This window comes from Bombina bombina, chromosome 2 (assembly GCF_027579735.1).
Source record: "Bombina bombina isolate aBomBom1 chromosome 2, aBomBom1.pri, whole genome shotgun sequence".
Lineage (NCBI taxonomy): Eukaryota > Metazoa > Chordata > Amphibia > Anura > Bombinatoridae > Bombina > Bombina bombina.
This window is the reverse complement of record NC_069500.1, coordinates 1439087784-1439664499: the sequence shown is the minus strand read 5'-3', so window position 1 is coordinate 1439664499 and position 576716 is coordinate 1439087784. Positions and strand designations below refer to the sequence as shown.

Genomic DNA, 576716 nt, shown 5'->3' with positions numbered 1-576716 from the left:
AACATTAACCCCTAATCTGCCGACTGGAGATCACCGCTATTCTAATAAATGTATTAACCCCTAAAGCTAAGTCTAACCCTAACACCCCCCTAAGTTAAATATAATTTAAATCTAACGAAATTAATTAACTCTTATTAAATAAATTATTCCTATTTAAAGCTAAATACTTACCTGTAAAATAAACACTAATATAGCTACAATATAAATTATAATTATATTGTAGCTATTTTATGATTAATATTTATTTTACAGGTAACTTTGTATTTATTTTAACCAGGTACAATAGCTATTAAATAGTTAAGAACTATTTAATAGCTAAAATAGTTAAAATAATTACAAAATTACCTGTAAAATAAATCCTAACCTAAGTTACAATTAAACCTAACACTACACTATCAATAAATTAATTAAATAAAATACCTACAATTATCTAAAATTAAACCTAACACTACACTATCAATAAATGAATTAAATACAATACCTACAAATAACTACAATTAAATAAACTAACTAAAGTACAAAAAATAAAAAAGAACTAAGTTACAAAAAATAAAAAAATATTTACAAACATCAGAAAAATATTACAACAATTTTAAACTAATTACACCTACTCTAAGCCCCCTAATAAAATAACAAAGCCCCCCAAAATAAAAAAATGCCCTACCCTATTCTAAATTACAAAAGTTCAAAGCTCTTTTACCCTACCATCCCTGAACAGGGCCCTTTGCGGGGCATGCCCCAAAGAATTCAGCTCTTTTGCCTGTAAAAAAAACACATACAATACCCCCCCAACATTACAACCCACCACCCACATACCCCTAATCTAACCCAAAAACCCCTTAAATAAACCTAACACTAAGCCCCTGAAGATCTTCCTACTTTATCTTCACCATACCAGGTTCACCGATCGATCCAGTAGAGCTCCTCCGATGTCTTGATCCAAGCCCAAGTGGGGGGCTGAAGATGTCCATGATCCGGCTAAAGTCTTCATCCAAGCGGGAGCTGAAGAGGTCCATGATCCGGCTGAAGTCTTCTATCAACGGCATCTTCAATCTTCTTTCTTCCGGAGCCATCATCTTCCAGCCGACGCGGAACATCCTCTTCTCCCGACGCCTACTCGCCGAATGATGGTTCCTTTAAATGACGTCATCCAAGATGGCGTCCGTCGAATTCCGATTGGCTGATAGGATTCTATCAGCCAATCGGAATTAAGGTAGGAAAATTCTGATTGGCTGATGGAATCAGCCAATCAGATTGAGCTCGCATTCTATTGGCTGATCGGAACAGCCAATAGAATGCGAGCTCAATCTGATTGGCTGATCGGATCAGCCAATCGGATTGAACTTCAATCTGATTGGCTGATTCCATCAGCCAATCAGAATTTTCCTACCTTAATTCCTATTGGCTGATAGAATCCGATCAGCCAATCGGAATTCGACGGACGCCATCTTGGATGACGTAATTTAAAGGAACAGTCATTTGGCGAGTAGGCGTCGGGAGAAGAGGATGTTCCGCGTCGGCTGGAAGATGATGGCTCCGGAAGAAAGAAGATTGAAGCCGGATCATGGACATCTTCAGCCCCCCGCTTGGGCTTGGATCAAGACATCGGAGGAGCTCTTCTGGATCGATCGGTGAACCTGGTATGGTGAAGATAAGGTAGGAAGATCTTCAGGGGCTTAGTGTTAGGTTTATTTAAGGGGGGTTTGGGTTAGATTAGGGGTATGTGGGTGGTGGGTTGTAATGTTGGGGGGGTATTGTATGTTTTTTTTTTACAGGCAAAAGAGCTGAATTCTGTGGGGCATGCCCCGCAAATGCCCTGTTCAGGGCTGGTAAGGTAAAAGAGCTTTGAACTTTTGTAATTTAGAATAGGGTAGGGCATTTTTTTATTTTGGGGGCTTTGTTATTTTATTAGGGGGCTTAGAGTAGGTGTAATTAGTTTAAAATTGTTGTAATATTTTTCTAATGTTTGTAAATATTTTTTTATTTTTTGTAACTTAGTTCTTTTTTATTTTTTGTACTTTAGTTAGTTTATTTCATTGTATTTATTTGTAGGAATTGTATTTAATTAATTTATTGATAGTGTAGTGTTAGGTTTAATTGTAGGTAATTGTAGGTATTTTATTTAATTAATTTATTGATAGTGTAGTGTTAGGTTTACTTGTAACTTAGGTTAGGATTTATTTTTTAGGTAATTTTGTAATTATTTTAACTAGGTAAATATTAAATAGTTATTAACTATTTAATAGCTATTGTACCTGGTTAAAATAATTACAAAGTTGCCTGTAAAATAAATATTAAACCTAAAATAGCTATAATATAATTATAATTTATATTGTAGCTATATTAGGATTTATTTTACAGGTAAGTATTTAGCTTTAAATAGGAATAATTTATTTAATAAGAGTTAATTTATGCTTAGTGTACTGCGTGCGCAAAATAAAGGCAACTAAATCCTCTCCCAAGGTTAAAATCACCAGGTCCTTCAAAAAATTTAATCTTCAATCATTTCTAACATCAAGAACCTCCCCTGGCACAGATTAAACCTAATCCCAGATCTAGACTCTGCAGTTGAATTCTTTCAGTCTGAACTCCTACAAGTTTGGAATTTACATGCACCGCTGCGTAAGGTGAGAGTAAAAGGAGCACACTTGAATTGGATCACAGCTGACCTCATTCAAATGTACCAATTTCGGGATTCATTGTGGTCAAAGTTCAAGCATACTGGCTCTATGAATGATCACTGTGTATATAGAAATTGGCGAAATATGTGTACTAAACAAACAAAATTGGCTAAGGCGCAATATTTCTGTGAAAATCTGAACAATAATATATGTAACCCTAGAAAGTTTTGGAAACTCATAAATAACTTACAAAATCCACCAATCCACTCCCAACCCTCCACTGTCAATGTGGATAACCAAAACCTGCAACTCCCCTTAGAAGTAGCAAATGCCTTTAACAATTATTTTGTAGGATGCTCCACCACCCTGATTGACAAACTAATAAATGGCACACATCCTGAAGCTACAAATGTGGATCAGGCCCCACTAAAACAGCAAAGACCCAATATAGAAAAGTTCAATTTTAGACCTGTACCCTTCAATGTCATTAAGAAACACCTCGATAATCTAAAAATGAAAAACCAGTCAGGACCTGATCAAATCCCAGCAATGCTGTTGAAGCTCTGTGCGCCGGCAATTGCTAAGCCTGTTGCAACCCTAATTAACGAATCCTTGGTGTCTGGATACATACCCAAACTCTGGAAAACTGCAAGAGTAGTGCCTATTCATAAAAGTGGGGAGTTAACCTTGGTTTCTAACTATCGTCCTATATCACTGCTCCCTGTATTGTCAAAAATCCTAGAAAAATGCGTCCATACGCAATTATGCGAGTATTATCAACTTTCTAACTATCTGACCCCTGATCAATCAGGTTTCAGACCAAATTACTCCACTACAACTGCCCTCCTAAAAGTTTGCAACGACATCCAAACTGCCATGGAACAAGGAGACCTAACTGGAGCTATTTTCCTTGATTTTGCAAAGGCTTTTGACACAGTGGACCATGACCTACTACTTCTCAAACTAAAAAACTCTGGTATTGCTGATCACCCGTTAACCTGGTTTAAATCATATGTATCGGATCGATCACAATATGTCTCTGTCTCTAACAGTGACTCCCTCCTTCTCCCAGTCACGTGTGGTGTTCCCCAAGGTTCCATTCTCGGCCCCCTACTATTCACATTATTTATAAATGATTTGCCTAATGTCTGCAAATCCTCAACTGTACACATGTACGCAGACGACACGGTAATCTATGCAAACAAATCTGATCTGCTGCAGCTTGAAACAGTGCTCCAAGACCAGTTCACAGAGGTAGAAAAGTGGATCTCAAAAAACAAACTCTTCCTAAACACTGACAAAACGGTCACAATGATCTTTGGAACGGGACCTAAAATACATAAATTACAAAATTCCCATCTTCGCATCATAACAAAATCCAATTGCACGCTGACCGCAGTCCACTCTTTTAAATACTTAGGTATGTTGTTAGACCCCAATCTATCTTTTGGACTCCACATAGAAAAAATTGCCTCTAAACTTTATCCAAAACTAGGTGCCCTGTACAGAAACAAATCTTGCCTCAGCCCTACAGTAAAGGAAAAGATTGTACAGCAAATGCTGATGCCTATCTTGGATTATGGGGACATAGTATATGCACCTGCACCGCAAACTCACCTTAATAAACTAAATACGTTGTATAACTCGTTCTGCCGCTTTGTGCTACAACAATGTAACTACAGGACCCACCACTGTGACATGCTAAAAGAACTAAACTGGCTGTCGCTGGAATCCAGACGCACCCTCCATCTTTCCTGCCTTGTCTTTAAGAGCCTTTCTGGGAAGCTCCCACCCTACCTGAGCAGAATGCTCTCCCCTGCTATTCCCACCTCCTATAACCTCCGATCCAATAACATCACATTATTTAGCTTGCCTCAATACAAAAAGAAAGCAGCTCGATCCTCCTTTTCCTACAGAGCGCCACAGTTATGGAATGACCTCCCTCACACTTTAAAAACTTCCCCAAGCCTAAAATCCTTTAAGAGATCCCTCTATACATATCTCAAAACAGAATGCACCTGTCATGGTTGATTAAATATTTCGTACCTGCTCTATGTTAAATGTTTGCATATATTGTGTATTATTATTATTGTTTTTGTATTTTATTGTACCCTATTGTATCAATGCAATGTTTTGTGGTCCCAGGAAATACTTGAAAACGAGAGAAATCTCAATATATCCTTCCTGGTAAAATATTTTATAAATAAATAAATAAATAAATAAATTTATTTCGTTAGATTTAAATTATATTTAAGTTAGGGGGTGTTAGTGTTAGGGTTAGACTTAGCTTTAGGGGTTAATACATTTATTACAGTAGCGGTGAGATTCGGTCGGCAGATTAGGGGTTAATAATTGAAGTTAGGTGTCGGCGATGTTAGGGAGGGCAGATTAGGGGTTAATATTATTTATTATAGGGTTATTAAGGCGGGAGTGAGGTGGATTAGGGGTTAATAACTTTATTATAGTAGCGGTGAGATCCGCTCGGCAGATTAGGGGTTAATAAGTGTAGGCAGGTGGAGGCGACGTTGAGGGGGGCAGATTAGGGGTTAATAAATATAATATAGGGGTCGGCAGTGTTAGGGGCAGCAGATTAGGGGTACATAGCTATAATGTAGGTGGCAGTGATTTGCGGTCGGCAGATTAGGGGTTAATTATTGTAGGTAGCTGGCGGCGACGTTGTGGGGGGCAGGTTAGGGGTTAATAAAAATAATATAGGGGTCGGCGGTGTTAGGGGCAGCAGATTAGGGGTACATAAGTATAACGTAGGTGGCGGTCGGCAGATTAGGGGTTAAAAAAATTTAATAGAGTGGTGGCGATGTGGGGGGACCTCGGTTTAGGGGTACATAGGTAGTTTATGGGTGTTAGTGTACTTTAGAGCACAGTAGTTAAGAGCTTTATAAACCGGCGTTAGCCCAGAAAGCTCTTAACTACTGACATTTTTCTGCGGCTGGATTTTTGTCGTTAGATTTCTAACGCTCACTTCAGCCACGACTGTAAATACCGTAGTTAGAAAGATCCCATTGAAAAGATAGGATACGCAATTGACGTAAGGGGATCTGCGGTATAGAAAAGTCGCGGCTGGAAAGTGAACGTTAGATCCTTTCCTGACTCCAAATACCGGCAGTAGCCTAAAACCAGCGTTAGGAGCCTCTAACGCTGGTTTTGACGGCTACCGCCAAACTCTAAATCTAGGCCAAAGTGTTTACATTCCTTAAAAAATGAGGGCTGGGGGAATGTGCAGCCAGGGGATTTTTTCCAGGGGTTAAAGGAAGTTTGAGCATTTTTTTCTGCAATGATTTTAAACCACTGTTTTTTTAGCACATTCATTGCCTCTTTAAAACTATGGTGACCATGCAGGCTGCTAGAATTGAAGGTCTGTACACACCGACCGGATTAACAACTAAATAGAAAAACATTTAACATTTCTCCTAAACTAAATAAGCTACAGTTAGCGCGATCACACGTTACCTATTATTTCTCATGCTACATGGAATGTGTGCAGCCCTCACGTACACATAAAGCCACGTTGCTTTCCTATTTAAATTAATTAATATACTGTATATATATATAGTAAACAAGAGTCATTTAGTTTAATCTTAATACACTGAAGGGAACATGAAACACAATCTTTGTCTATCACAATTCAGATAGAGTTTACACTTTTAAACAGCTTTGCAATTTGCTTTGTTCTCTTGGTATCCTTTATTATTTGTTATTTGTAGAGCGTCAGCATCTTCTGCAGCTCTTTAAACAGAGCTATAATGTGCATTGTTAAGAGACAAATGTGTACTGGGCAATACCAAGAGTTGCACTGTTGCAATGCAGCTCTCCTGAAGGTGATCTATAAAGCAGCTGGGCTCGTATGCTTACGTGCTTGTTCAGGTGCAGCAATCCACTACTGGGAGATAGCGGCTGATTAGCGGCTGCATATATGCTTCTTGTCATTGTCTCATCTGATGTGTTTATCTAGCTCCCAGTAGAGAAATGCTGCCCCTTCAAGAAAAGATACCAAGAAAATGAAGCAAATTTGATCAAATACTGTAAGTCAACTGGAATGTTTTTTATAAACTGTTTGCTCTCTGAATCATGAAAACAAAACATTGGGTTTTATGTCCCTTAACGTTACAGATTAATAATACTGCAAGAATCCAAATGCAATTAAAAGCTCCACAAACTATGCATGTGTTTAATAACTCACACTGTATGCACGTGTTTGATAACTCACACTGTATGCACGTGTTTAATAACTTACACTGTATGCACGTGTTTAAAAACTCACACTGTATGCACATGTTTAATAACTCACAATGTATGCACGTGTTTAATAACCGACACTGTATGCACGTGTTTAATAACTCACACTGTATGCGCATGTTTAATAACTCACACTGTATGCACGTGTTTAATAACTCACACTGTATGCACGTGTTTAATAACTCACACTGTATGCGCATGTTTAATAACTCACACTGGCCTAGATTTAGAGTTCGGCGGTAGCCGTCAAAACCAGCGTTAGAGGCTCCTAACGCTGGTTTTGGGCGCCCGCTGGTATTTGGAGTCAGTGATTAAAGGGTCTAACGCTCACTTTTCAGCCGCGACTTTTCCATACCGCAGATCCCCCTACGCCATTTGCGTAGCCTATATTTTCAATGGGATCTTTCTAACGCCGGTATTTAGAGTCGTTTCTGCAGTGAGCGTTAGAGCTCTAACGACAAGATTCCAGCCGCCTGAAAATAGCAGGAGTTAAGAGCTTTCTGGCTAACGCCGGTTTATAAAGCTCTTAACTACTGTACCCTAAAGTACACTAACACCCATAAACTACCTATGTACCCATAAACCGAGGTCCCCCCACACCGCCGCCACTCGATTAAAATTTTTAACCCCTAATCTGCCGACCGCCACCTACGTTATATTTATGTACCCCTAATCTGCTGCCCCTAACCCCGCCGACCCCTATATTATATTTATTCACCCCTAACCTGCCCCCCACAACGTCGCCGCCAGCTACTTACAATAATTAACCCCTAATCTTCCGACCGCAAATCGCCGCCACCTACGTTATCCCTATGTACCCCTAATCTGCTGCCCCTAACATCGCCGACCCCTATATTATATTTATTAACCCCTAATCTGCCCCCCTCAACGTCGCCGACACCTGCCTACACTTATTAACCCCTAATCTGCCGAGCGGACCTGAGCGCTACTATAATAAAGTTATTAACCCCTAATCCGCCTCACTAACCCTATCATAAATAGTATTAACCCCCTAATCTGCCCTCCCTAACATCGCCGACACCTAACTTCAATTATTAACCCCTAAACTTCCGATCGGAGCTCACCGCTATTCTAATAAATGGATTAACCCCTAAAGCTAAGTGTAACCCTAACACTAACACCCCCCTAAGTTAAATATAATTTTTATCTAACGAAATAAATTAACTCTTATTAAATAACTTATTCCTATTTAAAGCTAAATACTTACCTGTAAAATAAATCCTAATATAGCTACAATATAAATTATAATTATATTGTAGCTATTTTAGGATTAATATTTATTTTACAGGCAACTTTGTAATTATTTTAACCCGGTACAATAGCTATTAAATAGTTAAGAACTATTTAATAGTTACCTAGTTAAAATAATAACAAATTTACCTGTAAAATAAATCCTAACCTAAGTTACAATTAAACCTAACACTACCCTATCAATAAAATAATTAAATAAACTACCTACAATTACCTACAATTAACCTAACACTACACTATCAATAAATAAATTAAACACAATTGCTACAAATAAATACAATTAAATAAACTAGCTAAAGTACAAAAAATAAAAAAGAACTAAGTTACAGAAAATAAAAAAATATTTACAAACATAATAAAAATATTACAACAATTTTAAACTAATTACACCTACTCTAAGCCCCCTAATAAAATAACAAAGCCCCCCAAAATAAAAAATTCCCTACCCTATTCTAAATTAAAAAAGTTACAAGCTCTTTTACCTTACCAGCCCTGAACAGGGCCCTTTGCGGGGCATGCCCCAAGAATTTCAGCTCTTTTGCCTGTAAAAAAAAACATACAATACCCCCCCCCCAACATTACAACCCACCACCCACATACCCCTAATCTAACCCAAACCCCCCTTAAATAAACCTAACACTAATCCCCTGAAGATCTTCCTACCTTGTCTTCACCATCCAGGTATCACCGATCCGTCCTGGCTCCAAGATATTCATCCAACCCAAGCGGGGGTTGGCGATCCATAATCCGGTGCTCCAAAGTCTTCCTCCTATCCGGCAAGAAGAGGACATCCGGACCGGCAAACATCTTCTCCAAGCGGCATCTTCGATCTTCTTCCATCCGGTGCGGAGCGGGTCCATCTTGAAGCAGGCGACGCGGATCCATCCTCTTCTTCCGATGTCTCCCGACTAATGACGGTTCCTTTAAGGGACGTCATCCAAGATGGCGTCCCTCGACTTCCGATTGGCTGATAGGATTCTATCAGCCAATCGGAATTAAGGTAGGAATTTTCTGATTGGCTGATGGAATCAGCCAATCAGAATCAAGTTCAATCCGATTGGCTGATCCAATCAGCCAATCAGATTGAGCTCGCATTCTATTGGCTGTTCCGATCAGCCAATAGAATGCGAGCTCAATCTGATTGGCTGATGGGATCAGCCAATCGGATTGAACTGGATTCTGATTGGCTGATTCCATCAGCCAATCAGAAAATTCCTACCTTAATTCCGATTGGCTGATAGAATCCTATCAGCCAATCGGAAGTCGAGGGACGCCATCTTGGATGACGTCCCTTAAAGGAACCGTCATTAGTCGGGAGACATCGGAAGAAGAGGATGGATCCGCGTCGCCTGCTTCAAGATGGACCCGCTCCGCACCGGATGGAAGAAGATCGAAGATGCCGCTTGGAGAAGATGTTTGCCGGTCCGGATGTCCTCTTCTTGCCGGATAGGAGGAAGACTTTGGAGCACCGGATTATGGATCGCCAACCCCCGCTTGGGTTGGATGAAGATCTTGGAGCCAGGACGGATCGGTGATACCTGGATGGTGAAGACAAGGTAGGAAGATCTTCAGGGGATTAGTGTTAGGTTTATTTAAGGGGGGTTTGGGTTAGATTAGGGGTATGTGGGTGGTGGGTTGTAATGTTGGGGGGGGGGGGTATTGTATGTTTTTTTTTACAGGCAAAAGAGCTGAAATTCTTGGGGCATGCCCCGCAAAGGGCCCTGTTCAGGGCTGGTAAGGTAAAAGAGCTTGTAACTTTTTTAATTTAGAATAGGGTAGGGAATTTTTTATTTTGGGGGGCTTTGTTATTTTATTAGGGGGCTTAGAGTAGGTGTAATTAGTTTAAAATTGTTGTAATATTTTTATTATGTTTGTAAATATTTTTTTATTTTCTGTAACTTAGTTCTTTTTTATTTTTTGTACTTTAGCTAGTTTATTTAATTGTATTTATTTGTAGCAATTGTGTTTAATTTATTTATTGATAGTGTAGTGTTAGGTTAATTGTAGGTAATTGTAGGTAGTTTATTTAATTATTTTATTGATAGGGTAGTGTTAGGTTTAATTATAACTTAGGTTAGGATTTATTTTACAGGTAAATTTGTTATTATTTTAACTAGGTAACTATTAAATAGTTCTTAACTATTTAATAGCTATTGTACCTGGTTAAAATAATTACAAAGTTGCCTGTAAAATAAATATTAATCCTAAAATAGCTATAATATAATTATAATTTATATTGTAGCTATATTAGGATGTATTTTACAGGTAAGTATTTAGCTTTAAATAGGAATAAGTTATTTAATAAGAGTTAATTTATTTCGTTAGATAAAAATTATATTTAACTTAGGGGGGTGTTAGTGTTAGGGTTAGACTTAGCTTTAGGGGTTAATCCATTTATTAGAATAGCGGTGAGCTCCGATCGGAAGTTTAGGGGTTAATAATTGAAGTTAGGTGTCGGCGATGTTAGGGAGGGCAGATTAGGGGTTAATACTATTTATGATAGGGTTAGTGAGGCGGATTAGGGGTTAATAACTTTATTATAGTAGCGCTCAGGTAGGCTCGGCAGATTAGGGGCTAATAAGTGTAGGTAGGTGTCGGCGACGTTGTGGGGGGCAGATTAGGGGTTAATAAATATAACATAGGGGTCGGCGATGTTAGGGCAGCAGATTAGGGGTACATAGGGATAACGTAGGTTGCGGCGGTTTACGGAGCGGCAGATTAGGGGTTAAAAGTGTAATGCAGGGGTCAGCGATAGCGGGGGCGGCAGATTAGGGGTTAATAAGTGTAAGGGTAGGGGTGTTTAGACTCGGGGTACATGTTAGGGTGTTAGGTGCAGACATAGGAAGTGTTTCCCCATAGGAATCAATGGGGCTGCGTTAGGAGCTGAACGCTGCTTTTTTGCAGGTGTTAGGTTTTTTTTCAGCTCAAACAGTCCCATTGTTTCCTATGGGAGAATCGTGCACGAGCACGTTTTTGAGGCCGGCCGCGTCCGTAAGCAACTCTGGTATCGAGAGTTGCATTTGCGGTAAAAATGCTCTACGCTCCTTTTTTGGAGCCTAACGCAGCATTTGTTTTAACTCTCGATACCAGAGTTAAATTTATGGTGCGGCCAGAAAAAAGCCCGCGGAGCGTTAACAGCCCTTTTACCGCCGAACTCTAAATCTAGGCCACTGTATGTACATGTTTAATAACTCACACTGTATGCACGTGTTTAATAACTCACACTGTATGCACACGTTTAATAACTCACACTGTATGCACGTGTTTAATAACTCACACTGTATGCACGTGTTTAATAACTCACATTGTATGTACATGTTTAATAACTCACACTGTATGCACGTGTTTAATAACTCACACTGTATGCACACGTTTAATAACTCACATTGTATGTACATGTTTAATAACTCACACTGTATGCACGTGTTTAATAACTCACACTGTATGCACACGTTTAATAACTCACACTGTATGCACGTGTTTAATAACTCACACTGTATGCACATGTTTAATAACTCACACTGTATGCACGTGTTTAATAACTCACACTGTATGCACACGTTTAATAACTCACACTGTATGCACGTGTTTAATAACTCACACTGTATGCACGTGTTTAATAACTCACACTGTATGCACGTGTTTAATAACTCACACTGTATGCACGTGTTTAATAACTCACACTGTATGCACATGTTTAATAACTCACAATGTATGCACGTGTTTAATAACTCACACTGTATGCACACATTTAATAACTCACACTGTATGCACACATTTAATAACTCACAATGTATGCACGTGTTTAATAACTCACACTGTATGCACGTGTTTAATAACTCACACTGTATGCACACATTTAATAACTCACAATGTATGCACGTGTTTAATAACTCACACTGTATGCACACATTTAATAACTCACAATGTATGCACGTGTTTAATAACTCACACTGTATGCACACATTTAATAATTCACACTGTATGCACATGTTTAATAACTCACACTGTATGCACGTGTTTAATAACTCACAATGTATGCACGTGTTTAATAACTCACACTGTATGCACATGTTTAATAACTCACAATGTATGCACGTGTTTAATAACTCACACTGTATGCACGTGTTTAATAACTCACACTGTATGCACGTGTTTAATAACTCACACTGTATGCACACATTTAATAACTCACACTGTATGCACGTGTTTAATAACTCACACTGTATGCACACATTTAATAACTCACACTGTATGCACGTGTTTAATAACTCACACTGTATGCACACATTTAATAACTCACAATGTATGCACGTGTTTAATAACTCACACTGTATGCACGTGTTTAATAACTCACACTGTATGCACGTGTTTAATAACTCACACTGTATGCACGTGTTTGATAACTCACAGTGTATGCACGTGTTTAATAACTCACACTGTATGCACGTGTTTAATAACTCACACTGGCCTAGATTTGGAGTTCGGCGGTAAAAGGGCTGCTAACGCTCCGCGGGCTTTTTTCTGGCCGCACCATAAATTTAACTCTGGTATCGAGAGTTTAATCAAATGCTGCGTTAGGCTCCAAAAAAGGAGCGTAGAGCATTTTTACCGCAAATGCAACTCTCAAAACCAGAGTTGCTTACGGACGCGGCCGGCCTCAAAAACGTGCTCGTGCACGATTCTCCCATAGGAAACAATGGGGCTGTTTGAGCTGAAAAAAAACCTAACACCTGCAAAAAAGCAGCGTTCAGCTCCTAACGCAGCCCCATTGTTTTCTATGGGAAACACTTCCTACGTATGCACCTAACACTCTAACATGAACCCCGAGTCTAAACACCCCTAACCTTACACTTATTAACCCCCGCTATCGCTGACCCCTGCATATTTTTTTTAACCCCTAATCTGCCGCTCCGTACACCGCCGCAACCTACGTTATCCCTATGTACCCCTAATCTGCTGCCCTAACATCGCCGACCCCTATATTATATTTATTAACCCCTAATCTGCCCCCCACAACGTCGCCGCCAGCTACCTACACTTATTAACCCCTAATCTGCCGAGCGGACCGCACCGCTACTATAATAAAGTTATTAACACCTAATCCGCCTCACTAACCCTATCATAAATAGTATTAACCCCTAATCTGCCCTCCCTAACATCGCCGACACCTAACTTCAATTATTAACCCCTAATCTGCCGACCGGAGCTCACCGCTATTCTAATAAATGTATTAACCCCTAAAGCTAAGTCTAACCCTAACACTAACACCCCCCTAACTTAAATATAATTTACATCTAACGAAATAAATTAACTCTTATTAAATAAATTATTCCTATTTAAAGCTAAATACTTACCTGTAAAATAAATCCTAATATAGCTACAATATAAATTATAATTATATTATAGCTATTTTAGGATTAATATTTATTTTACAGGCAACTTTGTATTTATTTTAACCAGGTACAATAGCTAAAATAGTTAAGAACCATTTAATAGTTACCTAGTTAAAATAATAACAAATTTACCTGTAAAATAAATCCTAACCTAAGATATAATTAAACCTAACACTACCCTATCAATAAATTAATTAAATAAACTACCTACAATTACCTACAATTAACCTAACACTACACTATCAATAAATTAATTAAATACAATTCCTACAAATAAATACAATTAAATAAACTAGCTAAAGTACAAAAAATAAAAAAGAACTAAGTTACAAAAAATAAAAAAATATTTACAAACATAAGAAAAATATTACAACAATTTTAAACTAATTACACCTACTCTAAGCCCCCTAATAAAATAACAAAGCCCCCCAAAATAAAAAATTCCCTACCCTATTCTAAATTAAAAAAGTTACAAGCTCTTTTACCTTACCAGCCCTGAACAGGGCCCTTTGCGGGGCATGCCCCAAGAATTTCAGCTCTTTTGCCTGTAAAAAAAAACATACTATACCCCCCCCCAAACATTACAACCCACCACCCACATACCCCTAATCTAACCCAAACCCCCCTTAAAGAAACCTAACACTATGCCCCTGAAGATCTTCCTACCTTGTCTTCACCATCCAGGTATCACCGATCCGTCCTGGCTCCAACATCTTCATCCAACCCAAGCGGGGGTTGGCGATCCATCATCCGGTGGCTGAAGAGGTCCAGAAGAGGCTCCAAAGTCTTCCTCCTATCCGGCAAGAAGAGGACATCCGGACCGGCAAACATCTTCTCCAAGCGGCATCTTCGATCTTCTTCCATCCGGTGCGGAGCGGGTCCATCTTGAAGCAGGCGACGCGGATCCATCCTCTTCTTCCGTTGTCTCCCGACGAATGACGGTTCCTTTAAGGGACGTCATCCAAGATGGCGTCCCTCGAATTCCGATTGGCTGATAGGATTCTATCAGCCAATCGGAATTAAGGTAGGAATTTTCTGATTGGCTGATGGAATCAGCCAATCAGAATCAAGTTCAATCCGATTGGCTGATCCAATCAGCCAATCAGATTGAGCTCGCATTCTATTGGCTGTTCCGATCAGCCAATAGAATGCGAGCTCAATCTGATTGGCTGATTGGATCAGCCAATCGGATTGAACTTGATTCTGATTGGCTGATTCCATCAGCCAATCAGAAAATTCTTACCTTAATTCCGATTGGCTGATAGAATCCTATCAGCCAATCGGAATTCGAGGGACGCCATCTTGGATGACGTCCCTTAAAGGAACAGTCATTCGTCGGGAGACAACGGAAGAAGAGGATGGATCCGCGTCGCCTGCTTCAAGATGGACCCGCTCCGCACCGGATGGAAGAAGATCGAAGATGCCGCTTGGAGAAGATGTTTGCCGGTCCGGATGTCCTCTTCTTGCCGGATAGGAGGAAGACTTTGGAGCCTCTTCTGGACCTCTTCAGCCACCGGATGATGGATCGCCAACCCCCGCTTGGGTTGGATGAAGATGTTGGAGCCAGGACGGATCGGTGATACCTGGATGGTGAAGACAAGGTAGGAAGATCTTCAGGGGCTTAGTGTTAGGTTTCTTTAAGGGGGGTTTGGGTTAGATTAGGGGTATGTGGGTGGTGGGTTGTAATGTTGGGGGGGGTATGGTATGTTTTTTTTTACAAGCAAAAGAGCTGAAATTCTTGGGGCATGCCCCGCAAAGGGCCCTGTTCAGGGCTGGTAAGGTAAAAGAGCTTGTAACTTTTTTAATTTAGAATAGGGTAGGGAATTTTTTATTTTGGGGGGCTTTGTTATTTTATTAGGGGGCTTAGAGTAGGTGTAATTAGTTTAAAATTGTTGTAATATTTTTCTTATGTTTGTAAATATTTTTTTATTTTTTGTAACTTAGTTCTTTTTTATTTTTTGTACTTTAGCTAGTTTATTTAATTGTATTTATTTGTAGCAATTGTATTTAATTAATGTATTGATAGTGTAGTGTTAGGTTAATTGTAGGTAATTGTAGGTAGTTTATTTAATTAATTTATTGATAGGGTAGTGTTAGGTTTAATTATATCTTAGGTTAGGATTTATTTTACAGGCAAATTTGTTATTATTTTAACTAGGTAACTATTAAATGGTTCTTAACTATTTAATAGCTATTGTACCTGGTTAAAATAATTACCAAGTTGCCTGTAAAATAAATATTAATCCTAAAATAGCTATAATATAATTATTATTTATATTGTAGCTATATTAGGATTTATTTTACAGGTAAGTATTTAGCTTTAAATAGGAATAATTTATTTAATAAGAGTTAATTTATTTCGTTAGATGTAAATTATATTTAAGTTAGGGGGGTGTTAGTGTTAATGTTAGACTTAGCTTTAGGGGTTAATACATTTATTATAGTAGCGGTGAGCTCCGGTCGTCAGATTAGGGGTTAATAATTGAAGTTAGGTGTCGGCGATGTTAGGGAGGGCAGATTAGGGGTTAATACTATTTATGATAGGGTTAGTGAGGCGGGTTAGGGGTTAATAACTTTATTATAGTAGCGGTGCGGTCCGCTCGGCAGATTAGGGGTTAATAAGTGTAGGCAGGTGTCGGCGACGTTGAGGGGGGCAGATTAGGGGTTAATAAATATAATATAGGGGTCGGCGGTGTTAGGGGCAGCAGATTAGGGGTACATAGGGATAACGTAGGTGGCGGCGCTTTGCGGTCGGAAGATTAGGGGTTAATTATTTTAAGTAGCTGGCGGCGACGTTGTGGGGGGCAGGTTAGGGGTTAATAAATGTAATACAGGGGTCGGCGGGGTTAGGGGCAGCAGATTAGGGGTACATAAGTATAACGTAGGTGGCGGTCGGCAGATTAGGGGTTAAAAAATTTTAATCGAGTGGCGGCGATGTGGGGGGAGCTCGGTTTAGGGGTACATAGGTAGTTTATGGGTGTTAGTGTACTTTAGGGTACAGTAGTTAAGAGCTTTATGAACCGGCGTTAGCCCAGAAAGCTCTTAACTCCTGCTATTTTCAGGCGGCTGGAGTTTTGTCGTTAGAGCTCTACCGCTCACTTCAGAAACGACTCTAAATACCGGCGTTAGGAAGATCCCATTGAAAAGATAGGATACGCAAATGGCGTAGGGGGATCTGCGGTATGGAAAAGTCGCGGCTGAAAAGTGAGCGTTAGACCCTTTCCTGACTGACTCCAAATACCAGCGGGCGGCCAAAACCAGCGTTAGGAGCCTCTAACGCTGGTTTTGACGGCTACCGCCGAACTCCAAATCTAGGCCACTGTATGCACGTGTTTAATAACTCACACTGTATGCACATGTTTAATAACTCACAATGTATGCACGTGTTTAATAACCGACACTGTATGCACGTGTTTAATAACTCACACTGTATGCACGTGTTTAATAACCGACACTGTATGCACATGTTTAATAACTCACACTGTATGCACGTGTTTATTAACTCACACTGTATGCACGTGTTTAATAACTCACACTGTATGCACATGTTTAATAACTCACACTGTATGTACGTGTTTAATAACTCACACTGTATGTACGTGTTTAATAACTCACACTGTATGCACGTGTTTAATAACTCACACTGTATGCACGTGTTTAATAACTCACACTGTATGCACACGTTTAATAACTCACAATGTATGTACGTGTTTAATAACTCACATTGTATGCACACGTTTAATAACTCACACTGTATGCACGTGTTTAATAACTCACACTGTATGCACATGTTTAATAACTCACACTGTATGCACGTGTTTAATCATTCACACTGTATGCACACGTTTAATAACTCACAATGTTTGCACGTGTTTAATAACTTACACTGTATGCACGTGTTTAATAACTCACACTGTATGCACGTGTTTAATAATTCACACTGTATGCACACGTTTAATAACTCACACTGTATGCACGTGTTTAATAATTCACACTGTATGCACATGTTTAATAACTCACACTGTATGCACGTGTTTAATAACTCACACTGTATGTACATGTTTAATAACTCACACTGTATGTACATGTTTAATAACTCACACTGTATGCACATGTTTAATAACTCACACTGTATGTACTTGTTTAATAACTCACACTGTATGCACACGTTTAATAACTCACACTGTATGCACATGTTTAATAACTCACACTGTATGCACATGTTTAATCATTCACACTGTATGCACACGTTTAATAACTCACACTGTATGCACGTGTTTAATAACTCACACTGTATGCACATGTTTAATAACTCACACTGTATGCACGTGTTTAATAACTCACACTATATGCACGTGTTTAATAACTCACACTGTATACACATGTTTAATAACTCACACTGTATGCACGTATTTAAAAACTCACACTGTATGCACGTGTTTAATAACTCACACTGTATGTACATGTTTAATAACTCACACTGTATGCACGTGTTTAATAACTCACACTGTATGCACGTGTTTAATAACTCACACTGTATGCACGTGTTTAATAACTCACACTGTATGCACGTGTTTAATAATTCACACTGTATGCACATGTTTAATAACTCACACTGTATGCACATGTTTAATAACTCACACTGTATGCACGTGTTTAATAACTCACACTGTATGCACATGTTTAATAACTCACACTGTATGCACATGTTTATTAATTCACACTGTATGCACACATTTAATAACTCACACTGTATGCGCATGTTTAATAACTCACACTGTATGCGCATGTTTAATAACTCACACTGTATGCACATGTTTAATAACTCACACTGTATGCACGTGTTTAATAACTCACACTGTATGCACATGTTTAATAACTCACAATGTATGCACGTGTTTAATAACTCACACTGTATGCACATGTTTAATAACTCACACTGTATGCACATGTTTAATAACTCACACTGTATGCACGTGTTTAATAACTCCCACTGTATGCACGTGTTTAATAACTCACAATGTATGCACATGTTTAATAACTCACACTGTATGCAAGTGTTTAATAACTCACAATGTATGCACGTGTTTAATAACTCACACTGTATGCACATGTTTAATAACTCACACTGTATGCACGTGTTTAATAACTCCCACTGTATGCACGTGTTTAATAACTCACATTGTATGCACGTGTTTAATAACTCACACTGTATGCGCATGTTTAATAACTCACACTGTATGCACGTGTTTAATAACTCACACTGTATGCACGTGTTTAATAACTCACACTGTATGCGCATGTTTAATAACTCACACTGTATGCACATGTTTAATAACTCACACTGTATGCACATGTTTAATAACTCACACTGTATGCACGTGTTTAATAACTCACACTGTAAGCACGTGTTTAATAACTCACACTGTATGCACACATTTAATAACTCACACTGTAAGCACGTGTTTAATAACTCACACTGTATGCACACGTTTAATAACTCACAGTGTATGCACGTGTTTAATAACTCACACTGTATGCACACGTTTAATAACTCACAGTGTATGCACGTGTTTAATAACTCACACTGTATGCACGTGTTTAATAACTCACACTGTATGCACGTGTTTAATAACTCACACTGTATGCACACATTTAATAACTCACACTGTATGCGCATGTTTAATAACTCACACTGTATGCACACATTTAATAACTCACACTGTATGCACGTGTTTAATAACTCACACTGTATGCACGTGTTTAATAATTCACACTGTATGCACATGTTTAATAATTCACACTGTATGCAAGTGTTTAATAACTCACACTGTATGCACATGTTTAATAACTCACACTGTATGCACATGTTTAATAACTCACACTGTATGCACGTGTTTAATAACTCACACTGTATGCGCATGTTTAATAACTCACACTGTATGCACGTGTTTAATAACTCACACTGTATGCACGTGTTTAATAACTCACACTGTATGCACACGTTTAATAACTCACACTGTATGCACATGTTTAATAACTCTCACTGTATGCACGTGTTTAATAACTCACACTGTATGCACGTGTTTAATAACTCACACTGTATGCACGTGTTTAATAACTCACACTGTATGCACACGTTTAATAACTCACACTGTATGCAAGTGTTTAATAACTCACACTGTATGCACGTGTTTAATAATTCACACTGTATGCACACGTTTAATAACTCACAATGTATGCACATGTTTAATAACTCACACTGTATGCACGTGTTTAATAACTCACACTGTATGCACGTGTTTAATAACTCACACTGTATGCACACGTTTAATAACTCACACTGTATGCAAGTGTTTAATAACTCACACTGTATGCACGTGTTTAATAACTCACACTGTATGCACACGTTTAATAACTCACAATGTATGCACTTGTTTAATAACTCACACTGTATGCACGTGTTTAATAACTCACACTGTATGCACGTGTTTAATAATTCACACTGTATGCACACGTTTAATAACTCACAATGGCCTAGATTTGGAGTTCGGCGGTAAAAGGGCTGCTAACGCTCCGCGGGCTTTTTTCTGGCCGCACCATAAATTTAACTCTGGTATCGAGAGTTTAATCAAATGCTGCGTTAGGCTCCAAAAAAGGAGCGTAGAGCATTTTTACCGCAAATGCAACTCTCGATACCAGAGTTGCTTACGGACGCGGCCGGCCTCAAAAACGTGCTCGTGCACGATTCCCCCATAGGAAACAATGGGGCTGTTTGAGCTGAAAAAAAACCTAACACCTGCAAAAAAGCAGCGTTCAGCTCCTAACGCAGCCCCATTGTTTCCTATGGGGAAACACTTCCTACGTCTGCACCTAACACTCTAACATGTACCCTGAGTCTAAACACCCCTAACCTTACACTTATTAACCCCTAATCTGCCGCCCCCGCTATCGCTGACCCCTGCATATTTTTTTAAACCCCTAATCTGCCGCTCCGTAAACCGCCGCAACCTACGTTATCCCTATGTACCCCTAATCTGCTGCCCTAACATCGCCGACCCCTATATTATATTTATTAACCCCTAATCTGCCCCCCTCAACGTCGCCGACACCTGCCTACACTTATTAACCCCTAATCTGCCGAGCGGACCTGAGCGCTACTATAATAAAGTTATTAACCCCTAATCCGCCTCACTAACCCTATCATAAATAGTATTAACCCCTAATCTGCCCTCCCTAACATCGCCGACACCTAACTTCAATTATTAACCCCTAATCTTCCGATCGGAGCTCACCGCTATTCTAATAAATGGATTAACCCCTAAAGCTAAGTCTAACCCTAACACTAACACCCCCCTAACTTAAATATAATTTTTATCTAACGAAATTAATTAACTCTTATTAAATAAATTATTCCTATTTAAAGCTAAATACTTACCTGTAAAATACATCCTAATATAGCTACAATATAAATTATAATTATATTATAGCTATTTTAGGATTAATATTTATTTTACAGGTAACTTTGTAATTATTTTAACCAGGTACAATAGCTATTAAATAGTTAAGAACTATTTAATAGTTAAAATAGTTAAAATAATAACAAATTTACCTGTAAAATAAATACTAACCTAAGATATAATTAAACCTAACACTACCCTATCAATAAATTAATTAAATAAAATACCTACAATTACCTACAATTAACCTAACACTACACTATCAATAAATTAATTAAACACAATTCCTACAAATAAATACAATTAAATAAACTAGCTAAAGTACAAAAAATAAAAAAGAACTAAGTTACAGAAAATAAAAAAATATTTACAAACATAAGAAAAATATTACAACAATTTTAAACTAATTACACCTACTCTAAGCCCCCTAATAAAATAACAAAGCCCCAAAATAAAAAATTCCCTACCCTATTCTAAATTAAAAAAGTTACAAGCTCTTTTACCTTACCAGCCCTGAACAGGGCCCTTTGCGGGGCATGCCCCAAGAAGTTCAGCTCTTTTGCCTGTAAAAAAAACCATACAATACCCCCCCCAACATTACAACCCACCACCCACATACCCCTAATCTAACCCAAACCCCCCTTAAATAAACCTAACACTAATCCCCTGAAGATCTTCCTACCTTGTCTTCACCATCCAGGTATCACCGATCCGTCCTGGCTCCAAGATCTTCATCCAACCCAAGCGGGGGTTGGCGATCCATAATCCGGTGCTGAAGAGGTCCAGAAGAGGCTCCAAAGTCTTCCTCCTATCCGGCAAGAAGAGGACATCCGGACCGGCAAACATCTTCTCCAAGCGGCATCTTCGATCTTCTTCCATCCGGAGCGAAGTGGCAGGATCCTGAAGACCTCCAGCGCGGAACATCCATCCGGACCGACGACTGAACGACGAATGACTGTTCCTTTAAGGGACGTCATCCAAGATGGCGTCCCTCGAATTCCGATTGGCTGATAGGATTCTATCAGCCAATCGGAATTAAGGTATGAATATTCTGATTGGCTGATGGAATCAGCCAATCAGAATCAAGTTCAATCCGATTGGCTGATCCAATCAGCCAATCAGATTGAGCTCGCATTCTATTGGCTGATCGGAACAGCCAATAGAATGCGAGCTCAATCTGATTGGCTGATTGGATCAGCCAATCGGATTGAACTTGATTCTGATTGGCTGATTCCATCAGCCAATCAGAAAATTCATACCTTAATTCCGATTGGCTGATAGAATCCTATCAGCCAATCGGAATTCGAGGGACGCCATCTTGGATGACGTCCCTTAAAGGAACAGTCATTCGTCGTTCAGTCGTCGGTCCGGATGGATGTTCCGCGCTGGAGGTCGTCAGGATCCTGCCGCTTCGCTCCGGATGGAAGACCATAGAAGATGCCGCCTGGATGATGACTTCAATCGGATGGAAGATCCTCTTCTGCCCCGCTTGGATGAAGACTTTGACCGGATCATGGACCTCTTCAGCCCCCGCTTGGGCTTGGATCAGGACATCGGAGGAGCTCTTCAGGACGGATCGGTGAACCTGGTATGGTGAAGACAAGGTAGGAAGATCTTCAGGGGCTTAGTGTTAGGTTTATTTAAGGGGGGTTTGGGTTAGATTAGGGGTATGTGGGTGGTGGGTTGTAATGTTGGGGGGGCGGTATTGTATTTATTCTTTTACAGGCAAAAGAGCTGAAATTCTTGGGGCATGCCCCGCAAAGGGCCCTGTTCAGGGCTGGTAAGGTAAAAGAGCTTGTAACTTTTTTAATTTAGAATAGGGTAGGGAATTTTTTATTTTGGGGGGCTTTGTTATTTTATTAGGGGGCTTAGAGTAGGTGTAATTAGTTTAAAATTGTTGTAATATTTTTCTTATGTTTGTAAATATTTTTTTATTTTCTGTAACTTAGATCTTTTTTATTTTTTGTACTTTATCTAGTTTATTTAATTGTATTTATTTGTAGGAATTGTGTTTAATTAATTTATTGATAGTGTAGTGTTAGGTTAATTGTAGGTAATTGTAGGTAGTTTATTTAATTATTTTATTGATAGGGTAGTGTTAGTTTTAATTATATCTTAGGTTAGGACTTATTTTACAGGTAATTTTGTTATTATTTTAACTAGGTAACTATTAAATAGTTCTTAACTATTTAATAGCTATTGTACCTGGTTAAAATAATTACAAAGTTACCTGTAAAATAAATATTAATCCTAAAATAGCTATAATATAATTATAATTTATATTGTAGCTATATTAGGATTTATTTTACAGGTAAGTATTTAGCTTTAAATAGGAATCATTTATTTAATAAGAGTTAATTTATTTCGTTAGATAAAAATTATATTTAAGTTAGGGGGGTGTTAGTGTTAGGGTTAGACTTAGCTTTAGGGGTTAATACATTTATTAGAATAGCGGTGAGCTCCGGTCGGCAGATTAGGGGTTAATAATTGAAGTTAGGTGTCGGCGATGTTAGGGAGGGCAGATTAGGGGTTAATACTATTTATGATAGGGTTAGTGAGGCGGGTTAGGGGTTCATAACTTTATTATAGTAGCGCTCAGGTCCGCTCGGCAGATTAGGGGTTAATAAGTGTAGGCAGGTGTCGGCGACGTTGAGGGGGGCAGATTAGGGGTTAATAAATATAATATAGGGGTCGGCGATGTTAGGGGTAGCAGATTAGGGGTACATAGGGATAACGTAGGTGGCGGCGATTTGCGGTCGGAAGATTAGGGGTTAATTATTTTAAGTAGCTTGCGGCGACGTTGTGGGGGGCAAGTTAGGGGTTAAGAAATATAATATAGGGGTCGGCGGGGTTAGGGGCAGCAGATTAGGGGTACATAAGTATAACGTAGGTGGCGGTCAGCAGATTAGGGGTTAAAAATTTAAATAGAGTGGCGGCGATGTGGGGGGACCTCGGTTTAGGGGTACATAGGTAGTTTATGGGTGTTAGTGTACTTTAGGGTACAGTAGTTAAGAGCTTTATAAACCGGCGTTAGCCAGAAAGCTCTTAACTCCTGCTATTTTCAGGCGGCTGGAATCTTGTCGTTAGAGCTCTAACGCTCACTTTAGAAACGACTCTAAATACCAGCGTTAGAAAGATCCCATTGAAAAGATAGGCTACGCAAATGGCGTAGGGGGATCTGCGGTATGGAAAAGTCGCGGCTGAAAAGTGAGCGTTAGACCCTTTAATCACTGACTCCAAATACCAGCGGGCGGCCAAAACCAGCGTTAGGAGCCTCTAACGCTGGTTTTGACGGCTACCGCCGAACTCCAAATCTAGGCCAATGTATGCACATGTTTAATAACTCACACTGTATGCACGTGTTTAATAACTCACACTGTATGCACGTGTTTAATAACTCACACTGTATGCACGTGTTTAATAACTCACAATGTATGTACGTGTTTAATAACTCACATTGTATGCACATGTTTAATAACTCACACTGTATGCACACGTTTAATAACTCACACTGTATGCACGTGTTTAATAACTCACACTGTATGCACACGTTTAATAACTCACAGTGTATGCACATGTTTAATAACTCACACTGTATGCACGTATTTAATAACTCACAATGTATGCACGTGTTTAATAACTCACACTGTATGCACGTATTTAATAACTCACAATGTATGCACGTGTTTAATAACTCACACTGTATGCACGTGTTTAATAACTCACACTGTATGCACATGTTTAATAACTAACACTGTATGCACATGTTTAATAACTCACACTGTATGCACGTGTTTAATAACTCACAGTGTATGCACATGTTTAATAACTCACACTGTATGCACGTGTTTAATAACTCACACTGTATGCACATGTTTAATAACTCACAATGTATGCACACGTCTAGTAACTCACACTGTATGCACATGTTTAATAACTCACAGTGTATGCACGTGTTTATTAACTCACACTGTATGCACGTGTTTAATAACTCACACTGTATGCACATTTTTAATAACTCACACTGTATGCACGTGTTTAATAACTCACACTGTATGCACATGTTTAATAACTCTCAGTGTATGCACGTGTTTAATAACTCACACTGTATGCATGTGTTTAATAACTCACACTGTATGCACACATTTAGTAACTCACACTGTATGCACACGTTTAGTAACTCACACTGTATGCACATGTTTAATAACTCACACTGTATGCACGTGTTTAATAATTCACACTGTATGCACGTGTTTAATAACTCACACTGTATGCGCATGTTTAATAACTCACACTGTATGCACACTTTTAATAACTCACTAACCGCTAGATTTAGAGTTCTGCGGCCAAAGGGGTGCGATAGCTACGCATGCTTTTTTTCTCCCGCACCTTTTAAATACTGCTGGTATTTAGAGTTCACAGAAGTGCTGCGTTAGGCTCCAAAAAGGGAGCGTAGAGCATATTTTACCGCCACTGCAACTCTCAATACCAGCGGTGCTTACGGACGCGGCCGGCTTAAAAAACGTGCCCGTGCACGATTCCCCCATAGGAAACAATGGAGCTGTTTGAGCTTGAAAAAAACATAACACCTGCTAAAAGCAGCGTTCAGCTCCTAACGCAGCCCCATTGTTTCCTATGTCTGCACCTTACACCCTAACATGTACCCCGAGTCTAAACACCCCTAGCCTTACACTTATTAACCCCTAATCTGCCGCCCCCGCTATCGCTGACCCCTGCATATTATTATTAACCCCTAATCTGCCGCTCTGTACACCGCCGTAACCTACGTTATCCCAATGTACCCCTAATCTGCTGCCCCTAACACCGCCGACCCCTATATTATATTTATTAACCCCTAATCTGCTGCCCCCAACATCGCCACCACCTACCTACACTTATTAACCCCTAATCTGCCGACCGGACATCACCGCTACTATAATAAAGTTATTAACCCCTAATCCGCCTCACTCCCGCCTCAATAACCCTATAATAAATAGTATTAACCACTAATCTGCCCTCCCTAACATCACCGACACCTAACTTCGTATTAACCCCTAATCTGCCGACCGGACCTCGCTGCTACTCTAATAAATGTATTAACCCCTAAAGCTAAGTCTAACCCTAACACTAACACCCCCCTAAGTTAAATATATTTTTTATCTAACGAAATAAAATAAAACTTATTAAATAAATTATTCCTATTTAAAGCTAAATGCTTACCTGTAAAATAAACCCTAATATAGCTACAATATAAATAATAATTATATTGTAGCTATTTTAGGATTAATATTTATTTTACAGGTAACTTTGTATTTATTTTAACTAGGTACAATAGCTATTAAATAGTTATTGACTATTTAATTGCTACCTAGTTAAAATAATTACAAAATTACCTGTAAAATAAATCCTAACCTAAGTTACAATTAAACCTAACACTACACAATCAATAAATTAATTAAATAAAATACCTACAATTATCTACAATTAAACCTAACACTACACTATCAATAAATAAATTAAATACAAATACCTACAAATAAATACAATTAAATAAACTAACTAAAGTACAAAAAATAAAAAAGAACTGTTACAAAAAATAAAAAAATAATTTACAAACATTAGAAAAAGATTACAACAATTTTAAGCTAATTACACCTACTCTAAGCCCCCTAATAAAATAACAAAGCCCCCCAAAATAAAAAAAATGCCCTACCCTATTCTAAAATAAAAATAGAAAAGCTCTTTTACCTTACCAGACCTTAAAAGGGCCTTTTGCGGGGCATGCCCCAAAGAATTCTGCTCTTTTGCCTGTAAAAGAAAAATACAATACCCCCCCAACATTACAAACCACCACCCACATACCCCTAATCTAACCCAAACCTCTCTTAAATAAACCTAACACTAAGCCCCTGAAGATCTCCCTACCTTGAGTCATCTTCACCCATCCGGGCACCGATGGACCAAAAGAAGACATCCGGAGCAGCAGAAGTTTTCATTCTATCCGGGCAGAAGAGGACATCCAGACCGGTAGACATCTTCATCCAAGTGGCATATTCTATCTTCATCCATCCGGAGCGGAGCGGAGCCATCTTCTTCCAGCCGACGCGGATCCATCCTCTTCTACCGATGCCTACTCGCCGAATGACAGTTCCTTTAAATGACGTCATCCAAGATGGCGTCCCTCGAATTCCGATTGGCTGATAGGATTCTATCAGCCAATCGGAATTAAGGTAGGAAAATTCTGATTGGCTGATGGAATCAGCCAATCAGATTCAAGTTCAATCTGATTGGCTGATCCAATCAGCCAACCAGATTGAGCTCGCATTCTATTGACTGATCGGAACAGCCAATAGAATGTGAGCTCAATCTGATTGGCTGATTCCATCAGCCAATCAGAATTTTGCTACCTTAATTCCGATTGGCTGATAGAATCCTATCAGCCAATCGGAATTCAAGGGACGCCATCTTGGATGATGTCATTTAAAGGAACCGTCATTCGGCGAGTAGGCGTCGGTAGAAGAGGATGGATCTGCGTTGGATGGAAGAATATGGCTCCGCTCTGCTCCAGATGGATGAAGATAGAAGATGCCGCTTCGATGAAGATGTCTACCGGTCCGGATGTCCTCTTCTGCCCGGATAGGATGAAGACTTCTGCCGCTCCGGATGTCTTCTTTTGGTCCATCGGTGCCCGGTTGGGTGAAGACGACTCAAGGTAGGGAGATCTTCAGGGGCTTAGTGTTACGTTTATTTAAGGGGGGTTTGGGTTAGATTAGGGGTATGTTGGTGGTGGGTTGTAATGTTGGGGGGTATTGTATGTTTTTTTTTTACAGGCAAAAGAGCAGAATTCTTTGGGGCATGCCCCACAAAAGGCCCTTTTAAGGGCTGGTAAGGTAAAAGAGCTTTTCTATTTGTATTTTTAATAGGGTAGGTCATTTTTTTTATTTTGGGGGGCTTTGTTATTTTATTAGGGGGCTTAGAGTAGGTGTAATTATCTTAAAATTGTTGTAATCTTTTTATAATGTTTGTAAATTATTTTTTTATTTTTTGTAACTAAGTTCTTTTTTTATTTTTTGTACTTTAGTTAGTTTATTTAATTGTATTTATTTGTAGGTATTTTATGTAGGTAATTTATTGATAGTGTAGTGTTAGGTTTAATTGTAGATAATTGTAGGTATTTTATTTAATTAATTTATTGATAGTGTAGTGTTAGGTTTAATTGTAACTTAGGTTAGGATTTATTTTACAGGTAATTTTGTCATTATTTTAACTAGGTAGCTATTAAATAGTTATTAACTATTTAATAGCTATTGTACCTGGTTAAAATAAATACAAAGTTGCCTGTAAAATAAATATTAATCCTAACATAGCTACAATATAATTATAATTTACATTGTAGCTATATTAGGGTTTATTTTACAGGTAAGTATTTAGCTTTAAATAGGAATAATTTATTTAATAAGAGTTAATTTATTTCGTTAGATAAAAATTATATTTAACTTAGGGGGGTGTTAGTGTTAGACTTATCTTAAGGGTTTAATAAATTTATTAGAGTAGGGGTTAATACTTGAAGTTAGGTGTCAGCGATGTTAGGGAGGGCAGATTAGGGGTTAATACTATTTATTATAGGGTTAGTGAGGCGGGAGTAAGGCGGATTAGGGGTTAATAACTTTATTATAATAGCGCTGAGGTCCGGTCGGCAGATTAGGGGTTAAAAAATTGTAGGTAGGTGGCGGCGACGTTGGGGGGGCAGATTAGGGGTTAATAAATTTTATGTAGGGGTCGGTGGTGTTAGGGGCAGCAGATTAGGGGTACATAGGGATAACGTAGGTTGCGGTGGTGTGCGGTCGGCAGATTAGGGGTTAAAAAAATGTATTAGAGTGGTGGCGATGTGGGGGGGCCTCGGTTTAGGGGTGCATAGGTAGTTTATGGGTGTTAGTGTACTTTAGAGCACAGTAGTTAAGAGCTCTATGAACCGGCGTTAGCCCAGAAAGCTCTTAACTCCTGACTTTTTTCTGCGGCTGGAGTTTTGTCGTTAAAGTTCTAACGCTCACTTCAGCCAAGACTCTAAATACCAGCGTTAGAAAGATCCCATTGAAAAGATAGGATACGCAATTGGCGTAGGGGTATCTGCGGTATGGAAAAGTCGCGGCTGCAAAGTGAGCGTTAGACCCTTTCCTGACTGACTCTAAATACCAGCGGTAGCCCAAAACCAGCGTTAGGAGCCCCTAACGCTGGTTTTGACGGCTAACGCAGAACTCTAAATCTAGGCGATAGTATGTACATGTTTAATAAAACACAGTCGCCTAGATTTAGAGTTTTGCGTTAGCCGTCAAAACCAGTGTATAGGGCTTCTAACGCTGGTCTTTACCGCCCGCTGGTATTTAGAGTTTACTTACCGACAGTCAAAATTTTCCGAACGCTGAAATCTCTAACGACAGCTCAGACCCAGGAGTTAAAATCTACCAACAAAATAAACATCCACGAATCACAAAACAAATATTACACAAAGTACACTTACACTCATACAAACACTACACTATATTTATTTTTCAGATTTAATATTTTTCATCAAAATAGAAAGGATCAAAGTTGCGAGATCTTGGGTGTTAGAAAAAAAAACAACACAAATCCATTTTCCCATTGACTTACATTGACACACGGGAAAAGACCCTCATATAGCTACATCTAACTAATAATATTATCACAAACATACACTCATCGATGCATACAAAAAATATACACCACATTACATACACAAGAAGTTATTTATTACGAAATGAACACAATTTAGCCACTTTTTCACACAAGACCATGACGTCACTCACTTTACGCTCAAAACCAGTCTTGGATTTTATTTACACACACATTTTGAGCCTCCATTGACTTCTATGGGGAAGATGTGCTCGTGCACGCGACAGACAGATTTCCCTAATGCACGCAAAAAGCGTAGACAAAAAAAACTCTAAATACCAGCGCTAGAATTTGGAAAATAACTCATGTTTTTCTGCGTTAGACCCAGCTATGACAAATAGATCAAGAAATGCCTATTTCCCTATGGTGGACTTATGGATTTTACTTATTGAATATTCACAGCAGCATTAAATTGTTTCATACTTTTACATTACATCAACTACAAATCAACATCACTAGTAACAAACATTTACAACAATTACATCACATTTAAACGGACACAAAAATAATTGCAACATTTCAGGATTCACAAACAGTAGACAATGGGAAACACCTCTCATTTACCTTTATTATTGCATTTCATTTATTCAACTCATATGCTTGCAGCAACAGCATATCTACATAGGCTTAACACATTATCAGTCATGGATGCACATACATTACTTTTATCATTCACTCATAAATGTGCATACAAATGATGGGGGAAAAACACATTACATTCTCTCTAGGAATCACGAAACAGAAAATAGGGATTTTACTGTACCTTAACATCATGATTCGATCACAATATACCATTAGGAATTACGTACAATAAGAACATCATTAGAACAGATTACAGCTGTCACTTTATGGGAAGGAACAACAATGCAAGACCGCTTTATAGAAGTCAGCATATGTGGGACACAATCACAATATATACGTATATGTACATAACACGCATCACGCAACCACAAAGCACACATTTATATTTTAATCAGCACACAACAACAATGTAGTCAAATTCAACAACACAATGAGGATTTCAGAACTACACAGGCAGGTTAATAATATGATGACGTCATTAGAAGATTCAACCTTACACATTACAGCTTTACGACTGTACCGCCCCTTTCAGAACTTTAGCACTCAATGCTACAATACAACATATACGTAAACAACAGTTTGGAACATTATTATTATGGCGATTTTAATGGGACGCGTAATAAATATTGTCAGCTCGCAAATCACTTATATATACAATACTACAGATGACAGTCAGAAGTTCAGAATTATTATGGCGATTTTAATGGGACGCGTACAATATTGACATCTCGCCAATCACTTATATATACAATACTACAGATGACAGCCGGAAGTTCAGAATTATTAGTGCGATTTTAAAGGGACGCGTACAATATTGACATCTCGCCAATCACTTATATATACAATACTACAGATGACAGCCGGAAGTTCAGAATTATTAGTGCGATTTTAAAGGGACGCGTACAATATTGACATCTCGCCAATCACTTATATATAGAATATTATAGATGTCAGCTGTTACTTTATCGTTTACAAACAATATTGCAGCAACATTGATGTATCACATTCTATGCACATTATACCCAACTATGCACTTTCATTCATGTTAGCATGGACGTGTGCTTTTTACTATAAGATCGCGTTTAATAAATATTTATTACGCATATGAACAAACATTACAAACATGCACTGTATGTGTGATATTTTACACTTTCACATTAAGATTCATTGGGGGAAAACAACATTTCACCAAACACCTTAAAAAACGCCCACTTTGAAAGCATTCGCGCCGCTCACATACAAACAAGTGTATACAATTAGCAATCATTACAAACTCACTACCATTGGACTAATTGCACTATAAATCCCCCAAACAACATGGCCAAAGCGTCCATGGTGATCGACGTTGTATCAATTCGCTTTGTTTTTATGTTTTTGCATACCTTGTTACTCCTTGCGCTGTGTTTGCTCTGCTGTTTGGCTTCGTGCTGCTAAGCTTGGCAAATATGGATGACGATGATCTGGTAGACACTGCTGGTGGTGCTGTTGCCCGAGTAGCGGTTGATAGAATCAGGCAGCCTCAGCGGCTCCGAGTGAGACAAAGGGCTTGTCTGGTTCGAGGTCCTCATGTATACAGGGTAAGACCCACCTTGGAAAACATGAGCGACTTTGAGGTTTATGACAAGTATGGGCTCAATCGCAAACAGCTCATTGGCTTTTACGATGTTCTTAGACCTCATCTGGAGCCACGTATACAAATAAAGACTGCTGTCCCTAGCATCACTAAGATGCTAAGTTGTCTATACGTCCTGGCCTCCGGGATTTTTCAATCAGGAGAGATGTACATGCATGGCCTGTCTCAAGGTACATTCTCTGGGGTGTTTGATAACTTTGTGGACGCCATGGTACGTATCAGTAAGCGTTACATAGGATTCCCTCAGAATGATGGTGATTGGAGGCGCCTGAAGCGGGAATTCTTTGCTATTGCTGAATTGCCCAATGTCTTGGGAGCGATTGATTGTACCCACATTTCGCTGCGTGCTCCAGCTGATGACTTGCCCTTCCAAAATCGCAAACATTTTCATAGCCTCAGTATGTTTGTGACGCACGTATGAGGATTATGCAAGTGTGTGCGAATTTCGGCGGGGCTTGTCATGATGCCCGCATCCTCTCTCTGTCCTCCCTGTGGTGGCAGTTTGAGGAAAGACAATTTCCCCCTGGGTATCTCGTTGGTGAGTATTTGTGCACAACATGGTTAATTAGTTAGACAATTGCCACTGTACTCTTAAACTGTTATTGTAATGTGCAGCTATAGGATGCAATTTAACCATTTATTTCTCTTTCCGCAAATGTCTAGTTTTAGCTCAAAACAGATATGTAGCATGTCTTACCTTAAATGCTCAGATAGCGAATGCAATTTAACCATGTCATTGTCTATCTCCGCAAATGTCTAGTTTTAGCTCAAAACAGATATGTAGCATGTCTTACCTTAAATGCTCAGATAGCGAATGCAATTTAACCATGACATTGTCTATTTCCGCAAATGTCTAGTTTTAGCTCAAAACAGATATGTAGCATGTCTTACCTTAAATGCTCATATAGCGAATGCAATTTAACCATGTCAATGTCTATTTCCGCAACTGTCTAGTTTTAGCTCAAAGCAGATATGTAGCATGTCTTACCTTAAATGCTCAGATAGCGAATGCAATTTAACCATGTCATTGTCTATTTCCGCAAATGTCTAGTTTTAGCTCAAAGCAGATATGTAGCATGCCTTACCTTAAATGCTCAGATAGCGAATGCAATTTAACCATGTCATTGTCTATTTCCGCAAATGTCTAGTTTTAGCTCAAAGCAGATATGTAGCATGTCTTACCTTAAATGCTCAGATAGAGAATGCAATTTAACCATGTCATTGTCAATTTACGCAAATGTCTAGTTTTAGCTCAAAGCAGATATGTAGCATGTCTTACCTTAAATGGGCAGATAGAGAATGCAATTTAACCATGTCATTGTCTATTTCCGCAAATGTCTAGTTTTAGCTCAAAGCAGATATGTAGCATGTCTTACCTTAAATGGGCAGATAGAGAATGCAATTTAACCATTTAGTTTGTATTTTAGACAAGGTCTGGTTTATGCAAAATACGCATATGTAGCCATATGTAGCATGTCTTAGCTGAAATGGGAAGATAGAGAATAAGATTCAACTAGATTAGTATTTTAAAATTTAAACATTTGTTATTGGATTATCGTGTACAGAAAAAAAATTGTTTCATATAATTTCATTTTTGTGGATTAAATTTTAATTTTGTTCTGTTCATAATTTATAGGTGATTCTGGTTACATGAGCCGGCCTTGGCTCATTACGTCGTTACGTAACCCTACTGATGAAGCTCAGGAGCGCTACAATAGGGCTCACAAGAGAACTAGGGCTGTGGTCGAGAGGATGTTTGGGCTCCAAAATGAGATTCAGATGCCTTGACAGGTCGGGAGGAGCCCTTCAGTACAGCCCTCAGAAGGTGGCTAAGATCGTTATAGCCTGTAGCGTGATGCATAATATTGCACAGCGGGCTGGGATGCTGCAAGCCGTCCAGGTGCCCCAAAACCTCCTCAGAGATGAGGAGGACGATCCTATTCTAGAGGGGCCATTCCAGGATGAGGGGCTCAATGTCAGAGCAGACATCATCAACCGCCACTTCAGACGGTAAATAATAGAAGTTAGATTGGAGTATTGTCAATAGATGTGAACTCTAGGGAAATGACAAGTAAAGAATTGTGCAAACATGTTAGGATTGTTCATCAAATGATAACAATTTTTACATGTATTAATATAGGTGATGCTCTGGTCATTGGGTCCTGTAGCGAGTCTTTGCCACCTGGTTTTTAAAGACAACATCAGCTGGTAAGTATAAATGTATGGACTGTGGCTGGCAGGAATTTGGAACAAAAATACATCATATGGCATACATTTTAAAAACTAGTATTTAGTTTACACATTGCTTAAAATTTAAATACTCAGAAAGGGATCCTCTAGCATGACTATCCTCTAGCATGACTATGGTTCAAAGTCAGATTCAAAGTCACACATTAGAGGTTCGTTCTGATCAATATGACTCATCTTCACACTTGATTGATAGAACATAACACAAGATGCTACACACGCTTAGTAAGCTAGTGACAGAAATTATTTCAGAAATGGGGGGTGGGAGAGGGGTACAGAACTGATTCACACACTTGTAATAATATTTTTATCACACTTTTTCTGCCATTAGGGAGATGACTTCATCTAAAGACTGAAAGTGAAGAATTTGAAGACTGAAAGTGAAGAATTCGAAGACTGAAAGTGAAGAATTCCCAGACTGAAAGTGAAGAATCCAAGATTGAAAGTGAAGAATACCAATGGGATCATGTCTGGCATTGTCTTTCAAATGTGCTGACCTTGAAAACCATACAAAGACATGTTCACATGGTAAGTGGCAACTATTTGATGGATTAAGGCTGTGGAGGCATCCTATTGGAGACACTTAGATTATTTTTTTATTTTTAGATGGTATTTCAGTCCTCTATTTTGGAAATGATGAATAAGACACCTATTGAAGATAAACTGTTTTCTAGAGAATTGACTTTCAAAGACCATGCATAATCCAGGTTGGTTTGCCCAATGCATGCTAGTTAAGAATCACAGGAAGAAGAATGTAAAATATTTTGAAAAGATACATGTCCTATATTAGAATATATGTAGCTTACATACATTACCCCTATTTTGTGATACAGAAGAATCCAATTATGAACAATCAGACAAAGGAATACATATTATAGTTGATATAGAGGTATTTGAATGGACATGAAATATTGCATTTATGTTCAGCATACATATATGTATTTTAATTATTTAAATGTTATATGCATTATTTGGTATAATTGGAAATGCTGATATTTAAATGTAATATTGATTACACAATATAATGGTATTTGAAATGATGGATAGGTATAGATTTTATGTTTGTTTTTTAGATTCCAAAATATCTTGATAAAATTTTGCACAAAGTTAGAGCATGGACACAAGATGATTTTAAATTTATTTTATTTAATGAATATTTTACGTGTTAAATAACTAATGGTTTTTTTCTGTTTTTATTTTCAGATTTTCATCTGTGATGAATTACATTTGTTCTATTTATTTTTTTGATAAAAAAAAAAATTCTATTAAAAATTTAGAATAATAAACCTTTTTTTTTTTTATTAAAGACCATCTTTTTAACAGATTATAATAAATATCCATATAATCTGTCAATAAAAAATAATTTGACTCCCATGACTGGTAGTTGTCCATTTGACAAGCACATGCATAATATCAAAATTAGGCATCATGTACTGCATTAATTTTTTTAAATCCACTTATGCAGAGAATGTTAAAGTCAAGTAGCTTTTATCAATTAATTTGGGAGTGAAATCCATCGATGCTTTTATTGTGTAATTTATAGATGAAAATTTTTTTAAATATTTTTGGATATGTAGTCATAATTCGACATAACAACTTTGTTATTTTCACTTTTCAGAAGGGAAAGTGGTTCACTTACAGTAAAGTGACAGTGTGGTTGAATTTTACGTTTGTTTTATAAGATCTTGTATCTTCCTTAGGTATACAAAAACATTAATTTCATAAATCTAGCTTTAAAATTCATTAAAATGGTAAGTCAGTTAACTTCATATTTCGCACAAGCTAGTTATTGGATACCATATTGATTGATTTTCTGTTCTAGTGGAGTAATTTGAAGGCTCATTTAACTCTAGCTAGTTTGTAATATAATTTCACAAAATTATTTATCTTACCTCTTGGTTAGATATCACATATCTATATGTATTTTCATTCCCCTTTAGTTTATTTCTACAATGTTAAATCAACATATTCCTAATGGTTTGGTCCTTAAAGGGACATTCCAAAAATATATTGTGTATTGAATTTTAAACAATACAAGATAATTTTTAAAATATTTTGAATGTACTATTTAATTACATTTAGTCTTTAAATATACTTTGAAAAAGATAAATCAATGCACATGTCTTAGACAATGACATAAGGCATCTATGTGCAACCAACAATCAGCATCAAAATAGCCTATGTAGCTATGTTTTTAATCCAAGAATATATATACTTAAAAGCTAATGAGAGAATAAAACTAAATATGAAGAAGTTTTAATATTCTATTATCCATCAAAATACGTAAAAAACATATAGCTTAATGTCCCTCTAAGCTGAAGAGGGTGAAATACAGCCATTAGAATATATATTTCATTCACAGTGGGGAAAACAATGCAGAAGGTAATCTAAATATGCTTTAGTCACATGTTATACTAAGTTTGAGAAAGGAAGGTGCATAGGTTTATGATCTTTCAAGCATTATTGGGAAATGTCTCCTTAAAGGGACATGAACTCAAAATATCCAAAATTTGACCAAAATTTAATTATTTTGTAATTCTGAAAGAGCATGCAATTTTAAGCAACTTTCTAATTTACTCATATTATCAATTTTCCTCGTTCTCTTGCTATCATTATTTGAAAAAGAAGGCATCTAATTTTTTTAGGTTTTTGTTTCAGTACTCTGGACAGCACTTTTTTATTGGTGGATTAATTTATCCAACAATCAGCAAGGCCAACCCAGGTTGCTCACCAAAAATGGTCCGGAATCTAAAATTACATTTTTGCATTTCAAATAAAGATACAAAGAGAATGAATAAAATTTGAGAATAGGATTAAATTAGAAAATTACTTAAAATTTCATGCTCAATCTGAATCACGAACGAAAATTTTTAGGTACAGTGTCCCTTTAAGAGATTTAAATAGTGTCTTTTACTTCTCTTATCTCATTATCTTGACATACTTTGCTTGAAAAGCATATCGAGATATGCTCAGTAGATGAAGATTGGTGGATGCACAGAGATGCCTTATGTGATTGGCTCAACCATGTGCATTGAAATTTCTTCTGTTAAGGATATCTAAATCAAAATATAAATTGAGTTACATTTTAAAGTCTAAACATTTTTGATCTCTACAGATCATTTGATACAATTGTTTTGTTGTTATGTCTCTTTAAAAATAAAGACGCCATTGCACAATAACATATATGACCAGTTCAGACAAATACAAGCTCGAGGTTTATTTACTAATAACAAACAAACGTGTAGTTTAACATTTATAAAAAATTATCCAAGTTACGGACATTAGAACCAGAAATTGCGCATTATGAAATTTTGCGTGGGAAACGTATCTTGCAACACGCGATTCGTATCTTTAAACATTCTAGACGAATGTCACGCAATAGTACACAATCAATGTGCATAATAAATACATTTAATAGAGCAATGTCAATACTTCACAATAAGTCACGAAATTGATTTTATGAACAATAAATACATACAATATTAAATGTGTATTAATCCAACGTATTTGTATTAAAGAAACAGACCGATATTAAACCGATAAATGTCTACATTTAATAATGTGACAGTATTAGATATTAACGAGAATTTAAACATAAATATTTAACGGATCACGTATATTAAATCTGCGTCACACATATCCGCATGACAGGCCCATGAGTTACAAATAAGTCTACATGAAAAAATGAAGTAACAGCACCACCAGGATGTATGTGTATGGAAGTTACTAAGATATGAAAAATTAAGGAACGTCAAATCAGAGTTCATCACACAAACACAACTTGAGTCAGGATGGTCTCACAGACATGATAACAATATTTCAAAGTTTTATCCAATCAGATGTACAGATAACATGTCCCATGGTGCATCTCATGTTTACTTCACCATATAAAAGTCCATTACACGTTGCCATCTTTGTCAGTTCTCTAATGCCTGCAGGCAGTATATATTATTTATAAAAATATATTCTACAACCCAGCAGACATGAAATCTCCCAGGTTTACCAAGCAGGAGAGCGCTGCACTGGTCCACGGCGTCCAGGACTTTTATCCCCAGCTGTTTGGGAACAAGAGGAGGTCGACAGATGTGAAGGTTAAGAAGGCCCTCTGGGAGTCTATCACCAATGCGGTTCAAGTGGTGTTGGGCGTCCAGAGGAGCCAGGATCAGATCATGCGGAGATTCGGAGATATGAGGTTGCGATTGTCCAAAAAATTCGACCTCATAAGGGAATGGGTACAAGCCCATAAAAGAGGGGGCAAAAAAAATAAGCCCCCGCGGAAACTCTACCTACTCCCTTATGAGGTGACTTTATACGAGCTCCTCAGTCTCCGGGTCCCCAAAAGATTTAGATCCTCTCCATCCTTCTTCTTCCCTCCCAGCTGCTGGATCTGAAAGTCCTGACCCGAGGGCCAGTGCAGCTGCTTCTCCGTCCGGTGGCCTGGGAGGAGCGGACCGAGAATCTGAACCAGGTAACTATCCAACTTCATATAATATATTAATATTTGATTAGACTTTTAAGAAATGTGTATATAGTCAGATATTAAACCTATATAGATCTCACAACATACGCTACATATGATGTTTAGATATCTGAATTTAGATTAGTCACACATGAAATAGGAATGATGTTTCTTGCTCTCTACAGAATATGCATCACAGAGACCGAAAATGGAATTGCGCATCCGTGAAATCACTATCATCCGCCATTTCATACATTAACTATCGAATCCTAAGACAGTTAGAAAGACAGTTGAAGTCTTTATGAAATGATACTCATCACACTACTCTATCAAAATTTATTTCACAGATGCGTATTTCCGCTTGGAATCATTGCGCAATGATCACGAAAAATAGAATTGCGCACACACGTGAACATGTGTTTGCTGTAACTGGCATAGCTTTACACATGTTGGTCAAATCACGGATGCGTAATTCCGCTTGGAATCATTGCGCAATGATCACGAAAAATAGAATTGCACACACACGTGAACATGGGTTTGCTGTAAATGGCATCGCTTTACACATGTTGGTCAAATCACAGATGCGTAATTCCGCTTGGAATCATTGCGCAATGATCATGAAAAATAGAATTGCGCACACACGTGAACATGGGTTTGCTGTAAATGGCATCGCTTTACACATGTTGGTCAAATCACGGATGCGTAATTCCGCTTGGAATCATTGCGCAATGATCACGAAAAATAGAATTGCGCACACACGTGAACATGGGTTTGCTGTAAATGGCATTGCTTTACACATGTTGGTCAAATCACGGATGCGTAATACCACTTGGAATCATTGCGCAATGATCACGAAAAATAGAATTGCGCACACATGTGAACATGGGTTTGCTGTAAATGGCATCGCTTTACACATGTTGGTCAAATGTAAATGTTAATTATTATATATGTGAAGAATACAGTATTATTATTTTCAATCTTATACATTATAAATAATATACTAGCAAAATCTAAATAAACAATGAACTATGTCCATCAATTGATGAGAATGAAATAACACAACAAATGAATTAAAGCTACAGTCAACAACATAACAGATTGAAAATAAGAGTACAGGATATATTTATGATGACATTAATTGAGGAAACAATTAACTCATGGGACTAAAAATAGATTATTAGTTTGTCAGTGATTTTGTAAAAAATAAAAGTTTTTCAACATGGCCTGATTTGTATTAATGATATCCAATCCTCATTTAATATTTTACAGATCTGGATGTTGGTGCTGGAACCTCAAGCCAGGGCTTGTCACAGTATGGTATATCTCATTTTAATTGACATTTGTTTTAGAAACATGGACAGAACATTACATAATACATCCACATTGACCAATATTTATATGGATCATCAAATTCTATTTTTAAAATATTTAAAAATAAGAATAAATAAACAAATTTTGGATTACATTGTAATACAAATCTGAACTTTGGACTATTTTAAGATATCCCATCTATTCTTGATATCTTCATTTTACTGTAAGATTCTTTGAATGGCCAATTTATATTCTTCCCCTGTGTATTGCTTGATATTATTGGGATACATTTTGACCACATTCACACATTTTTGCATATGTTTCGAATTTTAAAATATACATTACATATTTTTAATTTTTCGAGTCATTTAAGGGTTATGACAACTAAATTTTACATTGAATGATTTAGACACGTGATTTTCTAGATTTTTATAAACATTTGATTAGCTAAATTGGTTCAGTCTATTTTTTGTTATTCTAAAAACATATCTAGGTCGGTTTAGGTTAAGCAATGCATTACTGGGATTAACCGGCTGTTTTTTTTATGCTGAAATTTGCCTATTTTCATATGTTCAAATCATGTGTTCAGATAACAGTAGTACATAGTTGCAAAAAGTATACAATTACACATTTGGAGCTTCATGTCCCTTTAAGAGAGGATAATTAAAGATTCTTGAGGATATCCTTAACTAACATATTAGATTGTAATTGCATGCTCCATCCCATTCATTACATCAGCATATGGACTAGAGAATTCATTAACAGCGACATTGTCAAATCAATATATTTTTCTATTAAAGGGACACTGAGCAAAAATTATTACTGTTGTCATTCAGATAGAGCATGCAATATTAATCAAATTTATAATTTACTACTATAATCATATTTTCAATATTCTCTTGATAAATGTATTTTAAAATCAAGAATGTAAGTTTATCTGCAGCTCCATTTTTGTTGACCAACTTGGGTTGTTCTTGATGATTGGTGGATACCTTCAACAAACAATATTTATTGATAAAAAAATTGCTTATCTGCCATTAAGATTAAAATGTTGCAAAATAAATATTATAATAGGAGTCAATGTAAAATAATTTGTAACAGTTTGAAAAGTGAAATCACTGATTGAAAAAATTGATGTCAGTGTCCGTTTAATAAACAATAGATTAATTCATCCTTACATTCTTTGGATTAAACAATATTGATATATAATTCACATATTCACTGTTGGAGTTACTTTATAGATATAAGCATACTCTAACAGCACCATGATTACATATTTGTACAAATCAATTCAGTTTGGTATTGTGATCAATATGTGTTGTGTCCTAAACAAGATTACTGTACATTGCACAAATGGCTCGATGTGCCACATGTCTTGGTTTATATTTGTCAACAGCTGTTATTCCAAATGTGGTTTGTCTGTATTCTTTGAAGAACATTGATCAATGGGTATATTTAGATATGCAACAGCATCATATGAGATGAATTTGATGTCTAATATAGTCAGAAATTAAACATATGTTAAATACATCATTTTATTCATAATACCCTTGATTCAATCAAGCATTTTTTCTTCTAATGACTGCTCTATTCTTCACATTTCGAAGTTGATTATTCTTATAAATCGATACATATGTGATTTAGTGATGTCCAAACTGTGTTCACTAATATATATCTATATCATTCATAGAGAGAGTTGCTGTGGGGAGCCCAGAGGGATCCAGCACTGACACTGAGCTGCCTTTGCAGTCTTCTGGTAAGTCCATTGACTCATTCATATGTCATTGAAGGTGTATTGGTAATCAATATTATGAGCATGATTCTGATGAAGCATTACATTTGAATCAAACATATAATTTACTCCTCGGATTATATATCAATTTTATTTTAATATTGAACATTTAAGATCTCAAAGTTTCTAAGTCTACACCTTTGTTATTCAGAAGATGGATAGCATATGTTTGTTTATATTTTCAATTTTGACAACAATATTCAAGTGATACATACATGAGAAATCTTTAATGTTCAATGTACTCTGCTTTTATGATTTTTAAAATAATACAGACAATAAATTGAAAATCTGAATCATTGAGAATAACAAATCTAATGTCATTTGTATGCTCCATCAAAATGATGTAAATCATAACTTTGGGTGTGTATATCTTTAATGCAACATTGATGTGTGTCTTTGAGCAACAGTAACAAATGTTATAATATCTGATCTTAACATGTACACAACATGTTATGTTTTACAGAGATTGATTTAACATGTGGGACGGAGGAGGAAGAGGCTCCCTTGGAGTCTGATGGTATGTGAAATATATCTAACATGAATCCAACATGTTTTTTTTCTTGTAAAACATTTTATTGAAGAAATTCAAAGTCTACAGCTTTTGCACTTTAAAAAGGAATATTCTTTTTCTTTTCGAATACACTACTGCCCCCTTTCTATATCAGGCAGCATGAACATATGCTTTGATTATACTTTCATTTTTGTCTGATTTGTAATTTATGCCATCATGATGTCACATGCATATTCCAGGCCAAACCACAATAATCATTTTCGAATTGTACAGTCATTGCTATTCATCTGAGTGCCTATATGCATACCATATCCTTATGTCATCATTGTTTAGAAATTCAAACACACTTCAAAGTATATTGAAAACATAATCAAGTTGAAATGCCTTGATTTGATTTAATGATGTATGAGATGTTAATATATTTTTATTAGATATTTCAGATGGATCCTCCACTTCAGGGCATCATTTTTCCCAGGCCCCTGCCCAGGCCCCTCCACAGGCCCAAGACCCTCCTGGCCCTTCACATTTTGCCTGTCCTGTCTCTCCCAAAAAACACCCCTTAGCCCCCCTTCGCCGCTCTCCCCGTATTTTGGCCCGTACAGCTAGCCCACCTGCCCAGCCCCCAACTCACCACTCCCCAGCTGTACGGGCTACCCCAGAGCGGCAGCCCATCCCTCCCCAATCCAATCCCATCCCTCCCCAACCCAATCCCATCCCTTCCCCCTGTCTCAACCTTCATTGTCCTGGGTGTCGGATTGTCCTTCCCAGGCACAGCTGTAAGTATCATTCCAAATCAACATTATAAGATATTTATAGGTACACTGAAGGCAAATTGTTTCTATTGTGATTCAAATAGAGCATGCAATGTTAATCAAATTTATAATTTACTACTCTTATCAGTTCTCTTGCTATCTTTATTTAAACAAAGAAATGCATATAATTTTTTAAAAAAAACAGAACTCTGGACATAATTTCTTTATTGTTGGATGAATTTATCCATCAATCAGCAGGGACAACCAAGGTTGATCACCAAAAATGGCCTGCCATATAAACTTACATTCTTGCATTTAAAATAAAGATAGCTAGAGAATTATAACATTTTAAGAATAGGAGTAAATTAAAAACTTCATTTAAATGTCATGCTCTATCTGAATCACAAAAGAAAATATTTTGGTTCAGTGTCCCTTTAATTTGATATCACTACATATACCAATCACCACTACTTGGATCCAAAAAATTATTTAAAAATGTTCATACATTATCTCTTGTATAACCCAGTGGGAATGTAATTTCTTCTGGTTGCTATGTTTACACAGCTTGGCCTCAACGCCAAAATGTTTAAGGATAGGTGTGGATACCACAGTATAACTAAACTATTTAAATTGCCAATGTAAGTACAATGGAAATCCTTTTACAAGATTTTATACACTCAAGCTGTAAAAGTGGATCAGTGAAAACCAATTAAAGGGGACAACATGTTTGAGCAAACTGTCCCTTTAATGCTTTATGTCTGAATAACATATTTAATGTGTAAATAATCAATTTCCACAAATTAATTTAAAGAATGATTTGTCTTTATGATGACAATGTATCTTTGCTCATTTTTTATTATGTTGCGTAATTATCATTAATATTTTTAATTTTCTTTATTTTAGGCTGTGACTCAACATGGCTCACGCTAGAAGCTCTAGCACGCGTAGAGCAGGCCGTGTTGAGGAACGCAGTTGTCCTAAGAGGGATGAACGACACCATGCATGCCCAGCTACAGGTTCAGCGTATGACTCTACAACGTATGATGCGTGTAGAGTCAATGCTTGAATCTGGAGCTGGACAGGCACAGGATGATGAAGGGGATGCCCAATAAGTGGAGGATCTGGAGATGCTCCAAGGGCGCAGATAAGAATCTTCCATCCACATGTTGTTGTTCTGTTTTTTTATTGTTGCCATTTGGCCTTTTTGTATTATTGTTGTGCCTGTTGCACTCTTTTACCTTGTCAAATGGCTCCAATGGGGCTGTGCTGGCCCTTGCCCACTCTCTCCAAGGACTGTGATGCACTCTTTTACCTTGTAAAATGGCTCCAATGGGGCTGTGCTGGCCTTTGTTAGCCCTTGTCAACTCCCTCCAAGGACTGTGATGCACTCTTTTACCTTGTCAAATGGCTCCAATGGGGCTGTGCTGGCCTTTGTTAGCCCTTGTCAACTCCCTCCAAGGACTGTGATGCACTCTTTTACCTTGTCAAATGGCTCCAATGGGGCTGTGCTGGCCCTTGCCAACTCTCTCCAAGGACTGTGATGCACTCTTTTACCTTGTCAAATGGCTCCAATGGGGCTGTGCTGGCCCTTGCCCACTCTCTCCAAGGACTGTGATGCACTCTTTTACCTTGTCAAATGGCTCCAATGGGGCTGTGCTGGCCCTTGCCAACTCTCTCCAAGGACTGTGATGCACTCTTTTACCTTGTAAAATGGCTCCAATGGGGCTGTGCTGGCCTTTGTTAGCCCTTGTCAACTCCCTCCAAGGACTGTGATGCACTCTTTTACCTTGTCAAATGGCTCCAATGGGGCTGTGCTGGCCCTTGCCAACTCTCTCCAAGGACTGTGATGCACTCTTTTACCTTGTCAAATGGCTCCAATGGGGCTGTGCTGGCCCTTGCCAACTCTCTCCAAGGACTGTGATGCACTCTTTTACCTTGTCAAATGTCTCCAATGGGGCTGTGCTGGCCTTTGTTGGCCCTTGCCCACTCTCTCCAAGGACTGTGATGCACTCTTTTACCTTGTCAAATGGCTCCAATGGGGCTGTGCTGGCCTTTGTTGGCCCTTGTCAACTCCCTCCAAGGACTGTGATGCACTCTTTTACCTTGCCAAATGGCTCCAATTTTAATGATCTTTCAACTTGTTTTTTAAAACGTTGTTTATGTTTTCTGACTTACTAATAAAATACATGTCATTCCACGATTCTTTGTCCTCTTTATTCATGTCATTGATTGAAATCTCTAGTTTATGTGGTTAATCCTTAAAGGGACCTGAAACCAAATAATGGTCTTTCCGGAATCATATATGTAATACAATTGTAAATGACTTTAATATTTACATCTCCAATTTAATTCGATTCATTTTCTTGATATAGTTTTCTTAAGGCTTCATCTTTGCAAGATTATGATTAGCATAGTAATGATTTTATATATGTATATATATATATCTTGATGTTTGTATATATATATATATATATATATATATATATATATATATGTATATTTTAAATTTCACATCCATGTGTTCATTTGTAAACTCTGCGTGAGTTGATGCACCTTTAACAAATGATCCCAGGATTGATACAATGAGATAATCTCTGTAAAGTGTTATTTTTATGGAAATAGTATTCTCTCTGTGGATTCTTTTTTTTATTTGGTATTTCATGTCCCTTTAAGTGATGCTGACCACAATTGTTAAGGAATGGATTTCCATTTCTAAAGTGTTTTTGTCCTTTTTACATGAACCAAATCAATCACTGTGTGTAATGCGCATATTTTAGATGAGGAATATCTTTATATTAATATTTTTAAAAATGAATTCTCCTCCGATATATGGCTATAGGTAGGCTGACCATATTTCAACTTGAATAAGTGACACGTTTGATTAATACATGTGTCATTATTGTTATTCCAAAACAATCTAAACATATCTGAATACATCAATGCCATATGTATTTATCATGTGTATCTTTTAAATGTTAAAGATGTACACCATAGCTATAGTTAAAGGGACAGTTAAGTCCAAAAAGATGATTCATGATTTAAATAGGGCATGCGAGTTTAAACAACTTCCTAATTTCCTTTTATTCACAATTTTGCTTTGTTCTCTTGGTATTTTTATTTGAAAGGTAAACCTAGGAGGTTCATATGCTAAGTTCTTCGAACTTGAAGACTGTCTCTAATGTGAATAAATTTAGACTACTATAAGGCATTAGTTCACATGTTTCATATAGATAACATTGAGCTCATGCACGTAAAGTGACCTAGGAGTGAGCATTGATTGGCTAAACTGCATGTCTGTAAAAAGAACAGAAATAATGCTAAGCCTCTATTTTTAAACTTTGATGGTTTTTTAATTATTTTCTTTAAAATATATTTTTCTTCATTTTTATTTTCAGGAATAGTTTACTATTGATGCATATATATAGTATTAAACATTTTATGAAGTTTTTGTGAGTCCAATTTCCTGTGCTCAACAGGAAATTGGAACTAATTGTTCATCTGTATATAAACCAGCCCTGTAGCCACAGCAAACACACTCAATACTTGGTTTTACTTACCTGTTTTACTTGTTTTAATGTATGCTCTTCATAAAGACGTGTAATACGTTGAAACGCATTGAGCAAATAAACCCTTTTATCCTTTGTTGAAAGATTGTCAAGATATTGTTTTTCTGTGCTGAGCTGGAATCTCCTTATTTATGGAGTAAGTTACTACATTTTTTTCAATTATACACTGGATACTTTTGTCATTTGGGTCTCTATTCATTTATAGTCCACTTTTGGATAAACCTGAAAATTCAGTATTTGACTCCAGGAACCTGTGGACTCTTGCCATCTGACGCTACGTTCCCTTTCAGCTGTAAAGATTCATCTTATGGAGTGAGTATACTGCACCCATATTAATTGGCTTCAATATATGCATCAAGCCTTTTTTCTCTTCACTTACCAGAGAAAATCACTCAATAGACCAGCGCCATCTACTACTACTATCTGTGCTTAATTTTCAACATATCAAATTCATAAATATGCGCTATTGTATTGGAATCAAGTAATCAATATGCATTTATCTTTATCATATGCTAAATATATGAGATACCGACTTCTTCTAGATGTTATTTCGTCATATATTTTATTAAAGGGTCATTATACACTCACATTAAAAAACAAATATGTTTTTTTTTCTCTAGTTATATAGTCCATTGTTTACCAAAGACATGTCTACTTTTTTATGTTCAAATAACATTTAAGTAATTTTCAGACTCCTCGTCAAGCCTCAAAGTTTGATGTGAGTACCATCTCCAGCTTGCTCCTGTTTGTGTAAAGGGTCTTTTCATATGCTAATGAAGGGGTATTGTCTTGTTTTAAACTTTGAATGGGCTTTACAGCTATCTTTTCAATATAGATAAACTGATTTTCTTTGAAAGTGTTTAAAGCTTTTTCATATTGATTTTGATATCAGTATATGGTAATCTTGTGGTTTCTAGTAGTGTCTATTACATGCAGTTCTCTTAAAAAGATTGTATACTGTCCCTTTAATGCAAATTTTGATTGTTGTGTCATGTATGAGTTCCACATTGGTTAATCTCCAAATATATTATTGTGAGCATATATTTGTTTATTCACTCATAAAAGGACTTTAAACCATATTCCATGTTAAAACAAATGTCTTTCTAAAATAATTCAAACACAATAATGTCTCTTTAAGAAAAGAGACTTTATTTAACACGTCAATAGAAATCTGATTCCAATATTTATTGTTTGAACAAGTACATGTAGATATACCAACAATCACCAAATATTAGTATATGTTAGCATATGTAATTTTTTAAAGGGACGGTCTAGAAAACAAATAATGATTTGCATTATTAAAAAAGCAATTTTTAAAATAAAAATGATATCAAACGTTTCTCACCAATTAATAATTTTTCTCTGGTTATTCTTATTTGCTAGCTAAACCTATGAGGTTTGTGTGCTCATTTCTTAGAGCTTGAAGAGTGCATGTAATCAGAATGCATTTTGTCTACTAGAGGGCATTTTGATAGCATTTGGATATTGAAAACCTTGAGCTCATACAGCATATTTACCCTGGATTGATCATTGATTGTCTAAAATGTTATGTCAGAACAACAAATAAGTGGTCAGTTTTCATAGGCATAGATACAGGGATAAGCACATAAGTCACACGTATTTCTCCCTGTTTTTGTTTCAAACTTGATAATGCGTAATACAGTGTTTTCTTTGTAAACAATAATGTTTTGACTGTCCCTTTAAGCTGTGTTATTGTCATTCAAACAGTAATATGCCATCATGGATAATTGCAATGGTCATTTTGTTTGAGATTAGGGAAACAGTTTGGACATCACATCACAGAAACCAATCAATATCATGAACAAGGATAGGTATGTGATGATGTGGTGTCCACACACTTATAACCCACACTCTGCAAACAATCTGCCTCCATGGACCCGGTCCCATAGAAGCAGATTATATACAGAGTGTGGTCCACAAGTGTATGAAAACCACATAATCACATATCTATCCATTACACATTAAATAAATACAAAACAAACATGTCTCAAAAATACTTACTTTTCCTCTTCCCACGAGGCTGAGGCTGAGGTTCTGGGTGGAGCAACTGCCCCCTCTGACGAGTTCTCATCGGAGACGTTGTGGGAAGAGTGGAAGGAGGAGTACTGGGATGACCAAGGTGAGGAGATGGAGGAGATGGCCCAGGAGGAGATGGCCCAGGAGGAGATGGCCCAGGAGGAAATGGGCCAGGAGCAGATGGCCCAGAAGCAGATGGCTCAGCAGCAGATGGCCCAGCATGCACCTCCCGGAAGAAATTGAACATAGCTTCTTGTAGCTGTAAACTCCGGTTTTGTCCTTGTTCTATTCTTGTAAGGATCTCTATAATTTCTCTTTGTCCTTCTCTAATGCCACGAAGCTCTTTGATCATCCGAGTTCTCTCTTGGATATTTTCCATCCGGGAGGTATGCATCTGTTCAATGTAGTCAACTAACACACGCACCTCGGCTATCTCCTCCTGTTGTGCACAGTGGCCTGCCCGTGCACGGCGGCCTGCTGGTGCACGGCAGCCTGCTGGTGCTTGAGGGGCCTCTTCCTCTGCTTCAGGGGCCTCTTCCTCTGCTTCAGGGGCCTCTTTGTCTGCTTCAGTGGGGGCCTCTGCTTCAGGGGGGCCTCCGCTTCCACCTCCGCTTCCTGCCCCCCTGTCCTGTTCCTCTCCCCCCCTCTCCCTCTCCTCCCCCCTCTCCCTCTCCCCTGACTAATCTCCTGCCTGCCCTCCTCTTCCATCTCTTCCCTAAACTAAGCCCCAACTACTCCAAAAAAAAGTGAGTATGCCCAAATGAAACAGGGTCAAAATAAATAACTAAAGCGACCAAAAAAGTGCTGAAAATGTGAAAGGGATATAAATAAAAGAGGGTAATGAGTATTTAATCAACCAAAATGTATAAGAAGACTAAAAGGAGGATATATAAACTAAATGTAACTAGGGGATGGGGATGGGATTAGAGGGAATGGGGTATGGGAATAGAGGAAATGGGATGAAAGGGAATGGGACTACAGGGAATGGGGTATGGAGTGTAGTATGAGAGCTTATGGGGTATGGAGTGCATGTAGTGTTATTGATAACTGTATGTATGTATTGTGTAAATGTTACATGTAAATGTGATAAGTATACAGAAAAAGCACTTGCACACTCACCCAAACCGACTTTCGCTCACTAACGCTCTCTTACTAACTAACGCTCCCACTAACTCACACTACCACTAACTGACGCTCCCACTAACTCACACTACCACTAACTCACGCTCCCACTAACTCACGCTACCACTAACTCACACTACCACTAACTCACACTACCACTAACTCCCACTACCACTAACTCACTCACGATAACACTAACTGACTCTCTCACACCAACTCGCACTAACTCTCACAATAACTCACTAAATCTCCAATCTCCAAAAACCCACCAGCAACACAGTCAAAGAAGCCATTCTTGTGTGGTGCTTATATACCCTGTATAAATGTATAATGATGTACCGGTTTGCCTTGTAAATTGTGTTCAGGTGTTTTTTTAGTAATTAGTATGCGTGCAATGTGTATTAGTTGTGTGAATTTGCGCATGCTCATTTAGAGTTAGTATTTGTGGAATGTGTAGAATGCGATGATGTCATAGTACTCGTTTTCTTTAACATTGCCCCATTGTATTATGTGTTAATGTTAATTTGCGATGGTGTCGTATTTGTGAAGTATGGTAGATACGGGAGCGGGCAGCGCCTAGACCTATACCTGCTGCACTATAAGGAAGACCCCCTAATAGGTCTGAGAAGAAATACAATTGTGGATATATAGGAGCGCCAAAAGGCTAAGGTATCTATCAGGAACCAGTACTTGTAACAATTAACAAGAATACTACTCACAGTAAAAATGATATACAGTTTTATTACATAGTCATAAAATCAAAGCTAAAAGTGCTCCAAATGAATTAGGACCACACAAGTAAAATCGCAAATGGGTATAAGACCAGAGGGTATATAAAAAACAATGGGGATATTTAATCACAATAAAAAATCACAATAAAATGTTATAACATCATGAGACAATTGTTAAAATATCACGGAATATGCTGAGAATTAATACACATAAAATGAGGGGGGGGGGGTGACTCCACTATCCAACTCAATAAAATCAATAAATCACTATAATATGTCAAATCGATAAAAGACTCCAATGAGGTGATGGTGAAATAGTTCACCATATACAATAATGATGATCAAGAGGAGCTTATAGTAAAGTGCACAACAAATACATATCAATACAAATAAACAAATTTGGTGTAGGATCACAATGAATCGAGGGGTGTAGGGCAAGTGAAATAAATCAACATGTGAAAAAATGAAACAATGTCAAAATGAAACAATGTCAAGCATACATGTGTAACAAATGTATATCAATTGTGTATGGGTGCTCCAAAAAAGAAAAAAGAAAACGTTTTCAAAATCAAAAAGTGGCAATAGTGAAAATAAAAAATTGAAAAAATATATAAAAATATAAAAATGGGGTGGTCCAAGTTGAAACTAACTGTGTATACTATAGTGTATCAGATGGAGTGATCGAATAAAGTGTACAAACAACTTATAAAAAATGACATATAAAAAATTACAACAAATTGGACAAATATCGAATCACAAATGGTGGATCAAATAAATAACCAAAAATGTCCTATAAAGAGTCCATAATTAAATCCAACTGGTGGGAAAACGATCCTAAGAACTTGTCCTGATCCGGTATTCTAGTTTGACAAAAACATGGACCTGAAATCAGAAAAAAAGGAAAAAACTCCTCAACAAACAGGGCCTATGGGGTGTAGCTTATCGGTAAATAAACTTACCCCCAAATGCCGATGGATCCTGGTGAAATATGAAGCCTCACAAATCTCTTGGTTAGTCTACGCGTTTCGGCCCAACAATAGGGCCTTTTTCAAGACATGATGAGGCTTTAATATCACTGACCTTATATATCTAATGGTGTGGGAGTGTCTCTAATGAAAGTGGCGCCAAATTGACTTACAGATGGTTAAGTTCCCGCCAAACGCTTACCGCGTTGTCATGCCACTAACCGGATCTCTACTTCCGGATCACTTCCGGTTTCGTCATTTCCGGTTTTTCCGAACAACTTCCGGTAACAGTATTTCCGGTGGTAGCGCGGCCATTTTGCTTATGGGCTAGAAAGGGGCGCTTATGGGCTAAATGTCGTTATAAAACTTCCAGTAAAATCCGTATACTAATTACATATTGTAGATTCCTTACATATTTTGAGTATTTTAAAACATTATGTTACCACATAGTTAGATTAGATGTTGCCAGTGTACAGTTTTGTTTTTAAATTTCTTGTCATACACCTCAGTTGTAATTTGTAAATATGTAAATCCTAGTATTTATGAGCCTAAAATCTAGTCATGGACCATTTCCATATTTTGATATAGCAACAATATTTAGCCCATAAGCGCCCCTTTCTAGCCCATAAGCAAAATGGCCGCGCTACCACCGGAAATACTGTTACCGGAAGTTGTTCGGAAAAACCGGAAATGACGAAACCGGAAGTGATCCGGAAGTAGAGATCCGGTTAGTGGCATGACAACGCGGTAAGCGTTTGGCGGGAACTTAACCATCTGTAAGTCAATTTGGCGCCACTTTCATTAGAGACACTCCCACACCATTAGATATATAAGTTCAGTGATATTAAAGCCTCATCATGTCTTGAAAAAGGCCCTATTGTTGGGCCGAAACGCGTAGACTAACCAAGAGATTTGTGAGGCTTCATATTTCACCAGGATCCATCGGCATTTGGGGGTAAGTTTATTTACCGATAAGCTACACCCCATAGGCCCTGTTTGTTGAGGAGTTTTTTCCTTTTTTTCTGATTTCAGGTCCATGTTTTTGTCAAACTAGGATACCGGATCAGGACAAGTTCTTAGGATCGTTTTCCCACCAGTTGGATTTAATTATGGACTCTTTATAGGACATTTTTGGTTATTTATTTGATCCACCATTTGTGATTCGATATTTGTCCAATTTGTTGTAATATTTTATATGTCATTTTTTATAAGTTGTTTGTACACTTTATTCGATCACTCCATCTGATACACTATAGTATACACAGTTAGTTTCAACTTGGACCACCCCATTTTTATATTTTTATATATTTTTTCAATTTTTTATTTTCACTATTGCCACTTTTTGATTTTGAAAACGTTTTCTTTTTTCTTTTTTGGAGCACCCATACACAATTGATATACATTTGTTACACATGTATGCTTGACATTGTTTCATTTTGACATTGTTTCATTTTTTCACATGTTGATTTATTTCACTTGCCCTACACCCCTCGATTCATTGTGATCCTACACCAAATTTGTTTATTTGTATTGATATGTATTTGTTGTGCACTTTACTATAAGCTCCTCTTGATCATCATTATTGTATATGGTGAACTATTTCACCATCACCTCATTGGAGTCTTTTATCGATTTGACATATTATAGTGATTTATTGATTTTATTGAGTTGGATAGTGGAGTCACCCCCCCCCCCCCTCATTTTATGTGTATTAATTTGTTACGGTACCAACAGTGTACCAAGGGTTAATACCAGGGAACAACGTCCTGCATAGGGAATCAGCAATTCACAAACCAGCCAGTTTTCAGGTTTAAACAGAATATCTGCCTTATTTGAAGGCAGCACACAGATTTATACACCCTGGCTTCAGGTTACAAAGGGCATTGGTTTAACAGTAAAGCAAACATATGAACAATGCATCAAACCTCCAACAATTGTCTATTCACAGGTAAAACAGATTAACATATTAAGTTAATTAACTAGGGAAGAACGTTTACTCAGACAATCTGATGTTGGGCAGTCTAGTTAACATAATCACACAAGGACACAATCAGTTTACCTAGACAGACTCCTGAGACACAATCAGATCTTAAACATACATAGAATACATCTTATTAGAGAATATAGGAACAGTTCTTATTAGCTATAAAGTCTTTTATGCCCACTTTGCTTATAGAGTCACAATTGCTCTCACAAGGGGCACTCACACCCTGTACCCATCCTGTATTTATGGATACAGGGTGACATAGACATAAGACAGAGTTATGAAAGTACATGGGGTGTCCAGCATATAAAATTCCATATTTCCATGCAGTCTCTGGGTATCCTTAAGCCCATGTACCTCCAGCCCAAAGAATGTTCCATAACAGGCCCTCCAATGTACAGTGGCGAGATTGGTTTTGTCACATCTCTCCCCTTTTCCAAACAGACTAACAGGGTATCTGACCTCCTGCCGGTCAGTGCCCTGGTTAGTCCAGCAACCCACCCATAAAACACAATTAGTAGTACAGCCCACCCACAATAAATGGTTACTACACCTGAGTACGGGGAAAACTTGTCCATGTCCAGGTGCCTCACCACAGCTGTGTGGGGGACTGGTACACTGAATTGGTGGGTTGCGAGGTGGGCAGAGACCAGCTGTACTCTGCCCGGGTGCCAGCACTACCATGGAAGTAGCCTGGTGGGAGCCTGGTTGCTGGAGGGGAAGACCGACTGTCTCCCCTTCGGATACATAGCTGTGCTGCTGGAGGGGGAGACCAATCGTCTCCCCTTTGGCTAAACAGCCGTGTTGCTGGGGGACAGGACCATCAAACTCCTCTCCCTCTGGTTTGTCAGTTTGCTGGGACAATCCATCTGTATTCCCGTTATGAGAGAGAATTCCTGTCCATACAAACAAGGGTTCAAATTCCTCAGTGCCCAGACCAGGGCCAAACAGTCCTTCAAAATCCCATCAGCTTCTTTACGAGTTTTCTGTACCTGCTCTTTATAGGTATCCACAATCCCTTCATACTGACATAGGGTGCCCTTGAGTTGCTGCACCTCACTATGAGCCAGCGTCAGCTTCTCCTCCAGTGTCACTAAGTTTGTCTTTAATGTTTCATGTTCCACTCTCAAGCTGGAGTTTTCTGCAGTCTGTCGGTGCAGCTTGTCTAGCAGAGATTCCTGTTCTAAACATGCTTTTTCCTCTGCGCTCCTCTTCTCCTTCATCAGCGCATTGTAACGGGACCTCCACATATCAATAGCGGATAGAGATTTACTGAGCTCAGCGTCCTGGGGCTTAGCAGCAGGTGGGTCAGTCTCTGCTGCACGGATCTGGGCACGGGTAGTCACAGAGTTAACATCAGCGGGACCCATAGGAGCGTAGGCAGAAACAAGGGGGGCCAAGTCATTTCCAAGAAGAACATCAGCAGGTAAGTCCTTCTTGACCCCCACATTCACAGGTCTAGCGCCCACTCCCCAATCCAAATGTACCCTGGCAACAGGTAGGCTGAACACATCGCCCCCTGCTACCCTCACAGCCACAGTGTCTCCAGTGTACTGTTTCTCAGACACCAAGTTCTTTTGAAGCAAGGTCATGGTAGCACCAGTATCCCGTAGACCACTGACCTTCTTCCCATTCACTTTAACCAGTTGCCGGTTATTCCGGTGGGCAGCTTGCACAAGGTCTGCCTCATGTAGGATGCTCCAGCATTCTTGCGCCTCTACGTAGCGGGCCGCAGGATGAGGATTACGTGGGATTCCGCCGGCAGGTCTTCTCCAGGACTGCGCTTAGTTCGCTGCGTTTAGGGGACACTCTGGTCTTTTGTGCCCTAGTTGCTTACATCTAAAGCACCGAATAGGTTGTGAGTAGCACCGCAGGGCTCTCTGAGGGTAGTTCGTGGCCGGAGGCCGTGTGGTATAGTGGTGCGCCGGGGTTTGGTAACTGGCAGCTGCTGGGGTGACTGGGGGTCTCCACTCTAGCAGGGGGCTTAGTGGTAGCAGTGTCCAGTTTGCGGGCATCCGTATACTCATCTGCCAAGCGAGCTGCTTCCTGCAGGGTGGAGGGTTTACGGTCCCGAACCCACTCTCGAACTCCTGCGGGTAATTTGTCGAAGCAATGTTCCAACAGGAATAGCTGCAGCACCTCTTCCCCAGATATGGCTTGGCACCCCGCTATCCAGTGAGCTGCTGTGCGGTGCACCTTACATGCCCACTCAAGGTAGGAATCTCCAGCTAATTTAACAGTGTCTCTGAACCGTCTCCGGTATGCCTCCGGTGTAACCGCATACCTGGAGAGCAGAGCCTCTTTTACAGTATTATAATCCCTGACTTCCTCATCTGGAATGGCCCGAAAAGCCTCTCTGGCCCGGCCGGATAATTTTCCAGATAATATCGTGACCCAGTCCTCTGCGGGTACCTTGTGTAGTGCACATTGCCTCTCAAAATCCGCAAGGTACCCATCAATCTCTCCTTCTGTTTCCAGGAAGTTTTTAAAAGCTGCAAAATTTACTTTTCTCTTTTCCATCTTAGTCAGTATTGTAATAATCCCCCTCTTCCTGAGGTTACTGGCTTGTGTAGTTGCTCTTCTGGGCGATAAGGTTCATTCCGTCGCTGCCACCAATGTTACGGTACCAACAGTGTACCAAGGGTTAATACCAGGGAACAACGTCCTGCATAGGGAATCAGCAATTCACAAACCAGCCAGTTTTCAGGTTTAAACAGAATATCTGCCTTATTTGAAGGCAGCACACAGATTTATACACCCTGGCTTCAGGTTACAAAGGGCATTGGTTTAACAGTAAAGCAAACATATGAACAATGCATCAAACCTCCAACAATTGTCTATTCACAGGTAAAACAGATTAACATATTAAGTTAATTAACTAGGGAAGAACGTTTACTCAGACAATCTGATGTTGGGCAGTCTAGTTAACATAATCACACAAGGACACAATCAGTTTACCTAGACAGACTCCTGAGACACAATCAGATCTTAAACATACATAGAATACATCTTATTAGAGAATATAGGAACAGTTCTTATTAGCTATAAAGTCTTTTATGCCCACTTTGCTTATAGAGTCACAATTGCTCTCACAAGGGGCACTCACACCCTGTACCCATCCTGTATTTATGGATACAGGGTGACATAGACATAAGACAGAGTTATGAAAGTACATGGGGTGTCCAGCATATAAAATTCCATATTTCCATGCAGTCTCTGGGTATCCTTAAGCCCATGTACCTCCAGCCCAAAGAATGTTCCATAACAGGCCCTCCAATGTACAGTGGCGAGATTGGTTTTGTCACATAATTCTCAGCATATTCCGTGATATTTTAACAATTGTCTCATGATGTTATAACATTTTATTGTGATTTTTTATTGTGATTAAATATCCCCATTGTTTTTTATATACCCTCTGGTCTTATACCCATTTGCGATTTTACTTGTGTGGTCCTAATTCATTTGGAGCACTTTTAGCTTTGATTTTATGACTATGTAATAAAACTGTATATCATTTTTACTGTGAGTAGTATTCTTGTTAATTGTTACAAGTACTGGTTCCTGATAGATACCTTAGCCTTTTGGCGCTCCTATATATCCACAATTGTATTTCTTCTCAGACCTATTAGGGGGTCTTCCTTATAGTGCAGCAGGTATAGGTCTAGGCGCTGCCCGCTCCCGTATCTACCATAGTTCTCTATCCCTTACCTATTTGGGAGCGTAGCTGCCAGACACAGGTCCACTACTTTATATTTACCACTACACTAATCTCATTCATTTAGGGTTTGGTTCACTGCAAAATGGAATCTACATTATCGATTAGGAATTTAAGGGCAGATGTGAGCTCTGATATTAACATAGCCCTCAATAGAGATAACCCTACAGGCACTAACACTGTCCTGGACATCAACACCATATTTAAAAATCTGGAAAAGTTATTAATTTCCGAAACTAAATATAAAATTGAGATTTCATTTCTGAAGAAATGTTTGGAACTGAACATTGTTCCCAAAGGATTGATGATAACAAAAGAATGCTCTTTTAATACCAACTCTAAAGAGTTTTCTGATAATTGGAAGAAAATTATAATTGAAGCTTCTCTGGAGCTGATGAAACTTATCATCAAATATAGGGAACTCCTTCTTACACACATAGACTCAGAGATACAAACTGAAGAAGAAAATATGGAGGTGTTTAAGGATTCCCAAACATTTAAAGAAAAACAAGAACATTTATACACGAAAATCAATAAACTAAAAGATGACACCATTGCAAAGAAAACAAAGAAAATAAACAGAGACCTGAATGCAGTGAATGAAAATTTTGAAAACAATGGGAATGAAGGATGTGACTCGACCAATCCAGAGTTAACAAAACAGTTACCTCCTACACACCAGAAGAGTCGAGAAGACAGAAAAGAGGTACTCTCTAATGAACACTACACCAATAGGCATATGGAAATCAGAGAAGGACCTAGGCCTAAAAACCATTATGATGATCGTCCACCATATGGGACTAATAGACCACAACAGAGGATGATCGCTAATGCAGAACGTCAAGGGAACCCCGTGAGGGAAGAGTGGCATAATAATAGAAATATCAACTATCAAAGACAACCTGCCAATTATAGAAGAAACCACGTATATAGAGGGAATTGGCATGATGATTCAAACTACACCCAAAGACAATATGAAAATTACGGACCATATAATTCCAACCAATATGAAGGTAGAAGGGGTTACCGTCCACAACTTTGGAACTACAGACCCCAATTTAGACCGTATCACCATTATTCTGAAAGAGAAAGCTATGGAGAACAGCAACAATGGTCTAGGAACTCTGGCGACTATAGAATTCAGCAACAAAGGAATTATTATAAGCCAAGACCTCACGATGACTATGTGGTTGACAATCATCCCCAAGGAAACCTCAGGGGACGACAACAAGATTGGAAGGACAACTACAGGGAAATGCCTAACAGGTTTTCCCCCTTTGCCACTCCTAACCCCAGAGAGCCCCCCAACACCCCAAGGGAAGAATTGGAAGCATCTTCATCATCTCCTTTTTTAGGACTGGGTCAGAACAACCCACCACTGAGGGAACAAAAAGGAAAAAGGAAACAGGTGATGCTGGAAAATGTGGACACCCCCATAAAAAGAAGATATATCGGGGACGTAGATCAGGGTCCAGAGTTAAGACCAAGTCAGGATTAGCTAGCTCTGTAAAAGAGCGGACCAACATTGGAAACAATCTGGAAGCTAACAAATCAACTGACAACATAAAAGGAATCTTCAATCTGAGTGATACTAACCTAAACTCAGAAGAGTTATCTGTATTGGGGCTAGGCCTCTCTTATGCTCCATCAAAAGGATTGAACAAATTCCAAACGTACCTTAACACCAAGGAGTTCGTAAGAAAACTCACTTTAAAGAGATATTTCCTAAAAACCTCAGTAGAAAGAAGTATAACAACCACACCAATACCCCCCAATGAAGACCTATTCAAGCACTCCGGGTTAAAGCCCAAATCAAACTTTTATCCTACCCATTGCAAGGGTCCAGCCATTGAAGCCTTTGAAGCTATGGTGTGCAGTGATATTAAGAAATTAAATTCTATTAAAGCACACAAAAGAAATTTGAATGCCAAACAACTGCAGATAATATCAAAACTAGAAAAGAATCAGGATTTGGTGATCAAATCGGCTGACAAAGGCGGGGGTGTGGTTCTATTGAATAAAACAGACTATTGGAAAGAGTCCAAGAGAATTCTTGATGAAAAGGAAACATATGAAATTTTAAACTCAGACCCCACGGGGAACTACAAAAGAACACTGGATGATCTATTGGCTGAAGCTAACGAGATGGGCATACTAAATGATAAGGAGCACAGGTATCTATCTATTAAACATCCAAAGGTACCTGTCTTTTACTATCTGCCCAAGATCCATAAAAGTTTGGTCAGTCCACCTGGGAGACCGATCATATCGGGCATAGGATCCCTTTCAAGCAATTTATCAGAATACATTGATAGACAACTACAACCGTATGTGCGAACGTTGCCTTCCTATCTAAGAGATTCGACAGAAGTTTTAAACCTATTAAGAAATATGGAATGGGATGATAGTTACATCATGGTAACTAGCGATGTGACATCATTATATACCTCCATCCCACATGAGAGAGGTCTGGAATCTATCAGCAATTACCTTGATAAAGATGATGTAATGCCTCAATCCCAAAGGAGGTTTATATTGGATGGGATAGATTACATTCTAAAACATAATTACTTCTGTTGGGACGGAGTATTCTACCGCCAGATATGTGGGACCGCAATGGGGACCAGGTTCGCGCCCAGCTATGCTAACCTATACATGGGCAGGTGGGAAACCATATTTTGGGAGTCCTGCCCAGCGGGCGCGGACCTGGTCCTCTATAAAAGATACATAGACGACCTTCTAATCATTTGGAAAGGAAGTCAGGAAGACCTCGAATACACATTAGAAGTAATGAATAAGAACCAATCCAACTTGAAGTTTACTAGTACCATCAGCAAGAATCACATCGTTTTTTTAGATCTTGACATTAGGGTTGAAAATGGGAGAGTTGAAACCTCGACTCATTTCAAGAAAGTCGACTCTAATAACTATATCCATCAATCTAGTTGTCATCATAAAAAATGGATATCAAATATCCCGAAGGGACAACTTATGAGGATAAAGAAAAACTGCTCTCAGGAAGAGACCTGGATAAAACAATCCCAAATACTCAAGAACAGATTCCTTGAAAGGGGCTATAATGAATCCTATATAGATAAGACCATAACGGATGTCAATAATATGAAGAGAGAAAACCTCCTCAAATATAAAATTAAGCAGAATACAGGATCGCCTGAAGGTTTAAAAATCCCATTCATAACCCAGTACAATGAAAGGAAGAAGACCATAGAGGATATAATAAAACGGCACTGGCACCTACTTAAGGACGATGACATCATAGGTGAACATCTGTCTGAACAACCATGTTTCATCTACAGAAAGGCAAATAATTTGAAGTCAATCTTAGCTCCTAGTGTCCCTAGATGCAATGCAACAAGAAAACCTATAGGAGTTTTAGGCAAGGAACTATGTGGATTTTACCCTTGCCACCAATGTAAGGCTTGCAAGCATGGCATCAAGAACAGCTCCTTTAAATCCAAAGTTACCAATGAGGTATTTAAAATCGAACAAACTCTAAGATGCACAGATCATTATGTGGTGTACCTAATTGAATGTGGCTGTGGTCTGCAGTATGTCGGACAGACAACTAGAAAGTTGAAAGACAGAATCCGGGAACATTTACTGCAGATAAAATGGGGAAAGACAGATCTGCCTCTTTATAAACATTTTAAAGAAATACATGGAGGAAGTAACAAAAGTTTTAAATTCATGGGAATATGCAAATTGAACAAGGATTGGAGGGGTGGAAACATGGAATCCAGAATGTTAAAAATAGAATCGAAATGGATATTTAATCTGGACTGCATCTACCCCAAAGGACATAATGCCAACTTTGAAATAGTGCATCTATTCCATGAATAAACGAAGTAATTTAAACACCTCCCGTTCCACATTGAGTTATATCTTTTGGTGGTTCCCCCTGTTCTCTACTTAGATACACTTTTAGAGAGCCCAAGCCCATCAGTTCCCCAAATACATGTGTTTTTAAAATTTATTAAATTCCTTCACGGAACCTAGTATTTATGTATATGTTTGATCGATTTTAGTAATTGTATTCTAGGACAAGATACAACATTTGATAAACTCAAATAGGTGCCTTATTTCACATGTTTCGAATGTTCAGCCTTACCTGTCGTTATAAAACTTCCAGTAAAATCCATATACTAATTACATATTGTAGATTCCTTACATATTTTGAGTATTTTAAAACATTATGTTACCACATAGTTAGATTAGATGTTGCCAGTGTACAGTTTTGTTTTTAAATTTCTTGTCATACACCTCAGTTGTAATTTGTAAATATGTAAATCCTGGTATTTATGAGCCTAAAATCTAGTCATGGACCATTTCCATATTTTGATATAGCAACAATATTTAGCCCATAAGCGCCCCTTTCTAGCCCATAAGCAAAATGGCCGCGCTACCACCGGAAATACTGTTACCGGAAGTTGTTCGGAAAAACCGGAAATGACGAAACCGGAAGTGATCCGGAAGTAGAGATCCGGTTAGTGGCATGACAACGCGGTAAGCGTTTGGCGGGAACTTAACCATCTGTAAGTCAATTTGGCGCCACTTTCATTAGAGACACTCCCACACCATTAGATATATAAGGTCAGTGATATTAAAGCCTCATCATGTCTTGAAAAAGGCCCTATTGTTGGGCCGAAACGCGTAGACTAACCAAGAGATTTGTGAGGCTTCATATTTCACCAGGATCCATCGGCATTTGGGGGTAAGTTTATTTACCGATAAGCTACACCCCATAGGCCCTGTTTGTTGAGGAGTTTTTTCCTTTTTTTCTGATTTCAGGTCCATGTTTTTGTCAAACTAGGATACCGGATCAGGACAAGTTCTTAGGATCGTTTTCCCACCAGTTGGATTTAATTATGGACTCTTTATTGGACATTTTTGGTTATTTATTTGATCCACCATTTGTGATTCGATATTTGTCCAATTTGTTGTAATTTTTTATATGTCATTTTTTATAAGTTGTTTGTACACTTTATTCGATCACTCCATCTGATACACTATAGTATACACAGTTAGTTTCAACTTGGACCACCCCATTTTTATATTTTTATATATTTTTTCAATTTTTTATTTTCACTATTGCCACTTTTTGATTTTGAAAACGTTTTCTTTTTTCTTTTTTGGAGCACCCATACACAATTGATATACATTTGTTACACATGTATGCTTGACATTGTTTCATTTTGACATTGTTTCATTTTTTCACATGTTGATTTATTTCACTTGCCCTACACCCCTCGATTCATTGTGATCCTACACCAAATTTGTTTATTTGTATTGATATGTATTTGTTGTGCACTTTACTATAAGCTCCTCTTGATCATCATTATTGTATATGGTGAACTATTTCACCATCACCTCATTGGAGTCTTTTATCGATTTGACATATTATAGTGATTTATTGATTTTATTGAGTTGGATAGTGGAGTCACCCCCCCCCCCCTCATTTTATGTGTATTAATTCTCAGCATATTCCGTGATATTTTAACAATTGTCTCATGATGTTATAACATTTTATTGTGATTTTTTATTGTGATTAAATATCCCCATTGTTTTTTATATACCCTCTGGTCTTATACCCATTTGCGATTTTACTTGTGTGGTCCTAATTCATTTGGAGCACTTTTAGCTTTGATTTTATGACTATGTAATAAAACTGTATATCATTTTTACTGTGAGTAGTATTCTTGTTAATTGTTACAAGTACTGGTTCCTGATAGATACCTTAGCCTTTTGGCGCTCCTATATATCCACAATCGTATTTGTGAAGTGTTGTATATGTATGTTTGTCCTAATATTTCGTAATGGTGAATGCGAGTATTTTGCTTGTGTATGAGTGTGCATTTATTTTTCCTTTTTGTTATTTTCCGTATTTCCGTATAGTAAAGTATATGCGTATTCCCTTTAATTTTTTTAATTTTTTTCCCCCCGCTTGTGAATGTGTAATGCATGTGTGCTTTGTTTTGTGATTGTTGTTCTGACATTTGCAGTGTGTTATTGTTGTGCATTATGTGGTATACGTCATATAACCGAGCAGTGAGTATTTCTCGCAAGATCGAGTGTTAGGTGAAAAAAGCGTGTTTGTTTGATTTGCCATTGATCTCTATGGGAGACTGTCTAACGCGGGCTTGATTCCGCGTATGAAATATACGCGTTAGGAGTCGCGTTAGAAGGTTGTTTATAAACTCTAAATACCAGTGTAAAAAACTCAGTGCGTTAGAAATAAACCACGCATAGCTAACGCACCCCCTCTAAAGCAAAACTCTAAATCTAGGCATTTATATGCACATGTTTAATAACTAACACTGTATGCACATGTTTAATAACTCACAATGTATGCACGTGTTTAATAACTCACACTGTATGCACATGTTTAATAAAACACAGTCGGCTAGATTTAGAGTTCGGCGGTAGATGGCCTGCTAACGCCACGCGTGTTTTATGTCTAACGCACGGCATTGTTTAACTCCGGTATTTAGAGTTCAAATAAGACCATCTAACGATGCTCTTAACGCGTGTATGTCACACGCGTAATCCTGCCCGCGTTAGACAGTCTCCCATAGAGATCAATGGGAAAGGCAAAAAATAGCTTTTTTCACCTAACATTCGATCTCGCGAGAATACGCACAGCTCGGTCATATGACGCATACCACATCATGCACAACAATAACACACCCCAAATGTCACAACAACAATCAATCAACAAAGCACACAAGCATTACACATTCACAAGCGGGGGGATTTTAACAAAAATTTAATACGGGGAATACGCATATACTTTAAGATGCGTAAAATCGCAAAATAACAACAAGGATTAAAAAAGATATACATACACTAGAAAAAGAATCGCATTCAATATCACTATATATTAGGACAAACATACATATACAACACTTCACTAAGAACACACCATCGCAAATTCACATTTAAAAAGAATACTATTGGACAATGTTAGAGAAAACGACCACTATGACATCATCGCATTCTACACATTCCACAAATACCAACTCAAAATGAGCATGCGCAAATTCACACACTTAATACACATTGCAATAATATTAATTGCTAATAAAGCACACCTGAACACTATTTACAACGGAAATTGGTACATCATTAAACATTTACACAGGGTATATAAGCACCACACAAGCAGGGCTTCTTTGACTGTGTTGCTGTTGGGTCTTTGGAGATTGGAGGTTTAATATTAGAGAGTTTGAGAATTTTTGAGAGTGAGTTAGTGTTAGCGTGAGAGAGTCAGTTGTTAGTGTTATCGTGAGTGAGTTAGTGGGAGTTAGTGGGAGTGGGAGAGAGTCTGTTAGTGGGAGCGTGAGTGAGTTAGTGGGAGTTATTAGTGAGAGTTGTTAGTGGGAGCGTAAGTTACTGGTAGTTAGTGAGAGTTAGTGGGAGTGTTTGTTAGTGAGAATTAGTAGTAGTGTGAGTTAGCGAGCGAGTGATTTTTCTGTACACTTAACACATTTACACGCAAACACATTCAATACATACATACATACACTTATCAATAACACTACATACACTCCATACCCCCTACCCCCTCATACTACACTCCATACCCCATTCCTTGTAGTCCCATTCCCTTTCATCCCATTTACTCTTATCCCATACCCCATACCCATCCCATACCCATCCCCTAGTTACATTTAGTTTACATATCCTCCTTTTAGTCTTATTCTTCTTTTGGTTTATTTAAATACTCCTTACCCTCTTTGTTTTTTTACATCCCTCTCACACTTTAAGCACCTTTTTTGTCTTTTTACTTCTTTATTTTGACCCCCTTTCATTTCATCACACTCACTTTTTGTTTGATTATTTGGGGTTTAGTTTAGGTAACAGATGGAGGCCAGGCAGGGGACAGGTAGAGGGGGGAGGAGAGGGAGGGGGAGAGGAACAGGGCAGGAAGGGGAGCAGGAAGGGGGTCAGGAAGCGGGGGTGGAAGCGGTGGGTGGACCCAGCCACTTGGTTCAAGATGACCAAGTGGCTGGGCCCAGTGGCGGTCAGAGTAGGGCTTCACAGTCCGGGAAACAGAGGGCATCATCACAGGGGAAGGCCAAGGCGACTAGGGAGGCGAGGTTTTCGATGGAGGAGAAGGAGGCCCTCGTAGAGGCCTATATGGCCAGGCATAGGAGGCTGCAGCACCAAAAGACAACCCCGACTGACAAGAGGAGGCTCTGGAATGAGATCAGGAATGCAGTCAATGCGGTGGGTGGCCGGAACCGAGATATGGATTCGATAAAACATCGCCACCGGGACTGCAAGATGGATCTTAAGAAAAAGTTAAGCCGGGAGGCCCGACATGCCGCAGGAACCGGTGGCGGACCTGCCCTTGAAATCGAGTACTGCCAATGGGAGGAAATGTTGCGGCCCAGCATCTTCGAGGTGGAAGTAGTCGGTATCGGAGGAATTGATACCGGGAACCTGCCACTCTCATCTGACGGTAAGCTCATTGAACAATAATTTCACATACGAATGTATTTCAAGGGACACTATACGCAAACATTTACTTTCATGATTGAGGTAGCGAATACAATTTGACAAAACATTCAAATGTACTTAAATTACCTAATTTGAATCCTTCTTGAGATATATTTTAAGGAAGAAATAGCCATGCACACGGTGAAACAATCACAGGAGGCAGCTATATTCAGCTAACAATCAGCATCTTCTAAGCATATTTAGATATGCTTTTCAGCAAAGAATATCCAGAGAATTAAGCTAATTAGATAAGAAAAGTACATTCGAAAGTTGATACAAAATGTATGCTTCTAAATCATGAAAGATAAAACATTGGGTTTCATGTGTTAAGGATCCGATTAATGCTATAACGTTGTTTACACGCATTCAATTACTTTGCAGTTACATCACTATCTAGGCTATAGGCTAGGTGTGCATTTAAACAGACTGAAAACAAATGCTAAAACATTCACATTGACCACAGATATCACAAACACGGTTTATGAAAAAGCTGAAATCGTATTGATTGTTTGTTAGATTTCTAAGTGGATTAATGATTCTGCATTTGTAATTGTATCGTAAGCTAAGTCATTTAAAGCTTGATTTGCAAATATACTAATATATACATTTTTTTTTTTTTTTTAATATACAGAGTCTGGGGAGGAGGCAGCACAGGAAACACAGCCTCATGCATCTCCCCGGGATGAGAGTGGTGGGGAGGAATTTCCACTTCGGAGGGAAGAGGCCCCCCGTGACGAAGAGCGCACGGGAGATGATGAAGAGGCCCCGGAAGCAGAGGAGGATCCCGCGGAACCCGAGGCCCCTCAAGGACCCGCACCCCGCCGTGCACGGGCACCCCGCCGTGCACGGGTACAACAACAAGCACAACAAGAGGAAATAGCGGAGGTGCGGGTTCTACTGGACTACATAGACCAGATGCGTACCTCCCGGATAGAAAATATCGAAGGACGCAATAGAATACTTGATGGCCAAAATCTAATTATTCAAGGACAAAACGAAATAATCACCATACTCAATCGAATCGAAGAAGGACAAAACAGAATATTTCAGCTTCACCAAGAAATGTTCAATTTTTTCCGGGAGGCGCATGCTGGTCTACCTCCTGGTCCGCCTCTTGCTGCTGGGCCTCTTGCTGCTGGGCCTCTTGCTGCTGGGCCATCTCCTCCTGCCGGTCCATCTCCTCCTGCCGGTCCATCTCCTCCTGCCGGCCCATCTCCTCCTGCCGGCCCATCTACTCCTGCCGGCCCATCTACTCCTGCCGGGCCATCTACTCCTCTTCAGCCATCTTCTCCTCCTCAGCCATCTTCTCCTCCTCAGCCATCTTCTCCTCCTCAGCCATCTTCTCCTCCTCACCTTGGTCGTCCCAGTACTCTTCCTTCCACTCTTCCCACAACATCTCCAAGGAGAACTCTTCGGAGTCGGCAGTTGCCTCTCCCAGAGCCTCAGCCCCGTGGGAAGAGGGGAAGGAAGAGGAAGTAAGTATTTGTTTTCATCTTTACTGTTTTTTTTTAATTTAATGTGTAATGGATAGGTATGTGATGATGTGGTTTTCATACACTTGTGGACCACACTCTGTATATAATCGACTTCTATGGGACCGGGTCCATGGAGGCAGATTGTTTGCAGAGTGTGGGTTATAAGTGTGTGAAAACCACATCATCACATACCTATCCTTGTTCATGATATTGATTTGTTTCTGTGATGTGATGTCCAAACTGTTTCCCGAATCGCAAACAAAATTTCCATTACAATTATCCATGATGGCATATTACTGTTTGAATGCCAATAACACAGCTTAAAGGGACAGTCAGAAAATTATTGATTACAAAGAAAACACTGTATTACGCATTATCAAGTTGGAAACAACAAAACATGGAGAAATACGTGTGACTTATGTGCTTACCCTTGTATCTATGACTATGAAAAATGACCACTTATTTGTTGTTCAGACATAACAACATTTTAGATATCAATGATCAATACATGGTCAATATTATGCTGTATGAGCACAAGGTTTTACATATACAAATGCTATCCAAATGCCCTCTAGTGGTCAAATTGTATAATGATTACAAGCACTCTTCAAGCTCGAAGAAATGAGCACACGAACCTCATAGGTTTAGCTAGCAAATTTAAATAAACCCAGACAAATGATCAATTGTTGAGAAACATTTGATATCATTGATATTACATAATTGACTTTTAGAATAATGAAAAATATTATTTGTTTTCGAAACTGTCCCTTTAACAAAATTACATATGCTAACACATATTTGAAGCTTGTTGGTATATCTACATGTACTTTGTGAAAAAATAAATATTGAAATCACATTTATATTGACGTGTTAAATAAAGTCTATTTTCTTAAAGAGACATTATTGTGTTAATATTTTATTGTAAAGACATTTGTTTGAACAATGAATATGGTTTAAAGTCCTTTTAGGAGTGGGGGGGGGGTGAAAATATGCTAACAATAATATATTTGAAGATTAAACAATGTGGAACTCATACATGATACAAAAAACAACATTTGCATTCAAGGGACAGTATACTATATTTTTAACAGAACTGTATGTAATAGACACTACTACAAACAACAAGATTAACATATACTGATATAAATATTACAAAGCTTCAAACACTTTCAAATAAAATAGGGTTAGCTATATTGAAAATATAGATGAACCCCCATTAAAAACGTAAAACAAGACAATACCCCATCATTAACATATGAAAAGACCCTTTACACAAACAGGAGAAAGCTGGAGATGGTACTCACATGAAACTCAGAGGCTTTGCGAGGAGTCTGAAAATTACTTACATTTTCGTAGAACAGAAGCAAAAATAAACGTATTGGTTAAACAATGGACTATCTAACTAGAGACAAAATCAAAGCTTTTGATTTATAATGTGACTGTCTAATCAACCTTTAATAAAATATACAACGAAATTACATTTAGAAGAAGTCGGCATCATATATTTAGCATATGATAAATATAAATGCATATTGATTACTTTATTCTAACACAATAGCGCATATTTTTTTTTTTTTTTTTTTTTTTTAGTTTAAATTCTTTTATTGAGATTATTTCAAAATATACATAGAGAAGCATTAAAGAAACTTTTGAACTGACATCAAATGTTACAACAAGTGATAACCTGTTACAGTTAAACAATTAGATTTATAACAATAAGACTCAAGGTTAACTATTACTGTTGGGTTAGGCAACAGGTGCCAATCAGCCAGCACTCAAAATTGAAAATATACAATGGATAAAATAATAGTGAAGATGACCACCATGAGAATAACAATGACCTCCTTCTGACTGTCATAGGTTAACCTTGCGTTGTGAGTATGTTTAGGGTCTAGGTGTAACTAGATTGGATGCGAGGTTGCTATTTTGTGGTCGATTGATGAAAGTGTTCGAGGGGGAGAGTTACTATTGGCTATTTATGTATTCCTCCCATAGAAATGTTATGTTATGAAATTCTTCTGCTCGTTTGGTACTAGTGTAGTGGTATTTCTCCAGCTGGAGATAGTGTGTTACTTTGGATTTCCAAACTGCCGGGGGTGGCAGGTTTGTTTTTTTCCAATTAAGTGGGATTAGTCTTTTTGCAGAGTTGATCATGATCGTGAGAAGTGTTTGTTTTAATTTGCATGAGATTTTGGGGAATTTGTTGAAAAGAAAGACCCAAGGTGTGAACGGGAGTGGAGTGCCCATAGCTTTTTCAATCTCTGGTCTAAGGGAGCACCAAAAGGATGATACAATCGGACAAGTCCACCAGATATGTGCAAAAGTAGCTGGCTCTCCGCAAGTCCTCCAGCACATGGTGGTCGTACTGGGAAATAAGTGATGTAATCGGACTGGTGTGTAGTACCACCTGCTTAGCAGTTTGATATTCATTTCCAGCACCGAAATGGATGATGAGGCTTTGGTCATCTGGTGGAATATAATATTCCACTCAGGCGGTTCCAGAGTGACTTCTAAGTCCATTTCCCATTTAGCTACATAAGTAGGGGGTATCGAGTGAGACACCCGTGATAGTATTTTATATGTCAAAGATAGAATTCCTTTCTGTGGGTGAGGTTGAAAGCATATTGCTTCAAATTGAGAAAGCTGCCTTTTAAATTGTGATCTGGAGGTATGTGTCGCTAGGTAGTGTTTCAATTGTGCGTAAGTGTACCAGTTTTGGAAACGTGTCCCAAGGATATCACATATTGCCTGTTGTGATTGAATTTCACCGTCTTTGTATAAAAGGTGGTGTGGGATTGAGCTTTGCAAAAAGGGGGTGGGGTGGGATATGTTGGTTATCCCTTTCAGAAATGGAAATGGTGTGTTCTTACTAGCCGGGGTCAGGGGGGAGTATGTGGTGGAGATTGCGGGGTGTTTCTGAAGTATTTTGTCCCATTGTCTAAAGGTTTCATGCACTAGCCTTGGGGTTGTATGTAGTAATTTACGTTGGGCATTGGGAATCCAACAGTTCCCGCAAAGGTAGTGCTGGTCTGAGAGTAATTGCTCTAGTTGTACCCATTCCTTATTCATGTTGTGTTTGCACCAATCAGCAATTCGTGTTAGAAAAACTGCTTGTCTGTAGCGCATTAGATTTGGGGCTCCGATCCCTCCTAGCTCCTTTGGGCGATATAAAGTAGAAGTAGCAATGCGGGGCCTTTTGTGTGACCATATGAAACAGTTTATTTGTTTTTGTAGGGAAAATAGTAGGTTGTCTGGGAGGGGAATTGGGAGGGTTTGCAAATAATACAGGATTTTAGGTAAAATAATCATTTTGATTGCGTTGATTTTTCCTAGCCAGGAGAGGGGCTTACAATTCCATGAGTTAAGGGTGGTTTGGGTTGTTGAGTTAAGGGTTTTATAGTTTAGTGAGATTATGGTTTCTATAGATGGTGAGATGTATACCCCCAGGTACTTGATTGCCTTAGGCTGTATGCGAAAATGATATCTTTGTTGTATTTTCTCTATTACATTAGAGTGTAAGTGTATGGCCAATAATTCGGTTTTTGAGATGTTGATTTTAAAGTTGGAGTATAATCCATACGTTTGTAATGTTTGCAACAGGGGGGGTAATGATGTCTCTGGGTCTTTTAACGTTAAAAAGATATCGTCCGCGTATAGGGTTATCTTATATGTGGCAGATCCAATCTCCATTCCATGAATGTTGGCATTGTATCTGATGTGGGAAGCCAGCACTTCCATCGCCAATATAAATAGAAGCGGCGAGAGCGGGCAGCCCTGCCTTGTTCCATTTGTAATTTTAAAAGGGGAAGAGATGGAGTCATTTAATTTAATTTTGGCCTGTGGATTATTGTAGAGTGCGAATATTTTCCCTATAATTTGTTGGGGAAAGCCAAATGTGTGCATAGTTTGTTTCAGAAAAGACCAGTCTAGCCTGTCAAAGGCCTTTTCTGCGTCCATAGCTAGAAATGCCGATGGGATCGTTTGGGTAGTGGCATATTCCATAAGATCTAATATTTTGGTAGTATTGTCCCTAGCTTCTCTAGAGGGCGTGAAGCCTGGAGGGAGGGAGATTCAGGAGGGAGATGGGGCGAAAATTCGCAGGCGTGTCTGGGGGTTTACCTGGTTTCGGAAGCACAACCACCTGTGCTTCCAGCATTGAAGGTGGGAAAGGGTTATCGTCAGCTACCTCATTGAAGATCGTGGTAAGGTGGGGTGTCAATATAGTCGAGAAAGTTTTATAATATTTGGCTGTAAAGCCATCTGGCCCTGGGCTTTTCCCGTTGTTAAGGGTTTTTATAGCTATTTGGACATCCTGAGGGGAGATTGGTTTGTTGAGTTGATTTTTTTGATCCTCTGTTAATACAGGTATCGGGTATTTTGCGATATATTGTATGAGTTTAGCAGAGTGATCTGCTGTGGGGCCTTCGTTTTGGAGATTATATAACGATGTGTAGTATTCGTGAAAGGCCTGCAGGATATCCGGGGTAGTTTGGAATGGGTTCCCTTTGGGGTTTTGTAGTTCATAAATATGGGATTTGAATCTCTTTTTTTTTAACGCTCTAGCTAAAAGTTTACCTGATCTGTTATTTTCAAAATAAAACAAACTATTGGTTTTTTTGCGCTGTAACTGGTATTCTATGTCCAAAAAATTGTCCAACTCTGTTCGGGTTGTCTGGATTTCAGTTAAAATGTCAGTGTTTTCTGGGGATCTCTTATGCGCGTGTTCTAGCTGTGCATATTTTGTTGTTAGGTCCTGATACCGTTTACGGTAGGTCTGTGTGTAATGGGCTTTTAATTTGATCAGCTCTCCACGAAGTACACATTTATGTGCCTCCCAAATTGCAAAGTTATTTTCAATCGACCGGGAGTTTATGGTAAAATATTCTTCGATAGATTTAGTTAGTTTAGGAACCGAATCTGGGTTGTCTAAGAGGCTATCGTCCAGTCTCCACTGGTATGGGGTGAGAGGGGTGTTGGGCCAGGTGAATTTAAGTTGGACAGACGAGTGGTCTGACCAGAAAGTTGGTATTATATCGCATTTGTTTATATGGGAGAGACCACTCTGGTTTGTAAGGATGTAATCTAGCCTACTGTAAGATTTGTTGGGGTGGGAAAAGAAGGTATAGTCTCTTTTCTCTTGGTGCATGAATCTCCAAGTGTCGTAAAGCTTCATGTCTCTCATTCCCTGCCAAATGGTTTTGGAAAGTTTTCGGGGGATTTGTATGTTTACGTTGGTACTATCGATAGTGGGCTGTAAAGGTACATTGAAATCTCCGGACAGAAAGATTGGGCCCTTAGCTAGGTCTAGTACTTTAGTAAACATAGTGCGGAAAAAAGGGAGTTGGTGGGTATTGGGAGCGTATATGTTTATGAGTGTTATGGGTCTTCCATATAATAGACCTGTCAGACCCAGGAATCGGCCTTCCCTATCTGTAATCTTTTTGATAATAGTAAATGGGACAGATTTATGAATCAGAATGCTCACCCCGTTTTTTTTATTCGGGCCTGTGCTATGGAAGTGTGAGGTGAAGTGTTTCCCAAAATATTTAGGTATGTTATGTGATTTAAAATGCGTTTCTTGAAAGAAGAGGATATCTATGTGTCGCTTTGACAGATCAGATAGGGCTTTAGATCTCTTTATTGGCGAGTTAAAGCCTTTTACGTTTTGAGTCAGGAGGGTCAATTGAGGTGGTGGGTTACAGGTCATTATTGATATTATAGAGTTGTAGACTTCTGTGGTATGATTGAGTGTTGAGGCATGTATTGGCATAAGGCTCAAGAATAAGACAGATGTTCATGAACATTGTAACAGGTGTTAGAATTGCATTAAACTGGGTACATATCAAGTAACAATATATCCAACTGGACAAAACAAACAAATAGAACACTTTAAACAAATTAAACAGAAGAAAGGCTCCCTGCCTAACATAGGTCATTTCTGAGAGCACTCGGAGAGGGGAAAACTGTTGGCTAACCCTTGAGGTGTACATATAAAAATTTTATCCCTTTGTTTAGGGATAATCAAACTTCTGGAAACTTAGATGAATAGAAAATATAGCCTTTGGCGGAGCGCTTAGGCTCTTAGTGGTACTCAGCTAAACGTGTCAGAGTGTAAAATTGCTGTCAGCAAAAGGCATGTGACTATAAGTGGCAATTAATTCGCCTGTACTTGGCATAATAGGTTACCTGAACCAACTATATGCGTGAACCAAATGCCTATTAAAGGGGTATACTGACTGTTTACCAGGAATATGATATGTATTTGCTTTCAGCAGCGACCACCATGCACGCACTTAGGTTTAGGGTGCTTGTAGATTAGAAGGTTAATAACACCCTTTCGAATTTAATACAGTACACGGCTGTCGCCGCCATGTAGAACCACATCTTAGAAATTTATCAGAGTTTGACTGGATATACAGAACCTTTCATGACAACAAACACTTAGACAGACTAAAGCATACTTAACATGACCTTAGAATGTGAAAAGGGAAGTCTCTGTCAAGTTCAATGAGTTGAGTCCTTATAAGCTTCATGATTTTGCAATGAAGCAGGTGGTGATACTGGATGCGCGTGGGAGGACTGTGCTTGGTTGGAGTTTTGACTCCGTCTGCCCGCAACTGTCTGCTCAGGAGTAAGTGTATCTCTGTTATTTCTTGATGTTGAGGGTCCAGTTTTGTGCTGAATGTCAGAGTCAGATGGGGGGTCTATCCCCAATAGTTTGCAAAAAGAGTCTGTTTCTTCTGGAGATCTGCATGTCAATCTAGTATTATTTCTGAGTACCCAGACCTGGGTTGGGAAGCCCCATCTGTACGGGATTTTCTTGTTGCGTAAGAGTGTTGTTAAGGGGCTGAACTCTTTTCTGCGCTGTAGAGTTTGCGAAGCCAGGTCCTGGTAAAATTGGAGAACATTACCCCGATATCTAATTGGTTGTAGCTTTCTTGATTGGTTCAGGAGCATTTCCTTTTCAAGGAAATTTTTAAAGCGAATAATAATGTCCCTTGGAGGTGCGGTGTCCTGGGGCTTTGGTCTAAGAGATCTATGGGCTCGCACCCATTGAATGTCTGTGGTACATGCAGATTCTTTTATTTGTTGGAATAAAGACTGGAGATAAACTGGGAAGTCGCGGGGGAGAACACTCTCAGGAACTCCTCTGATTCTTATGTTTTTCCGGCGACTCCTATTCTCCAAGTCTTCTAGTTTTTCCTGGAGTGAGGAGATGGTTTCTTGGTGTGTGGCTACTTGATCTGTGAGGGATTGGACGTCTTCTTTTATCTCATCTTGGTTGGTTTCAAGAGAGTCCACTTGTAGCCCTATGGTATGGATGTCTTGTTTCATGCCTGCTAATTCCTCTCTAATGCACGTGCGGACAATGTCCGCAATGTCTTGCTTGGATGGTAGACCCTGAAGGATAGTTGAAGTGAAGGTAGCGTCCTCATCTTGTGAGGCAGGTAAGTTAGAGGATTGGCGGTCCACAGAAAGTCTCTTGTCTCTTGCCTCTGTTATATCTGTGGCTTGCATGTAGGAAGAGATGGTAGCTGTTTTAATTGCGGACGGTTTTAGGGGTTTATCTTGCTTGGGCCTTCTGGACGTCATTGTGATAAGTTTCAGGAAGAGCAAATCGTGAGAACTTTGTTTGAGAATGGTCTGAGTTCTATCACTTGTCACAGGTGCCCAGTGGTGTTACCCGAGTAGGGTCTATGGGTTCATACAGGGTGAGGCTTTAAGATGCTGACTCTGACATCCAGCGTTTTCTAAAATTTTCTGCAGGGGTACTAGGCTGAAGAACAGCCTTTTGGTTCAGCACAGTACTCTTTTTTTTTTTTTTTTTTTTTGCAGATGTGATAAAATGTGAATCACTTTATGGCCTATATATGCTGCTTCTTTTTCTCCTCTGTGGCACCCACTGCGTGCAAAATATATAATTATCTTACTTTCAATGACAGCACACAGAGGGTCTTGTGAGTCCTGACTCCCTTGTGTGTTTAGGGGTTGTGAACTGGTGTAATGTTGTGCCGTTTATCCCTTAAAGAAAGGTCCACCTCCCCTTCCCACTTTGTTGATTTCTTTTCTGAGTGGGTTCTATAGAGTATCAGTATGTTTTTAAACTTTTATTGCCCCAACAATCAGTCTGAATGACATTGACCAAGACTGTTTTATAAAGAGTGGGGTGTTCTTGTTTATTTCCGTTGTCTGCTAATAAGTATGGCGTAGCAGAAAATAAGGGCTGTTATGGCGGCCGGTGCACTTCCGGGAAGACACTTAACTAACGCTTTAGCAAGTTCGGCCAAGGGCTTCCTCCACCCTCAAGGCTTTCCCCAGGTAAGCGTTAGTGTATTCAGATATTGGGGAGATATTACCTACAGTGCCTGCATTGGTTGTAGTACATATGGCATTTGCGGCACTTGCGGTAAACCTGAGGTTGTCAGCCGCGATGGCGGCCGGGGCACTTCCGGTGCGGTCTGATCGTTCTTCGTGGCGGCCGCGATGTGAGGGAGACTGAGCCCCAAACTACATTTTCAGGTATGGTCCTGTGTCTCTTGGGATCACCTTTGTCTCCGGGTCTCAGTCGGCTTATGTCAGTTGAGGTTTACTGCTCACGGCCGGTCCTAGTGCTGCGAAGATTGTAGCGGCTCCTCTGCTTCATTGCCGCATATTTGTTGAGGTTATTTTGTTGTATCAGGCATCTCTGGCGTATCAGTAAGTAGTGAGGCTACATCTAGTTTAAATTTGGTAAAGATAAAGTGGGATATTTAAAGTTTTAAGGGCTGCCAACTCGGAGCTCCGGATTTACGCTGCACTCATGGCAGCAGCCGGCTCCGCCCCCAATAGCGCATATTTATTAATTAGATATGTTCAACATTAAACACAACAGTAATTTTTCAGAAAAAGGAACATTGTTGACAAACATATTAAACATGGACTATAGAGATTTGCACTTGCCTCGAAATATCATATGCATGAAAACATTTTGCTTTCGTTCGTTTATTCAACCAGACATCCAGCAAAAGAGAATGTGTTGGTCTTTATCAGCTACGGGTCAACAATGTAACATGATGCAAATAATACATATTCGCAAGGTTTTTAAAATTGGCTGCAGTCACAAACGTTTTTAACGTGCACAAATATTGCGGGACTACGTAATACAATCAGACGTTTTTTTACCTTTGCATGTGACGTCTTAACATGGCGCTTCCTTGATCACGTAAGAACGCCATCCAATGAAAGGCACATTATTGATCACGTAAGAACGCCCAAAAAAAAAGGCGCATCCTTGATCGCGTCAAAACGCAATCCAATAAAAGGCACATTCTTGATCACGTAAGAACGTCAGTCAATACAAGGAATCATTGGACAGCCTGGCAGGTGACGTCTTAAGCAACATGGCGCATCCGACATCGCTGAAAAACCGCAGCCAATACAAGGACTCAGTGACATCTTGGCATATCACTAAGAAACGTATTTATATTTTAGGAACTAGTATGTGTCTAGATTGCTATCTAGGAATGTCACCAAATCATGAATCATCTTTTCGGACTTGACTGTCCTTTGAACTATAGCTATGGTGTATATCTTTAACATTTAAAAGATACACATGAGAAATACATATGCCATTGATGTTTTAAGATATGTTTGGATTGTTGTGGAATAACAATAGTTATACATGGATTGATTAAACGTGTAATTTATTCAAGTTTAATTATTGTCAGCCTACCTATAACCATATATGGGAGGAGAAGTATTTTGTTAACATATTTGTTAACAAATATTCATCATCTAAATTATTTGCATTACACACAGAGATTTATTTGGTTACACTTTTACAATAATATAGAATTGAAAATGAAATACATGTGCTGTCAACATTACAATAAGATTGTTTATTAATAAGATTATATGTCCTTGTTCATGTAAAAAGGACAAAAACGCTTTAGAAATGGAAATACATTCATTAACAATTGTGCTCACCATCACTTAAAGGGACATGATTTTGTTTTTAAAAAGAGCATACACATAGACAATACTATTTCAATAAAATGAACACTTTACAGGGATTATATCATTGTATCAATAATCAGATCATTTCGTAAAGGTGCATCAATTCATGCAGAGTTTCTAAATACACACATGGATCTGAACATTGAAATATACATATATACACAAATAACAATCTATATATACATATATAAAACAATTACTATGCTAATCATAATCATGAAATGATAAAGCAAAGAGAAAAATATATAAAGACAAATAATAAGATTACATTGGAGATGTTAATCTTAAAGTCATTTACAATTGTCTTACATATATGATTTTATTATAAAAAATATTTTTGGTAGGTCCCTTTAAGGATCAACAACATAAACTAGAGCTTTAATAAAATAACATGAAGAATCAGGACAAAGATTTGTGCAATAAAATTTATTTTATTAGTATGTAAGAAAACATACACAACGTTTAAAAATAATCTTGTAAAAATAAGGAATATATGAGCCATATGAAAAGGTAACACAGTGCATCACAGTCCATGAAGAGAGTTGCCAAGGGCCAGCATAGCCCCATTGGAGACATATGACAAGGTAACACAGTGCATCACAGTCCATGAAGAGAGTTGCCAAGGGCCAGCATAGCCCCATTGGAGACATATGACAAGGTAACACAGTGCATCACAGTCCATGAAGAGAGTTGCCAAGGGCCAGCATAGCCCCATTGGAGACATATGACAAGGTAACACAGTGCATCACAGTCCATGAAGAGAGTTGCCAAGGGCCAGCATAGCCCCATTGGAGACATATGACAAGGTAACACAGTGCATCACAGTCCATGAAGAGAGTTGCCAAGGGCCAGCATAGCCCCATTGGAGACATATGACAAGGTAACACAGTGCATCACAGTCCATGAAGAGAGTTGCCAAGGGCCAGCATAGCCCCATTGGAGACATATGACAAGGTAACACAGTGCATCACAGTCCATGAAGAGAGTTGCCAAGGGCCAGCATAGCCCCATTGGAGACATATGACAAGGTAACACAGTGCATCACAGTCCATGAAGAGAGTTGCCAAGGGCCACCATAGCCCCATTGGAGACATATGACAAGGTAAAAGAGTGCAACAGGCACAACAATAAACTTTTAAAAGGGCCAAATGGCAACAATAAAACAACAAAATCAACATGTGGACGGAGGATTCTTATCTGCCACCATGGAGCATCTCCAGATCCTCCACTTACTGGTCATCCTCTTCATCGTCCTGTGCATGTCCAGCTCCAGATTCAGGCCTTGAACTTAATCTCATAATTGCACGCAGAGTCAAGTCCTGAACCCGGAGCTGGGCCTGCATGGTGTCGTTCATCCCTCTCAGGACAGCTGCGTTCCTCAACACGGCCTGCTCTACTCTTGCTATACCTTCTAGCATGAGCCATGCTGAGTCACAGCCTAAAATAAAGAATACATTAAATATTAAGGATAATTACACAACAGACGAAAACATTTTACAACATACATTGTCATCATAAAGACAAATAATTCTTTACATCAATTAGTTTACATTTATTCTTTACACATGAATTAGGTTATTCAGACAGACAGAAATCATTAAAGGGACATTTTACTCAAACATGTTGTCCCCTTTAATTGGTTTTAGATGATCCACTTATACAGCTTGAGTGTATCAAATCTTGTTAAAGGATTTACATTGTACTTACATTAGCAATTTAAATATTTCAATTATACTGTGGTAGGCACACCTATCCTTAAACATTTTGGCATTGAGGACAAGCTGTGTAAACATAGCAACCTGAAGAAATTACATTCCCACTGGGTTAGACAAGAGATAATGTATCAACATTTGTACATTAATTGTTGGATCCAAGTAGTGGTGATTGGTATATGTAGTGATATCCAATTAAAGGGACACTGAACCTAAATATTTAATGGACTGATTCAGATAGAGCATGACATTACAAATCTTTAAAACTTACACATATTCATTAAATGTTTGAATTCTATAGCTAGATTTAGAATGCAAGAATGTTGCTTTTTAGGGAAGCCAATATTTGTTTATCAACTTTGTTTGTCCCTGCTAGTTGATGGATACATTCATCCAACAATAAAGAAATGATGGCCAGATTTTTTTATTGTTTAAAATAATTATAGGCATTTATTTGTTTCAATAAAGATATCAAGAGAATGAAGAATAATTCATAAGAGTAGTAAATTATAAATTTGATTAACATTGCATGCTGGATTGGAATCACAATTGAAAATATTTAACTTCACTGTACCTTTAAGTATCTTATAACGTGTATTTTGAATGATACTTACAGCTGTGCCTGGGAAGGACAATCCGACACCCAGGACAATGAAGGTTGAGACAGGGGGGAGGGATGGGAGTGGCTTGGGGAGGGATGGTATTGGCTTGGGGAGGGGTGAGCTGCCGCTCCAGGGTAGGCCGTACAGCTGGGGAGTGGGGAGTTTGGGTCTGGGCAGCTGTACGGGCCATAATACGGGGAGAGCGGCGAAGGGGGGTGTAGGGGTGTTTTTTGGAAGGGACAGGAAATGAGAAATGGGAAGGGCCGGCAGGGGTCTGGGCATGGGCAGGAGTCTTGTCATGGGCAGGGGTCTGGGTCTGTGCAGGGGTCTGGGCATGGTCAGGGGTCTGTGCATGGGCAGGAGTCTGGTCATGGGCAGGGGTCTGGGTCTGTGCAGGGGTCTGGGCATGGTCAGGGGTCTGTGCATGGGGAGGGGTCTGTGACTGTGCAGGGGACTGGGCAGGGGCGGAAACCAGATGACCAGAAGTGGTGGATCCATCTGAAAATTTGTAAAAAAATATATTAACATCTCATACATCCTGACATCAAATCAACGCATTTCAAATTGATTATGTTTTCAATATACTTCGAAGTGTGTTTGAATTTGTAAACAATTCTGAAATGAGGATATGGTATGTATATAGGCACTCAGATGAATATCAATGACTGTCTGTACAATTATAACATTATTATTGTGTTTTGGCCTGGAATATGCATGTGACATAATGATGTCATGAATTTAAAATATTTTCAATTCAAAATTTTTCATGCTGCCTGATATAGAAAGGGGGCAGTAGTGTATTTGAACAGAAAAATAATATTCCTTTTTAAAGTGCAAAAGCTGTAGACTTTGAATGTCTTCAATTAAATTATTTCAAATAAACAAACATGTTGGAAGCATGATAGATATATTTCACATACCATTAGACTCCAAGGCAGCCTCTTCCTCCTCCGTCACATATGTTAAATCAATCTCTGTAAAACATAACATGTTGTGTACACGTTAACAACAGATATTATAACATATGTTACTGTTGTTCAAAGACACACATCAATGTTGCATTAAAGATATACACACCCAAAGTTATGATTTACATCATTTTGATGGAGCATACAAATTACATTAGATTTGTTATTCTCAATGATTCATATTTTCGATGTATTGTTTGGATTAATGTAAAAATCATAAAAGCATAGTACATAGAACATTTAATATTTCTCATGTGTGTATCACTTGATGACTGTTGTCAAAAAAGAACATGGAAACAAACATATGTTATACATCTTCTGAATAACAAATGTGTAGACTAATAAAGTTTAAATTATTAATCGTTCAATATTAAAAGAAAATTAATATATAATCAGAAGAGAAAATGATATGGTTGTTTCAAATGTTATGCTTCATCAGAATCATGCTCATAATATTAATTACCAATACACCTTCAATTACATATAAATGAGTCAATGGACTTACCAGGAGACCGCAAAGGCGGCTCTATGTCACTGCTGGATTCCTGTGGGCTCACCACACCAACTCTCTCTATGAATGATATAGATATATATTATGAAACACATTTGGGATATCACTAAATCACATCTGTCTCGAATTGTACCATTAATCAACTTGAAAATGTGAAGAATAGAGCAGTCATTACACCAGAAAATGCTTGATTGAATCAAGGGGATTCTGTTAAAAATTCTGTATTGAACATATGTTTAATGTCAGACTATATTAGACATCAAAATCATCTCATACGATGCTATTGCATATCTAAATATACCCATTGATCAATGTTCTTAACCCTTTAAGGACACAGCTTTCAGATTGCTCAATTTTTTTATGACGGAATAATTCCGTCATATGTCCTTAAGAGGTTAAAAGAATACACACAAACCACATTTTGAAGATCATCTGTTGACAAATCTAAACAAACACATGTGTCACATCGAGCCATTTGTGCAATGTACAGTAATCTTGTTTAGGACACCACACATATTTATCACAATACAAAACAAAATTGATTATTACAAATATGTAATCATGGTGCTGTTAGAGTATGCAGATATCTATAAAGTAACTCCAACAGTGAATATGTGAATTATATATCAATATTGTTTAATCCAAAGAATGTAAAGATTAATGAATCTATTTTGTCTTAAAGGGACACTGACATGATTAATTTAAATCAGTGATTTCTATGTTCAAACTGTTCAAAATGATTTAACATTGACTCCTATTATAATTAGAATGTTGCTAAATTTTAATCTTAAAGGCAGATAAGCAATATTGGATTCAATAAATATTGTTTGTTGAAGGTATCCACCAATCATCAATAAAAACCCAGGTTGGTCAACCAAAATTGAGATGCAGATAAACGTACATTCTTGATTTTAAAATACATTTAGCAATAGAATATGTCACATATGATGATAGTATTATATTTTTATGTTTATTAATATTGCATACTGTATCTGAATGACAACATTAATAATTGTAGCTCAGTATCCCTTTAATCTAAAATTAAATTGATTCGACAATGTTGTTGTTAATGAATTCTCTACTCCATATGTTGATGTAATTAATGGGATTGAGCATGCAATTCAAATCTAATATGTTATTTAAGTATATTCGAAGAATTATTTAAATTTCCATCTATTAAAGGGACATTACATATAAATATTGAACAATGTGGATTTAGTATGTAATGTTCTGTCCATGTTTCTAAGACAAATGTCAATTAAAAAGAGACATACCATACTGTGACAAGCCCTGGCTTGAGGATCCAGCAGCCACATCCATATCTGTAATATATTAAATGAGGATTGCATATCATTAATACTAATCATGCCATGTTTAAAAACTTTACATTATTAACAAATCAATTTAAAAATATTAATCCTTTGGTAGTCCCATGAGTTAATTGTTTCCTCAATTAAATTAATGATAAATATATCCTGGACTCTTATTTTCAATCAGTTGTGTTGTTTACTGTATCTTTAATAATTTTTTGTTGTTATTTCATAATCATCAATTGATGGCCATATGTTATAATTTATTTGTATTCTTTGTTTTTTATTAGCTATAATATTGAAAATAAGAATACTGTATTCTTCACTAATATAATAATTCACATTTAATTTTGACCAACATGTGTAAAGCAATGCCACTTACAGCAAAGCCATGTTAACGTGGATGAGAAATTCCATTTTCGCGATCATTGCGCAATGATTCCAAGCGGAATTACGCATCCGTCATTTGAACAACATGTATAAAGCAATGCCACTTACAGCAAAGCCATGTTAACGTGGATGAGAAATTCCATTTCGCGATCATTGCGCAATGATTCCAAGCGGAATTACGCATCCGTCATTTGAACAACATGTATAAAGCAATGCCACTTACAGCAAAGCCATGTTAACGTGGATGAGAAATTACATTTCCGCTCTGTGACGCATATTCTGTAGAGCGCAAGAAACATCATTCCTATTTCATGTGTCACTAATCTAAAATCAGATATCTAAACATCATATGTAGTGTATGTTGTGAGATCTGTATAGGTTTAGTATCTGACTATATACACATATTTGGATAAAAATAACAAATATTAAGATATAATATGAAGTTGGATAGTTACCTGGTTCAGATTATCTATCAGCTCCTCCCAGGCCACCGGACGGAGAAGCATCTGCCCTGTCCCCCGCGTCAGGACTTTCAGATCCCGCAGCTGGGAGGGAAGAAGAGGAGGCCGAGGATGGCGAGGATCGAAATCTTTTGGGGACCCGGAGATTGAGGAGCTCGCATAAAGTCACCTCATAAGGGAGTAGGTACAGTTTCCGCGGGGCCTCTCTTTTGCCACCTCTTTTACGGGCTTGTACCCAGTCCCTTATGAGGTTGACTTTTTTGGATAAACGCAACCTCATATCTCCGAATCTCCTCATGATCTGATCCTGGGTCCTCTGGACGTCACACACCAATCTAACCGCATTGGTGATAGACTCCCAGAGGGCCTTCTTAACAGGCGCATCTGTCAACCTCCTCTTGTTCCCAAACAGCTGGGGATAAAAGTCCTTGACGGCGTGGACCAGTGCAGCGCTCTCCTCCTTGGTGAACCTGGGAACTGACATGCCTGCTCGGTTTGATAATATATAAATATATAAATATATATACTGCCTGCAGGCATTAGAGAACTGACAAAGATGGCAACGTGTAATGGACTTTTATATGGTGAAGTAAACATGAGATGCACCATGGGACAAGTTATCTGTACATCTGATTGGATAAAAGTTTGAAATATTGTTAGAATGTCTGTGAGACCATCCTGACTCAAGTTGTGTTTGTGTGATGAACTCTGATTGGCCGTTCCTTAATGTTTCATATCTTAGTAACTTCCTTACACATACCGCTTGGTGGTGCTGTTACTTCATTTTTCATGTAGACTTATTTGTAACTCATGGGCCTGTCATGCGGATATGTGCAGATTTAATATCCGTGATCCGTTAAATATTAATGATTAAATACTCTTTAAAATCTAATACTGTCACATTATTAAATGTTGTAGACATTTCTCGGTTTAATAACGGTCTGTTTCTTTAATACAAATACACATTTAATATTGTATGTCTTTATTGTTCTTTAAATAAATTTGTTGACTTATTGAGAATTATTGACATTGCTCTATTAAATGTCTTTATAATGCACATTGATTGTGTGCTATTGCGTGACATTAGACTAATGTTTAAAGATGCTAATCTGGTGTTTCAAGATGCGTTTCCCACGCAATATTTCTTAATGTTCAAATTCAGGTTAGAATGTCATTAACTTTGATAATCTGTTTATAAATGTTAAACTACAGGTTTGTTTGTTATTAGCAAATAAACCTCGAGCTTGTATTTCTCTGAAGTGCTCATATATGTTATTGTGCAATGGCGTTTTTAGTTTTAAATATACATTACAAACAAACAATTGTATCAAATGATCTGTAGAGATAGAAGATTGTTTAGACTTTAAAATGTAAATCAATTTCTCTTAGTATTTATATATCCTCAACAGAAGAAATTTCAATGCACATGGTTGAGCCAATCACATAAGGCATCTCTGTGCATCCACCAATCTTCATCTACTGAGCCGATCTCGATATGCTTTTCCAGCAAAGTATGTCAAGATAGGAAGATAAGTAAATACACTATTTAAAGCTCTTAAAGGGACACTGTCCAAACAAATTTAGCATTGGTGATTCAGATTGAGCATGAAATGTTAATCAACTTTATTATTTAATCCGATTATCAAATGTTAACAGTTATCTTGTTATGTTTCTTTGCAAATCAATAATGATATTTTATATTACGGACAATTGTTTAAAAAAAACCTGGGTTGTCCTTGACGATTGTTGGATCAATTATTCCAAACAAAACAAGCAAGTTCTGTCCAGAGTACTGAAGCAAATAAATTATCTTTTTAATGCCTTTATTTTAAAGTAATGATAGCAACATCACAAGGAGCATTCATAATACAAGACAATTTTTAAAGTTGCTTAAAATAGAATACTCATTCAGAATGTATAAATCATTAATTTTTTAACTGTCTACCTTTAAGTATATTTTTAGTTCATGTCCCTTTAAAGAAACATTTCACAATAATGCTTAAAATATCATAAACCTAGGCACCTTCCTTTTGCTAAATTAGTCTAACATATGAGTAAAGCAAATTTAGATTAACTTCTAGATTGTTTTACACACTGACTGAAATATATTTATTAAAGGAGGTATTTTGGAGCCTTCAGCTTAGAGGGACATTAAGCTATATGTTATGTCTGCATTTTGTATAATATTCTAATATTTGACCAACTTAATATGTTTTGTTATTCAATCATTATATTGTAATTATATATATTCTTGGATTAAATACATCTCTACATAGGCTATTTTGATGCTGATTGTTGTTTGCATATAGATGCCTTATGTAATTGACTAAGATATGTGCATTGATGTATTTTTTGAAAAGTATATTTAAAGACTGAATGTAATTCTATATTACTTTATAAATATGTTTAAATTCTTGTATGATATTTTTAAAAATCTATACACAATATACTTTGTGAATGTCCCTTTAAGGACCCAAACATTTGGAATGTTGATTTAACATTGACAAAATAAACTAAAGGGGACTTAAAATTCTATATAGATATTTGATGTCTAACCCAAGAGGTAAGATTTTTAAAAATACATAATATTACTAAGTATAGTTAAATGACTCCACTAGAAAATAAAATCGATTAACCTGGCATCCAATAACTAGCTTGTGAAAAATATCAAGTTAAATGACCTACCATTTATACAAGTAAAGTTTTAATTAATTTTTTTAAAAAATGTTTATAGATACCTAAGGAAGATACAAGATCTTATAAAATTAATTTTACATTCAACAACACTGTCACTTTAATGTAATTGAACCACTTCCCCTTCTTAAAAGTTAAAATAAAAAACTTTTGAATACATATCCAAAATTAATTTAATATCTACATTTTCAAAAGAAAAGCATCGAAGGATCTCACTCCCCAATTAATGTTATAAAAGATATTTTAATGTAATATTCTCGGAATCAGTTGATTTTCTAATATTAATGCATTATTTGATCTTATGCATGTGCTTGTCAAATAGCCAACTACCAGTCATGGGAGTCCAACTTTTATTTATTGACAGATTATATTGATATTTAGTATAATCTGTTCAAAAGAATGTATTTAATAATAAAATGTTTATTATTAACATGTAAAAATTAAAAAATAAAAGTTTATAGAAAAAATTAAAATATTCCTGGAAGTCATCAGATGCCAATCTGAAATGACAAATAAAAAAATGGAACAAAGTTAATACACACGTTGTCAAATATTCATAAAATACATTTACAATCATCTTGTGTCTATGCTCTAACTTTGTTCAACATTTTTGAAAGATATTTATTAAATTGATTTAAAAAAAATACAAAACATACACCATTATATTGTTGAATCAAAATTCTATTTAAATATCCAAATTTCTAATTATACATAATAATGTATATCACATTTCAACAATATATGTATGCTGAACATAAATGTAATATTTCATGTCCATTCAAATACCTCTATATCAACTATAATATGTATTCCTTTTTCGGATTGTGATCCCTAAATATCTAATGATGAAATAAGTATGACTAATGTATGTAAGCTAACAATAATCAACATTCTTCATGTGATTCTTAACTAGCATGCACCAACCTGGATAATGCATGGTCTTTAAAAGTCAATTCAGGTGTAAACAGTTGATCTTCAATAGGTGTCTTATTCATCAGTTCATTAAATAGAGGACTGGGAAATACCATCTAAAAAAGTAAAATCATCTAAGTGTCTGATTGTGATCCCTAAATATCTAATTTAGAACTAAATATGACTAATGTATGTAAGCTACTAATATTCAACAGTCTTCACTAGCATGCATTGGTACACCAACCTGGACAATGCATGGTCTTTGAAAGTCAATTCAGGGGTAAACAGTTGATCTTCAATAGGTGTCTTATTCATCAGTTCATTAAATAGAGGACTGGGAAATACCATCTAAAAAAGTAAAATCATCTAAGTATCTGATTGTGATCCCTAAATATCTAATTTATAACTAAATATGACTAATGTATGTAAGCTACTAATATTCAACAGTCTTCACTAGCATGCATTGGTACACCAACCTGGACAATGCATGGTCTTTGAAAGTCAATTCAGGGGTAAACAGTTGATCTTCAATAGGTGTCTTATTCATCAGTTCATTAAATAGAGGACTGGGAAATACCATCTACAAATTAGAAAATCATCTAAGTGTCTCCAATAGGATGTCTCCACAGCCTTATTCTATCAAATAGTTTGCACTTACCATGTGAACATGTCTTTGTATGGTTTTCAAGGTCAGCAGAATTGAAAGATAATGCCAGACATGATCCCATTGGTATACTTCAATTTCAATCTTGGCTTTTTCCCACTGTCAGTCTGGGCAATCTTCACTGTCAGGCTTCTAATTCTTCCCTTTCAGTCTTTAGATTAAGTCATGTCCCTAATGGAAGAAAGATTTTAAATATAATTCATACAAGTGTGTGAATCAGTTCTGTACCCCTCTCCCACCCCCCATTTCATAATAAATTTCTGTCACTAGCTTACTAAGCATGTGTAGCAACTTGTGTTATTTTCTATCAAGTGTGAAGATGAGTCATATTGAGCAGAACAAACCTCTAATGTGTGACATTGAACCATAGTCATTCTAGAGGATCCCTTTCTGAGTATGTACATTTTAAGTAATGTGTAAACTAAATTCTATTTTTGAAAATGTATGCCATATGATGTATTTGTGTACAATTCATGCCAGCAACAGTCCATACATTTCTACTTACCATCTGATGTCCTCTTTAAAAACCAGGTGGCAAAGACTCGCTACAGGACCCAATGCCCAGAGCATCACCTATATTAATAAATGAAATTTTTTTTTTACATTTGATCAATACTAACATGTTTGCACAATTCTCTACTTGACATTTCCCTAGAGTTCACATCTATTGAAAATACTCCAGTCTAACTTCTATTCTTTACTGTCTAAAGTGGCGGTTGATGACGTCTGCTCTGACATCGAGTCCCTCGTCCTGGAATTCCCCCTCTAGAACAGGATCATCCTCCTCATCTCTGAGGAGGTCTCTGTCCACCGTGATGGCCTGCAGCATCCCAGCCCGCTGTGCAATATTATGCAGGACGCTACAGGCTACAACGATCTTAGCCACCTTCTTTGGGTTGTACTGGAGTGCTCCTCCAGAACGGTCCAGGCACCTGAATCTCATCTTCAGGAGCCCGAACATCCTTTCAACCACCGCCCTGGTTCTCTTATGAGCCCTATTGTAGCGCTCCTCAGACACATCAGTCGGGCTACGCAAGGGGGTAATGAGCCAAGGCTGGCTCATGTACCCAGAATCACCTATAAATTATGAACAGAACATAATTCAAACAGAATCCTTAAAATAGTATATTGTTTTATAAATACATTTTTGTACACGATAATCCATATTAAAAAAAAATTCAGAAACATCCAAAAAAAAAAGTTCTATATTATTCTGTATCTTGCCATTTCAGCTAAGACATGCTACATATGCATATTTCTCCTAAACCAAACCTTGTGTAAAATGCTAAATACATGGTTACATTGCATTCTCTATCAGAGCATTTAAGGTAAGACATGCTACATATCTGCATTGAACTAAAAGTAGACATTAGCGGAAAGAGACAATGACATGGTTAAATTGCATGAGCTAATATCTTCCCATTTCAGCTAAGACATGCTACATATGCGTATTTCTCCTAAACCAAACCTTGTGTAAAATGCTAAATACATGGTTACATTGCATTCTCTATCAGAGCATTTAAGGTAAGACATGCTACATATCTGCATTGAACTAAAAGTAGACATTAGCGGAAAGAGACAATGACATGGTTAAATTGCATGATCTAATATCTTCCAATTTCAGCTAAGACATGCTACATATGCGTATTTCTCCTAAACCAAACCTTGTGTAAAATGCTAAATACATGGTTACATTGCATTCTCTATCAGAGCATTTAAGGTAAGACATGCTACATATCTGCATTGAACTAAAAGTAGACATTAGCGGAAAGAGACAATGACATGGTTAAATTGCATGAGCTAATATCTTCCCATTTCAGCTAAGACATGCTACATATGCGTATTTCTCCCAAAAAAAAATTGTGTAAAATGCTAAATACATGGTTACATTGCATTCTCTGAGCATTTAAGGTATGACATGCTACATATCTGCATTTAAATAAAAGTAGACATTAGCGTCGGTAAATAACAAATGGTTAAATTGCATCCTATAGATGAACATGACGCTAACATTTTAAAACTACAGTGGCAATTGTCAAACTAATTAACCATGTTGTGCACATACTCACCAACGAGATAACCAGGGGGCATTTGTCTTTCCTCAAACTGTCTCCAAAGGGACGACAGAGAGAGGATGCGGGCATCATGACAAGCACCTGCAAAATTCGCACACACATGCATAATCCTCATCCGTGCATCACAAACATACTGCACGTTGAGGCTATGAAAAAGTTTGCGATTTCTGAAGGGCAAGTCATCAATTGGAGCACGCAGCGCAATGTGGGTACAATCAATGGCTCCCAAGACATTGGGCAATTGAGCAATATCAAAGAATTCCCGCTTCAGGCGCCTCCAATCACCATCATTTTGTGGGAATCCTATGTATTGCTTACTGATACATACCATGGCGTCCAGAAAGTTATCAAACACCACAGAGAATGTACCTTGAGCCAGGCCATGCATGTACAGTTCTCCGGATTGAAAACTCCCGGAGGCCAGGACGTAAAGACAACTTAGCATCTTACTCATGCCGGGAACAGCAGTCCTTATTTGTATACGTGGCTCCAAATGAGGTTTAAGAAGCTCGTAAAGGCCAATGAGCTGTTCGCGATCGAGCCGATACTTATCAAAAACCTCAAAGTCACTCATGTTTTCCAAGGTGGGTCTCACCCTGTAGACACGAGGACCTCGAACCAGACGACCCCTTCGTCTCGGTCTGAGCCGCCGAGGCTGCCTGATTCGACCAACAGCTAGTTCGCCAATAGCAGCACCAGCAGTGTCTACCATGTCATCGTCATCCATCTTTCAAAACAGCGTAACAAGGTAAGCACTTGATCTGATGTGGATCACAAGTGATGCATTGGCCATGTTGTTTGGGGGATTTATAGTACAATTAGTCCAATGGTAGTGAGTTTGTAATGATTGCTGATTGTATTCACCTGTTTGTATGTGAGCGGCGCGAATGCTTTCACAGTGGGCGTTTTTTTTTTTGGGAGGAAATGTTTTCACCCAATGAATCTCAATGTGAAAGTGTCAAATATCACACATACAGTGCATGTTTGTAATGTTTGTTCATATGCGTAATCAATATTTATTAAACGCGATCTTATAGTAACAAGCACACGTCCAGGCTAACATGAATGAAAGTGCATAGTTGTGTATAATGTGCATCGAATGTGATCGATCAATGTTGATGCAATATTTCTTGTAAACGATAAAGTAACATCTGCCATCTGTGGTATTGTATATATAAGTGATTGCCGAGCTGTCAATATTGTACGCGTCCCTTTAAAATCGCAATAATAATTCCGAACTTCCCGTCTGCCATCTGTAGTATTGTATATATAAGTGATTGCCGAGCTGTCAATATTGTATGCGTCCCTTTAAAATCGCACTAATACTGAATAACTTCCGGCTGTCATCTGTAGTATTGTATATATAAGTGATTGCCGAGCTGTCAATATTGTACGCGTCCCTTTAAAATCGCAATAATAATTCCGAACTTCCCGTCTGCCATCTGTAGTATTGTATATATAAGTGATTGCCGAGCAGTCAATAGTGTATGCGTCCCTTTAAAATCGCAATAATAATTCCGAACTTCCCGTCTGCCATCTGTAGTATTGTATATATAAGTGATTGCCGAGCAGTCAATAGTGTATGCGTCCCTTTAAAATCGCAATAATAATTCCGAACTTCCCGTCTGCCATCTGTAGTATTGTATATATAAGTGATTGCCGAGATGTCAATATTGTATGCGTCCCATTCAAATGGCACTAATACTGAATAACTTCCGGCTGTCATCTGTAGTATTGTATATATAATTGATTGCCGAGATGTCAATATTGTATGCGTCCCATTCAAATGGCACTAATACTGAATAACTTCCGGCTGTCATCTGTAGTATTGTATATATAAGTGATTGCCGAGATGTCAATATTGTATGCGTCCCTTTCAAATCGCACTAATACTGAATAACTTCCGGCTGTCATCTGTAGTATTGTATATATAAGTGATTGCCGAGATGTCAATATTGTATGCGTCCCTTTAAAATCGCACTAATACTGAATAACTTCCGGCTGTCATCTGTAGTATTGTATATATAAGTGATTGCCGAGATGTCAATATTGTATGCGTCCCTTTAAAATCACACTAATACTGAATAACTTCCGGCTGTCATCTGTAGTATTGTATATATAAGTGATTGCCGAGATGTCAATATTGTATGCGTCCCTTTCAAATCGCACTAATGCTGAATAACTTCCGGCTGTCATCTGTAGTATTGTATATATAAGTGATTGCCGAGCTGTCAATATTGTATGCGTCCCATAAAAATGCCACTAATACTGAATAACTTCCGGCTGTCATCTGTAGTATAGTATATATAAGTGATTGCCGAGCTGTCAATATTGTATGCGTCCCATTCAAATGGCACTAATACTGAATAACTTCCGGCTGTCATCTGTAGTATTGTATATATAAGTGATTGCCGAGCTGTAAATATTTTATGCGTCCCATTCAAATGGCACTAATACTGAATAACTTCCGGCTGTCATCTGTAGTATTATATATATATAAGTGATTTGCGATCTGACAATATTTCTTAATTGTCCCATTGAAATTTCAATAATAATGCTGTTCCAAACTGTTGTTTACGTATATGTTGTATTGTAGTATTGAGTGTTAAAGTTCCTAAAGGGGCGGTACAGTGGTGAATCTGTGATGTGTATGGTTGAATCTTCTAATGACGTCATGATATTATTACCCTGCCTATGTAGTTCATAAATCCTCATTGTGTTGTTGTATTGTGCTACATTGTTATTGTGTGCTGAATAAAATATAAATGTGTGCTTTGTGGTTGCGTGATGGGTGATGCGTGTTATGTACATGTACGTATATATTGTGATTGTGTCCCACATATGCTGACTTCTATATAGCGGTCTGGCATTGTTGTTCCTTCCCATAAAGTGACATCTGTAATCTGGTGTAATGATGTTCTTGTTGTACGTAATTCCTAATGGTTTCTGGTGATGGAATCATGATGTTAAAAGTACAGTAAAATCCATATGTTCTGTTTTGTGATTCCTATAGAGAATGTAATGTGTTTTTCCCCCATCATTTGAATGCACATGTATGAGTGAATGTTAAAAGTAATATATGTGCATCCATGACTGATAATGTGTTAAGCCTATGTAGATATGCTGTTGATGCAAGCATATGAGTTGAATAACTGAAATGCAATAATAAAGGTAAATGAGAGGTGTTTCCCATTGTGTACTGTTTGTGAATCCAGAAATGTTTACTGATTTTTTTTTAAAGTTTAAATGTAATTTTATTGAAATAATAATGTGTTACTAGTGATGTGGATTTGTAGTTGATGTAATCTAAAAGTGTGAAACAATTTAATGGTGTTGTGAATATTCAATAATTAAAATCCATAAATCCACCATAGGGAAATAGTCATTTCTTAATCTATTTATCATAGCTGGGTCTAACGCATGAAATCATGTATTTTCTAGCGCTGGTATTTGGAGTTTTTCTGTCTACGCTATTTGCGTGCATTAGGGAAATGAGGGTTTCACGTGCACGAGCACGTCTTCCCAATAGAAGTCAATGGAGGCTCTAAATATTTCTAAAAAAAATTTCTAAGACTGGTTTTCCTCGTAAAGTGAGTGACGTCATGAGCTTGTGTGAAAAAGTAACTAAATCGTGTTCTTTTTGTAATAAATAAATATTTTGTGTATGTCATGTGGTGTATATTGTTTGTATGCATCGATGAGTGTATGTTTGTGATAATGTTATTAGTTAGATGTAGGTATATGAGGGTCTTTTCCCGTGTGTCAATGTAAGTCAATGGGAAAATGGATTTGTGTTGTTTTTTTTCTAACACCCAAGATCTCGCAACTTTAATCCTTTGTATTTTGATGAAAAATTATTAAATATGAAAAATAAACATAGTGTAGTGTTTGTATGAGTGTAAGTGTACTTTGTGTAATATTTTTAATTTGATTCGTTGAATTTTTTTTTGTCGGTATGTTTACTACTGGGTCTGAGGTGTCGGTAGAAATTTCAGCGTTAGGTGATTTTGGAGTGTCGGTAAATAAACTCTAAATACCGGAGTCCGTAAGAAACCCGCGTTAGGAGCCTCTAACGCTGGTTTTCACGGCTAACGCCGAACTCTAAATCTAGGCCAGTGTATGCACGTGTTTAATAACTCACACTGTATGCACATGTTTAATAACTCACACTGTATGCACATGTTTAATAACTAACACTGTATGCACATGTTTAATAACTCACACTGTATGCACATGTTTAATAACTCACACTGTATGCACGTGTTTAATAACTCACACTGTATGCACATGTTTAATAACTCACACTGTATGCACGTGTTTAATAACTCACACTGTATGCACGTGTTTTATAACTCACAATGTATGCACATGTTTAATAACTCACACTGTATGCACATGTTTAATAACTCACACTGTATGCACGTGTTTAATAACTCACACTGTATGCACGTGTTTAATAACTCACAATGTATGCACGTGTTTAATAACTCACACTGTATGCACGTGTTTAATAACTCACACTGTATGCACGTGTTTAATAACTCACACTGTATGCACATGTTTAATAACTCACACTGGCCTAGATTTAGAGTTCGGCGGTAGCCGTCAAACCAGCGTTAGAGGCTCCTAACGCTGGTTTTGGGCGCCCGCTGGTATTTGGAGTCAGTGATTAAAGGGTCTAACGCTCACTTTTCAGCCGCGACTTTTCCATACCGCAGATCCCCCTACGCCATTTGCGTAGCCTATCTTTTCAATGGGATCTTTCTAACGCCGGTATTTAGAGTCGTTTCTGCAGTGAGCGTTAGAGCTCTAACGACAAGATTCCAGCCGCCTGAAAATAGCAGGAGTTAAGAGCTTTCTGGCTAACGCCGGTTTATAAAGCTCTTAACTACTGTACCCTAAAGTACACTAACACCCATAAACTACCTATGTACCCCTAAACCGAGGTCCCCCCACACCGCCGCCACTCGATTAAAATTTTTAACCCCTAATCTGCCGACCGCCACCTACGTTATACTTATGTACCCCTAATCTGCTACCCCTAACCCCGCCGACCCCTATATTATATTTCTTAACCCCTAACTTGCCCCCCACAACGTCGCCGCAAGCTACTTAAAATAATTAACCCCTAATCTGCCGACCGCAAATCGCCGCCACCTACGTTATCCCTATGTACCCCTAATCTGCTACCCCTAACACCGCCGACCCCTATATTATATTTATTAACCCCTAATCTGCCCCCCTCAACGTCGCCGACACCTGCCTACACTTATTAACTCCTAATCTGCCGAGCGGACCTGAGCGCTACTATAATAAAGTTATTAGCCCCTAATCCGCCTCACTAACCCTATCATAAATAGTATTAACCCCTAATCTGCCCTCCCTAACATCGCCGACACCTACCTTCAATTATTAACCCCTAATCTGCCGACCGGAGCTCACCGCTATTCTAATAAATGTATTAACCCCTAAAGCTAAGTCTAACCCTAACACTAACACCCCCCTAAGTTAAATATAATTTTTATCTAACGAAATAAATTAACTCTTATTAAATAAATTATTCCTATTTAAAGCTAAATACTTACCTGTAAAATAAATCCTAATATAGCTACAATATAAATTATAATTATATTATAGCTATTTTAGGATTAATATTTATTTTACAGGCAACTTTGTATTTATTTTAACCAGGTACAATAGCTATTAAATAGTTAAGAACTATTTAATAGTTACCTAGTTAAAATAATTACAAATTTACCTGTAAAATAAATCCTAACCTAAGTTATAATTAAACCTAACACTACCCTATCAATAAAATAATTAAATAAACTACCTACAATTACCTACAATTAACCTAACACTACACTATCAATAAATTAATTAAACACAATTGCTACAAATAAATACAATTAAATAAACTATCTAAAGTACAAAAAATAAAAAAGAACTAAGTTACAGAAAATAAAAAAATATTTACAAACATAAGAAAAATATTACAACAATTTTAAACTAATTACACCTACTCTAAGCCCCCTAATAAAATAACAAAGCCCCCCAAAATAAAAAATTCCCTACCCTATTCTAAATTAAAAAAGTTACAAGCTCTTTTACCTTACCAGCCCTGAACAGGGCCCTTTGCGGGGCATGCCCCAAGAATTTCAGCTCTTTTGCCTGTAAAAAAAAACATACAATACCCCCCCCCCAACATTACAACCCACCACCCACATACCCCTAATCTAACCCAAACCCCCCTTAAATAAACCTAACACTAAGCCCCTGAAGATCTTCCTACCTTGTCTTCACCATCCACGTATCACCGATCCGTCCTGGCTCCAAGATCTTCATCCAACCCAAGGGGGGGTTTGCGATCCATAATCCGGTGCTGAAGAGGTCCAGAAGAGGCTCCAAAGTCTTCCTCCTATCCGGCAAGAAGAGGACATCCGGACCGGCAAACATCTTCTCCAAGCGGCATCTTCGATCTTCTTCCATCCGGTGCGGAGCGGGTCCATCTTGAAGCAGGCGACGCGGATCCATCCTCTTCTTCCGATGTCTCCCGACTAATGACGGTTCCTTTAAGGGACGTCATCCAAGATGGCGTCCCTCGAATTCCGATTGGCTGATAGGATTCTATCAGCCAATCGGAATTAAGGTAGGAATTTTCTGATTGGCTGATGGAATCAGCCAATCAGAATCTAGTTCAATCCGATTGGCCGATCCAATCAGCCAATCAGATTGAGATCGCATTCTATTGGCTGATCGGAACAGCCAATAGAATGCGATCTCAATCTGATTGGCTGATTGGATCAGCCAATCGGATTGAACTAGATTCTGATTGGCTGATTCCATCAGCCAATCAGAAAATTCCTACCTTAATTCCGATTGGCTGATAGAATCCTATCAGCCAATCGGAATTCGAGGGACGCCATCTTGGATGACGTCCCTTAAAGGAACCGTCATTAGTCGGGAGACATCGGAAGAAGAGGATGGATCCGCGTCGCCTGCTTCAAGATGGACCCGCTCCGCACCGGATGGAAGAAGATCGAAGATGCCGCTTGGAGAAGATGTTTGCCGGTCCGGATGTCCTCTTCTTGCCGGATAGGAGGAAGACTTTGGAGCCTCTTCTGGACCTCTTCAGCACCGGATTATGGATCGCCAACCCCCCCTTGGGTTGGATGAAGATCTTGGAGCCAGGACGGATCGGTGATACCTGGATGGTGAAGACAAGGTAGGAAGATCTTCAGGGGCTTAGTGTTAGGTTTATTTAAGGGGGGTTTGGGTTAGATTAGGGGTATGTGGGTGGTGGGTTGTAATGTTGGTGGGGGGGGTATTGTATGTTTTTTTTTACAGGCAAAAGAGCTGAAATTCTTGGGGCATGCCCCGCAAAGGGCCCTGTTCAGGGCTGGTAAGGTAAAAGAGCTTGTAACTTTTTTAATTTAGAATAGGGTAGGGAATTTTTTATTTTGGGGGGCTTTGTTATTTTATTAGGGGGCTTAGAGTAGGTGTAATTAGTTTAAAATTGTTGTAATATTTTTCTTATGTTTGTAAATATTTTTTTATTTTCTGTAACTTAGTTCTTTTTTATTTTTTGTACTTTAGATAGTTTATTTAATTGTATTTATTTGTAGCAATTGTGTTTAATTAATTTATTGATAGTGTAGTGTTAGGTTAATTGTAGGTAATTGTAGGTAGTTTATTTAATTATTTTATTGATAGGGTAGTGTTAGGTTTAATTATATCTTAGGTTAGGATTTATTTTACAGGTAAATTTGTAATTATTTTAACTAGGTAACTATTAAATAGTTCTTAACTATTTAATAGCTATTGTACCTGGTTGAAATAAATACAAAGTTGCCTGTAAAATAAATATTAATCCTAAAATAGCTATAATATAATAATAATTTATATTGTAGCTATATTAGGATTTATTTTACAGGTAAGTATTTAGCTTTAAATAGTAATAAGTTATTTAATAAGAGTTAATTTATTTCGTTAGATAAAAATTATATTTAACTTAGGGGGGTGTTAGTGTTAGGGTTAGACTTAGCTTTAGGGGTTAATACATTTATTAGAATAGCGGTGAGCTCCGGTCGGCAGATTAGGGGTTAATAATTGAAGGTAGGTGTCGGCGATGTTAGGGAGGGCAGATTAGGGGTTAATACTATTTATGATAGGGTTAGTGAGGCGGATTAGGGGTTAATAACTTTATTATAGTAGCGCTCAGGTCCGCTCGGCAGATTAGGGGTTAATAAGTGTAGGCAGGTGTCGGCGACGTTGTGGGGGGCAGATTAGGGGTTAATAAATATAATATAGGGGTCGGCGGTGTTAGGGGCAGCAGATTAGGGGTACATAGGGATAACGTAGGTGGCGGCGTTTTACGGAGCGGCAGATTAGGGGTTAAAAGTGTAATGCAGGGGTCAGCGATAGCGGGGGCGGCAGATTAGGGGTTAATAAGTGTAAGGTTAGGGGTGTTTAGAATCGGGGTACATGTTAGAGTGTTAGGTGCAGACGTAGGAAGTGTTTCCCCATAGGAAACAATGGGGCTGCGTTAGGAGCTGAACGCTGCTTTTTTGCAGGTGTTAGGTTTTTTTTCAGCTCAAACAGCCCCATTGTTTCCTATGGGAGAATCGTGCACGAGCACGTTTTTGATGCCGGCCGCGTCCGTAAGCAGCTCTGGTATCGAGAGTTGCATTTGCGGTAAAAATGCTCTACGCTCCTTTTTTGGAGCCTAACGCAGCATTTGTTTTAACTCTCGATACCAGAGTTAAATTTATGGTGCGGCCAGAAAAAAGCCCGCGGAGCGTTAACAGCCCTTTTACCGCCGAACTCCAAATCTAGGCCACTGTATGCACATGTTTAATAACTCACACTGTATGCACGTGTTTAATAACTCACACTGTATGCACGTGTTTAATAACTCACACTGTATGCACATGTTTAATTACTCACACTGAATGCACATGTTTAATAACTCACACTGAATGCACACGTTTAATAACTCACAGTGTATGCACGTGTTTAATAACTCACACTGTATGCACATGTTTAATAACTCACACTGTATGCACGTGTTTAATAACTCACAATGTATGCACATGTTTAATAACTCACACTGTATGCACGTGTTTAATAACTCACACTGTATGCACATGTTTAATAACTCACACTGTATGCACGTGTTTAATAACTCACACTGTATGCACATGTTTAATAACTCACACTGTATGCACGTGTTTAATAACTCACACTGTATGCACATGTTTAATAACTCACACTGTATGCACGTGTTTAATAACTCACACTGTATGCACATGTTTAATAACTCACACTGTATGCACATGTTTAATAACTCACACTGTTTAATAACTAACACTGTATGCACATGTTTAATAACTCACAGTGTATGCACGTGTTTAATAACTCACAATGTATGCACATGTTTAATAACTCACACTGTATGCACACGTTTAATAACTCACACTGTATGCACGTGTTTAATAACTCACACTGTATGCACGTGTTTAATAACTCACAGTGTATGCACGTGTTTAATAACTCACACTGTATGCACATGTTTAATAACTCACACTGTATGTACATGTTTAATAACTCACACTGTATGCACGTGTTTAATAACTCACACTGTATGCACTTGTTTAATAACTCACACTGTATGCACGTGTTTAATAACTCACAATGTATGCACGTGTTTAATAACTCACACTGTATGCACGTGTTTAATAACTCACACTGTATGCACATGTTTAATAACTCACACTGTAAGCACGTGTTTAATAACTCACACTGTATGCACGTGTTTAATAACTCACACTGTGTGCACGTGTTAAATAACTCACACTATATGCACATGTTTAATAACTCACACTGTGTGCACGTGTTTAATAACTCACACTGTGTGCACACGTTTAATAACTCACACTGTGTGCACATGTTTAATAACTCACACTATATGCACATGTTTAATAACTCACACTGTATGCACGTGTTTAATAACTCACACTGTATGCAAGTGTTTAATAACTCACACTGTATGCACGTGTTTAATAACTCACACTGTATGCACATGTTTAATAACTCACACTGTATGCACATGTTTAATAACTTACACTGTATGCACATGTTTAATAACTCACACTGTATGCACGTGTTTAATAACTCACAATGTATGCACGTGTTTAATAACTCACACTGTATGCACATGTTTAATAACTCACACTGTATGCACGTGTTTAATAACTCACAATGTATGCACGTGTTTAATAACTCACACTGTATGCACGTGTTTAATAAATCACACTGTAGTACGTATTTAATAACTCACACTGTATGCACGTGTTTAATAACTCACACTCTATGCACACGTTTAATAACTCACACTGTATGCACATGTTTAATAACTCACACTGTATGCACATGTTTAATAACTCACACTGTATGCACACGTTTAATAACTCACACTGTATGCACATGTTTAATAACTCACACTGTATGCACGTGTTTATTAACTCACACTGTATGCACGTGTTTAATAACTTACACTGTATGCACGTGTTTAATAACACACTGTATGCACGTGTTTAATAACTCACAATGTATGCACGTGTTTAATAACTCACACTGTATGCACATGTTTAATAACTCACACTGTATGCACGTGTTTAATAACTCACACTGTGTGCACGTGTTTAATAACTCACACTGTATGCGCATGTTTAATAACTCACACTGTATGCACGTGTTTAATAACTCACACTGTATGCACACGTTTAATAACTCACACTGTATGCACGTGTTTAATAACTCACAATGTATGCACGTGTTTAATAACTAACACTGTATGCACGTGTTTAATAACTCACAATGTATGCACACGTTTAATAACTCACAATGTATGCACACGTTTAATAACTCACACTGTATGCGCATGTTTAATAACTCACACTGTATGTACGTGTTTAATAACTCACACTGTATGCGCATGTTTAATAACTCACACTGTATGCGCATGTTTAATAACTCACACTGTATGCACGTGTTTAATAACTCACACTGTATGCACGTGTTTAATAACTCACACTGTATGCACACATTTAATAACTCACACTGTATGCACGTGTTTAATAACTCACACTGTATGCACGTGTTTAATAACTCACACTGTATGCACATGTTTAATAACTCACAATGTATGCACGTGTTTAATAACTCACACTGTATGCACACGTTTAATAACTCACACTGTATGCACACGTTTAATAACTCACACTGTATGCACGTGTTTAATAACTCACACTGTATGCACAGGTTTACTAACTCACACGCGGCTAGATTTAGAGTTTTGCGGCCAAAGGGGTGCATTGTTTTTTTTCCCCCACACCTTTTAAATACCGTGTACACAGATTAAGTGTACACTTATTAACCCCTAATCTGCCGACCCCGGGATCGCTGACCCCTGCATATTATTATTAACCCCTAATCTGCCGCTGCGGACACCGCCGCAACCTACATTATCCCTATGTACCCCTAATCTGCTGCCTACAACATTGCCGACACCTATATTATATTTATTAACCCTTAATCTGCCCCCCCAAAGTCGCCGCTACCTTACCTACACTTATTAACCCCTAATCTGCCGACCTGCATAATAAATAGTATTAACCCCTAATCTGCCGACCGGACCTCACCAACACTATAATAAATGTATTAACCCCTAAAGCTAAGTCTATCCCTAACCCTAACACCCCCCTAAGTTAAATATAATTTAAATCTAACGAAATAAATTAACTCTTATTAACTAAATTATTCCTATTTAAAACTAAATACCTACCTGTAAAATAAACTCTAATATAGCTACAATATAACAAATAACTATATTGTAGCTATTTTAGGATTTATATTTATTTTACAGGCAACTTTGTATTTATTTTAACTAGGTACAATAGCTATTAAATAGTTATTTACTATTTAATAGCTACCTAGTTAAAATAAGTACAAAATTACCTGTAAAATAAATCCTAACCTAAGTTACAATTAAACCTAACACTACACTATCAATAAATAAATAAACTAAACTACCTACAATTACCTACAATTAAATCAACTAAACTAAATTACAAAAAAAAAACCCACTAAATTACAAAAAATAAAAAAGATTACAAGAATTTTAAACTAATTACACCTACTCTAAGCCCCCTAAAAAAATAACAAAGCCCCCAAAATAAAAAAATGCCCTACCCTATTCTAAAATAAAAAGGGCCTTTTGCGGGGCATGCTCCAAAGAAATCAGCTCTTTTGCCTGTAAAAAAAACATAAAATACCCCCCCAACATTACAACCCACCACCCACATACCCCTAATCTAACCCACCCAAACCCCCCTTTAAAATCCTAACACTAAGCCCCTGAAGATCTTCCTACCTTATCTTCACCCAGCCGGGTATCACCGATCCATCCAGAAGAGGGTCCGAAGTCTTCATCCTATCCGGGCAGAAGAGCTCCTCCAGAGGGTCCGAAGTCTTCATCCTATCCGGGCAGAAGAGGACATCCAGACCGGCAGACATCTTCATCCATGCAGCATCTTCTATCTTCTTCCATCCGGCGCAGAGCGGGACCATCTTGAAGCAGCCGACATGGAGCCATCCTTCTTCACCGACGGACTAACGACGAATGAAGGTTCCTTTAAATGACGTCATCCAAGATGGCGTCCCTCAAATTCCGATTGGCTGATAGGATTCTATCAGCCAATCGGAATTAAGGTAGGAAAAATCTGATTGGCTGATTGAATCAGCCAATCAGATTCAAGTTCAATCCGATTGGCTGATCCAATCAGCCAATTAGATTGAGCTTGCATTCTATTGGCTGTTCCGTGGAGTTTTGTCATTAGAGTTCTAACGCTCACTTCAGCCAAGACTCTAAATACCAGCGTTAGAAAGATCCCATTGAAAAGATATGATACGCAATTGGCGTAAGGGGATCTGCGGTATGGAAAAGTCGCGGCTGGAAAGTGAGCGTTAGACCCTTTCCTGACTGACTCTAAATACCAGCGGGCGGCCAAAACCAAAGTTAGGAGCCCTTAACGCTGGTTTTGATGGCTAACGCAGAACTCTAAATCTAGGCGATAGTATGCACGTGTTTAATAACTCACACTGGCCTAGATTTGGAGTTCGGCGGTAAAAGGGCTGTTAACGCTCCGCGGGTTTTTTTCTGGCCGCACCATAAATTTAACTCTGGTATCGAGAGTTCAAACAAATGCTGCGTTAGGCTCCAAAAAAGGAGCGTAGAGCATATTTACCGCAAATGCAACTCTCGATACCAGAGTTACTTACGGACGCGGCCGGCATCAAAAACGTGCTCGTGCACGATTCTCCCATAGGAAACAATGGGGCAGTTTGAGCTGAAAAAAAACCTAACACCTGCAAAAAAGCAGCGTTCAGCTCTTAACGCAGCCCCATTGTTTCCTATGGGGAAACACTTCCTACGTCTGCACCTAACACTCTTACATGTACCCCGAGTCTAAACACCCCTAACCTTACACTTATTAACCCCTAATCTGCCGCCCCCGCTATCGCTGACCCCTGCATTACACTTTTAACCCCTAATCTGCCGCTCCGTAAACCGCCGCCACCTACGTTATCCCTATGTACCCCTAATCTGCTGCCCTAACATCGCCGACCCCTATGTTATATTTATTAACCCCTAATCTGCCCCCCACAACGTCGCCGACACCTGCCTACACTTATTAACCCCTAATCTGCCGAGCGGACCTGAGCGCTACTATAATAAAGTTATTAACCCCTAATCCGCCTCACTAACCCTATCATAAATAGTATTAACCCCTAATCTGCCCTCCCTAACATCGCCGACACCTACCTTCAATTATTAACCCCTAATCTGCCGACCGGAGCTCACCGCTATTCTAATAAATGTATTAACCCCTAAAGCTAAGTCTAACCCTAACACTAACACCCCCCTAAGTTAAATATAATTTTTATCTAACGAAATAAATTAACTCTTATTAAATAAATGATTCCTATTTAAAGCTAAATACTTACCTGTAAAATAAATCCTAATATAGCTACAATATAAATTATAATTATATTATAGCTATTTTAGGATTAATATTTATTTTACAGGCAACTTTGTAATTATTTTAACCAGGTACAATAGCTATTAAATAGTTAAGAACTATTTAATAGTTACCTAGTTAAAATAATAACAAATTTACCTGTAAAATAAATCCTAACCTAAGATATAATTAAACCTAACACTACCCTATCAATAAAATAATTAAATAAACTACCTACAATTACCTACAATTAACCTAACACTACACTATCAATAAATTAATTAAACACAATTGCTACAAATAAATACAATTAAATAAACTATCTAAAGTACAAAAAATAAAAAAGAACTAAGTTACAGAAAATAATAAAATATTTACAAACATAAGAAAAATATTACAACAATTTTAAACTAATTCGGCCAATCAGATTGAGCTCGCATTCTATTGGTTGTTCCGATCAGCCAATAGAATGCGAGCTCAATCTGATTGGCTGATTGGATCAGCCAATCGGATTGAACTATATTCTGATTGGCTGATTCCATCAGCCAATCAGAAAATTCCTACCTTAATTCCGATTGGCTGATAGAATCTTGGATGACGTCCCTTAAAGGAACCGTCATTCGTCGTCTAGTCGTCGGAAGAAGAGGATGGATCCGCGCTGGAGGTCTTCAAGATGGAGCCGGTCGTCATCGGATGGAAGAAGATAGAAGATGCCGCTTGGAGAAGATGTTTGCCGGTCCGGATGTCCTCTTCTTGCCGGATAGGAGGAAGACTTTGGACCCTCTTCTGGACTTCTTCAGTGGATGTCTAGCCCCCGCTTGGGTTGGATGAAGATCTTGGAGCCAGGACGGATCGGTGAACCTGGTATGGTGAAGACAAGGTAGGAAGATCTTCAGGGGCTTAGTGTTAGGTTTATTTAAGGGGGGTTTGGGTTAGATTAGGGGTATGTGGGTGGTGGGTTGTAATGTTGGGGGGGGGGTATTGTATGTTTTTTTTTACAGGCAAAAGAGCTGAAATTCTTGGGGCATGCCCCGCAAAGGGCCCTGTTCAGGGCTGGTAAGGTAAAAGAGCTTGTAATATTTGTATTTTAGAATAGGGTAGGGAATTTTTTATTTTGGGGGGCTTTGTTATTTTATTAGGGGGCTTAGAGTAGGTGTAATTAGTTTAAAATTGTTGTAATATTTTTCTTATGTTTGTAAATATTTTATTATTTTCTGTAACTTAGTTCTTTTTTATTTTTTGTACTTTAGATAGTTTATTTAATTGTATTTATTTGTAGCAATTGTGTTTAATTAATTTATTGATAGTGTAGTGTTAGGTTAATTGTAGGTAATTGTAGGTAGTTTATTTAATTATTTTATTGATAGGGTAGTGTTAGGTTTAATTATATCTTAGGTTAGGATTTATTTTACAGGTAAATTTGTTATTATTTTAACTAGGTAACTATTAAATAGTTCTTAACTATTTAATAGCTATTGTACCTGGTTAAAATAATTACAAAGTTGCCTGTAAAATAAATATTAATCCTAAAATAGCTATAATATAATTATAATTTATATTGTAGCTATATTAGGATGTATTTTACAGGTAAGTATTTAGCTTTAAATAGGAATAATTTATTTAATAAGAGTTAATTTATTTCGTTAGATAAAAATTATATTTAACTTAGGGGGGTGTTAGTGTTAGGGTTAGACTTAGCTTTAGGGGTTAATACATTTATTAGAATAGCGGTGAGCTCCGGTCGGCAGATTAGGGGTTAATAATTGAAGGTAGGTGTCGGCGATGTTAGGGAGGGCAGATTAGGGGTTAATACTATTTATGATAGGGTTAGTGAGGCGGATTAGGGGTTAATAACTTTATTATAGTAGCGCTCAGGTCCGCTCGGCAGATTAGGGGTTAATAAGTGTAGGTAGGTGTCGGCGACGTTGAGGGGGGCAGATTAGGGGTTAATAAATATAACATAGGGGTCGGCGATGTTAGGGGTAGCAGATTAGGGGTACATAGGGATAACGTAGGTGGCGGCGATTTGCGGTCGGAAGATTAGGGGTTAATTATTTTAAGTAGCTTGCGGCGACGTTGTGGGGGGCAAGTTAGGGGTTAATAGATATAATACAGGGGTCGGCGGTGTTAGGGGCAGCAGATTAGGGGTACATAAGTATAACGTAGGTGGCGGTCGGCAGATTAGGGGTTAAAAATTTTAATCGAGTGGCGGCGATGTGGGGGGACCTCGGTTTAGGGGTACATAGGTAGTTTATGGGTGTTAGTGTACTTTAGGGTACAGTAGTTAAGAGCTTTATAAACCGGCGTTAGCCAGAAAGCTCTTAACTCCTGCTATTTTCAGGCGGCTGGAATCTTGTCGTTAGAGCTCTAACGCTCACTGCAGAAACGACTCTAAATACCGGCGTTAGGAAGATCCCATTGAAAAGATAGGCTACGCAAATGGCGTAGGGGGATCTGCGGTATGGAAAAGTCGCGGCTGAAAAGTGAGCGTTAGACCCTTTAATCACTGACTCCAAATACCAGCGGGCGGCCAAAACCAGCGTTAGGAGCCTCTAACGCTGGTTTTGACGGCTACCGCCGAACTCTAAATCTAGGCCACTGTATGCACACGTTTAATAACTCACACTGTATGCACGTGTTTAATAACTCACACTGTATGCAGGTGTTTAATAACTCACACTGTATGCACATGTTTAATAACTCACACTGTATGCACTTGTTTAATAACCAGCGGGCGGCCAAAACCGTTAGGAGCCCTTAACGCTGGTTTTGATGGCTAACGCAGAACTCTAAATCTAGGCGATAGTATGCACGTGTTTAATAACTCACACTGTATGCACGTGTTTAATAACTCACACTGTATGCAGGTGTTTAATAACTCAAACTGTATGCACATGTTTAATAACTCACACTGTATGCACTTGTTTAATAACTCACACTATATGCACGTGTTTAATAACTCACACTGTATGCACACGTTTAATAAGTCACACTGTAAGCACATGTTTAATAACTCACACTGTATGCACACGTTTAATAACTCACACTGTAAGCACGTGTTTAATAACTCACAATGTATGCACACGTTTAATAACTCACAGTGTATGCACGTGTTTAATAACTCACACTGTATGCACACGTTTAATATCTCACACTGTAAGCACGTGTTTAATAACTCACAATGTATGCACACGTTTAATAAATCACAATGTATGCACACGTTTAATAACTCACACTGTAAGCACGTGTTTAATAACTCACACTGTATGCACACGTTTAATAACTCACACTGTATGCACGTGTTTAATAAATCACACTGTATGCACATGTTTAATAACTCACACTGTAAGCACGTGTTTAATAACTCACACTGTATGCACACGTTTAATAACTCACACTGTAAGCACGTGTTTAATAACTCACACTGTATGCACACGTTTAATAACTCACACTGTATGCACACGTTTAATATCTCACACTGTAAGCACGTGTTTAATAACTCACAATATATGCACACGTTTAATAAATCGCAATGTATGCACATGTTCAATAACTCACACTGTATGCACATGTTTAATAATTCACACTGTATGCACACGTTCAATAACTCACACTGTATGCACACGTTTAATAACTCACAATGTATGCACACGTTTAATAAATCACACTGTATGCACACGTTCAATAACTCACAATGTATGCACACGTTTAATAAATCACAGTGTATGCACACGTTCAATAACTCACAATGTATGCACACGTTTAATAAATCACACTGTATGCACACGTTCAATAACTCACACTGTATGCACACGTTTAATAACTCACACTGTATGCACACGTTTAATAAATCACACTGTATGCGCGTGTTTAATAACTCACACTGTAAGCACATGTTTAATAACTCACACTGTATGCACACATTTAATAACTCACACTGTAAGCACGTGTTTAATAACTCACAATGTATGCACACGTTTAATAACTCACACTGTATGCACGTGTTTAATAACTCACACTGTATGCACACGTTTAATAACTCACACTGTATGCACACGTTTAATATCTCACACTGTAAGCACGTGTTTAATAACTCACAATATATGCACACGTTTAATAAATCGCAATGTATGCACATGTTCAATAACTCACACTGTATGCACATGTTTAATAATTCACACTGTATGCACACGTTCAATAACTCACACTGTATGCACAAGTTTAATAACTCACAATGTATGCACACGTTTAATAAATCACACTGTATGCACACGTTCAATAACTCACAATGTATGCACACGTTTAATAAATCACAGTGTATGCACACGTTCAATAACTCACAATGTATGCACACGTTTAATAAATCACACTGTATGCACACGTTCAATAACTCACACTGTATGCACACGTTTAATAACTCACACTGTATGCACATGTTTAATAACTCACACTGTATGCACACGTTTAATAACTCACACTGTATGCACGGGTTTAATAACTCACACTGTAAGCACGTGTTTAATAACTCACACTGTATGCACATGTTCAATAACTCACACTGTATGCACACGTTTAATAACTCACACTGTATGCACATGTTTAATAACTCACACTGTATGCACACGTTTAATAACTCACACTGTATGCACGGGTTTAATAACTCACACTGTAAGCACGTGTTTAATAACTCACACTGTATGCACATGTTTAATAACTCACACTGTATGCACACGTTTAATAACTCACACTGTATGCACGTGTTTAATAACTCACACTGTAAGCACGTGTTTAATAACTCACAATGTATGCACACGTTTAATAACTCACACTGTATGCACGTGTTTAATAACTCACACTGTAAGCACGTGTTTAATAACTCACAATGTATGCACATGTTTAATAACTCACACTGTATGCACACGTTTAATAACTCACACTGTATGCACGTGTTTAATAACTCACACTGTAAGCACGTGTTTAATAACTCACAATGTATGCACATGTTTAATAACTCACACTGTATGCACACATTTAATAACTCACACTGTAAGCACGTGTTTAATAACTCACAATGTATGCACACGTTTAATAACTCACACTGTATGCACGTGTTTAATAACTCACACTGTATGCACACGTTTAATATCTCACACTGTAAGCACGTGTTTAATAACTCACAATATATGCACACGTTTAATAAATCGCAATGTATGCACATGTTCAATAACTCACACTGTATGCACATGTTTAATAATTCACACTGTATGCACACGTTCAATAACTCACAATGTATGCACACGTTTAATAAATCACACTGTATGCACACGTTCAATAACTCACAATGTATGCACACGTTTAATAAATCACAGTGTATGCACACGTTCAATAACTCACAATGTATGCACACGTTTAATAAATCACACTGTATGCACACGTTCAATAACTCACACTGTATGCACACGTTTAATAACTCACACTGTATGCACACGTTTAATAAATCACACTGTATGTACGTGTTTAATAACTCACACTGTAAGCACATGTTTAATAACTCACACTGTATGCACACATTTAATAACTCACACTGTAAGCACGTGTTTAATAACTCACAATGTATGCACACGTTTAATAACTCACACTGTATGCACGTGTTTAATAACTCACACTGTATGCACACGTTTAATAACTCACACTGTATGCACACGTTTAATATCTCACACTGTAAGCACGTGTTTAATAACTCACAATATATGCACACGTTTAATAAATCGCAATGTATGCACATGTTCAATAACTCACACTGTATGCACATGTTTAATAATTCACACTGTATGCACACGTTCAATAACTCACACTGTATGCACACGTTTAATAACTCACAATGTATGCACACGTTTAATAAATCACAGTGTATGCACACGTTCAATAACTCACAATGTATGCACACGTTTAATAAATCACACTGTATGCACACGTTCAATAACTCACACTGTATGCACACGTTTAATAACTCACACTGTATGCACGGGTTTAATAACTCACACTGTAAGCACGTGTTTAATAACTCACACTGTATGCACATGTTTAATAACTCACACTGTAAGCACGTGTTTAATAACTCACAATGTATGCACATGTTTAATAACTCACACTGTATGCACACGTTTAATAACTCACACTGTATGCACGGGTTTAATAACTCACACTGTAAGCACGTGTTTAATAACTCACAATGTATGCACATGTTTAATAACTCACAATGTATGCACACGTTTAATAACTCACACTGTATGCACGTGTTTAATAACTCACACTGTATGCACATGTTTAATAACTCACACTGTATGCACGTGTTTAATAACTCACACTGTATGCACGTGTTTAATAACTCACACTGTAAGCACGTGTTTAATAACTCACACTGTATGCACATGTTTAATAACTCACAATGTATGCACACATTTAATAACTCACACTGTATGCACGTGTTTAATAAATCACACTGTATGCACATGTTTAATAACTCACAATGTATGCACACGTTTAATAACTCACACTGTATGCACGTGTTTAATAACTCACAATGTATGCACACATTTAATAACTCACACTGTATGCACGTGTTTAATAAATCACACTGTATACACGTGTTTAATAACTCACAATGTATGCACACATTTAATAACCCACACTGTTTGCACACGTTTAATAACTCAAAGTGTATGCACACGTTTAATAACTCACACTGTATGCACGCGTTTAATAACTCACAATCGGCTAGATTTAGAGTTTTGCGGCCAAAGGGGTGCGTTAGCTACGCGTGTTTTTCCTCCCCCACACCTTTTAAATAACGCTGGTATTGAGAGTTCTCTGAAGGGCTGCGTTAGGCTCCAAAAAGGGAGCGTAGAGGAATATTTACCGCCACTTCAACTCTCAATACCAGCGTTGCTTACGGTAGCGGCTAGCTTGAAAAACGTGCTCGTGCACGATTCCCCCATAGGAAACAATGGGGCAGTTTGGGATGAAAAAAAACCTAACACCTGCAAAAAAGCAGCGTTAAGCTCCCAACGCATCCCCATTGTTTCCTATGGGGAAACACTTTCTAAGAGGCCTAGTTATCAACGTGTCTACTTACCTGCCTTCGCCGGCCCAATACGCCCACCTAAGCTCGCCTACCATCGCCGCCACGGACCTGAATAATCTCGCCAAAATTATCAATAAAGCTGTCAAATAGCCGTGCACCAAGTACGGGGCGATGAGCAGCGGACTGTGATAGTTATCACTCATCCGATCTCGCTGCTCTTCGGCTTTTTCCCAGCTTTATTGCTAGCCTGTCACTAAGCACTCACACTAAACTACACTGTTCTACCCCCTATACCAGCGCCCCCAGGGGCCCCCACAACGAAATAAAGTTATTAACCCCTAAACCGCCGCTCCCAGTGCCCACCGCCACCTACATTATACCTAATAACCACTATCCTGCCCCCCCCCTATACCGCCACACTGTATGCACACGTTCAATAACTCACACTGTATGCACACGTTTAATAACTCACACTGTATGCACACGTTTAATAACTCACACTGTATGCACGGGTTTAATAACTCACACTGTAAGCACGTGTTTAATAACTCACACTGTATGCACATGTTTAATAACTCACACTGTATGCACATGTTTAATAACTCACACTGTAAGCACGTGTTTAATAACTCACAATGTATGCACATGTTTAATAACTCACACTGTATGCACACGTTTAATAACTCACACTGTATGCACGGGTTTAATAACTCACACTGTAAGCACGTGTTTAATAACTCACAATGTATGCACATGTTTAATAACTCACACTGTATGCACACATTTAATAACTCACACTGTAAGCACGTGTTTAATAACTCACAATGTATGCACACGTTTAATAACTCACACTGTATGCACGTGTTTAATAACTCACACTGTATGCACACGTTTAATATCTCACACTGTAAGCACGTGTTTAATAACTCACAATATATGCACACGTTTAATAAATCGCAATGTATGCACATGTTCAATAACTCACACTGTATGCACATGTTTAATAATTCACACTGTATGCATACGTTCAATAACTCACACTGTATGCACACGTTTAATAACTCACAATGTATGCACACGTTTAATAAATCACACTGTATGCACACGTTCAATAACTCACAATGTATGCACACGTTTAATAAATCACAGTGTATGCACACGTTCAATAACTCACAATGTATGCACACGTTTAATAAATCACACTGTATGCACACGTTCAATAACTCACACTGTATGCACACGTTTAATAACTCACACTGTATGCACACGTTTAATAAATCACACTGTATGCACGTGTTTAATAACTCACACTGTAAGCACATGTTTAATAACTCACACTGTACGCACACATTTAATAACTCACACTGTAAGCACGTGTTTAATAACTCACAATGTATGCACACGTTTAATAACTCACACTGTATGCACGTGTTTAATAACTCACACTGTATGCACACGTTTAATAACTCACACTGTATGCACACGTTTAATAACTCACAATGTATGCACACGTTTAATAACTCACACTGTAAGCACGTGTTTAATAACTCACAATGTATGCACACGTTTAATAACTCACACTGTAAGCACGTGTTTAATAACTCACAATATATGCACACGTTTAATAAATCGCAATGTATGCACATGTTCAATAACTCACACTGTATGCACATGTTTAATAATTCACACTGTATGCACACGTTCAATAACTCACACTGTATGCACACGTTTAATAACTCACAATGTATGCACACGTTTAATAAATCACACTGTATGCACACGTTCAATAACTCACAATGTATGCACACGTTTAATAAATCACAGTGTATGCACACGTTCAATAACTCACAATGTATGCACACGTTTAATAAATCACACTGTATGCACACGTTCAATAACTCACACTGTATGCACACGTTTAATAACTCACACTGTATGCACGGGTTTAATAACTCACACTGTAAGCACGTGTTTAATAACTCACACTGTATGCACATGTTTAATAACTCACACTGTATGCACATGTTTAATAACTCACACTGTAAGCACGTGTTTAATAACTCACAATGTATGCACATGTTTAATAACTCACACTGTATGCACACGTTTAATAACTCACAATGTATGCACGGGTTTAATAACTCACACTGTAAGCACACGTTTAATAACTCACAATGTATGCACGTGTTTAATAACTCACAATGTATGCACACGTTTAATATCTCACACTGTATGCACGTGTTTAATAACTCACACTGTATGCACATGTTTAATAACTCACACTGTCTGCACGTGTTTAATAACTCACACTGTATGCACGTGTTTAATAACTCACACTGTAAGCACGTGTTTAATAACTCACACTGTATGCACATGTTTAATAACTCACAATGTATGCACACGTTTAATAACTCACACTGTATGCACGTGTTTAATAACTCACAATGTATGCACACATTTAATAACTCACACTGTATGCACGTGTTTAATAAATCACACTGTATGCACATGTTTAATAACTCACAATGTATGCACACGTTTAATAACTCACACTGTATGCACGTGTTTAATAACTCACAATGTATGCACACATTTAATAACTCACACTGTATGCACGTGTTTAATAAATCACACTGTATGCACGTGTTTAATAACTCACAATGTATGCACACGTTTAATAACTCACACTGTATGCACGTGTTTAATAACTCACAATGTATGCACACATTTAATAACCCACACTGTTTGCACACGTTTAATAACTCAAAGTGTATGCACACGTTTAATAACTCACACTGTATGCACGCGTTTAATAACTCACAATCGGCTAGATTTAGAGTTTTGCGGCCAAAGGGGTGCGTTAGCTACGCGTGTTTTTCCTCCCCCACACCTTTTAAATAACGCTGGTATTGAGAGTTCTCTGAAGGGCTGCGTTAGGCTCCAAAAAGGGAGCGTAGAGGAATATTTACCGCCACTTCAACTCTCAATACCAGCGTTGCTTACGGTAGCGGCTAGCTTGAAAAACGTGCTCGTGCACGATTCCCCCATAGGAAACAATGGGGCAGTTTGGGATGAAAAAAAACCTAACACCTGCAAAAAAGCAGCGTTAAGCTCCCAACGCATCCCCATTGTTTCCTATGGGGAAACACTTTCTAAGAGGCCTAGTTATCAACGTGTCTACTTACCTGCCTTCGCCGGCCCAATACGCCCACCTAAGCTCGCCTACCATCGCCGCCACGGACCTGAATAATCTCGCCAAAATTATCAATAAAGCTGTCAAATAGCCGTGCACCAAGTACGGGGCGATGAGCAGCGGACTGTGATAGTTATCACTCATCCGATCTCGCTGCTCTTCGGCTTTTTCCCAGCTTTATTGCTAGCCTGTCACTAAGCACTCACACTAAACTACACTGTTCTACCCCCTATACCAGCGCCCCCAGGGGCCCCCACAACGAAATAAAGTTATTAACCCCTAAACCGCCGCTCCCAGAGCCCACCGCCACCTACATTATACCTAATAACCACTATCCTGCCCCCCCCCCCTATACCGCCGCCACCTATAATAAATTTATTAACCCCTATCCTGCTGATCCCGGACCCCGCCGCAACTAAATACATTTTTTAACCCCTAAACCGCTGCTCCCAGACCCCGCCGCCACCTATATTAAACGTATTAACCCAAATCTGCCCCCCTACACCGTCACAACATATAATACATTTATTAACCCCTATCCTGCCCCACCTACACCGCCGCCACTATAATAAAATTATTAACCCCTAAATCTAAGTCTAACCCTAACACCCCCCTAACTTAAATATTAATTAAATACATCTAAATATTATAACTCTTATTAACTAAATTAATCCTATTTATAACTAAATACTTACCTTTAAAATAAACCCTAATATAGCTACAATATAAAGAATAATTATATTGTAGCTATCTTAGGATTTATTTTTATTTTACAGGCAAATTTCAATTTATTTTAACTAGGTACAATAGCTATTAAGTAGTTATTAACTATTTAATAGCTACCTAGTTAAAATAAAGACAAATTTACCTGTAAAATAAAAACGAACCTAAGTTACAATTACACCCAACACTACACTATCATTTACTAAATTATTCCTATTTAAAACTAAATACTTACCTGTAAAATAAGCCCTAAGATAGCTACAATGTAATTAATAATTACATTGTAGCTATTTTAGGATTTATATTTATTTTACAGGTAACTTTGTATTTATTTAAGCTAGTTAGAATAGTTATTAAATAGTTATTAACTATTTAATAACAACCTAGCTAAAAGAAATACAAAATTACCTGTAAAATAAATCCTAACCTAAGTTACAATTAAACCTAACACTACATTATCATTAAATTAATTAAATAAATTACCTACAAATACCTACAAATAAATACAATTAAATACAATTAAATAAACTAACTAAAGTACCAAAAATAAAAAAAACTAAGTTACAAAAAATAAAAAAAATAAGTTACAAACATTTAAAAAATATTACAACAATTTTAAGCTACTTACACCGAATCTAAGCCCCCTAATAAAATAACAAAGCCCCCCAAAATAAAAAAATGTCCTACCCTATTCTACATTAAAAAGTTAACAGCTCTATTACCTTACCAGCCCTTAAAAGGGCCTTTTGCGGGGGCATGCCCCAAAGAAATCAGCTCTTTTTTTTTTTTTAATTATCTTTATTAGTAGTAGCCAAAAAAAAGAAAAAAAAATGCATGTGTTCTACAGAATCAGTGTCACGCAGGGCCAAAAAAAGTTTCAATAGTACAGCTTATGCTGAAACAAGCTTAAACAATCCTTGAAATTATAACAACATCCAGCAAAAAAAAAAAGAAACAAAAAAGGTGGCTACTTTTTTTCAATCTACACTATATACAGGAAAAAAAGAAAAAGAAGGAAAGAAGAGAGCAAACGAGGAAAAAAAAAAAAAAAAACAGAAAACGGGAAATAAGAACTTGGTATATAAACTTCTTCCCCCTTCTCCTCCAGAATCCTGTAAGCACCAACCAATTCTAGTCAACCAATTCTAGTCAACCAATTCTAGTCAACCAATTCTAGTCAACCAATTCTAGTCAACCAATTCTAGTCAACCAATTCTAGTCAACCAATTCTAGTCAACCAATTCTAGTCAACCAATTCTAGTCAACCAATTCTAGTCAACCAATTCTAGTCAACCAATTCTAGTCAACCAATTCTAGTCAACCAATTCTAGTCAACCAATTCTAGTCAACCAATTCTAGTCAACCAATTCTAGTCAACCAATTCTAGTCAACCAATTCTAGTCAACCAATTCTAGTCAACCAATTCTAGTCAACCAATTCTAGTCAACCAATTCTAGTCAACCAATTCTAGTCAACCAATTCTAGTCAACCAATTCCGTACCGAGGCTACTCCATCAAGTTATTGTTTCTAATCCAGGTATCAGGAAACACACCCAGTAAGACCATTTCTGCAAAACTTACCGAAGCCACAAACGGCCTTAGAATCTGTCTCTGTAAACTAATTGGATATGTCTTGATAACTGGAGCCCAGCCTTCCAAAAATTATTTGATTTTTCTTTCAGATACTAGTTGTAAATGAAAGGATTCAAAAATGATCTGAGCTTTAATATCTCTTAGCGTCTGAGACAGATTGGGGGGGCTTTTCATTATCCATTTTTAAAAAATATTATACCTAACTGTTAATATAATAGTGTTTAGGATATGTAAGCTTGAATCCTCTCTTGGTTCCAGAAAAAGCAACACACTGGGGGGTAGATATCAAGCCGTCTACTTTTCTGCCTTCGCCGGCCCAATACGCCCGCCTAAGCTCGCCTACCTTCGCCTCCGCGGACCTTGAATACGTTCGCCTAAGTTATCAAATAAAGCTGTCAAAAAGCCGCGGGGCGATGAGCAGCGGACTGTGATAGTTATCACTCATCCGATCTCGCTGCTCTTCGGCTTTTTCCCAGCTTTATTGCTAGCCTGTCACTAAGCACCCACACTAAACTACACTGTTCTATCCCTATACCGGCGTCCCCGGAGCCTCCCGCAACTCAATAAAGTTACTAACCCCTAAACCGCCGCTCCTAGACCCTGCCGCAACTCTGATAAATGTATTAACCCCTAAACCGCCGCTCCCGGACACCGCTGCCACCTACATTATACCTAGTAACCCCTATCCTGCCCCCCCTATACCGTCGCCCTCTATAATAAAATTATTAACCCCATCCTGCTGATCCCGCACCTCGCCGAAACTAAATAAATAGTTTAACCCCTAAACCACCGCTCCCTGAACCCGCCGCAACCTTTATTAAACCTATTAACCCCTATCCTGCCCCCCCTACACCGTCGTCACCTATAATAAATTAATTAACCCCTATCCTGCCACCCACTACACCGCCGCCACTGTAATAAAATTATTAACCCCTAAACCTAAGTCTAACCCTAACGCCCCCCTAACTTAAATATTAAATAAATAAATCTAAATAATATTACTCTTATGAACTAAATTAATCCTATTTAAAACTAAATACTTACCTTTAAAATAAACCCTAATATAGCTACAATATAAATAATAATTATATTGTAGCTATCTTAGGATTTATTTTTATTTTACAGGCAACTTTCAATTCATTTTAACTAGGTACAATAGCTATTAAATAGTTATTAACTATTTAATAGCTTACCTAGCTAAAATAAAGAGAAATGTACCTGTAAAATAAAAACTAACCTAAGTTACAATTACACCTAACACTACACTATACTTAAATAAATTATTCCTATTTAAAACTAAATACTTACCTGTAAAATAAACCCTAAGATAGCTACAATATAATTAATAATTACATTGTAGCTATCTTAGGATTTATATTTATTTTACAGGTAACTTTGTATTTATTTTAGCTAGTTAGAATAGTTATTAAATAGTTATTAACTATTTAATAACTACCTAGCTAAAAGAAATACAAAATTACCTGTAAAATAAATCCTAACCTAAGTTACAATTAAACCTAATACTACACTATCATTAAATTAATTAATTAAATAAATTAAATACAAATAACTACAATTAAATACAATTACATAAACTAACTAAAGTACAAAAAATAAAAAAAGCTAAGTTACAAAAAATAAAAAAATAAGTTACAAACATTTTAAAAATATTACAACAATTTTAAGCTACTTACACCTAATCTAAGCCACCTAATAAAATAACAAACCCCCCCCCCAAAATAAAAAAATGCCCTACCCTATTCTAAATTAAATAAAGTTCAAAGCTCTTTTACCTTACCAGCCCTTAAAAGGGCCATTTGTGGGGGCATGCCCCAAAAAGTTCAGCTCTTTTGCCTGTAAAAGAAAAATACAACCCCCCCCAACATTAAAACCCACCACCCACATACCCCTAATCTAACCCAAACCCCCCTTACAAAAACCTAACACTAATCCCCTGAAGATCATCCTACCTTGAGTCGTCTTCACTCAGCCGAGCAGCGATGGAACCGAAGTGGACATCCGGAGCGGAAGAATTTAATCCTCCAAGCGGCGCTGAAGAAATCTTCCATCCGATGAAGTCATCATCCAGGCGGCGCTGAAGAAGTCTTCGATCCGGGCAATGTCATCTTCCAAGAGGCGCTGAAGAGGTCTTCTATCCGGGCGATGTCATCTTCCAAGCTGGGTCTTGAATCTTCATCCCACCAACGCGGAACATCCTTCTTTACCGACGGACTACCGACGAATGAAGGCTCCTTTAAGGGACGTCATCCAAGATGGCGTCCCCTCAATTCCGATTGGCTGATAGGATTCTATCAGCCAATCGGAATTAAGGTAGGAAAAATCTGATTCAAGTTCAATCTGATTCAAGTTCAATCCGATTGGCTGATCCAATCAGCCAATCAGATTGAGCTCGCATTCTATTGGCTGTTCCGATCAGCCAATAGAATGCAAGCTCAATCTGATTGGCTGATTGAATCAGCCAATCGGATTGAACTTGAATCTGATTGGCTGATTCCATCAGCCAATCAGATTTTTCCTACCTTAATTCCGATTGGCTGATAGAATCCTATCAGCCAATCGGAATTGAGGGGACGCCATCTTGGATGATGTCCCTTAAAGGAGCCTTCATTCGTCGGTAGTCCGTCGGTGAAGAAGGATGTTCCGCGTCGGCGGGATGAAGATTCAAGACCCGGCTTGGAAGATGACATCGCCCGGATAGAAGACCTCTTCAGCGCCTCTTGGAAGATGACATCGCCCGGATCAAAGACTTCTTCAGCGCCGCCTGGATGATGACTTCATAGGATGGAAGATTTCTTCAGCGCCGCTTGGAGGATTAACTTCTTCCGCTCCGGATGTCCACTTCGGTTCCATCGCTGCTCGGCTGAGTGAAGACGACTCAAGGTAGGATGATCTTCAGGGGATTAGTGTTAGGTTTTTGTAAGGGGGGTTTGGGTTAGATTAGGGGTATGTGGGTGGTGGGTTTTAATGTTGGGGGGGGTTGTATTTTTCTTTTACAGGTAAAAGAGCTGAATTCTTTGGGGCATGCCCCCACACATTGCCCTTTTAAGGGCTGGTAAGGTAAAAGAGCTTTGAACTTTATTTAATTTAGAATAGGGTAGGGCATTTTTTTATTTTGGGGGGTTTGTTATTTTATTAGGGGGCTTAGATTAGGTGTAAGTAGCTTAAAATTGTTGTAATATTTTTTAAATGTTTGTAACTTATTTTTTTATTTTTTGTAACTTAGCTTTTTTTATTTTTTGTACTTTAGTTAGTTTATGTAATTGTATTTAATTGTAGTTATTTGTAGGTAGTTTATTTAATTAATTTAATGATAGTGTAGTGTTAGGTTTAATTGTAACTTAGGTTAGGATTTATTTTACAGGTAATTTTGTATTTCTTTTAGCTAGGTAGTTATTAAATAGTTAATAACTATTTAATAACTATTCTAACTAGCTAAAATAAATACAAAGTTACCTGTAAAATAAATATAAATCCTAAGATAGCTACAATGTAATTATTAATTATATTGTAGCTATCTTAGGGTTTATTTTACAGGTAAGTATTTAGTTTTAAATAGGAATAATTTATTTAAGTATAGTGTAGTGTTAGGTGTAATTGTAACTTAGGTTAGTTTTTATTTTACAGGTAAATTTCTCTTTATTTTAGCTAGGTAGCTATTAAATAGTTAATAACTATTTAATAGCTATTGAACATGGTTAAAATAAATTGAAAGTTGCCTGTAAAATAAAAATAAATCCTAAGATAGCTACAATATAATTATTATTTATATTGTAGCTATATTAGGGTTTATTTTAAAGGTAAGTATTTAGTTTTAAATAGGATTAATTTAGTTCATAATAGAAATATTATTTAGATTTATTTAATTAATATTTAAGTTAGGAGGGTGTTAGGGTTAGTGTTAGACTTAGGTTTAGGGGTTAATAATTTTATTACAGTGGCGGCGGTGTAGTGGGGGGCAGGATAGGGGTTAATAAATTTAATATAGGTGGCGACGGTGTAGGGGGGGCAGGATAGGGGTTAATAAATTTAATATAGGTTGCGGCGGGTTCAGGGAGCGGCGGTTTAGGGGTTAATACATATATTATAGTTGCGGTGGGCTCCGGGAGCGGCGGTTTAGGGGTTAATATGTATAGAGTAGCTTGCGGTGGGCTCCGGGAGCGGCGGTTTAGGGGGTAATAACTTTATTTAGTTGCGGCGGTGTAGGGGGCACAGATTAGTGGTGTTTAGACTCGGGGTACATGTTAGGGTGTTTGATGCAGACAGCTCCCATAGAAATCAATGGGATGTCTGTCAGCAGCGAACTTGTACTTTCGCTATGGTCAGACTCCCATTGATTCCTATGGGATCCGCCGCCTCCAGGGGTGGCGGTTTGAAAACCAGGTACGCTGGGCCGTAAAAGTGCCGAGCGTACCTGCTAGTTTTTTGATAACTAGCAAAAGTAGTCAGATTGTGCCGTACTTGTGTGCGGAACATCTGGAGTGACGTAAGAATCGATCTGTGTCGGACTGAGTCCGGCGGATCGAAGTTTACATCACAAAATTCTACTTTTGCCGGTCTCGAGCCTTTGATAACTAAGGCGAATCAGCCTCGCCACAAATACGCTGCAGAATTCCAGCGTATTTGAGGTTGACGGCTTGATAACTACCCCCTTATATCTTCATAAGTGAGGGAAATAGACCTTACAAAGACTCTATTGTACCAGAATTGGATTTTCGACCATAGTTGAGCAATCTTTGGACAGCCCCACAACATATGGCGAAGATTGGCCCGCATATATGCACAATGTTCGCACTGAAAATTTTTAGCAGGATAAAATTTGGCCAGTAAGCCGGGGATAAGTAGGAGTTGTTCAGCAGTTTTAAATGAGATTCCTTCCAACTTGCCGGCAGCGGGAGTTTAGCAATGCTCGCAAAACTATTACTTATTTTCTCAAAGTCTATAGAGGGAATGTGTGGGAGCCAATGTTCAATCAATTTATCTTCCTCAAGAACACCTTGCTTTGAGAGCATGATGTTGTAAATAAGCGAAATTGATGCATCACCCGCACAGAATTTTCTGACACAAATCTTAACCTCAGACCAATTATATCTCTCGCCATGATACCATTTCTGGTTATGAATAAAATGTCGGATCTGAAAGTATGCAAATTGATTCAGTCTAGGAAGTGCAAACTGCTCTCGGATTGTTTCCCATGGAAGCATCTGTCGGTCCTCATTAAGAAGTTGATACACATATTCTAACCCCTTGGCCTACCACTCATAAAAACATTTCTGGTCTATACCCGGAGAGAACATAGGGTTCCCCCTGATAGGTAAAAATTCGGAAAATGACAAATCCATTTTAAGAAGTTTACAAACCCTATACCACGCTATAAAAATATTCTTAAATGAAATAAGAGAAGAGACCTTATGAGGGAGGGAACAGGGAGCGCAATGAATTAGCGCTTTCAAGGACCATGGTTCTACCATAAATGATTCCACATCAAATGTAGTAACTAACTCAGATCGAGATAACCAATCAAAAGCACACTTGCACTGAGAAGCATAATTGTAAAGTATAATGCTGGGCAGCGCTAACCCAGCCCTTGTGAATTTTTGCGCGAGCCGATTAAGTGATAGCCGTGGCTTTTTAGATTTCCATATAAACTTTGAAAAACAAGATGCCAACTTCTTCAGATCTTTATTTAAAATCAGAAGGGGAAGATTCTGCAGATAATATAAAATTTTTGGGAAACTTATCGTTTTAATCAGATTGACCGAGGCTGATAGCGAAAGGGGAAATGCCACCCATAATTTTAGATCTTCTTGAACTTTCTGAAATAGCCTACCAAAATTGGCCTGATACCAGAGTTTCGGATTTCTGTTGATCTCCAACTCCAAATATTTAACAGCATCTACCTTATGAAAAATAGTCAAGGGTTGCTCTCGCTCCTGTCTCCCTAACCACATCAATTCACTCTTCTCCATGTTGATTTTATAGCCCGCGAATGTACTGAATAAAGTTATAGTATTGATCACATTCGGAATAGTAATTGTTGTTTTATTTAGAAAGAGTAATATATCGTCCGCATAGAGAAATATTTTCAAATTTTGGCCCCCCAAGGAGATTCCCGGCAGAATTTGACGTAATTTGATTGCCAGTAGTTCCAGCACAATATTAAAAAGAAGGGGCGACAACGGGCATCCTTGTCTTGTTCCTCTTTGCAGGATAATCTCGGGGGAGATCAGCCCATTGACAATTAGATAAGAGACAGGTCTCTGATATAATTTTTGAACAAAATTGAAAAAGTTACCAGAAAAACCCAATTTGGCCAACGTTGAAAACATGTGTTTCCACAAGATGCAGTCAAAAGCTTTGACTGCATCAAGAGTAAGAACTGCGACATCCTTAAGGTCAGGCCTCTCCTTAGACTGGTCTGAATTCCAAATGTAATCAACTAAAGTTGTTAATTTCCTTATATTCTTAGCGGAACACCGTGAAGGCATAAAACCCACCTGGTCAGGAGGAATAATTTTCTCCAAACAGACAACTAATCCGCATTAAGGAAGGATATGGGCCTATAAGAAGCCTGATCCTCTGGGTTTTTTCCTTTTTTGAGAATCAATGATATATTAGCTGCTGAAAAAAACGAGGAAACTACATCACTCATTCCAAAATAGTTGTTATAAAGCTTTTCTAAGATTGGTATAACCTGCTTGGAAAGAGTTTTATAAAATTCCGAGGGTAACCCGTCAGCTTTGTTTGATTTAGCCAGAGATATTGCGCAACTTATCTCTTCGGTCGTGATAGGAGCATTTAGCATATCCAAATCTTCAACTTGAATTTTAGGTACCGAAATTGAAGACCAGAAGTTCAATTCACTATCACAATTAAAATCTCCTTTGGCATATAATTGTTGGTAATAATCAAAGAAGGTTCCGGAAATCTCCTCCAAATCACAGGAAAGCCTCCCTGCATGCTGTAACACCAGAATATGATTTTTATTTTCTCTAGCTTTGACTAATCTAGCTAGGTTTTTAGCAGAACTACCATGAAAACTCTTAAACCGTAAATTAATTTTTAATTCCTCTTAATGCGATTTTTGCAATAACACGGAGTCTCTCTCCTTCTTAGCATTAACATAAGTATTCCAGTTGTTCCTAGATCGCTGACGACGATAATTCAGGAAGGCATTTCTTACTTGAATTGTCAACTTTATATCTCGGGCCCGTATTTTCTTATTCCTAACATTCAAGTACCCCTTAATTTCTCCTCTTAAAACTGCCTTGCTGGCTTCCCAGAAGATTTCAATTTTATGAAGGTACGCAGTATTAAGCCTAGCATACTCATTCCATTTTTCCTTTAACCAAGACATATATCTAGGGTTACCAGAAAGAAACCGCGGATAGAAAAATCTAGGAATCTTATAGCCCTTTCTCTCCTGCAGAAGCAAAGAGACGGAGATTATGCCGTGATCCGAGATTAGGATCTCCCCTATTCCAGCCTCCAAATTACCACTTGAGAGAGACTCAGCAATCAAAAAAAGATCTATACGCGAGAATGTTCTATGTGCCTTTGATTCACAGGTAAAATTTCGTATATCCGGGTTCAGCCTACGCCAGATATCATACACCTGTAATTTGTAACAAAATCTCAAAAAATACTTTGAACTTCTCTTATTTTCTGACATATTTTTAGTAGAGAGCCTATCCAATTCTGGATATAGAGTCATGTTAAAGTCTCCCCCGATTATTAAATTCTCTTTAACATAAGGGAACAGTTTTGTTTTAATTTTATCCCAAAATTCACAATTGAATTTATTGGGACCATAAATATTACACAGTGTAAATTTTATCTTGTTAATATAAATGTGCAGGATAATAAACCTGGTCTCCGGATCTATCTCGGCCTGAATAATCTTATAGTCAAGAGACTTTCTTAACAAAATTGCTACTCCACACTTCCTCCCCCCGGCTGCAGATGAAACCACTTCCCCTACCCACTTAATCTTAAGTTTTTTTGCTTCAAATTCTACCAAGTGTGTTTCCTGGAGAAAAGAAATATCAGGATTACTCTTAGCTAGGAGTTTGATAATGAGCTTACGTTTCGATGGAGACGAGATCCCACCCACATTCCAAGAAGTTATTCTTAGTCCCATGACCTACGGTACTGAAATAAACTAAATATCAAATGGGCCTGGAGGTAGAAGGGGGAGAGAAAAAAAAAAAAAAACACCCAACCTTAACTTATCCCATACAGCACAGAAAATTTTAACAATAATTCTTCCCAACATCCTAAAATACATCAGAAATGATATTATATTATACATTAAAAAAACTAACGGCCCGATTTAGAGTTGGGCGGTAGCCGTGAAAACCAGCGTTAGAGGCTCCTAACGCTGGTTTTTACCGCCCTCTGGTATTTGGAGCCAGTCATGAAAGGGTCTAACGATCACTTTGCAGCCGCGACTTTTCCATACCGCAGAACGACAAAATTCCAGCCACAGAAAACAGTCAGTAGTTAAGAGCTTTCTGGGCTAACGCCAGTTTATAAAGCTCTTAACTACTGTGCTCTAAAGTACACTAACACCCATAAACTACCTATGCACCCCTAAACCGAGGTCCCCCCACATCGCCGCCACTATATTTAAATTTTTTAACCCCTAATCTGCCGCTCCGTACACCGCTGCCACTTACGTTATCCCTATGTACCCCTAATCTGCTGCCCCTAACACCGCCAACCCCTATATTATATTTAATAACCCCTAATCTGCCCCCCACAATGTCGCCGCCAGCTACCTACAATAATTAACCCCTAATCTGCCGACCGGAGCTCACCGCTAGTATAATAAATGTATTAACCCCTAATCCGCCTCACTCCCGCCTCAATAACCCTATAATAAATAGTATTAACCCCTAATCTGCCCTCCCTAACATCGCCGATAGCTAACTTCAAGTATTAACCCCTAATCTGCCGACCGGAGCTCACCGCTACTCTAATAAATGGATTAACCCCTAAAGCTAAGTCTAACCCTAACACTAACACCCCCTAAGTTAAATATAATTTAAATCTAACGAAATAAATTAACTCTTATTATATAAATTATTCCTATTTAAAGCTAAATACTTACCTGTAAAATAAATCCTAATATAGCTACAATATAAATTATAATTATATTGTACCTATTTTAGGATTAATATTTATTTTACAGGCAACTTTGTAATTATTTTAAACAGGTACAATAGCTATTAAATAGTTAATAACTATTTAATAGCTAAAATAGTTAAAATAATTACAAAATTACCTGTAAAATAAATCCTAACCTAAGTTACAATTAAACCTAACACTACACTATGAATAAATAAATTAAATAAAATACCTACAAATAAATACAATGAAATAAACTAACTAAAGTACAAAAAATAAAAAAGAACTAAGTTACAAAAAATAAAAAAATATTTACAAACATTAGAAAAATATTACAACAACTTTAAACTAATTACACCTACTCTAAGCCCCCTAATAAAATAACAAAGCCCCCCAAAATAAAAATAGAAAAGCTCTTTTACCTTACCAGCCCTGAAAAGGGCCCTTTTTGGGGCATGCCCCAAATAATTCAGCTCTTTTGCCTGTAAAAAAAAAAACATACAATACCCCCCCCAACATTACAAGCCACCACCCACATACCCCTAATCTAACCCAAACCCCCCTTAAATAAACCTAACACTAAGCCCCTGAAGATCTCCCTACCTTGTCTTCACCACACCGGGTCCCGATCTGTCCAGAAGAGCCTCCGAAATCTTCCTCGAAGCCCAAGCGGGGGCTGAAGAGTGACGTCCATCCTCCGGCTGAAGTCTGGATCCAACCGGCAAATGAAGAAGTCCATCTTCGGGAAGAAATCTTCATCCTATCCGGGCAGAAGAAGACATCCGGACTGGCAACCATCTTGATCCAAGCGGCATCTTCTATCTTCATCCGATGAGGAACGGCTCCATCTTGAAGACCTCCAGCGCGGACCGATCCTCTTCTTCCGACGTCCAACTGAAGAATGAAGGTTCCTTTAAGGGACGTCATCCAAGAGGGAGTCCCTCGAATTCCGATTGGCTGATAGGATTCTATCAGCCAATCGGAATTAAGGTAGGAAAATTCTGATTGGCTGATGGAATCAGCCAATCAGAATCAAGTTCAATCCGATTGGCTGATCCGATCAGCCAATCAGATTGAGCTCACATTCTATTGGCTGATCGGAACAGCCAATAGAATGCGAGCTCAATCTGATTGGCTGATTGGATCAGCCAATCGGATTGAACTTGATTCTGATTGGCTGATTCCATCAGCCAATCAGAATTTTCCTACCTTAATTCTGATTGGCTGATAGAATCCTATCAGCCAATCGGAATTCGAGGGACGCCATCTTGGATGACGTCCCTTAAAGAAACCGTCATTCGTCGGGAAGTCGTCGGAAGAAGAGGATGGATCCGCGGTGGAGGTCTTCAAGATGAAGCTGGTCGTCATCGGATGAAGATAGAAGATGCCGCTTGGAAGAAGATGGTTGCCGTTCCGGATCTACTCTTCTGCCCAGATAGGATGAAGACTTTGGAGCCTCTTCTGGACCTCTTCAGCTGTCGCTTGATAGAAGACTTCAGCCGGATGATGGATGTCTAGCCCCCGCTTGGGCTTGGATGAAGATTTCGGAGCCTGGAACGATCGGTGATACCTGGCATGGTGAAGACAGGAGTACAAAGAGGGGCCATTGTCCGTCTTCTCTTTGAGGTTTCCGCTGAAAAGTCCTGGAACAAAAGGACTTTGCTGTTACCAAAAATTAAAGGATCCTTCAATTTCTTAAATAGTTTCATTATTTCAATCTTATCCTGGAAGTTTAATACTTTGCAAATACACATTCTATTTCTAACTTGCCCTGTTTCTGAGGTTTTTTTAGGACCAATTCTGTGGGCTCTCTCAATCGTAATAGGTAACAAGGATTGTGGGACTCCCAGTCTCTGTGGTAGCACCATAGAAGTAAAATGAAGTAGGGCTTTAAATTCTGGGGATTCTGGGAGACCCACAATTCTTATATTGTTTCTTCTCACCCTATCTTCGAGATCATCAAGCCGCCCCTGTAGATTAGAAATTTTAGAGGGTGATTACACTTCCTTGCATATTAACCTGGTCCTCCAGGTCAGAAATCCTACTCTCTGCCTCCTGCATTCTTTGAGAAAATTGTCTAACTTCTGTTGATAATACAGTAATTTCTGTTGAAATTAAACCCAACTCTTTTTTTATCAACTCAAATTGAGGAGAAAATAATTCGGACATTTGGGAAATCAAAGAGTGTGTTTCCGCCGGGTTAGTCATAGGTTCTACTGAGGCATCTGCGCTGGGATCGGGTACTTTAGCTCTTTTGTCTTTAGATTTACTCAGCATTCTAGGAGAGGAGGGTTTCCCCTAGGCTAGAAACTTATCCATAAATTAGGGGGTGAGAATTGTGAATAAATCAGATGTGCAAAGAAAATAGTAGAGGCGAGGCTCCGGGAAACCCGACCCCGTACGTGCCACTGATAATCTAATTAAATAAGAGTATGTCTCTATGCATACAATTGGTGAAACAGCAGAAGAAAAAAAAAAAAAAGGAAAGAGAGAGTTGGTGCTAGTGTATAGACTTTAAAGAAAGTGAGGTGAAGTGAAGTGACACTCAAAAAAAGTGATCCAACCGAATATAAAGACTCCTATAAGTGAAAACTCCTAAGAGATGCAGGTGGATATTTTCTTGTAGAATAGAAAGGCCAGGAGGGTATCCTTCTTAACGAATAAATGCCACCAAGTACCCAAAACTGTACCTTCAATCCGAGCAGGGTTACTACCCTTAGAACAAAAAAAGTTCCACAAAAAACCCTCAAACACTCAAACTTAAATTTAAAAGGGTGCTCACCAGGGAGCAACTGGGGGCATACCCTGCCGCAGCACTGGGTCTCCGATTAAACCTGCAACTACTGTGCCTTCAAGCTCACGATGCAGCTTTGCTGTCCTGCCAGCCACCGGTATCTTCGGCGTTGTAATAGTCCTGAATTTCACCCCCCCGCTCACCAGGGAGCAGCAAGGGGTGTGACCTGCCTCGGCACTGGGACTCCGATGATACAGCTACCACTGCACCTTCAAGCTCATGATGTAGTACCGCTATCCTGCCAGCTACCGGTGTCTTCGATAGCCTTCAAACAAACAGCGCAGTTCCCACAGCTCTCCTCCAGCGGCCACAGTTACTCCTTCACAGGTATGATTTAGCAAGGAAAATTAAAAGTATAAGCAGACTGCCAGGCAGTCGCCGCCAAAAGGCTCTTCTGAACTTCAAACTCTCAAGAGGGTCGATGCCCTACGGAGCGCCACACTCAGTGCCTGGATAGGCTTCCAGACAAGTGGCGGAGAGCGGGGAGCTGCTGACACGGTGTCCTCTCACAGCACCGGCATACAGGTAACCTGCATGACTCCTCCCCCACCGGAAGTCCGTCATAAGGTTAGAGACTTAACCTGGAGCTCTTTTGCCTGTAAAATAAAAATACAACCCCCCCAACATTAAAACCCACCACCCACACACCCCTACTCTAACCCAAACCCCCTTAAATAAACCTAACACTACCCCCCTGAAGATCATCCTACCTTTAGCCGTCTTCAGCCAGCCGACCACCAATGGAACAGAAGAGGACATCCACAGCGTCTGAAGTCATCATCCAAGGGGCGCTGAAGAAGTCTTCCATCCGATTGAAGTCATCATCCAAGGGGCGCTGAAGAAGTCTTCCATCCAATTGAAGTCATCATCCAGGCGGCGTCTTCAATCTTCATCCATCCGGAGCGGAGCGGAGCCATCTTCAGACGAGCCGATGCAGAGCCATCCTCTTCTACCGACGGACTAACGACGAATGACGGTTCCTTTAAGCGACGTCATCCAAGATGGCGTCCCTCGAATTCCGATTGGCTGATAGGATTCTATCAGCCAATCGGAATTAAGGTAGGAAAAATCTGATTGGCTGATTTAATCAGCCAATCAGATTGAGCTCACATTCTATTGGCTGTTTCGGCAGATTGAAGCTTACGTCACTAAATTCTACTTTTGCCGGGCTGTAGTGCTTGATAACTACAGCGAATCAGCCTCGCCACAAATACGCTGCAGAATTCCAGTGTATTTGAGTTTGACGGCTTGATAACTAGGGGCCTAAGTCTGCACCTAACAACCTAACATGTACCCCGAGTCTAAACACCACTAATCTTACACTTATTAACCTCTAATCTGCCGCCCCCGCTATCGCTGACCCCTGCATTTTATTATTAACCCCTAATCTGCCACTCCGGACACAGCTGCAACCTACATTATACCTATGTACCCCTAATCTGCTGCCCACAACACCGTCGACCCCTATAGTATATTTATTAACCCTTAATCTGCCCCCCCCAACGTCGCCGCTACCTTACATACACTTATTAACCCCTAATCTGCCTACCGGACCTCGCCACCACTATAATAAATGTATTAACCCCTAAACCGCCGCACTCCCGCCTCGCAAACCCTATAATAAATAGTATTAACCCCTAATCTGCCAATCAGATTTTTCCTACCTTTATTCCGATTGGCTGATAGAATCCTATCAGCCAATCGGAATTCGAGGGACGCCATCTTGGATGACGTCACTTAAAAGAACCTTCATTCGCCGGTAGTCGTCGGTAGAAAAGGATGTTCCACGCCGGAGGTCTTGAAGATGGAGAAGCTCCTCGTCGGATGGATGAAGATAGAAGATGCCGCTTGGATGAAGATGTTTGGAGGTCCGGATGTCCTCTTCTGCCCGTATAGGATGAAGACTTCTGCCGCTCCGGATGTCTTCTTTTGGTCCATCGCTGCTCGGCTGAGTGAAGACGACTCAAGGTAGGGAGATCTTCAGGGGGGTAGTGTTAGGTTTATTTAAGGGGGGTTTGGGTTAGAGTAAGGGTATGTAGGTGGTGGGTTGTAATGTTGGGGGGTGGTATTGTGTTTTTTTTTACAGGCAAAAGAGCTGATTTCTTTGGGGCATGCCCCGCAAAAAGCCCTTTTAAGGGCTGGTAAGGTAATAGAGCTGTTAACTATTTTAATTTAGATTAGGGTAGGAAAGTTTTTTATTTTGGGGGGCTTTGTTATTTTATTAGGGGGCTTAGAGTAGGTGTAATTAGCTTAAAATTCTTGTAATCTTTTTTTATTTTTTGTAATTTAGTGTTTGTTTGTTTTTGTAATTTAGTTTAGTTTATTTAATTGTAGATACTTGTAGTTAATTGATTTAATTAATTTATTGATAGTGTAGTGTTAGGTTTAATTGTAACTTAGGTTAGGATTTATTTTACAGGTAATTTTGTAATTATTTTAACTAGGTAGCTATTAAATAGTTAATAACTATTTAATAGCTATTGTACCTAGTTAAAATAAATACAAAGTTGCCTGTAAAATAAATATAAATCCGAAAATAGTTACAATATAATTATTCGTTATATTGTAGCTATATTAGGGTTTCTTTTACAGGTAAGTATTTAGGTTTAAATAGGGTTAGACTTAGCTTTAGGGGTTAATACATTTATTAGAGTAGCGGCGAGGTGCTGTTGGCAGATTAGGGGTTAATACTTAAAGTTAGGTGCCGGCGATGTTAGGGAGGGCAGATTAGGGGTTAATACTATTTATTATAGGGTTTGCGAGGCGGGAGTGAGGTGGTTTACGGGTTAATACATTTATTAGAGTAGCGGCGAGGTCCAGTTGGCAGATTAGGGGTTAATAAGTGTAGGTAAGGTAGCGGCGACGTTGGGGGGGGCAGATTAGGAGTTAATAAATATTATGTAGGTGTCGGAGATGTTAGAGGCAGCATTAGGGGTTCATAGGGATAATGTAGGTGGCGGTGGTGTGCGTTCGGCAGATTAAGGGTTAAAAAAATGTATTATAGTGGCGGCGATGTGGGGGGACCTCGGTTTAGGGGTACATAGGTAGTTTATGGGTGTTAGTGTACTTTAGAGCACAGTAGTTAAGAGCTTTATAAACCGGCGTTAGCCCAGAATGCTAACTACTGACTTTTTTCTGCGGCTGGAGTCTTGTCGGTAGAGGGTCTAATGCTCACTTCAGCCTCTAAATACCAGCGTTAGGAAGATCCCATTGAAAAGATAGGATACACAAATGGCTTAAGGGGATCTGCGGTATAGAAAAGTCGCGGCTTGTAAGTGAGCGTTAGACCCTTTCCTGACTGACTCTAAATACCAGCGGGCGGTAAAAAGCAGCGTTAGGACCCCTTAACGCTGCTTTTGACGGCTAACGTAGAACTCTAAATCTAGGCGAATGTATGCACATGTTTAATAACTCACACTGTATACACACGTTTAATAACTCACAATGTATGCACATGTTTAATAACTCACAATGTATGCACATGTTTAATAACTCACACTGTATGCATGAGTTTAATAACACACTGTATGTACGCGTTTAATAACTCACATTGTATGCACGTGTTTAATAACTCACAGTCGCCTAGATTTAGAGTTCTGCGTTAGCTGTCCAAACCAGCGTTAGGGGGTCCTAACGTTGGTTTTGGCCGCCCGCTGGTATTTAGAGTCTTGTAGGTAAGGGTCTAACGCTCGCTTTCCAGCCGCAACTTTTACATACCTTAGATCCCCTTACGTCAATTGCGTATCCTATTTTTTCAATGGGATCTTTCTAACGCTGGTATTTAGAGTCTTGGCTGAAGTGAGCGTTAGAACTCTAATGACAAGACTCCAGCGGCAGAAAAAAGTCAGGAGTTAAGAGCTTTATGGGCTAACGCCGGTTCATAAAGCTCTTAACTACTGTGCTCTAAAGTACACTAACACCCATAAACTACCTATGTACCCTAAACCAAGGTCCCCCCACATCGCCGCCACTCTATTAAAAAATTTTAACCCCTAATCTGCCGACCGCACACCGCCGCAACCTACATTATCCCTATGTACCCCTACTCTGCTGCCCCTAACATCGCCGACCCCTACATAATATTTATTAACCCCTAATCTTCCCCCCCCCAACGTCGCCGCTACCTACCTACACTTCTTAACCCTAATCTGCCGACCGGACCTCGCCGCCACTATAATAAATGTATTAACCCCTAAACCGCCGCACTCCCGCCTCGCAAACCCTATAATAAATAATATTAACCCCTAATCTGCCCTCCCTAACATCGCCGACACCTAACTTCAAGTATTAACCCCTAATCTGGACCTCGCCGCTACTCTAATAAATGTATTAACCCCTAAAACTAAGTCTAACACTAACACCCCCTTAAGTTAAATATAATTTTTATCTAATTAAATAAATTAACTCTTATTAAATAAATTAATTCTAATTAAAGCTAAATACTTACCTGTAAAATAAGCCCTAATATAGCTACAATATAACAAATAATTATATTGTAGCTATTTAAGGATTTATATTTATTTTACAGGCATTAAATTAATTAACTAAACTATCTACAATTATCTACAATTAAATCAACTAAACTAAATTACAAAAAAAAAAAAAAAACACTAAATTACAAAAAAAAAAGATTACAAGAATTTTAAACTAATTACACCTACTCTAAGCCCCCTAAAAAAATAACAAAGCCCCCCAAAATAAAAAAAAATGCCCTACCCTAATCTAAAATAAAAAGTTAACAGCTCTTTTACCTTACCAGCCCTTAAAAGAGCCTTTTGCGGGGCATGCCCCAAAGAAAACAGCTCTTTTGCATTTAAATAAACATACAATACCCCCCCCAACATTAGAACCCACCACCCACATACCCCTAATCTAACCCAAACACCCCTTAAAAAACCTAACACTAAGCCCCTGAAGATCTCCCTACCTTATTTTCACCATGCCGGGTATCACCGATCCGTCCAGAAGAGGGTCCGAAGTCTTCATCCTATCCGGCAAGAAGAGGTCCAGAAGAGGGTCCGAAGTCTTCATCCTATCCGGCAAGAAGAGGACATCCGGACCGGTAGACATCTTCATCCAGGCGGCATCTTCTATCTTCTTCCATCCGGTGCGGAGCGGGACCATCTTGAAGCAGCCAACGCGGATCCATCCTCATCTTCCGGTGACTCCCGACGAATGAAGGTTCCTTTAAGTGATGTCATCCAAGATGGCGTCCCTCGAATTCCGATTGGCTGATAGGATTCTATCAGCCAATCGGAATTAAGGTAGGAAAAATCTGATTGGCTGAGTGAATCAGCCAATCAGATTCAAGGTCAATAGGATTGGCTGATCCAATCAGCCAATCAGATTGAGCTCGCATTCTATTGGTTGATCGGAACAGCCAATAGAATGCAAGGTCAATCCGATTGGCTGATTGAATCAGCCAATCAGATTTTTCCTACCTTAATTCCGATTGGCTGATAGAATCCTATCAGCCAATCGAAATTTGAGGGAAGCCATCTTGGATGACGTCATTTAAAGGAAACTTCATTCATCGTTAGTCCATCGGCCGAGAAGGATGTTCCGCGTCGGAGGTCTTGAAGATGGAGCAGCGGATGGATGAAGACTTCTGCCAGATGAAGGACTTCTTCCGCCCCGCTTGGATGAAGACTTCTGTCGGATGGAGGACCTCTTCTGCCCCGCTTGGATGAAGACTTCTGCCGGATGGAGAACCACATCGCCTGGATTGGATGAAGAATTCGGCCCGGCTGGATGAACACGGCTCAAGATAGGGTGATCTTCAGGGGGTTAGTGTTAGTTTTTTTTTAAGGGGGGGTTGGGTGAGTTTTAGATTAGGGGTGTGTGGTGGTGGGTTTTAATGTTGGGAGGGTCTTGTATTTTTTTTTACAGGTAAAAGAGCTGATTACTTTGGGGCAATGCCCCGCAAAAAGCCATTTTAAGGGCTGGTAAAAGAACTGATTACTTTTGTAATTTAGTATAGGGTAGGGAATTTTCTTATTTTGGGGACTTTTTTTATTTTATTAGGGGGCTTAGATTAGGTGTAATTAGCTTAAAATTCTTGTAATATTTTTTTATTTTTTGTAATTTAGTGTTTGTTTGTTTTTTTGTAATATAGTTTAGTTTATTTAATTGTATTTTATATTAGATAATTGTAGTTAATTTATTTAATTAATTTATTGATAGTGTAGTGTTAGGTGTATTTGTAACTTAGGTTAGGATTTATTTTACAGGTAATTTTGTAATTATTTTAACTAGGTAGCTATTAAATAGTTATTAACGATTTAATAGCTATTTTATCTAGTTAAAATAAATACAAACTTGCCTGTAAAATAAAAAATAAAACCTAAAATAGCTACAATGTAACTATTAGTTATATTGTAGCTATATTAGGGTTTATTTTATAGGTAAGTATTTAGTTTTAAATAGGATTCATTTATTTAATTATAGTAATTGTATTTAGATGTATTTAAATTATTTTTAAGTTAGGGGGGTGTTAGGGTTAGATTTAGGTTTAGGGGTTAATAACTTTATTATAGTAGTGGTGACCTTGGGGGCGGCAGATTAGGGGTTAGTAATTGTAGTTAGGTGGTGGCAATGTTAGGGAGGGCAGATTAGGGGTTAATAAAATTTATTATAGTGTTTGCGAGGCGGGAGTGCATAGGTTTAGGGGTTAATACATTTATTATAGTGGCGGCGATGTCCGGTCAGCAGATTAGGGGTTAATAATTGTAGGTAGGTGGTGGCGACGTTGGTGGCGACAGATTAGGGGTTAATAAATATAATGTAGGTGTCGGCGATGTTAGGGGCAGCAGATTAGGGGTTCATAGGTATAATGTAGGTGGCCACGGTGTCCGGAGCGGCAGATAAGGGGTTACTAATATAATGTAGGTGGCGAGGATGTCAGGGTGGCAGATTAGGGGTTAATAAGTGTAAGATTAGGGGTGTTTAGACTTAAGTTTCATGTTAGGGTGTTAGGTATAGACTTAGAGAATGTTTCCCCATAGGAAACAATGGGGCTGCATTAGGAGCTGAACGCTGCTTTTTTGCAGGTGTTAGGGTTTTTTTCAGCCAGCTCAGCCCCATTGCTTCCTATGGGGAAATTATGCACAAGCTCGTTTTGCCAGCTTACCGCTACCGTAAGCAATGCTGGTATTACAGTGAGAAGTGGAGCTAAATTTTGTTCAACGCTCACTTTTCTGAGGCTAACGCAGCCATTCAGAAAACTTGTAATACCAGCGTTGTTTAAAGGGAGCGTTAAGAAAAAAAGGAGCGTTAGCAACGCACGGCTTTACCGACAAAACTCGTAATCTAGCAGACTGTATGCACATGTTTAATAACTCACAGTGTATGCACGTGTTTAATAACTCACACTGTATGCACGTGTTTAATAACTCACACTGTATGCACATGTTTAATAACTCACACTGTATGCACGTGTTTAATAACTCACCATGTATGCACATGTTTAATAAAACACAGTCGGCTATATTTGGAGTTTTGTCGGTAACGACCCGAAAAACTAACGCCCGCGTTTTACTGGCCGCACCATAAAAATAACTCTGGTATCGAGAGTCCACATAAAGGCTGCGTTAGGCTCCAAAAAAGGAGCGTAGAGCATTTTTAACGCAGCTTCAACTCTCGATACCAGAGTTGCTTACGGACGCGGCCAGCCTCAAAAACGTGCTCGTGCACGATTCTCCCATAGGAAACAATGGGGCTGTTTGAGCTGAAAAAAAACCTAACACCTGCAAAAAAGCCGCGTTCAGCTCCTAACGCAGCCCCATTGTTTGCTATGCGGTAACCCTTCTGACGTCTGCACTTAACACTCTAACATGTACCCCGAGTCTAAACACCCCTAACCTTACACTTATTAACCCCTATTCTGCCGCCCCCGCTATCGCTGACCCCTGCATATTATTATTAACCCCTAATCTGCCGCTCCGTAAACCGCCGCTACTTACATTATCCCTATGTACCCCTAATCTGCTGCCCTAACATCGCCGACCCCTTTATTATATTTATTAACCCCTAATCTGCCCCCCACAACGTCGCCTCCACCTGCCTACACTTATTAACCCCTAATCTGCCGACCGGACCGCACCGCTATTATAATAAAGTTATTAACCCCTAATCCGCCTCACTAACCCTATCATAAATAGTATTAACCCCTAATCTGCCCTCCCTAACATCGCCGACACCTAACTTCAATTATTAACCCCTAATCTGCCGACCGAATCTCGCCGCTATTCTAATAAATGTATTAACCCCTAAAGCTAAGTCTAACCCTAACACTAACACCCCCCTAAGTTAAATATAATTTAAATCTAACGAAATTAATTAACTCTTATTAAATAAATTATTCCTATTTAAAGCCAAATACTTACCTGTAAAATAAATCCTAATATAGCTACAATATAAATTATAATTATATTATAGCTATTTTAGGATTTATATTTATTTTACAGGTAACTTTGTATTTATTTTAACCAGGTACAATAGCTATTAAATAGTTAAGAACTATTTAATAGCTAAAATAGTTAAAATAATTACAAATTTACCTGTAAAAGAAATCCTAACCTAAGTTACAATTAAACCTAACACTACACTATCAATAAATAAATTAAATAAACTACCTACAATTACCTACAATTAACCTAACACTACACTATCAATAAATTAATTAAATACAATTGCTACAAATAAATACAATTAAATAAACTAGCTAAAGTACAAAAAATAAAAAAGAACTAAGTTACAAAAAATAAAAAAATATTTACAAACATAATAAAAATATTACAACAATTTTAAACTAATTACACCTACTCTAAGCCCCCTAATAAAATAACAAAGCCCAACCAAAATAAAAAAATGCCCTACCCTATTCTAAATTACTACAGTTCAAAGCTCTTTTACCTTACCAGCCCTGAACAGGGCCCTTTGCGGGGCATGCCCCAAGAAATACAGCTCTTTTGCCTGTAAAAAAAAACATACAATACCCAAGCCCCCCAACATTACAACCCACCACCCACATACCCCTAATCTAACCCAAACCCCCCTTAAATAAACCTAACACTAAGCCCCTGAAGATCATCCTACCTTGTCTTCACCATACCAGGTTCACCGATCGGTCCAGAAGAGCTCATCCGATGTCCTGATCCAAGCCCAAGTGGGGGGCTGAAGAGGTCCATGATCCGGCTGAAGTCTTCATCCAAGCGGGGCAGAAGAGTTCTTCCATCCGATTGAAGTCTTCATCCAAGTGGCATCCATCCGGAGCGAAGCAGCAGCATCCTGAAGACCTCCACCGCGGAACATCCATCCTGGCCGACGACTGAACGACGAATGACGGTTCCTTTAAATGACGTCATCCAAGATGGCGTCCCTCGAATTCCGATTGGCTGATAGGATTCTATCAGCCAATCGGAATTAAGGTAGGAATATTCTGATTGGCTGATGGAATCAGCCAATCAGAATCAAGTTCAATCCGATTGGCTGATCCAATCAGCCAATCAGATTGAGCTTGCATTCTATTGGCTGTTCCGATCAGCCAATAGAATGCGAGCTCAATCTGATTGGCTGATTGGATCAGCCAATCAGATTGAACTTGATTCTGATTGGCTGATTCCATCAGCCAATCAGAATATTCCTAACTTAATTCCGATTGGCTGATAGAATCCTATCAGCCAATCGGAATTCGAGGGACGCCATCTTGGATGACGTCATTTAAAGGAACCGTCATTCGTCGTTCAGTCGTCGGCCAGGATGGATGTTCCGCGGTGGAGGTCTTCAGGATGCTGCCGCTTCGCTCCGGATGGATGCCGCTTGGATGAAGACTTCAATCGGATGGAAGAACTCTTCTGCCCCGCTTGGATGAAGACTTCAGAGTGGATCATGGACCTCTTCAGCCCCCCGCTTGGGCTTGGATCAGGACATCGGAGGAGCTCTTCTGGACCGATCGGTGAACCTGGTATGGTGAAGACAAGGTAGGATGATCTTCAGGGGCTTAGTGTTAGGTTTATTTAAGGGGGGTTTGGGTTAGATTAGGGGTATGTGGGTGGTGGGTTGTAATGTTGGGGGGCTTGGGTATTGTATGTTTTTTTTTACAGGCAAAAGAGCTGTATTTCTTGGGGCATGCCCCGCAAAGGGCCCTGTTCAGGGCTGGTAAGGTAAAAGAGCTTTGAACTGTAGTAATTTAGAATAGGGTAGGGCATTTTTTTATTTTGGGGGGCTTTGTTATTTTATTAGGGGGCTTAGAGTAGGTGTAATTAGTTTAAAATTGTTGTAATATTTTTATTATGTTTGTAAATATTTTTTTTATTTTTTGTAACTTAGTTCTTTTTTATTTTTTGTACTTTAGCTAGTTTATTTAATTGTATTTATTAGTAGCAATTGTATTTAATTAATTTATTGATAGTGTAGTGTTAGGTTAATTGTAGGTAATTGTAGGTAGTTTATTTAATTAATTTATTGATAGTGTAGTGTTAGGTTTATTTGTAACTTAGGGTAGGATTTCTTTTACAGGTAAATTTGTAATTATTTTAACTATTTTAGCTATTAAATAGTTCTTAACTATTTAATAGCTATTGTACCTGGCTAAAATAAATACAAAGTTACCTGTAAAATAAATATAAATCCTAAAATAGCTATAATATAAATATAATTTATATTGTAGCTATATTAGGATTTATTTTACAGGTAAGTATTTAGCTTTAAATAGGAATAATTTATTTAATAAGAGTTAATTAATTTCGTTAGATTTAAATTATATTTAACTTAGGGGGGTGTTAGTGTTAGGGTTAGACTTAGCTTTAGGGGTTAATACATTTATTAGAATAGCGGTGAGCTCCGGTCGGCAGATTAGGGGTTAATAATTGAAGTTAGGTGTCGGCGATGTTAGGGAGGGCAGATTAGGGGTTAATACTATTTATGATAGGGTTAGTGAGGCGGATTAGGGGTTAATAACTTTATTATAGTAGCGCTCAGGTCCGCTCGGCAGATTAGGGGTTAATAAGTGTAGGCAGGTGGAGGCGACGTTGTGGGGGGCAGATTAGGGGTTAATAAATATAATATAGGGGTCGGCGGTGTTAGGGGCAGCAGATTAGGGGTACATAGGGATAATGTAGCTGGCGGCGGCGTGCGGACGGCAGATTAGGGGTTAATAAGTGTAGGTAGCTTGCGGCGACGTTGTGGGGGGCAGATTAGGGGTTAATAAATATAATTCAGGGGTCGGCGATGTTAGGGGCAGCAGATTAGGGGTACATAAGGATAACGTAGGTGGCGGTCGGCAGATTAGGGGTTAAAAAAATGTAATCGAGTGGCGGCGATGTGGGGGGACCTCGGTTTAGTTGTAGATAGGAAGTTAATGGGTGTTAGTGTACTTTAGAGCACAGTAGTTAAGAGCTTTATGAACCGGCGTTAGCCCAGAAAGCTCTTAACTACTGACTTTTTTCCTGCGGCTGGATGTCTAATGCTCACTTCAGAAACGACTCTAAATACCGGAGTTAGGAAGATCCCATTGAAAAGATAGGATACGCAATTGACGTAAGGGGATCTGCGGTATGGAAAAGTTGCGGCTGAAAAGTGAGCGTTAGACCCTATTTTGAGTGACTCTAAATACCGGCGGTAGCCTAAAACCAGCTTTAGGAGCCTCTAACGCTGGTTTTCACGGCTACCGCCAAACTCCAAATCTAGGTCAGTGTATGCACGTGTTTAATAACTCACACTGTATGCACGTGTTTAATAACTCACACTGTATGCACGTGTTTAATAACTCACACTGTATGCACGTGTTTAATAACTCACTGTATGCACATGTTTAATAACTCACACTGTATGCACACGTTTAATAACTCACACTGTATGCACGTGTTTAATAACTCACACTGTATGCACATGTTTAATAACTCACACTGTATGCACGTGTTTAATAACTCACACTGTGTGCACGTGTTTAATAACTCACAGTGTATGCACACGTTTAATAACTCACACTGTATGCACACGTTTAATAACTCACACTGTATGCACACGTTTAATAACTCACACTGTATGCACATGTTTAATAACTCACAATGTATGCACGTGTTTAATAACTCACACTGTATACACACGTTTAATAACTCACACTGTATGCACGTGTTTAATAACTCACAATGTATGTACATGTTTAATAACTCACACTGTATGCACATGTTTAATAACTCACAATGTATGCACGTGTTTAATAACTCACACTGTATGCACACGTTTAATAACTCACACTGTATGCACATGTTTAATAACTCACAGTGGCCTAGATTTGGAGTTTGGCGTTAGCCGTGAAAACCAGCGTTAGAGGCCCCTAACGCTGGTTTCTTACGGACTCTGGTATTTAGAGTTCAGTTACCGACACTCAAAAAACACCTAACGCTCAAATTTCTACCGACACCTCAGAACCAGTAGTAAACATATACCGACAAAAAAAACATCCACGAATTACAAAACAAATATTACACAAAGTACACTTACACTACAACACAAATTCATTTTCCCATTGACTTACATTGACACACGGGAAAAGACCCTCATATACCTACATCTAACTAATAAGAATATCACAAACATACACTCATCGATGCATACAAACAATATACACCACATGACATACCCAAAATATTTATTTATCACAAAAAGAACACGATTTAGTTACTTTTTCACACAAGCTCATGACGTCACTCACTTTACGAGGAAAACCAGTCTTAGAAAAAAAAAATTACCAATTTTTAGAGCCTCCATTGACTTCTATTGGGAAGACGTGCTCGTGCACGCGAAACCCTCATTTCCCTAACGCACGCAAATAGCGTAGACAGAAAAACTCCAAATACCAGCGCTAAAAAAGACATGATTTCATGCGTTAGACCCAGCTATGATAAATAGATCAAGAAATGACTATTTCCCTATGGTGGATTTATGGATTTTACTGTTTGAATATTCACAACACCATTAAATTGTTTCAGACTTTTATATTACATCAACTACAAATCAACATCACTAGTAACAAAATTTTAGTTTTAAAAATATTACATTTAAACGGACACAAAAATAATGTCAACTTTTCAGGATTCACAAACACTACACAATGGGAAACAATTCTCATTTACCTTTATTATTGCATTTCAGTTATTCAACTCATATGCTTGCAGCAACAGCATATCTACATAGGCTTAACACATGATCAGTCATGGATGCACATACATTACTTTTAACATTCACTCATACATGTGCATTCAAATGATGGGGGACAAACACATTACATTCTCTATAGGAATCACAAAACAGAACATATGGATTTTACTGTACTTTTAACATCATGATTCCATCACAATAAACCATTAGGAATTACGTACAACAAGAACATCAGTACACCAGATTACAGATGTCACTTTATGGGAAGGAACAACAATGCCAGACCGCTATATAGAAGTCAGCATATGTGGGACACAATCACAATATATACGTACATGTACATAACACACATCACCCATCACGCAACCACAAAGCACACATTTAGATTTTATTCAGCACACAATAACAATGTAGTCAAATACAACAACACAATGAGGATTTCAGAACTACATAGGCAGGTTAATAATATCATGACGTCATTAGAAGATTCAACCATACACATCACAGATTCACGACTGTACCGCCCCTTTCGGAACTTTACCACTCAATACTACAATACAACATATACGTAAACAACAGTTTGGAACAGCATTATTAGGGCGATTTCAATGGGACAATTAATAAATATTGTCAGATCGCAAATCACTTATATATATAATACTACAGATGACAGCCGGAAGTTATTCAGCATTAGTGCGATTTGAAAGGGACGCACACAATATTGACAGCTCGGCAATCACTTATATATACAATACTACAGATGACAGCCGGAAGTTATTCAGTATTAGTGCGATTTGAAAGGGACGCATACAATATTGACTGCTCGGCAATCACTTATATATATATATACAATACTACAGATGGCAGACGGGAAGTTCGGAATTATTATTGCGATTTTAAAGGGACGCATACAATATTGACATCTCGGCAATCACTTATATATACAATACTACAGATGGCAGACGGGAAGTTCGGAATTATTATTGCGATTTTAAAGGGACGCATACAATATTGACTGCTCGGCAATCACTTATATATACAATACTACAGATGGCAGATGGGAAGTTAGGAATTATTATTGCGATTTTAAAGGGACGCGTACAATATTTACAGCTCGGCAATCACTTATATATACAATACTACAGATGGCAGCTGTTACTTTATCGTTTACAAACAATATTGCAGCAACATTGATCGATCACATTCGATGCACATTATACACAACTATGCACTTTAATTCATGTTAGCCTGGACGTGTGCTTGTTACTATAAGATCGCGTTTAAGAAATATTGATTACGCATATGATCAAACATTACAAACATGCACTGTATGTGTGATATTTGACACTTTCACATTGAGATTCATTGTTGGAAAATAACATTTCAGCAAACAACAAATAAACGCCCACTGTGAAAGCATTCGCGCCGCTCACATACAAACAAGTGAATACAATCAGCAATCATTACAAACTCACTACCATTGGACTAATTGTACTATAAATCCCCCAAACAACATGGCCAATGCATCACTTGTGATCCACATCAGATCAAGTGCTTACCTTGTTACGCTGTTTTGAAAGATGGATGACGATGACATGGTAGACGCTGCTGGTGCTGCTATTGGCGAACTAGCTGTTGGTCGAATCAGGCAGCCTCGGCGGCTCAGACTGATATGAAGGGGTCGTCTGGTTCGAGGTCCTCGTGTCTACAGGGTGAGACCCACCTTGGAAAACATGAGCGACTTTGAGGTTTATGATAAGTATCGGCTCAATCGCGAACAGCTCATTGGCCTTTACGATCTTCTTAAACCTCATTTGGAGCCACGTATAAGAATAAGGACTGCTGTTCCCGCCATGAGTAAGATGCTAAGCTGTCTATACATCCTGGCCTCCGGGAGTTTTCAATCCAGAGAACTGTACATGCATGGCCTGGCTCAAGGTACATTCTCTGGGGTGTTTGATAACTTTCTGGACGCCATGGTACGTATCAGTAAGCAATACATAGGATTCCCACAGAATGATGGTGATTGGAGGCGCCTGAAGTGGGAATTCTTTGATATTGCTCAATTGCCCAATGTCTTGGGAGCCATAGATTGTACCCACATTGCGCTGCGTGCTCCAATTGATGACTCGCCCTTCAGAAATCGCAAACATTTTCATAGCCTCAACGTGCAGTATGTTTGTGACGCACAGATGAGGATTATGCATGTGTGTGCGAATTTTGGAGGGGCTTGTCATGATGCCCGCATCCTCTCTCTGTCGTCCCTGTGGAGACCGTTTGAGGAAAGACAAATGCCCCCTGGTTATCTCGTTGGTGAGTATTTGTGCACAACATGGTTAATTAGTTTGACAATTGCCACTGTATTTTTAAAATGTTAGCGTAATGTTCAGCTATAGGATGCAATTTAACCATATATTTTCCCCCCGCTAATGTCTACTTTTAGTTCAATGCAGATATGTAGCATGTCTTACCTTAAATGCTCAGATAGAGAATGCAATGTAACCATGTAGTTTGCATTTTACACAAGGCTTGATTTAGGAGAAATACGCATATGTAGCATGTCTTAGCTGAAATGGGAAGATATTAGCTAATGCAATTTAACCATGTCATTGTCTCTTTCCGCTAATGTCTTTTAGTTCAATTCAGATATGTAGCATGTCTTACCTTAAATGCTCAGATAGAGAATGCAATGTTACCATGTAGTTAGCATTTTACAGAAGGCTTGATTTAGGAGAAATACGCATATGTAGCATGTCTTAGCTGAAATGGGAAGATAGAGAATAATATTGAACTAGATTTTTTAAATTTAAAATAAACATTTGTTACTGGATTATCATGTACAAAACTTTTTATTGTACTACAAATACTATTTTGAGGATTCTGTTAGAATTATGTTCTGTTCATATTTTATAGGTGATTCTGGGTACATGAGCCGGCCTTGGCTCATTACCCCCTTGCGTAGCCCGACTGATGTGTCTGAGGAGCGCTACAATAGGGCTCATAAGAGAACCAGGGCGGTGGTTGAACGGATGTTCGGGTTCCTGAAGATGAGGTTCAGGTGCCTGGACAGGTCGGGAGGAGCCCTCCAGTACAACCCAAAGAAGGTGGCTAAGATCGTTGTAGCCTGTAGCGTCCTGCATAATATTGCACAGCGGGCTGGGATGCTGCAGGCCGTCCGGCCGGACAGAAACCTCCTCAGAGATGAGGAGGATGATCCTGTTCTAGAGGGGCCATTCCGGGACGAGGAGCTCAATGTCAGCGCAGACATCATCAACCGCAACTTTAGACGGTAAAGAATAGAAGTTAGACTGGAGTATTATCAATAGATGTGAACTCTAGGGAAATGACAAGTAGAGAATTGTGCAAACATGTTAGGATTGTTCATCAAATGCTAAAAATGTGTTTCATTTATTAATATAGGTGATGCTCTGGCCATTGGGTCCTGTAGCGAGTCTTTGCCACCTGGTTTTTAAAGAGGACATCAGCTGGTAAGTATAAATGTCTGGACTGTTGCTGGCATGAATTGTACACAAATACATCATATGGCATACATTTTATAAACTAGTATTTAGTTTACACATTACTTAAAATGTAAATACTCAGAAAGGGATCCTCTAGCATGACTATGGTTCAATGTCACACATTAGAGGTTTGTTCTGCTCAATATGACTCATCTTCACACTTGATAGAACATAACACAAGATGCTACACAGTAAGCTAGTGATAGAAATTTCTCATGAAATGGGGGGTGGGAGAGGGCTACAGAAATGATTCACACACTTGTAGTAATTTTGAATAAACTTTTTATGCCATTAGGGAGCTGACTTAATCTAAAGACTGAAAGGGAAGAATTAGAAGCCTGACAGTGAAGATTGCCCAGACTGACAGTGGAAAAAGCCAAGATTGAAATTGAAGTATACCAATGGGATCATGTCTGGCATTATCTTTCAAATCTGCTGACCTTGAAAACCATACAAAGACATGTTCACATGGTAAGTGCCAACTATTTGATAGAATAAGGCTGTTGAGGCATCCTATTGGAGACACTTAGATGATTTTCAAATTTTTAGATGGGATTTCACAGTCCTCTATTTTTGAAATGATGAATAAGACACCTATTGAAGATCAACTGTTTACCCCTGAATTGACTTTCAAAGACCATGCATTATCCAGGTTGGTGTACCAATGCATGCTAGTTAAGAATCACAGGAAGAATGTTGAATATTAGTAGCTTACATACATTAGTCATATTTAGTTCTTAATTAGATATTTAGGGATCACAATCAGACACTTAGATGATTTTCTAATTTTTAGATGGGATTTCACAGTCCTCTATTTTTGAAATGATGAATAAGACAACTATTGAAGATCAACTGTTTACCCCTGAATTGACTTTCAAAGAGCATGCATTATCCAGGTTGGTGTACCAATGCATGCTAGTTAAGAATCACAGGAAGAATGTTGATTATTCGTAGCTTACATACATTAGTCATACATATTTCATCATTAGATATTTAGGGATCACAATCAGAAAAAGGAATACATATTATAGTTGATATAGAGGTATTTGAATGGACATGAAATATGACATTTATGTTCAATATATATATTATTGAAATGTGATATAAATTATTATGTATAATTAGAAAATCAGATATTTTAATTTTTTTTTATTACACAATATAATTTTTTTTTTTTGTTTTGTTTTTAAATTTAATTAATAAATATCTTTAAAAAATGTTGAACAAAGTTAGAGCATAGACACAAGATGATTGTAAATGTATTTTATGAATATTTGACTATGTGTGTATTAACTTTGTTAAAATTTTGTTTTTTAATTTCAGATTGGCATCTGATGACTTCCAGGAATATTTTTTTCTTTTTGGTTCAGAAACTATTAATTTTTAAAATGGTAATAATAAACATTTTAGTATTAAATACACTCTTTGGAACAGATTATAATAAATATCCATATAATCTGTCAATAAAAAACAATTTGACTCCCATGACTGGTAGTTGTCTATTTGACAAGCACATGCATAAGATCAAATAATGCATTAATTGTAGAAAATCCACTGATTCCGAGAATATTACATTAAACTATCTTTTTTAACATTCATTGGGGAGTGAGATCCATCGATGCTTTTCTTTTGAAATTCTTAGATGTTAAAATAATTTCAGATATGTAGTCAATTTCTCATAAATTATTTGTTTTCACTTTTAAGAAGGGGAAGTGGTTAAATTACATTAAAGTGACAGTGTTGTTGAATGTAAAATTAATTTTATAAGATCTTGTATCTTCCTTAGGTATCTCAAAACATTATTTGCTAAATTATTTTAATTTTTACATTTATAAATGGTAGGTCATTTAACTTGATATTTTTCACAAGCTAGTTATTGGATTCCAGGTTAATCGATTTGATTTTCTAGTGGAGTCATTTAACTATAGTTATTAATATTATGTAGTTTTTAAAATCTTACCTCTTGGGTTAGACATCACATATCTATATATAATTTTCATTCCCCTTTAGTTTATTTTGACAATGTTAAATCAACATTACAAATGTTTTTGTCCTTAAAGGGACATTCACAAAGTATATTGTGTATTGATTTTTAAATAATTCATAAAAGAATTTAAACATATTTAGAAAGTACTATGACCTAGATTTGGAGTTTGGCGGTAGCCGTGAAAACCAGCGTTAGAGGCTCCTAACGCTGGTTTTAGGCTACCGCCGGTATTTAGAGTCACTCAAAATAGGGTCTAACGCTCACTTTTCAGCCGTGACTTTTCCATACCGCAGATCCCCTTACGTCAATTGCGTATCCTATCTTTTCAATGGGATCTTCCTAACTCCGGTATTTAGAGTCGTTTCTGAAGTGAGCGTTAGACATCTAACGACAAAACTCCAGCCGCAGGAAAAAAGTCAGTAGTTAAGAGCTTTCTGGGCTAACGCCGGTTTATAAAGCTCTTAACTACTGTACTCTAAAGTACACTAACACCCATAAACTACCTATGTACCCCTAAACCGAGGTCCCCCACATCGCCGCCACTCGATTAAATTTTTTTAACCCCTAATCTGCCGACCGCCACCTACGTTATCCTTATGTACCACTAATCTGCTGCCCCTAACACCGCCGACCCCTGTATTATATTTATTAACCCCTAATCTGCCCCCCTCAACGTCGCCGCCAGCTACCTACACTTATTAACCCCTAATCTGCCGTCCACACGCCGCCGCCAGCTACATTATCCCTATGTACCCCTAATCTGCTGCCCCTAACACTGCCGACCCCTATATTATATTTATTAACCCCTAATCTGCCCCCCACAACGTCGCCTCCACCTGCCTACACTTATTAACCCCTAATCTGCCGAGCGGACCTGAGCGCTACTATAATAAAGTTATTAACCCCTAATCCGCCTCACTAACCCTATCATAAATAGTATTAACCCCTAATCTGCCCTCCCTAACATCGCCGACACCTAACTTCAATTATTAACCCCTAATCTGCCGACCGGAGCTCACCGCTATTCTAATAAATGGATTAACCCCTAAAGCTAAGTCTAACCCTAATACTAACACCCCCCTAAGTTAAATATAATTTAAATCTAACGAAATAAATTAACTCATTAAATAAATTATTCCTATTTAAAGATAAATACTTACCTGTAAAATAAATCCTAATATAGCTACAATATAAATTATATTTATATTATAGCTATTTTAGGATTTATATTTATTTTACAGGTAACTTTGTATTTATTTTAACCAGGTACAATAGCTATTAAATAGTTAAGAACTATTTAATAGCTAAAATAGTTAAAATAATTACAAATTTACCTGTAAAAGAAATCCTAACCTAAGTTACAATTAAAACTAACACTATACTATCAATAAATTAATTAAATAAACTACCTACAATTACCTACAATTAACCTAACACTACACTATCAATAAATTAATTAAATACAATTCCTACAAATAAATACAATTAAATAAACTTGCTAAAGTACAAAAAATAAAAAAGAACTAAGTTACAAAAAATAAAAAAGATATCTACAAACATAAGAAAAATATTACAACAATTTTAAACTAATTACACCTACTCTAAGCTGCCTAATAAAACAACAAAGCCCCCCAAAATAAAAAATGCCCTACCCTATTCTAAATTACTAAAGTTAAAAGCTCTTTTACCTTACCAGCCCTGAACAGGGCCCTTTGCGGGGCATGCCCCAAGAAGTTCAGCTCTTTTGCCTGTAAAAAAAAAACATACAATACCCCCCCCCCCCAACATTACAACCCACCACCCACATACCCCTAATCTAACCCAAACCCCTTAAATAAACCTAACACTAAGCCCCTGAAGATCTTCCTACCTTATCTTCACCCTGCCAGGTTCACCGATCCGTCCTGAAGAGCTCCTCCGATGTCCTGATCCAAGCCCAAGCGGGGGGCTGAAGAGGTCCATGATCCGGCTGAAGTCTTCATCCAAGCGGGAGCTGAAGAGGTCCATGATCCGGATGAAGTCTTCATCCAAGCGGGAGCTGAAGAGGTCCATGATCCGGATGAAGTCTTCTATCAACGGCATCTTCAATCTTCTTTCTTCCGGATCCATACCGCCTACTAGCCGAATGACGGTTCCTTTAAGGGACGTCATCCAAGATGGCGTCCCTCGAATTCCAATTGGCTGATAGGATTCTATCAGCCAATCGGAATTAAGGTAGGAATATTCTGATTGGCTGATGGAATCAGCCAATCAGAATCAAGTTCAAACCCATAAGCTGATCCAATCAGCCAATCAGATTGAGCTTGCATTCTATTGGCTGATCGGAACAGCCAATAGAATGCGAGCTCAATCTGATTGGCTGATCGGATCAGCCAATCGGATTGAACTTGATTCTGATTGGCTGATTCCATCAGCCAATCAGAATATTCCTACCTTAATTCCGATTGGCTGATAGAATCCTATCAGCCAATCGGAATTCGAGGGACGCCATCTTGGATGACGTCCCTTAAAGGAACCGTCATTCGGCTAGTAGGCGTCGGGAGAAGAGGATGTTCCGCGTCGGAGGTCTGCAAGATGGATCCGGAAGAAAGAAGATTGAAGATGCCGTTGATAGAAGACTTCATCCGGATCATGGACCTCTTCAGCTCCCGCTTGGATGAAGACTTCATCCCGGATCATGGACCTCTTCAGCTCCCGCTTGGATGAAGACTTCAGCCGGATCATGGACCTCTTCAGCCCCCCACTTGGGCTTGGATCAGGACATCGGAGGAGCTCTTCAGGACGGATCGGTGAACCTGGCAGGGTGAAGATAAGGTAGGAAGATCTTCAGGGGCTTAGTGTTAGGTTTATTTAAGGGGGGTTTGGGTTAGATTAGGGGTATGTGGGTGGTGGGTTGTAATGTTGGGGGGGGTATTGTATGTTTTTTTTTACAGGCAAAAGAGCTGAATTCTTTGGGGCATGCCCCGCAAAGGGCCCTGTTCAGGGCTGGTAAGGTAAAAGAGCTTTGAACTGTAGTAATTTAGAATAGGGTAGGGCATTTTTTTATTTTGGGGGGTCTTTGTTATTTTATTAGGGGGCTTAGAGTAGGTGTAATTAGTTTAAAATTGTTGTAATATTTTTCTTATGTTTGTAAATATTTTTTTATTTTTTGGAACTTAGTTTTTTTTTTTGTACTTTAGCTAGTTTATTTAATTGTATTTATTTGTAGCAATTGTATTTAATTAATTTATTGATAGTGTAGTGTTAGGTTAATTGTAGGTAGTTTATTTAATTAATTTATTGATAGTCTAGTGTTAGGTTTATTTGTAACTTAGGTTAGGATTTATTTTACAGGTAAATTTGTAATTATTTTAACTATTTTAGCTATTAAATAGTTCTTAACTATTTAATAGCTATTGTACCTGGTTAAAATAAATACAAAGTTACCTGTAAAATAAATATAAATCCTAAAATAGCTATAATATAAATATAATTTATATTGTAGCTATATTAGGATTTATTTTACAGGTAAGTATTTATCTTTAAATAGGAATAATTTATTTAATAAGAGTTAATTTATTTCGTTAGATGTAAATTATATTTAACTTAGGGGGGTGTTAGTATTAGGGTTAGACTTAGCTTTAGGGGTTAATCCATTTATTAGAATAGCGGTGAGCTCCGGTCGGCAGATTAGGGGTTAATAATAGAAGTTAGGTGTCGGCGATGTTAGGGAGGGCAGATTAGGGGTTAATACTATTTATGATAGGGTTAGTGAGGCGGATTAGGGGTTAATAACTTTATTATAGTAGCGCTCAGGTCCGCTCGGCAGATTAGGGGTTAATAAGTGTAGGCAGGTGGAGGCGACGTTGTGGGGGGCAGATTAGGGGTTAATAAATATAATATAGGGGTCGGCGATGTTAGGGCAGCAGATTAGGGGTACATAGGGATAATGTAAGTAGCGGCGGTTTACGGAGCGGCAGATTAGGGGTTAATAATAATATGCAGGGGTCAGCGATAGCGGGGGCGGCAGATTAGGGGTTAATAAGTGTAAGGTTAGGGGTGTTTAGACTCGGGGTACATGTTAGAGTGTTAAGTGCAGACGTAGGAAGGGTTACCGCATAGCAAACAATGGGGCTGCGTTAGGAGCTGAACGCGGCTTTTTTGCAGGTGTTAGGTTTTTTTTCAGCTCAAACAGTCCCATTGTTTCCTATGGGGGAATCGTGCACGAGCACGTTTTTGAGGCTGGCCGCGTCCGTAAGCAACTCTGGTATCGAGAGTTGAAGCTGCGTTAAAAATGCTCTACGCTCCTTTTTTGGAGCCTAACGCAGCCTTTATGTGAACTCTCGATACCAGAGTTATTTTTATGGTGCAGCCAGTAAAACGTGGGCGTTAGTTTTTCGGCTTGTTACCGACAAAACTCCAAATCTAGCCGTATAGAATTACATTCAGTCTTTAAATATACTTTGAAAAAAAACATCAATGCACATATCTTAGTCAATTACATAAGGTATCTATGTGCAACCAACAATCAGCATCAAAATAGCCTATGTAGATATGTATTTAATCCAAAAAATATATATAATTACAATCTAATGATTGAATACCAAAACATATTAATTTGTTCAAATATTATAATCTTATTCAAAATGCATACATAACATATAGCTTAATGTCCCTCTAAGCTGAAGACTCCGAAATACCTCCTTTACAATATATATTTCAGTCAGTGTGTAAAACAATCCAGAAGTTAATCTAAATTTTATTTACTCATATGTTATACTAATTTATCAAAAGGAAGGTGCCTAGGTTTCTGATATTTCAAGCATTATTGTGAAATGTTTATTTAAAGGGACATGAACTAAAAATATACTTAAAGGGAGACAGTTAAAAAATTAATGATTTATACATTCTGAATGAGTATTCTATTTTAAGCAACTTTAAAAATTGTCTCATATTATGAATGCTCCTTGTGATGTTGCTATCATTACTTTAAAAATAAGGCATTAAATAGATAATTTATTTGCTTCAGTACTCTGGACTGAACTTGGTTTTTTGTGGTGGATTAATTTATCCAACAATCATCAAGGACAACCCAGGTTTTTTGAAACAATTGTCCGTAATCTCAAATATCATTATTGATTTGCAAAGAAAGATAACAAGATAATTGTTAACATTTGAGAATCGGATTAAATTATAAAGTTGATTAACATTTCATGCTCAATCTGAATCACCAACGCTAAATTTGTTTGGACAGTGTCCCTTTAAGAGATTTAAATAGTGTATTTACTTCTCTTCCTATCTTGACATACTTTGCTTGAAAAGCATATCGAGATAGGCTCAGTAGATGAAGATTGGTGGATGCACGGAGATGCCTTATGTGATTGGCTCAACCATGTGCATTTAAATTTCTTCTGTTGAGGATATCTAAATACTAAGATAAATTGATTTACATTTTAAAGTCTAAACAATCTTCTATCTCTACAGATCATTTGATACAATTGTTTGTTTGTAATGTCTATTTAAAAATAAAGACGCCATTGCACAATAACATATATGAGCACTTCAGACAAATACAAGATCAAGGTTTATTTACTAATAACAAACAAACCTGTAGTTTAACATTTATAAACAGATTATCCAAGTGAATGACCTTATAACCTGAATTTGAACATTAAGAAATATTGCGTGGGAAACGCATCTTGAAACACCAGATTAGCATCTTTAAACATTAGTCTAATGTCACGCAATAGCACACAATCAATGTGCATTATGAAATACATTTAATAGAGCAATATAAATACTTCACAATAAGTCAATAAATAGATTTTATGAACAATAAAGACATACAATATTAAATGTGTATTTGTATTAAAGAAACAGACCGTTATTAAACCGAGAAATGTCTACAACATTTAATAATGTGACAGTATTAGATTTTAAAGAGAATTTAAACATTAATATTTAACGGATCACGGATATTAAATCTGCGTCACACATATCCGCATGACAGGCCCATGAGTTACAAATAAGTCTACATGAAAAATGAAGTAACAGCACCACCATGAGGTATGTGTAAGGTAGTTAATAAGATATGAAACATTAAGGAACGGCCAATCAGAGTTCATCACACAAACACAACTTGAGTCAGGATGGTCTCACAGACATTCTAACAATATTTCAAACTTTTATCCAATCAGATGTACAGATAACTTGTCCCATGGTGCATCTCATGTTTACTTCACCATATAAAAGTCCATTACACGTTGCCATCTTTATCAGTTCTCTAATGCCTGCAGGCAGTATATCTGATATTTTTTTTAAAAAGAATTCTACAACCCAGCAGGCATGTCAGCTCCCAGGTTCACCAAGGAGGAGAGCGCTGCACTGGTCCACGCCGTCAAGGACTTTTATCCCCAGCTGTTTGGGAACAAGAGGAGGTTGACAGATGCGCATGTTAAGAAGGCCCTCTGGGAGTCTATCACCAATGCGGTTAGATTGGTGTGTGACGTCCAGAGGACCCAGGATCAGATCATGAGGAGATTCGGAGATATGAGGTTGCGGTTAACAAAAAAAGTCAACCTCATAAGGGACTGGGTACAAGCACGTAAAAGAGGTGGCAAAAGAGAGGCCCCACGGAAACTGTACCTACTCCCTTATGAGGTGACTTTATGCGAGCTCCTCAATCTCCGGGTCCCCAAAAGATTTAGATCCTCGCCATCCTCGGCCTCCTCTTCTTCCCTCCCAGCTGCGGGATCTGAAAGTCCTGACGCGGGGGCCAGGGCAGCTGCTTCTCCGTCCGGTGGCCTGGGAGGAGATGGAGAATCTGAACCAGGTAATTATCCAACTTCATATAATATCTTAATATTTGTTTTTTTATCAAAAAATGTGTATATAGTCAGATACTAAACCTATACAGATCTCAAAACATACACTACATATGATGTTTAGATATCTGATTTTAGATTAGTGACACATGAAATAGGAATGATGTGTCTTGCGCTCTACAGAATATGCGTCACAGAGCAAAAATGGAATTTCGCATACACGTTAACATGGGTTTGCGGTAAGTGGCATTGCTTTACACATGTTGGTCAAATGACGGATGCGTAATTCCGCTTTGAATCATTGCGCAATGATCGCGAAAATGGAATTTCGCATACACGTTAACATGGGTTTGCTGTAAGTGGCATTGCTTTATACATGTTGGTCAAATGACGGATGCGTAATTCCGCTTTGAATCATTGCGCAATGATCGCGAAAATGGAATTTCGCATACACGTTAACATGGGTTTGATGTAAGTGGCATTGCTTTATACATGTTGGTCAAATGACGGATGCGTAATTCCGCATGGAATCATTGCGCAATGATCGCGAAAATGGAATTGCGCATACACGTTAACATGGGTTTGCTGTAAGTGGCATTGCTTTATACATGTTGGTCAAAATGAAATGTGAATTATTATATATGTGAAGAATACAGTATTCTTATTTTCAATATTATACATAATAAAAAAAGAAGAATCCAAATAAATTATAACATATGCCCATCAATTGATGAGAATGAAATAACACCAAAAAATAATTAAAGCTACAGTAAACAACAAAACTGATTGAAAATAAGAGTACAGGATATATTTATCATGAATTGAATTGAGGAAACAATTAACTCATGGGACTACCAAAGGATTAATAGTTTTAAATTGATTTGCTAATAATGTAAAGATTTTAAACATGGCATGATTTGTATTAATGATATGCAATCCTCATTTAATATATTACAGATATGGATGTTGCTGCTGGATCCTTAAGGCAGGGCTTGTCACAGTATGGTATGTCTCATTTTAATTGACATTTGTCTTAGAAACATGGACAGAACATTACATACTAAATCCACATTGTTCAATATTTATATGTAATGTCCCTTTAATAGATGAAAATTAAATAATTCTTCGGATATCCTTAAATAACATATTAGATTTGAATTGCATGCTCAATCCCATTATTTACATCAACATATTGAGTAGAGAATTCATTAACACCAACATTGTCAAATCAATATAATTTTATATTAAAGGGATACTGAGCTACAATTATTAATGTTGTCATTCAGATAGAGTATGCAATATTAATAAACATTTAAATATAATACTATAATCATATGTGAAATATTCTATTGCTAAATGTATTTTAAAATCAAGAATGTACGTTTATCTGCATCTCAATTTTGGTTGACCAACCTGGGTTTTTATTGATGATTGGTGGATACCTTCAACAAACAATATTTATTGAATCCAATATTGCTTATCTGCCTTTAAGATTAAAATGTAGCAACATTAAAATTATAGTAGGAGTCAATGTTAAATAATTTTGAACAGTTTGAACAGTGAAATAAATGATTTAAATAAATCATGTCAGTGTCCCTTTAATAAACAATAGATTCATTCATCTTTACATTCTTTGGATTAAACAATATTGATATATAATTCACATATTCACTGTTGGAGTTACTTTATAGATATCAGCATACTCTAACAGCACCATGATTACATATTTGTACTAATCAATTTGGTTTTGTATTGTGATAAATATGTGTTGTGTCCTAAACAAGATTACTGTACATTGCACAAATGGCTCGATGTGCCACATGTCTTTGTTTATATTTGTCAACAGCTGTTCTTCAAAATGTGGTTTGTGTGTATTCTTTTAAGAACATTGATCAATGGGTATATTTAGATATGTAGAAAACACAAAGAGAGAGCGCCTAATGGTGTAATATCGTCAAGATCAAAAGTGATACAAACATAAAAAGTATCTGCCAAGTGGATACTCACAAAGAGCTTAGCACTCGCAAGTAGTGCATACAGGCGGGCTGACCTTTGTACAGCAGTCAGTACGCTGAATGTGTGGAAAGTCGTGTCGGAAATCTGTTATGATAGAAAAAGAACACAGAAGACCAATGGTGCAATATCGTATAAATCCAAATGGACACGGCAAAAGAACACAGTTTCAGCAAGATGTATACTCACAATGAAGTTGGCACTCGCAAGTAGTGCATTAGGGCAGGCTGACCTTCATACAGCAGTCAGCACGCTGGTAGTTAGTAGCTGTAGTTAGTAGCTGTAGCTGTTATCGGCTTAGGCTTGTCCTCTGCACACCGGCGTGTGTATTGAATACTCAGCTGTGGCTCAGCTGTTTGCTGAGGGAAGGAAATCCTCTAGGTATGACGTGAACACACCAAAAAATGCACCTGAGGCTTATTGCAGGCTCAGAATACACAAGGTGCATACAAATGGGTGACTAAAATGTTTTTTGAAATTGCCAATAAAAAAGGAAGTCAGTGGACAAAATGTTAGGTAAAAATAATTTAAAAGAGATTTATTTAAGAGCTATAACAACGCGTTTCTCGGCCGATAAAGCTCACTGGCCGTTTCATCAGGTAAGTATATAAGTATAGCGGGAAAACCACATTTAAAAATACATAGGAAGGTCATGATTGGTTGGTACATCCACCAATAGATAACCAAACATTTTGTTACATTTAAAATACAATATTTCGCTGACATCCTAACAAAATACTTTCGTTACATGCAATAACAAGAATGAAAATGGTGTGTACATGGAAACAATGCTATAAATATTGTGTAATTTAAAAGCCGCAGGAGAAACCTTTTGCTCTTTAGCTGGAGAGTACAAAATACTAAGCAGCTCGTTATGATCCTATCGTAATGGGGGAGATGGTCGAAAAATTGTAGGGACTAATGAGGCCACAAGAACTATAGAAATTGATAATTCTGCTGTTTTAGAATGCATAATAGACTATAAACCCTAGTCGAATCTTCAGTGTCATATACGAGTGTCAGCAACTGTGTCATGAATGACAAAAGAAATGGACATAATTAAGTATGTTGACACTCACTAATTGAGACACAATTTATTTTGTATATATATAATATATGCATTTGAAATGGTATGATGGGATTCTTATACCTGCAATATATGGTGCAATATAACTAATGCTGTGTACTTTGGAGTAGAAATGTCATGTATTTGGTGTGTTCTATTTTAAACTTCACACTACAGGTAGACTATTTTCTGCCTGTATAGGATATACAGATAATAGAGTAGAAAATTTGATAATATTATGTTCATTAGTTAAATGCTGCCAAATCCAAGTTTGAATTCAAACCTGAAGGCCACAGAGTATTCAACTTGTGAATCCAGAAGGTTTTACGTTGTCTTAATTTAATAATTCTATTGTAATCTGTTGAAGGGGGTATATAGTCTATAGGATAAAATTTGAAAATTTCAGGATTGCCCTGATGTTTATTCAGGCAATGTTCTGGTATGCTATGTTTTACCTTTTTCTTTTTGCAATTTTTACAATTGCGTAAATGTTCTCCCCACCTAGTTCTGGCTTTTCTTGAGGTACGACCCACGTATTGGGCCCCACAAATACATTAAAGGACATAAATTACAAAGATAGAATTACAATTTAAGAATTTTTTAATGGGAAAAATTTCCCCAGTTATTTTTGAGGAAAATTTTTTCATACCAGATGGTATGTATTTGCAAGTATTACAGCCTCTTTTTCCACATTTGTAGACTCCTATATGACTAAGAAAATTTGTGTTATTATTGGATTTTTTGTTGGAAAAAATATGTTTGACTTTTTTACTGGGAGCTAGCTTGCTCCTCAGAGTAGGGGCCCTGGTATATACGATTCTGGGAAAACTGTCTACTAAATTTTTCAAGATGGGATCTCTAAGTATTATTGGCCAATGTTTGTTAAGAATCTGTCTAATCTGTTTGTAATTATTATTGTATTGGGTGATGAACAATGGTTTGGCTGAAAAATTATCATTCTCTCTTTTTTTAGGGATCTTATTTTTGTTGAGTAAAGTGTCCCTATCTAGGAGTCTGGCCTTGTCTCTACAAGTTATCAAAAGGTCGTTAGGATATCCTTTGTCAAGGAACCTTTGATAGATGATTTTACTCTGCAAGTCAAAGGATTCTAGCGATGAACAATTGCGTCTGATTCTCTCGAATTGACTAAAAGGGATGTTTGATAGCCAGTTGATATGATGGTTACTTTTGAAGTTTAAATAACTATTGCTGTCTACTTTCTTGAAAAATGTTTTTGAGCAAAGATTTCCTGACTGGTCCCAGCTTAATGTGAGATCTAAAAAATCTATTGTCTGCTTGTTGATATCAGCAGTGAAAGACAAACCAAAATCATTTTGGTTGAGGGAAGCAGCAAACAATGTTGCTGAGGAAAGGTCACCTCTCCATAGAAAGATCAAGTCATCAATGTAGCGGCCATAGAACACCAGACTCGCCCCAGCAGGGGAATTATAGATGTAAATATCCTCAAAAATGCCCATAAAAATGTTGGCAAAGCTAGGGGCGAATCTGGTGCCCATGGCCGTACCTTTGATTTGCAAATAAAATAAATCCTGAAACATAAAATAATTGTGTTGTAAAATAAATCTAATACATTCTATAATATACTCTTTTTGAAAGTGAGGCATATAGTGATCTTCATTTAATTTCAACAAGATTGTCTGTAAACCTAATTCGTGAGATATGTTAGAGTAGAGAGAACTAACGTCACAGGTGATCCATATTAGGTCACCATTGTTCTTAAAGTCCTTAATTTTATTGAGTAAATGTGTACTGTCTTTGATATAGGATCTGAGGCCAACAACACGTTTCTGTAAAAAAAGGTCAATATAGTAAGATAAATTATATGTTAAGTTGTCTATCCCTGCGATAATTGGTCGGCCAGGGGGGTGTTTTTGATCCTTATGGATTTTTGGCAAATGATAATAATGTGCCACACTAGGGTTGCTGACTTTAAGAAAATTTCTTTCATCTTTATTTAAAATTTTAAGATTGGAGCCTCTTTCAATCAATATATGATATTCTTTTAGAAAAATAGGTGTGGGGTCTGTTTTTAGGACTCTATAGTAGTTATTGTCATTCAGAATCCGTTTGGCCTCTGATAAGTAATCACAAAAATCTTGTATCACTATTCCTCCTCCCTTGTCAGCGTCCCGTATGATGATATTGGGGTTGTCTGCAAGGGAGGAGACTGCCTTCCTTTCACCTTGTAATTTGTAAAAATTCTTTTTTGATAATTTTGAAGAAATTTTTTCAAGATCGTCAATTACTAAATTGTGATAAATTTCAACATATTGGCTACATCCCAATGGAGGAGAGAATGATGATTTCATTTTTACGTCAGTGTGAATGACACTTTCAAAAAGTTGATCAGTAAGAGAATTTATAGAACCTTGGGTAGAGATAACCCTTTCTCCCATATTCATATTGTCAGTGAGAATGCAGATAGTATCGTTCTCCAAAAGATTATGTTTTTTAAGATTTTTTTGGGCAAAATATTTTTGCAATGACAGTTTCCTGGTAAATCTATTTAAGTCTACAAAGAGGTTGAAGATGTTATGAGGATTGGGTGGACAAAATGATAGACCCTTGTGAAGGATTCTTTTTTCCTCTATGGATAAGATGTGTGACGATAAGTTGAAAATGCCCTTATCTAATTTGTTGTGTTTTTCTTTCTTGGTGGCAATACCTCTCCCTCTTGTGCCTCTTGGTCTAAATGAAGAGGTCTTTTTCTGGGATTTGGTTCTTCTATTATTGCTCTTCGATGGTGGGGGGCATGATCTAAAAAAGGCGAGGATGCGGAGGTAGTGTTGTTTCTAGGTGTACGCTCTGTGAAAACATTGTCCTCTGTGACAGAGGACAGAGGTTGAAAACGATTCGAATGGAAGTATTGGTTCTGATTTGGGTTGTAATTTGTCTTGGGATAATTATCTTTATAGGTATACTGATTAGTTTGGATAGGAGAATCGTAATTCTGATAATTGTCAAATCTACTGTTCTCTCTAGGTTGTCTTTTATTTCCATAATAGGAATTATCGTTATAGGTCCTATGGTTGTCATAATGATTTCTAGATGGAAAATAAGATTGGTGGGGAGATTGTTGTCTGTGCCAAGTGTCATATTGGTTGTCATTGTATCTGTTATAATATTGTATATTGTGCTGTTCCCTATCTCTGTGTATATATGTGTTAGATTTTCTGTATTGGTTTGTAGGTTTGGTATGATAATAGCTGTTTGGTTTGTAATTATCCTTATAGTTCCTATTATTATTTCTATGATGAACCGTAGTCCAATTTCCACCTAGTTCAGATCTATTTGGTCTGTGTGGGGCATTTGTCACAGGAGGTTGGTCTATGTCATATGATCTTTGATCTGTATTTCTTTGACTCTCAGAGTTCTGAATTTCTGAGTTAGGGGGTTGTGTACGATTATAGCTATATATTCTATCATTAATGTAGTCCTCATTGTCCCTTTCCAATTTTTTGTTTTTTGATTGGACAAGTTCCTCTTGGAATTTGTCTGTTCTTTCATACATGCTTTTCCAAAAACGATCATAATCAGAACTCTCAACGTATTTTTCTAATTCTGTTTGTATTTTTTCTATGTTTTCACTGCACTGGTCAGCTAGAACACGTCTGTGTTCTATCAAAGCCTTCATTAGTTCCATAGAGCAATCACTGAGTATTTTGTACCATTTATCCAAAAGTGCAGGATTATCTTTGAAAGAACATTGTTTTAAAATACGTAATCCTCTAGGGATTTGTTTCAGTTCAATATATTTTTCTAAAGTAGTAAGATCCCACCAATGTCTATGTTCTTTTAAAATTTCTTCTTCTAAGGAATGGAATAAACTTTTCATAGATTTAGTGGTGTCAGAATCTGATTGTAAAACAATGGTAGCTGGTTTTCCTAATAGATTGTAAGCTGCTCTAATCTTATTTCTATCCTCTTTGGACTGCATGTTGTGACTAAAAAGTGAAATATGTTTGTTTAAATATGAATCAATATATACAATGTGTGAAAAAGGTGCTGCACTCCTATAAGTTAACCAACAAAATGAAAGTAAAAAAAGTACGATATAAAATCATACAATAGGGTGCGCTATACTGATGCACAAAAAATGTGCGTGTAAATCTGTGCTAACGTGACAAAAAAAAGGGTGTTCGAAATATGAATCTAATAGTGATCATGAATTGTAATATTGTGTTGGTATTGGCACCTAAGTGAATATAAACGCAAAAGAAATACAATGTTTTTAAAGGTGTATACCTAAGAAACTGAATGTGTCTAGTTGAATGAATAAGTAACTTCACATAAATAGTGGTGTGTACTCACAAAAACTTCATCCCAAAAAAAGTGCATACGTATGAATCAAGTGATACAGTATTACATATATTGACAATAGATAGAATATAATAAAATGTTAAAAAAATAATATATATAAAAATACAAACGATTTCACATAAAGTGCAGAGTCAATGAAAGATAGGTGAAATCAACACTGTTGAAATCAATAATTCTGGAAGGCTGCTCCACTCCAAACCGGTGGTAAATCGGTTGAACTGAAAAATAGAAAACACAAAGAGAGAGCGCCTAATGGTGTAATATCGTCAAGATCAAAAGTGATACAAACATAAAAAGTATCTGCCAAGTGGATACTCACAAAGAGCTTAGCACTCGCAAGTAGTGCATACAGGCGGGCTGACCTTTGTACAGCAGTCAGTATGCTGAATGTGTGGAAAGTCGTGTCAGAAATCTGTTATGATAGAAAAAGAACACAGAAGACCAATGGTGCAATATCGTCTAAATCCAAATGGACACGGCAAAAGAACACAGTTTCAGCAAGATGTATACTCACAATGGAGTTGGCACTCGCAAGTAGTGCATTAGGGCAGGCTGACCTTCATACAGCAGTCAGCACGCTGGTAGTTAGTAGTTGTAGTTAGTAGCTGTAGCTGTTATCGGCTTAGGCTTGTCCTCTGCACACCGGCGTGTGTATTGAATACTCAGCTGTGGCTCAGCTGTTTGCTGAGGGAAGGAAATCCTCTAGGTATGACGTGAACACACCAAAAAATGCACCTGAGGCTTATTGCAGGCTCAGAATACACAAGGTGCATACAAATGGGTGACTAAAATGTTTTTTGAAATTGCCAATAAAAAAGGAAGTCAGCGGACAAAATGTTAGGTAAAAATAATTTAAAAGAGATTTATTTAAGAGCTATAACAACGCGTTTCTCGGCCGATAAAGCTCACTGGCCGTTTCATCAGGTAAGTATATAAGTATAGCGGGAAAACCACATTTAAAAATACATAGGAAGGTCATGATTGGTTGGTACATCCACCAATAGATAACCAAACATTTTGTTACATTTAAAATACAATATTTCGCTGACATCCTAACAAAATACTTTCGTTACATGCAATAACAAGAATGAAAATGGTGTGTACATGGAAACAATGTTATAAATATTGTGTAATTTAAAAGCCGCAGGAGAAACCTTTTGCTCTTTAGCTGGAGAGTACAAAATACTAAGCAGCTCGTTATGATCCTATCGTAATGGGGGAGATGGTCAAAAAATTGTAGGGACTAATGAGGCCACAAGAACTATAGAAATGAAACATCAAATTGATAATTCTGCTGTTTTAGAATGCATAATAGACTATAAACCCTAGTCGAGTCTTCAGTGTCATATACGAGTGTCAGCAACTGTGTCATGAATGACAAAAGAAATGGACATAATTAAGTATGTTGACACTCACTAATTGAGACACAATTTATTTTGTATATATATAATATATGCATTTGAAATGGTATGATGGGATTCTTATACCTGCAATATATGGTGCAATATAACTAATGCTGTGTACTTTGGAGTAGAAATGGCATGTATTTGGTGTGTTCTATTTTAAACTTCACACTACAGGTAGACTATTTTCTGCCTGTATAGGATATACAGATAATAGAGTAGAAAATTTGATAATATTATGTTCATTAGTTAAATGCTGCCAAATCCAAGTTTGAATTCAAACCTGAAGGCCACAGAGTATTCAACTTGTGAATCCAGAAGGTTTCACGTTGTCTTAATTTAATAATTCTATTGTAATCTGTTGAAGGGGGTATATAGTCTATAGGATAAAATTTGAAAATTTCAGGATTGCCCTGATGTTTATTCAGGCAATGTTCTGGTATGCTATGTTTTACCTTTTTCTTTTTGCAATTTTTACAATTGCGTAAATGTTCTCCCCACCTAGTTCTGGCTTTTCTTGAGGTACGACCCATGTATTGGGCCCCACAAATACATTCAAGGACATAAATTACAAAGATAGAATTACAATTTAAGAATTTTTTAATGGGAAAAATTTCCCCAGTTATTTTTGAGGAAAACTTTTTCATACCAGATGGTATGTATTTGCAAGTATTACAGCCTCTTTTTCCACATTTGTAGACTCCTATATGACTAAGAAAATTTGTGTTATTATTGGATTTTTTGTTGGAAAAAATATGTTTGACTTTTTTACTGGGAGCTAGCTTGCTCCTCAGAGTAGGGGCCCTGGTATGTACGATTCTGGGAAAACTGTCTACTAAATTTTTCAAGATGGGATCTCTAAGTATTATTGGCCAATGTTTGTTAAGAATCTGTCTAATCTGTTTGTAATTATTATTGTATTTGGTGATAAACAATGGTTTGGCTGAAAAATTATCATTCTCTCTTTTTTTAGGGATCTTATTTTTGTTGAGTAAAGTGTCCCTATCTAGGAGTCTGGCCTTGTCTCTACAAGTTATCAAAAGTTATCCCATCATACCATTTCAAATGCATATATTATATATATACAAAATAAATTGTGTCTCAATTAATGAGTTTCAACATACTTAATTATGTCCATTTCTTTTGTCATTCATGACACAGTTGCTGACACTCGTATATGACACTGAAGACTCGACTAGGGTTTATAGTCTATTATGCATTCTAAAACAGCAGAATTATCAATTTGATGTTTCATTTCTATAGTTCTTGTGGCCTCATTTGTCCCTACAATTTTTCGACCATCTCCCCCATTACGATAGGATCATAACGAGCTGCTTAGTATTTTGTACTCTCCAGCTAAAGAGCAAAAGGTTTCTCCTGCGGCTTTTAAATTACACAATATTTATAACATTGTTTCCATGTACACACCATTTTCATTCTTGTTATTGCATGTAACAAAAGTATTTTGTTAGGATGTCAGCGAAATATTGTATTTTAAATGTAACAAAATGTTTGGTTATCTATTGGTGGATGTACCAACCAATCATGACCTTCCTATGTATTTTTAAATGTGGTTTTCCCGCTATACTTATATACTTACCTGATGAAACGGCCAGTGAGCTTTATCGGCCGAGAAACGCGTTGTTATAGCTCTTAAATAAATCTCTTTTAAATTATTTTTACCTAACATTTTGTCCGCTGACTTCCTTTTTTATTGGCAATTTCAAAAAACATTTTAGTCACCCATTTGTATGCACCTTGTGTATTCTGAGCCTGCAATAAGCCTCAGGTGCATTTTTTGTGTGTTCACGTCATACCTAGAGGATTTCCTTCCCTCAGCAAACAGCTGAGCCACAGCTGAGTATTCAATACACACGCCGGTGTGCAGAGGACAAGCCTAAGCCGATAACAGCTACAGCTACTAACTACAGCTACTAACTACCAGCGTGCTGACTGCTGTATGAAGATCAGCCTGCCCTAATGCAATACTTGCGAGTGCCAACTCCATTGTGAGTATACATCTTGCTGAAACTGTGTTCTTTTGCCGTGTCCATTTGGATTTAGACGATATTGCACCATTGGTCTTCTGTGTTCTTTTTCTATCATAACAGATTTCCGACACGACTTTCCACACATTCAGCGTACTGACTGCTGTACAAAGGTCAGCCCGCCTGTATGCACTACTTGCGAGTGCTAAGCTCTTTGTGAGTATCCACTTGGCAGATACTTTTTATGTTTGTATCACTTTTGATCTTGACGATATTACACCATTAGGCGCTCTCTCTTTGTGTTTTCTATTTTTCAGTTCAACCGATTTACCACCGGTTTGGAGTGGAGCAGCCTTCCAGAATTATTGATTTCAACAGTGTTGATTTCACCTATCTTTCATTGACTCTGCACTTTATGTGAAATCGTTTGTATTTTTATATATATTATTTTTTTAACATTTTATTATATTCTATCTATTGTCAATATATATAATACTGTATCACTTGATTCATACGTATGCACTTTTTTTGGGATGAAGTTTTTGTGAGTACACACCACTATTTATGTGAAGTTACTTATTCATTCAACTAGACACATTCAGTTTCTTAGGTATACACCTTTAAAAACATTGTATTTCTTTTGCGTTTATATTCACTTAGGTGCCAATACCAACACAATATTACAATTCATGATAACTATTAGATTCATATTTCGAACACCCTTTTTTTTTTGTCACGTTAGCACAGATTTACACGCACATTTTTTGTGCATCAGTATAGCGCACCCTATTGTATGATTTTATATCGTACTTTTTTTACTTTCTTTTTGTTGGTTAACTTATAGGAGTGCAGCACCTTTTTCACACATTGTATATATTGATTCATATTTAAACAAACATATTTCACTTTTTAGTCACAACATGCAGTCCAAAGAGGATAGAAATAAGATTAGAGCAGCTTACAATCTATTAGGAAAACCAGCTACCATTGTTTTACAATCAGATTCTGACACCACTAAATCTATGAAAAGTTTATTCCATTCCTTAGAAGAAGAAATTTTAAAAGAACATAGACATTGGTGGGATCTTACTACTTTAGAAAAATATATTGAACTGAAACAAATCCCTAGAGGATTACGTATTTTAAAACATTGTTCTTTCAAAGATAATCCTGCACTTTTGGATAAATGGTACAAAATACTCAGTGATTGCTCTATGGAACTAATGAAGGCTTTGATAGAACACAGACGTGTTCTAGCTGACCAGTGCAGTGAAAACATAGAAAAATACGTTGAGAGTTCTGATTATGATCGTTTTTTGAAAAGCATGTATGAAAGAACAGACAAATTCCAAGAGGAACTTGTCCAATCAAAAAACAAAAAATTGGAAAGGGACAATGAGGACTACATTAATGATAGAATATATAGCTATAATCGTACACAACCCCCTAACTCAGAAATTCAGAACTCTGAGAGTCAAAGAAATACAGATCAAAGATCATATGACATAGACCAACCTACTGTGACAAATGCCCCACACAGACCAAATAGATCTGAACTAGGTGGAAATTGGACTACGGTTCATCATAGAAATAATAATAGGAACTATAAGGATAATTACAAACCAAACAGCTATTATCATACCAAACCTACAAACCAATACAGAAAATCTAACACATATATACACAGAGATAGGGAACAGCACAATATACAATATTATAACAGATACAATGACAACCAATATGACACTTGGCACAGACAACAATCTCCCCACCAATCTTATTTTCCATCTAGAAATCATTATGACAACCATAGGACCTATAACGATAATTCCTATTATGGAAATAAAAGACAACCTAGAGAGAACAGTAGATTTGACAATTATCAGAATTACGATTCTCCTATCCAAACTAATCAGTATACCTATAAAGATAATTATCCAAGACAAATTACAACCCAAATCAGAACCAATACTTCCATTCGAATCGTTTTCAACCTCTGTCCTCTGTCACAGAGGACAATGTTTTCACAGAGCGTACACCTAGAAACAACACTACCTCCGCATCCTTGCCTTTTTTAGATCATGCCCCCCACCATCGAAGAGCAATAATAGAAGAACCAAATCCCAGAAAAAGACCTCTTCATTTAGACCAAGAGGCACAAGAGGGAGAGGTATTGCCACCAAGAAAGGGCATTTTCAACTTATCATCACACATCTTATCCATAGAGAAAAAAGAATCCTTCACAAGGGTCTATTATTTTGTCCACCCAATCCTCATAACATCTTCAACCTCTTTGTAGACTTAAATAGATTTACCAGGAAACTGTCATTGCAAAAATATTTTGCCCAAAAAAATCTTAAAAAACATAATCTTTTGGAGAACGATACTATCTGCATTCTCACTGACAATATGAATATGGGAGAAAGGGTTATCTCTACCCAAGGTTCTATAAATTCTCTTACTGATCAACTTTTTGAAAGTGTCATTCACACTGAAGTAAAAATGAAATCATCATTCTCTCCTCCATTGGGATGTAGCCAATATGTTGAAATTTATCACAATTTAGTAATTGACGATCTTGAAAAAATTTCTTCAAAATGATCAAAAAAGAATTTTTACAAATTACAAGGTGAAAGGAAGGCAGTCTCCTCCCTTGCAGACAACCCCAATATCATCATACGGGACGCTGACAAGGGAGGAGGAATAGTGATACAAGATTTTTGTGATTACTTATCAGAGGCCAAACGGATTCTGAATGACAATAACTACTATAGAGTCCTAAAAACAGACCCCACACCTATTTTTCTAAAAGAATAACATATATTGATTGAAAGAGGCTCCAATCTTAAAATTTTAAATAAAGATGAAAGAAATTTTCTTAAAGTCAGCAACCCTAGTGTGGCACATTATTATCATTTGCCAAAAATCCATAAGGATCAAAAACACCCCCCTGGCCGACCAATTATCGCAGGGATAGACAACTTAACATATAATTTATCTTACTATATTGACCTTTTTTTACAGAAACATGTTGTTGGCCTCAGATCCTATATCAAAGACAGTACGCATTTACTCAATAAAATTAAGGACTTTAAGAACAATGGTGACCTAATATGGATCACCTGTGACGTTAGTTCTCTCTACTCTAACATATCTCATGAATTAGGTTTACAGACAATCTTGCTAAAATTAAATGAAGATCACTATATGCCTCACTTTCAAAAAGAGTATATTATAGAATGTATTAAATTTATTTTACAACACAATTATTTTATGTTTCAGGATTTATTTTATTTGCAAATCAAAGGTACGGCCATGGGCACCAGATTCGCCCCTAGCTTTGCCAACATTTTTATGGGCATTTTTGAGGATATTTACATCTTTAATTCCTCTGCTGGGGCGAGTCTGGTGTTCTATGGCCGCTACATTGATGACTTGATCTTTCTATGGAGAGGTGACCTTTCCTCAGCAACATTGTTTGCTGCTTCCCTCAACCAAAATGATTTTGGTTTGTCTTTCACTGCCGATATCAACAAGCAGACAATAGATTTTCTAGATCTCACATTAAGCTGGGACCAGTCAGGAAATCTTTGCTCAAAAACATTTTTCAAGAAAGTAGACAGCAATAGTTATTTAAACTTCAAAAGTAACCATCATATCAACTGGCTATCAAACATCCCTTTTAGTCAATTCGAGAGAATCAGACGCAATTGTTCATCCCTAGAATCCTTTGACTTGCAGAGTAAAATCATCTATCAAAGGTTCCTTGACAAAGGATATCCTAACGACCTTTTGATAACTTGTAGAGACAAGGCCAGACTCCTAGATAGGGACACTTTACTCAACAAAAATAAGATCCCTAAAAAAAGAGAGAATGATAATTTTTCAGCCAAACCATTGTTCATCACCCAATACAATAATAATTACAAACAGATTAGACAGATTCTTAACAAACATTGGCCAATAATACTTAGAGATCCCATCTTGAAAAATTTAGTAGACAGTTTTCCCAGAATCGTATATACCAGGGCCCCTACTCTGAGGAGCAAGCTAGCTCCCAGTAAAAAAGTCAAACATATTTTTTCCAACAAAAAATCCAATAATAACACAAATTTTCTTAGTCATATAGGAGTCTACAAATGTGGAAAAAGAGGCTGTAATACTTGCAAATACATACCATCTGGTATGAAAAAAATGTCCTCAAAAATAACTGGGGAAATTTTTCCCATTAAAAAATTCTTAAATTGTAATTCTATCTTTGTAATTTATGTCCTTTAATGTATTTGTGGGGCCCAATACGTGGGTCGTACCTCAAGAAAAGCCAGAACTAGGTGGGGAGAACATTTACGCAATTGTAAAAATTGCAAAAAGAAAAAGGTAAAACATAGCATACCAGAACATTGCCTGAATAAACATCAGGGCAATCCTGAAATTTTCAAATTTTATCCTATAGACTATATACCCCCTTCAACAGATAACAATAGAATTATTAAATTAAGACAACGTGAAACCTTCTGGATTCACAAGTTGAATACTCTGTGGCCTTCAAGGTTTGAATTCAAACTTGGATTTGGCAGCATTTAACTAATGAACATAATATTATCAAATTTTCTACTCTATTATCTGTATATCATATACAGGCAGAAAATAGTCTACCTGTAGTGTGAAGTTTAAAATAGAACACACCAAATACATGCCATTTCTACTCCAAAGTACGCAGCATTAGTTATATTGCACCATATATTGCAGGTATAAGAATCCCATCATACCATTTCAAATGCATATATTATATATATACAAAATAAATTGTGTCTCAATTAGTGAGTGTCAACATACTTAATTATGTCCATTTCTTTTGTCATTCATGACACAGTTGCTGACACTCGTATATGACACTGAAGACTCGACTAGGGTTTATAGTCTATTATGCATTCTAAAACAGCAGAATTATCAATTTGATGTTTCATTTCTATAGTTCTTGTGGCCTCATTTGTCCCTACAATTTTTCGACCATCTCCCCCATTACGATAGGATCATAACGAGCTGCTTAGTATTTTGTACTCTCCAGCTAAAGAGCAAAAGGTTTCTCCTGCGGCTTTTAAATTACACAATATTTATAACATTGTTTCCATGTACACACCATTTTCATTCTTGTTATTGCATGTAACGAAAGTATTTTGTTAGGATGTCAGCGAAATATTGTATTTTAAATGTAACAAAATGTTTGGTTATCTATTGGTGGATGTACCAACCAATCATGACCTTCCTATGTATTTTTAAATGTGGTTTTCCCGCTATACTTATATACTTACCTGATGAAACGGCCAGTGAGCTTTATCGGCCGAGAAACGCGTTGTTATAGCTCTTAAATAAATCTCTTTTAAATTATTTTACCTAACATTTTGTCCGCTGACTTCCTTTTTTATTGGCAATTTCAAAAAACATTTTAGTCACCCATTTGTATGCACCTTGTGTATTCTGAGCCTGCAATAAGCCTCAGGTGCATTTTTTGGTGTGTTCACGTCATACCTAGAGGATTTCCTTCCCTCAGCAAACAGCTGAGCCACAGCTGAGTATTCAATACACACGCCGGTGTGCAGAGGACAAGCCTAAGCCGATAACAGCTACAGCTACTAACTACAGCTACTAACTACCAGCGTGCTGACTGCTGTATGAAGGTCAGCCTGCCCTAATGCACTACTTGCGAGTGCCAACTCCATTGTGAGTATACATCTTGCTGAAACTGTGTTCTTTTGCCGTGTCCATTTTGATTTAGACGATATTGCACCATTGGTCTTCTGTGTTCTTTTTCTATCATAACAGATTTCCGACACGACTTTCCACACATTCAGCGTACTGACTGCTGTACAAAGGTCAGCCTGCCTGTATGCACTACTTGCGAGTGCTAAGCTCTTTGTGAGTATCCACTTGGCAGATACTTTTTATGTTTGTATCACTTTTGATCTTGACGATATTACACCATTAGGCGCTCTCTCTTTGTGTTTTCTATTTTTCAGTTCAACCGATTTACCACCGGTTTGGAGTGAAGCAGCCTTCCAGAATTATTGATTTCAACAGTGTTGATTTCACCTATCTTTCATTGACTCTGCACTTTATGTGAAATCGTTTGTATTTTTATATATATTATTTTTTTAAGATTTTATTATATTCTATCTATTGTCAATATATGTAATACTGTATCACTTGATTCATACGTATGCACTTTTTTTGGGATGAAGTTTTTGTGAGTACACACCACTATTTATGTGAAGTTACTTATTCATTCAACTAGACACATTCAGTTTCTTAGGTATACACCTTTAAAAACATTGTATTTCTTTTGCGTTTATATTCACTTAGGTGCCAATACCAACACAATATTACAATTCATGATCACTATTAGATTCAAATTTCGAACACCCTTTTTTTTTGTCACGTTAGCACAGATTTACACGCACATTTTTTGTGCATCAGTATAGCGCACCCTATTGTATGATTTTATATCGTACTTTTTTTACTTTCTTTATATTTAGATATGCAATAGCATCGTATGAGTTTGATGTCTAATATAGTATGAAATTAAACATATGTTCAATACATCATTTTTAACAGAATCCCCTTGATTCAATCAAGCATTTTTTGGTTTAATGACTGCTCTATTCTTCACATTTTCAAGTTGATTAATCTTAAAATTCGATACAGATGTGATTTAGTGATATCCCAAATGTGTTTACTAATATATATCTATATCATTCATAGAGAGAGTTGGTGTGGGGAGCCCACAGGAATCCAGCAGTGACACAGAGCCGCCTTTGCGGTCTCCTGGTAAGTCCATTGACTCATTTATATGTCATTGAAGGAATATTGGTAATCAATATTATGAGCATGATTCTGATGAAGCATAACATTTGAAACAAACATATAATTTTCTCTTCTGATTATATATTAATTTTCTTTGAATATTGAAAGATTAATAATTACAACTTTATTAGTCTACACATTTGTTATTCAGAAGATGTATAGCATATGTTTGTTTCCATGTTCATTTTTGACAACAGTCATCAAGTGATACACACATGAGAAATCTTAAATGTTCTATGTACTATGCTTTTATGATTTTTAAATTAATACAAACAATACATCGAAAATCTGAATCATTGAGAATAACAAATCTAATGTAATTTGTATGCTCCATCAAAATGATGTAAATCATAACTTTGGGTGTGTATATCTTTAATGCAACATTGATGTGTGTCTTTGAACAACAGTAACATGTTATAATATCTGATATTAACATGTACACAACATGTTATGTTTTACAGAGATTGATTTAACATGTGTGACGGAGGAGGAAGAGGCTGCCTTGGAGTCTGATGGTATGTGAAATATATCTCTCATGTTTCCAACATGTTGCTTTATTTGAAATCATTTTATTGAAGACATTCAAAGTCTACAGCTTTTGCACTTTAAAAAGGAATATTATTTGTCTGTTCAAATACACTACTGCCCCCTTTCTATATCAGGCAGCATGAAAATATTTTTTTAAAAAAAAATGTATAATTCATGCCATCATTATGTCACATGCATATTCCAGGCCAAAACACAATAATAATGTTATAATTGTACAGACAGTAAATGATATTCATCTGAGTGCCTATATGCATACCATATCCTCATTTCATAATTGTTTACAAATTCAAACACACTTCGAAGTATATTGAAAACATATTCAATTTGAAATGCGTTGATTTGATTTCATGATGTATGAGATGTTAATATTATTTTTTTTTTTCAGATGGATCCGCCACTTCTGGTCATCTGGTTTCTGCCCCTGCCTAGTCCCCTGACCAGTCACAGACCCCTGCCCATGCCCAGACCCCTGCCCATGCCCAGACCACTGCCCAGGCCCAGACCCCTGCCCATGCCCAGACCACTGTCCAGGCCCAGACCCCTGCCCAGGCCCAGACCCCTGCCCAGGCCCAGACTCCTGCCCATGCCCAGACCCCTGCCGGCCCTTCCCATTTGTCATTTCCTGTCCCTCCCAAAAAACGCCCCTACACCCCCCTTCGCCGCTCTCCCCGTATTATGGCCCGTACAGCTGTCCAGAACCCAACTCACCACTCCCCAGCTGTACGGCCTACCCCGGAGCAGCAGCTCATCCCTCCCCAAGCCAATCCCATCCCTCCCCAACCCAATCCCATCCCTCCCCCCTGTCTCAACCTTCATTGTCCTGGGTGTCGGATTGTCCTTCCCAGGCACAGCTGTAAGTATCATTCAAAATCAACATTATAAGATACTTAAAGGTACACTGAAGGTAAATATTTACTATTGTGATTCAAATAGAGCATGCAATGTTAATCAAATTTATAATTTACTACTCTTATGAATTATTCTTCATTCTCTTGCTATCTTTATTGAAACAAAGAAATGCCTAGAATAAATTTTAAATAGAAAATAATTGTGGACATCATTTCTTTATTGTTGGATGAATGTATCCATCAACCAGCAGGGACAAACAAAGTTGATAAACAAATATGGCCTGCCCTAAAAACCGACATTCTTGCATTCAAAATCTAGCTAGAGAATTCTAACATTTAAAGAATATGTGTAATTTTTAAATATTTGTAATGTCATGCTCTATCTGAATCAGTCAATTAAATATTTAGGTTCAGTGTCCCTTTAATTTGATATCACTACATATACCAATCACCACTACTTGGATCCAACAATTTATGTACAAATGTTGATACATTATCTCTTGTCTAACCCAGTGGGAATGTAATTTCTTCAGGTTGCTATGTTTACACAGCTTGTCCTCAACGCCAAAATGTTTAAGGATAGGTGTGCCTACCACAGTATAATTAAAATATTTAAATTGCTAATGTAAGTACAATGTAAATCCTTTAACAAGATTTGATACACTCAAGCTGTATAAGTGGATCATCGAAAACCAATTAAAGGGGACAACATGTTTGAGTAAACTGTCCCTTTAATGATTTCGGTCTGTCTGAATAACATATTTCATGTGTAAAGAATCAATTTAAACTAATTGATGTAAAGAATGATTTGTCTTTATGATGACAATGTATCTTTGCTTATTTTTTCGTCTGTTGTGTAATTATCCTTAATATTTAATTTATTCTTTATTTTAGGCTGTGACTCAGCATGGCTCATGCTAGAAGGTATAGCACGAGTAGAGCAGGCCATGTTGAGGAACGCAGCTGTCCTGAGAGGGATGAACGACACCATGCAGGCCCAGCTCCGGGTTCAGGACTTGACTCTGCGTGAAATCATGCGATTAAGTTCAAGGCCTGAATCTGGAGCTGGACATGCACAGGACGATGAAGAGGATGACCAGTAAGTGGAGGATCTGGAGATGCTCCAAGGTCGCAGATAAGAATCCTCTGTCCACATGTTGATGTTTTTTTTTATTGTTGCCATTTGGCCTTTTTCAAAGTTTATTGTTGTGCCTGTTGCACTCTTTTACCTTGTCATATGTCTCCAATGGGGCTATGGTGGCCCTTGGCAACTCTCTTCATGGACTGTGATGCACTCTGTTACCTTGTCATATATCTCCAATGGGGCTATGGTGGCCTTGGCAACTCTCTTCATGGACTGTGATGCACTCTGTTACCTTGTCATATGTCTCCAATGGGGCTATGGTGGCCCTTGGCAACTCTCTTCATGGACTGTGATGCACTCTGTTACCTTGTCATATGTCTCCAATGGGGCTATGGTGGCCCTTGGCAACTCTCTTCATGGACTGTGATGCACTCTGTTACCTTGTCATATGTCTCCAATGGGGCTATGGTGGCCCTTGGCAACTCTCTTCATGGACTGTGATGCACTCTTTTACCTTGTCATATGTTTCCAATGGGGCTATGCTGGCCCTTGGTAACTCTCTTCATGGACTGTGATGCACTCTGTTACCTTGTCATATGGCTCAAATATTCCTTATTTTTACAAGATTATTTCTAAACGTTGTTGATGTTTTCTTACATACTAATAAAAGACATGTCATTGCACAATTTTTGTCCTCATTCTTCATGTTATTTTTTGAAAGCTCTAGTTTATCTTGTTGATCCTTAAAGGGACCTACCAAAAATATTTTTTTTAAAAAAATCATATATGTAAGACAATTGTAAATGACTTTAAGATTAACATCTCCAATGTAATCTTATTATTTGTCTTTATATATTTTTCTCTTAGCTTTATCATTGCATGATTATGATTAGCATAGTAATTGTTTTATATATGTATATATAGATTGTTATTTGTGTATATATGTATATTTCAATTTTCACATCCATGTATGTATTTAGAAACTCTGCATGAATTGATGCACCTTTAACAAATGATCTGAGGATTGATACAATGATATAATCCCTGTAAAGTGTTCATTTTATTGAAATAGTATTGTCTATGTGTATCCTCTTTTTAAAAACAAAATCATGTCCCTTTAAGTGATGGTGAGCACAATTGTTAATGAATGTATTTCCATTTCTAAAGCGTTTTTGTCCTTTTTACATGAACAAGGACATATAATCTTATTAATAAACAATCTTATTGTAATGTTGACAGCACATGTATTTCATTTTCAATTCTATCCTATTGTAAAAGTGTAACCAAATAAATCTCTGTGTGTAATGCAAATATTTTAGATGATGAATATTTTTTAACAAATATGTTAACAAAATACTTCTCCTCCCATATATGGCTATAGGTAGGCTGACCATATTTAAACTTGAATAAATGACACGTTTAATCAATCCATGTATAATTATTGTTATTCCAAAACAATCAAAACATATATTAAAACATCAATGGCATATGTATTTCTCATGTGTATCTTTTAAATGTTAAAGATATACACCATAGCTATAGTTCAAGGGACAGTCAAGTCCGAAAAGATGATTCATGATTTGGTGACATTCCTAGATAGCAATCTAGACACATACTAGTTCCTAAAATATAAATACGTTTCTTAGTGATATGCCAAGCTGTCAACTGAGTCCTTGTATTGGCTGCGGTTTTTCAGCGATCTCGGATGCGCCATGTTGCTTAAGACGTCACCTGCCAGGCTGTCCAATGATTCCTTGTATTGACTGACGTTCTTACGTGATCAAGAATGTGCCTTTTATTGGATGGCGTTTTGACGCGATCAAGGATGCGCCTTTTTTTTGGGCGTTCTTACGTGATCAAGAATGTGCCTTTTATTGGATGGCGCCATGTTAAGACGTCACATGCAAAGGTAAAAAAACGTCTGATTGGATTACGTAGTCCTGCAATATTTGTTTGTGCACGTTAAACACGTTTGTGACTGCAGCCAATTTTAAAAACCTTGCGAATATGTATTATTTGCATCATATTACATTGTTGACCCGTAGCTGATAAAGACCACCACATTCTCTTTTGCTGGATGTCTGGTTGAATAAACGAACGAAAGCAAAATGTTTTCATGCATATGATATTTCGAGGCAAGTGCAAATCTCTATAGTCCATGTTGTTTAATATGTTTGTCAACAATATGTTCCTTTTTCAGAAAAATGACTGTTGTGTTTAATGTTAAAGATATCTAATTAATAAATATGCGCTATTGTGTTAGAATAAAGTAATCAATATGCATTTAGCTTTATCATATGCTAAATATATGATGCCGACTTCTTCTAAATGTAATTTCGTTGAATATTTTATTAAACGTTCATTAGACACTCACATTATAAATGAAATCTTTTAATTTGGTCTCTAGTTAGATAGTCCATTGTTTAACAAATACACGTTTCATTTTGCTTCTGTTCAAATAAAATGTAATTAATTATCAGACTCCTCGCCAAGCCTCTAAGTTTCATGTGAGTACCATCTCCAGCTTTCTCCTGTTTTGTGTATGATGGTGTATTGTCTTGTTTTACGGTTGTAATAAGGGTTCATCTATATTTTCAATAGAGCTAACCCGATTTTCTTTGAAAGTGTTTGAAGCTTTGTAATATTGATATCAGTATATGTTAATCTTGTTGTTTGTAGTAGTGTCTATTACATACAGTTCTGTTAAAAATATAGTATACTGTCCCTTTAATGCAAATGTTGATTTTTGTATCATGTATGAGTTCCACATTGTTTAATCTTCAAATATATTATTGTTAGCATATTTTCACCCCCCACTCCTAAAAGGACTTTAAACCATATTCATTGTTAAAACAAATGTCTTTCTAAAAAAAAATTAACACAATAATGTCTCTTTAAGAAAATAGACTTTATTTAACACGTCAATATAAATCTGATTTCAATATTTATTGTTTGAACAAGTACATGTAGATATACCAACAAGCTTCAAATATATGTTAGCATATGTAATTTTGTTAAAGGGACAGTTTAGAAAACAAATAATGTTTTGCATTATTCTAAAAGTCAATTTTGTAATATCAATGATATCAAATGTTTCTCACCAATTAATCATTTGTCTGTGTTTATTTAAATTTGCTAGCTAAACCTATGAGGTTCGTGTGCTCATTTCTTCGAGCTTGAAGAGTGCATGTAATCATTATACAATTTGACCACTAGAGGGCATTTGGATAGCATTTGTATATGTAAAACCTTGTGCTCATACAGCATATTATTTACCATGTATTGATCATTGATATCTAAAATGTTGTTATGTCAGAACAACAAATAAGTGGTCATTTTTCCTAGTCATAGATACAAGGTTAAGCACATAAGTCACACATATTTCTCCATGTTTTGTTGTTTCCAACTTGATAATGCGTAATACAGTGTTTTCTTTGTAATCAATAATTTTCTGACTGTCCCTTTAAGCTGTGTTATTGGCATTCAAACAGTAATATGCCATCATGGATAATTGTAATGGTAATTTTGTTTGCGATTCGGGAAACAGTTTGGACATCACATCACAGAAACCAATCAATATCATGAACAAGGATAGGTATGTGATGATGTGGTTTTCACACACTTATAACCCACACTCTGCAAACAATCTGCCTCCATGGACCCGGTCCCATATAAGTAGATTATATACAGAGTGTGGTCCACAAGTGTATGAAAACCACATCATCACATACCTATCCATTACGCATTAAATAAAAAAAACATTAAAGATAAAAATAAATACTTCCTTCCTCTTCCTTCCCCTCTTCCCACGGGGCTGAGGCTCTGGGAGGGGCAACTGCCGACTCCGAAGAGTTCTCCTTGGAGATGGTGTGGGAAGAGTGGAAGGAAGAGTACTGGGACGACCAAGGTGAGGAGGAGAAGATGGCTGAGGAGGAGAAGATGGCTGAGGAGGAGAAGATGGCTGAGGAGGAGAAGATGGCTGAAGAGGAGGAGATGGCTGAAGAGGAGGAGATGGCTGAAGAGGAGGAGTAGATGGGCCGGCAGGAGGAGATGGGCCAGCAGCAGGAGGCCCAGCAGCAAGAGGCCCAGCAGCAGGAGGCCCAGCAGCAGGAGGCCCAGCAGCAGGAGGTGGACCAGGAGGCAGACCAGCATGCGCCTCCCGGAAAAAATTGAACATCTCTTGGTGCAGATTAATGATTCTGTTTTGGCCTTGTTCGATTCTATTAAGTATGTTTATTATTTGGTTTTGGCCTTCAATTATTTGATTTTGTCCATCAATAATTCGAGTTCGGCCTTCGATATTTTGTATCCGGGAGTTACGCATCTGGTCTATGTAGTCCAGTAGAACCCGCACCTCAGCTATTTCCTCTTGTTGTGCTTGGCGGGGTATCCGTGCACAGCGGGGTGCCCGTGCACGGTGGTGTGCGGGTCCTTGAGGGTCCTCTGGTTCCGCGGGCTCCTCCTCTGCTTCCGGGGCCTCTTCATCAGCTTCCGTGCGCTCTTCGTCACGGGAGGCCTCTTCCCTCCGAAGTGGAAATTCCTCCCCACCACTCTCATCCCGGGGAGATGGATGAGGCTGTGTTTCTTGTGCTGCCTCCTCCCCAGACTCTGTATATTTAAAAAAAAAAAAAATGTATATATTAGCATATTTGCAAATCAAGCTTTAAATTACTTAGCTTACGATACAATTACAAATGCAGAATCATTAATCCACTTTGAAATCTAACAATCAATACGATTTCCGCATTTTCTAAACTGTGTTTGTGATATCTCTGGTCAATCTGAAAGTTTTCGCGTTTGTTTTCAGTCTGTTTAAATGCACACCTAACCTATAGCCTAGATACTGATGTAACCGCAAAGTAATTGTGAATGCGTGTAAACAACGTTATAGCATTAATCTGATCCTTAAAGGGACATGAAACCCAATGTTTTATCTTTCATGATTTAGAAGCATACATTTATAATCAACTTTCTAATGTACTTTTCTTATCTAATTAGATTAATTCTCTGGATATTATTTGCTGAAAAGCATATCTAAATATGCTTATAAGATGCTGATTGTTAGCTGAATATAGCTGCCTCCTGTGATTGTTTCACCGTGTGCATGGCTATTTCTTCATTAAAATATATCTCAAGAATGATTCAAATTAGGTAATATAAGTACATTTGAATGTTTTGTCAAATTGTATTTGCTACCTCAATCATGAAAGTAAAGGTTTGCGTATAGTGTCCCTTGAAATACATTCGTATGTGAATTTATTGTTCAATGAGCTTACCGTCAGATGAGAGTGGCAGGTTCCCGGTATAAAATTCCTCCGATACCGACTATATCCACCTCGGAGATGCTGGGCCGCAACATTTCCTCCCATCGGCAGTACTCTATTTCCAGGGCAGGTCCGCCACCGGTTCCTGCGGCATGTCGGGCCTCCAGGCTTAACTTTTTCTTGAGATCCATCTTACAGTCCCGGTAGCGATGTTTTATCGAATCCAGATCTCTGTTCCGGCCACCCACTGCATTGACTGCATTTCTTATCTCATTCCAGAGCCTCCTCTTGTCAGTCGGGGTAGTCTTCTGGTGCTGCAGCCTCCTATACCTGGCCATATAGGCCTCTACGAGGGCCTCCTTCTCCTCCATCGAAAACCTCGCCTCCCTAGTCGCCTTGGCCTTCCCCTGTGACGATGCCCTCTGTTTCCCGGACTGTGAAGCCCTACTCTGTCCGCCACTGGGCCCAGCCACTTGTTCATCTTGAACCAAGTGGCTGGGTCCACCCACAGCTTCCACCCCCGCTTCCTGCCCCCCTTCCTGCCCCCCTTCCTGCCCTGTTCCTCTCCCCCTCCCTGTCCTCCCCCCTCTACCTCTCCCCTGCCTGGCCTCCATCTGTTCCCTAAACTAAACCCCAAATAATCAAACAAAAAGTGAGTGTGATGAAATGAAAGGGGGTCAAAATAAAGAACTAAAAAGACAAAAAAGGTGCTGAAAGTGTGAGAGGGATATAAAAAAACAAAGAGGGTAAGGAGTATTTAAATAAACCAAAAGAAGAAGAAGACTAAAAGGAGGATATGTAAACTAAATGTAACTAGGGGATGGGTATGGGGTATGGGATAAGAGTAAATGGGATTACAGGGAATGGGACTACAGGGAATGGGGTATGGAGTGTAGTATGAGGGGGTAGGGGGTATGCAGTGTATGTAGTGTTATTGATAAGTGTATGTTTGTATTGAATGTGTTTGCGTGTAAATGTGTTACGTGTACAGAAAAATCACTCGCTCGCTAACTCACACTACTACTAATTCTCACTAACACGCTACTACTAATTCTCACTAACAAACACTCCCACTAACTCTCACTAACTACCACTAACTCACGCTCCCACTAACAACTCTCACTAACAACTCCCACTCCCACTAACTCACTCACGCTCCCACTAACAGACTCTCTCACGCTAACACTAACTCACTCACAATAATGCACTAACTCACGCTCCCACTAACAACTCTCACTAACAACTCCCACTCCCACTAACTCACTCACGATAACACTAACAACTGACTCTCTCACGCTAACACTAACTCACTCACAATAATGCACCAACTCTCTAATCTTAAACCTCCAATCTCCAAAGACCCACCAGCAACACAGTCAAAGAAGCCCTGCTTGTGTGGTGCTAATATACCCTGTGTAAATGTTTAATGATGTACCAATTTCCATTGTAAATTGTGTTCAGGTGTGCTTTATTAGCAATTAATATTAGTGCAATGTGTATTAGTTGTGTGAATTTGCGCATGCTCATTTTAAGTTAGTATTTGTGGAATGTGTAGAATGCGATGATGTCATAGTGGTCGTTTTCTCTAACATTGTCCAATAGTATTCTTTTTAAATGTGAATTTGCGATGGTGTGTTATTAGTGAAGTGTTGTATATGTATGTTTGTCCTAATATATAGTGATATTGAATGCGATTATGTAGTGTATGTATATATTTTTTATTCCTTGTTGTTATTTTGCGAATTTCCGCATCTTAAAGTATATGCGTATTCCCCGTATTAAATTTTATTAAAAATCCCCCGTTTGTGAATGTGTAATGCTTGTGTGCTTTGTTGATTGATTGTTGTTGTGACATTTTCGGCGTGTTATTGTTGTGCATGATGTGGTATGCGTCATATGACCGAGCTGTGCGTATTTCTCGCGAGATCGAGTGTTAGGTGAAAAAAGCTATTTTTTTGCATTTCCATTGATCTCTATGGGAGACTGTCTAACGCGGGCAGTATTCCGCGTGTGACATACACGCGTTAGGAGCATCGTTAGATGGTCTTTTTTGTACTCTAAATACCGGAGTCAAACAATACCGTGCGTTAGACATAAAACACGCGTGGCGTTAGCAACCCATCTACCGCCGAACTCCAAATCTAGCCGACTGTATGCACGTGTTTAATAACTCACACTGTATGCACATGTTTAATAACTCACAATGTATGCACATGTTTAATAACTCACACTGTATGCACACGTTTAATAACTCACACTGCATGCACATGTTTAATAACTCACACTGTATGCACGTGTTTAATAACTCACACTGTATGCACGTGTTTAATAACTCACACTGTATGCACATGTTTAATAACTCACAATGTATGCACATGTTTAATAACTCACACTGTATGCACACGTTTAATAACTCACACTGTATGCACATGTTTAATAACTCACACTGTATGCACGTGTTTAATAACTCACACTGTATGCACGTGTTTAATAACTCACACTGTATGCGCATTTTTAATAACTCACAATGTATGCACATGTTTAATAACTCACACTGGCCTAGATTTGGAGTTTGGCGTTAGCCGTGAAAACCAGCGTTAGAGGCTCCTAACGCTGGTTTTAGGCTAACTCCGGTATTTGGAGTCACTCAAAATAGGGTCTAACGCTCACTTTTCAGCCGCGAATTTTCCATACCGCAGATCCCCTTACGTCAATTGCGTATCCTATCTTTTCAATGGGATCTTTCTAACTCCGGTATTTAGAGTCGTGTCTGAAGTGAGCGTTAGACATCTAACGACAAAACTCCAGCCGCAGGAAAAAAGTCAGTAGTTAAGAGCTTTCTGGGCTAAAGCCGGTTCATAAAGCTCTTAACTACTGTACTCTAAAGTACACTAACACCCATAAACTACCTATGTACCCCTAAACCGAGGTCCCCCCACATCGCCGCCACTCGATTAAATTTTTTTAACCCCTAATCTGCCGACCGCCACCTACGTTATACTTATGTACCCCTAATCTGCTGCCCCTAACACCGCCGACCCCTGTATTATATTTATTAACCCCTAATCTGCCCCCCACAACATCGCAGCCAGCTACCTACAATAATTAACCCCTAATCTGCCGACCGCAAAGCGCCGCCACCTACGTTATCCTTATGTACCCCTAATCTGCTGCCCCTAACACCGCCGACCCCTATATTATATTTATTAACCCCTAATCTGCCCCCCACAATGTCGCCTCCACCTGCCTACACTTATTAACCCCTAATCTGCCGAGCGGACCGCACCGCTACTATTATAAAGTTATTAACCCCTAATCCGCCTCATTAACCCTACAATAAATAGTATTAACCCCTAATCTGCCCTCCCTTACATCGCCAACACCTAACTTCAATTATTAACCCCAAATCTGCCGACCAGAGCTCACCGCTATTCTAATAAATGTATTAACCCCTAAAGCTAAGTCTAACACTAACACTAACACCCCCCTAAATTAAATATAATTTTAATCTAACAAAATTAATTAACTCTTATTAAATAAATTATTCCTATTTAAAGTTAAATACTTACCTGTAAAATAAATCTTAATATAGCTACAATATAAATTATAATTACATTGTAGCTATTTTAGGATTAATATTTATTTTACAGGCAACTTTGTAATTATTTTAACCAGGTACAATAGCTATTAAATAGTTAAGAACTATTTAATAGTTACCTAGTTAAAATAATAACAAAATTACCTGTAAAATAAATCCTAACCTAAGTTACAATTAAACCTAACACTATACTATCATTAAATTAATTAAATAAAATACCTACAATTACCTACAATTAAACCTAACACTACACTATCAATAAATAAATTAAATACAATTCCTACAAATAACTACAATTAAATAAACTATCTAAAGTACAAAAAATAAAAAAGAACTAAGTTACAAAAAATAAAAAAATATTTAAAAACATAAGAAAAATATTACAACAATTTTAAACTAATTCCACCTACTCTAAGCCCCCTAATAAAATAACAAAGACCCCCAAAATAACAAAATGCCCTACCCTATTCTAAATTACTACATTTCAAAGCTCTTTTACCTTACCAGCCCTGAACAGGGCCCTTTGCGGGGCATGCCCCAAGAAATTCAGCTCTTTTGCCTGTAAAAAAAAACATACAATACCCCCTCCCCAACATTACAACCCACCACCCACATACCCCTAATTTAACCCAAACCCCCCTTAAATAAACCTAACACTAAGCCCCTGAAGATCTTCCTACCTTGTCTTCACCCTACCAGGTTCACCGATCCATCCTGAAGAGCTCCTCCGATGTCCTGATCCAAGCCCAAGCGGGGGGCTGAAGAGGTCCATGATCCGGCTGAAGTCTTCATCCAAGCGGGAGCTGAAGAGGTCCATGATCCGGATGAAGTCTTCATCCAAGAGGGAGCTGAAGAGGTCCATGATCCGGATGAAGTCTTCATCCAAGCGGGAGCTGAAGAGATCCATGATCCGGATGAAGTCTTCTATCAACGGCATCTTCAATCTTCTTTCTTCCGGATCCATCTTGCAGACCTCCGACGCGGAACATCCTCTTCTCCCGACGTCTACTAGCCGAATGATGGTTCCTTTAAGGGATGTCATCCAAGATGGCGTCCCTCGAATTCCGATTGGCTGATAGGATTCTAAAAAACGGTGTTAGTGATCACAGCGCCGAAAAGGCTAAAAGGTATGTACACACAAACGTATAGGAGGACTAAATAGATTTTATAGATTTTATTTTATACAGAATGGTATAAAAACAATACTGGTTCAAATAATAAAAAACGGTATATCTGATTCTCTTCTTGGAGGTTTAAAACAAACAAGTTAGCCGGCTATTAGAGAAAATTGTTACATTAACTCCGCTGGCAACAATGTTAAAATAACGTTGAAATAACTCAAAATGATACTTAAAAATACAACATAATACCTAAAAACAGCCGTACAATTAGACCCTTACCCCAAAGGATTGGATGGACTAGGGTATAATTATCCTTGAGTGGGCGCGGTCAGAGACCCACTACTGATTCAAACCTTTAAATAGTGGCAGCAATATTTATTGGTGACGCTATTTAAAAGGCTATAGAGCTGATAAATAAAGTGCTAAAGATGGAGCACAGTAGATGTCAGTGAAGCTATGGATCCATATCTATAAATTGGCCGCAGTAAAGATTCAGAAATAGGAGTGCTTGACAGAAGCCGCACTCGATTTGGACTCTAAGACACTGACCCCTGGCTACAAGGGTTGCTGCGATACCGAAAAAGTGTTAGATATATAACACAAGGTGGTGAGTGTGAACCACAGGGAAGTATCAAATTGCAATACAAAATAATAATAACAGGGGTAACACAGATCTATACAACAGTGGGATCGTAAAATGAGTGTGTGCAACAAGTGTGTGCAAATGCAAAGATTCAAAACTAAAAAATGCTGACAATAATACCACAATCGTGTACAATGGTAAAAAAGTTAAAAAAGGTGTGCAAAAAAGGCAAAAAAGATAAAAATGGTGACAAGGAGCACTGCTGTGTGGAACAAAAATGTGTGATTGAGCAATGTCAGTGAAAAATCTGTGCGTTAACACTAGAAAAATCCAGATAAACTCCTGTTGTGCCAAGACAAACGACTGTTATAAGAAAAAATGTTTATAATAGAAGAAAAAGTGGAGTATAATAATGATTAAAACGTTCGTGGTGGCTAAGTATGTCGGTGAAAAAATATAAACAACCACAAAATCCAAAATAAACCAAAAGTCAGTTAAAGCAAAAAATATTCCACTGTGAATTTTATTCCATGTGAAAAAAATGTTTTGGTTGCTGGAGGAGGATCATCCAAAGGAATCCTTTGGGGAACTCAGCTGGGTCTGTGAAATATCGATGATCCCTAAAATCAAAGATAAAACATAGTGTAGCAGAATTTTTTTCTTTCTTTTTTTAAAAAAAATTCTGCTACACTATGTTTTATCTTTGATTTTAGGGATCATCAATATTTCACAGACCCAGCTGAGTTCCCCAAAGGATTCCTTTGGATGATCCTCCTCCAGCAATCAAAAATTTTTTTTCACATGGAATAAAATTCACAGTGGAATATTTTTTGCTTTAACTGACTTTTGGTTTATTTTGGATTTTGTGGTTGTTTATATTTTTTCACCGACATACTTAGCCACCACGAACGTTTTAATCATTATTATACTCCACTTTTTCTTCTATTATAAACATTTTTTCTTATAACAGTCGTTTGTCTTGGCACAACAGGAGTTTATCTGGATTTTTCTAGTGTTAACGCACAGATTTTTCACTGACATTGCTCAATCACACATTTTTGTTCCACACAGCAGTGCTCCTTGTCACCATTTTTATCTTTTTTGCCTTTTTTGCACACCTTTTTTAACTTTTTTACCATTGTACACGATTGTGGTATTATTGTCAGCATTTTTTAGTTTTGAATCTTTGCATTTGCACACACTTGTTGCACACACTCGTTTTACGATCCCACTGTTGTATAGATCTGTGTTACCCCTGTTATTATTATTTTGTATTGCAATTTGATACTTCCCTGTGGTTCACACTCACCACCTTGTGTTATATATCTAACACTTTTTCGGTATCGCAGCAACCCTTGTAGCCAGGGGTCAGTGTCTTAGAGTCCAAATCGAGTGCGGCTTCTGTCAAGCACTCCCATTTCTGAATCTTTACTGCGGCCAATTTATAGATATGGATCCATAGCTTCACTGACATCTACTGTGCTCCATCTTTAGCACTTTATTTATCAGCTCTATAGCCTTTTAAATAGCGTCACCAATAAATATTGCTGCCACTATTTAAAGGTTTGAATAAGTAGTGGGTCTCTGACCGCGCCCACTCAAGGATAATTATACCCTAGTCCACCCAATCCTTTGGGGTAAGGGTCTAATTGTACGGCTGTTTTTAGGTATTATGTTGTATTTTTAAGTATCATTTTGAGTTATTTTAACGTTATTTTAACATTGTTGCCAGCGGAGTTAATGTAACAATTTTCTCTAATAGCCGGCTAACTTATTTGTTTTAAACCTCCAAGAAGAGAATCAGATATACCGTTTTTTATTATTTGAACCAGTATTGTTTTTATACCATTCTGTATAAAATAAAATCTATAAAATCTATTTAGTCCTCCTATACGTTTGTGTGTACATACCTTTTAGCCTTTTCGGCGCTGTGATCACTAACACCGTTTTTTAGTATCTGTTCTTTTGGGGGGATTGGTTAGACCCCTTTTGTGATTCACAGCTTAAGGTATATCTTAGCGCTGATATATCATATTATGCTGATAGGATTCTATCAGCCAATCGGAATTAAGGTAGGAATATTCTGATTGGCTGATGGAATCAGCCAATCAGAATCAAGTTCAATCTGATTGGCTGATTCGATCAGCCAATCAGATTGAGCTTGCATTCTATTGGCTGTTCCGATCAGCCAATAGAATGCGAGCTCAATCTGATTGGCTGATTGGATCAGCCAATCGGATTGATCTTGATTCTGATTGGCTGATTCCATCAGCCAATCAGAATATTCCTACCTTAATTCCGATTGGCTGATAGAATCCTATCAGCCAATCGGAATTCGAGGGACGCCATCTTGGATGACGTCCCTTAAAGGAACCGTTATTCGGCTAGTAGGCGTCGGGAGAAGAGGATGTTCCGCGTCGGAGGTCTGCAAGATGGATCCGGAAGAAAGAAGATTGAAGATGCCGTTGATAGAAGACTTCATCCGGATCATGGACCTCTTCAGCTCCCGCTTGGAAGAAGACTTCATCCGGATCATGGACCTCTTCAGCTCCCGCTTGGATGAAGACTTCAGCCGGATCATGGACCTCTTCAGCCCCCCGCTTGGGCTTGGATCAGGACATTGGAGGAGCTCTTCAGGACGGATCGGTGAACCTGGTAGGGTGAAGACAAGGTAGGAAGATATTCAGGGGCTTAGTGTTAGGGTTATTTAAGGGGGGTTTGGGTTAGATTAGGGGTATGTGGGTGGTGGGTTGTAATGTTGGGGGGGTATTGTATGTTTTTTTTTACAGGCAAAAGAGCTGAATTTCTTGGGGCATGCCCCGCAAAGGGCCCTGTTCAGGGCTGGTAAGGTAAAAGAGCTTTGAAATGTAGTAATTTAGAATAGGGTAGGGCATTTTGTTATTTTGGGGGTCTTTGTTATTTTATTAGGGGGCTTAGAGTAGGTGTAATTAGTTTAAAATTGTTGTAATATTTTTCTTATGTTTGTAAATATTTTTTTATTTTTTGTAACTTAGTTCTTTTTTATTTTTTGTACTTTAGATAGTTTATTTCATTGTAGTTATTTGTAGGAATTGTATTTAATTTATTTATTGATAGTGTAGTGTTAGGTTTAATTGTAGGTAATTGTAGGTATTTTATTTAATTAATTTAATGATAGTATAGTGTTAGGTTTAATTGTAACTTAGGTTAGGATTTATTTGACAGGTAATTTTGTAATTATTTTAACTAGATAACTATTAAATAGTTCTTAACTATTTAATAGCTATTGTACCTGGTTAAAATAATTACAAAGTTGCCTGTAAAATAAATATTAATCCTAAAATAGCTACAATATAATTATTATTTATATTGTAGCTATATTAGGGTTTATTTTAAAGGTAAGTATTTAGCTTTAAATAGGAATAATTTATTTAATAAGAGTTAATTAATTTCGTTAGATTAAAATTATATTTAATTTAGGGGGGTGTTAGTGTTAGGGTTAGACTTAGCTTTAGGGGTTAATACATTTATTATAGTAGCGGTGAGCTCCGGTCGGCAGATTAGGGGTTAATGTTTGAAGTTAGGTGTCGGCGATGTTAGGGAGGGCAGATTAGGGGTTAATACTATTTATTACAGGGAGTGCAGAATTATTAGGCGAATTAGTATTTTGACCACATCATCCTCTTTATGCATGTTGTCTTACTCCAAGTTGTATAGGCTCGAAAGCCTACTACAAATTAAGCATATTAGGTGATGTGCATCTCTGTAATGAGAAGGGGTGTGGTCTAATGACATCAACACCCTATATCAGGTGTGCATAATTATTAGGCAACTTCCTTTCCTTTGGCAAAATCGGTCAAAAGAAGGACTTGACAGGCTCAGAAAAGTAAAAAATAGTGAGATATCTTGCAGAGGGATGCAGCACTCTTAAAATTGCAAAGCTTCTGAAGCGTGATCATCGAACAATCAAGCGTTTCATTCAAAATAGTCAACAGGGTCGCAAGAAGAGTGTGGAAAAACCAAGGCGCAAAATAACTGCCCATGAACTGAGAAAAGTCAAGCGTGCAGCTGCCAAGATGCCACTTGCCACCAGTTTGGCCATATTTCAGAGCTGCAACATCACTGGAGTACCCAAAAGCACAAGGTGTGCAATACTCAGAGACATGGCCAAGGTAAGAAAGGCTGAAAGACGACCACCACTGAACAAGACACACAAGCTGAAACGTCAAGACTGGGCCAAGAAATATCTCAAGACTGATTTTTCTAAGGTTTTATGGACTGATGAAATGAGAGTGAGTCTTGATGGGCCAGATGGATGGGCCCGTGGCTGGATTGGTAAAGAAAATCTTCAAAGAATGCAGCAGCACCACTTCTCATATAAAAAGTTCCTTTATTAAACACATAGTAGGAGCAGGTAACAATAGAACGACGTTTCGGGTGGTTATCCCTTAGTCATGTTCACATAGTGTTTGTTAGACTTAATCACCTTTAAATAGCCATCAGTCAGGTGAGACCACACCTTTCAACTTAATTACTTAGGTATACCTCTTTCTTAACCTCTATTGCCATCTAGTTTGCTGGATTGGTAAAGGGCAGAGAGCTCCAGTCCAACTCAGACGCCAGCAAGGTGGAGGTGGAGTACTGGTTTAGGCTGGTATCATCAAAGATGAGCTTGTGGGGCCTTTTCGGGTTGAGGATGGAGTCAAGCTCAACTCCCAGTCCTACTGCCAGTTTCTGGAAGACACCTTCTTCAAGCAGTGGTACAGGAAGAAGTCTGCATCCTTCAAGAAAAACATGATTTTCATGCAGGACAATGCTCCATCACACGCGTCCAAGTACTCCACAGCGTGGCTGGCAAGAAAGGGTATAAAAGAAGAAAATCTAATGACATGGCCTCCTTGTTCACCTGATCTGAACCCCATTGAGAACCTGTGGTCCATCATCAAATTTGAGATTTACAAGGAGGGAAAACAGTACACCTCTCTGAACAGTGTCTGGGAGGCTGTGGTTGCTGCTGCACGCAATGTTGATGTGAACAGATCAAAACACTGACAGAATCCATGGATGGCAGGCTTTTGAGTGTCCTTGCAAAGAAAGGTGGCTATATTGGTCACTGATTTGTTTTTGTTTTGTTTTTGAATGTCAGAAATGTATATTTGTGAATGTTGAGATGTTATATTGGTTTCACTGGTAAAAATAAATAATTGAAATGGGTATATATTTGTTTTTTGTTAAGTTGCCTAATAATTATGCACAGTAATAGTAACCTGCACACACAGATATCCCCCTAAAATAGCTATAACTAAAAACAAACTAAAAACTACTTCCAAAACTATTCAGCTTTGATATTAATGAGATTTTTGGGTTCATGGAGAACATGGTTGTTGTTCAATAATAAAATTAATCCTCAAAAATACAACTTGCCTAATAATTCTGCACTCCCTGTATAGGGTTAGTGATGCGGATTAGGGGTTAATAAATTTATTATAGTAGCGCTCAGGTCCGCTCGGCAGATTAGGGGTTAATAAGTGTAGGCAGGTGGAGGCGACGTTGAGGGGGGCAGATTAGGGGTTAATAAATATAATATAGGGGTCGGCGGTGTTAGGGGCAGCAGATTAGGGGTACATAAGGATAATGTAAGTAGCGGCGGTTTACGGAGCGGCAGATTAGGGGTTCAAAATAATATGCAGGGGTCAGCGATAGCGGGGGCGGCAGATTAGGGGTTAATAAGTGTAAGGCTAGGGGTGTTTAGACTCGGGGTACATGTTAGGGTATTAGGTGCAGACGTAGGAAGTGTTTCCGCATAGCAAACAATGGGGCTGCGTTAGGAGCTGAACGCGGCTTTTTTGCAGGTGTTAGGTATTTTTTCAGCTCAAACAGCCCCATTGTTTCCTATGGGGGAATGGTGCATGAGCACGTTTTTGAGGCTGGCCGCTTGCGTAAGCAACTCTGGTATCGAGAGTTGAAGCTGCGTTAAAAATGCTCTACGCTCCTTTTTTGGAGCCTAACGCAGCCTTTTTGTGGACTCTCAATACCAGAGTTATTTTTATGGTGCGGCCAGAAAAAAGCCGGCGTTATCTACGCGGGTCTTTACCGACAAAACTCTAAATCTAGGCCACTGTATGCACACGTTTAAAAACTCACAATGTATGCACACGTTTAATAACTCACACTGTATGCACACGTTTAATAACTCACAATGTATGCACATGTTTAATAACTCACACTGTATGCACGTATTTAATAACTCACACTGTATGCACGTGTTTAATAACTCACACTGTATGCACATGTTTAATAACTCACACTGTATGCACGTGTTTAATAACTCACACTGTATGCACGTGTTTAATAACTCACACTGTATGCACATGTTTAATAACTCACAATGTATACACATGTTTAATAACTCACACTGTATGCACGTGTTTAATAACTTACACTGTATGCACGTGTTTAATAAATCACACTGTAGTACGTGTTTAATAACTCACACTGTATGCACATGTTTAATAACTCACAATGTATGCACATGTTTAATAACTAACACTGTATGCACGTGTTTAATAAATCACACTGTAGTACGTGTTTAATAACTCACACTGTATGCACATGTTTAATAACTCACACTGTATGCACATGTTTAATAACTCACACTGTATGCACGTGTTTAATAACTCACACTGTATGTACATGTTTAATAACTCACACTGTATGCACGTGTTTAATAACTCACACTGTATGCACATGTTTAATAACTCACAATGTATGCACATGTTTAATAACTCTCACTGTATCCACGTGTTTAATAACTCACACTGTATGCACGTGTTTAATAACTCACACTGTATGCACATGTTTAATAACTCACACTGTATGTACATGTTTAATAACTCACACTGTATGCACGTGTTTAATAACTCACACTGTATGTACATGTTTAATAACTCACACTGTATGCACATGTTTAATAACTCACACTGTATGTACGTGTTTAATAACTCACACTGTATGCACACGTTTAATAACTCACAGTGTATGCACATGTTTAATAACTCACACTGTATGCACGTGTTTAATAACTCACACTGTATGTACATGTTTAATAACTCACACTGTATGTACATGTTTAATAACTCACACTGTATGCACGTGTTTAATAACTCACACTGTATGCACATGTTTAATAACTCACAATGTATGCACATGTTTAATAACTCTCACTGTATCCACGTGTTTAATAACTCACACTGTATGCACGTGTTTAATAACTCACACTGTATGCACATGTTTAATAACTCACACTATATGCACGTGTTTAATAACTCACACTGTATGCACGTGTTTAATAACTCACACTGTATGCACATGTTTAATAACTCACAATGTATGCTCATGTTTAACAACTCACACTGTATGCACGTGTTTAATAACTCACAGTGTATGCACATGTTTAATAACTCACACTGTATGCACGTGTTTAATAACTCACACTGTATGCACATGTTTAATAACTCACACTGTATGCACATGTTTAATAACTCACAATGTATGCTCATGTTTAACAACTCACACTGTATGCACGTGTTTAATAACTCACAGTGTATGCACGTGTTTAATAACTCACACTGTATGCACATGTTTAATAACTCTCACTGTATGCACATGTTTAATAACTCACACTGTATGCACGTGTTTAATAACTCACACTGTATGCACGTGTTTAATAACTCACACTGTATGCACATGTTTAATAACTCTCACTGTATGCACATGTTTAATAACTCACACTGTATGCACGTGTTTAATAACTCACAGTGTATGCACGTGTTTAATAACTCACACTGTATGCACATGTTTAATAACTCACACTGTATGTACATGTTTAATAACTCACACTGTATGCACGTGTTTAATAACTCACACTGTATGCACATGTTTAATAACTCTCACTGTATGCACATGTTTAATAACTCACACTGTATGCACATGTTTAATAACTCACAATGTATGCACGTGTTTAATAACTCACACTGTATGCACACGTTTAATAACTCACACTGTATGCACGTGTTTAATAACTCACACTGTATGCACATGTTTAATAACTCACACTGGCCTAGATTTGGAGTTTGGCGTTAGCCATGAAAACCAGCGTTAGAGGCCCCTAACGCTGGTTTCTTACGGACTCTGGTATTTCGAGTTCAGTTACCGACACTCAAAAAACACCTAACGCTCAAATTTCTACCGACACCTCAGACCCAGTAGTAAACATATACCGACAAAAAAAACATCCACGAATCACAAAACAAATATTACACAAAGTACACTTACACTCATACAAACACTACACTATATTTATTTTTAATATTTAATAATTTTTCATCAAAATACAAAGGATTAAAGTTGCGAGATCTCGGGTGTTAGAAAAAAAAAACAACACAAATCCATTTTCCCATTGACTTACATTGACACACGGGAAAAGACCCTCATATACCTACATCTAACTAATAAGAATATCACAAACATACACTCATCGATGCATACAAACAATATACACCACATGACATACCCAAAATATTTATTTATCACAAAAAGAACACGATTTAGTTACTTTTTCACACAAGCTCATGACGTCACTCACTTTACGAGGAAAACCAGTCTTAGAAAAAAAAAATTACCAATTTTTAGAGCCTCCATTGACTTCTATTGGGAAGACGTGCTTGTGCACGCGAAACCCTCATTTCCCTAACGCACGCAAATAGCGTAGACAGAAAAACTCCAAATACCAGCGCTAGAAAAGACATGATTTCATGTGTTAGACCCAGCTATGATAAATAGATCAAGAAATGACTATTTCCCTATGGTGGATTTATGGATTTTACTGTTTGAATATTCACAACACCATTAAATTGTTTCAGACTTTTATATTACATCAACTACAAATCAACATCACTAGTAACAAACTTTTAATTTTAAAAATATTACATTTAAACGGACACAAAAATAATGTCAACTTTTCAGGATTCACAAACACTACACAATGGGAAACAATTCTCATTTACCTTTATTATTGCATTTCAGTTATTCAACTCATATGCTTGCAGCAACAGCATATCTACATAGGCTTAACACATGATCAGTCATGGATGCACATACAATACTTTTATCATTCACTCATACATGTGCATTCAAATGATGGGGGACAAACACATTACATTCTCTATAGGAATCACAAAACAGAACATATGGATTTTACTGTACTTTTAACATCATGATTCAATCACCAGAAACCATTAGGAATTACGTACAACAAGAACATCATTACACCAGATTACAGATGTTACTTTATGGGAAGGAACAACAATGCCAGACCGCTATATAGAAGTCAGCATATGTGGGACACAATCACAATATATACGTACATGTACATAACACGCATCACCCATCACGCAACCACAAAGCACACATTTAGATTTTATTCAGCACACAATAACAATGTAGCACAATACAACAACACAATGAGGATTTCAGAACTACATAGGCAGGTTAATAATATCATGACGTCATTAGAAGCTTCAACCATACACATCACAGATTCACCACTGTACCGCCCCTTTCGGAACTTTAACACTCAATACTACAATACAACATATACGTAAAGAACAGTTTGGAACAGCATTATTAGGGCGATTTCAATGGGACAATTAATATTGTCAGATCGAAAATCACTTATATATATAATACTACAGATGACAGACGGAAGTTATTCAGCATTAGTGCGATTTTAATGGGACGCATACAATATTGACATCTCGGCAATCACTTATATATAAAATACTACAAATGACAGCCGGAAGTTATTCAGCATTAGTGCCATTTGAATGGGACGCATACAATATTGACATCTCGGCAATCACTTATATATACAATACTACAGATGACAGCCGTAAGTTATTCAGTATTATTGCCATTTGAATGGGACGCATACAATATTTACAGCTCGGCAATCACTTATATATACAATACTACAGATGACAGCCGGAAGTTATTCAGCATTAGTGCGATTTGAAAGGGACGCATACAATATTGACTGCTCGGCAATCACTTATATATACAATACTACAGATGGCAGACGGGAAGTTCTGAATTCTTATTGCGATTTGAAAGGGACGCATACAATATTGACAGCTCGGCAATCACTTATATATACAATACTACAGATGGCAGCCGGAAGTTATTCAGTATTAGTGCGATTTGAAAGGGACGCATACAATATTGACATCTCGGCAATCACTTATATATACAATACTACAGATGGCAGACGGGAAGTTCGGAATTATTATTGCGATTTGAAAGGGACGCATACAATATTGACTGCTCGGCAATCACTTATATATACAATACTACAGATGGCAGACGGGAAGTTCTGAATTATTATTGCGATTTTAAAGTTACGCATACAATATTGACAGCTCGGCAATCACTTATATATACAATACTACAGATGGCAGACGGGAAGTTCGGAATTATTATTGCGAATTTAAAGGGACGCATACAATATTGACTGCTCGGCAATCACTTATATATACAATACTACAGATGACAGCCGGAAGTTATTCAGTATTATTGAGATTTTAAAGGGACGCATACAATATTGACAGCTCGGCAATCACTTATATATACAATACTACAGATGGCAGACGGGAAGTTCGGAATTATTATTGCGAATTTAAAGGGACGCATACAATATTGACAGCTCGGCAATCACTTATATATACAATACTACAGATGGCAGATGTTACTTTATCGTTTACAAACAATGTTGCAGCAACATTGATCGATCACATTCGATGCACATTATACACAACTATGCACTTTCATTCATGTTAGCCTGGACGTGTGCTTTTTACTATAAGATCGCGTTTAAGAAATATTGATTACGCATATGATCAAACATTACAAACATGCACTGTATGTGTGATATTTGACACTTTCACATTGAGATTCATTGTTGCAAAATAACATTTCAGCAAACAACAAATAAACGGCCACTGTGAACGCATTCGCGCCGCTCACATACAAACAGGTGAATACAATCAGCAATCATTACAAACTCCCTACCATTGGACTAATTGTACTATAAATCCCCCAAACAACTTGGCCAATGCATCACTTGTGATCCACATCAGATCAAGTGCATACCTTGTTACGCTGTTTTGAAAGATGGATGACGATGACATGGTAGACGCTGCTGGTGCTGCTATTGGCGAACTAGCTGTTGGTCGAATCAGGCAGCCTCAGCGGCTCAGACTGAGACGAAGGGGTCGTCTGGTTCGAGGTCCTCCTGTCTGCAGGGTGAGACCCACCTTGGAAAACATGAGCGACTTTGAGGTTTATGATAAGTATCGGCTCGATCGCGAACAGCTCATTGGCCTTTACGATCTTCTTAAACCTCATTTGGAGCCACATATAAGAATAAGGACTGCTGTTCCCGCCATGAGTAAGATGCTAAGCTGTCTATACGTCCTGGCCTCCGGGAGTTTTCAATCTGGAGAACTGTACATGCATGGCCTGGCTCAAGGTACATTCTCTGTGGTGTTTGATAACTTTCTGGACGCCATGGTACGTATCAGTAAGCAATACATAGGATTCCCACAGAATGATGCTGATTGGAGGCGCCTGAAGCGGGAATTCTTTGATATTGCTCAATTGCCCAATGTCTTGGGAGCCATAGATTGTACCCACATTGCGCTGCGTGCTCCAATTGATGACTCTCCCTTGAGAAATCGCAAACATTTTCATAGCCTCAACGTGCAGTATGTTTGTGACGCACAGATGAGGATTATGCATGTGTGTGCGAATTTTGGAGGAGCTAGTCATGATGCCCGCATCCTCTCTCTGTCGTCCCTGTGGAGACCGTTTGAGGAAAGACAAATGCCCCCTGGTTATCTCGTTGGTGAGTATTTGTGCACAACATGGTTAATTAGTTTGACAATTGCCACTGTAGTTTTAAAATGTTAGCGTAATGTTCAGCTATAGGATGCAATTTAACCATATATTTTCCCCACGCTAATGTCTACTTTTAGTTCAATGCAGATATGTAGCATGTCTTACCTTAAATGCTCAGATAGAGAATGTAATGTAACCATGTATTTAGCATTTTACACAAGGTTTGGTTTAGGAGAAATACGCATATGTAGCATGTCTTAGCTGAAATGTGAAGATATTAGCTAATGCAATTTAACCATGTCATTGTCTCTTTCCGCAAATGTCTTTTAGTTCAATGCAGATATGTAGCATGTCTTACCTTAAATGCTCAGATAGAGAATGTAATGTAACCATGTAGTTAGCATTTTACACAAGGCTTGATTTAGGAGAAATACGCATATGTAGCATGTCTTAGCTGAAATGGGAAGATATTAGCTAATGCAATTTAACCATGTCATTGTCTCTTTCCGCAAATGACTTTTAGTTCAATGCAGATATGTAGCATGTCTTACCTAAAATGCTCAGATAGAGAATGTAATGTAACCATGTAGTTAGCATTTTACACAAGGCTTGATTTAGGAGAAATACGCATATGTAGCATGTCTTAGCTGAAATGGGAAGATATTAGCTAATGCAATTTAACCATGTCATTGTCTCTTTCCGCTAATGTCTTTTAGTTCAATGCAGATATGTAGCATGTCTTACCTTAAATGCTCAGATAGAGAATGCAATGTAACCATGTAGTTTGCATTTTACACAAGGCTTGATTTAGGAGAAATACGCATATGTAGCATGTCTTAGCTGAAATGGGAAGATATTAGCTAATGCAATTTAACCATGTCATTGTCTCTTTCCGCTAATGTCTTTTAGTTCAATGCAGATATGTAGCATGTCTTAACTTAAATGCTCAGATAGAGAATGCAATGTAACCATGTAGTTAGCATTTTACACAAGGTTTGAATATGGAGAAATATGCATATGTAGCATGTCTTAGCTGAAATGGGAAGATATTAGCTAATGCAATTTAACCATGTCATTGTCTCTTTCCGCTAATGTCTTTTAGTTCAATGCAGATATGTAGCATGTCTTACCTTAAATGCTCAGATAGAGAATGCAATGTAACCATGTAGTTTGCATTTTACACAAGGCTTGATTTAGGAGAAATACGCATATGTAGCATGTCTTAGATGAAATGGGAAGATAGAGAATAATATTGAACTAGATTTTTTAATTTTAAAATAAACGTTTGTTACTGGATTATCGTGTACAAAACTTTTTATTGTACTACAAATACTGTTTTGAGGATTCTGTTAGAATTATGTTCTGTTCATAATTTATAGGTGATTCTGGGTACATGAGCCGGCCTTGGCTCATTACCCCCTTGCGTAGCCCGACTGATGTGTCTGAGGAGCGCTACAATAGGGCTCATATGAGAACCAGGGCGGTGGTTGAATGGATGTTCGGGCTCCTGAAGATGAGGTTTAGGTGCCTGGACAGGTCGGGAGGAGCCCTCCAGTACAACCCAAAGAAGGTGGCTAAGATCGTTGTAGCCTGTAGCGTCCTGCATAATATTGCACAGCGGGCTGGGATGCTGCAGGCCGTCCGGCCGGACAGAAACCTCCTCAGAGATGAGGAGGATGATCCTGTTCTAGAGGGGCCATTCCGGGACGAGGGGCTTAATGTCAGAGCAGACATCATCAACCGCAACTTTAGACGGTAAAGAATAGAAGTTAGACTGGAGTATTGTCAATAGATGTGAACTCTAGGGAAATGACAAGTAGAGAATTGTGCAAACATGTTAGGATTGTTCATCAAATGCTAAAAATGTGTTTCATTTATTAATATAGGTGATGCTCTGGGCATTGGGTCCTGTAGCGAGTCTTTGCCACCTGGTTTTTAAAGAGGACATCAGCTGGTAAGTATAAATGTCTGGACTGTTGCTGGCATGAATTGTACACAAATACATCATATGGCATACATTTTATAAACTAGTATTTAGTTTACACATTACTTAAAATGTAAATACTCAGAAAGGGATCCTCTAGCATGACTATGGTTCAATGTCACACATTAGAGGTTTGTTCTGCTCAATATGACTCATCTTCACACTTGATAGAACATAACACAAGATGCTACACACGCTTAGTAAGCTAGTGACAGAAATTTCTTATGAAATGGGGGGTGGAAGAGGGCTACAGAAATGATTCACACACTTGTAGTAATTTTTATTAAACCTTTTATGCCATTAGGGAGCTGACTTAATCTAAAGACTGAAAGGGAAGAATTAGAAGCCTGACAGTGAAGATTGCCCAGACTGACAGTGGAAAAAGCCAAGATTGAAATTGAAGTATACCAATGGGATCATGTCTGGCATTATCTTTCAAATCTGCTGACCTTGAAAACCATACAAAGACATGTTCACATGGTAAGTGCCAACTATTTGATAGAATAAGGCTGTTGAGGCATCCTATTGGAGACACTTAGATGATTTTCTAATTTTTAGATGGGATTTCACAGTCCTCTATTTTTGAAATCATGAATAAGACACCTATTGAAGATCAACTGTTTACCCCTGAATTGACTTTCAAAGACCATGCATTATCCAGGTTGGTGTACCAATGCATGCTAGTTAAGAATCACAGGAAGAATGTTGAATATTAGTAGCTTACATACATTAGTCATATTTAGTTCTTAATTAGATATTTAGGGATCACAATCAGACACTTAGATGATTTTCTAATTTTTAGATGGGATTTCACAGTCCTCTATTTTTGAAATGATGAATAAGACACCTATTGAAGATCAACTGTTTACCCCTGAATTGACTTTCAAAGACCATGCATTATCCAGGTTGGTGTACCAATGCATGCTAGTTAAGAATCACAGGAAGAATGTTGAATATTAGTAGCTTACATACATTAGTCATATTTAGTTCTTAATTAGATATTTAGGGATCACAATCAGACACTTAGATGATTTTCTAATTTTTAGATGGGATTTCACAGTCCTCTATTTTTGAAATGATGAATAAGACACCTATTGAAGATCAACTGTTTACCCCTGAATTGACTTTCAAAGACCATGCATTATCCAGGTTGGTGTACCAATGCATGCTAGTTAAGAATCACAGGAAGAATGTTGAATATTAGTAGCTTACATACATTAGTCATATTTAGTTATTAATTAGATATTTAGGGATCACAATCAGACACTTAGATGATTTTCTAATTTTTAGATGGGATTTCACAGTCCTGTATTTTTGAAATGATGAATAAGACACCTATTGAAGATCAACTGTTTACCCCTGAATTGACTTTCAAAGACCATGCATTATCCAGGTTGGTGTACCAATGCATGCTAGTTATGAATCACAGAAAGAATGTTGAATATTAGTAGCTTACATACATTAGTCATATTTAGTTCTTAATTAGATATTTAAGGATCACAATCAGACACTTAGATGATTTTCTAATTTTTAGATGGGATTTCACAGTCCTCTATTTTTGAAATGATGAATAAGACACCTATTGAAGATCAACTGTTTACCCCTGAATTGACTTTCAAAGACCATGCATTATCCAGGTTGGTGTACCAATGCATGCTAGTTAAGAATCACAGGAAGAATGTTGAATATTAGTAGCTTACATACATTAGTCATATTTAGTTCTTAATTAGATATTTAGGGATCACAATCAGACACTTAGATGATTTTCTAATTTTTAGATGGGATTTCACAGTCCTCTATTTTTGAAATGATGAATAAGACACCTATTGAAGATCAACTGTTTACCCCTGAATTGACTTTCAAAGACCATGCATTATCCAGGTTGGTGTACCAATGCATGCTAGTTAAGAATCACAGGAAGAATGTTGAATATTAGTAGCTTACATACATTAGTCATATTTAGTTCTTAATTAGATATTTAGGGATCACAATCAGACACTTAGATGATTTTCTAATTTTTAGATGGGATTTCACAGTCCTCTATTTTTGAAATGATGAATAAGACACCTATTGAAGATCAACTGTTTACCCCTGAATTGACTTTCAAAGACCATGCATTATCCAGGTTGGTGTACCAATGCATGCTAGTTAAGAATCACAGGAAGAATGTTTATTATTGGTAGCTTACATACATTAGTCATACTTATTTCATCATTAGATATTTAGGGATCACAATCAGAAAAAGGAATACATATTATAGTTGATATAGAGGTATTTGAATGGACATGAAATATGACATTTATGTTCAACATATATATTATTGAAATGTGAAATACATTATTATGTATAATTAGAAAATCAGATATTTTAATTTATTTTTTATTACACAATATAATGGTTTTTTATTTTTTTTTATTTTTTTATTTAATTAATAAATATCTTTAAAAAATGTTGAACAAAGTTAGAGCATAGACACAAGATGATTGTAAATGTATTTTATTAATATTTGACTACGTGTGTATTAACTTTGTTAAAAAAAAAATAATTTAATTTCAGATTGGCATCTGATGACTTCCAGGAATATTTTTTTGGTTCAGAAACTATTAATTTTTAAAATGGTAATAAAAAACATTTTAGTATTAAATACACTCTTTGGAACAGATTATAATAAATATCCATATAATCTGTCAATAAAAAACAATTTGACTCCCATGACTGGTAGTTGTCTATTTGACAAGCACATGCATAAGATCAAATAATGCATTAATTGTAGAAAATCCACTGATTCCGAGAATATTACATTAAACTATACTTTTTAACATTAATTGGGGAGTGAGATCCATCGATGCTTTTCTTTTGAAATTCTTAGATGTTAAAATAATTTCGGATATGTAGTAAATTTCTCATAAATTATTTGTTTTCAAGGGGAAGTGGTTCAATTACATTAAAGTGACAGTGTTGTTGAATGTAAAATTAATTTTATAAGATCTTGTATCTTCCTTAGGTATCTCAAAACATTATTTGCTAAATTATTTTAATTTTTACATTTATAAATGGTAGGTCATTTAACTTGATATTTTTCACAAGCTAGTTATTGGATGCCAGGTTAATCGATTTTATTTTCTAGTGGAGTCATTTAACTATAGTTATTAATATTATGTAGTTTTTAAAATCTTACCTCTTGGGTTAGACATCACATATCTACATATAATTTTCATTCCCCTTTAGTTTATTTTGACAATGTTAAATCAACATTACAAATGTTTTGGTCCTTAAAGGGGCATTCACAAAGTATATTGTGTATTGATTTTTAAATAATTCATAAAAGAATTTAAACATATTTAGAAAGTACTATAGAATTACATTAAGTCTTTAAATATACTTTGAAAAAAAACCATTAATGCACATATCTTAGTCAATTACATAAGGCATCTATGTGCAACTAACAATCAGCATCAAAATAGCCTATGTAGATATGTATTTAATCCAAAAATATATATAATTACAATCTAATGATTGAATACCAACACAAATTAAGTTGTTCAAATATTATAATCTTATCCAAAATGCATACATAACATATAGCTTAATGTCCCTCTAAGCTGAAGACTCCGAAATACCTCCTTTACAATATATATTTCAGTCAGTGTGTAAAATAATCCAGAAGTTAATCTAAATTTTATTTACTCATATGTTATACTAATTTATCAAAAGGAATGTGCCTAGGTTTCTGATATTTCAAGCATTATTGTGAAATGTTTATTTAAAGGGACATGAACTCAAAATATACTTAAAGGGAAACAGTTAAAAAATTAATGATTTATACATTCTGAATGAGTATTCTATTTTAAGCAACTTTAAAAATTGTCTCATATTATGAATGCTCCTTGTGATGTTGCTATCATTACTTTAAAAATAAGGCATTAAATAGATAATTTATTTGCTTCAGTACTCTGGACAGAACTTGTTTTTTTGTGGTGGATTAATTTATCCAACAATCATCAAGGACAACCCAGGTTTTTTGCAACAATTGTCCGTAATCTAAAATATCATTATTGATTTGCAAAGAAAGATAACAAGATAATTGTTAACATTTGAGAATCGGATTAAATTATAAAGTTGATTAACATTTCATGCTCAATCTGAATCACCAACGCTAAATTTGTTTAGACAGTGTCCCTTTAAGAGATTTAAATAGTGTATTTACTTCTCTTCCTATCTTGACATACTTTGCTTGAAAAGCATATCGAGATAGGCTCAGTAGATGAAGATTGGTGGATGCACAGAGATGCCTTATGTGGTTGGCTCAACCATGTGCATTTAAATTTCTTCTGTTGAGGATATCTAAATACTAAGATAAATTGATTTACATTTTAAAGTCTAAACAATCTTCTATCTCTACAGATCATTTGATACAATTGTTTGTTTGTAATGTCTATTTAAAAATAAAGACGCCATTGCACAATAACATATATGAGCACTTCAGACAAATACAAGCTCGAGGTTTATTTACTAATAACAAACAAACCTGTAGTTTAACATTTATAAACAGATTATCCAAGTTACTGACATTATAACCTGAATTTGAACATTCAGAAATATTGCGAGGGAAACGCATCTTGAAACACCAGATTAGCATCTTTAAACATTAGAGTCTAATGTCAAGCAATAGCAAACAATCAATGTGCATTATGAAATACATTTAATAGAGCAATATCAATACTTCACAATAAGTCAATAAATGGATTTTATGAACAATAAAGACATACAATATTAAATGTGTATTTGTATTAAAGAAACAGACCGTTATTAAACCGAAAAATGTCTACAACATTTAATAATGTGACAGTATTAGATTTTAAAGAGAATTTAATCATTAATATTTAACGGATCACGGATATTAAATCTGCATCACACATATCCGCATGAAAGGCCCATGAGTTACTAATAAGTCTACATGAAAAATGAAGTAACAGCACTACCATGAGGTATGTGTAAGGAAGTTAATAAGATATGAAACATTAAGGAACGGCCAATCAGAGTTCATCACACAAACACAACTTGAGTCAGGATGGTCTCACAGACATTCTAACAATATTTCAAACTTTTATCCAATCAGATGTACAGATAACTTGTCCCATGATGCATCTCATGTTTACTTCACCATATAAAAGTCCATTACACGTTGCCATCTTTGTCAGTTCTCTAATGCCTGCAGGCAGTATATCTGATTTTGTTTTAAAAAAAAATCTACAACCCAGCAGGCATGTCAGCTCCCAGGTTCACCAAGGAGGAGAGCGCTGCACTGGTCCACGCCGTCAAGGACTTTTATCCCCAGTTGTTTGGGAACAAGAGGAGGTTGACAGATGCGCCTGTTAAGAAGGCCCTCTGGGAGTCTATCACCAATGCGGTTAGATTGGTGTGTGACGTCCAGAGGACCCAGGATCAGATCATGAGGAGATTCGGAGATATGAGGTTGCGGTTAACAAAAAAAGTCAACCTCATAAGGGACTGGGTACAAGCCCGTAAAAGAGGTGGCAAAAGAGAGGCCCCGCGGAAACTGTACCTACTCCCTTATGAGGTGACTTTATGCAAGCTCCTCAATCTCCGGGTCCCCAAAAGATTTAGATCCTCGCCATCCTCGGCCTCCTCTTCTTCCCTCCCAGCTGCGGGATCTGAAAGTCCTGACGCGGGGGCCAGGGCAGCTGCTTCTCTGTCCGGTGGCCTGGGAGGAGATGGAGAATCTGAACCAGGTAATTATCCAACTTCATATAATATCTTAATATTTGATTTTTTAACAAAAAATGTGTATATAGTCAGATACTAAACCTATACAGATCTCACAACATACACTACATATGATATTTAGATATCTGATTTTAGATTAGTGACACATGCAATAGGAATGATGTGTCTTGCGCTCTACAGAATATGCGTCACAGAGCGAAAATGGAATTTCGCATACACGTTAACATGGGTTAGCTGTAAGTGGCATTGCTTTATACATGTTGGTCAAATGACGGATGCGTAATTCCGCATGGAATCATTGCGCAATGATCGCGAAAATGGAATTTCGCATACATGTTAACATGGGTTAGCTGTAAGTGGCATTGCTTTATACATGTTGGTCAAATGACGGATGCGTAATTCCGCATGGAATCATTGCGCAATGATCGCGAAAATGGAATTTCGCATACACGTTAACATGGGTTTGCTGTAAGTGGCATTGCTTTATACATGTTGGTCAAAATGAAATGTGAATTATTATATATGTGAAGAATACAGTATTCTTATTTTCAATATTATACATAATAAAAAAAGAAGAATCCAAATAAATTATAACATATGCCCATCAATTGATGAGAATGAAATAACACCAAAAAATAATTAAAGCTACAGTAAACAACACAACTGATTGAAAATAAGAGTACAGGATATATTTATCATGAATTGAATTGAGGAAACAATTAACTCATGGGACTACCAAAGGATTAATAGTTTTAAATTGATTTGCTAATAATGTAAAGATTTTAAACATGGCATGATTTGTATTAATGATATCCAATCCTCATTTAATATATTACAGATATGGATGTTGCTGCTGGATCCTTAAGGCAGGGCTTGTCACAATATGGTATGTCTCATTTTAATTGACATTTGTCTTAGAAACATGGACAGAACATTACATACTAAATCCACATTGTTCAATATTTATATGTAATGTCCCTTTAATAGATGAAAATTAAATAATTCTTCGGATATCCTTAAATAACATATTAGATTTGAATTGCATGCTCAATCCCATTCATTACATCAACATATGGAGTAGAGAATTCATTAACACCAACATTGTCAAATCAATATAATTTTATATTAAAGGGATACTGAGCTAAAATTATTAATGTTGTCATTCAGATAGAGTATGCAATATTAATAAACATTTAAATATAATACTATAATCATATGTGAAATATTCTATTGCTAAATGTATTTTAAAATCAAGAATGTACGTTTATCTGCAGCTCAATTTTGGTTGACCAACCTGGGTTTTTATTGATGATTGGTGGATACCTTCAACAAACAATATTTATTGAATCCAATATTGCGTATCTGCCTTTAAGATTAAAATGTAGCAACATTAAAATTATAATAGGAGTCAATGTTAAATCATTTTGAACAGTTTGAACAGTGAAATCAATGATTTAAATAAAACATGTCAGTGTCCCTTTAATAAACAATAGATTCATTCATCTTTACATTCTTTGGATTAAACAATATTGATATATAATTCACATATTCACTGTTGGAGTTACTTTATAGATATCAGCATACTCTAACAGCACCATGATTACATATTTGTACTAATCAATTTGGTTTTGTATTGTGATAAATATGTGTTGTGTCCTAAACAAGATTACTGTACATTGCACAAATGGCTCGATGCGCCACATGTCTTTGTTTATATTTGTCAACAGCTGTTCTTCAAAATGTGGTTTGTGTGTATTCTTTTAAGAACATTGATCAATGGGTATATTTAGATATGCAATAGCATCGTATGAGATGAGTTTGATGTCTTATATAGTCAGAAAATAAACATATGTTCAATACATCATTTTTAACAGAATCCCCTAGATTCAATCAAGCATTTTTTGGTTTAATGACTGCTCTATTCTTCACATTTTCAAGTTGATTAATCTTAAAATTCGATACAGATGTGATTTAGTGATATCCCAAATGTGTTTACTAATATATATCTATATCATTCATAGAGAGAGTTGGTGTGGGGAGCCCACAGGAATCCAGCAGTGACACAGAGCCGCCTTTGCGGTCTCCTGGTAAGTCCATTGACTCATTTATATGTCATTGAAGGTGTATTGGTAATCAATATTATGAGCATGATTCTGATGAAGCATAACATTTGAAACAAACATATAATTTTCTCCTCTGATTATATATTAATTTTCTTTGAATATTGAAAGATTAATAATTAAAACTTTATTAGTCTACACATTTGTTATTCAGAAGATGTATAGCATATGTTTGTTTCCATGTTCATTTTTGACAACAGTCATCAAGTGATACACACATGATAAATCTTAAATGTTCTATGTACTATGCTTTTATGATTTTTAAATTAATACATACAATACATCGAAAATCTGAATCATTGAGAATAACAAATCTAATGTAATTTGTATGCTCCATCAAAATGATGTAAATCATAACTTTGGGTGAGTATATCTTTAATGCAACATTAATGTGTGTCTTTGATCAACAGTAACATATGTTATAATATCTGATCTTAACGTGTACACAACATGTTATGTTTTACAGATATTGATGTAACATGTGTGACGGAGGAGGAAGAGGCTCCCTTGGAGTCTGATGGTATGTGAAATATATCTATCATGTTTCCAACATGTTGCTTTATTGGAAATCATTTTATTGAAGACATTCAAAGTCTACAGCTTTTGCACTTTAAAAATGAAGATTATTTGACTGTTCAAATACACTACTGCCCCCTTTCTATATCAGGCAGCATGAAAAAAATTATTTTTTTTATTTTTTTTATAATTCATGCCATCATTATGTCACATGCATATTCCAGGCCAAAACACAATAATAATGTTATAATTGTACAGACAGTAATTGATATTCATCTGAGTGCCTATATGCATACCATATCCTCATTTCATAATTGTTTACAAATTCAAACACACTTCGAAGTATATTGAAAACATAATCAATTTGAAATGCGTTGATTTGATTTCATGATGTATGAGATGTTAATATATTTGGGTTTTTTTTTCAGATGGATCCGCCACTTCTGGTCATCTGGTTTCCGCCCCTGCCCAGTCCCCTGACCAGTCACAGACCCCTGCCCATGCCCAGACCCCTGCCCATGCCCAGACCACTGCCCAGGCCCAGGCCCCTGCCCATGCCCAGACCACTGCCCAGGCCCAGACCCCTGCCCAGGCCCAGACCACTGCCCAGGCCCAGACTCCTGCCCATGCCCAGACCCCTGCCGGCCCTTCCCATTTTTCATTTCCTGTCCCTCCCAAAAAACGCCCCTACACCCCCCTTCGCCGCTCTCCCCGTATTATGGCCCGTACAGCTGCCCAGACCCCAACTCACCACTCCCCAGATGTACGGCCTACCCCGGAGCAGCAGCTCATCCCTCCCCAAGCCAATCCCATCCCTCCCCAACACAATCCCATCCCTCCCCCCTGTCTCAACCTTCATTGTCCTGGGTGTCGGATTGTCCTTCCCAGGCACAGCTGTAAGTATCATTCAAAATCAACATTATAAGATACTTAAAGGTACACTGAAGGTAAACTTTTTCTATTGTGATTCAAATAGAGCATGCAATGTTAATCAAATTTATAATTTACTACTCTTATGAATTATTCTTCATTCTCTTGCTATCTTTATTGAAACAAAGAAATGCCTAGAATTAATTTTAAATAGAAAATAATTGTGGACATCATTTCTTTATTGTTGGATGAATGTATCCATCAACCAGCAGGGACAAACAAAGTTGATAAACAAATATGGCCTGCCCTAAAAACCGACATTCTTGCATTCAAAATCTAGCTAGAGAATTCTAACATTTAAAGAATATGTGTAATTTTTTCATATTTGTAATGTCATGCTCTATCTGAATCAGTCAATTAAATATTTAGGTTCAGTGTCCCTTTAATTTGATATCACTACATATACCAATCACCACTACTTGGATCCAACAATTTATGTACAAATGTTGATACATTATCTCTTGTCTAACCCAGTGGGAATGTAATTTCTTCAGGTTGCTATGTTTACACAGCTTGTCCTCAACACCAAAATGTTTAAGGATAGGTGTGCCTACCACAGTATAATTAAAATATTTAAATTGCTAATGTAAGTACAATGTAAATCCTTTAACAAGATTTTATACACTCAAGCTGTATAAGTGGATCATCTAAAACCAATTAAAGGGGACAACATGTTTGAGTAAACTGTCCCTTTAATGATTTCAGTCTATCTGAATAACATATTTCATGTGTAAAGAATCAATTTAAACTAATTGATGTAAAGAATGATTTGTCTTTATGATGACAATGTATCTTTGCTTATATTTTCTTCTGTTGTGTAATTATCCTTAATATTTAATTTATTCTTTATTTTAGGCTGTGACTCAGCATGGCTCATGCTAGAAGGTATAGCACGAGTAGAGCAGGCCGTGTTGAGGAACGCAGCTGTCCTGAGAGGGATGAACGACACCATGCAGGCCCAGCTCCTGGTTCAGGACTTGACTCTGCGTGAAATCATGCGATTAACTTCAAGGCCTGAATCTGGAGCTGGACATGCACAGGACGATGAAGAGGATTACCAGTAAGTGGAGGATCTGGAGATGCTCCAAGGTCGCAGATAAGAATCCTCCGTCCACATGTTGATGTTTTTATATTGTTGCCATTTGGCCTTTTTCAAAGTTTATTGTTGTGCCTGTTGCACTCTTTTACCTTGTCATATGTCTCCATTGGGGCTATGCTGGTCCTTGGTAACTCTCTTCATGGACTGTGATGCACTCTGTTACCTTGTCATATGTCTCCAATGGGGCTATGGTGGCCCTTGGCAACTCTCTTCATGGACTGTGATGCACTCTGTTACCTTGTCATATGTCTCCAATGGGGCTATGGTGGCCCTTGGCAACTCTCTTCATGGACTGTGATGCACTCTGTTACCTTTTCATATGTCTCCAATGGGGCTATGGTGGCCCTTGGCAACTCTCTTCATGGACTGTGATGCACTCTGTTACCTTGTCATATGTCTCCAATGGGGCTATGGTGGCCCTTGGCAACTCTCTTCATGGACTGTGATGCACTGTGTTACCTTGTCATATGTCTCCAATGGGGCTATGGTGGCCCTTGGTAACTCTCTTCATGGACTGTGATGCACTCTGTTACCTTGTCATATGTCTCCAATGGGGCTATGGTGGCCCTTGGCAACTCTCTTCATGGACTGTGATGCACTCTGTTACCTTGTCATATGTCTCCAATGGGGCTATGGTGGCCCTTGGCAACTCTCTTCATGGACTGTGATGCACTCTGTTACCTTGTCATATGTCTCCAATGGGGCTATGGTGGCCCTTGGCAACTCTCTTCATAGACTGTGATGCACTCTGTTACCTTGTCATATGTCTCCAATGGGGCTATGGTGGTCCTTGGCAAGTCTCTTCATGGACTGTGATGCACTCTGTTACCTTGTCATATGTCTCCAATGGGGCTATGGTGGCCCTTGGCAACTCTCTTCATGGACTGTGATGCACTCTGTTACCTTGTCACATGTCTCCAATGGGGCTATGGTGGCCCTTGGCAACTCTCTTCATGGACTGTGATGCATTCTGTTACCTTGTCATATGTCTCCAATGAGGCTATGCTGGCCCTTGGTAACTCTCTTCATGGACTGTGATGCACTCTGTTACCTTGTCATATGTCTCCAATGGGGCTATGGTGGCCCTTGGCAAGTCTCTTCATGGACTGTGATGCACTCTGTTACCTTGTCATATGTCTCCAATGGGGCTATGGTGGCCCTTGGCAAGTCTCTTCATGGACTGTGATGCACTGTGTTACCTTGTCATATGTCTCCAATGGGGCTATGGTGGCCCTTGGCAACTCTCTTCATGGACTGTGATGCACTCTGTTACCTTGTCATATGGCTCAAATATTCCTTATTTTTACAAGATTATTTCTAAACGTTGTTAATGTTTTCTTACATACTAATAAAAGACATGTCATTGCACGATTCTTTGTCCTCATTCTTCATGTTATTTTTTGAAAGCTCTAGTTTATCTTGTTGATCCTTAAAGGGACCTACCAAAAATAATTGTTTTTCAAAAATGATATATGTAAGACAATTGTAAATGACTTTAAGATTAACATCTCCAATGTAATCTTATTATTTGTCTTTATATATTTTTCTCAAAGCTTTATCATTGCATGATTATGATTAGCATAGTAATTGTTTTATATATGTATATATATATTGTTATTTGTGTATATATGTTTATTTCAATTTTCACATCCATGTGTGTATTTAGAAACTCTGCATGAATTGATGCACCTTTAACAAATGATCTGAGGATTGATACAATGATATAATCCCTGTAAAGTGTTCATTTTATTGAAATAGTATTGTCTATGTGTATCCTCTTTTTAAAAACAAAATCATGTCCCTTTAAGTGATGGTGAGCACAATTGTTAATGAATGTATTTCCATTTCTAAAGCGTTTTTGTCCTTTTTACATGAACAAGGACATATAATCTTATTAATAAACAATCTTATTGTAATGTTGACAGCACATGTATTTCATTTTCAATTCTATCTTATTGTAAAAGTGTAACCAAATACATCTCTGTGTGTAATGCAAATATTTTAGATGATGAATATTTTTTAACAAATATGTTAACAAAATACTTCTCCTCCCATATATGGCTATAGGTAGGCTGACCATATTTAAACTTGAATAAATGACACGTTTAATCAATCCATGTATCATTATTGTTATTCCAAAACAATCAAAACATATCTTAAAACATAAATGGCTTATGTATTTCTCATGTGTATCTTTTAAATGTTAAAGATATACACCATAGCTATAGTTCAAGGGACAGTCAAGTCCGAAAAGATGATTCATGATTTGGTGACATTCCTAGATAGCAATCTAGACACATACTAGTTCCTAAAATATAAATACATTTCTTAGTGATATGCCAAGCTGTCAACTGAGTCCTTGTATTAGCTGCGGTTTTTCAGCGATCTTGGATGCGCCATGTTGCTTAAGACGTCACCTGCCAGGCTGTCCAATGATTCCTTGTATTGACTGACGTTCTTACGTGATCAAGAATGTGCCTTTTATTGGATGGCGTTTTGACGCGATCAAGGATGCGCCTTTTTTTTTGGGCGTTCTTACGTGATCAAGAATGTGCCTGAATGTGCCTTTTATTGGATGGCATTCTTACGTGATCAAGGAAGCGCCATGTTAAGACGTCACATGCAAAGGTAAAAAAACGTCTGATTGGATTACGTAGTCCCGCAATATTTGTTTGTGCACGTTAAACACGTTTGTGACTGCAGCCAATTTTAAAAACCTTGCGAATATGTATTATTTGCATCATGTTACATTGTTGACCCGTAGCTGATAAAGACCACCACATTCTCTTTTGCTGGATGTCTGGTTGAATAAACGAACGAAAGCAAAATGTTTTCATGCATATGATATTTCGAGGCAAGTGCAAATCTCTATAGTCCATGTTGTTTAATATGTTTGTCAACAATATGTTCCTTTTTCAGAAAAATGACTGTTGTGTTTAATGTTAAAGATATCTAATTAATAAATATGCGCTATTGTGTTAGAATAAAGTAATCAATATGCATTTAGCTTTATCATATGCTAAATATATGATGCCGACTTCTTCTAAATGTAATTTCGTTGTATATTTTATTAAAGGTTCATTAGACACTCACATTATAAATGAAATCTTTTAATTTGGTCTCTAGTTAGATAGTCCATTGTTTAACAAATACACGTTTCATTTTGCTTCTGTTCAAATAAAATGTAATTAATTATCAGACTCCTCGCCAAGCCTCTAAGTTTCATGTGAGTACCATCTCCAGCTTTCTCCTGTTTTGTGTATGATGGTGTATTGTCTTGTTTTACGGTTGTAATGGGGGTTCATCTATATTTTCAATAGAGCTAACCCGATTTTCTTTGAAAGTGTTTGAAGCTTTGTAATATTGATATCAGTATATGTTAATCTTGTTGTTTCTAGTAGTGTCTATTACATACAGTTCTGTTAAAAATATAGTATACTGTCCCTTTAATGCAAATGTTGATTTTTGTATCATGTATGAGTTCCACATTGGTTAATCTTCAAATATATTATTGTTAGCATATTTTCACCCCCCACTCCTAAAAGGACTTTAAACCATATTCATTGTTAAAACAAATGCCTTTCTAAAAAAAAATTAACACAATAATGTCTCTTTAAGAAAATAGACTTTATTTAACACGTCAATATAAATCTGATTTCAATATTTATTGTTTGAACAAGTACATGTAGATATACCAACAAGCTTCAAATATATGTTAGCATATGTAATTTTGTTAAAGGGACAATTTAGAAAACAAATAATGTTTTGCATTATTCTAAAAGTCAATTTTGTAATATCAATGATATCAAATGTTTCTCACCAATTAATCATTTGTCTGTGTTTATTTAAATTTGCTAGCTAAACCTATGAGGTTCGTGTGCTCATTTCTTCGAGCTTGAAGAGTGCATGTAATCATTATGCAATTTGACCACTAGAGGGCATTTGGATAGCATTTGTATATGTAAAACCTTGTGCTCATACAGCATATTATTTACCATGTATTGATCATTGATATCTAAAATGTTGTTATGTCAGAACAACAAATAAGTGGTCATTTTTCATAGTCATAGATACAAGGGTAAGCACATAAGTCACACGTATTTCTCCATGTTTTGTTGTTTCCAACTTGATAATGCGTAATACAGTGTTTTCTTTGTAATCAATAATTTTCTGACTGTCCCTTTAAGCTGTGTTATTGGCATTCAAACAGTAATATGCCATCATGGATAATTGTAATGGTAATTTTGTTTGCGATTCGGGAAACAGTTTGGACATCACATCACAGAAACCAATCAATATCATGAACAAGGATAGGTATGTGATGATGTGGTTTTCACACACTTATAACCCACACTCTGCAAACAATCTGCCTCCATGGACCCGGTCCCATAGAAGTAGATTATATACAGAGTGTGGTCCACAAGTGTATGAAAACCACATCATCACATACCTATCCATTACACATTAAATAAAAAAAACATTAAAGATGAAAATAAATACTTCCTTCCTCTTCCTTCCCCTCTTCCCACGGGGCTGAGGCTCTGGGAGGGGCAACTGCCGACTCCGAAGAGTTCTCCTTGGAGATGTTGTGGGAAGAGTGGAAGGAAGAGTACTGGGACGACCAAGGTGAGGAGGAGAAGATGGCTTAGGAGGAGAAGATGGCTGAGGAGGAGAAGATGGCTGAAGAGGAGGAGATGGCTGAAGAGGAGGAGATGGCTGAAGAGGAGGAGATGGCTGAAGAGGAGTAGATGGGCCGGCAGGAGGAGATGGGCCAGCAGCAGGAGGCCCAGCAGCAAGAGGCCCAGCAGCAGGAGGCCCAGCAGCAAAAGGCCCAGCAGCAGGAGGCCCAGCAGAAGGATGTGGACCAGGAGGCAGACCAGCTTGCGCCTCCCGGAAAAAATTGAACATCTCTTGGTGCAGATTAATGATTCTGTTTTGGCCTTGTTCGATTCTATTAAGTATGTTTATTATTTGATTTTGGCCTTCAATCATTTGATTTTGTCCATCAATAATTCGAGTTCGGCCTTCGATATTTTGTATCCGGGAGTTACGCATCTGGTCTATGTAGTCCAGTAGAACCCGCACCTCCGCTATTTCCTCTTGTTGTGCTTGGCGGGGTACCCGTGCACGGCGGGGTGCCTGTGCACAGCGGTGTGCGGGTTCTTGAGGGGCCTCTGGTTTCGCGGACTCCTCCTCTGCTTCCAGGGCCTCTTCATCTGCTTCCGTGCCCTCTTCTTCACGGGGGGCCTCTTCCCTCCGAAGTGGAAATTCCTCCCCACCACTCTCATCCCGGGGAGATGGATGAGGCTGTATTTCTTGTGCTGCCTCCTCCCCAGACTCTGTATATTAGAAAAAATAAAATGTATATATTAGCATATTTGCAAATCAAGCTTTAAATGACTTAGCTTACGATACAATTACAAATGCAGAATCATTAATCCACTTTGAAATCTAACAATCAATACGATTTCCGCATTTTCTAAACCGTGTTTGTGATATCTCTGGTCAATCTGAATGTTTTAGCGTTTGTTTTCAGTCTGTTTAAATGCACACCTAACCTATAGCCTAGATACTGATGTAACCGCAAAGTAATTGTGAATGTGTGTAAACAACGTTATAGCATTAATCTGATCCTTAAAGGGACATGAAACCCAATGTTTTATCTTTCATGATTTAGAAGCATACATTTATAATCAACTTTCTAATGTACTTTTCTTATCTAATTAGCTTCATTCTCTGGATATTCTTTGCTGAAAAGCATATCTAAATATGCTTATAAGATGCTGATTGGTAGCTGAATATAGCTGCCTCCTGTGATTGTTTCACCGTGTGCATGGCTATTTCTTCATTGAAATATATCTCAAGAATGATTCATATTAGGTAATATAAGTACATTTGAATGTTTTGTCAAATTGTATTCGCTACCTCAATCATGAAAGTAAAGGTTTGCGTATAGTGTCCCTTGAAATACATTCGTATGTGAATTTATTGTTCAATGAGCTTACCGTCAGATGAGAATGGCAGGTTCCCGGTATCAATTCCTCCGATACCGACTACATCCACCTCGGAGATGCTGGGCCGCAACATTTCCTCCCATTGGCAGTACTCTATTTCCAGGGCAGGTCCGCCACCGGTTCCTGCGGAATGTCGGGCCTCCAGGCTTAACTTTTTCTTGAGATCCATCTTACAGTCCCGGTAGCGATGTTTTATCGAATCCATATCTCTGTTCCGGCCACCCACTGCATTGACTGCATTTCTTATCTCATTCCAGAGCCTCCTCTTGTCAGTCGGGGTAGTCTTCTGGTGCTGCAGCCTCCTATACCTGGCCATATGGGCCTCTACGAGGGCCTCCTTCTCCTCCATCGAAAACCTCGCCTCCCTAGTCGCCTTGGCCTTCCCCTGTGACGATGCCCTCTGTTTCCCGGACTGTGAAGCCCTACTCTGTCCGCCACTGGGCCCAGCCACTTGTTCATCTTGAACCAAGTGGCTGGGTCCACCCACCGCTTCCACCCCCGCTTCCTGCCCCCCTTCCTGCCCCCCTTCCTGCCCTGTTCCTCTCCCCCTCCCTCTCCTTCCCCCTCTACCTCTCCCCTGCCTGCCCTCCATCTGTTCCCTAAACTAAACCCCAAATAATCAAACAAAAAGTGAGTGTGATGAAATGAAAGGGGGTCAAAATAAAGAACTAAAAAGACAAAAAAAGTGCTGAAAGTGTGAGAGGGATGTAAAAAAACAAAGAGGGTAAGGAGTATTTAAATAAACCAAAAGAAGAAGAAGACTAAAAGGAGGATATGTAAACTAAATGTAACTAGGGGATGGGTATGGGATGGGTATGGGGTATGGGATAAGAGTAAATGGGATGAAAGGGAATGGGACTACAGGGAATGGGGTATGGAGTGTAGTATGAGGGGGTAGGGGGTATGGAGTGTATGTAGTGTTATTGATAAGTGTATGTATGTATTGAATGTGTTTGCGTGTAAATGTGTTAAGTGTACAGAAAAATCACTCGCTCGCTAACTCACACTACTACTAATTCTCACTAACACACTACTACTAATTCTCACTAACAAACACTCCCACTAACTCTCACTAACTACCACTAACTGACGCTCCCACTAACAACTCTCACTAACAACTCCCACTCCCACTAACTCACTCACGCTCCCACTAACAGACTCTCTCCCACTCCCACTAACTCCCACTAACTCACTCACGATAACACTAACAACTGACTCTCTCACGCTAACACTAACTCACTCACAATAATGCACCAACTCTCTAATCTTAAACCTCCAATCTCCAAAGACCCACCAGCAACACAGTCAAAGAAGCCCTGCTTGTGTGGTGCTTATATACCCTGTGTAAATGTTTAATGATGTACCAATTTCCGTTGTAAATTGTGTTCAGGTGTGCTTTATTAGCAATTAATATTAGTGCAATGTGTATTAGTTGTGTGAATTTGCGCATGCTCATTTGGAGTTAGTATTTGTGGAATGTGTAGAATGCGATGATGTCATAGTGGTCGTTTTCTCTAACATTGTCCAATAGTATTCTTTTTAAATGTGAATTTGCGATGGTGTGTTCTTAGTGAAGTGTTGTATATGTATGTTTGTCCTAATATATAGTGATATTGAATGTGATTATTTTTCTAGTGTATGTATATATTTTTTATTCCTTGTTGTTATTTTGCGAATTTCTTCATCTTAAAGTATATGCGTATTCCCTGTATTAAATTTTATGAAAAATCCCCCCGCTTGTGAATGTGTAATGCTTGTGTGCTTTGTTGATTGATTGTTGTTGTGACATTTGCGGCGTGTTATTGTTGTGCGTGATGTGGTATGCGTCATATGACCGAGCTGTGCGTATTCTCGCGAGATCGAGTGTTAGGTGAAAAAAGCTATTTTTTTGCTTTTCCATTGATCTCTATGGGAGACTGTCTAACGCGGGCAGGATTCCGCGTGTGACATACACGCGTTAGGAGCATCGTTAGATGGTCTTTTTTGTACTCTAAATACCGGAGTCAAACAATGCCGTGCGTTAGACATAAAACACGCGTGGCGTTAGCAACCCATCTACCACCAAACTCCAAATCTAGCCGACTGTATGCACGTGTTTAATAACTCACACTGTATGCATGTGTTTAATAACTCACAATGTATGCACGTGTTTAATAACTCACACTGTATGCACATGTTTAATAACTCACACTGTATGCACGTGTTTAATAACTCACACTGTATGCACGTGTTTAATAACTCACACTGTATGCACATGTTTAATAACTCACACTGTATGCACATGTTTAATAACTCACACTGTATGCACGTGTTTAATAACTCACACTGTATGCACATGTTTAATAACTCACACTGTATGCACGTATTTAATAACTCACACTGTATGCACGTGTTTAATAAATCACACTGTATGCACACGTTTAATAACTCACAGTGTATGCACGTGTTTAATAACTCACACTGTATGCACATGTTTAATAACTCACACTGTATGCACGTGTTTAATAACTCACACTGTATGCACACGTTTAATAACTCACAGTGTATGCACGTGTTTAATAACTCACACTGTATGCACATGTTTAATAACTCACAATGTATGCACATGTTTAATAACTCACACTGTATGCACATTTTTAATAACTCACACTGTATGCGCATGTTTAATAACTCACAGTGTATGCACACGTTTAATAACTCACACTGTATGCACGTGTTTAATAACTCACAGTGTATGCACACGTTTAATAACTCACACTGTATGCACGTGTTTAATAACTCACACTGTATGCACGTGTTTAATAACTCACACTGTATGCACATGTTTAATAACTCACACTGTATGCAAACGTTTAAAAACTCACAATGTATGCACACGTTTAATAACTCACACTGTATGCACGTGTTTAATAACTCACACTGTATGCACGTGTTTAATAACTCACACTGTATGCACGTGTTTAATAACTCACACTGTATGCACACGTTTAATAACTCACAGTGTATGCACGTGTTTAATAACTCACACTGTATGCACATGTTTAATAACTCACAATGTATGCACATGTTTAATAACTCACACTGTATGCACGTGTTTTATAACTCACACTGTATGCACGTGTTTTATAACTCACAATGTATGCACATGTTTAATAACTCACACTGTATGCACATGTTTAATAACTCACACTGTATGCACGTGTTTAATAACTCACACTGTATGCACATGTTTAATAACTCACACTGTATGCACATGTTTAATAACTCACACTGTATGCACATGTTTAATAACTCACACTGTATACACGTGTTTAATAACTCACACTGTATGCGCATGTTTAATAACTCACAGTGTATGCACACGTTTAATAACTCACACTGTATGCACGTGTTTAATAACTCACAGTGTATGCACACGTTTAATAACTCACACTGTATGCACGTGTTTAATAACTCACACTGTATGCACGTGTTTAATAACTCACACTGTATGCACGTGTTTAATAACTCACACTGTATGCACGTGTTTAATAACTCACACTGTATGCACATGTTTAAAAACTCACAATGTATGCACACGTTTAATAACTCACACTGTATGCACGTGTTTAATAACTCACACTGTATGCACGTGTTTAATAACTCACACTGGCCTAGATTTGGAGTTTTGCGGTAGAAGGGCTGTTAACGCTCCGCGGGCTTTTTTCCGGCCGCACCATAAATTTAACTCTGGTATCGAGAGTTCAAACAAATGCTGCGTTAGGCTCCAAAAAAGGAGCGTAGAGCATTTTTACCGCAACTTCAACTCTCGATACCAGAGTTGCTTACGGACGTGGCCGGCCTCAAAAACGTGCTCGTGCACGATTCTCCCATAGGAAACAATGGGGCTGTTTGAGCTGAAAAAAAACCTAACACCTGCAAAAAAGCAGCGTTCAGCTCCTAACGCAGCCCCATTGTTTCCTATGGGGAAACACTTCCTAAGTCTGCACCTAACACTCTAACATGTACCCCGAGTCTAAACACCCCTAGCCTTACACTTATTAACCCCTAATCTGCCGCTCCCGCTATCGCTGACCCCTGCATATTTTTTTTAACCCCTAATCTGCCGAGCGGACCTGAGCGCTACTATAATAAAGTTATTAACCCCTAATCCGCCTCACTAACCCTATCATAAATAGTATTAACCCCTAATCTGCCCTCCCTAACATCGCCGACACCTAACTTCAATTATTAACCCCTAATCTGACGACCGGAGCTCACCGCTATTCTAATAAATGTATTAACCCCTAACGCTAAGTCTAACCCTAACACTAACACCCCCCTAAATTAAATATAATTTACATCTAACGAAATTAATTAACTCTTATTAAATAAATGATTCCTATTTAAAGCTAAATACTTACCTGTAAAATAAATCCTAATATAGCTACAATATAAATTATAATTACATTGTAGCTATTTTAGGATTAATATTTATTTTACAGGCAACTTGGTATTTATTTTAACCAGGTACAATAGCTATTAAATAGTTAAGAACTATTTAATAGTTACCTAGTTAAAATAATAACAAATTTACCTGTAAAATAAATCCTAACCTAAGATATAATTAAACCTAACACTACCCTATCAATAAAATAATTAAATAAACTACCTACAATTACCTACAATTAACCTAACACTACACTATCAATAAATTAATTAAACACAATTGCTACAAATAAATACAATTAAATAAACTATCTAAAGTACAAAAAATAAAAAAGAACTAAATTACAAAAAATAAAAAATTATTTACAAACATAAGAAAAATATTACAACAATTTTAAACTAATTACACCTACTCTAAGCCCCCTAATAAAATAACAAAGCCCCCCAAAATAAAAAATTCCCTACCCTATTCTAAATTTAAAAAGTTACAAGCTCTTTTACCTTACCAGCCCTGAACAGGGCCCTTTGCGGGGCATGCCCCAAGAATTTCAGCTCTTTTGCCTGTAAAAGAATAAATACAATACCCCCCCCCAACATTACAACCCACCACCCACATACCCCTAATCTAACCCAAACCCCCCTTAAATAAACCTAACACTAAGCCCCTGAAGATCTTCCTACCTTGTCTTCACCATCCAGGTATCACCGATCCGTCCTGGCTCCAACATCTTCATCCAACCCAAGCGGGGGTTGGCGATCCATAATCCGGTGCTGAAGAGGTCCAGAAGAGGCTCCAAAGTCTTCCTCCTATCCGGCAAGAAGAGGACATCCGGACCGGCAAACATCTTCTCCAAGCGGCATCTTCGATCTTCTTCCATCCGGTGCGGAGCGGGTCCATCTTGAAGCAGGCGACGCGGATCCATCCTCTTCTTCCGTTGTCTCCCGACTAATGACGGTTCCTTTAAGGGACGTCATCCAAGATGGCATCCCTCGAATTCCGATTGGCTGATAGGATTCTATCAGCCAATCGGAATTAAGGTAGGAATTTTCTGATTGGCTGATGGAATCAGCCAATCAGAATCAAGTTCAATCCGATTGGCTGATCCAATCAGCCAATCAGATTGAGCTCGCATTCTATTGGCTGTTCTATTGGATCAGCCAATCGGATTGAACTTGATTCTGATTGGCTGATTCCATCAGCCAATCAGAAAATTCCTACCTTAATTCCGATTGGCTGATAGAATCCTATCAGCCAATCGGAATTCGAGGGACGCCATCTTGGATGACGTCCCTTAAAGGAACCGTCATTAGTCGGGAGACAACGGAAGAAGAGGATGGATCCGCGTCGCCTGCTTCAAGATGGACCCGCTCCGCACCGGATGGAAGAAGATCGAAGATGCCGCTTGGAGAAGATGTTTGCCGGTCCGGATGTCCTCTTCTTGCCGGATAGGAGGAAGACTTTGGAGCCTCTTCTGGACCTCTTCATCACCGGATTATGGATCGCCAACCCCCGCTTGGGTTGGATGAAGATGTTGGAGCCAGGACGGATCGGTGATACCTGGATGGTGAAGACAAGGTAGGAAGATCTTCAGGGGCTTAGTGTTAGGTTTATTTAAGGGGGGTTTGGGTTAGATTAGGGGTATGTGGGTGGTGGGTTGTAATGTTGGGGGGGGGGGTATTGTATTTATTCTTTTACAGGCAAAAGAGCTGAAATTCTTGGGGCATGCCCCGCAAAGGGCCCTGTTCAGGGCTGGTAAGGTAAAAGAGCTTGTAACTTTTTTAATTTAGAATAGGGTAGGGAATTTTTTATTTTGGGGGGCTTTGTTATTTTATTAGGGGGCTTAGAGTAGGTGTAATTAGTTTAAAATTGTTGTAATATTTTTCTTATGTTTGTAAATATTTTTTATTTTTTGTAACTTAGTTCTTTTTTATTTTTTGTACTTTAGATAGTTTATTTAATTGTATTTATTTGTAGCAATTGTGTTTAATTAATTTATTGATAGTGTAGTGTTAGGTTAATTGTAGGTAATTGTAGGTAGTTTATTTAATTATTTTATTGATAGGGTAGTGTTAAGTTTAATTATATCTTAGGTTAGGATTTATTTTACAGGTAAATTTGTTATTATTTTAACTAGGTAACTATTAAATAGTTCTTAACTATTTAATAGCTATTGTACCTGGTTAAAATAATTACAAAGTTGCCTGTAAAATAAATATTAATCCTAAAATAGCTATAATATAATTATAATTTATATTGTAGCTATATTAGGATTTATTTTACAGGTAAGTATTTAGCTTTAAATAGGAATAATTTATTTAATAAGAGTTAATTTATTTCGTTAGATGAAAATTATATTTAACTTAGGGGGGTGTTAGTGTTAGGGTTAGACTTAGCTTTAGGGGTTAATACATTTATTAAAATAGCGGTGAGCTCCGGTCGTCAGATTAGGGGTTAATAATTGAAGTTAGGTGTCGGCGATGTTAGGGAGGGCAGATTAGGGGTTAATACTATTTATGATAGGGTTAGTGAGGCGGGTTAGGGGTTAATAACTTTATTATAGTAGCGCTCAGGTCCGCTCGGCAGATTAGGGGTTAATAAGTGTAGGCAGGTGTCGGCGACGTTGGGGGGGGGCAGATTAGGGGTTAATAAATATAATATAGGGGTCGGCGGTGTTAGGGGTAGCAGATTAGGGGTACATAGGGATAACGTAGGTGGCGGCGCTTTGCGGTCGGAAGATTAGGGGTTAATTATTTTAAGTAGCTGGCGGCGATGTTGTGGGGGGCAGGTTAGGGGTTAATAAATGTAATACAGGGGTCGGCGGGGTTAGGGGCAGCAGATTAGGGGTACATAAGTATAACGTAGGTGGCGGTCGGCAGATTAGGGGTTAAAAATTTTAATCGAGTGGCGGCGATGTGGGGGGAGCTCGGTTTAGGGGTACATAGGTAGTTTATGGGTGTTAGTGTACTTTAGGGTACAGTAGTTAAGAGCTTTATGAACCGGCGTTAGCCAGAAAGCTCTTAACTCCTGCTATTTTCAGGCGGCTGGAATTTTGTCGTTAGAGCTCTAACGCTCACTTCAGAAACGACTCTAAATACCGGCGTTAGAAAGATCCCATTGAAAATATAGGATACGCAAATGGCGTAGGGGGATCTGCGGTATGGAAAAGTCGCGGCTGAAAAGTGAGCGTTAGACCCTTTAATCACTGACTCCAAATACCAGCGGGCGCCCAAAACCAGCGTTAGGAGCCTCTAACGCTGGTTTTGACGGCTACCGCCGAACTCCAAATCTAGGCCACTGTATGCACATGTTTAATAACTCACAATGTATGCACACATTTAAAAACTCACAGTGTATGCACATGTTTAATAACTCACACTGTATGCACGTGTTTAATAACTCACACTGTATGTACATGTTTAATAACTCACACTGTATGCACGTGTTTAATAACTCACAATGTATGCACACGTCTAGTAACTCACAATGTATGCACACGCTTAATAATAACTCACAATGTATGCAAACGTTTAATAACTCACAATGTATGCACGTGTTTAATAACTGACAATGTATGCACCATGTTTAATAACTCACAATGTATGCACACGTTTAATAACTCACAATGTATGCACATGTTTAATAACTCACAATGTATGCACGTGTTTAATAACTCACAATGTATGCACACGTTTAATAACTCACAATGTATGCACACGTTTAATAACTCACACTGTATGCACGTGTTTGATAACTCACAATGTATGTACGTGTTTAATAACTCACAATGTATGCACACGTCTAATAACTCACAATGTATGCACACGTTTAATAATTTACACTGTATGCACACGTTTAATAACTCACACTGTATGCACGTGTTTAAAAACTCACAATGGCCTAGATTTGGAGTTTTGTCGGTAATGACCCGAAAAACTAACGCCGGCTTTTTTCTGGCCGCACCATAAAAATAACTCTGGTATCGAGAGTCCACATAAAGGCTTCGTTAGGCTCCAAAAAAGGAGCGTAGAGCATTTTTAACGCAGCTTCAACTCTCGATACCAGAGTTGCTTACGGACGCGGCCAGCCTCAAAAACGTGCTCGTGCACGATTCCCCCATAGGAAACAATGGGGCTGTTTGAGCTGAAAAAAAACCTAACACCTGCAAAAAAGCCGCGTTCAGCTCCTAACACAGCCCCATTGTTTGCTATGCGGTAACCCTTCCTACGTCTGCACTTAACACTCTAACATGTACCACGAGTCTAAACACCCCTAACCTTACACTTATTAACCCCTATTCTGCTGCCCCCGCTATCGCTGAAACCTCTATATTATTATTAACCCCTAATCTGCCGCTCCGTAAACCGCCGCTACTTACATTATCCTTATGTACCCCTAATCTGCTGCCCCTAACATCGCCGACCCCTATATTATATTTATTAACCCCTAATCTGCCCCCCACAACGTCGCCTCCACCTGCCTACACTTACTAACCCCTAATCTGCCGACCGGACCTGAGCGCTACTATAATAAAGTTATTAACCCCTAATCCGCCTCACTAACCCTATCATAAATAGTATTAACCCCTAATCTGCCCTCCCTAACATCGCCGACACCTAACTTCAATTATTAACCCCTAATCTGCCGACCGAATCTCGCCGCTATTCTAATAAATGTATTAACCCCTAAAGCTAAGTCTAACCCTAATACTAACACCCCCCTAAGTTAAATATAATTTAAATCTAACGAAATTAATTAACTCTTATTAAATAAATTATTCCTATTTAAAGCTAAATACTTACCTGTAAAATAAACCCTAATATAGCTACAATATAAATTATAATTATATTATAGCTATTTTAGGATTTATATTTATTTTACAGGTAACTTTGTATTTATTTTAACCAGGTACAATAGCTATTAAATAGTTAAGAACTATTTAATAGCTAAATCAGATTGAGCTCGCATTCTATTGGCTGATCGGAACAGCCAATAGAATGCGAGCTCAATCTGATTGGCTGATCGGATCAGCCAATCGGATTGAACTTGATTCTGATTGGCTGATTCCATCAGCCAATCAGAATATTCCTACCTTAATTCCGATTGGCTGATAGAATCCTATCAGCCAATCGGAATTCGAGGGACGCCATCTTGGATGACGTCATTTAAAGGAACCGTCATTCGTCGTTCAGTCGTCGGCCAGGATGGATGTTCCGCGGTGGAGGTCTTCAGGATGCTGCCGCTTCACTCCGGATGGATGCCGCTTGGATGAAGACTTCAATCGGATGGAAGACCTCTTCTGGCCCGCTTGGATGAATACTTCAGCCGGATCATGGACCTCTTCAGCCCCCCGCTTGGGCTTGGATCAGGACATCGGAGGAGCTCTTCTGGACCGATCGGTGAACCTGGTATGGTGAAGACAAGGTAGGATGATCTTCAGGGGCTTAGTGTTAGGTTTATTTAAGGGGGGTTTGGGTTAGATTAGGGGTATGTGGGTGGTGGGTTGTAATGTTGGGGGGGGGTATTGTATGTTTTTTTTTACAGGCAAAAGAGCTGAATTTCTTGGGGCATGCCCCGCAAAGGGCCCTGTTCAGGGCTGGTAAGGTAAAAGAGCTTTGAACTTTAGTAATTTAGAATAGGGTAGGGCATTTTTTTATTTTGGGGGGCTTTGTTATTTTATTAGGGGGCTTAGAGTAGGTGTAATTAGTTTAAAATTGTTGTAATATTTTTCTTATGTTTGTAAATATTTTTTTATTTTTTGTAACTTAGTTCTTTTTTATTTTTTGTACTTTAGCTAGTTTATTTAATTGTATTTATTTGTAGCAATTGTATTTAATTAATTTATTGATAGTGTAGTGTTAGGTTAATTGTAGATAATTGTAGGTAGTTTATTTAATTAATTTATTGATAGTCTAGTGTTAGGTTTATTTGTAACTTAGGTTAGGATTTCTTTTACAGGTAAATTTGTAATTATTTTAACTATTTTAGCTATTAAATAGTTCTTAACTATTTAATAGCTATTGTACCTGGTTAAAATAAATACAAAGTTACCTGTAAAATAAATATAAATCCTGAAATAGCTATAATATAATTATAATTTATATTGTAGCTATATTAGGGTTTATTTTACAGGTAAGTATTTAGCTTTAAATAGGAATAATTTATTTAATAAGAGTTAATTAATTTCGTTAGATTTAAATTATATTTAACTTAGGGGGGTGTTAGTATTAGGGTTAGACTTAGCTTTAGGGGTTAATACATTTATTAGAATAGCGGCGAGATTCGGTCGGCAGATTAGGGGTTAATAATTGAAGTTAGGTGTCGCTGATGTTAGGGAGGGCAGATTAGGGGTTAATACTATTTATGATAGGGTTAGTGAGGCGGATTAGGGGTTAATAACTTTATTATAGTAGCGCTCAGGTCCGCTCGGCAGATTAGGGGTTAATAAGTGTAGGCAGGTGGAGGCGACGTTGAGGGGGCAGATTAGGGGTTAATAAATATAATATAGGGGTCGGCGGTGTTAGGGGCAGCAGATTAGGGGTACATAAGGATAACGTAGGTGGCGGCTCTTTGCGGTCGGCAGATTAGGGGTTAATAAGTGTAGGCAGGTGGAGGCGACGTTGAGGGGGGCAGATTAGGGGTTAATAAATATAATACAGGGGTCGGCGGTGTTAGGGGCAGCAGATTAGGGGTACATAAGGATAACGTAGGTGGCGGTCAGCAGATTAGGGGTTAAAAAAATTTTTTTAGAGTGTCGGCGATGTGGGGGGACCTCGGTTTAGGGATACTTAGGTAGTTTCTGGGTGTTAGTGTACTTTAGAGTACAGTAGTTAAGAGCTTTATAAACCGGCGTTAGCCCAGAAAGCTCTTAACTACTGACTTTTTTCCTGCGGCTGGAGTTTTGTCGTTAGATGTCTAACGCTCACTTCAGAAACGACTCTAAATACCCGAGTTAGAAAGATCCCATTGAAAAGATAGGATACGCAATTTACGTAAGGGGATCTGCGGTATGGAAAAGTCGCGGCTGGAAAGTGAGCGTTAGACCCTATTTTGAGTGACTCCAAATACCGGCGGTAGCCTAAAACCAGCGTTAGGAGCCTCTAACGCTGGTTTTCACGGCTAACGCCAAACTCTAAATCTAGGCCTATGTATGCACGTGTTTAATAACTCACACTGACCTAGATTTGGAGTTTGGCGTTAGCCGTGAAAACCAGCGTTAGAGGCTCCTAACGCTGGTTTTAGGCTACCGCCGGTATTTGGAGTCACTCAAAATAGGGTCTAACGCTCACTTTTCAGCCGCGACTTTTCCATACCGCAGATCCCCTTACGTAAATTGCGTATCCTATCTTTTCAATGGTATCTTTCTAACTCCGGTATTTAGAGTCGTGTTTGAAGTGAGCGTTAGACATCTAACAACAAAACTCCAGCCGCAGGAAAAAAGTCAGTAGTTAAGAGCTTTCTGGGCTAACGCTGGTTTATAAAGCTCTTAACTAATGTGCTCTAAAGTACACTAACACCCATAAACTACCTATGTACCCCTAAACCGAGGTCCCCCCACATCGCCGACACTCGAATACATTTTTTTAACCCCTAATCTGCCGACCGCCACCTACGTTATCCTTATGTACCCCTAATCTGCTGCCCCTAACACCGCCGACCCCTATATTATATTTATTAACCCCTAATCTGCCCCCCACAACGTCGCAGCCAGCTACCTACAATAATTAACCCCTAATCTGCCGACCGCAAAGCGCCGCCACCTACGTTATCCTTATGTACCCCTAATCTGCTGCCCCTAACACCGCGGACCCCTATATTATATTTATTAACCCCTAATCTGCCCCCCACAACGTCGCAGCCAGCTACCTACAATAATTAACCCCTAATCTGCCGACCGCAAAGCGCCGCCACCTACGTTATCCTTATGTACCCCTAATCTGCTGCCCCTAACACCGCCGACCCCTATATTATATTTATTAACCCCTAATCTGCCCCCCTCAACGTCGCCTCCACCTGCCTACACTTATTAACCCTTAATCTGCCGACCGGAGCTCACCGCTAGTCTAATAAATGGATTAACCCCTAAAGCTAAGTCTAACCCTAACACTAACACCCCCCCTAAATTAAATATAATTTTAATCTAACGAAATTAATTAACTCTTATTAAATAAATTATTCCTATTTAAAGCTAAATACTTACCTGTAAAATAAACCCTAATATAGCTACAATATAAATTATAATTACATTGTAGCTATTTTAGGATTAATATTTATTTTACAGGCAACTTTGTAATTATTTTAACCAGGTACAATAGCTAAAATAGTTAAAATAATTACAAATTTACCTGTAAAATAAATCCTAACCTAAGTTACAATTAAACCTAACACTATACTATCAATAAATTAATTAAATAAACTACCTACAATTACCTACAATTAACCTAACACTACACTATCAATAAATTAATTAAATACAATTCCTACAAATAAATACAATTAAATAAACTTGCTAAAGTACAAAAAATAAAAAAGAACTAAGTTACAAAAAATAAAAAAATATTTACAAACATAAGAAAAATATTACAACAATTTTAAACTAATTACACCTACTCTAAGCCCCCTAATAAAATAACAAAGCCCCCCAAAATAAAAAAAATGCCCTACCCTATTCTAAATAACTAAAGTTCAAAGCTCTTTTACCTTACCAGCCCTGAACAGGGCCCTTTGCGGGGCATGCCCCAAGAAGTTCAGCTCTTTTGCCTGTAAAAAAAAACATACAATACCCAAGCCCCCCAACATTACAACCCACCACCCACATACCCCTAATCTAACCCAAACCCCCCTTAAATAAACCTAACACTAAGCCCCTGAAGATCATCCTACCTTGTCTTCACCTCACCAGGTATCACCAATCCGTCCTGGCTCCAAAATCTTCATCTAACCCAAGCGGGGGTTGGCGATCCATCATCTGGTGGCTGAAGAGGTCCAGAAGAGGCTCCAAAGTCTTCATCCTATCCGGGAAGAAGAGGCGATCTGAACCGGCAACCATCTTGATCCAAGCGGCATCTTCTATCTTCATCCGATGACGACCGGCTCCATCCTGAAGACCTCCACCGCGGACCCATCTTCTTCCGGCGACGTCCAACTGAAGAATGACGGTTCCTTTAAGGGACGTCATCCAAGATGGCGTCCCTCGAATTCCGATTGGCTGATAGGATTCTATCAGCCAATCGGAATTAATGTAGGAATATTCTGATTGGTTGATGGAATCAGCCAATCAGAATCAAGTTCAATTCGATTGGCTGATCCAATCAGCCAATCAAATTGAGCTCGCATTCTATTGGCTGATCGGAACAGCCAATAGAATGCGAGCTCAATTTGATTGACTGATTGGATCAGCCAATCGGATTGAACTTGATTCTGATTGGCTAATTCCATCAACCAATCAGAATATTCCTACCTTAATTCCGATTGGCTGATAGAATCCTATCAGCCAATCGGAATTCGAGGGACGCCATCTTGAATGACGTCCCTTAAAGGAACCGTCATTCGGCTAGTAGGCGTCGGGAGAAGAGGATGTTCCGCGTCGGAGGTCTGCAAGATGGACACGGAAGAAAGAAGATTGAAGATGTAGTTGATAGAAGACTTCATCCGGATCATGGACCTCTTCAGCTCCCGCTTGGATGAAGACTTCATCCGGATCATGGACCTCTTCAGTTCCCGCTTGGATGAAGACTTCAGCCGGATCATGGACCTCTTCAGCCCCCCGCTTGGGCTTGGATCAGGACATCGGAGGAGCTCTTCAGGACGGATCGGTGAACCTGGCAGGGTGAAGATAAGGTAGGAAGATCTTCAGGGGCTTAGTGTTAGGTTTATTTAAGGGGGGTTTGGGTTAGATTAGGGGTATGTGGGTGGTGGGTTGTAATGTTGGGGGGGGTATTGTATTTTTTTTTTACAGGCAAAAGAGCTGAACTTCTTGGGGCATGCCCCGCAAAGGGCCCTGTTCAGGGCTGGTAAGGTTAAAGAGCTTTGAACTTTAGTTATTTAGAATAGGGTAGGGCATTTTTTTATTTTGGGGGGCTTTGTTATTTTATTAGGGGGGTTAGAGTAGGTGTAATTAGTTTAAAATTGTTGTAATATTTTTCTTATGTTTGTAAATATTTTTTTATTTTTCGTAACTTAGTTCTTTTTTATTTTTTGTACTTTAGCTAGTTTATTTAATTGTATTTATTTGTAGAAATTGTATTTAATTAATGTATTGATAGTGTAGTGTTAGGTTAATTGTAGGTAATTGTAGGTAGTTTATTTAATTAATTTATTGATAGTGTAGTGTTAGGTTTAATTGTAACTTAGGTTAGTATTTATTTTACAGGTAATTTTGTAATTATTTTAACTATTTTAGCTATTAAATAGTTCTTAACTATTTAATAGCTATTGTACATGGTTAAAATAAATACAAAGTTACCTGTAAAATAAATATAAATCCTAAAATAGCTATAATATAATTATAATTTATATTGTAGCTATATTAGGATTTATTTTACAGGTAAGTACTTATCTTTAAATAGGAATAATTTATTTAATAAGAGTTAATTAATTTCGTTAGATGTAAATTATATTTAATTTAGGGGGGTGTTAGTGTTAGGGTTAGACTTAGCTTTAGGGGTTAATACATTTATTAGAGTAGCGGTGAGCTCCAGTCGGCAGATTAGGGGTTAATAATTGAAGTTAGGTGTCGGCGATGTTAGGGAGGGCAGATTAGGGGTTAATACTATTTATTATAGGGTTAGTGAGGCGGATTAGGGGTTAATAACTTTATTATAGTAGCGCTCAGGTCCGCTCGGCAGATTAGGGGTTAATAAGTGTAGGCAGGTGGAGGCGACGTTGTGGGGGGCAGATTAGGGGTTAATAAATATAATATAGGGGTCGGCGATGTTAGGGAAGCAGATTAGGGGTACATAGGGATAATGTAAGTAGCGGCGGTTTACGGAGCGGCAGATTAGGGGTTAATAATAATATGCAGGGGTCAGCGATAGCGGGGGCGGCAGATTAGGGGTTAATAAGTGTAAGGTTAGGGGTGTTTAGACTCGGGGTACATGTTAGAGTGATAAGTGCAGACGTAGGAAGGGTTACCGCATAGCAAACAATGGCGCTGCGTTAGGAGCTGAACGCGGCTTTTTTGCAGGTGTTTGGGTTTTTTTCAGCTCAAACAGCTCCATTGTTTCCTATGGGGGAATCGTGCACGAGCACATTTTTGAGGCTGGCCGCTTGCGTAAGCAACTCTGGTATCGAGAGTTGAAGCTGCGTTAAAAATGCTCTACGCTCCTTTTTTGGAGCCTAACGCAGCCATTCTGTGGACTCTCAATACCAGAGTTATTTTTATGGTGCGGCCAGAAAAAAGCCGGCGTTAGTTTTTCGGGTCGTTACCGACAAAACTCCAAATCTAGCCGACTGTATGCACATGTTTAATAACTCACACTGTATGCACGTGTTTAATAACTCACACTGTATGCACGTGTTTAATAACTCACACTGTATGCATGTGTTTAATAACTCATACTGTATGTACGTGTTTAATAACTCACACTGTATGCACGTGTTTAATAACTCACACTGTATGCACGTGTTTAATAACTCACACTGTATGCACATGTTTAATAACTCACACTGTATGCACATGTTTAATAATTCACACTGTATGCACACGTTTAATAACTCACACTGTATGCACATGTTTAATAATTCACAATGTATGCACACGTTTAATAACTCACACTGTATGCACGTGTTTAATAACTCACACTGTATGCACGTGTTTAATAACTCACACTGTATCCACGTGTTTAATAACTCACACTGTATGCACACGTTTAATAACTCACACTGTATGCACATGTTTAATAATTCACAATGTATGCACACGTTTAATAACTCACACTGTATGTACACATTTAATAACTCACACTCGGCTAGATTTAGAGTTTGGCGTTAGCCGTCAAAACCAGCGTTAGGGGCTCCTAACGCTGGTTTTGGGCTACCGCTGGTATTTATAGTCAGTCAGGAAAGGGTCTAACGCTCACTTTGCAGCTGCGACTTTTCCATACCGCATATCCCCTTACGTCAATTGCGTATCCTATCTTTTCAATGGGATCTTTCTAACGCTGGTATTTAGAGTCGTGGTTGAAGTGAGCGTTAGAAATCTAACGACAAGACTCCAGCCGCAGCAAAAAGCCAGGAGTTAAGAGCTTTCTGGGTTAACGCCGGTTCATAAAGCTCTTAACTACTGTGCTCTAAAGTACACTAACACCCATAAACTACCTATGTACCACTAATTTGCCGACCGCACACCGCCGCCACCTATGTTATCCCTATGTACCCTAATCTGCTGCCCCTAACACCGCCGACCCCTATATTATATTTATTAACCCCTAATCTGCCACCCCAAATGTCGCCGCCACCTACCTACAATTATTAACCCCTAATCTGCCAACTGGACCTCACCGCTACTATAATAAAGTTATTAACCCCTAATCCGCCTCACTCCCATCTCAAAAACCCTATAATAAATAGTATTAACCCCTAATCTGCCCTCCCTAACATCACCGACACCTAACTTCAAGTATTAACCCCTAATCTGCCGACCGGACCTCGCCAACACTATAATAAATGTATTAACCCCTAAAGCTAAGTCTAACCCTAACACTAACACCCCCCTAAATTAAATATAATTTAAATCTAACGAAATAAATTAACTCTTATTAAATAAATTATTCCTATTTAAAGCTAAATACTTACCTGTAAAATAAACCCTAATATAGCTACAATATAAATTATAATTATATTATAGCTATTTTAGGATTTATATTTATTTTACAGGCAACTTTGTATTTATTTTAACCAGGTACAATAGCTATTAAATAGTTAATAACTATTTAATAGTTACCTAGTTAAAATAATTACAAAATTACCTGTAAAATAAATCCTAACCTAAGTTACAATTAAACCCAACACTACACAATCAATAAATTAATTAAATACAATACCTACAAATAAATACAATTAAATAAACTAACGGCTAGATTTGGAGTTTTGTCGGTAACGACCCGAAAAACTAACGCCGGATTTTTTCTGGCCGCACCATAAAAATAACTCTGGTATTGAGAGTCCACAAAAAGGCTGCGTTAGGCTCCAAAAAAGAAGCGTAGAGCATTTTTAACGCAGCTTCAACTCTCGATACCAGAGTTGCTTACGCAAGCGGCCAGCCTCAAAAACGTGCTCGTGCACGATTCCCCCATAGGAAACAATGGGGCTGTTTGAGCTGAAAAAAAAACCTAACACCTGCAAAAAAGCCGCGTTCAGCTCTTAACGCAGCCCCATTGTTTGCTATGGGGAAACACTTCTACGTCTGCACCTAACACCCTAACATGTACCCCGAGTCTAAACACCCCTAGCCTTACACTTATTAACCCCTAATCTGCCGCCCCAGCTATCGCTGACCCCTGCATATTATTATTAACCCCTAATCTGCCGCTCCGTAAACCGCCACTACTTACATTATCCCTATGTACCCCTAATCTGCTGCCCTAACATCGCCGACCCCTATATTATATTTATTAACCCCTAATCTGCCCCCTCAACGTCGCCTCCACCTGCCTACACTTATTAACCCCTAATCTGCCGACCGGACCGCACCGCTACTATAATAAAGTTATTAACCCCTAATCCGCCTCACTAACCCTATAATAAATAGTATTAACCCCTAATCTGCCCTCCCTAACATCGCCGACACCTAACTTCAATTATTAACCCCTAATCTGCCGACCGGAGCTCACCGCTATTCTAATAAATGTATTAACCCCTAAAGCTAAATCTAACCCTAACACTAACACCCCCCTAAGTTAAATATAATTTAAATCTAACAAAATTAATTATCTCTTATTAAATAAATTATTCCTATTTAAAGCTAAATACTTACCTGTAAAATAAATCCTAATATAGCTACAATATAAATTATAATTATATTGTAGCTATTTTAGGATTAATATTTATTTTACAGGTAACTTTGTATTTATTTTAACCAGGTACAATAGCTATTAAATAGTTAAGAACTATTTAATAGCTAAAATAGTTAAAATAATTACAAATTTACCTGTAAAATAAATCCTAACCTAAGTTACAATTAAACCTAACACTATACTATCAATAAATTAATTAAATAAACTACCTACAATTACCTACAATTAACCTAACACTACACTATCAATAAATTAATTAAATACAATTCCTACAAATAAATACAATTAAATAAACTTGCTAAAGTACAAAAAATAAAAAAGAACTAAGTTACAAAAAATAAAAAAATATTTACAAACATAAGAAAAATATTACAACAATTTTAAACTAATTACACTTACTCTAAGCCCCCTAATAAAATAACAAAGCCTCCCAAAATAAATAAAATGCCCTACCCTATTCTAAATAACTAAAGTTCAAAGCTCTTTTACCTTACCAGCCCTGAACAGGGCCCTTTGCGGGGCATGCCCCAAGAGGTTCAGCTCTTTTGCCTGTAAAAGAAAAAATACAATACCCAAGCCCCCCAACATTACAACCCACCACCCACATACCCCTAATCTAACCCAAACCCCCCTTAAATAAACCTAACACTAAGCCCCTGAAGATCTTCCTACCTTATCTTCACCTCACCGGGTTCAACGATCTGTCCTGAAGAGCTCCTCCGATGTCCTGATCCAAGCCCAAGCGGGGGGCTGAAGAGGTCCATGATCCGGATGAAGTCTTCATCCAAGCGGGAGCTGAAGAGGTCCATGATCCGGATGAAGTCTTCTATCAACGGCATCTTCAATCTTCTTTCTTCCGGATCCATCTTGCAGACCTCCGACGCGGAACATCCTGCTGGCCCGACGGACTAACGACGAATGACGGTTCCTTTAAGGGACGTCATCCAAGATGGCGTCCCTCGAATTCCGATTGGCTAATAGGATTCTATTAGCCAATCGGAATTAAGGTAGGAATATTCTGATTGGCTGATGGAATCAGCCAATCAGATTCAAGTTCAATCCGATTGGCTGATTCAATCAGCCAATCAGATTGATCTTGCAATCTATTGGCTGTTCCGATCAGCCAATAGAATGCAAGCTCAATCTGATTGGCTGATTGGATCAGCCAATCGGATTGAACTTGATTCTGATTGGCTGATTCCATCAGCCAATCAGAATATTCCTACCTTAATTCCGATTGGCTGATAGAATCCTATCAGCCAATCGGAATTCGAGGGACGCCATCTTGGATGACGTCCCTTAAAGGAACCGTCATTCGTCGTTAGTCCGTCGGGCCAGCAGGATGTTCCGCGTCGGAGGTCTGCAAGATGGATCCGGAAGAAAGAAGATTGAAGATGCCGTTGATAGAAGACTTCATCCGGATCATGGACCTCTTCAGCTCCCGCTTGGATGAAGACTTCATCCGGATCATGGACCTCTTCAGCCCCCTGCTTGGGCTTGGATCAGGACATCGGAGGAGCTCTTCTGGACAGATCGTTGAACCCGGTGAGGTGAAGATAAGGTAGGAAGATCTTCAGGGGCTTAGTGTTAGGTTTATTTAAGGGGGGTTTGGGTTAGATTAGGGGTATGTGGGTGGTGGGTTGTAATGTTGGGGGGCTTGGGTATTGTATTTTTTCTTTTACAGGCAAAAGAGCTGAACTTCTTGGGGCATGCCCCGCAAAGGGCCCTGTTCAGGGCTGGTAAGGTAAAAGAGCTTTGAACTTTAGTTATTTAGTATAGGGTAGGGCATTTTTTTATTTTGGGGGGCTTTGTTATTTTATTAGGGGGCTTAGAGTAGGTGTAATTAGTTTAAAATTGTTGTAATATTTTTCTTATGTTTGTAAATATTTTTTTATTTTTTGTAACTTAGTTCTTTTTTATTTTTTGTACTTTAGCTAGTTTATTTAATTGTATTTATTTGTAGGAATTGTATTTAATTAATTTATTGATAGTGTAGTGTTAGGTTAATTGTAGGTAATTGTAGGTAGTTTATTTAATTAATTTATTGATAGTATAGTGTTAGGTTTAATTGTAACTTAGGTTAGGATTTCTTTTACAGGTAAATTTGTAATTATTTTAACTATTTTAGCTATTAAATAGTTATTAACTATTTAATAGCTATTATACCTGGTTAAAATAAATACAAAGTTACTTGTAAAATAAATATTAATCCTAAAATAGCTATAATATAATTATAATTTATATTGTAGCTATATTAGGATTTATTTTACAGGTAAGTATTTAGCTTTAAATAGGAATAATTTATTTAATAAGAGATAATTAATTTCGTTAGATTTAAATTATATTTAACTTAGGGGGGTGTTAGTGTTAGGGTTAGACTTAGCTTTAGGGGTTAATACATTTATTAGAATAGCGGTGAGCTCCGGTCGGCAGATTAGGGGTTAATAATTGAAGTTAGGTGTCGGCGATGTTAGGGAGGGCAGATTAGGGGTTAATACTATTTATTATAGGGTTAGTGAGGCGGATTAGGGGTTAATAACTTTATTATAGTAGCACTCAGGTCCGCTCGGCAGATTAGGGGTTAATAAGTGTAGGCAGGTGGAGGCGACGTTGAGGGGGGCAGATTAGGGGTTAATAAATATAATACAGGGGTCGGCGGTGTTAGGGGCAGCAGATTAGGGGTACATAAGGATAACGTAGGTGGCGGTCGGCAGATTAGGGGTTAAAAATTTTTATTCGAGTGTCGGCGATGTGGGGGGGTCTCGGTTTAGGGGTACATAGGTAGTTTATGGGTGTTAGTGTACTTTAGAGTACAGTAGTTAAGAGTTTTATGAACCGGCGTTAGACCAGAAAGCTCTTAACTACTGACTTTTTTCTGCGGCTGGAGTTTTGTCGTTAGATGTCTAACGCTCACTTCAGAAACGACTCGAAATACCGGAGTTAGAAAGATCCCATTGAAAAGATAGGATACGCAATTTACGTAAGGGGATCTGCGGTATGGAAAAGTCGCGGCTGAAAAGTGAGCGTTAGACCCTATTTTGAGTGTCTCCAAATACCGGCGGTAGCCTAAAACCAGCGTTAGGAGCCTCTAACGCTGGTTTTCATGGCTAACGCCAAACTCCAAATCTAGGTCTAACTAAAGTACAAAAAAATAAAAAAAGAACTAAGTTACAAAAAATAAAAAAATATTTACAAACATTATAAAAATATTACAACCATTTTAAGCTAATTACACCTACTCTAAGCCCCCTAATAAAATAACAAAGCCCCCCAAAATAAAAAAAATGCCCTACCCTATTCTAAAATACTAATAGAAAAGCTCTTTTACCTTACCAGCCCTTAAAAGGGCCTTTTGCAGGGCATGCCCCAAAGAATTCAGCTCTTTTGCCTGTAAAAAAAAACATACAATACCACCCCCCAACATTACAACCCACCACCCACATACCCCTAATCTAACCCAAACCCCCCTTAAATAAACCTTACACTAAGCCCCTGAAGATCTTCCTACCTTATCTTCACCACGCCCGGTATCACCGATCGGTCCAGGCTCCGAAGTCTTCATCCAAGCCCAAGCGGGGGCTGAAGGCGTCCATCCTCCGGCTGAAGTCTTGATTCAAGCGGCGGCTGAAGAGGTCCATCATCGGGGCTGAAGTCTTCATCCTATCCGGGCAGAAGAGGAGATCCGGACCGGTAGACATCTTCATCCAAGCGCCATCTTCTATCTTCTTCCATCCGACGACGAGCGGCTCCATCTTCAAGACCTCCGGCACGGATCCATTCTCTTCTTCCGACGTCCTAACACAGAATGAAGGTTCCTTTAAGGGACGTCATCCAAGATGGCGTCCCTCGAATTCCGATTGGCTGATAGGATTCTATCAGCCAATCGGAATTAAGGTAGGAAAATTCTGATTGGCTGATGGAATCAGCCAATCAGATTCAAGTTCAATCCGATTGGCTGATTGGATCAGCCAATCAGATTGAGCTCGCATTCTATTGGCTGATCGGAACAATATCATTGAAAACTGTTTTAGGCATAAATGTTGATTTGTTTACAATTTTGCTTCTCCAATGTTTTTTCTGTTTTTCAATCTGCTATAAGAAAATGAACAGCTTAATACAAATTCAGATGAAATAGAAAAACAGAAAAAACATTGGAGAAACAAAATTGTAAACAAATCAACATTTATGCCTAAAACAAACCAATGTCAACAACTACAAGTTTTCAATGATATTGTTTGTGAGCAAGTACTACAATTATCAGATCAAAACTCACAACACAACTTAAACAAAAAAGAATATTTGGCTCTAAAAGATCTGAAATCCTGGAAGGACGTGATAATAAGAAATGCAGATAAAGGTGGCAATATTGTCATATGGCCATTGAACATGTACACAAAAGAAACAGATAAACAGCTCAAAGATACCAACTGTTATCAAAAATTAGGCTATAATCCATCCAAGGAATTTCTAAGTCAATACATAACATTAATAGATAAGGCCAGATTTGATAACATAATAACAACCATGGAATTTCAATTCCTAAAAGTCACTAACCCTACAGTGGCAACCTTTTACTTAATTCCGAAAATCCACAAGGACAGCAGACACCCTCCAGGACGCCCGATCGTGTCAGGTATTAATAGCTTGACCGAAAAGGCAAGTAAATATGTAGATTACAGATTAAGAGATTATCTATCACAAATTTCTTCATACGTACAAGATACAACCGACGTGCTACTCCAATTGGAAAACCTACATCTTTCTGCAGACACCTGGCTGGTAACAGCAGACATTGAGTCGTTGTATACGTGTATAGCTCATGACCTTGGTATTGTCAAATGGTTCCTAACATTGACTCTGAAGAAGACCCCTTACATGATGACTTTGTAATCCAATTACTACAGTTCGTACTAAGTCACAATTTCTTTACTTTCAAAAATGGCTTTTATTTGCAAAAGCGAGGAACAGCAATGGGTACAGCCTGTGCTCCCACCTATGCAAACCTTTTCTTAGGGTGGTGGGAGCACACGGTTGTATTCTCGGATACGAATACTTACTAACTTAACAAAGTCCTGATTTGGATTCGCTACATAGACGACATGCTCTTCCTTTGGGAGGGCACTAAACCTGAATTGGAGAAATTCCTATTGATACTCAATTCCAATCAGCTAAATATAAAGCTGACATATGAGGCGAACCTCAAAGAAATCAACTTTCTGGATTTAAACATTTCAAAAACACCAACAGGAAACCTGATCATGGATGTTTATCGCAAGAAAACAGCAACTAACAGCTTGTTACAAAGCTCAAGTGCACATGCACCGAGTACCATTAATGCACTCCCCACAGGAGAATTCCTTCGTATGAGACGAAACTGCTCATTAGACTCTGATTATCAAGCAAGAGCCAAAGAATTGACTTCAAGACTTTTAGCTAGGGGTTACAGTAAGAGATCTATAAAAAAGGCAGAACACCATGCAAGATCAACTGCCAGAAAATAACTACTTCGCAAAAAGGTGAAAACACAACAAGACGAAATACAATTAATTTCAACCTTCAACCCCAAAAGCACACAAGTACTAGGAGATAAAGTTCAAACTGGTTATAGAAGAACAAGGAATCTCAAAGATCTGATTAGCCCAAGTCATCTGGGGGGTCCAAGAACTGTCGGAGTAAAATCCAAAGGGTCACACAAATGTGGGACATGTAGTACTTGTAGCCACATGATAAAAAAATATGACATCCAAGATCGGTTTAATAAAATCCACAAAATTCAGGAATATATTAATTGTCACACAGAAGGTGTAATTTATGCACTAACCTGCAAATGCAATTTAACGTATGTAGGTATGACAACAAGAAAGATCCGCACAAGATTACAGGAACAGTTGAGGAATATAAAAAACGCCTCCAAAGAGCAAGAAGCAGGAAAACAACTTACTTCCGCCGAGTTCTGCAGCCAAAGGGGTGCGTTAGCTACGCTGGCTTTTTTCTGGCCGCACCTTTTAAATACCACTGGTATTTAGAGTTCACAGAATGGCTGCGTTAGGCTCCAAAAAAGGAGCGTATAGCATATTTACCGCAACTTCAACTCTCGATACCAGCGGTGCTTACGGACGCGGCCAGCTTCAAAAACGTGCTCGTGCGCGATTCCCCCATAGAAAACAATGGGGCTATTTGAGCTGAAAAAAACCCTAACACCTGCAAAAAAGCCGCGTTCAGCTCCTAACGCAGCCCCATTGTTTTCTATGGGGAAACACTTCCTACGTCTGCACCTAACACCCTAACATGTACCCCGAGTCTAAACACCCCTAGCCTTACACTTATTAACCCCTAATCTGCCGTTCCCGCTATCACTGACACCTGCATATTTTTTTAACCCCTAATCTGCCGCTCCGTAAACCGCCGCTACTTACATTATCCCTATGTACCCCTATCTGCTGCCCCTAACACCGCCGACCCCTATATTATATTTATTAACCCCTAATCTGCCCCCCTCAACGTCGCCTCCACCTGCCTACACTTATTAACCCCTAATCTGCCGAGCGGACCGCACCGCTACTATAATAAAGTTATTAACCCCTAATCTGCCTCACTCCCGCCTCAATAACCCTATAATAAATAGTATTAACCCCTAATCTGCCCTCCTTAACATCGCCGACACCTAACTTCAATTATTAACCCCTAATCTGCCGACCAAATCTCGCTGCTACTGTAAAAAATGGATTAACCCCTAAAGAAGTATAACCTTAACACTAACACCCCCCTAAGTTAAATATAATTTAAATCTAACGAAATAAATTAACTCTTATTAAATAAATTATTCCTATTTAAAGCTAAATACTTACCTGTAAAATAAACCCTAATATAGCTACAATATAAATAATAATTATATTATAGCTATTTTAGGATTTATATTTATTTTACAGGTAACTTTGTATTTATTTTAACTAGGTACAATAGCTATTAAATAGTTAAGAACTATTTAATAGCTACCTAGTTAAAATAATTACAAAATTACCTGTAAAATAAATCCTAACCTAAGTTACAATTAAACCTAACACTACACTATCAATAAATTAATTAAATACAATATCTACAAATAAATACAATGAAATAAACTAACTAAAGTACAAAAAATAAAAAAGAACTAAGTTACAAAAAATAAAAAAAATATTTACAAACATTAGAAAAATATTACAGCAATTTTAAACTAATTACACCTACTCTAAGCCCCCTAATAAAATAACAAAGCCCCCCAAAATAAAAAAATGCCCTACCCTATTCTAAATTAAAAAAGTTCAAAGCTCTTTTACCTTACCAGCCCTGAACAGGCCCTTTGCGGGGCATGCCCCAAAGAATTCAGCTCTTTTGCCTGTAAAAAAAACACATACAATATCCCCCCCCAACATTACAACTCACCACCCACATACCCCTAATCTAACCCAAACCCCCCTTAAATAAACCTAACACTAAGCCCCTGAAGATCTTCCTACCTTATCTTCACCATACCAGGTTCACCGATCCGTCCTCGGAAGTCTTGATCCAAGCCCAAGCAGGGGGCTGAAGAGTGACGTCCATCCGCGGGCTGAAGTCTGGATCCAAGCGGCGGCTGAAGAACTCCATCATCGGGCTGAAGTCGGAAGTCCATCATCGGGATGAAGTCTTCTATCAAGCCGCATCTTCAATCTTCTTTCTTCTGGAGCGGAGCGGAGCCATCTTCTTTTCAACCGACGCGGATCCAACCTCTTCAACCGACGCCTACTCGCCGAATGACTGTTCCTTTAAATGACGTCATCCAAGATGGCGTCCCTCAAATTCCGATTGGCTGATAGGATTCTATCAGCCAATCGGAATTAAGGTAGGAATATTCTGATTGGCTGATGGAATCAGCCAATCAGATTGAGCTCGCATTCTATTGGCTGTTCCGATCAGCCAATCAGAATATTCCCGCGTCGGCGGGATGAACATGGATCCGGAAGAAAGAAGATTGAAGATGCCGCTTGATAGAAGACTTCAGCCGGATCATGGACCTCTTCAGCTCCCGCTTGGATGAAGACTTCAGCCAGATCATGAACATCTTCAGCCCCCCGCTTGGGCTTGGATCAAGACATCGGAGCCAGGACGGATCGGTGTGATACCCGGCGAGGTGAAGATAAGGTAGGAAGATCTTCAGGGGCTTAGTGTTAGGTTTATTTAAGGGGGGTTTGGGTTAGATTAGGGGTATGTGGGTGGTGGGTTGTAATGTTGGGGTGGGTATTGTATGTTTTTTTTTACAGGCAAAAGAGCTGAATTCTTTGGGGCATGCCCCACAAAAGGTCCTTTTAAGGGCTGGTAAGGTAAAAGAGCTTTGAACTTTTGTAATTTAGAATAGGGTAGGGCATTTTTTTTATTTTGGGGGTCTTTGTTATTTTATTAGGGGGCTTAGAGTAGGTGTAATTAGTTTAAAATTGTTGTAATTTTTTTCTAATGTTTGTAAATATTTTTTTATTTTTTGCAACTTAGTTCTTTTTTATTTTTTGTACTTTAGTTAGTTTATTTAATTGTATTTATTTGTAGGAATTGTATTTATTTTATTTATTGATAGTGTATTGTTAGGTTTAATTGTAGATAATTGTAGGTATTTTATTTAATTAATTTATTGATAGTGTAGTGTTAGGTTTAATTGTAACTTAGGTTAGGATTTATTTTACAGGTAATTTTGTAATTATTTTAACTAGGTAACTATTAAATAGTTATTAACTATTTAATAGCTATTGTACCTGGTTAAAATAATTACAAAGTTGACTGTAAAATAAATATTAATCCTAAAATAGCTACAATATAATAATATAATATAATTTATATTGTAGCTATATTAGGGTTTATTTTACAGGTAAGTATTTAGCTTTAAATAGGAATAATTTATTTAATAAGAGTTAATTTATTTTGTTAGATTTAAATTATATTTAATTTAGGGGGGTGTAAGGGTTAAAGTTAGACTTAGCTTTAGGGGTTAATAAATTTATTAGAGTAGCGGTGAGCTCCTGTCGGCATATTAGAAGTTAAAACTTGAAGTTAGGTGTCGGCAATGTTAGGGAGGGCAGATTAGGGGTTAACACTATTTATTATAGGGTTATTGAGGCGGGAGTGAGGCGGATTAGGGGTTAATACATTTATTATAGTAGCGCTCAGGTCCGGTCGGCAGATTAGGGGTTAATAAGTGTAGTTAGGTGGAGGCGACGTTGGGGGCGGCAGATTAGGGGTTAATAATTATAATATAGGGGTCGGCGATGTTAGGGCAGCAGATTAGGGGTACATAGGGATAATGTAGGTGGAGGGGGTTTACGGAGCGGCAGATTAGGGGTTAAAAATAATATGCAGGGGTCAGCGATAGCGGGGGCGGCAGATTAGGGGTTAATAAGTGTAAGGTTAGGGGTGTTTAGACTCGGGGTACATGCTAGAGTGTTAGGTGCAGACGTAGGAAGTGTTTCCCCATAGAAAACAATGGGGCTGCGTTAGGAGCTGAACACGGCTTTTTTGCAGGTGTTAGGTTTTTTTTCAGCTCAAACAGCTCCATTGTTTCCTATGGGGGAATCGTGCACGAGCACGTTTTTGAAGCTGGCCGCGTCCGTAAGCACCGCTGGTATCGAGAGTTGAAGTTGCGGTAAATATGCTATACGCTCCTTTTTTGGAGCCTAACGCAGCCATTCTGTGAACTCTAAATACCAGTGGTATTTAAAATGTGCGGGCAGAAAAAAGCCAGCGTAGCTAACGCACCCCTTTGGCCGCAGAACTCTAAATCTAGGTGTTTGAGATTAATAACTTTCTAGTTAGTTTAATAGAAATTTATGGAGAATTACAATTTTTTGTGCTTTTTTTTTTGGTGCTTTGCTCGTCAACAAGTAGACATGATTATTTTTAATATGTTGGACATATATTAAATAAATAAAAATGCATATTAGATATTTAGAAATGATCATATGTGAGTTATATGTGAGTTATGAAAGTCACTATATGTGCTTATTATATATTGATATAATTTATATAATCAACAAAGAAGGTGGTCTCCAAGGTCCTTCCTTTAACTTCACTCTCATTGAGAGATAAAGTTAGGGCTTCTTTTGGAAGACTTTTTTATTTTTTGATATTTTAATTTTAATTTTGGGTATAAATTATATCACATATACATCATTTGGATATCTAGAATTATGATGAATAATAAGATATACTATTATAGTCGACTCATATCAATACAAGCTATATACTTGTTTTTTCAAAAATCTAGACCTCTTCAGCAATATATAAAAGAGAAACTTGATAATTATTATTTAGAATATGGCTCATACTAATAAACAACAATTAACCTTAATTTTGCAGAATGTAAAGCGTTTTAACGTACCACAAAAAAGGAAACAAGCATTTATGGATTTTAAGCTTAAAGGAGCAGATAACATTTTAGACCCAATAGAGAACCAAAATATTTTGAAACTAATTTTGATATTTCTTCACAGTTCGTATCATTCAAGACAGAGAGGGGTTAGCATTATACCTAGGAAGGGGTTACCATTTCTGCTAAAGTAGATAAAGATAAAGAGGGTAGATATCTGGCAATAAAGGGACTAATGTATGGGAGTTTAGTAACAATTATAAATATATATGCACCCAACCAAACTAATATAGACTTTTTCAAAAACTTATTCAATAGAGTATTAGATTTTACTCAAGGAATGTTAATTTTAGGAGGAGACTGAAACTTCCCTTTTGACCCAAAGTTAGACTCTTCAACCTCGAAATCAACAGTTTCACATTTTTCTAATAAACATATATATGATACATGGAGATATTTTAAAATCCTAATAAAAGAGACTATACTTTTTTTCATACCCAAATAAAACATATTCACGTCTCGATTATATATTTTTGGATCAGAAGTGTTTACAGTTTCTTAATAGAGCTTACGTTAGCCATACTTTATGGTCAGATCACTCAGCAATGACAATTTATTTGGATTGGCCCACTAAACCAAATACTTCCTTTTTGTGGAGATTAGATGACTTTTTGCTACCTGATCCAGTTAGTATACAGAAACTTTCAATGTCACTTCAAGAATTTTTTAGTATAAATAAATCACCGGAAGTGACTCCATCAACACTATGGGAAAAACATAAATGTTATATCAGGGGGGACCTTATAAAACTTAATGCTCACTTGAAAAAACAAAAAAGGGAAAAATATAACTCATTAACTGTGGATCTATCGAGATTAGATCACCTACAAAAACTCTACCCTAAGGATGATAAGATATTAAAACAATTAACAGATGTCAGACAGTCACTACAAAGCCAATTAAATCAAGAAGCTTGTAAATCAGCTTTTTATTTAAAAAGGAAATTCTATACCGAAGGTAATAAATCTGGGAAACTACTTGCAAGAACCCTTAAAAGGAAGAACCTTAAATCTTATAAACATGAAATAAAAACTAAAGAAGATTTTGTAAATGAAAGCAAGGAATACATTCAAAAAGCAGATCTTCCATATCTTACAACAGATATGAAAAACATGTTAGATCAAACAATATCATCTAAGGAATTGATAGATACTATTAAAAATCTAAAAGTTGGGAAAAGCCCTGGTACAGATGGTTTAACCACAAAATATTATAAAACCTTTCAGAATATAGTTACTCCCCATTTATTAACTGTTTTCCAACAAATAGACTTAGGTAAACCTTTTCCATCAAATATGTTAGAAGCAGGAATAGCTGTTATACCAAAACCGGGGAAGTCAATGGAGTCTCCTAATGATTATAGACCTATTTCTCTACTAAATATGGATATAAAAATATATGGTAAAATTTTGGCTACTAGAATAAATAATTTTTTACCCTATCTTGTTCATCTAAATCAGGTGGGCTTTGTCCCAGGGAGAGAGGCACGTGACAATACTAATAAAGTTTTACAGATTTTAGAATTTATAAAGAATAAAAATGTCACGTCTGTCCTCTTAGCGATGGATGCTGAAAAAGCATTTGACCGACTGAATTGGCAATTCTTGCGCCTTACTTTGTATCAATTTGGCTTCAGTAACCTATTTGTTGAGATTAGTTTTAAAATTTCATTGTATGCAGAAGATGTTCTATTTACACTTTCTGAACCATCTCAATCTATCCCTGCAGTTCTGAATACACTTAAAGATTATGGTAAATACTCCAATTTTTCTATAAATCAGTCGAAATCAGAACTTTTGAGTTGTGGATTAGATAGAACTAATTTACAGTTAGTTAGACAAAATATTAATTCAAAAACAACTTCAAACATGATAGCAACTAATCAAAATGAACTAGTTAAATTAAATTATGATAAATTGTTTAAAGAAACTCAAATTGAGATAAATAGGTGGAAAAATAGACATCTATCCTGGTTGGGGAGAATTCAAGCTGTTAAAATGACTATTTTGCCGAGATTGTTATATTTATTTCAGACACTACCAATCCCTTTACCAACTTCCTATGTTACTAGATTTCAATCCCTATTAAATAAATATATATGGCACGGAACTATTCCGAGAGTATCTAAAGCCACCTTGTATCTCCCTAAGGATAAGGGGGGTTGGGGGTACCGTGTTTATTGAAATATAGGAGGGCATCAATATTACAAAGGATTATTGATTGTTGTAAGAATATAGAACAGAAAGAATGGGTACAATTAGAGCATAACTTAATACAAATTAAACAACTAGGAGGTAACTGTTGGCTACTAATAAGAACCTGGGCTAAAATAATGCAAGAATATCCTATTTTAAAAGAATTATTATGAACATGGAATATTATTCTTAAACTTGAAAAACCAATTACAACAATTCCATCCCCACTTACACCTATTATATTAGATGATTCTCTACCATTTAGTAAATATATAGGATAAATTAATATACAAACTTTGGATAATTTGTTACCATTTTATACACTTATGAATGGTAATATATTAAAGTCAAAATTAGAATTAATTAATTAATAATGGGGTGAAGATGTTTAGCCCTTGGTTTAGATATCTTCAGCTCAAATCATTTTTAACTACACATCCAAAGAAACAAGATTTAATTAGACAAAGGTCCCCTTTTGAAGTAATCTGTTCAGGAAATCAATTTATAAAGGGTACATTATCAATGATATATAAAATAATAACTACAGCAACAACCTTAGAGCTACCATCATACACCAAAGCGTGGTCACGAGAACTTGTAACACCACCTACAATGAAAGAAGGGGATATCATTTTTCAACGTCATTCAAAAACTTCAATATCAGCTAGTATACAAGAGACAAATTATAAATTATTGATGAGGTGGTACTTAACACCTAATAGGGTCAAAGGGATATTTCCTAATTCTTCAGGACAATGTTGGAGAGAATGTGGAGGGAGAGGTACGTTGATACACATATGGTGGTCATGTCCAATAATATTTAATTATTGGTCTTTAATAATTACAGAGATAAATAGATTATTATCGATACAACTGCCATTAGAACCTACAACAATTTTATTGTACAATCCTACATTAAAAGTATCAATAGAACATGACAGAGCATTGTAAATACTTTTGAATAGTGCCAAACAGATAATACCAAGACTATGGAAACAGAAAAGAGCTCCGACAATAACAGAATGACAATTTCAAATACAATATTCAATATCGATGGATAAATGACATTATCAATTGATGGATCAGATGGATCTATATTATAATATAAAAAATATTTTACAAATAAAAATATAGGAGTATATTTGTGGTACTATACTGAAATGAAAATATAAAATAGGTTATATGAATGATATTAATGAAACTCACTCTGTATGGAGCTTGTGGGCCGTGTTTCTGGCGAGTCTTCAGACTCACCAGAAACAGCAGTTAAGAAGCAGCGGTCTAAAGACCACTGCTCCATAACCCTGTCCGCCTGCTCTGAGCAGGCGGACAGAAATCGCCACAATTCAACCCGATCGAGTAAGATCGGGTTGATTGACACCTCCCTGCTGGCAGCCCATCGGCCGTAAGTCTACAGGGGGCGACTCTCCGCATTCAGCAAGGTCTTTCGGACCTGTTCCGCAATCTGTGTGTGTGAGTGTATCTGTGTATGTGTCTGTGTGTAGAGTAGAGTGACAATACATGAGGGGTGAACACACAACCAGCACAATACCAACACATAGAGGTTACTCAAAACCAGCACAGTACCAATACATACAGGTGATGCACAACCAGCACAATACCAATACAGAGAGGTGACACACAACCAATGCGGTACCAAGAAATGTTGGTGACAGACAACCAGTGCAGTGCCAGTACACGGAGTGACACACAACCAGCACAGTACCAATGCATGATTGAATGACAGGGACACAAAGCCAAGACAGTACCAATACATGATGGAGTGACAGGGACACACAACAAACACAGTACCAATACATGATAGAATGACAGGGACACAAAGCTAAGACAGTACCAATACATGATGGAGTGAAAGGGACACACAATCAGCACCGTACCAATACATGATGGAATGACAGGGACATACAGAAAGGACAGTACCAATACATAATGGAGTGACAGGGACATACAACCTGCATAGTACCATTACATTATGGAATGGTAGGGACACACAACCAGCACAGTACCAATACATGATGAAATGACTGGGACACAAAGACTTGCCAGTATCAATACATTATAGAGTAAAATGGACAAACAACCAGAACAGTACCAAAACATGATGGAATGACAGTGACACACAAACAGCACAGTACCAATACATGATAGAATAACAGGGTTACACAACTCGCACATTACTGATACATCATGGAATGACAGGGACACAAACCCAGCACAGTAACAATACATGATGGAATGACAGGGAGACAAAGCCAGCACAGTACCAATACATGATGGAATGACAGGGACACACAACCAGCACAGTACCATTATATGATGGGATGAAAAGGACACACAGCCAGCATAGTACCAATACATGATGGAATGATTGGGACACACAACCAACACAGTAGCAATACATGATGGAATGAAAGGGACACACAACCAGCATAGTACCAATACATGATGGAATGACAGGGACACACAACCAGCATAGTACCAGTACATGATGGAATGACAGGGACATACAATTAGCACAGTATTAATACATGATGGGGTGACAGGGACACAAAGCCAGAACAGTACCAATATATGATGGAATGGCAGGGACACAAAGGCAGGACAGTACCAATACATGAAGGAGTGACAAGGACATACAACCAGCACAGTACCAATACATGATAGAATGACAGGCACACAAAGACAGGACAGTACAAATATATGATGGAGTGACAGGGACAGACAACCAGCACAGTACCAATAGATGATGGAATGACAGGGACACAAGACAGGACAATACAAAAACATGATGGAGTGACAGGGAAACACAACCAGCACAGTACAAATACATGATGGAATGACAGGGACACACAACCATCACAGTACTAACACATGATGGAGTGATAAGGACACACAATAAGCACAGTACCAATACATAATGGAATAACTGGTTTACACAACTAGCACAGTACCGATACATCATGAAATGACAGGGACAGAAAGCCAGCACAGTAACAATACATGATGGAATGACACTCAACCAGTGCAGTAACAATACATGATAGAGTGACAGGGCACACAACCAGCACAATACCAATACATGATGGAATGAAAGGGACACATAACCAGCACATTACTAATACATTATGGAATGACAGGGACACACAACTAGCACAGTATCATTACATGATGGAATGACTGGGACACAAAGACTTGCCAGTATCAATACATGATGGAGTGACATGGAAAAACTACCAGCATAGTACCAATACATGATGGAGTGACAGTGACACAAAGCCAGAACAGTACCAATACATGATGAAAAGCCAGTACAGGGATGAAAAGCCAGGACAGTACCAAAACATAAAGGAGTGACAAGGACACACAACCAGCACAGTAACAATACATAATGGAATGACAGAGGCACATAACCTGCACAGTAGCAATACATGATGGAATGAGTGGGACACATTACCAGCACAGTACCAAAACATGATGAAGTGACAGGGACACACAGCCAGCACAGTACCAATACATGATGAGTGACAGGGACACACAACCAGCATAGTACCAATACATGATGACATGACAGTGACACACAACCTGCACAGTACCAATACATGATTGAGTGAAAAGGACACACAATCAGCAAAGTAGCAATACATTATAGAGTGACAGGGACACACAACCAGCACAGTACAAATACATGATGGAGTGACAAGGACACACAATCAGAACAGTAACAATACATGGTGAAATGACAGGGACACACAACCAGCATCGTACCAATACATTTTGGAATGACAGGGAAACACAATAAGCACAGTACCAATACATGATGGAATGACTGGGACACAAAGACTTGCCAGTATCAATACATGATGGAATGACATGGATAAACAACCAGCAAAGTAACAATACATGATGGAATCACAGGGACCCACAACCAACACAGTACCGATACCTGATGGAATAACTGGTTTACACAACTAGAACAGTACCGATACATCATGGAATGACAGGGACACACAACCAGCAAAGTAACAATACATGATGAAATGACAGGGACCCACAACCAACACAGTACCGATACCTGATGGAATAACTGGTTTACACAATTAGAACAGTACCGATACATCATGGAATGACAGGGACACACAACCAGCAAAGTAACAATACATGATGGAATCACAGGGACCCACAACCAACACAGTACCGATACCTGATGGAATAACTGGTTTACACAACTAGAACAGTACCGATACATCATGGAATGACAGGGACACACAACCAGCAAAGTAACAATACATGATGGAATGACAGGGACCCACAACCAACACAGTACCGATACCTGATGGAATAACTGGTTTACACAATTAGAACAGTACCGATACATCATGGAATGACAGGGACACACAACCAGCAAAGTAACAATACATGATGGAATGACAGGGACCCACAACCAACACAGTACCAATACCTGATGGAATAACTGGTTTACACAACTAGCACAGTACCGATACATCATGGAATGACAGTGACACAAAGCCAGCACAGTAACAATACAGGATGGAATGACACACAACCAGCGCAGTACCAATACATGATGGAGTGACAAGGACACACAACCAGCACAGTACCAATATAAAGATGGCCTAGGCTATAAGAATATTGCAAAGACCCTGAAACTGAGCTGCAGCACAGTGGGCAAGACCATACAGTGGTTTCACAGGACAGGTTCCACTCAGAACAGGCCTCGCCATGGTCAACCAAAGAAGTTGAGTGCATGTGCTCAGGGTTATATCCAGAGGTTGTCTTTGGGAAATAGACGTATGAGTGCTGCCAGCATTTCTGTGGAAGTTGAAGGGGTGGGGGGTCAGCCTGTCAGTGCTCAGACCAGACGCTGCACAATGCAATAAATTGGTCTGCATGGCTGTCGTCCCAGAAGGAAGCCTCTTCTAAAGATGATGCACAACAAAGCCTGCAAACAGTTTGCTGAAGACAAGCAGACTAAGAACATGGATTACTGGAACCGTGGTCCAATGAGACCAAGATAAACTTGATTGGTTTTAGAAAGTGTCAAGCGTGTGTGGCGGCAACCAGGTGAGGAGTACAAATACAAGTGTGTTTTGCCTACAGTCAAGCATGGTGGTGGGAGTGTCATGGTCTGGGCCTGCATGAGTGCTGCCGGCACTGGGGAGTTACAGTTCATTGAGGGAACCATGAATGCCAACATGTACTGTGACATACTGAAGCAGAGCATGATCTGCTCCCTTCGGAGACTGGGCGGCAGGGCAGTATTCCAACATGATAACCACCCCAAACACACCTCCAAGACGACCACTGCCTTGCTAAAGAAGCTTAGGGTAAAATGCTGGACAAGCATGTCTCCAGACCAGTGTTCCCTCTAAGGCCAGTTTTGTGTGTGGTCCAACAGTGAAACAGTCAATAAGAGATCCATAACTTGCAATCTGCATTGTGCAGTGTTTGTTAATTGCAGGGTGTGATTAGCTAACTGTGTGTTGAGTTATGTTGAGGGGACAGCACATTTACACTGTTATACAGGCTGTACACTCACTACTTTACATTGTAGAAAAGTGTCATTTCTTCAGTGTTGTCACATGAAAAGATATAATAACATATTTACAAAAATGTGAAGGGTGAGATACTATATATATATATATATATATATATATATATATATATATATATATATTAGTGTTAAATATTTGTGCACATTTTTAAAATTAGTTGTAAACAGTATTCTGTCCCTTTACACCTAGTAGAAGTATGTCTCATTTTTGGCACAAATAGCATTAGTATTCCATTAGCTAAAGCACTGGTAATGGTTTCAGTGACTACAAAACAAAAAAAAGGTAACCTCAACTTCAGTAACCAAAAAAATAAAAAAATGGGACACCTCTGTGAACAACCCCAGGGTGCAATATTTTCTTCCATTTATTTTCTTGACAATTAAAAAACAAATATTAACAGCAATGTGAATACAGCTGCAGCTCTCTAGGGTCACTGCATGGTTTACTGATCTGACAGATATCATTTGCACAAGAATGTCTATGATTCAGTGAAATAATCATTTTGAGCCTTAGATTAGCACTCCTACACAAAAGCCAAACACTGGCAGCTCACTTCTTCTTCTTTAGGTAATAATGAGTGGGTGCTCCAACCTTCAAGGCCTCCCCCAAAATAAAGCCAAAGTATATATCCAAAGAACACAGTAGAAGGTAGCACTCCCAAATGGGACACCTTTATTGAAAGAGCAACGTTTCGGGGAAACTTGCTCCTTTCTCAAGCTAACACAAAATAACAAATGCACACAATTTATACATCACATTACACTGGGTAACCAATCCAAATAGATACAATGGCCTCTACTTATCAAGCTGTCAACTTACCTGCATTCGCCGCACCAATACGCTCGCCTAAGATCGCCTAACATCGCTGCCGCGGACCTGAATACGTTCTCCAAAATTACCAAAAAAGCTGTCAAAAAGCTGCGCACCAAGTATTGGGTGATGAGCAGCGGACTGTTGTTAGCTAGCAGTCATTGATCTCGCTGATCTTCGGCTTTTTCCCAGCTTTATTGGTACCCTGTTACTAAGCACCCACACCATACTATACTGTTTTACCCCCCTAAACTCCCAGAGCCCCCTGCAACTAAATAAAGTTATTAACCCCTAAACCGCCGCTCCCGGAGCCCACCATCACATTATACATATTAATCCCTATCCTGCCACTCCCGGACCCCGCCGCAACTAAATAAAGTGTTTAACCTCTAAACTGCCACCCCAGGAGCCCACCACAACTAAATAAAGTGTTTAACCCCTAAACCGCCACTCCCAGAGCCCACCGCAACTCTAATAAATGTATTAACCCCTAAACTGCCGCTCCCGGAGCCCACCGCCACCTACATTATATTTATTAACCCCTAATCTGCCCCTCCTACACCGTCGCCACTATATTAAATTTATAAACCCCAAAACCTAAGTCTAACCCTAACACCCCCTAACTTAAATATAATTTAAATAAATATAAAAAAATTACTACAATTAACTCAATTATTCCTATGTAAAACTAAATACTTACCTATAAAATAAACCCTAAGCTAGCTACAATATAACTAATAGTTACATTGTAGCTATCTTAGGGTTAAACTTTATTTTACAGGCAAGTTTGTATTTATTTTAACTAGGTAGAATAGTTATTAAATAGTTATTAACTATTTAATAACTACCTAGCTAAAATAAATACAAAAGTACCTGTAAAATAAAACCTAACCTAAGTTACAATTACACCTAACACTACACTATAATTAAATAAATTACCTACATTAACTACAATTAAATAAAATTATCGAAAGTACAAAAACCCCCCACTAAATTACAGAAAATAATAAAATAATTACAAGAATTTTAAACTTATTACACCTAATCTAATCCCCCTAATAAAATAAAAAAGCCCCCCAAATAATAAAAAGCCCTACCCTATACTAAATTACAAATAGCCCTTAAAAGGGCCTTTTGCAGGCATTGCCCCAAAGTAATCAGCTCTTTTACCTGTAAAAAAAAGTACAATACCTCCCAACATTAAAACCCACCACCCACGCACCCAACCCTACTCTAAAACCCACCCAATCCCCCCTTAAAAAACCTAGCACTAACCCCTTGAAGATCACCCTACCTTGAGAAGTCTTCACCCAACCGGGCCGAAGTCCTCAACGATGCCGGGCAGAAGAGGTCCTCCAGACGAGCAGAAGTCTTCATCCAGACGGCATCTTCTATCTTCATCCATCCGGCACGGAGCGACTCCATCTTCAAGACATCCGACGCGGAGCATCCTCTTCTGGTGACGTCTTCTTCCCGAATGAATGTTCCTTTAAATTATGTGATCCAAGATGGCGTCCCTTGAATTCCGATTGGCTGACAGAATTCTATCAGTCAATTGGAATTAAGGTAGGAAAAATACTATTGGTTGATGCAATCAGCCAATAGGATTGAGCTTGCATTTTATTGGCTGATTGGAACAGGCAACAGAATGCGAGCTCAATCCTATTGGCTGATTGGATCAGCCAATAGGATTGAACTTCAATACTATTGGCTGATTGCATCAACCAATAGTATTTTTCCTACCTTAATTCCGATTGGCTGATAGAATTCTATCAGCCAATCGGAATTCAAGGGACGCCATCTTGGATGACGTCATTTAAAGGAACATTCATTCGGGAAGAAGAAGTCGCCAGAAGAGGATGCTCTGCATCGGATGTCTTGAAGATGGAGCCTATTTATTTGTAATTTAGTGTAGGGTAGGGCTTTTTATTATTTTGGTGGGGAGGTTTATTTTATTAGGGGGATTAGATTAGGTGTAATTAGTTTAAAATTATTGTAATTATTTTATTATTTTCTGTAATTTAGTGTATGTATTTGTACTTTAGTTAATTTTATTTTATTTAATTGTAGTTAATTGTAGTTAATTTAGGTAATTAATTTAATTATAGAGTAGTGTTAGGTGTAATTGTAACTTAGGTTAGGTTTTATTTTACAGGTACTTTTGTATTTATTTTAATTAGGTAGTTATTAAATAGTTAATAACTATTTAATAACTATTGCAGCTAGTTAAAATAAATACAAACTTGCATGTAAAATAAAAATAAACCCTAAGCTAGCTACAATGTAACTATTAGTTATATTGTAGCTAGCTTAGGGTTTATTTTATAGATAAGTATTTATTTTTAAATAGGAATAATTTAGGTAATAATATTATTTATTTAGTTTTATTGTAATTATATTTATGTTAGGAGGTGTTAGGGTTAGACTTAGGTTTAGGGGTTAATAAATTTAATATAGTGGTGGCAGTGTAGGGGTGGCAGATTAGGGGTTAATAAATGTACTGTAGGAAGCGGCGGGGTCCGTGAGCGGCGGTTTAGTGGTTAATAAGTTTATTAGAGTGGTGGTGGGCTCCCGGAGTATAATGTAGGTGGTGGCGGTGTTGGGGTGGCAGATTAGGGGTGTTTAGACTTGGGGTACATGTTAGGGTGTTAGGTGTAGCTGGGCCGGAATAGTGGCGAGCGTACCTGCTAGTTATTAGATAACTAGCAAAAGTAGTCAGATTGTGCCGAACTTGCATTCGGAACATCTGGAGTGACGTAAGCATTGATCTGTGTCGGACTGAGTCCGGCGGATCGTATGTTACATCACTAAATTCTACTTATGCCGGTCTGTAGGGTTTCATAACTAAGGCAAATCAGGCTCGCCACAAATACGCTGCAGAATTCCAGCGTATTTGCGGTTGATGGCTTGATAAGTAGAGGCCAATGGGTCATGTGCTTAAATCACAAAATCATGACATCATCAAACATCTAACATGCCTCTAAATTAACCCTAAATAGCCTGAATGGAAAAAATAAACCCTGAGAAAATAATAATATATATATATATATATATATAGATATAGATTTTTTATGTTGTGAGTGTGTGCACTCTCACCATTCGTCAACAGCTGCCAGGGTGCTATAAAGCGTTGCAATAATTTTAGAAAGGTTAAGCACTCACTGGACTTCGGTGATCTGTGTAATAACAATTTTATTAGTGACGTTTCGGGACAAAAACAGTCCCTTCCTCTGACAAAGAACAACACGAAATATCAAACTCTTAAAGGTGAACAAAACCCTCCCCTCTGTGAACAACCCAATCACTGTGATCTGCGTGTGTGGTCTAGAGAAACCAGTCTCCTGATAGGTTAAGGACCAAAGGTCAATTGAATTGATAGGATAAAAAACTGTCCATCAATAGTGTGTATTCGTCTAAGTGCTTTAAAAGTGAACTAAAGTGAATTAAAGTGAATTAAAATGCAAAGTTCAGGGTCAGCAACAGATATAAATGAAAATCCAGACAGCAGCTGGTGTAAAAAGGTCGAATAAGGCTGTGTGGGCAAGAATGTAACATAGTTCCCCCAACCAATGGCAATGATCAACACAAAAGGTGCTGGCTCGAACAGCCAATCACGTACATATATAGTGCATCTAACTCCTCCCCTAGAGGCAACAGTAACCAACACACCACACATAGCGGAATCAGTCTGTCAATATGACTCTAAAACTTACTGTGTATATATAGGGAGGGTCTCATGTAATATCCCCTCTGTCAATCGACATTTGTGCCTAACTAATCATCCATGTCGTCAGTGCGATCTTACATTGTTATCGCACAACATGAGGAAAATCTATGTCTGGCCAATGGCGTATCAGCATGAAGCCACGCACCACTCGTGCACCAATCGCGCGCTTTGTTGACTAGCTATTGTAATCGCGCGTCAGCAACCAATGATGATGGAGTGTGGGGCCATACACCCCTGATCAGCCAATCCCGTATATCGTATGTCAAATATATGAGTGCACGCCCTATTGTCCGTATTGTGTATATTGACCTGGGCAGCAGAATCATTCACCGAGTCATATAAACCAATGAGTCATAATGCCTCCGACCCCACTAGCAAAATTATCAGAGTAAATCAATCACGGATCATGTTTATCGATCCGATGTTGACAGATATAATATATAGAGATGGATGGTCTTCTGTGCATCCCCATAGGGTGTGTTTTAACAGTTATTGTATAGATCACACAGAACCATTACAGCTTTCTGAAACGAGACTTTCCAGTGGTTCCCTTACTATATACACTTCCTAAGGTTCACAAGGATAGCAAGAATCCCCCTGGTAGGCCGATTGTGTCAGCCAGGGGTTCACTGCTCCAACCACTGGCTGAATATGTCGACTCTTTCCTACAACCTTGGGTAAAGCAACAAAGATCATACATTCGGGACTCTACTGATTTTATGTCTCACATACTACGGATCACAGATATGAAACCAACAGACATTTTGGTCACACTGGACGTTTCAAGCTTATACACTGTTATACCACACACCTTGGGTATAGCAGCAGTGGCCAAATGTCTTAGACAGGTACCTTATATTGGTCCCTCTGAGGAGGTACTAATAAAACTCTTGGATATATGCCTCTCTGAAAATTACTTTCGGTTCGATAAAACCTACTATTTGCAAACCTCCGGCACGGCGATGGGGTCCAATGTGGCCCCATCACTAGCCAGTCTCTTCATGGCTGATTATGAGATCAACAAATTGAAGATATTTGAGAAACCTGAAATAAAATATTATTGTCGCTATATTGATGACTTGTTCCTGATATGGGAAGATGGAGCGAACACACTGGCCACATGGATTCAGACCATCAATGGGATTGACAGTACCATCAGATTTAGTCACACCACCAGCAATGAAGCCGTGGATTATCTAGATGTTCGAGTCTTTAAGAATGGCACCAAGCTGGGTACTACTCTGTTCAGGAAGACAACCGATCGGAATTCAATCCTACATGCTCGCAGCTGCCACCAACCAAGTTTAATCAAGAACATCCCAAAAGCACAATACCAACGAGTGATCAGAAACAACACTGAAAATGAGAGATGTACAATGCAGCTTGAAGAAATGACACAAAGGTTTAAAGAAAGAGGATATAGCCAGAAGGTGCTTACTGAGATGCGCATGTTGGCCATGACGCCCACAAGGAGTAAGACCACTGACAATCTGAAGTCACCTCAAATGACTTTTGTAACTACTTACACACCAGACAAGTATCGCATCACTCAATCTTTAAAGGAGGAATGGAAGCTATTGGAAGCAGACCCGAAGTTACCCTTTACTAAATGGCAAAAGCCACGAATAGGCTATAGAAGGGGACGAAGCCTTAGAGATCTGTTAGTGAAGACAGACATCACTGAAGCCATACACACTACTTGGCTCAGCAAGAAAGCTGGATGTTATAAGTGTCTAGGATGTGTCACATGTAATGCGATGATAGCTGGGACATTTTTTCAACACCCAGATCGCAGAAAGAGATATAAAATTAAACATGTGGTTACTTGCACCACCACACACATCGTATATCTTCTGAACTGTTCATGTGGCAAATACTATACCGGCAAGACGACAGATGATGCTAGCACTCGGATGGCAAACCATCGGTCCAGCATTAGATCTGCTATAAACAACGGGAAATCCGACCAACCGGTTGCTCGCCACTTTTTTGAAGCTGGACATACAGTCACAGACATGAGGTTTCGGATCATCGACCATGTACCGAAGTTGAATAGAGGAGGCGACAGGGCGACAATTCTCCTAAAGAAAGAAGCCAGATGGATGTTCGAATTGGGGACATTACAACCAAGAGGCCTCAATGTTCACACAGGGTGGCAGTGCTTCCTGTGATGGGTGTCCATCGACGAGAGTCCATTGAGCTATCTTCAGCAATGAGAGTCCTTGATTCATATACATTGGCGAGAGTCCACGATCCCTTCCAATTCAGATTCTGCTCATATCACATTTCTAGCACATCACTACATTTTTATAAGGTCAGCACATATACTGCTAGTGTATCCTCAGTTGTTATTTCATTATTAATGGGTATATTTCTACACTAGGTATTATGATTACAATAGGTTACTGTTGTTTTAATTGTTGTTTGTTTAGTTTTTAACCTTGTAGAGTTTCTCGGTCAGCAAATCGTTATGTTGAGTGGGCATTGAATCACATATCTCCTATCCATCTTAAACCATTGTTAATAAACTATGGTTAACAGAATATCTGGCCTTCAGTGAACCTGGGCAATTTTTGTTCTATTTTTGTTTTGTTTTTTCGGTTTTGTTTTAGATGATGTAATAGACAATATAGGTAGGCGTTGTGGGATGGTTTTCTTCAATAACTAAAGGGGGTCTCCCCCATGATTAATATAATAATTATTGTTCTTGTGGGTTGTGTTTTTGGTGTTTTTGGAACACTTTATATCCTATTATTGCTTATTATTTGTTCTTTATTCTCACAGTTGGAAATCTATCTGTTATTTTGTTTGACATCGGCTTGCTTTTTGTTTAATGTAAGGCTGAGGATGGGCGGCGACCCGTGTATTTTATGTTTTTACATTTGGTGATGGTTAAGAAGAGTTTTAGGTTAAACAATTAGCCATTAAACAATGGGTGATATATTTTTGGCTCTATTTGAGCGACTATGGTAGCTAATTTAATGTAATATAGACACTTTTGGGCTTTGATTATATATTTGAAATTAACATCAGATATGTCCAAATGGTGGAGCGAGGAATATCGGTGATGTTTGCACTTGTTTTCTTATGAATAATTTTTTGTCTTATGAATAATTTTTTTCATAATATTTTTTCCTATGAATAATTTTTTCTTAATAATTATGTTATAGTGGTGGCTCTGATAAATCGCTATAGACGGATAGTACTATCCATGGGAATTTGCACGATTTATAGACATCAGGGCGTGTACTTACTTCAGGTCACACGTGATTGGTGGACCGGGGGTATGTGGCCCCACACTACAATACCATTGGATGCTGTTGCGCCATTACAGCAGTTAATCAACACAGTGCGTTATTGGTGTAGGAATGGTGGGTAGCTCCATGCCGATATGACCTATTGGTTGGAGACACACTGCCTGTACTCGGAACCTGCTTGCTCTTTTGGTTGTGTAACAAGAATGTGGCATTGCACTTATGATAATGATAATGCGTGATAGAGACATTGATGTTTTGGGGGGATGCACAGAAGTCCATCCATCTCTATATACAATAACTGTTAAAACACACCCTATGGGGATGCACAGAAGACCATCCATCTCTATATATTATATCTGTCAACATCGGATCGATAAACATGATCCGTGATTGATTTACTCTGATAATTTTGCTAGTGGGGTCGGAGGCATTATGACTCATTGGTTTATATGACTCGGTGAATGATTCTGCTGCCCAGGTCAATATACACAATACGGACAATAGGGCGTGCACTCATATATTTGACATACGATATACGGGATTGGCTGATCAGGGGTGTGTGGCCCCACACTCCATCATCATTGGTTGCTGACGCGCGATTACAATAGCTAGTCAACAAAGCGCGCGATTGGTGCACGAGTGGTGCGTGGCTTCATGCTGATACGCCATTGGCCAGACATAGATTTTCCTCATGTTGTGCGAAAACAATGTAAGATCGCACTGACGACATGGATGATTAGTTAGGCACACATGTCGATTGACAGAGGGGATATTACATGAGACCCTCCCTATATATACACAGTAAGTTTTAGAGTCATATTGACAGACTGATTCCGCTATGTGTGGTGTGTTGGTTACTGTTGCCTCTAGGGGAGGAGTTAGATGCACTATATATGTACGTGATTGGCTGTTCGAGCCAGCACCTTTTGTGTTGATCATTGCCATTGGTTGGGGGAACTATGTTACATTCTTGCCCACACAGCCTTATTCGACCTTTTTACACCAGCTGCTGTCTGGATTTTCATTTATATCTGTTGCTGACCCTGAACTTTGCATTTTAATTCACTTTAATTCACTTTAGTTCACTTTTAAAGCACTTAGACGAATACACACGATTGATGGACAGTTTTTTATCCTATCAATTCAATTGACCTTTGGTCCTTAATCAGGAGACTGGTTTCTCTAGACCACACACGCAGATCACAGTGATTGGGTTGTTCACAGAGGGGAGGGTTTTGTTCACCTTTAAGAGTTTGATATTTCGTGTTGTTCTTTGTCAGAGGAAGGGACTGTTTTTGTCCCGAAACGTCACTAATAAAATTGTTATTACACAGATCACCGAAGTCCAGTGAGTGCTTAACCTTTCTAAAATTATATATATATATATATATATATATATACACACACGTATACATATATATATATATATATATATGTATAGACGGCAGCACTTTAGAAGGACAATCTAACTATTAAGTGTGAGATTAATCAGAATACCAAATAAAAATTAAATAAAGGACATAAGGTCAAACTTCCTATTTAATCCCCTGGAGACCACAGTGTCCAGGAGTCATATCCACGTAGCTTCCCTATATAGAAGGTCCCTAATCCTGCTGTTATATGTCATTGCGACAAATGTAAAAAAGTACAATATTCATTCCTTCTTAACAAGGACAGAACTTTTTTTGTTCTAGCTATTAAATGTGGTTAATAATTAAACTACATACTAATGTTTAACAGAGAGAAGCATCTCCTGTGTGTCCTAAATACAAGAAACGCATAACAATGGCTAAATATGGGCCAAGTCATTGTCACATATGTGTAGTAGGACAGACTGCCCTGGTGACTTTATATAACTCTTTACTTAACGTTCTCTCTCCCTCGTACAAATGAGTACTGCAGAGCTCCTGTCTAGCACCAGTAAACGGGTGACCATGACGTCCCTGTGGTAATAGTTGGCAGGTGAGGTTAGATAGGTAAGGCATGACAGGTAGGATAAAGGAAATCATTGTCCATATACACATAATGGCCTAGTTTAAACATGGAACACAAAACTATTAGTGATATTAACTAACACTGCAAAAGTTAAAACAAAACCCATCTTATTCTTGCGCTCATATTACAAGCCAAAAGTTAAATGGTTACACGGAGAAAAAGCATCAGGTTGGCTGGAGGTTGGATAGCATTGCAACGATAACTCCCTCACCATGTAAATTTCTATGGCGCATGCAAGCGCAACAAAATTCAGTTCTGTTTTTTGCTTGAGCGCTAAGCCAAAGTGTGTGTAAATGTGTGTGTTTATGACTAATGTACAGTGTATGTGTGCGTGTGTATATGTATTTATAAGTGTGTGTAAATGTGTGTGTTTATGACTAATGTACAGTGTATGTGTGCGTGTGTATATGTATTTATAAGTGTGTGTAAATGTGTGTGTTTATGACTAATGTACAGTATATGTGTGTGTGTGTATATGTATTTATAAGTGTGTGTATGTGTATGAATGTGTGTATATGTATTTATAAGTGTGTGTATGAGTGTGTTTATGATTAATGTACTGTATATTTGTGTGTGTGTATATGTATTCATAAGTATGTGTATGAATGTGTTTATGACTAATGTACTGTATATGTGTGCATGTGATTATGTATGTATACGTGTGTGTATGTGTGTGTTTATGACTAATGTACAGTATATGTGTGTGTGTATATGTATTTATAAGTGTGTGTATGTGAATGTGTGTGTTTATGACTAATGTACAGTATATGTCTGCGTGTGTATATGTGTTTATAAGTGTGTGTATGTGAATGTGTGTGTTTATGACTACTGTACAGTATATGTCTGCGTGTGTATATGTATTTATAAGTGTGTGTATGTGTATGAGTGTGTGTATATGTATTTATAAGTGTGTGTATGTGTATGTTTATGACTAATGTACTGTATATTTGTGCTTGTGTATATGTATTTATAAGTGTGTGTATGAGTGTGTGAATGCTGAGTGTGTGTATATGTGCGTGTTTATGATTAATATACTGTATATGTGTGCATGTGTATATGTATGTATACGTGTGTGTATGTGTATGTGTGTGTTTATGACTAATGCACAGAATATGTGTGTGTGTATATGTATTTATAAGTGTGTGTATGTGAATGTGTGTGTTTATGACTAATGTACAGTATATGTCTGCGTGTGTATATGTGTTTATAAGTGTGTGTATGTGAATGTGTGTGTTTATGACTACTGTACAGTATATGTCTGCGTGTGTATATGTATTTATAAGTGTGTGTATGTGTATGAGTGTGTGTATATGTATTTATAAGTGTGTGTATGTGTATGTTTATGACTAATGTACTGTATATTTGTGCGTGTGTGTATATGTATTTATAAGTGTGTGTATGTGTATGAGTGTGTGAATGCTGAGTGTGTGTATATGTGTGTGTTTATGATTAATATACTGTATATGTGTGCATGTGTATATGTATTTATAAGTGTGTGTATGTGTATGAGTGTATTTATAATTAATGTTCTGTATATGTGTGCGTGTGTATATGTATTTATAAGTGTGTGTAAATGTGTGTGTTTATGACTAATGTACAGTATATGTGTGTGTGTGTGTATATGTATTTATAAGTGTGTGTATGTGTATGAATGTGTGTATATGTATTTATAAGTGTGTGTATGAGTGTGTTTATGATTAATGTACTGTATATTTGTGCGTGTGTATATGTATTCATAAGTATGTGTATGAATGTGTTTATGACTAATGTACTGTATATGTGTGCATGTGATTATGTATGTATACGTGTGTGTATGTGTGTGTTTATGACTAATGTACAGTATATGTGTGTGTGTGTATATGTATTTATAAGTGTGTGTATGTGAATGTGTGTGTTTATGACTAATGTACAGTATATGTCTGCGTGTGTATATGTGTTTATAAGTGTGTGTATGTGAATGTGTGTGTTTATGACTACTGTACAGTATATGTCTGCGTGTGTATATGTATTTATAAGTGTGTGTATGTGTATGAGTGTGTGTATATGTATTTATAAGTGTGTGTATGTGTATGTTTATGACTAATGTACTGTATATTTGTGCGTGTTTATATGTATTTATAAGTATGTGTATGTGTATGAGTGTGTGAATGCTGATTGTGTGTATATGTGAGTGTTTATGATTAATATACTGTATATGTGTGCATGTGTATATGTATGTATACGTGTGTGTATGTGTGTGTTTATGACTAATGTACAGTATATGTGTGTGTGTATATGTATTTATAAGTGTGTGTATGTGAATGTGTGTGTTTATGACTAATGTACTGTATATGTCTGCGTGTGTATATGTGTTTATAAGTGTGTGTATGTGAATGTGTGTGTTTATGACTACTGTACAGTATATGTCTGCGTGTGTATATGTATTTATAAGTGTGTGTATGTGTATGAGTGTGTGTATATGTATTTATAAGTGTGTGTATGTGTATGTTTATGACTAATGTACTGTATATTTGTGCATGTGTATATGTATTTATAAGTGTGTGTATGTGTATGAGTGTGTGAATGCTGATTGTGTGTATATGTGCGTGTTTATGATTAATATACTGTATATGTGTGCATGTGTATATGTATGTATACGTGTGTGTATGTGTATGTGTGTGTTTATGACTAATGTACAGTATATGTGTGTGTGTGTATATGTATTTCTAAGTGTGTGTATGTGAATGTGTGTGTTTATGACTAATGTACAGTATATGTCTGCGTGTGTATATGTGTTTATAAGTGTGTGTATGTGAATGTGTGTGTTTATGACTACTGTACAGTATATGTCTGCGTGTGTATATGTATTTATAAGTGTGTGTATGTGTATGAGTGTGTGTATATGTATTTATAAGTGTGTGTATGTGTATGTGTATGTTTATGACTAATGTTCTGTATATTTGTGCGTGTGTGTATATGTACTTATAAGTGTGTGTATGTGTATGAGTGTGTGAATGCTGAGTGTGTGTATATGTGTGTGTTTATGATTAATATACTGTATATGTGTGCATGTGTATATGTATTTATAAGTGTGTGTATGTGTATGAGTGTATTTATGATTAATGTACTGTATATGTGTGCGTGTGTATATGTATTTATAAGTATGTGTATGAGTGTGTTTATGACTAATGTACTGTATATGAGTGCATGTGTATATGTATTTATAAGTGTGGGTATGTGTATGAGTGTGTGTATGTGTATTTATAAGTGTGTGTCTGTGTATGAGTGTGTTTATGACTAATGAACTGTATATGAGTGCATGTGTATATGTTTTTTTAAGTGTGGGTATGTGTATGAGTGTGTGCATATGTATTTATAAGTGTGTGTATGTGTGTGTTTATGACTAATATACAGTATATGAGTGTGTCTGTATATGTATTTATAAGTGTGTGTATGTGTATGAGTGTGGGTATGTGTATGAGTGTGTGTATATGTATTTATAAGTGTGTGCCTGTGTATGAGTGTGTTTATGACTAATGAACTGTATATGAGTGCATGTGTATATGTATTTATAAGTGTGGGTATGTGTATGAGTGTGTGCATATGTATTTATAAGTGTGTGTATGTGTGTGTTTATGACTAATGTACAGTATATGAGTGCGTGTGTATATGTATTTATAAGTGTGTGTATATGTATGAGTGTGTGTATATGTATTTATAAGTGTGTGTGTTTATGACTGTATATGTGTGCGTGTATCTATGTATTTATAAGTGTGTGTATGTATATGAGTGTGTGTATGTGTGTGTTTATGACTAATGTACGGTATATGTGTGCATGTGTATATGTATTTATAAGTGTGTATGAGTGTGTTTATGACTAATGTACAGCATATGTGTGCGTGTGTATATGTATTTATAAGAGTGTGTATGAGCGTGTGTATGCTGAGTGTGTATGAGTATGCTTATGACTAATGTACTGTATATGTGTGTGCATGTGTATATGTATTTATAAGTATGTGTATGTGTATGAGTGTGTTTATGACTAATGTACTGTATATGTGTGTGTGTATACGTATTTATAAGTGTGTGTATGTGTATGAGTGTGTTTATGACTAGTGTACTGTATATGAGTGTGTGTGTATATGTATTTATAAGTGTGTGAATGTGTATGAGTGTGTTTATGACTAATGAACTGTATATGAGTGCATGTGTATATGTATTTATAAGTGTGGGTATGTGTATGAGTGTGTGCATATGTATTTATAAGTGTGTGTATGTGTGTGTTTATGACTAATGTACAGTATATGAGTGCGTGTATATATGAATTTATAAGTGTGTGTATATGTATGAGTGTGTGTATATGTATTTATAAGTGTGTGTATGTGTATGTTTATGACTAATGTACTGTATATTTGTGCTTGTGTATATGTATTTATAAGTGTGTGTATATGAGTGCATGTGTATATGTTTTTTTAAGTGTGGGTATGTGTATGAGTGTGTGCATATGTATTTATAAGTGTGTGTATGTGTGTGTTTATGACTAATATACAGTATATGAGTGCGTCTGTATATGTATTTATAAGTGTGTGTATGTGTATGTGTGTGTTTATGACTAATGTACAGAATATGTGTGTGTGTGTATATGTATTTATAAGTGTGTGTATGTGAATGTGTGTGTTTATGACTAATGTACAGTATATGTCTGCGTGTGTATATGTGTTTATAAGTGTGTGTATGTGAATGTGTGTGTTTATGACTACTGTACAGTATATGTCTGCGTGTGTATATGTATTTATAAATGTGTGTATGTGTATGAGTGTGTGTATATGTATTTATAAGTGTGTGTATGTGTATGTTTATGACTAATGTACTGTATATTTGTGCGTGTGTGTATATGTATTTATAAGTGTGTGTATGTGTATGAGTGTGTGAATTCTGAGTGTGTGTATATGTGTGTGTTTATGATTAATATACTGTATATGTGTGCATGTGTATATGTATTTATAAGTGTGTGTATGTGTATGAGTGTATTTATGATTAATGTACTGTATATGTGTGCGTGTGTATATGTATTTATAAGTATGTGTATGAGTGTGTTTATGACTAATGTACTGTATATGAGTGCATGTGTATATGTATTTATAAGTGTGGGTATGTGTATGAGTGTGTGTATGTGTATTTATAAGTGTGTGTCTGTGTATGAGTGTGTTTATGACTAATGAACTGTATATGAGTGCATGTGTATATGTTTTTTTAAGTGTGGGTATGTGTATGAGTGTGTGCATATGTATTTATAAGTGTGTGTATGTGTGTGTTTATGACTAATATACAGTATATGAGTGCGTCTGTATATGTATTTATAAGTGTGTGTATGTGTATGTGTGTGTTTATGACTAATGTACAGAATATATGAGTGTGTGTATATGTATTTATAAGTGTGTGTATGTGTATGTTTATGACTAATGTACTGTATATTTGTGCTTGTGTATATGTATTTATAAGTGTGTGTATGAGTGTGTGAATGCTGAGTGTGTGTATATGTGCGTGTTTATGATTAATATACTGTATATGTGTGCATGTGTATATGTATGTATACGTGTGTGTATGTGTATGTGTGTGTTTATAACTAATGCACAGAATATGTGTGTGTGTGTATATGTATTTATAAGTGTGTGTATGTGAATGTGTGTGTTTATGACTAATGTACAGTATATGTCTGCGTGTGTATATGTGTTTATAAGTGTGTGTATGTGAATGTGTGTGTTTATGACTACTGTACAGTATATGTCTGCGTGTGTATATGTATTTATAAGTGTGTGTATGTGTATGAGTGTGTGTATATGTATTTATAAGTGTGTGTATGTGTATGTTTATGACTAATGTACTGTATATTTGTGCGTGTGTGTATATGTATTTATAAGTGTGTGTATGTGTATGAGTGTGTGAATGCTGAGTGTGTGTATATGTGTGTGTTTATGATTAATATACTGTATATGTGTGCATGTGTATATGTATTTATAAGTGTGTGTATGTGTATGAGTGTATTTATAATTAATGTTCTGTATATGTGTGCGTGTGTATATGTATTTATAAGTGTGTGTAAATGTGTGTGTTTATGACTAATGTACAGTATATGTGTGTGTGTGTATATGTATTTATAAGTGTGTGTATGTGTATGAATGTGTGTATATGTATTTATAAGTGTGTGTATGAGTGTGTTTATGATTAATGTACTGTATATTTGTGCGTGTGTATATGTATTCATAAGTATGTGTATGAATGTGTTTATGACTAATGTACTGTATATGTGTGCATGTGATTATGTATGTATACGTGTGTGTATGTGTGTGTTTATGACTAATGTACAGTATATGTGTGTGTGTGTATATGTATTTATAAGTGTGTGTATGTGAATGTGTGTGTTTATGACTAATGTACAGTATATGTCTGCGTGTGTATATGTGTTTATAAGTGTGTGTATGTGAATGTGTGTGTTTATGACTACTGTACAGTATATGTCTGCGTGTGTATATGTATTTATAAGTGTGTGTATGTGTATGAGTGTGTGTATATGTATTTATAAGTGTGTGTATGTGTATGTTTATGACTAATGTACTGTATATTTGTGCGTGTTTATATGTATTTATAAGTGTGTGTATGTGTATGAGTGTGTGAATGCTGATTGTGTGTATATGTGAGTGTTTATGATTAATATACTGTATATGTGTGCATGTGTATATGTATGTATACGTGTGTGTATGTGTGTGTTTATGACTAATGTACAGTATATGTGTGTGTGTATATGTATTTATAAGTGTGTGTATGTGAATGTGTGTGTTTATGACTAATGTACTGTATATGTCTGCGTGTGTATATGTGTTTATAAGTGTGTGTATGTGAATGTGTGTGTTTATGACTACTGTACAGTATATGTCTGCGTGTGTATATGTATTTATAAGTGTGTGTATGTGTATGAGTGTGTGTATATGTATTTATAAGTGTGTGTATGTGTATGTTTATGACTAATGTACTGTATATTTGTGCATGTGTATATGTATTTATAAGTGTGTGTATGTGTATGAGTGTGTGAATGCTGATTGTGCGTATATGTGCGTGTTTATGATTAATATACTGTATATGTGTGCATGTGTATATGTATGTATACGTGTGTGTATGTGTATGTGTGTGTTTATGACTAATGTACAGTATATGTGTGTGTGTGTATATGTATTTCTAAGTGTGTGTATGTGAATGTGTGTGTTTATGACTAATGTACAGTATATGTCTGCGTGTGTATATGTGTTTATAAGTGTGTGTATGTGAATGTGTGTGTTTATGACTACTGTACAGTATATGTCTGCGTGTGTATATGTATTTATAAGTGTGTGTATGTGTATGAGTGTGTGTATATGTATTTATAAGTGTGTGTATGTGTATGTGTATGTTTATGACTAATGTTCTGTATATTTGTGCGTGTGTGTATATGTACTTATAAGTGTGTGTATGTGTATGAGTGTGTGAATGCTGAGTGTGTGTATATGTGTGTGTTTATGATTAATATACTGTATATGTGTGCATGTGTATATGTATTTATAAGTGTGTGTGTGTGTATGAGTGTATTTATGATTAATGTACTGTATATGTGTGCGTGTGTATATGTATTTATAAGTATGTGTATGAGTGTGTTTATGACTAATGTACTGTATATGAGTGCATGTGTATATGTATTTATAAGTGTGGGTATGTGTATGAGTGTGTGTATGTGTATTTATAAGTGTGTGTCTGTGTATGAGTGTGTTTATGACTAATGAACTGTATATGAGTGCATGTGTATATGTTTTTTTAAGTGTGGGTATGTGTATGAGTGTGTGCATATGTATTTATAAGTGTGTGTATGTGTGTGTTTATGACTAATATACAGTATATGAGTGTGTCTGTATATGTATTTATAAGTGTGTGTATGTGTATGAGTGTGGGTATGTGTATGAGTGTGTGTATATGTATTTATAAGTGTGTGCCTGTGTATGAGTGTGTTTATGACTAATGAACTGTATATGAGTGCATGTGTATATGTATTTATAAGTGTGGGTATGTGTATGAGTGTGTGCATATGTATTTATAAGTGTGTGTATGTGTGTGTTTATGACTAATGTACAGTATATGAGTGCGTGTGTATATGTATTTATAAGTGTGTGTATATGTATGAGTGTGTGTATATGTATTTATAAGTGTGTGTGTTTATGACTGTATATGTGTGCGTGTATCTATGTATTTATAAGTGTGTGTATGTATATGAGTGTGTGTATGTGTGTGTTTATGACTAATGTACGGTATATGTGTGCATGTGTATATGTATTTATAAGTGTGTATGAGTGTGTTTATGACTAATGTACAGCATATGTGTGCGTGTGTATATGTATTTATAAGAGTGTGTATGAGCGTGTGTATGCTGAGTGTGTATGAGTATGCTTATGACTAATGTACTGTATATGTGTGTGCATGTGTATATGTATTTATAAGTATGTGTATGTGTATGAGTGTGTTTATGACTAATGTACTGTATATGTGTGTGTGTATACGTATTTATAAGTGTGTGTATGTGTATGAGTGTGTTTATGACTAGTGTACTGTATATGAGTGTGTGTGTGTATATGTATTTATAAGTGTGTGAATGTGTATGAGTGTGTTTATGACTAATGAACTGTATATGAGTGCATGTGTATATGTATTTATAAGTGTGGGTATGTGTATGAGTGTGTGCATATGTATTTATAAGTGTGTGTATGTGTGTGTTTATGACTAATGTACAGTATATGAGTGCGTGTGTATATGAATTTATAAGTGTGTGTATATGTATGAGTGTGTGTATATGTATTTATAAGTGTGTGTATGTGTATGTTTATGACTAATGTACTGTATATTTGTGCTTGTGTATATGTATTTATAAGTGTGTGTATGTGTATGAGTGTGTGAATGCTGAGTGTGTGTATTTGTGCGTGTTTATGATTAATATACTGTATATGTGTGCATGTGTATATGTATGTATACGTGTGTGTATGTGTATGTGTGTGTTTATGACTAATGCACAGAATATGTGTGTGTGTGTATATGTATTTATAAGTGTGTGTATGTGAATGTGTGTGTTTATGACTAATGTACAGTATATGTCTGCGTGTGTATATGTGTTTATAAGTGTGTGTATGTGAATGTGTGTGTTTATGACTACTGTACAGTATATGTCTGCGTGTGTATATGTATTTATAAGTGTGTGTATGTGTATGAGTGTGTGTATATGTATTTATAAGTGTGTGTATGTGTATGTTTATGACTAATGTACTGTATATTTGTGCGTGTGTGTATATGTATTTATAAGTGTGTGTATGTGTATGAGTGTGTGAATGCTGAGTGTGTGTATATGTGTGTGTTTATGATTAATATACTGTATATGTGTGCATGTGTATATGTATTTATAAGTGTGTGTATGTGTATGAGTGTATTTATAATTAATGTTCTGTATATGTGTGCGTGTGTATATGTATTTATAAGTGTGTGTAAATGTGTGTGTTTATGACTAATGTACAGTATATGTGTGTGTATATGTATTTATAAGTGTGTGTATGTGTATGAATGTGTGTATATGTATTTATAAGTGTGTGTATGAGTGTGTTTATGATTAATGTACTGTATATTTGTGCGTGTGTATATGTATTCATAAGTATGTGTATGAATGTGTTTATGACTAATGTACTGTATATGTGTGCATGTGATTATGTATGTATACGTGTGTGTATGTGTGTGTTTATGACTAATGTACAGTATATGTGTGTGTGTATATGTATTTATAAGTGTGTGTATGTGAATGTGTGTGTTTATGACTAATGTACAGTATATGTCTGAGTGTGTATATGTGTTTATAAGTGTGTGTATGTGAATGTGTGTGTTTATGACTACTGTACAGTATATGTCTGCGTGTGTATATGTATTTATAAGTGTGTGTATGTGTATGAGTGTGTGTATATGTATTTATAAGTGTGTGTATGTGTATGTTTATGACTAATGTACTGTATATTTGTGCGTGTGTGTATATGTATTTATAAGTGTGTGTATGTGTATGAGTGTGTGAATTCTGAGTGTGTGTATATGTGTGTGTTTATGATTAATATACTGTATATGTGTGCATGTGTATATGTATTTATAAGTGTGTGTATGTGTATGAGTGTATTTATGATTAATGTACTGTATATGTGTGCGTGTGTATATGTATTTATAAGTATGTGTATGAGTGTGTTTATGACTAATGTACTGTATATGAGTGCATGTGTATATGTATTTATAAGTGTGGGTATGTGTATGAGTGTGTGTATGTGTATTTATAAGTGTGTGTCTGTGTATGAGTGTGTTTATGACTAATGAACTGTATATGAGTGCATGTGTATATGTTTTTTTAAGTGTGGGTATGTGTATGAGTGTGTGCATATGTATTTATAAGTGTGTGTATGTGTGTGTTTATGACTAATATACAGTATATGAGTGCGTCTGTATATGTATTTATAAGTGTGTGTATGTGTATGTGTGTGTTTATGACTAATGTACAGAATATGTGTGTGTGTGTATATGTATTTATAAGTGTGTGTATGTGAATGTGTGTGTTTATGACTAATGTACAGTATATGTCTGCGTGTGTATATGTGTTTATAAGTGTGTGTATGTGAATGTGTGTGTTTATGACTACTGTACAGTATATGTCTGCGTGTGTATATGTATTTATAAGTGTGTGTATGTGTATGAGTGTGTGTATATGTATTTATAAGTGTGTGTACGTGTATGTTTATGGCTAATGTACTGTATATTTGTGCGTGTGTGTATATGTATTTATAAGTGTGTGTATGTGTATGAGTGTGTGAATGCTGAGTGTGTGTATATGTGTGTGTTTATGATTAATATACTGTATATGTGTGCATGTGTATATGTATTTATAAGTGTGTGTATGTGTATGAGTGTATTTATGATTAATGTTCTGTATATGTGTGCGTGTGTATATGTATTTATAAGTGTGTGTAAATGTGTGTGTTTATGACTAATGTACAGTATATGTGTGTGTGTGTATATGTATTTATAAGTGTGTGTATGTGTATGAATGTGTGAATATGTATTTATAAGTGTGTGTATGAGCGTGTTTATGATTAATGTACTGTATATTTGTGCGTGTGTATATGTATTCATAAGTATGTGTATGAATGTGTTTATGACTAATGTACTGTATATGTGTGCATGTGATTATGTATGTATACGTGTGTGTATGTGTGTGTTTATGACTAATGTACAGTATATGTGTGTGTGTATATGTATTTATAAGTGTGTGTATGTGAATGTGTGTGTTTATGACTAATGTACAGTATATGTCTGCGTGTGTATATGTGTTTATAAGTGTGTGTATGTGAATGTGTGTGTTTATGACTACTGTACAGTATATGTCTGCGTGTGTATATGTATTTATAAGTGTGTGTATATGTATTTATAAGTGTGTGTATGTGTATGTTTATGACTAATGTACTGTATATTTGTGCATGTGTATATGTATTTATAAGTGTGTGTATGTGTATGAGTGTGTGAATGCTGATTGTGTGTATATATGTGCGTGTTTATGATTAATATACTGTATATGTGTGCATGTGTATATGTATGTATACGTGTGTGTATGTGTATGTGTGTGTTTATGACTAATGTACAGTATATGTGTGTGTGTGTATATGTATTTATAAGTGTGTGTATGTGAATGTGTGTGTTTATGACTAATGTACAGTATATGTCTGCGTGTGTATATGTGTTTATAAGTGTGTGTATGTGAATGTGTGTGTTTATGACTACTGTACAGTATATGTCTGCGTGTGTATATGTATTTATAAGTGTGTGTATGTGTATGAGTGTGTGTATATGTATTTATAAGTGTGTGTATGTGTATGTTTATGACTAATGTTCTGTATATTTGTGCGTGTGTGTATATGTACTTATAAGTGTGTGTATGTGTATGAGTGTGTGAATGCTGAGTGTGTGTATATGTGTGTGTTTATGATTAATATACTGTATATGTGTGCATGTGTATATGTATTTATAAGTGTGTGTATGTGTATGAGTGTATTTATGATTAATGTACTGTATATGTGTGCGTGTGTATATGTATTTATAAGTATGTGTATGAGTGTGTTTATGACTAATGTACTGTATATGAGTGCATGTGTATATGTATTTATAAGTGTGGGTATGTGTATGAGTGTGTGTATGTGTATTTATAAGTGTGTGTCTGTGTATGAGTGTGTTTATGACTAATGAACTGTATATGAGTGCATGTGTATATGTTTTTTTAAGTGTGGGTATGTGTATGAGTGTGTGCATATGTATTTATAAGTGTGTGTATGTGTGTGTTTATGACTAATATACAGTATATGAGTGCGTCTGTATATGTATTTATAAGTGTGTGTATGTGTATGAGTGTGGGTATGTGTATGAGTGTGTGTATATGTATTTATAAGTGTGTGCCTGTGTATGAGTGTGTTTATGACTAATGAACTGTATATGAGTGCATGTGTATATGTATTTATAAGTGTGGGTATGTGTATGAGTGTGTGCATATGTATTTATAAGTGTGTGTATGTGTGTGTTTATGACTAATGTACAGTATATGAGTGCGTGTGTATATGTATTTATAAGTGTGTGTATATGTATGAGTGTGTGTATATGTATTTATAAGTGTGTGTGTTTATGACTGTATATGTGTGCGTGTATCTATGTATTTATAAGTGTGTGTATGTATATGAGTGTGTGTATGTGTGTGTTTATGACTAATGTACGGTATATGTGTGCATGTGTATATGTATTTATAAGTGTGTATGAGTGTGTTTATGACTAATGTACAGCATATGTGTGCGTGTGTATATGTATTTATAAGAGTGTGTATGAGCGTGTGTATGCTGAGTGTGTATGAGTATGCTTATGACTAATGTACTGTATATGTGTGTGCATGTTTATATGTATTTATAAGTATGTGTATGTGTATGAGTGTGTTTATGACTAATGTACTGTATATGTGTGTGTGTATACGTATTTATAAGTGTGTGTATGTGTATGAGTGTGTTTATGACTAGTGTACTGTATATGAGTGTGTGTGTATATGTATTTATAAGTGTGTGAATGTGTATGAGTGTGTTTATGACTAATGAACTATATATGAGTGCATGTGTATATGTATTTATAAGTGTGGGTATGTGTATGAGTGTGTGCATATGTATTTATAAGTGTGTGTATGTGTGTGTTTATGACTAATGTACAGTATATGAGTGCGTGTGTATATGAATTTATAAGTGTGTGTATATGTATGAGTGTGTGTATATGTATTTATTAAGTGTGTGTGTTTATGACTGTATATGTGTGCGTGTATCTATGTATTTATAAGTGTGTGTATGTGTGTGTTTATGACTAATGTACGGTATATGTGTGAATGTGTATATGTATTTATAAGTGTGTATGAATGTGTTTATGACTAATGTACAGTATATGTGTGGGTGTGTATATGTATTTATAAGAGTGTGTATGAGCGTGTGTATGCTGAGTGTGTATGAGTAGGCTTATGACTAATGTACTGTATATGTGTGTGCATGTGTATATGTATTTATAAGTATGTGTATGTGTATGAGTGTGTTTATGACTAATGTACTGTATATGTGTGTGTGTAAAGGTATTTATAAGTGTGTGTATGTGTACGAGTGTGTTTATGACTAATGTACTGTATATGTGTGCATGTGTGTATGTATTTATAAGTGTGTGTATGTGTATGAGTGTGTTTATGACTAGTGTACTGTATATGAGTGTGTGTGTATGACTAATGTACTGTATATGTCTGCGTGTGTATATGTATTTATAAGTGTATGCATGTGTACAAGTGTGTGAATGCCGAGTGCGTGTTTGAGTGTGTTTATGTATATGTACTGTATAGTGTGTGTGTGTGTGTGTGTATGAGAGAGTGTGTGTGTATGAGTGTGTGTTTGTATGTATGAGTGTTTGTACTATATATGTGTGTGTGTGTATATGTATTTATAAGTGTGTATGTGTATGTTTATGACTAATGTACTGTATATGTGTGCGTGTGTATATGTATTTATAAGTGTGTGTATGTGTATGAGTGTGTGAATGCTGAGTGTGTGTATGTGTATATGTATTTATAAGTGTGTATGTGTGTATGAGTGTGTTTATGACTAATGAACTGTATATGAGTGCGTGTGTAAATGTATTTATAAGTGTGTGTATGTGTATGAGTGTGTGTATATGTATTTATAAGTGTGTGTATGTGTGTGTTTATGACTGTATATGTGTGCGTTTATCTGAACTGTATATGTGTGCATGTGTATATGTATTTATAAGTGTGTGTATGTGAATGAGTGTGTTTATGACTTGACCTTTTATGTCGTCAAGCTCCGGCCCCTTAAACCCCACGAAACACCCCCATACCATCCTTCCAACAACCACCCTCATAAATAACAGACAACAGACTTAGCTTTGGTACAAATTGGCCGCAGCCCTTTATTCAATAAAACTTTGTAAAAACTTCAATAACTCGATAAATAAAAGTGCAAATAACTGTAAACATTTTACACATCAACCAACAGCGGTGCTAGTCCTTCTTGATTTCCATATCTTTTAACTATGGCCGTAATTCCTTTTACTGGACCCAACCGTGCAAGTGGTTGGGCCCGTCAGCGATCATCCATATAAGTTTCTAAGGAACCCCGTGCCCTTAGAAACCCCCATCTTGAATTCCCCCATGGGAATGCAAAATACCACCACACTTAACCATTGGCCATAATTGTTCTGTAATTTAAGGGCTAGCACCCCCGCCTTCCAACTGCGACAAAAACCTAAAATGACAAATATAAAACACGCCTCTCACACAAATATCAGGGACGGGTGGGAGGGAGATGTTTTCTCAACTCCTACAAATATCAATCTGCTGGTTTTCCCGCTCAGCCCACATCTTTAGCACTTTGCCTACAGCTCCTCCTATAGCACCTCCTACCCCATACAGGGCCTCTTCCTCCCCAGGTCAAAGCTCCCTCTATCTATGCTTCGCCCCGCCTCCAGGAGCCACTTGACCTTTTATGTCGTCAAGCTCCGGCCCCTTAAACCCCACGAAACACCCCCATACCATCCTTCCAACAACCACCCTCATAAATAACAGACAACAGACTTAGCTTTGGTACAAATTGGCCGCAGCCCTTTATTCAATAAAACTTTGTAAAAACTTCAATAACTCGATAAATAAAAGTGCAAATAACTGTAAACATTTTACACATCAACCAACAGCGGTGCTAGTCCTTCTTGATTTCCATATCTTTTAACTATGGCCGTAATTCCTTTTACTGGACCCAACCGTGCAAGTGGTTGGGCCCGTCAGCGATCATCCATATAAGTTTCTAAGGAACCCCGTGCCCTTAGAAACCCCCATCTTGAATTCCCCCATGGGAATGCAAAATACCACCACACTTAACCATTGGCCATAATTGTTCTGTAATTTAAGGGCTAGCACCCCCGCCACCGACTGGCCTGACGCCTCAGCCCAGTCCCGCCAACCCTCCAACCGCACACAGTGCCTCCTTAAAATTAAAGATAAACAGCTGCAGACCACCGTCATTCAAATGCACCCCATCGGGCAGATAGAACTCACCCAATCCAACCTCAGCTAAGTCTGAGTAGTCCACCACCACACCAAGTCTCTGCACAAATGCCCCCATGATCCTATTTACTAGACCCCATGAGCCGTCGATTAACATCCCCTTGACAAATTTTTAAGCATTCAACACTTAAAGAATACACAGACACCTTATGTTTGAAAAAAAAATACTGGCCACAGCCCGTTTAGTAAATAACAAGTTTAAAAGACACCAAATACATAACTCCTTAACCATGTAAACTCAGCCAACTATGAAGATGCTAGCTCCCAAACTTAATTCACTAACCTCCATTTACTTGTTGACCGGGCCGTATATAAATTCACCTGGACTTAAATAAGCCCGTTATTTCTTTACAAACCCCAAGCTCCAAGGAACCCCGTGTCCAAGAAGCTACTTAACCTGCTCGCCCACCCCATGGGGAGGCTAACCCACCACACATTGCACTCCACGCATAAGGCTGCAACCAGCTTGTTCAGCTCCTGCCTCCTGGTAAGGCCATAATGGAGCCATTCCATCCCCCAACCAATCTCGTAACCATGGTAGACCATACAACGGTTAAAACCCTGGAAAAGCTCCCAAAAAACTTCCCCACACCACCTTAATCTTACTCACCAGGCTTCCCCGAGTCAACCAAAATCATTACCCTGGCCTGGACCACTAGTACCCCCCTATACTGGAACAATTCAGCGTAAACCACCACCGGCGGCAACATGCAAGCCAATATGGGGGCCCCGTACTCCAAACCCTCCAATAGTATTGCTGCTTATCAAAAACCCAGGCTGGAGGCCCTCCTTCTCAACCAGAGCCACACACCAGGGACAAATAATAATAAATCGGCCCACTACCCACATGTTTACCAGAACTACGACAATCTGAACGGAACAACCATAAACAAATGAAACACCCAAAATACTAGACACCCTCCAACAAAAGAGCCTAGAATAACCTCCACTTACCCACACCTTTTGCCACCAAACTCCCTACAGCAGCTTCAGTGGCTGCCCAAATTCTCAAGGAAAATGAACACTTTGAAACCGTGGTAGCCACGTGCCACATAACCCAGCCATATATCCCAGGTGACAAATCAGCAGGAGTCCCATCCTCCACAACCCTTGTAGCAAAAAACCCCAACACCTGAATTGACACCATCTCCAATGCCCCTAACTTAAATCAATCCATTCCATTCCGCTCAAAATTTTATCATAGGTGAACCCCGTTTTCGTGCTACTGAAGCCACACCGGGAATACTCTCCCTACTCCGTTCGCCCATGGCGAGAACTCCAAGGAGCGATGCCACCAGAAATTCGAAAATGCAATGGCCAGTGAGTTATAAAACCAGGGATGTGCATCGCTCCCATCAACCCATGGAAACACAGCCATAGCAATCCAACTGCCCTCAACAATTCAATGACCGTGTGATTAGGGGTGGGGGGGGAGCAGATACTATGTCCCTGCTGACACCACCCCCCAGCCACAATCTTCAGCCATTCTATAACATCATCCCTGATGCATGACAGGCAAGGGTATTGGCAGGCCAGGCAAATAGAAACCCATACAGGATAACAAGTATCACCTTTGCTCCTTTATGGCTCATTCACGTACATGAACCAGCTGATTCCATGTATTAAAGTGGACATATACCGGTGTCTTTATCTTATCTGCAGGTATAATCAGATCTCATTACTGTATCACATTGTGTACATATACATGTGTCTGTATCTTATATCTGTAGGTATAATCAGACCTCATTACGTTATCACACTGTGTACATATACATGTGTCTTTTTCTTATATCTGTAGGTATAATCAGATCTCATTACTGTATCACATAGTGTACATATACATGTGGCTTTATATGAGATCTGTAGGTATAATCAGATCTCATTACTGTATCACATTGTGTACATATACATGTGTCTTTATGGTATATCTGTAGGTATAATCAGATCTCATTACTGTATCACATTGTGTACATATACCTGCATCTGTATCCCATATCTGTAGGTATAATCAGATCTCATTACTGTATCACATTGTGTACATATACATGTGTCTGTATCTTATATCTGTAGGTATAATCCGATCTCCTTACTGTATCACATTGTGTACCTAGTGGCCACAAACTGATCCCAATACTTGTATAGAACAATGTGAAATTAACACTTTATTACCCCATCTCCTCCTTACCCCACTGGGAGTGCAATGTCCACCACAAGCTATGTCAACACAGTTTGGCCTTAAAGCCAAATCTAAGGATGGTTGGGTATACTATAGTGGAATTACCCTTTTACATCAACCTATATAAGGGTAATTGAAATACTTGTGACAATTCAATACATCCCACCAGGCAGAGTGGACCCCTGGGAAAACCACAGGTGGAAAACACCCTGAGTAAAAATGTCCCTTCAAGATAAAAGTATGTTAAATACTACCAATAGGACCCGACGCCGACACGGAAATCCCCTCACCAGAGGAAATACCACAATCATATTAGTGATCTCAAAACAGTAAATTCATAGTTGCAATGCAAGATCCGAGTATCCTCCGAAAGAGGGCGATATCCAATCGCCATACACATATATATATCATATTATCCACATCATCAGGTATATGCAAAGCACCAACAGAGCTTGCAATGCTATAAAGTTAGTCTGAACCCAAGGTAATTTTTTAGAGATCAAAACTTTTAGAGGGTCTGCACAAAGTTTTACTGCTGCAGTCTACCCTTAGGAAGATGATCTACAACCCTCTTGGCTTATGCTAAAACTGTACCCTATTAGTGTCACATTATACTACCTAACATAAGTAATGGTGCCACCGACAGTGCTGTGACCCCTTTTGTAATGAAAGAGATTGTAACATATGAACTCCCGTACAATGAAAGAATACCCACCATATCATGACACACATCCTTCAGAGGAATAAATTGGAAAAAACCCTAGAGAATAATTCTCAAATGATAAATGATTGCATGGACCATTTGTCTAATGTACATATTAAATCCTATAAATTATAGAAATACATTTATATGACAACACATACACATGATTATATCCACCAAAGGAAAGAAAACATAAAATTATTTTAAAGGCACAGACTACATCATAATTTCCATTTTTTTTTAAAACAAACTAGATAATCCCTTACTTGTTCCCAAGTTTTGCAAAATGCCAACTGGAATAAAATGTGTTACCTTTGTGATTATCTTATATCTAAACCTCTGCAGGCAGCTCCCTTATCTCAGTGCTTTGCCAGACATGCAGGTTGGCCACTCATTGCCAACTCCTAAATACCTCCACGGGAGTAAGCGCAATGTTATCTAAATGAAACCCAGTATGTAGGTCTGTCTAACTGTGTCAAACTTTCAAATTGCTCTGAGCCAAGAGGTGGTTCCAATAGTTTATAAAATTAGTTTGAGCCTACTTAGGTTTAGCTTTTCAACATTACCAACAAGGGAAAAAGGCAAATCCAATGATAAACTTCCACTAGAAAGTTGTTTAGAATTTCAAGCCACATCCAAATCAAGAAAATGCAATTATTTTGGCAAAACTGACCCTTAATGAGATTATAAGCAACATACAGTTAACCACCACTAGATGGCAGACAAACAAATGAAATCTTAGAAAATAAGCAAAACTGTTCCAAGCCCTGAATGCAGAGCAGAGAGTGAAACCAGCACACCATGACAACAAGTAATAAAGTTATACTGACACTGTATATAATATGTATATCCCCTTATTGGCCCAAACCAACATGGAGATAAAACAACAAAACGAAAAACTTCCCATCTGAAAGAGAAAACCTCCTGGTAGCATAGGGTAGCATATCCCATAAGGAATATCATCCACCTCCCCTTAATCAGCCACTGTTTTTATTTTACTAACTAAATGCAACAATATATACCCCCTACTGATCCAGCACAGAGCGATATCGCGCCAAAAAGGACCAGCGGCGGGAAGGTTAACCCCCGCCCCTGGATCTCACATAGCAAGTGCTCCCCATACAGTCAAGCACAATAAACCTGAAATATGTCCCATAACATTTAAGACAGCATGCAGCACCATGCCCAATGTAAAGAAAATCCCCTACGACACGCACCCACATGCACAAGTATAGCAGCCAAACTAATAAAAGCACTACAATGGCAGCGAGTGTTTTTTATGTCACCCTGAGAATAAAAGGGGGCATGTATCCCACGTGTCAGTAACCAAACTGTAAGCTAGTGAGTACCAGGCAATCTAAGGGAAAAGAGGGGAGTTCAAGCATACTCTAACTGTAACAACAAACAGAGCTGCATGAAATCAATTAGGAGCCGTTGCAGTCACTGGCCCCTCAGTTAAACTGCTCTGTATCCCCATAAAGGCATATGGTCTGTGCAGCCCTAATGCCCCCAGAGTCACTACTGCAAATACCGGTGTACCTCTATCACATATTCAAACACCCAAAAAATCCTCAGACTGCAAATACCGGTGTACCTCTATCACATATTCAAACACCCAAAAAAATCCTCAGACTGCAAATACCGGTGTACCTCTATCACATATTCAAACACCCAAAAAATCCTCAGACTGCAAATACCGGTGTTCTATGTCCCAGCACTAACAACCCCATGCACGCCACTAACATTCTCTTACCGCTCTCAGTCTGCTGCTCCAAACTAATCCTGTGAGACACAAGACAGACTCTCTAGTGCTGCAAAGGCTGACACTGCAGATTGCCAGATTCAAGCACGGACCCAGTGCAGGGAAAACCCCCTCCTCATTAGAGACAATAAATACCTCGCATACCAACTCAGCAGTTGAATGGAAGCAAACTGTCAAATGTCCCCTTATCAGTCAGGCAATAAAGGCAGAAAATACATTAACAGCCGTGCCTGTGAGGGGAATAAAAGCCAGTCACACTAATCTAAACTCTTCCAAATCAGATACTGTCCCCGAGCTCAAGGAGTGGGATTAACCCCTAATGTGCTTAAACCCTCTACCCATGAAGGATAAGCAATTACCTTAAGGGCTCCAGCTGCAGGGGCAGGACAGACAAGACAAAGCTTCTTGCTGTCATGAAGAAGATGTTTTCTCAACTCCTACAAATATCAATCTGCTGGTTTTCCCGCTCAGCCCACATCTTTAGCACTTTGCCTACAGCTCCTCCTATAGCACCTCCTACCCCATACAGGGCCTCTTCCTCCCCAGGTCAAAGCTCCCTCTATCTATGCTTCGCCCCGCCTCCAGGAGCCACTAATGTACTGTATATGTGTGCGTGTGTATATGTATTTATAAGTATGTGTATGAGTGTGTTTATGATTAATGTACTGTATATGTGTGCGTGTATATACGTATTTATAAGTGTGTATATGTGTATGAGTGTGTTTATGACTAATGAACTGTATATGAGTGCGTGTGTAAATGTATTTATAAGTGTGTGTATGTGTATGAGTGTGTGTATATGTATTTATAAGTGTGTGTATGTGTGTGTTTATGACTGTATATGTGTGCGTTTATCTCCGTATTTATAAGTGTGTGTATGTGTATGAGTGTGTGTATGCAGAGTGTGTGTATGTGTGTGTTTATGACTAATGTACAGTATATGTGTGAATGTGTATATGTATTTATGAGTGTGTTTATGGCTAATGTACAGTATATGTGTGTGTGTGTATATGTATTTATAAGAGTGTGTATGTGTATGAGTGTGTGTATGCAGAGTGTGTGTATGAGTGTGTTTATGACTAATGTACTGTATATGAGTGCATGTGTATATGTATTTATAAGTGTGGGTATGTGTATGAGTGTGTGTATATGTATTTATAAGTGTGTGTATGTGTATGTTTATGACTAATGTACAGTATATGTGTGCGTGTGTATATGTATTTATAAGTGTGTATGAGTGTGTTTATGACTAATGTACAGTATATGTGTGCATGTGTGTATATGTATTTATAAGAGTGTGTATGTGTATGAGTCTGTGTATGCGGAGTGTGTATGAGTATGTTTAAGTGTGTATGTGTATTTTTATGACTAATGTACAGTATATGTGTTTGTGTATATGTATTTATAAGTGTTTGTATGTGTATGAGTGTGTGTATATGTATTTATAAGTGTGTGTATGTGTGTTTATGACTGTATATGTGTGCGTGTATCTATGTATTTATAAGTGTGTGTATGTGTATGAGTGTGTGTATGCAGAGTGTGTGTATTTGTGTGTTTATGACTAATGTACAGTATATGTGTGCATGTGTATATGTATTTATAAGTGTGTATGAGTGTGTTTATGACTAATGTACAGTAAATGTGTGCGTGTGTATATGTATTTATAAGACTGTGTATGTGTATGAGTGTGTGTATGCTGAGTGTGTATGAGTATGTTTATGACTAATGTACTGTATATGTGTGCGTGTGTATATGTATTTATAAGTGTGTGTATGTGTATGAGTGTGTTTATGACTAATGTACTGTATATGTGTGCATGTGTATATGTATTTATAAGTATGTGTATGTGTATGAGTGTGTTTATGACTAATGTACTGTATATGTGTGCATGTGTTTATGTATTTATAAGTGTGTTTATGTGTATGAGTGTGTTTATGACTAATGTACTGTATATGTGTGCGTTTGTATATGTATTTATAAGTATGTGTATGAGTGTGTTTATGACTAATGTACTGTATATGTGTGTGTGTATATATGTATTTGTAAGTGTGTGTATGTGTATGAGTGTGTTTATGACTAATGTACTGTATATGAGTGCGTTTATATATGTATTTATAAGTGTGTGTATGTGTGTGTTTATGACTAATGTGCTGTATATGTGTGCATGTGTATATGTATTTATAAGTATGTGTATGTGTATGAGTGTGTTTATGACTAATGTACTGTATATGTGTGTGTATATGTATTTGTAAGTGTGTGTATGTATATGAGTGTGTTTATGACTAATGTACTGTATATGAGTGTGTTTGTATATGTATTTATAAGTGTGTGTATGTGTATGAGTGTGTTTATTATTAATGTACTGTATATTTGTGCGTGTGTATATGTATTTATAAGTATGTGTATGAATGTGTTTATGACTAATGTATTGTATATGTGTGCATGTGTATATGTATGTATAAGTGTGTGTATGTGTATGAGTGTGTTTATGACTAATGTACTGTATATGTGTGCATGTGTATATGTATTTATAAGTGTTTGTATGTGTATGAGTGTGTTTATGACTAATGTACTGTATATGTGTGTGTGTATATGTATTTATAAGTGTGTGTATGTGTATGAGTGTGTTTATGACTAATGAACTGTATATGAGTGTGTGTGTGTATATGTATTTATAAGTGTGTGTATGTGTATGAGTGTGTTTATGAGTAATGTACTGTATATTTGTGTGTGTATATGTATTTATAAGTGTGTGAATGTGTATGGGTGTGTTTATGACTAGTGTACTGTATATGAGAGTGTGTATATGTATTTATAAGTGTGTATGTGTATTTGTTTGTTTAGGACTAATGTACTGTATATGTGTGTGTGTATATGTATTTATAAGTGTGTGTATAAGTGTGTTTATGACTAGTCTACTTTATATGTGTGCATGTGTATATGTATTTATAAGTGTGTGTATTTGTCTGTTTATGACTAATGTACTGTATATGTGTGTTTGTATATGTATTTATAAGTGTGTTTATAAGTGTGTTTATGACTAGTCTACTTTATATGTGTGCATGTGTATATGTATTTATAAGTGTGTGTATTTGTCTGTTTATGACTAATGTACTGTATATGTGTGCATGTGTACAGGTAGCCCTCAGTTTACGCCGGGGTTAGGTTCCAGAAGGAATGGTTGTAAATCAAAACCTTTGTAAATTGAAACCCAGTTTATAATGTAAGTCAATGGGAAGTGAGGGAGTTAGGTTCCAGGCCCCTCTCAAAATTGGCATAAGTAACACCTAATACATTATTTTTAAAGCTTTGAAATGAAGACTTTAAATGCTAAACAGCATTATAAACCTAATAAAATAATCACACAACACAGAATATATAATGAAACTAAGTTAAATGAATAAAAGCATTTGCTAAACAGTATTATAAACCTAATAAAATAATCACACAACACAGACCACTTTTTTTCTACAGTTGTTTTGTTTTAGTTTTGTTTTTTTGTAACTTAGCGTTAATTTATTTTTGTAATTTAGTCATTTTTAATAGTAGATTTAAATAATTTGAGTAGGGTTAGGGTTTTTTAATATGTAATATAGTCAATTTAATTGCTAGTTTAATGTAATTTTAGTATAATAGTTAGGGTAGGTTAATTAATAGTTTAATATAGTTTCTTTTAATTCTACAGGTACGTTTTAATTTATTAAAAGATAGGGATGTTGTAATTTTAATGTAAAGTTAGCGGGTTGTTAGGTTTTGTGGTTAATAGCTTAATTTAGTTTATGGCGATGTGGGGGCTGGCGGTTTAGGGGTTAATAGATTTAGTTAATTGTAGTGATGTGGGAGGCCAGAGGTTTAGGGGTCAATAGTTTTATTTAGTGGTGGCGGGGTCCGGGAGCAGCGGAATAGAGGTTAATAACTTTATTTAGTTGTGGCGGGGTCCGGGAGTGGCAGGATAGGGGTTAAACATTTTAGTGTAGTGGCGGCGTTTAGTGACAGGGTGTAAATAAAGTTGGTAAAAAGCCAAATAGCAGTGAGATCGATGACTGCTAGTTAACAATAGTCTGATGCTCATTACCCCGTAATGGGTGCACGTCTTTTTGGTGGCTTTTTTTTATAAATATGGAGATCGTATTCAGGTCAGCGGCCGTGATGTTAAGCAAGTGTATTGGGGCCGGCGAATGCAGCATAGTTGATTCTTTGATAAATATCCCCCTTTGTATGTTAAGGAGACTGATAAATACTGTATGTGTATCTTACAAGAATGTCTGGACCATACAATATGATATACTATCTGTAGCCCACTCTGGGCACCTTTCTTTAGGTCAAGAAGTTCCTCCTTGTACCACCATTGAATTATTTTGGTCTGAAGGGAGAGGGAATGTCAGATTAAGACCTTTAGAGAAAAGGTCCAAGTAGTTCAGACTTCTATATATCCAGGTTTTGCCATCCAGGAACACAATTAGACCAAATGGATATCCCCAACTGTATTTTATTTTGTTTTTCTGCAACACAGATGTGATAAATTTAGTGTCTTTTCTTTTCTGTAACATGAGGGGGCTCAAATCCAAATATGCTTGTAGCTCATGATCCTGGTATTTGAAATTGGGATTGTCCCTGAAATGTTGCCAAATAGTATCTTTATCTTTGAAGTTTTGGAACTTCATGATGACATCACGAGGCAGTGCTTGACTCGGAGGTTTTGCTCTAAGAGCTCGATGGGCCCTCTCTAGTGGAAAAGTTATTGTAGGTTCTGTTGATCCTGAAAGATGTTGAAATAGAAGTTGCAAATATTTTTCTAAATCCTCCGGGCCAATAGTTTCAGGTATCCCTCTAAGTCTTAAATTATTTCTGCAACCTCTATTATCTAGATCTTCAATTTTGTCATTCAAATCCTGTATCAGGATAGATTGCTGTTCTTGGTGTTCATATATGTCTTTGATGTCTTTTATTGTTTAATATTGTATAGATTCTAGAGCTTCAACTCTATTACCAATATCTGTTATATCTTTTCGAAGTTCAGATATCTTTGTTTTAATCTGGTCTTTCAAAGAATCTATGAGGCTGAATTATCAAATGCTCTCCGTATTCAGTATTGCACCAGCAGCTCACAAGAGCTGCTGGTGCAACGCCGCCCCCTGCAGACCAATGGGCCACAGCAGGGAGGTGTCAATCAACCAGATCGCACTCGATCGGGTTGATTTCTGGCAATTCCTGTCTGCCTGCTCAGAGCAGGCGGACAGGGTTATGGAGCAGCTGTCTTTGTAACTGCTACTCCATAACTTGTGTTTCTGGTGAGTCTAAAGACTCATGTCAGGGATTTTCCCTGTTGTGTTTGCCATGTGCTGCTGGCAGCCATTTTACTCACCTCTCTTCCTGACTATGGTGCATTATGGGGGATGCTGCTCACTTCCTGTACTTCCTTTTATGGCCAGACTGGTGTGCATCATCCATGTGAGACAGGATGCAGTCTCAGAATTGTGATGTCATCACTTATTATTTAAAGGGCCTCTGTTCAGTATGCTTTGCCTTTGCGTTGTCTCAGACCTGTTTGTGAGAGTTCCTGTGTATTACCTGGCTGCCTGACGTCCTTCCTGGTTCCTGATCCCTGGCTTGTTCCTCACTCTGCCGTTTTCCTTGTTCCTGATTCCGGCTCGTCTGACTATTTGTTTTGGCTCCTGACTCGGCTCGTCTGACTACCAGCTCTGGTTTTGACTCCTGGCTTGTTATTTGACTTGTGGACTTTTTATTATTTTTTACTATTAATAAAGGTGTGATTATTTTTGCACTTCTCGTCTCAGTCTGATTCCTGGCACCCTGACATTACGCAAAGGCCATGAATCCTGATGGTGCTAATAATCCACCTTTACCTGCCATCATTTCCAGGATGGATGAACAGGATCACCGCTTGGAACAATTTGCACTAGCCCTGCAAACCCTGCTGACTCGTACTGCACATTTGGACCAAAGTGTTCCGCAAGTTATGGCTGCTCCTGTTTCCGCTGCTGCACCTATGCCTACCAGGAGCATGTCCAGTTCTTCACCTCTACCTCAGCGATATGGAGGCGATCCTATTCAGTGCAGAGGGTTTTTTAACTAGGTGGGCATTTACTTTGAGATGCTAACTCAGGCATTTCCCTCTGACAGAGCTAAGGTGGGATTTCTCATCTCGTTACTCTCTGACACAGCTCTTGTCTGGGCTAATCCCTTGTGGGAGACTAATAAATCTGTGATTTTAAATTATCCTGAATTTGTGGCCTCCTTTTGAAGCATATTTGATGTTCCAGCTCGCTCCTCCTCTGCTACTAAACGACTCATGTCCATTCAGCAAGGTACAAGATCTGTTGCTCAGTATGCTATTGAGTTCCGTACGCTTGCCGCAGAGTTAGATTGGAACAATGAAGCCCTTGTTGCCGCCTTCTTTCATGGGCTCTCTGATGCGATTAAAGACGAAGTTGCTGCCAGAGATTTACCAGAGGATCTCGAGGCATTGGTGTCTTTTTTTATCCTAATTGACATCAGACTCAGAGAGAGGCCCTCTTTCAAGGAGTGCTTGCGGAAGCCTCCTGTTCCATTGTCTCCTACGTGTTCGTTCCCACCCATGCCTCCCTCTCCTCCCATGCCTCCTGGTCCCGAGTCACCAGGTACTGCTGAGCCAATGCAGTTGGGATTCACGTGGAGAGGGCCTTTAGGAGGAGGGAGGGGCTCTGCCTCTATTGTGGGTTACATGGCCACCTTTTGAAGTCTTGTCCTACACGGCCAGGAAACGCTCACACCTAAGGTCCTGTCGGGGGCAGACCTTGGGTGGTTTATCCTCATCCCCGGAACCTCTTAAGGAGAAACCTTTGGTCACAGTTGTCCTTTCTTGGGTGGACTCCTCCATAGTCACTCAGGCTCTTGTTGACTCTGGTGCTGTGGGCTATTTAATTGACAGTGCTTTTGTATCAAAGCACTCTGCTTGCTATTGAGGCCATTGATGGCAGGCCCCTTCAGCCCGCACTCTTTACTCACGAAACTGCTCCATTGTCCATGGCTATTGAGGCTCTCAATTTTTAAACCCTCCAGTTCCAGGTGATAAACTCTCCGCATTTTCCAGTTGTTCTGGGTTATCCCTGGCTCCAAAAGCACAATCCCAGTCTCGACTGGTGCAGGTCCGAAATTTCGTTGTAGTCCCTGCAATGTATTTCCACTTGTCTTCGGAAACCAGTTAAAGTTTTGTGCACTTCTTCAGTATCTCAATTGCCAGAGGAGTACCGAGAGTTACTAGACATTTTTGACAAGGTGCGTGCCAGTACGTTGCCTCCTCACCGGTCTTACGATTGTGCCATAGACCTGCAACCCGGAGCCATTCCTCCTCGGGGCTGGGTATACCCTCTGTCTGTTGCAGAGAATTGTGCTATGGAGGAGTATGTTGCCGATGCTCTGTCGCGGGGTATCATCCACAAATCCTGCTCTCCTGCAGGGGCTGGCTTCTTCTTTGTGAAGATAAAGGGTGGCGAGTTAAGACCATGCATCGATTATAGGGGTTTTAATCGTCTTACCATTAAGAATGCTTACCCTATTCTGCTCATTACAGAACTCTTTGACTGCGTCAAGGGAGCTACGGTCTTTACTAAACTTGATTTGAGAGGAGCATACAATCTTATTAGGATTAAGGAGGGCCACAAATGGAAAACAGCATTTAACACCAGGAGTGGGCATTATGAGTATCTTGTAATGCTCTTTGGCCTACGTAATCCTCCTGCTGTTTTTCAGGAATTTATTAATTATGTCCTATGAGATATGTTGCAACAGTGTGTTGTGGTGTACGTAGACAACATCCTCATACACTCACCAACACTTGAGGCTCATCGTTCTGATGTTACACGGGTTCTTCAGAGACTACGTGAGAATGGCATGTTTTGTAAACTCGAGAAATGTGAGTTCCATCAGACTCAAATAACCTTCCTAGGCTATGTTATCTCCGTTGCAGGGTTCTCCATGGATCCTGACAAGTTATCTGCAGTTCTTCAGTGGCCTCCCCGTTGGTCTTTGGTCTATTCAATGTTTTTTGGGATTCATCAATTACAATAGAAAGTTTATTAAAAACTTTTCTTCCTTGGTCAAACCTATCACAGACATGACCTGTAAAAGGAATGATCCACTCCATTGGTCACCTACTGCCATTAAGGCCTTTGATAGTCTTAAAACTGCCTTTGCTGCCACTCCAGTTCAGGCTCATCCTAACCCTGTCCTACCTTTCATTCTTGAGGTCGAGGAATCTGAGACTGAAGTAGGTGCCCTCTTGTCTCAACGTCCTATGCCTTGCATCCGTGTGGTTTCATCTATAAGAAATTGTCTCCAGCGGAGTGCAATTATGAAATTGGCGACAGGGAATTACTGGCCATAATTTTGGCACTCAAGGAATGGAGGCATTTTCTTGAGGGTACTAGTGTGCCAGTGCTCATTCTTACTGACCACAAGAATTTAACTTATCTATCTGAAGCAAAACGTATGTCGCCCCGACAGGCAAGATGGGCGCTATTTTTGTCTCGGTTTAATTATGTGGTTTCCTAACTGCCTGGTAGTAAGAATGTTAGGGCTGTTGCCCTCTCTCGAAATTTTCGCCTCTGTTCAAGGAGGAGTCTGTACCTACTCCTGTTATACCTACTGACCATATTTTGGCTACCATACGTACTTATTTGACTTCTCCCTTGGGGGAGGAAATTCTGGCTGCACAAACCAATGCACCTCCTGAGAAACCTAGTGGTAAGTGTTTTGTTCCTGAGAAACTTCGAACTAAACTTTTGCACACTTACCACTATCCTAAAGCCGCAGGTCACCCAGGCAAGAACCAAATGATTTGGTCTGTCACTCGACAATTCTGGTGGCCAGGTCTTCGTTCTGATGTTGCTGCGTATGTTGCCTCCTGCTCAGTTTGTGCACAGAATAAGACTCCTCGACGTCTTCCTGTGGGTCTTCTTCAACCTATTGCTAATAGTGAGCGTCCTTGGACACATCCTTCCATGGACTTCATTGTCGAGCTCCCTGTTTCCAATGGCAACACTGTTATCCTTATGGTGATTGACCGTTTTTCTAAAATGCCACATTGCATTCCCTTGATGAAGCTGCCTACTGCTCAGGAGCTTGCTTCAATTTTTGCCCGGGAGGTCTTCCATTTATATGGGTTACCCAAGGAGATAGTGTCAGACCGGGGTAGCCAGTTTGTCTCCAGATATTGGCGTTCCTTTTGTGCTCAAATGGGGATCCAGCTTTCCTTCTCTTCTGCATATCACCCTCAATCCAATGAGGCTGCGGAACGGTCTAATCAAGCTCTGGAACAGTTCCTCCATTGCTATGTCTCAGATCACCACAATAATTGGTCTGTACTGTTACCTTGGGCAAAGTTTGCTCGTAATAGTGCTATTAATGCTTCCTCCAAGTTATCCCCGTTCATGGCGAATTATGAGTTTCAACCATCCTTGTGGCCCAATTCATTCATGTCTCAGGGTATTCCGGCTAACTCCGTTCCACGTGGGTGCAGATTCATGATTGCCTTCATCGTTCTATGCAGCGCCAAAAGTTCCAGGCTGATCGTAGGCATCTGCCCGCACCTTACTACCAGGTTGGTGAGATAGTTTGGCTGTCCTCCTGCTACTTGAACCTTTGTGTGCCTTCCAATAAATTGGCTCCCCATTATGTTGGTCCTTTTTGAATACTCCGATGGGTTAATCCTGTGGCCTACACTCTTGATCTTCCTCCTGCTATGTGCATCTCCAATGTTTTTCATGTCTCCCTCTTGAGACCATTGGTTTGTAATCGGTTTACCACTGTGTTGCCTCGTCCCCGTCCTATCTTTGTTGACAACCATGAGGAGTATGAGGTCAGCAGCATTATTGACTCTTGTATGTCCAGGGGCCTTGTACAGTATTTGGTTCACTGGAGGGGCTACTGTCCGGAGGAGCATTCTTGGGTTCCCTCCTCTGATATTCATGCTCCCGCCCTCCTCCGTGCCTTCCATGCCCATTTCCCCAATAAGCCTTTTGTCCTCCCGTGGGGGAGAGGTCATTGAGGGGAGGGTACTGTCAGGGTTTTTCCCTGTTTTGTTTGCCATGTGCTGCTGGCAGCCATTTTACTCACCTCTCTTCCTGACTAATGTGCATTGTGGGGGATGCTGCTCTATTTCCTGCACTTCCTTTTATGGCCAGACTGGTGTGCATCATCAGTGTGAAACAGGATGCAGTCTCAGAATTGTTATGTCATCATTTATTATTTAAAGGGCCTCTGTTCAGTATGCTTTGCCTTTGCGTTGTCTCAGACCTGTTTGTGAGAGCTCCGGTGTATTACCTGGCTGCCTACGTCCTTCCTGGTTCCTGATCCCTGGCTTGTTCCTGACTCTGCTGTTTTCCTTGTTCCTGATTCTGGCTTGTCTGACTATTCGCTTTGGCTCCTGACTTGGCTCGTCTGACTACCAGCTCTGGTTTTGACTCCTGGCTTGTTATTTGACTTGTGGACTTTTTTATTATTTTTTGCTATTAATAAAGGTGTGATTATTTTTGCACTTCTCATCTCAGTCTGATTCCTGGCACCCTGACATATATTAAGAAATCCAACATATGTGAAAGACGTAATTTTCTTTACAATCACCTTGATGAACTCATACATTTCTGGTTCATATTAGTGCTCTAGTTTTAAAATTTATAAGTATATTATTTAGAATATTTTATACTAATGTGATTTAGTGATGTCCAAACTGTGTTCCCTAATATATTTTAATATCATTAATAGAACTAGTTATTTTGACGAGCGCAGAGGGATCCAGCACTGATGGTGACCTGCTTCTGGTAAGTCCATTGACTCATTCATATGTCATTGAAGGTGTATTTTTCATAAATATTATGATCTGATTAAGCATTCTGTTTGAATAAAACATATAATGTACTCCTCCGATAATATATATATATATATATATATATATATATATATATATATATTAGTTTATTTTAAGATTAAGATCTCAAAGCTTCTTAGTCTACACCTTTGTGCTTTAGAACATGGCTAGCACATGTTTCTATTTAGTATAAATTTAGACAACAATCATCAACTGATACACACATGAGAACTCTTAAATGTTCCATGTACTCAGCTTTTGTGAATATTTTCTAAATACAGACTATAATATGTAGTTCTTACTCATCAATAATTAGAAATCTTATTTCATTTCAATGCTCCATCAAAATCATGTAATTTATAACTTTGGTTCAGTATCTCTTTAATGCAACATTGATGTGTGTCCTTGAGCAACAGTAACATATGTTATAATATTTGTTTTTAACGTGTACACAACATATTATGTTTTACAGATATTGATGAAACAACATAAGTGATGGAGGAGGAAGTGGCTCCCTCAGAGTCTGATGGTACGTCAGATATATATATAACATGTATCTAACATGTATTATTGTTTATAAATCATACTCTTGAAGAAAACTAAAGTCTACAGATTTGTCCCTTTCAATTATATTATTCCAAATATTTTTAAAATACACTACTGCCCCCCTTTCTATATCATACAGCATGAACATATGTTTATATTTTTTTATTTAATTTATGTATGATTTGTCATTAATTACATCATGATGTCACATGCATATTACATGCAAAACCCCAATAATCATCTTCTGATTGTACAGACAGTCATTGCTATTTATCTGAGTGCCTAAATGCAGACCATATCATTATGTCATCGTTGTTTAGAACTTCTAAACCACTTCTAAGTATGCATAAAACATAATCAGGTTGAAATTCCTTTATTTAATTTCATGATGTATGATATGTAAATGGATTTTAAAAATATTTATTTGCAGATTGTCCATTTCAATCAAACAAACAATAATATTCCTCAAATATAAAGCATGCATTTCGGAATATGTCTATTAATATTGGGATGAAATACATTTATCCTAATGTAAAAGAGAGATTCACAAAAAAAGACTCAGAAAATGTAATATCAGATAGAGAAGATTATATTCTTAATATTTAATTTGAACGGTAGTATCTACTGTGTATATATTCGGAATAGTAATTGTTTGAAGCATCAAGCTTCAAATTAGTCCATTTAAGATTACAAAGGCAATCACCAAAATATATATGTAAATCAGTGTTTACCTAGTTTCAAAGGCTAGGTGGAGTGGCCATTTAAATTTTTTTATTTTTTCATTTTTGTCCTTGCGGCTGTCCCCCGCTTTTCTCTTGGGCTGGCTCCATACTTCCCCAATTTTTGAGTGGGTCCGCTTCTACCACCCTCCACTTACCCGACGGATGTTTTCGGAAGCAGCACTTCCTTGCTACACGCCATTTAAATTTGATCATTTACACACTCCCATATTTTTCAATTGTTGTTTTTTCAAAAATCAATCCACAGGCATGTGTCTAAAAGAACTCTATTGCATTTCAATCTCAAATGCATACCAAAATTTTATCCAAAAGATAAATATATTATACAATTATAAATATTAGCACATAATGTTGACTTTGAAAAATATGATTTGTAATGTATTTATGAAATGTTACATGAAAAATAACAGTGAACATTTAGAGTTTAAAGGATCAATTAAATCTTCTTATTAATTATATTTTATTCATATCAATCAATAACTTAAAACATAGTCATTATTGTGACTTTGTCTAAATATTTTTGGAGAACAAGAATCCAGACTTTAAATAATGTGGAATATTGATTTTTATAAAGATAATAAGATATTTTCATATCATATATGTATATATATATTTGTTATATATTTCAGATGGACCTTCCACTTCTGGACATCAGCCTCCCGTCCCCCCAGCCAGAAGCTCCTCCTGCCCCCTATCCAGAATCCCCTCCCCAGCCTGAAGCCCCTCCCACCCCTTCACAGCCAGAACCTGCTCCCGGCCCTTCTCATTCTTCCTCCTGTCCCTCCCAAAAAACGTTACCTTGCCCCCCCTTTGCCACTCTCCTCATTTGGCTGCCCTTAGAACTCCCCCACCTGCACAGCCACCAACTCTCCAGGCCCCTGACTCCCAGCTGTGCAGGCTCCACCGGAGCATCAGCCCAGTCCCCCACCTCGCCCCATTCCTCTCCCATCTCTCCCCATCAAGACTTGTACCCCAGTCCCCACCTTCATTGTCCTGGGTGTCGGATTGTCCTTCCCAGCCAACGATGTAAGTATCATTGCAAATCAAAATTATAACATACTTTCTTAAAGGGACATTATATTGATCTAATTATACATAAATTTAATTTTATTTTTTTTTAATTTTGGTAGAAAAACTTTTTCTTTATTTGATTAATGTAAATGTTTCCGATCTTCAGTTTGGGAAATCAACATCCACATTTTCTAATATCTAAATGATATTGCTAGATGTTGGATATCTATTATGTATATATGCTATATTTAGGATTTGGTATCACTGCCCTTTTCACAGTGTGTCATAAACCAAAGAAATATATTTTCCAAGATTGATAGGCTTTTGATTTGCCTTAATATCTTAATGGTTTATCTCTGAAGAACATATTTAATGTGTAAATCTTCTATATAGCATATTTAATGATAATAATGATTTGTATTTTAATTATTACAATGTCTCTTTGCTCTCTTTTTATTATGTTCTGTAATTATCATTAATTTGTATTTGGTTTTTTTGTTTAGGTTGTGACATGCATGGATAGAGCAGACCATGCTGAGTAACAGTCAGTTGCTGGGAAGGATGCATGAGACCATGCATCTCCAGCTGCGGCTTCATCGCTTGAGTTTAGAACGCATAATGCAGTTTGAGTCAATGCATGACACCGCAGCTGGAAATGTACAGGATGATAAGGGTGATGCTGATGCACCATAGGTGGAGGATCCGGAGATGGCCCGAGGGAGAACTAATAACTCCTCCATCCACATGTTGTTATTTTTGGTGCCATTTGGCCTTTTTTGTTTTATTATTGTTCCTGTTGCACTATTTCACCTTGTCAGATGGCTCCAATGGGGCTGTGTTGACCTTTGTTTGCCCTTGTCACATCCCTCCAAGGACTGTGATGCACTATGTCACCTTGTCAGATGGCTCCAGTAGGGCTGTGTTTGCCCTGACAACTCCCTCCAAGGACTGTGATGCACTATGTCACCTTGTCAGATGGCTCCAATGGGGCTGTGTTTGCCCTGTCAACTCCCTCCAAGGACTGTGATGCACTATGTCACCTTGTCAGATGGCTCCAATGGGGCTGTGTTTGCCCTGTCAACTCCATCCAAGGACTGTGATGCACTATGTCACCTTGTCAGATGGCTCCAATGGGGCTGTGTTGGCCTTTGTTTGCCCTGTCAACTCCCTCCAAGGACTGTGATGCACTATGTCACCTTGTCAGATGGCTCCAATGGGGCTGTGTTTGCCCTGTCAACTCCCTCCAAGGACTGTGATGCACTATGTCACCTTGTCAGATGGCTCCAATGGGGCTGTGCTGGCCTTTGTTTGCCCTGTCAACCTCCTCCAAGGACTGTGATGCACTATGTCACCTTGTCAGATGGCTCCAATGGGGCTGTGTTGGCCCTGTCAACTCCTTCCAAGGACTGTGATGCACTATGTCACCTTGTCAGATGGTTCCAATGGGCCTGTGTTTGCCCTGTCAACTCCCTCCAAGGACTGTCATGCACTATGTCACATTGTCAGATGGCTCCAATGGGGCTGGGTTTGCCCTGTTAACTCCCTCAAAGGACTGTGATGCACTATGTCACCTTGTCAGATGGCTTCAATGGGGCTATGTTGGCCTTTGTTTGCCCTGTCAACTCCCTCCAAGGACTGTGATGCACTATGTCACCTTGTCAGATGGCTCCAATGGGGCTGTGTTGGCCTTTGTTTGCCCTGTCAACTCCCTCCAAGGACTGTGATGCACTATGTCACCTTGTCAGATGGCTCCAATGGGGCTGTGTTTTCCCTGTCAACTTCCTCCAAGGACTGTGATGCACTATGTCACCTTGTCAGATGGCTCCAATGGGGCTGTGTTTGCCCTGTCAACTCCCTCCAAGGACTGTGATGCACTATGTCACCTTGTCAGATGGCTCCAATGGGGCTGTGTTTGCCCTGTCAACTCCATCCAAGGACTGTGATGCACTATGTCACCTTGTCAGATGGCTCCAATGGGGCTGTGTTGGCCTTTGTTTGCCCTGTCAACTCCCTCCAAGGACTATGATGCACTATGTCACCTTGTCATATGGCTCCAATGGGGCTGTGTTGGCCTTTGTTTGCCCTGACAACTCCCTCCAAGGACTGTGATGCACTATATCACCTTGTCAGATGGCTCCAATGGGGCTGTGTTTGCCCTGTCAACTCCCTCCAAGGACAGTGATGCACTATGTCACCTTGTCAGATGGCTCTAATGGGGCTGTGTTGGCCTTTGTTTGCCCTGTCTACTCCCTCCAAGCACTGTGATGCACTATGTCCCCTTGTCAGATGGCTCCAATGGGGCTGTGTTGGCCCTGTCAACTCCCTCCAAGGACTGTGATGCACTATGTCACCTTGTCAGATGGCTCCAATGGGGCTGTGTTTGCCCTGTCAACTCCCTCCAAGGACTGTGAAGCACTATGTCACCTTGTCAGATGGCTCAAATGGGGCTGTGTTGGCCTTTGTTTGCCCTGTCAACTCCCTCCAAGGACTGTGATGCACTATGTCACCTTGTCAGATGGCTCTAATGGGGCTGTGTTGGCCTTTGTTTGCCATGTCAACTCCCTCCAAGGACTGTGATGCACTATGTCACCTTGTCAGATGGCTCCAATGGGGCTGTGTTGGCCCTGTCAACTCCCTCCAAGGACTGTGATGCACTATGTCACCTTGTCAGATGGCTCCAATGGGGCTGTGTTTGCCCTGTCAACTCCCTCCAAGGACAGTGATGCACTATGTTACCTTGTCAGATGGCTCAAATGGGATTGTGTTGGCCTTTGTTTGCCCTGTCAACTCCCTCCAAGGACTGTGATGCACTATGTCACCTTGTCAGATGGCTCCAATGGGGCTGTGTTGGCCCTGTCAACTCCCTCCAAGGACTGTGATGCACTATGTCACCTTGTCAGATGGCTCCAATGGGGCTGTGTTGGCCTTTGTTTGCCCTGTCAACTCCCTCCCAGGACTGTGATGCACTATGTCACATTGTCAGATGGCTCCAATGGGGCTGTGTTTGCCCTGTCAACTCCCTCCAAGGACTGTGATGCACTATGTCACCTTGTTAGATGGCTCCAATGGGGCTGATTTATCAATATGACTTTTTTAAATTTATCTTATTTCTTTATGTTTTATGACATCATAATAAAAAGAAAGACATTAATATATTATTTTTCATCTTTATTTATTCATGTCATGTATTAAAATCTCTATTTTATGTTGTTAATCCTTAAAGGGACAGTAAACCAAAAAATGGTCTTTCATTATTCAGATATATAATACAATCTTAAATCAATATCATATTTACATCTATTATTTAATTTAATTTTCTTGATATACTTTGCTGAAAGGTTTATATTTGCAAGATCATGAGTAGCAGAGAACCTAGTTTTGAGATGTTGATTGTTGGTTGCATATATATTGGTTGTTATTGGCTTATCCATGTGTTCATTTAGAAACCATTAGTAAATTGATGTACCTTTAACAAATTATCACAAGATTATTAAACTAATTAGATAATCGATGTAAATTATGAAGTTGATGGAAATAGTATCCTCTCTGGGAATCCTGAACTTAATTGTTTGTATTTCATGTCCCTTTAAGTGATGCTGACCACAATTCTTAATTAATGGATATGCATTTCTAATGTGTTTATTTCCTTTTTACATCAACATAGACATATAATATTTTTCAGACTATTAGTTGAATGTTGACAGCGCATGTATTCCAATTTCACTTATATCTTATTGTAGTAGTCTAACAAAAGCAATCACTGTGTGTAATGCGCATATTTTAGATAATTAATATATTTCTATTATTATTGCTTCTCTTTAATTATCCAACAATATATTGCTATAGGTAGGCTGACCATATTTCGGCTTTAATAAGTGACACATATGATAAATACATGTGTCATTATTCTTATTCCAAATGATTCTTTAAAAAGCTCTGAAAACATCCCTGACATATGTATTTCTTATGTGTCCCTTTTTAAAGCAGAAAGATGGTCACCAGAGCTATAGGTAACATAAAATGTATAACCAATCCACATTTTCATAATGTATCTCGTAGCATTATTTCTCATTTAAAGGGACATGAAACACAATAATGTATTTTATCATTTAGGTATAACATACTATTTTATCATTTAGGTATAACATACTATTTTATCATGTAGGTATAACATACTATTTTATCATTTAGGTAGAACATACTATTGTATCATTTAGGTATAACATACTATTTTATCATTTAGGTATAACATACTATTTTATCATTTAGGTAGAACATACTATTTTATCATTTAGGTAGAACATACTATTTTATCATTTAGGTAGAACATACTATTTTATCATTTAGGTACAACATACTATTTTATCATTTAGGTACAACATACTATTTTATCATTTAGGTACAACATACTATTTTATCATTTAGGTACAACATACTATTTTATCATTTAGGTACAACATACTATTTTATCATTTAGGTACAACATACTATTTTATCATTTAGGTAGAACATACTATTTTATCATTTAGGTAGAACATACTATTTTATCATTTAGGTACAACATAATATTTTATCATTTAGGTATAACATACTATTTTATCATTTAGGTACAACATACTATTTTATCATTTAGGTAGAACATACTATTTTATCATTTAGGTATAACATACTATTGTATCATTTAGGTATAACATACTATTTTATCATTTAGGTATAACATACTATTTTATCATTTAGGTATAACATACTATTTTATCATTTAGGTAGAACATACTATTTTATCATTTAGGTAGAACATACTATTGTATCATTTAGGTATAACATATTATTGTATCATTTAGGTAGAACATACTATTGTATCATTTAGGTATAACATACTATTGTATCATTTAGGTATAACATACTATTTTATCATTTAGGTAGAACATACTATTTTATCATTTAGGTAGAACATACTATTGTATCATTTAGGTATAACATACTATTGTATCATTTAGGTATAACATACTATTTTATCATTTAGGTATAACATACTATTTTATCATTTAGGTAGAACATACTATTTTATCATTTAGGTAGAACATACTATTGTATCATTTAGGTATAACATACTATTTTATCATTTAGGTAGAACATACTATTTTATCATTTAGGTAGAACATACTATTTTATCATTTAGGTATAACATACTATTGTATCATTTAGGTATAACATACTATTTTATCATTTAGGTACAACATACTATTTTATCATTTAGGTAGAACATACTATTTTATCATTTAGGTAGAACATACTATTTTATCATTTAGGTATAACATACTATTTTATCATTTAGGTATAACATACTATTGTATCATTTAGGTATAACATACTATTTTATCATTTAGGTACAACATACTATTTTATCATTTAGGTAGAACATACTATTTTATCATTTAGGTAGAACATACTATTTTATCATTTAGGTAGAACATACTATTTTATCATTTAGGTAGAACATACTATTTTATCATTTAGGTAGAACATACTATTTTATCATTTAGGTATAACATACTATTTTATCATTTAGGTACAACATACTATTTTATAATTTAGGTACAACATACTATTTTATCATTTAGGTAGAACATACTATTTTATCATTTAGGTAGAACATACTATTGTATCATTTAGGTAACAAACTATTTTAAACGAAATTTAAATTTTCTTAAATTTGCAAATTTGCTTCAGTCTCTTTGTATCATTTGTTTAAGGAGCAGCAGTGCACTACTGGTTTCTAATTGAGCACATATGTGAACCATTGACAATCGGTATATATATGTAGCCACCAATCAGCAGTTAGAACATAGGTTATTTGCTGCTCTTGAGATTACCTTGAAATACATTTCATCAAAAGATAACAATAGAAAGAATCAAATTTAAATAATATCATTAAATTTGAAAGGTTGTTAAAATTGCAATCTCGTACATAATCGTGTAACATAAAATGTGGGTTTCATGTCTATTTAAACCCTGCTGCTTCCTAAATAGTTCTGAATCCTCCTATTCTAATGAAATATATCTTTATTACCAACAATGGATGATATATTATATATCACAGTATTACGTTATCTAGCGTGACATTCACAGATAACAATATAGCACATAGTATTTTTTTAAATATAAATACATTACTTATTGACATGCAAAACTGTAAAATTTGTCCTTTGATTGGATTCTGTTTTTACGCAATCTCGGATGCACCATGTTGCTTAAGACGTCACATGCAAAGCTGTAAAATGAGTAATTTGATTGGATGCCGTTTTTACGCGATCTTGGATGTGCCTTTGATTGGATTACGTTTTTACTCAATCTCGGATGCGCCATGTTGCTTAAGAAGTCACATGCAAAGCTGTAAAATTAGTCCTTTGATTGGATGCCGTTTTTACATGATCTCGGATGCGCCTTTGATTGGATGACTTTTTACGCAATCTAAGATGCGCCATGTTGCTTAAGACGGATTACGTTGTCACGCAAGATTTTACTTTCCACGTAACCGACGTTTGCGAATGAGAACACAAGTTTAAAACCATGACTTTCTTGGATTATGGATTGTGTCAATCATGTACATTGTTGAACCCTAGCTGATAAAAAAGACAAAAATCTTTTTTGATGGCTGTCTCGTTGAAGAAAAGAATGAAGGCAATATGTTTTTCATGCAGAATATATTTTGAGGCAAGTGCAAATCCATGAATATACTCCATCTTGTTGAAAATGTTTGTCAACAATATTTTGAATTTACAAAATAATTACTGTGTTGTGTTGAATTTTCTCCACATATAATTCCTAAAGATGCGCTTTTGTATTTCAATAAAATAATCAATATGCATTGACCTTTATCATATGATAAATATATGAGATGTCTACTTATTCTAGATGTTATGTCCTGATATTTTTTCGTAATGTAAATGCTCAGTATCGTGTCATGTATGTCTTCCACATTGTTGATCTCCAAATATATTATTGTGAGCATATATTTCTAATGTAACTCTTAAAAAGCCATGAAACCAGATTCCTTCTAAATGAAATGTGTTTCTTAAATAATTCAAACACTATAATGTAGCTTTAATAAAATCAACTTAATTTAACACGACTAGAGAAATATGGCATTTATGCTTAGTATCCTTTTCAAATATTTTCTTGTTTTAACAAGTACGTGTAGATATACCAACAAGCCCTAAGGATTAATATATGTTAGCATGTGTTCTTGTTTAAAGGGACAGTCAAGTCAAGCAAAACATTAATTATTTAAATATTAAAAAATGCAATTTAGTTCAAATTTCTCTTAAACTTTTATCCCCAATTTATCTTTGTTCTCTTGGTGTTCTTAGTTGAAAGCTAAATCTAGGAGGTCCATCTGCTCATTTCTTAGACCTTAAAGAGTGCATCTAATCTGAATGCATTTTGACCACTAGAGGGTATTAGTTGATGTGTTTCATATAGAAAACATTGAGCCCATGCAGTATAGCTACCCTGGATTGGTCACTGATTGGCTGAAATGCAGGTCTGTCAAAAAAACTGAAATAAGGGGTCATTTTGCTGAGGTATAGATACAAGGTTAATCACAGAATTAAAACATGTATTTCTTTAATTCTTGTTATTCCAAACTTGATAATGCGTAATAAAGTGTTTTCTTTGTAACCAACAATAATTCATGTTATGACTGTCTCTTTAAGCTGTGTTGTTGACATCAAAACAGTGATATGCCATCATGTATAATTGTTATGGTCATTTTGTTTAAGATTAGGAGAACAGTTTGGACATCACATCGCAAAAAACAATCAATGTAATCAACAAGGATAGCATGTGATGATGTGGTCTCCACACACTTGTAAAACACACTCTGCAAACAATCTGCCTCCATGGACCCGGTCCCACAGAAGTCTATTAAATGCAGAGTGTGCTCCACAAGTGTAAGAAGACCACATCATCACATACCTATCCTTTACACATTAAAAAAAAATATATATAAAAAATTACTTCCTCTTCCTTCCCCTCTTCCCACGAGACTGAGACTCTGGGGGGGGGCAACTGCCCCCTCCAATGAGTTCTCATAGGAGATGTTTGTGGAAGAGGGGGAGGAGGAGTACTGTGAGTGGTTAAGGGATCACCAGGCTGAGGAGGAGATTGAGGCAGAGGAGAAGATGGAGGAGGCCCAGGAGAAGATGGTCCAGGAGCAGATGGGGCAGGAGCAGATGGGGCAGGGGCAAATGGCCCAGGAGCAGATGGTGCATTTTGTGCCTCCCGGAGGACCTGCATCATATCTTTAAGAGTATTCAAAATCTCTCTTTGGTCTTCACGAATATCATTCAGTACTCCCGTCAGGTACACTCTTCTTTCCGCCTGTCCCCTCTGGGAGGCACGCATCTCCTCTAGGAAATCAGTCAAGATCTGCACCTCTGCTATCTCTGGGGGTATGTTCTCCTGAGGAGCTGCTGCACAGCGGGCTGCTGGTGCATGAGGGGCTGCTGGTGCACAAGAGGCTGCTGCAGGGATCTCTTCTGCAATGGGGGCTTCTTCAGGGATCTCTTCTGCAGCGGAGGCTTCTTCAGGGGTTGATGGTACAGATGACTCCCCGAGGTGGCGAGTCATCTGCACCATTCTCATGCCTGGGTGAAGGAGAAGCCTGTGGGTGCTGTGCTGCCTCCTTCCCGGCCTCAGACTCTGTATATTGTAAAAAAAAAGAAATTGAGATATTAGCACACTTCCAAATAAAGATGTAAACGTTGTATTTGAAAGTGTATTAATGAGGCTGCATTTGTAATTCTATTGTAAGCAAAAGCAATAAATACGATTTCAGCGTTTGCAAACCCATCTTTCTGATATCTATATGGTCAATCTGAATGTCTTTTTGCCAGTGGCGTCACTAGGGGGTGCGGGGGGTGCAGACCGCACCTGGGTGACACCCTCCAGGGGGTGACACCAAAAAAATTTTTGAATTTTATTGAATTTCAAAGAAATACAATGTTGAGATGCATAGATTATTTTATTAGAGGCTGGCATTTGTGAACATTAGTGGGACTGGGGAAGTTGTAGACACACAATTTTTTTGGCCCTTAAGCCAGTGCTGCAATTTCAACAAATAGTTTTCCCGGCTGCTTTTGCTTGTTTGTACTTTGCTCCTCCCCTACCCAATTTCACTATGAATGTTGTGGGTGTGCCGTGGGGCTTGCAAAGTTGCGCTGCTAGCCTAAACCTGCCTGCCTATCTGTGCTCACTGCTCAGTGACATGCGGCCCAGGGCTGTGCACTGACAGACTTGGAACAGAGTCAGAGAGCAGAATTTTCATAGTTTGCACGCCTAAACCTTTTCTTCAGTGATTTATTTTAGAGTGCTCTGTTTATCTTTCATTTGATGTTCTGCTGAACCAGGGAGCAGCTCTAGGCATGAGCTTCATAATTAATGCAGTGCAGTTTACATATTTTGTATGTGTGTGTCTGAGTTTTTGTGTGTCTCAGTGTTTTTGTGTGTGTGTTTTTGTGTGTGTGTCTGAGTATGTTTTTAAGTGTGTCTGAGTGTTTGTATGTGTGTTTGCCTGTGTTTTTGTGTGTGTCTGCTTTCTGGGGGGGAGTGACACCATGACTTACCGCACCGGGTGACACCAACCCTAGTGACGCCACTGCTTTTTGCGTTTGTCTTCAATCTGTTTAAATGCACACCTAACCTGTAGCCTAGATACTAATGTTATAGCTTTCTTGAAATGCAACTTTTGTAAGGTAATTGTGAATGCGTTTATGTAATAATGTGTAAAAAAGCGTAATTGCGTTAGTCATAGCCTTAAATAATTTTTGCGTGTGAATGGGTTATGAGGTGTATGTAAAGAGATTAGCAAATGAGCTTACCAGCAGATGAGAGGGGCAGGTTCCCGGTATCAACTCCACCGATACCGACTATGTCCACCTCGGAGATGTTGGGACGCAGCATTTCCTCCCAGCGGGAAAACTCAAATATTATTTCCGGACCACCACCGGTCCCGGCTAGGTATTCTTTCTCCCTTGTGATGTGAGCTTCTGTTCCCCTGGACTGTGAAGCTCCCTGTCTATGCTGCACACCACTGGGCCCAGACACTTGTTCATCTTCAACAATGTTGCTGGGTCTACCCACCCCTTCCTCTCCCCCTTCCTCTCCCCCTCCCTCTCTCCTGCCTAACCTCCTCCTCTACAAGCTCACCCCTGAACTCAGCCCTAGCCTCCTGCCTAATGAGCTCTAAAAGCTCCGGGCTAATCTGCTCCCTACCCCCCCTCTCCCGACATACTCAAACAAAAAGTGCCCAAATTAAAGGGGGTCAAAATAATGAACAAAAAGTAAAAAAAAGTGCTTAAAGTGTGAATGGGATATAAATAAAAGAGGGTAAGGGGTATTAAACAGACAAAGGTATATGTGTAAAAAGACGGAATTGAGGATATGTAAACAATAAGTTTAATAAAACAAAAACCTATGGGATGAAAAGGAATGGGGTATGGGCTTAAAGGGAATGGGGTATTGAGTGTAGTATGAGAGGTAATGGGGTATATAGTGTATGTATTGTTAGTGATAAGTGTATGTATGTATTGAATTTGTTTGCATGTAAATGTGTTTATATATTGAATGTAGGAACAAAACACTTGCACACTCACCCAAACAAACTCTCACTAACTCTCACTAATTCACACTAACTAACTCACACTAAATCTCTCTACTCTCCAATCTTTCTACTCTCCAATCTCTCTTCTCTCCAATCTCTCTACTCTCAAATCTCACCAAATGCTCCAACGCCTAGACCTGCACCTAACTCGAAAAAGCAATACAGTCAAAGAAGCCATGCTTAGAGCGTGCTTATATACCCTATGTAAATGTTTAATGATGTACCGGTTTGCAAAGTAAAGGAGGTTCATGTGTGCTTTCTTATGCCTAGATTTAGAGTTCTGCGTTAGCCGTCCAAACCAGCGTTAGGGGGTCCTAACGCTGGTTTTCACCGCCCGCTGGTATTTAGAGACAGTCAGGAAAGGGTCTAACGCTCACTTTCCAGCCACGACTTTTTCATACTGCAGATCCCCCTACGCCAATTGCGTAGCCTATCTTTTCAATGGGATCTTCCTAACGCCGGTATTTAGAGTCTTGGCTGAAGTGAGCGTTAGAACTCTAACGACAAGACTCCAGCCGCAGAGAAAAGCCAGGAGTTAAGAGCTTTCTGAGCTAACGCCGGTTCATAAAGCTCTTAACTACTGTGCTCTAAAGTACACTAACACCCATAAACTACCTATGTACCCCTAAACGGAGGCACCCCCACATCGCCGCCACTCTATTAAATTTTTTTAACCCCTAATCTGCCGACCGCACACCGCCGCAACCTACATTATCCCTATGTACCCCTAATCTGCTGCCCCTAACATCGCCGACCCCTACATAATATTTATTAAACCCTAATCTGCCCCCCCCCCAACGTCGCCACTACACTACCTACAATTATTAACCCCTAATCTGCCGACCGGACCTCACTGCTACTATAATAAATGTATTAACCCCTAAAGCTAAGTCTAAACCTAACCCTAACACCCCCCTAAGTTAAATATAATTTAAATCTAACTAAATAAATTAAATCTTATTAAATAAATTATTCCTATTTAAAGCTAAATACTTACCTGTAAAATAAACCCTAATATAGCTACAATATAAATAATAATTATATTGTAGCTATTTTAGGATTAATATTTATTTTACAGGCAACTTTGTATTTATTTTAACCAGGTACAATATCTAGTTAAAATAAATACAAAATTACCTGTAAATAAATTAATTAAATAAACTACCTACAATTATATACAATTAAATCAACTAAACTAAATTACAAAAAAAAGAAACACTAAATTACAAAAAACAAACAAACACTAAATTACAAAAAATAAAAAAAGATTACAAGAATTTTAAAATAATTACACCTACTCTAAGCCCCCTAAAAAAATAACAAAGCCCCCCAAAATAAAAAAATGCCCTACCCTATTCTAAAATAAAAATTTAACAGCTCTTTTACCTTACCAGCCCTTAAAAGGGCCTTTTGCGGGGCATGCCCCAAAGAATTCTGCTCTTTTGCCTGTAAAAAAACATACAATACCCCCCCAACATTACAACCCACCACCCACATACCCCTAATCTAACCCAAACCCCCCTTAAATAAACCTAACACTAAGCCCCTGAAGATCTCCCTACCTTGTCTTCACCATGCCGGGTATCACTGATCCGTCCAGAAGAGGGTCCGAAGTCTTCATCGTATCCGGCAAGAAGAGCTCCTCCAGAGGGTCCAAAGTCTTCCTCCTATCCGGGCAGAAGAGGACATCCGGACCGGCAGACATCTTCATCCAAGCAGCATCTTCTATCTTCTTCAAGCAGCCGATGCGGAGCCATCCTTCTTCACCGACGGACTAACGACTAATGAAGGTTCCTTTAAGGGACGTCATCCAAGATGGCGTCCCTCGAATTCCGATTGGCTGATAGGATGCCAATCGGATTGAACTTGAATCTGATTGGCTGATTCAATCAGCCAATCAGATTATTCCTACCTTAATTCCGATTGGCTGATAGAATCCTATCAGCCACTCGGAATTCGAGGGACACCATCTTGGATGACATCATTTAAAGGAACCTTCATTCATCGGGAGTTTGTCGTGGAGGAAGGATGTTTCGCGTCGGCGGGATGAAGATGGAGCCAGAAGAAAGAAGATTGAAGATGCCGCTTGATAGAAGACTTCAGCCGGATGGAAGACCTCTTCAGCCCACGCTTGGATGAAGACATCGCCCGGATTGGATGAAGAATTCGGCTCGGCTGAGTGAAGACGACTCAAGGTAAGAAGATCTTCAGGGGGTAGTGTTAGGTTTTTTTAAGGGGTGTTTGGGTGGGTTAGAGTAGGGGTGTGTGGGTGGTGGGTTGTAATGTTGGGGGGGGTATTGTATGGGGTTTTTTTATAGGCAAAAGAGCAGAATTCTTTGGGGCATGCCCCGCAAAAGGCCCTTTTAAGGGCTGGTAAGGTAAAAGAGAATTACAATTTTTATTTTAGAATAGGGTAGGGCATTTTTTTATTTTTGGGGGCTTTGTTATTTTATTAGGGGGCTTAGAGTAGGTGTAATTAGTTTAAAATTGTTGTAATATTTTTATAATGTTTGTAAATTATTTTTTTATTTTTTGTAACTTAGTTCTTTTTTTATTTTTGTACTTTAGTTAGTGTATTTATTTGTAGGTATTTGTATTTAATTTATTTAATTTATTTAATGATAGTATAGTGTTAGGTTTAATTGTAACTTAGGTTAGGATTTATTTTACAGGTAATTTTGTATTTATTTTAACTAGGTAGCTATTAAATAGTTATTAACTATTTAATAACTATTCTACCTAGTTAAAATAAATACAAAGTTGCCTGTAAAATAAATATTAATCCTAAAATAGCTACAATATAATTATTATTTATATTGTAGCTATATTAGGGTTTATTTTACAGGTAAGTATTTAGCTTTAAATAGGAATAATTTATTTAATAAGAGTTAATTTATTTCGTTAGATTTAAATTATACTTAACTTAGGGGGGTGTTAAGGTTAGACTTAGCTTTAGGGGTTAATACATTTATTAGAGTAGCGGCGAGGTCCAGTCGGCAGATTAGGGGTTAATACCTGAAGTTAGGTGTCGGCGATGTTAGGGAGGGCAGATTAGGAGTTAATACTATTTATTATAGGGTTTTTGAGGCGGGAGTGAGGCGGATTAGGGGTTAATACATTTATTATAGTAGCGGTGAGGTCCGGTCGGCAGATTAGGGGTTAATAAGTGTAGGTAGGTGGAGACGACGTTGGGGGCAGCAGATTAGGGGTTAATAAATATAATATAGGGGTCGGCGGTGTTAGGGGCAGCAGATTAGGGGTACATAGGGATAACGTAGGTTGCTGCGGTGTACGGAGCGGCAGATTAGGTGTTAAAAAAAATATGCAGGGGTCAGCTATAGCGGGGGTGGCAGATTAGGGGTTAATAAGTGTAAGGTTAGGGGTGTTTAGACTCGGGGTACATGTTAGGGTGTTAGGTGCAGACTTAGGAAGTGTTTCCCCATAGGAAACAATGGGGCTGCGTTAGGAGCTGAACGCTGCTTTTTTGCAGGTGTTAGGTTTTTTTTTTCAGCTCAAACTGCCCCATTGTTTCCTATGGGGAAATCGTGCACAAGCACGTTTTTGAAGCTGGCCGCGTCTGTAAGCACCGCTGGTATTTAGAGTTGCAGTGGCGGTAAATCATGCTCTATGCTCCCTTTCTGGAGTCTAACGCAGCCCTTCTGTGAACTCTAAATACCAGCGGTATTTAAAAGGTGCGGGGGGAAAAAAGCATGCGTAGCTAACGCACCCCTTTGGCCGCAGAACTCTAAATCTAGCTGTTAGTAATTAGTATGTGTGCAATGTGTATTAGTTGTTTGAATTTGCGCATGCTCATATTGAGTTAGTATTTGTGTAATGTGTGCAATGCGATGATGTCATAGTGATCGTTTTGCATAACATTGTCCAAAAGTAGTATCTGTAAATGTAAATGCTGATTTGTGATGGTCTCGTATTTGTCAAGTGGAGTTAATGTTTATTTGTACTAATGTTACATAATCTTTAATGCAAATGTTTTGTTTGTGTATCAGTGTGCAATTCTTTTTTCATGTTGTTTTGTTCCATGTTGCAAGATCTGAACATATTTATGTATCCCTCGTATAGTGTAAATGTTGTGCATTATTTTTAGTTTCCGATTGTGAATGTGTAATGCGTATGTGCTATGTTGCATGAGCGATTGTTGTTTGTACATTGATCTGTGTTTTTGTTGTGCATTATCTGGTATACGTAATATGACAAAGCAGGGTGTATTTCTCGTGAGATGGAGTGTTAGCTGAAAAATCTGAGCTTAGTTCATTTAGCCCGTAATTACGCTTATTAAATAAACACGATAGTCGTGTTACCGTGACACCTTACGAGGTTGTTCTCAGACTCATAATACCTATGTTATAAAAAGATACGCAATGGAAATAACGTACAAGTCATTAGCGAGCAGTCATAATGCAAAACGCGTAATCAGGCTGTATCTAAATAATAACTAAATCAATAAGAACTAATAACAAATAACTAAGTAATAACTAACAGCTAAATATCTAAATAATAACTAACTAACTAATAATAACTAACAACTAACTAAAAGCTAATAACTAACTATCAGCCAGATTACGAGTTTTGCGTTATGGCTGCTCGCTAATATCGTGTACGTTAATTGTCATTGCGTATCTTTTATAACGTAGGTATTACGAGTCTGAAAACAACCTTGTAACGTGTTGTGGTAACACGACTACAGCGTTTATTTAATAAGCGTAATCACGGGTGCATTAAAGATTCTACCATAGAGATCAATGCTAAATTAACTTATCACAGATTTTTCATCTAATACTCGAACTCGATCTCACGAGAAATAGACACTGCTCTTTCATATTACGTATACGAAATAATGCACAACAAAAACACTCAGCTCAAATGTACAAACAACAGTCGCTCACGCAACATAGCACATAAACATTCAACTATTCACAATTGTAAGCAAAAAATAATGCACAACATTTACACTAAACAAGGAATCGCTAAATGGGTTGAGATCTTGCAACACGGAACAAAACAACATGAAAAAAGAATTGCACACTGATACACAAACAAAACATTTGCATTAAAGATTATGTAACATTAGTACAAATAAACATTTACACCACTTGACAAATACGAGACCATCACAAATCAGCATTTACATTTACAGATACTACTTTTGGACAATGTTATGCAATACGATCACTATGACATCATCGTATTATACACATTACACAAATACTAAATCAATATGAGCATGCGCAAATTCACACAACTAATACACATTGCACACATACTAATTACTAACAAAGCACACCTGAACCTCCTTTACTTTGCAAACCGGTAAATCATTAAACATTTACATAGGGTATATAAGCACACTACAAGCACGGCTTCTTTGACTGTATTGCTTTTTCAAGTTAGGTGCAGGCGTTTGAGGGTTTGGAGAGATTTGAGGGTAGAGAAATTTAGGCCTCTAGTTATCAACGTGTCTACTTACTGCCATTGCCGACCCCAATACGCCCGCCTAAGCTCGCCTACCATTGCCACCGCGGACTTGAAAATCTTGACAAAGTTATCAATAAAGCTGTCAAAAAGCCGCGCACCAAGTACGGGTCGATGAGCAGCGGACTGTGATAGTTATCACTCATCCGATCTCACTGGTCTTCGGCTTTTTTACAGCTTTATTGACAAGCTGTCACTAAGCACCCACACTAACTATACTGTTCTACACCCTATACCAGCGCCCCCGGAGCCCCCCGCAACTAAATAAAGTTATTAACCCCTAAACCGCCGCTCCTAGACCCCGCCGCAACTCTTATAAATGTATTAACCCCTAAAACGCTGCTCCCAGAGCACACCGCCACTCTAATAAACTGATTAACCCCTAAACCGCCGCTCCCGGACCCCACCGCCACTTACATAATACCTATTAACCCCTATCCAGCCCCCCCTATACCGCCGCCACCTATAATACATTTATTAACCCCTATCCTGCCGATCCCGTACCCCGCCGCAACTAAATAAATTGTTTAACCACTAAACCGCAGCTCCCGGACCCCACCACCACCTATATTAAATGTATTAACCCCTAATCTGCCCCTCCTACACCGTCGCCACCTATAATAAATTTATTAACCCCTATCCTGCCCCCCCTATACCGCTGCAACCTATAATAAAATTATTAACCCCTAAACCTAAGTCTAACCCTAACACCCCCCTAACTTAAATATTAATTAAATACATCTAAATATTATAACTCTTATTAACTAAATTAATCCTATTTAAAAATAAATACTTACCTTTAAAATAAACCCTAATATAGCTACAATATAAATAATAATTATATTGTAGCTATTTTAGGATTTAATTTTATTTTACAGGCAAATTTCAATTCATTTTAACTAGGTACAATAGATATTAAATAGTTAATAACTATTTAATAGCTACGTAGTTAAAATAAAGAAAATGTACCTGTAAAATAAAAACTAACCTAAGTTACAATTACACCTAACACTACACTATCATTAAATTAATAATTCCTATTTAAAACTTAATACTTACATGTAAAATAAACCCTAAGATAGCTACAATGTAATTAATAATTACATTGTAGCTATTTTAGGATTTATATTTATTTTACAGGTAACTTTGTATTTATTTTAGCTAGTTAGAATAGTTATTAAATAGTTAATAACTATTTAATAACTACCTAGCTAAAAGAAATACAAAATTACCTGTAAAATAAATCCTAACTATCATTAAATTAATTAAATAAATTACCTACAAATAACTACAATTAAATACAATTCAATAAACTAACTAAAGTACAAAAAATAAAAAAACTAAGTTACAAAAAATAAAAAAAATCAGTTACAAACATTTCAAAAATATTACAACAATTTTAAGCTACTTACACCTAATCTAAGCCCCCTAATAAAATAACAAAGCCCCCCAAAATAAAAAAAATGCCCTACCCTATTCTACATTAAATAGTTAACAGCTCTATTACCTTACCAGCCCTTAAAAGGGCCTTTTGCGGGGCATGCCCCAAAGAATTCATCTCTTTTGCCTGTAAAAATGCCTGTAAAAAAAAAAATACAACCCCCCAACATTAAAACCCACCACCCACATACCCCTAATCTAACCCAAACCCCTAAATAAACCTAACACTACCCCCCTGAAGATCATCCTACCTTTAGCCGTCTTCAGCCAGCCGACCACCGATTGAACAGAAGAGGAGATCCGCAGCGGCCGAAGTCTTCATCCAAGGGGCGCTGAAGAAGTCTTCCATCCGATTGAAGTCATCATCCAGGCTGCGTCTTCAATCTTCATCCATCCGGAGTGGAGCAGAGCCATCTTCAGACGAGCCGACGCAGAGCCATCTTCTTCCACCGACGACTGAACGACGAATGACGGTTCCTTTAAGTGATGTCATCCAAGATGGCGTCCCTCGAATTCTGATTGGCTGATAGGATTCTATCAGTCAATCGGAATTAAGGTAGGAAAAATATGATTGGATGATTTAATCAGCCAATCAGATTGAAGTTCAATCGGATTGGCTGATCCAATCAGCCAATCAGATTGAGCTCGCATTCTATTGGCTGTTCACTTGCATTCTATTGGCTTATCGGAACAGCCAATAGAATGCGAGCTCAATCTGATTGGCTGATTGGATCAGCCAATCCTATTGAACTCCAGGAGTGGCGGTTTAGGGGTTAACATATTTTTTATAGTGGCGGCGGGGTCCGGGAGCGGCAGTTTAGGGGGTAATAACTGTATTTAGTTGTGGCGGTGTGGGGGGGGACAGATTAGGGGTGTTTAGACTAGGGGTACATGTTAGGGTGTTAGGTGCAGACATTTCCTATAGGAATCAATGGGATGTCGGGCAGCAGCGAACATGAGCTTTCGCTATGGTCAGACTCCCATTGATTCCTATGGGATCCGCCACCTCCAGGGCGGCGGATTGAAAACCAGGTACGCTGGGCCGGAAAAGTGCCGAGCGTACCTGATAGTTTTTTGATAACTAGCAAAAGTAGTCAGATTGTGCCGAACTTGTGTGCGGAACATCTGGAGTGACGTAAGAATCGAAGCTTACGTCACTAAATTCTACTTTTGCCGGTGTGTAGGGCTTGATAACTAAGGCGAATCAGCCTCGCCACAAAAACGCTGCAGAATTCCAGCGTATTTGAGGTTGACGGCTTGATAACTAGGGGCCTTAGTGTGATTTAGTAAGAGTTAGTGTGACAGTTAGTGTGAGAGTTAGTTAGTGTGAGAGTTAGAGAGAGATAGTGTGAGAGAGTGAGTTAGTGTGAGAGAGTGAGTTAGTGTGAGAGAGTGAGTTAGTGTGAGTTAGTGAGCGAGAGTTTGTTTGGGTGAGTGTGCAAGTGTTTTGTTCCTACATTCATTATATAAACACATTTACAAGCAAACACATTTAATACATACATACACTTATCACTAACACTACATACACTCCATACCCCATTCCCTCTCATACTACACTCCATACCCCATTCCCTTTCATCCCATAGCTCTTTTATTTATATCCCTTTCACACTTTCAGCACTTTTTACTTTTTGTTCATTATTTTGACTCCCTTTCATTTGGGCACCATCACATTTTGTTTGAGTATGTCGGGAGAAGGGAATAGGGAGCAGATTAGCCCGGAGCTATTAGAGATCATTAGGCAGGAGGCTAGGGCTAAGTTTAGGGATGAGCTTGCAGAGGAGGTTAGGCAGGAGAGAGGGAGGGGGAAAGAAACTGGAGAGGAAGGGGGACAGGAAGGGGGATAGGAAGGGATGGGTGGACCTGGCCACATTGTGGAAGATGAACATGTGGCTGAGCCCAGTGGTCTTCAGCATAGACAGGGAGCTTCACAGTCCGGAGAACAGAGGCTCACATCACATGGGAAGCCCAGGCAAAGGGAGGAGAGATATACCATGGATGAGAAGGAGGCCCTTATAGAGGCTTATATGGAGAGAGCTAGGAGGCTGCAGGCACCGAGGGCCACCCCTTCGGATAAGATGAAGTGGTGGAACAAGATCAGGGATGCCGGAAATGCAACGGGGGTCTATAACAGGGATGTGAAGTAGATTCAGCACCATTATCGGAACTGTAGAGCTGAACTGAAAAGTAAGCTCACAAGGGAGAGGGAATACCTAGCAGGGACCGTTGGCGGTCCGGAAATAATTTTTGAGTATTCCCACTGGGAGGAAATGCTGCATCCCAACATCTCCAAGGTGGCAATAGTCGTTATTGGAGGAGTTGATACCGGGAACCTGCCCCTCTCATCTGCCAGTAAGCTCATTTTCTAATCTCTTTACATCCACCTCATAACCCATTCACACGCAAAAATTATTTAAGGATATGACTAACGCAATTACGCTTTTTTATACATTATTACATAAATGCATTCACAATTACCTTGCGAAAGTTGCATTTCAAGAAAAGCCATCACATTAGTATCTAGTCTACAGATTAAGTGTGCATTTAAACAGATTTAAGACAAATGCAAAAAGACATTCAGATTTACCATATAGATATCAGAAACGGGTTTGCAAATGCTTAAATCGTATTGATTGCTTTTGCTTCCAATAGAATTACGAAGGCAGCCTCATTAATACACTTTCAAATACAACATTTACATTTTTATTTGGAACTGTGCTAAAATCTCAATTTCTTTCTTTTTTACAATATACAGAATCTGAGCCCGCGGAGGAGGCAGCACAGCACCCACAAGCTCCTCCTTCACCCAGGCATGAGAGGGGTGCAGATGACTCGCCTCCTCTGGGAGACCTTGAAGATATCCCTGCATTATCCCCCCTGAAGAAGCCCCCGCTGCAGAAGAGATCCCTGCAGTAGTCCCTCATGCAGCAGCAGCCCGCCGTGCAGCAGCAGCCCGCCATACAACAGCTCCTCAGGAGAACATCCCCCCAGAGATACCAGAGGTGCAGATCTTGAATGATTTTGTAAGGATAATTTCCTTCTGTAATAATTCCTGTATGTTATCTTAGGAAATTGTGATTCCAGCTGTAGATCTAAATTATAGTTTGTACCATGGAACAATCTTCTATTGAAAATGAGAAATCAATAGATAACTTGCCCAGTGGAATTGATGCATAGGAAGTATTAATTGTAACTTATCTGGAGTTACAATTAAAGGTTAGATAAATTGCTGTAGAGAATATCAGCAATTCGTATAAGTGGACTCGGTTCAATAATTCTAATTAAACAGATACTGTTGAACTAAATAAGCAGTTAAGATAGCTTGAATTTGAGACACAGTTATCAGTATCTTTATAAGGAGTGTTGTTGTGTCAGGGTAGTACAGCAGAATCCGGAATCATAGGTCGCTTCTCCCTTGAACTGCAATAAGCAGTGTAGCTTGAAACCTGCAACAAAGTTACCAGCGTAGTGATTCTATGTTGCCTCGCGCTCTGCTGAGCGGGGAAATGTGGGAGTAGCCCAGCGGTAGCGGTGAGTGACAGGTGACGTCACACGCTGATCCTGTAGCGAAGATACAGTGAAAACTTGACAAACAAGTATGCGGTAAGATTGAAATCCTCCGGTATTTGTAGTCTGTACCTTAGAAGGTTAAATGCAATCTGTAAGGAATGAAATCCAAGTTATATGAGAGGTTTTGGCTGTTTTGAATAAGATTCGTATTGGAGCAAATGACTCCGGTTTAGGCATAAGCAGCAAGTGCTGCAGAGAATTTGTAATCCACGTATTAGGCACAAAAGTAGACAGAGGAATTAGGAAGTCCACTATCCAAAATACTAGGAGTTTAACAGCTCAGAGTTGCTTCTTCTCTAGTGCTAGAAACAATAATACTAAGCACTAGGAACAGGGCATAGCTAAGATTTATAGGGCAGGAATAGGTATGACACATCAGTGGGAGGTAACAGGTAGATTCCTGACATCATCCCCCCCCCAAAGAGAGACGAAGGAAGTCAAGGAGCCGGACGATCCGGATGGCGACGATGGAAAAGCGACACTTTATCTGGAGCATGGACATTCGAAGAAGGTTCCCAAGAGTCGTCATCAGGAGGATAACCCTTCCAGCTAATGAGATACTGGAGTTGTCTGTTATGAACTCTGGAGTCCTTGATGGATGCCACATCATACTCATCAGTAGAAGGCATGAATAAATCGGGTGGAAGAACAGTGTCTCGAGATCTCATCTCTTTATAAGGTTTAATCAGAGATATATGGAAGGTTGGATGAATTTTGATAGAAGCTGGAAGTTCCAATGTGACTGCATTGGGGTTGACAATCCGTTGTATCAGGAACGGTCCAATAAACAAACCACCCAACTTTTTACTAGGAATCTTGAGTTTCAGATTCTTGGTTGATAACCAAACATAGTCACCAACCTTGTATGATGGAGCCGGTCTTCTTCGAAGATTGTAATAATGAGTTTGTTTCTCTTGGGCGGTAGAAATGTTATTTTTCAACATCTCAAAATTTTTCCGAAGGTTAGATGCGAAGTCGTTTGCAGTGGGACAAACAGAAGAAGCAGATCCTGTACTTCCAGATGTTGGATAGGAAGTTGGGTGAAAGCCATAGTTGGCAAAGAAAGGTGAACATTTTGTGGATGAGTTTTGTGAATTATTGAATGCGAATTCCACCATCGATAGATAAGACATCCAATCTTCCTGTTGATATAAACAGAAACATCTGAGATATTGCTCCAGCCATTGATTCGCTCTCTCCACCTGTCCATTTGTCTGTGGATGGAAAGACGTGGAAAATCGATGGTCAATATGTAATAAGGTTGTTAAAGATCTCCAGAAACGGGAAGTGAATTGAGTTCCCCTGTCCGATGTTAGGATTTTGGGGAACCCATGAACACGAACCACATTATCAAGGAAGAGTTTAGCGGTCTCTGTTGCAGTTGGTAACTTATTGAAAGGTATAAAGTGTGCCATTTTAGAGAAGAGGTCAATTACGACCAAGATAGTGTTCATACCCAAAGATTTAGGAAGCTCCACGATGAAGTCCATTGAGACGTGAGTCCACGGATGAGATGGGATGGGTAGAGACATAAGAAAGCCTACTGGTGATGATTTGGTACTTTTAGATGTTGCACAAATCTTACAAGTGGAGACGTGTTCTTTGATAGATTTGAACATGGAAGGCCACCAATAAGACCGTGAGATTGTTTCCAGGGTTCTTCTTTCTCCAGGATGTCCAGCAAGAGGGGCTTCATGGTGTAGATCCAGTATAAGCGGCCTGATTTTTTCTGGGACATACACTTTCCCCTTGTGGAGTAACAAGCCATCAGAGCTGGGAAGTAATTCATAATTCGATAACTCAACATCAGTGGAATATGAATCCTTAATGGATTTGCTGAGGTATGAAGTTATACCAATGAATCTTTCGGCAGGAATCAATGCGGTGGCTTCTGAGCGGTACTCCTGGGGTTGATCTTTCCTGGATAAGGCGTCTGCCTTACCGTTCCTAGAGGATGGTCTATAGACAATATGGAAATTGAATCTAGTGAAGAAAAGGCACCAACGCACTTGTCTTGAGGATAAGGTCTTGCTGTTTTGAAGAAAGGCGAGATTCCGGTGATCAGTGTATATAATAATGGGAAGTTTAGTTCCCTCTAGTAGATGTCTCCAATTTTCCAAAGCTTTTTTGATTGCTAAGAGTTCCTTTTCACCTATTGGGTAGTTAACTTCAGATGGGCTAAGGACTTTTGAAAAAAAAGCGACTGGATGTAGAGGTTCAGTGAGACCAGACTTCTGAGACAAAATCGCACCTATAGCGAAATCGGATGCGTCTACTTCCATTATATATTGATATTCTGAATTAGGAAAACGGAGAATAGGAGCTGTGGTAACCTTTTCTTTTAAGAGGTCGAAGGCTGCGGCAGCTTTTTGTGACCACTGGAATCTGCTTAGTGTACTGGTTAGTTGTGTTAGAGGTTTCGCAAATTTTAGAAAAATCTTTTACAAACTTGCGGTAATAATTTGTAAAGCCAAGGAATCTTTGAAGTTCTTTCCGTGAGCTAGGTTCCTTCCAATCTCTGACTGTCTGCACTTTGTCCTCCTGCATGCTGATACCATTGAGTGAGATGTTATATCCTAAAAAAGATATTGATTTTGTGTGAAACTGACATTTCTCCAATTTGGCATATAATTTATGAGTTCTAAGGCGTGATAGCACCTGCCTTACATGTTTGACATGGTTTTCTAGCGAATCTGAGTAAATTAGGATGTCGTCAAGGTATATAACCAGAAAGACATCGAGAAGGTCTCGGAAAACATCATTAATAAAATGTTGAAAAGTAGCTGGGGCGTTACAGAGCCCAAACGGCATGACCAGGTACTCGAAGAGACCATATCTGGTCCTGAAAGCTGTCAGCCATTCGTCTCCCTCACGTATTCTCACAAGATTGTAAGCACCTCACAAGTCAAGCTTAGTGAAGATAGTCGCGTGTTGTAAACGTTCAATGAGTTCTGGGATCAATGGAAGCGTATAACGATTCTTTATGGTACGTTGATTAAGTTCTCTGTAATCAATGATGGGACGGAGAGACCCATCTTTATTCTTCACGAAAAACATACCAGCTCCTGCTGATGAAGTCGAGGGTCGAATAAAACCTTTTCGTAAGTTTTCCTCAAGATATGTTTTCAGATGGTCAAGTTCCGGAGTAGATAAAGGGTAGAGTCGTCCAAATGGAATTGATGATCCAGGTTTGATGTCAATTGGACAATCATAAATCCGATGTGGTGGCAAGGTCTCAGCCTCGACCTTACTGAAAACATCACCATACTCTGCATAAACTTCAGGAAGTGCTGGGACATCGGATGGAAGTGAGAGCAAAGACTGTTTTGGATAACAGTTTTGATGACAATACGATGAAATTAGTTTTACCTGTAGAGAATTCCAATTGAACTCCGGTTGATGTTTCGTACACCATGAGACACCTAGAACTAAGGGAAAAAGAGGTGATGGCAACACATCAAATTCAATTAACTCAGAGTGACCATCTGAGGTAGTCAGTAGGAGAGGAATGGTTTGATGAGTAATTGGACCACTTGCTATAGCAGTGCCATCAATAACACGAATGGCAACTGGAGTATGCTTAATCACACAGGGTATTTTATTAACTTTTACAGTGGTTACATCAATGAAATTTCCATAGGTGCCAGTGTCAAGAATGGCTTCAGTTTGGAGAGTTCGAAGGTCCCACTGCAAAGACATAGACATTTTACAGTAAGTGTGAGATACTATAGGTAATGGAAGTGCCGATAAAGAATAGAACTTACTTTTCTTGGACTTTTGGAGAAGTGGACAGTCCGTAATGGCATGAGAAGAATTCGCACAGTACATGCAGAGATTGTTCAATCTCTGGCGTGTCCTCTCTTGAAGTGTTAAAGGAGCCCTTGCTATGCCTACCTCCATAGGCTCTGGTACTGTTCTTGGGAGAGTATTGGAAGATGATGAAGCGTGCAATGGTTTGGATATATAATCAGAGTGGCCTCTTTCAGATCTTCTCTCTCTTAGTCTTCTGTCAATCTGAATGACTAGTGACATTAGAGCTTCTAGTGTTTTAGGTAGCTCAATACGAGCCAACTCATCCTTTATATTATCCGCGAGCCCGAGTCTGAACTGATTGCGAAAGGCTATGGGATTCCATTGGGAATCACGGGCATATTGCTTGAAATTGGTAATATAGTCTTCCACTACACGTTTCCCTTGTTTGAGATTGCGCATGGAAGTCTCAGCAGTTAATTGAGCATCAGAGTCAAGATAAAGCTCATCCATATGTGTGAAAAAATCATCAAGTGAGCCTAGAATGGCTTGACTGGTTTCGAAAGTGGCGTCAGCCCACACTCGGGGTTCACCCCTGAGGAAAGAAATCACAGTAAGAACTTTAACTCTCTCTGTGCAATATGTTCTTGGTTTAAGTCCGAATAGAAGCTGGCAAGCAGTCTTGAATTGTCTATACTGTTTTCTGTTTCCAGAAAATGGTTCAGGGAGTGAAACCGTAGGTTCTGGGGTCGGGTCAGGCTTCTGAGTGAGAGATTCTCTTATGACCCTTCTAGGGGACTGGTTTTCAATCTCCAGTTCTTGTAACTTATTTCCCATTTGATCCACACGTTGTGACAGGGAATAAACAAACTGAGAGAGATCTACTGGATCAGTCAACATTTTTAGGCTTAGTATTCTGTAAGGATAATTTCCTTCTGTAATAATTCCTGTATGTTATCTTAGGAAATTGTGATTCCAGCTGTAGATCTAAATTATAGTTTGTACCATGGAACAATCTTCTATTGAAAATGAGAAATCAATAGATAACTTGCCCAGTGGAATTGATGCATAGGAAGTATTAATTGTAACTTATCTGGAGTTACAATTAAAGGTTAGATACATTGCTGTAGAGAATATCAGCAATTCATATGAGTGGACTCAGTTCAATAATTCTAATTAAACAGATACTGTTGAACTAAATAAGCAGTTAAGATAGCTTGAATTTGAGACACAGTTATCAGTATCTTTATAAGGAGTGTTGTTGTGTCAGGGTAGTGCAGCAGAATCCGGAATGATAGGTTGCTTCTCCCTTGAACTGCAATAAGCAGTGTAGCTTGAAACCTGCAACAAAGTTACCAGCGTAGTGATTCTATGTTGCCTCGCGCTCTGCTGAGTGGGGAAATGTGGGAGTAGCCCAGCGGTAGCGGTGAGTGACAGGTGACGTCACACGCTGATCCTGTAGCGAAGATACAGTGAAAACTTGACAAACAAGTATGCGGTAAGGTTGAAATCCTCCGGTATTTGTAGTCTGTACCTTAGAAGGTTAAATGCAATCTGTAAGGAATGGAATCCAAGTTAGATGAGAGGTTTTGGCTGTGTTGAATAAGATTCGTATTGGAGCAAATGACTCCGGTTTAGGCATAAGCAGCAAGTGCTGCAGAGAATTTGTAATCCACGTATTAGGCACAAAAGTAGACAGAGGAATTAGGAAGTCCACTATCCAAAATACTAGGAGTTTAACAGCTTAGAGTTGCTTCTTCTCTAGTGCTAGAAACAATAATACTAAGCACTAGGAACAGGGCGTAGCTAAGATTTATAGGGCAGGAATAGGTATGACACATCAGTGGGAGGTAACAGGTAGATTCCTGACAGATTTCCTCAAGGAGATGCGTGCCTCCCGGAGGGAACAGGTGGAATACAGAGAATACCTGACAGGAGTACTGAATGAAATTTGCAAAGAACAAAGAGATATTTTTAATACTCTTAAGAATATGTTCCGTTCCTCCGGGAGGTGCCAAACGCACCATCTGCTCCTGGGCCATCTGCTCCTGGACCATCTGCTCCTGGGCCTCCTCCATCTTCTCCTCTGCCTCAATCTCCTCCTCAGCCTGGTGATCCCTTAACCACTCACAGTACTCCTCCTCCCCCTCTTCCACAAACATCTCCTATGAGAACTTATTGGAAGGGGCAGTTGCCCCCCCCCCTCAGAGCCTCAGTCTTGCGTGAAGAAGGAAAGGAAGAGGAATTTTGTATATATTTTTATTTATTTAATGTGTAAAGGATAGGTTTGTGATGATGTGGTCTTCTTATACTTGTGGAGCACACTATTTGATAGATTTCTATGGGACCAGGTCCATGGAGGCAGATTGTTTGCAGAGTGTGTTTTACAAGTGTGTGGAGACCACATCATCACAGGCTGTCCTTGTTGATTACATTGATTGTTTTTTGCGATGTGATGTCCAAACTGTTCTCCTAATCTTAAACAAAATGACCATTACAATTATACATGATGACATATCACTGTTTTGATGCCAACAACACAGCTTAAAGGGACAGTCATAACATGAATTATTGTTGGTTACAAAGAAAACCCTTTCTTACGCATTATCAAGTTTTGAATAACAAGATTGTTATAGAAATACACATTTTACTCATGTGATTAACCTTGTGTCTATGCCTCTGCAAAATGACCCTTATTTCTGTTCTTTTGACAGACCTGCATTTCAGCCAATCAGTGATCACTCCATTGTAACTATACTGCATGAGCTCAATGTTTTCTATATGAAACACATTGACTAATGCCCTCTAGTGGTCAAAATGCATTCAGATTAGAGGCACTCTTTAAGGTCTAAGAAATGAGCATATGAACCTACTAGGTTTAGCTTTCAACTATGAACACCAAGAGAACAAAGATAAATTGGGGATAAAAGTTTAAAAGAAATTTAAAGAAAATTGCATTTCATATTTAAATCATTTAAAACAATAATGTTTTGTTTGACTTGACTGTCCCTTTAAACAAGAACATATGCTAACATATACTAATCCTTAGGGATTGTTGGTATATCTACACATACTTGTTAAAACAAGAAAATATTTGAATATGATACTAAGCATGTATGCCATATTTCTCTCGACGTGTTAAATAAAGTGTATATTTTTTAAAGCTGAGTGTTTGAATTTTTTTGAAAGACATTTCATTTAGAAAGTGTAAGAAAGCAGAACATTCGCTTACATGATTTTGAGAGAGTCTAACATTTTAAACAACATTCACACTTACTCACATTCTTTGACTCGTTATATTGTTACCCTTTGCAGAAAGGTTTATCTAGGACTGCTCACCCATGTGTTTAATTAAAATATAGTAGTGTATTGATGCTCATTCAACACATTATACCAAGAGACTGAGGCACATTTGAGAATATAAGATAATTGCACACCGGGTTAAAAGTGTATGTTAAATTAAAAAAAAAATTGTGGTTTCATGTCCTTTTAAGAGTTACATTAGAAATATATGCTCACAGTACTATATTTAAAGATCAACAATGTGGAAGCCATACATGACACGATACTGAGCATTTACATTAAGAAAAAATATCAGGACATAACATCTAGAATAAGTAGACATTTCATATATTTATCATATGATAAAGGTCAATGCATATTGATTATTTTATTCAAATACAAAAGTGCATCTTTAGGAATTATATATGTAGAAAATTCAATACAATACATCAATTATTTAGTAAAGTAAAAATATTGTTGACAAACATATTAAACAAGATGAAGTATATTCATGGATTTGCACTTGCCTCAAAATATATTCTGCATGAAAAACATATTGCCTTCATTTGTTTCTTCAACGAGACAGCCATCAAAAGATATTTTTGTGTTCTTTATCAGCTATGGTTCAACAATGTACATGATTGACACAATCCATAATCCAGGAAAGTCATGGTTTTAAACTTGTGTTCTCATTCGCATACGTGGGTTACATGGAAAATCAAATATTGCGGGAGAACGTAATCCCTTGGAATGTGATGTTTTAAGCAACATGGCGCATCCGAGATCGCGTAAAAAATGTAATCCAATCAAAGGACGCATTTTACAGCTTTGCATGTGACGTCTTAAGCAACATGACGCATCTGCGATCGCGAAAAAAACGTAATCCAATCAAAGGACGCATTTTACAGCTTTGCATGTCACGTCTTAAGCAACATGGTGCATCCGAAATCGTGTAAAAAACGTAATCCAATCAAAGGACGCATTTTACAGCTTTGCATGTGATGTCTTAAGCAACATGGCGCATCCGAGATCTCGTAAAATGTAATCCAATCAAAGGACGCATTTTAGATGGAAAATCAAATATTGCGGGAGAACGTAATCCCTTGGAATGTGATGTCTTAAGCAACATGGCGCATCCGAGATCGCGTAAAAAATGTAATCCAATCAAAGGACGCATTTTACAGCTTTGCATGTGACGTCTTAAGCAACATGACGCATCTGAGATCGCGAAAAAAACGTAATCCAATCAAAGGACGCATTTTACAGCTTTGCATGTCACGTCTTAAGCAACATGATGCATCCGAGATCGCGTAAAAAACGTAATCCAATCAAAGGACGCATTTTACAGCTTTGCATGTGATGTCTTAAGCAACATGGCGCATCCGAGATCGCGTAAAATGTAATCCAATCAAAGGACGCATTTTAGAGCTTTGCATGTCAATAAGAAATGTATTGTCAGAAACTTTTAAACTGAAACAACAATTTTCTTAAAATGCTTGCAATGTATGCAGTGAAATGAACCAATTACCATTAGTACAGCAAAGGTTCAGAGAAAATGCAGTTTTATGGTGAGTATGAAAGGGTTAAAGGAAGCAGTGCTCCCAAGACATTCACATGAGAGAAAAGTAATATTTACTAGTTGTTTGACTATGCAAACATATTAGAGCGTTCACAGTGAGTAACTGCTGGTATGCATGAGAACTGAATGCTTCTGTAAGGTATTGAACTGAATGCAAATAACAGCAATAAATCAAACAAATACTTAGCATCTCTTGGTAGGTGAGTCAGACTGGCTAGCCGGAGGCTTCTCTTTAGTACACTTGAATCAGCTGTTGTTGTTTTATGTTGTTTGAACAGGAGCAGGCTGGTTGTGTAAAGCTGTGGTATCTGAAAAGGAATAACACAACAGTTCACAGACAGATGACTTCAGAGTTAAGATCAGACATAGGGAGTGTGGCAAGCCAGCAAAGCTTCTCAGAGAAAACAGACAGGCTAGGAGATGATCCGGTTACAGTGTGCTCAGAGGGAGGAGGCTTAGTCTGGTGCAGAGAGCAGCTGACAGGCAGATTGATGTGAAGCAGACACTGAAGATTCCTGCAGAGGACAGTTAATGCAATGGTTGCTGGAAATGAGGAACTGGAGATCCAGACAGGTTAGGCAGTTAATTCTGTATTAATCAGAAGGAATACACTGTGACAAATGTTAAAGGAGCTTGAGAGTCTCTAGCAGCACGTAGCTAACAGGAAACAATATCCAAGCACTGAAGGAATGGTGATCAGTGCTTATAACAGGTGAGGAGGAAGGAGGAGCAAAAGAATTTAAAGCAATAGGTATTATCCATGACACGTAAACTAGTATGTGCTATATTGTTATCTATGAAGCGTGTTTGTTTCATGTAATGCACAGCTTGACATAACGCTAGATAACAGAATACTGTGATATATGAAATAAAATCCATTGTTGGTAATAAAGATATATTTCATTAGAATAGGAGGATTCAGAACTATTTAGGAAGCAGCAGGGTTTAAATGGACATGAAAACCACATTTTATGTTACACAATTATGTATGAGATAGTAATTTTATCTACCTTTCCAATTTAATGATATTATTTAAATTTGCTTATTTCTCTTGTTATCTTTTGATTAAATGTGTTTCGAGGTAATCTCAAGAGCAGCAAATAACCTATGTTCTAACTGCTGATTGGTGGCTACATATATATACCGACTGTCATTGGTTCACCTATGTGCTCAGTTAGAAACCAGTAGTGCGCTGCTACTCCATAAAAAATGATACCAGGAGACTGAAGCAAATTTGAGAATTGAAGTCAATGCTAAATTTGTTTAAAATAGTTTGTTACCTAAATGATAAAATAAATTATTGTGTTTAATGTCCCTTTAACTGAGAAATAATGCTACGAGATACATTATGAAAATGTGGATTGGTTATACATTATATGTTACCTATAGCTCTGGTGTCCATTGTTCTGCTTTAAAAGGGACACATGAGAAATACATATGTCAGGGATGTTTTCAGAGCTGTTTAAAGAATTGTTTGGAATAAGAATTATGACACATGTATTTATCAGATGTGTCACTTATTAAAGCGGAAATATGGTCAGCTTACCTATAGCAATATATTGTTGGATAATTAAAGATAATCAATAATAATAGAAAGATATTAATTATCTAAAATATGTGCATTACACACGGTGATTTATTTTTTTATACTACTACAATAAGATGCAAGTGAAATTGGAATACATGTACTGTCAACATTCAACTAATAGTCTGTTTTAAACATAGTGTATGTGTATGTTGATGTCAAAAGAAAATAAATACATTAGAAATGCAAATCCATAAATTAAGAATTGTGGTCACAATTGTTGTCAGCATCACTTAAAGGGACATGAAATACAAATAATTAAGTTCAGGATTCACAGAGAGGATACTATTTCCATCAACTTCATAATTTACATTGATTATCTCATTAGTTTAATAATCTTGGTATCATTTGTTAAAGGTGCATCAATTTACTAATGGTTTCTAAATGAACACATGGATGAGCCAATAACAACCAATATATATATGCAACCAACAATCAACATCTCGAAACTAGGTTCTCTGCTACTCATGATCTTGCAAAGATAAATCTTTCAGCAAAGTATATCAAGAAAATGAAGCAAATTAAAAAAAAATTGGTTTCATGTCCCTTTAAGGATTAACCACATAAAATATATTTTTTAATAAATGACATGAATAAATAAAGAAGAAAATAACATATTAATGACATTCTTTTTATTATGATAAATATGATATAGGAATGTCATAAAACATAAAGAAATAAGATAACATTAAAACAAGTCATAATGAGAAATCAGCCCCATTGAAGCCATCTGACAAGGTGACATAGTGCATCACAGTCCTTGGAGGGAGTTGACAAGAACAAACAAAGGCTAAAATAGCCCATTTGGAGCTCTCTGGCAAGGTGACAGTGCATCACAGTCCTTGGAGGGAGTTGACAAGAACAAACAAAGGCTAAAACAGCCCATTTGGAGCTCTCTGGCAAGGTGACAGTGCATCACAGTCCTTGGAGGGAGTTGACAAGGGCAAACATAGGCCAACACAGCCCCATTGGAGCCACCTGACAAGGTGACATTGTGCATCATAGTCCTTGGAGGGAGTTGACAAGGGCAAACAAAGGCCAACACAGCCCCATTGGAGCCATCTGACAAGGTGACATAGTGCATCACAGTCCTTGGAGGGAGTTGACAAGGCAAAATAAGAGCCAACACAGCCCCATTGGAGCCATCTGACAAGGTGACATAGTGCATCACAGTCCTTGGAGGTAGTTGACAAGGTTAAACAAATGCCAACACAGCCCCTTTGGAGCCATCTGACAAGGTGACATAGTGCATCACAGTCCTTGGAGGGAGTTGACAAGGGCAAACAAAGGCCAACACAGCCCCTATGGAGCCATCTAACAAGGTGACATAGTTCATCACAGTCCTTTAAGGGAGTTGACAAGGCAAAACAAAGGCCAACATAGCCCTTAGTATAAATCTGACAAGGTGAAATAGTGCAACAGGCACAACAAAAACTTGAAAAATGGCCAAATGGCAACAAATATCATCAACAATAAAAAAAAAAGACATGTGGATGGAAGATTCATATCTGCTCCTTCGGGCCAGCTCCGGATCCTCCACTTACTGGGGCATCAGAATCACCTTAATCATCCTGAGCCCCTCCTTCATGCATTGCCCCTAGCCACATTATTCGGGCTAGAGTCAAGCGCTGAATCCGCAGCTGGATACGCATGGTCGCATGCATCCTTCCCAGCAACTGATAGGAACTCAGCTTGGTTTGCTCTATCCTTGCTAGAGCCTCTAGCGTCAACCATGCTGAGTCACAACCTAAACAAAAAGAAATATTAAAAATGAATAAGATTTACAGAACATAATATAAATATTGAGATAGGAAAACGTGGGTTATAGAGTGGCGCACTAGGCTGAGCTCATAAAAGTGATAATATGAAAAAAAATATATATATATGATAAAGGCACAACGTGTCGAAACGCATAGAGGAATGACTTACAACTTGTGAACTACCCAGCACGATATTCTACATCTATATATATATATATATACATATTTGCTGTTACTATTAAGTGTTTTCAAATTTGGAACGTTTGTTCGCTATTGGGATTGGATGAATTTGTCAGGTGACGAAAATACGTACACGCCGACAGTGAAGACACTGGAGTCACGCTTGGGAGTGAAGAGAAACTCAGCGTGTAGTGCTCGTAGCTGATTGCTCCATCGAGAGCGTGGTAACAGCACCGGAGCCGCTCGCAGCCACTAAGTCTGTCAGGTTTGTTGGATAAATATATTCACACTCACTATTCCATCGTTAAAGTTTGAACCTATTCTGACCGGTCAGTGACTTTCTGTGTTTCATCTCACGATATTCACATATGGGAATACCTCACTGGGAATACTACTCAGACGCTATATAAAGAGACAATCTGGTCCGTATTTGCACTGACATTTTGCCTTTAAAACCAATAAGGTTACAAACTTCTATCTACATTTTCAACTTATATCCACTTTACGAATAGTCATATTGGATTTTGATACACCTATTGGATACAGTGGATTGCTATATTCTTGTCCGTTTTTTACATTCTAGTTGCTATTGTATTTTTCATTGATTAGACAGATTTTATGATGTTATTTATTTAGAGATCCTATCTTATCATATTATATTTATTGTCTTGTTATTCTTTTAGAGGTACTACCCTATCATATTGTAGTATATAATTATTTAGTTATTTATTTGATGTGGCCACATCTTACTTGTTTTTTATATAGAATTAATTTTTTAGACTCTAATAACACAGTATGATTTTTTTTAGTTTTTATGTATATATATTATTACATTTATTTTTATCTTGGCATTACCTATTGATGGTTAGTTTATTTATTCATATACTAGCACAACATTTTATGCATATAGGTTATTATATTTATTGTGATTTTGGCATTATTTATTGATGGTGAATTTATTCATATAACAGTAAAGTCTATTATACGCCTCTCCTTTTTTAGTTCTTATACTTTTATTCCACTCACACTTTATATATGATATATTTATTGATAGATTCATATATATATATATATATATATATATTTCATATTATCACTTTTATGAGCTCAGTCTAGTGCGCCACTCTATAACCCAGGTTTTCCTATCTCCATATTTTAAACTGTGTTAGAGAGATCACAGTTTATATTAGAGTTGGCTTGAGTTCTAAGGTACCTGTCCAGACCTATCACCCATTTATTTATAATATAAATATTGCAAAGAGACATTGTACTAACTTAAATACAATCATTATTATAATAAAATATACTATCGAGAGGGGCTTCTGGCTGGGAAGGGGCGGGGGGCTTCTGGATTGGAAGGGGCGGGAGGCTGATGCCCAGAAGTGGAAGTTCCATCTGAAATAGATAAAACAATTCTATAAATAGATATATGATATGAAAATATATTATTCTCTTGAAAGAAATCCAGATTCAACATTATTTAAAATCTGGATTCTTGTTCTCATAAAATATTTAGACAAAGTCACAATAATGACTATGTTTTAAGATATTGATTGATTTGAATCAAATATAATTAATAAGAAGATTTAATTGATCCTTTAAACTCTGACTGTTCACTGTTATTTTTCATGTAACATTTCATAAATACATTACAAATCATATTTTTCAAAGTCAACATTATGTGCTAATCTTTATGAATTTATAATATATTTATCTTTTGGATAATATATCAGTACGCATGTATGCATTTGAGATTGAAATGCAATAGAGTTCTTTTAGACACATGCCCGTGGATTGATTTTTTAAAATCCAACAATTGAATAATATGGGAGTGTGTAATATGATCAAATCTAAATGGTCACTCCAGAATATATACACTGTAGATGCTACCGTCCATATTAATATGTTTTGTGAATCTCTCTTTTACATTAGGATTAAATGTATGTCATCCCAATATTTATAGACACATTCAGAAATGCATGTTTTAGTTTTGATGAATATTATTGTTTGTTTGATTGAAATGGACAGTCTACACATAAATCTTTTTAAAAACCATTTACATATCATACATCATGAAATTAACTCAAGGAATTTCAACATGATTATGTTTTATGTATACATAGAAGTGGCTTAGAAGTTCAAAACAATGATGACATAAGGATATGGTCTGCATCTAGGCACTCAGATGAATAGCAATGACTGTCTGTACAATCAGAAGATGATTATTGGTGTATTGAATGTAATATGCATGTGACATCATGATGTCATTAATGACAAATCATAAATAGATTTGAAACAAAATAAAAACATATGTTCATGCTGCATGATATAGAAAGTGGGGCAGTAGTGCATTTGAAAATAATTGAATAATATATTTGAAAGGTACAAAGCTGTAGACTTTATTTTTCGTCAACAGTATGATTTAGAAACAATACACGTTATATTAGGGTGACCATATTCCTGCTTTAAAAATGGACACATATGAAAAATACATAGGTCAGGCTTCTTATACAAAACATTTCTTGAAACAGCCTTGAAAACAGCCTTGACCTATGTATTTTTCATATATGTCCCTTTTTAAAGCGGCAATATGTTCAACCTACATTATATACATGTTATAAATATTTGACGTACCATCAGACTCCAAGGGAGCTACTTCCTCCTCCATCGCACATGTTACATCAATCTCTGTAAAACATAATATGTTGTGTACACGTTAAAAACAAATATAACATGTGTTACTGGTACTCAAGGACACACATCAATGTTGCATTAAAGAGATACTGAATCCAAGTTAGGAATTACATAATTTTGATGGAGCATGCAAATGAAATAATATTTGTAATTATCGATGAGTAATAATTACATTTTAGGGTCTGTATTTTGAAAATATTCACAAAAGCAGAGTACATGGAACATTCAAGAGTTCTCATGTGTGTATCGCATGATGATTGTTGTCTAAATTTATACTAAATATAAACATGTGCTAGCCATGTTCCGAAGCACAACGGTGTAGACTAAAAATCTTTAAGATCTTAATATTAGAATTATATATATAGATATACAGGGAGTGCAGAATTATTAGGCAAGTTGTATTTTTGAGGATTAATTTTATTATTGAACAACAACCATGTTCTCAATGAACCCAAAAAACTCATTAATATCAAAGCTGAATATTTTTGGAAGTAGTTTTTAGTTTGTTTTTAGTTTTAGCTATTTTAGGGGGATATCTGTGTGTGCAGGTGACTATTACTGTGCATAATTATTAGGCAACTTAACAAAAAACAAATATATACCCATTTCAATTATTTATTTTTACCAGTGAAACCAATATAACATCTCAACATTCACAAATATACATTTCTGACATTCAAAAACAAAACAAAAACAAATCAGTGACCAATATAGCCACCTTTCTTTGCAAGGACACTCAAAAGCCTGCCATCCATGGATTCTGTCAGTGTTTTGATCTGTTCACCATCAACATTGCGTGCAGCAGCAACCACAGCCTCCCAGACACTGTTCAGAGAGGTGTACTGTTTTCCCTCCTTGTAAATCTCACATTTGATGATGGACCACAGGTTCTCAATGGGGTTCAGATCAGGTGAACAAGGAGGCCATGTCATTAGATTTTCTTCTTTTATACCCTTTCTTGCCAGCCACGCTGTGGAGTACTTGGACGCGTGTGATGGAGCATTGTCCTGCATGAAAATCATGTTTTTCTTGAAGGATGCAGACTTCTTCCTGTACCACTGCTTGAAGAAGGTGTCTTCCAGAAACTGGCAGTAGGACTGGGAGTTGAGCTTGACTCCATCCTCAACCCGAAAAGGCCCCACAAGCTCATCTTTGATGATACCAGCCCAAACCAGTACTCCACCTCCACCTTGCTGGCGTCTGAGTCGGACTGGAGCTCTCTGCCCTTTACCAATCCAGCCACGGGCCCATCCATCTGGCCCATCAAGACTCACTCTCATTTCATCAGTCCATAAAACCTTAGAAAAATCAGTCTTGAGATATTTCTTGGCCCAGTCTTGACGTTTCAGCTTGTGTGTCTTGTTCAGTGGTGGTCGTCTTTCAGTCTTTCTTACCTTGGCCATGTCTCTGAGTATTGCACACCTTGTGTTTTTGGGCACTCCAGTGATGTTGCAGCTCTGAAATATGGCCAAACTGGTGGCAAGTGGCATCTTGGCAGCTGCACGCTTGACTTTTCTCAGTTCATGGGCAGTTATTTTGCGCCTTGGTTTTTCCACATGCTTCTTGCGACCCTGTTGACTATTTTGAATGAAACGCTTGATTGTTCGATGATCACGCTTCAGAAGCTTTGCAATTTTAAGAGTGCTGCATCCCTCTGCAAGATATCTCACTATTTTTTACTTTTCTGAGCCTGTCAAGTCCTTCTTTTGACCCATTTTGCCAAAGGAAAGGAAGTTGCCTAATAATTATGCACACCTGATATAGGGTGTTGATGTCATTAGAACACACCCCTTCTCATTACGGAGATGCACATCACCTAATATGCTTAATTGGTAGTAGGCTTTCGAGCCTATACAGCTTGGAGTAAGACAACATGCATAAAGAGGATGATGTGGTCAAAATACTCATTTGCCTAATAATTCTGCACTCCCTGTATATATATATATATATATATATATATATATATATATATCAAGGACGTGCAGTCATAGGAGGCATTTTGGCCCCCAAAGTTTATTTAAATTTAATATAAATGAAGAAAAAAATGGTGAATAAAAAAAAAAAATACTTTTTTTTTCTCCCCATGTTACGCTATGGAGATGCAGACAGTGTACTTTACTCCATTGCGCAACATGGGTGCATATTTTGATAATTAGAGTGACACCTGCTGGCTACTAAACAAAAAATATTAACCTTTTTTCTCCCCCCATGTTACGCTATGGAGAGGCAGTGTACTTTTCTACTTCTCCATTGCGTAACATGGGTTCATTTTTTTAAATCCCACAGTAACTTAGAGAACACCACCCACTGGCTGCCACAGGCTGACCGAATGTCAGTGTTGAAAAAATAGGCCAATAGGAGGCATCACTCGTAGTGCCTCTTAGCGAGGGAGACAATCAGAGGACACGTTCTCCTGGTGATTGACAGCACCAGGAGAACGTGACCGTTGTTGATTGGCTCCCTGCGCATGCGCAAGACAGCTTGACTCTGAGCGCAGCGCAGTACTACTGGCGGCAAATAGAACTGGGATCTTGGGAAGGAGAGACTGTTGCCAACTGACCTGTCATCCCATCTGGGTCACTCTGGACGCGGAGCGGACGGAGCCATCTATTTGAGTCTGACAAAAATCTACAGCTGCTGCAACTAAACCGGACCCGGTAAGGCAGAGAATTAACTGGCCTAGGTAAAAATTTTAAAGAGCGCCGCACAGCGCATCTACACAGCAGCAGGGGAGGTTGATGTGAAAATGAAATACTTGTTACTATTATTTGTCCACATTATTTTTATTATAATATACCTTGATCATGAATCAAGGTATATTATAATAAGAATAACGTGCACAAATAATAGTAATGTAATTATTTATCAGCTGTTGGTTCCTTTTGCTTTACTAGTCTTGTCCACATCAAGGGGTAGAATAATAAAATAAATGTGCAGCAATGATATTCATTGTTAGGACCCCTAAACATCTTGGATTTTGTAAACATTTATTTTATTAACCAAATAAAAAAAAAAATGCTATTCATTGGTAAATTGTGGGTTAACAGTAGCACTGTTTACAAACTTTACATAATTTAGCATGCTGAGTAGCAGGGCTAAATTATTAAACTTCCATGATTCTGATAAAAATTGCAAACTTTCTAATGTAATACATAAAGTTTGCAATTTTTATCAGAATCATGGAAGTTTAATAATTTAGCCCTGCTACTCAGCATGCTACGTTATGTAAAGTTTGTAAACAGTGCTACTGTTAACCCACAATTTACCAATGAATAGCATTTTTTTTTTAATTTGGTTAATAAAATAAATGTTTTCAAAATCCAAGATGTTTAGGGGTCCTAACAATGAATATCATTGCTGCACATTTATTATTATGTAATTTACTTTTTTAATCCTTTCTTGAACAGCATACCTAGTGTCTTCAGCACCACATAGTGGCAGAAGTAGTGCCACATGCTGCTGAGCATATCTAGATATTTTTATTTTCACAAAAAATAAGTGATCAATACTGCAAACACTACTTCTGCCACTATGTGGTGCTCAAGACACTAGGTATGCTGTTCAACAAAGGATTAAAAAGAGTAAATTACATAATAATACAATTACATTAGAAAGTTTGCAATTTTTATCAGAATCATGGAAGTTTAATACTTTAGCCCTGCTACTCAGCATGCTAAGTTATGTAAAGTTTGTAAACAGTGCTACTGTTAACCCACAATTTACCAATGAATAGCATTATTTTTTTTTAACATTAGCACTGTTAACAAACTTTACATAACTTAGCATGCTGAGTAGCAGGGCTAAAGTATTAAGCTTCCATGATTCTGATAAAAATGGCAAATTTTCTAAAGTAATTGTATTATTATGTAATTTACTCTCTTTTAATCCTTTGTTGAACAGCATACCTAGTGTCTTGAGCACCACATAGTGGTAGAAGTAGTGTTTGGGTTTGTCGGGCATATCATAGCAAGTGCCTCACCAGCCTCGGACTTCACTGCACGTCACTGATATATATATATCAGTAGAGGAGTACATTATAAGTTTTATTCAAATGGAATGCTTCATAAGAATCATTATCAGAATATTTATGAAAAAGACACCTTCAATGACATATGAATGAGTCAATGGACTTACCAGAACCCTGCAAAGGCAGGTCACCATCAGTGCTGGATCCCTTTGTGCTCGTCACAATAACTAGTTCTATTAATGATATTAAAAAATATTCGTGAACACAGTTTGGACATCAATAAATCATATTAGTCTAAAATATTCTAAATAAAATCGTTAGAAATGTGAAGACTAGAGCACTAATATGAACAATACATGTATTAGTTCATCAAGGTGATTGTAAAGAAAATGATGTCTTTCACATATGTTCCCTGTTTTAAAAATAATTACAGACAGACACACAACACTTTGAATAACAACTGGTGACAACTGGAGCCTAATCCATGTGATACATAGATCCATTTGTGCAATGTACAGTAATCTGTTTAAGGACACAACACATATTGATCACAATGCAAGACAAAATATATATTTAAAACGATGTCATCATGGTGCTGTTAGAATATGCTTATATATATATAAAGGTAGTCCAAGAGTGAAAGATGTGATTTCTATATCAATATTGTTTCATCTAAACAGTGTAAGGATTAATAAAGATATTTTGTATTTATATTAAAAATAACTATCTTTTTTTGACAATGTCACTGTTATTGAATTGTCTAGTCCATATGTTGATGTAATGAATCGGATAGAGCATGCAATTACAATTAAATATATAATTTCATACTATCATCGATAATATTTAATTATCCTTTTCTATTAAAGGGACATGAAACTCCAAATTTGTAATTTTATTATTTCTCATGATTCAAATACAGCATGTGATTTTAAACAGCTTTCCATTTTACTTATTTTATCTCATTTGCTTCATTGTCTTTTTTTAAAGGAGCAACTATGCACTACTGGGAGTTACAGTATCTGAAGATATCTGTTGAACCAATGAAAATAGGCAATTTTGTGCATCAACCAATCAGCAGGTTACTCCCAGTAATGCATTGCTGCTCCTGAGCCTACTTAGATATGCTTTTCAACTAAGGATACCAATAGACTGAAGCAATTTAGATAATAGAAGCAAATTGGAAAGTTGTTGGAGTACGGCAGCTACACTTTCAAGTGGATCGCAATAAGACCAATCAGATTGCTCATTTGGGACAGCGCCCATAAAGGTGACGTTATCCGGCTACAGCTGTACGTTTTTCACGGAGGCTTCTGAGCCACACATTGCCCGAGGGTAAGCCGGATATTTGAACTTAAGGAGTAATTTTACAACTTATCCGGATTTGCTATGTGCACTATCTGAAGTTTAAGATATTTTATGACTGTTTTTATTCCATTTAATGTGGTGGCAACCTTTTTCCCTTATTTTATACGGAGACGTCCGTTTTTAGCCGATGTTAGCTGATATTTTTGATTGTTTTTACTGCTTATATTGTTCCTAATGCACCTTGATTAAATCCTGGCATAGCCACTATTAACTATCTTTGCGTTTGGACTTTTTGATATCTATGTGTATTAACTTATACACTGATTCTCATTATTAATTCTAGTTTGGCTCACTCATATGGTTTATCACTTTTTATTGTATAGTTTTATCCACCTTTAGCTGCAGCGCTCCTGCTCTTTTTATGTATTTACATATGTAAAAATGTGTTAGTGTTGCCTAAATGTAGCCAACAACTGTCAAGCACTACCTAGAATATAAAATGGCCATGACCCTAAGATTACATTAAAACGAAGATATCAAGATTTAAAGGAATATCTTCAAATACTCATAAATTGAGATTTGTATTACAATGGAATCCCAAATCAAATTGTGATTCTTATTTTAAAATAACAAGAAAAGAGAATACGAGTATCCATATAAGTATAGATCAATGTGAATGGATTATGTAATGTTATGTCCAAGTTTGTAAGACAAAGGTAAATGAAAATGAGACCATGCTGTGATGAACCCGGGCTCGAGGTTCCAGCAACAACATCCATATCTGTAAAATATTCAATCAGGATTGGATATCATTACTACAAATCAGGCTATGGACACGAACAATCAGATATTAATTTTCAAATTGACAAAGTAAAATAATATTTGTATTCACGTGAGTTCATTTTTTTCAAAATGATTTTATTCTTATTTACAATCTTTTATGTTGTTGACTGTCGCTTTAAGTCATTTTTTGTCTTCTTGCATTGTCATCAATTGTTAGACATTGTTCAATTTTTATTTTGATATTGCTAGTGTAGCTTTTCTAATGTAGAAGATTGTAAATAAGGATACTGTATTCTTCACATATATACTAATTAACGTATACATTTGCCCAACATGTCTAAAGTAATGCCACTTTTACAGCAAACACATGTTCGCGTCTCTGCGCAATTATATCTTTCATGATTATTGTGCAATTATTAAAAGCGTATTTGCGCATCCGTGATTCTGAATTGTTTTGGATATAGTAGTGTGATGAGTATAATTTCTAAAGATTTCAAATAAATTTGCAATTGGTTGTATTACGATATTCCAATCGGATATTTTTAAAGATTGAATGATACCAATTAATATTTATAACTTTTGTATGATTCGATATTCAATGTATGAAATGGCGGATAATAGGGATTTCACGGATGCGCAATTCCATTTTAGCTCTGTGACGCATATTCTGGAGAGCGCAAGAAACATCATTCCTATTTCATGTGTGACTAATCTAAATTCAGATATCTAAACATCCTATGTAATGTGTGTTGTGAGATCTATATAGGTTGAATATATGACTATATACACATTGCTTAACTATATACTCAAATATTGATATATTATATGAAGTCTGATATTTACCTGGTTCAGATTTTCTCCTTCCTTCTCCCAGGTCACGGAAGTTGCTGCACTGGGCTCTGGGTCTTAAATGTCAGAGCCAGCAGCTGGGGATTGAGAAGAAGTCGAGCAGCATGCGGATGCAAATCTGCTGGGGAAACAGAGATTGAGGAGGGTGCACAAAGTCTCCTTATAAGGTTGCAGGTATATTTTCCATGGGGCTGGATCCTGCTTTCCATCCCTCCGATGGGCTTTTACCCACTCCCTCATGAGGTGGACTTTCTTGCAAAGCTGCAACCTCATATCCCTGAATCTCTGCATGATTTGATCCGTGGTCCTCTAGATGTCACACACAGATTTAACATCTTGGGTGATAGACACCCAGAGGGCCTTCCTAATTTTCTGCTTCGTCGACTTCTTCTTATTCCCAAACAGCTGCGGATGAAACTCCTCAAACGCGTTGACCAGTGCAACACTTTCCACCCATGTAAACCTGGGAGACATCATGCCTGCCAAGTTGTAGATATATATGATATATTTATAATATATAAAAAAACAATATACCAGCAGGCATTAGAGAACTGACAAAAATGGCAACGTGTAATGGACTTTTATATGGTGAAGTAAACATTATATGCACCATGGGACATGGTATCTGTACATCTGATTGGATAAAATATTGAAATTTTGTTATAATGTCTGTGAGACCATACTGACTTAAGTTATATTTGTGTGATAAACTCTGATTGGCTGTTCCTTAATGTTTCATAGATTCATATCTTTGTAACTTCCATACACATACCTCCTGGGGGTGCTGTTACTACATTTGGCATGTAGACTTATTTGTAATTTATGAGATTGTTATGCGTATATGTGTGACGCATATATAATATACGTAAGCCATTAAATATTAATATATTGTTTACATTTGAACTCGATTTTATTTTTACTCACGATAGTAAATATAATTCATTCACATTAGTAAATGTTTTACACATTTCAATGTTTAATATTGATCAGGTTATTTAATAAAAATATATTTTATTCTAAAAAGTAAACATTGTATGCATTCATTGTTTATTAAATAAATATTGTGACTCATTGTTAAGTATTGACATTGCTCTATTAAATGTATTTACAATCCCAACAATGAACATCGATTGTGTGCTAGTGTGTGAAATTAGAATAGAAATCTCTAAAGATGTGAATCTCGTGTTGCAAGATACGTTTACCACGATATATTTCAATTATTTTGAAATGCGTAATTATTATTTATAATGGACGTAACTTGGATTAAAATGTTTTTTATATTTAATTTTAAAATCAACGTTTGTTCATTATTATTAAAATAAAATTGAGCTTGTATTGGTCTGAACTTCTCGCATATATTTTGCAACGGCATATTTATTTTTAAAGGGACATTACATCCAAATATTTTCTTTCATGATCCAGATAGAGAATACAGTTTTAAACAACATTAAAATTTAACTTGATCTATTTAGCTTAATTCTTTAGATATCCTTTATAGAAGAAATAGCAATGCACATGTTTGAGCCAATCACACAAGGCATCTCTGTGCAGCCACCTGAGCATATCTTGATATGGTTTTAAAGGACAGTATATCAAAACAATGAAGGTAATTAGATAATAGAAGTACATTTTAATGTTTAAATTTATATTTTCTATAGGAATCAGGAAACAAATGTTTTTGGATTAATGTCCCTTTAATGATCTGATATGCAATATTTAAATTTATCTAAAGACATCTATCTAAACATTGTAAATATGCATTGTTGCCCACCCACAAATAAGTAGATATTTCCCAGTAATGCTTTGCTGATCATAAGCCTATGCCTTTGTTTGTGCAAACTTAGGATAACATGAGAATGAACCATATGCGATTATTAAAGTCCATTTTTATTTTAGATTCAAATATGTCTGAATCATGGAAGATTAGATTCTTTTGTCATTTCCCTTTCAATAAAAATGAAATCACAAGCTCTAAACTAAAACTAAGTTTATTTTTTAAATATGCATGCATGTGTGAATATGACAAATATATTGAAATATATGATTTTATATACATATAAAAGGGACAGTAAACCAAAAAGATATTTACTTTAATACACTACTAATTATTGCATATTCAATCCTGTTATATGAAAATGCGTTTGACCTGTGTGAGAACCTTGTTTGTAAAATGTCCACTTATCTCCATCCTTTGATGGAGCTTTTAAATGCTTCAGTGCAGACTCTTAAAGGGACAGTATACTATAATATTTTGAAAAATTAATATGTTTAAAATTAATATGTTTACAATTCCTCATTATTTTATTATCAGCAGAGTATATCAGCAGAGTATATAATGCATGAAATTAAATTGTTCATGTTGGTCTATGAATTATTATTGGGAACCAAAAACCACAAATATGTGTATTAGCTTGGATAGATAGTCTGCTAACTCATAACTTTATCACATTTTTAGACATATACATACTTCTTATATCTGCAAACAATTAACCAAAAAGATTTGTAATTTGTATTACCTTATGTATTGTATGCCCCACTGGGAGTGAAATATCTTAAAATGACCGTATTTATACAGCTTTGCATTCAGGACAAAACCATTAGAAATAGGTGGAGATAACATGGGAGAAATAATCTAAATTAAAATCAAGGGTAACGGAAATACCTATAGATATGTGATACACTCCAACAGGTAAAGAGTATAATTGTGAGAAATTATATTTTGATATATGTATAGTTAACTGACCCTTCAAATGACTCCACTAGAGCTGAAAAGTCATCAATATGGCATACAATAACACTAGCTTGGTATAAATGTGACATTAACTTATGTTTTATTTAAAGATAATTTAATCTACCTAGATTACCTTTCAACTAATGAAACCATAATAAATAACCTATATTTATTTTAAGAATGTTTTTTTGATACCTAAGAAAGATTATACATATTAGAATGTAAATATAACATTAAACTACACTGTCACTTTAATGTAACAAGTTAAATACTTTAATTTCTTAATAGTGAAATGAGCCAAGTTGTTATGTATAATTTATACTGCATATCCTCGTCATAAACATTTTATGATTTTGACATCTCTAAATCACACAACCAAATCATATATGGCTGTATCTTACCCCCCCTTAACTTTTGTAAGAGACTTGACTTTAACATAATCTGGTTAAGCTGTGTTGATATTTTTTTCATTCAATAAATTAATCAAAATTAGTATATTTGATATCAGGCATGTGCTTGCAAAATAGATACTTTAACAGTCATGGGAATAATATTTTGTTTACATGTCAGAATAATAGATGGATATATTTCTTCTTATCTTAGTGGGATAGAGATATGTATCAAATAATATGTATTTCAATAAATAAAATGTAAAAAATATAGTATACAAAGAAATTTATTTAAAAAATAAAATAAAATCAATATTTGTTTTGGAATTCATCCAAAATGAAAATCTGAAAAAGAAAGAAAAAATTAAAAAAAAATTAATTAATTAGCGGCTAGATTATGAGTTTTGCGGTATGAGTGAAAAAGCAGCGTTATGGCTCTTTTTCACTACCGCTGGTATTACGAGTCTTGCAGGTTTAGCTGCGCCACACACTTTTTTGGCCATAACGTAACGTAATTACCGCAGCTTTCAAAAAGTCCTTTTTCAATGGGACTTCCTTTGCGCCGGTATTACGAGTCTGCCTGGGAGGTCAAAAAGTGAGCGGTACAGCCAATACTGCCAAGATCCATACCGTAAACTGAAAGTCAGTAGTTATGGGTTTTACACTACAAAGCTGTAGCATAAAACTCAAAAATAAAGTGCTAAAAAGTACACTAACACCCATAAACTACCTATTAACCCCTAAACCAAGGCCCTCCCGCATAGCAAACACTAAAATAAAATTATTAACCCATAATCTGCCGCTCCCGACATCGCAGCCATAATAATAAACATATTAACCCCTAAACTGCTACACTCCCACATCACACTAGTTAAATATGATTAACCCCTAATCTGCCGCCCCGAACATCGCCGCCACCTAACTACATTTATAAACCCCTAATCTGCTGCCCCCAACGTCACCGCCACTATACTAAATTTATTAACCCCTAAACCTAAAGTCTAACCCTAACACCCCCTAACTTAAATATAATTAAAATAAATCTAAATAAAACCTACTATCATTAACTAAATAATTCATATTTAAAACTAAATACTTACCTGTAAAATAAACCCTAAGCTAGCTACAATATAACTAATAGTTACATTGTAGCTATCTTAGGTTTTATTTTTATTTCACAGGCAAGTTTGTATTTATTTTAACTAGGTAGAATAGTTAGTAAATAGTTATTAACTATTTACTTGCTACCTAGCTAAAATAAATACAAATTTACCTGTAAAATAAAAACTAACCTGTCTTACACTAACACCTAACTTTACACTACAATTAAATAAATTACATTTATTAAATACAAGTACCTAAATTACAAAAAAACCCCACTAAGTTACACAAAATAAAAAAGAAATTATCAGATATTTAAACTAATTACACCTAATCTAATAGCCCTATCAAAATAAAAAAATCCCCCCCAAAATAAAAAAACCCTAGACTAAACTAAACTACCAATAGCCCTTAAAAGGCCCTTTCACGGGCATTGCCACAAATAAATGAGCTATTTTACCTGTAAAAACAAAATACAAACAACCCCCCACCAGTAAAACCCACCACCCACACAACCAACCCCCCAAATAAAACCCTAACTAAAAAAACCTAAGCTCTTCATTGCCCTGAAAAGGGCATTTGTATGGGCATTGCCCTTAAAACGGTATTTAGCTCTTTTTCAAGTGCCCAAACCCTAATCTAAAAATAACCCACCCAATAAATCATTAAAAAAACTAACACTAACCCCCGAAGATCCACTTACAGTTTTGAAGACCGGACATCCATCCTCAACGAAGCCGGGAGAAGTCTACATCCAAGCGGCAATAAATCCTCAACGAAGCCGGGAGAAGTCTTCATCAAAGCCGGCAGAAGTGGTCCTCCAGACGGGCAGAAGTCTTCCTCCAGACGGCATCTTCTATCTTTATCCATCTGGCGCGTAGCGGGTCCATCTTCAAGACATCCGGCACGGAGCATCCTCTTCTTACGACGACTCTTCTGGAATGAAGGTTCCTTTAAGTGACGTCATCCAAGATGGCGTCCCTTGAATTCCGATTGGCTGATAGAATTCTATCAGTCAATCAGAATTAAAGGTGAAAAAATCTTATTGGCTGATCCAATCAGCCAATAAGATTGAGAAAAGCCAATAGAATGCGAGCTCAATCCTATCGGCTGAGCTATCAGCCAATAGGATTTTTTCAACCTTAATTCTGATTGGCTGATAGAATTCTATCAGCCAATCGGAATCTAAGGGACGCCATCTCGCATGACATCACTTAAAGGAACCTTCATTCGTCAGGAGTTATCATAAGAAGAGGATGCTCCGCGTCGGATTTCTTGAAGATGGACCCGCTCCGTGCCCGATGGATGAAGATAGAAGATGCCGTCTGGATGAAGACTTCTGCCCGTCTGGAGGACCACTTCTCCCGGCTTGGATGAAGACTTCTCCCAGCTTCATTGAGGACTTCTTGCCGCTTCATTGAGGACTTCTCCCAGCTTCGTTGAGGATGGATGTCCGGTCTTCAAAACTGGAAGTGGATCTTCGGGGTTTAGTGTTAGTTTTTTTTTAAGGGTTTATTGTGTGGGTTTTAGTTTTAGATTAGGGTTTGGGCAGCAATAGAGCTAAATGCCCTTTTAAGGGCAATGCCCATCCAAATGCCCTTTTCAGGGCAATGGGGAGCTTAGGTTTTTTTAAGTTAGGGTTCTATTTGGGGGGTTGGTTGTGTGGGTGGTGGGTTTTACTGTTGGGGGGTTGTTTGTATTTTTTTTTACAGTTAAAAGAGCTGATTTCTTTGGGGCAATGCCCTGCAAATGGCCCTTTTAAGGGCTATTGGTAGTTTAATTTAGGCTAGGGTTTTTTTATTTTGGGGTGGCTTTTTTATTTCGATAGGGCTATTAGATTAGGTGTAATTAGTTTAAATATCTTGAAATTTGTTTTCTATTTTGTGTAATTTAGTGTTTTGTTTTTTTTGTCATTTAGGTATTTGTATTTAATTTAGGTAATTTATTTAATTGTAGTGTAAGGTTAGGTGTTAGTGTAAGACAGGTTAGGTTTTATTTTACAGGTAAATGTGTATTTATTTTAGCTAGGTAGTTAGTAAATAGTTAATAGTTAATAACTATTTACTAACTATTCTACCTAGTTAAAATAAATACAAACTTGCCTGTAAAATAAAAATAAACCCTAAGCTAGATACAATGTAACTATTAGTTATATTTTAGCTAGCTTAGAGTTTATTTTACAGGTAAGTATTTAGTTTTAAATATGAATTATTTAGTTATTAATAATAGGTTTTATTTAGATTTATTTTAATTATATTAAAGTTAGGGGGTGTTAGGGTTAGACTTAGGTTTAGGGGTTAATAAATTTAGTATAGTGGCGGCGATGTTGGGGGCGGCAGATTAGGGTTTAATAACTGTAATATAGGTTGCAGCGATGTTAGGGACAGCAGATTAGGGGTTAATAATATTTAACTAGTGTTTGTGAGGCGGTAGTGCTGCGGTTTAGGGGTTAATACGTTTTTTTCTATAGTGGCGGCGATGTCCAGAGCGGCAGATTAGGGGTTAATAGTTTTATTTTAGTGTTTGCGATGCGGGAGGGCCTCGGTTTAGGGGTTAATAGGTAGTTTATGGGTGTTAGTGTACTTTTTAGCACTTTAGTTATGATTTTTATGCTAAAGCTTTGTAGTGTAAAACTCATAACTACTGACTTTCGAAAGCGTTACCAATCTTGCGGGATAGGCTGTACCGCTCACTTTTTGGCCTAAAAAAAAGCTTGTAATATCGGCGCAATGGAAGTCCCATTAAAAAAAGACTTTACGCAAATTGCCTAAGTTAATTTGCGGCACGGCCAAAAAAGTGTGCGGGACAGCTGTACCTACAAGACTCGTAATACCAGCGGTAGTGAAAGAGAGCCTTAACACTGCATTTTTACTCATACCACAAATCTCGTAATCTAGCCGTTAGTTAATTGTATTTAATTAATGTAATTTATTTACTTTTAGTGTAATGTTAGGTGTTAGTGTAACTCAGGTTTTATTTTATAGCTAAATTTGTATTTATTTTAGCTAGGTAGTTATTAAATAGTTAATAACTATTTAGTAACTATTCTACCTAGCTAAAATAAATACCGACTTACCTGTGAAATAAAAATAAAACCTAAGATAGATACAATGTAACTATTAGTTATATTGTAGCTAGCTTAGGGTTTATTTTATAGGTAAGTATTTAGTTTTAAATAGGAATTGTTTAGTTATTAATAGTAGGTTTTATTTAGATTTATTTTAATTACATTAAAGTTAGGGGGTGTTAGGGTTAGACTTAGGGTTAGGTTTAGGGGTTAATAACTTTAGTATAGTGGCGGCGATTTTGGGGGCAGCAGATTAGGGGTTAATAACAGTAATGTAGGTTGCGGCGATGTTAGGGACAGCAGATTAGGGGTTAATAATATTTAACTACTGTTTGCGATGCAGGAGGACGGCGGTTTAGGGGTTAATATATTTTTTATAGTGGCGGCGATGTCAGGAGCGGCAGATTAGGGGTTAATCATTTTATTTTAGTGTTTGCAATGCGGGAGGTCCTCGGTTTAGGGGTTAATAGGTAGTTTATGGGTGTTAGTGTACTTTGTAACACTTTAGTTATGAGTTTTATGGTACAGCTTTGTAGCATAAAACTCATAACTACTGACTTTAGATGGTGGTACGAATCTTGACGGTATAGGGTGTACCGCTCACTTTTTGGCCTCCCAGGCAAAACTCGTAATACCGGCCCTATGGAAGTCCCATTGAAAAAGGACTTTTTGAAAGGTGCAGTAGTTACGTTGTGTTACGGCCAAAGAAGTGTGTGGTGCACCTATACCTGCAAGTCTAGTAATACCGGCGGTAGTAAAAACGCAGTGTTATGAGGCTTTTTCACTCATAACGCAAAACTCGTATCCTAGCCGTTAGTTAGCTGTTAGTTATTATTTTGTTATTTATTTATTTTGTTATTATTTAGTTAGTTATTAGCTTTTAGTTAGTTTGTTGTTAACGCAAAACTCGTATTCTAGCCGTTAGTTAGCTGTTAGTTATTATTTAGTTATTATTTATTTAGTTATTAATATAGTTATCATTTAGATAGTTAGCTGCTAGTTATTATTAATAATAATTAATATTTAGTTAATAGCTGTTTATTGTTTAGTTAGTTGTTTATTAATTTACTGACAGCTAGATTACGAGTTTTGAGCGCTAAAGGGAAATTAACGAGCACCACAAAAGCATTGTTATTTCACTTCCCTATAGCGCTGCTATTACAGGTCTACAAAAAGCAGACTTGTGCGGGCGATATGGTGGCATTGAGCTCCATACCTCACTGAAATACAAGCGCTGCTTTGATGTGCTCGTGCACGATTTCCCCATAAACATCCCCATAAACATTAATGGGGTGAAATGGGGCAAAAAAGAAGCCTAACACCTGCTTTATTAGAAACAAAAGCTCCGTAACGCAGCCCCATTGATGTCTATGGGGAAAGATAAAGTTATGTTTATCTAACACCCTAACATAAAAACCTCGTCTTAACACCCCTAATCTGCCGCCCCTAAAATCGACCGCCACCTACATCACAGTTATTAACTACTAATCTGTCGTCCCCGATATCGCTGCCACGTACATACAGTTATTAGCCCCTAATATGCTGCCCCTAACATCACTGCCACCTACATTACAGTTATTAACCCCTAATCTGCCGCCCCTGACATCGCCTATACCTACATAAAGTTATTAACCCCTAATCTGCCACCCCTAACATCGCCGCCACCTATATTTCACTTATTAACCCGTAATCTGCTGCCCCAATGTCGTCACCACTATACTAAAGTTATTAACCCCTAAACCTCTGGCCTCAAACATCACTAACACTATATAAATATATTATCCCCTAAACCTAACCCTAACATAACCCTAACCTTAAGCATAACCCTAACACCCCTAACTTAAATATAATTAAAATAAACCTAAATTAAACTTACAATTTTTACCTAAATAATTCCTATTTAAAACTAAAAACTTACCTATAAAATAAAACCTAAGCTAGCTATAATATAACTAATAGTTACATTGTAGCTATCTTAGGTTTTATTTTTATTTTACATGCAAGTTTGTATTTATTTTTTAACTAGGTACAATAGCTATTAAATAGTTATAATAGTTATAATAGACGTTGCGTGACGGCCAAAAAGGTGTGCGGTACACCTATACCTACAAGACTAGTAATAGCAGTGTTAGGGAAAAAGCAGCGTTATGAAGCATAACGCAAAACTCGTAGTCTTGCTGAGAGTTATTATTTAGTTATTATTTAGTTATTTACGACTAGATTACGAGCTTTGCAGTAAGAGCTGCTCGGTACTAACTTGCAAGTTATTGTCACCGCTCACTACCTACAGCGCTGCTATTACAGGTTTGCAAAAACCCGGCGTTAGCAGGTAAGAAGTGAGCGTAGAGCAAAATTGAGCTCCATACTGAACTCCAATACCAGTGCTGCAGTGAGCTGCAATGAGCTGGTTTTACATGCTTGTGCACAATTTCCCCATAGACATCAATGGGGAGAGCCGGCTGAAAAAAAGCCTAACACCTGCAATAAAGGAGCGTAAAACTCCGTAACGCAGCCCCATTGATTCTTATGGGGAAAGAAAATTTATGTTTACACCTAACACCCTAACATAAACCCTAAGTCTAAACACCCCTAATCTGCTGCCACCGATATCGCTGACACCTACATTATACTTATTAACCCCTAAACTGCTGCCCCCAACATCGCTGCCACCTATATTACAGTTATTAACCCCTAATCTGCCGCCCCCAATGTCGCCGCCACCTACATTACAGTTATTAACCCCTAATCTGCTGCCGACACCTACATAATGTTATTAACCCCTAATCTCCTGCCCCTAATGTCGACGCAACACTTATTAACCCCTAATCGGCCACCTCCAATGTCGCCACCACCATAATAAATGTATTAACCCTTAAACCTAACCCTAAGTCTAACCCTAACACCCACTAACTTTAATGTAATTAAAATAAATCTAAATAAAACCTACTATTAATAACAAAATAATTCCTATTTAAAACTAAATACTTACCTGTAAAATAAACCCTAAGCTAGCTACAATATAACTAATAGTTACATTGTAGCTATCTTAGGTTTTATTTTTATTTCACAGTTAAGTTTGTATTTATTTTAACTAGATAGAATAGTTACTAAATAGTTATTAACTATTTACTAACTACCTAGCTAAAATAAATACAAATTTACCTGTAAAATAAAACCTAACCTGAGTTACACTAACACCTAACATTACACTACAATTAAATCAATTACATAAATTAAATACAATTAACTAAATTACAAAAAATAATAAACACTAAATTACACAAAATAAAAAAAAAATTATCAGATATTTAAACTAATTACACCTAATCTAATAGCCCTATCAAAATAAAAAAGCCCCCCCAAAATAAAAAAAAACCCTAGCCTAAACTAAACTACCAATAGCCCTTAAAATGGCCTTTTGCGGGGCTTTGCCCCAAATAAATCAGCTCTTTTACCTGTAAAAAAATACAAACAACCCCCCCAACAGTAAAACCCACCACCCACACAACCAACCCCCAAAATAAAACTAAAAAACCTAAGTTCCCCATTGCCCTGAAATGGGCATTTGGATGGGCATTGCCCTTAAAATGGCATTTAGCTCTTTTTCCGCCCAAGCCCTAAGCTAAAAATAAAACCCACCCAATAAACCCTTAAAAAAGCCTAACACTAACTTCCGAAGATCCACTTACAGTTTTTGAAGACCCGACATCCATCCTCAACGAAGCCGGCAGAAGTCCTCAACGAAGGAGCAGAAGTCTTCATCCAACCGGGCAGAAGTCTTAATCCAAACATGCAGAAGTCTTCATCTAGACGGCATCTTCTATCTTCATCCATCCGGCGTGGAGTGGGTCCATCTTCAAGACATCCGGCGTGGAGCATCGTCTTCAATCGAGTTCTTCTTGAACAATGAATTCTCCTTTAAATTACATCATCCAAGATGGCATACTTTGAATTCCGATTGGCTGATAGAATTCTATCAGCCAATCGGAATTAAAGGTGAAAAAAATCCTATTGGCTGATCCAATCGGAATTCAAGGGACGCCATCTTGGATGACGTAATTTAAAGGAGAATTCATTGTTCAAAAAGACGTTGATTGAAGAGGATGCTCCGTGCCAGATGTCTTGAAGATGGACCCGCTCTGCGCCGGATGGATGAAGATAGAAGATGCTGTCTGGATGAAGACTTCTGCTCGGTTGGATGAAGACTTCTGCCGCTTCATTGAGGACTTCTGCTGGCTTTGTTGAGGATGGATGGCGGGTCTTCAAAAACTGTAAGTGGATCTTCGGGGGTTAGTGTTAGCCTTTTTTATTCCAAGTTCTTTTTATTAGAAGAAAATTTAGAATGTGTACATGTACGCACAAGCGTATAAGAATACAAAGAAAATAATCAAGATTATTTAACAATATCTGGTGAACGGAATGGTATCGTAAACTGTCACCTAGATGACAAAAATGTAGTTGTCAATCAAACAAGATAATGAGTAAAACAAAGAAACAAATAAGGGGGGGAGAGAAACAAAAAGAAAAGAAAAATAAATAACTGAATTAAAAATAAAATGCTCCAGTGCAAAAACGCTTTTCTGCAGTGCAATGTCTCCACGCCAGTAGCCAAGAGAAATAAGATGAAAATAGAGCAGATGAGGGCCTATAAGGTATTAAACTAGTTTCTAATATTGGTCCCACATATTTTGTGCAATGATGAAGTGGTCCCTGGTATCTAGACTAAATGATCTATATTCTTCCAATTCTAAAAGGTCTGAGACTTTTGACTTCCATTGTGATAGGTTACGGGGGTCGGGGGCTTTCCAATTTTTAGCAATGAGGGATTTGGCGCTATTTGTAAAGATGCAAAACAAAATAATGTGAGCCTTGGAGGGGAGTTTGATGCTTTTGTTTAATAGGAATAGTAATGGGTCTAAAGGTAATGTCATCTGGAAAATTTTCTCAATTTCCGAGAGAATGGCTCTCCACAGAGAGTTGATGCAGCTACACCACCACCACATGTGGCCCATACCACTGCCTACATGGCCGCAGCACCAACAGCGGTTATTAGTTGAGGGAAATAATGTGTGAAGGCGCCTTGGGGTGAGGTACCAGTGGTGGAGTATTTTATAATTCAATTCCAGAAGATTAGCGGAGGAGGAGGATGATTTAGTATTAATAAATATATAAGAAGCCATCTGTGGGAGGATAATGACTCCCAACTCTCTCTCCCAGGATTCTATGGAAGTGGGTAGGTTGCCAGGGGGGGGGTTGGGTCAGAATGGAGTATATTTTAGAAAGAGTGTGGCTATGTGGTTGGGAGGATGATAGTAATTTTTCTAGATTGGTCCGAGTTCTAAGGAGGTTGTGTTGTTGATTGTGAGAGGATATGTAATGAGAAACTCTCTTATAGGTAAACCAATTTTTAGCCCAGGTGTGACCTAAATCTGTTAGTTGGGTCATTGAGAGTAAATGTTCGTTATTTGTTAGGTGATAAAGGGCAACGTCAAGGGGTGACATAGGGTCGTCCCAGCATATTCTGAGGTCAGTCAATGAGAAATCGGGGTTATGCATCAGGGAGGTTAGGGGGGAGGGTCTAGAGGAGAGGTATGGATTTATTTTATTGATCTTTTCCCACTGAGTCAAGGTCTCTTTGGTGATTGGATTCTCTATACTGCCAATCCGCTCATGTCCCCTCGGGGACCAACAGGCTGCTTGTAAATTTAGACTAGGGTTGAGGTGTTCCTCCAGAGCTATCCACCTTTTTTGGGATTTATGCAATCTCCAGTCAAGGATTCTTTGAATGTAGATTGCGTGATCGTAGACGTGAAGATCGGGCACTCTCAGACCTCCATGGACGCGGGGGAGCAGCATAGTTTTATAGTTTATTCTTGAATGTTTGCCTCCCCAAATAAAGGAGCTGAATAAAGATTGAATGCGAGAGAGGAACTTCGGGGGGAGGGGGACCGGGAGGGCCAACAAAAGATATAGGAGTCTGGGTAAGGCTGTCATCTTAATGGCATTGATCCTCCCGATCCAGGAGAGATGTCTAGAGTGCCAAGAGGAAAGTTCCCTTTCCAAGGACAACTTGAAGGGGGCAAAGTTTAAAGTGTAAATCTTGTCCAGTTCATCAGTCAAATAGGTACCTAAATATTTAAGAGAGGTTTTGCATTGGCGGAAAGGGCAAGAAGATTTAATTTGCTGAGCTATAGTGGGTGGTAAGGATACACTCAGATATTCAGATTTTGAGTGATTAATGAGGAAATTGGATAGGTTATTAAATAGGGTTAGTTCCTCCAAAAGAGGGGGAATGGAGGTGTCGGGAGCTGTAAGTGTAAACAGGACATCGTCCGCAAAAAGGGACAGTTTGTAGGTTTCATTCCCAATCACTATTCCCTGAATCTCTGTATTCTGACGGACTCTGGTGGCAAAAGTCTCCAAGAGGCAGAAAAATAGCAGGGGGGACAGGGGGCACCCTTGTCTGGTGCCATTAGTTATCGGAAAGGGGGAGGAAAGGATGCCGTTCACTGAAATTTTTGCGCTTGGACCGTTATATAATGCAAAAATTCTATGGTTTGGAGGGTGGCCTTGAGATATGACCAGCTAACCCGGTCGAAGGCCTTCTCCGAGTCAGTAGACAAAAATATAGTGGGAAGGCCTTGTTTCTTGGAGTGCCAGAGGAGGTGAAGGTTACGGACTGTGTTATCCCTCGCTTCCCTAGAAGGGACAAAGCCGACCTGGTCGTGATGGATTAAGCAAGGGAGATAACGGTTTAATCTAATGGACAGAATTTTGGCGTAGATTTTAATGTCCGCGTTTAATAGGGATATTGGTCTATAATTAGTAATGAGATCGGGGGATTTATTTGGTTTCGGGATGACCGAGATATGTGCTTGGAGTGACTGGGGGGGGAAGGATGTGTTGTTATCGATGTCAGAGAAATGAGAAAGGAGAGGAGGGGCTAGGATGTCACAAAATTTAGAATAGTATGCATGTCCAAAGCCGTCTGGGCCTGGGGCTTTCCCGGAGGGGAAAGAGCGGATGGCTGTTTGTACCTCTTTTAATGTAATGGGGGATTCCAGGTCCGACATCTGTTCAGAAGTCAAGGAAGGTAACTTTAGGGAGGAGAGATAATCCGCGATGGCAGAGGGGGCAGATGGGGCCTTAGTCTGTTGTAAGTTGTAAAGTCCCTCGTAATAAGATCTAAAGCTATTAGCTATGTCGGAAGATGAGGACCATATCTTCCCTTTGTCATCTCTTATTGACATGATATATTTTTTAGAGGATCTATTACGTAACATTCTTGCCAGTAGTCTGCCCTGTTTATTACCCCCTTCATAAAATCTCCTTTTAAGAAAGAGGGCCCTACGTTTGGCCTCCCTACCTAGGAGAAGGTCAAGCTGTTTTTGTTTGTGTTGAATATGTTCTATGAGAGAATGGTCTTTGGGGAATCGTTTATGAGAATCTTGGAGTTTACTTAATTCTTCAAAAAGATTTCTAAGTACAAGGGAGTTCTGCCTATTCCTAGCTGCTTTAAGAGCTATGATGTCACCCCTAATGACGCACTTATGCGCCTCCCATAAATGGAGTGGGGAAATCTCAGGGGTGGTATTTAGTCTAAAATATGTCTCTATTTTGTCTTGTATTTGCAATGTAGCCATGGGGTCGGTCAATAGAGATTCGTCCAATTTCCAGGAGCGATCGTGTTTCTGAGATGTGGGCCATTGCAGTGAGCAAGTAATCATGGCATGGTCAGACCAAGTTATAGGGGAAATGTTGGCGGATTGGTCTAGTGCTAGACTAGTGACGTCTATCATAAGATAGTCAATACATGAATAATTTTGATGGGGGTAAGAGTAAAACGTATAATCTCTGTCTTGTGGGTGATAGATTCTCCATGTGTCGTGTACATTCAGTTTTGACAGCGAGGACTGGATAGATTTAAGCGTTTTCGGAGGGGTAGAGGAGGTACCAGAGGAACAGTCAATACTAGGGTCAAAGGCTATATTGAAGTCACCCCCGACTAATAGGCTTCCCTTAGTGAATTCAGATATAGTTTTGCAGGACTGTAGGAAAAACTGTGTCGGGGTAGTATTAGGGGCATAGAGGTTGGCGATGGTGACGACCTTATGAAATAGCCGTCCAGTGATCACCAACAATCTACCCTCACGATCTCTGTGGAAGCTAGTTAGAGAGAAAGGAATCTGTTTCCTGATTAGAATTCCTACCCCGTTGCGTTTTGTGGTGTGGGAAGATAGGAATACCTGGCCATATTTCCTAAGGGATTGTAAGGGTTCTCTTCCCTTTTTAAAGTGGGTCTCCTGAAATAGAATGATGTCGTATTTAAGTCTATGAAAGTCCCTAATGGCCCTGGATCGTTTTTGGGGTATGTTAAGCCCCTTGACATTGTGAGAAACGATTTGGATTGATTTAGGATTATTATCCATGGTTATAATTTACGGAGAGAAACTAGGGTTTTGTATAGGAGACCCAACTGTCGTGGAATATGATTGCGATGTGGATATTGGTTTCTGGGCATAAGAGGTCTGAGAAACCAGAGTGAAAGAAAGTCTAGTAGGTAAAAGGGCATTGAGTGAGGGGGTTTGTGGTGTGTGTTGTTACCTGAAACCCACAGATACCCAGTATAGAAGAGGAGACAAGAGGCGTGTGAACGGGTAGGAAGACTCTGTGAGACACCTGGCAAGGAGACACCGCATGGAGTAACATAACTGGAACATCCTGCACTGGAATAAACACAATAAATGGTGAAAAAACTTTTAGAGCAAAATAGATTCAACATATATAGAAAAAAACAAACAACAAATGTTAAATCAATGCAACATTGAGAAAAACAAACAAGTGGTTCTGTGGACACCATCCAGGGGGGTGGAATGATGTTGGGAAACCTTTGAGGGTAGTAATCAGATACCATCATACAATATGGCATATTAGAAGGAATGAACATGACTCAAGTGGGTTGAGTAATAAGATAGAATTGCAACTACAATTTAAAAACATCAAAAATGAAGACCCACTGTCATGTGTTGCTACTGTTCCACTGTAATACATGACTATTATAGGACTCTTTTGGAGCTATAAAAATGTCTTGAATGGGCGAAGAGATAAGGATATGATAAGGTAGGACCAAAAACTTATGGTAACAACAAGGGGCAATTACAGGAAGGGTGTATCCAACAGATTACTGAAAGTTAGTTTGCGTAATGAGATTATCAGGGGACCTTCTAAGTGGGGACCAAGCTGTTCTCTGATCTCTGGGGGCTTCGTCTTCCTATCGAGAGTTGCCGGCTGGGACCGTCAGAATATTTTCTGGCGGGGGTTCGAAGGTGAGGTTCAACTTATTAGATATATAGTCCAGATCATTGAAATTTTTGTAGATCAGTTGGGAACCATTGTGGGAGATAATTAGACTAAATGGAAAACCCCAACGGTACCTGATATTGTTTTCCTGAAGAATTTTGGTGATATAGCGGACCTCTCTTCTCCGTTGAATGGTCTGGGGGCATAGGTCTTGGAAGACTTGTAGAGAGTGGGGGCGGAATTGTATCGACCGCCTGGTTCTTGCTGCCTGCCAGATTTCTTCTTTAATGGTGAATTTTAGGAACCTGAGAATGACATCCCTAGGTGGAGCAGGGGGTCTGGCTGGGGGTCTCAACGCCCTATGTACTCTCTCAATGTCGTCATGTGAAAGAGCCGGAGCTTGAGGGAGAAGAAAGTGAAAAAATTCTGTGACATAGGCTTTGAGTTGGTCTTGTGAAATCTCCTCAGGGATGCCCCTAAGGCGAAGATTATTTCTTCTGCCTCGATTTTTGAGGTCTTCAATCTTATCATTAAGGGTTTGGATCATGGAGTCATGGATGTTTAATTGCTGTGAGTTGGAGCTGACCAAATTGTTAAGGTGGTCCTGACCTTCTTCAATATATTCCATCCTAGCCCCCGTATCATTGAGGTCTTTTTTCAGGTCTTTGATTTCGTCTTTAATAAGTTTCTTTAAAGACTCAATATCCGATTTAGAGGGGAGACCTGCGATTTGAGTCTGTAGTGATTGGAGCGGGTTTTGGAGGTCAGAGGGGCTAGGTGTGGTGGGCGATGGGTCTTGGGTCAGCATAGCATCGGAGACAACCGGATCTTGTGGGTGAAAAAATGAAGACACGGAGGGTCCCAGAGATTGGGGTTTTAGATGCTTGTCAGGCTTGTTACCCTTCTTATTAGCCATAATGAGGTTGAGTGGGGTATCGGATAATTAAAGCAAAAAGAGAGCGTAGAAACAGATGTAGCCCTCACTAATTGTCTTTTGTGTAGTGAGCTGTATGGAGTTAGGTAGTCTGTATATATAGTATTTGCAGAGGTCCCTGTAGTTCTGCTTGCTTGTAAGTGTGTAGCCCAAAATGTAAATCTATTTATGAAGCAGGCCCTAGGGGGCAGCAAGTGGCCAGTATCAGGCTGCAAGAAGGCCAACTAAAGTCAAAGTCAAAGTAGGCCAAGAGACCACCAGCCCCTCTGGGTCTTAAAGTAGAAAGAATTGTGTAATAGTCCTGAGCACTGCCACAAATAACACAGCCGTATTAATATATAGCTCCTTTGGGGTAATTTATGCCACCAGTGGCAGGGTAACAGGTTGTTGTGGGGACCGGGTTATAAAAATTATCAGCAGTGGTGGGTTTACTCAAAAACCCCAGGCCTGGCCTATCCTCGATGAGTGCACTTATTGGTGTGAAGTTCTTGAAGCGCACATATGTAGCGTGGAGAAGTGCCCTCAACCCCCACCTTTCGGTTTTATGAGGACCGGAGAGCAAGTCTTACCCCATTCGGGACCATCAGGGATCTAGCTGCGTGAAGGGCCTCAGGACGGGATCGGAGGTTGATTGGACATCTCACGTGTGAACGCTGTGAGCCTGCGGCCGCAGCCAGTTGTCACCGGGAATTGGCAGCAAGGTCTCACAGAGGCTCCTGTTGGAGGTCAAGCTGTTTGGAGAGCAGAGGGCAGGAGGCCGGTAGTTGTATTTCGGCCCCAGCAACCTCAGCCAGCGGTGCTCCGTAGCTTGTAGTAAGTTAATTGCGCGGCAAAATGGTGACCGCGATCACGGCTCTATGGACTCCCAGAGGCAGCTCTTTTAGCCGAAAGTTTTATAGGAGGTAGCCCTTGGAGTTAGTCAGTCATCCATGAAATTTGAGAGAGACAGTGGGTAAATTGGATGCCAACTTAAAGGCTCAAAGGTCCCGACAGCTCCGGAGCTCACTCAGCAAGCGTCCATGCACCAGCACGGCGTAGCTCCGCCCCTAGTGTTAGCCTTTTTTAAGGGTTTATTTGGTGGGTTTTATTTTTAGCTTAGGGTTTGGGCGGAAAACTAGCTAAATGCCCTTTTAAGGGCAATGCCCATCCAAATGCCCTTTTTAGGGCAATGAGGAGCTTAGGTTTTTTAGTTAGGATTTTATTTGGGGGGTTGGTTGTGTGGGTGGTGGGTTTTACTGTTGGGGGGTTGTTTGTATTTTTTTACAGGTAAAAGAGCTGATTTCTTTGGGGCAATGCCACACAAAAGGCCCTTTTAAGGACCATTGGTAGTTTAGTTTAGGGCTTTTTTATTTTGATAGAGCTATTAGATTAGGTGTAATTAGTTTAAATATCTGATCATTCTTTTTATATTTTGTGTAATTTAGTGTTTGTTTTTTTGTAATTTAGTTAATTGATTTAATTTATGTAATTGATTTAATTGTAGTGTAAGGTTAGGTTTTATTGTAAGGCAGGTTTGGTTTTATTTTACAGGTAAATTTGTATTTATTTTAGCTAGGTAGTTAGTAAATAGTTAATAACTATTTAGTAACTATTCTACCTAGTTAAAATAAATACAAACTTGCCTGTAAAATAAAAATAAAACCTAAGCTAGATACAATGTAACTATTAGTTATATTGTAGCTAGCTTAGGGTTTATTTTATAGGTAAGTATTTAGTTTTAAATAGGAATAATTTAGGTAATAATTGTAGGTTTTATTTAGATTTATTTTAATTATATTTAAGTTAGGGGGTGTTAGGGTTAGACTTAAGTTTAGGGGTTAATAAATATAGTATAGTGGCGGAAACATTGGGGGCTGCAGATTAGGGGTTAATAAATGAAGGTAGGTGGTGGCGATGTTAGGGGGGGCAGATTAGGGGTTAATAATATTTTTAACTAGTGTTTCCGATGCGATGGGGGCGGCAGATTAGGGGTTAATATGTTTATTATAGTGGCGGCAATGTCCAGAGTGGCAGATTAGGGGTTAATAATTTAAATTTAGTGTTTGCGATGCGGGAGGGCCTCAGTTTAGGGGTTAATACGTAGTTTATGGGTGTTAGTGTAATTTTTAGCACTTTAGTTATGAGTTTTATGCTACAGCTTTGCAGCGTAAAACTCATAATTACTGCCTTTAGATCGCGTTACGAATCTTGCAGGATAGCTTGTAATATCGGCGCTATGGAAGTCCAATTGAAAAAAGACTTTACGCAAATTGCGTAAGTTAATTTGCGTTACTGCCAAAAAAGTGTGCGGTACAGCTTTTTTGACAAGACTCGTAATAGAATCAGTAGTGAAAAAGCAGCGTTATAACCCATAACGCTGCTTTTTCACTCATAACGCAAAACTCGTAATCTAGCCGTTAGTTAGTTATTATTTAGTTATTAAGTTATTTAGTTAGCTAGTTATTATTTATTTATTTATTATTTAGTTATTTTTTTAGATAGCTGTTAGTTATTATTTAGTTATTTATTTATTTACGGCTAGATTTAGAGTTCTGCGTTAGCCATCAAAAGCAGCGGTAAGGGGTACTAACGCAGGTTTTGGCTGGCCGCTGGTATTTAGAGTCAGTCAGGAAAGGGTCTAACGCTCACTTTCAAGCCGCGACTTTTCCATACCACAGATCCCCTTACGTCAATTGCGTATCCTATCTTTTCAATGGGATCTGCCTAATGCTGGTATTTAGAGTCTTGGCTGAAGTGAGCGGTAGAGCCTCTACCCACAAGACTCCAGCCGCAAAAAAAAGTCGTTAAGAGCTTTCTGGGCTAACGCCGGTATATAAAGCTCTTAACTACTGTGCTGTAAAGTACACTAACACCCATAAACTACCTATGTACCCTAAACTGAGGCCCCCCACATCGTCGCCACTATAGTAAATATTTTTAACCCCTAATCTGCCGACCGCACACCGCCACCACCTACATTATCCCTATGAACCCCTAATCTGCTGCCCCTAACATCGCCGAACAGCCAATAGAATGCAAGCTCAATCTGATTGGCTGATTGGATCAGCCAATCCGATTGAACTTGAATCTTATTGGCTGATTCAATCAGCCAATCAGATTTTTCCTACCTTAATTCCGATTGGCTGATAGAATCCTATCAGCCAATCGGAATTTGAGGGACGCCATCTTGGATGACGTCATTTAAAGGAACCTTCATTCGGCGAGTAGGCGTCGTGGAAGAAGGATGGATCTGCGTTGGCTGGAAGAAGATGGCTCCGCTCTGGATGGATGAAGATAGAAGATGCCGCTTGGATGAAGATGTCTACCGGTCCGGATGTCCTCTTCTGCCCAGATAGGATGAAGACTTCTGCCGCTCCGGATGTCCTCTTTTGGTCCATTGGTGCCCGGCTGGGTGAACACGACTCAAGGTAGGGAGATCTTCAGGGGGGTAGTGTAAGGTTTATTTAAGGGGGGTTTGGGTTAGAGTAGGGGTATGTGGGTGGTGGGTTGTAATGTTGGGGGGTGGTATTGTGTTTTTTTTTTACAGGCAAAAGAGCTGATTTCTTTGGGGCATGCCCCGCAAAAAGCCCTTTTAAGGGCTGGTAATAGAGCTGTTAACTTTTTTAATTTAGATTAGGGTAGGGAATTTTTTTATTTTGGGGTGCTTTGTTATTTTATTAGGGGGCTTAGAGTAGGTGTAATTAGCTTAAAATTCTTGTAATCTTTTTTTATTTTTTGTAATTTAGTGGGGGTTTTTTGTAATTTAGTTTAGTTTATTTAATTGTAGGTAATTGTAGGTACTTGTAGTTAATTGATTTAATTTATTTATTGATAGTGTAGTGTTAGGTTTAATTGTAACTTAGGTTAGGATTTATTTTACAGGTAATTTTGTAATTATTTTAACTAGGTAGCTATTAAATAGTAAATAACTATTTAATAGCTATTGTACCTAGTTTAAATAAATACAAAGTTGCCTGTAAAATAAATATAAATCCTAAAATAACTACAATATAATTATTCGTTATATTGTAGCTATATAAGGGTTTATTTTACAGGTAAGTATTTAGAATTAAATAGGAATACTTTAGTTAATAATATTTAATTTATTTCGTTAGATTAAAATTATATTTAATTTAGGGGGGTGTTAGGGTTAGACTTAGCTTTAGGGGTTAAAACATTTATTATAGTAGCGGAGAGGTCCGGTCGGCAGATTAGGGGTTAATACTTGAAGTTAGGTGGTGGCGATGTTAGGGAGGGCAGATTAGGGGTTAATACTATTTATTATAGGGTTTGCAAGGCGGGAGTGTGGCGGTTTAGGGGTTAATAACTTTTTTAGAGTAGCGGCGAGGTGCGGTCGGCAGATTAGGGGTTAATAAGTGTAGTTAAGGTAGTGGCGACGTTGGGGGGGCAGATTAGGGGTTAATAAATATAATATAGGGGTCGGCGATGTTAGGGGCAGCAGATTAGGGGTACATAGGTATAATGTAGGTTGCGGCGGTGTACGGAGTGGCAGATTAGGGGTTAATAACATAATGCAGTTATCAGCGATAGCGGGGCGGCAGATTAGGGGTTAATAAGTGTAAGGTTAGGGGTGTTTAGACTCGGGGTTCATGTTAGGGTGTTAGGTGCAGACTTAGAAAGTGTTTCCCCATAGGAAACAATGGGGCTGCGTTGGGAGCTGAACGCTGCTTTTTTGCAGGTGTTAGGTTTTTTTTCAGCCCAAACTGCCCCATTGTTTCCTATGGGGGAATCGTGCATGAGCACGTTTTAGCTGCTTACCGCTACTGTAAGCAACGCTGGTATTGAGGGTTGAAGTAGCGGTACATTAGGCTCAACGCACCCTTTTTGGAGCCTAACGCAGCCCCTCAGACAACTCTAAATACCAGCGTTGTCTTAAGGGTGCGTTGGGAAAAAAAGCGGCGTTAGCTACGCGGGTCTTTACCGACAAAACTCTAAATCTAGGCGTCAGTTATTATTTAGTTATAATTTATTTAGTTATTTATTAATCTAGTTATTATTTAGATAATTAGCTGTTAGTTATTATTAATAATAATTACTATTTAGTTATTAGATGTTTAATATTTAGAGCTCTAGTTTTGACCTTTACTATTAGCGATGGTTTTTATTGTGTAAATTATTTGAGTGTGATGTGTAATACAATATTAGATATATATACTCTTTTAAATATACAGCCTGATCTTTGGGGAAACAGTTGACCTGATTGAACATATACATTCAGCAAATTACTTGATGGAGGTTACCTGTGTGTTTCTAGTAGCCCCTTACATTATTGGATATAAAGAAAGTAGGTTGTATGTATCCTGTAAACCACATGATTAAGGTCTGCTGACCGAAACGTGGATTTTTTTTGTCTGTTGCTCAGTAGTTGAGAGATTGTGCTTTGACAGGTTTATCACTACTTCTGGCTGCGTGTTATCCTCTTCTGTCACTGCTTGCCGGTCCCGGTCTTCCATTACCCATACATGTTGGATCAATGCAGTTAGAAATGCAATGTTTAGCAGTGAGATGTTTACAGAATTTCAAACTTTGTTCTGCAATTATTACAATTAATCCTTCATTGCAAATATTTTCTTTTCCAGGATAGATATTACTTCAGTGTCAAGGAGCCGCCATGGGGTCAAATGTTGCCCCAACATACGCCAACGTCTACATGAACATCTATGAGGAGAGGTATATTTACACACAATAGTTATTTTAAAGATATGGCATCGCTATACAGATGACGTGTTAGGCGTATGGGGGGGGGGGGGCGACATTGCCTCCCTTTCTGATTTTATGGGGGATTTAAATTTGAGAACCAGATTTATTAAGTTTAAGTTAATCTATAGTGAAGAGAAGATAGATTTCCTAGACACCACAGTTATTAAGAAAGGTAGAACATTGGAGGCAGATCTTTTTAGGAAAGAGAATGACAGAAATAATCTCCTTAGATATGAAAGTGCCCATCTGCCCCATTAGTGAAGGGTCTCCCTAAGAGTCAACTACTGAGAGTTAAAAAGATTTCAACAAATAAAGCATTGGCCGATTGTAACAAATAAAGCATTGGCCGATTGTAACAAATAAAGCATTGGCCGATTGTAACAAATAAAGCATTGGCCGATTGTAACAAATAAAGCATTGGCCGATTGTAACAAATAAAGCATTGGCCGATTGTAACAAATAAAGCATTGGCCGATTGTAACAAATAAAGCATTGGCCAATTGTAACAAATAAATGCATTGATGAAATGTGTAATTTGTTTTTGGAGAGAGGTTACCCGAAGCCCCTTATTAACAAACAATCAATGAAGTGTAGGACATTCCTAGAGAATCTTTAGTAAAAGTAGAAAAAATGCCAAGAAAGATAAACCTAAATGTATGGTATTTGTTATAGAGTATAATGCCCTTAGTCAGAAGGTTTCAAATATTATTCAAAAACATTGGAGCATTATTAAGGATTTGAATCCACAAGTAGAGGAATTTAAGATGGTACCTACTGTATATCAGCCTACAAGAGAAGCAAGGACATCAGGGATAATATAGCAACAGCAGAAATTGGCCCTGCAAGGGATTTAAAACAAACCTATATACATGCTCCAAAAATGGGTTGTTTCCCAAGCCTAGGTTGTTGCAATTGCAACAATATAGTGAAAGAAGATTCCTTTGCTCATCCTCAAATGGGAAAGAATTTTAAAATAAAGGGATATTATACCTGCAATATAGACTTTGCAATTTATCTTATCAAATGCCCCTGCTCTAAAATCTATATTGGCGAGTCCACTCGCAGGATTAAAGACCACATAAATTAGCACAAGTCAAATATTAGGACTGGTGATAAGAATGCAGTTGTGTCAAATAATTTGGTTGAATTGGGACACAGTATAGCTCAACTTAGGTTCCAAATCATTGACCATGTTAAAAGACCTAGGAGAGGGGGAGATAGAGAAAGACTCCTAAAAGCCAGGGAGGCATTCTGAATATATAAGTTGCAAAGTCTTAACCCTTTGGGGATGAACAAGGAAATTGATTGGAATTTTTGATAAGGAAGAAAATCTGATAAAGGTGAAATTTAGGTTTTCATTTTTTTTTAAAGAAAACAAAAGTATAAATTTCTTTAAGGAAAGGGGTTTTCCTTAGTATAATACAGGGAGTGCAGAATTATTAGGCAAGTTGTATTTTTGAGGATTAATTTTATTATTGAACAACAACCATGTTCTCAATGAACCCAAAAAACTCATTAATATCAAAGCTAAATAGTTTTGGAAGTAGATTTTAGTTTGTTTTTAGTGATAGCTATTTTAGGGGGATATCTGTGTGTGCAGGTGACTATTACTGTGCATAATTATTAGGCAACTTAACAAAAAACAAATATATACCCATTTCAATTATTTATTTTTACCAGTGAAACCAATATAACATCTCAACATTCACAAATATACATTTCTGACATTCAAAAACAAAACAAAAACAAATCAGTGACCAATATAGCCACCTTTCTTTGCAAGGACACTCAAAAGCCTGCCATCCATGGATTCTGTCAGTGTTTTGATCTGTTCACCATCAACATTGCGTGCAGCAGCAACCACAGCCTCCCAGACACTGTTCAGAGAGGTGTACTGTTTTCCCTCCTTGTAAATCTCACATTTGATGATGGACCACAGGTTCTCAATGGGGTTCAGATCAGGTGAACAAGGAGGCCATGTCATTAGATTTTCTTCTTTTATACCCTTTCTTGCCAGCCACGCTGTGGAGTACTTGGACGAGTGTGATGGAGCATTGTCCTGCATGAAAATCATGTTTTTCTTGAAGGATGCAGACTTCTTCCTGTACCACTGCTTGAAGAAGGTGTCTTCCAGAAACTGGCAGTAGGACTGGGAGTTGAGCTTGACTCCATCCTCAACCCGAAAAGGCCCCACAAGCTCATCTTTGATGATACCAGCCCAAACCAGTACTCCACCTCCACCTTGCTGGCGTCTGAGTCGGACTGGAGCTCTCTGCCCTTTACCAATCCAGCCACGGGCCCATCCATCTGGCCCATCAAGACTCACTCTCATTTCATCAGTCCATAAAACCTTAGAAAAATCAGTCTTGAGATATTTCTTGGCCCAGTCTTGACGTTTCAGCTTGTGTGTCTTATTCAGTGGTGGTCGTCTTTCAGCCTTTCTTACCTTGGCCATGTCTCTGAGTATTGCACACCTTGTGCTTTTGGGCACTCCAGTGATGTTGCAGCTCTGAAATATGGCCAAACTGGTGGCAAGTGGCATCTTGGCAGCTGCACGCTTGACTTTTCTCAGTTCATGGGCAGTTATTTTGCGCCTTGGTTTTTCCACACGCTTCTTGCGACCCTGTTGACTATTTTGAATGAAACGCTTGATTGTTCGATGATCACGCTTCAGAAGCTTTGCAATTTTAAGAGTGCTGCATCCCTCTGCAAGATATCTCACTATTTTTTACTTTTCTGAGCCTGTCAAGTCCTTCTTTTGACCCATTTTGCCAAAGGAAAGGAAGTTGCCTAATATTATGCACACCTGATATAGGGTGTTGATGTCATTAGACCACACCCCTTCTCATTACAGAGATGCACATCACCTAATATGCTTAATTGGTAGTAGGCTTTCAAGCCTATACAGCTTGGAGTAAGACAACATGCATAAAGAGGATGATGTGGTCAAAATACTCATTTGCCTAATAATTCTGCACTCCCTGTATGGCTTGAAATATCATTAGAATTTTCCTATATATAATACATATGCATATGTTTAATTAAAGAGCTCTAGTTTTGACCTTTACTTTTAGTGATGGTTTTTATTGTGTAAATAATTTGAGTGTAATATAATTTATGTAATATAAAACGATATATATATACTGTTTAAATACAGAGCCTGACCTTTGGGGAAACAGTTTACCTGATTGAGCATATACATTCAGCAAATTAGGTTACCTGTGTGTATCTAGAAGCCCCTCCCATTATTGGGTATAAAGGTTGGGTATGAAGTAGGTTGTATCTAAGCTGTAAACCACATGATTAAGGTCTGCTGACCGAAACGTTGTGGATTTTTTGTCTGTTGCTCTGTTGAAATAAAGTATTTTTGATACTCTGGAGTGCTGCTGTTTTGGACTTTACACATACTGGTAGGTAAGTACACTGCAGCACATACTGGTATGTAAGTACACTGCAGCACATACTGGTAGGTAAGTACACTGGGGCACATACTGGTAGGTAAGTACACTGCAGCACATACTGGTATGTAAGTACACTGCAGCACATACTGGTAGGTAAGTACACTGCAGCACATACTGGTAGGTAAGTACCCGGTGGCACATACTGCTGGGTATGTACACTGGGGCACATACTGCTGGAGAAGTACAATGGGGCACATGCTGCTGGGTAAGTACACTGGGGCACATACTGGTAGGTAAGTACCCGGTGGCACATACTGGTAGGTAAGTACCCGGTGGCACATACTGGTAGGTAAGTAGACTGTGGCACATACTGGTAGGTAAGTAGACTGTGGCACATACTGCTGGTTAAGTACACTATGGCACATACTGCTGGGTAAGTACATTAGGGCACATACTGCTGGGTAAATACACTGGGGCACATACTGCTGGGTAAGTACATTAGGGCACATACTGCTGGGTAAGTACACTGGGGCACATACTGCTGGGTAAGTACACTGGGGCACATACTGCTGGGTAAGTACACTGTGGCACATACTGGTAGGTAAGTACACTGTGGCACATACTGCTGGTTAAGTACACTGGGGCACATACTGCTATGTAAGTACACTAGGACACATACTGATGGGTAAGTACACTGGGGCACATACTGCTGGGTAAGTACACTGGGGCACATACTGCTGGGTAAGTACACTGGGACACACACTGCTGGGTAAGTACACTGTGGCACATACTGGTAGGTAAGTACACTGTGGCACATACTGGTAGGTAAGTACATTAGGGCACAAACTGCTGGGTAAGTACATTAGGGCACAAACTGCTGGGTAAGTACACTGGGACACATACTGGTAGGTAAGTACACTGCGGCACATACTGCTGGGTAAGTACACTGGGGCACATACTGGTAGGTAAGTACAATGTGGCACATACTGGTAGGTAACTACATTGTGGCACATACTGCTGGGTAAGTACACTGGGGCACATACTGCTGGGTAAGTACACTGGGACACATACTGATGGGTAAGTACACTGGGGCACATACTGATGGGTAAGTACACTGGGACACATACTGATGGGTAAGTACACTGGGGCACATACTACTCGGTAAGTACACTGGGGCACATACTGCTGGGTAAGTACACTGTGGCAGATACTGGTAGGTAAGTACACTGTGGCAGATACTGGTAGGTAAGTACACTGTGGAACATACTGGTAGGTAAGTACCCGGTGGCACATACTTCTGGGTATGTACACTGGGGCACATACTGCTGGGTAAGTACACTGGGGCACATACTGGTATGTAAGTACCCGGTGGCACATACTGGTAGGTAAGTACACTGTGGCACATACTGGTAGGTAAGTACCCAGTGGCACATACTGCTGGGTATGTACACTGGGGCACATACTGCTGAAGAAGTACAATGGGGCACATACTGCTGGGTAAGTACACTGGGGAACATACTGGTAGGTAAGAACACTGTGGCACATACTGGTAGGTAAGTACACTGCAGCACATACTGCTGAGTAAGTACACTGGGTCACATACTGGTAGGTAAGTACACTGTGGCACATACTGCTGGATAAGTACACAGGGGCACATACTGCTGGGTAAGTACACGGGGGCACATACTGCTGGGTAAGTACACTGGAGCACATACTGCTGGATAAGTACACTGGGGCACATGCTGCTGGGTAAGTACACTGGGGCACATACTGCTGGGTAAGTACACTGGGGCACATACTGCTGGGTAAGTACACTGGGACACGCACTGCTTGGTAAGTACACTGTGGCACATACTGGTAGGTAAGTACACTGGGGCACATACTGGTAGGTAAGTACACTGTGGCACATACTGCTGGGTAAGTACTCTGTGGCACATACTGGTAGGTAAGTACACTGTGGCACATACTGCTGGGTAAGTACATTAGTACACATACTGCTGGGTAAGTACTCTGGGGCACATACTGGTAGGTAACTACACTGGGGCACATACTGCTGGGTAAGTACACTGGGACACATACTGGTAGGTAAGTACACTGTGGCACATACTGCTGGGTAAGTACACTGGGACACATACTGGTAGGTAAGTACACTGGGACACATACTGCTGGGTAAGTACACTGGGGCACATACTGGTAGGTAAGTACACTGTGGCACATACTGCTGGATAAGTACACTGGGGCACATACTGCTGGGTAAGTTCACTGGGGCACATACTGCTGGGTAAGTACACTGGGGCACATACTGCTGGGTAAGTACACCGGGGCACATACTGCTGGGTAAGTACACTGGGACACATACTGCTTGGTAAGTCCATTAGGGCACATACTGCTGGGTAAGTACACTGGGGCACATACTGCTGGGTAAGTACACTGGGGCACATACTGCTGGGTAAGTACACTGGGACACATACTGCTTGGTAAGTCCATTAGGGCACATACTGCTGGGTAAGTACACTGTGGCACATACTGCTGGGTAAGTACACTGTGGCACATACTGCTGGGTAAGTACATTAGTACACATACTGCTGGGTAAGTACTCTGGGGCACATACTGGTAGGTAGGTACACTGGGGCACATACTGATGGGTAAGTACACTGGGACACATACTGATGGGTAAGTACACTGGGGCACATACTGCTGGGTAAGTACACTGGGACACATACTGCTGGGTAGGTACATTAGGGCACATACTGCTGGGTAAATACATTGGGGCACATACTGCTGTGTAAGTACACTGGGGCACATACTGCTGGGTAAGTACACTGGGGCACATACTGCTGGGTAAGTGCACTGGGGGACACACTGCTGGGTAAGTACACTGGGGCACATACTGGTAGGTAAGTACACTGTGGCACATACTGCTGGGTAAGTACACTGGGACACATACTGGTAGGTAAGTACAATGTGGGCACATACTGCTGGGTAAATACATTGGGGCACATACTGCTGTGTAAGTACACTGGGGCACATACTGCTGGGCAAGTACACTGGGGCACATACTGCTGGGTAAGTACACCGTGGCACATACTGCTGGTTAAGTACACTGGGGCACATACTGCTGGGTAAGTACACTGGGGCACATACTGCTGGGTAAGTACACTGGGACACATACTGCTTGGTAAGTCCATTAGGGCACATACTGCTGGGTAAGTACACTGTGGCACATACTGCTGGGTAAGTACACTGTGGCACATACTGCTGGGTAAGTACATTAGTACACATACTGCTGGGTAAGTACTCTGGGGCACATACTGGTAGGTAGGTACACTGGGGCACATACTGCTGGGTAAGTACACTGGGACACATACTGATGGGTAAGTACACTGGGGCACATACTGCTGGGTAAGTACACTGGGACACATACTGCTGGGTAGGTACATTAGGGCACATACTGCTGGGTAAATACATTGGGGCACATACTGCTGTGTAAGTACACTGGGGCACATACTGCTGGGTAAGTACACTGGGGCACATACTGCTGGGTAAGTGCACTGGGGGACACACTGCTGGGTAAGTACACTGGGGCACATACTGCTGGGTAAGTGCACTGTGGCACATACTGCTGGGTAAGTACACTGGGACACATACTGGTAGGTAAGTACAATGTGGCACATACTGCTGGGTAAGTACACTAGGGCACATACTGCTGGATAAGTACATTAGGGCACATACTGCTGGGTAAGTACACTAGGGCACATACTGGTAGGTAAGTACACTGTGGCACATACTGCTGGGTAAGTACACTGGGGCACATACTGCTGGGTAAGTACACTGGGGCACATACTGCTGGGTAAGTACACTAGGGCACATACTGCTGGATAAGTACATTAGGGCACATACTGCTGGGTAAATACATTGGGGCACATACTGCTGTGTAAGTACACTGGGGCACATACTGCTGGGCAAGTACACTGGGGCACATACTGCTGGGTAAGTACACCGTGGCACATACTGCTGGTTAAGTACACTGGGGCACATACTGCTGGGTAAGTACACTGGGGCACATACTGCTGGTTAAGTACACTGGGGCACATACTGCTGGGTAAGTACACTGGGGCACATACTGCTGGGTAAGTACACTGGGGCACATACTGCTGGGTAAGTACACAGGGGCACATACTGCTGGGTAATTACATGGGGGCACATACTGCTGGGTAACTACACTAGGGCACATACTGCTGGGTAAGTACACTGGAGCACATACTGCTGGCTAAGTACACGGGGGCACATACTGCTGGGTAAGTACACTGGAGCACATACTGCTGGGTAAGTACACAGGGGCACATACTGCTGGGTAATTACATGGGGGCACATACTGCTGGGTAAGTACACTGGAGCCCATACTGCTGGGTAAGTACACGGGGGCACATACTGCTGGGTAAGTACACTGGAGCACATACTGCTGGGTAAGTACACGGGGGCACATACTGCTGGGTAATTACATGGGGCACATACTGCTGGGTAAGTACACTGGAGCACATACTGCTGGGTAAGTACACGGGGGCACATACTGCTGGGTAAGTACACTGGAGCACATACTGCTGGGTAAGTTCACTGGAGCACATACTGCTGGGTAAGTACACGGGGGCACATACTGCTGGGTAACTACACGGGGGCACATACTGCTGGGTAGGTACACTGGAGCACATACTGCTGGGTAAGTACACTGGAGCACATACTGCTGGGTAAGTACACGGGGGCACATACTGCTGGGTAAGTACACTGGAGCACATACTGCTGGGTAAGTACACTGGAGCACATACTGCTGGGTAACTACACGGGGGCACATACTGCTGGGTAGGTACACTGGAGCACATACTGCTGGGTAAGTACACGGAGGCACATACTGCTGGGTAATTACATGGGGGCACATACTGCTGGGTAAGTACCCTGGGGCACACAATGCTGGGGAACCAGTGTTAATTTTGACGGCAAATTTCGATTTAGTCTTAGTTTTAGTCTTTTGACTAAAATGCCATTTTAGTTTTAGTCGAATTTTAGTCATCTGAATTGTTTTAGTTTTAGTCGATTGAATCTCCAATAGATTTTAGTCGACTAAAATCTAAGGAGTTTAGTTAAAGTGTAATGCATTATTTAAGCATTTTTCTATAATTTGCAAACTGATTACATACTCCAGGAGTAAACATAACACCTGTTAATATTTATGGTATTAAGGTTTAAACATTCAATACAGACACAGATTTAGCCGTTGTGATATATAACATCTTTATTAAACTTTAAATTAAATAAAACCAAGCATCATAAACAAACAGAAGTGCAACTTTAAAATATAAAAAAAAACCTGTAAACTGTATTGGCTGTATTGCACATATTACCCAATACACAAACTTTAACAGTTCTCTGCTGATAATTAAAACAAGTATCGAGTAACTCAACACCACAAACAGTTTCTGCAGCTAGCACAGGCACAGCATAACTTAAACCCATACTGGTGGGTTATGCTTATTTCCATAGGAAGAATCAATTAATTGATAACAGATTCGAAATATTTTCGGCAACGATATTAGCACTGCTTTAGAACTTCCAAACTCATTACATACACCCAGAGTAAAGGTTTATTAACCTGTTTTTATTTATGGTATTAAGGTTTGAACATGCAATACAGATTTAACTGTTGTGGTATATAACATGTCTTTATTTATCTTAAAATTAAGTTTGACAAAAGAGCAGTTAGATATGGATTGATTATAACGCCTTGCATGAAATGTTTTTGTCTTTTGACTAAAATGTCATTTTAATTTAGTTTTAGTCATAGTCTTTTGACTAAAATGCCATTTTAGTTTTAGTCATATTTTAGTCATCAGATTTTCTTCCATTTTATACTCATTTTAGTCTAGTTTTAGTCGACGAAATTAACACTGTGGGTAACTACACTAGGGAATGAACAAGTGAAGGGGAGCCGTATATCAATTGATAAAAATGTTTTTGAGAAAAAGGATTGAAAAAAAAATATATATATATATTAAAAAAGTGCTTTTAATCGTATTACAACGTGATAGCTAAACTGATATTGAAAATACAGAATTTGTATATGTTAACTAATGAGTGTGGTGGTAAGAAAAGGAAGGTGAGACATGGGTAATGTACAAAATGTGACAATTTTTATATTGTGCAATGTAGCAGATACAAGTTGAAACAATTACAAGTTGCAAAAAATACAAGGAATACAAGAAATAGGCTAGTTTAAAAATGCCAAGTTAAAAAGACATAAAATACATAAAATACATATTTACACACTGTATATGTGGCTAGTGTGTATCTCACTGCAGTGGATAAAAAATGGATAAAAAATGGATAAAAAAGAGTAGTATTTATAGGGGCGGTTGATTATTAGGACAGTGCCTTTTAAACACTTTTTAGAAAGTACCTTAGAAAGTAGTGGTTCCCAAAACTACTTAGTGGTATAGTGGGATCCGTTGAAAGACATTCATGTGGATATGCTATTAGTAATAGCTAAAAAAGGTTCTTTTGTAGATGGTGGTGGTCTCAATACTATTTATCAGTATGGACTCCGGTCTGGTAGCAGGTATCTAATTCCAAATGGAGTTTTCTTTGTTTAAAAGTCTTGTGGGTTTTTCTGTAGCTTGCGGTGTCCCAATACTCTCTGTCAGTATGGACTGTAGTTTGCAGATGAAGTAGAAAATTCTTTAGATGTTCCTGTGTCCCAATACTCTCTGTCAGTATGGACTTCTGGATCCTTAGCTGAACTAGTATATATCAGCACCAGTATGTAGTAGCAGTTGAATTTCTTAGGTGAACCAGTGTATAGCAGCACCAGTAATGTAGCAGTAATGTAGCAGCAGTTGGATTTCTTACGATCCGTTTGGCGGCAAAAACAGGTTCAAATTTCAAAGTACCGGCTTTTCTTCAGATGTGACCGGCTAATTATAACTGAACGGTTTTTGCAAATAACTGGTTTTTTCAAAAATACCCGGTTAAAGGTACAATGTTTCAGAGTGTAGGCAGCTCTACGCGTTTCAGCCGTAGCCTTTATCAAGATGCCATTAAACACTCTGTGGGGCATTTATAAAGGGCAGTGTAGATTGCTATTGGATATCATTGGTGGGCAATCTGTGATACTATTGGGTGCTTGTGACCATTTATGGGTCTCTTCGAAAAAAACTTTATATATGAAGGACAATGGGGGGCGAACCTTGTGCACTACTATAGATACATAGATGATCTATTCATCATCTGGAAGGGTGAACATGAACTTCTAGACCTATTCATAGAGGATATGAACACTAACCCAATGAATCTCAAATTCACACACGAGTACAGCAGCAATCTAATCCACTTTTTAGACATAGAAATCGAAATCATTAACACAGAAATAAAAACAAGAACTTATTTCAAACAAACAGACGCAAACAATTATATCCACAATGATAGCTGCCACCTAACAAGATGGAAAACAAATATACCCAAGGGCCAATACCTAAGAATCCGTAAAAACTGTTCAGATATCAATCAATTTTCCAAACAATCCGAAATTCTCACACAGAGATTTCAAGAGAAAGGGTATAAGTCCCACATTATTAATAAAGCCAAAAAAGAAGCAGAAGAAAAAAACAGAGAGCTAATACTAACTACACAATTTTTGACAAAACATAAACAAAAACAAAAAACCAAAGACCCATTCTTTATACCATTCATCACACAATATAGCTCCCAACATCATGAAATTAAAAAGATCCTAAACAGACATTGGCATTACATCAAACAAGATCAGATATTAGGACCTAGAATAAAAAATCATCCGGACATCATCTTTAAAAGAGCAAAAAATTTAAAAAATATTCTGTCACCTAGTGAATTTAAAAATAAAACAACCAACAATTTAATAGACACAAATCTCAAAAAAGAAAAAATAGAGGGATTTTTTCCATGCATTACATGCAAATCATGTAAACATAGTTCAAAAATTAAAACAATAAAATCAAATAATAATGAACAATACATAAATATCAAAGAAATCATACGCTGTTCAGATCAAAACGTAATTTACTGTATACAGTGTTCATGCGGCCTACAATATTTTGGCCAAACGAGCCGCATGTTAAGGGACAGAATTAGAGAACACTTACACCATATAGAACACAAAGCCACCAATACTGAACTATACAAACACTTCACAGAATGTCACAACGGAAACGTCAACAAATTCAAATATTGGGGAATTAAAAAAGTATTTACTAGCCCCAGAGGAGGTAATATGGAACACTTTTTACTAAGAAAAGAAGCAGAATATATCTATGCATTTAAAACCCTCCATCCATATGGATTAAACATGGAATTTGATCTAAACTTTCTAATTTAAAACCAAAATAAAAGTCAAATTATTAACTAAATCATAAAGTCTAAAGAAGATTCTCTATTAAAATATAAATGAAAATATAAATGTAAATATTTAATAACACCGTCCTAGAAATATCAATTTTCATCTAATCAAAACAAATAATAAATAAACCTATACACAGCGACATTTACATTATTTAATTAAAATATAGTTTACTCTGCCCCCCTTTCTCCATTTTAAGATCCACGAATCAAATACTACATAAAATCAGCCCATTCTAAATCCTATAATTTTTTGGATTTAAAACTAATCATTAATACTTAGTTTAACCAAATAGTTTATTTTGCCCCTTTTTCCCTTATCCAAAAAATCTCCATTTTTTATATAAAAATCAATATCATTAACACCGATCAAACACAAAGAACAACCATCCCAAATATAGATTGATTAAAAAGGAGAAACAACAATCACAAAACTCTTTTAAAGAATAAAACACTTCCCTCAACATTACGTTTTATCTAATTAATTGAGCATCTAGATCCATATTAGTAGAAACCGTTTTAGACATGAAGAATTTAAATGTTTTTTTCATACCATTGTTTTTCTCATAACATTTTTTACTTTGACATTTGGACCTTTATATTACATTTTACAAAACACGTACTTTAACATAAATAAGTTATAAAAATCTTTGTCTGATACAAACTACACATCATTTTTTATTACACAAAATGTGAATCTCATCACAGGTTTATCACCTTATAATGTTTAAATTTCCTTTTCAGTATAATTTTCCTATAGCCTGTTCTATTGGCTGACAATGGTCACAAGCACCCAATAGTATCACAGATTGCCCACCAATGATATCCAATAGCAATCTACACTGCCCTTTATAAATGCCCCACAGAGTGTTTAATGGCATCTTGATAAAGGCTACGGCTGAAACGCGTAGAGCTGCCTACACTCTGAAACATTGTACCTTTAACCGGGTATTTTTGAAAAAACCAGTTATTTGCAAAAACCGTTCAGTTATAATTAGCCGGTCACATCTGAAGAAAAGCCGGTACTTTGAAATTTGAACCTGTTTTTGCCGCCAAACGGATCGTAAGAAATCCAACTGCTGCTACATTACTGCTACATTACTGGTGCTGCTATACACTGGTTCACCTAAGAAATTCAACTGCTACTACATACTGGTGCTGATATATACTAGTTCAGCTAAGGATCCAGAAGTCCATACTGACAGAGAGTATTGGGACACAGGAACATCTAAAGAATTTTCTACTTCATCTGCAAACTACAGTCCATACTGACAGAGAGTATTGGGACACCGCAAGCTACAGAAAACCCACAAGACTTTTAAACAAAGAAAACTCCATTTGGAATTAGATACCTGCTACCAGACCGGAGTCCATACTGATAAATAGTATTGAGACCACCACCATCTACAAAAGAACCTTTTTTAGCTATTACTAATAGCATATCCACATGAATGTCTTTCAACGGATCCCACTATACCACTAAGTAGTTTTGGGAACCACTACTTTCTAAGGTACTTTCTAAAAAGTGTTTAAAAGGCACTGTCCTAATAATCAACCGCCCCTATAAATACTACTCTTTTTTATCCATTTTTTATCCATTTTTTATCCACTGCAGTGAGATACACACTAGCCACATATACAGTGTGTAAATATGTATTTTATGTATTTTATGTCTTTTTAACTTGGCATTTTTAAACTAGCCTATTTCTTGTATTCCTTGTATTTTTTGCAACTTGTAATTGTTTCAACTTGTATCTGCTACATTGCACAATATAAAAATTGTCACATTTTGTACATTACCCATGTCTCACCTTCCTTTTCTTACCACCACACTCATTAGTTAACATATACAAATTCTGTATTTTCAATATCAGTTTAGCTATCACGTTGTAATACGATTAAAAGCACTTTTTTAATATATATATATATATTTTTTTCAATCCTTTTTCTCAAAAACATTTTTATCAATTGATATACGGCTCCCCTTCACTTGTTCATTTTCTATTTCACATCGATAACAATTTGGAGGAATTGTTATCTCTCAGAAGGGTGTAGAGCATATTTCTTATCACTCAAATATTTATTTTGCTCATTATTATTCAAATATTTTTAAGGTGGACTCGCTCCATCCTGTAACTTAAGTAACTACACTAGGGCACATACTGCTGGGTAATTACCCTGGGGCACATACTGCTGGGTAACTACACTAGGGCACATACTGCTGGGTAAGTACACTGCGGCACATACTGGTAGGTAAGTACACTGGGACACACACTGCTGGGTTAATATACTTTGGCACATACTGGTAGGTAAGTACACTGCGGCATATAGTAGAAGGTAGGTACACCGTGGCACATACTGGTAGGTAAGTACACTGTAGCACATACTGGTAGGTAAGTACACTGCGGCACATACTGGTAGGTAAGTACACTGTGGCACATACTGGTAGGTAGGTACACTGCGGCACATACTGGTAGGTAAGTACACTGTGGCACATACTGGTAGGTAAGTACACTGTGGCACATACTGGTAGGTAAATACACTGCGGCATATAGTAGAAGGTAGGTACACTGTGGCACATACTGGTAGGTAAGTACACGGTGGCACATACTGGTAGGTAAGTACATTGTGGCACATACTGGTAGGTAAGTACACTGCGGCACATACTGGTAGGTAAGTACACTGTGGCACATACTGGTAGGTAAGTACACTGTGGCACATACTGGTAGGTAAGTACATTGTGGCACATACTGGTAGGTAAATACACTGCGGCATATAGTAGAAGGTAGGTACACTGTGGCACATACTGGTAGGTAAGTACACGGTGGCACATACTGGTAGGTAAGTACACTGCGGCACATACTGGTAGGTAAGTACACTGTGGCACATACTGGTAGGTAGGTACACTGCGGCGCATACTGGTAGGTAAGTACACTGTGGCACATACTGGTAGGTAAGTACACTGTGGCACATACTGGTAGGTAAATACACTGCGGCATATAGTAGAAGGTAGGTACACTGTGGCACATACTGGTAGGTAAGTACACGGTGGCACATACTGGTAGGTAAGTACACTGCGGCACATACTGGTAGGTAAGTACACTGCGGCATATAGTAGAAGGTAGGTACACTGTGGCACATACTGGTAGGTAAGTACACTGTGGCACATACTGCTAGTTTATCTAGCTTCTGCACCTACTGTTACATACAGCGATGATGCAGAAGTTGATAGACGATAAGTGAGCGCACATAACTTTTTTATGCAACTTGCTGATTAACAGAATTGGAAAATAAACACAAAATGAATATTTATCATCATTCTCTGCACAGAACAGGAGGATCTACTGTGATTCACAAACACTGGGCTATATTCTATTCCAGTCTTTTCCAATCTGTTTGAAAAGCTTTTACAAAGGGTGTAGTGCATTTTGCTGATCAGGCTGGGATCACTCGCTGCATTGTACTACAGCTTTTCTCAGTGTCATTGTCTCAGGGACCAGTCTTTGGCCATATATGCTGATGATCTCATTGTGTAGTGAGATTAGAACTGTCAGATGATTGTGCTTGGCATAGGGGCTGGGACTGAATTCTGCTCTCAGCACATTAGCAGAGAAAAGGGAACATTTGTCACACAAAAAACTGACATTGCATTAACTCTTTGTCAGACTAGTGACAAGCGATCTGACCCTTCTCCAGCTGGGAAATGAAGTCCCGAGCATTGGCATCTAAGGGGCATAAAATGTTCCTGACATAACTGTATTAATATAGACAAACTAAAAGTATGTGCACATTTAGGGCTAAATTACAAGTGGAGCGCTAATTTATTGTGCGCTCCATAACCGGCAAATTCACCCGTTTACAGGCGTACAATAAATAACCTGCCATTACAAGTGGCTGGTTAAATCAGTTAGCACAACGTAAATTAACCCGAGGTCAGAAATCTGGTTAAATTTAAAAATCTCCCCCAATTGCCCCCAAAATTAAGTGTAGTGTTGTTTTTTTAGAATTAGAGTATTGACTGTGATATCCTACCTCAGACAGGAACCCAGGGCTTGGGCAGATGCTTATATTGATAATAATGACCCCATTTTGAATTCTTTAGATTTGTTCTTTGAATCCATGGCTAAACTATCTGAAGAGCCTAACAGACAGCCACCTGCACAAAACAGAATGAGGGCTCTTAAACAAGGGAAACGCCCCCTAGAAGATTTTAAAGCAGAATTCAAAACGTGTTCCTGATACTTAATGGAATGAACTTTCTTTGTTAAACCAGTTTAGACTGGGCCTATCTGAATCCCTTAAGGATGAACTCGCTAGAATTGACCTACCCAGTACATTAGAATCACTTATGAATTTAACCATTAGGATTGATCGTAGGCTTAGAGAGAGAAAAAAATTTGAAAACCTACAGTGAAAATCCCACACTGTTATAAATTTAATTCACCTCCCACTTCATCTTACAAGAATCCTGAGGTCCCAATGGACGTAGGTTTTACTAAAGGACCTCTATCCCCTGCGGAAAAAAATAGGAGAAGGAAGTTAAACCTATGCCTATATTGTGCATCTAAAGATCATTAGTGGCTGTCCATCACTTACCCGCCAACAATCTGGTAAGCCATACATTGCAATAAATATCTCTTCTCACAGAAATTCCTACATACCTTATTGTACCATTCCTATCTCTTTACAGTGGGACCGTCATCACCTTTACGTAGAAGCCATAATTTACTCAGGGGCCACTGGAGTTTTCATTGATAGCACATATGTAGTGATGTCGCGAACAGTTCGCCAGAGAAAGTTCCCGGCGAACATAGCTTGTTTGCGTTCGCCGCAGCGGGCGAACATATACAATGTTCGATCCACCCCTTATTCGTCATCATTGAGGAAACTTTGACCCTGTATCTCACAGCCTGCAGACACATTTGAGTCAATCAGCAGCAGACACTCCCTCCCAGACCCTCCCAGCTCCTGGGCAGCAGCCATTTTAGATTCATTACGATCCTGCTTTCTTAGTGAGAGGAGGGTTAGTGCTGCTGCTCGTGATTTTATAGGGAAATAGATAGCTAGGCTAGTGTATTTAGAGTCCACTACAGTCCTGAAGGACTCATCTAATCTCTGCTGTAAGGACAGCACCCCAAAAAGCCCTTTTTAGGGCTAGAACTTCAGCCCAAAAAGCCATTTTTAGGGCTAGAACTTCAGTCGTTTTTTTTTTTTTTTTAATTTGTAATTTTATTTGCATTTGCCTGCCTGTCAGCCTGTGTGTGAGGCTCACAGCATATACTGTGATTAGTGCCACCACTGATATCTGCTTAACATTAGTGTAAATTTAAAAAAATAAAATAAACTTTTAAATCATTTTGCTAGTGTAATCTAATTTCATTTTCTATCAGGCCTGTGTCTCAGGCTCACACAGCATATACTGTGGTTAATTGCTCTGTGCCACCACTGATATCTGGTGTAACATTAGTGTAAAATTAAAAAAAAAACTTTTACATCATTTTGCTAGTGTAATCTAATTTCATTTTCTATCAGGCCTGTGTGTCAGGCTCACAGCATATACTGTGGTTAATTGCTCTGTGCCACCACTGATATCTGCTTAACAATCATTAGTGTAAATTTTTTTTAAAAACTTTTACATCATTTTGCTAGTGTAATCTAATTTCATTTTCTATCAGGCCTGTGTGTCAGGCCCACATCATATACTGTGATAAATTGCTCTGTGCCACCAGTACCACAGATATCTGGTGTAACATTAGTGTAAAATTAAAAAAAAAACTTTTACATCATTTTGCTAGTGTAATCTAATTTCATTTTATATCAGGCCTGTGTGTCAGGCTCACAGCATATACTGTGGTTAATTGCTCTGTGCCACCACTGATATCTGCTTAACATTAGTGTCAATTTAAAAAAAAAAACTTTTACATCATTTTGCTAGTGTAATCTAATTTCATTTTCTATCAGGCCTGTGTGTCAGGCCCACATAATATACTGTGATTAATTGCTCTGTGCCACCACTGATATCTGGTGTAACATTAGTGTAAAATAAAAAAAATAAAAAACTTTTACATCATTTTGCTAGTGTAATCTAATTTCATTTTTTATCAGGCCTGTGTGTCAGGCTCACAGCATATACTGTGGTTAATTGTTCTGTGCCACCACTCATATCTGCTTAACATTAGTGTCAATTTAAAAAAATAAACTTTTACATCATTTTGCTAGTGTAATCTAATTTCATTTTCTATCAGGCCTGTGTGTCAGGCCCACATCATATACTGTGATTAATTGCTCTGTGCCACCACTGATATCTGGTGTAACATTAGTGTAAAATTAAAAAAAAAAACTTTTACATCATTTTGCTAGTGTAATCTAATTTCATTTTCTATCAGGCCTGTGTGTCAGGCTCACAGCATATACTGTGGTTAATTGCTCTGTGCCACCACTGATATCTGCTTAACATTAGTGTCAATTTAAAAAAAAAAACTTTTACATCATTTTGCTAGTGTAATCTAATTTCATTTTCTATCAGGCCTGTGTGTCAGGCCCACATCATATACTGTGATTAACCCCTTAATGACCGAGGACGTGCAGGGTACGTCCTCAGAAAAAAGGCAGTTAACGCCTGAGGACGTACCCTGCACGTCCTCGGTGTGGAAAGCAGCTGGAAGCGATCCTGCTCGCTTCCAGCTGCTTTCCGGTTATTGCAGTGATGCCTCGATATGGAGGCATCCTGCAATAACCTTAGATGGCCATCCGATGCAGAGAGAGCAACTCTGTGGCCCTCTCTGCACCGGACATCGATGGCCGGTATCGTTGGTGGGTGGGAGCCGGTGTGGGAGGTGGGTGGCGGCCATCGATGGCCCTGGTCATGTGGAGGGGGGCGGGATCGTTGGCGTGGAAGCCCGGGCGCGCGCGGGAGTGCGCACGTGCACGAGGGGGCGCGCACGGGCGCGCGCCGGGGCAGGGACCGGGTGGGGACCGCTGCACTACAGAAAAAAATGTGTCCCAAAATAAAAGTGGGACCAGTAATTTTTTTTAAAAAAACCTTAGGCGTTATTTAGGTGGTGGGGGTTGGTCCGTGGTGGGGGGGGAAGCTACACTACAGAAAAAATAAAAAAAAAATAAAAAAAATAAACATTTGATTGTGCAAACTGGGTAAATAAAAAAAAAAAAAATCTTTTATTTTAGTACTGGCAGACTTTCTGCCAGTACTTAAGATGGTGGGGACAATAGTGGGGTGGGGGAGGGAAGGGAGCTGTTTGGGAGGGATCAGGGGGTGGGATGTGTCAGGTGGGAGGCTGAACTCTACACTAAAGCTAAAATTAACCCTGCAAGCTCCCTACACACTACCTAATTAACCCCTTCACTGCTAGCCATAATACACGTGTGATGCGCAGCAGCATTTAGCGACTTTCTAATTACCAAAAAGCAACGCCAAAGTCATATATGTCTGCTATTTCTGAACAAAGGGCATCCCAGAGAAGCATTTACAACCATTTGTGCCATAATTGCACAAGCTGTTTGTAAATAATTTCAGTGAGAAACCTAAAATTGTGAAAAAATTAACGTTTTTTTTAATTTGATCGCATTTGGGGGTGAAATGGTGGCATGACATATACCAAAATGGGCCTAGATCAATACTTGGGGTTGTCTTCTACACTACACTAAAGCTAAAATTAACCCTAGAAGCTCCTTACATGCTCACTAATTAACCCCTTCACTGCTGGGCATAATACACGTATTTTGCGCAGGGGCATTTAGCAGCCTTCTAATTACCAAAAAGCAAAGCCAAAGCCATATATGTCTGCTATTTCTGAACAAAGGGGATCCCATAGAAGCATTTACAACCATTTATGCTATAATTGCATAAGTTGTTTGTAAATAATTTCAGTGAGAAACCTAAAGTTTGTGAAAATATTTGTGAAAAAGTGAACAATTTTTTTTATTTGATCGCATTTGGCGGTGAAATGGTGGCATGAAATATACCAAAATGGGCCTAGATCAATACTTTGGGATGTCTTCTAAAAAAAAATATATACATGTCAATGGATATTCAGGGATTCCTGAAAGATATTAGTGTTCCAATGTAACTAGCGCTAATTTTGAAAAAAAGTGGTTTGGAAATAGAAAAGTGCTACTTGTATTTATGGCCCTATAACTTGCAAAAAAAGCAAAGAACATGTAAACATTGGGTATTTCTAAACTCAGGACAAAATTTAGAAACTATTTAGCATGGGTGTTTTTTGGTGGTTGTAGATGTGTAACAGATTTTGGGGGTCAAAGTTAGAAAAAATGTGTTTTTTTCCATTTTTTCCTCATATTTTATAATGTTTTTTATAGTAAATTATAAGATATGATGAAAATTATGGTATCTTTTGAAAGTGCTACTTGTATTTATGGCCCTATAACTTGCAAAAAAAGCAAAGAACATGTAAACATTGGGTATTTCTAAACTCAGGACAAAATTTAGAAACTATTTAGCATGGGTGTTTTTTGGTGGTTGTAGATGTGTAACAGATTTTGGGGGTCAAAGTTAGAAAAAATGTGTTTTTTTCCATTTTTTCCTCATATTTTATAATGTTTTTTATAGTAAATTATAAGATATGATGAAAATTATGGTATCTTTTGAAAGTCAATTTAATGGCGAGAAAAACGGTATATAATATGTGTGGGTACAGTAAATGAGGAAGAGGAAAATTACAGCTAAACACAAACACTGCAAAAATGTAAAAATAGCCTTGGTCCCAAACGGACAGAAAATGGAAAAGTGCTGCGGTCATTAAGGGGTTAATTGCTCTGTGCCACCACTGATATCTGGTGTAACATTAGTGTAAAATAAAAAAAAATAAAAAAACTTTTACATCATTTTGCTAGTGTAATCTAATTTCATTTTCTATCAGGCCTGTGTGTCAGGCTCACAGCATATACTGTGGTTAATTGTTCTGTGCCACCACTCATATCTGCTTAACATTAGTGTCAATTAAAAAAACAAACTTTTACATAATTTTGCTAGTGTAATCTAATTTCATTTTCTATCAGGCCTGTGTGTCAGGCCCACATCATATACTGTGATTAATTGCTCTCTGCCACCACTGATATCTGGTGTAACATTAGAGTAAAATTAAAAAAAAAAACTTTTACATCATTTTGCTAGTGTAATCTAATTCCATTTTCTATCAGGCCTGTGTGTCAGGCTCACAGCATATACTGTGGTTTATTGCTCTGTGCCACCACTGATATCTGCTTAACATTAGTGTAAATTAAAAAAAAAAAAAACTTTTACATCATTTTGCTTGTGTAATCTAATTTCATTTTCTATCAGGCCTGTGTGTCAGGCCCACATTATATACTGTGGTTAATTGCTCTGTGTCACCACTGATATCTGGTGTAACATTAGTGTAAAAAAAAAAAAAAAAACTTTTACATCATTTTGCTAGTGTAATTTAATTTCATTTTCTATCAGTCCTGTGTGTCAGGCCCACATCATATACTGTGATTAATTCTTCTTTGCCACCACTGATATCTGGTTAACATTATTTTAAATTTAAAAAAAAAAATTTTTTACATCATTTTGCTAGTGTAATCTTATTTCATTTTCCATCAGGCCTGTGTGTCAGGCCCACATCATATACTGTAATTAATAGCTCTGTTTTCCACCACTTATATCTGGTGTAACATTAGTGTACATTTTTTTTAAGAAAACTTTTACATCAGTCCTCTTCTAGTGCTATTTAATTTTAGTTGCTAGTGCCAGCCTGTGTGTCAGGCTGCCAGCATATACTGTACCTACTTCCATCCTCTGTGCCACCACTCCTATCTGGTGTAACATTAGTTTAAATTTTGTAAAAAAAAAAAACTTTTACATCAGTCTTCTAGTGTTATTTAATTTTAGTTGCCAGGCCAGCCTGCCACTAGTGCCAGCCTGCCAGCACATACTGTGCCTACTTCTATCCTCAGTGCCACCACTCCGATCTGTTGTAACATTAGTGTAACTTTTTTTTAAAAAAAAACGTTTACATCAGTCTGCTAGTGTTATTTAATTGCATTTTCCTGTCTGCCAGCGTGTGTGCCAGGTCCACTTTCCAACTAGTGCCACAAATCATATTTGTTATAACAGTAGTGTAAATATTTAAAATAAAAACCTTTTTGACTGTGAAGGATGAACTCGCTAGAATTGACCTACCCAGTACATTAGAATCACTTATGAATTTAACCATTAGGATTGATCGTAGGCTTAGAGAGAGAAAAAAATTTGAAAACCTACAGTGAAAATCCCACAATGTTATAAATTTAATTCACCTTCCACTTCATCTTACAAGAATCCTGAGGTCCCAATGGACGTAGGTTTTACTAAAGGACCTCTATCCCCTGCGGAAGAAAATAGGAGAAGGAAGTTAAACCTATGCCTATATTGTGCATCTAAAGATCATTAGTGGCTGTCCATCACTTACCCGCCAACAATCTGGTAAGCCATACATTGCAATAAATATCTCTTCTCACAGAAATTCCTACATACCTTATTGTACCATTCCTATCTCTTTACAGTGGGACCGTCATCACCTTTACGTAGAAGCCATAATTTACTCAGGGGCCACCGGAGTTTTCATTGATAGCACATATGTAGAGATGTTGCGAACAGTTCGCCAGAGAACAGTTCCCGGCGAACATAGCTTGTTCGCGTTCGCCGCGGCGGGCGAACATATACGATGTTCGATCCACCCCCTATTCGTCATCATTGAGGAAACTGTATCTCACAGCCTGCAGACACATTTGAGTCAATCAGCAGCAGACACTCCCTCCCAGACCCTCCCAGCTCCTGGGCAGCAGCCATTTTAGATTCATTACGATCCTGCTTTCTTAGTGAGAGGAGGGTTAGTGCTGCTGCTCGTGATTTTATAGGGAAATAGATAGCTAGGCTAGTGTATTTAGTGTCCACTACAGTCCTGAAGGACCCATCTAATCTCTGCTGTAAGGACAGCACCCCAAAAAGCCCTTTTTAGGGCTAGAACTTCAGCCCAAAAAGCTCTTTTTAGGGCTAGAACTTCAGTCGTTTTTTTTTTTTAATTTGTAATTTATTTGCATTTGCCTGGCTGTCAGCCTGTGTGTGAGGCTCACAGCATATACTGTGAATAGTGCCACCACTGATATCTGCTTAACATTAGTGTAAATTTTTTAAAAAAAAAAAACGTTTAAATCATTTTGCTAGTGTAATCTAATTTCATTTTCTATCAGGCCTGTGTGTCAGGCCCACATCATATACTGTGATTAATTGCTCTGTGCCACCACTGATATCTGGTGTAACATTAGTGTAAAATTAAAAAAACAAAAACTTTTACATCATTTTGCTAGTGTAATCTAATTTCATTTTCTATCAGGCCTGTGTGTCAGGCTCACAGCATATACTGTGGTTAATTGCTCTGTGCCACCATTGATATCTGCTTAACAATCATTAGTGTAAATTAAAAAAAAAAAACTTTTACATCATTTTGCTAGTGTAATCTAATTTCATTTTATATCAGGCCTGTGTGTCAGGCCCACATCATATACTTTGATAAATTGCTCTGTGCCACCAGTACCACAGATATCTGTTGTAACATTAGTGTAAAATTAAAAAAAAAAAAACTTTTACATCATTTTGCTAGTGTAATCTAATTTCATTTTCTATCAGGCCTGTGTGTCAGCCTCACAGCATATACTGTGGTTAATTGCTCTGTGCCACCACTGATATCTGCTTAACATTAGTGTAAATTTAAAAAAAAAAAACTTTTACATCATTTTGCTAGTGTAATCTAATTTCATTTTCTATCAGGCCTGTGTGTCAGGCCCACATCATATACTGTGATTAATTGCTCTGTGCCACCACTGATATCTGGTGTAACATTAGTGTAAAAAAAAAAAAAAAAAAAACTTTTACATCATTTTGCTAGTATAATCTAATTTCATTTTCTATCAGGCCTGTGTGTCAGGCCCACATCATATACTGTGATTAATTGCTCTCTGCCACCACTGATATCTGGTGTAACATTAGTGTAAAATTAAAAAAAAAAACTTTTACATCATTTTGCTAGTGTAATCTAATTCCATTTTCTATCAGGCCTGTGTGTCAGGCTCACAGTATATACTGTGGTTAATTGCTCTGTGCCACCACTGATATCTGCTTAACATTAGTGTAAATTAAAAAAAAAAAAACTTTTACATCATTTTGCTAGTGTAATCTAATTTCATTTTCTATCAGGCCTGTGTGTCAGGCCCACATCATATACTGTGATTAATTGCTCTGTGTCACCACTGATATCTGGTGTAACATTAGTGTAAAAAAAAACAAAAAAACTTTTACATCATTTTGCTAGTGTAATCTAATTTCATTTTCTATCAGTCCTGTGTGTCAGGCCCACATCATATACTGTGATTAATTCTTCTGTGCCACCACTGATATCTGGTTAACATAATTTTAAATTTAAAAAAAAAAACTTTTACATCATTTTGCTAGTGTAATCTTATTTCATTTTCCATCAGGCCTGTGTGTCAGGCCCACATCATATACTGTAATTAATAGCTCTGTTTTCCACCACTTATATCTGGTGTAACATTAGTGTACATTTTTTAAAAAAAAACTTTTACATCAGTCCTCTTCTAGTGCTATTTAATTTTAGTTGCTAGTGCCAGCCTGTGTGTCAGGCTGCCAGCATATACTGTACCTACTTCCATCCTCTGTGCCACCACTCCTATCTGGTGTAACATTAGTTTAAATTTTGTAAAAAAAAAAAACTTTTACATCAGTCTTCTAGTGTTATTTAATTTTAGTTGCCAGGCCAGCCTGCCACTAGTGCCAGCCTGCCAGCACATACTGTGCCTACTTCTATCCTCAGTGCCACCACTCCGATCTGTTGTAACATTAGTGTAACTTTTTTTAAAAAAAAAACTTTTACATCAGTCTGCTAGTGTTATTTAATTGCATTTTCCTGTCTGCCAGCGTGTGTGCCAGGTCCACTTTCCAACTAGTGCCACAAATCATATTTGTTATAACAGTAGTGTAAATATTTAAAATAAAAACCTTTTTGACTGTGAAGGATGAACTCGCTAGAATTGACCTACCCAGTACATTAGAATCACTTATGAATTTAACCATTAGGATTGATCGTAGGCTTAGAGAGAGAAAAAAATTTGAAAACCTACAGTGAAAATCCCACAATGTTATAAATTTAATTCACCTTCCACTTCATCTTACAAGAATCCTGAGGTCCCAATGGACGTAGGTTTTACTAAAGGACCTCTATCCCCTGCGGAAGAAAATAGGAGAAGGAAGTTAAACCTATGCCTATATTGTGCATCTAAAGATCATTAGTGGCTGTCCATCACTTACCCGCCAACAATCTGGTAAGCCATACATTGCAATAAATATCTCTTCTCACAGAAATTCCTACATACCTTATTGTACCATTCCTATCTCTTTACAGTGGGACCGTCATCACCTTTACGTAGAAGCCATAATTTACTCAGGGGCCACCGGAGTTTTCATTGATAGCACATATGTAGAGATGTCGCGAACAGTTCGCCAGAGAACAGTTCCCGGCGAACATAGCTTGTTCGCGTTCGCCGCGGCGGGCGAACATATACGATGTTCGATCCACCCCCTATTCGTCATCATTGAGGAAACTGTATCTCACAGCCTGCAGACTAATTTGAGTCAATCAGCAGCAGACACTCCCTCCCAGACCCTCCCAGCTCCTGGGCAGCAGCCATTTTAGATTCATTACGATCCTGCTTTCTTAGTGAGAGGAGGGTTAGTGCTGCTGCTCGTGATTTTATAGGGAAATAGATAGCTAGGCTAGTGTATTTAGTGTCCACTACAGTCCTGAAGGACCCATCTAATCTCTGCTGTAAGGACAGCACCCCAAAAAGCCCTTTTTAGGGCTAGAACTTCAGCCCAAAAAGCTCTTTTTAGGGCTAGAACTTCAGTCGTTTTTTTTTTTTTAATTTGTAATTTATTTGCATTTGCCTGGCTGTCAGCCTGTGTGTGAGGCTCACAGCATATACTGTGAATAGTGCCACCACTGATATCTGCTTAACATTAGTGTAAATTTAAAAAAAAAAAAACGTTTAAATTATTTTGCTAGTGTAATCTAATTTCATTTTCTATCAGGCCTGTGTGTCAGGCCCACATCATATACTGTGATTAATTGCTCTGTGCCACCACTGATATCTGGTGTAACATTAGTGTAAAATTAAAAAAACAAAAACTTTTACATCATTTTGCTAGTGTAATCTAATTTCATTTTCTATCAGGCCTGTGTGTCAGGCTCACAGCATATACTGTGGTTAATTGCTCTGTGCCACCATTGATATCTGCTTAACAATCATTAGTGTAAATTAAAAAAAAAAAACTTTTACATCATTTTGCTAGTGTAATCTAATTTCATTTTATATCAGGCCTGTGTGTCAGGCCCACATCATATACTTTGATAAATTGCTCTGTGCCACCAGTACCACAGATATCTGTTGTAACATTAGTGTAAAATTAAAAAAAAAAAAACTTTTACATCATTTTGCTAGTGTAATCTAATTTCATTTTCTATCAGGCCTGTGTGTCAGGCTCACAGCATATACTGTGGTTAATTGCTCTGTGCCACCACTGATATCTGCTTAACATTAGTGTAAATTTAAAAAAAAAAAACTTTTACATCATTTTGCTAGTGTAATCTAATTTCATTTTCTATCAGGCCTGTGTGTCAGGCCCACATCATATACTGTGATTAATTGCTCTGTGCCACCACTGATATCTGGTGTAACATTAGTGTAAAAAAAAAAAAAAAAAACTTTTACATCATTTTGCTAGTATAATCTAATTTCATTTTCTATCAGGCCTGTGTGTCAGGCCCACATCATATACTGTGATTAATTGCTCTGTGTCACCACTGATATCTGGTGTAACATTAGTGTAAAATTAAAATAAAAACTTTTACATAATTTTGCTAGTGTAATCTAATTTCATTTTCTATCAGGCCTGTGTGTCAGGCCCACATCATATACTGTGATTAATTCTTCTGTGCCACCACTGATATCTGGTTAACATTATTTTAAATTTGAAAAAAAAAAAATTTTACATCATTTTGCTAGTGTAATCTAATTTCATTTTCTATCAGGCCTGTGTGTCAGGCTCACAGCATATACTGTGGTTAATTGCTCTGTGCCACCACTGATATCTGCTTAACAATCATTAGTGTAAATTCTAAAAAAAAACTTTTACATCGTTTTGCTAGTGTAATCTAATTTCATTTTCTATCAGGCCTGTGTGTCAGGCCCACATCATATACTGTGATTAATTGCTCTGTGCCACCACTGATATCTGGTGTAACATTAGTGTAAAATAAAAAAAATAAAAAACTTTTACATCATTTTGCTAGTGTAATCTAATTTCATTTTCTATCAGGCCTGTGTGTCAGGCTCACAGCATATACTGTGGTTTATTGCTCTGTGCCACCACTGATATCTGCTTACATTAGTGTAAATTAAAAAAAAAAAAAACTTTTACATCATTTTGCTTGTGTAATCTAATTTCATTTTCTATCAGGCCTGTGTGTCAGGCCCACATTATATACTGTGGTTAATTGCTCTGTGTCACCACTAATATCTGGTGTAACATTAGTGTAAAAAAAAACAAAAAAACTTTTACATCATTTTGCTAGTGTAATCTAATTTCATTTTCTATCAGTCCTGTGTGTCAGGCCCACATCATATACTGTGATTAATTCTTCTGTGCCACCACTGATATCTGGTTAACATTATTTTAAATTTAAAAAAAAACCTTTTACATCATTTTGCTAGTGTAATCTTATTTCATTTTCCATCAGGCCTGTGTGTCAGGCCCACATCATATACTGTAATTAATAGCTCTGTTTTCCACCACTTATATCTGGTGTAACATTAGTGTACATTTTTTTTTTAAAAACTTTTACATCAGTCCTCTTCTAGTGCTATTTAATTTTAGTTGCTAGTGCCAGCCTGTGTGTCAGGCTGCCAGCATATACTGTACCTACTTCCATCCTCTGTGCCACCACTCCTATCTGGTGTAACATTAGTTTAAATTTTGTAAAAAAAAAAAACTTTTACATCAGTCTTCTAGTGTTATTTAATTTTAGTTGCCAGGCCAGCCTGCCACTAGTGCCAGCCTGCCAGCACATACTGTGCCTACTTCTATCCTCAGTGCCACCACTCCTATCTGTTGTAACATTAGTGTAACTTTTTTTAAAAAAAACTTTTACATCAGTCTGCTAGTGTTATTTAATTGCATTTTCCTATCTGCCAGCGTGTGTGCCAGGCCCACTTTCCAACTAGTGCCACAAATCATATTTGTTATAACAGTAGTGTAAATATTTAAAATAAAAACCTTTTTGACTGTGAAGGATGAACTCACTAGAATTGACCTACCCAGTACATTAGAATCAATTATGAATTTAACCATTAGGATTGATCGTAGGCTTAGAGAGAGAAAAAAATTTGAAAACCTACAGTGAAAATCCCACAATGTTATAAATTTAATTCACCTCCCACTTCATCTTACAAGAATCCTGAGGTCCCAATGGAAGTAGGTTTTACTAAAGGACCTCTATCCCCTGCGGAAGAAAATAGGAGAAGGAAGTTAAACCTATGCCTATATTGTGCATCTAAAGATCATTAGTGGCTGTCCATCACTTACCCGCCAACAATCTGGTAAGCCATACATTGCAATAAATATCTCTTCTCACAGAAATTCCTACATACCTTATTGTACCATTCCTATCTCTTTACAGTGGGACCATCATCACCTTTACGTAGAAGCCATAATTTACTCAGGGGCCACCGGAGTTTTCATTGATAGCACATATGTAGAGATGTCGCGAACAGTTCGCCAGAGAAAGTTCCCGGCGAACATAGCTTGTTCGCGTTCGCCGCGGCGGGCGAACATATACGATGTTTGATCCACCCCCTATTCGTCATCATTGAGGAAACTGTATCTCACAGCCTGCAGACACATTTGAGTCAATCAGCAGCAGACACTCCCTCCCAGACCCTCCCAGCTCCTGGGCAGCAGCCATTTTAGATTCATTACGATCCTGCTTTCTTAGTGAGAGGAGGGTTAGTGCTGCTGCTCGTGATTTTATAGGGAAATAGATAGCTAGGCTAGTGTATTTAGTGTCCACTACAGTCCTGAAGGACTCATCTAATCTCTGCTGTAAGGACAGCACCCCAAAAAGCCCTTTTTAGGGCTAGAACTTCAGCCCAAAAAGCCCTTTTTAGGGCTAGAACTTCAGTTGTTTTTTTTTTTTAATTTGTAATTTATTTGCATTTGCCTGGCTGTCAGCCTGTGTGTGAGGCTCACAGCATATACTGTGATTAGTGCCACCACTGATATCTGCTTAACATTAGTGTAAATTTAAAAAAAACAAAAAACTTTTAAATCATTTTGCTAGTGTAATCTAATTTCATTTTCTATCAGGCCTGTGTGTCAGGCCCACATCATATACTGTGATTAATTGCTCTGTGCCACCACTGATATCTGGTGTAACATTAGTGTAAAATTAAAAAAACAAAAACTTTTACATCATTTTGCTAGTGTAATCTAATTTCATTTTCTATCAGGCCTGTGTGTCAGGCTCACAGCATATACTGTGGTTAATTGCTCTGTGCCACCATTGATATCTGCTTAACAATCATTAGTGTAAATTAAAAAAAAAAAAAACTTTTACATCTTTTTGCTAGTGTAATCTAATTTCATTTTATATCAGTCCTGTGTGTCAGGCCCACATCATATACTTTGATAAATTGCTCTGTGCCACCAGTACCACAGATATCTGTTGTAACATTAGTGTAAAATTAAAAAAAATAAAAACTTTTACATCATTTTGCTAGTGTAATCTAATTTCATTTTCTATCAGGCCTGTGTGTCAGCCTCACAGCATATACTGTGGTTAATTGCTCTGTGCCACCACTGATATCTGCTTAACATTAGTGTAAATTTAAAAAAAAAAACTTTTACATCATTTTGCTAGTGTAATCTAATTTCATTTTCTATCAGGCCTGTGTGTCAGGCCCACATCATATACTGTGATTAATTGATCAGTGCCACCACTGATATCTGGTGTAACATTAGTGTAAAATAAAAAAAATAAAAACTTTTACATCATTTTGCTAGTATAATCTAATTTCATTTTCTATCAGGCCTGTGTGTCAGGCCCACATCATATACTTTGATTAATTGCTCTCTGCCACCACTGATATCTGGTGTAACATTAGTGTAAAATTAAAAAAAAAACTTTTACATCATTTTGCTAGTGTAATCTAATTCCATTTTCTATCAGGCCTGTGTGTCAGGCTCACAGCATATACTGTGGTTAATTGCTCTGTGCCACCACTGATATCTGCTTAACATTAGTGTAAATTTAAAAAAAAAAAACTTTTACATCATTTTGCTAGTGTAATCTAATTTCATTTTCTATCAGGCCTGTGTGTCAGGCCCACATCATATACTGTGATTAATTGCTCTGTGTCACCACTGATATCTGGTGTAACATTAGTGTAAAATAAAAATAAAAACTTTTACATCATTTTGCTAGTGTAATCTAATTTCATTTTCTATCAGGCCTGTGTGTCAGGCCCACATCATATACTGTGATTAATTCTTCTGTGCCACCACTGATATCTGGTTAACATTATTTTAAATTTTTAAAAAAAAACAACTTTTACATAATTTTGCTAGTGTAATCTAATTTCATTTTGCATCAGGCCTGTGTGTCAGGCCCACATCATATACTGTGATTAATAGCTCTGTTTCCACCACTTATATCTGGTGTAACATTAGTGTAATTTTTTTAAAAAAAAACTTTTACATCAGTCCTCTTCTAGTGTTATTTAATTTTAGTTGCCAGGCCAGCCTGGCTGCCACTAGTGCCAGCCTGTGTGTCAGGCTGCCAGCATATACTGTGCCTACTTCCATCCTCTGTGCCACCACTCCTATCTGGTGTAACATTAGTTTAAATTTTGTAAAAAAACTTTTACATCAGTCTTCTAGTGTTATTTAATTTTAGTTGCCAGGCCAGCCTGCCACTAGTGCCAGCCTGTGTGTCAGGCTGCCAGCACATACTGTGCCTACTTCTCAGTGCCACCACTACTATCTGTTGTAACATTAGTGTAACTTTTTTTTAAAAAAACTTTTACATCAGTCTGCTAGTGTTATTTAATTGCACTTGCCTGTCTGCCAGCGTGTGTGCCAGGCCCACTTTCCAACTAGTGCCACGAATCATATTTGTTATAAAAGTAGCGTAAATATTTAAAATAAAAACCTTTTTCACTGTGAATCATCAGTCTGCTAGTGCAATTGAATTGCAGTTTCCTGCCTGCCAGCGTGTGTGCCAGGCCCACTAGCCAACTAGTGCCACCAATCATATTTGTTATAACAGTATTTTAAATATTTAAAATAAAAACTTTTTTGACTGTGAAACATCAGTCTACTATAGTAATCTAATTGAAGTTGCCTGCCTGCCTGCCAGCGTGAGTGCCAGGTCCACTTGCCAAGTTAGTGGCACCACTCATATTTGTTGTAACAGTACTTTTAATATTTAAAAAATAAACATTTTGACTTTGAAACATCAGTCTGATTTTTTGTGTCAGGCTCACAGCGTATACTGTGCCCACTTGCCCAGTGCCACCACTCATAATTTGTTTAATAGTATTGTAAGTGTACATTTTAAAAAAAATGACAGGCAGAGGCAGGCCACCCTGCAGGTGCCGTCGTGGTCGTGGTGCTGTGATTCCCTTAGACCCTACAACTATGCACAGTGTTCAGAGGCCAGGTGCCAGGGACACGAAAAGTTCTGAGGAGGACCTAGTTGAATGGCTAACACAGGACACCCAATCTTCTACAGCTTCCGCTCCTAGTCCTAACCTTGACGCACCATCCACCTCCAGCTGTGCTTCGGGCACCTCTCAAGTGACCAGTGCCACTCACCCGCCTGTCGCCACCACAAACACTAGCACCACAGCCACGTCACTTGATCTGTCAGAGGAGTTATTGACACATCAGTTGGAAGAAATGAGTGATGCGCAACCATCATTGACAGAGGATGTAGATAACAGTGATATGTCTCAGTCAGGCAGCATTACAGACATGGACGTACGGTGTGATGATGATAATGATGTTGTACACGCTGCTGCTTCCTTTGTTGATGTGTCAGATACAAGTGAAGCAGTTGATGATGATGTGTCCGTGGATGTCACGTGGGTGCCCGCTAGAAGAGAAGAAGAAGAGGGGGAAAGTTCAGATGGGGAGACAGAGAGGAGGAGGAGGAGACGAGTTGGAAGCAAGGGGAGGTCATCGCAAGGAGCTAGTGGCACAGTCAGACAGCATGCATCGGCACCCGGGGTCAGCCAGACAGCACGCCAATCAACGCATGCTGTTGACACCACCAGAATGCCATCATCGCAGAGCTCAGCAGTGTGGCATTTTTTTTGTGTGTCTGCCTCTGACAACAGCGATGCCATTTGCAACCTGTGCCAAAAGAAACTGAGTCGTGGGAAGTCCAACACCCACCTAGGTACAACTGCTTTGCGAAGGCACATGGTCTCACATCACAAACACCGATGGGAAGAACACATGAGTAGAAGCAGCACACAAACTCAAAGCCGCCCTCCTCCTCCTGCTCCAGCATCTTCAGCCACGTCAAGCACTGCTGTCCTCCTTGCCCCCTCTCAACCATCCTGCACTCAGTCTCTCTTACGTAGCAGTTCCTGGTCATCTGCCCAAAGTCAGGTGTCTGTCAAGGACATGTTTGAGTGTAAGAAGCCAATTTCCCAAAGTCACCCCCTTGCCTGGCGTCTGACAGCTGGCTTGTCTGAACTCTTAGCCTGCCAGCTTTTACCATACAAGCTGGTGGAGTCTGAGGCTTTCAAAAAATTTGTATCTATTGGGACACCGCAGTGGAAGGTACCTGGCCGAAATTTCTTTTCACAAAAGGCAATCCTAAACCTGTACTCGATTGTGCAAAAGGAAGTAATGGCATGTCTGGCACACAGCGTTGGGGCAAGGGTCCATATGAACACTGATAGCTGGTCTGCAAAGCATGGTCAGGGCAGGTATATCACCTACACTGCGCATTGGGTAAACTTGCTGACGGCTGCCAAGCATGGAATGCGTGGCTCTGCAGAGGAGTTGGTGACACTGCCACGACTTGCAGGAAGGCCTGCTGCTACCTCCTCTACTCCTCCTACTCCATCCTCTTCCATAACCTCTTCCTCGGCTGAGTCCTCTTCTGCTGCTGCGTCTTGCTCCACATCAACGGCACCCCCCAGCTCCCCAGGTACTATTCAACATCCCGGATACGGCAGTGTCACGCCTTCTTGCGGTTGACTTGCCTGAAAGCCGAGAGTCACACCGCACCAGCACTCCTGTCCACCCTGAACGCACAGGTGGATCAGTGGCTGACTCCGCACCAACTGGAGATTGGCAAGGTTGTTTCTGACAATGGAAGTAATTTGGTGGCGGCATTGAAATTGGGCAAGTTAACACATGTGCCGTGCATGGCACATGTGTGTAATCTGATTGTACAACACTTTGTGCATAAGTACCCAGGCTTACAGGACGTCCTGAAGCAGGCCAGGAAGGTGTGTGGCCATTTCAGGCGTTCCAACACGGCCATGGCGCACTTGTCCAATATCCAGCATCGAAAACAACCTGCCAGTGAGGCGCTTGATTTGCGACAGCCCGACACGTTGGAATTCAACACTCCTAATGTTCGACCGCCTGCTCCAACAAGAAAAAGCTGTTAACGAGTATTTGTATGACCGGGGTGCTAGGACAGCCTCTGGGGAGCTGGGGATTTTTTTGCCAAATTACTGGACGCTCATGCGCAATGCCTGTAGGCTCATGCGTCCTTTTGAGGAGGTGACAAACCTTGTCAGTCGCACCGAAGGCACCATCAGCGACATCATACCATTTGTTTTCTTCCTGGAGCGTGCCCTGGGAAGAGTGCCGGATCAGGCCGTAGATGAGAGTGAAGAGGAAGAGGAAGAGTTGTGGTCTCCATAACCACCAGAAACAGCCTTATCAGCATCGCTTGCTGGACCTGCGGCAACGCAGGAAGAGGATTGTGAGGAAGAGGAGTCAGAGGAGGAATGTGGCTTTGAGGAGGAGGAGGAAGACCAAGCACAACAGGCATCCCAGGGTGCTCGTTGTTGTCACCTATCTGGTACCCGTGGTGTTGTACGTGGCTGGGGGGAAGAAGATACCTTCAGTGACATCAGTGAGGATGAGGAACGGGACAGGATTAGCTCGGCATCCAACGTTGTGCAAATGGGGTCTTTCATGCTGTCGTGCCTGTTGAGGGACCCTCGCATAAAAAAGCTGAAGGAGAACGACCTGTACTGGGTGTCTACGCTACTAGACCCCCGGCATAAGCATAAAGTGACTAAAATGTTACGAAATTCCCGCAAGTCGGAAAGGATGGAGCAGTTCCAAAATAAATTAAAAACTATGCTTTACACAGCGTATAAGGGTGATGTCACAGCACAACGGGAATCTAACAGGGGAAGAGATGAAAGTAATCCTCCTCCTCCTCCCATGACCACGGCAGCAAGGACAGGACGCTTTCCTCACGTGTTGTTGATGGAGGACATGCGGACCTTTTTAACTCCTATGCATTGCCAGAGCCTTTCGGGATCCAGCCTCAGAGAAAGACTCAACTGACAGGTAGCAGACTACCTAGCATTAACTGCGGATCTCGACACTCTGAGGAGCGATGAACCCCTTGACTACTGGGTGTGCAGGCTTGACCTGTGCCCTGAACTATCCCAATTTGCAATCGAACTTCTGGCCTGCCGCGCTTCAAGTCTCCTGTCAGAAAGGACCTTCAGTGCAGCAGGAGGTTTGTCACTGAGAAGAGAAGTCGCCTAGGTCAAAAAAGTTTTGATTATCTCACCTTTATTAAAATGAATGAGGGATGGATCCTGAAGGGACTGACATTGGGCGATACTTTTGAGTAAAAAAGGCCTGATGATGAGATGAGCTGCCTTGGGCTACAAATGGTACACACGCTGCCATCTTTTTTCTGGGACCCTCGTATAAAAAGGCTGAAGGAGAATGACCTGTACTGGGTGTCCAAGCATCTTTTTCCATCTCCAGGTTCCTAAAAATTATCTCCGGGTTCCTAAAATCGATGACATACCTGTAGTGGATTTCTCAAAAGGATGGCATATGTGGTGTTTCATGCTGTTGTTTCTGTTGAGGGTCCGGGACCCTCGTATAAAAAGGCTGAAGGAGAACGACCTGTACTGGGTGTCCAAGCATCTTTTTCCATCTCCCGGTTCCTAAAAATTATCTCCGGGTTCCTAAAATCGATGCCATACCTGTACTGTATTGTGCAAAAGGATGACATATGTGGTGTTTCATGCTGTTGTTTCTGTTGAGGGTCCTGGACCCTCGTATAAAAAGGCTGAAGGAGAACGACCTGTACTGGGTGTCCAAGCATTTTTTTCCATCTCCCGGATCCTAAAAATTATCTCCGGGTTCCTAAAATCGATGCCATACCTGTACTCTATTGTGCAAAAGGAAGTAACCTTACCATGGGTCGCAGACCGCATGTCTTGTTATATTTTGTCAGGGTAATCGGGCAGGCCATATAGACCTCCCCCGATAGGGGGAGTAACACGTATTAAAGTGCTAAGAATAGTACTACTTAACACAACCTAGTTACCATGGGTCCCAAACCGCATGTCTTGTTGTTATATTTTGTCAGGGTAATCATGCAGGCCATATAGACCTCCCCCGATAGGAGGAGTAACAGGGATTAAAGTGCTAAGAATACTACTACTTTACACAACCTAGTTACCATGGCTCCCAAACCGCATGTCTTGTTGTTATATTTTGTCAGGGTAATCATGCAGGCCATATAGACCTCCCCCAATAGGAGGAGTAACAGGGATTAAAGTGCTAAGAATACTACTACTTAACACAACCTAGCTACCATGGCTCTCAGACCGCATGTCTTATTGTTATATTTTGTCAGGGTAATCAGGCAGGCCATATAGACCTCCCCCGATAGGTGGAGTAACACGTATTAAAGTGCTAAGAATAGTACTACTTAACACAACCTAGTTATCATGGGTCCCGGACCGCATGTCTTATTGTTATATTTTGTCAGGGTAATCAGGCAGGCCATATAGACCTCCCCCAATAGGTGGAGTAACACGTATTAAAGTGCTAAGAATAGTACTACTTAACACAGCCTAGTTACCATGGCTCCCAGACCGCATGTCTTATTGTTATATTTTGTCAGGGTAATCAGGCAGGCCATATAGACCTCCCCCGATAGGGGGAGTAAAAGGGATTAAAGTGCTAAGAATAGTACTACTTTACAGTACACAACCTAGTTACCATGGGTCCCAGACCGCATGTCTTATTGTTATATTTTGTCAGGGTAATCAGGCAGGCCATATGGACCTCCCCCGATAGGTGTAGTAAAAGGGAATAAAGTGCTAAGAATAGTACTACTTAACACAACCTAGTAACCATGGCTCCCAGACCGCATGTCTTATTGTTATATTTTGTCAGGGTAATCAGGCAGGCCATATAGACCTCACCCGATAGGGGGAGTAAAAGGGATTAAAGTGCTAAGAATAGTACTACTTAACACAACCTAGTTACCATGGGTATGGGTCCCAGACCGCATGTCTTGTTGTTATATTTTGTCAGGGTAATTAGGCAGGCCATATAGACCTCAACCGATAGGGGGAGTAAAAGGGATTAAAGTTCTAAGAATAGTACTACTTAACACAACCTAGTTACCATGGCTCCCAGACCGCATGTCTTATTGTTATATTTTGTCAGGGTAATCAGGCAGGCCATATAGACCTCCCCCGATAGGGGGAGTAAAATGGATTAAAGTGCTAAGAATAGTACTACTTAACACAACCTAGTTAACATGGGTCACAGACCGCATGTCTTATTGTTATATTTTGTCAGGGTAATCAGGCAGGCCATATAGACCTCCCCCGATAGGGGGAGTAACAGGTATTAAACTGCTAAGAACAGTACTACTTAACACAACCTAGTTACCATGGGTCCCAGACCGCATGTCTTGTTGTGATACTTTGTCAGGGTAATCATGCAGGCCATATAGACCTCCACAGATAGGGGGAGTAACAGGTATTAAAGTGCTAAGAATAGTACTACTTAACACAACCTAGTTACCATGGGTCCCAGACCACATGTTTTGTTTAGGGATGGGCAAATGTTTCGCAACATTCGAAAAACAGCACGAATTTTAACACATTCGTTCGTTCGAATCGAATTTCAAATGTTTACATAACATTCTAACATTCGATTTTCGAATGTTCAGTTTCGAATTTTACGATTACATTTGAAAATATTCTTTTCGAAAAATTCGAATTTAGATTGTAATAGTATTTCTAATGCTTTTTCTTTAAATGTAATATTTGAATTATGCAATATTCGAATTTGAAAAATTCGAATTTATATTCGAATTCGAAAAATTCGAATTTATATGTTTGTAAAAGTATTTCTAATGCTTTCTTTAAATGTAATATTCGAATTATGCAATATTCTATATGGAAACATTCAAAATGATATATTTGTATCTATTATGTATCAATTTACTAGATTCCCGCCCTACCACATGAACTATTGAACTTCTGAATAGTATTTGTTAAATAGAATGTTAAATTCGAAATTTCAAATGTGGACATTCGATATAATTATTAACATTCGAATTCGAAAGTGACATTCGAAAACTGTAAATAACATTCGATTTTCAAATTTTTAAGAATATTCGTTCTTATCGACATTCGGATTTAGAATTCGAATTTCGGTAATAACATTCGTTCTACATTCGAAATTCGAAAATTTACACATTCGCCCATCCCTAGTTTTGTTGTTATACTTTGTCAGGGTAATCATGCAGGCCATATAGACCTCCCCCGATAGGGGGAGTAAAAGGGATTAAAGTGCTAAGAACAGTACTACTTAACACAACCTAGTTACCATGGGTCCCAGACCACATGTCTTGTTGTTATAATTTGTCAGGGTAATCATGCAGGCCATATAGACCTCCCCCGATAGGGGGAGTTACAGGGATTAAAGTGCTAAGAATAGTACTACTGAACACAACCTACTTACCATGGGTCTCAGACCGCATGTCTTGTTGTTATACTTTGTCAGGGTAATCATGCAGGCCATATAGACCTCCCCCGATATGGGGAGTAACAGGTATTAAAGTGCTAAGAACAGTACTACTTAACACAACCTAGTTACCATGGGTCTCAGACCGCATGTCTTGTTGTTATACTTTGTCATGGTAATCATGCAGGCCATATAGACCTCCCCCGATATGGGGAGTAACAGGTATTAAAGTGCTAAGAACAGTACTACTTAACACAACCTAGTTACCATGGGTCTCAGACCGCATGTCTTGTTGTTATACTTTGTCAGAGTAATCATGCAGGCCATATAGACCTCCCCCGATAGGGGGAGTTACAGGGATTAAAGTGCAAAGAATAGTACTACTTAACACAACCTAGTTACCATGGGTCCCAGACCACATGTTTTGTTGTTATACTTTGTCAGGGTAATCATGCAGGCCATATAGACCTCCCCCGATAGGGGGAGTTACAGGGATTAAAGTGCTAAGAATAGTGCTACTTAACACAACCTACTTACCATGGGTCCCAGACAACATGTTTTGTTCTTATACTTTGTCATGGTAATCATGCAGGCCATATAGACCTCCCCCGATAGGGGGAGTAACAGGTATTAAAGTGCTAAGAACAGTACTACTTAACACAACCTAGTTACCATGGGTCCCAGACCGCAGGTCTTGTTGTTATACTTTGTCAGGGTAATCATGCAGGCCCTATAGACCTACCCAGATAGGGGGAGTAACATGGATTAAAGTGCTAAGAATAGTACTAATATAAACACAACCTAGTTACCATGGGTCTCAGACCACATGTTTTGTTGTTATACTTTGTCAGGGTAATCATGCAGGCCATATAGACCTCCCCGATAGGGGGAGTAAAAGGGATTAAAGTGCTAAGAATCGTACTACTTAACACAACCTAGTTAACATGGGTCCCAGACCGCATGTTTTATTATTATACTTTGTCAGGGTAATTATATATCTATCAAATCGATCTATTTATCTTCTATGGATTCTATCTAACTATCAATCTATGTATATCTATCTATCAAATCTATCTATCTCGTGGCCGGACTGATTTGAGACAGCCACTTGTGTTTAGGCCAAATTTGAAGTAGGAGGACAGACCAATCATCTTCTTCCATCTCCCTGTTCCAAAAATGCAGGCCATATAGACCTCCCCCGATAGGGGGAGTAACAGGTAGTAAACTGCTAAGAATAATACTACTTAACACACCACGGGTCCCAGACCGCATGTCTTATTGTTATACTCTGTCAGGGAAATCATATATCTATCAAATCTATCTATTTATCTATCAAATCTATCGAACTATCAATCGTATCTATCAAATATAAATTGCATCTATTGATTTATATAATTCGTATCTATCAAATGTATATTGCATCTTTTGATTTATGTAATTCGTATCTATCAAATGTATATTGCATCGATTGATCTATGTAATTCGTATCTATCAAATGTATATTGCATCTATTGATCTATGTAATTTGTATCTATCATATGTATATTGCATCTATTGATCTATGTAATCTATGTATCTATCTATCAAATCTATCCATCTCGTGGTTGTGCAAATGGACAGTTTGCAGTTGTTTGCGGTGCGTTAGTGTTACACGGGGAGTTTGGTCTGTCACTGTGAAGCGGGCATAACCCTTATACTACCTGATCGATACAACATCATACCTGATGTTTTAAAGCACGTTATTCAAAAAAAAATTAGAAATGTTAGGTGATTAAGGCCCTTTATGGGTTAAAACCAGACTCTGCATCAACTATGTAATTTTCCGTGGGAGTTTTGCCATGGATCCCCCTCCGGCATGCCACAGTCCAGGTGTTAGTCCCCTTGAAACAACTTTTCCATCACTATTGTGGCCAGAAAGAGTCCTTGTGGGTTTTAAAGTTCGCCTGCCTATTGAAGTCAATGGCGGTTCGCGAACAGTCACGGAAGTTTGAGTCCGCCGTTTGCGAACCGAAATTTTAAGGTTTGCGACATCACTACACATATGTAATCATCAATAAAATCCCACTTATGCACAAGCAAAACCCTGTGTCCATCCGTGTTATTGATGGTTCCTTTATTTCTTCTGGACCAATCATTCAACACACCATTACCATTACCATGTCCTTAAAAGATGGACATAGGGAATCTCTTACTTTTGATGTGATACCCTCACCATTGTTTCCGATAGTTCTTGGTATTAAATGGTTGAGGTTACACCAGCCTACTATTGACTGGAATAAACTGACTGTAGATCTTAACTCACAATATTGTTTAGATACTTGTTATCAGACCCAACTCTGCCTACAGACCACAGAAGTTTCTATTCCTGACACTGACGCAGAATTTGCTGACGTTTTTGACCCTAAGGAAGCAACCAGTCTTCCACCACACCGTTCATATGACTGCCCCATAGAAATACTTCCTGGGTCTAACATTCCCTATGGTCCATTTAGCCGCTTTCTCATACAGAATTAGAACACCGGAAAGACTATATAGAGGAAAATCTTAGGAAGGGGTTCATTAAACCATCCACTTCTCCAGCTGGGGCAGGTATCTTCTTTGTAAAGAACAAAGACAATAGTCTTAGACCAATAATAGACTATAGAGAATTGAATAGTAGAACTGTAAAAAACAGATACCCACTTACGCTTATACCTGAACTAATTGAGAGGTTGCCGGGGACTACTATTTTCACAAAGTTAGACCTCAGAGGAGCGTACAACCTTATATGCATAAGAGAAGGAGATGAATGGTTAACAACCTTCCGCACAAGATATGAGCTCTATGAATATACTGTAATGCCTTTCGGCCTCTGTAACTTCCCTGTAACCATCCAACATTTCATCAATGATCTATTTTGTGATATTTTAGACATTTGCGTTGTTGTCTATCTAGACGACATACTGATTTACTCTGACACCATAGATAACCATATGCAGAACGTACGGTGGGTCCTATCTCGTCTCCGTACCCACTGACTGTATGTGAAACTAGAAAAATGTCTATTTCATGTTAGTCAAATATCCTTGAATATCCATGCAAGATGATAAAATAACAACCATTCAAAACTGGTCTGTTCCATCCAACAAGAAACAGGTTAAAAAGTTTCTTGTTTTTTTTAACTTCTACCGGAAGTTCATAAAATATTTCGCCAGGACTTCTAAACCCTTGTCTGATCTCACCAGCAAGTCGTCCTCTTTTGTTTGGAACTCACAGACAGATACACCTTCAAACAACTTAAAAGAAGATTTACCACAGCTCCTATTTTGCGTTTCCCAGATCCGCAACTCCAATATATCCTTGAAGTCGACGCGTCTGACTATGCTATAGGTGCAATACTATCCCAAAGAAAAAAACCTTAAGGATCTGCTTCATCCAGTAGCTTTTTACTCAAAATTATGAGTTCAGCTGAATTAAACTACCCCATTGGGGAAAAGGAATTGCTTGCCATAAAAATTTCTCTTGAACACTGGAGACATCTCTTAGAGGGAACTTCTTTACCGATCATTATTTACACAGATCACAAAAACCTTGAATACTTGAGAATTAATAAGACACTCTCCAGCCGACAACTCCATTAGAGTTTGTTCTTTAGTCGTTTCAATTACATTATCACTTACAGACCAGGGTGCCGTAATGGAAAGGCAGATGCCTTATCTAGGTTGGAACCGAGACCCAAAAACAGTACAAGTCCATTATACCTATGGAAAACTTCATCTCCATTGTGATCACAACCCTGCCAACTCATAAACAGCTCCAACTATCAGACGTAACCATTCCGTTGACACAAGTAACAAAGGACCAAGATGACCTCTACAGATACCAAAATAGGATTTATATACCTCCAATTCTAAGGGAAAATGTTTTACAACAATTACATGAGTCACCACTTTCCAGTCATCCAGGTATCCAGAAAACCATAGAGCTTCTGTCAAGGGATTTCTGGTGGCCACATATGACCAGAACTGTTACGGATTATATAAAGACCTGTGCAATCTGTTGCCAATCCAAATACTCTAGGTCTTTCCCCTATGGACTACAACTTTCTCTACCAATTGCTGAAAGGCCCTGGAAGAACCTGGCCCTATATTTCATAGTTGATTTACCAAGATCATCTGGACACACTACCATCTTAGTAGTCATTGATCTCTTCAGTAAAATGGTGCATTTTATACCCTAGGGATCTCTCCTATCAGCTATTCAAACTGCTAAATTATTTATTGACCAATGATCATATAGTAAAACTCCACGGCCTACCTTCCACAAAAACATCTGACGAGGAAGTCAGTTTACTTCAAGGTTTTGGAGAACACTTTGTGAATCACTCCATATTACTCTCAGATTCAGTACCGCATATCATTCGCAATTGAATGGGCAGACAGAATGAACAAATCAGTGGCTTGAGCAATATCTTAGATGCTACTGCACCACTCAACAAGACAACTGGTCTCAACTACTCTCAAATGCCGAGTTTCCTATAACAACATGGTTAATTTCTCTACTAAACATACTCCATTTTATGCAAACTACGGGTTCCATCCTACCCATTATCCTCATCTGAGTCAACAAACTAACTCTCCATCTGTTAATGACACCTTAACTACTTATGGAGAACTTTTCCATTTACTTCAGACAAATATAAGAAAATCCCAAGCCACCCACCAAGAGTATTACAATAAAAAAGACTCAAACCCCCTGTATACAAAGTCGGTGATATGGTGTGGTTGTCCACAAGAAACCTTTGCCTTCCTATACCTTCAAAAAAGTTGGGCAGCCTTTACATTGGACCCTATTCGGTTAAGCTGTAACCCTACAACTACCTGATGACTTCAGAATACACCCCACATTCCATGTGTCTCTTCTGAAACCGTATGTACAGACCAGACAGGTCTCTCTCTGTCATTCCGCCTCCTATGGATAACTTGCCTGAATATGAGATTCAACTGATTCTTGACTCTAGAATTCGTAGGGGAGTCCTTCAGTATTTGATACATTGGAAGGGTTACTCCCATGAGGGAGCCTTTTACTCACATCTCAGCACCCCTTCATGTCTCCACATTCCATCGGAGGAACCCTGGCAGCGCTCGTTGTTAATCAGCGGAGCAGATTCTTTTGGAGTGGGGCGTACTGTCATGATTTCATCCTGTCTGCAATTACATTCATCCTCGTTTTGGTTCCAGTGTATTTAAGGACAACCCACTTTCTATTCAGTGCTTGGTAACTTCGTGTAGTGCTCTTATTGCACTGATTTACGGAGTTAAACTTCCAGAGAATTAGCCTATCTTCAAGCTGTCTAATTCTGACCTACTTCTAGTCCTCTCCTATCGTATCAGCACTAAGAGCTCTTACCATCAGGATCTGATACTTATGGACCGCATCTAGTCTGCATCTCTCTATTGTTCCGCTCACTCTAGCTCCGGCTTTGCCTCTACTTCTCCCACCATCCTACGTCACATCCAGCACGGGCTAAGAGGAGATTCGGCACTCACTTGATCGGCTCACTACAAGACCATACACGTTACAGTGTGCATCAGCGAGGATAGTGTCAGAGCGCAAGGAGCTCTTCCAGCTGATCCTGCAAAAGTACTTCCACACGAGTATCTCTTTGATTCCTAAACCGGAACACTGGAAATCAACATCTCCATGAGTCAGGTACCTGATCTTGTTTAGAGCATTACGTTTTACTTCATTGTTCTATTGATTGTTTAGTATAAGTAACTGGAGACATATCCTTAACATTGCATCTCTATTCTTGTTGCAACATTGTTTGCAGAGTAGTTGCTACATTCAACCATATGTACCAATGTTTGCTGCTATAGCATGAAACCAAATTGCTTGACGTGTTGCTTGTTTTCACCTCCAGCAACACATTTTATATACCTCAACTTAAGTATTAAATGACTTGTATAAATTATGCTTAAAGGAGTTAACTTTAACACTGGTATTAAAGACACATATTCTTATTTATAATTTCCTCTGCTACTAGATCCATTGAGGAAGGAGATTTTGTGAATCTGACAGAAAAACCCTTTCCCAATACCCAACTTTACGCCTAGATTACGAGTTTTTGTCGGTAAGGCTTGCGGGTCTAACGCTCCTTTTTTCTTACCGCTCCCTTAAGCCAACGCTGGTATTAAGAGTTTTCTGCAAGCCGGCGTTAGCCTCAGAAAAGTGAGCGTTGAGCAAAATCTAGCTCCACATGTCACTGTAATACCAGCGTTGCTTACGGTAGCGGTAAGCTGGCTAAAAGGCTCGTGCCCGATTTCCCCATAGGAAACAATGGGGCTGAGCTGGCTGAAAAAAAACCTAACACCTGCAAAAAAGCAGCGTTCAGCTCCTAACGCAGCCCCATTGTTTCCTATGGGAAAATAAAAGTCATGTCTACACCTAACACCCTAACAAGAACCCCGAGTCTAAACACCCCTAATCTAACACTTATTAACCCCTAATCTACCGACCCCAACATCGTCGCCACCTGCATTATACTATTAACCCCTGATCTGCCGCTCCGGACGCCGCCGCCACCTACATTATCCCTATGAACCCCTAATCTGCCGCTCCGGACAACGCCACCACCTACATTATACTTATAAACCCCATATCTGCTGTTTTCCAACATCGCTGACACCTACATTATATTTATTAACCCCTAATCTACCCCCCCCCAACGTCGCCGCAACTATATTAAATTAATTAATCTGCCGCCGCCGCCAACGTTGCCACCACTATAATAAAGTTATTAACCCCTAAACCTAATTCTAACCCTAACACCCCTCTAACTTAAATATAATTTAAATTAAACTAAATTAATTTAACATAATTAAATAAATTATTCCTATTTAAAACTAAATACTTACCTATAAAATAAACCCTAAGCTAGCTACAATATATCTAATAGTTACATTGTAGCTAGCTTAGGGTTTATTTTTATTTTACAGGCAACTTTGTATTTATTTTAACTAGGTACAATAGTTATTAAATAGTTATTAACTATTTAATAACTAACTAGCTAAAATAAGTACAAAATTACCTGTAAAATAAATCCTAACCTAAGTTACAATTACACCTAACACTACACTATCATTAAATTAATTACCTAAACTACCTACAATTAATTACAATTAAATTAAATAAACTAAATTACGGAAAAAAAACACTAAATTACAGAAAATAAAAAAATAATTACAAGAATTTTCAACTAATTAAACCTAATCTAATGCCCCTAATAAAATAAAAAAGCCCCCCAAAATAATAAAATTTCCCTACCCTATACTAAATTACAAATAGCCCTTAAAAGGGCCTTTTGCAGGGCATTGCCCCAAAGTAATCAGCTCTTTCACCTGTAAAAAAAAAAAATACAATACCCCCCCAACATTACAACCCACCACCCATACACCCCTACTCTAAAACCCACCCAATCCCCCCTTAAAAAAACCTAACACTAACCCCCTGAAGATCACCCTACCTTGAGCCGTCTTCACCCAGCCGGGCACAAGTGGTCCTCCAGAGGGTCCAAAGTCTTCATCCGATCGGGGCAGAAGAGGTCCTCCAGACGGCAGAAGGCAGAAGGATAGAATCCTATCAGCCAATCAGAATTAAGGTAGGAAAAATCCTATTGCCTGATGCAATCAGCCAATAGAATTGAGCTCACATTCTATTGTCTGATTGGAACAGCCAATAGAATGCAAGCTCAATCCTATTGGCTGATTGGATCAGCCAATCGGATTGAACTTCAATCCGATCTTTTTTATTTTATTAGGGGGATTAGATGAGGTTTAATTAGTTTAAAATTCTTGTAATTCTTTTTTTATTTTCTGTAATTTAGTGGGGGGGGTTTTATAATTTAGTTTATTTAATTTAATTGTAATTAATTGTAGGTAGTTTAGGTAATTAGTTTAATGATAGTGTAGTGTTAGGTGTAATTGTAACTTAGGTTAGGATTTATTTTACAGGTAATTTTGTACTTATTTTAGCTAGGTAGTTATTAAATAGTTATTAACTATTTAATAACTATTGTACCTAGTTAAAATAAATACAAAGTTGCCTGTAAAATAAATATTAATCCTAAAATAGCTACAATGTAATTATTAGTTATATTGTAGATAGCTTAGGGCTTATTTTATCGGTAAGTATTTAGTTTTAAATAAGATTAATTTATTTAATTATGTTAAATTAATTTCGTTTAATTTAAATTATATTTAAGTTAGGGGGTGGTTTAGGGTTATGGTTAGACTTAGGTTTAGGGGTTAATAAATTTATTATAGTAGCGGCGATGTTGGGGTCGGAAGATTAGGGGTTAATAAATGTAGGTAGGTGTCGGCAACGTTGGGGGGGCAGATTAGGGGTTAATAAAATTTAACTAGTGTTTGTGAGGCGGGATGGCGGCGGTTTAGGGGTTAATACATTTATTAAAGTGGCGGCAATGTCCGGTCGGCAGATTAGGGGTTAAAAACTTTTATTCTAGTGTTTGCGATGTGGGGGGGGCCTCAGTTTAGGGGTTAATAGGTAGTTTATGGGTGTTAGTGTACTTTTTAGCACTTTAGTTAAGAGCTTTATGTTCCGGCGTTAGCCCATAAAACTCTTAACTACTGACTTTTAAATGTGGTAGGAGTCTGGACAGGAGAGGGTCTACCGCTCACTTTATCCAGCAATTGTAATACTGGCGTTAGGCAAATCCCATTAAAAAGATAGGATACGCAATTGACGTAAGGGGATCTGCGGTAGCCTCGAGTCGCGGAAGAAAAGTGAGTGGTAGACCCTTTCCTGCCTGACTCGTAATACCAGCGTTAGGAAAAATGCAGCATTGGGACCTCTCAACGCTCCTTTTTAAGGTTAACGCCAAACTCGTAATCTCGGTGTTAGATAATTGTTATGTTTGTGTGTGTTATATAATTTTTTTAATAATCTACTTTTTGTAAACTTTAGTGTATAATTTTACATTGGGCTCAAAGCCCCAAATCCTTATTGTATCCTAATATTTTGGTATCTGTTTGTTTTCATGCAGTTTTACCAAACAATCTTCCTCTGCTTTAGACAAATTGTTGACAGCAGTGGTTCTGTGGCTCCTGAGATCAACAAGATCAGATTCAATTCTTTTGAAGAATGTCTCCAGTGTATGTCCCCTGCTTTGAATGGGATAGAAGGTTGATGATCTTTTGAAACCTAAGAAGCAATTGCTTTTAAATATATCAGGGCTTGTATTACTCTCCTTCCATAGAGTTTCTAGGGATACGTTATATACTTTAGATTACAATATTAATTATGACTATCTCAGCAGTAACCTCCAACGTGATAGTATATATACTAGGTTACAAAATAATTTACTATTGTCTCATCGGTAATCTCCCATATAATTTGTATTATTTTTCTGTAGTTCTAATCAGGTGATATATTTGTGGAGTAAAGATGATTCATTTTGGAAAAATATATACAATATGAAATAAAATATGCTACCACACTTTCGACTAGATTACGAGTTTTGCAGTAAGCTTAAAAAGCGGCGTTAACAGGTCCGAAAGCTGCTTTTTCACTACTGCTGGTATTACAAGTCTTGCAGGTTTAGGGGCACCGCACACTTTTTTGGTGTTACCGCAAATCAACTTATGTAAATTTTGTAAAGTCTTTTTTCAATGGGACTTGCATGGAATTATTACGAGTTTGTCCTGGGAGGCCAAAAAGTGAGTGGTACAGCCTATCCCGCAAGATTTGTAACGCATTCTAAAGTCAGTAGTTATGAGTTTTACACTACAAAGCTGTAGCATAAAACTCATAATTAAAGTGCTAAAAAGTATACTAACACCCATAAACTACCTATTAACCCCTAAACCGAGGCCCTCCCACATCCCAAACACTAAAATTAAATTATTAACCCCAATCTGCCGCTCCGGACATCGCCACCACTATAATAAACATATTAACCCCTAAACCACCACACTCCCGCCTCGGAGACACTAGTTAAATATTATTGACCCCTAATCTGCCATCCCTAACCTTGCCGACACATACATTATACGTATTAACCCCTAATATGCCGCTCCGGACATCGCTGCCACCTATATTATACATATAAACCCCTAATCTGCTGCCCCAACATCGCCGACACCTACAGTATATTTATTAACCCCTAATCTGCCGTCCCCAACGTCGCCGCCACTATTCTAAATTTATTAACCCCTAAACCTAAGTCTAACCCTAACACCCCCTAACTTAAATATAATTTAAATAAATCTAAATAAAATTCCTATCATTAACTAAATTATTAATATTTAAAACTAAATACTTACCTCTAAAATAAAAGATAACCTAAGTAACACTAACACCTAACCTAACCCTATAATTAAGTAAATTACCTAATGAAATACAATTAAATAAATTAAATAAAATTAGCTAAATTACAAAAAACCCACTAAATTACAGAAAAATCTAAGAGCCCTATCAAAATAAAAAAGCCCACCCAAAATAAAAAAAAAACCTAGCCTAAACTATCAATAGCCCTTAAAAGGGCCTTTTGCGGGACGTTGCCCCAAAGAAATCAGTTCTTTTACCTGAAAAAGAAATACAAACAACACCCCCAACAGTAAAACCCACCACCCACACAACCAACCCCCCAAATAAACCCTAACTAAAAAAAAATAAGCTCCCCATTGCCCTGAAAAGGGAATTTGTATGGGCATTGCCCTTAAAAGGGCATTTAGCTCTATTGCTGCCCAAAGCCCTAACCTAAAAATAAAACCCACCCAATACACCCTTCAAAAATCCTAACACTAACCCCCGAAGATTCACTTACCGGGAGAAGTCTTCACCCAGACGGCATCTACTATCTTCATCCTTCCAACGCGGAGCGGCTCCATCTTTAAGACATCCGGCGCGGAGCATCCTCTTCTTCCAACGTCTTCTTGCTGAATGAAGGTTCCTTTAAATGATGTCATCCAAGATGGCGTCCCTTAGATTCCGATTGGCTGATAGAATTCTATCAGCCAATTGGAATTAAGGTTGAAAAAATCCTGGAACAGCCAATAGAATGCAAGCTCAATCCTATTGGCTGATTGGATCAGCCAATAGGATTGAAGTTCAATCCTATTGGCTGATTGCATCAGCCAATAGGATTTTTTCAACCTTAATTCTGATTGGCTGATAAAATTCTATCAGCCAATCGGAATCTAAGGGATGCCATCTTGGATGACGTCACTTAAAGGTACCTTCATTCAGCAAGAAGACTTCGGAAGAAGAGGATGCTCCCTGCCGGATGTCTTGAAGATGGAGCCGCTCCACGTCGGAAGGATGAAGATAGAAGATGCCGCCTGGGTGAAGACTTCTGCCCGTCTGGATGACCACTTCTGCCGGCTTTGTTGAGGACATCTTGCCGCTTGGATGAAGACTTCTCCCGGTAAGTGAATCTTCGGGGGTTAGTGTTAGGATTTTTTAAGGGTGTATTGGGTGGGATTTATTTTTAGGTTAGGGCTTTGGGCAGCAATAGAGCTAAATACCCTTTTAAGGGCAATGCCCATACAAATGCCCTTTTCAGGGCAATGGGGAGCTTAGGTTTTTCTAGTTAGGGTTTTATTTGGGGGGTTGGTTGTGTGGGTGGTGGGTTTTACTATTTGGGGGGTTGGTTGTATTTCTTTTTCAGGTAAAAGAGCTGATTTCTTTGGGGCAATGCCCGCAAAAGGCCATTTTAAGGGCTATTGATAGTTTAGTTTAGTTTAGGCTAGGTTTTTTTTTTATTTTGGGTGGGATTTTTTATTTTGATAGTGCTCTTAGATTAGGTGTAATTAGTTTAAAGATTTTGTAATTTGTTTTTTATTTTCTGTAATTTAGTATTTGTGTTTTTTTTTTTATTTAGCTAATTGTATTTAATTTATTTAATTGTATTTAATTTAGGTAACTTATTTAATTGTAGGGTTAGGTTAGGTGTTAGCGTTACTTAGGTTAGGTTTTATTTTACAGGTAAATTTGTAATTATTTTAGCTAGGTAGTTATTAAATAGTTAATAACTATTTAATAACTATTCTACCTAGTTAAAATAAATACAAACTTGCCTGTAAAATAAAAATAAACCCTAAGCTAGATACAATGTAACTATTAGTTATATTGTAGCTAGCTTAGGGTTTATTTTACAGGTAAGTATTTAGTTTTAAATATGAATTATTTAGTTATTAATAGTAGGTTTTCTTTAGATTTCTTTAAATTATATTTAAGTTAGGGGGGGTAGGGTTAGACTTAGGTTTAGGGGTTAATACATTTAGTATAGTGGCGGCGACGTTGGGGGCGGCAGATTAGGGGTTAATAAATGTAAATAGGTGGCGGCGATGTTAGGGGCAGCAGATTAGGGGTTAATAATATTTAACTAATGTTTGCAAGGCGGGAGTGTGGCGGTTTAGGGGTTAATATGTTTATTATAGTGGCGGCGATGTCTGGAGCGGCAGATTAGGGGTTAATCAATATAATGTAGGGGGCGGTGATGTTGGGGGCGGCAGATTAGGGGTTAATAAGTGTAAGATTAGGGGTGTTTAGACTTGGGGTTCATGTTAGGTGTAAACATAAAATGTGTTTCCCATTAGGAATCAATGGGGCTGCGTTACTGAGTTATATGCTACTTTTTCACAGCCGGCTCTCCCCATTGATGTCTATGGGGAAATCGTGCACGAGCACGTACAACCAGCTCACCACTGACTTAAGCAGCGCTGGTATAGGAGTGCGGTATGCACAAACCGTGACATAAAATCACGTATCGGGGAACACTTGTTTTCAATTAAAATAGGTACCTCTTCAACACCGTTGGTGCAGCATTTTGAACAAAAACATGGTTGTAGTGAAGCAGCGTTTAGATGGAAAGCGATTGAGCAAGTACAGAAACCTAAAAGAGTAGGGGATAGAGACAGGATTCTAAATAAGAGAAATGTTTTGGATATTTCAACTGTGTACTAGTGATGTCGCGAACCTTAAAATTTCGGTTCGCAAACGGCGGACTCGAACTTCTGCGACTGTTCGCGAACCGGCAAACTGCGCGAACCGCCATTGACTTCAATAGGCAGGCGAACTTTAAAGCCCACAAGGACTCTTTCTGGCCACAATAGTGATGGAAAAGTTGTTTCAAGGGGACTAACACCTGGACTGTGGCATGCCGGAGGGGGATCCATGGCAAAACTCCCAAGGAAAATTACATAGTTGATGCAGAGTCTGGTTTTAACCCATAAAGGGCATTAATCACCTAACATTCCAATTTTTTTTTTTGAATAACGTGCTTTAAAACATCAGGTATGATGTTGTATCGATCAGGTAGTGTAAGGGTTACGCCCGCTTCACAGTGACAGACCAAACTCCCCGTGTAACGCACCGCAAACAACCAAAACAGTCCATTTGCACAACCACGAGTTAGATAGATTTGATAGATAGATACATACATTACATAGATCAATAGATGCAATATACATATGATAGATACAAATTACATAGATCAATAGATGCAATATACATTTGATGATAGATACGAATTACATAGATCGATCGATGCAATATACATTTGATAGATACGAATTACATAGATCAATAGATGCAATTTATATTTGATAGATACGATTGATAGTTAGATAGATTTGATAGATATATGATTTCCCAGACTGAGTATAACAATAAGACATGCGGTCTGGGACCCGTGGTATGTTAAGTAGTATTATGGAGATGGAAGAAGATGATTGGTCTGTCCTCCTACTTCAAATGTGGCCTAAACACAAGTGGCTGTCTCAAATCAGTCCGGCCACGAGATAGATAGATTTGATAGATAGATATACATAGATTGATAGTTAGATAGAATCCATAGAAGATAAATAGATCGATTTGATAGATATATAATTACCCTGACAAACTATAATAATAAAACATGCGGTCTGGGAGCCACGGTAACTAGGTTGTGTTAAGTAGTACTATTCTTAGCACTTTAATCCCTGTAACTCCCCCTATCGGTGGAGGTCTATATGGCCTGAATGATTACCCTGACAAATTATAACAACAAGACATGTGGTCTGGGACCCATGGTAACTAGGTTTTGTTTATATTAGTACTATTCTTAGCACTTTAATCCATGTTACTCCCCCTATCTGTGTAGGTCTATATGGCCTGCATGATTACCCTGAGAAAGTATAACAACAAGACATGCGGTCTGGGACCCATGGTAATTAGGTTGTGTTTAGTAGTACTATTCTTAGCACTTTAATCCCTTTTACTCCCCCTATCGGGGGAGGTCTATATGGCCTGCATGATTACCCTGACAAAGTATAACAAAAAACATGTGGTCTGGGACCCATGGTAACTAGGTTGTGTTAAGTAGTACTGTTCTTAGCAGTTTAATACATTATTCCCCATATCGGGGGAGGTCTATATGGCCTGCATGATTACCCTGACAAAGTATAACAACAAGACATGCAGTCTGTGACCCATGGTAGCTAGGTTGTGCTAAGTAGTACTGTTCTTAGCACTTTAATACATGTTACTCCCCCTATCTGGGTAGGTCTATATGGCCTGCATGATTACCCTGACAAAGCATAACAACAAGACATGCGGTCTGGGACCCATGGTAACTAGGTTGTGTTAAGTAGTACTGTTCTTAGCACTTTAATACCTGTTAGTCCCGATATCGGGGGAGGTATATATGGCCTGCCTGATTACCCTGACAAAATATAACAATAAGACATGCGGTCTGGGACCCATGGTAACTAGGTTGTGTTAAGTAGTACTATTCTTAGCACTTTAATCCCTTTTACTCCCCCTATCGGGGGAGGTCTATATGGCCTACATGATTACCCTGACAAAGCATTACAACAAGACATGCGGTCTGGGACCCATGGTAACTAGGTTGTGTTAAGTAGTACTGTTCTTAGCACTTTAATACCTGTTAGTCCCGTTATCGGGGGAGGTCTATATGGCCTGCATGATTACCCTGACAAAGTATTATAATAAAACATGCGGTCTGGGACCCATCATAATTAGGTTGTGTTTAGTAGTACTATTCTTAGCACTTTAATCCCTGTAACTCCCCCTATCGGGGGAGGTCTATATGGCCTGCATGATTACCCTGACAAAATATAACAATAAGACATGCGTTCTGAGACCCATGGTAAGGTTGTGTTAAGCAGTACTATTCTTAGCACTTTAATCCCTGTAACTCCCCCTATCGGGGGAGGTCTATATGGCCTGCCTGATTACCCTGACAAAATATAACAATAAGACATGCGGTCTGTGACCCATGTTAAGGTTGTGTTAAGTAGTACTATTCTTAGCAGTTTAATCCATTTTATTCCCCTTATCGGGGGAGGTCTATATGGCCTGCCTGATTACCCTGACCAAATATATAACAATAAGACATGAGGTCTGGTAGCCATGGTAACTAGGTTGTGTTAAGTAGTACTATTCTTAGCACTTTAATACGTGTTACTCCACCTATCCAGTGGAGTTCCATATGGCCTGCCTGAGTACCCTGACAAAATATAACAATAAGACATGCGGTCTGGGAGCCATGGTAACTAGGTTGTGTTAAGTAGTACTATTCTTAGCACTTTAATACGTGTTACTCCCCCTATCGGTTGAGGTCTATATGTCCTGCCCGATTACCCTGACAAAATATAACAATAAGACATGCGGTCTGGTAGCCATGGTAACTAGGTTGTGTTAAGTAGAACTATTCTTAGCACTTTAATACGTGTTACTCCACCTATCCAGTGGAGTTCCATATGGCCTGCCTGAGTACCCTGACAAAATATAACAATAAGACATGCGGTCTGGGAGCCATGGTAACTAGGTTGTGTTAAGTAGTACTATTCTTAGCACCTATCGGGTGAGGTTTATATGGCCTGCCCGAATACCCTGACAAAATATAACAACAAGACATGCGGCCTGGGACCCATGGTAAGGTTACATCATTTTGCACAATAGAGTACAGGTATGGCATCCATTTTAGGAACCCGGAGATAATTTTTAGGAACCGGGTGATGGAAAAAGATGCTTGGACACCCAGGTCGTTCTCCTTCAGCCTTTTTATACGAGGGTCCAGGACCCTCAACAGGCACAACAGCATGAAACACCACATATGCCATCCTTTTGAACAAACCAGTACAGGTATGGCATCGATTTTAGGAACTCTGAGATAATTTTTAGGAACCGGGAGATGGAAAAAGATGCTTGGACACCCAGTACAGGTCGTTCTCCTTCACCCTTTTTATACGAGGGTCCAGGACCCTCAACAGGCACAACAGCATGAAACACCACATATGCCATCATTTTGAACAATCCAGTACAGGTATGGCATCCATTTTAGGAACCCGGAGATAATTTTTAGGAACCGGGAAATTGAACAAAAAAGATGCTTGGACACCCAGTACAGGTCGTTCTCCTTCAGCATTTTTATACAAGGGTCCAGGACCCTCAACAGAAACAACAGCATGAAACACCACATATGCCATCCTTTTGAACAATAGAGTACAGGTATGGCATCGATTTTAGGAACCCGGAGATAATTTTTAGGAACCGGGAGATGGAAAAAGATGCTTGGACACCCAGTACAGCTCGTTCTCCTTCAGCCTTTTTATACGAGGTTCCCGGACCTTCAACAGAAACAACAGCGTGAAACACCACATATGCCATCCTTTTGAATAATCCAGTACAGGTGTGGCATCGATTTTAGGAACCCGGAGATAATTTTTAGGAACCAGGAGATGGAAAAAGATGCTTGGACAACCAGTACACTTCGTTCTCCTTCAGCCTTTTTAGACGAGGGTCCAGGACCTTCAACAGAAACAACAGCATGAAACACCACATATGCCATCCTTTTGAATAATCCAGTACAGGTATGGCATCGATTTTAGGAACCCGGAGATAATTTTTAGGAACCGGGAAATTGAACGAAAAACATGCTTAGACACCCAGTACAGGTCGTTCTCCTTCAGCCTTTTTATACGATGGTCCACGACCCTCAACAGGGACAACAGCATGAAACACCACATATGCCATCCTTTTGCACAGTAGAGTACAGGTATGGCATCGTTTTTAGGAACCCATAAATAATTTTTCGGAACCGTGAGATGGAAAAAGATGCTTGGTCAGTCCTCCTACTTCAAATTTGGGGCACTGCGCGTGCAATTTACTTTGCCACCAGATATGAGTGGTGTGTTAATGAGTACTATTCTTAACAGTTTCATCAGTGTTATGTGCCTTTAATTGGTTTGGGTTTTGTAGCCACAGTGCAGCACCAGAGGCCAGAAAAATTAGGCATGTCCAAATGCCTGAAAAATTAGGTATTGTTGCAGCCGTTGCTGTAGCAGCGGCCAGAAAAATTGATGTTTATAAAACAGTTAGAAAGTGCCCTAAAACCTTGCGGCTTGAACACTAGTTGTTGGCGGATAAGTCACGCAAGTCATCCGGCATTCTAAGAAAAAATACGGCAGCATGTGTACCATTTGTAGCCCAAGGCAGCTCATCTCATCATCAGGCCTTTTTTATTCAAATGTATCACCCAATGTCAGTCCCTTCAGGATCCATCCCTCATTCATTTTAATAAAGGTGAGATAATGAACACTTTTTTGACCTAGGCGACTTCTCTTCTCAGTGACAAAACCTCTTGCTGCACTGAAGGTCCTTTCTGACAGGGCACTTGAAGCGGGGCAGGCCAGAAGTTCGATTGCAAATTGGGATAGCTCAGGCCACAGGTCAAGCCTGCACACCCAGTAGTCAAGGGGTCCATCGCTCCTCAGAGTGTCGAGATCCGCAGTTAATGCTAGGTAGTCTGCTACCTGTCGGTTGAGTCTTTCTCTGAGGCTGGATCCTGAAAGGCTCTGGCGATGCATAGGAGTTAAAAAGGTCCGCATGTCCTCCATCAACAACACGTCAGGAAAGCGTCCTGTCCTTGCCGCCGTGGTCGTGGGAGGAGGAGGATTACTTTCATCTCTTCCCCTGTTAGATTCCCGTTGTGCTGTAACATCACCCTTATACGCTGTGTAAAGCATAGTTTTTAATTTATTTTTTAACTGCTCCATCCTTTCCGACTTGCGGGAATTCTGTAACATTTCAGTTACTTTATGCTTATACCGGGGGTCTAGTAGCGTGGACACCCAGTACAGTTCGTTCTCCTTCAGCTTTTTTATACGAGGGTCCCTCAACAGGCACGACAGCATGAAAGACCCCATTTGAACAAGGTTGGATGCCGAGCTAATCCTGTCCCGTTCCTCGTCCTCACTGATGTCACTGAAGGTATCTTCTTCCCCCCAGCCACGTACAACACCACGGGTACCAGATAGGTGACAACAACGAGCACCCTGGGATGCCTGTTGTGCTTGGTCTTCCTCCTCCTCCTCAAAGCCACATTCCTCCTCTGACTGCTCTTCCTCACATTCCTCTTCCTGCATTGCCACAGGTCCAGCAAGCGATGCTGATAAGGCTGTTTGTGGGGGTGATGGACACCACAACTCTTCCTCTTCCTCTTCACGCTCATCTATGGCCTGATCCAGCACTCTTCACAGGACACGCTCCAGGAAGAAAACAAATGGGATGATGTCGCTGATGGTGCCTTCGGTGCGACTGACAAGGTTTGTCACCTCCTCAAAAGGACGCATGAGCCTACAGGCATTGCGCATGAGCGTCCAGTAATTTGGCAAAAAAATCCCCAGCTCCCAAGAGGCTTTCCTAGCACCCCGGTCATACAAATACTCGTTAACAGCTTTTTCTTGTTGGAGCAGGCGGTCGAACATTAGGAGTGTTGAATTCCAACGTGTCGGGCTGTCGCAAATCAAACGCCTCACTGGCAGGTTGTTTTGACGCTGGATATCAGACAAGTGCGCCATGGCCGTGTAGGAACACCTGAAATGTCCACACACCTTCCTGGCCTGCTTCAGGACGTCCTGTAAGCCTGGGTACTTATGCACAAAGCGTTGTACAATCAGATTACACACATGTGCCATGCACGGCACATGTGTCAACTTGCCCAATTTCAATGCCGCCACCAAATTACTTCCATTGTCAGAAACAACCTTGCCAATCTCCAGTTGGTGCGGAGTCAGCCACTGATCCACCTGTGCGTTCAGAGCGGACAGGAGTGCTGGTGCGGTGTGACTCTCGGCTTTCAGGCAAGTCAACCCCAAGAAGGCGTGACACTGCCATATCCGGGATGTTGAATAGTACCTGGGGAGCTGGGGGGGTGCCGTTGATATGGAGCAAGACGCAGCAGCAGAAGAGGACTCAGCCGAGGAAGAGGTTATGGAAGAGGATGGAGTAGGAGGAGTAGAGGAGGTAGCAGCAGGCCTGCCTGCAAGTCGTGGCAGTGTCACCAACTCCTCTGCAGAGCCACGCATTCCATGCTTGGCAGACGTCAGCAGGTTTACCCAATGCGCAGTGTAGGTGATATACCTGCCCTGACCATGCTTTGCAGACCAGCTGTGTGCCAGACATGCTATTACTTCCTTTCGCACAATCGAGTACAGGTTTGGGATTGCCTTTTGTGAAAAGAAATTTCGGCCGGTTACCTTCCACTGCGGTGTCCCAATAGATACAAATTTTTTGAAAGCCTCAGACTCCACCAGCTTGTATGGTAAAAGCTGGCGGGCTAAGAGTTCAGACAAGCCAGGTGCCAGACGACGGGCAAGGGGGTGACTTTGGGAAATTGGCTTCTTACGCTCAAACATGTCCTTGACAGACACCTGACTGTGGGCAGATGACCAGGAACTGCTACGTAAGAGAGACTCAGTGGAGGATGGTTGAGAGGGGGCAAGGAGGATAGCAGTGGTTGACGTGGCTGAAGATGCTGGACCAGGAGGAGGAGGGCGGCTTTGAGTTTGTGTGCTGCTTCTACTCATGTGTTCTTCCCATCGGCGTTTGTGATGTGAGACCATGTGCCTTCGCAAAGCAGTTGTACCTAGGTGGGTGTTGGACTTCCCATGACTCAGTTTCTTTTGGCACAGGTTGCAAATGGCATCACTGTTGTCAGAGGCAGACACACACAAAAAAATGCCACACTGCTGAGCTCTGCGATGACGGCATTCTGGTGGTGGCAACAGCATCCGTTGATTGGCGTGCTGTCTGGCTGACCCCGGGTGCTGATGCATGCTGTCTGACTGTGCCACTAGCTCCTTGCGACGACCTCCCCCTGCTTCCAACTTGTTTCCTCCTCCTCCTCTTTGTCTCCCCATCTGAACTTTCCCCCTATTCTTCTTCTCTTCTAGCGGGCACCCACGTGACATCCACGGACACATCATCATCAACCGCTTCACTTGTATCTGACACATCAACAAAGGAAGCAGCAGTGGGTACATCATCATCATCATCACACCATACGTCCATGTCTGTAATGCTGCCTGACTGAGACATATCACTGTTATCTACATCCTCTGTCAATGATGGTTGCGCATCACTCATTTCTTCCAACTGATGTGTCAATAACTCCTCTGACAGATCAAGTGAAGCGGCTGTGGTGCTAGTGTTGGTGGTGGCGACAGGTGGGCGAGTGGCACTGGTCACTTGAGAGGTGCCCAAAGCACAGGTGGAGGTGGATGGTGCGTCAAGGTTAGGACTAGGAGCGAAAGCTGTAGAAGATTGGGTGTCCTGTGTTAGCCATTCTACTAGGTCCTCCTCAGAACTTTTCGCGTCCCTGGCACCTGGCCTCTGAACATTGTGCATATTTGTAGTGTCTAAGGGAATCACAGCGCCATGACCACGACGGCACCTGCGGGGTGGCCTGCCTCTGCCTGTCATTTTTTTTTTAAATGTACACTTACAATACTATTACACAAATTATGAGTGGTGGCACTGGGCAAGTGGGAACAGTATACGCTGTGAGCCTGACACAAAAAAGCAGACTGATGTTTCAAAGTCAAAAAAGTTTAATTTTTAAATATTAAAAGTACTGTGACAACAAATATGAGTGGTGCCACTAACTTGGAAAGTGGCCCTGGCACACACGCTGGCAGGCAGGCAACTTCAATTAGATTACTATAGTAGACTGATGTTTCACAGTCAAAAAAGTTTTTTTTATTAAATATTTAAAATACTGTTATAACAAATATGATTGGTGGCACTAGTTGGCAAGTGGGCCTGGCACACACGCTGGGAGGAAGGCAAATGCACTTAGATTACACTAGCTGACTGATGCTTCACAGTCAAAAAAGATTTTTTTTTTAAAATATTTACACTACTGTTATAACAAATATGATTGGTGGCACTAGTTGGCAAGTGGGCCTGGCACACACGCTGGCAGGCAGGCAACTGCAATTCAATTGCACTAGCAGACTGATGATTCACAGTCAAAAAAGTTTTTATTTTAAATATTTTCAAAACTGTTATAAAAAAATTGGATTGGTGGCACTAGTTGGCAAGTGGGCCTGGCACACAAGCTGGGAGGAAGGCAACTGCAATTAGATTACACTAGCTGACTGATGTTTCACAGTCAAAAAAGTTTTTATTTTTAATATTTACAATACTGTTATAACAAATATGATTGGTGGCACTAGTTGGCAAGTGGGCCTGGCACACACGCTGGCAGGCAGGCAACTGCAATTCAATTGCACTAGCAGACTGATGATTCACAGTCCAAAAAGTTTTTATTTTAAATATTTAGAATACTGTTATAACAAATATGATTAGTGGCACTAGTTGGCTAGTGGGCCTGGCACACACGCTGGCAGGCAGGAAACTGCAATTCAATTGCACTAGCAGACTGATGATTCACAGTCAAAAAATGGTTTTATTTTAAATATTTACACTACTGTAATAACAAATATGATTGGTGGCACTAGTTGGCAAGTGGGCCTGGCACACATGCTGGCAGGCAGGCAACTGCAATTCAATTGCACTAGCAGACTGATGATTCACAGTCAAAAAAGTTTTTATTTTAAATATTTTCAAAACTGTTATAACAAATATGATTGGTGGCACTAGTTGGCTAGTGGGCCTGGCACACACGCTGGCAGGCAGGCAACTTCAATTAGATTACACTAGCAGACTGATGTTTCACAGTCAAAAAATATTTTTTTTTAAATATTTACACTACTGTTATAACAAATATGATTGGTGGCACTAGTTGGCAAGTGGGCCTGGCACATAAGCTGGGAGGAAGGCAACTGCAATTAGATTACACTAGCTGACTGATGTTTCACAGTCAAAAAAGTTTTTATTTTTAATATTTACAATACTGTTATAACAAATATGATTGGTGGCACTAGTTGGCAAGTGGGCCTGGCACACACGCTGGCAGGCAGGCAACTGCAATTCAATTGTACTAGCAGATTGATGATTAACAGTCAAAAAAGTTTTTATTTTAAATATTTTCAAAACTGTTATAACAAATATGATTGGTGGCAATAGTTGGCAAGTGGGCCTGGCACACACGCTGGCAGGCAGGCAGGCAACTTCAATTAGATTACACTAGCAGACTGATGTTTCACAGTCAAAAATTATTTTTTTTTTAAATTTTTACGCTACTGTTATAACAAATATGATTGGTGGCACTAGTTGGCAAGTGGGCCTGGCACACAAGCTGGGAGGAAGGCAACTGCAATTAGATTACACTAGATGACTGATGTTTCACAGTCAAAAAAGTTTTTATTTTAAATATTTAGAATACTGTTATAACAAATTTGATACTGTTATAAGATATATGATTGGTGGCACTAGTTGGCAAGTGGGCCTGGCACACACGCTGGCAGGCAGGCAGGCAACTGCAATTCAATTGCACTAGCAGACTGATGATTCACAGTCAAAAAAGTTTTTATTTTAAATATTTAGAATACTGTTATAACAAATATGATTGGTGGCACTAGTTGGCTAGTGGGCCTGGCACACATGCTGGCAGGCAGGAAACTGCAATTCAATTGCACTAGCAGACTGATGATTCACAGTCAAAAAAGTTTATATTTTAAATATTTACAATACTGTTATAACAAATTTGATTGGTGGCACTAGGTGGCTAGTGGGCCTGGCACACACACTGGCAGGCAGGAAACTGCAATTCAATTGCACTAGCAGACTGATGATTCACAGTCTAAAAAAAAATTATTTTGACTTAACTCCCGTTCATACAGGGTGTCACGCGAAGCCTCTGGAGTAGCTGCGCTAACGCGCACATCCTTCTCACAAGCCCTATCCATATCACACCGGATAGTGGGACTTGGTGTCTCTCCTCCCTCGACATTGCCTGGGGCTCCAGAGCGCAATCAAAAGGTAGCTGGGACAAGCTTGAGATTTACACCGGAGACAGATTCCGGCATCTACCTCCACGCTCCATACCTGCAACACACAGTGAATACCGGACCCCAGCCCAGCAGAAGTCAGTGCATCCCTTCAATCTCTGACTTAGGTGACAGAACTGTGGGTGAGACCTCTATATTTTATGTTTAATCCCCTCTGTCAGTAATTGTGACTTGCGTCCTAGCCTTCTCTATTTGAGGATTGTACAACACTGCAGCAGCATATAACTGCTTACATTACCTTCTGACGGTACTAATCCCCCTCTGCAATACAGCTTATTGATCTAGTGGGCCACAATCAAAACACTCAGAAATTCTATTTGCAGCCACAGCCTCTTACAGAATTATTGAGGCCACCTCACGACTCTTCCCCCCAATATAGTCTGCAGAATTTGTATCATACCCAGGTCACTTGCTACCATTGTGGAGCCTCATCCTAGAGAGGACACTCTGCACAATCTATAAAGGAGCAACATCTCTACTCCCCTGGACGCCCCCCTCTCCCCCCTTTCCCACGTCCACCCCTAGGGCGCGGGTCATATCCTCTCTCCTTTTACCGGTCTCGCCCAGAGGTGGTACATCCCCAGGAGAGGGGGAATCGCTCACCTTTCCTACAGACCTGCAGTGAACTACTGAACCTCCCTATCTACACCCTGATATAGGAAAATGATGGGCTAGAGCACCTGGCTTTGGAGGGGCGGGGGTAACATCCCCCCAAAATTCATCTATCACTGATTCAGCAACTTCAAGCCTGCACCTTTAAATTCTACTCTCTGGATAGCCTCCCACCTATGACATGGCTCAGTCTATCAAAAGAAAACCAAAGCACCAGGAAAATCCTAAGAGGACTCTCACAGATCACTTCCATAGTAAAACCTTCTCAGATCCTGAGTTCTCAGGAGAGGATTCCAGAGATTCAGCAGCTCCAGGGGCAGATAATTCTAGACCTGAGGTAACTCGCAAAGATAAAACCACACTCTCTCAATCAACTTTTCTAGAATCCATCAGAATCTTAACTGATAAGATGGACACTCACTATTCGTCCCTAAGGCAGGAGCTCCGTCACTCAGTTGGCAAACTGAAACGCGAGATCTCTTCTCTGGGAGAGAGAACTGAAATCCTTGAGAGGAAACATGAAGATTTGGCGACTGATCATGCCAACCTCTTAGCTTACTCTCAATCACTAGCAGAACAAATGTCCGATCTCGAATCCAAGTTGGCAGATAATGAAGACAGATCCCGCCGCAACAACCTCAGGATCCGCGGAATTCCGGAAGATGTCTCTACATCAAACCTCCAACAATACTTGGTTACATTGTTTAAGATCATCCTTGACTCCACCACAGATCAAGATCTCCTAATGGACAGAGCACACAGGTCCACACGCCCCCGTAACTCCATACCTGACACTCCCAGAGACGTCATTGTACGCCTACACTACTACACCACTAAAGAGAAGATCATGAGAGCCTCCTTCACTAACAGACCCCTTAAGGAACCATACAACAAGTTACAGATCTTCCCTGACCTATCTCCATACACACTAAACAAAAGAAGGACTTTCCATCAGTTCACCCTGACTCTCAGACAAAACAAGATCAAATACAGGTGGGGATTCCCTGTGAAGTTACATGTTCAATACCAAGATTCATCTCACACAGTCTCCTCCTTAGAACAAGGCATGAAACTCCTCACCACCTGGGAACTCATTAGCCCCCCTGGACTACCCCCCAGGAAAAAAGGAAAAACAGGTGATCTGGACCCCTCAGCCTCTGAATGGCACTCCAGAGCCTCTACTCCACTACTTCAAGACCTGGGCTGACCCTTATGTCCTATCTGAAGTTACTTGTTGCACTAATATCCCTTTTCCTGCCCCTTTGAAAGACTGTTTCTTTCCATTTTCCTATTGGACTTACCTCCAGGGGTTATTTTGGGATTGGGGGTGTACATACGGGTACACATCTTACTCTTTTTTCACCCCCCTATCCTAAGTCTCCCTACCTGGACGCTTATTATGAACATTCGACGGACAGGTAAGCCTAGAGCCTACACACGGGTACATATCTTTCCCTACTCTTGGCTCACGGCTCCTTATTTTCCTACACAGTTCTGATAAAGTCTTATTATGACAAGTTTATATATCGCAAGTTTACTTGTGATCTGTTAAATGTCCGAAATGTTATTTATCTTGTTGATTTTGCTCATTAAGTTATTGCATTCAGTCTTTGTTCTTTCTAAAGGAAATTTAGGATTCAATGTATACAAACTTAACACAGGTATTATTGGTCTAATATTATTAGCTCACCCTTCTCTTAGTATCCTTTTGTCCTTTATTCTCCTCTATCACCATTGCACTTAGCTAACTAAAAAGTTGTTATCAGAATTTATGCTCTAGGTTAAATGTCCAGGTCAACAAGGCCATATTTACTTTCTCTTATAAGTTTTCTATACCACCCTCAAGCTCTTATTACTTGTGATTTGTTAAATGCCCGAAATGTTATTTATCTTGTTGATTTTGCTCATTAAGTTATTGCATTCAGTCTTTGTTCTCTCTAAAGGAAATTTAGGATTCAATGTATACAAACTTAACACAGGTATTATTGGTCTAATATTATTAGCTCACCCTTCTCTTAGTATCCTTTTGTCCTTTATTCTCCTCTATCACCATTGCACTTAGCTAACTAAAAAGTTGTTATCAGAATTTATGCTCTAGGTTAAATGTCCAGGTCAACAAGGCCATGTTTACTCTCTCTTATAAGTTTTCTATACCACCCTCAAGCTCTTATTCTCATATCCACAACTGTCATGATACCTCCATTAACCTTCATGTTCTTTTTACATTTACCTCCATCCAACTCCTCTTCCTCCCTTACTACTTATCCTCTCACCACATACGCTAAATCATACCTTTCTATACAGGATAGTCCTTATACAAATATCTACTTATCCAGTTCTCAATATTCTACACATCATCACCCTCTACTGAATCATCTCACCCACCTCTCCATCCAACATTGGGGGGCTCTACCCCCGCTTCCTCTCGGCCCTCCCTCCCACGCCTCCTTCTTACCTCCTACTCGAACACTGCCACTATTTCTACCCCTTTCTACAGGATTGCACTTTTTTTCTCTTCTCCTATTTCCTCCCATCTACCTCCCTCCCCCAATACTTATTCCACCATTTGTCCCCACCTCTCACTTCCACGACTTACAGCTCCGTCTACCCGTCCTCATATTAACCCCCCACTGAATATACATTCAAGGCTCCGCCCCCCCCCCCCCCCTTCCTCAATCCCCCCCTCTCCCTTCACCATATACTCCTCTATTTACGATAGCTCAACTCAAGGCCTCTTAACATATCTCCTCACCCCTTCCTACCCATATCCCTTTCCTCCTTTTATACAAAGCGGCTCTGGCCCGCTGTTTCCCTTTTCCCGAAATATATATCTTTATAAGTGAAGTTAACTCTTGCTCCCTATCTCTATAATTGGTACTCATCCACATTTTTCGGACTCTACCCGACCCCTCCCCCCCCCCCCCTTTTTTTTTTTTTTTCTCCCCTTCTTTGTCCTTCTCTCTCTTCCCTCTACCCCCATCCACTGATCACAACCCAAGTGCACCATGAAAGGCCTACATCTTCTAACTCTTAATGTTCAGGGTTTGAACTCCCCTACCAAACGAAGCCTCCTCTTTAACTATTTACGTAAAAACCACGTAGACATCGCCTTCATTCAGGAGACACACTGGACTCACGTATATTCCAAACGATACACCTCCAAACACTACCCAACACTTCTAGATGCAACATTCCCATCGAAATCTAGAGGGGTAGCTATCTATATAGGCAAGAATGTCCATTATGATCAGATCTATACCGAGTTAGATCCCCAAGCACGCTATATTATCGCTGTCTGTAGAATAAATACCCACCTAGTTACCCTCCTTAACATATATGCACCGAACAGTAAACAAGTCAACTTCCTTAGAACTTTACTTAAGTCTATAGCTTCTATACAGCAGGGAGACCTCATAATAGGAGGGGACTTCAATCTCATATGGGATATACAATTAGACAGATTAGGACCTCCACTCTCTAGAAATGATAGAGCAACCCACTCCCTATCCTCAGCCCTCCAATCACTAATAGCACTACATGACTTATATGACGTTTGGCGTGCTCTACACCCACAAGATAAGGAATTCACTTTCTACTCTTTTCCACATAGATCACATACGCGCATAGACTACTTTTTTGTATGTGCCAAGTTCCTTGACAATGTCTATTCTACTACTATCTCCCCAGTTTCGTGGTCAGATCATGACTCACTCCACATGCAAATAGGCCCATACACCCGCCCACCTCCTCTCACTTGGCGCCTACAGGACTGGACTCTTACAGACCCACATCTTAAGACTTCCCTACAGAACATAATCACAGATTATATCTCCCTTAATGACAATGATCAGACCTCAGCACAAAACCAGTGGGCCGCCCTGAAGGCAGTGGTGAGAGGCCACCTCATCCAATTCGAATGGGAGGCTCGGGCAAAAGGCAAGTCCTCCTTATCCTCTTTGAATATCCAGCTTCGCCAACTTAGAGCAGACCTATCTCACACATACTCCCCCTCTCTCAATGACAAAATCTCAGACACTATGAAACAAATCCAAACTCTTGAACTCAAGAAAACCCAATCCATGTTAGAGAAGTATAAAAGGATTTATTACCATTTTGCTAACAAAGCCTCCACGCTTCTAGCCAACAAACTTAAAAACCGCACAGCCCAAGCCAGAATCATGTCCATACGCACTCCCCTAGGGACACAGGCTACTGCCCCTCGTGAAATTGGCAACACCTTCAGGCAATATTACTCTGACCTTTACAATATAGAGTCCAATCTGGAATCTCCGGCCTCTTCAGTCCAACATATCTCTGAGTTCCTTAGATCCCTTGCCCTCCCCTCATTATCTCCCGAGGACTCCTCCCCTCTGACATCCCCGTTCACCACACAAGAAATCTCAAACGTTATACGCAACCTAAAATTAGGGAAAGCCCCTGGCCCAGACGGATTCACAGCAAGGTTTTACAAGACTTTCTTACCTCAGATCCTCCCTATCCTCGGTAAGTTCTTCCAAGACGTACTATCAGGTACCCCTCTAGCAACTGAATTTTTAGAAGCTACAATAGTTACCATTTTAAAACCGGGTAAACCCCCTGATTTGTGCAGCAGCTATCGACCAATCTCATTGATTAACACTGACACCAAAATATATGCCAAACTCCTTGCCATTAGGGTTGCAAAAGTTATTCCCTCCCTTATAGCGAACGATCAAGTTGGTTTTATCCCGAATAGAGAAGGAGTCGATGCAACTAGACGAATCCTGGATATTCTACATCTTGCGGACTGCCGGCAAATCCCCTTCCTGGCCCTGTCACTAGACGCAGAAAAAGCGTTCGACAGGGTCAGGTGGGAGTTCCTATGGGAGGCTATGACCATTTTTGGTTTTCCTACCTCCTTTGTAGGTGCGGTTCAAACTCTCTATAACCGCCCCACGGCTACTGTTCGCGGGGTGGGGTTCCAATCTCCCAAATTCACGATTGCAAATGGTACCCGACAGGGCTGTCCCCTATCCCCACTGTTGTTTGCCCTCACTATAGAGCCCTTAGCTCAATCTATCAGATCAGACCCTCAGACATTAGGATTAACAATAGGTCCACATACCCATAAAATTTCCCTCTATGCAGATGACATCACTCTCTTCCTCACTTCTCCTGACACTTCTCTCCCTGCAGTCTTTACTCTCCTCGAGAAATTCGGTTCACTATGCTTCTATAAATTGAATGTAACTAAAACTGAGGCCCTTCCCATAAACATCCCTCCGCAAACCCTCTCTATACTACAGTCCACCTATCACTTCCAATGGAAATCTTCTTCGCTTAAGATTCTAGGAGTTCACCTCAGCCCAGATCCCCTGACCACGATATCACAGAATTATACCGATAGACTTCCGGAATTTAGGAAGTTGCTAGATTCATGGGAGTTTAGGGAGATCTCTTGGACAGGCCGTATTGCCACGATAAAGATGTCCTTCCTCCCCAAGGTCACATATCTTTTTAGATCTATTCCTTACAACATCCCGAGACCACTCCTTAATAGATTTCAAAGTCTAATCACTTCGTATGTCTGGAGAGACCGTCGTCCTAGGACTTCGGGCCGCACACTCGAAAAACCGATCTTACAGGGAGGCCTTGCTCTCCCGAATATGATCACATATTACAATGCCGCAAGACTCTCACATATCCTTCGCTGGAATGATCCTGAGAGACATCTCTGCTGGTACTCTCTAGAATCCTCACTATTGCCCTCAAATATAACCCTCCCCGACATAATCTGGATCCCCCCCCATCACAGACGAGACGTTGATGGCCTGCATCCTATTTTCAGACACACTCCGATTTTGGGACCAAATCAGACACCACTCAGACATCTCCCCCCACCCCTCTCCAGCCATGACAATCTCTGCCGCTCTTTTCTGCCTTCCAGACTCCCACCATGACCTATGGCCACAGGTACACGCACTACAGGTCTCCGACCTCTATGAGCTAGACACATGGCTCTCACACCCAGCAATGTGTGCGAAATTTCAACTTCCACCTAAATTACACTTTGAGGGATTCCGATTGAGCACTCGCTTACGCACTTGGGGTTACCCTAAACAAACTCTACGCCCTTTAACCACATGGGAGAAAGCATGGCGGGGAGCTCATACTCTCCGACATCTCCTGACCCTTCACTACAATTTACTTATGAACCCGGCTCCTTCGCAAAAAATCTCACAGCATCAGGCCTGGGAGAGAGAAATCGGTCTCACCCTTACTCTAGAGGATTGGCATGCCAGAATTAAAACAACCAAAAAGATCCTCCATTGTGCCACACTGTGGGAACTACATTATAAGATTTTGGTCCGTTGGCACCATGTACCAACCATCCTACACAAGATCTATCACTCCCAATCTCCAGAGTGCTGGAGAGGATGCAAGATGCTTGGTTCTCCACTCCACATATGGTGGTCTTGCCCAATAATTCAGCCATTATGGAAGAAAGTATTTACACTCCTTCGGGCATTAGGCCTCACCCCCCCATTTACCCCTGAGGTTGCCCTTTTACACATGCGAATGTCTGACCTTACCACCTCTGGAGAAGCACTCACGATGTATGTCCTCATGGCCACAAAACTGACCCTAGCTAGAGCTTGGAGAGAGGAGAGGTCGCCAACTCTCTCTCAGGTAATCTCATCTACACATTACATTGGCCAAATGGAACAATACTCGTTCAGAGTACTTGATAGCACTAATGCCTTCTATGAAATTTGGCTCCCATGGCTCACTAGGTTCCCCAACTGGTCCTCAAGCCCTTAAACCACACCATAGACTCATTAATCATCTTCTGCTTTCCCGTTCCTTCACCCCCTCTCCCTTTTTTTTTTTTTTTTTTTTTTTCTCTCTCTCTCTCCTCTCTCCCTGCTTCTCTTCTCCTCTCTCTTCCCCTCCATAACCCATTATGTCCGTCTTACATAAATCCCAGTATTCTATATCTCTATCATGCTGAGTACCAATATCATCTTTAAACACAGACTCAATATCTAAACCTGTATTTACAAAGCGTTACTTCCAGAAAAGAGACCCATTTACCGTATAGACTTGCTTTCATCCTTATTTCCATGTTTCTTATTCATTCTTTCTTTTTTTGTTATATAAAAGTATGCAATATTTGACATTTAATTGTATTATTCAATGACATTACATTGTACCTCCAATTTTATATCTATTGGCATACTGTTGTTTAATATGTTGTCTCAATAAAAAAAAAATTTAAAAAAAAAAAAAAAAAAAAAAAAAAAAATTATTTTAAATATTTACAATACTGTTATAACAAATATGATTGGTGGCACTAGTTGGCAAGTGGGCCTGGCACACACGCTGGCAGGCAGGCAACTGCAATTCAATTGCACTAGCAGACTGATGATTCACAGTCAAAAAAGTTTTTATTTTTAAATATTTTCAAAACTGTTATAACAAATATGATTGGTGGCAATAGTTGGCAAGTGGGCCTGGCACACACGCTGGCAGGCAGGCAGGCAACTTCAATTAGATTACACTAGCAGACTGATGTTTCACAGTCAAAACATTTTTTTTTTAAAATATTTACACTACTGTTATAACAAATATGATTGGTGGCAATAGTTGGCAAGTGGGCCTGGCACACACGCTGGGAGGCAGGCAACTTCGTTACGGTTGCCTCCAGGCTGGCTGGAAGTTGGACCGTAGAAAAGGATGCTCCTAGCGCTCACCAAAGAATCATCAGCACCATAGTCAGCAATCCCTGTAGTGATATTAGCTGAAGCTGTCCCCTACAAACATGAGTCAAAGCTGCAAGTTAGAGGGACAGAAAATAGGTCTGATGTGCTGGAGCACACAGCCTCCTTTTTATTGAGGTTACATGCAAACAGGACACTCTCAGGGGGAGGCATAAAATCCCCCATCACACATTTGATATTAGATAGAGACACTCCCTTTGACAGGCCACAACATTACTTCAGCAGATAACATTTTACACACAATAAAACAATGCAGTCCACCTTATCAATACTAGTCTGATTAGACAATGGGAAAGTTGATCACTAAACCTAATTAGAGCTAATCCCAGCAGACTTGTATTTAGAATAGGTTTCTTGAAGCTGAACAAAATTTAACTCTTAATGGCACACAATGAAACTGAACCAAGTGGGAGAAAGCCAGGGACAAGTCATTTCACAGGTCTGGGGACATAGTCTTAAAGGGGCATTGTTCATCAAAGTCACAATATGTCCCCAGATGGTTCTTAAAGGGCCACACACACCCAACAAAAGTCAATATGTCCTCAGGGGCACAATCTTCCAGGGGCCATAGTCATGTGGAAGGAGGCTGGCAAATAGGCTTCTCCAAAATCCAGGGAAGCAGGGCAATTTTTCATTTAAAGGGCCAGTTACAAACAGCAGTTTGTAACATATCTCCCCTTTTGGAGGGAGACTAACCAGGCACCTGACCTTCTGCCGGTCAGTGCCCAAGTTAGTCTCGCAACCCACCCACAAATAATCGCTAGCAGCAAAGTAGCCCCCCCACAATACGTAGTACTGGCCTGTAAGTTCCAGGTTGTAGGATGAAAGTGTAGCATCCTCGGCCTTCCTGGCGCAGCTGGGCAAATAGCTGATGGTACTTGGGGGGCAGAGGCCAGCGGAACTCTGCCCTGGTGCCAGCGCTTCTGCTGGGGTGAGGGGTTTGCAGGCCAGTTCTGTAACAAGGACAAGGTCTGTAGGGCAGAGGCCAGCAGCGCTCTGTCCTGATGCCAGCTCTTCTGCTGGGGGAATTGGGGCATAGTCCTGCCCGGTGGCAAAGGGAACGTGGGGGTCAGTGGGGGCCAACATCTCCACTGTTAACCCTGGGCCCAAGTTAGGAGTTAGCTGGGGAGGGGGAGATTGGCTTACCTCCTCCTCCTGATACTCCGGCGGCCGTTGGGAAGGGAGGTCGATGCTCTCCGCTTCCTGTGGAACATGCTGCGGCTGGGGAGAGAGACCGGTTGTCTCCTCTCCCTGGAAGGCACACTCCGGCTGGGGAGGGAGGTCGATGCTCTCCCCTCCCTGTAGCTGGGTCTGTCGCTGGGGATCTGGGCCGCCTGCCCAGCATCCCTGTAGGGCCAGTAGAGACTGCGGTCCCATCTCCACCTGCCTGCTGGGGGTCCTCCCAGGACCAGTCTATGAGGCCTGCTGCCTCTGGTATCTCTGGTTGGGGTTGGGGAAGGAGACCGGTTGTCTCTTCCCTCTGCACAGTATACTGCCGCTGGGGAGGGAGGTCGCTGCTCTCCTCTCCCTGTGGAACATGCTGCGGCTGGGGAGAGAGACCAGGTGTCCATACCCTCAAACTCCACAGTTGGCGCTCAAAGGCTCGTGCCGCTTTGTTCTCCGTATCCAATTCCCGGATGATGCGACTGACTACCTCCTGCGCAGGGTCTGGACCATATCGGACTAGCCGCCTCTTTACCTCTGGAACGAAATCCGCGCCCTCATAGCGACGGATCCGGTTGAGGTGCTCTTCACATGGTTCTGACCAGTATCTTGTCAGCTCCATGCTGCTGTAGGTAGGGACGCTGCGCAGTGGCTAGCGTTGCCCTCAATTACTCTCCTACGATACCAGTGCTGTTGTGGTGCTGCTCCTTGCGCTAGGACGCCGATCCCACCGCTGCCGCCAAATGTTACGGTTGCCTCCAGGCTGGCTGGAAGTTGGACCGTAGAAAAGGATGCTCCTAGCGCTCACCAAAGAATCATCAGCACCATAGTCAGCAATCCCTGTAGTGATATTAGCTGAAGCTGTCCCCTACAAACATGAGTCAAAGCTGCAAGTTAGAGGGACAGAAAATAGGTCTGATGTGCTGGAGCACACAGCCTCCTTTTTATTGAGGTTGCATGCAAACAGGACACTCTCAGGGGGAGGCATAAAATCCCCCATCACACATTTGATATTAGATAGAGACACTCCCTTTGACAGGCCACAACATTACTTCAGCAGATAACATTTTACACACAATAAAACAATGCAGTCCACCTTATCAATACTAGTCTGATTAGACAATGGAAAAGTTGATCACTAAACCTAATTAGAGCTAATCCCAGCAGACTTGTATTTAGAATAGGTTTCTTGAAGCTGAACAAAATTTAACTCTTAATGGCACACAATGAAACTGAACCAAGTGGGAGAAAGCCAGGGACAAGTCATTTCACAGGTCTGGGGACATAGTCTTAAAGGGGCATTGTTCATCAAAGTCACAATATGTCCCCAGATGGTTCTTAAAGGGCCACACACACCCAACAAAAGTCAATATGTCCTCAGGGGCACAATCTTCCAGGGGCCATAGTCATGTGGAAGGAGGCTGGCAAATAGGCTTCTCCAAAATCCAGGGAAGCAGGGCAATTTTCCATTTAAAGGGCCAGTTACAAACAGCAGTTTGTAACAGATTACACTAGCAGACTGATGTTTCACAGTCAAAAAAGTTTTTATTTTAAATATTTAAAATACTGTTCTAACAAATTTGATTGGTGGCACTAGTTGGCAAGTGGGCCTGGCACACACGCTGGCAGGCAGGCAACTGCAATTCAATTGCACTAGCAGACTGATGTAAAAGGTTTTTTTTTAAAAAAGTTACACTAATGTTACAACAGATAGGAGTGGTGGCACTCAGGATAGAAGTAGGCACAGTATGTGCTGGCAGCCTGACACACAGGCTGGCACTAGTGGCAGGCTGGCCTGGCAACTAAAATTAAATAACACTAGAAGAGGACTGATGTAAAAGTTTTTTTAAAAAAAATGTACACTAATGTTACACCAGATATAAGTGGTGGAAAACAGAGCTATTAATCACAGAATATGATGTGGGCCTGACACACAGGCCTGATGGAAAATTAAATTAGATTACACTAGCAAAATGATGTAAAAGTTTTTTTTTTTTACACTAATGTTACACCAGAAATCAGTGGTGGCACAGAGCAATTAACCACAGTATATGCTGTGTGAGCCTGACACACAGGCCTGATAGAAAATGAAATTAGATTACACTAGCAAAATGAATTAAAAGTTTTTTTTTTTTTAAATTTACACTAATGATTGTTAAGCAGATATCAGTGGTGGCACAGAGCAATCAACCACAGTATATGCTGTGAGCCTGACACACAGGCCTGATAGAAAATGAAATTAGATTACACTAGCAAAATGATTTAAAAGTTTTTTTTTTTTTTTAATTTACACTAATGATTGTTAAGCAGATATCAGTGGTGGCACAGAGCAATTAACCACAGTATATGCTGTGTGAGCCTGACACATGGGCCTGATAGAAAATGAAATTAGATTACACTAGCAAAATGATTTAAAAGTTTTTTTTTTAAATTTACACTAATGTTAAGCAGATATGAGTGGTGGCTGCTGGCACAGCAATTAACCACAGTGTATGCTGTGTAAGCCTGACACACAGGCCTGATAGAAAATGAAATTAGATTACACTAGCAAAATGATTTAAAAGTTTTTTTTTTAAATTTACACTAATGTTAAGCAGATATGAGTGGTGGCTGGCACAGAGCAATTAACCACAGTATATGCTGTATGAGACTGACACACAGGCCTGATAGAAAATGAAATTAGATTACACTAGCAAAATGATTTAAAAGTTTTTTTTAAAAAATGTACACTAATGTTAAGCAGATATCAGTGGTGGCACTAATCACAGTATATGCTGTGATCCTCACACACAGCCTGACAGGCAGGCAAATGCAAATAAAATTACAACTAAAAAAAAAAAAAAACGACTTAAGTTCAAGCCCTAAAAAGGACTTTTTGGGCTGAAGTTCTAGCCCTAAAAAGGGCTTTTTGGGGTGCTGTCCTTACAGCAGAGATTAGATGAGTCCTTCAGGACTGTAGTGGACACTAAATACACTAGCTTTCCCTATAATATCAGCAGCCGCAGCATTAAACCTCCTCTCACTAACAATGCAAGATCGTAATGAATCTAAAATGGCTGCTGCCCAGGAGCTGGGAGGGTCTGTGAGGGAGTGTCTGCTGCTGATTGGCTCAAATGGGTTGGCAGGCTGTGAGATACAGGGTCAAAGTTTCCTCAATGATGACGAATAGGGGGCGGATCGAACATCGCATATGTTCGCCCGCTGCGGCGAACGTGAACAAGCTAAGTTCGCCGGGAACTGTTCTCCGGCGAACAGTTCGCGACATCACTACTGTGTACAAGAATCCCTGCACGTCTAAATCACCTAATAAAAGTAGTGAATGGTTCTTTCCTATTTATTTACTCATGTATCCTTCCATCTTGTAGTGTAAATCCACTTTTAACTTGGTTTAAATGTACTTTAATTGTATTGGACACAATGTAGTTGTAAGCTAGCATCCCACATTGATTCTAATATATGATATAGGCACTTAAACACACATTTATGATTGTGATAGATATAGATAGATATAGATAGATAGATATAGATAGATACATACATACATGCTTCGATCTAATTATGTTTTTCAATGTCAGTATATTTAGTCTTCTAATGATATTATACAACATAAAATCAGGTTTTTACTATAAGAGAGTAGAGAAGGCACCACATAGCATAATTACGTGGGGTATATATCTATATGTACAGGATAATATACACTCACATGTGATGAAGCACTAAAACGTAGTGCTAGCTGAGCAGACCAGATCTTCAGAGTTGTCTGGTAAACTCTCCTCTCAAGTCATGAAATAATACTGTCCTTGGTCCCTCCTCTGTCAGGATAGGTCGGCGTGTGTGTAACCCTTAGGTCATACAATGCTAATCCAAAGCGGCAGGATGTTCTTGGGACAAGTAACAGGAAAGTAACAAGTTGCATAAAACAAGTGTTTATTTAACACATATATCATACAGCAACACATTTCTCAGTTTCCAAACGGTTTCATCAGGCTGATGCAGACATTACAAACTTGCTACTTTATATATTCATTTACAACCAATTATATGGCTGCTAAAAGCGACACTCCCCCTTTTGTGTAACATCAACATTCGATCGCCATATTACGTAATATGTTGGGCGGTTATTATGTAATACGTTGGGCGATTAATGATAGATCACATGGCAGTCCTCGATAATATTTGGCAAAACCTGCAGCTGTCAGTTGGCATACAGCTATTTGCTCATAGGTCAGAGCACCACCATGTGACCTGCTTGGGGGGCGTAACATAGAGACCACAAACATGATTGCCACTCACATCAGATATGAAATATCACATCAGTCAATTTTGGAATTTTTAGACATGTAATTTGGATGTTTTATTATGAATTTTAACAATTGTGTACCAATTTTTTTGTAAATATCACACGCAACTCCTGATTATTGATGTTACTCTTTCTTTCTAATGGTGGTCCACAATTCATTACTATCAGTAATTCCTCACCTGGCCACCAGTAGGAGACAAAGACACCTTACACCAAAAGCTTTAATATCCATCCTACTTCCCTGACCCTCACAGTATTTTCTTTGCCTAGTCTAGGAAGCAGACGAAGATAGAGGTGTTCAAGATTTATTGAAGATTTACAGGAAAATTCATCCTAAATTTTTCCTCAAAGCATAGTTCTTGGAATAGAGGGACATAGGAGAGTACTGGCTGTGTAATGTAATTCTCCTTGCTCGAGAAGTGGTCACAAGCCTGCCACAGACGTCACTGGAACAGTTCCCTTTAGAATCCTTCTGTTTGCATATCCTCTACTATAGATTACAGTACAGGACGGGCTCTCTATCGCCACCCTCTTCCTTTCTCTCTATGTCACTAGCACCATTTTCCTTTCTTTCTGTGTCACTGACACCCTCTCCCTTTCTCTCTGTGTCACTGGCACCATCTTCCTTTCTCTCTATGTCACTAGCACCATGTTCCTTCTCTGTGTCACTAGCAGCCTCTTCCTTTCTCTCTGTCACTGGCACCATGTTCCTTTCTCTCTGTGTCACTGTCACCCTCTTCCTTTCTCTCTGTGTCACTGCACCCTCTTCCTTTCTCTCTGTGTCACTGCACCATGTTCCTTTCTCTCTGTGTCACTGTCACCCTCTTCCTTTCTCTCTGTGTCACTGTCACCCTCTTCCTTTCTCTCTGTGTCACTGGCACCATGTTCCTTTCTCTGTGTCACTGTCACCCTCTTCCTTTCTCTCTGTCACTGGCACCATGTTCCTTTCTCTGTGTCACTGTCACCCTCTTCCTTTCTCTCTGTGACACTGGCACCCTCTTCCTTTTTCTGTGTGTTACTGGCACCATGTTCCTTTCTCTCTGTTATTGGCACCCTCTTCCTTTCTTTCTGTGTCATTGGACTCATGTTCCTTCTTATCTTTGTCACTAGCACCCTCTTCCTTTCTCTCTCTGTCACTGTCACCATGTTCCTCTCTCTCTGTGTCACTGTCACAATGGTCCTCTCTCTCTGTGTCACTGGCACCCTCTTCCTTTCTCTCTCTGTCACTGGCACCATGTTCCCTTCTCTCTGTCACTGGCACCCTCTTCCTTTCTCTCTGTGTCACTGGCACCCTCTTCCTTTCTCTCTGTGTCACTGGCACCATGTTCCTTTCTCTCTGTGTCACTAGCACCCTCTTCCTTTCTCTCTGTGTCACTGGCACCATGTTCCTTTCTCTCTGTGTCACTGGCACCCTCTTCCTTTCTCTCTGTCACTGGCACCCTCTTCCTTTCTCTCTGTGTCACAGGAACCCTCTTCCTTTCCCTCTGTGTCACTAGCACCATGTTCCTTTCTCTCTGTGTCACTGGCACCCTGTTCCTTTCTCTCTGTCACTGGCACCCTCTTCCTTTCTCTCTGTGTCACTAGCACCATGTTCCTTTCTCTCTGTGTCACTGGCACCCTGTTCCTTTCTCTCTGTCACTGGCACCCTGTTCCTTTCTCTCTGTGTCACTGGCACCCTGTTCCTTTCTCTCTGTCACTGGCACCCTCTTCCTTTCTCTCTGTGTCACTGCACCATGTTCCTTTCTCACTAGGTCACTGGCACCCTCTTCCTTTCTCTCTGTGTCACTGGCACCCTCTTCCTTTCTCTCTGTGTCACTGGCACCCTCTTCCTTTCTCTCTCTGTGTCACTGGCACCCTCTTCCTTTCTCTCTGTGTCACTGCACCATGTTCCTTTCTCACTAGGTCACTGGCACCCTCTTCCTTTCTCTCTGTGTCACCGGCACCCTCTTCCTTTCTCTCTGTGTGTCACTGGCACCCTCTTCCTTTCTCTCTGTGTCACTGCACCATGTTCCTTTCTCACTAGGTCACTGGGACCCTCTTCCTTTCTCTGTCTGTGTCACTGGCACCCTCATCCTTTCTCTCTGTCACTGGGACCATGTTCCTCATTCTCTGTCACTGTCACAATGATCCTCTCTCTCTGCGTCACTGGCACCCTCTTCCTTTTTCTATGTTACTGGCACCATGTTCCTTTCTCTCTGTCACTGGCACCCTGTTCCTTTCTCTCTGTCACTGGCACCCTGTTCCTTTCTCTCTGTGTCACTGCACCATGTTCCTTTCTCTCTGTGTCACTGGCACCCTCTTCCTTTCTCTCTGTGTCACTGCACCATGTTCCTTTCCCTCTGTGTCACTGGCACCCTCTTCCTTTCTCTCTGTGTCACTGGCACCCTGTTCCTTTCTCTCTGTGTCACTGGCACCCTCTTCCTTTCTCTCTGTGTCACTGCACCATGTTCCTTTCTCTCTGTGTCACTGGCACCCTCTTCCTTTCTCTCTGTGTCACTGCACCATGTTCCTTTCTCTCTGTGTCACTGGCACCCTGTTCCTTTCTCTCTGTGTCACTAGCACCATGTTCCTTTCTCTCTGTGTCACTGGCACCCTGTTCCTTTCTCTCTGTCACTGGCACCCTCTTCCTTTCTCTCTGTGTCACTGCACCATGTTCCTTTCTCTCTGTGTCACTGGCACCCTCTTCCTTTCTCTCTGTGTGTCACTGGCACCCTCTTCCTTTCTCTCTGTGTGTCACTGGCACCATGTTCCCTTCTCTCTGTGTCACTGCACCATGTTCCTTTCTCACTAGGTCACTGGCACCCTCTTCCTTTCTCTCTGTGTCACTGGCACCCTCTTCCTTTCTCTCTGTGTCACTGGCACCCTCTTCCTTTCTCTCTGTGTCACTGGCACCCTGTTCCTTTCTCTCTGTGTCACTGGCACCCTCTTCCTTTCTCTCTGTGTCACTGCACCATGTTCCTTTCTCTCTGTGTCACTGCACCATGTTCCTTTCTCTCTGTGTCACTGGCACCCTCTTCCTTTCTCTCTGTGTCACTGGCACCCTGTTCCTTTCTCTCTGTGTCACTGGCACCCTCTTCCTTTCTCTCTGTGTCACTGCACCATGTTCCTTTCTCTCTGTGTCACTGGCACCCTCTTCCTTTCTCTCTGTGTCACTGGCACCCTGTTCCTTTCTCTCTGTGTCACTGGCACCCTGTTCCTTTCTCTCTGTGTCACTAGCACCATGTTCCTTTCTCTCTGTGTCACTGGCACCCTGTTCCTTTCTCTCTGTGTCACTGGCACCCTGTTCCTTTCTCTCTGTGTCACTAGCACCATGTTCCTTTCTCTCTGTGTCACTGGCACCCTGTTCCTTTCTCTCTGTCACTGGCACCCTCTTCCTTTCTCTCTGTGTCACTGCACCATGTTCCTTTCTCTCTGTGTCACTGGCACCCTCTTCCTTTCTCTCTGTGTCACTGGCACCCTCTTCCTTTCTCTCTGTGTGTCACTGGCACCCTCTTCCTTTCTCTCTGTGTGTCACTGGCACCATGTTCCCTTCTCTCTGTGTCACTGCACCATGTTCCTTTCTCACTAGGTCACTGGCACCCTCTTCCTTTCTCTCTGTGTGTCACTGGCACCCTCTTCCTTTCTCTCTGTGTCACTAGCACCCTCTTCCTTTCTCTCTGTGTCACTGGCACCCTCTTCCTTTCTCTCTGTGTCACTGGCACCCTGTTCCTTTCTCTCTGTCACTGGGACCATGTTCCTCATTCTCTGTCACTGTCACAATGATCCTCTTTCTCTGCGTCACTGGCACCCTCTTCCTTTTTCTATGTTACTGGCACCATGTTCCTTTCTCTCTGTCACTGGGATCATGTTCCTTTCTCTCTGTCACTGGGATCATGTTCCTTTCTCTCTGTCACTTGCACCATGTTGCTCACTCTCTATCACTATCACAATGATCCTCTCTCTCTGTCTCACTGGCACCCTGTTCCTCTCTCTCTGTGTCATTGGACTCATGTTCCTTCTTATCTTTGTCACTAGCAACCTCTGTCTTTCTCTCTCTGTCACTGTCACCATGTTCCTCTCTCTCTGTGTCACTGTCACAATGTTCCTTTCTCTCTGTGTCACTGGCAACCTCTTCCTTTCTCTCTGTGTCACTGGCACCATGTTCCCTTCTCTCTGTCACTGGCACCCTCTTCCTTTCTCTCTGTGTCACTGGCACCCTCTTCCTTTCTCTCTGTGTCACTAGCACCCTCTTCCTTTCTCTCTGTCACTGGCACCCTCTTCCTTTCTCTCTGTGTCACTAGCACCCTCTTCCTTTCTCTCTGTCACTGGCACCCTCTTCCTTTCTCTCTGTGTCACTGCACCATGTTCCTTTCTCACTAGGTCACTGGCACCCTCTTCCTTTCTCTCTGTGTCACTGGCACCCTCTTCCTTTCTCTCTGTGTCACTGCACCATGTTCCTTTCTCACTAGGTCACTGGCACCCTCTTCCTTTCTCTCTGTGTCACTGGCACCCTGTTCCTTTCTCTCTGTGTCACTAGCACCCTCTTCCTTTCTCTCTGTGTCACTGGCACCCTCTTCTTTTTTCTATCTTACTGGCACCATGTTCCTTTCTCTCTGTCACTGGCACCCTCTTCCTTTCTCTCTGTGTCACTGCACCATGTTCCTTTCTCTCTGTGTCACTGGCACCCTGTTCCTTTCTCTCTGTCACTGGCACCCTGTTCCTTTCTCTCTGTGTCACTGGCACCCTGTTCCTTTCTCTCTGTCACTGGCACCCTGTTCCTTTCTCTCTGTGTCACTGGCACCCTGTTCCTTTCTCTCTGTCACTGGCACCCTCTTCCTTTCTCTCTGTGTCACTGCACCATGTTCCTTTCTCACTAGGTCACTGGCACCCTCTTCCTTTCTCTCTGTGTCACTGGCACCCTCTTCCTTTCTCTCTGTGTGTCACTGCACCATGTTCCTTTCTCTCTCTGTCACTGGCACCCTCTTCCTTTCTCTCTGTGTCACTGCACCATGTTCCTTTCTCTCTCTGTCACTGGCACCCTCTTCCTTTCTCTCTCTGTGTCACTGGCACCCTCTTCCTTTCTCTCTGTGTCACTGCACCATGTTCCTTTCTCACTAGGTCACTGGCACCCTCTTCCTTTCTCTCTGTGTCACTGCACCATGTTCCTTTCTCACTAGGTCACTGGCACCCTCTTCCTTTCTCTGTGTCACTGGCACCCTGTTCCTTTCTCTCTGTGTCACTAGCACCCTCTTCCTTTCTCTCTGTGTCACTGGCACCCTCTTCCTTTTTCTATGTTACTGGCACCATGTTCCTTTCTCTCTGTCACTGGGACCCTCTTCCTTTCTCTGTATGTGTCACTGGCACCCTCTTCCTTTCTCTCTGTCACTGGGACCATGTTCCTCATTCTCTGTCACTGTCACAATGATCCTCTCTCTCTGCGTCACTGGCACCCTCTTCCTTTTTCTATGTTACTGGCACCATGTTCCTTTCTCTCTGTCACTGGGATCATGTTCCTTTCTCTCTGTCACTGGGATCATGTTCCTTTCTCTCTGTCACTTGCACCATGTTGTTCACTCTCTATCACTGTCACAATGATCCTCTCTCTCTGTGTCACTGGCACCCTCTTCCTTTCTCTCTGTGTGTCACTGGCACCCTCTTCCTTTCTCTCTGTGTCACTGCACCATGTTCCTTTCTCACTAGGTCACTGGCACCCTCTTCCTTTCTCTCTGTGTCACTGCACCATGTTCCTTTCTCACTAGCACCCTCTTCCTTTCTCTCTGTGTCACTGCACCATGTTCCTTTCTCACTAGGTCACTGGCACCCTCTTCCTTTCTCTCTGTGTCACTGGCACCCTGTTCCTTTCTCTCTGTGTCACTGGCACCCTCTTCCTTTCTCTCTGTGTCACTGGCACCCTCTTCTTTTTTCTATGTTACTGGCACCATGTTCCTTTCTCTCTGTCACTGGCACCCTCTTCCTTTCTCTCTGTGTCACTGCACCATGTTCCTTTCTCTCTGTGTCACTGGCACCCTGTTCCTTTCTCTCTGTGTCACTGGCACCCTGTTCCTTTCTCTCTGTGTCACTGGCACCCTGTTCCTTTCTCTCTGTCACTGGCACCCTCTTCCTTTCTCTCTGTGTCACTGCACCATGTTCCTTTCTCACTAGGTCACTGGCACCCTCTTCCTTTCTCTCTGTGTCACTGGCACCCTCTTCCTTTCTCTCTGTGTCACTGCACCATGTTCCTTTCTCTCTGTGTGTCACTGGCACCATGTTCCCTTCTCTCTGTGTCACTGCACCATGTTCCTTTCTCTCTCTGTCACTGGCACCCTCTTCCTTTCTCTCTGTGTCACTGCACCATGTTCCTTTCTCTCTGTGTGTCACTGGCACCCTCTTCCTTTCTCTCTGTGTCACTGCACCATGTTCCTTTCTCTCTCTGTCACTGGCACCCTCTTCCTTTCTCTCTGTGTCACTGCACCATGTTCCTTTCTCTCTCTGTCACTGGCACCCTTTTCCTTTCTCTCTGTGTGTCACTGGCACCCTCTTCCTTTCTCTCTGTGTCACTGCACCATGTTCCTTTCTCACTAGGTCACTGGCACCCTCTTCCTTTCTCTCTGTTTCACTGCACCATGTTCCTTTCTCACTAGGTCACTGGCACCCTCTTTCTTTCTCTCTGTGTCACTAGCACCCTCTTCCTTTCTCTCTGTGTCACTGGCACCCTCTTCCTTTTTCTATGTTACTGGCACCATGTTCCTTTCTCTCTGTCACTGGGACCCTCTTCCTTTCTCTGTCTGTGTCACTGGCACCCTCTTCCTTTCTCTCTGTCACTGGGACCATGTTCCTCATTCTCTGTCACTGTCACAATGATCCTCTCTCTCTGCGTCACTGGCACCCTCTTCCTTTTTCTATGTTACTGGCACCATGTTCCTTTCTCTCTGTCACTGGGATCATGTTCCTTTCTCTCTGTCACTGGGATGATGTTCCTTTCTCTTTGTCACTGGGATCATGTTCCTTTCTCTCTGTCACTGGGATCATGTTCCTTTCTCTCTGTCACTTGCACCATGTTGCTCACTCTCTATCACTGTCACAATGATCCTCTCTCTCTGTCTCACTGGCACCCATTTCCTCTCTCTCTGTGTCACTGTCACCATGTTCCTCTCTCTCTGTGTCACTGCCACCCTCTTCCTTTCTTTCTGTGTCATTGGACTCATGTTCCTTCTTATCTTTGTCACTAGCACCCTCTGTCTTTCTCTCTCTGTCACTGTCACCATGTTCCTCTCTCTCTGCGTCACTGGCACCCTCTTCCTTTTTCTATGTTACTGGCACCATGCTCCTTTCTCTCTGTCACTGGCACCCTGTTCCTTTCTCTCTGTCACTGGCACCCTGTTCCTTTCTCTCTGTCACTGGCACCCTCTTCCTTTCTCTCTGTGTCACTAGCACCATGTTCCTTTCTCACTAGGTCACTGGCACCCTGTTCTTTTCTCTCTGTGTCACTGGCACCATGTTCCTTTCTCTCTGTGTCACTGGCACCCTGTTCCTTTCTCTCTGTCACTGGCACCCTGTTCCTTTCTCTCTGTGTCACTGGCACCCTGTTCCTTTCTCTCTGTCACTGGCACCCTCTTCCTTTCTCTCTGTGTCACTGCACCATGTTCCTTTCTCACTAGGTCACTGGCACCCTCTTCCTTTCTCTCTGTGTCACTGGCACCCTCTTCCTTTCTCTCTGTGTCACTGGCACCCTCTTCCTTTCTCTCTCTGTGTCACTGGCACCCTCTTCCTTTCTCTCTGTGTCACTGCACCATGTTCCTTTCTCTCTCTGTCACTGGCACCCTCTTCCTTTCTCTCTGTGTCACTGCACCATGTTCCTTTCTCACTAGGTCACTGGCACCCTCTTCCTTTCTCTCTGTGTCACTGGCACCCTGTTCCTTTCTCTCTGTGTCACTGCACCATGTTCCTTTCTCACTGGGTCACTGGCACCCTCTTCCTTTCTCTCTGTGTCACTGCACCATGTTCCTTTCTCACTAGGTCACTGGCACCCTCTTCCTTTCTCTCTGTGTCACTGCACCATGTTCCTTTCTCACTAGGTCACTGGCACCCTCTTCCTTTCTCTCTGTGTCACTGGCACCCTGTTCCTTTCTCTCTGTGTCACTAGCACCCTCTTCCTTTCTCTCTGTGTCACTGGCACCCTCTTCCTTTCTCTCTGTGTGTCACTGCACCGTGTTCCTTTCTCACTAGGTCACTGGCACTATGTTGCTCTCTGTCTGTGTCACTGGCACCCTCTTCCTTTTTCTATGTTACTGGCACCATGTTCCTTTCTCTCTGTCACTGGGACCATGTTCCTCATTCTCTGTCACTGTCACAATGATCCTCTCTCTCTGCGTCACTGGCACCCTCTTCCTTTTTCTATGTTACTGGCACCATGTTCCTTTCTCTCTGTCACTGGGACCATGTTCCTCATTCTCTGTCACTGTCACAATGATCCTCTCTCTCTGCGTCACTGGCACCCTGTTCCTTTTTCTATGTTACTGGCACCATGTTCCTTTCTCTCTGTCACTGGGATCATGTTCCTTTCTCTCTGTCACTGGGATCATGTTCCTTTCTCTCTGTCACTGGGATCATGTTCCTTTCTCTCTGTCACTTGCACCATGTTGCTCACTCACTATCACTGTCACAATGATCCTCTCTCTCTGTCTCACTGGCACCCTGTTCCTCACTCTCTGTGTCATTGGACTCATGTTCCTTCTTATCTTTGTCACTAGCACCCTCTGTCTTTCTCTCTCTGTCACTGTCACCATGTTCCTCTCTCTGTGTGTCACTGGCACCCTCTTCCTTTCTCTCTCTGTCACTGGCACCATGTTCCCTTCTCTCTGTCACTGGCACCCTCTTCCTTTCTCTCTGTGTCACTGGCACCCTCTTCCTTTCTCTCTGTGTCACTGGCACCCTCTTCCTTTCTCTCTGTGTCACTGGCACCCTCTTCCTTTCTCTCTCTGTCACTGGCACTATGTTCCCTTCTCTCTGTCACTGGCACCCTCTTCCTTTCTCTCTCTGTCACTGGCACCCTCTTCCTTTCTCTCTGTGTCACTGGCACCCTCTTCCTTACTGTGACACTGGCCCCCTCTTCCTTTCTCTGTCACTGTCACCCTCTTCCTTTCTCTCTGTCACTGGCACCATGTTCCTTTCTCTGTGTCACTGGCACCCTCTTCCTTTCTCTGTCATTGTCACCCTCTTCCTTTCTCTCTGTCACTGGCCCCATGTTCCTTTATCTCTGTATCCCTGGCACCCTCTTTCTTTCTCTCTGTGTAACTGGCACCATGTTCCTTTATCTCTGTGTCACCGGCACCCTCTTCCTTTTTCTCTCTGTCACTGGCACCCTCTTCCTTTCTCTCTCTGTCACTGGCACCCTCTTCCTTTCTCTCTGTGTCACTGGCACCCTCTTCCTTACTGTGACACTGGCCCCCTCTTCCTTTCTCTGTCACTGTCACCCTCTTCCTTTCTCTCTGTCACTGGCACCATGTTCCTTTCTCTGTGTCACTGGCACCCTCTTCCTTTCTCTGTCATTGTCACCCTCTTCCTTTCTCTCTGTCACTGGCCCCATGTTCCTTTATCTCTGTATCCCTGGCACCCTCTTTCTTTCTCTCTGTGTAACTGGCACCATGTTCCTTTATCTCTGTGTCACCGGCACCCTCTTCCTTTTTCTTTGTGTCACTGGCACCCTCTTCCTTTCTCTCTGTGTGTCACTGGCACCATGTTCCCTTCTCTCTGTGTCACTGGGACCATGTTCCTTTCTCTCTGTGTTTTTGGCACCCTGTTCCTTTCTCTCTGTGTTTTTGGCACCCTGTTCTTTTCTCTCTGTATCCCTGGCACCCTCTTTCTTTCTCTCTGTGTCACTGGCACCATGTTCCTTTATCTCTGTGTCACTGGCACCATGTTCCTTTATCTCTGTGTCACCGGCACCCTCTTCCTTTTTCTTTGTGTCACTGTCACAATGTTCCTTTCTCTCTCTGTCACTGGCACCATGTTCCCTTCTCTCTGTGTCACTGGGACCATGTTCCTTTCTCTCTGTGTTACTGGCACCCTGTTCTTTTCTCTCTGTCTCACTGGCACCCTCTTCCTTTCTCTCTGTCTCACTGGCACCCTGTTAGAAACATAGAATTTGACGGTAGATAAGAACCAAAAAGGCCCATCAAGTCTACCCATATTACATGTTACTTTTTCCTTAGGATAGCCTTATGCATGTCCCAGGCATTTTTAAATTCCTTTACAGTCTTTCGGCTAGATTACGAGTCTTGCGTTAGGGTTAAAAAGCAGCGTTGAGAGGTAATAACGCTGCTTTTTAACGCCGCTGGTATTACGAGTCTTGCAGGTACAGGTGTACCGCTCACTTTTTTGGCCAGACTCGGAAATACTGCAAATCCACTTACGTAAATTGCGTATCCTATTTTTTCAATGGGACTTGCATAGCACCGGTATTACGAGTCTGACAAAAAGTGAGTGGTACACCCTCTCCTGTCAAGACTGGTACCGCATTTTAAAGTCAGTAGTTAAGAGTTTTACACTACAACGCCGTAGCATAAAACTCTTAACTAAAGTGCTAAAAAGTACACTAACACCCATAAACTACCTATTAACCCCTAAACTGAAGCCCTCCCACATCGCAAACACTAAAATATTTTTCTTTAACCCCTAATCTGCCGAACCGGACATCGCCGCCACTATAATAAATATATTAACCACTAAACCGCCGCACTCCCGCATCGCAAACACTAGTTAAATATTATTAACCCCTAATCTGCTGGCCCTAACATCGCCGCCACCTACCTACATTTATTAACCCCTAATCTGCCGACCTCAACTTCGCCACCACTAAATTAAAGTTATTAACCCCTAAACCTAAGTCTAACCCTAACCCCCCCTAACTTAAATATAATTAAAATAAATCTAAATAAAATTACTGTCAGGGTTTCTTCCCTGTTGTGTTTGCCATGTGATTCTGGCAGCCATTTTACTCACCTCTCTTCCTGACTATGGTGCATTGTGGGGGATGCAGCTCAATTCCTGCACTTCTTTTTATGGCCAGACTGGTGTGCATCATCCATGTGAGACAGGATGCAGTCTCAGAATTGTGATGTTATCACTTATTATTTAAAGGGCCTCTGTTCAGTATGCTTTGCCTTTGCGTTGTCTCAGACCTGTTTGTGAGAGTTCCTGTGTATTACCTGGCTGCCTGACGTCCTTCCTGGTTCCTGATCCCTGGCTTGTTCCTGACTCTGCTGTTTTCCTTGTTCCTGATTCCGGCTCGTCTGACTATTCGCTTTGGCTCCTGACTCGGCTCGTCTGACTACCAGCTCTGGTTTTGATTCCTGGCTTGTTATTTGACTTGTGTACTTTCTATTATTTTTTGCTATTAATAAAGGTGTGATTATTTTTGCACTTCTTGTCTCAGTCTGATTCCTGGCACCCTGACATTACGCAAAGGCCATGAATCCTGATGGTGCTAATAATCCACCTTTACCTGCCATAATTTCCAGGATGGATGTACAGGATCACCGCTTGTATCCATTTGCACTAGCCCTACAAACCCTGCTGACTCGCACTGCACATTTGGAGCAAAGTGTCCCGCAAGTTATGGCTGCTCCTGTTTCCGCTGCTGCACCTATGCCTACCAGGAGCATGTCCGATTCTGCACCTCTACCTCAGCGATATGGAGGCGATCCTATTCAGTGCAGAGGGTTTTTGAACCAGGTGGGCATTTACTTTGAGATGTTACCTCGGGTGTTTCCCTCTGACAGAGCTAAGGTGGGATTTCTCATCTTGTTACTCTCTGACACAGCTCTTGCCTGGGCTAATCCCTTGTGGGAGACTAATAAACCTGTGATTAAAAATTACCCTGAATTTGTGGCCTCCTTTCGAAGGGTATTTGATGTTCCGGCTCCCTCCTCCTCTGCTGCTAAATGACTCATGTCCATTCAGCAAGGTACAAGATCTGTTGCTCAGTCTGCTATTGAGTTCCGTACGCTTGCCGCAGAGGTAGGTTGGAACAATGAAGCCCTTGTTGCCGCCTTCTTTCATGGGCTCTCTGATGCGATTAAAGATGAAGTTGCTGCCAGAGATTTACCAGAGGATCTCGAGGCATTGGTGTCTTTTTCGATCCTAATTGACATCAGACTCAGAGAGAGGCCCTCTTTTCAAGGAAGCCTCCTGTTCCGTTGTCTCCTACGTGTTCGTTCCCACCCATGCCTCCCTCTTCTCCCATCCCTCCTGGTCCCGAGTCACCAGGTACTGCTGAGCCGATGCAGCTGGGATTCACGCGCCTCTCGGCGGTGGAGAGGGCCTTTAGGAGGAGGGAGGGGCTCTGCCTCTATTGTGGGTTACAGGGCCACCTTTTGAAGTCTTGTCCTACACGGCTCCTTAAGCGGTTCCGGGGGCAGACTTTGGGTGGTTTATCCTCACCCCCGGAATCGCTTAAGGAGAAACCTTTGGTCACAGTTGTCCTTTCCTGGGTGGACTCCTCCATAGTCACCCAGGCTCTTGTTGACTCCGGTGCTGTGGGCTATGTCATTGACAGTGCTTTTGTATCAAAGCACTGCATTCCTGTTTTGCCTTGGTCCGTTCCGCTTGCTATTGAGGCCATTAATGGCAGGCCCCTTCAGCCCGCACTCGTTACTCATGAAACTGCTCTGTTGTCCATGGCTGTTGGGGCTCTCCATTTTGAAACCCTCCAGTTCCAGGTGATAAACTCTCCGCATTTTCCGTTTGTTCTGGGTTATCCCTGGCTCCAAAAGCACAATCCCAGTCTCGACTGGCGCAGGTCCGAAATGTTGTTGTGGTCCCTGCATTGTATTTCCACTTGTCTTCGGAAACCAGTTAAAGTCTTGTGCACTTCTTTGTTTCTCAACCGAGAGTTCCTAGACATGTTTGACAAGGTGCGTGCCGGTACGATGCCTCCTCACCACTCTTACGATTGTGCCATAGACCTGCAACCCGGAGCCATTCCTCCTCGGGGCCGGGTGTACCCTCTGTCTGTTGCAGAGAATTGTGCTATGGAGGAGTATGTTGCCGATGCTCTGTCGCGGGGGATCATCCGCAAATCCTGCTCTCCTGCAGGGGCTGGCTTCTTCTTTGTGAAGAAAAAGGGTGGCGAGTTAAGACCATGTATCGATTATAGGGGTCTTAATCGTCTTACCATTAAGAATGCTTACCCTATTCCACTTATTACGGAACTCTTTGACCGCCTCAAGGGAGCTACGGTCTTTGCTAAACTTGATTTGAGAGGAGCATACAATCTCGTTAGGATTAAGGAGGGCCACGAATGGAAAACAGCATTTAACACCAGGAGCTGGCATTATGAGTATCTTGTAATGCCCTTTGTCCTATGTAATGCTCCTGCTGTTTTTTAGGAATTTATTAATGATGTCCTACGAGATATGTTGCAACAGTGTGTTGTGGTGTACTTAGACAACATCCTCATACATTCACCCACACTTGAGGCTCATCGTTCTGATGTTACACGGGTTCTTCAGAGACTACGTGAGAATGGCCTGTTTTGTAAACTCGAGAAATGTGAGTTCCATCAGACTCAAGTAACCTTCCTAGGTTATGTTATCTCCGTTGCAGGGTTCTCCATGGATCCTGACAAGTTATCTGCAGTTCTGCAGTGGCCTCACCCAGATGGTCTTCGGTCTATTCAACGTTTTTTGGGGTTCGCCAATTACTATAGAAAGTTTATTTAAAACTTTTCTTCCTTGGTCAAACCTATCACTGACATGACCCATAAAGAGCATAATCCACTCCATTGGTCACCTACTGCCATTAAGGCCTTTGATAGTCTTAAGACTGCCTTTGCTGCCGCTCCAGTTCTGGCTCATCCTAACCCTGTCCTGCCTTTTGTTCTTGAGGTCGATGCGTCTGAGACTGGAGTAGGTTCCCTCTTGTCTCAACGTCCTACGCCTGATGGTTCCTTGCATCCGTGTGGTTTCTTCTCTAAGAAATTGTCTCCAGCGGAGTGCAATTATGAAATTGGCGACAGGGAATTACTGGCCATAATTTTGGCACTTAAGGAATGGAGGCATCTTCTTGAGGGTACTAGCGTGCCAGTGCTCATTCTTACTGACCACAAGAATTTAACTTATCTATCTGAAGCAAAACGTTTGTCGCCCTGACAGGCCAGATGGGTGCTATTTCTGTCTCGGTTTAATTATGTGGTCTCCTACCTGCCTGGTAGTAAGAATGTTAGGGTTGATGCCCTCTCTCGACAATTGTCACCTCTGTCCAAGGAGGAGTCTGTACCTACTCCTGTTATACCTCCTTCCATACATACTAATTTGACTTCTCCCTTAGGGGAGGAGATCCTGGCTGCACAAACCAATGCACCTCCTGAGAAACCTAGTGGTAAGTGTTTTGTTCCTGAGAATCTTCAAACTAAACTTTTGCACACTTACCACTATCCTAAAGCCGCAGGTTACCCAGGAAAGAACCAAATGATTTGGTCTGTCACTCGACAATTCTGGTGGCCAGGTCTTCGTTCTGATGTTGCTGCGTATGTTGCCTCCTGCTCAGTTTGTGCACAGAATAAGACTCCTCAACGTCTTCCTGTGGGTCTTCTTCAACCTATTACTAATGATGAGCGTCCATGGACACATCTTTCCATGGACTTCAGTGTCGAGCTCCCTGTTTCCAATGGCAATACTGTTATCCTTATGGTGGTGGACCGTTTTTCTAAAATTTCACATTGCATTCCCTTGATGAAGCTGCCTACCGCTCAGGAGCTTGATTCAATTTTTGCCCGGAAGGTCTTCCGTTTACATGGGTTACCTAAGGAGATAGTGTCGGACTGGGGTAGCCAGTTTGTCTCCAGATTTTGGCATTCCTTTTGTGCTCAAATGGGTATCCAGCTTTCCTTCTCCTTGGCATATAACCCTCAATCCAATGGGGCTGCGGAACGGTCTAATCAAGCTCTGGAACAGTTCCTCCGTTGCTATGTCTCAGATCACCACAATAATTGGTCTGAACTGTTACCCTGGGCAGAGTTTGCTCGTAATAGTGCTATTAATGCTTCCTCCAAGATATCCCCATTCATGGCGAATTATGAGTTTCAACCATCCTTGTTGCCCGATTCATTCATGTCTCAGGGTATTCCGGCTTTGGAGGAGCATCTCCGGCAACTCTGTTCCACGTGGGTGCAGATTCAGGATTGCCTTCATTGTACTATGCAGCGCCAAAAGTTCCAGGCTGATCGTAGGCGTCTGCCCGCACCTTCCTACCAGGTTGGTGAGAGAGTTTGGCTGTCCTACCGCGACTTGAACCTTCATGTGCCTTCCAATAAATTGGCTCCCCGTTATGTTGGTCCTTTTCAAATACTCCAACGGGTTAATCCTGTGGCCTACGCTTTTGACCTTCCTCCTGCTATGCGCATCTCCAATGTTTTTCATGTCTCCCTCTTGAAACCATTGGTTTGTAATCGGTTTACCACTGTGTTGCCTCGTCCCCGTCCTATCTTTGTTGACAACCAAGAGGAGTATGAGGTCAGCAGGATTATTGACTCTCGTATGTCCAGGGGCCGTGTACAGTATTTTGTTCACTGGAGAGGCTACGGTCCGGAGGAGCATTCTTGGGTTCCCTCCTCTGATGTTCATGCTGCCGCCCTCCTCCGTGCCTTCCATGCATTGTGGGGGATGCTGCTCAATTCCTGCACTTCCTTTTATGGCCAGACTGGTGTGCATCATCCATGTGAGACAGGATGCAGTCTCAGAATTGTGATGTCATCACTTATTATTTAAAGGGCCTCTGTTCAGTATGCTTTGCCTTTGCGTTGTCTCAGACCTGTTTGTGAGAGTTCCTGTGTATTACGTCCTTCCTGGTTCCTGATCCCTGGCTTGTTCCTGACTCTGCTGTTTTCCTTGTTCCTGATTCCGGCTCGTATGACTATTCGCTTTGGCTCCTGACTCGGCTCGTCTGACTACCAGCTCTGGTTTTGATTCCTGGCTTGTTATTTGACTTGTGGACTTTTTATTATTTTTTGCTATTAATAAAGGTGTGATTATTTTTGCACTTCTCGTCTCAGTCTGATTCCTGGCACCCTGACAATTGCTACAATTAACTAAATTATTCCTATTTTAAACTAAATACTTACCTGTAAAATAAACCCTAAAATAGCTACAATATAACTAATAGTTACATTGTAGCTAGCTAAGGGTTTATTTTTATTTTACAGGCAACTTTGTATTTATTTTAACTAGGTACAATAGTTATTAAATAGTTATTAACCATTTAATAACTACCTAGTTAAAATAAAGACAAATTTACCTGTAAAATAAAACCTAACCTAAGTTACAATTACACCTAACACTACACTACAATTAAATTAATTACCTAAATTAAATACAATTAATTACAATTAAATAAAACTATCTAAAGTACGAAAAAAAACCACTAAATTACAGAAAATAATAAAATAATTACAAGATTTTTAAACTAATTACACCTAATCTAATCCCCCTAACAAAATAAAAAAGCCCCCCAAAATAAAAAAAGCACTACCCTACTCTAAATTACAAATAGCCCTTAAAAGGGCCTTTTGCGGGGGATGCCCCAAAGTAATCATCTCTTTTACCTGTAAAAGAAATTACAACCCCCCTCAACATTAAAACCCACCACCCACACACCCAACTCTACTCTAAAACCCACCCAATCCCCCCTTAAAAAAACCTAACACTAATCCCCTGAAGATCACCTTACCGGGAGACGTCTTCACCCAACCGTGCAGAAGTGGTCCTCCAGATGGGCAGAAGTCTTCATCCAACCGGGCAGAAGTGGTCCTCCAGACGGGCAGAAGTCTTCATCCAGATGGCATCTTCTATCTTAATCCATCCGGCGCGGAGCGGGTCCATCTTCAAGACATTCGACGCGGAGCATCCTCTTCTTTCTACGGCCGACAACTGAATGAAGGTTCCTTTAAATGATGTCATCCAAGATGGTGTCCCTTCAATTCCGATTGGCTAATAGAATTCTATCAGCCAATCGGAATTAAGGTGGAAAAAATCCTATTGGCTGATGCAATCAGCCAATAGGTTTGAACTGGCATTCTATTGGCTGATTGGAACAGCCAGTAGAATGCAAGCTCAATCCTATTGGCTGATTGCATCAACCAATAGGATTTTTTTCTACCTTAATTCCGATTGTCTGATTGAATTCTATCAGCCAATCGGAATTGAAGGGACGCCATCTTGGATGATGTAATTTAAAGGAACCTTCATTCAGTCGTCGGCCATGGAAAGAAGAGGATGCTCCGCATCGGATGTCTTGAAGATGGACCCGCCCCGCGCCGGATGGATGAAGATAGATGCCGTCTGGATGAAGACTTCTGCCCGGTTGGATGAAGACTTCTGCCCGTCTGGAGGACCACTTCTGCCCGGTTGGGTGAAGATATCTCCCGGTAAGGTGATCTTCAGGGGATTAGTGTTAGGTTTTTTTAAGGGGGGATTGGGTGGGTTTTAGAGTAGGGTTGGGTGTGTGGGTGGTGGGTTTTAATGTTGGGGTGGGATTGTAATTTTGTTTACAGGTAAAAGAGCTGATTACTTTGGGGCAATGCCCCGCAAAAGGCCCTTTTAAGGGCTATTTGTAATTTAGAGTAGGGTAGGGCTTTTTTATTTTGGGGGGCTTTTTTATTTTGTTAGGGGGATTAGATTAGGTGTAATTAGTTTAAAAATCTTCTAATTTTATTATTTTCTGTAATTTAGTCTTTGTTTTTTTTGTACTTTAGATAGTTTTATTTAATTGTAATTAATTTATTTAATGTAGGTAATTAATTTAATTGTAGTGTAGTGTAGTGTTAGGTGTAATTGTAACTTAGGTTAGGTTTTATTTTACAGTTAAATTTGTTATTAACTATTTAATAACTATTGTACGTAGTTAAAAAAATACAAAGTTGCCTGTAAAATAAAAATAAACCCTAAGCTAGCTACAATGTAACTATTAGTTATATTGTAGCTATTTTAGGGTTTATTTTACAGGTAAGTATTTAGTTTTAAATAGGAATAATTTAGTTAATGATATGAATATTTATTTAGATTTATTTAAATTATATTTAAGTTAGGTAGGGTTAGGGTTAGACTTAGGTTTAGGGGTTAATATGTTTATTATAGTGGTGGCGACATTGGGGGGCGGAAGATTAGGGGTTAATAAGTGTAGTTAGGTTGCGGTGACATTGGGGCGGCAGAGTAGGGGTTAATAAATATAATGTAGGTGTCGGCGATGTTGGGGGCAGCAGATTAGGGGTTAATAAATATAATGTAGGTGGCGGCTGTGTCCGGAGCGGCAGATTAGGGGTTAATAATATAATGCAGGTGTTGGTGATGTCGGGGCGGCAGATTAGGGGTTAATAAGTGTAAGATTAGGGGTGTTTAGACTCGGGGTTCATGTTAGGGTGTTAGGTGTAGACATACATTTTATTTCCCCATAGGAATCAATAGGGCTGCGTTAGGAGCTGAACACTGCTTTTTTGCAGGTGTTAGGTTTTTTTTCTGCTGGCTCTCCCACATTGATTTCTGGGGAAATCGTGCACGTAAGCAGCGCTGGTATTAGAGTGAGATGTGGAGCTAAATTTTGCTCTACGCTCACTTTTTTGCGGCTAACGCTGGGTTTGTAAAAACCCGTAATACAAGCGTTGTCTGTGAGCGGTGACTGAAAACTGCTCGTTAGCACCGCATAGCATCTAACGCAAAACTCGTAATCTAGCAGTTTGTGTTTACCACCTCAAATGGAAGTTTATTCCATGAATCCACCACCCTTTCTGTAAAAAAATGCTTCCTCAAATTTCTCCTGAATCTGCTACCCTCTAACTTTAGATTGTGACCCCTTGTTCATTTCTCTCTGTCACTGGCACCCTCTTCCTTTCTCTCTGTGTCACTGGCACCCTCTTTCCTTTTCTCTGTGTCACTGGCACCCTCTTCCTTTCTCTGTGTCACTGGCATTATGTTCCTTTCTTTCTGTGTCACTGACACCCTATTCCTTTCTCTCTGTGTCACTGGCACCATGTTCCTTTCTCTCTGTGTCATTGGCACCATGTTCCTTTCTATCTCTGTCACTGACTACCTCTCCCTTTCTCTCTGTGTCACTAGCACTCTTCCTTTATCTATGTCATTGGCACCCTCTTCCTTTCTCTGTGTCACTGGCACTCTCTTCCTATCACTCTGTGTCATTGGCACCCTCTTACTTTCTCTTTGTCACTGGCACCCTCTTACTTTCTCTCTCAGTCGCTGGCACCCTCTTTCTTTCCCTCTGTGTCACTGCACCATGTTCCTTTCTCTCTGTGTCACTGTCACCCTCTTCCTTTCTCTCTGTGTCACTGTCACCCTCTTCCTTTCTCTCTGTGTCACTGGCACCATGTTCCTTTCTCTGTGTCACTGTCACCCTCTTCCTTTCTCTCTGTCACTGGCACCATGTTCCTTTCTCTGTGTCACTGTCACCCTCTTCCTTTCTCTCTGTGACACTGGCACCCTCTTCCTTTTTCTGTGTGTTACCATGTTCCTTTCTCTCTGTTATTGGCACCCTCTTCCTTTCTTTCTGTGTCATTGGACTCATGTTCCTTCTTATGTTTGTCACTAGCACCCTCTTCCTTTCTCTCTCTGTCACTGTCACCATGTTCCTCTCTCTCTGTGTCACTGTCACAATGTTCCTCTCTCTCTGTGTCACTGGCACCCTCTTCCTTTCTCTCTCTGTCACTGGCACCATGTTCCCTTCTCTCTGTCACTGGCACCCTCTTCCTTTCTCTCTGTGTCACTGGCACCCTCTTCCTTTCTCTCTGTGTCACTAGCACCCTCTTCCTTTCTCTCTGTGTCACTAGCACCCTCTTCCTTTCTCTCTGTGTCACTGGCACCATGTTCCTTTCTCTCTGTGTCACTGGCACCCTCTTCATTTCTCTCTGTCACTGGCACCCTCTTCCTTTCTCTCTGTGTCACTGGCACCCTGTTCATTTCTCTCTGTGTCACTGCACCATGTTCATTTCTCTCTGTGTCACTGTACCATGTTCATTTCTCTCTGTGTCACTGCACCATGTTCCTTTCTCTCTCTGTCACTGGCACCATGTTCTCTTCTCTCTGTGTCACAGGCACCCTCTTCCTTTCTTTCTGTGTCACTGGCACCCTCTTCCTTTCTCTCTCTCTCTGTGTCACTGTCACCATGTTTCTTTCTCTCTGTATCACTGGCAACATGTTCATTTCTCTTTGTGTCACTGGCACCCTCTTCCTTTCTCTCTGTGTCACTGGCACCCTCTTCCTTTCTCTCTGTGTGTCACTGCACCATGTTCCTTTCTCTCTGTGTTACTGGCACCCTTTTGCTTTCTCTCTGTGTCATTGGCACCATGTTCCTTTCTCTCTGTGTTACTGGTATCCTCTTCCTTTCTCTCTGTGTTACTGGTACCCTCTTCCTTTCTCTCTGTGTCACCCTCTTCCTTTCTCTCTGTGTCACCCTCTTCCTTTCTCTCTGTGTCACCCTATTCCTTTCTCTCTGTGTCACCCTCTTCCTTTCTCTCTGTGTCACTGGCACCATGATACTTTCTATCTGTGGGCCTGATATTCAAAAGATGGCAAATGTATTAATCTTAAAGTGGCAGCATTGAATTATTGAGATAAAAAAAAAAAAACTTCATACAACTGTCTGAGCTAATTAACTTCTTTTGTCTCAAGAGAAAAGTGTCAGGGTATCTGTGAGGATTATTAAATAATGTGTGTGTGTGTGTGTATATATATATATATATATATATATATATATATATATATATATATATATATGTATGTGTGTGTGTGTGTATATGTGTGTGTGTGTATATATATATATATATATATATATATACTCACACACACACATATATATATATATATATATATATATATATACTGTGTAAATATATATATATATATATATATATATACTGTGTAAATATATATATATATATATTTGTTAAGACCGCAGGATTCATTATACATGAAACTGGTTACAGCAATTGGGCTTCCTGCCTAAGATGAGTAATGAACTCACAGGCCCTCTGTGGGGAATAGACGGTCCGTCTGTGGGAATGGTTGAATCTACAAACATTTCAAGGAATTGTAGCTTTTACCATCTAAATGTTAAATGATCCACTGTTGAGCTACATACGCATCCTGCCCAGCCATGTGTTCCTTGAAAGCATAGAAGCCAAGAATTAAGATTTCAAAATATCTTAACCTATGTACTTTTGTTAACAAATTATGTATGTAGTTTTCAAATATTTAATATGTGCCTCAGACTATCAAATAATAGGTACAAAATAATGGATATGAGATTGTCTATTTGTATAACATTAAATATGAATACTTGCTGAATTTGATAGTAGCTATACAGTCAATTTAAAATGTCCAAGTTATTTTAAGAATTACTAACCTATTCTTTATATTTTTCAGGCATTTAATAAGTACTTATATAATTGGTGTTTTAAATAGTATCATATGTTTTATACGCTCAAAAAGAAATATACTACATTCCTATTGAGATACAATACAATGCCAGACATCTAAGGGACAAAATGGGATATATATGCTGAATATAATAGTAGCTATACTCCAAAGATTTCAGAATAAAAACGTTTCTTTATTTTACATACAGCAAGATATCCTATGAATATTATGCATAAATAAAAACAGAGAAGCGCTCAACCTGGGAACGAACAATAGCATAATAGCTTGTTCTATGGCTAGTTACCACCCTAGAAGCAGCCACTTTTTGCTCAATATGTGCCTTTCACAGAGAAGAACTTTCCTGTAGCATATCAGTCTGATCCTGACTTCACAGTACAGTCCAGCCCCGAAATACCAGGCAATCCCTCTCTGAACGAGAGAAACAGCAAAGCCCCAGACGTACGTTTCGGCCTATTGTGGGCCTCGTCAGTGAGGTGCAGCCATATCCCTCTAGGCACACTAAGCAACGGGTCCACGTCTGGATTCCTGCATCACACTTAGGGAGACTTCCCTAAGTGTCATAATTCGCATAAATAAAAAGAGAGAAGCGCTCAACCTGGAAACGAACAATAGCATAACAGCTTGTTCTATGGCTAGTTACCAGCCTAGAAGCAGCCTATTTTTGCTCAATATGTGCCTTTCACAGAGAACTTTCCTGTAGCATATCAGTCTGATCCTGACTTCACAGTACAGTCCAGCCCCGAAATACCAGGCAATCCCTCTCTGAACGAGAGAAACAGCAAAACCCCAGATGTACGTTTCGGCCTATTGTGGGCCTCGTCAGTGAGGTGCAGCCATATCCCTCTAGGCACACTGAGCAACGGGTCCACATCTGGATTCCCACATCACACTTAGGGAGACTTCCCTAAGTGTCATAATTTGCATAAATAAAAAGAGAGAAGCGATCAACCTGGGAACGAACAATAGCATAATAGCTTGTTCTATGGCTACTTACCATCCTAGAAGCAGCCTCTTTCTGCTCAATATGTGCCTTTCACAGAGAAGAACTTTCCTGTAGCATATCAGACTGATCCTGACTTCACAGTACAGTCCACCCCCGAAATAACAGGCAATCCCTCTCTGAACAAGAGAAACAGCAAAACCCCAGACGTACGTTTCGGCCTATTGTGGGCCTCGTCATTTAGGGAAGTCTCCCTAAGTGTGATGCGGGAAGCCAGACGTGGACCCTTTGCTCAGTGTGCCTAGAGGGATATGGCTGCACCTCACTGACGAGGCCCACAATAGGCCGAAACGTATGTCTGGGGTTTTGCTGTTTCTCTCGTTCAGAGAGGGATTGCCTGGTATTTCGGGGCTGGACTGTACTGTGAAGTCAGGATCAGACTGATATGCTTCAGGAAAGTTTTTCTCTGTGAAAGGCACATGTTGAGCAAAAAGAGGCTGCTTCTAGGGTGGTAACTAGCCATAGAACAAGCTATTATGCTATTGTTCGTTCTCAGGTTGAGCGCTTCTCTCTTTTTATTTATGCAAATTAAATAAAAATTATTTATCCTATGAATATTAGCCATAAACATGGATATATGTGGATATTTCCTATTTTAACATAGAAATTGATAAAATACTGGTGTTTGGTGTCAAATTGTACATTTTCTGTTATGTTAAATGAAATATAGATGCTGACAAGAGAGGTTTATTAATACAAGAAGTTATAGTATGTTAAATAATCACTTTATAAGGATGTATTAAATTGTTAGCAATATTGATGATGAGATCTGCATTTGTGGTTGTCTACTGCCCCCTAGGGGATTAAAACTAGTATGACAGCCAAATAAATTAACTATTGGAATACATGCAGAGCCAGATGAGTCAATCAGGGAGGCGTCTCCCAAATAACCAATCAATGTTTAAATCCGTTAAGGGCGGACCAGGGACAAGCGCCGAAGGGTCAATCCAAATTCTGTGGGAGTGATTAAAGAAAAGGGGGAGGAATTCTTTATTCTTGGAATAAAGGTCCAGACAGCTCACTGCAAAGGAGAGACGGACTAAAAAAAGAAGCATTACGTTTTGCAGAGAAAATACATAGGCTTTGGTGCCATTTTTGAAGACACTTTCTTGAACAAAGAAAGATTAACAATTCTTGAAGTCTATACCTGTGCACATTGTGAGTAAATCCTCCATAGATGACCCACAAGAAACTCTGGAATATGAAACATAGATTTGCTTATTTGGGTAAAGTATAAAGAAATAAATTCATTATTACTACAGTCAAATTGCAGTTAGTAAATTTAAAAGGGCCCAATTTGTATTTTAAACTTGTGTTTCCTAGCCCTGTGTAGTTTATAACTAGTCACTATTGCTAAATAATTTATTTGCTAAACAAAGGTCCTTTATATTTCATATTTTTAAGTCAGGCCTATTATTGTAAGTAAATCTCTCTGGGGTGTATTAAGTTATTTGCTATATATTATATATATATATATATATATATATATATATATATATATATATATATATTAGAATTTGCCTTATTGCTGTTAAAGAATGTATTTCAGCATTGGCATAGGAGTTGGTTGTTTGCACAAATAATATATATAATTTCTGATGTTTTTAAACTAGAGTTATATAGGATAAATTGTAGGCTAATTATTTTTATTGTGCTGGTCTGAAAGTTAGTGGACCCTACTGTGGTATTTCATTGTGGTAATGTAATGCAATTCAATTGTGAATAAGGTTCATTTTAAAGGTACATTTTGTTTGCTTTGTAAAGAATATTGCAACATAAGTGTATATAATTTGATTCATATCTGGTTTTCTATAACTATAATTCAATGTGTTTATAAATTTAACTAATATAAAAAAATTAGGAATTTACTTTAATTTTAATTGTTTCGTATATGCATTTTATTGGGTTTTTTTTTTGTTTTTTTTTAAATATATATCTTTTTCCTGTTGGTCAAAATTGTATTAGCATTTTAATTTAACTAAATACTAAGCCAATATAATAATGTCTGTTACTAGAAGTGAATCATTTGAATCTGTACATAGTGTTGAAATATGTTCCCCAAAGATTACCCATCACTCAGGGGGATGTCCTTAAGATGGACATTATAGGCTACATTAAAGAGATTTAATATTGCAGGTGAAGTAAATGATTATATGGATATGCATGCAATTAAGGCTAAAAATATTGCTATTGATGATGGAAGATGGAATGAAAAAAGTGAATTATTCCAAGAATTATTAAAAATTAATCAATGCAAGAATCTCATAAAACGGGATGAACTAATACTAAAATCTTGGCCCCTTGTAATATGCATTATTGACGAAATGTCCCTCCTCTGTATAGAAGAGGAATTGCAAATACAGGGGCTAGAAGATAGTATTCGCTCCTCATGCAGATGCGAAGAGAATTTAATTTACAGCCGAAAACAAAAATTGATGAGTTTGCCCAAAACATGGCCACCTTACAAAAATATAACTAAAGTTTAGCAGCTCAGATAGAAGATTTGCATAAGGAACTCGCACAAAGCCAGAGAGAATTAAGTGGTTTAAAAAGGCTGTATCATCATAATGAAAACCCCTCTATTAGTAATGAGGATAATGGAGATAATTCTAACTCCCTTAAGGCATACATCAGGAATGAACTGCAGAAATTTAGGGAAGAATTTAAACAAAGGACCCCTATTGGGTCAGAAATAAACTTCCCAAATAGTCGCCTTATGTTATAAATTCAGGGAACTGCTATAACTCAGCTGAGGGGGAGAGCATCTCTAGTAGTGTTTTTTCTCCTCAAGATACCGGGCTGCACAAACCTTGATCCTCCTTAGTGTGGAAATGATGAGCGGGGTCCCGCTTTGTGCATTAAAAACGGTGTATTTTATTAGTTGAGTCACTAAAAACAAAGTGAGCCGGAGCTCAAAAATGCAGACATAAGGGGTCACAGAGTGGTAACTGCAGACATAAGGGGTCACAGAGTGGTAACTGCAGACATAAGGGGTCACAGAGTGGTAACTGCAGACATGTTTCGTGTGGCTCAACCACACTTGTTCACTGCTGAAGTTTTACCGCCTCTGTGTCCTCTATTTGAAGACAAATTACAGATTCATTTTAAAAACAAACAATTAACCCCTTACTGTCCTGTTTGAAACCTGCAACTTTTTAAGAAAGCAGCATAATGCAGGATACCGATTGCAGCTGTAATTCAAATAAATTGTTACTGTTAGTAGATTAATAAATTGAATTTATGCAATGGAGATTATAATATCTGACTTATATCATAGTTAATACTGAATAACATAGCTACAATGTAGGATTTAAAACATTTTTACACTCTATTCATATGGGCTAGTATTTAAACAAAGTTATTAATGATACTCAAGGAGTTACTATAAGTACTCTATCCATTTACCTGATATATTGTATTGACCTATTATTTAGTTCCAATAGCTTTTGAATAGTTTTATAGACAAATAGATAAACTTTCCCATTTATTTAGATAAACAAATTTATGTCACTTTCTTTATTTATACCAAAGGAGATCTCGTGTTTAGCAGAAAAATCCATTGGGCCTCTTTATAGTCTAACATTTGTACCCTGTCCCCACCTCTTTTATGGGATTGAACATGATCAATTGCTTGGATACTCATAAGGGATGCATCTCCTGAGTGTAAAGATGTAAAATGTCTAGATACTGGTGTAAATATGTCAGGATCTTCAATGTCCCTAACATGTTCAAGGGCCCAATCTCTGAGTAGTCGTTTGGTTTTACCAAACGCATTGGATTTGGCAAGCTCTGCATGTAAGTAGATAAATAACATGATTAGATTTACAATTTAAGTTGTACCTAATATCATATACCTGTGCTGTAACTGTTGAGGTAAAATTTGCACCCTCTACTACATGATTACAGGTTTTACATCTCTGTGCTTTACATTTTTAAAATCCTACTCTATTTGGTAGCCAAGTACGTGAATTGACATATGATAAATCTGAGGGTGCTATCACGTTGCCTATGGTTTTGCTTTTTTTTGGTACAAATCTGCAACCTTCTGTTGCTATTTTTTCCAAACTAGAATCAGTAACTAAGATTGGTAAACTTTGTTTTATGATGTTACAAATTTTATGATATTCCAGACTATATGGAGTACTGAATACTAGTTTACCTTCCATCTTTGAATCATTTTTAGTGTTATCTTTTTTGTATTTTAATATATCATCTCTTGGGATTTTGTCTACTTCTGTTTTGGTATCTTGGAGCAGTTTTTTGGGATAACCCCTACTAAGTAGTCTATCCTCAAGTACTTTACATTGTTCCTCATATGTTTGTATGTTAGAGCAAATTCTCTTGGTTCAATCCCCTGGCGGTGTGGGATGGACGTGTATAGTGCTGTTACATCTACAGTCATGAAACAGTAGGTATCCTTCCATTGGAGGTTCTTCATTTGATTAAGGACTTGAGTAGAGTCTCAAATATAGATCATTAAGTCTCCCACTAGGGGCTGTAAGTATGTGTCCACTAACTCAGAGAGGGGTTCAAGTAATGACCCCACCCCTGATATTATAGGTCGCCCCGGCGGGTTCTGGCTGTCCTTATGTAGCTTGGGAACAAAATAAAATATCGGTGTATAAGGTGTTGGGGGAAGTAAGGTGTCAAAGAGAGTTTCTTTAAAGGCTCCATCCTTGTTTACCTAAAGTAAGTATATCTACTAGTGTAGTCCGAATTTTTTTAGTAGGATTAAATGTAAGCCTAGTGTATACTACTTCATCATGCAGCTGTCTGTGTGCTTCCATAATGTAGTTTTCACGATCCATGACTACTACATTGCCCCCCTTGTCCGATTCTTTTATTACAATTTGATTATTGTTTCCCAAAGATTTCAAAGCATTGTGTTGGTCTTTAGTGAGATTCTGATTGTATTGTTGTCTATTTTTGTTTTTAATACCCTTCTCATTGGACAATTTTTCTGATAATGATTTTAATTTATGCTCTACCGTACGTTGGAACACTTCAATACCTTTGCTTCTGCTATTCACAGGATAAAAGTAGTTTTTTTGCATACTAGGCTTAAATGAAGGGATCTCCTTTGTAACTTCTTGTTCTAAATTTTCATTTAGCATAGTGGTAAGATCTAGGATGGAACATTGTTCACTAAAAGGGAGCTGATTCATAGTTTTATACTGACTCATTTTTTTAACTTCAACTTTTTCCTGTTCGGCACTGCCCTGTGTAAAATGGTTCTTTAATGTTAATTTCCAACGTACGGTAGAGCATAAATTAAAATCATTATCAGAAAAATTGTCCAATGAGAAGACCAACACAATGCTTTGAAATCTTTGGGAAACAATAATCAAATTGTAATAAAAGAATCGGACAAGGGGGGCAATGTAGTAGTCATGGATCGTGAAAACTACATTATGGAAGCACACATACAGCTGCATGATGAAGTAGTATACACTAGGCTTACATTTAATCCTACTAAAAAAATTCAGACTACACTAGTAGATATATTTACTTTAGGTAAACAAGCAGGAGCCTTTAAAGAAACTCTCTTTGACACCTTACTTCCCCCAACACCTTATACACCAATATTTTATTTTGTTCCCAAGCTACATAAGGACAGCCAGAACCCGCCGGGGCAACCTATAATATCAGGGGTGGGGTCATTACTTGAACCCCTCTCTGAGTTAGTGGACACATACTTACAGCCCCTAGTGGGAGACTTAATGAGCTATATTCGAGACTCTACTCAAGTCCTTAATCAAATGAAGAACCTCCAATGGAAGGATACCTACTGTTTCATGACAGTAGATGTAACAGCACTGTACACGTCCATCCCACACCGCCAGGGGATTGAAGCATTGTCTTTCTTTTTGAAGAATTTTTCAAATTACACGGAAGAGATTATTTATTTTTTGTTGACAGCAGTAGAGTTTCTTCTTGCCCATAATTATTTTCTGTTTGAGGGGTGCTGCTATCTTCAGAGACGTGGGACAGCTATGGGGGCCAAGTTTGCCCCCTCTTACGCCAACCTTTATATGGGTTGGTGGGAAGCCGCCCACGTCTATGGAGATGGCAACCCCCTCAGGGAAGGGATAATTTATTATGGGAGATATATTGATGACCTGCTGGTGGTGTGGGATGGAGACGTGGAGTCAGCCAAAAAATTTGTAAGTGATATCAATGCAAACAACATGAATCTTAAATTTACATCTGAATTGAGTACTCATAAAATAGCGTTCTTAGATTTAGAACCAACAGTAGACATTGAGCGACATATTGTAAACACTTCCCTATACAGGAAACCCACAGTGGGACACACAATCCTCAACTACAGATCCAGCCATCCAAGACATGTCAAAAAGTAATCCCTAAAGGACAGTACATAAGAACCAAGAGAATTTGCTCTAACATACAAACATATGAGGAACAATGTAAAGTACTTGAGGATAGACTACTTAGTAGTGGTTATCCCAAAAAACTGCTCCAAGATACCAAAACAGAAGTAGACAAAATCCCAAGAGATTATTTATTAAAATACAAAAAAGATAACACTAAAAATGATTCAAAGATGGAAGGTAAACTAGTATTCAGTACTCCATATAGTCTGGAATATCATAAAATTTGTAACATCATAAAACAAAGTTTACCAATCTTAGTTACTGATTCTAGTTTGGAAAAAACAGATGGTTGCAGATTTGTACCAAAAAAAAGCAAAACCATAGGCAACATGATAGCACCGTCAGATTTATCATATGTCAATTCACGTACTTGGCTACCAAATAGAGTAGGATTTTATAAATGTAAAGCACAGAGATGGAAAACCTGTAATCATGTAGTAGAGGGTGCAAATTTTACCGCCACAGTTACAGCACAGGTATATGATATTAGGTACAACTTAAATTGTAAATCTAATCATGTTATTTATCTACTTACATGCAGAGCTTGCCAAATCCAATACGTGGGTAAAACCAAACGACTACTCAGAGATTGGGCCCTTGAACATGTTAGGGACATTGAAGATCCTGACATATTTACACCAGTATCTAGACATTTTAAATCTTTACACTCAGGAGATGCATCCCTTATGAGTATCCAAGCAATTGATCATGTTCAACCCCATAAAAGAGGTGGGGACAGGGTACAAAGGTTAGACTATAAAGAGGCCCAATGGATTTTTCTGCTAAACACGAGATCTCCTTTTGGTATAAATAAAGAAAGTGACGTAAATTTGTTTATCTAAGTAAATGGGAAAGTTTATCTATTTGTCTATAAAAATATTCAAAAGCTATTGGAACTAAATAATAGGTCAATAGAATATATCAGGTAAATGGATAGAGTACTTATAGTAACTCCTTGAGTATCATTAATAACTTTGTTTAAATACTAGCCCATATGAATAGAGTGTAAAAATGTTTTAAATCCTACATTGTAGCTTTGTTATTCAGTATTAACTATGATATAAGTCAGATATTATAATCTCCACTGCATAAATTCAATTTATTAATCTACTAACAGTAACAATTTATTTGAATTACAGCTGCAATCGGTATCCTGCATTATGCTGCTTTCTTAAAAAGTTGCAGGTTTCAAACAGGACAGTAAGGGGTTAATTGTTTGTTTTTAAAATGAATCTGTAATTTGTCTTCAAATAGAGGACACAGAGGCGGTAAAACTTCAGCAGTGAACAAGTGTGGTTGAGCCACACGAAACATGTCTGCAGTTACCACTCTGTGACCCCTTATGTCTGCAGTTACCACTATGTGACCCCTTATGTCTGCAGTTACCACTCTGTGACCCCTTATGTCTCCAGTTACCACTCTGTGACCCCTTATGTCTGCAGTTACCACTCTGTGACCCCTTATGTCTGCAGTTACCGCTCTCTGACCCCTTATGTCTGCAGTTACAGCTCTCTGACCCCTTATGTCTGCAGTTACCGCTCTGTGACCCCTTATGTCTGCAGTTACCGCTCTGTGACCCCTTATGTCTGCAGTTACCGCTCTGTGACCCCTTATGTCTGCAGTTACCACTCTGTGACCCCTTATGTCTGCAGTTACCGCTCTGTGACCCCTTATGTCTGCAGTTACCGCTCTGTGACCCCTTATGTCTGCAGTTACCGCTCTGTGACCCCTTATGTCTGCAGTTACCACTCTGTGACCCCTTATGTCTGCAGTTACCACTCTGTGACCCCTTATGTCTGCAGTTACCACTCTGTGACCCCTTATGTCTGCAGTTACCACTCTGTGACCCCTTATGTCTGCAGTTACCACTCTGTGACCCCTTATGTCTGTAGTTACCACTCTGTGACCTCTTATGTCTGCAGTTACCACTCTGTGACCCCTTATGTCTGCAGTTACCATTCTGTGACCCCTTATGTCTGCAGTTACAACTCTGTGACCCCTTATGTCTGCAGTTACCACTCTGTGACCCCTTATGTCTGCAGTTACCACTCTGTGACCCCTTATGTCTGCATTTTTGAGCTCCGGCTCACTTTGTTTTTAGTGACTCAACTAATAAAATACACCGTTTTTAATGCACAAAGTGTGACCCCGCTCATCATTTCCACACTAAGGAGGATCAAGGTTTGTGCAGCCCGGTATCTTGAGGAGAAAGTATACTTTGAAGTAGTGCCTAAGGACGGAGGCGCATTGGCTGGGCTCCCTTTTTCCGGAAGTATACACACAGCTGATTGTGCTGATCAGGCGAACGCCGACACACACACGCTGAAGCAATGCTGCTCCAACTTACACGGATACACGGACCCCCAGGACTGGTAAGCGCCACTATTTCATTGCATTCATCATCTCTAGTAGTGAGTCAGAGGACGGAGCCAGCTACTCAAATAGCCCACGTAGTACTAATATGTGTAAGGGTTCTCCACATAATAAAAGGGAAGATAGGGAACGCTCCAACCCCAAAAATAAGGTTCATAGGAGAGCCCAAGATACGTCTAATAAGGTATATGACACCCCTAAAATAATTATTTTCTTAAAGGATGCAGTACCTAAATTTTCCAAAAACGGAATCACTTCTATTATTGACCACTTAGAGGCCTTTGAAAATGTTTATCTATAATGAACGTTACTAATTAATTGAATTTCTGCCCTGGATATTTGAGGGTAAACATCCCAAATTCTTTGCTTCACTAAAGGATATGAATATTCATTCCTGGAATGAAATGCAAAATCAGTGCAAAAAAAAGTTTGGGAAATATCGCACCAAAACTGCAGCAAAAATAGCTGTATACAATTTAAAATGTGGCGCGAATCAAAGCCCTATTGAATTCCTTTCCGTACTGAAAAGTGCGTACAGTATGGCCGAAGACTACCCCATATTTGAAAGCTCAGAATTTGTAAATTTATTTTTCAAAGCATTGCCCGCACACATCAAAGTTAATTTAGCTAGAGATTTTGATGAGCACTGCTCATTGGACTGGCTGATCAAAGAGAGTACAAAGTTATACTCTATTCAGCAGTCCAGTGAACAGGGGGTTAAAAAGGAACCACGGTCCAGCCCCACAATTGTGGCAGAAACTAGGGTGTCACCTAGCCCCCTCAATTTGGAGTCTATGCGGAGGTGGCCCGAGAAAACAGGCCATCCCCACAAAGTTTTAACTCTGCCCCTCCCCCAACACGGGCTGAAGCGTAGAGAGACTATACTGAAAAAGGGGGGCATACCCAGGTAAATAATTTTTCCCAAAGAGATGAAAACCCACAAGGTTATCGGTATCCCCGTAAAAATAAACACCAAAAGTGGTGAAAATACTCTCAGGGTAAGCAGACACCCCAAGTAAATAGTGCTCCCCAAAATACTATTGCTGAACAAGTTGAACCCCAAAGACAACCACGTCAAAATAGGAACAATAGCTATGATTCTGAGGGATCCCAAGGATCCAGGAATCAATACCCTGGGACATAAAAAAATCGGTACATGGGTAAAGATAGCTTGTCCATTCAAGTGGGCCAACTCAGCACACAAGTTAGTCAAATATGTACACTATTTACTAATGAGTCAACCTTTTATGGCTCAGCAACCTAACAATCCTTTTTTAGGGGTACAGCCAGTGGCCAGCAGTGGGCCACAGGCACAGTCATAAATACTGTAGTATTACCTGAAAGAGAGGGGAGAGATATACCAAATGAAATGATAAATGTCAATAATGGTACTTATCATATTCTCTCCCTACAGACCGGAAACGGACAATTTAGCTGTGATGACGAGCAACCTCATCCTGAAAGCTCTAACCAACCTCTTCCTTTGCAGTATTCTCTTAACCTTATTTTCACAGATGCAGTACACAAGAACCCAGTCGACCCTATTATAGAAGGGACCGGTAAGAATGAAGTTTCTTCTGCATCAGGTAACGTGGCAGATTCAGGTAAAACGTGGCGAAGCCCACAGATGTGTGATAATGCTAATTTTATGTGTGAAATGGTAGAAACTGCAGGGAGGTATTATGTATTAGCTGAGCTCCAGGATTTAGTTTCCAACCCTATCATGGGATTAATTGATACTGGGTCTCAGGCAACTATTTTATCCCACAGGTACTACACACAGCTAAATGAGCTAACACCCCACAAACCTAAAATAAAAGAATTTGATGGTTCACTGATAGGTGTTGGGGGTGACTCTCTAAAAGTCTATGATACTGCATGGTTAAAACTAAGGCTGGGGAACAGGGTAATAAGACAACCTGTCATTATAGTGGATCTGCCAACTGATCGTTTGATAATTGGTAGTGATCTCCTTAAGCGATTAAGCACCATAATTGATTGCATAAATAATTTAATTTGGTCACAAGTAAAAAGGCCTATTAATTATGAGCGATCCAGTATATCTTGCACCCGACATAACTGTCACGTGGTGGAAGAGAAGCCAGATGCTGTGGAGATTCATTTTAGGAATGACTCTATGCCTGAAATCACTATCCTACAAATAGATGATCAGACTCCTTTAAGTGGCTCTGATGGTAATATTTTTTAAATTTCGCCAGGAAAGATAGCAAATATTTCCCTAGACGGCGATGTATTAACCATATCTCTCCACAAGGGGGAGGCCACACAATAACTCACAGGAATTGAGAGAGTTAAGGATGATCTATTTATCCCTATGCAAGTGCATGACCTTGGTAAAACCAAATATGCTAAATTGAGCTTAAAGCGCAGATAGCTGAACCTAAGGTGATTAAATATCTTTCTCCCCAAGACCACTGTGTCCACGGCCTGGATGACAGGTCTGAAAACTATAATATCACAGCTAAGTGTTTTATTACCTATAGAGATAGATAATAAATCAGCAAAACACCTGTTTATAGTTTTAAATACTCCCCATAATCAAATATACATTGGCAATGATCTCTTACATAGATATGCCATACAAATTTGATTAACTGTTGCCTCTGGAACAGGTTAAAAGGGGGACCCTGAAGTATTTTAGGATGAAAATACTGCCCTAAAATCAATCCAGCAAATGCCATATGCTGTGAATATGAAGTTTTTTAACAATGTTATAATTTCTGCTGGGACTGATAAATTCCTTTTACCATTACAGCTAAAGAGAGGTCAGAAATTAAAAACTTCTGAAACACTAATTTGCCTCTCCCATAGAATGCAAAATTTGGGCATAACAATGACCCATACTCCTATGGTAAATATTGGAACTATTCCAATACATGTTATTGTGCATAACATGACCCCACAGGATATAACCTTATCCAAGAGAACTACCATAGGATATGCGCTGGAATCAAGTTATTACACTTTTGGATTACAGAATAATGTAATTGGGCTAATACTTGAAAGATACTTAACTGAAGAACAATTAATAGAACAATCATTTGCATCTATGCCAGAGGGACTATTTACAATTCAGTCTATGTATCCATTCAGCTCAGAGGAAGGAATCTGTAAAATTGAAGAAGCCTCTCTAGTATTTGATCAGCCGATCAAAGCGCAAGAATACCCCAATACCCAGAGTCATGGGGGCAATGTAAATTATAATCAAGGGGATCTCACCTCTAGGTTGGAAGAAGCTTATGACATAGGTCAGCCTGAAATCTTTCCAGCATTTCAGTAAATAGTCGAAGAGCAAATATCTTTAGCTAATGGCTGTTCAAGTGATGATGAACGCCGACAGCTACAAGAACTCCTGATGGAGTACAAGGATATTTTTGCTAGGGATTCTTATGACTGTGGTACTACAGACTTGCACATTGCAAGAATCCAAACCGATCCCAATGCACCACCTATCTTTGTTAAACAATACAGACTTCCTATAGCCTCATATGATTCTCTTGCAGAAATCATAAGGAACTTGGAAGAAAGAGGTATTATCAGACAGGTGCACAGCTCTTATAACAATCCTATTCTAGGTGTTTTCAAGCCCAATGGACAAAGACATTTGTGTGATGATTTAATACAGATAAACAAACGAGTGTACATGTCTGGCTGGCCCGTGACATATATTGACCACTGCCTAGCGCAGATGCAGGGATCCAAAATATTCACTGCCATTGATTGTGCACAGGGATATTGGACCATAAAGGTACATGAAGAGGACCAGTATAAACTTGCATTTTCGTTCCAAAAGGTCCAGTATGAATTTCAAAGGCTCCCATTTGGATACATAAATTCAGGACATGAATTTGCTGTATTCATTCATAAGGCTATGCCTGATGCACTGAATAGGGGGACCTTATCTTATGTTGCACAGACTTTGAAAAACATATCGCAGAGATTAAACACGTCCTCAGACAACTTAAAAGGGCAGGTGTCAAAAAACCCCTACAAAAAGCTCAATGCTGCCGCACTCGTGTGAAAAAAGTGGAAGCTATAATAAATTCTAAAAAAACCAACTAACTTAAAGAAATTGTGATCATTCCTGGGTACGACAAATTATTCTCGCAAATTTATTGATAATTATGCAGAATTAGCTAAACCACTACTACTTCTTCTAAAGAAAAATGTGAAATGGCACTGGAGTGAGACTCAAGAGACAGCCATCAAGGAGCTGAAGAGAAAACTCACTCAAGCACCTTGCTTAGCGTACCCTGAAAGTGGTAAACCTTTCTTCTTAGAGACAGGTTACACAGATATAAGCATGAGTGCTGTTTTATACCAAAAGCATGATAATTTAAGCAAAGTCATTGCTCGAGCAAAACTCTATCCCCAGTAGAAATAAAATTTAGCGATTGCGAAAAAGCCCTCTTATATACTGTATGGGCTTTACAAAATGTCCGCAGCTATATACAGGGTTAGAAAATTATTGTATAAACGGCACACCAGCCTTTGCTATATCTGCAAAGAGAGAGAATAAGAGATGGGAATTTGTCAAATAGCCGCATAACAACTTGGACTCTTTCCTTACAAGGCTGGCCTTTAGAAATTCACTACAAGCAGAATAAAAAGAATCCAGTCGCACAGGGGCTTGCTGAGCTCCACAACTGTACTGCTAAGGATCATGGGGGAGAGTTATTAGAAGAGGATTTTCTGGAGGAACAATTGCTTTCCCCTTATAAAATATACGAGGACCATTGTCAAACATTACCTTGGGTATATGTTGATGGTTGTTCTTACCATGCCACTATTGATAATGAGCGCAGACTAGTCACTGGCATTGGTATAACTTGGACAAATGGATTCCCAAATATTTCTGTAGGTTTCAATATTGGACCAAGATCCAGTCAAGTTGCAGAACTAACTGCTGTTCTAAAAACCATTGAGATGGCTATTGAACACGGTATTCATGAATTTGTGATCATTACTGACTCCAAATACGTGCGTGAGAGTTTTGTTGAATATCTGCCAACTTGGAAAAGGAATGGCATGCAGAAAAGTAACAACAAACCAGTCAAGCATGGCAAGTTGTTCTGTGAGATTGATAACCTAGTGGTATCAAATGGGTTAACCATACACTGGAAAAAGACCAAGGGTCATTCCAGGGTTCTAGGTCCTGATAAGGAAGGCATCAATCTTGCAGATTCATTAGCCAAACAAGGAGTCATAACTGGAGAACTCCTTAATATTGACCACTTAATGGGTGCAATTCAGGTAGAAGCCATTACCAGAACCCAGGCTAAACAACAAAGTGAGCCTAACCTGATACAATGGAGTCAGGATTCTCCTAGTGAGAACCTGATCACTAGTCAAAAAGAAGACCCCACTGTAGGTATCTTTTATAAACACATAGAAAATCCTGAAAGCAACCCCATCTCAAAAGATGATTGTATTGGCAAGGAAGATCTTAGAATCTTAATGCACAGCATTGCTCATCAACCACGTGTTTTCCAGATTTGGTTTACCCCAGCGAATCGAATCCAATCGGGGAACCCACTTCACTAGCGAAGTGATGACCAAAATGTGGAAAATACTAGGGGTCAAAAGAAAGCTCCATATTGCATATAGAGCTGCCTCAAGTAGTGGTGTAGAGCGTTACAACCAATCCATTGTAAAAATCCTCAAAAAGTTTGTGAGTGAAACGGGTAAAGACTAGGATGTAAAATTACCTCTAACCTAATGGCATTAAGAGCAACTCCAAGTAGTGCTACCAAGATGTCACCTTTTGAATTGATGACTGGTAGAAGAATGGTTCTACCTCAGCATCTACTGTACCGTACATCAGACCAGAACTTGATAAATGCCGCCAATACGCATCAATATGTGGAGAACCTAAGGAAGTACCTGCAAAATGCCTTTGCATTTGCTCAAAGGAACTTAGAAAAGGCCACAACTGCCACTAAAACCTAATATGATCTCAAAATGTCCAAAAAGGAATATGAAATAAATGATAAAGTTTATCTTTATAACTTTGGAAGAGATCAGGTTAAGGAGAATACATTTCTGCCATCATGGAAGGGTCCTTTTGTCATTACTGACTAAATATCTCCAGTCGCCTATAAAATTAGGATACCTAAAAATGAAACTTTTATGGATAAATGGGTCCATATTGATCAGTTGCGAGCATGCCATCCAAGATCCCAACTACAAGTCATAGAGGGAGAATGAAGTGTCATATCTCCAAATGCACTAAAGAAATATTGTAGTTTAAAGATGCCTAGCTAATAAGCATGAAGGCTAAAAAATAACGGACTCTCTTCAAAGAAGGCTGTTTATAATGCATACTGTCAATATACTTACCAAATACCACTGACTGTAAGCCAATTCCAACACATGTCCTACATCCATTGAAAATTGAAAGGGGGATAATACAGTCAATTTAAAATGTCCAAGTTATTTTAAGAATTACTAACCTATTCTTTATATTTTTCAGGCATCTAATAAGTACATATATAATTGGTGTTTTAAATAGTATCATATGTTTTATACGCTCAAAAAGAAATATACTACATTCCTATTGAGATACAATACAATGCCAGACATCTAAGGGACAAATTGGGATATATATACTGAATTTAATAGTAGCTATACTCCAAAGATTTCAGAATAAAAACATTTGTTTTTTTATTTTACAGACAGCAAGATATCCTATGAATATTAGCTATAAACATGGATATATGTGGATATTTTCTATTTTAACATAGAAATTGATAAAATACTGGTGTTTGTTGTCAAATTGTACATTTTCTGTTATGTTAAATGAAATATAGATGCTGACAAGAGAGGCTTATTAATAAAAGAAGTTTTAGTATGTTAAATAATCACTTTATAAGGCTGTATTAAATTGTTAGCAATATTGATGGGATCTGCATTTGCGGTTGTCTGCTGCCCCCTAGGGGATTAAAACTGGTATGACAGCCAAATAAATTAACTATTGGAATACATGCAGAGCCAGATGAGCCAATCAGGGAGGTGTCTCCCAAATAACCAATCAATGCTCAAATCCGTTAAGGGCGGACAAGGGACAAGCTCCGAAGGACCAATCCAAATTCTGTGGGAGTGATTAAAGAAAAGGGGGAGGAATTCTTTATTCTTGGAATAAAGGTCCAGACAGCTCACTGCTAAAGGAGACAGACTCAAAGAAGCATTAGCTTTTGGAGAGAAAATGCATAGGCTTTGGTGCCAAGTATATTCTCTGCCATTTGTGGGGACACTTTCTTGAACAAAGAAAGATTAACAATTCTTGAAGTCTATACCTGTGCACATTGTGAGTAAACCCTCCATAGATGACCCACAAGAAACTCTGGAATATGAAACATTGATTTGCTTATTTGGGTAAAGTATAAATAAATACATTCATTATTGCTACAGTCTAATTACAGTTAGTAAATTTAAAAGGGCCCAATTTGTATTTTAAACTTGAGTTTGATAGCCCTGTGTAGTTTAAAACTAGTCACTATTGCTAAATAATTTATTTGCTAAACAAAGGTCCTTTATATTTCATATTTCTAAGTGAGGCCTATTATTGTAAGTAAATATCTCTGGGGTGTATTAAGTTATTTGCTATATATATATATATATATATATATATATATATATATATATAATTTCTGATGTTTTTAGACTAGAGTTATATAGGATAAATTGTAGGCTAATTATTTTCATTGTGCTGGTCTGAAAGTTAGTGGACCATACTGTCGTATTTCAATGTGGTAATGTAATGCAATTCAATTGTGAATAAGGTTCATTTTCAAGGTATATTTGGTTTGCTTTGTAAAGAATATTGCAACAACATAAGTGTATATAATTTGATTCATATATGGTTTTCTATAAATATAATTCAATGTGTTTATAAATTTAACTAATATAAAGAATTTAGGAATTTATATTAATTTTAATTGTTTTGTATATGCATTTTATTGGGGGTTTGTTTTAAAGAATAATTATTAAATATATTGTATTATAACCCGGCCACATACTGACAAAAGAGGTTTCAATGATACAAACAGTTTTTACTGAAAAAAACGACCAATTCCCTGGCTAATTTAAGTGAATAGCCCTGTAAATCTAATATTTACATAGTGCAAACCGAGCATCAGAGTTTACAAACTCCTACATACTGCCTACTGTCAGAATAATACCCCACTATTATAAACTATACTAAATAGTAAATCTCCTAATTATAACTATGAAGCTATGTCAATAAAATTATAATCAATGTTTAAATAATGTGTCAGAGATGCGCTAAAATGGGTGTCAGACTCACCAACCTAGCTGGGCTCCTGGAAACTCAGAGCTGGACTGGAGTGCCAATTGAGCAGAGTGCAGGGGTTCCATGAGTCTGGCAAGGTCAGCAAGGTTTTGTCGGCTATCTGACATTTACCACATCTCCTTGACAAAATATGTATTGTCATGTAAAATGTAGATTTTTTTAAAGGGATTTAATAGTAGCTTGCTATTATTTAAAACATAAATATATATTTGAACATATGTTTAAAATAGAAAGCATCATTAAATAACTTTTAGGCTATAGATTTATACAATGCTTTACACAATATGCATTGTACATGACTATGCACATCATTTAAACGTTGACCCCAAACTCTCATAAACTAACTGTAGAAGCAAAGGCCCTACACATACATATTCCATATTTAAATGATGCATTGTTATGTAGAATGTATATTGTTTAAATATTTGCATATAAATTAAAATGTAATTAATGTTGCTTGTTGTGTTTATTATTTCTAATTAAATACAGTATAATTAATATTATAGGTCTACATAACTGCATGCCTGTCATGTTAAAATATAATTTGATTATACCATATATATCTGTTATCACTAATTAATAAACTCAACAAGCTTAAATTAACATATTTTAATGTATACGCAATACTTAAACCATTATGCAATATACATGACAAACTGTTTAATATAAATAGAAATAGAATATAAATGCAAGGCCCGACTACATTTTATCTACAATATTTGCAATAAAATGCATGGTCATATATAATTAGGCTGACCATATTGCTGCTTTAAGAAGGAACACATATGAAAAATACATATGTGAGGGTTCTTATACAAAACCATTTCTTTAAACAGCCCTGAAAACAGCCCTGACATATGTATTTTTCATATGTGTCCCTTTTTAAAGCGGCAATTTGGTCAGCCTATATATAATGCATATTAGTTTAAGTATTGAATAGATAAATTAAAATGTAGATATTCTACATGATGCATTTATTTGAAATATATTGTTAAAATAGATATTTGTTATAAAAGACAGTTGCATTATGTAACAGACCTGCTACCAAGGACTATGCTGTCCCTTGTCTGTCGCTGATTCTCTCCTTTGTCCCTTAGAAACTTGCAGATAACATCCCTTAAAGGCTCTGTACACTGATTACTCTTAATTTCCCTCAATAGAACAGAAAAGACTGTGTCTTGAGTTTAATCAGAAAACTAAACTTTATTCACAACAGCACAATTTGAATAAAAAAAGGGTTGTGCAACTGACACTCAGTTCCCCACTGGTCATCTTCCCACAATCCCTGCTGTCTTGGTGTCCTTCAGTAAAAAGACATTTAAAAAACAAAATGGCAGTTGCAATCAGCAACAAAGGAGCAGTTATCACATAAACAGAAACATATATAACGTGGAACAAGGTTAATCTTAGTCTTGGGTAGGTAAACCCATGACATTACCCCCCCATCTGCAGAAGACAATCCAGAGTTGCCCAGATGGGTAAATCCATGATTAGCTGGCACATTAGTGGTCGTCTTGTATGGATAGTCCATCTGCATTGCTGTTATTCCTTCCTGGCCGATGCTGAATAAAAAAGTTAAAGGTTTGCAGTGCCAAGCTCCAATGTAAAAGTCTCCCATTGTCTACTGAGTCCCTGTTTAGCCATACCAGCGGATTATGGTCCGTTATGATAGTAAATTCTTTCCTGTATAGATAAGACTGAAATCTTTTGAGTGCCCACACCAGAGCAAGGCACTCTTTTTCAATGGCTGCATATCCCATCTCTCAATCTTGTAGTTTTCTGCTTTGATAAGCTATCGGGTGCTCCTCTCCATTGTCGTCTACCTGGCTCAGAACGGCTTTGAGGCCGTACATAGAAGCATCTGTGTGCACCAAAAATCTTTTGTGAAAGTTGAGGGCAGCCAATACAGGGGTGTTTCCCAATGCAGCTTTCAGAGTTTCAAATGCCTAGTTACACTCTGGGGACCACAGGACTGTCCGGGGCAGGGATTTTTTTAGTTAGGTCCGTCAGGGGTTTGGCTGTCACACTGTAATTGGGAACAAACTTCCAATAGTAGCCTACTATCCCTAGGAAAGCTAACACCTGCCTTTTAGTCTTGGGTATGGGCCAGTTTACAATTGCCTCGATCTTGGCCAGTTCTGGTCTCTGTTTTCCGCTGCCTACCCGGTGGCCAAGATATTGGACTTCGGCCATCCCTATCTGGCACTTGTCTGGGCGGATAGTCATTCCATGCCTGCTGTATACTTTGTAAAACCATAGCTACGTGTTGGAGGTGTTCATTCCAAGACTGGCTAAAAATAGCTATGTCATCCAGATAGGCGCACGTAAAATCTTGCAGCACATCCAACAACATATCTACGAGCTGCTGGAATGTCGCTGTCGCGTTCTTCATCCCGAACGGCATGACTTTAAACTGGTACAGGGCAAACGGGGGGATGAAGGCGGATTTGGTGATAGCCTCGGGGTGTAAGGGGATCTGCCAGTATTCCCGGGACACAGGTCCAGGGTAGAGACCCAAGTGGCGCCTGTGAGACTATCTTAAAAGACAGGGGCTTGTTTCTGTAAAACTGTTAAAATCTGGGTACTTTCATGGGGAGTTAGTCGGGAGTCTAACTTAATTTGGGTGAGGTTCCTCTCAACTTGGGCTTCAGCAGTGAGGTCAGTGATAGCTCGATCCTCGGCTTCCGAGTGAGCTGAGGGGTGCATATAGCTGCTACGTGGGCTTGGCGCTCCTGGTAGCCTTTTAGGGCATTAATATGGCACAGGCACCAGATTTGTTTCTGCGCTCCTTTTGCTATCACATAGGTTGTTTCTCCCTTTCTCTCTATGACCTCATATTGTCCCTCCCAAGCAGCTTGAAGCTTGTTCTGCTTTGTGGGACGCAACATTAATACCTTCTCTCCCACTGTGAATTCTCTGGGTTTTGTAAGTCGGTCATAAAGATTATTTTGGTGTGTTTGGGCTGCTTGGAGGTGGTCTTGGGCTAGTCCCATTAACTGCTCTAACCTTTTTTCCCTTTTTCGGAGCTCCACTACATACGTTATAGCTGGGGTCTCAGAGTCACATTTTTCTTCCCAATATTCTAGAGGACCCCTACCCCTGTGCCCATACAGAAGGTCAAAGGGGGAGAACCATGTAGACTCCTGGGGCACTTCTCGGTAGGCGAAAAGCAGATGTGGGAGAAATTGTTCCCAGTCAATTTGCTGGGCTGTAAACGTCCGGATCATCTGTTTGAGGGTTCCGTTGAAGCTCTCACAGAGACCGTTCGTTTGTGGGTGATAGGGGGTGGTGAATAGGGCTTTCACTCTGCATAGGTTCCAGATCTGTTGCAGTAGCTTGATGTAAACTGGGCACACTGATCAGGCAATATTTCCTGTGGGAACCCTGCCCAGGAGAATATCTTTGAAGTTTGTGGCTATCGTTTCAGCAGAGATGTTGTGCAGGGCAACTGTCTCTGGGAAACGGGTGGCAAAGTCTACCACCGTGAGTATGTAACGTTTGCCGGTAATGCTAGGTTTGGCAAGGGGGCCAATGATATACACTGCTACACGGTGGAATGGTACTCCTACTAGGGGCACGGGCTGCAGGGGTACTTTAGGGGCATCGTGGCATTTGCCTATCCGCTGACATATATCGCAGGTCCGGCAATGGTACTTGACATTCCGGGATAGGCCAGGCCAAAAGAAAGTCTTAGATAGTCTGTATTCTCTCTGTGTGACTCCCATGTATCCAGCTAGTGGGGCTTTGTGGTCAAGGGCCAGTAAGAGGGAGATATATTGCGGGTACGATTAGCTGCAATCGGGGTATGGCTGTAACACCCTTTGTGTTGCCCAGTGTGGAATGGTATAACAAGTTATTTTTCCAAATTATCTGATCGGAGTAGGGACCTACTTCTCCGGAGTCTGCCCTTTCTCTGTAACTTCTTAGGGTAGAGTCTGTCAGGAGATGGGCACGGAATTCGTCAAGGGTGCCCAGGGTAGGGGGTCAGTCAGTAGGTCAGGGTAGGTTATATTTCTTACCTATGTCCCTGGTTCAGCAGCTTTTTTTGCTTGTGAACATGTAACAGCTAGGCAGTTGGTTGTAGGTGCAGTGAATTGCTCTGGTACATACTGGCTCTCTAAATGTCCCAAGTCATTCCCCAACAGTACATCCGTAGGTAGTTCCGACATGACCCCTACATCTCGGCAGCCTTCTGTGGTGCCCCAGTCTAGGTGCACATGGGCCAATAGGCACCTGGTGAATTTTGCCGGCAACGATCCTTATATTCACCATGCGATCCATGGACCGAGTTGCAGGCAAAGTATGTAGCTAGATTATTGTGAGGGTAGCTCCTGTGCCCTGGAGACCCTATCAGTTTGGTGTCCATTTACTCAAAGAGCTGGCAGAGGTGAGCCCGGTTGTCTTTTGTTTTGCTGAACCAGAGATACTTTGTGGAAATCTCCATACTCCTTTGGTGGCCATTGGGTAGTGTCATTGTGGGGGGCTCTTTAACAATCCTCAGGGTAACTTATACAGTTCACTTGTTGTGGCATGTTGGGGCTAGGGTTGTACCGGGAAGGGAACCCATAGTACTAGGTTTGGAGTGGAGCAGGGGACAATTCCGTTGGATATGCCCAGGTTAGCGGCAGTGAAAGCAAGATTGCCCAGCTCCGAGGGGGAAAGCTGGGGATCCGGTTGTAATGTCCCAGGGATGGTCTGTGTGGCATTCCTGGGTACAAGTGGCTAGCCCATTTTTGGGGTTGCCGGACATCCCAAAATTTATCTGCTAACAGCGTGGCTTCCTCCAGAGTGACTGGCTCCTGATCCCGCACCCAGCCTCTTACTTCCACAGCAACGAGCTGAAAAAATTGTTCCAATAAAAATGATTGCAGTACCTCCTCAAAGGTGGTTGCCTTGCACCCCTGTAACCAGCTCCGCGCTGCTCTGTCCATCCTGTGTACCCATTCTGTGTAGGAATCTTTAGCCAACATGCGGTCATCCCTGAAGCGCCATCGGTATGTATCTGGGGTGATGGCATACCGGGCCAGGAGATGTTTTTTTAATTCCTGGTAGTCTCTGCTGTGATCCTCTGGTATGGCCGGTATGCCTGAGCTGCCCTGCCGGTTAATTTGCCAATTAGTATAGGCACCCACTCTCATGGGGTTCAATATTGTATAATCTATATTGTTTCTCAAAATCTTGAAGAAATACGTCAATGTCTCCTGTCTGATCAACCCGGTTGATTATCTCGATTGAGAGGTAAGGACCATAGAACTTCAAACGCTCTCGCACTTTCTGTGAAAGTTCATCCTGCCAGTTGCGTGCACTGATGACCCGAAGGTGCTTGTGCCTGGGGTTGACTTTCCCTCCTGCTCTGCTTCAATCAGAGCAGCAATTAACTCTGGTTTCTTAAGCCCTGTCGGGTCTTGTCCTTTCTGAGTCATCAGTTCTCGTAGGGTAATGACCGTCAGTTGCTGATAGTTCCCTGCCATTCTGTTTGCGCTGGGACTTGGCTGTAAGGAGGATCCCACTTCTTGACACCAATGTAACAGTCCTGTTACCAAGGACTATGCAGTTCCTTGTCTGATTCCCTCCTGTGTCCCTTAGATAGCAGCCCTTAAAAGCTCTGTACACTGATTACTCTTAATTTCCCTCAATAGAACAGATAAAACTGTGTCTTATTGAGTTTAAGCAGGAAAACAAACTTTATTAAAAGCACAATTTGAATAAAAAAAAAGGGTTGAGCAACTGACACTCAGTTCCCCACTGGTCCTCTTCCCACAATCCCTGCTGTCTTGGTGTCCTTCAGTAAAAAGACATTTAAAAAACAAAATGACAGTTGCAATGAGCAACAAAGGAGCAGTTATCATATAAACAGTAACATATAACGTGGAACAAGGTCAAAGAGAGTCTCGGGTAGGTAAACATGTGACACAATTATAGTGTTGCATAACTGCATGCCTGTTATGCAATAAAACAATTGTAATACTTATGCATTTGTAACAAACATCTTCAAATATATATTTATGTTTACAAATAAAAAAAGAAAAAACAAATACATATTAATTTATATACAATAGTTAAAAGAATATGCATAATAATTTAAAAATGGTAGATAAATGCACTATTAACCCCTAAGCTGCCCTAACTTATATCAACTCCCATACAGGTATGAGGGGTGGTAAGGAGAGTAAGCAAATGGTAACCATATATAATCACCTAATCAACTTCCATACAGGTTACACACATGATATACACACTATACACTAGTCACACACATGATATACACACTATACACTAGTCACACACATGATATACACACTATACACTAGTCACACATGATATACACATGATGTACACACTATACACTAGTCAAACACATAATATACACACTATACACTAGTCACACACATTAGATTAAAATCTAAATAATATTAACTAAATTATTCCTATTTAAAACTAAATACTTACCAACAAAAATATAGATTAGTGTATTTAACTGTATTTTAGTTGAGATAATTGTAGTTTATTTAATTCATTTATTGATAGGGTAGTGTTAGGTGTAATGGTAACTTAGGTTAGGATTTATTTTACAGGTAATTTGGTAATTATTTTAAATAAGTAGCTATTAAATAGTTATTAACTATTTAATAGCTATTGTACCTAGTTATAATAAATACAAAGTTACCTGTAAACTAAATATAAACTCTAAAATAGCTACAATGTAATTATTAATTATATTGTAGCTATCTTAGGGTTTATTTTATAGGTATTTAGTTTTAAATAGGAATAATGTAGTTAATATTATTAATATTATTTAGATTTATTTTAATAATAATTAAGTTAGGGGGTGTTAGGGTTAGACTTAGGTTTAGTGGTTAATATAGTTAAAAGGTGGCGGCGGTGTAGGGGGATCAGATTAGGGGTTAATTTATTTAAAATAGGTGGCGGCGGTGTAGGGGGATCAGATTAGGGGTTAATTTATTTAAAATAGGTGGCGGCGGTGTAGGGGGATCAGATTAGGGGTGTTAATTTATTTAAAATAGGTGGCGGCGGTGTAGGGGGATCAGATTAGGGGTTAATTTATTTAAAATAGGTGGCGGCGGTGTAGGGGGATCAGATTAGAGGTGTTAATTCTTTTAAAATAGGTGGCAGTGGTGTAGGGGGATCAGATTAGGGGTGTTAATTTATTTAAAATAGGTGGCGGCGGTGTAGGGGGATCAGATTAGGGGTTAATTTATTTAAAATAGGTGGCGGCTGTGTAGGGGGATCATATTAGGGGTGTTAATTTATTTAAAATAGTTGGCAGCGGTGTAGGGGGATCAGATTAGGGGTTAATTTATTTAAAATAGGCCGCGGCGGTGTAGGGGGATCAGATTAGGGGTATATATATTTAAAATAGGTGGCGGCGGTGTAGGGGGATCAGATTAGGGGTATATATATTTAAAATAGGTGGCGGCGGTGAAGGGGTTAATACATTTATTGTTAGGAGTGAGAGGGGGGATTGCGGATAGAGGGGTATATGTGTCGGGGGGATGTTTGGGAGGCAGGTTAGACAGTTACGGGATATTTTATACTTTAGTGAGTTTTTTAATGCGGCGGCAGTTTCTAAAGTGCCATAAGTCACTGGCGACTCCAGAAATTTGTACTTACGCTTATTTCTGGACATCGCTAGTTTGTCCAACTTACGGCACTTTAGCAACTGCCGGCGCCGTATATGTGATAGCTCGATGTGCGAGCTGAAACTACGAGTGGCGCAGGTTTCCACACTTGCGCCGAAACCTGTGCCGTATATCGGATCGCGCCCATGATATACACACTATACACTAGTCACACACATGATATACACACTATACACTAGTCACACACACATGATATACACACTATACACTAGTCACACACACACTGATATACACACTATACACTAGTCACACACTGATATACACACTATACACTAGTCACACACTGATATACACACTATACACTAGTCACACACATGATATACATACTATACACTAGTCACACACTGATATACACACTATACACTAGTCACACACATGATATACACACTATACACTAGTCACACACATGATATACACACTATACACTAGTCACACACATGATATACACACTATACACTAGTCACACACATGATATACACACTATACACTAGTCACACATACAATATACACACTATACACTAGTCACACACTGATATACACACTATACACTAGTCACACACATGATATACACACTATACACTAGTCACACATGATATACATACTATACACTAGTCACACACATGATATACACACTAGCCACACACTGATATACACACTATACACTAGTCACACACACACGATATACACATTATACACTAGTCACACACGATATACACATTATACACTAGTCACACACATGATATACACACTATACACTAGTCAGACACTTGATATACACACTATACACTAGTCACACACATGATATACACACTATACACTAGTCAAACACATGATATACACACTATACACTAGTCACACATGATATACATACTATACACTAGTCAAACACATGATATACACACTAGCCACACACTGATATACACACTATACACTAGTCACACACACTGATATACACACTATACACTAGTCACACACATGATATACACACTATACACTAGTCACACACATGATATACACACTATACACTAGTCACACACTGATATACACACTATACACTAGTCACACACATGATATACACACTATACACTAGTCACACACTGATATACACACTATACACTAGTCACACACATGATATACACACTATACACTATTCACACACACATGATATACACATTATACACTAGTCACACACATGATATACACACTATACACTAGTCACACACACATGATATACACATTATACACTAGTCACACACATGATATACATACTATACACTAGTCACACACTAGGGGCGCGATCCGATATACGACGCAGGTTTTGGCGCAAGCGTGGAAACCTGCGCCGCCCGTAGTTTCAGCTCGCACATCGAGCTATCTCATATACGGCGCCGGCAGTTGCTAAAGTGCCGTAAGTCTGACAAACTAGCGATGTCCAGAAATCTGCGTAAGTACAAATTTCTGGAGTCGCAAGTGACTTACGGCACTTTAGAAACTGCCGCCGCATAAAAAAAAACTGACTAAACTACTAAATCTCCCGTTACTGTCTAACATGCCTCCCAAACATAGCCCGACACGTATACCCCTCTATCCGCAATCCCCCCTCTCACTCCTAACAATAAATATATTAACCCCTAAACCGCCGCTCCCGGACCCCGCCGCCAGCTACATTAACTATATTACCCCCTAATATGATCCCCCTACACCGCCGCCACATATTTTAACCCCTAATGTGAGCCCCCTACCCCGCCGCCACCTACATTATATGTACTACCCCCTAATCTGACCCCCTTACATCGCCGCCACCTATATTAAATGTATTAACCCTTAATGTAATCCCCCTACACCGCCGCCACCTCTATTAAAATTATTAACCCCTAATCTAATCCCCCTACACCGCCGCCACCTATAATAAATGTATTACCCCCTAAAATACTAAAGTGTCCCTACACTGCATTGCCCCAAAGTAATCAGCTCTATTACCAGCCCTTAAAAGGGCCTTTTGCGGGGCATTGCCCCAAAGTAATCAGTTCTTTTACCTGTAATCTGACCCCCCTACACCTCCGCCACCACCTATATTAAATATATTAACCCCTAATCTAATCCCCCTACACCGCCGCCACCTATATTAAATATATTTACCCCAATCTAATCCCCCTACACCTCCGCCACCTATATTAAATATATTAACCCCTAATCTGACCCCCCTACACCGCTGCCACCTATATTAACCCCTAATCTAATCCCCCTACACCGCCACCACCTATATTAAATATATTAACCCATAATCTGACCCCCCTACACCGCCGCCACCTATATTAACCCTAACTATATTAGGGTTAATATAGTAGTTATATTATATATATTAACCCTATCTAACCCTAACACCCCTAACTTAATTATTATTGCAATAAATCTAAATAATATTAATATTATTAACTAAAATATTCCTATTTAAAACTAAATACTTACCTATAAAATAAACCCTAAGATAGCTACAATATAATTAATAATTACATTGTAGCTATTTTTGGGTTTATATTTATTTTACAGGTAACTTGGTATTTATTTTAACTAGGTACAATAGCTATTAAATAGTTAATAACTATTTAATAGCTCCCTAGTTAAAATAATTACCAATTTACTTATAAAATAAATCCTAACCTAAGTTACAAATACACCTACACGATCAATAAATTAATTAAATAAACTACAATTATCTAAACTAAAATATAATTACACTAAACTAAATTACAAAAACAAACAAACACTAAATTACAAAAAATAAAAAGATTACAAGAATTTTAAGCTAATTACACCTAATCTAAGCCCCCTAATAAAACAACAAAGCCCCCCAAAATAAAAAAAATGTCCCTACCCTAAACTAAATTACAAAAAGTAATCAGCTCTATTACCACACTCTATTATCTTAAAAGGGCCTTTTGCGGGGCATTGCCCCAAAGTAATCAGCTCTTTTACCTGTGGAAAAAAAGAACAACCCCCCCATTACAACCCACCACCCACACACCCCTACTCTAAAACCCACCCTATCCCCCCTTAAAAAAACCTAAGTCTAACCCCCAAGTGGTCCTTACCTGTCCTGAAGACCGGCGGAGAAGGTCCTGTTCCAGGCAGAGAAGTCTTCTTCCAGGCGGCAACCTCTTCTTCTTCCAGGAACCAGCCGGCGCGGAGCGGAGGAGTTGAAGACCCATTTTTGGGGTTGCCGGACATCCCAAAATGTATCTGCTAACAGCGTGGCTTCCTCCAGAGTGACTGGCTCCTGATCCCGCACCCAGCCTCTTACTTCCACAGCAACGAGCTGAAAAAATTGTTCCAATAAAAATTATTGCAGTACCTCCTCAAAGGTGGTTGCCTTGCACCCCTGTAACCAGCTCCGCGCTGCTCTGTCCATCCTGTGTACCCATTCTGTGTAGGAATCTTTAGCCAACATGTGGTCATCCCTGAAGCGCCATCGGTATGTATCTGGGGTGATAGCATACAGGGCCAGGAGATGTTTTTTGGCCGGTATGCCTGAGCTGCCCTGCCAGTTAATTTGCCAATTAGTATAGGCACCCACTCTCATGGGGTTCAATATTGTATAATCTATATTGTTTCTCAAAATCTTGAAGAAATACGTCAATGTCTCCTGTCTGATCAACCCGGTTGATTATCTCGATTGAGAGGTAAGGACCATAGTACTTCAAACGCTCTCGCACTTTCTGTGAAACAATTAACTCTGGTTTCTTAAGCCCTGTCGGGTCTTGTCCTTTCTGAGTCATCAGTTCTCGTAGGGTAATGACCGTCAGTTGCTGATAGTTCCCTGCCATTCTGTTTGCGCTGGGACTTGGCTGTAAGGAGGATCCCACTTCTTGACACCAATGTAACAGTCCTGTTACCAAGGACTATGCAGTTCCTTGTCTGATTCCCTCCTGTGTCCCTTAGATAGCAGCCCTTAAAAGCTCTGTACACTGATTACTCTTAATTTCCCTCAATAGAACAGATAAAACTGTGTCTTATTGAGTTTAAGCAGGAAAACAAACTTTATTAAAAGCACAATTTGAATAAAAAAAGGGTTGAGCAACTGACACTCAGTTCCCCACTGGTCCTCTTCCCACAATCCCTGCTGTCTTGGTGCCCTTCAGTAAAAAGACATTTAAAAAACAAAATGACAGTTGCAATCAGCAACAAAGGAGCAGTTATCATATAAACAGTAACATATAACGTGGAACAAGGTCAAAGAGAGTCTCAGGTAGGTAAACATGTGACACAATTATAGTGTTGCATAACTGCATGCCTGTTATGCAATAAAACAATTGTAATACTTATGCATTTGTAACAAACATCTTCAAATATATATTTATGTTTACAAATAAAAAAAGAAAAAACAAATACATATTAATTTATATACAATAGTTAAAAGAATATGCATAATAATTTAAAAATGGTAGATAAATGCACTATTAACCCCTAAGCTGCCCTAACTTATATCAACTCCCATACAGGTATGAGGGGTGGTAAGGAGAGTAAGCAAATGGTAACCATATATAATCACCTAATCAACTTCCATACAGGTTACACACATGATATACACACTATACACTAGTCACACACATGATATACACACTATACACTAGTCACACACATGATATACACACTATACACTAGTCACACATGATATACACACTATACACTAGTCAAACACATAATATACACACTATACACTAGTCACACACATTAGATTCAAATCTAAATAATATTAATAATATTAACTAAATTATTCCTATTTAAAACTAAATACTTACCAACAAAAATATAGATTAGTGTATTTAACTGTATTTTAGTTGAGATAATTGTAGCTTATTTAATTAATTTATTGATAGGGTAGTGTTAGGTGTAATGGTAACTTAGGTTAGGATTTATTTTACAGGTAATTTGGTAATTATTTTAAATAAGTAGCTATTAAATAGTTATTAACTATTTAATAGCTATTGTACCTAGTTAAAATAAATACAAAGTTACCTGTAAACTAAATATAAACTCTAAAATAGCTACAATGTAATTATTAATTATATTGTAGCTATCTTAGGGTTTATTTTATAGGTATTTAGTTTTAAATAGGAATAATGTAGTTAATATTATTTAGATTTATTTTAATAATAATTAAGTTAGGGGGTGTTAGGGTTAGACGTAGGTTTAGTGGTTAATATAGTTAATAGGTGGCGGCGGTGTAGGGGGATCAGATTAGGGGTTAATTTATTTAAAATAGGTGGCGGCGGTGTAGGGGGATCAGATTAGGGGTTAATTTATTTAAAATAGGTGGCGGCGGTGTAGGGGGATCAGATTAGGGGTATATATATTTAAAATAGGTGGCGGCGGTGTAGGGGTTAATACATTTATTGTTAGGAGTGAAAGGGGGGATTGCGGATAGAGGGGTATATGTGTCGGGGGGATGTTTGGGAGGCAGGTTAGACAGTTACGGGATATTTTATACTTTAGTGAGTTTTTAATGCGGCGGCAGTTTCTAAAGTGCCATAAGTCACTGGCGACTCCAGAAATTTGTACTTACGCTTATTTCTGGACATCGCTAGTTTGTCCGACTTACGGCACTTTAGCAACTGCCGGCGCCGTATATGTGATAGCTCGATGTGCGAGCTGAAACTACGGGTGGCGCAGGTTTCCACGCTTGTGCCGAAACCTGTGCCGTATATCGGATCGCGCCCATGATATACACACTATACACTAGTCACACACATGATATACACACTATACACTAGTCACACACACATGATATACACACTATACACTAGTCACACACACACTGATATACATACTATACACTAGTCACACACATGATATACACACTATACACTAGTCACACACATGATATACACACTATACACTAGTCACACACATATGATATACACACTATACACTAGTCACACACATGATATACACACTATACACTAGTCACACACATATGATATACACACTATACACTAGTCACACACATGATATACACACTATACACTAGTCACACACTGATATACACACTATACACTAGTCACACACATATGATATACACACTATACACTAGTCACACACATGATATACACACTATACACTAGTCACACACACTGATATACACACTATACACTAGTCACACACACTGATATACACACTATACACTAGTCACACACATGATATACACACTATACACTAGTCACACACATATGATATACACACTATACACTAGTCACACACATTAGATTCAAATCTAAATAATATTAATAATATTAACTAAATTATTCCTATTTAAAACTAAATACTTACCAACAAAAATATAGATTAGTGTATTTAACTGTATTTTAGTTGAGATAATTGTAGCTTATTTAATTAATTTATTGATAGGGTAGTGTTAGGTGTAATGGTAACTTAGGTTAGGATTTATTTTACAGGTAATTTGGTAATTATTTTAAATAAGTAGCTATTAAATAGTTATTAACTATTTAATAGCTATTGTACCTAGTTAAAATAAATACAAAGTTACCTGTAAACTAAATATAAACTCTAAAATAGCTACAATGTAATTATTAATTATATTGTAGCTATCTTAGGGTTTATTTTATAGGTATTTAGTTTTAAATAGGAATAATGTAGTTAATATTATTTAGATTTATTTTAATAATAATTAAGTTAGGGGGTGTTAGGGTTAGACGTAGGTTTAGTGGTTAATATAGTTAATAGGTGGCGGCGGTGTAGGGGGATCAGATTAGGGGTTAATTTATTTAAAATAGGTGGCGGCGGTGTAGGGGGATCAGATTAGGGGTTAATTTATTTAAAATAGGTGGCGGCGGTGTAGGGGGATCAGATTAGGGGTATATATATTTAAAATAGGTGGCGGCGGTGTAGGGGTTAATACATTTATTGTTAGGAGTGAGAGGGGGGATTGCGGATAGAGGGGTATATGTGTCGGGGGGATGTTTGGGAGGCAGGTTAGACAGTTACGGGATATTTTATACTTTAGTGAGTTTTTAATGCGGCGGCAGTTTCTAAAGTGCCATAAGTCACTGGCGACTCCAGAAATTTGTACTTACGCTTATTTCTGGACATCGCTAGTTTGTCCGACTTACGGCACTTTAGCAACTGCCGGCGCCGTATATGTGATAGCTCGATGTGCGAGCTGAAACTACGGGTGGCGCAGGTTTCCACGCTTGTGCCGAAACCTGTGCCGTATATCGGATCGCGCCCATGATATACACACTATACACTAGTCACACACATGATATACACACTATACACTAGTCACACACACACATGATATACACACTATACACTAGTCACACACACACTGATATACATACTATACACTAGTCACACACATGATATACACACTATACACTAGTCACACACATGATATACACACTATACACTAGTCACACACATATGATATACACACTATACACTAGTCACACACATGATATACACACTATACACTAGTCACACACATATGATATACACACTATACACTAGTCACACACATGATATACACACTATACACTAGTCACACACTGATATACACACTATACACTAGTCACACACATGATATACACACTATACACTAGTCACACACATATGATATACACACTATACACTAGTCACACACATGATATACACACTATACACTAGTCACACACACTGATATACACACTATACACTAGTCACACACTGATATACACACTATACACTAGTCACACACATGATATACACACTATACACTAGTCACACACATATGATATACACACTATACACTAGTCACACACATGATATACACACTATACACTAGTCACACACTGATATAAACACTATACACTAGTCACACACACTGATATACACACTATACACTAGTCACACACTGATATACACAGTATACACTAGTCACACATACAATATACACACTATACACTAGTCACACACTGATATACACACTATACACTAGTCACACACTGATATGCACACTATACACTAGTCACACACATGATATACACACTATACACTAGTCACACACATGATATACACACTATACACTAGTCACACACTGATATACACACTATACACTAGTCACACACACTGATATACACACTATACACTAGTCACACATGATATACATACTATACACTAGTCACACACATGATATACATACTATACACTAGTCACACACACATGATATACACACTATACACTAGTCACACACACATGATATACACACTATACACTAGTCACACACACTGATATACACACTATACACTAGTCACACATGATATACATACTATACACTAGTCACACACATGATATACACACTAGCCACACACTGATATACACATTATACACTAGTCACACACATATGATATACACACTATACACTAGTCACACACATGACATACACACTATACACTAGTCACACACATATGATATACATACTCTACACTAGTCACACACATGATATACACATTATACACTAGTCACACACATATGATATACACACTATACACTAGTCACACACATGATATACACACTATACACTAGTCACACACCCATGATATACACACTATACACTAGTCACACACATGATATACACACTATACACTAGTCACACACATGATATACACACTATACACTAGTCACACATGATATACATACTATACACTAGTCACACACATGATATACACACTAGCCACACACTGATACACACACTATACACTAGTCACACACACTGATATACACACTATACACTAGTCACACACATGATATACACTGTTACGGTTACCCTTAGTCTCGCTGAGAGATGGACCGCTTAGTAGCCTGGATTCCTATTGCTGAAGAGGGGAGAAACTGCTTTCCATAGTATTCTATATGAGTCTCGCAAATGTAGAATAATCCCCCTTAGCTGTAGTACAGCTAGGATACCCTTCTGCCCACAAAAACGAGTCAACGCTGCGATTGAGGGACAACCAAGAACTGAGGACTGGGATGCCCAGCCTGCTTTTTATTTAGGTTACATGCACACAGGGCACTCCCAGGGGGGGAAGCATAAAATCCCCCATCACACATTTAGACAAAGCCCTTGGACAGGCCACCGCAGATAACAAGTACACACAAGAAAACAATTGAGTCCTTCTTATCACCTAGCAGTGAATGCTTATCACAAACTTAATTACAGTACACAATATGCTAGGAAACCTGCCTCAGAAAATAGTTTTCTCAAAACTGAACAGAGTTAACCCTTTATGAAATGATACTTGTTACAGTTTTCTTGGAGCCCTTCTTAGGCGCTGGCTTGGCTGGTTCAGGCATTGCTGCTGGGAAATAAGTTTCTTCACAACAAAATAACTAATGCTTCTGTAACAGTGCTCCCTTTCTGTGGAACACTCTGGCAGACACGGTCTGACCCCTTTTCGGGGCAGACTAAGGCTGTCCAGACCGCTGGTTATGCGGGGCTGAGGTCGGTTTGTCTGGACAACCCGTCGGCGTTGCCATTCTGTTTCCCAGGTCTGTAAGTAATGGTGAAATTGAAGGGTTGCAACGATAAACTCCAACGTAATAGCCTGCCGTTATCTCCAGAGACCCGGTTCAGCCACACCAACGGGTTATGGTCGGTGACCAGAGTGAACTCCTGCCCATATAAATAGGGAGTCAATTTCTTTAATGCCCACACCAAAGCCAAACACTCCTTTTCGACCGCTGCATAGCTGACTTCGCGGGGCAGGAGCTTCCGGCTGATGTAGGCAACTGGATGCTCCCCTCCATCTTCGCCTACTTGGCTGAGGACGGCTCCCAGCCCGAACATGGAAGCATCTGTATGGACGATAAAACGTTTGTTAAGGGCTGGAGCCGCCAAGACAGGAGCGTTAATTAGAGCATTTTTGAGAGCCTGGAAAGCCGTTTCACAGTGGGGAGACCACAGGACCTGTCGAGGTAAGTTCTTCTTGGTCAAGTCAGTCAGGGGTTTGGCAAGTGTGCTGTAGTCTGGTACGAACCGTCTATAGTACCCTGCCGTGCCCAGGAAGGCTAGGACCTGAGTCTTAGTGATGGGGGTGGGCCAATTGGCGACAGCTTCTATCTTGGCCGGCTCTGGTCGCTGCTTTCCACACCCCACCCGGTGACCCAGGTACTGTACCTCGGCCATCCCAAAGTGGCATTTTTCTGGCTTCAGAGTCAGGCCAGCAGCCCGGATCTGATCCAGAACCATTCCTATGTGAGCTAAGTGGTCCTCCCATGACTCACTGTGGATCGCTATGTCGTCCAGGTAGGCGCAAGCAAAACTCTGGAAGCCATCCAGGAGCCTATCCACCAAGCGCTGGAATGTAGCTGGGGCATTCTTCATCCCAAACGGCATTACCCTAAACTGATATAAGCCGAATGGGGTGACGAATGCCGACTTGGGGATAGCCTCCGGGGCCAGGGGAATCTGCCAGTAACCTTTGCAGAGGTCAATAGTGGTCAGGTAATTTCCCCTGGCTATACGATCGAGTAGCTCGTCTACCCTGGGCATAGGGTAAGCGTTCGTCACGGTCTTTTCATTGAGCCTCCGATAGTCTACGCAGAACCGGGTGGTCCCATCTTTCTTGGGCACCAAGACAACTGGGGAGGCCCAGGGACTATCGGAGGGCTCAATTACCCTGAGTTGGAGCATCTCATCGATCTCCTTCTTCATTCCTATCCTAACTGCTTCGGGGATTCGGTACGGAGCCTGGCGCAAGGGAGCTTGTCCCGGAGTATCTACCTGGTGGGTGGTTAAAGTAGTGTACCCTGGCTTCGGGGAGAAGGTGAGGTGTTTGGACTGTAGGAGTTGGTTGAGCTGCTCCCTTTCAGTGGGGCTAAGTCGGTCTCCTATCTGAACCTGAGCCACTATACCTGTGGGGAGACTCTTTTCTAATAGGTCTGGAATGGGTAGACTGTCGGGGCCTTCCTGAGGGGAACAACATACGGCCGTCACGTTCTCTGGTCGCTCAAAATATTCCTTGAGCATGTTTACATGGAATGTCTTTCTAAGATTGTTGTCGTGGCAGCTAGCTATCACATAAGTGGTGTCTCCCCTTTTCTCTACGATCTGGTAGGGGCCCTGCCAGGACGCCTGCAATTTGTCTGTCTTCACCGGCTTAAGTACTAACACCTTTTGTCCTATGGTAAAGATTCTCTTTCGGGCCCCCCGATCGTACCATACTTTCTGTCTTCTCTGGGCCGACTGGAGATTAGCCCGCACGGATTTGGCCAATTGCTCCATTCGGTCCCTGAGTTCCAGCACGTATGGCACAATGGGGACACCGTCAGTCTCCATCTCTCCCTCCCAGTGCTCCCGGATCAGGTTTAGGGGTCCCCGTACCTTTCTTCCGTAGAGCAACTCGAAGGGAGAGAACCCTGTCGTTTCCTGGGGCACCTCCCGATAAGCAAAAAGGAGGTGCGGCAGGAAGCGTTCCCAGTCTCGGTATTCCTGAGTGAACGTCTTGAGCATTTGCTTGAGGGTCCCATTGAACCTCTCACACAGCCCGTTCATCTGGGGGTGGTATGGGGAGCTCAGGAGGGACTTAATTTTGCAAACCTGCCAGAGTTGTTGGGTCAATTCAGCCGTAAATTGGGTGCCTCGGTCGGATAGGATTTCTTTTGGAAATCCTACCCGGGAGAAAACCTGTACTAGTGCATTCGCTACCGTATCCGCTTGTATGTTGGATAGGGCGACAGCCTCTGGGTACCTGGTAGCGTAGTCCACTACGGTAAGAATGTAGCGCTTACCGGAGGGACTAGGGGTAGCCAGTGGTCCCACTAGGTCAATAGCAACCCGGCTGAAGGGTTCCTCTACAATGGGCATATTTACTAGATGGGCTTTAGGGTGATCGCCTCGCCTTCCTACTCGTTGACACACATCGCAGGTGTTACAGTAAGTTCTAACGTCAGCGTGTACCCCTGGCCAAAAGAACGTGTGAGTAATGCGGTGTAGGGTACGGGTTACAGCTAGGTGGCCTGCTAAGGGGATATCGTGGCCTATCTTGAGGATTTCTTGACGGTATTTGTGGGGCACTACCAGCTGTCGCCTACGCTGTCCCCTTTTCTCTGTCCAGCGGTATAGTTTCCCTTTTTTTAAGAATGTTTCATTATCTGCCCCGCCCCCTCCGGTCTCTGCTCGTTCCCGGTACTTTTGTAAGGTCGGGTCAGTCTTAGACTCTGTCTCGAAAGCATCTGGGGTGTCCCAGGGTATGGGGCCTAACATGTCAGGCAAGGTCGGGGTAGGTCTTACCTGTGTCTCCCGCACTGGTGAGAGTTCTCGCTCCGTCCGGGCTTGGGCCCGTGTAGTCACTGGGTCCGCCTCGTTGTTGCATACTGGAGCATAGGCAGAAGTCATGGGGCCCAAATCATTGCCCAGTAGTACTTCGGCAGGTAAATTATCCATTATGCCCACGTTCACAGCCCCCTTTCCCGCTCCCCAATCAAGATGCACTTTAGCTGTTGGAATTTTGTACACATCCCCCCCCGCCACTCTAACGGCCACAGTCTGTCCAGATCGCTTGTGCTCCGGCACCAAATGACTCTGTACCAGCGTGATAGTAGCCCCTGTGTCTCTCAATCCCTCGGTAGATCGCCCCTCGAGCCATACCTTCTGCCGATGGTGCTGGCGGTTATCTGAGGCAGCATATACAGGGTCCGCCTCGTGAAGCGGCCCCAAATATTCCTCCATAGAGGCCTCTTGGTTAACACAGAGGGTCCGGGCCGGACGATATGCCCCAGAGGGGTAATTGTAATTCCTGGGTGTCTGGTGCGTATTAAGGGGGCAGCTAGCCATGAAATGCCCTGGTTGCTTGCATCGGTGGCAAGTCGGTCTGGGACGCTCAGAGCTGTTATTGGGTGGTCCTGAGTGTCGGGCGGGCCCTGCGGGCACCGGGGCTCGGAATTCAGCACGAGGGGGTGCACGGTAAACCTCTCTGGGTTCGTGAAGACGGGAGTCATAATGTTCATCGGCCAATTTGGCTGCTTCTTCTAAGGTAGAAGGTCGCCTGTCTCGCAGCCATTCCTTCCCTTGCTGTTCCATGCCATTATAAAAATGTTCTAAGAGAAACAATTGTAAAATTTCCTCACCAGTCACCGCTTTACTTCCGCTCATCCAGTGATTTGCCGCTCTCCGCATTCGGTGCGCCCATTCCATATGGGTATCGTTAGGCTTCTTTTTCGTGCCCCGAAACTGTCGGCGATACGCGTCCGGAGTTACTGCGTACCGTCGCAACAGTGTCTCCTTAACTAGCTCATACTGGGTCACTTCCTCAGCACCCAGAGTACGAAAGGCTTCCAGGGCTCGCCCGGATAGTTTCCCAGACAATATCGTGGGCCACTCCCTGTTGGGAATCTGGTGCAGGGCACATTGCCTTTCGAAGTCCGCCAAATATTCATCAATCCCTGTCTCGCTCTCTAGGAAGGGTCGAAATGCCGCATAGGGTATCTTGGGCCTCCCAGCATTTTCGACAGGGATGATTACCTGCGGGGCTTCAGCATTGCGGTGTGCGTTCGCTAGGTTGAGTTCGTGGGCTCGAGTCTCTCGTATATCCTTGTCCGCTTCCGCCATCAACTGCTGTACCAATTCCATGGAGGGGTTCGGCCCGTACAGTGAGAGCCTCTCCCGAACAATCCTGGTTTTTTCGTCACTAATCGTGGTCGGTGTTTCCGCCATTGTGAAGCTCTGATCCAGTTCGGTCAATTCTGCGATCAGCTCTCTCCTCGGCCGGTTGCTGGCGTACCCCCCTCTGCTTTCAAGTAAATCCTTTAGGGTTGTACGCTTCAATTTTTCGTAAGCGCTCTCCATCTGTTCTGTACCTCTCCTAGGAAATCCAGGAAAAATCCCACCGCTGCCGCCAAATGTTACGGTTACCCTTAGTCTCGCTGAGAGATGGACCGCTTAGTAGCCTGGATTCCTATTGCTGAAGAGGGGAGAAACTGCTTTCCATAGTATTCTATATGAGTCTCGCAAATGTAGAATAATCCCCCTTAGCTGTAGTACAGCTAGGATACCCTTCTGCCCACAAAAACGAGTCAACGCTGCGATTGAGGGACAACCAAGAACTGAGGACTGGGATGCCCAGCCTGCTTTTTATTTAGGTTACATGCACACAGGGCACTCCCAGGGGGGGAAGCATAAAATCCCCCATCACACATTTAGACAAAGCCTTTGGACAGGCCACCGCAGATAACAAGTACACACAAGAAAACAATTGAGTCCTTCTTATCACCTAGCAGTGAATGCTTATCACAAACTTAATTACAGTACACAATATGCTAGGAAACCTGCCTCAGAAAATAGTTTTCTCAAAACTGAACAGAGTTAACCCTTTATGAAATGATACTTGTTACAGTTTTCTTGGAGCCCTTCTTAGGCGCTGGCTTGGCTGGTTCAGGCATTGCTGCTGGGAAATAAGTTTCTTCACAACAAAATAACTAATGCTTCTGTAACATACACACTATACACTAGTCACACACATGATATACACACTATACACTAGTCACACACTGATATACACACTATACACTAGTCACACACATGATATACCCACTATACACTAGTCACACACATGATATACACACTATACACTAGTCACACACACATGATATACACATTATACACTAGTCACACACATGATATACACACTATACACTAGTCACACACACATGATATACACATTATACACTAGTCACACACACATGATATACACATTATACACTAGTCACACACATGATATACACATTATACACTAGTCACACACATGATATACACATTATACACTAGTCACACACATGATATACATACTATACACTAGTCGCACACTAGGGGCGCGATCCGATATACGACGCAGGTTTCGGCGCAAGCGTGGAAACCTGCGCCGCCCGTAGTTTCAGCTCGCACATCGAGCTATGTCATATACGGCGCCGGCAGTTGCTAAAGTGCCGTAAGTCTGACAAACTAGCGATGTCCAGAAATCTGCGTAAGTACAAATTTCTGGAGTCGCAAGTGACTTACGGCACTTTAGAAACTGCCGCCGCATAAAAAAAACTGACTAAACTACTAAATCTCCCGTTACTGTCTAACACGCCTCCCAAACATAGCCCGACACGTATACCCCTCTATCCGCAATACCCCCTCTCACTCCTAACAATAAATATATTAACCCCTAAACCGCCGCCAGCTACATTAACTATATTACCCCCTAATATGATCCCCCTACACCGCCGCCACATATTTTAACCCCTAATGTGAGCCCCCTACCCCGCCGCCACCTACATTATATGTACTACCCCCTAATCTGACCCCCTTACATCGCCTCCACCTATATTAAATGTATTAACCCTTAATGTAATCCCCCTACACCGTCGCCACCTCTATTAAAATTATTAACCCCTAATCTAATCCCCCTACACCGCCGCCACCTATAATAAATGTATTACCCCCTAAAATACTAAAGTGTCCCTACACTGCATTGCCCCAAAGTAATCAGCTCTATTACCAGCCCTTAAAAGGGCTTTTTGCGGGGCATTGCCCCAAAGTAATCAGTTCTTTTACCTGTAATCTGACCCCCCTACACCGCCGCCACCACCTATATTAAATATATTAACCCCTAATCTAATCCCCCTACACCGCCGCCACCTATATTAAATATATTAACCCCAATCTAATCCCCCTACACCGCCGCCACCTATATTAAATATATTAACCCCTAATCTGACCCCCCTACACCGCCGCCACCTATATTAACCCCTAATCTAATCCCCCTACACCGCCGCCACCTATATTAAATATATTAACCCATAATCTGACCCCCCTACACCGTCGTCACCTATATTAACCCTAACTATATTAGGGTTAATATAGTAGTTATATTATATATATTAACTATATTAACCCTATCTAACCCTAACACCCCTAACTTAATTATTATTGCAATAAATCTAAATAATATTAATATTATTAACTAAAATATTCCTATTTAAAACTAAATACTTACCTATAAAATAAACCCTACGATAGCTACAATATAATTAATAATTACATTGTAGCTATTTTTGGGTTTATATTTATTTTACAGGTAACTTGGTATTTATTTTAACTAGGTACAATAGCTATTAAATAGTTAATAACTATTTAATAGCTCCCTAGTTAAAATAATTACCAATTTACTTATAAAATAAATCCTAACCTAAGTTACAAATACACCTACACGATCAATAAATTAATTAAATAAACTACAATTATCTAAACTAAAATATAATAACACTAAACTAAATTACAAAAACAAACAAACACTAAATTACAAAAAATAAAAAAGATTACAAGAATTTTAAGCTAATTACACCTAATCTAAGCCCCCTAATAAAACAACAAAGCCCCCCAAAATAAAAAAAATGTCCCTACCCTAAACTAAATTACAAAAAGTAATCAGCTCTATTACCACACTCTTAAAAGGGCCTTTTGCGGGGCATTGCCCCAAAGTAATCAGCTCTTTTACCTGTGGAAAAAAAGAACAACCCCCCCATTACAACCCACCACCCACACACCCCTACTCTAAAACCCACCCTATCCCCCCTTAAAAAAACCTAAGTCTAACCCCCAAGTGGTCCTTACCTGTCCTGAAGACCGGCGGAGAAGGTCCTGTTCCAGGCGGAGAAGTCTTCTTCCAGGCGGCAACCTCTTCTTCTTCCAGGAACCAGCCGGCGCGGAGCGGAGGAGTTGAAGACCGATGACCGCGGAGCTGAAGACCGTCCTCTCTGGAACTGAAGACAGTCGACGCTGGAACTGAAGACCAGAGCCATGGAGCGTGGAGGATCCTCTTCATACGATTGCTGCCGTACACTGAATAGGAATTCAAGGTACGGGATTAATAATGGCGTCCCTTGAATTCCTATTGGCTGATTTGAGCCTTCAAATTCAAATCAGCCAATCGGATGAAAGCTACTTTAATTCTATTGGCTGATTTGAATAGCCAATAGAATAAGAGCTACTGTAATTCTATTGGCTATTCTAATCAGCCAATAGAATTACAGTAGCTCTTATTCTATTCGCTATTCAAATCAGCCAATAGAATTAAAGTAGCTCTCATCCGATTGGCTGATTTGAATTTGAAGGCTCAAATCAGCCAATAGGAATTCAAGGGACGCCATTTTTAATTGCGTACCTTGAATTCCTAATCAGTGTACGGCGGCGATCGTATGAAGAGGATCCTTCACGCTCCATGGCTCTGGTCTTCAGTTCCAGCGTAGCCGATCTTCAGTTCCTGCATCGCCGGTCTTCAGTTCCAGTTTTTTTCCACAGGTAAAAGAGCTGATTACTTTGGGACAATGCCCCACAAAAGGCCCTTTTAAGGGCTGGTAATAGAGCTGATTACTTTTTGTAATTTAGTTTAGGGACATTTTTTTATTTTGGGGGGCTTTGCTATTTTATTAGGGGGCTTAGATTAGGTGTAATTAGCTTAAAATACTTGTAATCTTTTTTTTTTTTTTGTAATTTAGTTTAGTGTATTTAATCATATTTTAGTTTAGATAATTTTAGTTTATTTAATTAATTTATTGATAGTGTAGGTGTATTTGTAACTTAGGTTAGGATTTATTTTACAGGTAAATTGGTAATTGTTTTAACTAGGTAGCTATTAAATAGTTATTAACTATTTAATAGCTATTGTACCTAGTTAAAATAATTACCAAGTTACCTGTAAAATAAATATAAACCTTAAAATAGCTACAATGTAATTATATAGGAATATTTTAGTTAATAATATTAATATTATTTAGATTTATTGCAATATTAATTAAGTTAGGGGTGTTAGGGTTAGATAGGGTTAATATAGTTTATATAATATAATAACTATATTAACCCTAATAAAATTAGGGTTAATATAGGTGGCGGCGGTGTAGGGGGATTAGATTAGGGGTTAATATATTTAATATAGGTGGCGGAGGTGTAGGGGGATTACATTAGGGGTTAATATATTTAATATAGGTGGCGGCGGTGTAGGGGGTCAGATTACAGGTAAAAGAGCTGATTACTTTGGGGCAATGCCCCGCAAAAGGCCCTTTTAAGGGCTGGTAATAGAGCTGATTACTTTGGGGCAATGCAGTGTAGGGACACTTTAGTATTTTAGGGGGTAATACATTTATTATAGGTGGCGGCGGTGTAGGGGGATTACATTAGGGGTTAATAATTTTAATAGAGGTGGCGGCGGTGTAGAGGGCTCACATTAGGAGGTTAGATATATAATAAAGGTGGCGGCGGTGTAGAGGGCTCACATTAGGGGGTTAGATATATAATAAAGGTGGCGGCGGTGTAGAGGGCTCACATTAGGGGGTTAGATATATAATATAGGTGATGGCGGTGTAGAGGGCTCACATTAGGGGGTTAGAGATTTAATAAAGGTGGCGGCGGTGTAGAGGGCTCACATTAGGGGGTTAGATATATAATAGAGGTGGCAGCGGTGTAGAGGGCTCACATTAGGGAGTTAGATACATAATAAAGGTGGCGGCGGTGTAGAGGGCTCACATTAGGGGGTTAGATATATAATATAGGTGACAGCGGTGTAGAGGGCTCACATTAGGGGGTTAGAGATTTAATAAAGGTGGCGGCGGTGTAGAGGGCTCACATTAGGGGGTTAGATATATAATATAGGTGGCGGCGATGTATAGGGCTCACATTAGGGGGTTAGATATATAACCCCTTAACGACCAACGACGTATGGGGTACGTCCTGCAAAAAAATGCAGTTAACGACCAAGGACGTACCCTGTACGTCGTTGGTCTTTGAAAGCAGTGGAAGCGATCCTGATCACTTCCAACTGCTTTCATGGTATAGCAGTGATGCCTCGATATTGATGCATCCTGCTATAACATTTTTTAGCCGTCCGATGCAGAGAGAGCCACCCTGTGGCCCTCTCTGCATCGGCCATCGATGGCCATGTTCGTTGGTGGGTGGGAGCTTACCCAGGGAGGCAGGTGGGCGGCCATCGGTGGGAAGGGGGGTGGGATCGAGTGCGGGAGCGTGCGCAGGTGCGCGCGCGTGCACGGGAGCGGGCGCACTCGCGGGCGGGTGGGAACCCTACACTATGGAACAACTGTATGAAAGCACAAGGTGGTACTCGGTGGGAGTGAGGGTGGGCATATTAAAAATGTTTAGCAATCTGGCAGGGGTTGGGGGTTGAGGGAGGGCAGCTACACTACAGAAAAACATAATTTATGCTTACCTGATAAATTCCTTTCTCCTGTAGTGTAGTCAGTCCACGGGTCATCCATTACTTATGGGATTATATCTCCTCCCTAACAGGAAGTGCAAGAGGATCACCCAAGCAGAGCTGCTATATAGCTCCTCCCCTCTACGTCATACCCAGTCATTCGACCGAAACCAAACGAGAAAGGAGAAACTATAGGGTGCAGTGGTGACTGGAGTTTAATTTAAAAATTTAGACCTGCCGTAAACAACAGGGCGGGCCATGGACTGACTACACTACAGGAGAAAGGAATTTATCAGGTAAGCATAAATTATGTTTTCTCCTGTTAAGTGTAGTCAGTCCACGGGTCATCCATTACTTATGGGATACCAATACCAAAGCTAAAATTACACGGATGACGGGAGGGACAGGCAGGATCTTTACACAGAAGGAACCACTGCCTGTAGAACCTTTCTCCCAAAAACAGCCTCCGAAGAAGCAAAAGTGTCAAATTTGTAAAATTTTGAAAAAGTGTGAAGTGAAGACCAAGTTGCAGCCTTGCAAATCTGTTCAACAGAGGCCTCATTCTTAGGGCAATGCAGTGTAGGGACACTTTAGTATTTTAGGGGGTAATACATTTATTATAGGTGGCGGCGGTGTAGGGGGATTACATTAGGGGTTAATAATTTTAATAGAGGTGGCGGCGGTGTAGAGGGCTCACATTAGGAGGTTAGATATATAATAAAGGTGGCGGCGGTGTAGAGGGCTCACATTAGGGGGTTAGATATATAATAAAGGTGGCGGCGGTGTAGAGGGCTCACATTAGGGGGTTAGATATATAATATAGGTGACGGCGGTGTAGAGGGCTCACATTAGGGGGTTAGAGATTTAATAAAGGTGGCGGCGGTGTAGAGGGCTCACATTAGGGGGTTAGATATATAATAGAGGTGGCAGCGGTGTAGAGGGCTCACATTAGGGAGTTAGATACATAATAAAGGTGGCGGCGGTGTAGAGGGCTCACATTAGGGGGTTAGATATATAATATAGGTGACAGCGGTGTAGAGGGCTCACATTAGGGGGTTAGAGATTTAATAAAGGTGGCGGCGGTGTAGAGGGCTCACATTAGGGGGTTAGATATATAATATAGGTGGCGGCGATGTATAGGGCTCACATTAGGGGGTTAGATATATAACCCCTTAACGACCAACGACGTATGGGGTACGTCCTGCAAAAAAATGCAGTTAACGACCAAGGACGTACCCTGTACGTCGTTGGTCTTTGAAAGCAGTGGAAGCGATCCTGATCACTTCCAACTGCTTTCATGGTATAGCAGTGATGCCTCGATATTGATGCATCCTGCTATAACATTTTTTAGCCGTCCGATGCAGAGAGAGCCACCCTGTGGCCCTCTCTGCATCGGCCATCGATGGCCATGTTCGTTGGTGGGTGGGAGCTTACCCAGGGAGGCGGGTGGGCGGCCATCGGTGGGAAGGGGGGCGGGATCGAGTGCGGGAGCGTGCGCAGGTGCGCGCGCGTGCACGGGAGCGGGCGCACTCGCGGGCGGGTGGGAACCCTACACTATGGAACAACTGTATGAAAGCACAAGGTGGTACTCGGTGGGAGTGAGGGTGGGCATATTAAACATGTTTAGTGATCTGGCAGGGGTTGGGGGTTGAGGGAGGGCAGCTACACTACAGAAAAACATAATTTATGCTTACCTGATAAATTCCTTTCTCCTGTAGTGTAGTCAGTCCACGGGTCATCCATTACTTATGGGATTATATCTCCTCCCTAACAGGAAGTGCAAGAGGATCACCCAAGCAGAGCTGCTATATAGCTCCTCCCCTCTACGTCATACCCAGTCATTCGACCGAAACCAAACGAGAAAGGAGAAACTATAGGGTGCAGTGGTGACTGGAGTTTAATTTAAAAATTTAGACCTGCCGTAAACAACAGGGCGGGCCGTGGACTGACTACACTACAGGAGAAAGGAATTTATATTTATAAATTATGTTTTCTCCTGTTAAGTGTAGTCAGTCCACGGGTCATCCATTACTTATGGGATACCAATACCAAAGCTAAAAGTACACGGATGACGGGAGGGACAGGCAGGATCTTTACACGGAAGGAACCACTGCCTGTAGAACCTTTCTCCCAAAAACAGCCTCCGAAGAAGCAAAAGTGTCAAATTTGTAAAATTTTGAAAAAGTGTGAAGTGAAGACCAAGTTGCAGCCTTGCAAATCTGTTCAACAGAGGCCTCATTCTTAAAGGCCCAAGTGGAAGCCACAGCTCTAGTAGAATGAGCTGTAATCCTTTCAGGAGGCTGCTGTCCAGCAGTCTCATATGCTAAACGTATTATGCTACGAAGCCAAAAAGAGAGAGAGGTAGCCGAAGCTTTTTGACCTCTCCTCTGTCCAGAATAAACGACAAACAGGGAAGAAGTTTGACGAAAATCCTTAGTTGCCTGCAAATAAAATTTCAGGGCACGGACGACGTCCAGATTGTGCAGAAGTCGTTCCTTCTTTGAAGAAGGGTTAGGGCACAATGATGGAACAACAATCTCTTGATTGATATTCTTGTTAGTGACTACCTTAGGTAAGAACCCAGGTTTAGTACGCAGTACTACCTTGTCTGAATGAAAAATCAGATAAGGAGAATCACAATGTAAGGCTGATAACTCAGAGACTCTTCGAGCCGAGGAAATAGCCATTAAGAACAGAAATTTCCAAGATAACAGCTTGATATCAATGGAATGAAGGGGTTCAAACGGAACACCTTGCAGAACGTTAAGAACTAAGTTTAAGCTCCACGGCGGAGCAACGGTCTTAAACACAGGCTTAATCCTAGCCAAAGCTTGACAAAAAGCCTGAACGTCTGGAACTTCTGACAGACGTTTGTGTAAAAGGATAGATAGAGCTGAGATCTGTCCCTTTAACGAACTAGCAGATAAACCCTTTTCTAAACCTTCTTGTAGAAAAGACAATATCCTAGGAATCCTAACCTTACTCCATGAGTAACTCTTGGATTCGCACCAATATAAGTATTTACGCCATATTTTATGGTAAATTTTCCTGGTAACAGGTTTCCTAGCCTGTATTAAGGTATCAATCACTGACTCCGAGAATCCCCGCTTTGATAGAATCAAGCGTTCAATCTCCATGCAGTCAGCCTCAGAGAGATTAGATTTGGATGTTTGAAAGGACCCTGAATCAGAAGGTCCTGTCTCAGAGGCAGAGACCATGGTGGACAGGACGACATGTCCACTAGATCTGCATACCAGGTCCTGCGTGGCCACGCAGGCACTATTAGAATCATCAATGCTCTCTCCTGTTTGATCCTGGCAATCAATCGAGGAAGCATCGGGAAGGGTGGAAACACATAAGCCATGTTGAAAACCCAAGGTGCTGTCAGAGCATCTATCAGTACCGCTCCCGGGTCCCTGGACCTGGATCCGTAACAAGGAAGCTTGGCGTTCTGGCGAGACGCCATGAGATCCAGATCTGGTTTGCCCCAATGATGAAGTAGTTGGGCAAACACCTCTGGATGAAGTTCCCACTCCCCCGGATGAAAAGTCTGGCGACTTAGGAAATCCGCCTCCCAGTTCTCCACGCCTGGGATGTGGATCGCTGACAGGTGGCAAGAGTGAGACTCTGCCCAGCGAATTATCTTTGAGACTTCCATCATCGCTAGGGAACTCCTTGTCCCTCCCTGATGGTTGATGTAAGCCACAGTCGTGATGTTGTCCGACTGAAACCTGATGAACCTCAGAGTTGCTAACTGAGGCCAAGCCAGAAGAGCATTGAAAACTGCTCTTAATTCCAGAATGTTTATTGGAAGGAGTCTCTCCTCCTGAGTCCATGATCCCTGAGCCTTCAGGGAATTCCAGACAGCGCCCCAACCTAGCAGGCTGGCGTCTGTTGTTACAATCGTCCAATCTGGCCTGCTGAAGGGCATCCCCCTGGACAGATGTGGCCGAGAAAGCCACCATAGAAGAGAATCTCTGGTCTCTTGATCCAGATTTAGCATAGGGGACAAATCTGAGTAATCCCCATTCCACTGACTTAGCATGCACAATTGCAGCGGTCTGAGATGCAGGCGTGCAAAAGGTACTATGTCCATTGCCGCTACCATTAAGCCGATTACCTCCATGCATTGAGCCACTGACGGGTGTTGAATGGAATGAAGGACACGGCAAGCATTTAGAAGTTTTGATAACCTGTCCTCTGTCAGGTAAATTTTCATTTCTACAGAATCTATAAGAGTCCCCAAGAAGGGAACTCTTGTGAGTGGCAATAGAGAACTCTTTTCTACGTTCACCTTCCACCCATGCGACCTTAGAAATGCCAGAACTAACTCTGTATGAGACTTGGCAGTTTGGAAACTTGACGCTTGTATCAGAATGTCGTCTAGGTACGGAGCTACCGCTATTCCTCGCGGTCTTAGTACCGCCAGAAGAGAGCCCAGAACCTTTGTAAAGATTCTTGGAGCTGTAGCTAACCCGAAGGGAAGAGCTACAAACTGGTAATGCCTGTTTAGGAAGGCAAACCTTAGATACCGGTGATGATCCTTGTGAATCGGTATGTAAAGGTAGGCATCCTTTAAATCCACTGTGGTCATGTACTGACCCTTTTGGATCATAGGTAAGATGGTCCGAATAGTTTCCATTTTGAACGATGGAACTCTTAGGAATTTGTTTAGGATCTTTAAGTCCAAGATTGGTCTGAAGGTTCCCTCTTTTTTGGGAACCACAAACAGATTTGAGTAAAACCCTTGTCCGTGTTCCGACCGCGGAACTGGGTGGATCACTCCCATTAGTAAAAGGTCTTGTACACTGCGTAGAAACGCCTCTTTCTTTATCTGGTTTGCTGACAACCTTGAAAGATGAAATCTCCCTTTTGGAGGAGAAGCTTTGAAGTCCAGAAGATATCCCTGAGATATGATCTCTAACGCCCAGGGATCCTGGACATCTCTTGCCCAAGCCTGGGCGAAGAGAGAAAGTCTGCCCCCCACTAGATCCGTTTCCGGATCGGGGGCCCTCACTTCATGCTGTCTTAGGGGCAGCAGCAGGCTTTCTGGCCTGCTTGCCCTTGTTCCAGGACTGGTTAGGTTTCCAGCCCTGTCTGTAGCGAGCAACAGTTCCTTCCTGTCTTGGAGTGGAGGAAGTTGATGCTGCTCCTGCCTTGAAGTTACGAAAGGCACGAAAATTAGACTGCTTAGCCCTTGGTTTGGCCCTGTCTTGAGGCAGGGCATGGCCCTTACCTCCAGTAATGTCAGCGATAATTTCTTTCAAACCGGGCCCGAATAATGTCTGCCCTTTGAAAGGGATGTTAAGCAATTTAGATTTAGAAGTCACATCGGCTGACCAGGATTTAAGCCACAGCGCTCTACACGCTTGAATGGCAAATCCGGAGTTCTTAAGTTTAGTTAAGTGTACTACGGCATCAGAAATAAATGAATTAGCTAGCTTAAGGAATTTAAGCTTGTCTATCATCTCATCCAATGGAGCTGTGCTAAGGGTCTCTTCCAGAGACTCAAACCAGAATGCCGCCGCAGCCGTGACAGGCGCAATGCATGTAAGGGGTTGTAATATAAAACCTTGCTGAACAAACATTTTCTTAAGGTAACCCTCTAACTTTTTATCCATTGGATCTGAAAAAGCACAGCTATCCTCCACCGGGATAGTGGTGCGCTTAGCCAGAGTAGAAACTGCTCCCTCCACCTTAGGGACCGTCTGCCATAAGTCCCGTGTGGTGGCGTCTATTGGAAACATTTTTCTAAATATAGGAGGGGGTGAAAAAGGCACACCGGGTCTATCCCACTCCTTGTTAACAATTTCTGTAAGCCTTTTAGGTATAGGAAAAACGTCAGTACACGCCGGTACCGCAAAATATTTATCCAGCCTACATATTTTCTCTGGAATTGCAACCGTGTTACAATCATTCAGAGCCGCTAATACCTCCCCTAGTAATACACGGAGGTTCTCAAGCTTAAATTTAAAATTTGAAATGTCTGAGTCCAGTTTACTTGGATCAGATCCGTCACCCACAGAATGAAGCTCTCCGTCCTCATGTTCTGCAAATTGTGACGCAGTATCAGACATGGCTCTATTATTATCAGCGCACTCTGTTCTCACCCCAGAGTGGTCGCGTTTACCCCTAAATTCTGGCAATTTAGATAATACTTCAGTCATAACATTAGCCATGTCTTGCAAAGTGATTTGTAAGGGCCGCCCTGATGTACTTGGCGCCACAATATCACGCACCTCCTGAGCGGGAGACGAAGGTACTGACACGTGAGGAGAGTTAGTCGGCATAACTTCCCCCTCGTTGTCTGGTGAAATTTTCTTTACATGTACAGATTGGCTTTTATTTAAAGTAGCATCAATGCAATTAGTACACAAATTTCTATTGGGCTCCACATTGGCCTTTAAACATATTGAACAAAGAGATTCATCTGTGTCAGACATGTTTAAACAGACTAGCAATGAGACTAGCAAGCTTGGAAAATACTTTTCAAATAAATTTACAAGCAATATAAAAAACGCTACTGTGCCTTTAAGAAGCACAAAAAACTGTCACAGTTGAAATAACAATGAACCAAATTAGTTATAGCAACCAAATTTTCACAGTAAATGTATTAAGTTAGCAAAGGATTGCACCCACCAGCAAATGGATGATTAACCCCTTAATACCCAAAAACGGATAACAATTTAATATTAACGTTTTTATCACAGTCAAAACACTCTCTCACTGGTCTGCTGTGAGTGATTACCTCCCTCAAAACTAGTTCTGGAGACCCCTGAGCTCTGTAGAGACGTCCTGGATCATGGAGGAAGAAATAGGAAGACTGTGACTAAATTTTTACTGCGCAATAAAGCGCTAAAATAGGCCCCTCCCACTCATATTACAACAGTGGGGAAGCTCAGTAAACTGATTTTATTCAGAAACAAACGACAGCCATGTGGTAAAAATCATGCCCATAAAGTTTTATCACCAAGTACCTCAGAAAAAAACGATTAACATGCCAGTAAACGTTTTAAAAATGAAATTATGAAATGTTATTAATAAGCCTGCTGCTAGTCGCTTTCACTGCAGTGGAGGCTCAAATATTACTTAAATATATACAGTATTTTCTTAGTGAAATTCCATTCCCCAGAAATACCTCAGTGTATACATACATACATATCAGCCTGATACCAGTCGCTACTACTGCATTTAAGGCTGCACTTACATTACATCGGTATTAGCAGTATTTTCTCAGTCAATTCCATTCCTTAGAAAATAATATACTGCAACATACCTCCTTGCAGGTGAGCCCTGCCTGCTATCCCCTGTTCTGAAGTTACCTCACTCCTCAGAATGGCCGAGAACAGCAAGTGGATCTTAGTTACGACCGCTAAGATCATACACAAACTCAGGTAGATTCTTCTTCTAATGCTGCCTGAGAAGAAACAACACACTCCGGTGCCGTTTAAAATAACAAACTTTTGATTGAAGAAATAAAAACTAAGTTTAACAACCACAGTCCTCTCACACGTCCTATCTATTAGTTAGGTGCAAGAGAATGACTGGGTATGACGTAGAGGGGAGGAGCTATATAGCAGCTCTGCTTGGGTGATCCTCTTGCACTTCCTGTTAGGGAGGAGATATAATCCCATAAGTAATGGATGACCCGTGGACTGACTACACTTAACAGGAGAAATAGTATTTTTAAAATAAAAATTAATAAAAACCATATTTGATTTCAAACTGGGTACTGGCAGACAGCTGCCAGTACTCAATATGGCGCAATAAGGCAGAGAGAGGGGGGATCAGGGAGGTTGGGGGCTAAGGGAGGATACTACAGAACAGAATTATTATTTAAAAAAAAAAATCCCCCAAAAAACTCTTATTTTAGTACTGGCAGACTTACTGCCAGTAATTAAGATGGCAGGGACAATTGTGGGGTGGGGGAGGGAAGAGAGCTGTTTGGGAGGGATCTGGGGGTGTGGTGTCATGTGGGAGGTTGATACCTACACTAAAGCTAAAATTAACCCTGCAAGCTCCCTAGAAGCTCCCTAATTAACCCCTTCACTGCTGGGCATTATACACGTATGGTGCGCAGCGGCATTTAGCTGCCTTCTAATTACCAAAAAGCAAAGCCAAAGCCATATATGTCTGCTATTTCTGAACAAAGGGGATCCCAGAGAAGCTTTTACAACCATTTATACCATAATTGCACAAGCTGTTTGTAAATAATTTTAGTGAGAAACCTAAAATTGGGAAAATTTTACGTTTTATTTTTATTTGTTCACATTTGGCGGTGAAATGGTAGCATGAAATATACCAAAATGGGCCTAGATCAATACTTTGGGTTGTCTACTACACTACACTAAAGCTAAAATTAAAACTACAAGCTCCCTACATGCTCCCTAATTAACCCCTTCACTGCTGGGCATAATACACGTGTGGTGCGCAGCGGCATTTAGCGGCCTTCTAAATACCAAAAAAGAGATGCCAAAGCCATATATGTCTGCTATTTTTGAACAAAGGGGATCCCAGAGAAGCATTTACAACCATTTATGCCATAATTGCACAAGTTGTAAATAATTTCAATGAGAAACCTAAAGTTTGTGAAAACATTTGTGAAAAAGTGAACATTTTTTTTTATTTGATCGCATTTTGTAGTGAAATGGTGGCATGAAATATACCAAAATGGGCCTAGATCAATACTTTGGGATGTCTTCTAAAAAAAAATATATACATGTCAATGGATATTCAGGGATTCCTGAAAGATATCAGTGTCCCAATGTAACTAGCGCTAATTTTGAAAAAAAGTGGTTTGGAAATAGCAAAGTGCTACTTGTATTTATTGCCCTATAACTTGCAAAAAAAACAAAGAACGCGTAAACATTGGGTATTTCTAAACTCAGGACAAAATTTAGAAACTATTTAGCATGGGTGTTTTTTGGTGGTTGTAGATGTGTAACAGATTTTGGGGGTCAAAGTTAGAAAAACTGCGTTTTTTCTCCATTTTTTCCTCATATTTTTATAATTTTTTTATAGTAAATTATAAGATATGATGAAAATAATGATATCTTTAGAAAGCCCATTTAATGGCGAGAAAAACGGTATATAATATGTGTGGGTACAGTAAATGAGTAAGAGGGAAATTACAGCTAAACACAAACATCGCAAAAATGTAAAAATAGCCTTGGTCCCAAACGGACAGAAAATGGAAAAGTGATGTGGTCCTTAAGGGGTTAATATAGGTGGCGGCGGTGTAGGGGGATCACATTAGGGTGTTAGATATATAATATAGGTGGCGGCGGTGTAGAGGGCTCACATTAGGGGTTAGATATATAATATAGGTGGCGGCGGTGTAGGGGGATCACATTAGGGGGTTAGATATATAATATAGGTGGCGGCGGTGTAGGGGGATCACATTAGGGGTTAGATATATAATATAGGTGGCGGCGGTGTAGAGGGCTCACATTAGGGGGTTAGATATATAATATAGGTGGCGGCGGTGTAGAGGGATCACATTAAGGGGTTAGATATATAATAGAGGTGGCGGCGGTGTAGGGGGATCACATTAGGGGGTTAGATATATAATATAGGTGGCGGCGGTGTAGAGGGCTCACATTAGGGGGTTAGATATATAATATAGGTGGCGGCGGTGTAGAGGGCTCACATTAGGGGGTTAGATATATAATATAGGTGGCGGCGGTGTAGAGGGATCACATTAGGGGGTGAGATATATAATAGAGGTGGCGGCGGTATAGGGGGATCACATTAGGGGGTTAGATATATAATATAGGTGGCAGCGGTGTAGGGGGATCACATTAGGGGGTTAGATATATAATATAGGTGGCGGCGGTGTAGAGGGATCACATTAGGGGGTTAGATATATAATATAGGTGGCGGCGATGTAGAGGGATCACATTAGGGGGTTAGATATATAATATAGGTGGCGGCGGTGTAGAGGGATCACATTAGGGGGTTAGATATATAATATAGGTGGCGGCGGTGTAGGGGGATCACATTAGGGGGTTAGATATATATATAGAGGTGGCGGCGGTGTAGGGGGATCACATTAGGGGGTTAGATATATAATGTAGGTGGCAGCGGTGTAGGGGGATCCCATTAGGTGGTTAGATATATAATATAGGTGGCGGCGGTGTAGAGGGCTCACATTAGGGGGTTAGATATATAATGTAGGTGGCGGCGGTGTAGGGGGATCACATTAGGGGGTTAGATATATAATGTAGGTGGCGGCGGTGTAGGGGGATCACATTAGGGGGTTAGATATATAATAAAGGTGGCGGCGGTGTAGGGGGATCCCATTAGGGGGTTAGATATATAATATAGGTGGCGGCGGTGTAGAGGGATCACATTAGGGGTTAGATATATAATATAGGTGGCGGCGGTGTAGAGGGCTCACATTAGGGGGTTAGATATATAATATAGGTGGCGGCAGTGTAGGGGGATCACATTAGGGGGTTAGATATATAATAAAGTTGGTGGCGGTGTAGAGGGATCACATTAGGGGGTTAGATATATAATAGAGGTGGCGGCGGTGTAGGAGAATCACATTAGGGGGTTAGATATATAATATAGGTGGCGGCAGTGTAGGGGGCTCACATTAGGGGGTTAGATATATAATATAGGTGGCGGCGGTGTAGGGGGCTCACATTAGGGGGTTAGATATATAATATAGGTGGCGGCGGTGTAGGGGGCTCACATTAGGGGGTTAGATATATAATATAGGTGGCGGCGGTGTAGGGGGCTCACATTAGGGGGTTAGATATATAATATAGGTGGCGGCAGTGTAGGGGGCTCACATTAGGGGGTTAGATATATAATAGAGGTGGCGGCGGTGTAGGAGGATCACATTAGGGGGTTAGATATATAATAGAGGTGGCGGCGGTGTAGAGGGCTCACATTAGGGGGTTAAATATATAATAGAGGTGGCGGCGGTATAGGGGGATCACATTAGGGGAATAGATATATAATATAGGTGGCGGCGGTGTAGAGGGATCACATTAGGGGGTTAGATATATAATATAGGTGGCGGCAGTGTAGGGGGCTCACATTAGGGGGTTAGATACATAATATAGGGGGCGGCGGTGTAGGGGGATCACATTAGGGGGTTAGATATATAATATAGGTGGCGGCGGTGTAGGGGGCTCACATTAGGGGGTTAGATATATAATATAGGTGGCGGCGGTGTAGGGGGCTCACATTAGGGGGTTAGATATATAATAGAGGTGGCGGCGGTGTAGGAGGATCACATTAGGGGGTTAGATATATAATAGAGGTGGCGGCGGTGTAGAGGGCTTACATTAGGGGGTTAGATATATAATATAGGTGGCGGCGGTGTAGAGGGATCACATTAGGGGGTTAGATATATAATATAGGTGGCGGCGGTGTAGGGGGATCACATTAGGGGGTTAGATATATAATGTGGCAAACCTAGCCACTTCTGGACTATAACATAAGAAAGGTTGTCTATAGGCTGTATATTGTGCTATGTAGATGTGACAGACCCTTCTGTCAGCACTGAAAGAGTTAACTGTGTTCAGCTTTAGCCTCAGCTATTGTGCACTGTCATTAATGTTATTGATACACAGTCCATTGTTTAATCAACCTCAGAGAGCAGACCCTAGATGATAAGGAAAGCCAAGTGTGTGTCTGTGTTTAAATTGTTATCAGCTTGAGCAAGGTATTCTATTGTATCATGTAAAAGGGCGTGTTCCCTCCATTCAATGTACAACATTCTTTCAACCCCCCTTCTGGGGGGGGTCAGACCTGCATAAATACTGGGCATATGAGCCTTAATAAAAGTCATTCTGTTTAAACCTGACAACTGGCTGGGTTGTGAACTGCTGATTCCCTATGTAGGACATTGTTCCCTGGTGTTAACCCTTGGTATCCGGTTGGTACCGTTACAATTGGTGGCAAGCGACGGAATGAACCTTATCGCCCAGAAGAGCAACTACACAAGCCAGTAACCTCAGGAAGAGGGGGATTACTACAATACTGACTAAGATGGAAGGAGTACCAGGGACCGAAGTGAATGGAGATGGATTATTCTAAGCTAAAGAGACAAACGTAAAAGGAACTGCTAGAAGCCAGGGGAAAGATAGGCAGCAGCAAACCCAAGGCTATATTAATTGCTGAGCTGATGGAGGGAGACAGAGCTCGCAGCGCTACGCCTCCAGCAGCCATGGAGGAGACCCTATACCAGAGGGAAATGAGGACCAGGCTGGAATTTTTACCCCAACCTGTACCACGGGATATGCTATCCGTGGTAATGGCAGATGTGCAGGAGTACGTGATGGCACACAGTCCGCGGAATGCATCCTCCCGAGCAGAATCCATTTTGGACGCACTCAGCAACCCAGTAAGACCCAAAATCCCATACCATGCATTTAAAATGTTTTGTGAGGAGAAGGATGAGATTGATGGGTATTTACAGGATTTTGAGAGACTGTGCGAGTTACATGATTTGGAGCAGTCCGTATGGGTGCCGGTGCTAGCAGGCAAGCTAGCCGGTAGGGCAGCGGAAGCGTATCGCGCTGTACCCAGGGAGGACAGCAAGGATTACGCTAAAGTGAAGAGAGCGATCTTGGAAAGATATGCCATTACCTCAGAGGCATACCGGCGCAAGTTTAGAGGCCTGCGCAAGCCAGAAAGAGATTCCCATGCAGAGTGGGCCCACAAGCTGGATCAAGCATCTCAGGGGTGGATACAGGCCAGCCAAGCTACCACCATGGAAGAATTGTGACAACTGATGCTGTTGGAGCAATTCTTTAACGGCTTGTCCCCAGAAGCCCAAGAATGGGTGAGAGATCGAAAACCCCTCACCTTAACCGAAGCAGCCAGATTAGCAGACCAGCATTTTGATGCCAGGAGGCACCATGGACTACAGCCTAACAACGGACGGGCTAATATACAATGCCACACCTGCAAGCAGTGGGGACATATGGCACGTGAGTGCACCCAAAATCGGAGCAGACAAGCTTGGAACCAGGTCAGACAGAACCTGGCCCCAAGGGCGGCTGCTCACCATTACCAAACGGAGCCAGCCGCTCATGAGGTGTTGAGCACCCAAGCCGAGGAACCCCTGGGAATTCTGCATGAGGTGCTGTCGGTCCAGGGACTTCGGGATTCGGCAGCTACTTTAACCCTGATAGCTCCCCATTTGGTGCCGGATACAGCACCCACTGGCGGATCCGTGGCAGTACGAGGGGCAGGGGGAGCAGTATACCGATTGCCCACTGCTAGAGTGGAGTACAGACCCCCAGTCACCCCAGCAGCTGCCAGTTACCAACCCCCGGCGCACCGCTATACCACACGGCCTCCGGCCACGAACTACCCTCAGAGAGCCCGGTTCAATTCGCGGGGCTACTCACAACCTATTCGGTGCTTTGGATGTAAGCAACTAGGGCACAAAAGACCAGAGTGTCCCCTAAACGCAGCGAATCAAGCACAGTCCTGGAGAAGACCCGCTGGCGGAATCCCACATAATCCTCAGCCTGTGGCCCGCTACGTAGAGGCGCCAGAATGCTGGGGCAGCCTACATGAAGCAGACCCCGTGCAAGCTGCCCACCGGAATAACCGGCAACGGGTTAAAGTGAATGGGAAGGAGGTCAGTTGTCTACGGGATACTGGTGCTACCATGACCTTGCTTCAAGAGAACTTGGTGCCTGAGAAACAGCACACTGGAGACACTGTGGCTGTGAGGGTAGCAGGGGGCACTGTGTTCCGCCTACCTGTTGCCAGGGTACATTTGGATTGGGGAGTGGGCGCTAGACTTGTGAATGTGGGGGTCAAGAAGGACTTACCTGCTGATGTTCTCCTTGGAAATGACTTGGCCCCCCTTGTTTCTGCCTATGCTCCCATGGATCCCGCTGATGTTAACCCTGTGACTACCCAATCCCAGTCCCTCCGGGAAGAGACGCTTCCATGTTTGGGGTGGGGGCAGTACTGAGCCAAGTTGGAGCAGATGGCGGAGAACACCCCGTAGCTTACTTGAGCCGAAAGTTGTTGCCCCGGACATCCCCAAGCCGATCCGTTGGGATCAGACTGTGTATGCCGGCTTGGTTCTGGGGGAGCATTGTGGCAAACCTAGCCACTTCTGGACTATAACATAAGAAAGGTTGTCTATAGGCTGTATATTGTGCTATGTAGATGTGACAGACCCTTCTGTCAGCACTGAAAGAGTTAACTGTGTTCAGCTTTAGCCTCAGCTATTGTGCACTGTCATTAATGTTATTGATACACAGTCCATTGTTTAATCAACCTCAGAGAGCAGACCCTAGATGATAAGGAAAGCCAAGTGTGTGTCTGTGTTTAAATTGTTATCAGCTTGAGCAAGGTATTCTATTGTATCATGTAAAAGGGCGTGTTCCCTCCATTCAATGTACAACATTCTTTCAACCCCCCTTCTGGGGGGGGTCAGACCTGCATAAATACTGGGCATATGAGCCTTAATAAAAGTCATTCTGTTTAAACCTGACAACTGGCTGGGTTGTGAACTGCTGATTCCCTATGTAGGACATTGTTCCCTGGTGTTAACCCTTGGTATCCGGTTGGTACCGTTACATATAATAAAGATGGCGGCAGTGTAGAGGGCTCACATTAGGGGAATAGATATATAAGATAGGTGGCGGCGGTGTAGAGGGCTCACATTAGGGGGTTAGATATATAATATAGGTGGCGGCGGTGTAGGGGGATCACATTAGCGGGTTAGATATATAATATAGGTAGTGGCGGTGTAGGGGGATCACATTAGGGGGTTAGATATATAATGTAGGTGGCGGCGGTGTAGGGAGATCACATTAGGGGGTTAGATATATAATAGAGGTGGCGGCAGTGTAGAGGGATCACATTAGGGAGTTAGATATATAATAGAGGTGGCCGCTGTGTAGGGGGATCACATTAGGGAGTTAGATATATAATAGAGGTGGCGGCGGTGTAGGGGGCTCACATTAGGGGGTTAGATATATAATATAGGTGGCATCGGTGTAGAGGGCTCACATTAGGGGGTTAGATATATAATATAGGTGGCGGCGGTGTAGGGGATCACATTGGGGGTTAGATATATAATAAAGATGGCGGCGGTGTAGAGGGCTCACATTAGGGGGTTAGATATATAATATAGGTGGCGGCGGTGTAGGGGGATCACATTGGGGGTTAGATATATAATAAAGATGGCGGCGGTGTAGGGGGATCACATTAGGGGGTTAGATATATAATATAGGTGGCGGCGTTGTAGGGAGATCACATTAGGGGGTTAGATATATAATAGAGGTGGCGGCAGTGTAGAGGGCTCACATTAGGGGTTAGATATATAATAGAGGTGGCGGCGGTGTAGGGGGATCACATTAGGGGGTTAGATATATAATATAGGTGGCGGCGGTGTAGGTGGCTCACATTAGGGGGTTAGATATATAATATAGGTGGCGGCGGTGTAGGGGGCTCACATTAGGGGGTTAGATATATAATAGAGGTGGCGGCGGTGTAGGAGGATCACATTAGGGGGTTAGATATATAATAGAGGTGGCGGCGGTGTAGAGGGCTTACATTAGGGGGTTAGATATATAATATAGGTGGCGGCGGTGTAGAGGGATCACATTAGGGGGTTAGATATATAATATAGGTGGCGGCGGTGTAGGGGGATCACATTAGGGGGTTAGATATATAATAAAGGTGGCGGCGGTATAGGGGGATCACATTAGGGGAATAGATATATAATATAGGTGGCGGCGGTGTAGAGGGCTCACATTAGGGGGTTAGATATATAATATAGGTGGCGGCGGTGTAGGGGGATCACATTAGGGGGTTATATATATAATATAGGTAGCGGCGGTGTAGGGGGATCACATTAGGGGGTTAGATATATAATGTAGGTGGCGGCGGTGTAGGGAGATCACATTAGGGGGTTAGATATATAATAGAGGTGGCGGCGGTGTAGAGGGCTCACATTAGGGGGTTAGATATATAATATAGGTGGCGGCGGTGTAGGGGGCTCACATTAGGGGGTTAGATATATAATATAGGTGGCGGCGGTGTAGGGGGATCACATTAGGGGGTTAGATATATAATATAGGTGGCGGCGGTGTAGGGGGCTCACATTAGGGGGTTAGATATATAATAGAGGTGACGGCGGTGTAGGAGGATCACATTAGGGGGTTAGATATATAATAGAGGTGGCGGCGGTGTAGAGGGCTCACATTAGGGGGTTAAATATATAATAGAGGTGGCGGCGGTATAGGGGGATCACATTAGGGGAATAGATATATAATATAGGTGGCGGTGGTGTAGGGGGATCACATTAGGGGAATAGATATATAATATAGGTGGCGGCAGTGTAGGGGGATCACATTAGGGGGTTAGATATATAATATAGGTGGCGGCAGTGTAGGGGGATCACATTAGGGGGTTAGATATATAGTATAGGTGGCGGCAGTGTAGGGGGCTCACATTAGGGGGTTAGATATATAATATAGGTGGCGGCGGTGTAGGGGGATCACATTAGGGGGTTAGATATATAATATAGGTGGCGGCGGTGTAGGGGGCTCACATTAGGGGGTTAGATATATAATATAGGTGGCGGCGGTGTAGGGGGCTCACATTAGGGGGTTAGATATATAATAGAGGTGGCGGCGGTGTAGGAGGATCACATTAGGGGGTTAGATATATAATAGAGGTGGCGGCAGTGTAGAGGGCTTACATTAGGGGGTTAGATATATAATAGAGGTGGCGGCGGTGTAGGGGGATCACATTAGGGGGTTAGATATATAATATAGGTGGCGGCGGTGTAGGGGGATCACATTAGGGGGTTAGATATATAATATAGGTGGCGGCGGTGTAGGGGGATCACATTAGGGGGTTAGATATACAATATAGGTGGCGGCGGTGTAGGGGGATCACATTAGGGGGTTAGATATATAATAAAGATGGCGGCGGTATAGAGGGATCACATTAGGGGGATAGATATATAATATAGGTGGCGGCGGTGTAGAGGGCTTACATTAGGGGGTTAGAAATATAATATAGGTGGCGGCGGTGTAGAGGGATCACATTAGGGGGTTAGATATATAATATAGGTGGCGGCGGTGTAGGGGGATCACATTAGGGGGTTAAATATATAATAAAGGTGGCGGCGGTATAGGGGGATCTCATTAGGGGAATAGATATATAATATAGGTGGCGGCGGTGTAGAGGGCTCACATTAGGGGGTTAGATATATAATAGAGGTAGCGGCGGTGTAGGGGGATCACATTAGGGGGTTAGATATATAATGTAGGTGGCGGCGGTGTAGGGAGATCACATTAGGGGGTTAGATATATAATAGAGGTGGCGGCGGTGTAGAGGGCTCACATTAGGGGGTTAGATATATAATAAAGGTGGCGGCGGTGTAGGGGGATCACATTAGGGAGTTAGATATATAATAGAGGTGGCTGCGGTGTAGGGGGATCACATTAGGGAGTTAGATATATAATAGAGGTGGCGGCGGTGTAGGGAGATCATATTAGGAGGTTAGATATATAATAAAGGTGGCAGCGGTGTAGAGGGCTCACATTAGGGGGTTAGATATATAATATAGGTGGCGGCGGTGTAGGGGGATCACATTGGGGGTTAGATATATAATAAAGATGGCGGCGGTGTAGAGGGCTCACATTAGGGGGTTAGATGTATAATATAGGTGGCGGCGGTGTAGGGGGATCACATTGGGGGTTAGATATATAATAAAGATGGCGGCGGTGTAGGGGGATCACATTAGGGGGTTAGATATATAATATAGGTGGCGGCGGTGTAGGGAGATCACATTAGGGGGTTAGATATATAATAGAGGTGGCGGCGGTGTAGAGGGCTCACATTAGGGGTTAGATATATAATAGAGGTGGCGGCGGTGTAGAGGGCTCACATTAGGGGTTAGATATATAATATAGGTGGCGGCGGTGTAGGGGGATCACATTAGGGGGTTAGATATATAATATAGGTGGCGGCAGTGTAGGGGGATCACATTAGGGAGTTAGATACATAATATAGGTGGCGGCGGTGTAGAGGGCTCACATTAGGGGTTAGATATATAATATAGGTGGCGGCGGTGTAGGGGGATCACATTAGGGAGTTAGATATATAATATAGGTGGCGGCAGTGTAGGGGGATCACATTAGGGAGTTAGATATATAATATAGGTGGCGGCGGTGTAGGGGGATCACATTAGGGGGTTAGATATATAATATAGGTGGCGGCGGTGTAGGGGGATCACATTAGGGGGTTAGATATATAATATAGGTGGCGGCGGTGTAGGGGGATCACATTAGGGGGTTAGATATATAATATAGGTGGCGGCGGTGTAGGGGGATCCCATTAGGGGGTTAGATATATAATATAGGTGGCGGCGGTGTAGGGGGATCACATTAGGGGGTTAGATATATAATATAGGTGGCGGCGGTGTAGGGGGGTCACATTAGGGGGTTAGATATATAATATAGGTGGCGGCGGTGTAGGGGGATCACATTAGGGGGTTAGATATATAATATAGGTGGCGGCGGTGTAGGGGGATCCCATTAGGGGGTTAGATATATAATATAGGTGGCGGCGGTGTAGGGGGATCACATTAGGGTGTTAGATATATAATATAGGTGGCGGCGGTGTAGGGGGATCCCATTAGGGGAATAGATATATAATATAGGTGGCGGCGGTGTAGAGGGCTCACATTAGGGGGTTAGATATATAATAGAGGTAGCGGCGGTGTAGGGGGATCACATTAGGGGGTTAGATATATAATGTAGGTGGCGGCGGTGTAGGGAGATCACATTAGGGGGTTAGATATATAATAGAGGTGGCGGCGGTGTAGAGGGCTCACATTAGGGGGTTAGATATATAATAAAGGTGGCGGCGGTGTAGGGGGATCACATTAGGGAGTTAGATATATAATAGAGGTGGCTGCGGTGTAGGGGGATCACATTAGGGAGTTAGATATATAATAGAGGTGGCGGCGGTGTAGGGAGATCATATTAGGAGGTTAGATATATAATAAAGGTGGCAGCGGTGTAGAGGGCTCACATTAGGGGGTTAGATATATAATATAGGTGGCGGCGGTGTAGGGGGATCACATTGGGGGTTAGATATATAATAAAGATGGCGGCGGTGTAGAGGGCTCACATTAGGGGGTTAGATGTATAATATAGGTGGCGGCGGTGTAGGGGGATCACATTGGGGGTTAGATATATAATAAAGATGGCGGCGGTGTAGGGGGATCACATTAGGGGGTTAGATATATAATATAGGTGGCGGCGGTGTAGGGAGATCACATTAGGGGGTTAGATATATAATAGAGGTGGCGGCGGTGTAGAGGGCTCACATTAGGGGTTAGATATATAATAGAGGTGGCGGCGGTGTAGAGGGCTCACATTAGGGGTTAGATATATAATATAGGTGGCGGCGGTGTAGGGGGATCACATTAGGGGGTTAGATATATAATATAGGTGGCGGCAGTGTAGGGGGATCACATTAGGGAGTTAGATATATAATATAGGTGGCGGCGGTGTAGAGGGCTCACATTAGGGGTTAGATATATAATATAGGTGGCGGCGGTGTAGGGGGATCACATTAGGGAGTTAGATATATAATATAGGTGGCGGCAGTGTAGGGGGATCACATTAGGGAGTTAGATATATAATATAGGTGGCGGCGGTGTAGGGGGATCACATTAGGGGGTTAGATATATAATATAGGTGGCGGCGGTGTAGGGGGATCACATTAGGGGGTTAGATATATAATATAGGTGGCGGCGGTGTAGGGGGATCACATTAGGGGGTTAGATATATAATATAGGTGGCGGCGGTGTAGGGGGATCCCATTAGGGGGTTAGATATATAATATAGGTGGCGGCGGTGTAGGGGGATCACATTAGGGGGTTAGATATATAATATAGGTGGCGGCGGTGTAGGGGGGTCACATTAGGGGGTTAGATATATAATATAGGTGGCGGCGGTGTAGGGGGATCACATTAGGGGGTTAGATATATAATATAGGTGGCGGCGGTGTAGGGGGATCCCATTAGGGGGTTAGATATATAATATAGGTGGCGGCGGTGTAGGGGGATCACATTAGGGTGTTAGATATATAATATAGGTGGCGGCGGTGTAGGGGGATCCCATTAGGGGGTTAGATATATAATATAGGTGGCGGCGGTGTAGGGGGATTTCATTAGGGGGTAATAATTTTAATGTAGGTGGTGGCGTTGTAGAGGGCTCACATTAGGGGGTTAGATATATAATGTAGGTGGCGGCGAGGTCCGGGAGCGGCGGTTTAGGGGTTAAGCACTTTATTAGGGATTGCGGCGGGGGATTGTGGTTGACAGGTAGATAGACATTGCGCATGCGTTAGGTTTTATTTTGAAGGTAGTTTAGGGAGTTACGGGGCTCCAATACTAAGCGTAAGGCTTACTACGCCTGCATTTTGTGGCGAGGTGAAAATGGAGTAAGATTTCTCTATTTTCGCCATGTAAGTCCTTACGCTGTATATTGGATACCAAACTGCGCGGATTTGGTATACCTGTCTATGGGCCAAAAAACTACGGCCGAAGACAGAAATATACGAGCGTAACTTCTAGGTTACGCCGTATATAAGATACCAAACCCGCGCAAAATTTGGCGTCGCCGGCTTGTGCGGGCAACGCTGCATATCGGATAGGGCCCATGATATACACACTATACATACTATACACTAGTCACACACACATGATATACACACTATACATACTATACACTAGTCACACACATGATATACACACTATACACTAGTCACACACTGATATACACACTATACACTAGTCACACACATGATATACACACTATACACTAGTCACACACATGATACACACACTATACACTAGTCACACACTATACACTAGTCACAGACACACGATATACACACTATACACTAGTCACACACATGATATACACACTATACATTAGTCACACACACATGATATACACACTATACACTAGTCACACACACACGATATACACACTATACACTAGTCACACACTGATATACACACTATACACTAGTCACACACACACATGATATACACACTATATACTAGTCACACACATGATATACATACTATACACTAGTCACACACTGATATACACACTATACACTAGTCACACACATGATATACATACTATACACTAGTCACACACATGATATACACACTATACACTAGTCACACACACATGATATACACACTATACACTAGTCACACACACATGATATACACACTATACACTAGTCACACACATATGATATACACACTATACACTAGTCACACACATGATATACACACTATACACTAGTCACACACACATGATATACACACTATACACTAGTCACACACATGATATACACACTATACACTAGTCACACACATGATATACACATTATACACTAGTCACACACATGATATACACACTATACACTAGTCACACACATGATATACACACTATACACTAGTCACACACACATGATACACACTATACACTAGTCACACACTGATATACACACTATACACTAGTCACACACATGATATACACACTATACAATAGTCACACACACTGATATACACACTATACACTAGTCACACACATATGATATACACACTATACACTAGTCACACACATGATATACATACTATACACAAGTCACACACATGATATACATACTATACACTAGTCACACACATATGATATACACACTATACACTAGTCACACACTGATATACACACTATACACTAGTCACACACATGATATACACACTATACACTAGTCACACACATGATATACACACCAGTGACGTGCTGTCATAGGAGGCAGGTGAGGCAACTCCTCCCCTGTCCTATTTGTGAATTACACTTTTTTTATGATGTTTTAAAAAAAAAAGTTTAAATTTAATATATATATATATTTTTTAAATTGTACCCAAGAAAGTACCCCCCTAGCCCCCCACCCCCACCGCTGACTCCACCACCATATAAAAAAATAAGGCTGCGCTGCATCCCATATCCATACATATTGCGCAATGAAGGAGAGGCTGTGAGCCGTTTAGCTCCCCTCTATTGCGCAATATGTATGTTTTAGTTCATTTTTTCTCTGAGCCACAGAGACTGCACCACCCAGTGGTGATTAACTCTCTTTCCGGCCCATACCGCTCCCAAGGAGGCTAGCCTCTGGAGCCAATCAGCCAATCAGCGGCCAGCTCTCTCCTCTCTCACATCTAGGAGCCAGTCACTGAGCCAGGTTACTGGGCGGGAAGAGAGAGCAGAGTGAGAGGGAGCCGTTACCACGAGTATAGACAGACTGAGCTCAGACTAGTCAGTGCCGGCTGTGAAGGTAATAAAGGTAAGAACTACTACTCAAATCTACAAGTCACATCGCAATTTATGTTTTATTTTCACCATGCAGCTGTAGGATACGTTAGGGGCACAAACAGGTTACCATGGCAACTGACAGTTAACTTTCCACATGCCAGTCAGTGTGCATTACTCTGGAGGAAGATGTGCAGGGCTGGCTTCACTAGTCACACACATGATATACACACATGAAATACACACTATACACTAGTCACACACATGATATACACACTATACACTAGTCACACACATGATATACACACTATACACTAGTCACACATATGATATACACACTATACACTAGTCACACACACTGATATACACACTATATACTACTCACACACATATGATATACACACTATATACTAGTCACACACATATGATATACACACTATACACTAGTAACACACATGATATACACACTATACACTAGTCACACACATGATATACACACTATACACTAGTCACACATATGATATACATACTATACACTAGTCACACATATGATATACACACTATACACTAGTCACACACATGATATACATACAATACACTAGTCACACACAAGATATACACACTATACACTAGTCACACACTGATATACACACTATACACTAGTCACACACATGATATACACACTATACACTAGTCACACACTATACACTAGTCACACACACATGATATACACACTATACACTAGTCACACACATGATATACACACTATACACTAGTCACACACTGATATACACACTATACACTAGTCACACACACATGATATACACTAGTCACACACATATGATATACACACTATACACTAGTCACACATGATATACATACTATACACTAGTCACACACATGATATACACACTATACACTAGTCACACACTGATATACACACTATACACTAGTCACACACACATGATATACACTAGTCACACACACATGATATACACACTATACACTAATCACACATATGATATACACACTATACACTATTCACACACTGATATACACACTATACACTAGTCACACACATGATATACACACTATACACTAGTCACACACATGATATACACATTATACACTAGTCACACACATGATATACACACTATACACTAGTCACACACATGATATACACACTACAGGGAGTGCAGAATTATTAGGCAAGTTGCATTTTTGAGTATTAATTTTAATATTGAACAACAATCATGTTCTCAATGAACCCAAAAAACTCATTAATATCAAAGCTGAATATTTTTGGAAGTAGTTTTTAGTTTGTTTTTAGTTTTAGCTATTTTAGGGGGATATCTGTGTGTGCAGGTGACTATTACTGTGCATAATTATTAGGCAACTTAACAAAAAACAAATATATACCCATTTCAATTATTTATTTTTACCAGTGAAACCAATATAACATCTCAACATTCACAAATATTCATTTCTGACATTCAAAAACAAAACAAAAACAAATCAGTGACCAATATAGCCACCTTTCTTTGCAAGGACACTCAAAAGCCTGCCATCCATGGATTCTGTCAGTGTTTTGATCTGTTCACCATCAACATTGCGTGCAGCAGCAACCACAGCCTCCCAGAAACTGTTCAGAGAGGTGTACTGTTTTCCCTCCTTGTAAATCTCACATTTGATGATGGACCACAGGTTCTCAATGGGGTTCAGATCAGGTGAACAAGGAGGCCATGTCATTAGATTTTCTTCTTTTATACCCTTTCTTGCCAGCCATGCTGTGGAGTACTTGGACGCGTGTGATGGAGCATTGTCCTGCATGAAAATCATGTTTTTCTTGAAGGATACAGACTTCTTCCTGTACCACTGCTTGAAGAAGGTGTCTTCCAGAAACTGGCAGTAGGACTGGGAGTTGAGCTTGACTCCATCCTCAACCCGAAAAGGCCCCACAAGCTCATCTTTGATGATACCAGCCCAAACCAGTACTCCACCTCCACCTTGCTGGCGTCTGAGTCGGACTGGAGCTCTCTGCCCTTTACCATTCCAGCCACGGGCCCATCCATCTGGCCCATCAAGACTCACTCTCATTTCATCAGTCCATAAAACCTTAGAAAAATCAGTCTTCAGATATTTCTTGGCCCAAGTCTTGACGTTTCAGCTTGTGTGTCTTGTTCAGTGGTGGTCGTCTTTCAGCCTTTCTTACCTTGGCCATGTCTCTGAGTATTGCACACCTTGTGCTTTTGGGCACTCCAGTGATGTTGCAGCTCTGAAATATGGCCAAACTGGTGGCAAGTGGCATCTTGGCAGCTGCACGCTTGACTTTTCTCAGTTCATGGGCAGTTATTTTGCGCCTTGGTTTTTCCACACGCTTCTTGCGACCCTGTTGACTATTTTGAATGAAACGCTTGATTGTTCGATGATCACGCTTCAGAAGCTTTGCAATTTTAAGAGTGCTGCATCCCTCTGCAAGATATCTCACTATTTTTGACTTTTCTGAGCCTGTCAAGTCCTTCTTTTGACCCATTTTGCCAAAGGAAAGGAAGTTGCCTAATAATTATGCACACCTGATATAGGGTGTTGATGTCATTAGACCACACCACTTCTCATTACAGAGATGCACATCACCTAATATGCTTAATTGGTATATATTTTTTTTTTTTAAATTGTACCCAAGAAAGTACCCCCCTAGCCCCCCACCCCCACCGCTGACTCCACTACCATATAAAAAAATAAGGCTGCGCTGCATCCCATATCCATACATATTGCGCGATGAAGGAGAGGCTGTGAGCCGTTCAGCTCCCCTCTATTGCGCAATATGTATGTTTTTGTTCATTTTTTCTCTGAGCCACAGAGACTGCACCACCCAGTGGTGATTAACTCTCTTTCCGGCCCATACCGCTCCCAAGGAGGCTAGCCTCTGGAGCCAATCAGCCAATCAGCGGCCAGCTCTCTCCTCTTTCACATCTAGGAGCCAGTCACTGAGCCAGGTTACTGGGCGGGAAGAGAGAGCAGAGTGAGAGGGAGCTGTTACCACGAGTATAGACAGACTGAGCTCAGACTAGTCAGTGCCGGCTGTGAAGGTAATAAAGGTAAGAACTACTACTCAAATCTACAAGTCACATCGCAATTTATGTTTTATTTTCACCATGCAGCTGTAGGATACATTAGGGGCACAAACAGGTTACCATGGCAACTGACAGTTAACTTTCCACATGCCAGTCAGTGTGCATTACTCTGGAGGAAGATGTGCAGGGCTGGCTTCACTAGTCACACACATGATATACACACTATACACTAGTCACACACATGATATACACACTATACACTAGTCACACACATGAAATACACACTATACACTAGTCACACACATGATATACACACTATACACTAGTCACACACACATGATATACACACTATACACTAGTCACACACAGATATACACACTATACACTAGTCACACACACATATGATATACACACTATACACTAGTCACACACATGATATACACACTATACACTAGTCACACACATGAAATACATACTATACACTAGTCACACACATGATATACACACTATACACTAGTCACACACATGATATACACACTATACACTAGTCACACACATGATATACACACTATACACTAGTCACACATATGATATACACACTATACACTAGTCACACACACTGATATACACACTATATACTACTCACACACATATGATATACACACTATATACTAGTCACACACATATGATATACACACTATACACTAGTCACACACACATGATATACACACTATACACTAGTCACACACATGATATACACACTATACACTAGTCACACACATGATATACACACTATACACTAGTCACACACATGATATACATACAATACACTAGTCACACACATGATATACACACTATACACTAGTCACACACTGATATACACACTATACACTAGTCACACACATGATATACACACTATACACTAGTCACACACATGATATACACACTATACACTAGTCACACACTATACACTAGTCACACACACATGATATACACTAGTCACACACTATACACTAGTCACACAAACATGATATACACTCTATACACTAGTCACACATGATATACATACTATACACTAGTCACACACATGATATACACACTATACACTAGTCACACACTGATATACACACTATACACTAGTCACACACACATGATATACACTAGTCACACACACATGATATACACACTATACACTAATCACACATATGATATACACACTATACACTAGTCACACACTGATATACACACTATACACTAGTCACACACATGATATACACACTATACACTAGTCACACACATGATATACACACTACAGGGAGTGCAGAATTGTATTTTTGAGTATTAATTTTATTATTGAACAACAACCATGTTCTCAATGAACCCAAAAAACTCATTAATATCAAAGCTGAATATTTTTGGAAGTAGTTTTTAGTTTGTTTTTAGTTTTAGCTATTTTAGGGGGATATCTGGGTGTGCAGGTGACTATTACTGGGCATAATTATTAGGCAACTTAACAAAAAACAAATATATACCCATTTCAATTATTTATTTTTACCAGTGAAACCAATATAACATCTCAACATTCACAAATATTCATTTCTGACATTCAAAAACAAAACAAAAACAAATCAGTGACCAATATAGCCACCTTTCTTTGCAAGGACACTCAAAAGCCTGCCATCCATGGATTCTGTCAGTGTTTTGATCTGTTCACCATCAGCATTGCGTGCAGCAGCAACCACAGCCTCCCAGAAACTGTTCAGAGAGGTGTACTGTTTTCCCTCCTTGTAAATCTCACATTTGATGATGGACCACAGGTTCTCAATGGGGTTCAGATCAGGTGAACAAGGAGGCCATGTCATTAGATTTTCTGCTTTTATACCCTTTCTTGCCAGCCATGCTGTGGAGTACTTGGACGTGTGTGATGGAGCATTGTCCTGCATGAAAATCATGTTTTTCTTGAAGGATACAGACTTCTTCCTGTACCACTGCTTGAAGAAGGTGTCTTCCAGAAACTGGCAGTAGGACTGGGAGTTGAGCTTGACTCCATCCTCAACCCGAAAAGGCCCCACAAGCTCATCTTTGATGATACCAGCCCAAACCAGTACTCCACCTCCACCTTGCTGGCGTCTGAGTCGGACTGGAGCTCTCTGCCCTTTACCAATCCAGCCACGGGCCCATCCATCTGGCCCATCAAGACTCACTCTCATTTCATCAGTCCATAAAACCTTAGAAAAATCAGTCTTCAGATATTTCTTGGCCCAGTCTTGACGTTTCAGCTTCTGTGTCTTGTTCAGTGGTGGTCGTCTTTCAGCCTTTCTTACCTTGGCCATGTCTCTGAGTATTGCACACCTTGTGCTTTTGGGCACTCCAGTGATGTTGCAGCTCTGAAATATGGCCAAACTGGTGGCAAGTGGCATCTTGGCAGCTGCACGATTGACTTTTCTCAGTTCATGGGCAGTTATTTTGCGCCTTGGTTTTTCCACACGCTTCTTGCGACCCTGTTGACAATTTTGAATGAAACGCTTGATTGTTCGATGATCACGCGTCAGAAGCTTTGCAATTTTAAGAGTGCTGCATCCCTCTGCAAGATATCTCACTATTTTTTACTTTTCTGAGCCTGTCAAGTCCTTCTTTTGACCCATTTTGCCAAAGGAAAGGAAGTTGCCTAATAATTATGCACACCTGATATAGGGTGTTGATGTCATTAGACCACACCCCTTCTCATTACAGAGATGCACATCACCTAATATGCTTAATTGGTAGTAGGCTTTCAAGCCTATACAACTTGGAGTAAGACAACATGCATAAAGAGGATGATGTGGTCAAAATACTCATTTGCCTAATAATTCTGCACTCCCTGTATACACTAGTCACACACATGATATACACACTATACACTAGTCACACACTGATATACACACTATACACTAGTCACACACATGATATACACACTATACACTAGTCACACACATGATATACACATTATACACTAGTCACACACATGATATACACACTATACACTAGTCACACACATGATATACACATTATACACTAGTCACACACATGATATACACACTATACACTAGTCACACATGATATACATACTATACACTAGTCACACACGATATACACACTATACACTAGTCACACACGATATACACTAGTCACACACATGATATACACACTATACACTAGTCACACACATGATATACACACTATACACTAGTCACACACATGATATATACACACTATACACTAGTCACACACATGATATACACACACTATACACTAGTCACACACATGATATACACACTATACACTAGTCACACACATGATATACACACTATACACTAGTCACACACTATACACTAGTCACACACATGATATACACACTATACACTAGTCACACACATATGATATACACACTATACACTAGTCACACACATGATATACACATTATACACTAGTCACACACATATGATATACACACTATAAACTAGTCACACACATATGATATACACACTATACACTAGTCACACACATGATATACACACTATACACTAGTCACACACATGATATACACACTATACACTAGTCACACACATATGATATACACACTATACACTAGTCACACACACACACATGATATACACACTATACACTAGTCACACACACATGATATATACACTATACACTAGTCACACACACTGATATACACACTATACACTAGTCACACACACTGATATACACACTATACACTAGTCACACACATGATATACACACTATACACTAGTCACACACATATGATATACACACTATACACTAGTCACACACATGATATACACTAGTCACACACACATGATATACACTAGTCACACACATATGATATACACACTATACACTAGTCACACACACATGATATACACACTATACACTAGTCACACACACATGATATACACACTATACACTAGTCACACACACATGATATACACACTATACACTAGTCACACACATGATATACACATTATACACTAGTCACACACATATGATATACACACTATACACTAGTCACACACTATACACTAGTCACACACATGATATACACACTATACACTAGTCACACACATATGATATACACACTATACACTAGTCACACACATGATATACACATTATACACTAGTCACACACATATGATATACACACTATAAACTAGTCACACACATATGATATACACACTATACACTAGTCACACACATGATATACACACTATACACTAGTCACACACATGATATACACACTATACACTAGTCACACACATATGATATACACACTATACACTAGTCACACACACATGATATACACTAGTCACACACATATGATATACACACTATACACTAGTCACACACACATGATATACACACTATACACTAGTCACACACACATGATATATACACTATACACTAGTCACACACACTGATATACACACTATACACTAGTCACACACACTGATATACACACTATACACTAGTCACACACATGATATACACACTATACACTAGTCACACACATATGATATACACACTATACACTAGTCACACACATGATATACACTAGTCACACACACATGATATACACTAGTCACACACACATGATATACACTAGTCACACACATGATATACACTAGTCACACACATGATATACACACTATACACTAGTCACACACATATGATATACACACTATACACTAGTCACACACATGATATACACACTATACACTAGTCACACACTGATATACACACTATACACTAGTCACACACATGATATACACACTATACACTAGTCACACACATGATATACACACTATACACTAGTCACACACTATACACTAGTCACACACACATGATATACACTAGTCACACACTATACACTAGTCACACAAACATGATATACACTCTATACACTAGTCACACATGATATACATACTATACACTAGTCACACACAGGATATACACACTATACACTAGTCACACACTGATATACACACTATACACTAGTCACACACACATGATATACACTAGTCACACACACATGATATACACACTATACACTAATCACACATATGATATACACACTATACACTAGTCACACACTGATATACACACTATACACTAGTCACACACATGATATACACACTATACACTAGTCACACACATGATATACACACTATACACTAGTCACACACATGATATACACACTACAGGGAGTGCAGAATTGTATTTTTGAGTATTAATTTTATTATTGAACAACAACCATGTTCTCAATGAACCCAAAAAACTCATTAATATCAAAGCTGAATATTTTTGGAAGTAGTTTTTAGTTTGTTTTTAGTTTTAGCTATTTTAGGGGGATATCTGGGTGTGCAGGTGACTATTACTGGGCATAATTATTAGGCAACTTAACAAAAAACAAATATATACCCATTTCAATTATTTATTTTTACCAGTGAAACCAATATAACATCTCAACATTCACAAATATTCATTTCTGACATTCAAAAACAAAACAAAAACAAATCAGTGACCAATATAGCCACCTTTCTTTGCAAGGACACTCAAAAGCCTGCCATCCATGGATTCTGTCAGTGTTTTGATCTGTTCACCATCAGCATTGCGTGCAGCAGCAACCACAGCCTCCCAGAAACTGTTCAGAGAGGTGTACTGTTTTCCCTCCTTGTAAATCTCACATTTGATGATGGACCACAGGTTCTCAATGGGGTTCAGATCAGGTGAACAAGGAGGCCATGTCATTAGATTTTCTGCTTTTATACCCTTTCTTGCCAGCCATGCTGTGGAGTACTTGGACGTGTGTGATGGAGCATTGTCCTGCATGAAAATCATGTTTTTCTTGAAGGATACAGACTTCTTCCTGTACCACTGCTTGAAGAAGGTGTCTTCCAGAAACTGGCAGTAGGACTGGGAGTTGAGCTTGACTCCATCCTCAACCCGAAAAGGCCCCACAAGCTCATCTTTGATGATACCAGCCCAAACCAGTACTCCACCTCCACCTTGCTGGCGTCTGAGTCGGACTGGAGCTCTCTGCCCTTTACCAATCCAGCCACGGGCCCATCCATCTGGCCCATCAAGACTCACTCTCATTTCATCAGTCCATAAAACCTTAGAAAAATCAGTCTTCAGATATTTCTTGGCCCAGTCTTGACGTTTCAGCTTCTGTGTCTTGTTCAGTGGTGGTCGTCTTTCAGCCTTTCTTACCTTGGCCATGTCTCTGAGTATTGCACACCTTGTGCTTTTGGGCACTCCAGTGATGTTGCAGCTCTGAAATATGGCCAAACTGGTGGCAAGTGGCATCTTGGCAGCTGCACGATTGACTTTTCTCAGTTCATGGGCAGTTATTTTGCGCCTTGGTTTTTCCACACGCTTCTTGCGACCCTGTTGACTATTTTGAATGAAACGCTTGATTGTTCGATGATCACGCGTCAGAAGCTTTGCAATTTTAAGAGTGCTGCATCCCTCTGCAAGATATCTCACTATTTTTTACTTTTCTGAGCCTGTCAAGTCCTTCTTTTGACCCATTTTGCCAAAGGAAAGGAAGTTGCCTAATAATTATGCACACCTGATATAGGGTGTTGATGTCATTAGACCACACCCCTTCTCATTACAGAGATGCACATCACCTAATATGCTTAATTGGTAGTAGGCTTTCAAGCCTATACAGCTTGGAGTAAGACAACATGCATAAAGAGGATGATGTGGTCAAAATACTCATTTGCCTAATAATTCTGCACTCCCTGTATACACTAGTCACACACATGATATACACACTATACACTAGTCACACACTGATATACACACTATACACTAGTCACACACATGATATACACATTATACACTAGTCACACACATGATATACACACTATACACTAGTCACACACATGATATACACATTATACACTAGTCACACACATGATATACATACTATACACTAGTCACACATGATATACACACTATACACTAGTCACACTATACACTAGTCACACACGATATACACTAGTCACACACATGATATACACACTATACACTAGTCACACACATGATATACACACTATACACTAGTCACACACATGATATATACACACTATACACTAGTCACACACATGATATACACACACTATACACTAGTCACACACATGATATACACACTATACACTAGTCACACACATGATATACACACTATACACTAGTCACACACATGATATACACACTATACACTAGTCACACACATATGATATACACACTATACACTAGTCACACACATGATATACACATTATACACTAGTCACACACATATGATATACACACTATAAACTAGTCACACACATATGATATACACACTATACACTAGTCACACACATGATATACACACTATACACTAGTCACACACATGATATACACACTATACACTAGTCACACACATATGATATACACACTATACACTAGTCACACACACATGATATACACTAGTCACACACATATGATATACACACTATACACTAGTCACACACACACACATGATATACACACTATACACTAGTCACACACATGATATACACTAGTCACACACATATGATATACACACTATACACTAGTCACACACACGATATACACACTATACACTAGTCACACACACATGATATACACACTATACACTAGTCACACACATATGATATACACACTATACACTAGTCACACACACATGATATACACTAGTCACACACATATGATATACACACTATACACTAGTCACACACACACACATGATATACACACTATACACTAGTCACACACACATGATATATACACTATACACTAGTCACACACACTGATATACACACTATACACTAGTCACACACATATGATATACACACTATACACTAGTCACACACATGATATACACTAGTCACACACACATGATATACACTAGTCACACACATATGATATACACACTATACACTAGTCACACACACACATGATATACACACTATACACTAGTCACACACACATGATATACACACTATACACTAGTCACACACACATGATATACACACTATACACTAGTCACACACATGATATACACATTATACACTAGTCACACACATATGATATACACACTATACACTAGTCACACACTATACACTAGTCACACACATGATATACACACTATACACTAGTCACACACATATGATATACACACTATACACTAGTCACACACATGATATACACATTATACACTAGTCACACACATATGATATACACACTATAAACTAGTCACACACATATGATATACACACTATACACTAGTCACACACATGATATACACACTATACACTAGTCACACACATATGATATACACACTATACACTAGTCACACACATATGATATACACACTATACACTAGTCACACACACATGATATACACTAGTCACACACACATGATATACACACTATACACTAGTCACACACACATGATATATACACTATACACTAGTCACACACACTGATATACACACTATACACTAGTCACACACACTGATATACACACTATACACTAGTCACACACATATGATATACACACTATACACTAGTCACACACATGATATACACTAGTCACACACACATGATATACACTAGTCACACACATATGATATACACACTATACACTAGTCACACACACATGATATACACACTATACACTAGTCACACACACATGATATACACACTATACACTAGTCACACACACATGATATACACACTATACACTAGTCACACACACATGATATATACACTATACACTAGTCACACACATGATATACACACTATACACTAGTCACACACTGATATACACACTATACACTAGTCACACACACTGATATACACACTATACACTAGTCACACACATGATATACACACTATACACTAGTCACACACTGATATACACACTATACACTAGTCACACACATGATATACACACTATACACTAGTCACACACACTGATATACACACTATACACTAGTCACACACATGATATACACACTATACACTAGTCACACACTGATATACACACTATACACTAGTCACACATGATATACACACTATACACTAGTCACACACATGATATACACACTATACACTAGTCACACACACATGATATACACACTATACACTAGTCACACACATGATATACACACTATACACTAGTCACACACATGATATACACACTATACACTAGTCACACATGATATACACACTATACACTAGTCACACACATGATATACACACTATACACTAGTCACACACATATGATATACACACTATACACTAGTCACACACATATGATATACACACTATACACTAGTCACACACACATGATATACACTAGTCACACACATATGATATACACACTATACACTAGTCACACACACTGATATACACACTATACACTAGTCACACACACTGATATACACACTATACACTAGTCACACACATGATATACACACTATACACTAGTCACACACATATGATATACACTAGTCACACACACTGATATACACACTATACACTAGTCACACACACTGATATACACACTATACACTAGTCACACACATGATATACACACTATACACTAGTCACACACATGATATACACTAGTCACACACACATGATATACACTAGTCACACACATATGATATACACACTATACACTAGTCACACACACATGATATACACACTATACACTAGTCACACACACATGATATACACACTATACACTAGTCACACACACATGATATATACACTATACACTAGTCACACACACTGATATACACACTATACACTAGTCACACACACTGATATACACACTATACACTAGTCACACACATGATATACACACTATACACTAGTCACACACATGATATACATACTATACACTAGTCACACACATGATATACACACTATACACTAGTCACACACATGATATACACACTATACACTAGTCACACACATGATATACACACTATACACTAGTCACACACTTGATATACACACTATACACTAGTCACACACTGATATACACACTATACACTAGTCACACACATGATATACACACTATACACTAGTCACACACTGATATACACATTATACACTAGTCACACACATGATATACACATTATACACTAGTCACACACACATGATATACACACTATACACTAGTCACACACATGATATACACACTATACACTAGTCACACACACACGATATACACACTATACACTAGTCACACACACTGATATACACACTATACACTAGTCACACATGATATACACACTATACACTAGTCACACATGATATACACACTATACACTAGTCACACACACTGATATACACACTATACACTAGTCACACATGATATACACACTATACACTAGTCACACATGATATACACTAGTCACACACACTGATATACACACTATACACTAGTCACACACACTGATATACACACTATACACTAGTCACACACATGATATACACACTATACACTAGTCACACACATGATATACACACTATACACTAGTCACACACACATGATATACACACTATACACTAGTCACACACACATGATATACACACTATACACTAGTCACACACATGATATACACACTATACACTAGTCACACACATGATATACATACTATACACTAGTCACACACATGATATACACACTATACACTAGTCACACACACACATGATATACACACTATACACTAGTCACACACACATGATATACATATTATACACTAGTCACACACTGATATACACATTATACACTAGTCACACACATGATATACATACTATACACTAGTCACACACATGATATACATACTATACACTAGTCACACACATGATATACACACTATACACTAGTCACACACACACATGATATACACACTATACACTAGTAACACACATGATATACATATTATACACTAGTCACACACATGATATACACACTATACACTAGTAACACACATGATATACATATTATACACTAGTCACACACTGATATACACACTATACACTAGTCACACACATGATATACACACTATACACTAGTCACACACACTGATATACACACTATACACTAGTCACACACACTGATATACACACTATACACTAGTCACACACATGATATACACACTATACACTAGTCACACACATGATATACACACTATACACTAGTCACACACATGATATACACACTATACACTAGTCACACACTGATATACACACTATACACTAGTCACACACATATGATATACACACTATACACTAGTCACACACATGATATACACACTATACACTAGTCACACACATGATATACACACTATACACTAGTCACACACATATGATATACACACTATACACTAGTCACACACACATGATATACACTAGTCACACACATATGATATACACACTATACACTAGTCACACACACACACATGATATACACACTATACACTAGTCACACACATGATATACACTAGTCACACACATATGATATACACACTATACACTAGTCACACACACGATATACACACTATACACTAGTCACACACACATGATATACACACTATACACTAGTCACACACATATGATATACACACTATACACTAGTCACACACACATGATATACACTAGTCACACACATATGATATACACACTATACACTAGTCACACACACACACATGATATACACACTATACACTAGTCACACACACATGATATATACACTATACACTAGTCACACACACTGATATACACACTATACACTAGTCACACACATATGATATACACACTATACACTAGTCACACACATGATATACACTAGTCACACACACATGATATACACTAGTCACACACATATGATATACACACTATACACTAGTCACACACACACATGATATACACACTATACACTAGTCACACACACATGATATACACACTATACACTAGTCACACACACATGATATACACACTATACACTAGTCACACACATGATATACACATTATACACTAGTCACACACATATGATATACACACTATACACTAGTCACACACTATACACTAGTCACACACACATGATATACACACTATACACTAGTCACACACATATGATATACACACTATACACTAGTCACACACATGATATACACATTATACACTAGTCACACACATATGATATACACACTATAAACTAGTCACACACATATGATATACACACTATACACTAGTCACACACATGATATACACACTATACACTAGTCACACACATATGATATACACACTATACACTAGTCACACACATATGATATACACACTATACACTAGTCACACACACATGATATACACTAGTCACACACACATGATATACACACTATACACTAGTCACACACACATGATATATACACTATACACTAGTCACACACACTGATATACACACTATACACTAGTCACACACACTGATATACACACTATACACTAGTCACACACATATGATATACACACTATACACTAGTCACACACATGATATACACTAGTCACACACACATGATATACACTAGTCACACACATATGATATACACACTATACACTAGTCACACACACATGATATACACACTATACACTAGTCACACACATGATATACACACTATACACTAGTCACACACACATGATATACACACTATACACTAGTCACACACACATGATATATACACTATACACTAGTCACACACATGATATACACACTATACACTAGTCACACACTGATATACACACTATACACTAGTCACACACACTGATATACACACTATACACTAGTCACACACATGATATACACACTATACACTAGTCACACACTGATATACACACTATACACTAGTCACACACATGATATACACACTATACACTAGTCACACACACTGATATACACACTATACACTAGTCACACACATGATATACACACTATACACTAGTCACACACTGATATACACACTATACACTAGTCACACATGATATACACACTATACACTAGTCACACACATGATATACACACTATACACTAGTCACACACACATGATATACACACTATACACTAGTCACACACATGATATACACACTATACACTAGTCACACACATGATATACACACTATACACTAGTCACACATGATATACACACTATACACTAGTCACACACATGATATACACACTATACACTAGTCACACACATATGATATACACACTATACACTAGTCACACACATATGATATACACACTATACACTAGTCACACACACATGATATACACTAGTCACACACATATGATATACACACTATACACTAGTCACACACACTGATATACACACTATACACTAGTCACACACACTGATATACACACTATACACTAGTCACACACATGATATACACACTATACACTAGTCACACACATATGATATACACTAGTCACACACACTGATATACACACTATACACTAGTCACACACACTGATATACACACTATACACTAGTCACACACATGATATACACACTATACACTAGTCACACACATGATATACACTAGTCACACACACATGATATACACTAGTCACACACATATGATATACACACTATACACTAGTCACACACACATGATATACACACTATACACTAGTCACACACACATGATATACACACTATACACTAGTCACACACACATGATATATACACTATACACTAGTCACACACACTGATATACACACTATACACTAGTCACACACACTGATATACACACTATACACTAGTCACACACATGATATACACACTATACACTAGTCACACACATGATATACATACTATACACTAGTCACACACATGATATACACACTATACACTAGTCACACACATGATATACACACTATACACTAGTCACACACATGATATACACACTATACACTAGTCACACACTTGATATACACACTATACACTAGTCACACACTGATATACACACTATACACTAGTCACACACATGATATACACACTATACACTAGTCACACACTGATATACACATTATACACTAGTCACACACATGATATACACATTATACACTAGTCACACACACATGATATACACACTATACACTAGTCACACACATGATATACACACTATACACTAGTCACACACACACGATATACACACTATACACTAGTCACACACACTGATATACACACTATACACTAGTCACACATGATATACACACTATACACTAGTCACACATGATATACACACTATACACTAGTCACACACACTGATATACACACTATACACTAGTCACACATGATATACACACTATACACTAGTCACACATGATATACACTAGTCACACACACTGATATACACACTATACACTAGTCACACACACTGATATACACACTATACACTAGTCACACACATGATATACACACTATACACTAGTCACACACATGATATACACACTATACACTAGTCACACACACATGATATACACACTATACACTAGTCACACACAGATGATATACACACTATACACTAGTCACACACATGATATACACACTATACACTAGTCACACACATGATATACATACTATACACTAGTCACACACATGATATACACACTATACACTAGTCACACACACACATGATATACACACTATACACTAGTCACACACACATGATATACATATTATACACTAGTCACACACTGATATACACATTATACACTAGTCACACACATGATATACATACTATACACTAGTCACACACATGATATACAGACTATACACTAGTCACACACATGATATACACACTATACACTAGTCACACACACACATGATATACACACTATACACTAGTAACACACATGATATACATATTATACACTAGTCACACACATGATATACACACTATACACTAGTAACACACATGATATACATATTATACACTAGTCACACACTGATATACACACTATACACTAGTCACACACATGATATACACACTATACACTAGTCACACACACTGATATACACACTATACACTAGTCACACACACTGATATACACACTATACACTAGTCACACACATGATATACACACTATACACTAGTCACACACATGATATACACACTATACACTAGTCACACACATGATATACACACTATACACTAGTCACACACTGATATACACACTATACACTAGTCACACATGATATACACACTATACACTAGTCACACACACTGATATACACACTATACACTAGTCACACACATGATATACACACTATACACTAGTCACACACTGATATACACACTATACACTAGTCACACATGATATACACACTATACACTAGTCACACACATGATATACACACTATACACTAGTCACACACACATGATATACACACTATACACTAGTCACACACATGATATACACACTATACACTAGTCACACACATGATATACACACTATACACTAGTCACACATGATATACACACTATACACTAGTCACACACATGATATACACACTATACACTAATCACACACACATGATATACACACTATACACTAGTCACACACATGATATACACACTATACACTAGTCACACACATGATATACACACTATACACTAGTCACACACATATGATATACACACTATACACTAATCACACACACATGATATACACACTATACACTAGTCACACACATGATATACACACTATACACTAGTCACACACACATGATATACACACTATACACTAGTCACACACATGATATACACACTATACACTAGTCACACACATATGATATACAAACTATACACTAGTCACACACTGATATACACACTATACATTAGTCACACACATATGATATACACACTATACACTAGTCACACACATGATATACACACTATACACTAGTCACACACACATGATATACACACTATACACTAGTCACACACACATGATATACACACTATACACTAGTCACACACACTATACACTAGTCACACATACACATGATATACACACTATACACTAGTCACACACATGATATACAAACTATACACTAGTCACACACATGATATACACACTATACACTAGTCACACACATGATATACACACTATACACTAGTCACACACACATGATATACACACTATACACTAGTCACACACACATGATATACACACTATACACTAGTCACACACTGATATACACACTATACACTAGTCACACACATATGATATACACACTATACACTAATCACACACACATGATATACACACTATACACTAGTCACACACATGATATACACACTATACACTAGTCACACACATGATATACACACTATACACTAGTCACACACATATGATATACACACTATACACTAATCACACACATGATATACACTAGTCACACACACATGATATACACACTATACACTAGTCACACACACATGATATACACACTATACACTAGTCACACACATGATATACACACTATACACTAGTCACACACATGATATACACACTATACACTAGTCACACACATGATATACACACTATACACTAGTCACACACGATATACACACTATACACTAGTCACACACATATGATATACACACTATACACTAGTCACACACATGAAATACACACTATACACTAGTCACACACATATGATATACACACTATACACTAGTCACACACATGATATACACACTATACACTAGTCACACACATGATATACACACTATACACTAGTCACACACACATGATATACACACTATACACTAGTCACACACTGATATACACACTATACACTAGTCACACACATGATATACACACTATACACTAGTCACACACATGATATACACACTATACACTAGTCACACACATGATATACACACTATACACTAGTCACACACATGATATACACACTATACACTAGTCACACACTGATATACACACTATACACTAGTCACACACATGATATACATACTATACACTAGTCACACACTGATATACACACTATACACTAGTCACACACATGATATACACACTATACACTAGTCACACACATGATATACACACTATACACTAGTCACACACGATATACACACTATACACTAGTCACACACTGATATACACACTATACACTAGTCACACACATGATATACACACTATACACTTGTTACGGTACCAACAGTGTACCAAGGGTTAATACCAGATGAACAATGTCCTGCATAGGGAATCAGCAATTCACAACCCAGCCAGTTTCCCTGCAAACATGAGACCAAGCTCCACATTTCAGGTTTAAAAAAGAATAACTACTTTATTTGAAGGCAGCACACAGATTTATACACCCTGGCTTCAGGTTACAGAGGGCATTGGTTTAACAGTAAAGCAAACATATGAACAATGCATCAAACCTCTAACAATTGTCTATTCACAGGTAAAACAGATTAACATATTAAGTTAATTAACTAGGGAAGAACGTTTACTCAGACAATCTGATGTTGGGCAGTCTAGTTAACATAATCACACAAGGACACAATCAGTTTACCCAGACAGACTCCTGAGACACAATCAGATCTGAAACATACATAGAATACATCTTATTACAGAATATAGGAACAGTTCTTATTAGCTATAAAGTCTTTTATGCCCACTTGGCTTATAGAGTCACAATTGCTCCCAAAAGGTGCACTCACACCCTGTACCCATCCTGTATTTATGGATACAGGGTGACATAGACATAAGACAGAGTTATGAAAGTACATGGGGTGTCCAGCATATAAAATTCCATATTTTCATGCAGTCTCTGGGTATCCTTAAGCCCATGTACCTCCAGCCCAAAGAATGTTCCATAACAGGCCCTCCAATGTACAGTGGCGAGATTGGTTTCGTCACATCTCTCCCCTTTTCCAAACAGACTAACAGGGTATCTGACCTCCTGCCGGTCAGTGCCCTGGTTAGTCCAGCAACCCACCCATAAAACACAATTAGTAGTACAGCCCACCCACAATAAATGGTTACTACACCTGAGTACGGGGAAAACTTGTCCATGTCCAGGTGCCTCACCACAGCTGTGTGGGGGACTGGTACGCTGAATTGGTGGGTTGCGAGGTGGGCAGAGACCAGCTGTACTCTGCCCGGGTGCCAGCACTACCATGGAAGTAGCCTGGTGGGAGCCTGGTTGCTGGAGGGGGAGACCGACTGTCTCCCCTTTGGATACATAGCTGTGCTGCTGGAGGGGGAGACCAATCGTCTCCCCTTTGGCTAAACAGCCGTGTTGCTGGGGGACAGGACCATCAAACTCCTCTCCCTCTGGTTTGTCATGCTCGGCTGTCCAGGGTATGTACTGTGCCATATACCACCAGAGCGCCTGGTAGGCATGTCAGTTTGCTGGGACAATCCATCTGTATTCCCGTTATGAGAGAGAATTCCTGTCCATACAAACAAGGGTTCAAATTCCTCAGTGCCCAGACCAGGGCCAAACAGTCCTTCAAAATCACATCAGCTTCTTTACGAGTTTTCTGTACCTGCTCTTTATAGGTATCCACAATCCCTTCATACTGACATAGGGTGCCCTTGAGTTGCAGCACCTCACTATGAGCCAGCGTCAGCTTCTCCTCCAGTGTCACTAAGTTTTTCTTTAATGTTTCATGTTCCACTCTCAAGCTGGTGTTTTCTGCAGTCTGTCGGTGCAGCTTGTCTAGCAGAGATTCCTGTTCTAAACGTGCTTTTTCCTCTGCGCTCCTCTTCTCCTTCATCAGCGCATTGTAACGGGACCTCCACATATCAATAGCGGATAGAGATTTACTGAGCTCAGCGTCCTGGGGCTTAGCAGCAGGTGGGTCAGTCTCTGCTGCACGGATCTGGGCACGGGTAGTCACAGAGTTAACATCAGCGGGACCCATAGGAGCGTAGGCAGAAACAAGGGGGGCCAAGTCATTTCCAAGAAGAACATCAGCAGGTAAGTCCTTCTTGACCCCCACATTCACAGGTCTAGCGCCCACTCCCCAATCCAAATGTACCCTGGCAACAGGTAGGCTGAACACATCGCCCCCTGCTACCCTCACAGCCACAGTGTCTCCAGTGTACTGTTTCTCAGACACCAAGTTCTTTTGAAGCAAGGTCATGGTAGCACCAGTATCCCGTAGACCACTGACCTTCTTCCCATTCACTTTAACCAGTTGCCGGTTATTCCGGTGGGCAGCTTGCACAAGGTCTGCCTCATGTAGGATGCTCCAGCATTCTTGCGCCTCTACGTAGCGGGCCGCAGGCTGAGGATTACGTGGGATTCCGCCGGCGGGTCTTCTCCAGGACTGCGCGTGGTTCGCTGCGTTTAGGGGACACTCTGGTCTTTTGTGCCCTAGTTGCTTACATCTAAAGCACCGAATAGGTTGTGAGTAGCACCGCAGGGCTCTCTGAGGGTAGTTTGTGGCCGGAGGCCGTGTGGTATAGTGGTGCGCCGGGGTTTGGTAACTGGCAGCTGCTGGGGTGACTGGGGGTCTGTACTCCACTCTAGCAGGGGGCTTAGTGGTAGCAGTGTCCAGTTTGCGGGCATCCGTATACTCATCTGCCAAGCGAGCCGCTTCCTGCAGGGTGGAGGGTTTACGGTCCCGAACCCACTCTCGAACTCCTGCGGGTAATTTGTCGAAGCAATGTTCCAACAGGAATAGCTGCAGCACCTCTTCCCCAGATATGGCTTGGCACCCCGCTATCCAGTGAGCTGCTGTGCGGTGCACCTTACATGCCCACTCAAGGTAGGAATCTCCAGCTAATTTAACAGTGTCTCTGAACCGCCTCCTGTATGCCTCCGGTGTAACCGCATACCTGGAGAGCAGAGCCTCTTTTACAGTATTATAATCCCTGACTTCCTCATCTGGAATGGCCCGAAAAGCCTCTCTGGCCCGGCCGGATAATTTTCCAGATAATATCGTGACCCAGTCCTCTGCGGGTACCTTGTGTAGTGCACATTGCCTCTCAAAATCCGCAAGGTACCCATCAATCTCTCCTTCTGTTTCCAGGAAGTTTTTAAAAGCTGCAAAATGTACTTTTCTCTTTTCCATCTTAGTCAGTATTGTAATAATCCCCCTCTTCCTGAGGTTACTGGCTTGTGTAGTTGCTCTTCTGGGCGATAAGGTTCATCCCGTCGCTGCCACCAATGTTACGGTACCAACAGTGTACCAAGGGTTAATACCAGATGAACAATGTCCTGCATAGGGAATCAGCAATTCACAACCCAGCCAGTTTCCCTGCAAACATGAGACCAAGCTCCACATTTCAGGTTTAAAAAAGAATAACTACTTTATTTGAAGGCAGCACACAGATTTATACACCCTGGCTTCAGGTTACAGAGGGCATTGGTTTAACAGTAAAGCAAACATATGAACAATGCATCAAACCTCTAACAATTGTCTATCCACAGGTAAAACAGATTAACATATTAAGTTAATTAACTAGGGAAGAACGTTTACTCAGACAATCTGATGTTGGGCAGTCTAGTTAACATAATCACACAAGGACACAATCAGTTTACCCAGACAGACTCCTGAGACACAATCAGATCTGAAACATACATAGAATACATCTTATTACAGAATATAGGAACAGTTCTTATTAGCTATAAAGTCTTTTATGCCCACTTGGCTTATAGAGTCACAATTGCTCCCAAAAGGTGCACTCACACCCTGTACCCATCCTGTATTTATGGATACAGGGTGACATAGACATAAGACAGAGTTATGAAAGTACATGGGGTGTCCAGCATATAAAATTCCATATTTTCATGCAGTCTCTGGGTATCCTTAAGCCCATGTACCTCCAGCCCAAAGAATGTTCCATAACAGGCCCTCCAATGTACAGTGGCGAGATTGGTTTCGTCACAACACTAGTCACACATGATATACATACTATACACTAGTCACACACATGATATACACACTAGCCACACACTGATATACACACTATACACTAGTCACACACACACGATATACACACTATACACTAGTCATACACATGATATACACACTATACACTAGTCACACACATGATATACACACTATACACTAGTCACACACACACATGATATACACACTATACACTAGTCACACACATGATATACACACTATACACTAGTCACACACACATGATATACACACTATACACTAGTCACACACATGATATACACACTATACACTAGTCACACACACATGATATACACACTATACACTAGTCACACACATGATATACACACTATACACTAGTCACACACACATGATATACACACTATACACTAGTCACACACACATGATATACACACTATACACTAGTCACACACACATGATATACACACTATACACTAGTCACACACACATGATATACATACTATACACTAGTCACACACATGATATACACGCTATACACTAGTCACACACATGATATACACACTATACACTAGTCACACACACATGATATACACACTATACACTAGTCACACACATGATATACACGCTATACACTAGTCACACACATGATATACACACTATACACTAGTCACACACACATGATATACACACTATACACTAGTCACACACATGATATACACACTATACACTAGTCACACACACATGATATACACACTATACACTAGTCACACACACATGATATACACACTATACACTAGTCACACACACATGATATACACACTATACACTAGTCACACACATATGATATACACACTATACACTAGTCACACACATATGATATACACACTATATACTAGTCACACACATGATATACACACTATACACTAGTCACACACATATGATATACACACTATACACTAGTCACACACACATGATATACACACTATACACTAGTCACACACACATGATATACACACTATACACTAGTCACACACATGATATACACACTATACACTAGTCACACACACATGATATACACACTATACACTAGTCACACACACATGATATACACACTATACACTAGTCACACACATGATATACACACTATACACTAGTCACACACATATGATATACACACTATACACTAGTCACACACATGATATACACACTATACACTAGTCACACACGATATACACATTATACACTAGTCACACACTGATATACACACTATACACTAGTCACACACACATGATATACACACTATACACTAGTCACACACATGATATACACACTATACACTAGTCACACACACATGATATACACACTATACACTAGTCACACACATGATATACACACTATACACTAGTCACACACATATGATATACACACTATACACTAGTCACACACATGATATACACACTATACACTAGTCACACACGATATACACATTATACACTAGTCACACACTGATATACACACTATACACTAGTCACACACACATGATATACACACTATACACTAGTCACACACATGATATACACACTATACACTAGTCACACACACATGATATACACACTATACACTAGTCACACACATGATATACACACTATACACTAGTCACACACATGATATACACACTATACACTAGTCACACACACATGATATACACACTATACACTAGTCACACACACATGATATACACACTATACACTAGTCACACACATGATATACACACTATACACTAGTCACACACATATGATATACACACTAGACACTAGTCACACACATATGATATACACACTATACACTAATCACACACACATGATATACACACTATACACTAGTCACACACATGATATACACACTATACACTAGTCACACATGATATACACACTATACACTAGTCACACACATGATATACACACTATACACTAGTCACACACACGATATACACACTATACACTAGTCACACACATGATATACACACTATACACTAGTCACACACATGATATACACACTATACACTAGTCACACATGATATACACACTATACACTAGTCACACACACTATACACTAGTCACACACATATGATATACACACTATACACTAGTCACACACATATGATATACACACTATACACTAATCACACACACATGATATACATACTATACACTAGTCACACACATGATATACACGCTATACACTAGTCACACACATGATATACACACTATACACTAGTCACACACACATGATATACACACTATACACTAGTCACACACTGATATACACACTATACACTAGTCACACACATGATATACACACTATACACTAGTCACACACATGATATACACACTATACACTAGTCACACACATGATATACACACTATACACTAGTCACACACACTGATATACACACTATACACTAGTCACACACATGATATACACACTATACACTAGTCACACACATGATATACACACTATACACTAGTCACACACATGATATACACACTATACACTAGTCACACACATGATATACACACTATACACTAGTCACACACACACTGATATACACACTATACACTAGTCACACACACACTGATATACATACTATACACTAGTCACACACATGATATACACACTATACACTAGTCACACACATGATATACACACTATACACTAGTCACACACTGATATACACACTATACACTAGTCACACACATGATATACACTAGTCACACACATGATATACACACTATACACTAGTCACACACATGATATACACACTATACACTAGTCACACACATGATATACACACTATACACTAGTCACACACTGATATACACACTATACACTAGTCACACACATGATATACACACTATACACTAGTCACACACTGATATACACACTATACACTAGTCACACACATGATATACACACTATACACTAGTCACACACATGATATACACACTATACACTAGTCACACACATGATATACACACTATACACTAGTCACACACTGATATACACACTATACACTAGTCACACACACATGATATACACACTATACACTAGTCACACATAATACACACACTATACGCGGTGCCAGTGCATGACAGGCGGGTGTACGCGGTGCGGGTGCATGAGACCCGGGGCTGCAGGATGTGCCGGTATCAGCCCCCGGAGCTGCGTGACGTGGGGCGGCCTGTGGGAGGGGGCTCGGGTCACTAGCGCTCATGGCTCCCTGTGTGCGTGGCACAACCGTGCGGGGGACAGGACACGGCTAGAGGTAAGTGCGGTACTGACCCTCTGTTTTAGGCTTACTGCTGATATAACGGGTTAAACCGGGTCTGAGAGCCCACAAGGGGTTAATGTAGTGTTACCTGAGGTTCTGGCTCCCAAAGGGTTAAAGCTGTGCTCTGTTTGTGCGGTTACTGACTCCTAAAGGGCTAAAGCTGTGCTCTGTCTGTGAGGTTACTGACTCCTAAAGGGCTAAAGCTGTGCTCTGTCTGTGAGGTTACTGACTCCTAAAGGGTTAAAGCTGTGCTCTGTCTGTGAGGTTACTGACTCCTAAAGGGTTAAAGCTGTGCTCTGTCTGTGAGGTTACTGACTCCCAAAGGGTTAAAGCTGTGCTCTGTCTGTGAGGTTAATGACTCCCAAAGGGTTAAAGCTGTGCTCTGTCTGTGAGGTTACTGACTCCTAAAGGGTTAAAGCTGTGCTCTGTCTGTGAGGTTACTGACTCCTAAAGGGCTAAAGCTGTGCTCTGTCTGTGAGGTTACTGACTCCTAAAGGGTTAAAGCTGTGCTCTGTCTGTGAGATTACTGACTCCTAAAGGGTTAAAGCTGTGCTCTGTCTGTGTGGTTACTGACTCCTAAAGGGCTACAGCTGTGCTCTGTCTGTGAGGTTACTGACTCCTAAAGGGTTAAAGCTGTGCTCTGTCTGTGAGGTTACTGACTCCTAAAGGGTTAAAGCTGTGCTCTGTCTGTGAGGTTACTGACTCCTAAAGGGTTAAAGCTGTGCTCTGTCTGTGAGGTTACTGACTCCTAAAGGGTTAAAGCTGTGCTCTGTCTGTGAGGTTACTGACTCCTAAAGGGTTAAAGCTGTGCTCTGTGCGGTTACTGACTCCTAAAGGGTTAAAGCTGTGCTCTGTTTGTGCGGTTACTGACTCCTAAAGGGTTAATGCTGTGCTCTGTCTGTGAGGTTACTGACTCCTAAAGGGTTAAAGCTGTGCTCTGTCTGTGAGGTTACTGACTCCTAAAGGGCTAAAGCTGTGCTCTGTCTGTGAGGTTACTGACTCCTAAAGGGTTAAAGCTGTGCTCTGTCTGTGAGGTTACTGACTCCTAAAGGGCTAAAGCTGTGCTCTGTCTGTGAGGTTACTGACTCCTAAAGGGCTAAAGCTGTGCTCTGTGTGGTTACTGACTCCTAAAGGGTTAAAGCTGTGCTCTGTCTGTGAGGTTACTGACTCCTAATGGGTTAAAGCTGTGCTCTGTCTGTGAGGTTACTGACTCCTAATGGGTTAAAGCTGTGCTCTGTCTGTGAGGTTACTGACTCCTAAAGGGTTAAAGCTGTGCTCTGTCTGTGAGGTTACTGACTCCTAAAGGGTTAAAGCTGTGCTCTGTCTGTGAGGTTACTGACTCCTAAAGGGTTAAAGCTGTGCTCTGTCTGTGAGGTTACTGACTCCTAAAGGGTTAAAGCTGTGCTCTGTCTGTGAGGTTACTGACTCCTAAAGGGTTAAAGCTGTGCTCTGTCTGTGAGGTTACTGACTCCTAAAGGGTTAAAGCTGTGCTCTGTCAGTGAGGTTACTGACTGACTCCTAAAGGGTTAAAGCTGTGCTCTGTCTGTGAGGTTACTGACTCCTAAAGGGTTAAAGCTGTGCTCTGTGAGGTTACTGACTACTGAAGAGTTACAGTTGTGCTCTGTCTGTGAGGTTACTGACTACTAAAGGGTTAAAGCTGTGCTCTCTGAGGTTACTGGCTCCTAAAGGTTTAAAGCTGTGCTCTGTTTGTGAGGTTACTGACTCCTAAAGGGCTAAAGCTGTGCTCTGTTTGTGAGGTTACTGACTCCTATAGGGTTAAAGCTGTGCTCTGTTTGTGAGGTTACTGACTCCTAAAGGGTTAAAGCTGTGCTCTGTCTGTGTGGTTACTGACTCCTAAAGGGTTAAAGCTGTGCTCTGTGAGGTTACTGACTCCTAAAGGGCTAAAGCTGTGCTCTGTCTGTGAGGTTACTGACTCCTAAAGGGTTAAAGCTGTGCTCTGTCTGTGAGGTTACTGACTCCTAAAGGGTTAAAGCTGTGCTCTGTCTGTGAGGTTACTGACTCCTAAAGGGCTAAAGCTGTGCTCTGTCAGTGAGGTTACTGACTGACTCCTAAAGGGTTAAAGCTGAGCTCTGTGAGGTTACTGACTCCTAAAGGGTTAAATATGTTCTCTGTGAGGTTACTGACTCCTAAAGGGCTAAAGCTGTGCTCTGTCTGTGAGGTTACTGACTCCTAAAGGGTTAAAGCTGTGCTCTGTCTGTGAGGTTACTGACTCCTAAAGGGCTAAAGCTGTGCTCTGTCTGTGAGGTTACTGACTCCTAAAGGGCTAAAGCTGTGCTCTGTGTGGTTACTGACTCCTAAAGGGTTAAATCTGTGCTCTGTCTGTGAGGTTACTGACTCCTAATGGGTTAAAGCTGTGCTCTGTCTGTGAGGTTACTGACTACTAAAGGGTTAAAGCTGTGCTCTGTCTGTGAGGTTACTGACTACTAAAGGGTTAAAGCTGTGCTCTGTCTGTGAGGTTACTGACTACTAAAGGGTTAAAGCTGTGCTCTGTCTGTGAGGTTACTGACTCCTAATGGGTTAAAGCTGTGCTCTGTCTGTGAGGTTACTGACTCCTAAAGGGCTAAAGCTGTGCTCTGTCTGTGAGGTTACTGACTCCTAAAGGGTTAAAGCTGTGCTCTGTCTGTGAGGTTACTGACTCCTAAAGGGTTAAAGCTGTGCTCTGTCTGTGAGATTACTGACTCCTAAAGGGTTAAAGCTGTGCTCTGTCTGTGAGATTACTGACTCCTAAAGGGTTAAAGCTGTGCTCTGTCTGTGAGGTTACTGACTCCTAAAGGGTTAAAGCTGTGCTCTGTCTGTGAGGTTACTGACTCCTAAAGGGTTAAAGCTGTGCTCTGTGAGGTTACTGACTCCTAAAGGGTTAATGCTGTGCTCTGTCTGTGAGGTTACTGACTACTAAAGGGTTAAAGCTGTGCTCTCTGAGGTTACTCACTACTAAAGGGTTAAAGCTGTGCTCTCTGAGGTTACTGGCTCCTAAAGGGTTAAAGCTGTGCTCTGTTTGTGAGGTTACTGACTCCTATAGGGTTAAAGCTGTGCTCTGTCTGTGAGGTTACTGACTCCTAAAGGGTTAAAGCTGTGCTCTTTCAGTGAGGTTACTGACTGACTCCTAAAGGGTTAAAGCTGTGCTCTGTGAGGTTACTGACTCCTAAAGGGTTACATATGTTCTCTGTGAGGTTACTGACTCCTAAAGGGTTAAATATGTTCTCTGTGAGGTTACTGACTCCTAAAGGGTTACATCTGTGCTCTGTCTGTGAGGTTGCTGACTACTAAAGGGTTAATGCTGTGCTCTCACTCTGTGAGGTTTCTGACTCCTAAAGGGCTAAAGCTGTGCTCTCACTCTGTGAGGTTACTTACTCCTAAAGGGTTAAAGCTGTGCTCTGTGAGGTTACTGATTCCTAAAGGGTTAAAGCTGTGCTCTGAGGTTACTGACTCCTAAATGGTTAAAGCCGTGCTCTGTCTGCGAGGTTACTGACTCCTAAAGGGTTAAATCTGTGCTCTCAGTGAGGTTACTGACTCCTAAAGGGTTAAAGCTGTGCTCTCACTCTGAGGTTACTGACTCCTAAATGGGGAAAAAAAACTGTGTTGCTGGGTCTTTAAGGGTTAAAACTACTGTTATTTGTGTGTTTTAAGCTGGAAATGCTGTCATAATATTGTTTTGGGTATTACTGGAAGCCGATGGGTTAAATAATCATTTTACATGGTACTGAGGGTTAATTCATCATTCTGTGGGTTACCTGCTATATGTGTATGTTTGTACACGTGACACAAACTCATACCATGCCTATATACAGTATATCTATATCTCTATATCATATGTTTATATCTCTGCACAGTCACATATACACATGTGACACAAACTCATACAAAGCCTATATATATCTATATCATATGTTTATATCTCTGCACAGTCACATATACACATGTGACACAAACTCATACAAAGCCTATATATATCTATATCATGTTTATATCTCTGCACAGTCACATATACACATGTGACACAAACTCATACAAAGCCTATATATATCTATATCATATGTTTATATCTCTGCACACAGTCACATATACACATGTGACACAAACTCATACAAAGCCTATATGTATCTATATCATATGTTTATATCTCTGCACAGTCACATATACACATGTGACACAAACTCATACAAAGCCTATATATATCTATATCATTTGTTTATATCTCTGCACAGTCACATATACACATGTGACACAAACTCATACAAAGCCTATATATATCTATATCATATGTTTATATCTCTGCACACAGTCACATATACACATGTGACACACTCATACAAAGCCTATATGTATCTACTGTATATCATGTTTATATCGCTGCACACAGTCGCATATACACATTACACAAACTCATACAAAGCCTATATGTATTTCTATATCATGTTTATATCTCTGCACAGTCACATATACACATGTGACACAAACTCATACAAAGCCTATATATATCTATATCATATGTTTATATCTCTGCACAGTCACATATACACATGTGACACACACTCATACAAAGCCTATATGTATCTATATCATATGTTTATATCGCTGCACACAGTCGCATATACACATTACACAAACTCATACAAAGCCTATATGTATATCTATATCATATGATTATATCTGCACAGTCACATATACACATGTGACACACACTCATACAAAGCCTATATATATCTATATCATATGTTTATATCTCTGCACAGTCACATATACACATGTGACACACTCATACAAAGCCTATATGTATCTACTGTATATCATGTTTATATCGCTGCACACAGTCGCATATACACATTACACAAACTCATACAAAGCCTATATGTATATCTATATCATGTTTATATATCTGCACAGTCACATATACACATGTGACACAAACTCATACAAAGCCTATATATATCTATATCATATTTTTATATCTCTGCACAGTCACATATACACATGTGACACACTCATACAAAGCCTATATGTATCTATATCATATGTTTATATCGCTGCACACAGTCACATATACACATTACACAAACTCATACAAAGCCTATATATATCTATATCATATGTTTATATCTCTGCACAGTCACATATACACATGTGACACACACTCATACAAAGCCTATATATATCTATATCATATGTTTATATCTCTGCACAGTCACATATACACATTACACAAACTCATACAAAGCCTATATATATCTATATCATATGTTTATATCTCTGCACAGTCACATATACACATGTGACACAAACTCATACAATGACTATATATATATCTATATCATATGTTTATATCTCTGCACAGTCACATATACACATGTGACACAAACTCATACAAAGCCTATATATATCTATATCATATGTTTATATCTCTGCACAGTCACATATACACATGTGACACAAACTCATACAAAGCCTATATGTATCTATATCACATGTTTATATCTCTGCACAGTCACATACACGTGACACAAACTCATACAAAGCCTATATATATCATATGTTTATATCTCTGCACAGTCACATATACACATGTGACACAAACTCATACAAAGCCTATATGTATCTATATCATATGTTTATATCTCTGCACAGTCACATATACACATGTGACACACACTCATACAAAGCCTATATATATCTATATCATTTGTTTATATCTCTGCACAGTCACATATACACATGTGACACAAACTCATACAATGACTATATATATATATATATATATATATATATATATATCATATGTTTATATCTCTGCACAGTCACATATACACATGTGACACAAACTCATACAAAGCCTATATATATCTATATCATATGATTATATCTGCACAGTCACATATACACATGTGACACAAACTCATACAAAGCCTATATATATCTATATCATATGTTTATATCTCTGCACACAGTCACATATACACATGTGACACAAACTCATACAAAGCCTATATGTATCTATATCATATGTTTATATCTCTGCACAGTCACATACACGTGACACAAACTCATACAAAGCCTATATATATCATATGTTTATATCTCTGCACAGTCACATATACACATGTGACACAAACTCATACAAAGCCTATATGTATCTATATCATATATTTATATCTCTGCACAATCACATATACACATGTGACACACACTCATACAAAGCCTATATATATCTATATCATTTGTTTATATCTCTGCACACAGTCACATATACACATGTGACACAAACTCATACAAAGCCTATATATATCTATATCATATGTTTATATCTCTGCACAGTCACATATACACATGTGACACACACTCATACAAAGCCTATATATATCTATATCATTTGTTTATATCTCTGCACACAGTCACATATACACATGTGACACAAACTCCTACAAAGCCTATATGTATATCTATATCATATGTTTATATCTCTGCACAGTCACATATACACATGTGACACAAACTCATACAAAGCCTATATATATCTATATCATATGTTTATATCTCTGCACAATCACATATACACATGTGACACAAACTCATACAAAGCCTATATGTATCTATATCATATGTTTATATCTCTGCACAGTCACATATACACATGTGACACAAACTCCTACAAAGCCTATATGTATCTATATCATATGTTTATATCTCTGCACAGTCACATATACACATGTGACACAAACTCATACAAAGCCTATATGTATCTATATCATATGTTTATATCTCTGCACAGTCACATATACACATGTGACACAAACTCATACAAAGCCTATATATATCTATATCATTTGTTTATATCTCTGCACAGTCACATATACACATGTGACACAAACTCATACAAAGCCTATATGTATCTATATCATATGTTTATATCTCTGCACAGTCACATATACACATGTGACACACTCATACAAAGCCTATATATATCTATATCATATGTTTATATCTCTGCACAGTCACATATACACATGTGACACAAACTCATACAAAGCCTATATGTATCTATATCATATGTTTATATCTCTGCACAGTCACATATACACATGTGACACAAACTCCTACAAAGCCTATATATATCTATATCATATGTTTATATCTCTGCACAATCACATATACACATGTGACACAAACTCATACAAAGCCTATATATATCTATATCATATGTTTATATCTCTGCACAGTCACATATACACATGTGACACAAACTCCTACAAAGCCTATATATATCTATATCATATGTTTATATCTCTGCACAATCACATATACACATGTGACACAAACTCATACAAAGCCTATATATATCTATATCATTTGTTTATATCTCTGCACAGTCACATATACACATGTGACACAAACTCATACAAAGCCTATATATATCTATATCATATGTTTATATATCTGCACAGTCACATATACACATGTGACACACACTCATACAAAGCCTATATATATCTATATCATGTTTATATCTCTGCACAGTCACATATACACATGTGACACAAACTCATACAAAGCCTATATATATCTATATCATATGTTTATATCTCTGCACACAGTCACATATACACATGTGACACAAACTCATACAAAGCCTATATGTATCTATATCATATGTTTATATCTCTGCACAGTCACATATACACATGTGACACAAACTCATACAAAGCCTATATGTATCTATATCATATGTTTATATCTCTGCACAGTCACATACACTTTTTTTAATTTCCACTTGTGTCAGACAAGTAAAATATTTAGCTTTTTCTTATATTTTCAACATTGACCGGACCAGTAATATATAGATATATAATGTACCTTGGTACACACATAAATTCGCCCACCAACATAATCATGAAAACATAAATCCCAAATAGAAAGTACTTTCTGAATATTTTATGTATTCTTAACACTTTTTGTTTGGAATTCCTAAAATTTCTTGAGGTCTTTCTATTTGTTATATATATCTATATCTCAAAATATAAACACACCTCAGAACACGCACACGTAGGTATAGCTGGTAAGCACACACATAGGTACTTCAGTACACGCACTGTAGGTATAGCTGGTAAGCACACACGTAGGTACCTCGGTACACGCACTGTAGTTATAGTTGCTAATCGCACACGTAGGTACCTCGGTACACGCACTGTAGGTATAGCTGGTAAGCACACACGTAGGTACCTCGGTACACGCACTGTAGTTTATAGCTGGTAAGCACACGCGTAGGTACCTCGGAACACGCACTGTAGGTATAGCTGGTAAGCACACACGTAGGTACCTCGGTACACGCACTGTAGTTTATAGCTGGTACGCACACACGTAGGTACCTCGGTACACGCACTGTAGGTATAGCTGGTAAGCGCACACGTAGGTACCTCGGTACACGCACTGTAGGTATAGCTGGTAAGCACACACGTAGGTACCTCGGTACACGCACGTGAGCGTGTTACACAGCCTGTGGTGTATATAGTCAGGGGCCTATTACTTGCTATGGGCTACATTACAAGTGGAGTGCTAATTTATCACACACAAGTAAAATTCCCCCGTTTACATGTGCACAATAAATAAGCCGCCATTACAACTAAATATAATCTGCCTGCTGAACGTATATACTGCAGGGTCTGTGTGTTACAGGTACTACTTACCTTTAGTCTCTGAAACAGCGTCTGTCTGCTGAACGTATATACTGCAGGGTCTGTGTGTTACAGGTACTACTTACCTTTAGTCTCTGATACAGGGTCTGTCTGCTGAACGTATATACTGCAGGGTCTGTGTGTTACAGGTACTACTTACCTTTAGTCTCTGATACAGCGTCTGTCTGCTGAACGTATATACTGCAGGGTCTGTGTGTTACAGGTACTACTTACCTTTAGTCTCTGATACACAGCATCTGCCTGCTGAATGTATATACTTCAGGGTCTGTGTGTTACAGGTACTACTTACCTTTAGTCTCTGATACAGCGTCTGTCTGCTGAACGTATATACTGCAGGGTCTGTGTGTTACATGTACTACTTACCTTAAGTCTCTGATACAGCGTCTGTCTGCTGAACGTATATACTGCAGGGTCTGTGTGTTACAGGTACTACTTACCTTTAGTCTCTGATACAGCGTCTGTCTGCTGAACGTATATACTGCAGGGTCTGTGTGTTACAGGTACTACTTATCTTTAGTCTCTGATACACAGCATCTGTCTGCTGAACGTATATACTGCAGGGTCTGTGTGTTACAGGTACTACTTACCTTTAGTCTCTGATACACATTGTCTGCTGAACGTATATACTGCAGGGTCTGTGTGTTACAGGTACTACTTACCTTGAGTCTCTGATACACAGTGTCTGCTGAACGTATATACTGCAGGGTCTGAGTGTTACAGGTACTACTTACCTTTAGTCTCTGATACACAGCGTCTGTCTGCTGAACGTATATACTGCAGGGTCTGTGTGTTACAGGTACTACTTACCTTTAGTCTCTGATACACAGCGTCTGTCTGCTGAACGTTTATACTGCAGGGTATGTGTGTTACAGGTACTACTTACCTTTTAGTCTCTGATACACAGCGTCTGTCTGCTGAACGTATATACTGCAGGGTCTGTGTGTTACATGTACTACTTACCTTGAGTCTCTGATACACAGTGTCTGCTGAACGTATATACTGCAGGCTCTGTGTGTTACAGGTACTACTTACCTTTAGTCTCTGATACAGCGTCTGTCTACTGAACGTATATACTGCAGGGTCTGTGTGTTACAGGTACTACTTACCTTTAGTCTCTGATACAGCGTCTGTCTGCTGAACGTATATACTGCAGGGTCTGTGTGTTACAGGTACTACTTACCTTTAGTCTCTGATACACAGTGTCTGCTGAATGTATATACTGCAGGGTCTGAGTGTTACAGGTACTACTTACCTTTAGTCTCTGATACACAGCGTCTGTCTGCTGAACGTATATACTGCAGGGTCTGTGTGTTACAGGTACTACTTACCTTTAGTCTCTGATACACAGCGTCTGTCTGCTGAACGTTTATACTGCAGGGTATGTGTGTTACAGGTACTACTTACCTTTTAGTCTCTGATACACAGCGTCTGTCTGCTGAACGTATATACTACAGGGTCTGTGTGTTACAGGTACTACTTACCTTTAGTCTCTGATACAGTGTCTGCTGAACGTATATACTGCAGGGTCTGTGTGTTACAGGTACTACTTACCTTTAGTCTCTAATACACAGTGTCTGCTGTGTCACACACAAGTAAAATTCCCCCGTTTACATGTGCACAATAAATAAGCCGCCATTACAACTAAATATAATCTGCCTGCTGAACGTATATACTGCAGGGTCTGTGTGTTACAGGTACTACTTACCTTTAGTCTCTGAAACAGCGTCTGTCTGCTGAACGTATATACTGCAGGGTCTGTGTGTTACAGGTACTACTTACCTTTAGTCTCTGATACAGCGTCTGTCTGCTGAACGTATATACTGCAGGGTCTGTGTGTTACAGGTACTACTTACCTTTAGTCTCTGATACAGGGTCTGTCTGCTGAACGTATATACTGCAGGGTCTGTGTGTTACAGGTACTACTTACCTTTAGTCTCTGATACACAGTGTCTGCTGAACGTATATACTGCAGGGTCTGTGTGTTACATGTACTACTTACCTTTAGTCTCTGATACAGCGTCTGTCTGCTGAACGTATATACTGCAGGGTCTGTGTGTTACAGGTACTACTTACCTTTAGTCTCTGATACACAGCATCTGCCTGCTGAACGTATATACTGCAGGGTCTGTGTGTTACAGGTACTACTTACCTTTAGTCTCTGATACAGCGTCTGTCTGCTGAACGTATATACTGCAGGGTCTGTGTGTTACATGTACTACTTACCTTTAGTCTCTGATACAGTGTCTGCTGAACGTATATACTGCAGGGTCTGTGTGTTACAGGTACTACTTACCTTTAGTCTCTGATACAGCGTCTGTCTGCTGAACGTATATACTGCAGGGTCTGTGTGTTACAGGTACTACTTACCTTTAGTCTCTGATACAGCGTCTGTCTGCTGAATGTATATACTTCAGGGTCTGTGTGTTACAGGTACTACTTACCTTTAGTCTCTGATACAGCGTCTGTCTGCTGAACGTATATACTGTAGGGTCTGTGTGTTACAGGTACTACTTACCTTTAGTCTCTGATACACAGTGTCTGCTGAACGTATATACTGCAGGCTCTGTGTGTTACAGGTACTACTTACCTTTAGTCTCTGATACAGCGTCTGTCTGCTGAACGTATATACTGCAGGGTCTGTGTGTTACAGGTACTACTTACCTTTAGTCTCCGATACACAGCATCTGTCTGCTGAACATATATACTGCAGGGTCTGTGTGTTACAGGTACTACTTACCTTTAGTCTCTGATACACATTGTTTGCTGAACGTATATACTGCAGGGTCTGTGTGTTACAGGTACTACTTACCTTTAGTTTCTGATACACAGCGTCTGTCTGCTGAACGTATATACTGCAGGGTCTGTGTGTTACATGTACTACTTACCTTTAGTCTCTGATACAGTGTCTGCTGAACGTATATCCTGCAGGGTCTGTGTGTTACAGGTACTACTTACCTTGAGTCTCTGATACACAGTGTCTGCTGAACGTATATACTGCAGGCTCTGTGTGTTACAGGTACTACTTACCTTTAGTCTCTGATACAGCGTCTGCTGAATGTATATACTGCAGGGTCTGTGTGTTACAGGTACTACTTACCTTGAGTCTCTGATACACAGTGTCTGCTGAACGTATATACTGCAGGGTCTGTGTGTTACAGGTACTACTTACCTTTAGTCTCTGATACAGTGTCTGTCTGCTGAATGTATATACTGCAGGGTCTGTGTGTTACAGGTACTACTTACCTTTAGTCTCTGATACACAGTGTCTGTCTGCTGAACCTATATACTGCAGGGTCTGTGTGTTACAGGTACTACTTACCTTTAGTCTCTGATACACAGTGTCTGCTGAACGTATATACTGCAGGGTCTGTGTGTTACAGGTACTACTTACCTTGAGTCTCTGATACACAGTGTCTGCTGAACGTATATACTGCAGGGTCTGTGTGTTACAGGTACTACTTACCTTTAGTCTCTGATACACATTGTCTGCTGAACGTATATACTGCAGGGTCTGTGTGTTACAGGTACTACTTACCTTTAGTTTCTGATACACAGCGTCTGTCTGCTGAACGTATATACTGCAGGGTCTGTGTGTTACATGTACTACTTACCTTTAGTCTCTGATACAGTGTCTGCTGAACGTATATCCTGCAGGGTCTGTGTGTTACAGGTACTACTTACCTTTAGTTTCTGATACACAGCGTCTGTCTGCTGAACGTATATACTGCAGGGTCTGTGTGTTACATGTACTACTTACCTTTAGTCTCTGATACAGTGTCTGCTGAACGTATATCCTGCAGGGTCTGTGTGTTACAGGTACTACTTACCTTGAGTCTCTGATACACAGTGTCTGCTGAACGTATATACTGCAGGGTCTGTGTGTTACAGGTACTACTTACCTTTAGTCTCTGATACAGTGTCTGTCTGCTGAATGTATATCCTGCAGGGTCTGTGTGTTACAGGTACTACTTACCTTTAGTCTCCGATACACAGCATCTGTCTGCTGAACATATATACTGCAGGGTCTGTGTGTTACATGTACTACTTACCTTTAGTCTCTGATACAGTGTCTGCTGAACGTATATCCTGCAGGGTCTGTGTGTTACAGGTACTACTTACCTTGAGTCTCTGATACACAGTGTCTGCTGAACGTATATACTGCAGGCTCTGTGTGTTACAGGTACTACTTACCTTTAGTCTCTGATACAGCGTCTGCTGAATGTATATACTGCAGGGTCTGTGTGTTACATGTATTACTTACCTTTAGTCTCTGATACACAGTGTCTGCTGAACGTATATACTGCAGGGTCTGTGTGTTACAGGTACTACTTACCTTTAGTCTCTGATACAGTGTCTGTCTGCTGAATGTATATACTGCAGGGTCTGTGTGTTACAGGTACTACTTACCTTTAGTCTCTGATACACAGTGTCTGCTGAACGTATATACTGCAGGGTGTGTGTGTTACAGGTACTACTTACCTTTAATCTCTGATACACCGTGTCTGCTGAACGTATATACTGCAGGGTCTGTGTGTTACAGGTACTACTTACCTTTAGTCTCTGATACACAGTGTCTGTCTGCTGAACCTATATACTGCAGGGTCTGTGTGTTACAGGTACTACTTACCTTTAGTCTCTGATACACAGTGTCTGCTGAACGTATATACTGCAGGGTCTGTGTGTTACAGGTACTACTTACCTTGAGTCTCTGATACACAGTGTCTGCTGAACGTATATACTGCAGGGTCTGTGTGTTACAGGTACTACTTACCTTTAGTCTCTGATACACAGCGTCTGTCTGCTGAACGTATATACTACAGGGTCTGTGTGTTACAGGTACTACTTACCTTTAGTCTCTAATACACAGTGTCTGCTGAACGTATATACTGCAGGGTCTGTGTGTTACAGGTACTACTTACCTTTAGTCTCTAATACACAGTGTCTGCTGAACGTATATACTGCAGGGTCTGTGTGTTACAGGTACTACTTACCTTTAGTCTCTGATACAGTGTCTGTCTGCTGAATGTATATACTGCAGGATCTGTGTGTTACAGGTACTACTTACATTTAGTCTCTGATACACAGCGTCTGCTGAACGTATATACTGCAGGGTCTGTGTGTTACAGGTACTACTTACCTTTAGTCTCTGATACACAGTGTCTGTCTGCTGAACGTATATACTGTAGGGTCTGTGTGTTACAGGTACTACTTACATTTAGTCTCTGATACACAGCGTCTGCTGAACGTATATACTGCAGGGTCTGTGTGTTACATGTATTACTTACCTTTAGTCTCTGATACACAGTGTCTGCTGAACGTATATACTGCAGGATCTGTGTGTTACAGGTACTACTTACATTTAGTCTCTGATACACAGCGTCTGCTGAACGTATATACTGCAGGGTCTGTGTGTTACAGGTACTACTTACATTTAGTCTCTGATACACAGCGTCTGCTGAACGTATATACTGCAGGGTCTGTGTGTTACATGTACTACTTACCTTTAGTCTCTGATACACAGTGTCTGTCTGCTGAACGTATATACTGTAGGGTCTGTGTGTTACAGGTACTACTTACCTTGAGTCTCTGATACACAGTGTCTGCTGAATGTATTTACTGCAGACTGAACGTATTTACTGCAGACTGAACGTATATACTGCAGACTTTTTGGTTACATGGTCTTTGTGAATGACTGGGCCATTAAATACAGTAGAATTATATAATGAACAAGTGCACAATAAAAAGACAATGCAATATCACCTACTCTACATTTTAAATGAGCACTAGACTTTTTGCCAAATTTAAAAAATAAATAAATTTGCCAGCCCCTGTATCATGTGCCCGCCATCAGCCAATTATAGACTTTTATATATACACAATGTGAACTCTGGCACATGCTCATTAGGAGCTGGTGTCTCAGAATGTGTGCATGTAAATGTATCATGTGACACCCATCAGCCAATCACATACTATATTCGATTGATTTTCATAGGTTAACATGATCAACCTATTGAAGTCAATCAGGAAACATTGTTTGAATTCTCATTGGTAAACAAAGGAAACTTTTTGATAGACAAGTGTATAATCCAATCAAATAAACCGCCTCTCCCAAACAGATCCAGTTAGAAATTGAGGGAGGGATTTGTATGTAAATTAAAGGACACAAACTCGGCCGGCGCGTACCATAGTCTCCTTATTTTTAAAACTTTTGGCTTACTCTAAGGTCCAGGATTCTTCTAACCTGCCTAAGTGATGATAGATAGTATAACGATAATTTCAGCTCCCGCTATAGAAGTAGCTTAGTTTGTCAGAATAGGAATAGTTAAAACAGTAAAAACCGCTCCCGTAATAGTAGGAGCCTAAAAAGATACTACTGTAATTAGGCAGAGTATGTGTTATTATAGAACGGAAGAGTGCCTGTTTGTACTAACCAGTATGCAGAGAGAACAACTGGCTGCTTTACACAATGTATTATCTGTGTTTGTACTAACCAGTATGCAGAGAGAACAACTGGCTGCTTTACACAATGTATTATCTGTGTTTGTACTAACCAGTATGCAGAGAATCATCAGACCAATATAAACTGCACTTACAAAAATAGGAGGTACAGCAATCTTTGTTTTTCTTTTTAATGACACGATGAGTCCACGTATCATCTAATCACTATTGGGAATACCTCTCCTGCCCTGCAGGAGGCGGAAAAGAGCACCACAGCAAAGCTGTTAAATATCACCTACCTTCCCTCCCAACCCAGTCTTTGCCTACGTTAAGTGCAAGGATGTGGTAAATTTAGGTGTTAGAAAAGATTCTTCAGTCAAGTTTTTTTATTTTTAAAGTAGTACAAGATTGTGCTGCTTTGTACTGGGGTGTAGCCGTAGTCCATATCAGTCTCTTCAGTAGAGCAGTTGTGGCTTTAGAGCAATGGGAACTGGTGGGACATAATTCTCACTGCGCCTCCCATGTATTTAATGCTACCCTAACTCCTAAGCCTGAGTGAAATTACTCAGCCTTTTGTTTCTCCACAGGTCGATGTGACGGAGAGGACCTCTCAAGCCTGGTGAGTTGCCTTGCTGTCAGGCAGATGTAAGAGGTAAGTGCTAACTTTATTATTTCTGGCGACAACAGAAACACACTCATAAAGAAGTGAGCACTACATTTCAACCAATAATACACATAATAAAGGGCTCAGAATAGAAGAGGGGCTCTTTATTGTTGTGGGACACGTAAACTCTCCTAGATTGGAGAGGACTTTTGACAGCCTTATGATGCAGGCACTGGGGCTGGGAGATAGTTTTTGCAAGATGGCTCTTGTGGTTAAAATCTCCCTGCGGTTTAACTTAGAAAAATACCGACCGGGAGATTGTTCCTTATGGCAACGCCCAAGATGGGTGGATCATAGCTGAGTTGCGCGCCACTTTCATTGCGCCTCAGTGTGAGATACATCACAGACAGAGATCTTCATGATCTGCCTAGAAATGCATGATTCTCGGTACATGCATGCGTATCTAGGACCGGAAAACGGTTGCTTTCTTTTACAAGATATGACGAGTCCACGGATTTCATCCTTACTTATGGGATATCGCCTCCTGGTCAGCAGGAGGAGGCAAAGAGCTCCACAGCAGAGCTGTGTATATATAGCTCCTCCCTTCCCTCCCACCCCAGTCATTCTCTTTGCCAGTGTTAGTGATAGGATGAGGTAAAGTGAGGTCTTCAATCATCAATTATTATTTTTTAAGTAGTGCCTCTGAGTGCTACTTTTGTGCTGGGGTGTAGCCTAGACCAAATCAGTCTCTTCCCTACAAAAAGAGAAGCATTTGGTGGCTTTAAGGCAATAGGAACTAGTGGGACATAATTCTCACTGTGCCTCCTATAACTGTTGCTGCCCTATTTCAGATAGCCTAAGAACTTTTAACTCAGGCTGTTGTTCGTCCACAGGGCTATGAGAGGGAGAGGACCTCTGGAAACCTGCTGGACTGCCATGCTGTTGCACTGCTTTAGAGGTAAGTGCTAACTTTATTTTTCTGGGGCACACTCTCTCAGATGGAAGTGAGCACTATATTTGCGGGCCAACACATACAGGATAGACATCTTTATGTGATAGCAGAGCCCAGCATAAGAGCAATTAGCAACATCCCTGCCGTGCAGTTTGAATTTACTCTGGTCTGAGGCAGTATGGCTAGTCACACAATGTTCTGGGTTCCCGGTGGTCTGGACATAACATATACTGTCAGGGAGGGGACATTATTTATTTCTGTGTGTAGTGATTGTGCTACCTGACGTCTGGTAGCAGACTTGACTCGGTCTTACATTTAGTATATCTCCCGGTGCCTCATCTTTTGGATCCTAATGGCGACCTGGTGTTTGAGATCTGTTACGCCCACGATGGGCAGAGTCAGATTTGCGCCGTTTTTTTGGGCCCTGTGGTTTGACTCTTGGCACATTCAATCAAAGTGCCATGAGTGGGAGGTCTATCACGCCCACGAGGGGCAGAGTTTCTTCTGCGCCTTTTTAGGCTGTTTGGAGCATGGGCTATTACGGATGCTGGGAGACTGAGTCCGTTACGCCCACAAGGGGCGGGGCCACGTCACTTTTACACTCTAAGCCTCCATTATAGAATCGGAGCATAGAGTTTTTATACTTAATGATTTTATGACTCAGAAGGTACTGAGTTGTACTTTCAACTAATGTGTCAAACACTCACATAAATAAGGTGGGAAAGGCCAGCAACCCTGCTGCTGTTTTGTTCCATTAATTTTTTAATGAGTTGGAACGGGACAGGAGCGCATGCCATGTGAAGTTACTTGTAATATTTAAAGATGTCACCATCCATGTGTGGTGGTCCTTAGAAAACGTGCCCTATTTTCCTTTCTATGTGGCTCAGTTTATGTTAGGTCCAAGGAGATATGCTGTCAGTTAAGCATAATTGGACTGTAGCACTATGTTTTTCCCTGTCATGGTTTGCTGCATAGTGTGATACCCTAGCGGTTTCCTACTAAGGGGTAAAATGAATTTTTAACTCACAGCCTGGCGAGTTTATTTACGGTTTTGCCTTTGTATGGGGGTCTTGTGGTACAAGTCACTCTGCCTCCCATCTCACAGAGTGGACCTGGCTACTGTTAATATTTTTGTACAGTTAATTTAAAAAAAAAAAAAAGTTCTCTTTTAAAATTTAAAGGAACAGTACCATGTTTTTCCTGTACTAACATGATCCTAAAGTGGTGGCTGTTAAGAGTCTGGAACACCAGTCAATTCCTGCCGCAGTTTTATTATTACAGTGTCCAAATTAATTTCTGACCCACAGGCAGTGCTCTGCAGTTCTTTGCAGAGACTTTGCTTTTAATATTCATAGCAACGTCTAGTTACAGCCGTCTTTGTATGGTTATTGGATGTTTCTGTATGTCAAACATAAAATGCTATTAACATTTAAAGAGACAGTGTTAAGTGTGTTTCAGTTGTTCTTTGTTAGTTCATTCTGTATGACTGAAGATGAACAAACGCACTCGAGAATAGGGTTACTTTTCATATTTAAAAGAACGGTTTTGTGTTCTATGTTTAAATCTGACTACGATTTGTTCAAATGTATTCTTCTTTCGACCCTACTCCCTCTTCGGCGCTTGCTGTTGGGTAGTCTGTTAACAAATGGCCACAATTTTCTCCTATGGGTTCTAATCGAAATTTTATGGCCTTCATATAGTGTCCTGTGTGTCCTTCAATCTTCCTTCGGGGTTAGGATACTTGCTTATTTTCCCATTAATTGGAAGCATTGCTGGAGGTCTTGCTATTCTCTCATTTTCTCCACATTACTGAGGATTTCAGTTTCAGATGGAATGGGTGCCTTTAGCATTCCTTATATTTACAATACTGTTTTCCATGGCCGTACCAGCTAAAAGGCAGGACGATAGTCCTTTGGGGTGAAGGAGTAGTTTTCATCACTACGTGAACTTCTATACCCCTAGCAGATGACATTCGTTATGGGCCTCGCGACAGGGTTTCCAATGGTGACCGTCTGTGTACTTTACTGCTGTTTCCAAGACAGCATGAAGGGTCGGCCCCCGATCTGGGACCGGTCCTAGTAGGGGGCAGACTCTCTCTTTCTCCAGACTTGGATAAGAGACGTTCAGGATCCCTGGACACTAGCAACTGTGTCTCAGGGCTTTCAGTTGGAGTTAAAAAATTCCTTCCCAAGGGGACGGTTTCTTCTTTCTCGATTGTCTGTAGACCAGATAAAAAGAGAGGCGTTCTTACGTTGTGTAAAAGACCTCTCCACTATGGGAGTAATTTGTCCCGTTCCAATACAAGAACAGGGACAGGGGTTTTACCAAAATTTTTTTGTGGTTCCCAATAAAGAGGGAACATTCCGACGCATTTTAGATCTCAAAAGTCTAAACGAGTTTCCCAGAGTCCCATCCTTCAAGATGGAGACTATTTGGACAATTCTTCCATTGATCCAGGAGGGTCAATATATGACTACTGTGGACTTAAAGGATGCATATCTTCATATTCCTATCCACAGAGATCACCAATTCCTAAAGTTTGCCTTCCTGGACAAACATTTTCAGTTCGTGGCTCTTCCTTTCGGCCTAGCCACGGCACTCAGGATCTTCACAAAGGTTCTAGGGTCTCTGCTGACGGTTTTCAGACAGCGGGGCATTGCAGTGGCGCCTTATCTAGACGATATTCTGATCCAGGCGTCATCTTATCAACTGGCAAAGTCTCATTCCGACATGGTTCTGTCCTTTTTAAGGACTCACGGGTGGAAAGTGAATCTAGAAAAGAGTTCACTAATTCCTCAGACAAGGGTTCCTTTCCTGAACTCTTCTGAATACTTGCCGAGCCCTTCAGTCCAATCCTCGGACATCACTGGCTCAGTGCATGGAGGTAATTGGATTGATGGTGGCGGCAATGGACATCATTCCGTTTTGCTCGTTTTTATCTCAGACCTCTACAACTGAGTATGCTCAGACAGTGGAATGGAGATTATGCAAATCTGTTTCCTCAGATAGATCTGGATCAGGAGACAAGAGACTCTCTTCTTTGGTGGTTGTCGCTGGATCATCTGTCCCGAGGGACGTGCTTCCGCAGACCTTTATGGGTGATAGTGACAACGGACGCCAGTCTACTAGGATGGGACGCAGTCTGGAATTCCCTGAAGGCTCAGGGTGTGTGGACTCGGTCGGAGTCTCTACTTCCCATCAATATTCTGGAGTTGAGAGCAATATTCAATGCGGCTAAGAAACAAATTTGGAATCCAAGGAGGGATCCAAACAGATGGGGTGCGCTAAAAAAAAGAGTGTGAATCAGTCACTGCACAAACCGTCAGTTAGATGATTGGATCGATATTGCCAAATGGCTCCTGTGAGACAAGAAGAGTGGAGTGAATGCAGCTCCGTGGTGGCTCTTGTTCCGTTGATGGCAGCTCCTCTGATCCTCGGTGTGGGGATTCTGTAGAATTAAAGTTGAAAAAGAGGGCGCCACATAGCGTAATAAAGTTTGAACCAAATTCAAGTTGAAATGAATCAAAAATGCATCAAAAATGGTTACCAAATGGATATGCACCGTACTGTGACCGGTGCTAACAAGCCGGCTAACACTCACAGTGGTTAGTACACTGGTGTCTGTGGTATACTGCGTCTGGATGCAGGTCTAGTAATTCTGTCTGACTCCGTGTAGGGTCGATCACTTTCTTAACCAACGTGATATTGCTGTATTAGATTCCCACTGCAAATAATGTGTGAGACCTTGACCCTTGCAAATTGACGATAAAAGCAAAAGGACAACCTCCGTAAAAGTTAAAAGATATTTATTCCATACAAGTACCGCTACGCGTTTCTCGACCGTAACTGGTCGTTTCCTCAGGCATGAAATAATGGATCCATTATTTCATGCCTGAGGAAACGACCAGTTACGGTCGAGAAACCACTGTGAGTGTTAGCCGGCTTGTTAGCACCGGTCACAGTACGGTGCATATCCATTTGGTAAGCATTTTTGATTCATTTCAACTTGAATTTGGTTCAAACTTTATTACGCTATGTGGCGCCCTCTTTTTCAACTTTAATATTCAATGCGCTTCAGGCTTGGCCTCAGTTGGCTTCGGCCGAATTCATCAGATTCCAGTCGGACAACATCACGACTGTGACTTGCATCAATCATCAGGGAGGAACAAGGAGTTCCTTAGCGATGACAGAAGTATCCAAGATAATTTTGGTGGGCGGAGGCTCACTCTGTCAGCATCTACATCCCAGGAGTGGACAACTGGGAAGTGGATTTTTTGAGCAGACAGATGTTTCATCCGGGAGAATGGGAACTCCATCCGGAGGTCTTTGCCATCCTAATTCTCAGATGGGGCAGGCCGGAGTTGGATCTTATGGCATCTCGCCAGAATGTCAAGCTTCCGAGATACGGATCCAGGTTCAGGGATCCTCAGGCCGAACTGATAAATGCCTTGGCAGTGCCTTTATCGTTCAACCTAGCTTATGTGTTCCCGCCGTTTGCTCTCCTTCCCCAGGTGATTGCTCGAGTCAAACAGGAGAGGGTTTCGGTGATCCTCATCACTCCTGCGTGGCCTCGCAGGACGTGGTATGCCGATCTGGTGGACATGTCATCTCTGCCACGGTGGAAGCTTCTTTTGAGTCAGGACCTTCTCATTCAGGGACCCTTCCGTCATCCGAATCTAATTTCTTTGCAGCTGACTGCTTGGAGATTGAACGTTTGATTTTTATCTAAGAGAGGGTTCTCTGATTCGGTCATTGATACCTTGATTCAGGCACACAAGTCTGTTACTAGAAAAATTTACCATAAGATATGGCATAAATATCTTTATTGGTGCGAATCCAAGGGCTATTCATGGAGTAGGGTTAGGATTCCTAGGATTTTATCTTTTCTCCAAGAGGGATTGGAGAAAGGGTTATTAGTAAGTTCCTTAAAGGGACAGATTTCTGTTTTGTCTATTTTGCTTCAGAAGCGTTTGGCAGATGTTCCAGATGTTCACTCCTTTTGTCAGGCTCTGACTAGATTCAGGCCAGTGTTTAGACCAATTGCTCCTCCTTGGGGTTTGAATTTAGTTCTTAATGTACTTCAAGGGGTTCTGTTTGAACCTATGAATTCCATAGATATTAAGTTATTATCTTGGAAAGTTTTGTTTTTGGTTGCTATTTCTTCTGCTCGCAGAGTTTCTGAGCTTTGGGCATTACAATGTGATTCTCCTTATCTTGTTTTCCATGCAGATAAGGTAGTGTTACGTACCAAACCTGGTTTTCTTCCTAAGGTTGTTTCCAACAAAAATATTAATCAGGAAATTGTTCCTTCATTGTGTCCTAATCCTTCTTCTAAGAAGGAACGTCTGTTACATAACTTGGACGTGGTCCGTGCCCTGAAGTTTTACTTGCAGGCGACTAAGGTATTTCGTCCGTCATCGTCATTATTTGTTGTTTTTTTCTGGAAAATGTAAGGGCCAGAAAGCTACGGCTACCTCTCTTTCTTTTTGGCTGAGGAGTATCATCGTTTTTGCATATGAGACTGCTGGACAGCAGCCTCCTGAAAGAATTACGGCTCATTCTACTAGGGCTGTGGCTTCCTTATGGGCATTTAAAAATGATGCTTCTGTTGAACAGATTTGCAAGGCTGCAACTTGGTCTTCTCTTCACACTTTTTCCAAATTTTACAAATTTGATACTTTTGCCTTGTTCGAGGCTGTTTTTGGGAGAAAGGTTCTTCAAGCAGTGGTGCCTTCCGTTTAGGTTACTGTCTTGTCCCTCCCTTTCATCCGTGTCCTATAGCTTTGGTATTGTATCCCATAAGTAAGGATGAAATCCGTGGACTCGTCATATCTTGTAAAAGAAAAGGAAATTTATGCTTACCTGATACATTTATTTCTTTTATGATATGACGAGTCCACGGCCCACCCTGTCGTTTTTTTATAGAGACAGGTTTTTACTTTTGTCAAACTTCAGTCACCTCTGCTCCTTGGCTTTTCCTTTCTCTTCCTAACTTCGGTCGAATGACTGGAGTGGGAGGGAAGTGAGGAACTATATATACAGCTCTGCTGTGGAGCTCTTTGCCTCCTCCTGCTGACCAGGAGGCAATATCCCATAAGTAAGGATGAAATCCGTGGACTCATCATATTGTAAAAGAAATAAATTTATCAGGTAAGCATAAATTTCCTTTTCTTCTCCTGCTGAGTCCGGATTGTCTTCTGAAATAAAAGTATAATAGTTCCGGTATAGCGAGTCAGGTAGGCACCTCAGCAAAGCTGCTGAGGTGTAAAGGTGTTCTATTACTATTAATCTGCTGATTTTGTATTTTTGCAAGCTCCGGTAAAAAAAAGTTACACTTTTAAATTTAAAGAGACAGTAAAAAAATTTCACTTAGAAATTTTTATTATAAATTTAAGGTTTTTAATTGATAATTGAACCATTGTGAAATGGAATGGACCAAAAGGCCTTACAAAATGTCACTTGTTCCTAGTGTTTTGATGCCAATGTGGAACCACCAATCCCGTTCTCTTCCTCATGTATTGAGAGGACTTTAAATTATAGGGATAAACTTTTTTTCTGAGCCATTATTTTCTAAAGCGGATGTTGTCCAGGAGTCTAATTACGAGGTTCAATATATGCTGCAGCTTTCTCCTCAAGCATCCCAAATTTTACCACCCTCACATGCAGTGCCCTGCATTTACTCTCTAGCTCCCGCAGGAGTTACTTTAAAAGTCATCGCTTCTCTCATGTCTTCTGCAGTTTCAGATGCGTTGTCTGCTTTCCCTATGTTGCAGGGACAGCATAAGAGGAAAATCAGACATTCAGTAAGCGAGGTTTCTGACGCAGTTTCTATTTCAGATGTCCTCTCACAGAAGACTGAGGAGGAGGATAACATAGTAGCATCTGAAGGTGAAATTTCAGATTCTAACTGTGTAATTCCTCTTGCTGATACTGAAGTTGTAGCCTTCAGGTTTAAGCTAGAACACCTCCGTCTGTTACTTAAGGAGGTTTTAGCTACTCTGGACGACAGCGACTCCACGGTCGTTATTAACCCCATGAAATCCAGTAAGCTAAACAAATATTTTTAGGTAGCTTCCTCGATAGAAGTTTTTCCGGTACCAGACCGAGCTTCTGAGATCATTGCTAAGGAGTGGGAGAGACCGGGTATACCTTTTACTCCATCTCCTATATTTAAAAAGATGTTTCCCATAGCCGACTTGGTTAAGGAGGCTTGGTAAACAATCCCCAAGGTGGAAGGAGCTGTTTCCACCTTAGCCAAGAGAACTACTATACCCATAGAGGATAGTTGTGCTTTCAAAGATCCTATGGACAAATAATTAGAGGGATTACTTAAAAAGATGTATGTACACCAGGGCTTACAATAGCAGCCAGCTGTGTGAATTGCTACCGTCACTAGGGCAGCGGCATATTGGTTTTATGCGTTGTCCGATGCTATTAGGACAGAAACTCCTCTGGATGAAATCCAGGATAGGATAAAAGCTCTTAAATTGGCTAATTCTTTTATTATGGATGCTTCCCTTCAAGTTATCAAACTGGGAGCAAAGATTTCAGGTTTTTCTGTTCTAGCTCGCAAAGCTTTATGGTTAAAACCTTGGTCTGCGGATGTATCCTCTAAGTCTAAGCTCTTAGCGATTCCTTACAAGGGGAAGACCTTGTTTGGACCTGGCTTGACGGAAATTATCTCTGATATTACGGGAAGTAAGGGTCACCTTCTCCCTCAGGACAAGAGAAACAAACAAAAGGGACGACAGAGCAATTTTTGTTCCTTTCGAAAATTTAAGGGAAATTCTTCCTCTTCCTCTTCCGCTTCCAAGCAGGAACAGTCTAAACCTTCATGGAGACCCAATCAGTCTTGGAATAAGGGAAAACAATCCAAGAAGCCTTCTATTGAATCAAAGTCAGCATGAAGGGTCTGCCCCCGATCTGGGCCTGGATCTTGTAGGGGGCAGACTTTCCTTCTTTGCTCAGGCTTGGGTTCGCAATGTTCAGGATCCCTGGACAGTAGAAATAGTGTCCCTGGGATACAAACTAGAGTTCAAAAGTCCCAGAGGCAGGTTTCTGCTTTCAAGATTATCTGTAAACCAGACAAAA

At 39.3% G+C, this 576716-nt stretch overlaps 1 protein-coding gene across 2 annotated transcripts in view; it reads left to right on the top strand.

The window, feature by feature from the left end:
• Positions 1–551831: 551831 nt before the first annotated feature.
• The window catches only part of LOC128650447 (rho-related BTB domain-containing protein 2), a 315002-nt gene continuing 290117 nt past the window's right edge, over positions 551832–576716 (top strand). Inside the window, exon 1 of one of the 2 annotated variants that reach the window (XM_053704389.1) lies at positions 551832–551920. The gene's annotated coding sequence lies outside the window, so the exon portion shown is untranslated. The remainder of the gene's footprint in view (positions 551921–576716) is intronic. The other variant, XM_053704391.1, reaches the window with a different exon arrangement.